This window comes from Marmota monax, unplaced genomic scaffold (genome assembly GCF_021218885.2).
Source record: "Marmota monax isolate L192 unplaced genomic scaffold, Marmota_monax_Labrador192_F-V1.1 WCK01_AAM20220418_F8-fsc00019, whole genome shotgun sequence".
NCBI classification, from domain to species: Eukaryota; Metazoa; Chordata; class Mammalia; order Rodentia; family Sciuridae; genus Marmota; species Marmota monax.
The window spans coordinates 18,989,724-19,493,896 of NW_026695242.1; the positions used below are offsets into that span (position 1 = coordinate 18,989,724).

General features: G+C 37.1%; 3 protein-coding genes and 1 non-coding gene across 7 annotated transcripts; 1 reads left to right on the top strand and 3 right to left on the bottom strand.

Annotated features, from left to right (window-relative positions):
* Nucleotides 1-8,070: 8,070 nt before the first annotated feature.
* On the bottom strand, nt 8,071-304,329 carry Bicc1 (BicC family RNA binding protein 1). 3 transcript variants are annotated; one of them, XM_046419762.2, is made up of 21 exons: nt 304,013-304,329; nt 197,558-197,604; nt 118,516-118,585; nt 47,862-47,941; nt 45,774-45,932; nt 44,518-44,571; nt 43,804-43,998; nt 43,326-43,577; nt 40,010-40,141; nt 37,459-37,645; nt 35,465-35,626; nt 34,739-34,935; nt 34,465-34,597; nt 33,761-33,917; nt 31,396-31,558; nt 27,993-28,032; nt 27,182-27,336; nt 22,509-22,665; nt 18,026-18,186; nt 15,559-15,658; nt 8,071-10,643 (listed from the first exon to the last, which is right to left on the bottom strand). In XM_046419762.2, exons 1-21 carry the CDS (start codon nt 304,200-304,202, stop codon nt 10,513-10,515), a joined length of 2,922 nt encoding a protein of 973 aa, XP_046275718.1. In that variant the 5' UTR covers nt 304,203-304,329; the 3' UTR covers nt 8,071-10,512. The 3 variants fall into 3 exon arrangements, with proteins under 3 accessions (XP_046275718.1, XP_046275717.1, XP_046275719.1); XM_046419761.2 differs by having other exon boundaries at nt 31,396-31,561; nt 304,013-304,327; XM_046419763.2 differs by lacking the exon at nt 8,071-10,643 and adding an exon at nt 12,962-13,039 and having other exon boundaries at nt 31,396-31,561; nt 304,013-304,327.
* On the top strand, nt 188,855-188,922 carry Trnav-cac (transfer RNA valine (anticodon CAC)). The gene has a single exon. It is a non-coding gene; the product is annotated as a tRNA-Val (tRNA).
* A 98,743-nt stretch (nt 304,330-403,072) lies between the features above and the next one.
* Tfam (transcription factor A, mitochondrial) lies at nt 403,073-415,255 on the bottom strand. Its single transcript, XM_046419897.2, has 7 exons — nt 414,993-415,255; nt 414,202-414,320; nt 412,580-412,650; nt 412,073-412,222; nt 411,626-411,721; nt 407,553-407,609; nt 403,073-406,912 (listed from the first exon to the last, which is right to left on the bottom strand). The coding sequence occupies exons 1-7, from the start codon at nt 415,091-415,093 to the stop codon at nt 406,766-406,768; spliced, it is 741 nt and encodes a 246-aa protein (XP_046275853.1). The 5' UTR covers nt 415,094-415,255; the 3' UTR covers nt 403,073-406,765.
* Nucleotides 415,256-433,037: 17,782 nt separating this feature from the next.
* On the bottom strand, nt 433,038-464,316 carry Ube2d1 (ubiquitin conjugating enzyme E2 D1). Of its 2 annotated transcripts, XM_046419909.2 has the most exons (7): nt 464,070-464,314; nt 441,245-441,308; nt 441,120-441,151; nt 439,147-439,224; nt 438,033-438,138; nt 434,594-434,687; nt 433,038-433,918 (listed from the first exon to the last, which is right to left on the bottom strand). In XM_046419909.2, the coding sequence occupies exons 1-7, from the start codon at nt 464,091-464,093 to the stop codon at nt 433,873-433,875; spliced, it is 444 nt and encodes a 147-aa protein (XP_046275865.1). In that variant the 5' UTR covers nt 464,094-464,314; the 3' UTR covers nt 433,038-433,872. The 2 variants fall into 2 exon arrangements, with proteins under 2 accessions (XP_046275865.1, XP_046275866.1); XM_046419910.2 differs by lacking the exon at nt 439,147-439,224 and having other exon boundaries at nt 464,070-464,316.
* Nucleotides 464,317-504,173: the final 39,857 nt, after the last annotated feature.

A 504,173-nucleotide genomic window follows, 5' to 3' on the forward strand; every position in this document is an offset into this window, starting at 1 on the left:
TCATCCATAAAATGGGGATAGCTAATACACTAAATTCTTACTAGGTTTTGTGAAGATTAGATGTGTTAATATCTGTGAAGCATCTAGAACAATCTCTGGCCTCTACCAAATAATCAATTCTGTTTGTTTTCTTCTTATTGTGTATTTTATTGTACATAAAGTCATAAAAACAGGAGGCAGCCCTTAACATCTAGAAGCTGAACTGACGTAGCCAGACATTTGTGTTCTGTGGAATATAAACAATTTGGCAGATCATCAACATCAGGCAAGGCTGCTTTGAGTATGAGGGATCAAGGAATAAGTAGGATCACGTCTGAACAAAGACAAACACGGTCCAACTCAAATTCCCAACTTCCTATACTCCTAGCTAACACGAGTAGTGGTTTGTGGTTTCATGTATATGGCTTTATCATTTATCTTTCTAGGTAAGATACATTAAGAAGCCCAATTACAGAATCACCCCTGCTTTGACAACATCCAATATGAGCAAACCTCTCTGCCTTAATTCCTCCCCACCAATGACACAATCCCAGCCCACATCTTTCTAATGCCTACCCACTGAGACACTACATAGTTCCCCACAGTTTGTGTGCTCCCTCCCTGCAAAGGTTAATGAACCCATTGTCAACTACAAGTGTGTTCCTGGTGAGCTCTGGCATCACCAACCACTGTATGTGGCAAGATCACTTCAGAAGAAGCAAGGAACCCTTTGTGTTAGATTATGAAACATGACATTTTATGCAAATAACTTTAGTAATTGTGGAATTCCCCCCCCCAGTAGTTTTGAAGCGTTGCCCTAGAAACAGCACTGATCTGGGGCATGAGGGAAAAAGAAATGAGCATTTACTGAGCATATCCTAATTGAAAGGCACTGGGAGAGGTGCTTAACCCAAATAATTTAATCCTCAGGATAACCCTGGGCGGCAGATATTTGTTAACTACATTTTACAGATGAGGAGGCTAAGTATCAGAGAAGCAAAGTAACTTGCCCAAAATAATGAAGAGCTGGTTAAGGGGGCTAAAGATAATAGTCAATATTTAGTTGGCAGCAAATTCCATTAGATCACCGGGAGGGGCACAGCAGAATTTTTGTGATCAAGCGCTTTTATAGCAATGTCACTAGAGGAATGGAAAGACAAGTCAGGAGCATTCCCTGCCCTGAAAGCGGGGTGAGGATGTCAGGCGAGTTGAAGGAGACCTGGCTTTTTCTGCTTTCTCCCTCCTCTGTCATCTGATAATTACAATATTCCTTGGCTGGTTGAAGACAGTCCGTGTAGAAGCCACAGCCTCTGCATTTTTTATTTTAATGTCCCAAAGAACTAGCGAAATCAGAACACGTGAATCCCCAAAGAAGGCTGAGTGCCTGAAGAGTATATTTCCAACTTTACTCCCCCTCTAGCTCTTCCAAGTCAAGTGTTTTCCACTCACAGCCCAGAAGTGATGCTCCCACTTCCAAGCCATGTACTTTCAGCTCTGAACCCACCCTGGACAAGGTGTTTTGAATCTGTATCCACTGTAGAGTGGGCAGTTTGCTCAGAATGCCACCCTCCTGCCTGCTAGCTTACATAGGATATTTTATTTTCCTAGATTCTGATCACAGCCCTCTGCTATATACAAATAGGCAATTTAGGACCAGCTAATCTGCCCATGTTGCCCCATATCTTTTGTAGCATACTGGGCAAAGCACGTTCTACTTCTAGGGTCAGACAGCTTATGCCTAAACCTCAGCTGACCTCCTACTGGTTGTATGACCATTAGCAAATTAGGAACACGTCTCTGCATCAGTTTTATCTAAAAACAGGATAACAATAGTGTTTTCCTATAATGGGTTGTTTTGATTTCCCTTCTGTCATCTGTTCTTAAAACAGCCCTTTTAATTCCTTTTAGAAAGCTACCCCTCCTCCACTCAGTGATGTAGGTCTTTGCACTGTACCTACTTCAAGCCTTCATGGGTGGCAAGGTAATCCAAGCCTGGCTAAGGGATGATCACATGATCCAGTGTAAGCCAATAAGGGTTGGCTTCAGGACTTTAGCTAGACTACTGTAAGACACCCTCTTTCCATAAGCTGTAAGCTTAGAGCTGCTAGGAGTTATCTTTTGGGAGAGCCTTGTCCAGTCCTTCCAGAGATAGGTCTCCCCGCCCTAATGTGACAGAACCATCTGGAAAGCTTTTAGAAAAGTGTAAATTCTCTGAACCTTCCCCCCAAAATGGTTTCAGTCACCTAGAATGAAGCTAGGGAATCTGTTTCTATAAAATTCATTGGTTATCATTTTAAGAGCATTAAAAACAGTATGGGCAAATGCATCCCAAATGAAAGGGCTGAGCACAAAAGAGAAATGACAGTAGTCTCCACTTACCCCCAGTCGTGCCTTTCATAGTTTCAGTTTCCCACACTCAACTGTGGTCTGAGAATATTGAATGAAAAATTCCAGAAATGATTCATAACTTTTAAATTACTCAATATATTTCAATAATTACTCTATTTTATTATCAATTAGTGTGCCTAACTTATAAATTAAATTTTATCATAGGTATATATGTATGTATATATAGGAAAAAACAGTATATATAAGGCTCAGTACTATTCCTGGTTTCAGACATTTACTGTGGGTCTCAGAGCTTGTCTCCAGCAGATGGAGGATACTACTGTAATCTTTTTAACAGACATGCAGACCTGGGTTGCAGGAAGGGAGTGCATGTCTGGGTATACAAGTTGCTCTGAGCTGGTGCAAGCTCTCTCTGAACTCAGGCCCATACAATCAGGCAGGATTATATGCATGTAGCTGTAGGCTGTTATATATAAAGGATTTTGTGACCAGGCTCTGGTCATGGATCATCTTCAGACCTGCCATGGAATCCCTTGATTCCTTCCATCATGAGGAGGTTAATTCTTCTGCCTGTTTTTCCCACCCCTCAACTAACTGTGAGAAATCCCAGAAGGCCTGAGCAGCCTTTAGAAAGAAAGCCCCCTGCATGTCTCCTCACTTCGGGAGCTCCTTCTTGGCTACAGCAGTTCACCCTGTGCAGCTGGAGGAACTGGATGCACAATGCTTCCAAGTTTCACAGACACAAACGCAGGGATTTCAGTCTCCTTGTTGGGGCCTGCAGGCCTTGCTTAGCATGCTCCCCCAACTTCCCTCTTTCTTTTTACAGTATTTTACTTGGTTCCTTTCCCTTCTGTGTGAACAGTTGGTCCTTATAATCCCCAAGCAGCTTGCAGCTGTTTTGTTACCGTCACTCCACATGGCCGCACGTTCAATTCCAACAGGCACATTGGTTTGGACATCCCTTTCACATAGCTGTCAATTTGTTTCTCTAGGCTCTAGGCTGGAGTGACAGTTATTTGGGATTTTGTTTTTCTGTTTGTTGCTGAAAATATATCTTTATCACTCCCTGCTGTGGGTATTGGGGTGATTCCTCTGCTTTAACAGAACATTAAAATCAACTTTCAAGAGCATCAAACAGAGGTAAAGTTCTAACATCAGCTAATAAAGAATGGCTCCAGACAACGAGGGCTACATTAGCCTTGCAAGGGTAAAAGTGGCAATGGGCCTGCCTCCAAAATGCTGTAATGCTATACGCACGCCCTGCTGCCTCTGCCTTGGAACCCTGCGAGCCACCATCTTGAGGATATCAAAGGAAATACTTTCTACTTCTAGAGCATGCCAGATCCCAGTGGTACTGCCACACAAAACAAGAACTCTTCCAAGTGACTGGAAATGCTATTCTCCCTCTATTACGGGAAAGCGTAAATAAATGGGAAGAAGTGACTTGGAGAAATCAACAGGAGAACTGTTATGTGAAACCCAGGGCACTGCAGTAGTAGCCACGGGGCTGTCCAAAAAACCAGAAATCTTTTAAGAGAAGAACATTGACACTGAGCACCCATGGAGGAACATTTTGCTGTCTCCAAGAGATTCATATAGTTTACTGTGTCTCAATTACCTGAAAGCACATCCATACTCTGTGCTGGTGTGGCTGAAAAAACATGCCCATGGCACTTGAAAGTTCCATGAATGATTCTGAATACATTTAAAGTTTATAATACAAAAACATTACAATTCAACACTCCTCTCAGTGGATGTTGGACAGGTGTGAATTTAAGAAGTGTTTGTTTCTCATCTGTGGCAGGTACACAAAGTGACAGTAAGCATTTAGACTCTTACAGTAAAAATGTAAGTACAATTACTATCTTTTACAAATCTGCAAGAAATTGAAAAAAAGTGTTTTACTGCAGATGGTTTGAGAAACACAGATACAATGAACATCTGTATTTGCCTCACTTACCTTCAATTATTAACAAACTGGCAGACACAATCTTTCATACAGAAATGCCCATGAAGAAGACATGAAGTTAAGCACCTAAAGATTTGCTATTGTTTCTTTAATTGGATTATACTTACCAATGTATCCTTGCCTTGGAAGCAGTGTAACCAGAAAGTCAAGAGGCCCATTTTTCATGTTTATATTTCCTATTACACGGATACTCCAAAATGTTTGCATTCATTCTAGGCTTATACACAGGAGACAAATATCTTTCTCATTCCTATGAATACTTTTTCTAACTCAATTCTAAGTTCTCTGGTATTTTGTAAACAAGTCAGTTATTTAAAAACACCCTCATTACAGGGATTGGAGGGAAATGGAGGGGGCATGGGGTTATAAATGATGGTGGAATGTGATGCTCATTATTATTATCCAAAGTACATGTATGAAGACACAAATTGGTGTGAATATGCTTTGTATACAACCAGACATATGAAAAATTGTGCTCTATATGTGTAATAAGAATTGTAATGCATCCCATTGTCATATTAAAAAAAAATCCTACTTCATTGGAGTGCCCAATTTATGTATGTGGTGGAAAAGTTGTAATTTTTCTTAAGCCTCTCTCCCTCAATCTTCCCAGTTTTCTAATGGGAGTACTTAAGGTAGTTTTATGTGTGTTCAAAAACTTTTAAACATATTAAGAAAGTAATAGGATGGAAATTCCCCTCCTTATTTAGAAATTCTACTCACATTTGCAGAACAGAAGGTAACATAACTTTGTTTTGGATATTTATCAAGTCATAGGAAGAATTTACATAGAGCAACTTCATTTAGCTGTTAATGAGGAAAGAGAGTAAGAAAATGATACCAACTCATTACCAAATTCAGAAAGCTGGAAAATTTTATCCATGGTGACTTTGATTCAAATTGCATCAGCAGTTTGGACAGTCAATTGTGCTTGGGTAAAAACTTTGTTTGAACATAAATTGTTTTCTAGATGTTTTGCTAAAGTCTTTTAATGTCTAATTCCCACAGCCTCTCTATGAGGGATTAAGAAGTACTTACGACAGTGAGTTCAGAGTCATTTGTTTTCTCTGGCTTTGAAAGAAAGGGCCACACACACCCAATTATTGAGCTACTCTTTTTTTTCCTCTTGTAGCTCATCCAAACATTCTATTATGAAGTTGAAACATTTCAGTTACTGTAATTTTTTCCTAAAGGTCCTGGTTCCCACACTGAAATTCGGCCTCTAAAGTAAGATTCAGACTCCAGTTCCCAAAAGCTGTTCCAAAACACACTCGTGGACTAACCCTTGAGAAAGGGAACTTCAAGCTCTACTTGCCTCCTTTCAGAATGAGTCAGTCTTTTAAAATGCAACAAAAATGTGAAATCCCTTGATGAAGTGTTTTTGAAGTGCCCTGGCCACATCTGTAAGAATGGTCAAATATTATCTAACTGTTCACTTATTAAAGTGGAAAAGAACTAAACTTAGCACAAATAGAGGCAAACTGCTCCTTGGCAGGGGTTGGGGGGGGGAGCTCATTGATACTTACAGAGGGAAATGGAGCATCTAGGGAATAGGAAACTCTTAGGGTGTGGTGGACAGAAAGGAATATAAATGAGGGAAATGGAGCATCTAGGGAATAGTTTTCTCTTGGTTGGGGAAGGGCAAGACATCCAAAAGTACTGAACTCTATAAGAATATGACAATTAGAAACAACATATGGCCATTGAAACTAACTCCACCCATGTGGAGAACCCAGATACCAATACTAGAGAATCAGATTTAAAAGAAAGAAATATATATATCTCCACCAAATACATTAGAGATTTCTATACAATGTGAGGTCCCTGGACTTTACCTTCAGGACAGTATTCTGACTTCAACCTTCTGGGTCAGGAGGGCAGGTGCTTAAGACTAACATTCTGGCAGAGGAAGTGGGCTTCCCCGCTGTGGTGTAGAAGACAAAACACAATGATGATGCCCAATGGGTAAAGAAAAAGATGCAGTTAAAAGAAAAACCCGTGCAGTAATAAGGGCACCTGCTATAAATTCACTGCTATGAGCAGTGTGCTGTGCAAACAGATTTACATACAGCTCCCTCTTACCTTTCAACCACTCACAAAGGTAGGTATTATTTCCATTTTATGGACAAGGACTCTTGAGACAGAGGAATTTTCCAAAGGTTTAAAGGCAACATCTGCATGCTTGTTAAACTACAAATTCTAGTCTTTTTTTTTTCCAGATATAAATTTATTTTATTTACTTTTTTTAATTTAGTTTTTTTCTTAATTTTTATTGTTGGTTGTTCAAAACATTACATAGTTCTTGAAAATTCTAGTCTCTTAATGTCCTGGCCAGATTACCTTATTATCCAAAAGGCTGCCTGAGATGAATCAAGGAAGCTAACCTACCTGGAGCAGGAATTATAAGAGAATCGTAGCCTCTAGTGATGACCAGAATTACAAAATACATAGAATGTCAATTTATTATCAAAATTAGGTCAAACGCACTTCAACGCTTTGAATTCATGTAATAAGTACTTGAGTCAGGTGAAGTTCCCAATGACCGGTCATCTGAAGAGAAATCTTTATTCATTGTTGTGTCTTGCAGTAGGTCTACATTTGGAATTGATTTCTAAGTTGTTATAGCATGGTCGGGAACAGTGGTGGCAAACTCATGTTAAGGGAAACTTGATTTCTAGAAAGTACAACGTGACCTGGAATCAAGTCTACAAAGTTATGGTGCTTACCTAATGTAGAGTCTGACTATGAAAGTGGGACACAACCCTTTTCGCCACTTATCCTTTTGAGAATGGGATTAGACCTGTGAAAACTAGAAAATATAAGGAAGGATAAAGGGGAAAGGAGTAGTTTGCATTTTAAAACACAGGCCTATTGCAATGTGATGGGTACTTCTGACAGTTTTGTTAAAAACTGGGATTTCTAGATGGCCCCAGAGTTTCCTTGGAGTATAATAAACACAGAGGCCTGTGCTGAAGGGTGGGGATATCACGTCTCCAAGCCCTTCTCATCAGCTTCACTTTTCTTCATTCAGAATGTCGGCTCTATGAGGCCAAGGGGTTCTGTTTTATTCACTGCTATGTCTAGACCAAAGCATGGTACTTACTGTGTACACGTATTTGTATCTGTGCATAAATACAAACAAGTATAAATAATTTTTCATTGGGTCACTGACAAGATTTCAAATTATTCAAAGAACTCTTAATTGTAGAACTTTCAAGAACCAATTAACCATAGATAATTCAAATAGAGATAATCCTGGGAACAAAATGGGAAGAGGACTACGTTTTCTTTAAAAATTTAGCCAAATTTCAGAATTACTAATGCATAGCAATTCCAGTTTGAGAATTAGTCTTCAGCGTGATAGATAGCACAACGGTCAGTCCCTGAAGTGTGAACCAGGGTCAGTTCTGGAGCGCCTTTGATGATGGATGAGGTTGTCAAAGTGGTCATACACTTGAGTCTTTAAAATAAAGAAATAACAAGAATAAAGCTGGTTCTGTAATGTTACTCTTTCTGTATGTACCTGTGGGTGGCCAGAGAAACAATGATTGATTACTGGTCCTAGATTCACTGGCTGAAATAAAGTGCCTTAACTTCTGGTTGAAAATGAGTTCTGTCAATGCAAAACAAGAGAAGAGAGTGCACATTCACTTCTACTGCAGAAACATCTTTCAACTCTACTGAAATTTGCCCAAGACTGAAGTTTTCTTTGAAGACAGGTAGAGAGTTTGTGTAAATATTTTTTTAAAGAAGACACATTTCTTCAAATAAGAGCAATACAAAGGGGTTATATAAATTTATTTCTCATGTAACAATTGATTAGTTTAGAAAAAATTCCCATTTTCAATGTTAATTCCATCTCATTTTTTAAAAAGTCACTAAAAGGACAAAAACCCACACAAAAATACAATCTGTATCTGTTCTATATTTACAGATAACCAGTCACTATTAAGGCACAGATTGATTAAAAGTTAACATTTATTCAAATAATCCAAATATTTTGTGCATCATATAACACCGACAACTTTGTATACTGTAGTGTCATATTCCCTTATTGCATCAAGAGAAAGTGAAATAACGTCCAGTGTTTTTTTTATTTTTAGACACCCTATTTAATCTATTTTAAGTGGGACAGTTTTCCCTTTGGCATAATATCAAAGTCTGTTCATAAAACTGCTGTCAGCTGAATACTGCAGATTCATTCCATCTTCCTTCTAATGCAAATACAAATGGAAGAGAGCTAGGAAACAAGCTCCAATTTATTATTATTTTTTTGGCGGGGGGCAGGTCTTATTTAAGAAAAAAATTAGATAATCAAGTTGTTGGACAGGAAACAAACTGAATTGTTATTTGGCTGTATTAATCCGTCACAGCATAAGTCAGGGAGCTGCACATGATCATCTGTATACATGTGCATGTTGTATTTGCAAAGAAAAAGATTACTTAGTCCTATATTCTTAAGCAGATTAGGTGTAGTTGAGGAGTGGGCAGCCCCTTAATGCCAGATAAAACTGTTAATATTATGACAGGCTCATGGTCTATGCCTTCAAGGTTACATAACCCAAACTTTTTAAGTGAAAAATTTTCTGTGTGCAAAATATCAATTCTTATTCTTTAATGGTAAGACTTAGTCTTGGGAAAATGTCAGGAGTGCCTCTTACCCCACATTTGTGTCATTCCCCCATGGTTGTGTAAGTTCATCTAATTCCTTTGGCTGAGAGCCCATGAGGGTGGTTTATGTCCACATAGAAAAGTTACTGAACATAAATAAATCATTACAGGTAATTGACAATGTTTCCTATGGGAAAATTTTCCAACAAATTAATATAGTAGAAATATTGCTTTGAAGAAGGAAAGGCACTTGAGTGATTTTCTTCACTGATTGAAAACCCTTCATAAATCCACAATAAAATGTCTGGAAAGACGCAGGAACCAACGTTGCCCGATTTCTTGGACTTTCACAGTATAAGATTGTAACAATAAATCAAGCCACTTAGAAAGCAGTCTTTTTTTTTTCCTTCAGAATTCAGCAATCTTTATAAACTAACCCTGAAGACTTAAATAGAGCCTTTCCATTCTTAACAAACATAAGCGGACAGTTTTAGGAAAGTCCTATGACCGTACAGAGCATAGCTAATGTGTGCATCATAAGAACCACAATCTTTTCTCTTCATAATGGCAACAGTGCTGTCTTGTCAGATGATTATTTTTCTTTTTAAATAAAGTGACAATCTAGGGCTCCAGTTATTGAATGCCGTCCATTCTCTACCATAAATCTCTAGTAAATATCAATTTCATCAATTATGTACTGTATGCTTATAATATCTAAAAATAAAGTTTGATATAAATAAGTGTCCTTTACTGGCAGTATGCTAAAAAATAAAAAATAAAAAAACCCAGAAAAACCAAAAAACCATCCCTTTGCCTTCAGATAACCATTAAAATCATTTTAGCATTATAGGCAGCAGCTAAATACAATGACTGCAAAGGGTTAATATTGCAAAGTCCATTTGGTCTGTTTTTTGCACCTGCTACTGTGAACTAGTTCATTGCTATGTATTTCTAGGATGCTGACATGAATGAACAGAATTGGCCCATAACCAAGTGGACTCACATTTCCCAAAGTCACAGAATATTCTGCACAGAAATCAATATCCAGTACCATTTCAAACAAAAAATGACTAAGTCTGATCTGTACCGATACGTCAGGTGACATAATTAGAGAGAAAAGTTCCACAGGACAAGAAATTAGAATATGTAAAGTGCTGAAAGGCCTCAATAAGTATTTTAAAGCAGTACCAGAAAATTCCACTTTGATTATTTTTTTAAAAAAGCCCCAAATACCAAAACAAGCAAACACAATAACTTCTAAGTTTTCTGGCATCCCACATGTCAATTTATCCTTCATTTAAGTACAAAAAAAAAATCAGTGCATATGTTATATAGGTAAATAAAAACAGGAAATAAAGCCTTATCCTCAAATTCTGTCCCATTGCCATTTTAAAAAAGCAATCCACATTTGGTATTTTGTATGGCAAGATAAGAACATCTTCTCTCTTTTCTTCCTTTCTGCCACAAAGTACAGGTGCAAATAAGATACTTTGGTCCTGATACCAGACACCAGAGTGCTGAAGATGGTGTGCAGTGATGGCTGTTCACAGATCTCCTGCATCCAACTCTACAGTTACTTGTGGGCATTTGCCTAGTGGGGACTGCTACCAGCGGCCACTGACACTGGCCATGTCTGAGTGGTACTGACGCGGTAACCTCCCACTTGCTCCACCTTCCAGGAAAGAGGTGCGTGCATTTGGTGGTTCAAAGAGCTTTCTTCGGTTTTTATTTAGTTCTAGAGAGAGGGGGAAAAAAATTGTTAGCTCAGTCCCATGTACTACAGGATATGGCATTAGAGCTCAGAAAATGGTGATGGAGTAGGTTTGGGGATAAAAAGTCAAATCTGGTGGTGGTGGTGGGGGGGAACAAACCAAAATCCTTTCAGTTAATGATCAAGACATTTCTGAAATTCTACTAGAAAATCTGATTGTTAGAGGCAGCATATGGTAGCCTAGAAAAGCAAAGACAGCAAATAGCTTTTACTGTAGCTCGTAAACTCCCTGGGAGATTATGTCATTCTGCAAATCTTCTAACCATCTTAAACAGTGTGACCTACCCACAGGTCATTTCAGAGTGGGCAATCAAGGCTGTTAATGATAGATGAGAGGTCTGAGTACCAATGACACAGATCATCACACTTAGTGAACTTGTCCATGTCAAACACAGTAACCACTTCGTTACTGAAGTCAGGTGTGAAAAGACCCGAGGTTATTGGAGGAGTACCCCAGTGAAGCCACAGCCCCCATAGTTCCCCAACTCATGAAATGTATGCTTTCTGAGTCAGAAACATGAAGTCTTCTTCAGTCAGAAATATGAAGAAGCATGTCAGGTTTCTTTGAATAAAAATTCAACTTGGTACAGCTTAGAAAATTAATACTTGAGAACAACCTATACTTGAATCCAAAACTTCAAGAAGAGTGAGGTACCTGTTTTTAATTGTAAAGAAATGAGAGTACTTAGAAAACACTGTTTAGTTTTTCTACTGCCAACTAAAGATTATTAACAAGAAAGGGGAAAAGTTCATTGAAGCAGACTACTTCATTTATGATGATGCAGCCCCATTATCACTCACTGATGGAACTAACTCTTCATACAAGTAAAATTGTCAAGACTCTGGAAGTCAGTTTCTGATAAACACCAAACACAAATATCTTCAGTTTTCAAATGGAGTAGAAGTATTATGCAGTTGACTGGAAGTTGTCTTTCCTTTTCTTGAGGGTGGCTGGAACAGGTGATTCAATACCTTATGGAATTTGGCTCTTCAACCATCTATACACACCATCCCTTCTTGAATTCTGAAGTTACACCGTAATTATGGTCAGAGACATAATGCTAAGGATAAGACCACTGACAGGCTATATGTTTGTTTTTTTCTGCCCATATGGTCAGAATGATCTGGAGTTCCAAAAGATGGGTCAATACCCTTAACATTGTCCCCTAATGCTTTCCAAAATGTACATTCCTGCCCTATAAGGGTCAAAGTCACAGTGGAGACACCTCTCTTTTGTTCATATGTAGTTCTTAGCAGAGAAGATAATAATGATTTACAAGCACTTTATATATGTGCTACTCAATTCCTCCCTAAAATTACCATTCTATATTTTGTAGATTAGAAAACTAATTTTTAAAAATAGTGAAAGTCACATGTCCACACATCTGCTAAGTGATGAATCTGAAGCCCCACTTCCCTGATGCAAAGTCAATGCCCTGAGAGACCCACCAAATGGAGAAGACTACCCAAGGCCTCAGGAACACAATCTTTAGAAAGTAGTAAGAACAGGCATACCCCAAAGACAGCATTATTTAATATTCAGAGTAAAATATTTATTTTTAAATAGAGAAATGCTGAAAAACTCTTTTGAAAAAAAAAATGGGGACAATATCTTTACAAAGATACATGCCAATGTGCATACTGAGTGCTACTATTTCAAGTTCCTGCAAAATCACAGTAGCAATAACAATCCCATCAAAACTGAACAAGTGCATTTGTTAAAGGGAAAAACCCACAACTACAGCACTTCATATTCAAAGACAAATTTACAGGAGAGTTAAGAATAAATGAATCCCCTGGAAAAGTTTACCATGGTCACACTAGGAGACTATTTTCCATTTTCTTGCAGGGGAATAAACCTACAAATCAGAATACTGTCATAGAGAAGGAAAGGCAAGAACTGAGGCTCAACCTCATTCTTTTCTATCACACGCATGTGCAACAGAGCTCATGAAAATGACTGAACAACTAAAGACAATTAAAAAAAAAAACATTGAAGACTTTTTTTTTGAAAAGTCCCATCAGCTTGAAAAAGTAAAATGGTAGGGAGGGAATTCAACCATACCATAAAGATGCAATATCTAACAGATACATGTATATAATTTGTGCTTTGCATTAAAAAAAAATCTTCCAGAGAGGTCATCAAGCAAAGATCAAATCCTACTGAAAAGATTAAGGATTTTGTTGTTTTTTTTTTTTTTTAAACTAAAAGCAAACTCCTTCCTCTTTTTTTTTTTTTTTCCCTCAGTAAGCCTAAGGGATAGTTTGGAAAAATACCAACCTTTTTCTTTGAAATTCCAAGGTTCACACAATCCTGGCAGCTCTCAGGATCTTGTTGCGGATCTGAACAGAGTCACAAACTAAAAGAATAGGTCGGGAAATGTTAGATCTACCTGAGGCTGGGATGGGAAGCCTGTCAGCAGGATTCTAACTTCCTTTCACTGAATCTCTGCACATCTAGCTAAACAATCACTATGCTATGCAGAGAAATCTGTGGACTTTCACAAAATAACTAATTTGAAAAAAAGAAAATAAAGATTTAATTTATTCTTGGATCCATCTCTAAAAGAGATAAATTTGACCTCCTCCTATAATATTTATATGTTATCTGGGCCAAGACGAAAGCAAAACAAAAACCTCATACTTGCAATTATAAAATTTTAAAAGCATGTTTGAACAAACTCTGTACCTAACCAAAGTGTAACTACAAGACAAATGTGTCTAACTAGAAATGGAATGTTCTGGGACTATAAATGGATGTATTTGTTGTCAGATAAGTTGAACTGCAGAAAGAGGCTTTCTGATGAAGGGTTTCTCACTAAAATCTTATTACTTGCAGAGAAAACAATTTACCAGGTTCAAACAAATGCACTCAAAAAAGTAAGGTAAAATCATCCTTAATCAAATACTTCATGCTGTGCAAAGCATTCATAAAGCATCTTATTCAACATCTCTAATTCCCTTTAAAAGCCAGAGGAACAACAACAACAACAAAAAAAACTTTTTAAGAGGATTCAAAATCCCTTCTGATTCTCGCCCTACTCCCCACAACACAGAGTGAAAGGTACTGATATATTGCAGAATAAAGTTACTGATGATCCAGCTGCAACCTAGGAAACTATTTAGAGATATCTACTCATTGTTGAAAGCTTTACAGAGTCTGAAATTAGTGTGTGAAGAAAGTACTTAGTTTTCATTATATTTTCACTGCCATTCCATGAAACTATAATGGAGTTCTGGAGTGTACACTTCACTGGTATAAATTTGCTGGCCTATAGATACAGTTTGGCTCAATTCATTAATAAAATTTCAACAATTTCACTTGAAAATTAATAAAAGAATGTGAAAGCACAGAAGTTAATTTAAGTGTAGGGAATAACCCTTTGAGAATGAGCTTTCTGGTAAACAAGTTAAATAAACCACCCTATTGCCACAAATGGTAAAAAAGAAAGAGCAAGGGAGTATCATGCTAGTAATACTTACACTAACATTGTCTATTTCCATAAACCCTATTACATTACAGGAAAAGACAGATCTTAAAAATGGCACATGGCCTTATACAAGCATCTATTCCAATTTATCTTCAGGATTAATAAACCAAAAGAGGCTTTGAAACTCACCCAAGGACCCACAACTTGGCAGAGATAGTGCAGTTTTTTGATGTAGTTTTCTTTCCCTATACTATGACAAATTATGCATCTACCTTGTGGAGTACCATTAATGCAGCCTCTTGGGTATATAAGGTCAAGGTAGATTTCTAAAACTGATGTGTGCAAAACTCTGTCCATAGAGGAGCTGAACAGTTGCCACCAGGAAGTATACAGGCAGAATTTCCACCTCTATATCAAAGCTGCTATGCTTATATCTGCTTCAGATCAAAGATTCCTTATGGGGAGGTGGGTCGAGTATGCAATATGCTGCTAAATAAAACACCATGGAGGCTTCACATTTTTATTTGCTGATCTGATGAGTTGAATGCTGTCTGGAAAGAACTTCCACCAAGTGGATGTATCTGCTGGCCTTATGGAGGTATAGCCTGCAAGTTTCAACTTCTGAAAAAGCAAGTCATTTCTCTTGGCTTCTCCTGAATGTCTCTTTTTGAGAGACTGTACACATATGATATTCAAGAGTCTTATTGGAAAATCTTCCAGAACTAATCTCACCTCCCCCCATATTTCTTCATTCCTTCTAAACACATTTTTGAGGTACATTTCTACACATTTGCCAACTCCTGACTCAGCTGGTTCGATTACTTCCAAATGAGTGGCCCCCAAACAGATAAGCCTAGAGCATTGTCTAATACCCAGAATAGGCAACAGATGCACAATGAAATCTGGTCTCAGGAGGCAGACGTTATTGTCCTTCATTCTGTGACTGCCATTTGTGAGTCACAAATTCTATTAAAACATTGAGAACATTTGAAAGTATCAAGTAAACCATCAGGTTGCAAACTACACCAAAGAATGTCCTTTTTGTCCTCAGTGCAGTGATCTTGGTTGGTGTGAAAGGACACGCATTTGAATATGATATACAATCAAGAAAATTATTCATGAACCCAGTGATTATTTTGTACTGTGATTGCAAACAGGAGTATAAACCACCACTTCCCCTCCCCCATTCTCAAGTTCTGCATGGGGCAATTTTGGTTACATCTTTCTGAAGAGATCTATTGTAAGAAAAAAGCATTGTCAAGGCAAGGCTAAGCAGGCCACCGCTTGATGGAGGGGGGATATTCTCAACATTTGTCACACTGTTGGCAGAAGAACCCTCTGAACCTCAGAGTATATGTAAGTGGCTGATGAGAACAACCAGCCCCACCAGATGAGACCACTGGGAGAGGTTTTTCCGATTTTAAAATGAGTTGAACATTAATATTCACCTGAGATTGCAAGCAGCATTTTCCTCCTGGCACCAAAAGTAGTAATTCCCAGTTCCTTCAGATCCTGATCTGTGAGAGTGAGGAATGTCTGAAGATCAATCTGTGGGAAAAAAAAAAAAAAAACATTCTATAGCTAATATATTAAGTACTTATTTTCTCCATCATTGTAGCATCAACTCATTATTATAACTATTTATTAATTATGTGATGCCTACCTCCAAAAACTAATTTTGGTGGCTAAGGGACAGAGGATTAAGAAATAAAATGGTGACATAAAAGTGATGATTCTAGCAGAAAACTTAGCTCTGAGCATCCTGGTGGCTATGGCAAAAAGGAAAATACATATTGTACAGAAAAAAAAAATTCTTAGCTTCAGATTCTGGTTTGGTTAAGTGATTCTTTATAAGAATGAAACTAGGTAATATGACAGATGGTATCTTCAGATGGTTGTACGGAAAACTGAGAATTCCCAGACAATATCAGATTTACAGTTCACTTGGCTCAACCCAGAAAGCAGATTATTTCTAAAAATGGCAACAACAATTTTTGTGCCAAAGAATACAACTGTAGTATTCCTGCAAATACAAAGTATAGAGGGAAATAGCCCAATGATTCCACTCTTCCCTTTAAGACAGTGTGAAGGACTAGAAAGGCAGTAGCCTCTGAAGCCAGAGCCTGGGGTTTAGATCCCGACTTTTCCATAAGCAGCCGTGGGCACTTGGGATTAATAACACAGGGCTGAGGTGGTCACCAACTGTGACTGTAGATGTAAAACAACATGTTCAGCAGAGGGGGTAGGCAACTGGCAGCTACGGTTGGTAAATAATGTATATGGATCTCATGAGGTTGCTTAATGGGGGATTCTTATTAAATCATATCTAACTCTTAGAAAATATCCTACAAAAAGACTGCCAAATTCAACACAACATTTAAAAAGTAAAATGTACTTTTAATTAAATTATATTGACCACAATTTAAAATGTACTGATTTGATTTTTAAGGTACATCTAGATTTCATAAAACCTTAAGATCATTTATCACAGCTCTAAAGATATGTTTTTAGAAGTTCTGTTCAATAGACCCCAGACTTAAGGCATGTAGGAAATGGTGTAGGCCACCCTGTCTCTAGTACAGCTCTGCTGTTGCAGCTTGAGAACAGTCAGACAATACATAAACAAATGGGAGTGCTGTGTCCCAAAAGTTTTATTGACAACATGAGACAGCAGGCTTACAGGCCACAGGCCTAGTTAATAAAATATTGGATAAAGCTATTCTGGCTGTGCATGCACATGTTTTATTTTTGGAGGAATGGAATACGAAGTATAGAAAATAACTTATATTTCCTATTTGAAGAAACATAATAATAAAGTCAAACCTAGATACCGATGAATAACATTTTCTTCTGGGTCTGGACAAGTTAAACTACATCTGCCCTTGTGCTTCCCAGTCAGCTGCCCTCATGGAACCAGCAAGACTAAATAAATGGAGACAGCACTGTAAAGGGTTAACCAACTTAGAAATCCTTAGTTAAATGAACGCTAACTTAGAAGAAAGAATATAAAATCAATTCCCTGAAATTCAGCATACACATGGCAATTTGGGTGTAACAAAAGTATTCGGTAATTAAACTGAATTATTTATTAAGCCATGGTCAATACATTGAATTTATGATACAAGAGACCTAATAAAAACCTTCAATTCTTTATCAACTGGTATATGCCTGGGGAAGACTGACTTTAATCAGATGTTCCCAGACACAAACTGAGCCAACAAGCACCAAACCAGGACTATGTCTTACTGTGAAAAAGAGAAAGTTACAGAACCGTTTTAATTTTCTGATGTTCTAGGTTTGTGTGTCCTAGTAACATGATGTTTCTTAGAACATATCATGCTCAGGGCTTTTTTCTGTATGTCAGTATATAGTAGGCCATGGCTGATCAGTCTGATCAAAATCCATAGTTCTGTTTCAGTTCAGGCAAATCCCAAGCAGTTATTTCATGAATAAATGAGCATACAAAAAAATACAATATTCTGTGAGAATATACTGATGGATCAAAAGTAGCTAAAGATATTATTTCAGGTGTTGCTATTTACTTCTATGATAACAGACTCAAGGAGGAAACCCTGTGAGCTGCTGCAGTCTTGATACTGACCTTAGTGAAGCTGTGAATCCAACAGCTTCTATGAATCAGCAGAGCAGAGCTAGGTCTTTTAGCTAAACAGGCGGAGGATGGCTAGGGTACATTTTTGCAAACACTATTTTCTATATTTCTGCTATTCTATGTTTACTAGCTGCACTAAATAAATAAGAAATGGGATGACATTTTCCTTAACAGCAAGAACAAGCTATGAGATGTGAATAAGTACTCAATAACGGCACAGCCATAGGTCAACGAGTGATTTCCTTCCAGAGGTTGTCATACACACTACCAAAACAAAGACACCAGGAAAATAAGTAACGACTGACCTCTTGTTGCTGGAAGACGTCTGTGTATTTGCCCAGGCCCAGTTTGCTGAAAAGCTCTGGGAGGTCAGAGCCTTTAAAAGAGCTGCTCAGGTTACAGCCATTGCTTCCTGTCAGCGAGGAAATGCAGTCCATGTAATTGCTACTGCTGAGATAGTGTTCCGCTGAAAGGCAAAGGAAAGACAGGCTGGAAGTGTAAATGCCCAGAGAGAACATGGTTTAATTAAAAGTTTTAATCACCCAAATATTTCAGATTTCATTGTTCAGCTGAACAGAGCAGTAGCTGCAGCAGTACAGCAATCCTTTACTGAAATATTGGCTTTTCATTAAGGAAATGCTGGTTATTGCTTTCAGGGAGGCTCTTGCCATTTAAAAGTTACACTTGGGAGGCAGAAATTCAGCAGCAGTGCCTCTGTAGTTAATAATCATTCATCATATTCTCCCTGAGCATTCAGAAGCATTTGCTCTTTATAATTGATTTGATGGTGAATTAAATGAGGAGTTGGAAGGAAGACACAATAAAGCCGTGGGATGTTATTACAAGTCCAGGTGCTTCTGGATGGCAGGTGCCCTCTCTTTCCTTGCTTATGCTCTCTTTTGGTCAGGAACTGTAGGATGTTGCAACATATAAATCTCATTCCCTAGGAAAATAAAACTGTACAGCAAGTTCACTAAATAACACTTCTAAAATTAGGAGTGATAAGAATGATGCTGAAGTTGCTGGGTTTAAATTATGACGGAAAATAATTGGTCTCTTGGGGAAAATTCTAGCAGTAATGCACAGGTTTGCCTTGCCTCCACAGATGACTTGGTGGGCAAAATTTCAATACATTGTCTGTAGTTCTCAGACCAGGTGACAAACAAGGCTAGGCAATGGACCATGGAACCATGTCAGGTGCTTCACCAGACACTGCCCGCCTGCCTGACCAACAGCTGGCGCTTGCTGAGTGGGAACGATGTTCTTACCACTACCAATGTAGTTTCAGGAAGGATTCCTAAAAGATGAACGATGAAGAAGACACTCCCTAAGCTAATCTGATCCATCTAATCTACTCTAGGGATCTGTGCATCCACCAGACCCAAGAATCTTGTTTTGTGCTGTTTTTGGTGCCATCAGTCACTCTCGCCAGTTGTTTTCATCTTCCAACTGAGATGCCCTTTATATATCTCAAGTGAAAGGAATTTCCTGATAAGTCGTCTTTTTCTCTTAAAAATAGATATTTTCTCTCTTGTAGGGAGAATGTGTAGGGGAAAGGCCCCCCCCAAAAAACCCCAAATCCCACTATTAAAAGGTGAAGCAGAAAATATTGAGTGACCAGTGAGGCGCTAGGTCAAAGGTGACACAAAGCTGAATGCCATGAGCACATCAGAGTGACCACTGGGCTTGAGAACATGGAAGTCACTGGCAGGCTGATCATATGATCTATTGTGCAAATATTAAACTTACTTTTCAGACAGTAAAAGGGAAACTACTGAAAACTACATTTGAGCAACGGGTAATAAACAAGGATGCCCAGGGAAAAGGGAAGCTTGGAGACCTTAACAAAAGAGTTACGGAACAAGAGTTAATAACCAGAATCAACAAATGGGACTTACTCAAACTAAAAAGTTTTTTCTCAGCAAAAGAAACAATAAGAGAGGTAAATAGGGAGCCTACATCCTGGGAATAAATCTTTACTCCTCACACTTCAGATACAGCCCTAATATCCAGAGTATACAAAGAACTCAAAAAATTAAACCACAAGAAAACGAATAACCCAATCAACAAATGGGCCAAGGACCTGAACAGACACTTCTCAGAGGAGGACATACAATCAATCAATAAGTACATGAAAAAATGCTCACCATCTCTAGCAGTCAGAGAAATGCAAATCAAAACCACCCTAAGATACCATCTCACTCCAGTAAGATTGGCAGCCATTATGAAGTCAAACAACAAGTGCTGACGAGGATGTGGGGAAAAGGGTACACTTGTACATTTCTGGTGGGACTGCAAATTGGTGCAGCCAATTTGGAAAGCAGTATGGAGATTTCTTGGAAAGCTGGGAATGGAACCACCATTTGACCCAGCTATTCCCCTTCTCGGTCTATTCCCTAAAGACCTAAAAAGAGCATGCTACAGGGACACTGCTACATCGATGTTCATAGCAGCACAATTCACAAGAGCAAGACTGTGGAACCAACCTAGATGCCCTTCAATAGACGAATGGATAAAAAAAAAAAATGTGGCATTTATACACAATGGAGTATTACTCTGCATTAAAAAATGACAAAATCATAGAATTTGCAGGGAAATGGATGGCACTAGAGCAGATTATGCTAAGTGAAGCTAGCCAATCCCTAAAAAACAAATGCCAAATGTCTTCTTTGATATAAGGAGAGTAACTAAGAACAGAGTAGGGTCGAAGAGCATGAGAAGAAGATTAACATTAAACAGAGATGAGAGGTGGGAGGGAAAGGGAGAGAAAAGGGAAATTGCATGGAAATGGAAGGAGACCCTCAGGGTTATACAAAAGAACATACAAGAGGAAATGAGGGGAAAGGGAAAAATAATACAAGGGGGAGAAATGAAGGTCAGTAGAGCGGGTAGAGAGAGAAGAGAAGAGGGGAGGGGAGGGGAGGGGAGGGGAGGGGATGGGGGATAGAAGAGGATAGGAAAGGCAGCAGAATACAACAGACACTAGTATAGCAATATATAAAACAGTGGATGTGTAACCGATGTGATGCTGCAATCTGTATACGGGGTAAAAATGGGAGTTCATAACCCACTTGAATCAAAGTGTGAAATATGATTTGTCAAGAACTATGTAATGTTTTGAACAACCAACAATAAAAATTAAAGAAAAAAAAAGAGTTACGGAAAATTATCTAAAGCTGTGCTATTTAGTATGATAACATTTGCAACATGTAATTATTGAGCGCCTGAAAGAAGACTCATGGGAATTTAGATGTTATACCAGTATACGACACACTGGACACTTTAAAGATTTTGCATAAATAAAGGTAAGGTAACTTTTACTTAAGAGAACTATTTGTGCCTCTGTTGGGCTAAACAGTAAAAACTTAAAGAATGGATATTAAAAATAAAATATTCTGTTAAATGCTCATAATGGCCCGTAACTTTTTTTACATTATCTTAACTACTAGTTTCTACATCCTTTTCAAAACTTCTCCCACTCTTAAAACATTTGACAAAGGCCAAATAACTGGATTTCTTAATCATTCCTCTTTATTAGGGACTCCGCCATCTTAATTCCAAACTTCAACCACATAGTATAGTCAATTTTAATTATTCATTATAAAACAAAAGAAAGTAGATTAAAATTAAAAAAAGAAAAGCACAAAACTAACTCCACTGGGTTATAGACTGAACATCATTTACACCCCTAGATTTATACCTGGCACCAGCCTGCCTCTTGGCCCAATCAGACTGTCAGAGGTGGAGGATCCTGCCGGTAACTATTAGGAAGCCTCCAGGTTGCTACGGACAGTGCACTTGAGAATGAAAGAATTGATCCTGCTTTCTTATTTAGTCTTGGCCAATGACATGATTGGTCTTTTCAAATCTGAGACTCCTGACAGTGCAGTTGACTTGACTGATGGTAACGACTGGCCAGTACTAACTGTCTATGGAGCTCATCTAGTTTGCCTTTCTTCAAGTAGTCTCCAAATAACTCCAAGCTACATGTTTCAGAATTCCAAAATTTGTCAAAATCCCAGAAAAAAGGATGTGAAGACTATGTGAATTCTTGTCTGTTTACCTACACATCCCAGAACTACAGGCTTTATTGCAGACAAAGCATGGACTCATCCTGGGTCTTGGCCATATTTGCTCAGACAGAACACCCATGCTTTAAAGTGAGATTACTGCTGTTTTACTAAGGCTAGTTCAGCTACATCTTATCAATTTAAAAAACCAAATCCTGCTCTTCACCTTCAAGAGCTACACTGGTCTGTCTTTTTTTTTTTTTTTTTCTCAATTGTGTAAATGCTAATTTGATAAGATTTCTCTCAAACGTTTTCTTATTTGTCTTTTCCTCATAATCTGGATGTTTCTGTATTATTCATTCCACAAACATTTACTGAGCACCTTCTAGGTGACAGACAATCTGGTAGGCATTTGAGAAAAAATAACAAGACACAGCCTTACAGAATGCCTGGCACATGGGCACTTACTAAATATTTATTGAATAAAATGGCCTCCGACTTGCAGGGCTCAAATTCTATAGGGAGAGAGAGAGATAAATAAATCATGTACTTCAGGATAACAAGTACTAGAGTGGAAAGGTGTACAAAATGCAGTGAGAGGAGAGAACCAAATGACCTGCTTTCACTGGGAGACACAGAGAAAGCTGCACAGAGGAGGTGGCCCCTGGATTACAGCAAGCACTTGATGTCTCTGGAACCAGTTCAGCATCACCGCAAGCCAAATAAGCACATTCTAAGCTGATTATGCTTAAAAGAATGAAAAAAAGTCAAAGCTCACTTGATTTGTTTTGTTTACGCTTGGGGCTGCTAGCAGAAGCCGCAAATTCACTGTGACTTGCGGGTCCTATTCCATTTCGGTCTCTCCAGTTGTCAGATTCGCTTCCGCTTCCCAAGTGCTCACGACTGTTGGACCGTGAGAGGGACACTGATGAGCCCTGTAAATAGTTAAATCCAGGTTAGGAAATTCTTAATAAAGTGGGTTTCTCATGGTGGAAGGAGAAACAAACCCAAGTTATACCATCACTGTTTACTTCTTTTGCCAAGGCTGCATGATGGTTCTCAAGAAGAGACTGGGTTTCCTTTCCATAGCTTTTGTCCTCTGGCAACCAGTGACACAGGTACTATAAAAGGTAAAACATTTTTCCCTCCTTATGGGGACCTGGTTAGAGTTCTAGGAATACCCAAGTGCAAAGAATTCCCTATAAAGGGAATTTTATACTTTTGTAATTCAAAAAGTGATTCAAGACACTCTTGTCTACTTTAGGAAACATAAAGCAAATCTTCAAGCTAGTATAGCAGAGTTCTTTGCCTTTTTTTTCACACAAGGAGGATAAATGAGCTAAGGATCAAGTAGATCCAATGCTTTGAGTAGAATCAAGCTCCTAGACCAACAGTCAGACGTTGGATATGGCTGGAATTCCCTGTGTTACTCTTGCCCAAACAAGTAATGGTCTCTCACCAACAAAATAGACACCTGGAATAATTTATCTTTTAAAATTCTTTAAAGTTATGAAAATAATAATTTAAAACATTTAAAACTTTGCACTAGATTTGTATTTATTCATTCCTTTAATTATTTACCCATTCTCTTTCCTACATCTTTGGGACATCTTTGCTGACTTTTAGGAAGAGATATAAACAATTTAAGGCTCCTGAAACCCCAAACTGGAATCACCAGTGAAAGTATCTTTTATACTTCAACCAAGAAAAATCCTGCAGAAAGAAAAAAACATGATTGAACCTGACAGTTACCAGAAACATTAATAATGAAATGGTGAATGGTACTTACATATTACAAATGTTGGACTCTAAGCACTTTTTGAGTTATGTAACCACATCTAAGATCTGGACTGTCTTAATTCACATAGCTACAAGAAATGGTTAAACATGGTGGTTTCTGGAAACATTAAATAAAACATAATCTTGTGATCTACTAGTTAGTTGTCTACTAACTAATCTAAAATATCTATAAAGAGCAGCTCTCTTCCACTCTTAGATTTATAAAGATTTAAAAGAATCAGGCACTCTCATTACTTAATGCTGAAGAAGTTGAAAACCATCTTTGATTTCCAATGCAAGTTTTTATTTGCTTCAAAAGATAGTGACCAGAGAATCACAGCCTTTGGGACAGGAGTCCCCTGTGTTTCTCCTTTGCTAGCAAAGCAATAAATCTTCTTTTTCCCTTTTCTAAAATAAAAAAAAAGGTTGCTCATGCTTTTAAGTATGGGTGGCAAAAAAAATCCCAAACCTCTTTGTATCTTTGTTGATGGGACAGAGAAAGTTCAGACCAAAGCAGCCTTTTGTTTGACTTTTGGTGTCCCAATATAACATCAAGTGATTAGAATCATATTTTTGTGTCTTAGAGGAGACCAAAAAGCTTTAAAGTGCCTGCTTCTTATCTAAAGGAGCTCTTTGGAATGAACTGATTTCTTGGTAGCTGCCTGAAAACTGGAAAAAAATTGCTCAAGTCTAGCTTCACAATAATACTGAATACAAAACTCAAAGTATCAAATTCTTGCCTCAAGCAAACTTTCTGGAGCAGGGAATTCTTGGTCTCTGGAACACAGAGCAAACAGCTCTTATCTATCAGGATCTATTGGCCAAACATGCTTCTGCTTGTAGATCAACATTCTACTTGTTCATTTGGTTTTACTTTTTTTTTTTTTTTTTTGAAAAAGAGTAAGGGCTCTTTCCAAAGGAGAGTGGAGGCATTTCTAGTCACTCTACAATTTAAAATGATCAATGCTGAAAGCATAGCTGTGATCTTAATAAAAACTACTGTTCCCAGGTCCTTGCCCACATCCCAGTCCACTGAAGCAATCCTTACTTCTCTGATTTCAATCCTTCCCTTATGGCAGAACAAAGAGAATGCACACACATGCAGGTAGCAACCACTGTAGAAAATCAGATGATGCCATGTGAGGGCTCCTGTCCCTTCATTTCAGTAGATGAGAGATGCATTAAGGGAAAGTCCAAGGCCCCAGAAAAATCTAGAATATCATTCTTAAAGAAAGCTGGATGCTTCAGCAGCATTTAAAGGGGCAGTGAAAAGCAGCAGCTTACATGGTGAATGCCCATGCTCCAATCCAGCTGGTCACTGCTGCCCTCCCCTCCCCCACCTCAGTGTGAATGGACACTAGCAGGCTTGTGAAGCAGGGTAGCGCAAGATAGGCAGAGCAAGAAAAGCCACCAGAAGGGGTTCAGTCACAGAGACAGGGTCCCCACACCTCTCTGTCCATAGCAAGCGGTCTATCTGACCTTGGGTAAAGACTGTAGCAGAAGTCTTTCAGGTTCCTATGCCCATTTTTCCATTGCCCCTCCCTTTAGTGTTGCATCCCCTTATTGCAGTGCTTCTGGAGGGTCATCAGAATCGTCCTAGGGTCTTGCTGGAAACACAGAAAATAGGTTGCCACTCACTCCCTACCTGCTGAATGAGATCCTAGAGGAAGAAAGTGAGCTTTTTCTATCTAGCTCACTAAGTAATTCTTATGCCTGTATATTGTGGCAACATGTTTCTACATCACTTACATGTCACCTTTGGATATATGTCTTTGGTGTTAAATCAGTATTAAATGTAAATTTTGTAAAATGAACTCAAGTTCTTTTTCTGACATTTACTGACATAACTTTGAGGAAGACCTTATCCACTCTAGGCTAGTCTTTCTCCACTGGGAGATTGTCAGGACTGAATGAACAGAGGATGGAAACCATTTAAAACCACACAGAATAAAATAAATGTGATTTAAGATAATTATTAACAACACATTAAAGGTGCACATAATACTCTGAGGCATTCCTCTGGATGCAAAACGCACGAGTGGCTTGAATGTGAGGAATTAATTCCACCAGTGAACATTCATATACACAATCTCATCTCCTAGCAGTCTGTTGGTTTGCTCTGGAATAATTTTTTCACTAAAAACTTACTGTGCACCATGCTAAGCATAGCAGGGCCCTCTCTAATATCCTCCTCAGTACACTCAAATGAGAAAACAAGCTCGGAGAAGTGAAGTTACTCACCAAAACTATATATCTGGTCCGTGGTAGTTATGGGACCCTACTGCCCCTGCACCTGACCACTATATAGCGGAAATGATCGTCCTTTTCAACTTGTAATACTGTTGGTTTTAGAAGAACTGAATGCACATTTCTAAAGTCAAATATTTCATCTCTGAAACTACAGAAACACAATCATCAACTTAGCACTTCACTCTGCCAAGGCAAGGGTGTGTGGAGTGGACAACCATAGGGTGCACCAGTTCGAAGTCTAAGGATTAGCACAGCAGTTTTAAGGTTTCTGGTAACAAAAGGAGATGTTTATTTTTTCTCGGCTCTAATGGCAGCAAGAGGAGTACCTCCCACAGCCTCGCAATTTTTCATAATGGTTCCTACATTCTCACTGCTGAAGGTCACCTCAGTCTTTAAATACAGTCCTCCATGTGGCTACTGCAGCGCTAACAATGAAGTTCACAGGAAACAATTCTTTTTAGAATTTCAATAGTATTTTCTTTTTGACTTACTCAAAGAGAAAAATAATAAAACAGCATGTTTGCTTTTTTTGCCTTTCGCCAACAGTCTAATTTATTACAAAGAAAACGGGTGGAGAAAAGAAGGGCAATCTACAAGTGCTAGTTATTAGACTAACAATTATGAAACCGTTAACCAGTATTTGTTTTTCCTTGTGCAGGGCTCCAGCTGAATACCATGTTTCTTGGATTAATCATTTTCATCCACGTTTGGGTTTGCAGCCCCCCAGTATCATGTGTGTATTGTGGGGGCTCACTCTCCAGCCCCACCCCCACGCCCAAAGCCTCATGCCAAAAACTGACACTCGTAAATGGAAAAGGCCTGCGTAGTGAGTCACATGAAGCCTGGCTGAGGAGTATGGAACTCTGGACCCTCCTCCACATGCTAGGAATGCCAGCTTCCCGGTCTCACCCGGAGTAGTGCAGCCAACATCTGGGAAACATAAAAATTTTGGAGCTCTTGTTTGAGATATTTCCTGCTGTGTTCTTGGCTCATCTGAACAGAGAATTTTTAACTCGTATCTGAAAACCTGTTTTGGTTGAATATTTGCCTTTTCCCCCTGTGGTGGCCTTGCTAGTGATACTCTTAGACAAAGGCCTCTTTATACATTTTTATGGAATATTACATCTGCCCTTTACTTCATCTTAGACCTACGGTCACTTATGATACCTCTCCCCTAACAAAAACACACTTAACCAAATTTACATCTCCATTAATAGAGTATCAACAACTTTGAGAGAAGGCAGATAAAAACCATAATATGTAGGAATGCATCAATTTTATAACAATACATTTATAAGACAGAAATAAAAACACATGACCATTAATATTTTTTCCTGATGTCTATAAAGAACACAGGGAGGGGAGGACCAACCCCTTCTGCTGAGAGCAGACAAGCACAATGGGTAGAGCTTGACTACAAACCTCATACGTGGTCGTCATTGTGGGCTTATAGGACACATGGTTGGCTCTTCTCAGCTCCTTGATAGTTTCAGCCGGCATGGATTTAGAAAACCCTAGGCCACTCCAGGTATTTGTAGGTGTTCTGACCTCTGTCACCACTGGTTTCTTTAACATAGCTTTAGAAAACAGAATATAAGACAAATTCTCAGTGAGGTTTCTTTTTTTTTTTTTTTGTGGTGCTGGGGATTGAACCCAGGGTCTTGTGCATACAAGGCAAGCACTCTACCAACTGAGCTATATCCCCAGCCCTAGTTTAATGTATTTCTTAAATAAAATATGAATGTTGAGCTTTGTTTCTTTGATATGTTGAAGGAATGATAACTGAATGTTTTTTTCTTTTTTAACATTTTTTTTATTTGTAGTTGTAGATGGATACAATATCTTTATTTCATTTTCATGTGGTGCTGAGGTTTGAACCCAGCGCCTCCTGTGTGCTAGGCGAGGACTCTACCACTGAGCCACAACCCCAGTCCCTGAATGATTATTTCTTAACAAAAAAAAATATAAATGCCTAAAATACCCTAATAAAACATAACACCCAAAGTTATGATAAATGAAAAACAGGGGGGGGCTACACAACTTCTAATGATGAAATGGTAATATATTCAAGAAAATATATTCAAGTTCAACAGAATTTAAACAACTTGAACCCAAACATTTTGGGTTTCTTTTTATGAGTGACCAGTTTCTCAATTCACCATGAACTTTGAAAAACCATTTATTGAGCATACTAAAAAACAATCAAAGTACAAATCATTAGTACATCACTTACCTTTGGTTGCTAATAGCTTCTTTTGTTCATAATCAAATGCCTGAAAATGAAGCAGAGAAAATGTTTTTATTACCAATTTTTCCAAATGCCATGCAAACACTCTATGGATACATAGCAAAGGTTTTGACTATATCCCCTAAAACATATGCTAAGCTCTGCACCATGGGATGACAGAAATCCAATGCAGGCATGATAAATCTAAACATGCTGTTCAAAACTAACTAGTTAGAGTAACAAATTACCATTTTTTACTTGAAGTCATAGCAGTGACAGAGGTAGAATTTTTCCTTGAAAAAGAAAAAAATCCTATTCACTAAGAATATCTAGCACACCAGGACCACTATATGCTAAACTATCATGAATAACCTAATATCAATTTTGCTAAGTTTCAGATTAACACATTACCAAAACGCTATCAGGTACCTACTGTCCTCCTTTCTGTTTCAAAATCCCCTCTTTATCTAGGTAAGTATGATCTGAGGTTGTGTGATGTCAATACAACTTAAGAAGTTATTAACCTAAATGGCATAGTCTTTGCTTTTGAAGTGAGGTGAATGAAAATGGTCTATAACCATTACAGTCTATAATGTTAATATATAACATTAACTAATTTAACCTAGTTACCGTTTGGGTTCTTTGTTTTGTTTTGGGGGTGCAGGACTAGGAAGGTACCATACATGCACTCCACTAACATTGAATGAGTCACTGTGATGGAGTCAGATCTATGCAGAGACCAAGACAGGTCTTTCTAAGGACAGTAGTACAGATAGAGGTACATCTCAAATGCTAACCTAGTGTTCTCAACTCCCCGAATTAGGAACTTGCTAAGACTTGATTTATAGGTTCTCAAAGGCCCACCACCAGAAAGATCAAGAACCAAATGGCAGGAGCACTTTGACTCTTCTCCCAGGAAGACTGTGTCATGGTAGGTGTCCATGTAATTCACGGTCTGAACCAGGATGCTTCTGAGAGTGAAATGTGCTCTGAACAATACTGAGACGAGGGGGGGTGATCGAAGTCAACAGGCTGTTCCAAACAAACAGTATGAAGGTGTTGGAATTTTAAGAAGATGACAATAAATCAGGAGAGACAGATTTTTAGATAACACTATGAGGACATTTTTTAAATGCTAGCTCTAAAATGGCACGAGAAGTCTAAAATCACCTTTTAATTATTAATGTCCAAGGGCAAGGTGTAGTAAAGACCTAAATTCACTTGTTCAATGAATTCTGAGTACCTAGTGGTTAAAGAGAGTGTCCTGAGCTTTATAGAAGAATAATGAATACAAAATAACCCACAGCCTCAATGACCTACAGTCTTAGGAGGGTTGAGTAAGAGGAATAACTGTAAAAAAATGGAAAGTACGGTAAGTGTGAAGAGAGAGCTAGCAACATGGCACTCAAGAGTAGTCGGGAGACGGATATATCTTTAGTCACAGAGAACAGGGAAATCTTTGATCTTTCTCCTATCAATGCTCAGTGACTATTATCACTGATTTTCTAGTGATTTGAGAATCAGCTATTCACTAATGGCATAAGTACATCTATTCTATTTAAGTGGAAATGATGTCACCAAGAACAACCCTCTCATCCATTCTAAAAGAAACAGCCATAAAATTGGTCCACTGAGGTATATAAAAATGATAGCAAAGAAGAACCACAATATAAGCAAAAAACACAAAGGAATGATAAAGGGGAATTGATACGTCTCAAATGGGAGAATTTTAATCTATGCTAACCAAAAATAAATTCACCACACAAAGTGAGGTAAATGTCTTTTTTTTAAACACTGACACATTATGAAGGCCAAGGTTTTTATAATATTAATCACCTACAAATTCATGAAAATGTTCAAATGCAAAGGATTAAAACAAAGATGAGGAGGACTAAATTAGAGCTCACTTTGGGACTTTGTACTATAACTTAGTTTCATGAATTAATTTCTCTTACATGTGTATCTATGGCAGTGTTTCTGTTTCTAGGATTTTGTAAAAAAGATTTTCATCTTTTATGGAGGTGGGGGGATCGAGTGAGACAAATCCCTACTATGAAGTGAGTCTACCCAATAACTGATACTGAAAACTAGAATATGTACAGAAATTTTTAAAAGCCCACAGGAAAAAAATCATTGTCTTTCATATTGTGATCTATATGGAAATCAGATTTCTGAATTTCATGGTCAGATATCTATTTTGAGTAACTAACCTAAATCTTTGAAAATGAATATAGAGAAAAGTCCTGTTGAGGAAGTTGCTTTAAACATAAAAATCTGTGAACCAGCTGGGTATGGTGGCACACACCTGTAATTCCAGGAAGGCTGAAGCAGGAAATTAGCAAATTCAAAGCCAGCCTCAGCAACTCAGTGAGGCCCTACGCAATTTACTGAGACCTTGTCTCAAAATAAAAAATAAAAAGGGCTGGGGTCATGGTTCAGTGGTTAAGTGCCACTGGGTTCAATCCCCAGTACCAAAAGAAAAGTTATGAACCAACACAATCATCAATAATATCGCATCTACTTTCAAGGAACTGAAAACTTCACAATAGGCTAGGCATGATGGCACACACCTATAATCCCAGCGGCTTGGGAGGCTGAGGCAGGAGGATCATGAGTTCAAAGCCAACCTTGGCAAAATCGAGGTGCTAAGCAACTCAGTGAGACCCTGTCTCTAAATAAAATACAAAACAGAGCTGGGGATGGGACTCAGTGGTTGAGTGCCCCTGAGTTCAATCCCTGGTACCCAAAACGAAACAAAACAAAATTTTACATTAGTTATTTTCATAACCATCTCAAAATGGCACCAAATTTACCATCTCTATTTTCACAGATGGAAGAATATTGGATCTGTGTATCCAAAACAATGTCATGATATGGTAATATTTGAAAATACATCTCTTGCATTCATCTAAATTTTTTTCCAGAACACAGATGAATGATGTTATTTGCATAAGGCGCAGTGACACACATCATTTTATGCCATTTTAATATTATATTTTTTTTAAAAAGAGAGTGAGAGAGAGAGAGAGAGATAATTTTTAAATACTTATTTTTTAGTTTTCAGCAGACACAACATCTTTGTTTGTATGTGGTGCTGAGGATCGAACCCGGACCGCACGCATGCCAGGCGAGCTCGCTACCACTTGAGCCACATCCCCAGCCCCAATATTATATTTTTAATATTATATTTTAAAGAATTCTTCTCACTTAAGCTAAATCCTGTTTCATGTTTAATGTTAATAGTAAAACCAATTCCTACGTATCAGACATATATTTAAATTTCACTTTGACCAGAGCAGAGAAGAAAAAGCCAGTTTCTGTACTACTCACTGCTAAATACTCAATGAATTCTTCATGCCCTCACCTGAGCACCCTACATTTGAATGACTTTTCTGCTTTTCTCCATTACCTGCATGTTGATATATGATGGACGTGGGGCAAGGCGGGCCCTTTCAGAGTTTTGCTGGGCAGCTGCTGCCCTCTCTGCTGCACGTTCACTTCCTGGAGCCTTCTTATCAGCTACAGGGCTTTCTGCAGTACTCAGTTCAGGGTCTGAGAGCAACCTGTCAGTGCTGCTGTGAAAAAGAGTTTGTAATTTAGCACTCTACCATACAGACAAATGTACTGAAGTACTTCTTAGGTGTCACATTTACTGGGCAAATTTACCTTCATCAATTATTTACACGTATTAACTCAAAAAATCCTCACAAGGATGCTGTGATGTAAGTTCTATTGTCATTCTCATTTAACAGATGAGGGAAGTACCTTGTTCAAGGTCACACCTCCAATGTAAATGGTAGAGTTGGAATATGAATTCGGGCACTCTGACTCTAGAACTAGAGCTTCAAACTGTTTCATAATACACACATTCTATGTCCTATCTATGCTATACAACATATGGTAGAGAGAAAACAGACATAAGACAAGATTTTTCATGTTTACACATCAAGGAGATATCAATGACTCACATGTACAAAGCCTAAACAGAGATGAATAAATCTGACATCATTAGTGTGTACGGTGCCTATGACACTGGTAACAAATAAGGATAGCAGATAAATAAGAAATATTTTCCAAAACCTAATTAGGGGTATAGGTAGAGCATGAAAATGCTTCTTATAACGGGCAACAGCTGAAATACAACACATGATAATGTAGAGTACATGAACCTCAAGTTCAAATCCAAGTGCACCATTAGTCTCAGATAAAATAGGAATCAATCAAAGAACCGATTTGCTCATCATGTCTTCATAGTTTTATTCATTCAACTATCAGTTGTGCCAAGGGAATTTAGAGGGATTTAGAAAGGGTGATTGAAGTTCAAAAGGAAGAACAATGAACTTTGCTGGACAAAAGCTGACAGAAGCTTCACAGAGAACATTTGAACTGGGAATTAAGGGCGTTGCAAGATCACTGGTGTCAAAGGCCAGGAGAAAGAGCACTGGGAGGGAAGAGCATAAGGAAAGGAAACAGGCACTGCAGACCCCAGAGGCTCTGTAAGCCACAATGTGATAAGATTTAGATTAAAAAAAAATCACTAGAGCAAAATCAAGGATAGATGAAACTGATGAGAGATGAGTAGAGGGAGACAATTCTGGAGGACGCAGCTTAATCCAGATGGGAGATGTGAAGAAGGTGCAGAACACAGTCAGTGATGAAAGGAATAAACATATGCTTCAACTGCTTCAATCTAAAAAGAAAGCAAAATCGTTTTTCTGACCTGTATTGAAGAACATTAACTTGGTTTATTAAAAGAAAAACAGATAAAACATAGTTGGGTAAACTGAGACCCAGAGTTCACAGAGCAAAATGGTTTTTAGTGAGAGGATGGAAATAAAAACTTTCATGCTAATCTTTGCATAAAAATATATAAGGAACTAAGGAGGCAGTAGAGGAAATCAAATAGATGGGGATGGGTGGGAGAACAACAAAAGAAAGGAGATAAACAGAAAAATAGAAATACAGCAAGGAAAAAGGAAATAGACGAAGGACAAAGGAAATGGAGCAAAGATGGTACACTGGCAACTATGCCATGGTCAGGGAGCTTCACAGTCAACACAATTCATGCATTTGTACTCAACGTGACTTGTCATGATTCATGATACTGTGAAGCACTTATTGAAAAGTTCCGTTGGTTACTTTGGACAAGAGGAGCCACAGCTTAAGAAAGAACTCCCTACTGAAAGGGAGTTAACTGTAGGAAAACCTCTAACAGCAAAAATCAAGGAGGGAAAAAAACTGTCCCAAGTGATTACTAAAAAGCAGAAAGAGGGGCTGGAGTTGTGGCTCAGTGGTAGAGCACTTGCCTGGCATGTGTGAGGCCCTGGGTTCGATCCTCAGCACCACATATAAATAAATAAAATAAAATAAGATCCATTTTAAAAAAAATATTTAAAAAAAAAAGCAGAAAGATTGTTCGTTTCTGAGCCATATAGGTGGTTTAGAGGACATATATATGACCAACTGACTATATGGAGAAGAAATTATAAAGAACATGGGCAAGCATAAAAATTCCCAGATATTACCCCTTAAAAGTACAAGGGATATGGCTTAGGGTGGCAGAGCACTTGACTAGCATGCACAAGGCCCAGGGTTCAAACCCAACTGCCCGCCCCCCCACAAAAAAAAAAAAAATTGAAATGATTATTATGAAGAGCAATGAAAAAAGACCTGACCTGACCTGAACCAGAGTGCTAACCATCAAGTTAAAACAAGTTCAGTCTGCTACATATTATCTTTCACAGAATCAAGGCTTTTAAGATTAAAATACATACTGTAAGTGTGAGTTTTTCGTGCCTTGCAATAGCTCTACTGTCTGCCTCTTGGCACAGGAAACCTTGGAGTGACCCATCATCTGTTTTAAGTCACCAGTATTTCCAGAATGGGAAGGACTTCGAGGCATGCCTACTTCAACAAAAGCATCATTACAACCTGCAGGGGAGAAGAAAAAAGTGAAAAATCTAAACAACATCACATTACAGCTCATTATTATCTGCAATGGGGAAAAAAAAATTAGAACCCAATTCTACAGAGACATTGTTAGCCTGATAAAGGCATAAAGGTTCTCAGCTGAATAGAGGATGCCTCAACAAATTCAGGCTTCACAAAAACTCAATTTAAAAATATTTTTAAAAGAGTGTTAGCAGGGTAAGGGAGCTACAAGAAGACACTCCAACTTAAGGGAGATATATTTCTATAAAAGCGTTTAGTTTGTTGATGCTTTCTTGTTACACAGGTAAATTAACTTAGGAAGGTCCAATGTAAGGGGAAAGTGATATTTCTGTGGAAAGTGGTTTTCTGTAAACTTCTCACCATGCTCATTGGCAATTCGTTCAAGATATTCCCTTTGCACATAGCTAAGGTGAGTCACAGTTGGTTAGCAAAACCAACTCTAAATCACTGCACAGACTCTCCACAATCCCCTTTATCAGAGTAACAAACCAGACTGACATTCAGGAGAAAAGTTACAGTTCCTGACCTTCTGAAGGATTTGATTTGGGAGAAGCCTGCTCAGACCCAGTTGTCTGGATGGATGGATCGCCATGATTCCCACTTAGCACTTTTTCTCCAAGTGAAGAAGTTGATATTGCACCATATTTTATATTTGGAGACTGAAATAATAGAAAATAATATACAGTTAAGGTCATGAATTTACAATTTAAAAATAATTTTAGGTAAAGATTAAAGCATGTTACAAGCAGCTTTTCTCTTAAAACAGTGCAGATGATACCACTGCAGCAGAAGGGCATTACCTGTGCATGTCCATTTAAAGAAGCGGTGATTTTTTTGCCTTCTGTCTGCATACTGTTGATATGAACATCAACAGGAGTCAAGCCAGGAGGGGGTGATGGAGCTGTGTGCCCATAGGTGGGCACTCCAGATAATAAAATATTGGTTAATGTGGCTTGCGCGGTAGATGGGATCATAAGGTGTGGTATGGCAGAGAAACCTATGGTAACATTTCATGAAGACAGATTTTAGACAAGAAAAAAATTCATGAACTACTGCTATTTTCAGTAACAATAATTAAATATTTTTTACTGACAATTTAGAAGATAATTCTATTTTAATCTCTCTATAGATTTAACATTACTGTGAAAACATACAAGAATATTAAAGCAACACCTTTGAGAATGTTTATTCCAAGCTGCTCTCTATACAAATGAGGAAATAAGGGAGCACAAAGCCTGTTTTCCGATCACCAGATTGTCAGCCTGGCCATGCCTTGGTCACTGCTCCCTGCACATCAAGCCCTTTTCCCTAATCTGCTTATCCCGTTTGAAAATTATATTTTATTTTTATGAAAAACTCATTGCTTTGTTGTGTTTCATTTGAACTAATTTACACATCAGGGAATTCCTGTTTTGTTGGAGTGGAGTCTGAACCATAGTTTTTCCCTACAGAAACTGAATCATTTGTAAATTAAACTGATAACACTTAAGAATACATGCCTTTGATTACACTTGTATGATACTGACCTGTGGCACTTGAAGTATTAGCAAGTGGGGGTGCCCATAACGTGGGGCTGGGCGTGCCAGAACTTGGACTTTGCAAGGGACTGACTGAGCTATTAAGAGCATTCAGGAGTGAGTTCGGGTTTGTTGAAGTGTTTAGCGATAAGGCGGTTGGCCCCAGAAGACCTGCAATAAATGAATGTAAAGTTAATACACATGAATTCAAGATTTCTCAATAAAGATAGCACCCATGTTGCCATCTGGAATGCATGTCAATATGATCTGATATTTTCTAAATACAAAATATGGGTGATGGATTTTCTTTCAAATATCTACATGAAATATTTCTTTACACAGCTCCAACACAGAAACCGGCTAACCCACAAATAGATGCTGGCAGAAAAAGGAAGACAGATATGCCCAAACCAGGACAGCAGTCAGGGTCACTGAGCACCACCAGGGGCTTTCCATTTTTATCAGCCAGTGAGGATGAACAAATGGGGATGCATTTTTATTTCTCTGCATACCTCACTTGTCATCTGCTTCCAAACAAATGCTTTTCAAAGCACTCATAGTTAGCAGTAACTAGGGAAAGCTTTCCTGTGGTAGAATGGGTCCACTTGGCACCTTTGTAAATAGGCAGAGAGCTATCTGAACAGTTCTTATATGTATGTCAGAACATATACATGACCATGACTTCTTTCAGTGTCATCCCAATAATGAAACCTTTCCTTAGAAAAAAATTTTTTTTGTTTTTGTTTTAAGAATTTGATACTTAAATAAATGAGGTTTTGCTTCTGTTACTTGAAATGTGTTCGAAAATAAAATATGCATTTGTGTAAGTTTCTAGGAATACATATAAAGTAGAAGTATTACAGAATGGGTATAGCCATGAATACATTTTTAAAATTCAGTAACTCTGTTCTTTGCTCACCTTCTCACTAGTGCAGGATAAATTTGGTTCCTGCTAAGTTACCTGACTGGCATTTCCTGGTTCATAGGCATTGCTATGTTATTATGACTGTTCAGGTCCCTGTGGAAGGAATAACTTTGGCAGGTGAGAGACAAACGGGAAAAAAAAAAAACCTCTTTATTTTTAATAGTGTCTAAGAATGGCTCCTTGGATTCATAATCATATTATTATCAGATTACATTTTTTTAAAAGCAAAAAAAAAGTATTAGAAAAATATTTTAAAGATTGCTGAGAATGTTTTTTCTGCCTCAAACCAGCACTGAATGGAATGATTTACTGGGGTTACTGTACTAGCATTTCATATAAAAGACAACTGGGAAATGTGCAAGAAAGCAGTGAACCTAGCATAACTATAATGGAGCAAATGAAGTCAGCCTGTAAGATTGCAATCCACAGATGAGGCCATAAATACCACTATGACGATTAGGTGGCTCACCCTGCTTTCTTAATGAACCAAAGCACCAACAGAGATTGTTCATTTACTTTTCTATTGCTTGCTGTAGATACAGGTCCATTTGCATGCCTTGGTGGCTAGGATCCCTTTGTGTCTGGCTTGGCAGGCCTAACTACTGTGGGTACAGCTCTGATTGCTTTCTCCTTCCACTTTCCCCACCTCTCATACAGATTTGCAATTATTTTTTCAAAAGCAAACTGGATAATCTTTATCTCTAGGGACTGATGGCAATATTACAGATGCAAGAGAGAACAAACACATAAATTATAGTGAGCCTGCTCACTTCAATCTCAATAGCATTCTTAATTTAGAAGAATAAACAGTCACTGAAAATAAAAGTCAGACCTTGATTATTTATGCCAACACAGGAAGAATCTGGGTACCACAATCCACAGATCCTACCAATAAAAAAAACAACAAAAACCCCAAAACAGTCCGATTTGAGTTTTGTTACTTTTCACCTGATCTTAGGGCCTAAAGAAGAAGAAATTAAAAACAGCATTTAAACGTAAACCCAAATGGTAGAAAGAAAGGGAACCAGATAAGCATTTCCCCAGTGACTGAGAAGCACTGTAATAATAAATTTTATACCTAGTCCAGTGAGTCCGAGGCCTGCTGAAGCTAAGATATCCAGGCTGGGACATGCCAGGCCGGCAGGGCACGATGCTGGGGATGAACTGGTTGCTATGGTAACCCCACTGCTTTCAAGTCCGAGGAGACATTTCCTTGCTTCATACATATTTAAGGCATTTCGCTCAACACTTTTCACAATCACAGACTATGAAAACACATAATGGGGGGGAAAAAAAGTGACATGCAAGAAGTCTACAATGAATGGGGGAAGGGAAGGTGGAAAGTGAGTATGCTAATAATTCCAATCAGGGGATATGTTGATGCCACTTTAAAATCAACTGCAAATCCTAAACACTCATTTCTTAACTTTTGGTAAAGCTGAAAATGTTCGTTACCCTTTATTGCATGTGTCCTGTGTTCCAGGCACTGATGGAAGCTGCACAAATGTTCCAGTTCTCACCAAAACCTTATGAGGTGTGATCATTGTTCACATTCAATGTGTTAAGTGAATTGGTGAAGGTCATGGCACAGCTGCAGAGGACAGCAAGAGGACTGGAACTCCAGACCCTCTCCATAGCCTCTTCTCTTTACCTTAAAGCTCTCCCGGCTTTACCTTATCTTTACAAACCAAGTCCAACTTGTCACAACATACAGACTGCATAACCATAGTCACTTATGTCTGATATTTATAGTCGATTAGTTGACTGACCTTGAGGTACCACTCCCCCTCACTGAGCTCATGGTAAAAGAAAATTACAAATCTTTCTTCCCCTTCAATGGACTCATCTAGACAATTGGAAATGTGAACCCAAAGGGGAAAGGTTCCAACAGAGAGTAAAGAAAATTTGTGGATAAGAAAGTAGTTAAAGCAGTAGTTGGAGTCAGGCCAGGCAGGTGAAATTAAATGGCCAGGGGATGCTGTAAGGTTTCCAAGTTCTGATTGGCAATCTATTTTTCCCTGATACCTGCCCATTTCTTCCTGAACTCCTGGAATTCTTGTGCCTGTCCATCTTTATAAGCACACGTCCTTGAATATCTCTTCAAGCCTTTACCTTTTAGTCCTGGTAGCTCTACTAATTCTAGTTAACTCATATCAGTCAAGCATAAAGCTTCACAATACATAAAATTAATGTCCTGTTATCTAAATGTCAACTCACTATATCAAGTTCACTTAGAATCAGGGCTTTTTCTCTAAAGTTTTCTTTTGAAGAAGGTATGATTATTTTTCTTCAGTTGGATAATAAATATTATAGTATTTATATATACAAAATTACACAATATATATTATATACAAACAATTATACATATATGATAATGTTTATACAGTTTAGAAATTAAAAACTGGAAGGCACAACCATTTGGTGTTATCTATTATAGTAAGTTAGGGAACTCAATTCAGTTCAGGAATTAATTTTTTTTTCTAAATTTTCCATAAACTTAACACAGTTACATTTTATAAATCCTTTTATCAGGATATTTCTTTAAAATATAGAAAACCAAAGTTGATACAGCATCTCTGTATTTAGCACCCTAAATAAAACTTATTTGTTTCTGACTGTTGAAACTGCACACAGCATTCCTTCCCCTTGTTTCATAATTCCATTCTTCTAGCTCCTAGTCCAAAGGCATCTCATTGTGAATTTGCTGTGACCCTTCCAGGTGATGCTTTGCACTTTAGAAAATAATACATGCACATTCATGCAAGAACCATGTACCATTTAGTACCTGCTGTCGTGCAATTTGTGATTTTTTTTTCAATTAGCATCATTTTATTTGACTTCTGGTGTAAATGTGTCTTCAGTGTGTGCAACCAGAGGTACAATGGCTGCAAGTAGGAATCAGTATTCTGAGTATGATCACGTGGTCTCAAATTGTTCTGCAAATGGCTCTGCTAATTTTCACATTAATGTAGGAACATTGCTGTTTTCTCACATTCTCACTAGCACTTAAGTGTAACATTTTTTTCATTAAATTTTTACCCTATATGAAATTACAGAGTTTTTGCAACATCTTAGAGAAAAGGTTACAAGAAGGCTAAAGACTCTTGTTAAAGTCTTTATCAAAAAGAATGGCAAGTGTTCTTTAAATCGTTAGGGCTGGCACTGTGGCTGGCATATAATAAATGCTCTTATTTTTTAATTGCTTTGGATATGTACACGCACGCGCACTTTGGATATGTACACGCACGCGCACTTTGGATATGTACACGCACGCGCACTTTGGATATGTACACGCACGCGCGAGCACACACACACACACACACACAATCACACAGTCTTACCAACTATGGCAACTATGTAACGCTTTAAAGTTACCAGATTGCAAGCTAAGGGTTTTCTCTTTCCTTCACATGTATTTATAGAAAAATAATGGTTACAAAAAATGGACTATAAAAACCAACAAATACATAAAGAAAATAATGACCAATAATGGTGTTACAAATCAATATTGTTATCACTAAGTAGATAATAACACATATGAGAGTATTAGTTCCATGTAAATTTAAATACACACTTGTATGCAAAATAAAACTATACAGAATGACTCCCTGGATCCAGACTGAACCAACCTTGCTAGGCTGCTTTGGCTTTGGTTTAATGCTGATAAAGACATCAAGCTGTTCCATCAACTGAGCAATGAACTGTGGGTCTACTTCAATTTCTTCCTTCATATCAAACATCAGCACAAGAGGAAGACAACCCTAGAAAATATCCCAATAGAATGTGTAGGAGTTAATAATTTCAAAACCTGATTATTCAACATGCCTACAAAGAATGCAATATTTTATAGATTTAAAGAATAAACCAAAGTATTAAAGCTAAATTATATATCTTCACATAGTTTGGAGGGCTAGTGTGGGAATAATGTTGAGGGGGAGGAAATTATTTTTTGGATTACAAAATTATAGACCTTAAGTTCCTGGTTTGGGCCCTGAATTTTTTTTTATTTTTATTTATTTATTTTTATTTTTATTTTTTTTACCCACTCTCCACTTTGGAAAATTCCTTCATTCTCTGACTTTAGTTTTGTTAGGGGAGGCAGAAATGAGATTCTCAGCCACATCAAGGGTACTAATCTTATGTCTTGGCTCAACAACATAAAAGTGGTGACTTTTACTGCATCCTGAAAGCTAAACAAGCACTGGCACTTAAAAGAGCCCCACATTTTGAGTCTGGCCTTGCTTGTCCTGCCTCAAAGTCTGCCCCTTTCTCCAGGTCAGGGTAGTTTGTCATTATCCCTTCAACAGATCCTTTGTTTTGGAATCTTAACTCATCAGAGGATGCTTCTTTTTTTTTGGGGGGGGGGGGTTAGGGGGTGTTGGGGATTGAACTCAGGAGCACTCAACCACTGAGCCCCATCCCCAGCCCTATTTTGTATTTTATTTAGAGGCAGGGTCTCACTGAATTGCTTAGCGCCTCACTTTTGTGGAAGCTGGCTTTAAACTTGTAATCCTCCTGCCTCAGCCTCCCAAGCTGCTGGAATCAGAGGCTTCTTTACCAACCAAGTCCTACTTGCCTTCTGCTACAGCTACTTGCCTGTCTCCTTCCTGTAGTGAACTGTAACTGCTGTTCCTCCTTCAACAGTTCCCAATTTAGCACTGCAGTTTTATTTAGACTTCTTTTCCTCTGATGTTTTCCTTCTGGCCCCTAATCTAAGGAGTTTGGGAACTATGTAACCTTTGTTTTCTGATATGTGGTTACCATTCAGCGCTAGCCTGCTGGTTACAGGATTTGGTACACATATACCAACAGAAGCTAATGTTAAACGTAGGGGATTAAAGAAAATTTTTACCACATGCAACTCAGATAGAGCATTAATCTCCAGATTACATAAAGAACTCAAAATACCCAACGCCAAGAAAACAAGTAACCCAATCAATAAATGGGCTAAGGAATTGAACAGACACTTCAAAAAAGAAGAAATACAATCCATCAACAAATATATGAAAAAAAAATGTTCAACATCTAGAGCAATTAGAAAAATGCAAATCAAAACTACACTGAGATTTCATCTTACTTGAGTCAGAATGGCAATTATCGAGAAAAAATTGTTGGTGAGGATGTGGGAGAAAAGTTTCACTCATACACTGCTGGTGGGACTGAAAATTGGGGCAAACATTATGGAGATCAATATGGAGATTCCTTATAAAACTTGGAATGGAACCACCATTTGACCCAGCTATCCCATTCCTCAATTTATACCCAAAAGACTTAAAACCAGCATACTACAGTAACATAGACACATCAATGTTCATAGCAGCTCAGTCACAATAGCCAAATTGTGGAACCAACCTAAATGCCCTTCAACAGATCAACAAAGAAAATGTGGCATATAAACAATGGAATATTACTCAGCCTTAAAGAGGAATGAAATAATGGCATTTACAGGGTAAATGGATGGAGCTGGAGAATATTATGCTAAGTGAAATAAGCCAGTCCCATAAAACCAAAGGCCAAATGTTTTCTCTGATATGCAGATGCTAATTTACAGTAAGATGGGGTTGGGGGTGGCTAGGGAAGAATAGAGGTATTTTGGATTAGGCAGAGGGGAGTAAAGAAAGGGGAGGGTGTATGGGGATAGTAAAGATAGTAGAATGAATTGGACATTATTACTTTATGTGCATATGTGACTGCATGACCAGTGTAATTCCACATCATGTACAACCAGAAGAATGAGAAGTTATCTCCATTTATGTATGATGTGTCAAAATGCATGTATAACTAATTGGAACAAATTTTAAATTTTTTGCTCATGGATAAAAGTATTTTTCAGGATGGTACTAAATAAAAAGGTAACTAAAATACAGGTGAACCTTTTTAATTTTTCCCTCTCTTCTTCCAATCTTGTGCAATCATAGGTGTGACTGAAGTATGAATGTGAATCATAACCGCACAAAATGCTTGAAAACTTTCACTGAACTAAAAAAAAAATCTAGAGAACTTGAAAAGAAGAAAATTTGAAGAGTAATGATAACAATTTTTAGATATGAATATGCTACCTGATGAGTAATATATTAAAAATTAGCTGATAAAACAAACTTGTACAAAAATATATTTAAAAACATAAATTTCTTAAAGTACATTATAATCCTAAGTGATTATATAACAAGTTTTCATCTGTCAGTGAAATGGCATCAACAATACAAATCTGGATTCTCTGAAAGTCTCTCAAAAATGAATTCGGCAAATTAATAGCAGCAAAGGTCACCTAGTGCTTACTAATTCAAATATTGCTAAATGCTGGGCAATGAACAAGAGAAAACAGTGCAGATGTTAACAAGGATATTGTATTCATCCATTTTGTTACTAAACATTAACCTACATAAGAAGGGAAATACTGTAAATTACAAATCAGAAGCAGTATGAATTAATATAGCTCTGTTGTTTTTCTTCAATAAGTAACACTAAAATTCATGGCTTAAATTAATTGTATTTAATAATATCAGAAATTTATAAAATGTACAAGGATGCCAGGTTTCCAAACATGGTGTCTTTGAGGATGAAACTTAAATAGTATTTTTATTTTTCTGCTTCAACAGAAGAAATTTTTGTCAAGTGAAAAGGTGTACCAGAACTACATGTCACGAAATAATCATCTACCATCTATGCCATAAAACATACTCAATTATTTCATTGTGATCTTTTCTGTGTTCAGACTAAGATAAAAATAACACTGTAAGAAAATCACCTACATAATGAAATTGAGCCTACTGAGGAGCCATGAACCTTATTCTTTAATTCCTTTTACCAAGAAACTATTCTATTTGACCAGCCTTCCAAAGTGCTTTCTTAAACATCAAATTAGCGGAGTAAGTAGTACAATAACAAACCCTGTAACCAAAGAAGTTAAATAAAAAATTACAACACTAATTTCAGGAACCTTACCATGAGATATTGCCTTGCAAGACAAACAGACTCAATGGTGCCCTGGAGGTAGACGGTGGATTTCTTCTGTGGATTACTGGGATCAGGAAAGTGGATTTGAGCACCCGTTCTCTGCATGATATGTTTGATGTTGCTCCCATTTCGACCCATCATAAAGAGATGATGTTGGGCTGCAATGTCTAATTGCGTGCTCACAGGAATAGCGGATGCTAAGCTCCCAGCAAGATGTTCTAACAGCATGGCAGTTCCTTCCTGGTAGAAAGGATGGGAGGGAAAATATCATATAAAGCATAGCTGCCCACGTGTAAGATAAGAGCCTACTGCACTTCTATCAGCTATGGAAAAATATAGTACATTCTATAAATCCAAATGTAACACAAAGGAAAATTCTGGAAAACAAATTAGTCTTATATCCTTTAAAAATAAAACTTGCATGATTTATAATTTTATAATAATGGGAATAATCTAAGTAATTTACCTTCACAGCACTAGTGTTATTCTGAGACCCTCGTACTATGACAGTAGCACCATACATTCGGGAACGCTGTTTAAATGATACTGATATGTTGTACGTTTGTGATATGTGCTGAATAGAGGGGGAATTAGGATCGGGAACTGGTTGAAGAATTCCAGCAATTGGTAACTCAAACATCAGCACCAAAGGAAGCAGCTCCTAAAACAAAATTATGAGAACCCAAAGCAGACAGTTAAAGCATTATGATTCAGTTGTTCTTTTCTGAAGATGGATTTAAAAACATAAATTGCTTTGATGGTAGACATAAGCTTAGGTTGACTATATACAATATTTTAAACGGAAGAAACCTTTTATGAAACCTTAGAGCTTGTGACTCACATTAACTGTGGCATTTTTCTTCAAGCCTCTATAGGACCATTGAAAAATCATAAGGGAAACTGAGTCAGATGAATTCAAAACATCTCGGAGAAACATTTTCAATAGAAAACTGTTTATGAGTTAACATAGAACTTCATTTTCAAAATACTGATAATAAAATATCTACAGTAAAAAATAAGGTAGTGGATGCCATAAAGCACATGAAAACAACTATTGCCACTATTTCCTACTTAGAAAATATGATTTGGTTATAAAATGGTAAAGTCTGATATTTTAAAGCCTTATAATGCAACTGTTGCTGACATGGATTTACTGTATGAAAGAGTAATATATAGTTACCCGAATTCTAACTCTGGCAGATTCTACTCCTGCTGGTTGTCCTGCTATAGATACCTGCAAAAGAAAAAATACAATTTAATGTATTTTAATCAAACTCACGTCTGCTCTTCTAGTTATCACATCTTGTTACTCAAAGTGTAATCCAGGGACAAAGAGAATTAACATTAGTTGGGAGCTCATTAAAAATAACAGATTTCAGGCCCCAACCCAGATCTGCTTAACCAGAATTTGCATTTTAATGAGATCTCAGATGATGTATGTCAACTGATCTATATCATCCCTTGGACTTACCTACAGCTTCATAGCCCCCATGAGGCCATCTTTATAATTATTCTTGTCCATGGCATCTTTCTCCCTCTTGTTTAAACTCTTTGCATATCAGATATGGCTGCACTAAGTTCTCAACATTTGAACTTCTCCCATACCAGCTGGTAAATAATCTCTGGTCCAACACAATTCTTCCAGCTTTCCCCTGGGATGCCTGAGCCTTCCCATGATCCATCAACTAAAGCATTAGTCTCACACTGGGTTGAGAGTACAGGAGCTCCACAACCCAGCTCTAAGGGCTGATGGCCATGCCATAGCAGCTGTTAGATAATTTGAATGATACGCTTGCCTTTTATCATGGCTTTCGATTATCTAGTACCTTATGCATACATTCATTGTTGCCATCAGTGCTAACAGTTTCTAGTCTTGTAATTAGCTTAGAAAAGATAATGCTTCCATATAACACAATTTACACTACCTGTTCTTTGGGTATTGAAAATGCTCACATATGAACAGGTGAGTTCCAAACAGAAGAATCACAAAAAGTATATATGAATTTGATAGATAATGATTCGGCCAGTGTTCATAAATGAAGCACTCATGCACTCTCTCTCAGAAGGTGATGTGAGTAGCCCTGAAGACCCACTTCTGGGTTTTTATAGAGAATGGATAGGTCCTGGACTAGGCAAACTTCTACACCTTCTCCTGACTGATAGGCTCTCTCAGCCTTTTCTTATGGGCTCTATTTTATGACCATCAAATCTTTCTCTGATTCTACAGTCATTTAGAGATCAAGAGTTTAGGATCTACCTATGATTCATCCTTCAAAAGACACAGCACCTTCAGTCTCTTTGCAGGGGTTCTACAATCTATATTGCACATCATCTACATGGTTACATCTTTTGCTCTCATTTCTCAAAAAGGATATGCATACTGAAAATGAAGGCTGTAATTCATTCCATAAACGTTCACGTGGGAAGACGAATCACCTGGTTGCTTTTCTCTGCTTGGTTATTCCTGTTGGAATCTGGAAAGTGGATGTGACACCCTGTTTCTTCCATCACTTTTTTGATATTGTTGCCACCTTTGCCAATCACGTGTGAGTGCTCTGTATGTGAAACATCCATCTTCAATGTGACCCGATTGCTCTACATGGAAACAATGTATTATTTCTTGATGCATGAAAAAGGAAGGAACAACTACTCTCTAAACACTGTCTTTTTTTTTGGGGGGGGGGGGGATGTACCAGGGATTTGATGCTTTTGGTATTAACAAAAGTGACTTAGTACAGATCCCTTAATAAAATCATGTCAATCTAAAATGCTCAATCCATCAATTTCTCTTTGGCTAATTAAGAAAAATTTTCATTTTTAGACAAATTTGTCAGAATAGACAGATACATACTTTACCAAGATTTTTTTGGGGGGGAAATAGACATAAAGTTAGCTACAATTAGAGATAAATTACTCATTTGTTCTTCAAAGACATTATTCATGAAACATTTAATTCAGATAACTAAAAATAGATGAAAACATAATTACAAGATTAAAGATATGCATGTTGGAGGAATATAAAACCAAGAGAACAAAAAACTAGAAATAAACTGTGAGTAATAATTTTGTTTTCACAACTTCTATGTTGCTGTATGCTGAACTTTGTAAAATATATTCCTCTTCCTAGAGGGAAGAAAGGAGAGGAAGAAATCATAAAGCATAGACCTGTGGCAGCAAACTGGTTTAAGTAAATGAACACTGAGTAGATTGATTATATTAAAACAAAATGTAAAATTCCAGGATATGAATAATAAATACACAGTGGTCATACTGAAATTAATATACTTAATTTGGGGTAGGTGGATGTTGTAAAACTATAAAAACCAACATGAAACCCATTTGTATTTACAAAACTATTGCTGGACAGTCCTTAATAAGAAGTCTAATAAGACATTAAAAATATTGGTAATTTTCAATCTATATCCATTAATTATTTTGATTTTTAAACTTAATTCTTTCAGCTTAACCTTTGAAACACAGTAAAATATCCCACTTTTTGGGAGACTATTCTAAAATATTTAGTAATTACAAGGTAGATAATTCTTAAAAGTATTTTTTTTAATGGGAGAACAAAAGAAAGAAGAAAAACAGGTCAGAGACCACACAAATGAAATACCAAGTGGCAAAAAAAAAAAAAAAAATCTGCGGTAAACAATCAGCAGCCTGGATACAAATCCCACCTCTCCACTTAGCAGTTTGGGGATTTTGTGCAAACCACTATCTCTGTGCTAAGTTAGTTATAAAACCGAAACTAATATTTGTAAAATATATAAGGTGCTTAGTGAAGTACCTGACATGTAATGTGCTGAGTACAAATGTTCATGTGTTTAAATATCCTGGTTACCTCTCTATATGCATCTTGCAGGAGAAAGAAAACACACCTGCACAAGCGCGGGCATCAAATTTCATGCTATCACACTAAATACACAGCTATACAAAGAAGATTCATTGTGATTTCCTAGTGGAATGGTAAAGGCCAAGATGCTACTCTTGTAATATTTTTCTTTCTTTATGGGGAATGAATGGGGACTGAACCCATGGGTGCTTTATTACTGAACTACATTCCAGAACTTTTTGTTTTTTTTATTTTAAGATAGGGTCTAAGTTGCCAAGGCTGGCCTTGAACTTCTGGTCCTCCTGCCTCAGCTTCCCAAGTCACTGTGATAACAGGTGTGGTCCACCTCTCCCAGCTACCTACAATGTATATCGTACACTATATTAACCAGCATCAATGTCTCTTTCTAAAGATGGTACGTACATATGCACACACATACACCGATCCACATACATAAGTGTGTGTGTATGTTATGGGTATTTATAAATGTTATTCAATTGCCCAGCATGGTGAACCTATTCAAATATTAAACAGAATTTTATATCCACTGTAGAATCACATGTGTTTATTTTAAAACCCACCATTCCTTTCTCCTGGTTTTCTTCTCCACATGGTTCTTTCATAACGGCATGAAGCAGCCCTTGCAGAGACAAGGTTCTGACATCTGAGTGTCCTTAATATTCACTTACTTTTGTGTCTAAGACAGACATGATCATTTCCTTGGCTTCTTTAACATCTTCTTTCTTTCCAGAAACCTTAATATGGGGATCTATAAGAAACCAGAAACAAAGGCTCATGGGAAATTCTCCAACTTTCCCAAACTCTGTATTGAAATTGTTACAACATAAAAAATGAGATTTTACAATATTTGCATCACTATAAAAGTGTTATCACTGTAATACAAATGAGCACATGGAAAATGCACAAATTGTGCATTTAATCTGTGGCTTTTTGCCTTCTGGAAACTGGCTAGGCCATTTAATTTAATTTTCTTTTTTGAAAAGTAAGTATATAACTGCAAAGGAAATTTCATAATTATTTTTAAGAAAATGAGTCACTTATAAATTTAGCTTGTTAATTGAGCTCTTGCTACATTAAGGGTTTGAATACATTTCTTGAATCCATACCACACCTTTGTTAGTTAAAAAAAAAAAAAAAAACAACCTAAGGCATGCAGTGATTTAGTAAATTGCCCCAGAGAACCCCTCACTCAGAGACTTGGTCGTTAAAATATCTTCCAACTCTGGATCCACACTTTTAAACTATGTGCCAATTTAGAAAACATCCTCAGAGTTAGGGTTAACAGAGGTGGGGGGAGACCTTAATTTTCATTAAAAAAATATTTACCACTTATCCAGAATTCTTACCAAGTGACTAATATTTGCTGTGTCTATTCTTTATTAGTGAATTTTATATAGGAAAGCATTCACTCATTTGACGAATGTTTTCTAAATATCTATCCTGCACCAGGCACTGCTCCGGGCACCAGGAAACATATTGGGGAAGAAAAAGATCGCTATCAACGTAGAGAACTTGAGGCACCTTGTGAAAGAAGTAAAAAACAAACAAAAAAAACCCAAACACATTCTTTAATATATTAAAATATAAATTATAAAAAAAGAGGTGGGGTGAGGAAAGCAAGATAAAGGGATCAGGAGTACCAGCTATGGGAAGGGGAGAGGAGCATTCAGGACTCAGAAATAAGATCTGAGTAAAGTCATAAAGGAGGTGAGACAGTTGGGGCAGCTGGAATTTTCCAGGCAGAAGGAGACAAAAGCCCCAGTACAGAGATGTGCTCTTTAATTCTCTAACTAGGTTTTCAAGTCCTTGAGAAATCTGGGTGTTCTGTTACCTTATAGGTCAGCCTGATGCAGACCAAGGCCATTCTGAGGCAAGCAGAAAGTTCTCTACTTAATAGTGTCAGTGATAAAGCTCAATAACAGAAAATTTATTGTAACTATCAACATCATTGACAACCTAACCCTCTTGATGCCTACAACATACCGACTTCTTTGCTAAGTCCTTTATGTCCTGTACTCAGTGAATGTTTACTGAGTACCTTTCAGAATTAACACACAGTTCTGCCTGAGTCCTTTAATTCTTCTAAAGCATTAATTTTCTAGGATAAGGAACCAGAATCATTAGGTGGGGATTCTAACTACACAACACATATTTCCCCTGTATTGTGATCTCCCTATCCCAGTCCACAGAAAAATCAATGTCAGGCTAAGCCCACCATACTTTTTTTTTGGGCAGGCGGGGGATGGGGGCAGGTACTGGGAACTGAACTCAGGGGCACTTAGCCACTGAGCCACATCCCCAGCTCTATTTTCTATTTTATTTAGAGACAAGGTCTTATTGAGTTGCTTAGCATCTCACTTTTGCTGAGGTTGGCTTTGGACTCACTGTCTTTCTGCCTCAGCCTCCCGAGCCGCTGGGAAAAGCCCACCATATTCTTAAGGTGCAATCGGGCAATGAGAAAGAAGGAAGGGGAAGGGAAGAACATTACTTACAGCTAATGGGTTATTCTTAGGGTCAAGATGGTGAAATCATAGTTAAGAGCAGTGCCCCATGAAGCTTCAGAGTTCAGGAATGTTCTGGCCTTTTAGGGATACATCCCAGCAGCTGTGCTTGCATCAGCACCATCATCTCCAGCCCCTGCCCACTCCCTGGACTGTGTCTCCTGATGGTTGCTCTTGGCCTAGGTACCACTCTTTATCCTGTTTTTAAATCCCTCCTCTGACATCTGCCCTGTCCCAGGGATATCATGATGATTAAAGATCTTAACACTGTTCAAAACTTTCTAAAATGTTTAAATATCAGGTGTTATAAATAAAGGAACCTAAAAATAGGGCACAACGGATGGCCAACCACCACAAGTTAGAAGATAACCTGTAATATGACCTCTTATTCACAATGCTTGTCCCCTCCTGCATCCTAACAAGGACAGGCTGGCCTTCTCTCTATAATATGATGGATACTTTTTCCCTACGTCCACAATTCTTATGATGTTCATTGTAATTCCTCCAGGCAATATTTATATAAAAAGTTATCTGCATTCAAAATGATGAACCTCAACTTGGGTCTGCTTTTCTTTTTTTCCCCTACATTTTAATTTATTTAATTTTGTTTTCTTTTATTTATTGGTTCTTTTAATTATATATAACAATAGGATTCATTTTGACATAATTATAAAAACACGTAATATAATTTATTCTAATTCAGTCCCCAGTACTTCCCCTTTCCTTCCCCTCTTGGCTCCCTTCTATTCTTCTGATCTTTCTATTTACTTATAGATTTTTTTTTTTTTGGTGTCTTGTGAATGTATATGATGCTGAGGTTCACTATGGTATATTCATATATGTTCAAAGGAAAGATAGGTCAGATTCATTTCGCTGTCTTTTCCTATCGCATCCCTCCTCCCTTCCCTTCATTCTCTTTTGTCTACTCCACTGATGATGATGATGATTCTTCTTTTTTGTTTTTCCAAATCCAACACCCTTATTTTGGATTAGCTTTCGCATATCAGAGAAAACATTAGACCTTTGACTTTTGGGGACTGGTTTATTTTACTTAGGATGATAATTTCCAGTTCCATCAATTTATCAGCAAATGCTATAGAGTCATTCCTTATGTCTTAGTAATATTCCACTGAGTATGTATATATACATTTTATTTATCCTTTCATCTACTGAAGGGCACCTAGATTGGCTCTGTAGCTTGGCTACTGTCAATTGTGCGGGTATAAACATTGAAGTGGCTGTGTCACTACAGTATGCCGATTTTAAATCCCTTGAATATAAATGGAGGAGTGGGATAGGTCATAAGATGGTTCCATTCCTGTTTTTTTTCAGGAATCTCTATACTGCTTTCCAGAGTGGTTGCACCAATTTGCCGTCCCAAGAACGATGTATGAGTGTATCTGTTATGGTTTGGATATGATATGCCTCCCAAAAACTCAAGTACAAGACAACACAAGGAGGTCTAGAGAAGAAATTATTGGGTTATGAGAACCTTGACCCAATCAGTGAATGAATCCCTGATGGGATTAACTGAGTGGTAACTAAAGGCAGGTAGGGTATGGCTGGAGAAGGTGGGTCATTTTGGGCCCACCTTTGGGGTAAATATTTGGTTTTTGGTGAGTTGGGTCTCTCTCTCTGCTTCAAGATCATCATGTGATCTGCTTCCCTCCGCCATACTTTTTGCCATGATATCCTGCCTCATCTTGAGCCCCAAAGAATGGAGCCAGTTCTCTGTGAACTGAGACCTCTGAAATCGTGAAACCCTAAATAAAGTTTTCTTTCTCTAAAATATTTCTTTCCCAGTCTTTTAGTCACAGAAGCAAGAAAAGCTGACTAAAACAGTACTCTTTTCCCCACATCCTTTCCAACATTTATTATTACTTTTATTCTTGATAACTGCCATTATGACTGGAGTGAGATAAAATCTCAGTGCAGTTTTAATTTACAGTTCCATAATTGCTAGATATTTTGAACATTTTTTCATATATCTGTTGAGCATTCATATTTCTTCTTTTCAGAAGTTATCTGTTTAGCTCCTTTGCCCATTTATTGATTGGGTGATTTGGGGATTTTTGGTGTTAAGGTTTTTGAGTTCTTTTATATCCTGGAGATTAATGCCCTATCTGAGAAACAGGTGAGAAAGATTTTCTCACATTCTGTAGGCTCTCTGTTCACACTTTTGATTGGTTCCTTTGCTGTGAAGAAGCTTTTTAATTTAATGCCATCCCATTTATTAACTTTTGATTTTACTTCTTATGCTTTAGAAATCTTGTTAAGGAAGTTGGTTCCTGTGCTGACATGTTGGAGTGTTGGGCCTACATTTTTCTTCTAGCAGCTGCAGGGTCTCTGGTCTAATGCCTGGGTCTTTGGTCCACTTTGAGTTTTGTGCAGGGTAGAGATAAGGGTGAAGTTTCATTCTACAACATATGAATTTCCAATTTTTCGATCTTGGGGTTTGCATTTCTGCTGGCTGACACTGATACTAATCCACCCTGAAAATGCATTAATATAGCACTGGTCTGAGGTGAGCCCAGTGCTTCTCAAACCTGGCCTGCACATCACACTTGCCTCAGCACCTGCTGAAATACATGGTTTCCCAAGATATTCTTAACCAAGAATATGAAACTGGAGATTAAATCATATGAGAATTTTTAACTGTAATCTCTATGTACTGTCCCAATACACATGACAAAATGCTTCTATATAAGTATTTTTCTCTCTCACACACACACACACAATAAAGGGTAAGTTGTGATTGGCATGATAACCTGTAAACCTCCTATTTTACAGGTTAGATAATCACATTAAAATTCCTATGTACCAGGAAGCCTTAGATCCCAGTTTAAGAAAAAAATCTGTTTATCATCTCTGCATCAACTGAACAATAAACGGATAAAAAGCAAAAGCCTTGACAGAATGGACTTTATTTTAAAGTAAAAGAGCACCATCTAGTGACCAAGAAATAAATTACCAATGAACACAAAGACAAGCACTTGTGTACACACATCAGTCACCAACACTTAACACCAAACTGTCTCCAGGAACTGAATCGGGGGAATGGGGGGTGGGGCTGGGAAGTGGTCTTTAAAATTATCAAGTGTAATAAGGGCAGAGAAAAATAAATATGATGTATTAGATAAACGTATTCGATGGCTAATATAGCTAATAGTGCTGTATTTTTCATTGTTTCACCCTTGCTTAAAAGATATATGATATATATATCTTATATATATATATGTATACATATATATATACACATATATGTATATTCCAAGTTTATCTTGCCCCAAATTAATTACTTTTAAGGATAACTCAAATTTAAGCATGAAAATATTGAGACACTTCCTCTAAAAATAATATTAGTTACTTTAACTAACCCTCAAGCTCCATGAACACAGGGATTGATCATATCTTCCTCATTTCTGTAGTAGCCACAGGGTCAAACAAGTAGCAATTACTCCGTACACTGCTGCTGAATACACTGATGGCTCCCACATTGTAGGAAATGGCTAATGGCAGAGGAAGGAGATGAAGATTTAAAGGAAGAGTTTAAATCTCATATCCAAGTTGACCATTCGACCTTTTATTCTCCAAATAATTATTACTTCAGATATTCTGACCTTAGTACCTAAATAAAAACACGGGAAGTGTCAGCTATTCTTCCAGATTTTTGGTTTTTAGATTCCTGTTCCAGCCATCTGCTCACCTCCCTCTGGTATCTTCCCCACTGGAAGAGAGCAGGACCAGACAGTAATCCCACCTTCACTAAGTTAACTGGCAGCTGCCATGGACATGCATATGAAATGGATATTTTATATATGAATACTATGAAAGAAAAAAGCTATTCAGCCTTTTTGTACAGTTAAACCTTTTTTCCCCCCAAAGGGTTCTCATGACTTCCATCTGGAAATTCATAAGGATTTGATAAAGCAACAATTATTTTCATAGAACAACTGCTAAAATCATATTTTCAATAAAAATAAATATTTAAAAGAGCGGGGATGTTTTTATGAACTTAAGTGAAGCTTAATTATGGTTTTAAAAAGATTGTCTCTTGGTACTCTGGTTTCTACTCCAGTTTTCCATTCTTGGAGGCTTTCCCATCCCAAGAAACATTGGTGAATATTTTATTGCCTTTTCCTTCTCTCCTCAAACCTGAGTAAGCCTCCTTCCACTTCATTCCTATCTCACAGAAAAACCTACAGAAAATACTTATGTCAGCCATGTGCGATTATTGCACTATGGGAAGTAACATACTACTGACATATAATGAATTTAAGCCATCAATCTTTCACCAGCAATCTGTTTCTGCTACTTTCCTGGGTCCACGATTGAATGCTTCTGAGTGAAAGATTCAAACCCCCAAATTCAGTCTTTCATTCTCAGCCTGTTCCTAGAGAAAGCAGCAGAAAATCCCTTGAGTCAGACTCCCTCTCCTTCCACTCACAATACCCTGAAATAAAATCATCCTATCAGAGTTGCACTTTTTTTTTTAATGGGAAAATGCCCCATATCATGGCCTGAAATCAGAAAGGCTTTGGTACATTTATGCACATAAACAAACTATCAAACAAGTCCTGAATCCACAAAGAAAAGATCAGCAGGCAGAATTCCCTTTCCCTGACCCTAGAGCTCCTTTCACTTTTGTTTCAAGTGTAATTTCTTCCTGAAGAGCTTGAGCCTCCACAGCCACTGGAGACACTGACTGAGCACCGGGTCTATCAGGAGTGGTCAGTGTGGATAAGCAGAAGGCAGCAGCTCCAGCTTCCTCTGAAATTCACTGCCACCAACAACCACAGGTAATTCCAAAAGAGTAACAGCCAGTTTGTTTGTTTGTTTGTTTAAATCAGGTTTGGAACTGGAAAGGTTTTAAATTTTCTTCCTTCAGATTTCGGAATATTTGTATATGTACAATGAGATATCCTGGATATGGGATCCAAGTCTAAACACAAAATTGATTTGTTTCATATATTCTTTATACACATGGCCTGAAGTTAATTTTCTATACTTTTTAAAAGATGCCTGTGCTTTTTAATTGGTTCCTTTTAGTTATACATAACATTAGGATTCATTTTGTAATAATTGTATAGAATATAATTTGTTCTAATTCAGCCCCCAGTATTTCCCCTTTCCCTCCTCTCCTCCCTCCCCCTATTCCCTTCCCTCTACTCTACTAATCTTTCTGCTATTTACCTACCTACAAGTTTGTTTGGTTTTTTTGTTTTGTTTTGTTTTGTTTTTAGTGACTTGTGTTTTGACTACAACAGTCCCATGAGGTCAGGTGTGCAATTTCTTACTTGTGGAAAGTCATGTTATTACTCAAAAAGTTTGGGATTTTGGAGCATTTTGGATTTCAGATTTTTGGATTATGAATGCTCAACCTGTATAAGCAAGACTATGGCCCTAGGTTTAGAATTTCTGCCAAATACTCAATTATATCAAGTCTCAGGAAAAGCCTCAGACATTCTGAGGACACTGGCTGACATGGAATAACACAGGGAAAAGTCAAGAATGCCATATACCTAACACACACGCACTAACATTTAATGACTGACTCTGCAGCTGGCTGAAGATTCCCTTCATATTGTGGTAGAAATATATGGACTCCACACAGTCAATCCCAAGTTAGCCATTAAAAAGCCCAGTCACGGGCTGGGGCAGGGGCTCAGTGGTAGAGCACTTGCCTGGCATGTGTGAGGCACTGGGCTCAATTCTCAGTACCACATATAAATACATAAATAAAATAAATGTCTATCAACAACTAAAAAAATATTTTTTAAAAAAGTGCAAAAAAAAAAGCTCTGTCACTTTGAAAAGACTGAATCTCTGGAGTATTGTTTATTTTTCAAAAATATGGAGATTTGATCAGATCATTGCTAAACTTCCTTTAAAATCCAAATTTCTTTGGTATAAAAACAGTACTAGAAGGTTCTCTAGTCTGATAAACTTCATTTTACAGTTTTGGGGAGTTTCATGACACTAAATATCTAAATGTCTCCAAGAACCATAAGCTATGAGTGATCAACACAACATAGTGTTCTTCTGCTCCTGGATAGACAAAGAGCAGCCTCAAATGTTGGTGACAGATGACAACCAGCTTCAGAGATGGTGGCTTGACCTTTCCTTCTGTTTTGCACAAAGAGTGTATAATTTTGTATCAAAGTCACAGCTCAGATTTTTTTTTTTTGGGGGGGAGCACTAGGGATTGAACCCCGGAGTGCTTTACCACTAAGCCACAACCCTATCCCTTTTTGTTTTATTTTGAGACAGGGTCTCATTAAGTTGCTTAGGACCTCATTCAGTTGCTGAGGCTGGCTTTGAACTTGCAATTCTCCTGCCTCAGCCTCCTGGGATTATAATTGTCCACAGCTCAGAACGTGATGCCATCTACTATGTCTGCTGTTTTGATCACTTTTCCTTTTGGTTGGCAAGTTGCTCGGCAAGTTGCTTTAGTGATCAGGAAATGTGAATTCAAGTCATGGGCAACTAGCCACCCCCCACCCCCATATTTTACTGTGCAAAAAGTAGGTTTCCCTGTCTCTTGAGAAACACTTTCCTTTTTAAACAAAAACTTGACATAGGTCAAACAACATACAAATATCACATTTTTTACATGAAGATATATACTATATCAAGAGATGGAGAAAACTTTGATAGATTAAACCTGACTGGAAGTGATTTTTAGAAGAATGAAACAGAACAACAGGATGCCAAAGTATTTTCAATTTATTGTGGAGCCAGTATTACAGATTCCACATTTTTTCCAGGAATAATATTTGACAAGAATTCTAAAATTAAAAAAAATAAGATTAAGAATATATATAACTAGAGGGGGTAGAAGTGGAAGAGCTCAAGTTATATGTACTTTAAGGCAAAATGCTGGCAAGTAGCTAGAACATGTTAGATGGTACAACTGGGATTTCTACTGTAGGCCTTCCTTACACCAACTATGGTAAGGCAGAGAATCATCCTTGTTTACCTTGTCATGGAACAGAAAATAATTATCTATTCAACAGTCAACTAAGAAAGAAGGGGAATAGATGCAAACTGTAAAGAAAAGAATATATTTTACATTCCAAAACCTAGTTTTCATAAGAATAATGTTCCCACTGGACTCCACAATCAATCTAAACATCATGAGGCCCTATGACAACCTCTATCAAAATTTCACTTGACAGAATGAAACTTAATACTCACTAGAGAAAGTGTGTTCTTGACATGATAAAGACTCGAGTAAATCAAAAGAAAGAAAGCATGGTAGGCTTCTCAAGACATTTTTCAGCTCAATTTTTTGTGGTCATGACTAAAGATGAAGGAACCTCATATTACAGCATTGACTACTTCAAGTAGGTTCTATCTGAATACAAAGAAAGAATGGGAGGTACATTTAGGTACCAAGACGGAGCCCACTCTTCATCAGCTGGTTAGGAAAGAGCTACCAGCCTGTGAAAACCCAAAGGTAGCTGGAAAATAAATGAAGCCGTTTTGCTGATGAACGACCAGCTTTCCAATATAATCAGCAACAAAATAGTTCAAAAGTTAATGATGTAATCTACTTAAAACAGTTCTCCTCTGATCTTTCAACTTTAGGAGGAAATAAGACATAAAGGAGGGACAAGGTAAATTGCACACATGCTTCTTCTCTGTTAAAATTCCTATGTGACTTATCAAAGTTGTTTAATCAGAAACAGAGTTATGGAAACTCAGCAAAAACCTAGAAATAATCTCAGAAAAGAACAACGAAAAGCAAACAAAATATGAAGCAAAATCAAGGCATACCAGATGAAATAATCAAGAACAGATGTATTTAAGGAGTCTGAGAATTAAAAAAGGATAAACCACCTTATCTTATAAACCACTTTATCTTACATAGTATAAACTAAACTCGAAGTATAACCTCAGAGTTGCTGTTCAGGTAGAAGAAGGGCATTCACAAATTCAAAGCACAAGATAAACCTAGCTTCGGAACATGGAGTATGGAAAAAGAAAGTGAAAAACACAAAGCCTAACTCAATTAGCTTCCTGCAGTCTTTTGGCATCTAAGTTCTATATTCCGGAGATAAGGAAGAGGATTCTGGGGAGGAGGAGTAGAAACTAAGTGCCAGGAGGAATCATCTGAGTGATGTGTATATAACAATTCTACAGAAAGCCAGGTAGTGCTAGGTCACTACAGGGAGGATGTCACGCATGTCCATTCTAGGGTGGACAACTTTTTGTAACCATGCCATGAAGCCCAAGTAATGCCACAGTGATGCAGGACCCAGGACAAGGAGGGATACAGGAAAGAGAGCTGACCCGAACATTGGCTTTCTGGAATGGCAATGGAATCCCAGTCCTGATAATGGTCCTTTTGATAAAAGAGGGTACACTGTTTAGAGAGGATGAAAGAATGTGCCAGGATAAAGGATCCTCAGGAAATTGTATTGAGATAACAGCAACTTATGTAAGAGCCAGCAGTGACTAATATTCATTCCCTCTCCAAGGAATACTGATGTTCACAGTGTACAAGACAGGTCCCAGAGGTACTGCCTGCCGTCTAAACCCAAAGGGCTGTAATCTGTAGCCAGGGCAGATTGTTCCTTTTTACAACAGCTGGGACTATTCATGAAAAATCTTATTAGCACACAACTGCTGGCTGCCATTACAGAATAAGCCACCACATTTAAGGGTTCACACACAGGAGACAAGAAAGCCCTGTAAATAAAGACATGATCACATCATACCAGGTGTGTGATCTCTTCATGTCTGTCCTACTAAGAAAAGAAATCTAAAAATTAAAAGTTCTTTCTTTGAAATCATTCAAGGCACAATGAAGGGAGTATACAGAAAACAGCAAAACTCCTAGGAATTTAGTTCCAAAAATGACAACCTCAGACTGGTATTGAAATTCTTCACATTTCTCATCTTTTGGTAAGATCTAGTGAGAAAGTTTCATATGGTACTATGAAGAGGAGCTAATTATGGGCTCAACTCACTCTGTCAAAGACTGTTTAAGTGATTCATGACCTTAAGAAAGTTGGAAATTTTCACAAAAATAAAAAATGCCTAATATTAGGTTGATGGACCTTATGGATCAAAATTATCATTTGGGGAATACCTATTTGCCAATCTTTTCCTCTTACTCTCCACTTTTACAGACTACATGAGTAACTGTGAGTATCCACCCAGCATGAAGCCACATATTCTCTTCTTTTGCATATCGCTTTTTTTCTCCTACCTTTTGGTAACTGATTTGGCTACATAGGAACCAGGAATACATACCAGGCTCCATAGGAATCTCTCAGTCTTAACAGATGTATATTTTCTGAGAAAATTAGTATAATTTACTTTCTTAAGTAACTTCAAAATAGTCCTTTATTTTTCTTAATAAAAATATCTAAATTTTTCTTGAAGCTAACAATTTTTAAATAATGATTAATGGAGCATTTATACAAAGGTAATATTCCTGCTGACCTTTTGTGTGTGTGTGTGTGTGTGTGTGTATGTATGTGTGTGTGTAGTGTTGGGGATGGAACTCAAGGTCTACTGCAAGTTCTCTACCACTAAGCTATATCTCCAACCCCTTGATTACTTTCAATAATGGAAAAAAAATGGAAATTTCCATCATTAAAGCTAGCTTTTTACTTAAGAGCAAAAAGGAGCTGCTTATAATTAATTACAGAAAACAAATATTATCTGTTAAAGGAAACAAATTAGTCCTATTCTTCTAACAACAAAGATGATTTTTTAAAATCATTTTTTTCCATACAAAGATCTCCTATAAATCAAGACAAAAAACAGTAAGTGTCCCATTAGAAAATGGGCAGAAGACATGAATAAATAATTCAATAGAAAAATGGTAAACAAATATATAAAGATGAATAAAGTTCACCGTTAATTTTCCTTAAAATTGAAATGTTTTTAAAATTTTTAAGATCAATAAAGCATATGGTTAAGCTCTCTACCATACTCTAGTGGAGACAAATATTGGTGTCAAATCCTCAAAAGCAGAAAGGATCACACTTTCACAATGAGGATCATGATTTCATTTTAAGGATACAGTTAAGAAGACACCAACCAGCTGGTTGCAGCAGCTCAAATCTGTAATCCCAGAGACTTGGGAGGCTGAGGCTAGAGGATCCAAGTTCCAGACCAGACTCAGCAACTTAGTGAGACCCTAAGCAACTAGTGAGATCATATTTCTCAAACTTAAAAATAAAAAAGTGCTGGGGATATGGCTCAGTGGTGAAGCACCTCTAGGTTCAATTCCCAGTACCAGAAAAAAAAAAAAAGGAAGAAAAGAAAAGAAAAAAAAGAAGAAAAAGAGGAGGAAGAAGACAACCAAATTAATAGTGATTATTTCTAAATCACAGAGCCACAGGTAAATTTTATTTTATGCTTCAAGCTCTTCTGTATGTTCTATCATGAACATTTATAATGTGGAAAAGATATTCATACCTTAAAAGATCATCCATATCAATAGTGAGAAGATCAACTCTCAAATTACATCCTTGTACTTTAGAAGAAAATAGTATGTAAGTCAGAACTTTTTATTTTCCAAGTACAATGTTTGAAGAAAAATTTCCTTAAAAATTAAGACCTTTAAATGATAATGAAAACAAAGCTTTCTCAATTAGAATGAAAAGTTCCTGGAGTTGGGGATTTAGCTCAGTGGCAGAGTGCCTGCCTAGCAATGCACAAGACTCTGAGTCCAGTCCTTGACCCTAAAAAGAAAGAAGAAAAGTTCCTTCCTTCTCATTGCAAAATTCTGTTACAGGCTTTTTGCCAGGTTGTTCCTCAACTTTATCTCTTGTTATTTGCTGTGCTATTACTCTTAATATTTTACTAACATACTTTGGCTCTGAATACAGAATTCCCAAGTGACACTGAAGCAAGAGTATTCAATGATGGCGTTAACTACCACTGAAAGGCCTGGCTCGAAGAGGGTTCAAGCAGTTGGTGAAGGCCATATGTTTATGGTCACCAGTAAATGCACATGGAATTCTTTTAAACATTTATGGCCACCTCTTTCTTCCTCTTCAGTAATGGTTTCCAAAGTAAATGGAAACAAGGGCAATCCTGGTTGTGGGGGTCTAGTGCTCCTTCTATAAAGAATTTTCCAATTCTTTCCTTGCTTGTCCCCCAAACAAGGCTACTTAGAAAAGCATTATTTATGTATCATTTTCAGGGTAGAATTATACCATCTACTAATGGTAAGTTAACAGTAACCTCAGAGACGATGCTCTCATAACAATTTCACCAGGAAGGCAACTAAAAAGATCAGTTCTTTTGTCTTCTGCATAGATAAGTCTGAGTGTTGTCAAGTGTCTGATGATGCTCCATTTGCCCCGGCCACAAGGCCATTCTGTCTTTTGCTCTGCCTGCTTCTTCTCAGGATGCTGCAAGTCCTCTGGCAGCAGCTGCATGGTTCCATGACATGATTCCACTGAGCACTCTCTTGCCAGTTTCCTTCTTCCCTGGGCTCCCACAATACCTTGTCTTCCCCTTGCCTCTTCAGCAAGTGGGCAGTTAATGGCTTCCAGCTGTTCCAGCTTTTGTGCCTCATTATCTATTAATATCCCTTTGCCTGTACCCTTAACCCTATCTACTGTATGCAGCCCTTTAGTTAGAGCTTCTTGATTAATTGTAGCTAATTCTGTTTTCTGTCAGTCCAAGACAGATACAACATCTTTTCCACCAATTCCTTTTCTTCTCTTGAAGAGACAGTGTGCAAGGAAATGGAGATTAAGTGGGGTGGTACATTCAATATTTGTGCTTATCCCCTTTCTCCACAAAAACACAACTTTCAAGGGGTGGATTCCAAACCTTTCATAGGTTAAGAATAATATTCCTAACATCTTAGCAGATACTTCTTTAAAAACCAATTTCTTTAAGCTTTATGGATCAATAAAAGCCCAACTCATGCCTATAGTAGAGAATCAAAAAAAAAATCATTAATGCAATTTACTCTATTTTCTCTCTTTCCTTCTCTACCTCCCTTTCTGTATCCAAGGTTATACAAATATACTTTCTTCATATCATCATGTTTATTACTGGAAGTATCTTGGCACCTTTAGACGTTCCTTGATAAATATGTTGTAATGTTTATAGGACCTCTGAGAAATGTGTGGATTCGACAGCATTTTTACATTTCTTTAATATTTTCTTGGATTCCATACAACTTTTACCCATAAAGGCATTTGTTTGCTTGTTCAAAAAATTTAAAGCTATCTTAAAACAAATTTTAAAAATTGTTTGTCATGAGAATGATACACTTTTTTGTGTGCTAACTTCAAAAATATTGATTCCCATAACCACTGAATGAGTTTATTACTGGGCGGGGGGTGTCCTATAGATTATCTTTGTGTAGCTTGTAAACCTGTCAATACTGTGCACACATATTTTGGTAAACCTTTACTATGGATGCAGCCACTCCACCCTTTTATTCCATCTTGAGGGTTAATTGGGGGATAACTCTTAAGACTGTATACTTTTTTCAATCCCACAAATGCTGAGAATCTCCAACATGTTTTTCCCTAGGATGGTACCTGAAATGCTCAAGTTTATATACCTTCTCCCAATCCTGCAGAGTCAAGCCAACTGACTGCATATGCTGATGAGCTGTGTGTAAAGGTGCACATTTATCACCTGAGAGGTATGCCTGGGTAACTGGCCACTGGAAGGGAGAAGGAGGAGGTATAGAGTGCATGGGGAAAAAACCTGTGGGCCAATTAGGTGAGTCTCCACGCACTTGTGTATGATGACCCAACCAAGTCCTAGGCAGGCTTCCTGATGAAGTATGTGAAGTGGTTGGTCATTTATGTGACTCTTTTTGGAATTCTTCCCTGGCAGCTGTAATACCTAACACACCTTCCCACTACCAGCATTTTCCAGCCACTCAGCCATGCTGACCCCTCAGTATTCTGGGTGTGGCAAGAAAGGGGTACACCTCTTGGGAAGTATTCTGCACACCTGGAGGAGCTAGGTGCTCACTCATTATGCTCTCACCTTCCCTGTGGGAGAAATCTTGGCACTGAGCTGTGCTGCTTTACAGGAGAGGTGATGAGGTCAAGTGCAACTATTCTTATCCTCCTCAATGTGTCTATTCTTGGATTTTTTGCTCCAGAGGTATAGGCTGGATCTTCTCCACTGAACTTCCAAACTCCCACAAAGGTACTCTTGTCCCTGGAAAGTTGTTAAAAAGTGATGCTTCTACAGGGAGAGGATGGTAATAAGGTCCTAATCTATCACCTGGCTGATACCAATCCCCATGAACTTTTTTATTGTTGAAAAGCTATCTTACTAGCAGGTGAAAATTGAGGTGATTCAAATTTTATTATGATTTATATCACAAAGTAAATAGAAATGAATATGCTAAGGAACTGAACCATTTTCCTACATCTCCTCCAATTATTCACCCACCCCACTTTAAGAGGAACAAACTAAACAAAAATACAGATGGACTTTTTCTACTAATGCATTATTCCATCAAAGTCCAGATTTTCTGCTAGTCAGTGTCCCTGTCATCCCGTTTTCCCCACCACAGGGTGTGATATCCAAAACTAGATTTGGCTTTAATCTGGTTCACAGATTGCTTTTGTCTTGAAATCCAAAGCAGTATAAAGCACCTCTGGAAGTACCAGACACTAAGCAGCAATATAAATGAAGAGCAATACCACTGTCCTGCCAGAAACGATCCAGACTTCCAAACCAGTGGGAGGCAGCTTCAGGGGGTGACTAAGAAATGAACTGAGCCAAAAGGGAGAATTTCTGTACTACTTCTAATAACACAATACATATTCTAATGTGATTGTGGACTGGAAAGATCTCATATGCCCTTGTGGACTAACTTTATTAAATGCCTGGAAAGAAGGTATTTGGATTCACTGGCAGCTTTCAACAGACTCGCCCCTCCCTGTAACACCTGCTTTTGTTGATTAAATTTTAATAGGACTTTCTTCCTTCAGTAATGTGGGTTCAGGAGAAATGGATGTGGCATTGGCTTTTCTAATTTGATTATCAAGAAATGCAGGTCACTAGAGAAATACTTTTAGAGCAAGAGAAAAAGTCTGCCCTTTGAGTCCTTTTGTTAGAATATAAATTTTTAGCTGGCAAAATGTTAGGCTATGTCATTTATGATCTAACTCATCCAGAATTATTGCTATAGAGGCATTCAAATCTTAGGTATTAATGGGATTTTCATGTCCTTGAGATAGTATATGTTTTAGGAGTCACACTGGAGTCTATTATATGAAACCACTTTAATACGAATTACACCAATTCACAATATGAAAGTTTTGGCTGGGCTGGGCTTCACCTTTACTTGGAATAAGCATGTGATGAATAAATTAATGTAAAAAATATCTGGACAAGAGAGGTCCTATTCAAACACTATCAGACCTTATAGAAACTCAGTCTGCACACATTTGAACTACACACCACTTTTAAAGTCATAATAACTCATCATTAAACCAGTCTCCCAAGAAATATTAGATCATACCGTGGTTATGTAACACAAAAGCGAGAAAGAAAACTTCCTTCTAAGACAAGCCCTTGGATCCAAATTTGCTCCTAATTGACACACATCACCTTGATTATTCCAGAGTGAGAACTTACTTAAATATTTACTTCTCATGTAATCTGTTGGCTATTCCTGGACAGGCTGGAGAATTTGCCTAGCTTTATTTTCTCATTTTCATTCCTTCAGTGTTCCTGAATTTTGGCCTTTGTTTTCATCTCTATCAGGGAAGGTTGGTCAAAGAAAATCAAAGACATAAAACCTAAAGCCAACCCTTTTCCTATTCCAGGAAGAAAAAAGCGGGTAATGCCCTGCACAGAACAAAAACAGAACACAATGAAATTACTGATCCATTTCAAGGCTCAGTTTCTATACCCCTGGCTCTGGTCTGGGTTTGACACTTCCTCCAATCTTTTTGTCCTTCTACTGTACCAGCATACATGTATGTGTCACCTTCTCACTTTCTATATGCTTTGCCTTACACATTTATTTCTGTTGGTTTTTCATCCTCATGTGAATTTTAAGTCCCTTCCAGGTTATAGATCTTTCTGCCAATAAGGTGTCTGGAACAAGAAATGGCATTATGAGTATAGAATTTTCTCCACAGTCATGTAAACCAAGTTCTTCCCCACATCTGTGGCTCAGTTTAGGATCTCTGGGTATGCAAGCTAATTTCATAAGGATTTCTGAAAGAACTGTGTTTCTGAAAACGTACTGCTATTTCTAGCTCTATTTTATCATTTGGTGATGCATTCAAAAGCCTAACATAGGCAAATGGTTATTGATCAAAGTAACGTAGATATGAGCCCTAGTTCTACTGATGTGAACTCATTTTCCTCACTTGTAAATGGTTCTGATAATAGTACCTACTGCATAGTAAGTACTTAGTAAACATTAGTGTATGTTATTTCACCCATACCTTCTGAGGGCCCCAAACAGCTAATTTGTGATTGTTGGTCTTCACTTCTTATTCCTTCCCAGTCTCCCTTCCTGTCTCTGCCTGTACCCTACCTGGCAATCTCCTTTTCTTCTATGCCTTTTGCCTAGGGCATCCACTTATGTAATTTAACTCTTACCCAATAGTCCACTGCTTACCAATTCTAGTTTCCTAGCTCTGAGCTTCCCAGCTATAATTCCCGCTGCCTAGCAAGAAACTTCTCATTATGCTCATGCTTTTCAATTTCAATATCCCAGATCCAAAATTCATTATTGTCCTCACTCTTTTTGGGAGAAATGGTGACTTTCACAGTTTAGGAAGAGACATGCCTATGTAAAAAGCAATCCAGAGTTTAACAGGTCACCAGCAAGTGATCATGCCTTAATTTAATGCAAGCACTGGTCTGTGCTCAGAATTAAGCTCCTCCTAGACCTCCCCAACATGTGTCACTCATCTTGAGCCAGTGTGGCACAGTCCACTGTTAGGAATCACCATGCTTGTTTTGTCTTTGAATAATTCCAAGTTTTATTGGGTCCACTTATATCTCAAAACTTTTTTTCTTGCAACAAGGCCATATTTGACTTGTCATTTGGAATGCTGTCTTAGGAAAAGCTCAGAGAAATATTCTCATAGTTTTAAAATCACCTTTAAAAGTTCTCCAAGCCATACTATCAGCTATAGCAACCAGTGACTTTATAGCATTAAAAAAAAGATAAAATACACATTAAGCAACAATTTTCCCCCAAATCTCCAATATTTTAAAAGTAACTACCATATATTTTCAGAGTTTATTTATTATTGAAAGACTATAATTTTTCTGCCTGGCATAGAGGGTCAAGTTTTGAGGATTTGACAGACCTGCACCTGAATACTAGGAGGAAAACTGTGTTAACAATTCAAACAATGGCTTTCCCTTTGTTTCTTCCTTAACAGATGTAAAAGATCACAGGCTTGAAATAGTAAACATAATAAAGCTGGATCCATTTTACAGTTAGAACTTATGAACACCAGATAGACTTTCTATTCCACTGAGTACAACCTATATATGAGGATTTTCTCTAGCAATGATGGAGGCACTGAACACTCTGTATGAAGAAAATACGGCCTCAATACTACTATATACTTGTAAGGCTGATCCGGAAAGAGATTATTTTTTGGTTTTTGGAATTTCCAAAGGACACTTCCCAATTTTGCTGATGCCTATTAACTTTTATATGTCACACACAATATGAACAAACAAACAAACAAAAAACTTACATCAACTTCAAGGTAAAGAAATTTTTTAAAAGAACTGGCACTGAAATGTTCCACCATACAACAATCCACTTATTAAATCAGACAGGCTGGATATTACCTGCATCAGGACTCATCATAGTCCCAAGTCTATAAAGTCCTGTATCAGCCATTTTATAACCTATCCCTCTTCCCTTGCTCCTAGAATGTGGACACAAAAGAAAACATAAAATTGACTGCAGTTTTGGCCAGTTACTACTGTACTATATGTCATGTAAAACCTCACCGATTCTGGCACTTCTACTGTATGCATTAGGTAACTTTTTCCCTTATTCAGCAAACCTGACCATTATATTTCCAATATTTCACAGACATTTCCATCAAGCTTGGCTGTAAATCTGTTCTCAATTTCTGACCATATTTTCTTGCTTTTGTAGCACTATTTAAAGTCTCTTGTTTTGTTCTCTTCAGGTTTCCATGATTTTGTTTTCCTGTGCCTGTACATTCTTCATCTTTCACTTACATGGCCTTGAATTGGATTAGATTTGTGTCTCCTAGACAAAAAATTTGTAGAGAGGAGGGAGGGAACCACCCACATCAGGCAGGGTGCACAGAGCATGTGCCATTTCTCCACCATCAATCAACAACAAAGTCACATGGGAAAACTAGCATCAAGAGGGAAAGTAGTGCAGAGTTAAAAATAAACACTTGAGAGCTGGGGATGTGGCTCAAGCGGTAGCGCGCTTGCCTGGCATGCGTGCGGCCCGGGTTCAATCCTCAGCACCACATACAAAGATGTTGTGTCCGCCGAAAACTAAAAAATAAATATTTAAAAAAAAAATTCTCTCTCTCTCTCTCTCTCTCTCTCTCTCTTTAAAAAAAAATTTTAAAAAAAAATAAACACTTGAAAAGGAGTTTGGTTTCAAATGGAATTCTGGACTTACACCTACAAAACAAAGCTCATTTCAAGAATGGGACCTATCTTTCATCTGACTTTAAGCTTCTAGTTCCTTACTGATGGAAATGTTTCATAATGATTTTTTTCTAGGGAAAAAAAAATCATTATAAAAATGGTTGCCTTTATTCATGATTGAGAGGGACTTTAAAACTCTTTGGCTCTTGACATGTGCTTGTAGAAAGAATTATGTAGGCACTCTTTCTAGATCCCTCAAGTAGATGGCATTCTGCCAAAAAAACAAAGCCTCCCATACCAATGCCTGCTTTGCAGTTTCCAGAAGAGCAACCCAACCACCTCCTTCACTTATTTAATTTTGTCTTACAAACGTTCAGGGAACGAGCAGCCTAAACCATCTGTCTGCTGGTCACTCAGGGTCAACAACCCTTATCTTCAGGGACATAATTCCTTTTACCATCGTATTACAATATTTAAGTACATAAATACTTCTAGAAGTATTTATCAAAAGAAATAAAGGAGGACAGATAGACTAATTAACAAACCCGAGAAACCACAATAAACCATCTCTAAAAATTTACATTGATGGGCATCTCTGCCATTTCCTTTAAAGGAAAACTGATTTAGGCCCAGTGAGCACAAAGTCTTACACTGATTCATTTCTTAATGTTCATTTCACATACAGGTTAAACCTTGTCACTGCCCGCTCCCCTAGGACTTTTATACCTCCTCTTTGTTTTAATTTTTTTTTAGTTATAGATGGACACGATACCTTTATTTTATTTATTTTTTATGTGGTACAGAGAATGGAACGCAGTGCTTCACACATGCTAGGTGAGCGCTCTGCCACTGAGCCACAACCCCAGCCCTATACCTCCTATTTGAACTAGAAAAAAATCAACTTTATTCCCAGCCTAAACTTTCTCCTATAGACAGCTAGCTCAGCCCGATACCAAAAGAACAGAAAAGAATAAAAGTAACCCAACTCTCTCTTAGCATCATATACTTTCACACATATTCATCATTTTGGTCATTAATTCCTGGTCTCTTACAAAATTTCCAGTCAGATACAGAATGAACTTCACCTCTTAGTGATATGAAGTATTTGTAAGGAAAATAATACCCTGATCTTTCAGAAAATAACCAAGGAAGGATGATAGCACCACTTCTCTAGTGCTTTGTTTACTTAGGCCACTCATAATTAATGAAAGGAAATAATAAGCAAAAGGGATCCTTGCATAGTCTGGACCACACTCTTGGGGGTATTGAATATAGTTTTTTGTTGCTTTCGAAATATCTCATAGATATCTAAAGTTTTAGATAAGATTTAGAGAGCAAAATAAGTTTTGTCTATAGACATGCAAATAAATTCTGTACCTGGGAGGTTCAATTGACACACACACCCCCATTAGAAAAGCCAGTTTCAGAGCCACTGTAAATTCATCTCACATCCCTTTCTTCCATATAAGCTTCTCTTTTGAGTAGTTATGACATCTGCCTAGTTCTCTCATGCATGAGTTAAAAAAATCTTTAACATATGTTCATTTTGTCTGCATGAGAGTCATAATTTGACATTTTCTTAAAAAATTATCATTTAACACCAAGACAGATAATTCCCAGAGCTATTAAAAAGGACAATTTAAACCCCATTACAATGGATTCCAAAAAGCATTTTTTGGCTAACAGAAATTTCTCTCATTTAATATTAGTTAAATAAATGGCTCAGAAAATCTATTCCATGGGATTTGGTGGTGATGTATTTATTGTGGTGGGATTTCACCTGGAATGTGCATGTGAAAGAAGCCATAATATATGAGTTCTATGGTTTAACAAGAAGCACAACTATGAGGTACAGCTACGGTGAGGAGCTGGAAACTAGTGGAGACTGTCATTTGGGACCTCACCAATCTCCTGCATGAGTGTAATTTATGGTAACTTAACACTCTTGATGGGATAATGGATACTTGAGAATATTAATCCCCTTTCAGATCTGGCAACAACAAGGCTTCTTCTAACACCATTCTCTTTTTCCATGATATACATAATTCACAGTGGAATTACTATGAAAGCCAAAAACAGAGCTAAGAACACGTCTGTTTCAAACACATTTATGGAAAGCAGCTAACATCACATCACATTTAAAATGACCACAACTCCTTCCAAAAGTGAAAGCTTTTTCTCACTCCTCTGCTCTTCTTCCTAACATAATTTTTAGGTGTCACAAAACAGAAGGCCAACACTTTCTTTTACACCCCAGAAAAGTAGTAAATAGGATGTACTGTTTTAACAACAAAATGACAATTTAGAGGTTTTCATTTTCTCCTCAATTTGTAATTTAGCAAATAATGTTTTAAGGCCCTGTACAAATATATACAACAGATGCCCAAAGCTGATGATATTAAGAAATTCATCCTTTCTATGTGCCAGCAGAAGGGATAAAAAGCCTGTTTCCTAGGTATTCACACTGGCATTATTTCCATAAAAAAAGTTCCAAAGATTTTTAGGTTTACAGATCTTTTTTTGTAACTATATTTTGAAATATAGTTACAGTTCTCTCAATATTTTAATGATCAAAACTAGGGTCCTTAAAATTTAAACTGTTTAAACAAGTAACCAATTTAGAATTCTTATGGGAATCTCTATGGGAACAAATGCTCAGTTTTTATTAATTTTAATTTTAGTTTCCTTCCTCTGATCAGATTTTACAGCATTGAATAGTTTTGATTCCAAAGGGCAACAGAAATTTTAACAAGTAAGTAAAAGATGTTAGTCCCGTTTGTTTAATTATCTTGGACCTAGAGATGGTAAGAAGAAAAATACAACATTCCTGAAGCTTCATAACTTTTGGTAATGTTTTACAGGGTTGAACTGGAATTCTGATCAGGTCCTTTAGTTCAGTTATTAGAATTTACTTTGTATTGGAGGTGGGAAACAAGAAGGAATCGTGGACTGCCCTTATGTCACATCCACTCGGGGAAACAGGATGAACGAGGTGCCAAGGATTGCTTTGTTATAGGACATCATACTCATGGTAGCAATATAATTGCCTCTTCTAGGATCTACCACTAATTAAGTAAACTTATTAGAACTGTCAATTTGATAGGGAGGGAGGGCATTAGAATTCATCCTCCAACCCACTAGGCATTTATAGCAAGGGGCTCTTATACAATGTCATGTGTCTAAACGTGTGGCACATGCCGAATACACAAACTTTTGAACAGATTATAGTCTCTTAAGTATTCTAATGAATTGATTGTGTGAATTATGCAATATGTTTTCTCAAACAAAATTTTTAATGACAACTCTGGTCCTACTCTGGCTCACAAAAGTTTGATAATCCACAGAATGACTGAAAAACTGAATATTCAGGTTTTTAAGAGAGTAGAGGACAAATATTACATACATACAAACGTCAGTATGTTTGATCATTTACAGAAGGGCTTTGGAAACCAACCACCATTTCTAAGGCTGCTTCCTGGAGGCTGTTTCTGGGATCTGGAATGCAGTTTCCCCTTGTGTTCTTCACTGTGTGCAGACTTCCAAGAACTGCAAACTTTCTGCTGTGACAGCAAGAAGAGAAGCCTCTGATCAAAGGCCAGCTGCACACAGCTGATCGGAGTTGGAGGTTTCAGGTGTTAGAACAGACTGCACTGATATTTATGGCAACTCTGGTTCTAATAAACTTTACCCGAGAGCAACTTAAACATAAAACCATTAAAGAAAGGCAAGCCCTTGGTCCCAGCCTGGCCATGTCCTTTATTCTTTATCTCAGATGCCTGAGAATTACAGATCTAGATGAGAGTTCCAGCCCTTCTGACATCACCCAGCTACATGGCATTAAGAAAAGGCCTATGCCCTTCCTGCTCCTCTTGATGGACCCAGTATCTTAAGGAACTGGAACCACAGAGAGAGACCCTGAATATGCATCTTCTGAAACATCCCCACATTGACGGCAGGGTCCATTGTGGCATGGACCCTCTGATTATTATTTTTGCAGCCTTAATTCATAATGCAATGGTATTCACAGAGGTACTTCAATGTTTATTGTACTTCTGATCTTCCACATCTCCATTAGGGGTGCATTTTCCAAAAGAAACACAGGAATGTGATAACTGAGCAGATGAATTTATACTATACTTAAACATAATGTCCAAACTCTTCCAATAGAAACTGTGTTATGATTTCAAAGAATTTATTGAAAGCTGTACTTCATAGTTGAGAAACACCCACATATTCCCAAACTACTACAGTTTCACAGAACTAATATACAAGAAGCATTAACATTCAACAAGGTAGTTGATTCCATGCCTGGGCCACAGCCTTGTTTTCCTTATTTTATATTCATCCCTTGAACATTCTAAAATGATGTATCTGGTTATGCATATAAATCATCTTTATCTTTGACATTGTGTGTCTTAATTATATATGGTTAATTGTATCTCATGAAAGCAGTTAAGAAATTAAAGCAATAATAACTGAATTTTTATGTTAGCATCTATTCATATTCTTTAAAAATACCATATAAGCATTTCTCATTATCTCAGTCTATGATGCTACTGAAGGCTAACTGCAAGGGATGGCTGTTATCTGCATATATTAGGACCCTGAGTTTCAGACAGTGTAAAAAGCTAGAAAGTTATTGCTTTTCTTTTGTTTCTAAGGCAGATCCATTAAAAGTGTTATCAAAGTATTAAATCAGAAATATTTGCTCAGGGGGCTGGGGTAGTGGCTCAGTGGTAGAGTGCTCACCTAGTATGCATGAGACATTTAGTTTGATACCCAGCACCACATTAATATAGAGATATTGTGTCAACCTAAATCTAAAAAATAAATATTAAAAAAGAGAAATATTTGCTCAAATATACATTTTTTAATGAACAAACATGCAATAACACATGTATTTAACCTTTATTTTTATTTATTTATACACAGTGCTTATAATCGAGCCCAGTGCCTCACGCATGCTAGGCAAGTGCTCTACCACTGAGCCACAACTCCAGCCCTCCTATATACTTCTGCTCGATATCAAACTGCTGCTTTTCCTCAGAAAGGAATGCCAGAACCATTGCTATGGAGAACATTCTGGAAAACACACTAGTAGATGCTAGAATCCGGCAGGCCAAGACCCTCGGTGAGGAGGAGCATGAGCTTATGGAAAACCTTTGGGGTGGGACCAGGTCAAGAGAAACCAAACAAACAAGTGTTGGGCTAGAAAGGGAATGGGAGGTAAACTAGTCAGCTGGTCCTAAATATAGAAACAAGTTTATAATCAACAAAATGTTAAGGAAAAACCTGTGGGAGGTAAAGGTCAGGGACGCTAAATATTACCCTGTCCCTCCACACACCCTGCCCCCAAACAGTCAAAAAACAGCAAGTTTAACACAGGAATGCTGTGGCTTCTCCAGGAAGCAGCCATCCACTCAGCACCAGCACACAGCAGCAGCAGCAAGTGAAAGGAAGCCTTTGCAGTCAGTCTTTAAGTGAGAAGAGGTACTGGTTTCTGAGATATGAAAGGGAATTTTTAAAAAGTCAATCTTGATGATGCAGGACCAGGTCATGTTGGAAAAGAGAAATGTTTTTCAAAAGGAAAAGATACTAAACTGCAAGACAAGTGAAAATGGAATGGCAAAGATGTGATGTTCAAAAGGACAAGAAGAGGCAAAGGATGAAGAAATGCCAGGGGAATAAATCCAGGGGAAAATGGAAAAAGCAAAGGTGGGTGAAAACAGATGCAGAGGGGCTTGTGAATGCCAAAGGGGAAAGTGAAATTATCTCATGGTAGAAACAGCAGATTGAGAGATAACTAATCGCCAAGTTATGGAAAATGTCCACAGCAGTCTCTCTCTGGTTGCTCAAGAAAGCAGATGCATGCAGCTGATGCAAAGAAACTTTGACTATTAACTCTGTGGAGTCTAATCCAGGCTCAACCACTTCTGGAAATATTTTCTCAAAATCCAATTTAAATTCACCATCAACATGTCATTTAATATTGACATGATAGATAGATAGGCAGGCAGTCAGGTCCCACCCCAAAGGTTTTTCCATAGCTGGCTTTTTAGGAAAGCAATTACACAGTATTGTTTGAAACCTAAGGTGTTTTCTCGTCTATCCATTTAGAATTTGGGGTTTCTAGCAATTTTTCTTGAGGGACTCAGGAAGACAATCCCTAAGGGAGAGAGGAAGCAGCACAGAGATGCAAGAGCCCAGTGAATTCTCACTCCGGAAATAATTTACCTAAGGTCTTTTAATGTAAAACTGAACCAAAGGTAAAACAAAATCACAGGAAGACTCAAGAATGCTAGTTGTCCACCAAGGAACCAGTTTGTCTCAGCTTATAATTTGGCAGCCCCTGCTGACTTTGGGACCATGGAAGCTGTAAAACTTTCCCCAAACATAACCCAAACCAAAACCATAGAGCAGGAGACAGAAGGTAAGGGAGACATGAACAAGGATGCCCTGGCAGTCAAGGGGTCAAAGAAACCAAGTTCATAAGTCTAAAATAAGGGTGTCTGTTTACTTCTTTCCATTTGCACTTGGTTTAAATAAAAACCCAGAACAACTCCAGGAAAACAAAAACAAAGAAAAATCCTGTGATCTGGACACAGTTACTTGCTTTTCAAATTTTTCATAGTCAGGCTTCCACTCACCAAGTTTTGGTTTACCAAGGAACTTTAAGAGAAAGCAGATGTAACCCAAAATACAATGACTACAGTACATATTGTAATTCATCTGGTATAAGAGACAATAGACCTCAAGTCTGCAGGGGACTCATTTGCAATCTTGATCTACTTAAGGCTAAGTACCATGTCAAGAAGGGATGCTACAAGAAAAGCATTTTCACATTCAAAGTCTCTTTTCCTACTTCCTCCCCCACCCTGCCTTGGTCTTTTCTCTCAAAGTTATTTAGAAGGTAAACAATTTCGTTCTGAAAACTAAAGCTCAAGTAGAATATTCCAAACACACACTCCCAAGTTTGTGCCTGAAGCCTATACAGTAAGGGGACCACAGAAGGAAAACTACTCAGCCCTGCCCTGGGCACTGGAAGGAGGACCATCCACCCCAGACGTGAGATATTCCTTCTGCTTCCTGTGGTGTGGGGCCCACATTTGAGCAGAGATTGCCAACCTTCAGCAAGTTAGGAAGAAATCAGAATAGCACTCCAAGAGACTGTGGACTTCTCTCCAGGAAGTAACGCCCACTTTGAAACAGCTGTGGGTTTAATAACTGCCTGAAACCAAAGGTACTTTAATCCCTGGGACTGGGTTTTGCAGACTCTCACATTTTGAACTTCAGGATTGTCCAGTTTGCTGGCAGAATTTACTAGATTTACTTAATCTTTCAAGTACTATTCAACTGAATCAAAAATGTCTTCTACTTGCAAGGAAAATAAGCACTTCCTCTCAAAGTTATTCACTTGAAATTTCAAATAAACAAATTATTTTGGGTCAGATAGGGGGTGTGAGGAGATGAGTTAAAAAATAAAATTGCAAAATTAAGCAGAACTAAGTTATAACTAGAAGTGAACACTTGGCTCTACCTGGCAGTGAAAAAAAAAAACCCAACTAACCAAACAAAAAAGCAAAATAAAACCAAGGCAAAAACTTCTGTAGTGGTCAGTATGCCTAGATTTTCACACTGCTGTTTTTAGATTGTTATTGTTCAATCCAGTCTTCTTAAAAATCTAAGTCTTGAAACTGGTTTTAAAATTAGTTATGGGTGAAAAAGAAATAAAAAACTAAGTCCTGTTACATAACAAATATGCAGAGATCTCATCTGCTATTGAATTATCAATTTTTTTTTGAATTATCAATTTTAAGACATAGAGAAGAAGGAAAAGAAAAACAGAGCCAGGCAGGGTGATATATGTGTGTAAATCTCAGTTACTTGAGAGAAGGATCAATGTTGGAGCCAGTTTCAGCAATATAGCAAGACCTGGTTGCAAAATAAAAAATACAAAGGGTTGAGAATGTAGCTCAGTGGTAGAGCACCCGTGGGTTCAATTCCCAGTACCAAAAGGAAAAAAGATGGAAAAAGGAAAATAGGATAGCAAAGAAAAAGGCAAGGGCAAAAGGGTATTTGTCTACCATGTACTGACATATTACAAAGTCTAAGAGACATGGAAAAAGCAGAAAAATTCCATAAAAATAAGAGAGAAAGAGGGAAGGAAAATGTGTGTGTGTGTGTGTGTGTGTGTGTGTTCCAACTTGGGCAATAGAAGTTGCATCATAAATCCATGAGAAAGAACAAATTATCTTAGAAATTGATGCTGGGAAAACTGACTCATTTGATGGAAATAAAATTGGATCCCTAACTCTCACCATATACAAAAATACATTCCAGATGGATCAAAGATCTACATAAGAAGGGTAAAGTAAAACAGGAAAAAGAGGGAGAAGGGGAGTTGCACAGAAGATGGGAGGAGAACCTTATTGTTATACAGAATACATATATGATGTTGTAATGAGAAAACGGAAAAAAAAAGTGTGTCACATTAGATTGGATAGAGAGAAAGGATGGGAGAGGAGGGGAGGAGTAGGGAGGATAGGAAGGGCAGCAGAATAGACAATATGATTGATGTCTGTACATTCCATGTATGTATTATATATCAAAATGAATTCTACTGTCATGTATGACTAAAAAATAAATAAATAAAAATTAAAAAAATAAATAAATAAAACAGGAAAAAAAGAAGATGATAACTCAGAGACTCTGGAGAGACCAGCAGCAGTGCCATGACCACCCCTCTGCAGAGGAACACCACATAGCCCTCCAATCTCCCTGATTTTTTCTGACTAAGATGCAGCTGCCATCTTATGACCTTGTGTGACAAGCACAAAGAAAGCCAGTGAGGCTCTCCCCAGAGCAAGGATTTGGACCCCAGGCCCTGTACATCCTCTGCCACTGGAACCAGGCGTGAACTGCGACACTCGCCTTCAGTTGTGATAAGGTTGCCTTTATCTGCTTTTGGAAGCTACTGCTGAGTAGGTTTTCTATCCTATGCAGCCCTGAATCAAAGTGCATTATAAAGTCAATGTTGTACATCCATGATGATAAAACAATGCCCTCCACTGTGTCTGTGAAAATGTCCCCTCGTAAACAGAGCAGACATGTTCTTGGATATAATAAAAATAAATTCTACAATCAAAGGTGCCCCTAACATAGCCAATGGAGGATATGAGTATAGGAAGATGACTCAGGTAGAAAGGAAGGGACGGGAGGAAGACAACAGTCCAATAGTCAAGAAGGATAAGGATATCAGAAGAAACATCATCTTTCCTCCTCCACTGTCCTGGTCCTGATCAAATGCTACTAACCCAGGGTGCCTGATGCAGTCAGAGAAGAGTCAGCCTTGGGCAGACAGGAGAAAGTTGAGGAAGGCTCCATCTTCCAACTGTGACAGAGAATCAGGTCTTTTTACTGAGATCCTTTTGCAAGTAGATATTTACTTAAACTCTGCCACTAGGCATATCTGACATCAGAAAACTGCACAGCAATATATTATAAATGCCATCAATACTAGCTGATAATAAAAACCTAACTTTATTTGTTCAAATCAAATCCACAATTGTGCAAATGTTTCATCAAGGGACTCTTCCACACTTTGTTGTGCCACTGAGAAATGGCTTAGTTTTGGCACTACAGTTAAAACAAGTGTGTGTGTGTGTGTGTGTGTGTGTGTATGTGTGTGTGTGTGTGTTTCTATTTCTTCTCCTTAGCTGAAGAGATATAAAAAGGAAAAATGCACATGATATTCAGATCTAGGTTTAAAAATAAGTAAAACTGTAAAAGGTTTAATACCCCGTGTTAAAACACGGTAAAGCACAATGCTTTATAATGGTTATAAAAGAAAGGAGACTTGTTTCCATCTTAACATGGTTTTCTGGAAAAAAATAAATGCACTCTATAGGCATGTTACATGTAGTCTCAATTCCCAAATGCATCATATCACCTGAGAATACTGTACCTATGTATTTTGATTCCAAACATAAGTGTGAAAGGATATACGCTTTAGGCACTTTAAAAACAAAACTAGTGAGTGAAATTGAATTTTCTCTCTCATAAAATTTGAAGTTTTCGTAATTCAATAAAAGAAAATTAAAATATAAGTTGCTATGATTTGGAAAAGCTCATGTGTTAAGCAATGCAGGAATGTTCAGAGATGAAATGACTGGATTGAGAGCTATAACTTCATATGTGGATTAATCCATTTGATGGATTAATAATTTGAATGGACTGTGGGTGGTAATTTTAGGGAGTAGGACATGCCTGAAAGAAGTAGGTCACCAGGCGGGGAGGGAGGTGTTCCCTTGCAGATTATATCTTGTCCCTGGCTTTTGTGCTTACTCTCTGTTTCCCAGCTATCATAAGCTTAGCAGCTTTCCTCTTTCCTCCACCACATCATTCCACCATGATGTTTTGCCTTACCTCAGGCCCAGAGGGATGCAGTTAGCCAATCACTAACTGTGAGATCAAAGTTAACTTTTTCTCCTTTAAGTTATTCTTGTCTTCTGGTCACAGTAATGAAAAGCTGAGTATCACATAAAAGTAAGTGACAATTATATTTTGTATAACTTTGTAAATATGAAATCCTAGGCATTATTAATGAATAATTTGGTTATTCATAGTAACACCTCAAAATTGCTAGCATACTAGAGGCTGTCTAGTGCTAGTCGAAATCACCATATAAAGACATTCAGAAATGTTTTTAATTAGGGTTTCAGCAACTTTACCATTTATATATTAACTATTCAGTAGTATAGAATTTAAAATTATTGTAGGTAATTTAAGAACACAAAAATATTAAAGGAACGAGAAAAACAACCGTCATATGGAGTCTATGACCCTTCCTGGCTTTCCTGAATTAAGTACCTGGAACAATGAGGCCCTGCTATCTCATATAGAGATATCAAGTGTGTGCATTTTCCATTTCAAACCTATTCATTCAACCTTGTGATTAAAAGTTTATTCTTGAGGGCTGCTATTCTATTTCATTTTCTTTTTAGGGGGAATATTTTCAGGAAGAAAAAAAAAACTTGTCTTAGTCCATTTTCTCCTGCTGTAACAGAATACCACAGGGTAATTTATAAAGAAATGAAATTTGTTTTGCACAGTTCTGAAGTGTGGGAAGTCCAATATCAAAGGGCCACATGTGGAAGGACCTACTTGCTGCATCAAAACATGGTGGAGGGCATCATGTGGTGGGGGGAGAGAGAGAGATTGAAAGATCAAGAGGGAGAGATCAATTCTGTCTGTTTTATATCGTAGACCCTCCTGTGATAACCTACTTTCTTGATGACAGAATTAATCCATTGCTGAGGGCTTATGACCTAATTACTCCTAACTCAACACCATCACAGTGGCGATCTTTAGAGCGGACATTCAAATCATAGCAAGAATTTTCTAAAGCAAAACATGGATATGAAATATGAATATATCACTGATGCTCAATGAGAATACTTCACGTAAGAAAATATTTGAGGCTTCAAAAGGAGTAAAGACTGACTCCAATTAAAAAGCAGATACACACTATCAGCAGGTAAGTCTTAATTAAAAAACCTTTTCACTTGGAAGCGATAACAGTTGGATGATAATAATGATTATGATCTAGACTTAAGGTATTGAGCTTCAGAAATCTTCCATTCAATCCAACTTGGGAGCAGAAGGAATATATATAATATCTGTATGTAAAACTTTTTCACCTATTTTATTGACTGTTAGAGGCATATTTCAACACTAATGAAGTGGTAACAGCTTAAAACTGACAACTATAAAAGCACTTGATCCTGTGGTGGTCATGCCATAGTTCCAGTTGCTTATATACTCTGGACACAAAGGTTCATATTTTCCAATTTCTTGAATCAAAACAAATTTAAAAGAGCTCTTAGTAGTTTAAAATAATTCCAGATGAAAAAAAAAAAGCAATGTGTTGTAGTCTGAATAGTAGTATTTTTTTTCTTCTTTACTGCTATCTAGGTCTCTAACAATTGATGGCATTTTTAGATACTATGAAATAGTGCATAAATATGATCCAGATAAATAGTACTCATCCATGGCTGGTGATTCAAGTTGCCCAACAGTGTATAACGCTTTACCACTGACCATACTGGCCCCACACAACAGAATCCCACCTACATTTACCAGGTCTCTCTCCCTCACTAGTTACTTTTCTTGCTTTCTCTCTAGGAATAAACCACACATACTGCCTTAAACATTTTCTCCATCTCCCTGCCTTAAGCCTTTGCTCGGTCTCTCTTCTCAGGATTGCTTTTCCTTACACTCTTTTTAGATTTTGATTTTTGTTGTTGGTTTTGTTTTGTTTTGTTTGCGAGGGGGTGGGTGGGTTACCAGGGATTGAACCCAGGGGGCACCTAACCACTGAGCCCATGTCTCCAGCCTTTTTTTTATATTTTATTTTGAGACAGAGTCTCGCTGAGTTGCTTAGGGCCTCACTGCGTCGCTGAGACTGATTTTGAACTTGGGATCCTCCTGTCTCAGCCTCCTGAGTTGCTGGTATTATAGGCATGCACCTGTAAGATTTTGAACCATTATCCATCCTTCAAAGTCCATGTCGAATGGACTTTTTTTTGTCTTAAAACTTTTTTGGGGGGTGGTGAAGAGGTACTGGGGATTGAACCTAGAGCCTTACACATTCTAGACAAGCATTCTATCACTGAGCTACATCTTCAGTCCTTTTTAAAACTTTTCTTTTGAGACAGGATCTTGATAAATTTCCTAGACTGGCCTCAACGTTGGGACTTTTCTGCCTTGATTTCCCTAGTAGCTGCAATTATAGGCACTTGACTTGTATTATCACTTTAACGTTGATCTTTTATCCAACTATACCATAAGCAATGAGAAACTCAGACTTAAATAATTTTTTGAACCCACATCTCCTAGTATGGTGTAGTGCCTTAATTGCCCTGTAGGTGAATCTTTTTGTGAAGGGCTAAATGGTAAATATTTTAGGTTTTGCAGGTTATCTGGTATCTGCCTCAGCTACTTAACTTTGTCTCTATAACACAAAAGCAGACATAAAAAATATGTAAATGATGAATAATATGGTATTAAAAAAACTTCTATTTTAAAAATAGGAAGTGAGCTAGTTTAGTGTGTGGAATGTAGTTTGCCCATCACTCATAAAAGCAACAGAGCAAACAACTATTTTTGGTTTTATATTTTAAAACACTAAGTTGACAGCTATAAATGAAAGCTATACACAGCCCTCACACAGCTACTGATTGGGTTTTAAATAATATAAACATTTATGTGCCCTTTCTCCCTAAAAAAGAAATACAAGTTGTAGATACTTATTGTTGTTTGCATCAATCTTTTTTTTTAATTTAGTCAACATCAAGTTCATTCCTTTTTTCCCCTTTCCAATACAGAGATATAATCAAGGGGGACATTAAGAAAGGACCACCTTTATCAGTTCTTTACCTCATAAGATTTGGAGGCAATCAAGACAGTAGTTAAAATGTTCGTGACTTTATCAAATGCAAGTTTACTTTGGCACTCCAAGATTGAAGTTAATGTTCTCTATAGCCTCCAAAAGGCCTTTAATAACAAATATGTCACTTTATGTTTCTCTTTTTTTGAAACAAAAAAAAGTACTTCCTTTGAGATTATAGGCATGGGAAGATAGACCTGGCTCACCAACCACACTGTGTGGTCCTGTGAGCCTCACAGCCGACATGAACAAGGATAAATCACTTGCTGGGGAGAATGTCCTTTGGAAATGGAGAGAAAGGAGAAAGCCAAGAGCTGAATGTCACCCTCTGAAGTACTACTTGGTTGCCAGAATCATGGCTATTGTTATTGGCATTCACTTTTCCAAGAGAGAATAAATCATTTCAGGGCTGCTGACCTATCAGCTGACTTTAATTTTTTTTTTTTTGTTAGTGAGTTTTATGAACTCAATAGATTTTTTTCTCTTCATCCCTTTTTATTGTATGTAATCACTGAGAGAGTTAGTAAATGCATGCTACGCTAGAAAATGAGGGGAAAAAAATGCCTCTTCCTCCCATCTCAGCCCCGCAAAATGAGTCACACAAGGAAACAAAGAGGACCAGACTAGACAGAAACTCAGCCACCACCAATGGGTGGCTGTCCTGTTTCTCGAAGTAGTTTGCTTCAGCTGTGAAACTGAGAGCTCATCTACTCATTCACTTTCCCCTTCTCAATCATACCTCTCCTAAATTTTAATTAAGGAAGAGGTAGGTGTTTTTATTGATGAGCAAGCACATATTTGGAAATGACTTTTTTTCCCTCAAGAGACTTGAGCTGCTTTACTTCTCCAAATGCTGACAGTCCATATGAATTAATTTTTATGAAAACATTGTAAACTATAAGGTACCTTGAAAATGCTAATCCATTTTATTTATTGTTTTGAGGTTTTGCCCACTCTAAATTGTAATGTTTGAGGTAGCTGGATCATATTTTAATGATGAAAGGAAAAAAAGACCTCTCAAATATAAATTGGCTAAATAATGTCCATGTCTTATTAATAGCTTTTAGCAAATCTTCAGAGGAAATCAGCAAATGGGAACCATTCAGATTGCCACAAAAATAAGACAAAGTTTTTTATCTCTAGTTCATGGGACTGCAAATAGCATCAGCACTTAACTCTTCCCATTTCTCCCTCTCTTGGGTCCCCCTCAGCTGTCTAGGGCAGCAAATCTGCTCCAAAACAGAATAGCATTGAAGAAAAACGTCAATGTCTGCTCTATGATACTAGGATAGCACAGGGTCAAAGTAGGAAGCAGACAGAATAATGACCTTCCCGAAGATTTCCACTTCCTAGCCCCTGGATCCTGTGCTTATGTTGGATTCTGTGGCAAAGAACAAGAAAGGCAGCAGCTGGAATTAAGGTTGCTCATCTGCTGATCTGAAAATAGGGCAACTACCCAGCGACCTAATACATCCACAAAGGTCCTCAAGGGTGGTGAAGAGAAGCAGGAGAGGCACAAGGAGATGTGACTGCAGAAACAAGTCTTTGAAGATGGAGGCAAGGGACTAAGAGCCAAGAATGTGGGTGGCCTCTTGGAGCTGGAAAAGAGAAGAACGCAGAGTCCCGTCTGGAGCCTCAAGGAACACTGTCCTGTGGACCCTTCATTTGAGTCAAGTGATACCCTTGTTGGAATTCTGACCTACAAAAACAACATATTTTGTGTTGTTTCAAGCTACTAAGTTTGTGGTCCTTTGTTAGAATAATAGAAAACTAACACACTAGTGATTTTTGATATATTCATTCTTATTGCATCCTACAAAGGATTATTATTATTATCCCCATTTCACAGGTAAGGATACTACAACATAATACATTAGCAACGTGTCCAAGGTCACAGAACCAGCATTCAGCCCAGATAGTCAAGCTCCAGAGCCCAAATAAGTGAGTCATTTAAATTACAAAAGATGTTATATGGCAGAAAACAGTTTATGGACAGCCACATCTTATGGTTTAAAGTTTCTTGATGGAGAATCATGAGAACAGTGGAATCACTATGCAAATGAAATGAAGCTATTTGTTGTACTAACATTTAATCAAGAACATGGATATAGCAGAATAGAATCATCACAAGAAATAACAGAAAATCTAATAAAAACAATCTTGTAAGAACCCCCAAGACTGGCCAGCATTTCTCTCTCTTAGACTATTAATCCACACCCTTGCTGTAATTAACTTCCTTTCCATGAGTTATATCCTAAAAAGTTATTTCTATTTATCTCCAGTGTCTTGCAAATGACTTCCTACATCAAAAGTGGTTTAATAATACTTTTGAACTTTTGATCAAAAGTGGGTATTGTACTGAACACGACCAAATGGAGACATGTGATTATTACAAAGTGAGTCTTATCAGCAAATGGTTTCTTACCCAAGATAAGGATAAACATATTAAATCATAAAAAGTTTATCTTGGAATTGGGGATTCTATGCTTCTCCCTCATTAGCCAATAAAATAAATATTAAACAATAAATAATGAATAAGTGTTACTTTTAGAAAAGTTGATCCTAATTAAAATTCAAGAGATATTGATTAATGGATAAGTATCTTATTCTTTGGATGGCACTTCATTCATTATGTCTGGACAACAGTCTAGGTTTTTTTAAAATATTTTTTTAGTTGTAGATGGACACAATATCTTTATTAATTAATTAATTAATTAATTAATTTATATGTGGTGTTGAAGATCAAACCCAGAACCTCACGCATTCGAGGTAAGCGCTGTATCACTGAGCTGCAACCCAGCCCACAGTCTAGTTTTAACAAAGCTGTAAAAAGCACACATTATAGCCACTGATATAAGATTTAAAAGTTCATTTAAAAAAAGAGTAAATATCATTTAACAAATGTACAGCTTCATTAAGTGTTATCTTAAAACATTTTTTCTTTGGTAAGAAAATTGGGATGGTGTCAACCTTAAGAGTTTATTAACAGCAAAACAGGTGTTATTAAAATAGCAATCTTTTGCTGTGATTAACAAATTTAAGTTTTTATACCATAGAACACTATGTTTTCTAATTAGCAACTGAATTATTTGTTTTTAAGTGAGCAAAACACAAATTTGAGAATATGCTATTGATATTATTCAATTGAGTTCACTTATAATTGCAATTTTATTACGCTCTTAAAAATGAGTATGAAATATTTGTCTATATAACACTTTGAATAAGTGAAATTTCTCTGCCTTGGTTTATTAGGGCAGCATGAAGGATGAAGGGATTTTTGTGGCATGAATATTTCACAGAAATAACAGAAAATACTCAATACCTGAGCTAAGTTTTGTTGTCATGGGGACCATGGAGGAGAAACCATTTAAATGCCAGAATTTCAAACCCATTAAAACACTGCCTGAACGTCTGGCCTTACTTATTAACTTGGAAATCAAAACTGTAGTAACCATTTTTATTTTTAAAAAATGTTTAACTCATCTGCTTAAAAAAAAAAAAAAGTATTGACTTCACTCTTTGAAAAGCCCTGAATTTCCTTTCCATGAAAAATTCTGACGTGTGCGCATACCAACCTAGGGGATTCTGCTGCTAGCAGGTCACCATGGAAACAGAAATTGTGAGCCTGCAACAAAGCTCCTACCTCATTCACAAATGGTGGAAGCACATGTGCAAATTTCTATCAGCTCAAATTTAATTGGTCTACTTGAGTCAAACTAGTCCATAGAAGGGTGGTGGCCACACCAGCACTGACTAAGAGAACTGGAGATGGTATTCTCTGAAGAAATCAGGCATCACCAAGTCTTCCACTATTTGGCCATAAACTACCATATTTTTACCTGTCTCCAACTACACTGTTCTATGAACCCAGCTTCCAACCAAATCAGTAGTCTCCTTATCATTCTGTGAGCATATTATGTGCCTTCTGACCTCCCTCATGACATCTACCACCTGAACACTGTTTGGTCCACCATCCTACAACAAGCAAGTCACCTATAAAACTTTCACCAATCCCCCACCTAGCAAAGATGACTGATAAATGTTTATAACTATTGTACTCACATTGCTTATTTGACATGTATTTTATGCTTCCCAAAGTATTCAGGTGTCTGCATCACCTTTCCATAGTAACGATGGTCCTTTGAGGAGGAGGCAACCACTCTGATCTAATAGCTAGTTCCCCAGGAACTTGGATGATAATAATGATTAATTCCAGGAATGGTGGAAAGTTAAAGAATATTGATTTCAGTCAACCAATATTTAATAATTCCAAAGTATAAGGCCTTAAGCAGATGAAGTCAAAGCTGTATCAGACACACAGTAGAACAACAACAAAAAAAATTTAAGTCACCCTTACAACCTCACTTCTGAAGTGAACAACTACTTAGAACACTGAAATTTTCATGGACACTTATTCACGTATAGACATCCTTAAAACATTCCATAAAAGCTAGAAAGTACAGTTCTCTCTAAAAAAATAATTAGAAATATTTTCTCCTTAAAAAATTTTCTAGACAGCTGTCAAAACATATGCAAAATGAAATATGACACTTGGGCATGAAGTAATAATTGTGTCTAGGAAAAAAAAAAGAGTTTTCAACTTAAAAACTTTCTTAAAAAACTATAATAAAATCGAAAGACCAAACTTTAATGGACCATTTTACAACAGAAAAAGTTACAGTTCTGTCAAATCCAAAAATATACCTCTCATTTTGGGGTATTTAATTGCCGACTAGATACTCGTGCCAAATACCTCAAATGCAACAAAGCCTAAATGCTGACCCATTTCATTCCCTCCTACACAAAACTAAACCACAACTGCTCCCTCATTCAAGTTCCCCATTTTAGTTTGAACAGCCAGTGGCAACCATAGGCACTGAGACCAGAAACTTCTAAAACAGCCCAACTTGTGCCCCAGCCTCAAAGCCTACATTGATCAATTTCCATAGTTGAATAGTATAAAGTGTGGGTTAAAATATAAAAGGATTGTTATTAGCTATATAATCCTTGGAGAAGACATTCAATCTTCTTAAATCTCAAGTTTCCCAGTTGGTGAAATGAGGATATAAAACCTCACTCAATGCAAGTCTTAGAAGGAATTTCTTTGAAGTAAAAATGTAATTTTCAACTCACAAATAGTTTTGGAAACACACTTCTATTATTTTATATTGCCCTCTTGAGAATTCACATAACGTATAATCAAATTAAGGATTACAAGAAGTAATACAATTAGAGCAAGATTACCTCACTTTATCTAATCTCCTATTTGTCAAACTATTTTGATGAAAGAATACCTTTTAAAAAGTAATGCATGAATATTTCTTCCAAAACAACAACAAAAAAATCCATCTGAAAATACTAACCTATTTCACAGGCTGTCATGAGGTCAAGGTCAAATTATACATAATCTCATAAATATTAATGCAAATCCCTTCTCCTTCTGCAAATCAATTCTACTGCCCAAGTATCACACTCCTGTCACCACAGTTCATCTCTCATCCAGATCAGGGTGAACACCTTGCAACAACTCATCTATGCTGTCATCTTTTCAGTGGATCCTCCACCCTGAAATATAAGATAGAAAGGGGAACCTTCCTGTCTTCCAGGCAAAGAACAAATTCCTTAGGATACACACCTATCTCAACTGGGTCCCAAATCCTTTTCTAGTATCTTGACTACACCCTCTGCATTTGAAGTCACTCTGACACAGTTCTGGGGATAGCTTTTACTTTGTAATTTCTTATGGTCCCAGCAGCTAATAATTGATGATTAATGAAATATGTGGGCTTTCAAAGGTCTGACTTTTCGTATGTCACTCTTGGTCTGTAAAAGCCACCCTACACCCATCCCTTTTCTTCATCTGGAGAACAATTCATCCTTCAAAGCCAACTAAAATGTCACTTCTATGAAGTCTTCCAGAATAAGTTGGGCACTCCTTGTGTGACTCCTACAGTGCTTTGTTCTCAAACTCTGTCCTATGGAGCTATTAAAACTTGGACATAAAAGTAAAAATATATAAAATGTGGAAATTATGCATGGCTAGGAAGTGTTTTTTTACGAAAATCTTAGCCACTCCAACACTTTCACTTGACAAAACACACACAGACACAAATCAGATCCATAGAAACACGGGAACAAAAAGCCTCAACACAATCAAATTCAGAATCATTATATTTGCCCAAATGAGTCAGACCTGATCTTATTTTGAAATACCTGATGGTGTCTTGACAACTTTTAAATGTTAAAGGAGTTTCAAGAACAGCCAAAAAAAAAAAATTAAGACTCATGAGTTTCCAAAATACAATTTATAAATTATGTGTTTATACATGTGCAAATCTTTTAGAATTCAATGGGGAAACAAACCTTCATTTCAAAAATTAATTTTGAAATTGGGAATTAAAAACAGTGCCTGCTACTTTCAGGCACTGGTTATAATAATAATTATTATTGAAATATTCATTGAAAGCCTCCTACCAGGACCACTCCAGGCATTCCCTGAAGAACTCTGCATTTAAATCCTGCAGTCATCCTCTGAAATAGAGTCATTATTTCTGTTTTTCAGATAAGAAAATTGATCAAAGAGATTAAGTAAACCTAGGTAGACATCATCTCGTGAGGACTCAAATCCAGACCCTGTGACTCCCACAGCCTATGCACATATCCATATGCCCAAACATACCACCAAAAAGCTACAACGCCTTTTGGGTGGCTCTAATTCACAGAGGCAATCTTCTCTGACCATGGGGAATCTAACGTAAGCCGTTCACCTAAGATTTATATACCAATCTCCAAAAGGACTAAATAAAGTTATCAAAAGTATTTTTATTTTCTCAAAAGGGAAAAACTCCAAATTTTCTTTCGAAATACAACACATACACAAACACACCCTGATATATGTTGACATACAGATTTTTTTCATTTGACAGAACTGCAAACTCATGTTAGATCAGTTTCAATAAGAGTCTGTTCAGCTAAAATTTATGTATACTATTTCAAAAACAAATAAGTAGAATAAAAATCTTACATGTAAGAATTATAAGAAGTTGGATCTGGAAGGAACATATAACTATATTAAGTCAAGGTTTTGTAAATCAAGCTCTATTTTCTTTACTTGTTCAATCCAATCAATGTTTCTCAGCCTGGCTAAACATGGAGAGTACTTTGGATTTACATTTCCCCAGCATTGCCCCATTTACCTCTATCTAGTATTGGGTAATCATAAACGAATAGTCCTGTCATTTAATATGTCTTCTGATAACACAAGAATTCTGTATCATATAATGATCTGGAGTTTAGCTATGTTGTAAAGCATACTTATTTTCTTTCAGTCTTTCTTTAATAAGAATGGAGATAATTTTAAGATTTGTTTATATTTTCTAAAGTGCATCAATAAACCAGAGAGATATCTAATGGAAAGATAGCATTGTAGTGCTTTTCAAATCTCACAGAAATTTACTCTAAATTGATCCATTGTTTCACCTCTGTGATAATTCACCAAAGTTATTTGCCACCCGATTTTTCACAGGAATAAGATATATAAGAAACAAAGTACTCTATATTTGATGCAATATTGATTAAAGCAAGTATCCAATTTTATTACAGAATTCTGCATATTTTCTATGTTTTTTTATGAAAGGAAACAGTTTATAAGCAAAATAACAGCAAAAAATTACAATGCTCTGTCCCATTTAAGTGGGTCAACAGTTATTTGCTAGGTGTCCACCATGTACCATACAATACCCATTGGGGAATGCAGTAGAGTATACCACCACCCAAGCCTTCTGTAGCTTTCACTCTCAAACAGAATAAAGATAGTAAACAAATAAGTGTGATGGAAAGGAGGAGAAATATATGGAGCTTTGGATCTGCATAGCAAGGAATTTAGATTGGTGAGAGTTTTACTGTGGAAGAGACCTTTGAGATAAGACCTGAAGGGTGGACAGAGAGCCAACCAGATCTTCCCTTCAGGATCAAAGGACTCTTCCATAAGAGGCTGGGAGTGCTGCCAGCCCAGGGCCCTCAACTGTCAGCCACCTCTAGGGATTTCCTCTACTGAAGAAAATATGCTACCTGGTCCCACCTCCTTCCAGCAGCATTCAGTGACTATTCAACTCAGGGGTATACAAGGCTGGACTCTCAACCCCAATGAGACAGTCCTGATGACCTCCCTGCTCTGGGGCTTCTCAAAGACCAGGAAGCTAGACTTCACCCCTACGTGATTCTGCTTTCTCCTTATCACTTATCTTCTACAGGTGTTGATCTCCACAGCATTCCCCAACAAATGCCTTACATAATAAACTCCCTTTTAAGGTCTGCTTTACTAGCCTGGGAGCTAAGGTGAGTTGGGGTAAGAAGCTAAAAGGTGGACAGAGGTCAGGTCAGTTCATTCAAGGACCTACTTGGAATTCAGCCTATAGGTTTAAAACAAAGGTATGCCAAGAGCACCAAAAACAACATTATAGGTTAGAATCCCCAAAGAGTAGGAGACTACAAAGATGGAAACATTAAGAAAAAATAATCCCTTCTCCCCAAACCCTAAGTCCTTGTACCTCCAGGGTGGTAACTATCTGATTTCATGGGAAACATTATCTTGAAATTCTGATACTATAGGACTATGCTTCAGTTTGTGTACTGATGACCATTCAATCCAGTCTGCCAGATGGCTATTATGAAACCTTAGGATGGCATCAGAGAACTAGGATAGTGTTTATTAAAAAATCTTTACACCACATGAACCTAAGGATAAAATACATTCCATGTGTCATAACAGTTAATTTTTTGGTGAAAATACTACAACAAAGAGAAAAGGAAAGAAAAAATCCTTTCATACTAAAAAAGACTTTGCAACTTTGATATATCACATGCAATATAAAAGTCACACCAGAGAAAATTTATTGAAAAATTTTCCCTGATGCTATCATTGATATTTTAGTTTATAACTCCTTTGGGGACGCTAGTTCTTGGCTTATAACTTATCTAATGATACGTTAGCAAATAAGTTTTATTTGTGTAAAAGATAATTTATGCAATGTGACTTGTACAAATCCATTTTAAACAGTAGTTTGATCTCTAGACATATCTGGTCAAGAAGAAACTGTATGTGCATTTTTCCCCAATAAATCTGTTTTCTTAAAACTCAAAACAAAATGGCTGTAAGATAGCAGATGGAAAGGATAGAGGCTAACCATGAAGTACCAGAGTCCAGTTGAGAGGGGATGACCCTAAGAGTAGGATGTGGGTGAGGGAGGGGGTGCAAGGTGATGATGGTGGCCACCGTTCAGATCCCCCTAGGAAAGAAGATTTTGTGCAGCTGCAAGAGAGTAGTTCTTGGACTGGATGATCTCCAGTTAACAGAGCTTTCAAGCCCTGGCCATGGTCTTCCAAAGCTGTTCCCAGCCATTGACAGCACAGTGATGTATTAGGATCTTGGCACTTCTGCCCAACATGGAATTCTTCTTGCTCCAGAGCTTCTGCTGGATAAGCTGAGGCATGGTCAGACCCGTTTCACAGCTGAAGGATCTCCTGATCTTACTCCAAACACCCTCTGCCCTAACACAGATGGGTCCTTCCACAGGTGTCAGATCTGAACTGCGGGCTGAGTGTGGTCTGTCCTGCTCCTTTAGCAAGTATTCCCCCAACTGACAGGAACACTTAGCAGGGAGAATCACTGGCACTTTGTGTTGATGAAAGATGATAGACCAAAGACAGACAGGGGTCAAGGCTTACTCCTGAGATTCTGGCTTGAGCATCTGACCTGGGTATACTGAAAGAAGGACAGATTGAGGAAGGGGATCCTCAATTCATTTGGGTCTGGCTAAGAATGAGGTACCTAAAAGAAATCCATCAGTGACCTCACTGTATAAAGAACATAACCTGGACATAAATTAGAACCTTGTGAATTTCTTTTCAGATCAATACTATTCACTGAAAACCTTGAATGTTTCACTTTATCAGGAAAGCCACAGAGGCAGCTTTAGACTGAAGACTTACTTCAGCATGTGGACTGAAGACTCGCACTTTGGAACATCAGCACCTATTAGTTTAAGAGTTTCCCCAAAGTGCTACAAGTTTCAGTTCCCAATCATAAAAGGGGACAGAAATTCCTACCTGGCAGGGTGGATGCTGTCTAGTCCAGTGACTTGAGATACAGCAAGCTCTTTAAAAACGTTTATTTCATAACCTTTTTTCCTATCTTGGTTAACACATTTGCTAACTAAGTACAAGTAATACTAATCTCTTTATTAGATGGCTGTAAATGCACATGTAGGTGTTTGACAGAAACATCTTGGAAGACACGGTGTAACACTTGACTGGCATCAAAAGGCTGTTAACAGTGGGTGGCATGCTGCAATCAAAGGTACCATCCACTTATGAGGGAGAAAATGCAGAGAGAGTGAATATTACCAGAAGAAAATGACCTCTGATTATGGCATCCAAACAGGATTCCACATGTTCTTTCTACTACATGCAGAAAGAAAAGAGCTATGAAAAGAACGTAACATATAACATCATAGATAATGCATCTTTTTTTTAATTGGTTGTTCAAAACATTACAAAGCTCATGACATATCATCTTCCATACATTTGATTCAAGTGGGTTATGAACTCCCATTTTTTACCCCAGATACAAGTTGCAGAATCACATCGGTTACACATCCACATTTTTACATAATACCATATTAGTGACTGTTGTATTCTGCTACCTTTCCTATCCCCTACTATCCCCCCTCCCCTTCCCTCTCATCTTCCCTCTCTACCCCATCTGCTGTTGTTTAATTCTCGCCCTTGTTTTTTTTTCCCCTTTCCCCTCACAAACTCTTATATGTAATTTTGTGTAACAATGAGGGTCTCCTTCCATTTCCATAGTTTCCCTTCTCTCTCCCTTTCTCTCCCCCCACTCATCTCTGTTTAATGTTAATCTTTTCCTCATGCTCTTCTTCCCTGTTCTGATTTTAGTTGCTCTCTTTATATCAAAGAAGACATTTGGCATTTGTTTTTTAAGGATTGGCTAGCTTCACTTAGCATAATCTGCTCTAGTGCCATCCATTTCCCTGCAAAATCCATGATTTTGTCATTTTTTAGTGCTGCGTAATACTCCATTGTGTATAAATGCCACAGTTTTTTAATCCATTCATCTATTGAAGGGCATCTGGGTTGATTCCAAAGTCTAGCTATTGTGAATTGTGCTGCCACGATCATTGATGTGGCAGTATCCCTATAGTATGCTCTTTTAAGGTCCTCAGGGAATAGACCGAGAAGGGCGATAGCTGGGTCAAATGGTGGTTCCATTCCCAGCTTTCCTAGGAATCTCCATACTGCTTTCCATATTGGCCGCACCAGTTTGCAGTTCCACCAGCAATGTATAAGTGTACCCTTTTCCCCACATCCTCGCCAGCACTTATTGTTGCTTGACTTGGGAACCTACACCCTGGGAACAAATCTTTACTCCTCACACTTCAGATAGAGCCCTAATATCCAGAATATACAAATACTCAAAAAATTAAACAACAAGATAACAAACAACCCTATCAACAAATGGGCGAAGGACCTGAACAGACACTTCTCAGAGGAGGACATACAATCTATCATTAAGTACATGAAAAAATGCTCACCATCTCTAGCAGTCAGAGAAATGCAAATCAAAACCACCCTAAGATACCATCTCACTCCAGTAAGATTGGCAGCCATTATGATAATGCATCTTTAGAAGAACCCTTCCTCATAAAGAGGGATGAGGGAACAACTCACTTCTAGTAAGATATATTATATATTATTTTTTTCATTAACCACCTTTGTCAGAAAGGTCACTATGATTTATTTACTGAAGAACTAGAACTTGTATGGCAACTAGTGCAGGAATGAAAATTCATTCCATAAGATCTGCTTGACAGACAGTTACAGAAACTAAATCTGCTTGCAGATGTGGAAATGCACATAGCTGGTTGTTTTTGCTGATCTTTCTCTACATACCATATAGTACACAGCCTTCCCCAAATATTGATTTAATATTTACACAGAGAAAACAATTTCTTGATGTGCCAAAAGGTCATGTAATGCCTCAAGCCACTGCAGACAAGTTGGCAGCAAATTCCCTTAAAAAACAAGTTTTTCCTATGAAAAGTGAATCATTTTCACCGAGAATTTTAAAATTCACTTTTTTCAGCTAATATAATATTACCACCAGTTTCCTGAAAATCCAAACAAAATTTTGAAACCCCAAAATTATCATGACAAAGAAACAGTTCCAGTTCACTCCAGCTTTAAACTAAATGGGGAAAAAAATGTTCAAATAATGCTTGAATACTGCCCAAATCAGAATCTTTTCTCTTCATTCAGTTCACATATACAGTAAGCAGAAGCAAAGTATTCATCGAGTCCATATGGACACTTGGAAATGTTAGCAATTATGTTTAAAACAAAAATAAATTCAACTATGTCAGCATTTCATGAATCTGAAGCCAAAGACCACAGTTAAAACATGCCAAAAATTTCATTCTAACCATAAAGCATTTTCAAACTTTCCCAGAATGAACATTTTTATCATAATGATCACAGACTCTGAGGAGTTTAACTGAACACTGGCACCAGGACTGAAACACTGACCTAAAATCCTCACCAAGCTGGCAAGTCATAGAGAGGGGGCATCACTCCCCATCAGTTGCAGATAATCAGAGGCAGTGTGACAGATGAAGCTATGTGTTAAAATATTCCTCATTTTTGTTTGGACAAAAATGTCTGCGCAGATTAGTGATAACAGTCAAAGGCTTTTCCTACAGAGGAAAGTGTGGGTTACACTAAGGCAGAGACTGATACAAATCTCTTAAGAGGTAATTCCTACCAGAATGTCCATTTTACAGCTGAGGAATCTAAGACCTTAACAGTAAGAAGTGATGAACTGCCTGTGGCTTCACAGCCAGTCAGTGGTCATCCTTGAGGGCAGCACATGCAGCTCTGGGTCACTACTGCCTGATAGGAGAGAGAAAGATCCTCACAGCAGAAAGAAAAGTGCCTCTATAATAACCAAGTCCAGCCAGACAGGCATTCAAAATGCCAGGCTGCCATTCTGCACCATCTGCAGCAGCCCATCAATCTGTGATTTATCGAGTATTAGAGGAATCTCCAGAACTGGGTCAACAGATCACCAAGAGAGTAACCCCAGTACCTCCATCAGCAGTGACCTACAGAAACACATTGATGGTATGGCATTGGCAATAAAGAATGTCTAGGGCAACTGACTATTCCAGATGAGAACTGGTTCCTACCAATGCCACCTCACAATGTGAATCTCCATTGAAACTTATTACAGTCATTGTGCATGGATTATTCCTCTAGTTTTATACCAGCATATTCTCTGAGCAACAATCTAAGTATAACCAAGTAAGGAAACAGAAAATAATAGGAGAGGATCTTTTCATATATATTAGAATCACAAAAAGATTGTATTGGCAGAATAAAACGGTGTTAAACTTAGGTACTGACACATTGATTGATTGATACAGACACATGATCTGAGCTGATCAAGAATGCTCTTGCTCACACACACAACTTTCTGAACACCTTGTATGCATGTGGCATTGCCCTAAGAGCTGGTAATTGCTTCACAAAGTTCTGTTCTCAGAGACTCACAGAAATTCAAAGAATCACAGGTGCTTACACAATTATGTTTATTTTAGCAACATCACAATTATAATCTCTCTATATATTAATAGTGTTAGATATCACTTAAGAAGTAGTTGACTGATATTATTCAGGTTTGTTGCCAAATGAATATAAATCCAGCTTTCAAAGATATTTCCAATACCAGAGCTGGGGTTGTGGCTCAGCGTTAGAGCAATTGCCTAGCATGTGCGAGGCCCTGGGTTCAATCCTCAGCACCACATAAAAATAAATAAATAAATAAAAAGATATTTCTAATACAAAAGGGATCTATCATTTTAAATGAGACTTCGCTATGAATCATTTTGTAATTCTGAAGTATGAAAACTTTTTATTTTTGTTCTGTAGTGTAGGCCACTTTACCACCAAGCTACATCCCCAGTCCTTTTGTTTTTCTTTTTATTTTGTGACAAGGTCTCACTAAAATGCCCAGGTTAGCAAGAAATTTTAAATCCTCCTGCCTCAGTCTCCAGAGTCTTTAGGATTACAGGCTTCGGCCACCATACCCAGCTTGAAAATCATTTTTTAACTAAACTGTTTGGTTAGAGCCTTTAGAAACTAATGCATTATGCTTTCTCAAAAAGAATTAGATTAATAAAATACAACCAAAATAAGAATTCCAAATATGTGTGTGTGTGTGTGTGTGTGTGATTTTCTTACTGTCCCATAGAAAATTCCATTTTCTCTCAGTAAAATTCAATTTCGGATTTTGCAAAGAGCAACACTTACTATCATGATCTTTCAAGACAAATGTTAACATTAGTGAGATAATCCTAAAGCTTTGTAAGATTAGCATTCATGTCTATTTTTTAATCAACTGCTCACAGTTCTCAAGCAACTTCTTCATGTTTCTTCTATATCCCCACCCCTCCTCCTGAACTCAAAGTCTGCCAAGTCCTAGGAGGGAAAAATTTCATTTTACATAACAAACATCGGAAAATCTGATTTTTCCCTGGGGTAAACTTGTTCTTTAGTACATAGATTAAAAGATATGTTCCATCAATTCAGTTATTCAACCTGAAGAAGCAACTGCTGAACATTGTATAGTGATAGATGTATACTTCTAAGATGATCACACAAAAAAAGAGGAAAGCCAATTCCAAACCATTCCCCCTACTCAAAAAAAAAAAAAAAAAAAAAAAGGAACCAGTTGATTACAGCATGTAAGTAATAGACACAGGATGGATGTGGGCTGAATGGCTCTCTCCTGTTTGTGCATATGGCATGTAATAAAAACATTATCTGCTGAAATTAAAAAGAGTTCATGATTAGGGAGTTCAAAAATACATGTGTTACTGAAGAATACAAGGTCAGTGCCAGGGTTCTATTCTGCAAGCTCCAGCACTAGAAAGAGGATGAGCTGTCAGCCCAATGAATGGTAAGTGCCAATTCCAGCCAGAGCATCATTGGCCTGTGTAAACACAGAAAGCTTTTTAACTTCTCTGAGCCTGTTCTGTGCTTCAGATGAGACAGTCATCTCAACAGATTGCTATTCTGAAGAGTGAAAAGAACTATAAAACACATATAACCCAATGCCTCACTTGATAGTAATAATAATTATTATTACTGAAACAAGTTAAAAGATTAAATCTATTGTAAGCAGTCTGACCTGGGTGAAAATAGACAAGCTTATCTGATGTCACTTTTATTTTTAATTCTTCCCATGCAAGGTTGTAAAGATTTAATTTTAATGGGAAGAGAAAAGTTGGTTGGGTTGTTGAATTTTCAGTCTAATTAAAATTGCATTACACAAAGATCAGAATCGAATCATTCATGGATATAAGAAAGATAATAGAAATTTTTAAATTTCCAATATAAATTTTGTCTTGGCATCCCTTAATTATAAAGGGCAAATTTATGTGTTCAGTGTGGAACCATTTCCCACAAAGTTGTTATTAATCTTTAATTGGAAGAATAATGAGGTAGGTTTGCTAAAACTTACTCCATCATAAGAAAGGAGGGGGTTACTGCTTCTTCCCTGAAAACATGAATCTACGAAACCAAGAGCTTATAGGATGTTTGCTTCTGGCAATATTATATCTAATAAGCCGGATACAGCTGAGAAGGTACCTTGCATTGAGGGTGCAGTCTGAAAAATTCAAGAAGGCTAGTACCATGTAGATTTATATGATCAAAATCAGCAAAATTACAAAAAAAATAAAGCACATGCTGCTTAATTCACACTTCAAAATCCTCTTAGAGACTAATAGGTGAAAAAGCCAGTAACATTACAAACTAGGGCAGAAACTTGATGATTAATACTTTAAAGGCACATAAATGGGAACCAGGGTCAAGACAGAGACAGTATGATGTTGTCAAATGTTTGTGGAATCACACTTGGGCGAAGCCTGCAGATAAGAATTGCAGTAGGCTTGAGATTGCCAGGAAGTGGAGCCATGGTTGGAATGGGCAGGGTAAGCAAGACACCACTGCTTCCCTATATACTTCATTCTCCTACAGTTACATATCATGTATGGATGATGTTTGCAAAAAGAAATTCTAAAAGGAAAGTCTGTATTTCTTGATAGTAATATAGAATAATGAACATAGAATGGGATACCAAGTCATACTTTCAATAATGTAGAAATGAATAGACAAGACTCCCCAAACCCACCCTCAGCAAATGCTATAGAAGACTCGAGATTCTCACTGCAAGTGGGGAAACATATGAGCAAACTGATTTGTATGAGTGAGAGAGGGAGCGAACCCCAGTTGACCCCTGCATCTGATACCTGACATCAAAGAGGCACTGGGCAGTCAAAAGAGGAAAACAAGATCCTCAGAGGCTCCATCTGCTTTTCTTTTAAACTTCTTTCTCACAAAGGGCCACCTAGACCCCTGATAAGTAACCGGAGGAACAAGGAGAATCAGACTGAAGGTGCAGTGCCTACTCAAGACAAGGGAAGCCATGGCTTTACTTAGACATGTTCAGGAGATCACCAGTCTGTATGGCAAAGCCTACATCCTGGAAGTCACAGCAACAGGTTCAATTCAGGGGTTTTCAGAGGGGAAGTAGGGTTGAGCATAAATGGTCACTGCAGCATGGCTAGAGGCCAGGAATAGAGAGAATGGCTGTGGGGGATGAAGAACACTCCTGGCGACTCCCAGGAATCCTATACACAGCCCAGATCATACTTTGGATTATCTGGAGCGAAAAAGTGACCTAGCTGTCCACTGGGTAGGGGAGGTAGGGAGACAGAGAGATAGGTTAGATGGAGTATGGAGTCCAACTAGTTCTTAATTAGTGATGTATTTGCAAAAATCACATTTGTGTACACACACACACACACACACACACACACACAGGAGTCCTTTCAGTTTTTTTCCACTTTTGTCTACAAGAATAACAACTTTATTTTCCCTTTGTAAAGGTCCATGAGATTATATGACTAGGGATTATGTAACTACCTAGGAAGTTACGAAGTTCCTGTATTATGTAACATCTAGGAATCATGGATGCATTTATTTTCTTTCGACCTATGATGTAATTCTTACTGGAAAACATGCATAAGTTATGAAGTGTTTGCACATGTAACATTTAAAAACTCGCTACAAGAAGCACTGATGGGCTGTTACATAAGACAGTCTTCCATACATGAAACTCAATTACTAAGGAACATTCACTTGGCTGTCCAAGTCTGAAAGTCACATAGAGTATTATAAACCAGAGTCACAATGACACTAACTGTTTCCATCTTACTCAGTTTTAACGCATTAACAAGTTTCATTTTGCTTGTTTAAATAATCCAATTTAATTTTGTTAAACACTCCTAAAGATGCTGAGAACTACTCAATTATGAGACTAATTACACATTAGCCACCCACAAACCCAGCCATAAATTAGACCTCATCACAATCCAGACCACTGTACCTCTCAGACTTCTTTTCAGTTGTCATTTCCTTCTCTGGATACAAATCCTACCAAAGAAACTCTTGAATAAATACCTTCAACCATACTAGTTCTCTGGGTTATCATGATTCCAAGTCCCTGCTGGCTGCAATTCTTCACAGCACCCAATTTGACCATTTACGTTCTCATCAAACTCCCTAAAATCCACCCCTTGGGTGTTCTGCCATACCCATCTTAGGCAATCTCCACCATGCGTGCTTTTCGCCACTTCTGAGTGACCGAAGAGCTAAAAAAGGGCACAAAACTATCCCTCAAAACAGCTACAAATTCATACCAGCACCCTCAGCTGGATGTTCAGCAAGGGTTTTATTCATTTCTACTGCTTTTGCCATAAGAAGCTGTTGTGAACTTCCTGCAGTTTCTTTAAGTCTCTAACCCCCACCCCCACCCCCCAGTTTTCCTAGGAGATGACTTTTATCTCCAAACAGGCTGAGATAAGTGGGGGAAATTTATACTAAACTTTCTCACCTTTTATGTCAAATCTAGTATAATCTTTACTTTTCTCTCCTCACCAAACTCAGGAAAACATGTTCAAAAGATTCTTCATAGACATATATAGAGGGGGACCTGCTACAAGCCAAGTATTTACTGGGCATGTATCTCTGTCAGAATCAACAGCCTAAGTCACTAGGTCTGTGGCCATATCTAACAGAATTTAATGAGGACTATAAACTCAAACAAATTACTACACTAAAAGGAACCAAGTATCAGTGAAGGACTCACGAAGTGAAATAAGCAGTCCAAAGGTGGTTAATCCTCGCCCACTACACCTGTTATCTTAAATCTACCCCCGCAAGGGGTACCTCTGAGCTAACAATTTCCTCCAGTGTCAATCTCTTCTCTGTATTTTTTCAGCCTAGGAGCTTACACAAGTCACCTTTACTTTTATAGGAAAAACAAAAACAAAACAATAAAATAAGCTTCTGATGGCATCTTCTATTTCATCACTTGATACTGACCTGTTTAAATTGTGTATATCTTCCTGATTCAATCTGGGCAAATCATATGACTTAAGAAATTTGTCAGCACTTGTTGTTGTTTGACTTCATAATGGCTGCCAATCTTACTGGAGTGAGATGGTGTCTTAGGGTGGTTTTGATTTGCATTTCTCTGACAGCTAGAGATGGTGAGCATTTTTTCATGTACTTGTTGATTGACTGTATGTCCTCCTCTGAGAAGTGTCTGTTCAGGTCCTTGGCCCATTTGTTGATTGGGTTGTTTGTTCTCTTATTGTCTAATTTTTTGAGTTCTTTGTATACTCTGGATATTAGGGCTCTATCTGATGTGTGAGGAGTAAATATTTGTTCCCAGGGTGTAGGCTCCCTATTTACCTCTCTTATTGTTTCTTTTGCTGAGAAAAAAACTTTTTAGTTTGAGTAAGTCCCATTTGTTGATTCTAGTTATTAACTTTTGTGCTATGGGTGTCCTATTGAGGAATTTGGAGCCCGACCCCACCGAATGTAGATCGTAGCCAACTTTTTCTTCTATCAGACGGCGCGTCTCTGATTTGATATCAAGCTCCTTGATCCATTTTGAATTCACTTTTGTGCATGGCGAGAGAAAGGGATTCAGTTTCATTTTGTTGCATATGGATTTCCAGTTTTCCCAGCACCATTTGTTGAAGATGCTATCCTTCCTCCATTGCATGCTTTTAGCCCCTTTATCAAATATAAGATAGTTGTAGTTTTGTGGATTGGTTTCTGTGTCCTCTATTCTGTACCATTGGTCCACCCGCCTGTTTTGGTACCAGTACCATGCTGTTTTTGTTACTATTGCTCTGTAGTATAGTTTGAAGTCTGGTATCGCTATACCGCCTGATTCACACTTCCTGCTTAGCGTTGTTTTTGCTATTCTGGGTCTTTTATTTTTCCATATGAATTTCATGATTGCTTTCTCTATTTCTACAAGAAATGCTGTTGGGATTTTGACTGGCATTGCATTAAACCTATAGAGAACTTTTGGTAATATCGCCATTTTGATGATGTTAGTTCTGCCTATCCATGAACAGGGTATATTTTTCCATCTTCTAAGATCTTCTTCTATTTCTCTCTTTAGGGTTCTGTAGTTTTCATTGTATAAGTCTTTTACCTCTTTTGTTAGGTTGATTCCCAAGTATTTTATTTTTTTTGAAGATATTGTGAATGGAGTGGTTGTTATGAAGTCAAACAACAAGTGCTGGCGAGGATGTGGGGAAAAGGGTACACTTGTACATTGCTGGTGGGACTGCAGATTGGTGCAGCCAATTTGGAAAGCAGTATGGAGATTTCTTGGAAAGCTGGGAATGGAGCCACCATTTGACCCAGCTATTCCCCTTCTCGGTCTATTCCCTAAAGACCTAAAAAGAGCATGCTACAGGGACACTGCTACATCGATGTTCATAGCAGCACAATTCACAATAGCAAGACTGTGGAACCAACCTAGATGCCCTTCAATAGACGAATGGATAAAAAAAATGTGGCATTTATACACAATGGAGTATTACTCTGCATTAAAAAATGACAAAATCATAGAATTTGCAGGGAAATGGATGGCATTAGAGCAGATTATGCTAAGTGAAGCTAGCCAATCCCTAAAAAACAAATGCCAAATGTCTTCTTTGATATAAGGAGAGTAACTAAGATCAGAGTAGGGACGAAGAGCAGGAGAAGAAGATTAACATTTAACAGGGATGAGAGGTGGGAGGGAAAGGGAGAGAGAAGGGAAATTGCATGGAAATGGAAGGAGACCCTCAGGGTTATACAGTGGAGGGGGTAGAGAGAGAGGAGGGGAGGGGAGGGGAGAGGTGGGGAGGGGGGAGGGGGGAGGATGGGAAAGGCAGCAGAGCACAACAGACACTAGTATGGCAATATGTAAATCAATGGATGTGTAACTGATGTGATTCTGCAATCTGTGTATGGGGTGAAGGTGGGAGTTCATAACCCACTTGAATCAAAGTGTGGAATATGATATGTCAAGAAATTTGTAATGTTTTGAACAACCAACAATAAAAAATTAAAAAAATAAAAAAATAAATAAAAAATGAAAAAAAAAGATAAATAAATAAAATAAAGGTATTGTGTCCATCTACCAAAAAAAAAAAGAAATTTGTCAATGCCTTCAATGTCTTCTATTTTATTGGAGTATAACGTTTTCAAAATAATTTCTAATTATCCTCTGTATTTCTGTAGTGTCTGTTGTGATATTACCTTTTTCATCATGTATGCTGGTAATTTGAGTTTTCTCTCTCCTTCTCTTCGTTAGCATAGCTAAGGGTCTTCCAATTTTATGTATTTTTTTCAAAGAACCAACTTTTTGTTTGTTAATTTTTTCAACTGTTTCTTTTGTTTCGATTTCATTGATTTCAGCTCTGATTGTAATTATTTCTTGCCTTCTACTGCTTTTGCTGCTGAATTGTTCCTCTTTTTCTAGGGCTTTGAGATGTAGTGTGAGGTCATTTATTTGTTGACTTTTTCTTCTTTTAAGGAATGAACTCCAAGCAATGAATTTTCCTCTTAGTACTGCTTTCATAATGACCCAGAGATTTCAATATATTGTGTCTATAAGAGACCCAGAATAGCTAAAGCAATCCTTAGCAGGAAGAATGAAGCAGGGGGCATCACTATACAAGACCTTAAACTATACTACAGAGCAATAGTAACAAAAAGAGCATGGTATTGGCACAAAAACAGAGTGGCAGACCAATGGTACAGAATAGAGGACACAGAACAACCCACAAAATTACAATTATCTTACATTAGACAAAGATGCCAAAAACATGCATTGGGGAAAAGATAGCCTCTTCAAAAATGGTGCTGGCAAAACTGGAAATCCATATGCAACAAAATGAAATTAAACCCATCTCTCTCATCATGCACAAAACTCAACTAAAAGTGAATCAAGGACCTAGGAATTAAACCAGAGACTCTGTGTCTAATAGAAGAAAAAGTAGGCCTTCATCTTCATTATGTGGGATTAGGCCCCAATAAATGAGATGGAATCAAACGAAAAAGATTCTTCTCAGCAAAAGAAACAATCTGTGAGGTGAACAGAGAGCCTACATCCTGGGAGAAAATTTTTACCCCTCATACATTAGATAGAGCACTAATCTCTATGGTATATAAAGAACTCAAAAAGCTAAACACCAAAAAAAAAATAAATAAATAACCCAATCAACAAATGGGCCAAGGATTTGAACAGACACTTCTCAAAAGAGGATGTACAATCAATCAACAAATATATGAAAAAATGTACATAATTTCTAGCAATTAGAGAAATGCAAATCAAAACTACTCTAAGATATCATCTCACTCCAGTCAGAATGGCAGCTATTATGAAGACAAACAACAATAAGTGTTAGCAAGGATGTGGGGAAAAAGGCACTCTCATACATTGCTGGTGGGATTGCAAATTGGTGTAGCCAATATGGAAAGCAGTATGGATATTCCTTGGAAATCTGGGAATGGAACTACCATTTGACCCAGCTATCCCTTTCCTCAGTCTATACCCAAAAGGCTTAAAAACAGCATATTACAGGGACACAGCCACATCAATGTTTATAGCAACACGATTCACAATAGCTAAACTGTGGAGCCAACCTAGATGCCCTTCAGTGGATGAATGGATTAAAAAATGTGGCATATATACACAATGGAATTTTACTCAGCAATAAAAGAGAACAAAATCATGGCATTTGCAGGTAAATGGATGGCATTATAGAAGATAACGCTAAGTGAAGTTAGCCAAACCCCAAAAAACAAATGCCGAATGTTTTCTCTGATATAAGGAGGCTAACTCATAATGGGGTAGGGAGGGGGACCATGGGAGGAATAGATGAATTCTTGATAGGGCAGAGGGGTGGGAGGGAAATGGAGGGGTCAGGGGATTAGCAAGGATGGTGGAATGTGACAGACATCATTATCCAAAGTACATGTATGAAAACACGAATTGGTGTCAAATACTTTATATACAACCAGAGATATGAAAAATTGTGCTCTATATGTGTAATAAGAATTGTAATGCATTCCGCTGTCATTTATTTTTTTAAATCAATTAAAAAACAACAATGAAATAAACTCTTTCGCCTCAACTCACTGCTGCATCAAACCACCCCATCTATGACTGTTTTCTTTCATGGTAAATATTAGTCGCTTGTTGTCTTCTAAATCCTGACTTATCAAACTGTTCTCTCAAATATTACTGATGTGATGATGATTTAATTTTGCTTTCCTGTACATATTTTCTACAATGGAGATAGATACTTTCCAATTTAAAAAAAAAAATGTATATTCCTCACAGCCATACCACTGCTCGGTATTTATCCAAAAGAATTAAAGTCATCTTACTACAATGATACATGCATACCTATGTTCACAGCAGCACAATTCACAATAGCCAAACTATGGAAAGCCAGGTGTCCATCAGTGGATAAACGGATAAAGAAAATGTGTTGTATATTTACACAATGGAATTTTATTCAGCCATAAAGAAAAATGAAATTTTGGCATTTGTCGGAAAATGGATAGAACTAGAGACCATCCTGTTAAGCAAAATAAGTCAAACCCCAAAGGTTAAGGATCATATGTTTTTCCTCATAGGAGGAGGCTAGAGAGGAAAAAGAAAAACAAAGGTGGGGTGGGTCTCCTAAAAATCAAAGGGAGATCAATAGAGAAAAGAGATCAAGGGGTAGGAAATGGGGACAGAGGGAGGAAAGCACTGGGGAGTGATATTGGCCAAATTATATTGTTATACTGTGTGCATGTACAAATATGTAACAACAAATCCCATCAATATGTACAACTATAATGCACCAATAAAAAATATTGAAAAAGAAAAAAAACCATATATTCCTAAGGAGAATTCAAATCTTTTACTATTTTATCACTTAATTCATATGATTGATGAAAACAGTATAATACAGGAATATGTATGACTGCTCCAAAATTTATTAAATGGAAAACAGACTGTATGTGTTTTAAACTCATTTCAATTGATTTAAGAATTTCTAACTAAAAGATTTTAAGGAATAATAAAAAGAAGAAAAAACACCAGCAACAAAATAGGCTATTCTTTCCCTTCTAGAAAAAGTTCCAGTATAGAATACAGGGCTAAGGAAAGCCAGGGCTTCATTTCCTAAGACAACGTAATGGACAGGACCACCCCAGTGCAGACATCTTTTAAGCCATGAGTCAGTTTCAAATGCTGAACAATTCAGGTATGATTGCTCATGGAAACCGGACGGATTCACTGCTTCCTTTAGTTATAAGCAATTTTCTTGCCATTTGTGTATAAAATTCCACCAAGTGCTGAGTTTTCAAAGATCTGGATGCTAATGTGATCATGAGGAAAACTAGCAAAAGAATGAAATTCTAATGCTTACTAATGTCAAGTAAATATTTCAGAATCCCCACGGAGCACACTTAACAACTATATTGTTAGTAACGGAAATAATTTTCCTAACTTGGCTCAAGGCACTTACCATGACTTTTAGGAGAGTACAAGAAGACAGAAATGATCTTATGGTTGGGTCTGTCTCCAGTGATTGATCATCAATCCTCCCTACCCTGGCAAGAACCATATCGTAACATCCAATGGCCAGGGAATCCCAGACCACCTGGATGATACCCAGGTGAAGCTTAGGGCTCTTGCCCTGCTCATACACTGAAATTCTTTTCCCTGGCCTGCTGAAATCATGGGTTTCTAGATCTTTTCTTTCTTCTTGCATCTCCCCATAGTGTATATTTTTCTTTTTGTTGACAACAAGCTAATGTGACTGGAAACTGTTTCAACTGCCTATGTTCCACTTGGGATCATTGTAATACTTTTGCAGATGGCTTGGAGCATTTCTTTTTCTCAAAATGAGCCATGAACCCTAAATCATTTTGCCATATTTCTTCACTGATATATAAAATACACTTGAGGTAGCTGCAGTCATTTTTTTTCCACTGGACAGATTCATTAATTAACCTGGGAAAGGATCCCAAGTCCATTTTTTTTCATGTCACAATGATTATCCCGATTATCCAGGATACACATCTTAGTTTGGGTTCCCTCAAAAAGACTTTGAGACAAGAATTTTGGTTACTTAGGATAGTTTATCCGCGAGGTGATTCTGAGGAGAGTAAGTGAGTAAAGTAGGAAAACAAAGAAACATCAGTGAAGGGAATGGTATGGAGCCTTCACTGCTGGGCTCAATCCCCCGGAACCTTTTGAGGATGTGTGAAGAATGTGCCTGAAAATTGTTCCACAAAGCAGAGGGGAAATGGGGCATTTCTTTTCCGACTCCAGTCTTTCACCCAGTGACGTCTGCTCCTGTGGTATTTCAATCACTGGCATCATGACGGGCATTTCTAGGCTGCTCTGCATCAAAGGAACAAGTTGCCATGAGTTACCAAATTGCTCAGGTAGATCCACAAAGACCAGCACTTAAGGTGGAAAGATGTCAGTGTGCATGGGGAATGTCTGTGCAGGTGAACTCTGAGGTTGGCCAAGGGCAAATCAACAGCATGCACTATAGCAATCAACCGCCCAATTCCTACAAGTTGCCATGACCAGCTGATTCACCTTTCAAGAAGTCTCTCTGACCTCCCTCTTATCAAATATAATCTATTACAGTTAACTTCAAGTCTTTAAGCCCTTCTTATCAATGATCTCCTGTGACCATTCCCACTCTGAGGCTTCCCACTGTTTTCAGGAGAGATGAGGTTCTCATGAGGTCACTGACTTCACTGGTCTGCCCTATCTATCTATCCATCCATACTGCCCACCAACCCTTATAGTTTTTTTCCTTTCACTAGCCTCCTCTCTTCCTATAACATAATAATCCTTTTCAGTTTTAAGCGTTTCTCACACAGAATGTCCCGTACCTTCCTCTATTCAAATTCTACCCACTCTTTGGAGATTCACACCAAGAACTACAGAAGCCTAAAAATATTTTTCTTGGCTGTGGTTTGTACCCTTCTCTTCCTCCTCTTATCTACTCTAGTCTTGATGGCAAATTATGCCATTTTTAAAGTTTTGTTTGAGTATATAGCAGGAATCCCCAGCAAACTCTATCAAAGGCAGAGACTGAAACAATGGCTATTTAAGTTCCTCCAATACTCACTATAGTGCCCACCAACAAACGACCACCAGAAACACAGAGAAAATAAATTAAACTTTCTTTATCTTGCTGCAGCAAGTAAGAGAGTACACCAGAAGAAATGGAGCATCTTATGAAGAAATAGGCAGATTGGTAATATACAATGTGGATTTGTTTGGGGTGATTCCAAGGAGGGGTTAAGAAAAGTCAGTTAGTTTTGAGTTGGGAGCTGTCAAGAAGAAGAGGCAATCACTGATTATCTTGGCAAATTTAATTTAGGATAGAGGGCTTAAAGCTGAGTTGAAGTCATGTCAGGTAAAAAAGCAGCAATCACTCATGTCAGTCACAAGAGAGTGATATTTAATCACTTGTGACTGGACAGCATCCTTGTCTCAGCCTTGCTTCAAATATACTCAAGAAGCAGCTCTGTCTCATTATTTGAATTCTACAAGAGGTATTTATATTCATTTGGGAGCACCACAGTCTAGTTGTCAGTTACTAAAGCCTTTTCTTTCTCAAATGCTATTCAAAAGTATAACTTAAATGATTGTTGAATTAATTTTAAATTCACTGTAAACCTAACAATAATGTAAACTTTGACAATTTATTACTCCAACTTTCGGGCAAGCATCATGCACATGAAAGAGAATAAGCATGTTGGTTCATGGGTTCCATGTTCAGAAGGAAAGGCCAGTGTCCAGGCTAATAAAATACCAGTGTGTCACACTTAAACAAAACGCAAGTACATGGAAGGTACTGAGTTAGTGTAGGGAACAGCATATGAAACTCCACCTGGAGGCATGGGTGAAACTTTCTAGGAAGGCAGGCCAGCTGGGATGGAGGTGGAACAACAACTAGGAGCTGCCCAATTGGCAGAATTGGGGTGGGGATGCCCTTCCATAGTAAGCACAGTACTTGTATGAACTGGCATAATGGATTGGGAAACAAAACATAAATCAATGTTGCTAGAACATACTTTACTTGAAGCACTCAAAAATATTTTTCAATGACTTCTGAGATTCTAAACTATACAGATATTATGTTTCATAGGTATAAATTTGCCTAAGATGTAAAAAACTAGTATTTTACATAATAAAAACAAAACAAGGAGGATTAGAGGAGAATATATCCATTTTATTCTAAAAGCCAAAAAATATCTGGATATATTTTTTAATCTCAAATGTTTACATCTTTGATGACTGAAAATTCTTTGTGTTTTTTTCGTCCTCACTTTTCTGGATTCAGGCACACTTCCAAAGTAAGTAAAATAAATCAGAACTCCTCAGTGCTGTATCGGATTTGAGAAAGAGCAAAGACCACACAAAGAAGGCAAGGGGACAACCCTGAAATGGCACAGTGAAGAAAGCGTTTTCTGTCTTGTTAAGAAACCTGAGTGCTGAAGAGGAAGCAAATTATACCCCAAACTCAATACTTGTATTTATGGATCCTAGTCTAGAAATGAAAACAAGGTATAAGTGGAATGTAAGTTAACTCAAAATAACATATTTAAGTTACACATCCTTCCCTTGAATATAAGAGATTGGAAAAAATTCAAAACCTTTTCCTACAAAAATAGGGAACCCAAGCCCAACGTGTGGAAATAAAGCCAAACAATTTATTGGGTCTCTTTCTGTTATGCCAAGAAAACTTTGGAATTTGATGACTCGTGTACAATACTGTAACTATTTCCCATGCCTTCACAAAACAGACACACATCTTCCTACTATTAAAATTGAAGATCTAATCTTTAGGTAATTCACTTTGGAAATCCAATGCCCAAAGTTAACACATAAATTTATAGTCCTTTAAAAATTAACCCCTATTTACCATTTTAGATCATATTCATCTAGTTTGAAATAAAAATAACCCCAACATTTCAACATTTCTTTAGAAAAAAAAAGATGAACAACCTACTACAACAGGTAAAGGACACTAGAAAAACCAATAAAGCCTGTGACAAACAATTCACAGAGGAATAAGTACTCCAGAGCTGATGAAAAATGCTCAACCTTTTTACTCACTAATGGACAGACAGCATGTGACATGATTACTTTTCACTAGCTGAGGATGGGAAAGCACAGTGTTGACAAAGAGGAAAGAAGAGTTGTTTCCCCTTCCAGAATCCTATCCTTGCATGGTGGGAATTCAATAGTCATACAGGAAAATGCGGTGAAAATCCTAAAAAATAATAGGTTGCTCATATCCTGTGGCCTAAGAATTCTATTTGCAAGAATTTATGCCACATAAAACCATATGCAAGTGAACAGATGAATTCGAAATTCACCGTAGAAAAATCATCCAAAAATCAAAATATATATCAAAACATACTATTTATTATATAGCCATACTCCACATACTAAAACGGCTACAAAAACAGTGGGTTGTTTATGTGATTATATGGAAGATGTCCTCTCATTATTTTATGGGGAAAAATTCAATTACAGAAATAAATTTTATGAAATGGACCCATTTTCATAAAGTAATAATACATAATTATTTTGTATTGATCAAGGAGCCAAAAACACACAAATGCAGTTATCTCATTTTTATTTCAGGCAGGATTCGTTTTGCTTTAAGAGTAATTCTGGCAGCAAAATACAAAGGGAATGTAACTCTTCATTCCTAAGATCTCTCTAATATCTTTTTGATAAAAGCATCTATTAGTACCAAGGTTTGAATAAAAATGTAATATTAAGTCATAATCCATGCTTCAATGTCCCAAAAAGGGCACTGGGAAAAATGAAGATGCCACTGTGATTTATTTGCTTTAGCTAACGAGAAATGCCACATGGTTGCTCAGTAGTACTTGCAACTGCAAAAAGCCTTCATGAAAATAACTTAATTGCTACTGACAGGCCTAATAAATGTCACTAAATTCTGTCCAGCCATGCCTTGACTGACAGAGCAGAGGAAAAACCAGGAAAAGGCCACATGTGGTTTGGGGCAACATCAAAATTTGGTGCCTGTTTCCAGGCCAAGATATGCACTCATAGTGCCATCGCAGTACTCAAGCATGATCAGAAACCTTAGGAATTGTCACTGTTGTCTCAATTACACATTCTAGCAAAGAGAAATGGACAAGTCAGGCTGTAAGAATGAAGAAGGCAGCACAGCTGTCCCCCAGGCTTGAAGCGACATACATAGAGCAAAGCACTGTTGAAACACTCATAGGAAATAAAAAAGAAATTGAACTTGCACGATTAAACTGTAAACTCAAAACTCATTGCAATTTGAGGCCTTTAAAATGTGTAGATCTATCATACAAACATGTTTTACCTTTTTTACTGAAATTATGTCAGGTCAACTGTCTTGTTACATAAGTATGCTCTTCCTTTGATAGTCAGTAGTATAAAATATCCTAATGGCTACTGTTGCAAAAAGAAAGCCAGACAAACAATGCAGTGGACTGCAAGATGTGCTCTCACAGGAATCTAGTGCTATGCAGGCAATATTCTGATGGTAAGCTCACTCCCCTAGCCCAGCATTTCTCAACCTTGAACTACTGACATCTCCTGCTGGATAATGCTTTGTCTTAGGGGCTGTCTTGTACAGGGTATGACATTTAGCAGCACCTCTGACCTCTGGCCACAAGATGCCAGTAGAACCTCCTCGAAATGTTGACAACCAAAAAAATGTCCCCAGGCACTGTCAAATGTTCCCTGGGGGACAAAATTTCCCTAGGTTGAGAGCCACTACCTATATTTAAAAAAATACATAAATCTCAGAAAAACCATTAGTAATTCTCAACAAAGGAGAAAAAGAAAGATGATAAGAGCACAAAAAAATGACAAAAAAAAAACTACATTGAAAATCTAAAAGACTGACATTTGGGAAGTTTCTAAACCCTTGGTAGGGATTACCTTGAATTAACTGCCTTTCTGCTTGAGGAATACACTTAAGATGCATATTTTAAATCTGGACTTCCCTCAGTGAAAGTGTAAGAGAACCCTCATCCCTTGTGTGACCAAGCATCTTCACTAGCACCTAGGTGGAGTGCAGAAAATACCTCAAACTATGAAATCAAGGTTTACCTCCTAACTCTATCACTCTGTGCCCTCAGACAAGGTATATCATTTGCTGGCATGGGTAACTAGTATATACAGGGCCAGGCGAAGGGGAGTAATATTCATTCAAGTGGTTCACCTAGCACCATGTCTATTATAAGGTAGGTGTATCTACATATTCTCTCCCTTGCTCCTCGGCATTTAACATGAGAGAAGAACTGCAGGTGGAAGGGAACCTGGGCTCCTAGAGGTAAGGAACCATGTGAGCACTGGTTCAGGAAACAAGAAGACAGAAAGAAATTCTCCTAAGAAGGGCCACAACAACTCAGAGGCAGGCGAGATGATAAAGAGCTAGCTCTGGGCCACTCAGCTACTGGGGATGACAGCCTGCTTATTGTTTAATCTGGACATCTTTCTCACTATCTCTTTTCTTTCTTTCTTTTTTATTTCTTTAGAGATCATGGTGCCTTTAAACTTACACATTAAGGAGTTACTATTGATCATAATATTTTCACATATATTTTACTTTAAAATGTTGATCAAAGTGCTGTGTCCAGTATCTATGACTATTTCTTTTCCATAGACTTCATTTTTTAGTTTCAAGCTTACAGAAAATATTAGTGGAAAGTACAGAGAGTTCTCATCACTGGCCCAGCACATCATCATTAAAACTGTTCCATGAGTTTTGACAAATGCATAATGACAAGTATCCACCATTACAGACCACACAGACTAATTTCACTAACCCAAGAATCATCTGTGCTCTACCCATTCATCCTTCCAAGTCCCTAGCAATCACGTATCTTTTTACTGTCTCCACAGTTTCTTTTTCTAGGATGTCATATATTTAGAATCATACAATATTATAACCTTTTCAGATTGGCTTATTTCAATTAGTAATATGCATTTAAGGTTCTTCCATGTGTTTCATGGCTTGATAGCTCATGACTTTTTAGCACTGAGCCATATTCCATTGTGTGGATATAACACATTTATACACTTACCTATTGAAGGATATCTTAGTGGTTTGCAAACTTCGGTAATTATGAGTAAAACTGCTACACACATCTACATGTAGGTTTTGGGTGTTAACATAAGTTTCAACTCATTTGCATAATACCAATTAGTGTAATCAAAGATTGCACAGTAAGACTATGTTTAGTTTTGTAAGGAACTACCAAATGTCTTCCAGGGTGGTTGTACCTCTCTGGCCCTGGCACAGGAATGAGAGGGAAAGACTGGAAAGAAGAATTAGCTTGCAGCATAACCAGATGGGCAAAGTAAGCTAATGTTTGGGCCATTCAGAAGAGAAGAAAGAAAAACCAGCCTGAAATCGAGAAATGAGCCCAAGCTCAAGTCCTCAGTCATGATAATCAATCATATAGCACTTTGGTTTCACCCCTAAAACAGTTTGTGCTGTTTCTGTGTGAGAGAGAGAGCATATGTATTTCAGAAATGTCCTCAAATGTGCTTGTTTGATACTCTACAAATGAGGTTTTTCATGTAGATATACCCTAACAAAATAAATTTTTAAAAGATGCGTTCGTTCATACACGCTTTGTATTGTTTAAGCATACATGGAGCTTGAAGAACTGGGAATGGCCACAGTTTCTGCCCTCCTCCAAAAGGTACTTCTTGAGACTGAGCACTACTTAGACTCTTAGCTTACTATATACAACTTAACTAGCTCTTCAACTGATTCCTACTCTTGACTCCCAATCAGCACTCACCAAATGATGACCAAGCACCTAAATAATTATACAAAAACATCCCACACAAAATCTTTCTGCCAAGAAAAAACACAAGGGTTCCTGGGCAGGTGGTGGGTACTACTTACTTTCAAAGATTTAAAGCAAACCAAAAAAAAAAAAAATCACCCTAACAAAACCTCTCTAAGAAACTTATACCATATTCTAAGCATATTTCCTCCCATATCCATCTTTTAGAAGTTGTGTCACTCATGGACAAATAAAAAATCTCTTCCTAAGGAAATAATACATGAAGTATCACGTGAAAATTCAGAGGGAAAAACTTTTTAAAGAATTGCCCAGTCATGAGTGGTTTCATGTTTTTACCTGTAAAACCTGGAAAAGGAGGTATTGACTGTAAAAATAAGGATGAGCTAAGCTCAGTTTACCATGAAGTCTCCATAATTTTCCAAGGACAGAGGCATTATGAAACTGGGCCAATTATTATCAGCTATAAATGCCAATAGTCATTGAAGGATGACACAGACCACCCTAGATGAAGAAAAGCACCAGGAAAGGTATTTTCTCACCGAGACATGGATGTGAAAAGACATTTCAGTATAATGATTAGGACTTATTAGGGCTCTAGGAACAGACCTGAATTCAAGTTCAAGGCCCTCTACTTTTAACTATAAAACTATGGGCAAATTATTCTTCCTTCATGAACTTTAGTTTCTTCATCTATGTAAACAGAATACCACATGATAACTCATAGGTTGCTCTGATAATTAGGTAACACTGAAGATTATGTACATAAAATATTTAGCCAAGCATATGGCCCCACTAGTTCACAACAAATAGTAATACTCAGCATTTCTATTGATAATTCAATTATGTATCCAAATAATTAAAATAGCCACAACCAAAACAATTCTGGTCTTGAGGTCAGCCAGGAGGCTGTGTCTTTTTAAGTCTCATTTACAAGCTTGCTAAGAACAGCACCAGAATTTCAGTCAGTCGGGTGCCCCTAAATGAAAATGATTGGATCATTTTCCCTGGTTTCCTTCTCCTTCCTTCATTAGAACTACTCTAAACCACTAAAAGAAGGCCTCCCCACAATCATTTCCCATATTTGATCACATGAGGGGGTCTATTAGTTGGTATTACTCATTAGAGTGAATGCCACAATTTAAAATCTTGTTGTTAGGCAACATACCCTAGGGACAGACATTGTCACCTACATGAGTAATTCCACTATGATGTAGTTGAGGGCTCAGGTGATCTATAAATATTTACCAAGCACCAACTATGTTCTGGTTTCAGTGCTAGGGATGTAATGATCAAAACAATCCATTTGCTCTTTACCCTTTGGAGAACTGACCACTAGCCCGGGTTCTACAACCTTTCTTTGTCACCTTTGTTACATCCTGACCTACTAAACATGTGAGTGCATGTGACATATATGACTCAAAGTTGCATTAAACAATATCCTTACACTCTTGTCTTTTCTAATTTAGTTGGGTGTATTTTATAGCTGGTTGTAACTCACTAAATAAAGTTTATACCCCTCATAGTTTGCAACCCACCACTATAAACACTTGGTCCAGTATGCCACACCACCCTTTCCTCTACCCTCCATCCTCTGAACACTGCTATGTTAAAGGCTTCCACTAGTTAGTCTACAATGAACACCCAACACAAGCATAAGTACACTCAGCAAAACATTTCCCAAGAAAAAAAATAATTTTTTCTATAATTTTTCCTATGTTAAGATTTTCTGTTGGATATCTACTACTTCTGATGGAATTCAACAAAAAATAATAAACTCTCATGGAATCCTGTTCATTCTTGGAGGAAGAGAACAACTAAACATGGTGCCAGATTCCCTCTAACCAGGATACACCAGTAATCCATTCAACACTCTCATTTTTGCTAGTCCTGGGACATCTTAGGTTGTCACCCCAGTACCACTTTGCAGAGACCAGTTTCTATCACTTGGTTTAACTCTGCAATAAAGCTTCATTAATGTTGACCTCATTTATTTGGAATTTGGCATAAAAACTTTAACCAATGTTCACCCACATTTACGTTTGCCAATCTAAGAAGAAAGAGATTGATGAGCAAATTAAGAGCAAAAAGAGGCTTTTAAGAAAAATATTTACCTTATTTAAGAGAACAAACTCATCTAGCATGGTGGAGTTCACAGCACAATCACCAGTGTGATAAATTCTCATTACAAATCACTTTTATCTATTTGTTAAGGCAAGTCTGGCAGGAATTCTCTTGGCAAAACAGTCAAACTTGTTCAAATGTTGTTTGTATTTTAATGAAGCTGCATTTATTTCAAAGCAGGCTGTGACTCAGAATAGCACATTTAAAATTTTAATGAGTGCCTGAAGTTATTCTATATTAGTAAACTTTTGTACCATTGAACACCTTAATCCCTAGAACTAGTTTCATAAGCACAAACCTCGAATTTTCTATGTAAATCAGACTGTTTGACTGCTCCAATTCCACAAGTTTGAAACAGTTTCATTTTCTTCTACACAAAATAAATTCACGTTATTCAGAATAAATGCTAAGTGTTGCTTTATTTGTCTTAATCATGGCCCCCATTAAGATAATCCAAGAGTCATCCATTTTAATGTCCATTATCTTGAATCTTAAATTTTTAGTTCTTTCTGGCTTCGGTGAGGATTCAATCTTCCAATAATTTCAAATGCTCTGGGGGTTTTCAAAAATTCCATGTCCCTCAGTTTATATCACAAAATATGCACTTCCCCAAAATATCCTGCATATATGAAAATGTTTCTATCACTTTCTTCAACTATATTCTATCTAGAACATGGCCAAAGAGAAATGGAAGAAGAGCAAAAGCGAAAGAGGGAGGGAAAAAGAAAGGGTAAGAAGGTATGGCAATGGGCCGGGATTATGGTTCAGTGGTAGAGCACTTGCCTAGCATGTGTGAGGCACTGGGTTCGATCCCCAGCGTGCATAAAAATAAAAACAACTAAAATAAAAGTATTGTGTCCATCTACAACAACAACAACAGCAAATTGTTTTTAATGTTTAAAAAAAATAAGGTATGGCAAGGCAGAGAAGAAACACCAGATGTTCCTTTGCTCAAAATCATTTTTAACACAGGCATTGAATGAGGTTATCATCACTCCAAACTTATCCATGTTAGCTGACTGCATGATCCACTGCCATCTGAACAGACTTCTTAGCAACCAAGTCATATTATTTCCACATCAGATGGTATGATTTTTGTTTTCCAAACTCAGTTTGACCACAATAACTAGAGAAACTTGTTCAATATGAGGACTCCCAGTGCTGTCCCAGAACTACTAACCCACAGACTTCAGAGAAGAATCTGAATTTCCTAATTGGTGGCCAATTCAGGCTGCTCTCTGCCAGACAGCATCCCACCAGCACTTCCACCAACGCTCCCATACAGCTACTCTGATCAAGGATCAATGGCTCCAAAATTAAGTTTGGGCACAACTACTGGAAATAATTTGAAAAATACAAGACTAAATTCCAATAAGGTAAAGAAAGGGGCAGACCGTGGTAAGAGCGGCCATTGAAAAATGTTTGTCTAGGCTCAAACATTCGACCAGTGTGCATTGTAAAAACTAGAAAGTGAAATACAACACAAGCCTGTGGCTGTGTTGTCTCTCTAGCACAGTCTGGGGATTATCCATATATTCCAAATCTTCAGATCATTATGGGATTCAGAATTAAATAATCATCCATGGCATCGTCCCTCAATACATTTATTTTCTTTGGTCTTTTGAATAATAATAGTTGGGAATGAAGATGGATGAAAGACCAACTCTTCCACAACACTCAAGGGCAGTGGGGAACAGTCACACCAGATCAAAGAGCAAATAATTACCTTCTAAAATTCCCCCCACCACTTTCATTTTACTTTTACTGACTACAAATTATAGTCAAACAAACTCTGTCTCTGCACTAAACCATTTTTAAAATGATGTATAGGTCTATATACATATCAGGGATGTTAGCCAAAGGCTGATTCCACAGCTGTGTTTAAAGACTAAGAGCATTCAAGTAAATTCGGAACAGTAAATTCCTCAGAGGCAAACTCTTGATTCTTTCCTCTTCCTTGTTCTCTTTTGGCACATTCTTTCTGCTCCTTGTACAGTACTGTGTACGTTCAGAGCACTTCATAAATAAAAGAACATAAAACAAAGTCTATAGACTCATGCCTGGAGGGATCAATTCTTAGGCTCAATTCCAAAGTTTAACCTTTTTTTTTTTTTTAAGTTGTAGATGGACATAGTATCTTTATTTTTTTTAATTTTTTGTTTTAGTTGTTTATTTATCTATTAATTTATATGAGAATCCAACACAATGCCTTACACATGCTAGGCAAGCACTCTACCACTGGGCCATAACCTTAGCCCTTATTTATTTATTTTTATGTGGTGCTGAGGATGGAACCCAGTGCCTCACACTTGCAAGGCAAGAGCTCTACCACTGACCTACAACCCCAGCCCCCAAAGTTTAACTTTAACCATGTGAAAATTATTCCAAATACCCTCCAATGTGCTGCTGAAATATTCTTATTTCTAAAGCAAATTTTGTACAACCAAAATGTGGACTGCCACTCCACTCTGAATAGGTTAACCGTGTCAGTGGCAGAAAATCAATCTAAAAACATGAAAATATTCCATTAATTTCTGTATTTTTCTAAAATCTCTAAAGCTCTATCCACATTTTGAAAGAAAAATGATTCAATTCTTAGTTTCATGATAACATTGGGGGGACTGTAACATGGATACTGCAAAAGAATAAGCCATACAAAATTATCTGGTAGTGTCTTAATATTCATGTCTCCTTGGGGGTTTTCTTGAGGGACTGATTACATTTCATTTTTATTAGGTAACAAAGGTTGTTTTATTCTTTAAGTAAAAATGCCTGACTACAGAAACAGAAAATCCAGTTTATGTTCAAATTTCAGTTTACCCAAGTAGTATGTCAGGGATTTTTTATTTTAAAGTCATAAACAAGTTGGCATATAACCCACTAAGGGCAGTGTTATCTTCCACATAATAAGTACAAAACATCCCAACACATCATAAAAATTACTGAAAATTAATTGAAAACTTATTCTCAAACAACTGACAAGTACAATGTTCATGCAAATGTAAGGAACTACATGTAGAAATTTACCATGTCTTCTTAGCCACCACAATCACAAATAAAAAGAGACCAAGATCAGAGTTTCTGCAGGCATGCCAAAGTCCAGCCAACAGCACTCACAAAAAAATAATAACTGTAAAATAATGTACATTCCATGGGATGAGTAACTCTAATAAAATGAAATTAAAAGAAGAAAATCTGGACTAAAGTAAGAAAGGAAATTGAGCAACTTTGCAATGCTTAGTATCATTTAGCAATAAAAGCTACAGAAGGAACAAAAATGTAAAACTAAATAGCAACAACAACAGAAAGCCCAGAGCACAAGGCATAAAGCTCAGTGTACACAATCATTATACTTTGAATTGTCTGATGGTATTTGTCATTACCTCAAGCATTTGTATTATTTTTAGTGAAATGTACACAATAGAGTTGCTGAAAGTAAGGTCATTCTTTAAAAGAAAAACTTCCATAAAAATATAAACTGGCAAGTCCATTGAAAATACTGCATAGTCTTTATTTCCGCCCCGCCTTTTGGTACTGGGAATTGAACCCAGGGGCACTTTGCCACTGAGCTACATCCCCAACCCTTTTCATTTTTTATTTTGAGATAGGGTCTCACTAAGTTGCTGAGGGTGGCTTTGAACTTGCAATCCTACTGCCTCAGCCTCTTGAGCTTCTGGAATTACAGGTGTATGCTGCAGTGCCCCACTGGAAAATACTATGTAATCTTAATATGGGGGCAGGGAGCATCTAAGGGCGGCTAGACAGATATACTTCCATTTCTGACTGCCCATATATTGGCTAGTGTCCTATACATGGCAGGGCAGAAATTGGCAAGAGAAGTGCTCAGTCTAAAAGGAAATCTAATGGGCTCTTTGCTATCAGATGGAAAGGAAGCACTCACGAAAAGACATCTAAGCTTTGTATCACATTAAAGGGGAAAAAATAAATATTAAATGTTTGTAGCAAATTTTTTAAAAAGTATAAAGAAAGCCTATGTATTGAAAACACATTTTTTACATGTGGAGTTATCATTAATCATGGCTATCAACTGGGCATCTTTGAGACCATAGGTTGCATAATATCTTTTATAATAACATTTCTATTATAATATTTATACTTAAAAACATTTTCTGTTGTTGGAAAACTGCATATTATTTTTAATTATGGTCATCCTTCCAAATATTATTATTTGTTAAATATTTGGGGGAAAACTGATAAGAATAAAGGTTGGTTCATTTTCTCCTCAGCAAACCTGCAGTAATTCCATAACATCAGTTATCAAAACTGCCACTTTCTCTTACAATTTACCTTTCTTGGATTTGGCGCCAATCTTCAGTTTGGAAGGCCAAGCAATCTGAGTATTTGTTTCTTCCATGATCTGTACAAAATTTGAGAGAAATATTGACTCAATTAAGAATTTGAACTTATATAAGATTTTTCATCAAAATAAAAAACTGCTTGTTTTCAAATCTCCAGTTTCCATCAAATAAAATGATCTCATTTAAAAACAATGTAAAAAAAATCTTGGGAAAAAAAGATGTTTTCATAAACCTTTAATCTATTAGAAATATTCAAATATATTTTGTAATTCCCAGTGTTCCTCTCCATGATGCTCCAGAATTTTTACAGAGACAAAACCAAAAAAAAAAAAAAAAAAAACTTGAACAAGTAATTAAGCCAACTTGTTGCCAGAACCATCAGAGATGCTTGTGCTGAATAAAATTCCCCAAGACTACCGCCAACGATTGCAACACACCAAATATGATTCTTGTGAGACAAAATTGTGTGAGTTAGGCCATACTAAATGAAGATCTCTCCACCTCTGGGAAAAAAATAGCTTGCTTTGAGCACATTTGTATTTCATTAAAACTGATGAAAACCTCCTAAACACAATGTCATTTCATAAAGCTAATTTCCCGTCATCCTTCACATAGTCCAGGATGGCATTTATGCTGTGGTTCCTTCCCACTTACACATTCAGCCAGGAGATCTTGATTCTAAAAATGAGCCCAAACACAGGAATGTGAGGGGAGCAATGATGGCAAAACTGTGGAAGTGGACAGTGAATAAGGACAAGTAACTCCAAAATGTTTCCCCTTTGTCCCTTGATAATTTTATCACATGAATTACACCAGATTGATGTTTATTTACATACTACATACATAACAAACATATGTATCTATTCATTTATTTATTGGTACTAGGGATTGAACTAAGGGTGGCTCTACTACCTAGCTGCATTCCCAGCCCTTTTTCTATTTCAAGGCTGCCCTTTTGATTTTTGAAACTTGGTCTCACTAAGTTGCACAGGCTGGCCTCCAACTTTCAATTCCCCTGCCTCAACCTCCCAAATAGCTGGAATTACATATGTGTGCCACCATGCCTGGCTCATGTTTACTTTTTAACATGAATATAGAATGTATATATAGAATGTATATATTCTATATATAATATGAATATAGAATGTACCAAACTAAGAGCAAAAAGATTAAAAAAACTCCTCAATAAGCAAATAACAGTAACTACCAACCATTCATTAATTTAATCCTTGAACTAGACCAGGATATTTGTCAGGAGCAGGGAATGAATTATGGGTCTTAGAACTGCCCAAAGACAGAGGCAACACCTCTCTTGGTAATTTTTTGGAACAAATGCTCTGAGAAAACTGCCCAGCTGCATTGTGAGACCTTGTTCAAAGGGAAATTCCATGCTAGCCAATTTTATTATTTCTTAACCTTACGTTCAAAAGCCTGCTGCCCAAAGGTATAGAATTATAGATACAAGCTAATAAGCCCTAATTGAGCTGCTTTTACCCTCAGCTTTGGTTTTGTTTATCTTGAAGAAGCTTTCTCAGAATAAATCCTTCTGATGTTTAAATCTACATAATAAACGTGCCAAGCTTGCTTGTGGTTAGTCTTCCTCCACTAGAGGTAGGACGAACCACTGAGCCTCAACCTTTTCTCTACTTCTGTGTCTGTTTGTCTTTTCATAATCCCCTCATCGACTGGTTCATGTAGCCCTGAATAAACTGTTGCACAGGACTTGACAGATATTTTTTTAAATAAATTTATAGTTAACTAAAATAATGGTTGCAGACAACTAAACACATTAACAGTGCAATCCATGATAAGCACCTTTCTTCTCCTCAGTATTGGCCAAGTACTGGGCACAAAGCTAAATGGTTAACTTGCATCATTATTTCATTCAATCCCCTTTATGACAGCCTAAAGGGCTTTCAGAAGATGTTTCAAACTATCGCCCACACAGGTATTTTGTCTACCTATTGTTAGGATTGTTACAGCTTGACCCAACATTTTAGAATACAAGAATTTCACATAGAAATTCAGATTTCTAATTCTATGGGAAACTTGGAAGATTCGGCACATGGAGCCCACATTCCCACATGGCAACACATAGCTGGCACTGAGGACCAGCTGCCCTCTTTAGTCAGGGCCAGCAGGCCCTCAGCTGCTCCTGGCCCCTACTATGACTCTGAATCTGAGGTCAAAAGCCATTTGCTGTTACCATCATCACACGTGTACTGCCATTTATCATGGTATCCGCACTGCTGTTTTGCTTACATAAATATTTCTCTATACCAATGTCTCTATTAAAAATTGAAAGCAAAAGGCAAGCCACGCTGTCTTCACTAAGTCCAGGTGCTGGTCTGGTTCTGAAGGCAGGTGAGCTTATTACTCGAGTCCTACAAGACCTGGCCCCTACCTCCTCTTCTTTCCCCACTGCCTTTCCCTGTTAATCTATTTAGTTGTTCCTGCCATTAATTTGGTTAGTTAATTCTATATACATATTTTAAAAATAAAAAATATTATCTGCTGCAGCCAGCATGGCCAAACTAGCAGGTTACAGTGAGAGGCAATGGGAGATTGGAAGAAATAAAGAGTCATGTCCACAGATCTTGAAGATAAAACAGCTGGGGTCAGGTGGAGAACCGCTCTCTGATGGAGAAGCAGGTCTAAAGAGTGACACCAGCAATCTTTATTACATAAGTCTCTAAATCAGATAAAAGACTATGCAAGCATTATTATTTGTATTTGAAAGTTATAGAATTAGCAATAGTATGCAGCTATTTCCTCAGTTACATTATACAGTTGCAATGTGCAATGTTAGGAGCATTGTGCAGCTCTCAAGAAAGTCCATTGTTTAAAGTTACTAATTTGCTGGCAGTTTCAGGAGCAGCAGAACTGGTGAAACATTGTGGTTATCTTAGCAAGGAAGTTCCTTCATTCCCTGGGGCTGCCATGCTTGAGAATAAGGTGGAAGCTGATAAGACTGCAGCATGGAGGGCATCTCCATAGCAACGGGGCATCCTATGCCTTTGCACAGAAACTTTCCCAGTCACCAAGTATACCACAGCCATGAAGTTACCAGGGACCCCAATCTCAGAAACTGGTCTCCCAGTCACTGTCACTGCTCTCCACAATTATCCTCCTCAACTTTATCTGCTCCAGCCACACTAGCTGCCTCCTAAAATGGGGCCTTTACATTTGTTCTCCAGAGTTTACTATCAAGACCCCTTCTCACACACAGTGTTCAGCTGCCACCTTGTCCACAACACCAGCCTTTCCACTCAGACCACCCCAAACAGAATCATTCTTACCCCTCACTATGCTCATTTCCCTCAAAACCCTTTGGCATTCATGAATCTTCTTTGTTTATTTGTTTATAGTCTGCCTCTGCAAAATAGATATTGTGCTTTCTGCCCAGCACACAGCAAGCACTGTATGTCTGGGAAAATGAATCCTTATAACACTTATTAAGCCATGAAGAGTGGGAACCTGGAATTAAGCACCAGCTAGAGTCTAGCTATGTCTTACTGGGCAGATCACGTAACTTCTACCAGTCTCGTTTTATTCCTCTGTAAAACTATTTATCATATCTGCTCCTAGGGTTGTTGTGAGGGCTTGAGGACAAAATGTGTGGGGAATACCCAATTACAGAGCATGAGCTACAGTAAGTGCCCTGGTTACCTCACGTTGACTTGTTGCAGTTAGGCACTGTCACTGACACTAAGTATACGACAGCAAACCCTTCGTGAGCTCAGGTCCAACAAGGGAGAAGTTAACCCAGATTATGGTACTGTGTGCCAAATTTTAAAACAGGGGGTGGGGGGAACAGAGTAGAGAGGGGATCCTAACCCTGTTATGGGTAGACAACTGAGTGCCTACTGATGCCATGACCTAAAGGAGGAGAAAAAGTTGGCTGATGGAGGGAAATTAGAGAAAGTATCTCAGATAGAGAAGGAAGGCACGTATGATGTAAGTCTTAAAGGAGAAAGGACAGGTGACCCAGAGGATCTGTGGGTGACTCAGCATAGCTTCAAGCCTCACCTCATGCATCCAGGGCAGGGACCAGGTCTCCTGCCATCTCCTCTGTCCTACAGCCTCGTGCTAGGGTACACTCAAAACAGACTTTAAGACACAACACAAAACAAAGCTGTGAAGTACCTGTGCTTGGCTGTCACTGACAGGTGGAATGACGAGGGGGAAGGGGCCATATCAAAACTTCCCATAGGAAGTTATTTGTAAAGCTTTCCAAAGTGACTCCCAGTCAGTTTCCACAACTCTGAGATTGCACACCACTGATATGTTCTGGCCTCAGCAGTTCCGGACTCATGACACCCTCAGGAGGAGGGCAAGCCCATTTCTCTGCAGGGATATACGTGGCAGCTGGTCCAGGACATCCAACCCTGGAGCCAGAAGGCTAGAGGAGGAGGCAGACCTCTGTGTAAAAGTGCCACAGAGCTTGGGGTAGGTGTACAAGGCAGCAATTAGAGCAGTAAGCAAACCGGAGCATCTTAATCCAATAAACTATGCAGAAAGATGTCCTAAATAATCATCAAGAGGGGCGGGAACTGGCAAGGTCAGGAAGACGGCTGAAATCAAAGAAGCCACAAAAACCCTGAGAAGTAAATGACTATTTTCTATGCTGGGGGCAGGGGGTGTCTAAAGTGAATTCCAACTAGTTGTTTGTTTGTTTTTTTAATTTATTATTGTCCTTGTTTCCACCTTCACAAAACCAAAGCTCAAAGAACAAACTATGGATTTTAAATCTTTTTCTATAAACACTAACATTTTTTAAAAAACATGGCGATAGGAAGACAATAGTTTTGTGGATCTTGCACCGGATGAAGACACTGACAGCTTTTCAAGGGCAAAGACCTTATCAGGCATTTTCCACAATCCACTTAATTCCCACACAACCTGACAAGTAAATCACTTCCCAGAAACCTGTAATATGCCTCAGTTCTTAAGTAAGTCACTATGTTGTCCAAAATGTTCAGATTCTATTCAAGGAATGATTCAATAAGTGGCTAATTCTGACTGCCCCCCCCCGCCCCAAAGATGGTATACCCCTCAACTGTATGAAATTTGACCTGAAAGTTTGGAAACATGCCTAAAATGACTAGTGCTTCCTTATGGAAATATAACTATAAATATATTGTGGCAGTTAAGCTAAGGAATGCTGAGGTATGCAAAGCCACAAAACCTCTGAGAAGAAATGATTTATCTTCTGCCTTTGGGGGGAAAAAAAACATCCTAATGTGAATTCCAGCTAGTTTCTTAAAATCATATTACTGTCCCTGTTTCCACCTTAATGAAACCTAAGCTCCAAAAACAAGCATCTGATTTTGAACCATTTTCTTTAAGTGTTAAATCATATATTAAATATTTTAAAGACTTTTATTCTAACTCTATTCTGGATATTCTATGTTTATGCCACTTCAAAAAAGTGAGTTCCAACTTCTGGACATCGCCATCGACAAACCAACCTCCTTTCAAGTCTATCCATCTTGGCCTCTGTTACTGGCTGCTCTCTCAGCATAAGAAGGGAGAAGATTCTGGAGGAATCATCTAAAATATAACTATCTGAATAAACAACTTTTAATTTTCTGTTGTTATATTTACTGTACTAACTATTTATAGGGAATTAATAATTGAGATGTAACAATTCTTATGTTATTATCAAATATGATGAATAGCAAATGTTCACAGAACCACAAGGATCTGACCTAAAATATCAATTTTTTTTTTAATTTAAGAAGCAATTGAATTTAAGATTATTATCAGAAAAAGGATATATTTTTATAGTTCACCTATAAAGTATTTCTTCATCAAGAAAAATCTGAAGATAATAGCAAGTTATGGATATGAAACAACTTTGGAAGCTAAAGAATCATCTTAACTTTCTAAGTCATGTTTAAATGTTACAAACAGGGAGTTAAGTATCCTTAACAAGATTAATAGCTCTGCTTTTTCTATATTAAAAGGGTATCTAGTAACTATGAAATTGCGTATCTCCATCTTGGTTTAGTTTCTGTTGGGAGTGAAGAGGGATAGAGGTAGGAAGTGGAGGCAATGTTTACATAAACTGAATTTTTTAAAAATATATATTTTAGCTGTAGATGGACACAATATCTTTATTTTATTTATTTTCACATGGTGCTGAAGATCAAACCCAGTGCCTTACCCATGTGAGATGAGCACACTACCACTGAGCCACAACCCCAGCCCAATAAACTGGATTATTTTTTTAACTAGATGAAAGTCCTCAGCTAACTTTTTTAAATTTCAGAAATTTACACTGAAGCATTAAATGATTGTACTGTCCTAACACAAACTGCTAAAGGTAGAATAAAATAAATAAAATCTAATTCTACATGTAGTTCATCCATAATAAAAATAATTTCCATCTATATTTCTCAATGCTCACATCATAAGATTTATTCCATCTCCACCAAATTTCAGACTAGCATTCCATTTGAGAAGACAAGGTATCTACCAATGTTCACAAAACTGCACATTTTGCAGGTTTGCAGCAATTATAGTATAATATCTTACAGATGAATGGAAACTTTGCCAAACCAGCAAATTCTACTAACATGCTTATTTCACTAAATTCTTCACTCCAGACATAAATTTAAAAGTCCACAGGTAAGTAATCAGCATCTCAGATCAACCCGAGACAAGTCTATTTATTCTGACTTCCCTTAAAATACTTTTCTTGGTCCAAGAAAATAATACTGAGTTCTCTTAACTCAACATTTATACTGTAAACTATTGAAAATTCATCTTGCAAAATGGCTACCAGCTGGGAGGCACCTGCAGCCTACTTCTCTAAAAGACCAACCCATTTGTACTCTGCTTTCCTTACATCAATACAGAAATAAGAGTCTATTATGGAAGATGCTAGTTAAAATCTTCATCTACTAGTGAACTCAGATTAAATTTGCTTCCTTTCACCATGAAGGAAGCAAAGTGAGAATAAAGGAACCAAGTGGAGATGGGAAAGTGGTGAACTTCTAACATGGGGGTGTCTGGAAATTGAGGATGTTTATTTTGCTAAGACATTAGAGAGTTCTGTTATATTTCATTTTTAATCCAAGAAATCCTTCCCAATGATTCAGTTATTCATCATCATCAGAACCACTCCTCACATTTACCTAACAGTCACATACATGTCCCATTTTTCCTCACAGCAACCTTAAAAATCATATATGTGAAACCCATTTTTGCATTCAAAGAAGTTAAATGGCATATAGATACATGGCAAAGTCCAGTCAGAACCTAGGTCTTTCTGCCTGACTTGGCTTATGAAGGAAGGGAAATGCATCACATACTTGTAGAGAGGCCACTCTGAAAGCTCAGCTCAAGAACTGCCATGAATGCTGAAGTGGCTGAGCAGGAGCATGGCTATTTCTCAACACCCTGCTTTATTACTGTGAAGTGCTCCTGAGATGGCCCAGAACAGCTCTCAAACCAGGTAGGATCCTCACCCCTACCAAATACTTGGAAAGTGTGGGAAGCATGTTGGGTGTTACAGCGACCAGGGGGCTGGACTGGCATCCAGTGCCCAGGGCTATTGTTGCTGAGCTTCCAACAAAGGACCTGACAAATTCATTCTAAATGTGAAGACAGACAGTCCTTGCTTTACACAGTTCTAAGATGCACAAATTTCAGTGACCACAGCTTGGTGTAACAAAACTAATCCCTTAACAACACAAGTTTACATTTCTATTAGCATGGTGCACAAAATGAGTTGTTGCATCCTGTAAGATTTCACTGCTAGCTCTTCAATCCAAAAATCATTATGTAAATAAGAATGCTCATGTGGGCCAGTGACAACCACATCACTTTTTTTTTTTTTTTTGTAAAGTCTGGCTGCCCACTGCACTTTCTTAATTGCTTCTGTGCAGACAGAAAATGAAGTAAGTCATCCCCTCTATGCATACGAGATTGGTTCCAGGGCCCTGCACAGACACCAAAATCCATGATGCTCAAGTTCTTTATAAAATTATATGGCATAGTATCTGCATGTAACCTACACATATCCTCCCTTCTAATCATCTCTAGATTATTTACAATGCTAAATCCAATGCAATATCTATGTAAATATTTGCTGTATTATACAGTTGAGGAAATAATGATTTTTTAAAGTCTGTACATATTGAGTACAGAGATGGCAGTTTTTAAAATATCTTTGATCTGCGGTTAGTTGAATCCACAGACATGGAACCTGCAGAAACATAGGGCCTGGTATAGTTGTGCTAACTGCTAGCTTCCCAGTGATAAAACCAAGTGGCATCTTGCAAAAATAGGCAATCAAAAGGGGAACTGACCAACACAAGTCAACATGCAGCTATGAAATAAAAAGTGCCAACACTGAAATGAAATTTGTATCGGACACCAATAAAAAGGAAAAGCACACTGTGGGGATGTGGACCACACTTGAGAAACAGGGTGCACAGCAGAGGAGCATGGTGGGACACACCTACTAACACGAGCAAGGCAGGCAGTTTGTAACAAGCGAGATGAAGATGCCCCAGAGGAAGCAGTGCCAGCCAAAACCTCACATGGAGGCAGCTCTGGGAGACGCTGCATAGTCTTGAAAGCACAAAGACTGAATTGCTAGAAGCTGATCCCAACTTCTGAGCATAACAATTCCCCACAGCACAGAAAAGATGCTCACCCCACATTCTAAATTACACAACAGACAGAAAGCACTGTTCAAACTAGTCTCAACAACTTTTACTGTTTACAAACAAAACAAATTAATTCTCAATGTATAAAAATTTAAATACAGTGTACAAATATTAATTTTAGCATTTTCTTCAATTTTCCAATACATTTATGACTTACAGAGAGAAAGTTAAGGTTCAACAAAAATGTTTAGAGTTTGCAAATCATTAAAATTTTCCCATTAACACTTAGAGTGTCTTGCATTATCTTCAGCTTGTATAGTTATTTTTGTGGTCTTCCAGTGTGCCATGCAAAGGGAGAACTATCTGCTATGCCTCACTGAGAATTGCTGATCAGGAGTTTCAAAGTTGTTCCAATGCCATGGGCAACTTATTCCAAAAGTACAGAAAATTCTTACGTATCCATTAAAACCCAATTCAAATGTGCCTCCACTACGAAAACTCCTCCAGATATCCCTCTCTCTTCCTTTCCCACACTCATTTGTTGTGGTAAAACTATAGTGCTTATTTCTTTGCTTATTGTGCCATCCCCACCAATGAGTTGGGCTCCTGGTGGCCAACAACTATATACTGTTCGCGCTTAAACCCTTAGAATCTATCACATAATATCTCATTAAGCATCATTAAAATAATTAAATGACCACTGACAATGATGAAGGAGATAACATAAATGGGTCAGGAAAGGCAACAATTATTTAAGACTTTCCAATTACACGACACTTGGTTTATCATAGATGACAGCCAATATGAAGCTCTGAGTTCCATCTACAGTTTCCTTTAACTTCAACAACCAGCATATGTTTGCTCTCTGCTTACCAAGATAAATGAACTGAGTGATATTTATTAAATGAAAGCAAATACTTCATCGATCACTGACAGGATTCATTCTCCCAGGGGAGAATCATATCTGCAGGATAATAAGCCCTCCAATTCAGAAAATTGAAAAGGTGAGTAAGTACAGTGACTGGCACATTGGGCCAAGTACAGCTGTAGAAAGCAGGACGCCCCAGATTCCACCTTTCCATGCAGCCTCCCACTAGCACAGCCTCAGAATGGCCACATTCACTCATTTTAAAAGAGGGGCCAAAAATCTAGACTTTTACATTAAATCTCCCGGTTGCTAAATGTTGATACCTACTCCAATTATGCCTTTTCTTTGTGGGCCAAAGAAAACATGGGCTTCACGTTTTTACCTCTGCTATAAACCACGGACATTTTCATGAGGTGTGGGTTGGTTACTTGGGATGACCTTTGATGTTAGTGAAGAACAGGTTTGGATTTCCCTTGAACGTAAGAATCTGTGAACCACAAGGCTATTTTATTCCTTCAGAATTATTTGGCTACAATTCCTCGAAAAAGATAACTAGATCTTCTATATAATATTGTAGGTAGCTATAAAAATTTTTATTACATTTGAATTATCAGAGTGTAATTTATGTGTAACTTGGATAAAACCATATATAATTTGAACAAGATGGAAAAAAAAATCCCAGTGACCTACCGTACAATGCAAGGCCTATTTTTGTCACAGTGACCAAAAATACCTTCCAAGAGCAACTTAGAAAAGGAACAGTTCATTTTGTCACATGGTTTCAGAGTTTCAGTCCATGATCAGTCAAATCTATAGCTCTAGACAAAAGATGAGGCACAACATCATGTGGAAGGGCATGGCTCAGGAAAATACCTCAAAACATGGCAACCGGGAAACACAGAGACCACCATTTACCAAGGACAAAATATAAACCCCAAAGACACCTCCCCAGGGGCCTACTTCACCAGTCATACCCTCCCTGCATATAGTTACCACCCAGTTAATCCATATCAGTCAGTCAATCCTTAGTTTACAGCTATCATAATATAATCATTTCAACTCTAAACCATCTTGCATCGTCTCATTCATGAGCTTTTGGAGGACACCCCATATCTAAACTATAACATTCCAGCCCTGGCTCCCCAAAGCTCATGCCCATCTCACAATTCAAAATACATTTAGTACATTTCCAAGAATTATTGCCCAAAAGTCCAAACCCCAAATCTCATCTGAGAAAGTAAACTCTTACGTATTTTACCCCGTAAAAACCAAAATCAAGTTACACATATCCAATATATAATGGCATTGAATAAACATTTGCATTCCAAAAGGGAGAAACAGGGGCGTAGAAGCAAGACTAAAATAAATCATTAGTACAAATAAGTTCTATAGCTCTACATCCATCATCAGGGGCACACGGCATCATGATGTTCTCTCGAAAGGACTTGTGTAGCTCCACCCATGACTTTGCTGGTTGTAGGCCACATGACCTCTCTTTGCCATGTCTCTGCATGATTCCCTCAGCTTTCCTTGACAGACATTGCACATTAATGGCATCTCTTAATCTCAGGGATCCCAAATGCAGCTTTCACTTCCTTCTCTCATCTTCATGCACCGCTTTCTCAGGTGCTGCTTGCAGGGATTCTGACCCTGCTTCACTCTGCCTGTTGTCACAGGCCTTCCTCTGAAATCTTGGTGGAAGTCTCCATGACCTCCTAACTCCAGCATCCTGCATTCCTGCAGAACCAGCACAATGTGAATGATACCAAGGTCTGCTGTCATTTAAAGCACTTGGCCTCCTGGGACCATGGTTGTAGTGGCCTCTGGATGCCTGGGTGACTGAGCATTATGAAACAATTTCCTAGGCTCCACTGTGCAAGCAGGGTACTCCCACAGTCCCCTCTCAAAGAAATTTTTACTTTTATACCCTGGAACCTATCATAGGTGTGGTCTTGTCACAGGTATCCTGAGATACCCCCAAACCCTCTTTCTACTGTGTCTATATATACTTACCATCTCTTTAATGGCTGTAATCTCTTCCACAACCACACCTTCCTTGCCTTTTACACTCAAGTTTCTGGCCAAATTGCAAGTTTTTTCAAATCATTCCACTCTGCATAATGCTCCTGATTATCATAGTAAACTTGGCTAAAAGCTGCCAGCAATCTCCAGGCCACTCCCTGAGTGCTGTGCTGCCTTGAAATTTCCTCTGCCAGATTAATTAGTCTGTCACCCTTAAATTCAGCCTCACAGAAAGTCTCATGACATGGACAAAATGTACACAATCTCATAAGCCCAGTCTTTACTGTCCACAGTCCTATTAGCATTCTGTTCTTCTGAGATGCCACTAGAATCACCCAGTAAACTCTACTTAGAGTACTCTAAAGTTTCAAGGTGAGGCAGAACATCATGATAGAAAAGGAAAGCAGCTCAGGACATGACAGCCAGAGAGCACAGAGAGGGTTTCACTCACTAAGGACAAAATGTAAATCCCAAAGACATGCCCCTAGTGACCTACATTCTCCATCCACACTCTACCTGCCTACAGTTGCCACCCAGTTAATCCATCCCTGTGGATTAATTCACTGATTAGTTTATAGCTTTCATAATCTAATCATTTCAACTCTGAATATTGTGACACTGTCTCATAGATGAATTTTTGGAGGACACTTCATAGCTAAACTATAAATATGTTAACAAAACTGTAATGTATACTTAATTTGCTAACAGGGTAGATCTTAAGTGCTCTTGCCAAAATAATAATAATAATAGGAATAAATGTGAAAGTGATGGAAACTTTCACAGCATAGACTGGAACACAGGTTTCAAGGTTGTATACTTATCTCCAAATTCATCAAGTTCTATACATTAAATATGTGCCACTTTTTCACATCAACCATACCAACAGTGTATAACTTTGAGGAAAAAATAGTTAATATTTAACAAAATCAAGTTACCAAGCCTCAGTTGTAGTTCTCTAGCCTCTACATTACATACCTTTTTAGGAGATACGTTTTTCCTTTCTATCTCACCTCCATCATCTTAAAGCAAATAATCCAACTGAGCTCAATAAGGCTGGCTAGCATTGATGCTGGTGAGCAATAAGAGATCAGCATGATAACTGAAACCTACAATGGCATCCCTGAGACATCAAAAGAGATAAACTTTTGTGCAAGCTACTGGGTAAGGGCAAGGAAGTAAAGACTAGGTTTGAGAAAAGGGCTTCCAGAAAAATAATAATAATGAAGTGGTACTAGTTGCATCATTGTAACAACTCCAAATGTCAGTGGATGAACACAATAAAATTTTATTTTTCCTCCATATTAAATGACCTATGGATCAGCAAGGGGCTCCACTCTACAGACTCAGGAATCCAGGTTAAGGGAAGCCCTCCCATTTTATAGTTTCCCATCTGGAATCCACAGCTACCTCAGCCTCACCATGAGAAGAATAGGAAGAATCGTGCATGGAACATTCATTGCCTTGGCCTGGGGGTGGGAGTACACACTGCCTCTCTCCAGTCCACTGGCCGTGATGAGACTCATGGCTCTGCCAAATGAATAGTGCTGAGAAATTCTAGGAGCAACTGGAACATCTGATAGGTGATGAGTGCCTTTGCTAGACAGTTCTTCCAGGGCTTCAACATCACTGAGCTCAACAATGTATTCCAATGTAAAATCTCACCTATTCCTTTCAGAAACCAGACTCATAAATGTAATTTTGTAAACACATCTCTAGCTTGCCATTCCCCAACTCCCTAGATATGTTTAGACCGAACTCAATCTTCTTCACACAAGTGGACATTGGAAGTTATCTACCTAGGATCTGGGAATCACCCTGATTATCTAAGAGTAAAGCCATGCCCACTCCTATTGCTTTAGACTGGTTTAAGAATAGAAAAGTGTGGGCTGAGGGTATGGCTCAGTGGTAAAGCACTGAGTATGTGAAGCTCTAGATTCAATCCTCAGCACCCTCCATCACACACACACACACACACACACACACACACACACTCCAATCTAAGCTAAATATAAGGAAGAAAAGATTTGATAGAAGTTTTTGAAAATGAAGCTTTCCAGCTTTACAAAGAGAAAACATTCTCTCCTACAAGGTGTGAACAAAGACATAAGTATCCCAGTTGTTACAGATGACATACATGACCATGAAGAGAACCAACCACCAATGTAGAAGGCAGACCTGAAAATCAGCAAACATTTAGATCTTAGATGATGTCACGGAAATATTCTTGATCTTTGATATCAGAAAGCATTTTTATTTTCAATACATGTCTTTTAATACATGCCTTTTAATTTAAAATGCTTAATTTATCAAATAATAATGGAATACATTCAGGATGTAAAACATGATGTTTTGATAAACATTTATATTGTATAATGATTAACATAAATTAGTATATCCACTACCACTCATGCTATACATGAAATCCCCAGAACTTCATCATCTTACAACTGTAAGTTTGTGCCATCTGACCAATATTTCCCTACTTACCCACACACTGGAAACCATGTTTCTATTCTCTGTTTCTATTAGTTCAACTTTTTTAGATCCACGTATCAGTGAGACCATGTACTATTTGTCTTTCTGTTTTGGGCTTATTCCACTTAACATAATGTTCTCTTGGTTTAACCACATTATCAAAATTGGCAGTCTTTCTCTTTTATGGCTAAATATTATTTCACCCTATATATGCACCACAATTTCTTATTTATTCCTCTCTCATAAGCTTCTTGATCAACCATTTCAAAGACCATTGCACCTCTGCACTTTTTAGGAACGTGAGCCAATAAATATTCATGTTGTTGAAACCAACTTGTTACTTGAAGCTAAAATCATCCTCTCAAATCAGGTCCTCCTCCTGACTTCCATACTTTGCTCAGACTTCTGTGTCCCAGCCAGGCATAGTGGCACACACCTATAATCCCAGCAGCTCAGGAGGCTGAGGCAGGAGGATCGTGAGTTCAAAGCCAGGCTCAACAACTTAGCAAGGCCCTAAGCAACTCAGTAAGACCCTGTCTCTAAATAAAACACAAAATAGGGCTGGGGATGTGGCTCAGTGGTTGAGTGCCTGAGTTCAATCCCCAGTACCCAAAACAAAACAAAAACAAACCTTGTCCCCTCCTCCCTTCTCCAGCTTCTTCCCACCCTTCCTCAGCACCTGCGCCACCACATGGATTGAGTCCCACTGGCTTGATGACTCCCTCTTCAAAACTGCCTACTTTCAGAGCCTACAACAGTCTTCTATCCAGACAGTTTCCACTCAATAGCATTTCCACAAAGGCTTTCATACTTGGTGACAGCATTTCCAACTATTTCCTCTCACATTCATTTGCTCTGACATTTCCCTCCCCTAATTTAAAAGTCTCATCATGGTTGTTGTCCCTTAAGTTACACACAAACTTGGCCTCACGCTTAGGCTTATCCATAACAGGCCATAACAAAACTCTTCAGTTTTATTTTCCTCAGTCCCTTTGACTTCAATAGACACAATTATGTACACTCAATTCTTTTCCATTTTTTTTTTTTAGTTTATGCAACTGTTTTCATTGTCGCATTGTCTCCTGCTAAATTCCACCTGTTGTTCAACACCAGCTATAAAATCAACCACAAGATTCCCCTCAATCAGATGTAATTTCTCCCTCCTCAGAGCTACTATGTCATCTCTTATACTAATTAACTTATATCACTGTTCCATTTGAACTGTCCCTAACCAACTCTTCTAGAAACATACAGTTCTAGAGGGAGAGTTTCATTTATGCTGCACTTACCAGGTTCTGCAGGAACTTATTATTGGCAAAGCCAGCAACAGCCACCATTGTGACAAGTCACAAAGAAGGTAGCTGGACATTTAATTTATAAGAGAGTTACAAGCTTCTATAATAATCTACTGTCCTTTGAGGGACAGAAGAGTGGAATAATTTCCCTTTTATAGGAATGTGCATTAAATCTAGAGTTCCTGAGTCAAATGTCTATAGAAGCCACTAAGAAACAGGAATGAATAGGTACACATGCTTTTAATGCAAATATATTATTCAGAGAGGAGAAAAGGACATAGAAAAATTATTTACCCGAAGAAATATATACCCTCTCATTTTCCTGGAATTCACTGTCCCCTTACTAATATTTCACCTTGACCACCAATACGTGTGGGTAGAACAATTACTTACTTCAACTTGAGAAAACTAATAGTACAGTAAGAAGGATAAATGGTAACTGACACTTGACATTAGTTTAACCCTAACCCTAACCCTAAAAAAGTAACAGAGGGTGCAGTAAATAGGAGACTGCCTCTCCAGCCCAAGGTTGTAAACATGAGCTCCAACTAGCATGTGCAGAAGCTGGCCAGAGAAGCCAGACTTTCAGATTCTTCAAGAGACACTACAAAACCAGATTGGTATGTAAAATCTACTTAATTTTAAAATGCTGGTAGTTGAATAATTTATTTTAGTATTTCAAAATCACCATTCAGACAAACACAATATGGCTTAAATCAAGCATACTTCTATGCCAAATACAACCAGAAAACTATTGTTTTGTGTATTTTTCTGAGATGGGTTAAGATAAAGAATATAAAGTATGTGGTAAAACTCAAAAAAGTGAGCAGATGGTTCTACTACCAGAACCAGAAAAGCTTGTGCCCCAAGGCATTTTATAACCAGCTGGGCTTTGATCTTAGGAAGAAAGATTAGACAGCTTTATAGCTCAGCACTGGACTTAAGATCTGGAATACTTAGTGGGGAGACCCAGGCTAACAATGGCTAAAAAACTGAGCCCAAATAAGCCTACAGTGAGGGTTAAAAGGAAATCCTCTTGCACATGGTTGGAATTAAATAACACTTCCTATATAAATGCTGGAAATTAGCCCTTCCCAGAAGATGCCAGAGAAATTAAGTATTACCCTACTGAATTTGGTACAGTGTGTTTGAAAATAGCCACTACATTCCACATGAATTTTACTGCAAAATAAATCAAATTTTCTTAAAATAGGAAAAAAATGGAGTCTATAAAATCTTTTGAGTAATATACAAAGATATTCATTTAAAAATTAATTTAATTGATAATGTAAATGCCTAAAGGAGGCACTCAGGAGAGAGAAGTGCATGAATAAGGTCCCCAGGGACAGCTGGAAACAAACATCCTGAGATTTCATTTGTCTTCAACAGCGCAGGATTGGAGCTGGCAGCATTTCAGATGTCTTCATGAGATTCTTATAGTAAAAGTTTCAAAACAACTTTTCCCTTGTGAATTTGTTTGGTTCTTAACATCTGAAGAGAAGCAAATTAAAAACCACTTAACTTTCCAAACCCTAGTTTCAAGAAATTAAGATGCTCTCAATATACTCTCAGTTTCCAACACCTAGTCACACAGGACAAAATGACACATAATTAACATATACTATGAAATACAACCAGTTAGGTTTATTTTTATCTCTATGAATCATTTATAAAACAAGGTGAGTGTGAGACACTATGTTCAACCCTGGGGAACCAGTGATGAACAAGACAGCTATGGCCTCTGCTTGCAACAGGCTTCAGTAGAATCGGGGAAACAACCAACCAAGTATAATTCCAAAGCACAGTTAGTTTCATGAAGGAAATGTGAAAGGTGCAAGGATATCATCGAACAGGGACCATGGGTATTAACCAGGAAAGCTTACCTTGCACAAGTGAGCTGCAATATGAAGCATGATTACATCAAAGTGACTAACAAATCATGCTAGACAGTGGGATCGACATTCGTTCATTCACAAAAATGTACTGTATTCCAAATATAAGCCAGTCCTTGCATTATGCATCAGATATATAATAGTGAATAGGATTTAAACCATCCTGGATCATATTTACAATCTCTTGAGAGATGAAGAAATAAAAATAAATCTAATTAGAGAAATGAATAAAAGAGAACAAGAGCAAAATTATGTATGGGAAAAATAGGAGGGGCATTAGAAAAAAACAAAACAAAACAGGATGTTCTTAGGACATCCAGCAGCTGTACTTCATATTGGGTGGGATGACTCTGAGGAAGGGGTATTTAAGTCAAGACCTAAAGGATGTTAAGAACAGGAGGAAGAATATTGCAAGCAGAGGGTGGGATATAGCATGAAAACATTGAGGCAAGAAGGAACCCAGTTTTAAAGGAATTGAAAGAGTCCAGAAATGGAGAGAGCGGCAACAGGGAAACTGAGTACAGGGAAAGTAGAGAGAAGATAAGAGCCATGTCATACAAAATCCTGACAGCCATGATAAGAAGTCTGTATCTTGCTCTAAGAGCACTAGGAAGGCAACGAAGGGCTGTAAACCTGGAAGAACACACTCTACTTTTGCATCTTAAAGATCACATTGAAAGAGAACAGGATTGACACCCACAAGATGTGTCAGGAAGGCCCTAAAAACATTCAGGCAAGGGATAATGGTAGGATGGATGAGAGTTAGGATGGCAGAGATGAACAAAAGTGAATGAAATTGAGAAATCCTCTGCTGGAAGAACTGATTAGATGACTGCCTTGATTGAGGAAGGGTGAAGGAAACGGAGTTTATCGAGTTACCAGTCAGGTCTCTAGTTTGAATAACTGGATGGATGGTGCCACTACAGAAACTAAGAAGAGTACAATAAATTAGGGTAAAAAATTACAGTTAATTTTAGAAAATTCATATTTCAAAAATTTACCAGCCATTGGAGATTTCCATCCAAGTGGAATTATAGTTAAGGCTGTAAGAACCTCGAGATAAGGGGGAGAAAATCCAAACTGGAAATATAAATAAATTTGGAATTATATAATTGATATTTAGGGTCATGGAAATTGAGGCTCTCCCCTAGGGAGAACATAAAGAAGAAACAAAGGTGTCGGTAATTTAGCTAAAAAACTAAATCTTGAGAATTCGAAAGAGTCAGAAAACAGAATGGTAGTATCCAGGGACGGGGGGGAGGCATAGATGGTTAGATATTCTCTAATGGATATGGAGTTTCAGTTTTAGAAGATGAAAAGGTTCTGAAGATGTACAGTAGTAACAGTTGTTCAACAATGTGAATGAATATAGTTAATGTCACTGACCTATAAGCTTTAAAATGGTTAAAAATTTCATGTTAGGTACATTTTACCACAATAAAAATAAATAAATAAACAAGCCTTGAGAAAGTCTAAAATCTAGTCAATTAGACAGAATAGGAGATGCTAAAACATGAGGGAATGAGCTTCCAGAATGGTGGTAGACAATGATGAAGACAAATGAGTAACCAAGGCTGATTCCCATGCAAGGGAGAATCTCAGGAAAAAGAACCAAATGCCATGACAAAATCAAATGAGATGAAGTCTTTAAAGTATCCCTTGGATTTTGAAATACTGTGGTCATGGGTAACCATAACACAACCACTCAAGTAAAAGGGTAAGTGCAGAAGATAGAATCAGTCAAGAAAAGAAGGGTGTTGAAGAAGTGGACTACCATGAATAGAGAGCTCTTTCATGAAGTTTTGGCTCTACCAAGAAGCAAATAAACAGGACAATGGCTGGAGTGGAATGTGAAGTCAAGGGAAATGTGGCGGTAGCTGGCAGCCAACTCCAATGTCCACTTTCTCCCAATTAGAATCCCAGTTTTTACCAGGCCATGTGAAAATGTAAATGCAACCTGCCTTCCTTGAAGTGCACAATGCCTTCCTTGAAGACAGATATGCCCATGTAACTAAGTTCTGCCAGGGAAATGTTAGCAGATTCCAAGAAATTACATCATCCAGCTGGTGGATGTCTTCTATCCTTCTTCCTTCCCACTGAATGCACTGTGATATCCAAAGTTGCAATTTAGATTATGAAGATAAAGGTCATACCTAGAGGTGAAAAACTATAAACATATAAACATCTTGGGTTACAGAGGCCTTTGGAAAAATACAGCCACCCCACCAGACCTAGACTACCTTGCTACAAAATTTTTTTCATGATAATTATAAACATTTTAAAAATGTAAATAGCAGGATCATGTTGTATTTCTTCAAAGATCATTTGCCATAGTTTGGAGAAAGGAGTGAAGTGAGGGTCAACAGAAATGACAAGACCAGTGGTTACAATTATTTTGGCAACCTAGATCAAAGACAGTGATAACTCCAACAGGATACTGACTGCAGAACTATGCAAAGAGGCTAAATGTGAAGGAAGTCCTAGTAGGACTTTGGGTAGGATTAAGTGGTATAAGGGATCAGAGAGATCAGTACAGGGTGACTTGCAAAAGACAGTGCATCATGGTCACACTTGCTGAAAACAGGGACTTATAAAAGAGATATACATGTGGGTGAGCTGAATTTTTGCTGGAAATACCCAGAAAATAAAAGATTTATTCCCAGGACCTCTATTCATAATTGTCAAACACTGGAATCAGGCAGGTAGATGTCAGTGAACAGGGACAAACAAAGTGAAGAGGGTTTCATTCAATGTAATATTACTCATTTAAAAAAAAAAAAAGCATTGCTGACATGTGCAACAATATGAATTTAATCCAAAACTTTAGGTTGACAGAAAGAAGTCATGTAATACACAGCACAAACTGTATGTTTCCATTTGATGATATTCTAGGACAAGCAAAACTAATTTGCAGTGCGAGAGCTCAAAAGAAGGGACGTCATGGCAGGCAGGAACAAGATATTCAGTGGAGTTTTTAGGAAGGGATAGGAGGAAATTTTCTCAAGTTGTATAGTTTACATCTTCATAAGTTTGAGTGAAACCGACACAGACATTTGTCAAAATACATCAAATGTTAAATGACCTGATGTAAGTTTAGCAACAACAACAAATATGAACACCAATTACTGGAAGGCTTGCTGATAGAGTGAAGAACCCTGATGTCTTCATGTTAGTTTGAAATACATCAATAAAATGGACTGACAAATAGAACAGATAGATTCATCTGCAATAAAGCAAAGGTGTTTTTTAAAGTAATTGTAGGACTTAGGCAATGGGAATGTGGCATTCCCTGCACAGTTCTCTCAACTTTTCTATATTTTAATAATAAAATTTACGGAAACCTTTAAATCACCACACTGCATTTCTGTAAAAGCACGAACTAAAACTTCACAATGATATAGATGGGATATATTCTCCTTTCTTTTCCCTCAAACTTTCATTTCTCTGTGAATCTGTGAATGTTCACTACTAACAAATTTGTAAGAAACTCAATTATGAAGAACACTAGTATTTGGGGGTTTTTTGTTTGTTCATTTTGTGGTGCTGGGGAATGAACCCTTGTGCATGAGAGGCAAGCACTCTACCAACTGAACTATATCCCCAGCCAAACACTAGCATTTTAAAAATTTATTTATTCTAATTAGGTATATATGACAGTAAATGTATTTTGATTCATTGTACACAACTGCAGCACAAGCTTTCATTTCTCTGGTTGTACACAATGTAGCATCACACCCTATGTGCAGTCACTGCATGAACCTAGGGTAATGATGTCCATCTCATTCCACCATTTTTCCTGCCCCCAGGTCCCCTTTCCTCCCCTCCCTCCCCTTTGCCCAATCAAAGTTCCTCCATTTTCCCCATGCCCTCCCTGCATTATGGATCAGCATCCACTTATCAGAGAGAACATTCGGCCTTTGGTTTTCTGGGATTGGCTTACTTCACTTAGCATGATATTCTTCAACTCCATCCATTTATCTGCAAATTCCATAATATTATTCTCTTTTAATGCTGAGTAATATTCCATTGTCCAAAACTAGCATTTTTAAAGCTATATAAAGTCATTAACAAAATCCCCAAATATGTACTTTACAGAAAATGAGTTAATAGCAGTATCTTAACTCATTTTAATATATGAAACTTTGTTACTTCAGAAAAAAAAATATGGAGAAAAGTTCGAGCTAAGAGAGAAAAATAATGGTCATTCTGAATTATGTATATTTTTTAAGGAATTCTGTTATTTTTATATTCTGGCAGCTCTTTGGAACCTATTTATAAGTAGATAACTATCACTATCATAACATTTTATAAGGGTTATATTATATTATTTATCAATGTATTTTAAGTGTTTCTCTAGGAACACTACTTATAGTATTAATTTCCACAACCATACATATCAGTTTTACTTAAAAAAAAAAAAAACCTCAGATCTTTCTTTGAAAAAAATAGTAATTGTAAATTTAATTTTAAAAAATTTTATAAATTTTACTAAAAATTTACCTTCAGAAAATAAAATATAATTATCCCTTTAATTAAAACACATGAACTGAATTTTCAGAGTCAAATACAAATTAAAATGCCATCGACTCTCATCCAATCATTTGACCAATACTGATACAGACTTTATTATGTGGTAAGCATGCCACAGACACTACTGTTTTAAAGAAAGTATTTTAATGACCTATTCATATATACTACTTGGGAAAATCTGCTGGAGTCTCATTTTCAACAGATGAGTTTTCATTCTTAATATATAGTCTGATGAACAGTCTAAGGCAAGTAGTTTCCCTTTCCAAACACACTCTCAACTCCAATTTTAATGGCACATTATTTTTCAATCTTTTAGACCACAAAATAAAGGTTACTAAGCTCTTAAATAAGCATCTAGCCACACTCTCTTCTTAGAGATCCCCTTTAAGCGGGTAGGGGCGGTAATTGAGGCCCTAGTTGGTTCCAGCTCCTGTGCTTCTAGACTCTTCTTTTGTCTTATCAGGAAAAATACTGAACTAGGTACACCTGTGGGTTTCAGAGAGGGAAGGGAAATCTTGTTTCTAAGTTCCTAGGTTCTGGTTTACTGGAACCGATCCCACCCAAGCAACACACATGAGAGTGCTAAACACCACAACTCAATGCCATCAATAGCACGGAGTTCTCCACGGAAGATAATTTCTAGTTGCATACTACATCCACTTACACCAACGCAATCCTTGGAATGCGTGTTCTTTAAAAGGGAAAATGAAGCAACTCAGCCCAAATCTGACCACTGGGATACAGGCTGCTGTGCCAAAGCAGAATTTCAAGATTCTTCTCAATTGAGGTCAAATCTGAAGGTGAGATTCAGAACACTGTGAATTCGTCTGGAAAAAAATTGAGTGGAAACTGTAAGTTTTAAGCTTTATGGACACTTTCCCTTTATTTTATAAGGTCATTCAGTGCAGATCAAAAGCTTACAGAAGAGAAATTCACCACAAAAAAGGGAGAAGAAAAATTTGCAAAAACTGCTTTTTGTACAAATTGCTGCACCTGGCCCAAGGCAATAAGGCACCAAAATCAGAGTTTCCAAGGTCGAGGTAAAACATCTTTTATTTCCCAAGCTAAAATGATTCAGACAATTTTCCAAAAGAACTTTTATATGTAGTCCGCATACTGTACGTTTTCTTGAAAAGGAGGAAGACGTAAAATACTTGACTCCATGTCAAATTGCTGAGTGCCAATTTTCAATTCATTATGTTAAAAAAGTAATTTACAGAAAGCCAAAAATGAGACAAAGGGAAATGACATTTACTGAGCACCTGGTATACATCAGCACTGCATAAACACGTACACATTACCTCTACTTCATCTGCAAAGCCTTACAAAGCAGTAATGGTTCCCATTTAACACTTGAAAAGGAAGTGTAGAGAGGTCAAATGACTTGCTCAGGACTGGGGCACTGTGAGTCAGGAGCGTCCTTCACTCCTGGTTTTGCCTTTAAGTAGCATTCTATGTTTTTACAGATGTGAGTAACCTCGCCAGCATTCCCTCTCCTCAGAGGCAACATTAAAAGGCTAAACTAAACATTTAATTATAAAAAGGTGAATTTCATCTTTCAAGGATTGGTGATGGGTATTCAGACTTAAATACCCGTACTCTGTCTTCCTTGCCTTAATCCAATTTCAATGTTTTTATTCATTCCACAAAAAAGTAGAAGGTACCACCCCTCCCCAAGAAAGTATTTAAAAGTTTGTTTTGCTACTCAGTAAATGAAAAATCCTGAACAAAGAAATCAAAACTACTTCCTAAAATTGTAAGAATATTCAGAGACTTCCACATTATTTTGTTTTTTTTATGATCACATGAACATATGAGACCTAAATTTATTAAGTCCCTTAAATGCCTCACATCTTCACTAAAAAAAAAAAACCATTCTTGTGTTCTGAAAATGAATTGGTAAAGAAATGTCATTAATAGCTACTGAGAAACTAGAGTTGGACTGGACTATAATTAAATGTCACTATGAGGTAGCTTTTCAAGGAGTAGAGGGGCCAATGAGAGTAAAGGAGTAGTTTTTTTCGGTATCCTTCTTCATAATCCATAGAAGTACAAAACATAGAGCAATCAACTGGAAAAATAAAATCCTAGTTTAGTAAGAAATAGTCCTTGCCTTCATTGAAATTGTCAAGCAGCAACAAGTTGAGGTTTTTCTAAATGGTTGGACAAATTATGAACCTCTCTGTGAGGTCATTATTGAAAAATCAGAATAAGCAACCCCCTCCAACATACTTGTCAAAGGAGTTCGAGTATTAAATAGACAAGTTAAAAAGAAGCAAATGGCTATTTTATCTATCCTAGTGCTCCCTGCAGGGAGGAACCCAACTGCATACTGGGTAACTCATCTCATGATTAAGGACAGAAGAGAGAGACTGGGGTTATGGCTCAGCGGTAGAGTGCTTGCCTAGCGTGTGCGAGGTGCTGGGTTCAATCCTCAATACCACATAAAAATAAATAAATAAAATAAAAGGATTATGTCCAACTACTACTTAAAAAAAAACAAAAACAGAAGATGGACACTGACTGTTCATCATGTGACATGCAAGGCAGGCAGTCTTATGGAGGCTGCTTTATTTAATGATCCTTCAATTCTATAAAAAAGAAACTGCATGATACCATTAGGAGATGAAGAAAGAGACTAAAAATCTAGATAATTTTCCCAAGAGCACACAGCTAATAAATGCTTGTCACGTATTTCTAGTTATATATAGTTGAAAAGACTCAGCTCTTAATCAATATTATACCTCCTTCTTCCTGTGTGCTTCGATAGAAATTCAAAATTTAAAAAGTCAAATAGTCGAATTCAGCAATCTATTAAAACTAAAATTCTGGCTGAGGGGAAAAGCCATCTAATTATAACAATAACAGATTATATCTTACATTGGAGGTATAAGAAGGTAGCATGTGAATCTTGTGCTTCTGGAATAGGGTAAACTGGATATTTAGGCATTTAAGCAGAAAACAACTTAAATTGCTGAGAAAAATATAAAAACATTTGCAAGTTTAAAAAAAGGTCTTAGAAAGCAAAAATAAAAAAATGATAAAAAATAAAATAAGGATTGGAGCCAACACTGGCCACAAAAATAAATAAATAAATAAAGTCTACTCATACCTATTACCTATATCCTGGGTCCTAACAACCCAAATTTAAAAAGTAGAAAATAAAGTTCAAATTAGAAACACAACGTTCTAGAGGATTAAATGAAATAATGAAATAAAACTCTCCCTTAGTTAATGTCTGCAGAGATGAGTGCCTGGGTTTGGATTTGGGGTTGGGTTGCAGGGGGGCTGAGAATTCCCAGCACAACTCTATTTTCATAGGTGACAGAATTCACAAACAAAACAAATCAGTTTAAAATAGCCCCAGGAAGGCCACGATCCCAGGCAGATAAAGACACAAATACCATCTAAATATTATCTGGAGTAAAGCAATTTAAATGCAGGCTTCAGAGAAGTCCCTCAGGTAGAAGTCAACCATGAGCTCACAATCAAATCACTGAGGATATGAAGGTAAAATCCATGATAAGTGAGAGTAAATATAAACAATAAACCACATACAAATATAAAACAGGTTTTATAATAATACAATATAGAATATTTAGGCTTAAAGACATAAGTAAGTTATCAAAAGTATGATGTAAAAACAAGGCACTATCCATCATGCAGATTTCAAAAATGTTGGATAATAATTTAAAAAATTATTTACAATAGGGGCAAGAATGCTAACCAAGCCACTTTCCTGAGGTTCAGGATCACAGGGCCTATCTAGAACTGAGGCTGGAGAGAAGGGAGAACTCCAACCCACTTCCCCACCGAGGAAATGTCAAGAATAGAAATCCCTGTGGCACGGGTATGCAGAGATGGCTGAACGCCAAATGTGAACCAGGAACACTGAGAAAGCTTCCACACTCCAGACCTTATGCTCAGTTCAAGGTAACAGCAGAAGTCCACTCCTGGTGAATTTTGAAGACTACAGCACTGAAGGTAACTATAGCAACAACAAAACTCAAATCCACTTCAACCTCTGACAACACTGAGGCTCCCCAGTATTATGGACCTGATGGAAAGGCAAAAGTAACCATTTATGGGTTCAGGTTGAGTATCCCATGATCGACAATGCTTGTGACCAGAAGTGTTTCAGATTTCACTGTTTTTCAGATTTTCATGTGCTTGCATAGAGGTTACCAGTTATTCAGATATTCCTAATTAGTCAGATATTCCTAATCTGAAATGCTCCAATATTCAAAACTTCCTTGGAAAAAATACTTCAGATTTTGGAGCATTTCAGATTTCAGGTTATCAGATTTGGGATGCTCAACCTATAATAACTTGATTTACCTAAATCTCCATTATTCCTTTACACAACACCTGACAATTGGTTTTTAAAATTGCAAGACACAGAAAGTAAGCAAGAGGCAGGGGAACCAATTATCAATACCTGACATAGTCAACAGAATCAGACCCTGAAATGACTCAGACTGTAAATGTCAGATGGGGGTCTTTAAAATCACTACAACTAACATGATAACAGTCTAACCAAACCATCATCATACATACAAGGGAAGGGAGATATTCCTAGCAAGAAAAAAAACTACAAAAAAAGAGTCAAATGAAAAATGTCTGAAATGCACAACAGAGCTACAGATTAGAGGTAGGTGAGGGATATTTACAAAGCCTATTCTAATCAAAGAACTTGTATCCATAAATTATTACAATAAACAACCCAATAGAAAAATTAACAAACTCTTGGACAAACATTTCACAGAAGAAAATATGAATGGTCAATAGTTACATGGAAAAAAAATGCAACAATACTGGTCATCAGAGAAATGCAAATAAATTTACAATCAAAAACTACTACATACCCACTAGAATAGCTAACATTAGAAAGATGGATAATATCAAATGCTGGCAAGGATGTGAAACAAAGAACTCTCGTATATTGCTGGTGGAAATCCAAAATTGTATAGCCACTATGGAAATAAAGTGGCTGTTTCTTATAAAATGAAGCATACATTTATCATATGATCCAGAAATTCCACTCCCAGGCATCCACCCAAAATAAATGAATACATGTCTGCACAAAAACTTGTTTGTGGATTTTACAGCACTTTCATTCACAATAGCCACAAACAGCAAACAACTCAATTTCCCATCAAATGGTAAATTATATAATTTTTAATTGTACATTGATACAATAGACTACTCAGAACCAGAACAATAAGCTCCTGATACACCCCCCCCCAAAAAAAAAAACTAGATAAATCTAAAAAGTTTTGCCACAATTGAAATGAAAGCAAAAGACTAAAAACTACACAATTTCATTTAAACAACCTTCTGGAAAAAAAACAGGTCAGTTGTCAGCTGTGGAAGGTTAGGGGACAGAATGTTTTATTAAGAATTACTAACTGAATTTTCAAAACCAACTGTGAATGAAAATGACATCTTACACTTATTAATAGATACTGAGTATTCACAGTCTGGAAGTCACTATACAAAAAATATATTTGCACAAGTTCTCATTTTCAGAAAAATAACTGATTGTACAAAAAAAACTATTTGATATATGAGTTTTCTACATACAACTGAATGTTGAGAACTCTCAATACTTCTTCCGCTTTCTTACCAGATTTTGTTACAAAACATCCTCTATTTCTTCTTGATAGTTTAATCACACGTTAATTAGGGTGAACATATGAAACTGCAATGTAATCAAAAGAATGGTTCTTTCCAAACACAAGGACTTAGAAGCCGGAAAGCTGTGAAAGGAATCAATGATGATGTCACACTTTCTTATAAAATAATCAATGAATTTCTAGTCAAAACACCTGCTATTTTTAGCCAGTGTCTTTTCACTTTTCAAGAGCTTTCCCAACATGCAGATTGAAATGTGTTCTTCATCTTGTAAATACAGATGATTGCCATGGGGACTGGTGACTCGAGTTTCTAACAAAAGAATAGGACAACACAGTTGTTCCCACTTTAGTTAAAAGACTTATTTAACTTCCATCTTTATCATTAGGGTAAAATATATGAAATGTGTCCTTAAAAGCTTATTCCACTCAGATACTTTTTAATGGAGTATCCTTCCATCTAAGAATTTTTTTAGATACCGAAATTCCCGCGGATAAAATTTTAGATACAAATATTAAATGTTGTGCTTTAACAGGATCCTAATTAAAAAATAAATAAATAATAAGCCATTGGGATTTTTCTACCCTTCTAGTAGAAGATTTCCATGACCCGAGTTGATGGTATTTGGCCTGGAGGTACAACTAATTCCATTCCCTGAATGATAGTGCTACTTAATAACACATGTGCACACTGAGCAGCACAACCATATGTCTCCCAAAAGACCTCATTACAGAGAAGACATGATGAACAGAAACTAAAAACATAAGGAATAGGGCATTTTCATCCTAATTCATACCAGTTTTTTAAATTCCAAAAGATTACTATCCTCAAAGTTTATAAGTATAGATTTCTAAATTTTTTTCCAATTTTTTCTTAAATGCCACTCAATTTTTATGCTTTTGACTTCTTGATTTCATCTTTTAAAACTCTATCAAACTTTGAAGTTACAGAAATTGATCTTTACTCAAATGAATAACACAATGGCTTATATTTAAAAATCCAAATTGTATCAGATTTGAAATCAGTACATGTTCAATAATACTTATTCCAACTTTTTAAGTAAGTGAAATTTTACTTAAAGCATTCAATTACCCTCCAATGCCTTCAGCTATTTTCCACTATGCAAGAGATTAGCTAAGGTAAACTTGTGCCATATAATCATTGCCGAATGAATTTGTGCCAACAAATGAGCAAAACCTGAACGCGGCATACGTAGGTAACTCTACACCTTCATTTTAATTGTTTAGGCCTAACATTGTTGATAATAGCAACCAACTTAACAATCTTCAGAAAATGAAAAACAGATGAAAATTCTTAGGTCATCATGAATCACACAGGCATGGAATTTAGCTTCAGATCACTCTGAGGATCCTCCTGACAATAATCAGGTTTGGTGCTTTGATTATTATAATCTAAGCCAGTGGTTCTCTACCAAGTCTCTCTCCGGTCTTACTAAATGAGGTGGTGTTAGGCTAGGGAATGCCTGGCCTCTTTCAAATGCCACTTCTAAACTCTGGAGAGAAAGCACATGGAGTGGACTTGTCACCAGAGCTTCTGAATCCAGTGAAGAAGCAAGGACAGGCGTGGGAGAATTTCTAAGACTGAAAGGAAAGCCCAAGGCCAGCATGCAAGCCCTCTCAACATTTACACATTTGAAGAGAAGGCCCCCACCCACCCATCCCAAAAAAACACACACACAACTACCTGACAGCACCAGGTTATTACCACCAGATCAACCCGCACTGGAAACCACTGTCCCACCACCAAAGAAGATACGCAAACACTAGAACAAACACCGTGCTGCAGCCTCACAATAAGAAGTGACCTCTATAACTCCTAGGGCAGAAACAAACAACAGATATGAGAAAAAGTGATAGCTAAGATCCTTATTTTGTTTTTAAATCTCAACTTCATGAGGAAAACATCTGTGGTTCAAAATATTTTAAAACACATACAGTGCATAGCATGTTAAATAGGTTGTTTTTTTTTTTTCAACCTTGGCAGCACTATAAATCACCCTGGTTGGGGGGCTCATCCCTTCCTTTCTCTCCCCAACTCCTGAAGAAGTCGAGCCAGGAAAGGGTGGGGCTGCCATGCAGAAACATCCACCACAGTGTGCCTGGCAGTGAGAAAGGGACATAATGGGGGAGCATCCACGCAGGAGGAGGAGGATTCCTCAGTTGTTGGAATATTGTTTACTTTGAGCAAAAGTACTTAATCAGACAGGAAATTAATATGCTGAGGATAATGGAAGCCAGCTTTCTAATCTTTTCAGAAGAAGGTAGGCTAACTAGAACACTGAAGAATTGCTTTAAAATTCGAACGACCAGTATGTATACATTTTTTTGTATACACAGTCACAAAGAGGGACAGAATTAGCCACAGATATAAATGTGATGTGCATACATACATAGGTGCATAGTGATTTCTATTGAGAAAGCCTAGAAGAAACTATGCCCTGGTGGCAATGAACCCACTGAGATTCAGACCGTGGTTTCTTGTTACCATCTTCCACTCATAATAACAAGCATGAGAGATAGGGGAAATGGAAGATAAGTCTGGAATACCTGGTTGTATGAAAACAGACAAAAACGTTCAATGTAAACATTCAAGGAAAGAGAGAAACATTTCAAAAGAACACAGGAGCCAACCTGGAAGTGTTCCTATTGGCTAAATATTTCTCTTTTACTGAGAATATCAGATTATAATGCATGAGTAAGATGGAAACCCATAAGTCTATACTGACATAATTAAATAAATAAGTAAATTCATAAATGGGAATAAATGAAAGCTTTTTATTACAGAATTCCAGCTAATAAATAAATAAAGATGGGAAAATAAAACAAATAATACCATTTGGCAGCTCTCATAGTGTTAATTTTAAAATAGAGCCATTAATGAATGCTAAGGCCTATAGATGGAAATTTAATAAACAGAATACTGGCATGATATGAGAACAAGCCCATGAAATACTAATAAACACAGAAGGGATAATGGGGACTTCATAGCATAAAAACTCATTCCCAGATGTTGAGGTCTGAAAATGTCCCCCTAAAATTTGAATACTGAAATTAACCACCAATATAACAGTATTGAGAGGAGGCAAGTACAGGGTAATTGAGGGCAGAGCTCTCATGAATAGAATCAGTGGCCTTACAAAAGAGATTCAAGGGAAGCGTTCATCCCTTTAGCCTCATGATGACACATCTATGAGGAAAGGGGCCCTCAATGGACACTAAATCTGCCAACACCCTGATCTTGGCAGATATGGTATCTGCCTCCACAACTGTGAGAAGCAACTTCTGTTACTTCCAAATTACCTAGTCTGAGATATTGCTAGAGCAGCTCGAATCGGCTAAGACAATCAGCTTGACCAGGTGACCACAGCTAACATCATCAGTGCTGGGACTGACACCATAGTGTCCCAGTGTGATACACTAAGAAAAGCAAAGCCTCATTTCTGCTAAGAACATATGGCCTGAATCTGGTTGTGGGAAAACACTGGACAGTCCTACAGAATGAAAGGCCTATCAAGAACAGGAGAAACGGGGGAAAGACAGAGGGCTCTGCTGCACACTGAGGAAGATTTAGAAGACATGGCCGCTAAATTTAACCCATATTCCTGTATATAATCACAGGCCAAAAAGGATAAAAGAGACATTGCTGGGACTTCTGGTGAAATCTGAAGAGGAGGTATGGACTGTGTGGTGGGTTCTGTATCCGTGTTCATTTCCTGACTGGCAATACAAATTTTTCCTTGCCTTCCCATCTTTCCTTCCTTTCCTTTCTCTTACTCTCCCAGGATAGAGATGTTGACATTCAAGGAAGTGGGGCAGGAAGAGGATTAGGATAAATGACTAACAGCCAAAGAAGACAGGAAGTGGGGAAGCAGTGCACAGAAATGGAGGGAGAAAGAAAGGAGGCCAGAGAGGTAATTATGAATATATGGAATACAGTTAAGACAGTGCCCTTCTTTGGGGGAGTGACACAATATAGTATTTAGGGGAGACAGAGTATCACTCAGAAAAGACTACATAGACTGCTAGAAGGGAGAAAATTTAGTAAAATGTTAACCAGAAAGACTGCCCATCCTAACAGTTAAATCTCTAGTGGGGAGCCCAGGGGCAGGGTAGGCCTGGGTCCACCCAGCCAACCAGCAGACTCATGCCAGAGTTCAGGCTTCAGCCCAGGACCACCCCCACAACCCCTGTAGGAGCCCAGATCCACCTCGCCTACCCACATTAGAGCTCAGGCCCAGGGTAGACCCAGGTCCGCGCCCCCCCAGCCTACCTGGGAGCCCAGGCCGAACCCACCTCCATCTGGGGACATTGCCATAGCCCTTTCCACACAGTAGCCTCTACTTTGCAACAACAGAAAGGGCTTAGAAGCAGCTGCATCGCAGAGCAGGCAACCCAAAGCCATTGTAAGGCTCACACTTTCAGCCTCATCTCTGAAAGAGGTTGCATCCGACTTGGGACACCCCCATTGCTATCTCAAGTTACCTCCAATATTGCTTCCACCACGTTTAGTTGCAGTAGCATCCATCCCAAACATGGCTGGGTCTGGAAGCCCAATACCAAGGTGAGTTACAGATAATCTGCACTGACACTACAAGATTATAGGGTAGAAACTGTTATACCTTAGATCTGCACTGGAAAGAATATAGACACATAGACAATTTTTTTAAAAAAAGGAAGAAAGTGCCCTAAACAAACCAGGATACAATAACAGAATCCATGGACAGCCCAGTTGATGAAATGTCTGGTCTTCAGGCAAACATTGATCACATCAACAAAGAGATAAGAGAGCAAACATAGGTAGCAAAAGATTACTTCAAGAAGGAGAGAGAGATTCTGAAAAAAAAAAAATCCTTTAAATAAACAATAGACCAAATAAAAAAACTCAATAGAAAGCATCAGCAACAGACTAGATCACTTGGAAGAAAGAACATCAGATAATGAAAACAAAGTATATAATCTGGAAAAAAGTTAAGTGAAGAAAGTTAGAAACAATTAACAGAACATCCAAGAAACATGGGACAGCATCAAAAGACCAAGTCTAAGAGTTATTGGGACAGAGGAAGGCACAGAGATTCAAATCAAAGGAATGCACAATCTCAATGAGATAATATCAGAAAATTTCCCAAACATGAAGAATGAATTGGAAAATCATATGCAAGAGGCTTAGAGGAAACCAAATGTACAAAATTACAACAGATCTACACCAAGGCACATTATAATGAAACTGCCCAGCATTCAGATAAGGATAGAAGCCCACACTACAGAGCATCCTCAGCAAAATATTCCAGGAAGAGGAAATGGAAAACCAATAATGAAAATCAGCAAAGGGAGGAACTACACTAACGGAAAGGCCAATCAAAGGAGAAACCAAGTCAAATTAAAAACCCAAAATAAACCAAAATGTCCAGGAATACAAATCATATTTCATTAATAGCTCTTTATGTGAATAGTCTAAACTCATCAATTAAAAGACATAGATTGACAGACTGGATTAAAAAAAAAAAAAAAAAAAGACCCAACAACGTTGCCTTCAAGAGACTCATCTCACAGGAAAAGACATCCACAGATTGAAGGTAAAAGGTGGGAAAAAATGTACCACTCACATGGACCACATAAACAAGCAGGGGTTTCCATCCTCATATCACATAAAGTGGATTTCAAACCAAAGTTAGTGAAGAGGGATAAAGGAGGACATTTCATTCATACATCAACAAGACGTAACAATCATAAATATCTAAGCCCCAAACACTGGGGCATCTATGTATATCAAACAAACCCTTCTTAACTACAAGAAAATAATAGACAACACAATAATACTAGGTGACTTTAATATATCTCTCTCACCACTGGATAGATCTTCCAAACAAAAACTAAGCAAAGAAACCTATAGGACTCAATAATACAATCAATAATTTGGACTTAACAGACATATATAGAATATTCCATCCATTAATGAGCAAATACACTTTCTTTTTAGCAGCACATGGATCCTTCCCCAAAACAGACCATCTGTTATGCCATAAAGCAAGTCATAGCCAATACAAAAAACACAGAGATACTACCCTGCATTTTAACTGACCATAATGGAATGAAATTAGAAATCAATGATAAAATAAAAAGGAGAAGCTACGCCAACACCTGGAGACTAAATAATACGCTACTGAATGACGCATGGATAAAAGAAGACATCATGAAGGAGCTAAAAAATTTTCTTAGAGATAAATGAGAATACTGATACAACTTATCGAAGGCAATGCCAAGAGGAAAGTTCATTGCATGGTGTTCATTCATTAAACAAAGAAAAAGTCAACAAAACGACCTGATATTACAGCTCAAAGCCCCAGAAAAAAAAAAAAGAAAAAAACAACATCAAAAGTAGAAGACCAGAAATAATTAAAATCAGCAAAGAAATCAATGAAATTAAAACTAAAGAAATAATTCAAAAAATTTGACAAAACTAGTTCAAATTCAAAAAGCTGGTTCTTTTAGAAAAATTTTAAAAAATTGACAAACTCTTAGCCACGCTAATGAAAATAAGGAGGGAGAAAATTCAAATTACTAAAATTTGTGATGAAAAAGGAAATATCACAACAGATACTAATGAAATACAGAAGACAATTAGAAACCGTTTTGAAAATTTATACTCCAGTAAAATAGAAAACCTCAAAAATACTGAAAAATTTCTAAAGAAATATGATCAACCCAAACTGAGTTAAGAGGACATACACAATTTAAACAGATCAATTTTCAAGCAAGGAAATTGAAGATACCATCAAAAGCCTATCAATCAAGAAAAGCCTGGGACCAAATGGATTCACAGCTGACAAAAAAGAATTAATACCAATACTCTTCAAATTATTCCATAAAATAGAAAAGGAAGGAACCCTTCCAAACTCATTCTATGAAGCTAGTATCATCCTGATAACCAAACCAAGCAGAGACACATCAAATCGAGGAAAGAAAATTTCAGACCAATTATATTCCTGATAACCATTGATGTAAAAATTTTTAATAAAATTCTGGCAAATCACATACAAAAACATATTTTTAAAAACCAGTACACCATGATCCAGTGGGGTTCATCCCAGGGATGCAAGGTTGGTTCAACATATGAAAATCAATAAATATAACTCATCACATCAACAGACTTAAAGAATCATATGATTATATCAATAGATGCAGAGAAAGCATTTGACAAAATATAGCATGCCTTCATGTCCAAAACACTAGAAAAACTAGGGATAGTAGGAAGATACCTCAACATTGTAAAAGCTATCTTTACTAAACCCAAGGCCAACATCATTCTAAATGGAGAAAAAACTGAAAGCATTCCCTCTAAAAACTGGAACAAGACAGGGATGCCCTTTTTCACCACTTCTATTCAACACAGTCCTTGAAACTCTAGCCAGAGAAATTAGACGAAAGAAATTAGAGGGATACAAATAGGAAAAGAAGAAATAAAACTATCATTATTTACTGATGACATGATTCTTTACTTACAGGATCCAAGAAAGTCCACCAGAAAATTTCTAAACTTAATTAACGAATTCATCAAAGTAGCAGGATATAAAATCAATACCCATAAATCAAATGCATTTCTTTACCTCAGTGATGAATCCTCTGAAAGAGAAATTAGGAAAACTACACCATTCACAATAGCCTCAAAAAAAAAAAAATACTTGGGAATCAACTTAACAAAAAAGGTGAAAGATCTCTACAATGAAAACTACAAAACACTAAAGAAAGAAATTAAAGAAGACCTTAGAAGATGGAAAGATCTCTCATACTCCTGGATAGGCAAAATTAATATTGTCAAAATGGCCAATTTTGTGATTCCAATTAAAACCCACCATCATTTCATAAAGAAATAGAAAAAGCAATCATGAAGTTCATTTGGAAAAATAAAACACCCAGAGTAGCACAAGCAATCCTTAGCAAGAAGAGTAAAGTAGGAGGCATCAAAATACCAGACCTGAAAGTATACTACAAAGCTGTAGTAACAAAAACAGCATGGTATTGGCACCAAAATAGACATGTAGACCAATGGTACAGAATAGAAGACACAGAGACAAACCCCCATAAATACAGTTATCTCATATTAGACAAAGATGCCAAAAACATACATTGGAGAAAAGATAGCCTCTTCAACAAATGGTGCTAGGAAAACTGGAAGTCCATATGTAGCAAAATAAAAATAAACACCTATTTCTCACCATGCACAAAACTCAATTCAAAGTATATCAAGGACCTAGGAATTAGTCCGGAGACCTGAGCCTAACAGAGGAAAAAGTAGGCCCCAAACTTCATCATGTTAGATTAGGCCTCAACTTCCTTAACAAGGCTCCTAAAGCACAAGAAATAAAATCGAGAATTAATAAATGGGATGGATTCAAACTAAAAAGCTGCTACTCTGCAAAAGAAACAATCAATGAGGTGATCAGAGAGCCTACATTTCGGGGGCAAATTTTTGCCACACACAGGTCAGATAGAGCACCAATCTCTAGGATATATAAAAACTCAAAAACCTTAACACCAAAAAAAACCCAAACAACCCAATCAATAAATAGGCTAAGGAGCTGAACAGACACTTGTCAGAAGAAGATATACACTCAATCAAGAAATATATGAAAAAATGTTCACATCTCTAGTAATTAGAGGAATGCAAATCAAAACTACTCATCTCATGCCAGTCAGAATGGCAGTTATTAAGAATACAGACAACAATAAATGTTGGCGAGGATGTAGAAGGAAAGGCAAATTCATACATTGCTGGTGGGACTACAAATTAATGAAGTCAATCTGGAAAACAGCATGGAGACTCCTCAGAAAACCTGGAATGGAACCACCATTTGACTCAGCTATCCCACTTCTCCTGGGTCTATACCCAAAGGACTTAAAATCAGCATACTATAGTAATGCAGCCACATCAATGTTCATAGCAGCTCAATTCACAATAGCTAAAACTGTGGAAGCAATTTACATGCCCTTCAATAGATGAATGGATAAAGAAACTGTGGTATATATACACAATGGAACATTACTCAGCATTAAAAGAAAATAAAATTGGCATTTGCAGGTAAATGGATGGAATTGGAGAATATCATGCTAAGTGAAGTAAGCCAATTCCAAAAAACCAAAGGCCAAATGTTCTCTCTGATAAGTGTATGCTGATCCATAATGGGGTTAATTAGTCCAGAGACCCTGAGCCTAATAGAGGAAAAAGTAGGCCCAAATATTCATCATGTCAGATTAGGCCCTAACTTTCAAGGGCGGGGTGGGGGGGCCTTTGATTGGGCAAAGAGGAGGGAGATGTGGGGAGATTTACATGAGGGCAGGAAAGATGGTGAAATAAGATGGGCATCATTACCCTAGGTACATGTATGACTGCACATATGGTACGACGCTACATTGTGCACAACCATAGAAATAAAAAGTTGTCCTGCAATTGAATACAATGAATCAAAATGCATTCTGCTTTCATATTTACCTAATTAAAATAAATTAATTAATAAAAAATTAAATTATAAAAACTTACAATTAAATACATTATAGTTTAAAAAATAAAAATAAATCTCTTGTGAGGAAGCTCAGGAACCACTAACACTGTTAGTTGAATCCAAAACTGAGAATCACCAACTCTGACTTCTATAATATGCAGTATCTGCTCAAATGGTTGATAATGAATAAATTATTATATGTTGCATAGCCTTACATGTTGAGAATTCTATTTTAAGAAGTGCAACCAGTCTTAAGCAGCTAAGATACAACACAAGTGATAAGGTTGACACTGTTTGTGGAGATAGCACTAAAATAGACTAAGTACAATATTAATGATGGTGGGAAAGTACATCTTTATCTTTCAATGTTTATTGGTCTCACGATGTAATTACTGAATTTAATCTTGGATAAGCATACAAATTATTTATACACATTACTCACTTCTAGAATCCACAGAAATTACAAATAAGATTTCAATTTTCAGTTGGAAACAATAAGAAGCAAATTTAGCTGATAGATACTTCTTGTACCAAGTAAGTTTAAAAGGCTCTTTAAAACTTACATTTTAGTTATTTCATTACCAAAAAAATTAAATGAAAAAGTAAAGTTCACATAAAACAAGATGTGTCTAGTAAAATTGTCCCTAAAATTCAGAGACGATTCTCTTCTTTATTCAAGATCTATACCTCTTCTAGATTTTTCTTTTCTTGCCTGAAAAAAAACTGGAGTTTTGCAAATGGTTGAAAATTCACTTTTGTAATTTAAAAAAACATCATAAAACAACTTTTAAAATCTGCCAACCAAGGAGGGGTTTGATAACATATGTTGCACTTATACAATGTGAAAATGTGTAAGGAGGAATAAAACTCTGAGTGATCTTTTAACTTAAAATATAACCTTTTGTACATTTTGAATCCTGAATCCTATAAATATATTAATCCAGAAAAAAATGTGAATGAACATACAAACAGAAAAATTCTACTTTCAGGGAATCTTCCCACCTTCAGGTCTCTTCCTTAGCTTCAGATCACTCCCACTCTTAATTCTTCATAGTCACTGTATCCATTTAAGGGGGTTAAACCAGAGGAATGTTCATTCTTGGGACAATACCGAGCTCATACCAAGTCATACAAAATTTCAGCAGGTGCATTACTTTGGAACATATCCCTCCAAATACAAAAACAACAGTGACCCCTGACCTTATCTGAATATAGTACATCTTTTACAAGGCAGTGCAGTGTCAGTGCTGAAATTAAAAAAAAAAAAAAAAAAAGAAACTTCAAATAGTCCTCCCTGGTGCTCCTCAATAAGAGTCACTTCGAAAGACAGTAGTCACTTCCAGCTCCCTGTATTCAAGGAAGGCCTCATGAAAGAGAGGGCAACCAAGTTGTCTTTTTCAAGAATAATACATCAACAGGCAAGAATAGTGCAGAAGGAGGGCATTTCAGTAGATGGAAAGGTATGTCTAATTGCATCTGAGGAGCATCTAGAGACCCATTTTAATAGCACCTGGTTAAGAACAGGTTGGAGGGAGATAGGTATAGAAGATGGAAATACTTATATCAGGCAAATCCTAGGCCAGGTCACTATTCCTCTCATAATACATGATCAACATACGTTCAACCTTATAAGTCATGATGGAGACATGGTCAAGATTATAACTCTTCCTTAAGCCTAGAAGAAATTAACCATCTGTAATTTTCTAAAGGTTGGAAGTAGTCCTGGGAGAGTATGGAGGTGTGACTTATTTCCATTCTTTCAGCTGGCTGTGAAAATGTGAAGTAAGTGACTGAAATATGTTCTCAGATCAAGGAACTTCAGGAATAAAAATTCTGGAGTCCAAACTTATTAAAACCTCTATGATTTAAATGATGATCTTTTCTTACTGAGGTCAAAAATCTGTGCTGGCTAAACCTCTAATTGCCAGAACAAAGAATAGAGCAATGATTCTTGTTAAAGGATGCACAGTACCCTAATTGAAACACGAGCCGTGGACAGAACAGTTGTCAAATGAAAACCAGACTTGAGCATTTTTCTATGCTGGACTATTTTAAATTCAAACTTCACATATTTTAAAGAAATGCTGAACTACATTTTTAAGGAAATAAAGCCACCCCTTCAGAAGAGGGATGCACAGTTTGATGCATATAGAAGAGGCTTTAAATTTCTTCAACTGCCTTTGGTGTGCACGGTTTTAGTGTGGGTGTGATTTATGGAGTATTTGTCCCATCAGTGGAGTTCAGTTTCAAAAAGAACTGAAAACAAACCAGACCCACCAGGATGATGCAATATCCCTGGAATTTTGGAGACAACTCCATGCATCCCAAAACTATTTCTGGCTACTTGGCCAAATTCAGGGCAGTGTTTGTTTCTGTCAGCTCGGAGAAAATGCATCCTATTTTGTGAAATATGGCAGCTACCATCAGCCCCATAAACCATCAAAACTGATTCATACTGACTAAATATACTCCACATTTCAGAAAATAATGTGTCTTTTAAATACTATATTCTCATTTACTTTATAAAATACAGTAAAGTAATAGCTCACAGGTAACAACTATGCACTAATCTGTCTCCTATGTGAATCTTATAATAGTGGTTAAAACTCTCATTTTGCATGGCCAAAATACCCAAGTGTATTAACATGTTATCAGGGAAACCTCTGCTCATCCCATTTGTATAGATTTCTAATTCTGAAGCTTTTTATTCTTAGCAAAGACCAATCTAAGAAACAAAGGAAAAGAACATTTAGTAAGCTCCAGCTATGTGCTAGACACAGTGCATACAGAATATGTTTAAGAGTTCTGAAATGAAGAAATAAAAATAACAATATTATATGTTGTCCTCTCCCCAAAAAATCATGAAACAAAAAATGTTTAACAAGGCAGTACTCTAAGGTCCTGTTCAACTTTAAAATATTATATTTCTATAAAATTTTTAAAACTAATTCCAAGGTAAGGTTAAGAAGACATTTTATATTTCACCAATTTAGAGAATAATGCTACAAAATTCCAAGCCAAAAGAATGACCATTCATTGAATACCTATGGCAGGCATATTAAAACGTACCAAGAAGATGAGTATGCATGAGTCACCTTCACCTTTCTGGTAGCTCCTATAATCACTCATGTATGCATGTGTGTACACAGGAAGTTTCTTAGCTTTGTCCTACTACAAATTACTATCCTACACTCACGGTTATGAATAAAACACCTGGATGCCAGGTCTGGAGTCCCTGTCATTGTAAAAAGAAGCAGCATTGAGGGTCAGTGGCCTAACATGCTAACTGAGCTACTACTGAGGGCCTCAAAACTCAAGACTCTCCCATTTCTACTTATGCAAGGAGTGACAGCAAGTTCTCTTTTTGAGGTTCAATTTTAGCTGCATTTGGAAAATCATAAAACTTTAGAGCTGGCAAAATCATTATACTCATCTAGTCTAGTTTCTTCATTTTACAGATGAGATAACCAACTGAGGAATGGTTAAAAGGCGCCTCAAAGTAGAAGAGCAAAGAGGTCTCTTGTTTCTCTATGTCAGCATCTCCCATCACTTCTTTATCTGCTGAACTGTTGAGCATAAATTTCAAATATGCTTTCTGTCCCAAATCATTACTGAATTTGGAATGTTCATCTGGGTGCCTCCTTACATTTTAATACCAGCAAACTCATATTGAGTAATTAACATGAACCTTCAACCATCTTAATCCCATTATCTCAAGAAAACCTGACTTTCTCTTAGGACTGCCTACTCTTGCAAAACAAGATTTCAAAGTTTGTAAAAAGCTGTAGCCCTACTCTCCCCTTATAAATTTGGGGCCATAACTTATTTTCAACCACAACCACTATTTTAGGCAGCAGACAGAAAAGGCTAAAGCATTAAAAACATATACTGTATTCACTTGGCTAAAGCACATATGAGACAAAAGCAGCAAATAGAAAGCCACAGGAAAGAGTCTCAGAAGGAAAATTAGGCATGCAGAACAATAAAGCCAAGAGTAAGATCGAAACACAGAATTTCATAGTACAGGGCTTGGAAGCTCTCTATCTTGGGCTGCAAATTTGATTTCTGCCTCTGTCAAGCAGAGAGAGGAACCACATTTGAACAGGACTCACATCAGCCATAAGCTAAAAGGCAGCCACGATTTGAGAGTAGACATGTAAGGGGTTGCTGATATTAAGATCTGCAAGCAATTTCCCTGGTGGTTTCCCATAAAGAGTCCCATCTGTGATACTGTGGAGTGTCCTTCATAATACTGGAGTGTGCTGGGTCTTTTCTGCTCAGTTTCTTAATATAGGCAGAGGGCCTAATGCCAAAGAAAGACAAGACAGACAACCCATCTCACTGTGCAAAGAAGGCCAAATTCTCCTTAGAGAAGAGGCTGGCTTCACTCCAATTTACAGACAAATGGGCAGTTAAGGTCACAAAGCTTAGAGCCTGGTCACATCATTTTAGCCTGGAAAGTGTTCAAGGCAGGCATTCCTCATTGCCTTTGAAAGTTGGGGGTGGGGTGAGGAGCAGCCTGGTAATTTTCTAGTCTCTAGAAAGCATGAGTCAACAAACTCTAACACAAATTTAGCCATTCACATTTGTACATCTTGTAAATTTTTGAGAACAAACAGCAGTTAGTTTCATCTTTTCCTGCTGAGACATCTTTTCTTCCTGACTTTATTTATTTTTAACAAGGGGAGTTCCAGGTTAACTTTAAAAGCTTATAAAAAAAAAAAGATATGAGGTGGCTGCATTCTACTGAAAAAAAAAAATCATAAACCAAGGAAGAATGAGTGAATATGATGTGCTGTAAGTAATAAATGCAGTAATAAACAAGTCTGATTTAGCAAAATGAAACCATTTCAGTAAAATCTGCTTTGGGCCAGTCATACCAAATAGCCTGAGGTATGGAATGAAAACCCCAGCAGCTCTGCTTCGGCCACAAATAAGACCAGAGAGGCCAATGCTTCCCTGGATGGCAGGTGCAATCCATGAAGGACAGGGTCATCCTGCTTAGACTGAAAACTCCTTACCCAACCCAAATGGCTGTAGGCTGATACAACCATAACCAGCTCACGAAGTAATCGCTCTTCAGCAGGGCTAGGCATAGGAGCTCCCCCACTGCCATTTTCAGCTCGTGCTCTTTGGAAGCCCTTTCCCAGGCCTTATCATTAAAGTAAGAGTCCACTATGTTCTGACCACTTCCAGTATTACAACCTCCACTGGATGAAATGGAACACTCCACTTCCATAACCAATTAACTCAAAATTAACTCTTCTCCATGGCCAGCTAGCCTTACAGCTCAGGCCACTTGGGGTGGCAGGGGGGTGGAAGGGAATGCACATCGAAAACAGGGCACTATTCTTTTCTTCCTTCAAACCCCTTCTAGATCATCACTAGGTAGGCAGCTACTAGCATGTTAATAAAACAGAAAAGAATAAAGACAAATCAGATGGCATTGTAGGTAAATGTTGTTTCACAAAACTTTTTTCACATGTTTATTTTTAAACAGGTGGTGTGTATTAGGTCAGGATATAAAATGTATTTCTTATGGTTGCTTATATTTAAAAAAAAAAAACTTAGAAAGTAATTTCCTTCAACCTTGAATAGTAGTCAGGACAATATGGCGGTAATAGCATGATCTCAGAAACAAGACCACCTGGATTCAAAACCCAGATACTAAACCCCCTGTGTCTTAATCTTCTGTATATGCAAAATGAGAACAATCACGATGGTTATATCATGGGATTATTTGGAGGATCCAATGAGTCAATACATGCAAAGCCTACAGAATAATGCCAAAAGAAATTAACTATTAGGAGAAAGAAGGGATGGAAGAAAAAGTGTCTCCTTTCCTACCCAGGTATAGTAGCAATTCTCTCCCTGTTGCAATCTCCTTATAGAAGGCCTACAGATAAAGCTTTCTTGTAGGCAACCAATGAATTTTCAAAAGACATCCCTGTGGGTTCCCATTGCCTACTTCACCAATATGAGAAAACCCATATTCCCCTGTCTCCTTAGTTACTGACAACAGCAAAATATCTGATGGTGTATAGTTGTCAGGCTTTACTCACCTCAAAAGCAGACTTCCTGGATGGGCTCCAGAGAGCTCAAGGCTAGCTACCTTCAGTAGTATCTACCTGCCCTGTTGTGAGTTCTCTCTTAGAATCTCACACAGGCAATGGGGCACACAAGCAAGTTTGTCACTTAAATGAGTTGTGCAAACAGGTAATAAAACACTGGTCCCCTCTTCTTTGCTATTTAAGTTTATTGGGTAAAAGGTGTGCAGGGAATCAGGATGGTCTATAGTGGTGGCTGTTGCTATTAGAGAAGCTTCTTCCACCTCTTAATAAGTGTGAAGGAAAAGTATATGGCCCCTAGTGTTGGCAGGTCTTCCAGAGCTAGCTTCAGAATGCCAGGGCCACATGGCCTTCTATTCTGAGTCCTGATTACCAATTACAAGGCCACAGGTTAAGTGCCTACTCAAATCCTGTGCTACTAATTTGCATAGCAAAACTATCAAGAGTAAAAGAAAAGCAGAGAGGAAAAAGAAGCAAAGTAACTAGAAATCCTCATGATTAGGAAGAGGGACAGGGGTAGCAAGCAGCACACCACTCAGATAATGGAGAGGCTTGGTAACAAGGCAGAGTCAGTCATATCTCGATACCCTCAGATATAAAGCTATAGGATCCTGTGGTGACATGCAGAGGACCAAATGTCTCATAAGGGATATCTCTAGCAATTAACAAAGTCCATGGAGAGTGGCCAGAACACAAAAGTACTGTGCACACCACTGAATAAAACTTGTAAGAAATGCTTTTTCTGGCTTGGATTCATTTAAAAGCTTCTCCAATGAAGGGCACAGGGAAATGACACAACAGACGAGCACAAGAAAATGTTAGAGGATCAGCACAACATCTGACTTCATGCACCCCATGCTGCACGTCCCAGCATGACCTCAGGAGGACAGTTGCAGAAATATTTTTGTATACTGTGAACACTGACACCTGCAAAGCACCACACCCTCCCCCAAAGCTTTAGATGACTCCAGTCTCCATTCTATTATAGGACAGTGTCTCCGTCAAATCTCTGACACTGTCCTTACTTATGACCCAACAGCTTATTGGAAAAGCAAAGTCATTGTTTTTTTTTTTTCAATGCTGTGATTATGCCATGTGTTTCTTTGAAAACTAAGTCATGAAGGGCCAGGGTTTTGGCTCAGTGGTAGAGCGCTTGCCTAGCATGTGTGAGGCACTGGGTTCGATCCCTAGCAGCACATAAAAATAAACAAATAAAATAAAGGTATTGTGTCCATCTACACCTAAAAAATATTTTTAAAACATAAGGCATGAAACACTATATCAAGTTGAGAAAAGAGTTCAGTATGCCACGACAGCTTGGGGAGAGGGATGTTAAGGGTTTGGGAAAATACATTACCGAATGCAGTGTAGTCAACTGAACAGTTTACAATCCTTACAAAAATCAGTAGATCATAGCAATACCTGTCAACTTTTTTCAGCAAATATGATCAAAGCAAAATACCAAAGGACACTGGAAAAAATTTCAGCTGGTTTCATGTTTGCACTACTCTCCATGAGCACACATTGGGGTGGGGGCAACTCCTTGAATCCCTTAAACACGTGTTCTTACAGTAGTGAAGGATAAGTCTTTATACCCCAACAACAAGATAGAAAACTACTACGGAGCAATTAAGAAGAGTTTTGTGACTTAAAGTCATGTTTTCAAAGTGCTGACGAGCCAAAAAGTTTATTGTAAAGACCATCATCAGGAGTGAGGAAAATCACCTAGGGAAGAATCACCCTTTTGGTTTTTGATACTATAACCACTAGGATTTATTTTCTTGTATTCCAGATAAGTACAATTTTATGGTATTACATTTCTTCCTAAACTCATGAATTATATTTAAGTTCTTCCAAATTTCTAAAGGCCAAGGATTTCTGACTCTCCAAAGCATCAAAGGGATTTTGACATGCTATTTCCCAAAATAATACAAGCTCAATGCTTTGTGAACTAAACTGCTTACAGAAGAAATGTGGCATATTCTCTTTTCAATTGTTATTACACACAGCCAATATTTAATGCTACTTTCCTTATGAAATAAAGTATTTTCTTATTTTTAACCCAACAATGATTAAGTAACTGAATGGTCACTAAACAGGATTTTGTGAATCCACAGATGTGAACAAGGAAAGTTGATGTCTAGAAAAAGAACACAGACTAGTTTACAAAGTGAATGACAAAATTTTGCACACGTAAGAATAACCACTGTAGGAAAATGATTAGAGAGATGTTTCTAAAATTCTTTGAGAAGAAAATGTGGCCATTCTATATTCTCTACTGTGTACTTTTTTATACTTTGTTTACCATGAGTATTTATTATTTTTACTAAAAGAAGAAAAAGAAGGAGGGAAGGAAGAACCATTTTACCAAATGGAACATTAACCTATCGGGGGAAAAAAAAACTATTTTCTATTTATTTCATTTAAAACTAGTATATAAACTCCCTGAAAAAGACTATAGTATTTAATTAATAAAATAATTTCAGGAGCTAGCAAGAAGAGCATTATGTCTCCCAACTGCCTTCTACCTGCCTACTTACCTGTTGCAATGTACCCAAGAATTTGTTGTGGCCTAAAATAAAATGGTTTGTTCTGTCATTTCTACTGTGAATTTTCTAAAAAATTCTATGCAGAAAGCTTACAGATGCTATGCTAGTCTCAGTCAAAATGTCCCAGACACATGCAACTTAGTAAAAGGTTAATAGCAATGACAGTTATACACACAGAAGGAAATCCATCTTCCTAGTCACTGCCACAGCCTCATTTCTAAGCTATGAACATCCACAGAGATAAGGCAGACAGTCTGCAAGACCCTAAAGCCTTTCTAATAGGATATATGATAGTCACACCTCACTAAGGAACATGGCAAATTCTGTAATGATGAGAATTCTAGCCCAGATAAATAGGCTACTCAATCCCATTACAGATCAGGGTAAATTTCTTATTTCATGCTCTTATTATATCAACTGTGCATGTTTACTCTATTTTGGAAGACTGAATATTACATTTATCAGCATTTTGCCCCCGGTATGACTGACACACTTAAAAGGTACTGCATTTTAAATGTTTAGCCTTCAAAATTAGTCTGTATTTCCTGCCTATTAGTAAATGGTATCATAGCAGCATACAAGCTGTTCTGTAGAGGCAGTTCAAACCAAATTAAATCAGCCAACAACAAAAAAATCAGTAAATGCACAGAACTTTAGATGAATAGTCTGTTTTTTTTTAATTGCATAACTAAAAAAAAAAGAGCACATCCAGAAAAACAGTATTTCTTCAATTTCTCTGACACTGCTCCAAGTTCATCTAGCAAAGTTACTGACCATAACTGAATATCTGAGGATTGTGTTCCCTTGCCAGAGGAAAGAAAAAGAATCAATAAGCATCTACTCAGCAGGAAAAGCCAGCGATCAGAAAGAAGTGCAGCACATGGAAAGGCAACGGCTTCTGGCAAGAGGGAGTCATTTTCTTTATATAGTTTCTGTCCACCTCTGAGGCAGTCCAAATGATCTGGCCTGCAATCTTGGACAGTGTGCCCTTGCTAAAAGTTAGTCCACTAGACTCCTGGGGGGGAAAAATTCAACTTCATGACTGCCTCGGAATGCCAATGGGATTGCTGGCAAAAGCAGTCAGTATTCCAAGTTCAAATAGTAATAGAGTTGACTACATTTCAATCCAGGATCACAAAATTTAAATTGAAAAACCAGCCAGGTTGGATGCGTGGGTAATGTCCTTTGTGTTTGTTGAAGTCTGCCTAGCAACTCCTGGCAATTTTTGAAAGCACGTTCATCCTGGAAAAATAAATACCAGCCAAAATGCCAATATGGTTCTAATCATATGCCCCCTCCCTCTTTAAAATGTATCATCAGCTTCCCTGCTTTGACCTATGGTACAAAGGGTACAATAAAGTTTAGGAGAAAAAGAGGGGATGTGTGAATGGCAGGGTGTAGCACTGTCCTTTCTGTTCACATAAATTCTTTGTTCACATAGACCCTTTAGAATGTGAACATAGCAATAGAAGTTCATCAAGCAGAGTTAAAAATTAACATTTAAAAGAACCTTGCCTGTAGCTTAAAATGCATATACAGGTATATTAATGATTTCTTTAAACATATGATCATCTATCAGAACGACAAGGGACAATCTCTACATTGCTTTCAATTTAAATTTTTCATCCGGAAGACACAGAAAAACTATGATCAGATTTTAAATATCTTTACATAGAAGCCTATTTCTTTTTCTAAGACTGCCCTTCCTGACAACATTAGCCAAATTAAATTCAATTACATTTTCAAAGCTTACAAATATTTAAAAGTCAAAGCAAGAAAATACTTGTTCTTATCTCCTTTTTCCAATCATTCTCATGTGGCCCTAGATGAACAGCTCCATGGAGTCTTAAAAGGAGCCAGCTGTGGAATGCCACGAACCAAGCATGCAAGGCACACAGTGCTAACAGAAAGCAGAGGCGTCCTGGGCCCCAGCTGGGCGGGGGTCTATTTCTGTGCTATCTGCTACCCAGCCTAATATGAGAAAAGCCTGGGCTGTTTTAGATATTTGACTCCAGAAAGCTAGACTATCTTCCTTACACAACAACTTCTTAGTCTCAGGTGGTGGAATCAGGGCCAAGCACACGGGTGGTAGTAGCCATTCGATGCTGGCCAAGTCAGGGAAATTATTTGAGCCAGTTTTCTTTCTCTAAAATAGGAGGAATAAAACTACAGGGTTTCTGCAAAGATTAAGAGCTCTCTTCTGCAGCGAGTGCCTTAGTATGATGCCTGACACATTATTGGTAATGTGGGAAAGAGTAGTTATGGATTATAATTGGCATTAGAAATATTAATAACAATAAAATTTATAATACAGGCTAGATAATAACTTTATCTAACTCAGCTGGGAGAAATAACATCCGTGGAGATCGTCTTATGGTTGAGGTAGATTATCTAAATTTTTAACTTTTGCAGAATTGCTTTAAGTCATATTAGCATATAAGAAGAAGCAACTATACTGAGATATAATAAGAAGTTTCCTATACTGAGATGTAATAAGAAATAACCATATTTTCGCAAGGTGGTTGCCACTAAGGACATATCCTACTAGGCACATTCTGCATTTTCTCCTTTAGGAAATTAACAGAAGCTTTTCCAAGGTTCCTACAGCAATAAAGCCTGCGATCTTTCAGAGCAAATTTCCTCTTGCATTTATTTTCAGACTTTATTTCTAAATGTCATTTCAAATCCCCCTTTGGAAAAAAGGATAAAATCATGTATTGTGAAACTTGACCACTCTGTTATTCAGGATGCACTCTAAAAATACAGGAATTTTGTATTCAACCTTGCTCAGCCAAGCTCAAGTTTGGAGGGAACTAAAAGATTTTTCTGATGGACAGGTGATGATAGACAACAAGGGAGGAAACCGCCTCAGGAAATGCCTGGGAAGTTTGACAAAATTAGATGCAAAGAAAGAAGATAGCAAGGAGTTCTGTAATCAGAGTAGGGCGCTTCGCATCACTGCATGTACCAAACTTGTGGATGTACAAACTCCTCATGTAAGCAAGAGCACCAGCCCTCCCTCAAATGCTCACATCCCTATATGAGAGTGGCACTGTCACAAATCCTGCAGAGGATTAACCAACCACAAGGATTTCAATTCCTCGGGTTTACACTAAGAAGTTCAACTCAGTTTTCCTTTAATTAATGATTAGTTGAAAAAAGTCAGAAAGCACAAAACTTCCTTCACTGGTCTGAGAGAAGATACGCCTCATTTGCAAGCCTATTCAAAACACCTCATAGGTATACAGAGGTATTAAAATATAATAAATGTTATTATACATATACATATATATGCAATAATAATAAAGCAGAACAGTCCATACTTTCAGGGGCATATATGATGTTTGGGTGATTTTCGTAATGGATTGCTAGATCATGCAGTCAGTCACAGCTTCCTGTAAGAACACTGGAAGTTCAGAGGACAACAGGCTGGACCAAGGGAACAGAGATGATGACTGCACAGCTGGGCACTAGGGCAAGGTTTTGCAAATGTTCTCAAGCCACTAGGAACTCATTACAGGAAACGTTCCACAATATTCCAGGAATAATGTCAGCCTACAACTCATCTCTGTGACCTTTTCCTCTCCTTGTCCAGAGTCATTATTCTGCATCCTGGAATACAGCACATATGGACTGAATAAACATTTCAGGGAAGTCAGGCTAGGCTCTACACACGACAGTGTTCAGCTCTCACCCTGTAGCATCTTGCGCAGCTTGGGGATAAAAAGCCACCATGAGCAGCTGCTGTTCACTTTCATCCACCCCTAAAGTACAGAGCCCATCTCACTACTCACAAAACACAGAGATCTCTTCACACTTCTTTCTAGGCATTCAGCACCTACCAACCAATTAATAATTCTAAGTGCCAAATATTATTCATTTATGTTCAAACCTGGCTTCTAAGAGACTGGCTATTCCTGAAACACTTACTTATAAACTTGCAACAACATCATCACAACTTCAAAATCTGTCTTTCAAGCAAAATATTTTGTATCTATGATTCAATTTAAATTATTTTTTTCCTGTAAACATGTGGCCACTGAAATGTCAGAATCTCAAAGTGGGTGGGTTGCTACTTCACAGAAAGAATCCCTGAAGTAGAACAATGGTGTGAAGGTATTTAACACCGTGGACTTTCTACATAAAAAATGGTTAAAACTGAATTTTTTGCTATTTATATTTTGCCACAATTTAAAAAATTTTTAAGGGAAGTTTTTGCTATATAAGTGTATGATTAACCACATAGCCAAATCACCCCTCTTTACAAAGTACAGAAGCTGTTTCCTAAAATACAAATGACAAGCTTTATTGTATTATTAGAACTTTAAAAGTACAAATGACAAGTGTCTTCAGTGACTAATCAATACTTGAATAGCTCAAGTCATGAAAGTACCACCCCAGCATAAATATTCAGCTGTTGTCACTACTTGAAAGGTATTCAGCAACATGAACTAACTAACTATCTCTCTCTCTCTCTCTCTCTCTCTCTCTCTCTCTCTCTCTCTCTCTCTCTCTCTCTCTCTCTGAACCTAGAGGGCGCCAAATCATCCCCTAGCCTCAGGAAGAGCAACATCTGCCCCTGAATCTGCAACAAGACCTAGAAAAATTCCAGCAGGGAAAAAGAAAGGGCAATATAGCTAAACCAGTCTAAGTGCTGCTCTAATTTAAAAGGCAAACAAAAACGCTGAGTCTAACACAGAGCAGAAAATTAACTGCAGCCATCACATGACAGCTTTGCCAAATTATTTCCTGGGGATCCAGCTATTTAGATTAAATCCCACCTCCACCCCTGACGATGGTTGCTCTATAAAAAGAAATTATTTACCAACTGCCTTGACATTATAGGTAATGGAATAATACATCAAATAAGGTGTTTCTTTATCCCTACTGAGGCTCAGCTCAAAGGAAGTTGTAATTACTGTTTTGAAAGAACTGTCAAAAGACTTTCAATAAAGACAAAATACAATTGAAAGAAAATACAATCATATCCCTGATGGGCAAGATTCCTTAAATGAGTTGGTAAGAGGGAGGGCAAAGAACTGCTTTTAAAATGGATATAAATACTTTAGAAAGCCATCTATCAACTCAAAGCAAATGACTGAAATTTGCCTACTCCTCCCAAATTATTCTGTTTTTTAAAAAAATAGTGTGTTCTATTATGGTTTAGATATGAGGTGAAGCCAAAAAGCTCACATGTGAGACAATGCAGGAAGGTTTGGAGGAGAAATGATTGGGTTATTGCCTAAACCTAATCAGTGAATTAATCCCCTGATAGGGTTTAACTGAGTGGTAACTAAAATGGTACAGTGTGACTGAAGGAAGTGGGAATCAGGGCATCACTTGGGGATATATATATATATATTTGTATCTGGCAAGTAGAGACCTTTCTTTCTGCTTTCTGATCACCATGTGAACTGCTTCCCTCTGCCACATTCTCCTGCCATGATGTGCAACCTGACCTCCAGCCCTAAGGATTGGAGCCGGCCTTCTATGGACTAAGACCTCTGAAACCATGAACCCTCAAATAAACCTTTTCTCCTCTACTATTGTGCTGGTCAGGGCCTTTAGTCACAACAGCAACAAAGCTGACTAAAACAAGTTCTGTTTTTCCAATTAACATGTCCACTCTGTATTTCTAAGGCCATACCCAGCACCTCACATACAAGGGTGGATGCAAAGTTATTTTTATGAGAAAATTTACAATGTTACTTATTCATTCAGCAAATATGTATTGACTATCTCTTTGTTTCTGGCTATAATAATCATCCTAATACTGAACAAATATCTATAAACTGCATATGAAAACATCTTTGATCTCAGCGATTTAATGGATAACAAAAAGAAAGGAAAGAGAGTCCAGGATTTCTTTCAAAACTGACTTGACTTGTAATACCTCAAAATTTTATCTATAAAGAAGCCAAAATACATTTTTCTTCAATATGGATGATTGATATCCCCGTTTATAGACAGACATTTTGGTATAAGCACTTGACGACCACTTTGGTTTCTTCTAATACAAAAACACCTTTCAGTATCCAAATAATAACTAAATCTATAAGGAATGTTGTCACTACCAGGAATGTTCTCATTAAACATACACTGGCATATAATGTAAAGTCAGAACAAAAACTACAGTGCAGATTCAATTCCTTTTCCTACCCAATCCTTCCTACGCCACACTGCTTAAGTTATGGAACACTGCTTCCACTGGCAAAGGAAATACAAAACAATATCACCATGTGCTTAAAGAAAAATAACTATTGATGTCCAAGTTTTGGTTAACAAGAGCTACCTATGAAGCTCAGGGCCAACATGAACTCCTTGGTATACCTAACCCTGTTCCTCAGTGTCACATGTTGTTCAAGAAGATTAACCTCCATTGGTTTCAATGGTAGGCTTATCACTGAAGATCTTTCTGTTGCCCTACTTCATTAAGGAGTTTAGGAAAGTAATAGCCTGGGCAAATATACAATGGGACAAAGATCTCACATGAAGCAAAGACACTCTGAATGACAACTAAGACTGTTTTGATTTATTGAGAACACTTGGATATGTATCTTACTTACATACATGAAAACAATAGAATATCATTTAATTTAGACAGTAGGAATAAGTTAAGATCTATTGTACCTCATGGTTACTATAGTTAATAAGAATGTATTGTAAACTTGCAAATTGCTAACAGAATAGATTTTAAATGTTTGCCACAATTTTTTTTTAAAAAAGGATGAGGTAATACATGTTAATTAGCTTGATTTAGCCATTTCATAATGTACACATACATCAAAACATCATGCTGTGTACAATAAATCTATTCAATCTATCTGTCAACCTAAAGAAGAGGAAGAAGAGAGGGAGGGAGGGCAGGAGGGAGGAAAGGGGGAAGAAAAGAAAGGGACAGGAAAAAAATTTCACGGCCTTAGAGACCATATGGCTCTGCCCCTCCCTTGAAGAATAGCAAACCAGAAAATGAGAAAAGACAGCTAACCCTAGGATTACCCCTCTCTGCTTTCTCCCCACCCTGCACACTTACTGTGACCCTACTGGTACAAATAGTCTCTGGGCCCCCTTACTCATTTCCCAGTGGCACATAACCCAGAAGCAACTGAAGGGATACATGGGCTCATTGGAATAAGAGAACTTTCAAGTCTATGAACTCTGGGTGACCCACATACTGACGCATATTTGCAGTGACACATTGGTCTACTTCTCAGAGGCACCCAGACCAAAAAGAGGGGATAGGAGTTGAGGGGAAGGAGCCTAAGACAGGAAGAAAGGAACGAAGGCAAGAGTCAAATAAATGAGGCTTTCTTCCTTTAAGTATAGCATGAGTTCTTCCAATTCAGACCCACATTTCAAAAAGAATACACATAGTCCCACATTTCCCATCTGACATTTTTTAGCAAATTTTTCAAATGGCTTATTTTCATTCCATAATTACTTATCATAAAGCTCATTTGTTATTTTCTGTAACACTAAAGAAACAAACAAGAAAAATTCTTACTTACAAGTCTACATAAATCACTTATTTCTGAAATGCAAGTTAATTCCTAATAAGTCACAATTTCAGCCAAGCTGTCTCTGAGTTCCTCTAAACATCTCTATTGCAACTTCAAAGTCAATATATTAGTTAAAATTATATTTATTTTTCCCTCCTAAACAGCTCTCCCACTAGATGTTACCAATGTATCATTTTCATATTAGAACCTTTAAGTTATCCTAATTCTTTTGTGTTGTTCCTCTTTATTCCACTACATCCTATCAAGATCCTTCATTTTAGTGTCCTGGTATCTACCCTTGTTTCTTCCTATTTGAATACCTCCCCAAAGACCTTCTTCACTTTGCTGTACTGTTGGTGGCTTCCCCGTGTCACCACAGCATTTAGTCACCCTTCACCTTCAGACCATCAGGCCTGTACTAATTCCTCAGTTACACCAATGATACCTAGATTAACCTCCAGCAAAGTACCTCCACTCACCATCAGCAGCTGACAGAATTACTATTATTGTGTTCTTGCAGAGGTCTAACACAGTGTCCCTCATTCAATTCTCAATAAAAGCTCACAAAACAATAATGATGTGTGGCTCCCACTCCTGGTACCAGTAGACCAATGGGCCACAGAAGGGGAAGTAATGAGTTGCCTTTGAAGGACTTTGATCACCTCAGAGCAAAGAGGCATGAAGCCACAAGCCGAAAGCAATGTATGTGTAGGAAAGGACAATGCACATCAGAATCAAAATGGCAATTTTTTGTAGCAGAGATGCAAAATGTTCCTTAAGTCATAGAGACAGCTCCTGAAACAAGAAGTTGTTTGGATTTTCTTTTTATTCCATTCTTCCAAGAAATATGGAAATATTTTTGCAGCCACAAATCAAAGTTCAGTTTTCCCTGATTCTTTACTGGTAGCAAACCCCATTCTGCCTTAATCTATCTACCAGCTCCTAATGATTTCAAAACCAAGGATTAATAATATTTCTAATAGTGACAAACTAACCTGTCACATGGGAAATTATCAACACTAACAAAGAAATGAGGGGAGGAGAGGAGAAGAGAAGGAAAAAGACTGGAAGGTAGGAAGGAAGGAAGAAAACATTTTTACTCTAAAATGCAAAATATATAAACATTTTTAAATAAAAACAGACCAATGAATGAAATCTTTCCCCCATACAAGAATCAAGAAAAAAAGTATGTCCAAATAAAACATAAAACCGCTCAACACTAAACTGAGACAAGCTGCCAAAAATATTATAAAACTGTGTTTCTCCAAGTAGCTATGGAGTTGGAGCCGCATTCTACAACAGTAAAAGCCCTGCAGCCTCTACCTGAAGATGCACAAGTAGACATGCAAGGGGCTGCTCTGGCTAATTACATCCTTTCTCATCCCTGTTCCATGCTTTATTGTTTATAAAGTATGTTTAAGTGTGTTACTGTGATGGACATTAACACCAATTCTATGAGGAATTACCCCACTGTCAGTAAGAGAGCAGACGCTGCTTGGCTGCCAAATGACTTGCCCAAGGTTTTGCAGCTGGTGACTGTATTGGGACTTGAGGCCAGAGCTCGAAGTTCCCAGATCAGCTTTCTTTATAGTACTGATATTGCTTTCTTGTCTCTTTCATTGATTAACTTACAATGAAGGCATGGCATAAACTGGCAGAGAGAAGGGAAGAGATAATATATATAGGGGAATGAAAGTAGTACTCACTGCTAGAACATCCAAGTTTTAAAAACCAACTTTCCAGATCCCATCTCAGACAACAGCTCCTTATGAACCCCCATAGCATCATTGTGGGTATGTTTTAGAAGGAAATACAGACAGCACTCTTAATACTTAAAGTAATATTTAATTTACTATGTAAACATTTACTATTTAATTTACCATTAACAAAAAAGACAGCCAGGTACCATGGTGCACGCTTGTAATCCCAGCAATTAGGGAGGCTGAAGCAGGAGGATCACAAGTTCAAAGCCGGCTTCAGCAATTTAGTAAAGCCCTAAGTAACTTGGCAAGACCCTTTCTCAAAATAAAATATAAAAAGGGCTGGGGATGTGACTCAGTGGTTAAGTGTCCCTAGGCTCAATTCCTGGTACAAAAGGAAAAAAGACAAACATAAAGAGTTTTTTTCTCCTTAAAAAAGTACATGAATTTTTTTTAAGATGTAAATTGTCAGTGCAGTAAACAGAGGAATGAATTGGGCTTCTTCCCCAGTGTTAACAACTGGATATTCATATTATGACCTGGACAAATCACTTAAATTCTCTAGGTCTGGTTTCCCTTGTTTGTACTCTGAACCAGGGAATCCCTAAGGACCCATTTGGTCCCAAGATATCAGGGTTCTACAAAATTCCTCAGCCCAAGCCATACACAAACAACAAGGTATTAAGTGCCAAAATATTCAAATCCTCACTTTAAGACTTCAGAAACTAGGTGGACTATTAACACAACTTAGAAGATCAGAACAACATAAGAAAATTAACTACTTTTTTTTTCTTTTGCTCCTGGGATTGAACCCAGGGGCATGCCATCATGCCCAACAGAAAACTGACTTTTAAACAAAATCCAAACAAATTGATACAGAAAGGGAAGTGTGATTTATGGGAGGTAGGCACAAGTGTGGTGGGGGGGACTGTCAAAATGGACTGGGCCAGCTGAGAATGCTACAAAGAATGGTGGACTTTTGAGTTATACAATTATTAAAGAAGACCAGAGATTAGGATGGAAAAAAAAAGACTTTTTAGTTGGGGAGATTATTTTCATCTATAGCCATTAGAATCAAGGATGATCATGTTTTGTGGATATCAGTGTATGATGCAAGGAATCCTGGGCTAAGGAGCAGTGGGAGACAAAGTTAGATAAATAGGAAGGAACCAGACTCCCTATGAATGTCCAATGCCACTAGTGGACATCTAGCTTTACCTGTGAGGCAATGGAAAGATGACCAAGTTATTCTGAGCTTGGATATAAAATGATGACCATTGTGTTTTAAGAAAGAATGGTACTCTGAAAATGATTTATACCTTTACCCCTATCAAAAAGTTCACTGGGGATCTTCTTAATCCATTTTGTCCCATGATCCCAGATGTGCAATGACAAACAGTAACTTTGAAATAATTATTATGCCCCGCGCCTGCCAGGTAGGTGGAACTGTGACCACGGACAGAAAAGGCCCAGTGGCCCGCGGCGGGACAGAGCTTCCAATCACTCCTGCAAGGTAGGCGGGCCTGCGACCCACCGGCAGAAGAGGAGCAGCGACCTGCTGAGAGGCAGAGCCGCCCCCTCCCCTTGCACCGGAAAGGTAGAGGGAACTGTGACCACGCACAGAGCAGGCCCAGCGACCTGCTGAGGGGCAGAGCCACCCCCCACCCCCCGCGCCTGCCAGGTGACCACCGACAGAAAAGGCCCAGTGGCCCGCGGCGGGACAGAGCTTCCAATCACTCCTGCAAGGTAGGCGGGCCTGCGACCCACCTGCATAAGAGGAGCAGCGACCTGCTGAGAGGCAGAGCCGCCCCCTCGCCCTGCACCGGCAAGGTAGAGGGAACTGTGACCACGCACAGAGCAGGCCCAGCGGCCTGCTGAGGGGCAGAGCCACCCCCCACCCCCCGCGCCTGCCAGGTGACCACCGTCAGAAAAGGCCCAGTGGCCCGCGGCGGGACAGAGCTTCCAATCACTCCTGCAAGGTAGGCGGGCCTGCTACCCACCGGCAGAAGAGGAGCAGCGGCCTGCTGAGAGGCTGAGCCGCCCCCTCCCCCTGCGCCGGCAAAGTAGAGGGAACTGTGACCACGCACAGAGCAGGCCCAGTGGCCTGCTGAGGGGCAGAGCCGCCCCCCACCCCCCGCGCCTGCCAGGTAGGTGGAACTGTGACCACGGACAGAAAAGGCCCAGGGGCCCGCGGCGGGACAGAGCTTCCAATCACTCCTGCAAGGTAGGCGGGCCTGCGACCCACCGGCAGAAGAGGAGCAGCGGCCTGCTGAGAGGCAGAGCCGCCCCCTCCCCCTGTGCTGGCAAGGTAGAGGGAACTGTGACCACCCACAGAACAGGCCCAGCGGCCTGCTGAGGGGCAGAGCCGCCCCCCACCCCCCGCGCCTGTCAGGTAGGCGGAACTGTGACCACTGACAGAAAAGGCCCAGTGGCCCGCGGAGTGGCATAGCTTCCAATCACTCCTGCAAGGTAGGCGGGCCTGCGACCCACCGGCAGAAGAGGAGCAGCGGCCTGCTGAGAGGCAGAGCCGCCCCCGCCCCCCCAGCGCCTGCAAGGTAGACGGAACTGTGACCACCATCAGAAGAGGCCAGACCTGCAACCGAGAGACAGAACAGTCCCAGTGGCCTGAGGAAGGGTAGAGCCGCCCCCCCCCCCCCGCGCCTGCAAGGTAGGCGCACCTGCGACCCACTGGCAGTACAGCCCCAGAGGCCTGCAGAGGGGCAGTGCCGCTACCTGCGCCTGCAAAGTAGACAGAACTGTGACCACCGACAGAACAAGCCTAGCGGCCCGCAGAGGGACAGAGCCACCGCCCTCGCCTGCGAGGGAGACTTTGCAACTATACAAGACCAATATAAATATATAGGGGGAAAATTCAATAGCACAACAGTTTCACCAAGTAGAAAGGAACGCGAACAGTATGAAGAGACAAGGAAAGAAAGGACCACAAGCATTGCAGGTCAACTCAACGTTAGAAGAGGTACTAGCTGCAGCAGATGGAATGTCAGATAAAGAATTCAGGATATACATGCTTCAGATGATCTGGAGTCTCAAGGAAGACATCAGACAGCAAAATCAGACAATGAAAGATCACTTCAACAATGAATTACATAAACAAATCCAAGAAGCAAAAGATCAACTATACAGGGAAATAGAGGTTATAAAAAACAAACAAACAGAAATCCTAGAAATGCAGGAAGCAATAAGCCAACTTAAAAACTCAATTGAGAATACTACCAGCAGAGTAGAACACTTAGAAGACAGAACATCAGACAATGAAGATAAAGTATTTCAACTTGAAAAGAACATAGACAGCTCAGCAAGACTGTTAAGAAACCATGAGCAGAACATCCAAGAAATATGGGATAACATCAAGAGACCAAATTTAAGAGTCATTGGGATACAGGAAGGGACAGAGTTTCAAACCAAAGGAATGAGCAATCTATTCAATGAAATAATACGAGAAAACTTCCCAGACTTGAAGAATGAGACAGAACCCCAAATCCTAGAAGCCTACAGGACGCCGAATGTGCAAAATCATAAGAGACCCACACCTAAACACATTATAATGAAGATGCCCAACATACAGAATAAGGAGAGAATTTTAAAAGCTACAAGAGAAAGGAAGCAGATCACATTTAGGGGTAAGCCAATCAGGATAACAGCTGATCTTTCAACACAGACTCTGAAAGCTAGAAGATCCTGGAATAACATATTTCAAACACTGAAAGAAAATGGGTTCCAACCAAGAATTGTGTTTCCAGCGAAATTAAGCTTCAGGATGGAAGATGAAATTAAAACCTTCCACGATAAACAAAAGTTAAAAGAATTTGCAGCTAGAAAACCATCTCTTCAAAACATCCTTGGCAAAACATTACAGGAAGAGGAAATGGAAAATAACAATGAAAACCAACAGTGGGAGGTAGGACACTAAAGGGGGGAAAATAATCAAAGAGGAAAACAAACCATGTTTACTAACATAAATAAACAAATATGGCTGGAAGAACAACCCATATCTCAATAATAACCCTAAATGTTAATGGCTTAAACTCACCAATCAAGAGACACAGGCTAGTAGAATGGATCACAAAACAAGACCCAACAATATGCTGCCTACAGGAGACGCATTTGATAGGAAAAGACATACATAGGCTGAAGGTGAAAGGTTGGGAAAAATCATATCACTCATATGGACTTCGGAAACAAGCAGGAGTATCCATACTCATATCAAATAAAATAGATTTCAAGCCAAAGTTAATCAAAAGGGATAAAGAGGGACACTACATACTGCTCAAGGGAACCATACACCAACAAGACATAACAATCATAAATATATATGCCCCAAACAATGGTGCAGCTATGTTCATCAAACAAACTCTTCTCAAGTTCAAGAGTCTAATAGACCACCATACAATAATCATGGGAGACTTCAACACACCTCTATCACCACTGGACAGATCTTCCAAACAAAAGTTGAATAAGGAAACTATAGAACTCAATAACACAATTAATAACCTAGACTTAATTGACATATATAGAATATACCACCCAACATCAAGCAGTTACACTTTTTTTCTCAGCAGCACATGGATCCTTCTCAAAAATAGATCATATATTATGTCACAGGGAAACTCTTAGACAATATAAAGGAGTAGAGATAATACCATGCATCCTATCTGATCATAATGGAATGGAACTGAAAATCAATGATAAAAGAAGGAAGGGAAAAGAATACATCCCTTGGAGAATGAACAATAGGTTACTGAACGATCAATGGGTTATAGAAGACATCAAGGAAGAAATTAAAAAATTCTTAGAGATTAATGAAAACACAGACACAACATATCGGAATCTATGGGACACATTGAAAGCAGTTCTAAGAGGAAAATTCATTGCTTGGAGTTCATTCCTTAAAAAAAGAAAAAACCAACAAATAAATGATCTCATACTTCATCTCAAAATCCTAGAAAAAGAAGAGCAAAACAACAGCAAAAGAAGTAGAAGGCAAGAAATAATTAAAATCAGAGCTGAAATTAATGAAATCGAAACAAAAGAAACAATTGAAAAAATTGACAAAACTAAAAGTTGGTTCTTTGAAAAAATAAACAAAATCGACAGACCCTTAGCCATGCTAGCGAAGAGAAGAAGAGAGAGAACTCAAATTACTAACATACGGGATGAAAGAGGCAATATCACAACAGACACTTCAGAAATACAGAAGATAATCAAAAATTATTTTGAATCCTTATACTCCAATAAATTAGAAGATAGTGAAGGCATAGATAAATTTCTTAAGTCATATGATCTGCCCAGATTGAGTCAGGAGGATATAGACAACCTAAACAGACCAATATCAATTGAGGAAATAGAAGAAACCATCAAAAGACTACCAACTAAGAAAAGCCCAGGACCGGATGGGTATACAGCAGAGTTTTACAAAACCTTTAAAGAGGAACTAATACCAATACTTTTCAAGCTACTTAGGGAAATAGAAAAAGAGGGAGAACTTCCAAATTCATTCTACGAGGCCAACATCACCCTGATACCTAAACCAGACAAAGACACTTCAAAGAAAGAAAACTACAGACCAATATCTCTAATGAACCTAGATGCAAAAATCCTCAATAAAATTCTGGCCACTCGGATACAAAAACTTATCAAAAAAATTGTGCACCATGATCAAGTAGGATTCATCCCTGGGATGCAAGGCTGGTTCAATATACGGAAATCAATAAATGTTATTCACCACATCAATAGACTTAAAAATAAGAATCATGTGATCATCTCGATAGATGCGGAAAAAGCATTTGACAAAGTACAGCATCCCTTTATGTTCAAAACTCTAGAAAAACTAGGGATAACAGGAACATACCTCAATATTGTAAAAGCAATCTATGCTAAGCCTCAGGCTAGCATCATTCTGAATGGAGAAAAACTGAAGGCATTCCCTCTAAAATCTGGAACAAGACAGGGATGCCCTCTCTCACCACTTCTGTTCAACATAGTTCTCGAAACACTGGCCAGAGCAATTAGACAGATGAAAGAAATTAAAGGCATCAAAATAGGAAAAGAAGAACTTAAATTATCACTATTTGCAGATGACATGATTCTATACCTAGCAGACCCAAAAGGGTCTACAAAGAAACTATTAGAGCTAATAAATGAATTCAGCAAAGTGGCAGGATATAAAATCAACACGCATAAATCAAAGGCATTCCTGTATATCAGCGACAAATCCTCTGAAATGGAAATGAGGACAACCACTCCATTCACAATATCTTCAAAAAAAATAAAATACTTGGGAATCAACCTAACAAAAGAGGTGAAAGACTTATACAATGAAAACTACAGAACCCTAAAGAGAGAAATAGAAGAAGATCTTAGAAGATGGAAAAATATACCCTGTTCATGGATAGGCAGAACTAACATCATCAAAATGGCGATATTACCAAAAGTTCTCTATAGGTTTAATGCAATGCCAATCAAAATCCCAACGGCATTTCTTGTAGAAATAGAGAAAGCAATCATGAAATTCATATGGAAAAACAAAAGACCCAGAATAGCAAAAACAACGCTAAGCAGGAAGTGTGAATCAGGCGGTATAGCGATACCAGACTTCAAACTATACTACAGAGCAATAGTAACAAAAACAGCATGGTACTGGTACCAAAACAGGCGGGTGGACCAATGGTACAGAATAGAGGACACAGAAACCAATCCACAAAACTACAACTACCTGATATTTGATAAAGGGGCTAAAAGCATGCAATGGAGGAAGGATAGCATCTTCAACAAATGGTGCTGGGAAAACTGGAAATCCATATGCAACAAAATGAAACTGAATCCCTTTCTCTCGCCATGCACAAAAGTGAATTCAAAATGGATCAAGGAGCTTGATATCAAATCAGAGACACGCCGTCTGATAGAAGAAAAAGTTGGCTACGATCTACATACTGTGGGGTCGGGCTCCAAATTCCTCAATAGGACACCCATAGCACAAAAGTTAATAACTAGAATCAACAAGTGGGACTTACTTAAACTAAAAAGTTTTTTCTCAGCAAAAGATACAATAAGAGAGGTAAATAGAGAGCCTACATCCTGGGAACAAATCTTTACTCCTCACACTTCAGATAGAGCCCTAATATCCAGAGTATACAAAGAACTCAAAAAATTAGACAATAAGAGAACAAACAACCCAATCAACAAATGGGCCAAGGACCTGAACAGACACTTCTCAGAGGAGGACATACAATCAATCAACAAGTACATGAAAAAATGCTCACCATCTCTAGCAGTCAGAGAAATGCAAATCAAAACCACCCTAAGATACCATCTCACTCCAGTTAGATTGGCAGCCATTATGAAGTCAAACAACAACAAGTGCTGGCGAGGATGTGGGGAAAAGGGTACACTTGTACATTGCTGGTGGGACTGCAGATTGGTGCAGCCAATTTGGAAAGCAGTATGGAGATTTCTTGGAAAGCTGGGAATGGAGCCACCAGTTGACCCAGCTATTCCCCTTCTCGGTCTATTCCCTAAAGACCTAAAAAGAGCATGCTACAGGGACACTGCTACATCGATGTTCATAGCAGCACAATTCCCAATAGCTAGACTGTGGAACCAACCTAGATGCCCTTCAATGGATGAATGGATAAAAAAAATGTGGCATTTATACACAATGGAGTATTACTCTGCATTAAAAAATGACAAAATCATAGAATTTGCAGGGAAATGGATGGCATTAGAGCAGATTATGCTAAGTGAAGCTAGCCAATCCCTAAAAAACAAATGCCAAATGTCTTCTTTGATATAAGGAGAGTAACTAAGAACAGAGTAGGGTCGAAGAGCATGAGAAGAAGATTAACATTAAACAGGGATGTGAGGTGGGAGGGAAAGGGAGAGAGAAGGGAAAATGCATGGAAATGGAAGGAGACCCTCAGGGTTATACAAAAGTACATACAAGAGGAAGTGAGGGGAAGGGGAAAAATAATATAAGGGGGACAAACGAATGTCAGTAGAGGGAGCAGAGAGAGAAGAGGGGAGGGGAGGGGAGGGGGGATAGCAGAGGATAGGAAAGGCAGCAGAATACAACAGACACTAGTATGGCAATATGTAAATCAATGGATGTGTAACTGATGTGATTCTACAATCTGTATATGGGGTAAAAATGGGAGCTCATAACCCACTTGAATCAAATTGTGAAATATGATATATCAAGAACTATGTAATGTTTTGAACAGCCAACAATAAAAAATTTAAAAAAAAAAAGAATTATTATGATTTTAGAGGTTTTTATTTAGATAAAGTTAAAAGATGAATAATTAAAGTATCTGAAATACACGTGATTAATACATATTTATATAAAGAGATATATATATACACATATATGTTTGTGTATGTCTGTGTGTGTGTGTGTGTGTAAATTTCCAAACTATTTAATGAACTACTACTTGAAATATTAATAGAAATGAAAGCTTAGGACATAATGGATTAAGAGTCTTTGATGTGTAAGTATATCAAAAGCAGATCTTGGTGAAATAAAGGAATTTCCAAAAGATTCACTATTTGAATCTGTAGACTGGAGTCCTGATTAAAGGGGGAAATCACATCATCAAATAATACTGGTAAGTGCTATATGTTATATATTCCTATAACAAATCCATAAACTTCTAATAAGTAGCACATTGAAGGTTTCAAGCAGTTTTTCAGTAAAGAACTTTTGTAAATGTACAGCAGTATTTCTCAAAACTTTTCTATTCATGGTACTTGTTCATATGATATCTTTTACCATAGTGCAGAATTAAAGTTCCACAATATATCTTCTGGGAAATCATGCCATGGAACACTTGGTTCTAAGAGAATGAAACTGAACAGAAAGTGAAATCTTTGAGTAAATGACAGACACAAACAACAGAAAATAAATAAATAAATTACAATTACATATACATAACTACTTAATTCTTCCACTTTTATCAGTACTGGAAATCAACATGAACATACAATTTCTCTTTATACTTATTCACATTCTGTAGTAGTTATTACTAACCTTTGCTACATATTAAAATCACCTGGTAAGCTTCTGAAAAAATATTAATGCCTAGACCTTACTTCCAGAACAATGAAATCAGAATCTCTAATTCAGAAATTAAAAGTTAAAAGTTTCTCAGATAAACCTGTACTCCGGGGTTAAGTACACTGCTTTGGAGTTTATCCTTGCTTAAAAAAAAATGGTCAATGATGGAAATGGAGAAATAGGAAAGAGGACATGAATTCCAGTTAACAATTCATCTAGAACAATCCACCCATGAAAAATCGAGAATTGGCTATATTTATTCTGCATATGATACTGGATCTCAAATATTCTTGGCCTTCTCTTCTTTTTATTTGTACAACATTATACTGGTGGTTTTATGCTAATACTAGAGTATGCCGAATTGATAGCCAATGATTCTTTAAAGGATTCTTTAATTTTATACAGATAGAACCAAAATTTCTATTACTTGACAAATTTGAATCATTTATATCCATTTCTCAGAAGTTTTAGTTGAAGTTCCATAAGACACAGCCAGAAGGAAAACGCAAAGCCAAAATTTTCAACTGTTTTCCTGGAAAATACATTTTTAAAAGCTACATATCACAAAAAGTTCAGGACTTAGCTAAATGATGGTAATTATTTATTTTGTTGCCATAATTCTGAACTTGGTGATTCTACTGTCCAAAATATAATGAAGGTATCATAATAGTTGAAAGCCATGTTTCAAAACATCATTAAAAGTTAACCTTAGCCAGGCTTCGTGACCCATGCCTATAATCCCACCTACCCCAGAGGCTGAGGAAGAAGGATCATAAATTCTAGGCAAGCCTAGGCAACTTAGTGAGACCCTGTTTTGCAATAAAATCAAAAGGGCTATGGATGTAGCTCAGTGGTAGAGCTTCCCTCCATTTTACCCCCAGTATCCACTCTACAGTCCTATTCCTGGCACAGGGGCTGGCTCAGGGGAGAGAGAGTGAATGTCTCATGAATGGTGTCCTTGGTACCTCTGTGAAATCTGCAAGAAATCAATTCAGTCTAACCCCTCCTTAGCAGAGCTTCAGACTGAAGCTCTTTGAAAGCTAAAATTACCTCTTATTTAATATCCTAAGGAATGTAGAAAAAGCAGAAGAGTTTTTGGATTCACAGATGATGAGGGAACTTCGTCATACTGTTAACAGATGAAAAGGATAACAAAGTGAAGTGACACTCAAATGAGAAGACACACATATCCATGTTCCCATTAAGTACTAAAAAATATAACATTTCCTCAATTTTGCTCATACCTCCCTCTCAATATACCAAAAAAAAAAAAAAAAAAAAGCTAGGGCTTGCCAAACCTGCAGATCTGGGGAAGACACTTCTCAAAACAGTGCCTCCTACTGACTTACACATGAATTTGAACCACTGTCTGCAAAATCTTTGGTGGGAAGGGGGCAAACAGGAAAGAGTTCTATTTTAACTTTTCTAATTCACAGGGGATTGTGGGGAGCCATTCTCACACGTGACTGGGCGACTCCCGGTTTGGGTCTGAGGCGTTCTGGCTGTGTCGGAACTTTCCCGGCCCTCTCCTGATGAGAGAACCCGTCCCTGTGGGGGTGTGACTGACCAATGACCCCGGGGGCCCAATCACTGACCCTGACCTTGGAGTGCGGCCCCCCCCTCAACCTTCATTGGATGGAATTCTCCCCTGAATTTCTTGTTCCCCAATAAAAGGCTACTCCCTGGCGTGCTCGCTCGCTCTCTCTCCTGCTAGCCCTGAGTAATCCTTGCTGCCCTACGGGTGGTTCGAGGTTGGAGCCAGAGAGGGGAGCCGTCTAGGACCTAGTCATAGAAAAAGGTCTGTGTGTTTTATTTCGATCTCTGCTAGCTAACTTTTATGCCAAGAACCTCATTAATGAAACCAATGCGCTGGCCGAATGGTGGAGGGGATGAAGATTTCCCAGTAACTCCAGAGTAAATAGGCAATGAGAATGAAGCTTTTCTTCATTTTTTTTCTGCAGTCAAAAAAGTAACTGATGGTGAAGAAAGAAACCCAAGGAGGAAAGCCAGAAGCTCGATATTCTGTCTATAGTCTAAATTTTCCTCATTCCCCACCTATCATTACTTTGACACTAAGAAGCAGAAATATGAATGACTGGGGTGACCAAAGTCCTAAAAGTAGTCAATGCAAATAAAGGAAAGACATACTTATTTATAGACCACTTTGATTTCAGAAAGAGAGAAAGAAAGAAAGGAAGGTAATGAAATTTATTTTTCTATCACTTAAAATGCCAAACGATTGCTCTTTTCAGGAAGAAATTTAAATCGAAAGAAATAATTTTTTTTTTTTTACCGATTAAATTTATTTATTTATTTATTTATTTATTTATTATTTTTATTTTTTTTTAAGAAATAATTTTTTTTTATATTCAGAATTGTTTTATTTTGTTAAGAAGAAATGAAGAATTTTTGTGGTATATTGAGGTTCACATTTTGTGTGTGTGTGTGTGGAGTGGTGTTATGGACGCTGAATAGCCAAAGGGGCGGGATGTATCTGTTATTCAGTTATTGCCTCTCAGTGCTAAACCCAACCTTTTATATTTTGTGAGCCTACATTCCTGCTTTTCCAGATGGCTCTGCCAATAAGGACACTAGATGGAGATTTCAAAACTGGAGGAAGAACAAGTGGTTTTCTCCTTTCTGTTTGATTCCTGAGGGTCTCCTGTCTGTGCATGGTTCTTCTGTTACCCCGGCAAATCTTCTTCATCAGAACACCAACATTTTCTGCTGTGACCAGCGACAGAACCCAGTGTACAGTTTTTCTAACACTGAATGAACTTCGTCGTGTTTTCCATGGAGCCACCAGGAACAGGCAGCAAGTATATCTTCTGTAAAGATTCGGGTCTTAGTTCTCTGGGTCCCTCTTGTGAGCCCAGATGATGAGCTCTGGCTGAGTAATGTCTTCTGCTCAGATATCTGAGTTTCAGGTCCTCAGGGTCTGAAAAGTTTCCAATTTTGAGTAATTTCAACCTTTGTCATGTGCTTCCTCAGATCTCAGCAGTTGCAACCTTCACGATATTTTAGTCACATAAATGATTCATTTAATATGGTGTTTTGACTTGGCGGATACCCAGTTATTTATTCAAATTCTAACCAGGTGTTATTATGAGGGTTTGTTGAATATGTGGTAAACATTGTCATTACATTGACTTTAAGTAGATTATCCTAATAGTGTGGGTGGACCTCAATGATCTGTTGAAAGACTTTAAGAGCAAAACTGAGGTTTCCTAGAGGAAGAAGAAATTCTGCCTCATGTCTGCAACATAAGCTCCTGCCTGAGAGCTAGCATTATTCAAAGATTTTTTAAAAAAATGGAAAAAAAAAACAGTTTGGGAAAAGCCACAACTGCTAAACATTAAAAAAAAAAATGATAAAATAACATTCAGGATATTTAATAATTTAATTCAAGGATCGAGTTACTTAGAGAAGCATAAAGTAACAAAGTGTTCCCCTTAACCATTATTAAGAAAAACAGAATATGTTTATATGCTGTACTGACCTCTCTGCATGTTGGCCGGCTAAAAACTTTCCACAAAAAAATAAAATATTGACAAAAACAATATTAATGTCAATTGCCAAGGAGGAGGAGGAAATTCTGACATGTAAGATAAAAGCCCATGAGAAAACCTTTTTTGAAAACAAAGACAGTACTTGCTTTTCCCACCTACGATATTAATAACCAAGACCCCATTATTCTTTGAATAATGCTAGCAATTGACTTGCAAAAAGAAGCATGCCTTGAATAAGAATATTATTCTTACATAATACATGTCATATTCAGAGGCTCATCAAGCACAGCATAGTTAATGCTTTAAAATGTGCTGTGGTATTGCTGCTACATAAATATTTTAAATGACAGGTTTAAGAAAAATGTCTTAAAATTTATCTAAAGAGCAATAGTCTTTTAAAGATACAACTTAACTGAGCTACAGACAAGTTTGGCTCAATTGAGTTTCTAGAGACTACCACACACAGGTTTAGTCCACTGTCTACAGAGGGTTCACTGCTGGCTCTGATGCCCACCATCAGCTGAGGCCGGAAGACTTAAAACAGAATCAGGTCTTCGAAAAGCAAGGTTTGCTCCTCTCTGCCTTCTTGCAGGAAGTGCAATCAGAAACCACATAGACCACTAAGTACATAAACTAAAAAATGCTACTTAGAGACCAAAGCCAGGTAAGAGCATTGAACTAGCCAAAGAACAGATTCTAAAACAATATATTTTATCTATCTACACACACACACACACACACACAAAATGAAAACATATTAAGCACATCAAGCAAAGATCATTTGTAAAACCAAACTCTGTAATTTGAAGAAAGAACCAATTCATGGAATGACAACAGTCATTACTGTAAGTCTCCGACATAGAACAAACAAAAGAAAAATATCAGAGGAATGAATCAGACTGACCAACCTTATCTTGAAATCTGGCTGTTTAAACAAAATATAAAAGACTAAAAAAAAAAAAAAAAACATACCACTTATTTTACTGTTGTTCTGGTTTGGATTTGGAATGTTCACTTAAGTTCATGTGTTGGAAGCATGGCACCCAGTGCAGCAAGGTTCAGGGTGGGATTTTAGGCAATGATTAATTTAATAATTTGAATGGACTACTGGGTGGTAACTGTAGGCATGGCTGGTGGCATGGTCACTGGAGGTGTGGCCTTGGGCTATCCCCTTGATCTCTCTGCTTGGAAGCTGCCATGAGCTGAGAAGGCTTCTTTCACTGTATATTTCTGCCATGATGTTTCTTCAATGGAGTCAGCAGACGATGAATTGGGACCTCTGAAGCCAGGAGTAAAAATAAATCTTTCTTCCTTAAGTTGTTCTTGTGAGGAATTCTGGTCACATTGATGCAAAGCTGACAAACATAACTGAATTAATTTGCCTCCAGCCTTTAGACAGTCCACAAAATACACCACCATGACCCTAATTCAGAACCATACTTCGCAAAACTTACAGCTTCAGGCAGAACTTCTTTCACTTTAGAAGCACAGCCTACAAATGAGGGCAGATAATTACCGATTTAAAGAAAAACACTGATCATCTTTTATCAACAACAGTCAAGCACAAAGTCAAAAAGCACTGTTCAAGTCTCAGATTCCACCAACTAGCAGTCTAACCTTGAAAAAAATAAATCAAATGCTATTAGATGATAACATCATTGTTGAGAATAAACAGACAATGTCAATCCATCTTTAAAAAGTATTGATTCTTCTGTGAACCCACTTTAAATCAGCAAGTCTTATATTCTTTACTAAGTGCCACCTGGGTCAGACTAAAGGCATGAAACCAATCCCATGACGTTTTGAACTGTCACAGTGGCCGAGTTGTTTTCCCCAGGTAACCCGTGCAGTCCAGAATGAAGAAAGAAAATCATACAGGAGTTCTGTCAAGCCAGTCAAACCAGGTAAACTCTTCAAGACTGATGCTTTCCAACTTTCATATCTCAATCACCACAACTACCATTTAGTCTCCAAGCTAAATGTAGGTCAAGAGCCCTGAGAGAGACAGCATGTGAGCTATACCTATGGAGGCCTCTATCTGCCAGTGTGAAATCAGAAAATATCTTCATTTTATGTCATGTACCTAGCAATAACACTGGCACCAACCTTTCACCTTCAGTTGGTGAAGAATGTCAAGGAATATAAATTCTTCATGTCTGTAACCAATTCAACAATGCCAGAAACTCATATAATCTTTAGGGAGTTTGACATCACATCCATAGTGTGGATTTTCCAGGTTTACTATAATTGTACTGGTCAGTACAATTGTGTCCAAACTATTGTGCCCAAATACTGTTGCCATATTTAAAATGGGACACTGATCTTGCTACTGAAAGTGAACAAATTGGTGAGAGGTTCAATAAGTCATATAAAAAATTAAAAATTGAGCATCCTTCATCTGAAGAAAAGCAGGTATGGTGTGACATAAAAACCATCTTCAAACTGTTTAGGGCAAATGGATGGAGGAAAGTAAGGAAGAATCCTAAAAATTGGCACTGCCTTAAGAAATCTATTTTTGACCTGGGTGTGGTGACACATGCCTGTAATCTCAGTGGTTCGGAAGGCTGAGGCAGGAGGATGGTGAGTTCAAAGCCAGCCTCAGCAAAACAAAGAAAAAGGAGGCGCCAAGCAACTCAGTGAGACCCTATCTCTACACAAAATACAAAATAGGGCTGAGGATGTGGTTTGGAGGTCTAGAGCCCCTGAGTTCATCCCCAGTACCCTCCCAAAAAATCTGTTTTTTGTGTACATCTGAGATTAATTCTGTTTTTTAACTGTTGTAGGTGATACAGATGGAACTTTAGTACTTGAGGGGAAGTCCACTTCTTGGTCTTCTTTCAACATGAAAAGCTCTATAAACTGGAAACAATTTATGAATCCCTGGGCAAACTCAAGCTATTTTAGCCATTATTATCTACTTTTCTGCATAAGGTAATAGTTGTTAATCCTGTTTATAAAAGTAATAGAGGTTAATTGTAGGAAAATACAAAGGAAAATAAAAACCAACCATAATCTCATCATTGAGACACCAGTGTTAGCATTCTGGCATTATAACAAAATTTAATGTCAAGGGCTGGGGTTGTAGCTCAGTGGTAGAGCGCCTGCCTCACATGCATGGGGCCCTGGGTTCAATCCTCAGCATCACATAAAAATAAATAAATAAAAATAAAGATATCATGTCCATCTACAACTAAAAATATATATATTATAAAAAAAATAATGTCAAGATATTTATATGCTTTTTGTCCTCATTTTTGTATTTATAGTAATCAATTTCCCAAGTCTTTAAATATTTACCAAAAAAGCATGATTTTAATGACTACATAATAAGTAATCCAATGTTTGCATATGCCTTATTTCAAACATTTACAATTTGAGCACAGGTCATTTAATTTTGATTATTTACAATATTGCCACAATGAATATCCTTATACATGGGTCTTAGACACATCTCTAATAATGTTCAATGTGTGCACAGTCAGAATTTATCATAGGCCTAAGATATAAACCATTTTGAATTATAACAATGAAAAGACATAAATATATACACACCCACATGAGACTCTCAAAGCAAATGCAAAGCTCCTATTATTAAAACTAACCAAACTTAATCCTTCTTTAAATAATTACTGCCACTATCTTCAAAATGGCTCTGACCAATGCAAAAATGTTTACAGTTGCATATTATAACTATTAATTTAAGTTTGGTTCATCTGTATAATGTGGAGTAGTTCTGAAGTCTTAATATCAACCATAAATAAGTTTGTATCTCAAGATCTTTCAATTAACCCAGACAACTTCAGGAATTAAGGTAGGCTCTTAACCCATATAAAGACAGCATTTTACAAAATAACATACAAGCCTTTTAAACTAACACCAATAAATCCTTAACGTACACTTCAAGTCAGTAATCAGGTCCTGCCTTGTGGCTTTTTTAAAAAATCCTACTTTATGAATTCAATTTGATTTTCTTTATAATACAAAGTTTTGAGTGTGGTTTCAAGAAGAGAAATCATTTTAATCAATAACAACTAAGCTTTCATGAAAGGTTGATTTAAGATTATTATTATTCACTTTTTTAAAAATCATGCTAGCAATTAGATTACAATCACTACCATTAAAACATACACTTTAAAAGAATCTCAGTGACATTTCCTGCTTTCATGTTTCCAGAAAGAATAAAAAAACAGTAAATGTGGTTTTCATAAAGTAGTTGCACGAAATGACTGCCAAAATAAAAGCCAAGATCATGCCACTCCTGTTCAACTCAATGCAGGTGACTTTATGACATGCTATGAGAATATGGATTCAGTACCCAAGCGTCCTGTGCTCAAATGTACAAGGGACAGAAGCACAGAATTTAGAGGACCACAAGAATGGACGACGAGATTTCACTTCATCATTTTCTTAATCTTTTCTCACTAACCCACATTTAAACTCTCAATACAAGACAGCAGATAGTAAGATACAAAAATAAGACCAAACTGCATCCTTAACAACTTTACAAAAGATGATCTGACGGTGGGCGGGGGAGGCTGGGGTTGTGGCTCCACGGTAGAGCACTCACCTAACATGTGCGAGATGCTGGATTGATCCTCAGCACCACATAAAAAATAAAATAAAATAAAATAAAGGTATTGTGTCCAACTGCAACTGAAAAAAAAAATTTAAGATGATCTGACAGCCTTTGGGGGTGGAGTTCTGTGGCGAGCCATCCTTGGGCTATGTGTGGACTGTCTTGCAAAGCAGCCTAACTGAATAGGGAAATCTGGTGTCTGGAAACTTCCAATGGACATTTCCTCTGGTTGACTGCCCAGAGACACTGTGAGTCCTATTCAAGCTCTGCCCCAGGTCCCACACAGCAGCAGAGATGGGATGACCTGCTGTAACCACATAGCCCTTCTAAGATGGGTGTGGCCTACACCAAGATGCCAATCAACCTATTGACTGCAAGACATCAAGAAGCAAGACTCCTACCCTTGAAACTTTATCCCTGCCTTTGATGTATCCCCTTAAATAAACCATGGGAACCATTTTCTAACTGTCTAGCTCCAGCTCCTGTATAGACTGGACCTGTCAGGGGTCCGTCTTTAAAACTATCCTTTCTGGCTCTTTGTCTTTTGTTCTTTGCTAATTATTCTAGACATTAATTTCTCAGGTGGTTTACACCCTCTTTGGCAGGAAGAAGAATCCCTTAAGGAGGCACTGGCCACCTCCCTATTGGGTTCTTTTTTTCTAAGTCTCTCAAGTAGTCAGTTTCCCTTATTTATGCAGTGGTATGAGAACCTGATCACAAATTCTTTCACTGAAACATCCTGAGGACCATAACCATTCTATGACAAGTAGTAAGAGCCCAGTGTCCCTGCACATTAGCTTGTGGGCTTAAGTATCCTTTAGTAATGATATCCATTTGTGATAATCTTTAATTAAATTTGGGACCAATATTATAATTCTCAAAGTATTCTCAGCAAACCTGAAACCACAGTGACATTACTGTATACCCTTTTGTAAATGTGAACCATGTAAAGGTATCACTTATTGAAACAAACTTAAAGCTTTCACACACCCTTATTTAAATCTATTTTGATTTTTTTTAATGTTTAAGCATAAAGACTCAGTGTGAGAAACATACATTCATGGGCTATAGTTAATTTAACTCAATTTTAAATAATTGTTTTCATTAGCATTTTTGTCACTGTGACCAAAACATCTGACAAGAACAACTTAGAGGAAAAAAAGTTTTTTGGGGGGCCCACAGTTTCATTCAGAGGTCTCAGTCCACAGATGATTGACTCCATTGCTCTGGGCCTAAGGTGAGGCAACACATCAAGGAGGAAGGGTCCAGCAGAGGTAAGGTCAGCTCTGGGCAGGATCAGGAAGCAGGGGTAGGTGGGGATGGGGAAGGGGCCACAGGAAGAACATTCCTTCCAGGGCATATCCTCAGGGACCTGCCTCCTCCAACCAGACCCCACCTATCCAGTCAGTCCACTTGAACTAGGATGGCCTGATGAGGTCATAGCTCTCATAATCCAATCATTTACCTCTGAATAGTCCTGCATTCATAGGAATTTTTAGGGAATAACTCATATCCAAACAATAATGATAATTAAACCAAAATTCACTTCTATTACTACAGGAATAGCATACATTCAACACACACAATATAATGGTCAGTGGAAAAAGTAGAAGTGATTTTATTGCCTCTGCACTCACCCCCCATAAAATGACTGAAGTGTTCCTCAGCTAAGACCACCCAATATACTCATTTTGAGGTACAGAGAGAATCAAACTTTCCTCACAGCAATTTTCCCTTGGAAAGTAACACTTGCCACTTTCTAGTCTCAAAATGCCAACAGCAGTCTGTTTGCTTAAAAACAGAGTTTAAAAGCAATAAAAATATACCATGTAAACTACAGAACAGTATCTTGTTTATGTTAGCCATGCCATTAGCTCTTGTGACAAGGCATAGTTTATAGGTAAGTTTTTCAAATAAATATACAATATATTTCTAAGAGTATAATATATTCCTTCATTTAAAAATATGGGATGTATGGGCTGGGGTTGTGGCTTAGTGGTAGAGCATTTGCATACCATGTGAGAGGCACTGAGTTCAATTTTTAGTACCACATATAAATAAATGAATAAACTAAAGGTTCATCAACATCAAAAAAAGAATTAAAAAAAATAAAATAAAATATGGGGATGTGTACTTTGGGGGAAAATACTCTACACGACCCAGTGCAGAGGAAAACCTGGCTTTCACCAATTACAATGCTGACTGGATTTTGTCTTCTTCAGCCATCAGCATGGCTGATTCCCAAAGCGTTTTCTTTGATGAGTCACACTAGTAATACAATCACTGTGCCCATCCCTACCTAATATACTGTAACACATTTTCCCCTCCAAGATCTCATCATAATCACTTTCACAAGACGGGAAAAAAAAAAGAAGTGATTAAAGAGGAAACAGGACAGACAGTGAGTAAGCCATGAACGACTGCCCAAAAACCACAGAAAACCTGGAAGATGGTTTCCATGTGTCTCAATTAGATAAGTTACCATTAAACATGGACAAAGAACTACAGAGAGCATTAATAAACTTGCATCCAATCCCCTCTTTATGTAGACAGATCCAAAGAATAAAAAGTACAATTACTGGAGAATTTTATAAAATTGTCTCCTACTCTTCCCCTCCCTGCCCAACCCCCACAAACATTTGGGATGTATCCAATGCAAATCTGTAATCCCATCAACCAATCAGGAAATATTTCTAAAATCACATTAACATACATCTTTACTGTACAAGAGAAAAGACTGAGAGCATATGAACAGTTCTCTTTCTTGTGTCTATTATCTATTCATTCTACACAATTTAGAAATAGCATGTAACAAGCCAGGCATGGTGGTACACAACTATAATCCCAGAAGGCTGAAGCAGAAGGATAGAAAGTTCAAGGTCAGGCTCAACCATTTAACAAGACCCTGTGTCAAAATAAAAAAAATAAAATAAAAAGGGCTGGGGATGTAGCTTAGAGGAAGACAATCCTTGGGTTCAATACAAAGGTGGTGGGAGGAAAGAAAGGTTGAACTTGTAATAATAAGAAACATTTAGTATAAATGATTAGGGAGTTAAAATCTATCCAAATGTGATAAATAAAATTCACAGTTTTAGTAAATTTTTCTAATTATAGTAATTTTCTACAGAATTATTTCCTCCATTAAAATGAGATATTGACTGAATTATGTCCTCCAAAAATTCATGTGCTACAATATGTACAACTCTGCATAAGGGGGAGACAAGAGATATCCATAAAAAATGAACAATGGCAATAAAAAATCTCTATGTGTTTATAAATGAAAAAAAAAATTCATGTGCTAAAGTCCTAATCCCTGGGGCCTCAAAATGTGACTTTACTTGGCAATCGAATCAGGGTAGATGTAATAAGTAAGAATAAGACTATAGCAAAGTAGGGTGGATCCCCTAATCCAACATGAACTATATCCTTACAGAGGTAATTTGGACACAGATATACACACTGAGAGAATGAGATGAAGGCAGAGATCTGGGTGAAGCTTCTGTAAGCCAAGAAACACCAAGGATTACCAGCAACTCATCACTGGAGAGGCATGGAACAAATTCTCTCTCATCGCCTTTATACAGTATCACCTTGACCTTGGACTTACAGCCTCCAAAACTATGGGACAATACATTTCTATGGGTAAGACAGTTTGTGGCATTGCAGCCCTAATAAACTAAGACAAAAAGTTTCAAAGTATACCACACAAACACATCTACACTGTGACTACATATTTTTTTTCTTAACAGGCTGGCATTTGGTGAAACAGTGCATATCAAATCCATTTCTCCAAATGCCCCAGGCCCTCCTTCCCTCTCACTTCTGCAGCTAGTTACTTAACTAAGTTTTCTCTAACAGAATGTGAGAAGAAGTAACACCTGCCATTCCCAAGCCTTGGCTTAGGACCATGGCGTGCCTCCCCTCTGCTCTCTCCTCCTCTCACCAGCTCACATCTGGATGTGAAGTGAACCCGCATCAGACACAGAGATGAAGGCCATGTGACACATCACAGAAGGAACATGGGCCTCTGTAACTGAAAGCAGGGGACAAAGATACCACTAAGATGGAATTCCTCTTAGAATGTTACATGACAGTTTAAAAAAAAAAAAAAAAAAAAAAGACTGTTCTTCAGGTCATTATGTTGTGGGATTTCTTGTCTATACCACCTTATTTATTATCCTTTTACTCTAATAGAGTGTCAGGGGTAGCCTGTCAGTGAAATGGTGTGTAGAAATGGGGATAAATCTCTGTAAGAAAGTAATTTTAACTCTTTGGGAGAAGTTCCAGGAATAGAAAACTGAACAATCACTTATATTATAGCTCTAAATTTAAGATAATATATTTGACAATCTTACTATTTTCTAAACTGAAATTCAAATTATGGAAATCTACAAATGTTTATTCTGAATGATAGATTTAATTTTTTTCTATTTGAAAACTTAAATGAGAATAATTATTCTAATTGAATTTAGCATACTTTAATTAGCATAATTATGCTGATATGATTTTACATATGTTTTATGATACAAAAAAAAACAAAATAATATATAAAATCTCACCATCCTCCAATCTCTACCTTAGAAAGAGACGCTATGAAACAGGGTAAGGACCCTTCCAGAGCTGAAGAAGTTTTTAAAATCATTAAGGTGCAGAACTTGACATCCAGGTACACAGAGGTTTTAATTTTTGTTACACACACCTCAGAGTCAAAAGCAAAAAGCATTCCAATAATAAATGTTTAGATCCTTCATATTTGCATTACTCTGGGAGGATAAATATATTTCTTCAAAGATGCTAATGAGCATCAATATGGCCTATATCTTATATGTTTCCCAAAATGCTATCATATGAAACCATGTGATAAGGCCACAGTTCCAACTCAACTCTTCTTCACTACTTCGCTTGAACACAGGTGAACTATGATGTCCACTCTGTCTGGTCAGAACATCAGATTACACTCCTGGAATCTGAGTTGCTTCCAGCTTTATTAAGCTACAGGTTTTTTTCCAGGTGAGTATACAAATGTTATATGGACACCTGTCTATCAAGAAGATACTTCCCACTGAACTAAAGAAGAAATGAGAAGATAAAAATTACTCCAGTTTATTCACAGAACTCACCAACCTGTGACCGTGAATAGAATCCATGTGTCGAACTCGTAGTTCATGGGAGGCACATTATGTTGCTGGATTCAAACATGTGTTTCCACTTGAACTGCTGGAATGTCTATGTGGCTCCACAAAGGGTGATAAATACTAGAAAATCTTCGAAGAATAAGAGTCCTTTATGACCATATCTAACAGATTTTGATTCAACTTTGAAAATGTCTGAAGCACAAGAAGCTGAATGGTACACTTTTTATATCTATTGATGAGTTTAAAAAGAACAAAGAGAAAACCCTTTCCACAGAAAATATTATACTGTCTATTCACCAACCAGAGGCAAATCTATGATTCCTGCCATCTGTCTTGTCTTACCTTTGCTTCCAAGCCTGCCCCAGCTAAAGGCCCAGGTATTGAAGGTAAGGTGGACACTAACCACTGTCTGATAATGCCATGCCAGGGGTTCCAAGCACAGTACATGAACTTCAGCTGCGTGTGCCTAAAGAAGGAGTAGGAATCTGATATTCTGGCATATCCTATGTGGCCAACAGCACTACTAATTTTTTTTATTTAAATCCCTTTAGGAAAGATCTTCCCCTTCAAATAAAGCACTTACTTCATCATACAGCACAGCCTACCCGCCCCCCGATTTAGCACCATAAACCCGCACATGTAGTGTGCCAGTCAAATGTCTGAAGGGTAGTGCTGCATGAACTCTTCCACCTCAGAACCCCCTTAAAATCTGCTTCTTTGCCTAGAAAGCCCTTTCCAATCCACCCAAACCTACTTCTTTGCCTGGTTAACTTCTACTCTTCTAAAAAGACATGAAGAGGCCCTTGCTAGTCTTCTAAAATCCCAGGCAAGTGCTGATCCCTCTCTGAAAAGCCACAGATTATTCTACTGTCTATTTATGTGTCTATATCACCAGACACCTCATGTTCCATCAGAGCAGGAACTGTGCTTGGCTCATTTTGGTCTCTCCAGTGTGTAGCACACAGCAGGTAGTAAATAAATACCTTTAAAAACCAAGAAATGACCCACTTGAATCAAAGAGTGAAATATGATATATCAAGAAATTTGTAATGTTTTGAACAACCAACAATAAAAAATTTTTAAAAAAACCAAGAAATGGCAATATAAGCATCAGCTCTGACAATATTTGTTTTTAATACTCTTGGAAGAAAATGTAGATAAATGATGAAGTTGACCCCCCCCCAAAAAAAACAGCTCTCACAGAAGGCAGGAAAAAAAAAAAGACATTTGTAAAAACAGGCACCTGTGGTGGTTCCATATAGGTGTTTTACAAAGAGCTGATGACTTTCTCAAGTGCTATTTAGGCTCATCTTCAGAATTTGCATCCCTTCCAGAATACCTGCATGGACATACCTTCTAGGTCCCAACACAGGGACACAAATACCCTATACCCAAATGAACAAAAGTAAGAAGAATATGAACTCAAGTCAACCTTTTCAAAAGGATAGGCATCGTTTCTTTGTATAAAACATTCATTTTGAGAAATAGTGTTATAAATCATCAACTACCATTCATAATTTCTTATAATCATTTTTCAAAATAGCTCCAGCTCTCATTTTCCCTTGCAACATGTGGCTGGCCCAACTGGTTTCATTGAAGGTCTGAACTTTCAGGGGACAGCAGGAACAGAATGGACATAGTGACCAGTCATGAGCAAGTATCTTTTATTGATTACAGTTTCCTGCCCATAAATAAGGCAAGCTGCTAGGGATTCCTCTTTGTCTTCCAAATCAAACATGTTGTTTAGGGAAGGAAGAAACAAGATAGCAATAAAAGCAGATAATCAGGACAACACTGCTGACTTTTGTGTGAGAAATTCATCTGTATGGCCTCACTCATTTCTTGCTTTCAAACAAAACCTTCATTGGATTTGCCCCAGAAGGAGCCTTCTTAGAATGATCAAGTTCCATACATCATCCCTCCCTTACCCTACTTGCACTATTTTTGGCTAGATTATCCAAACCCATTCTCCTTCACAGGAAGGGGATCTCTCAGGGCTCTCCAGAGCAGCTACTGAGATGGGGATATGTCCCCTTACTTATCCCCAAGGTAAAAATAAAACACAACTTACCTTCTGAAAAAAGTCTTCCCCACTTCTGCCTTTTCCTTCAGCTGCAGCTGTAAATAAAAATGTATACATTTAAAATACTTTCTCTTTTCAATTTACGTATTCAAAAACTCTTGGGTATCAGGTAGGAGAGTACGAAGGTCAACAGGACATCCTGCTCTCCCAAAGCACAGTGCCTCATCAGGATGCAAAGTTGATAAACAATAAAACACAAATTCCAATCAACTGCACAGCTTTAGGTTACATAAAGATTCAAAAAAACTCACAAGTCTCTATTTCCACAGAGACAAAAGTGATCTCATCCTTTCATTGAGAAGGAATATTTGAACAAACACAATGAAGGAAGTCATCAGCTCCACTGCTCCAAGCACTTCCTATCTGTAATCGATAACAGGTGGAAGGCTGCTTTGCCAACAGGTGGCTCACCCAATGTGGCCTACTGTGGAGCCCTTTCAGTTTTATGCTTCACAATGACTATATACCCTGCTTGGATTTCACTGCCATTCTGTACTACTTTAATTCATTCCTTCATTCACATATACAAAGTGAGAACCAACACAATGTGAGAATGAGGTAGTAATGATACTGAAGATCACAGCCAACAACCAACTTCTTGTGAGATTAATAAAAAGGTTACTACATTTGAACAACATTTTTATATCTAAATGGTAACCTATAAATTCAGGACAAACCCAGTGCTCTGCCCAATGTCAAAAAAAAAAAGAAAAAAATCTGTGACTCTGGATATGTTTCATTCATCTTTGGTAAGGGTAGGGAATCTAAGAGGAGAGAAGAAACAAAGAGCCAACACCATCTTGCTGCAACTGCCTCAGACTGCCTGGACCCAGGGGCAAAACCCAAATAGAACTCTGATTCAGGTGTAAAGTGGAACTGGAGTTAAATGGAGGAGCCAACTCCTGGCAAAGATAAGAAAGGACCTTGGACAAGAACTTCTGGCAATCAAAGTCTAGAAGACCATGGTAACCCAAAGGCCTGCTGGCAACAACGCAGCAGGGAAGTGTAAGTGTGCACTTGTGTGTGCTCACGTCCCATGTTAAAATGATTAAAGACCCAAGAAGTGTGGAAGATCAATCACTTAAGTATCATACCTGCCACTTGGCACATTTTGACAAGTACCTACTATAAATCTGATATGCTAGGTAAAGAATTCAAAACCCAAAGAAATTCTCTCTGCCCTCGAAGAAATAACAAGTATTAAAATTTAAATTCTTTTTTCACCAACTCAAATTTCACAGTTAAATATAGAACACCTTCTATAATACCTTTTTAACCTTTTCTTTTTGCACAAATTCCACACAATCAACAATGAACTGAGCAAAGACGTTGATTATGGACCAGTTGAGTCATACATTTCCACAAATAAAATCCTTTGAAGTTTACTCAACAAACTATGGTTTTCACTAAAACTTGGCAATGTATCAATATTAAAGCTTTAAAAAACACATAAGACATTAAACTACTAAACAAACTGGCAAATGTGACCAACACTAGCAGGAGGGGGCCACCAAGGCAAGATAAAAACTCCATACCCAAACCGAATGACCCAAACCGAATGACCCAAACCTAGTGATAAGTGCCAAGGGGCCCTTCAGCTCAGCTAGCTCTTGGGTTGTCTCTGTCTAAAGTTAAAAATAGCCAAAAAAGGACTGTATTCAATGACACCTACAGTGACTTGGCAGTGAAAGTAGCAAAGTCATGAAGATTTAGAAAAAATATATATCTAGTGACTTCAAGGAACCTCATCTTTGAAATTTTCACAATTAAAGATATTCTGCAAAGTCTATCTGTAAAATAAATAATTACTCCCTTTATCACAGAAACTCCTTCTCAACTTAGAATTCATCAGTTTAGATTTCAAGATACAATTACCTTCCATTACAGAAATCTCCTTTAGGACACTTATTTTGCTCATGACAAATCCATTATAATTCACAACCTCAAAGGGCTCCTCAAGAACTGGGGTTGTAGCTCAGTGCAGAACACCTGCCTAGTATACATGAAATCCTGGGCTCACTCCCCAATACCATACAACAAAAATTTCCTTCATTTCATGTCCATCAAAACACTAGAGATACTTCACAGAATGGCCCTTCAATCTCTGGATGAATAAAAAAGGGGCAATTTTCTTTAGTTAGACCCAAACTATAATTAACTATGTTCCAAGAAAAAAACACTCAATATTTAACCAGAAACCCACACCTCTAGCAAGCTTTTGATTTGTAAAGGAATGGAAGGGCAGAAAGCCACAAATAGCATACTCATTGACAACAAAAATTTGATATTTTTATTCCAAGGGTTAATGTACAGTAGAACCCCCTTATCACAGGGGATACACTTCACGATGCCCAGTGGACGCCTGAAACTACAGATTTTACCAAATCTTATGTATGCTTTCTTCTTTTACATACATATCTATAATAAAGTTTGACTTATAAATTAGGCACAGTAAAAGATTAACAATAAAAACTGATTTTAAAAAGAATTATAACAATACTACAATGAATTACAGTGTTGTTGTAGTGAATATGTTCTGTCTCTCTCTCAAAATATCTTACTATACTGCACTCATCTTTCTTCCTGTGATGTTATCAGATGATACAATGCCTAGTTGATGACATGAAGTGAGGAATGACACAGATGTAGTGTTAGGTTACTACAGGAGAGTTGCTTGGACACAGTGTAGAACTGTAAAAACTCTGACAGTTGATCTGAAGACTGAAATGGCTACTAAATGAGTAGTAGGTACTAGTAGGTACTAGGTGGGTAGGGCATACAATGTATATAAGCTGGACAAATAAGACTCATACCCCAGGCAGGACAAAGCTAGACCTCATCACATCACTCAGAAAGGCACATAATTTAAAATTTAAAATTATATATTTCTGGAACTTCCCATTTAATATCTTCATCCTACCACTGTTCACAGTTAAGTGAAACTGCAGATACGAGAAGTCTACTGTGAAAGTAACTCCAGATCTGAACCTGATTTTTCTTAAATTTTGATGTGCATATTTCCTGGGCTCCTAAGGGTCCCAGTAGAAGACAAGGAGTTGGACTCTTGGTTAGATCATTGTTTCATATGCTAACTATGGTTAGACCAGTCACTGGCACTTCCTAGAAAGCATTCTTATTTTATTGCCAGGTCAGTGGGTCTCCTGAAGAACTTCTATTGATGGTAAGGAACAATCAAACATGATCAAACAGGGATCCTTCTGTGTCCAAAGCTGAGTGTCTCATTCTTATTCTCAAACATACTCTAAATCCTTCAGTACGAAAATAAAAATTCCTACAAGAAATGAAAGTGAGGGATTGGGAGACTAAGGCATTGCAAATATTTTTCTCCGTATAAACCTAGACATTAAAAAGGTTAATTTTACAGATCAAGAAAAAAAAAGAAAGAAAGCAATTCACTCTTTTATTACACAAACATTTGGGTCCTGTACCAACGAAGAGAGAGAACCAAGTCCCTACACTCTTTCAACTTACAACCCTTACCCATATAATAGTCAAAGCTACTCAACCAGAGAGAGATAGCCAAAATGAGCTTTTCACAGTAACAACTTCATCCAAGTTAAATTTATTATGAATTTAATTTTGCTATTCTTATTCTGGACAATGCCCTAAAAAACTACTCATTTTACTCTCAACCCAGTGGTTGAACTGGACAGCTACTGTTAGACCTGCAGAATAAAGGGTATTCCAGGGAGACCACTGGAGACTTGAATTACGAGAAAAGAAATATGAGGGATGATAATATTTTGACTCAAATCACTTCCTTTTCATTATATTTGGATGGCAAAATGTTGTCTGTGAAATAAGCCAACCTATACTTCAAGGCATGGTATTCCTTGACATTTGAAGTCTGATTATATTCTGTAGTAAAATAGTTCTACTGGTCTTTTTGCAATCTTTTAAGCAAATTGTCTCTCATCTTTTTCATCCCACAATAACATGAACACACACGATGATGTTGCAGGTTTTTTAAACGGTCTTTACAATATGACTTCTGTCTGATGTTCCAAAGTTTATCCACTTGAATTTTAAAAACCTGGGATTGTTCCTGCCAATACAAGCAATTGTCTTTATTTTTATGACACAGAGCACCAGGATTAAATTACTTCAATACTACTGAAACATGGCTGGCTAAATGTGCAGGTGAAGCATTTCATATTTGAAGCTGAACAATTCATTTTTATGTTTATTATAATTTCTAGTGCTTTTCCATATTTTATTTCATATTTCTGCTTTATAAGAAATATGGGATGGCAAAAGCCGCTGCCAGCAAAAACAGCACAAGTTGAAACAGGTGTAAACTATTATAGTCCCCCTAAACTACGGGGCATGTTTAGTTAATTACTGAATTAAAGGGGTGTGGGGGGAAGCTACATTTTAAATTCTTCCCAGGGCATATGGAAACTTAAGTATCCTTTTCATTTTGAAATACTTTTCTTTTAAAAAAATTTTTTAGTTGTAGATGGACACAATACCTTTATTTATTTATTTATTTTTAAGGGATCCCAAGGATCAAACCCAGTACCTTACACATACTAGGCAAGCACTCTACTACTGAGCCACAACCTCAACCCCTTGAAAATCTTTTGTTACAACAATTGATGTTTTATAGACATAAATCTAAAAACATGAGTATGTACTTCATATTTAAAACACAGTGTGGAATAAATTTAAATATTACCTTGACAAACAACGGGATTCTTTCTCCTTGTGGAATTTTAGTAAGAAATGCACAAGTTCAAAATGTATAAATAATAATTGATAAATAATTCTCCAAATCTGAAAAGACTCAGGGCATTCGTCTCTGTTTTTAATACAGGTCAACCATGGCACATTTGCAACTAAGAAGGAAGCTGCTATATCTTTAAGTCACCTAACAGATAAATGTAGCCACTCAGGTATCCTGATTCTCCTATAAAATATTTTATTCAAGATGTAAAACCTTCACTTATTGTGTCAATTTAATCCATATGATAAAAGAGCTATACCATATGTTTTATTCTACATATTAACTGCTTCCAGAAAACTTCCCTGATAGTTGGGCCAACTCTACTCAAACAGCAATCAGTAAAAGATGTAGCAGATATAGTTTCTGTACACTTCCAGAGAAACTTTTGATGTCCATGAATTTTATCTATCACTTTGGCATGCAAAGTTCTAAGAACTGACTGAGAAAAGAATAGACACTAAGTCTGTTCTTAAAGTTTCTTCCACTTCTCAAAGTTTAAATTTAAAATTCAGTGTGAAAAGTGTCATCTGAATGTTGTATATCTCAATAAGTGGGGAGATTTTCAGACACCATCTTTCCCCAAAACTCCCTACCTAATTCTCAGAGCCCACCATGAACAAATCAAATCCATACTCCCTGGATAAAGAAATTATGTAGGCCTGCTGAGAAAAGTCAAAAAGAAATAAACAAAAATAAATATGAAATTTATCTTACAGTGGCTGGATTAAGAATGCTTTTGTTCTTTAGATTTTTTTCTTAAACATTTTACTTCTGCAGTCAAATTTCAAAGGTCAAAAATGAAACACTATGGCTGGGGTTGGATCTCAGTGGTAGAGTGCTTGCCTAGCACATGTGAGGCACTGGTTTGATCCTCAGCACCACATAAAAATAAAATAAGGGTATTGTGTCCATCTACAACTTTAAAAAATGCTCTAAAAAATGCAATACTAAATTGAGATTTTTTTAGTATAACATAATTACATAATGATGTTATTCTGTATAAAAGTCTGTACATGTGCATATACAAATATAAACATACATGTGTATTTGTATGCATGTTGCATGTTTACACACACACACACATAATGTATATATAAGGAAAAAAAAGACAGGATAAACACCAAAATGTGTACAGTGGTTATCTGAATTACCAGGTAACTTATAACTTTCTCCTTTATGTTTTTCAGAAGACCTTTAATAGCTTCTATTGCTTTTTTAATTGGAAAAATCAGATAAAAATAATTTTGAAATCCTCCTTCCTATTTAAGAATGAGCCAAGGTATTACCATCACTGGTTTGTCAGAGCATCATCTTCTGCTCACAGTGCATAAAGCTATCTCATAAAAGTAAAACAGTCTAATATAGATAAAAGCCAACTAAGGAGACAGCAAATAATACAATATCAGAGATGGGAAACAGTCAATAGCATGGTACCAGGTATAGATCAGAGGCTTTGATTAACCTATCACTTTCAGATTGAAACACTGTACAGCTCTCAACAACAACAAAAAAAAATTTAATAATGCCTATAGTAAGAAACTCAGCTGAAAACACTAAACAATATTTGGGAAGCCTCCATGTCACAACCAAACTCAAAAGACAGAAATAGGCACTCTCCAAAATACTTGAATCAAAAAGAAAAACATGTATATGTATACATTTCCAATTAGAGACTGCTTTAAAAAAAATAAAGGGCACTTTTACTACAACATCCAAGGAAACATAGAATAAAAAGGATAACATCTTATGGATTTACTACATTCTAAAGGGCTCTATGACTAAGAGAATGAAGGAAAAGAGATGAATTATCCAGGGCAACTTGAGCTAAGAACATGAGCCATCAGCTGAACTACACCAATAATCTAAGAAATCCTTTAAGGCCATTTTTTAAATTGCATTTCTCACCAAATATTTTCATAAAACTAATTAAAAACTATAAAGATTGTGACAGGAGTAGAGGCAAGAGTCCTGATCTAACACCAGGGACCACTGCTGCTTTTGTTAAGGCTTTGCAGACTGTATTTCTCAAAATGCAGATTGCAGGGGATTTTTTTTGTTATTTTTTTTTTCATGTGTCAAATCTCTTTAGGCAACATTCCAATGCTGGGGACTAAGACAGTGATGGCCCTGCCAAGCTCGGGGCACAGCAGAAGCAAGTGAGGGCCAGAGTTCTCTGGAATCTATGGGATTTTAGTTTCAGAAACCATCTGTTGCTGTCATATGTAGGAAAACAGATATTCACAAAAATCTGAGAACATCTAAATTAACTGAAAACTCTCAGGCAACTTTTTCTGAACTCATCTATCTAGTCCTGAGAGATTATGCAGACTTCAAATTTATTGGCCTGACAATGAAGACTTCCTTGTGGACTGCAGAGGCCAAGTTACATCAATGGAACTTCAGTCTGACTGATGAACAGGTACTTTGGTCATGTCAAATGTCTTGCTTTCTTTTTACACAAACAATTCCTGAAGCATCAATTAGTCTGGCCTAAGGCCATAACACTGACAACTCTGAGGATTTACATAATATCAGCTTCTGTTTAAAATAAAAATCAGCACTCTTCTACTTTTATCAAAAACTAAAGGATGTTGGTGGCCTGTATATAGTTGAACATAATTATGAATATCTAATACACCATGGTGAGCTTACACTGACCTTCCAATTGAGCTATACCATCTGACAGCCACCAGCCATATGCATCTAGTGAGCACTTGGAACAGAGCTAGTCTGCAAGCTCAGAAATGCTATAGTTTTAAAAACTTGGTACAAAATTAGTAAAAATCTCATTTTTTTTACTTAAATTTGAATGATATGACTTTAATAGATGAAATTAAACTAAGATATATTATTAAAACTAATCTCATCTGTCTCATTTTCACTCTTCTCAAGGTGACCATAAAACTTAAAATTACATTTGTGGCTCACATTATTTTTCCATTGTACCATGCCACCATAGGGAATAACAACTTACTTCACTGTTATCCAAAGAGGACTGAAAGACTCAAGTAGAGAGCACAGCCAGGGGCTATGAGCGACTGAAAACAAAGAATATTTCCAAATAGCAGTAGTCAGCAGCTAGAAATCAAAGCTCTATCTGTCTTAACCTCTTGGGAACATTTTTATTTATTTTTTTTTTTTTTTAATTTTTTATTGTGGGTTGTTCAAAACATTACAAATTTCTTGACATATCATATTCCACACTTTGATTCTGGTGGGTTATGAACTCCCACCTTCACCCCATACACAGATTGCAGATTCACATCAGTTACACATCCATTGATTTACAAATTGCCATACTAGTGTCTGTTGTGCTCCGCTGCCTTTCCCATCATCCACCCTCCCCCCTCCCCACCTCTCCCCTCCCCTCCCCTCCTCTCTCTCTACCCCCTCCACTGTATAACCCTGAGGGTCTCCTTCCATTACCGTGCAATTTACCTTCTCTCTCCCTTTCCCTCCCACCTCTCATCCCTGTTAAATGTTAATCTTCTTCTCCTGTTCTTCGTCCCTACTCTGTTCTTAGTTACTTTCCTTATATCAAAGAAGACATTTGGCATTTGTTTTTTAGGGATTGGCTAGCTTCACTTAGCATAATCTGCTCTAATGCCATCCATTTCCCTGTAAATTCTATGATTTTGTCATTTTTTAATGCAGAGTAATACTCCATTGTGTATAAATGCCACATTTTTTTTATCCATTCGTCTATTGAAGGGCATCTAGGTTGGTTCCACAGTCTTGCTATTGTGAACTGTGCTGCTATGAACATCGATGTAGCAGTGTCCCTGTAGCATGCTCTTTTTAGGTCTTTAGGGAATAGACCAAGAAGGGGAATAGCTGGGTCAAATGGTGGCTTTGGGAACATTTTTAGAGGGAAGAAAAAGCCTTGTTAGTACTTTTTGGGGATGGTGGTAAGGTTAAAGAATTACAGCCAGTTTGAATAAAATATGTAACATTAATAATCATTTCCTTAATATCCTGCTTTGGCCCAACCCAAAGCCATGAAACTATTTAAGAGTTTATGTGGATGGCTATTTAATGGAATGAAGTTTATATTTCTTTTGTGTTTATAATAACATGGCAATGGGGCAAGCCAACTTGTTTTAAATCAGAAACAAATGTGTTCCCAGCATGTTTGAAGCTCAGGTTATATGCAGAAAGGCCAAGTGCTTTCCAATTCTCCCCATTCTTAGGTTAAAAGACACATGCACTGGGGCATACAAAATTTATTTATCACCTTGGGTATACAGAGAGGAGATAAAAGTTGTAGAGTCAGAAAATTCTGAATTCATCTCTAGGCTTGCAATTGACTAAAACTCTGAGCAAGTTCTTTACCTTCCCAAAGCTCTGTTTTCACCTCTCAAGACTGCAAATTAGCACCCTTTGAGCAGTTAATAAATAGAAACCCTCAACCTTGACCTTTAAGAACTTACACTGGAGAAATAATATGACAAGACTCTAACAGGCTGAGGGTTATGGAAGAGTCACAGATTTTACAGAGCAGAAATTCAAAGAAAGAATATATAGGGAGCTTTTGAGCTGATTATTAATGTCAGTTTTAGATGTGGGACATGGAGAAAGGGAATTCTGAGTGGAGAAAATGCTATGATACTCACATATGTCTTACTCCAAAACTTTGATTTCATTTTTAAACACTTCAAAATACCTGAAATAGCACTTGTGCCTTGAGGGAAACAGAAGGTACAGGATGGCAGAGATGAAATGAGTCCTCCTGGGACTTTGGTGTGATTTTGTTGACTTGTCCTTACCAGCAATGGAATGGCCTTGTATGCTGATGGATTTCAAGGTAGATTACTGCTCTGTGACTTTGACAGACCAGTCCTCACAGCTGGAGCATTACACACAGAGACACTTCCCAAGGATTCGCCCCCATGATCTGATTCCTCAACTATGCCCCACCTCCCTACAGTTTCCACCACCTCCCAGTAGTTCCTTCAGCTGCCAATAATTCAGCTATCCACTGTGGGGTCAGAGCCCACAGGATCCACTCTCTTCCCAGGAGCCCCCCCTCCCGACACGGCTGTGTTGGAAACCAAGCCTTCAAGGCATGAACTACTCCGGGACATTCTAGATCTAAACTATCAAACACAGCCTGTCTTTTCTTATTTTCACCTAAATACTTCAAAACACTTGAATTAGCACTTGTGCCTCAAGGGAACCAGAAGGTACAGAATGGCAGAGATGAAACTGAGTCCTCCAGGGAGGGATTGTGGGAGTGAATTCAGGTTGGCTTACACTGGTTCTTCATCAGAGAAAGTACCACTCCTCGGAGGGGTGTTTGGAAATATATGGGTTTTGTTTAGTGTTTAGTCATCACAGGGCACCTGAGGTAGAGGGTTCAGGGGTATAGACATTAAGTATCCAGGGGCCAGAGTGCTCATAAGAGAGTTGAGCTGGAGTATAATACGAGCAGTGCTAATAGAGGGCTTCTGTTAGAAATGCCTTTTCTTCAGTGAAAGATCTTCTCAGTGGTACATATCTATGCTACTTTTCCATTCTTCACTGTCAGTGACCCTGACTGAGTAAAAAGATCATGTACTATCATTTAAACTAGGACAACTATTCCTACTTAGGATAAAAATTTGCTCCTGAGTTCTCCATGTGACTAGCTCTAATGAAAACCAGCTCAGGCCCATAGCTGATGCAATGTTCCACCGATCTGTCAAAAGAAAGTCACAGAGCAGTGATCTACCTTGAAATCCATCATCATATAAGGCCATTCCCTTGCTGGTAAGGACAAGTCAACAAAATCACACCAAAGTCCCTGGAGGACTCATTTCATGTCTGCCATCCTGTACCTTCTGGTTCCCTGAAGGCACAAGTGCTATGGGTTTTACTACCTCACTCTAAAATAGTAACAAAAGTAAAATCAAACAACAGACAGTGGGGGATGAGGAAGAGATTAAGGAAGAGGAAAAGAGAAAGAAGAGAAGAAGGAGGAAGAAAGAAAACCAGGGAGAAAAGGTGAAAATAAGAAAAGACAGGGTGTGTTTGATGCAAGTTGCACTAATACAAAACCAAAAAAATAAATAAAACTTCCCTAGTATTTTGCATTAGTAGAGGCTATGCTCCAAAGTGAAGAAATAGGGCAAGAAAGTGAGAGACTTTTCTTAACATAGGAAAATGGGAATTAAATACAGAATTAAATACAGAAAATGAGGTGACGAAGGGTCCCAGAATGAAAGCAAAGTCTCAAGATGACAGCTATGTACCAGCCCAGAAGGCAAATGGGAAGGGATGGAGCTGGACAACACGCTTCAAGTTGTCTGGAAGTGAGTGATAAATTTCTGACATCTTGGCCATATGAAAATTATATTGAGATGACTAGGGGATGTGGAAAGAATTTGTGATGGGCATATAAAATATTTAAGCCAAATTCAAACAATAAAGCAATTGTCAACTCCAGGAAAAACAAATTTCTAACAAGAAAGGAAATTAAATATTTGTATTTTCAGGGGAAAGTAACAGCACAGATAATATAAATACTGAATATTGATTTGACCAAATTTGTGCTTAGATTTTTGGGAAGAGAAGGAAGAAAAAAGTGGAAAACTAAATCCTTTCTTCCATACATGGGTATAATAGAAAATGTCTGAAGATAAAGAGTTGGGAAAAAGCAATAAACATTTTATGGAGGAACAATATGAGAAGAAATAACAAATTAAAAATGTCTACATCTAAGAAACAGAGCATGATTTTATGGAGAAGAGTATTGTGATTTCCTTGTACACGTTTTTATACTATTTTATGTTTAAACTTCATGCATGTGTTATTTGATGAAAATTTTTATATGTTATCCTATTTTAGCTTCGTATTCACACAACGTAGAATACAAAAAGGCAAGTATGATAATCTGGCCTAAAATCATGGCAAATGGTCTAAATCCTCCTCCACCCCCACCCAAATTTGTATGTTGAAATCCTAACCCCCAAGGTGATAGTATTAGGACAGGGGTTCTTTTTTTTTTTAAATTTTTTATTGTTGGTTGTTCAAAACATTACATAGTTCTTGATATATCATATTTCACACTTTGATTCAAGTGGGTTATGAGCTCCCATTTTTACCCCATATACAGATTGCAGAATCACATCAGTTACACATCCATTGATTTACATATTGCCATACTAGTGTCTGTTGTGTTCTGCTGCCTTTCCTATCCTCTACTATCCCCCCTCCCCTCCCCTCTTCTCTCTCTACCCCATCTACTGTCATTCATTTGTCCCCCTTGTATTATTTTTCCCTTTCCCCTCACTTCCTCTACATGTACTTTTGTATAACCCTGAGGGTCTCCTTCCATTTCCATGCAATTTCCCTTCTCTCTCCCTTTCCCTCCCACCTCTCATCTCTGTTTAATGTTAATCTTCTTCTCATGCTCTTCGACCCTACTCTGTTCTTAGTTACTCTCCTTATATCAAAGAAGACATTTGGCATTTGATTTTAGGGATTGGCTAGCTTCACTTAGCATAATCTGCTCTAATGCCACCCATTTCCCTGCAAATTCTATGATTTTGTCATTTTTTAATGCAGAGTAATACTCCATTGTGTATAAATGCCACATTTTTTTTATCCATTCGTCTATTGAAGGGCATCTAGGTTGGTTCCACAGTCTTGCTATTGTGAACTGTGCTGCTATGAACATCGATGTAGCAGTGTCCCTGTAGCATGCTCTTTTTAGGTCTTTAGGGAATAGACCCAGAAGGGGAATAGCTGGGTCAAATGGTGCTCCATTCCCAGCTTTCCAAGAAATCTCCATACTGCTTTCCAAATTGGCTGCACCAATCTGCAGTCCCACCAGCAATGTACAAGTGTACCCTTTTCCCCACATCCTCGTCAGCACTTGTTGTTGTTTGACTTCATAATGGCTGCCAATCTAACTGGAGTGAGATGGTGTCTTAGGGTGGTTTTGATTTGCATTTCTCTGACTGCTAGAGATGATGAGCATTTTTTCATGTACTTGTTGATTGATTGTATGTCCTCCTCTGAGAAGTGTCTGTTCAGGTCCTTGGCCCATTTGTTGATTGGGTTGTTTGTTATTTTATTGTCTAATTTTTTTGAGTTCTTTGTATACTCTGGATATTAGGGCTCTATCTGAAGTGTGAGGAGTAAAGATTTGTTCCCAGGATGTAGGCTCTCTATTTACCTCTCTTATTGTTTCTTTTGCTGAGAAAAAACTTTTTAGTTTGAGTAAGTCCCATTTGTTGATTCTAGTTATTAACTTTTGTGCTATGGGTGTCCTATTGAGGAATTTGGAGCCCGACCCCACAGTATGTAGATCGTAGCCAACTTTTTCTTCTATCAGACGGCGTGTCTCTGATTTGATATCAAGCTCCTTGATCCATTTTGAATTCACTTTTGTGCATGGCGAGAGAAAGGGATTCAGTTTCATTTTGTTGCATATGGATTTCCAGTTTTCCCAGCACCATTTGTTGAAGATGCTATCCTTCCTCCATTGCATGCTTTTAGCCCCTTTATCAAATATAAGATAGTTGTAGTTTTGTGGATTGGTTTCTGTGTCCTCTATTCTGTACCATTGGTCCACCCGCCTGTTTTGGTACCAGTACCATGCTGTTTTTGTTACTATTGCTCTGTAGTATAGTTTGAAGTCTGGTATCGCTATACCGCCTGATTCACACTTCCTGCTTAGCGTTGTTTTTGCTATTCTGGGTCTTTTATTTTTCCATATGAATTTCATGATTGCTTTCTCTATTTCTACAAGAAATGCCGTTGGGATTTTGATTGGCATTGCATTAAACCTATAGAGAACTTTTGGTAATATCGCCATTTTGATGATGTTAGTTCTGCCTATCCATGAACAGGGTATATTTTTCCATCTTCTAAGATCTTCTTCTATTTCTCTCTTTAGGGTTCTATAGTTTTCATTGTATAAGTCTTTCACCTCTCTTGTTAGGTTGATTCCCAAGTATTTTATTTTTTTTGAAGATATTGTGAATGGAGTGGTAGGACAGGGGTTCTTTGAGAGGTGATTAGGTCATGAGGGTGGAGTCCTCATGGATAGGATTAATGATCTGATAAAAGAGAACCTAGACAGATTCCTCACCCCTTTCACCATGTAAGGACCCAGCTTAAAAGCACCACTTATGAACTAGAAAATGGGGCCTCACCAGACACCAAATCTCCTAGTGCCTTTAGTTTCTACTTTCCAGTCTCCAGAAGTGAGAGAAATAAATATCTGTTGTTTACAAACTACCCAATTGATGGTACTCCATTATAACAGCCCCAAAACAAAAACACCATTATGACTACATTTTATAAGTACAAGGGGAAACTAACATTTGCTCACAGTTTGTAAAGATGAAAATTATGCTTTCACTTTATTTTTAACCTTTTATTATTTATATTTATCCTTCATTTTAAAATACTAGGCTAAGTGTGGTGACACTCCTGTAGTCCTAGGACTCAGGAGGCTGAGGCAGAAAGATAATTTGAGCTCAGGAATTCAAGACCAGCCTGGGCAACATACTGAGATCTTATCTCAAGAAACAGATATATTTTATATATATATATATAAAATTTTTGGTTGAAGTTGAGTGATCTAAATATCAGACAATGAAACAACAATAAAGAGAAAATGCCGGTTTATCACTGCAGCCCTCAAGCCAACAGTAACAATTCTCAGGAGTTCCACTGCCCACCTCTCCCAGTAGGGCTAGACAGACCACACTAGGAATATCAGAGTATGACAGTGGTATCAAGTAGCATTAACACAACTGAAGATCCTTATTGCTCTGAAGTCTTTTTGGCAGTGCAGAATCAAGTCAGAAAGCAGGAGAAAGTTCAAACATGGAAAGACAATAGGCAAACAACCAACCCCACAGCATTCAAAAACAACAGATATACACATCTGAACTTATTTGAAGATCATTATGAAAAGCTCTCTACAGGTTTACTTAATATTGGTGATATTTAGTATTATTAAGTGGTTACTTATTATGCACTACTTACCTATTAAGGTACTAAATTACTTATTACATGACTAATAAGTGAGTACCTACTTATCAATTTTTGTTTTGATGTCCTTTATTACTTTAGAAAGTGTATCAACAGAATGTTACCGATCTCCCACTCCTAATAACTATTATGGAAGATCAAGGATATCTACCACAAGGAGTATTCTGCCTCTGTCACTCTACAGTCTATATACTATCTCTTTTCTCACAAAAGTAACCTGTGAACTACCAAAAGGATGATGAATCGGCATGATTTTTTTCATACTCTTAGGTTGACCATAAGTTAAATTCTATCAGAAAGTTTATCTTTTGTCATGGAACAATCCAACTGGCTCAAATGAGGTAGGGCTGCTTGTCAAATACTTCAACTATAATACTACTCCAGTGAACAGCAGGTATAATACCTTGAATACATTAGGGGAGGAGGTGCCTATGGAAAAAAAGAAAAAAACAATATTCCATAGATTCCACTGAATGAATCTTTGTAGGAGCCAGGAATCTGTGTTTTATAAGCATGCTAAGAAATTCTTAGACATAGTTAAAACTCCAGTACTGTGACATCAATGGATTCACAGGGGGAACTCGATTGCTTTTAATTTCTGAACTTTCAGTCAAGCTGGTTTTCTATAATCCTAACCAAATGCTACTGTCTTCTATCCCAAACTTTATCGTCACCCCAGGACTGTGGAGAAATACAGGTACTTAGAGGAAGGAAAGGAGTTCATACCTGACAACATTCATCATTTGTAGGCAGAGAGGCCACACCAGTGCCCTAGTACTTAGCCAACAGACACTAGTATGGCAGTATGTATAAACGTGGATGTGTAACCAATGTGATCCTGCAATCTGTACACATTGTAAAAATGGGAGTTCATAACCCACTTGAATCAAATGTATGAAATATGATATGTCAAGAGCATTGTAATGTTTTGAGCAACCAGTAAAAAAAAAAAAAAAAACCTAGAGGAGCTGCTTTTCCTTTAACTAGATGATGGTAGAAACCATCCCTTAAGTTTTTTTTAATATTTATTTTTTAGTTGTAGTTGGACACAATACCTTTATTTCACTTATTTATTTTTATTTGGTGCTGAGGATCGAACCCAGGGTCTCACACATGTGAGGCGAGCGCTCTACCGCTGAGCCACAACCCCAGCCCCCCCAGCCCTTAAGTTTTAATATTAAAACTGCTCTCACCCCCTTTCTAAATCTGCTCTTCTCAATGTCTCTGAAGCCAAGATTGCCTCAGGTCTGAAGTACTCAGGGAACCAGCAGATGTCCAAGGGAACTGGAGGACTTTCTTCTCCACTCAAGACCCCATCTGTGATCCAAAGAATGCATATGGATACGCAGAGGTAGCAAGAATAATCGGAGGGGATCAGCCTACAATCTCAACAGGTCCTGCTTCAACCTTTTGAAGAATGTGGCTTTGCATAATCAGATTACTATGAATCAAAGCATCCTCATTCAGAAGGCCTAGGAAAACATTCAGGGGAGCTCTTATTTCTTAAACTCAGCAGTATGCTGCTGATAAATCACAAGCCCACTCTTAGGAAATTATGCAGATCCCCTCCTCTTGAGATGTTTAGTTTGAAAAAAAAGATGGACGCATTAAGGACTAAGCCATCAATTTTCATCTCTGAAAAGAATCATTTGTTTTTGTTAAACCTGATCTAAATCTAACATCTGATTACAATTTAGTCCATTTAAAGTCCTTGGTGTGTTAACACGAAATTTTTCATCAGTAGGCAGAAACCACCTTTAAATGTGGTTTTCATCTCAAACAATGCTTGGAGAGTAATTTTAAGGAATAGTCCCTGGCCTAGGATAAAAGTTGTAAGATATTATTACCTCGATTTCCTTTCAGACATATGTGCACATATTTATGACACAAACACAGTGGTCATATTCTAAACCATAGCTTTAGTCTTATCCCCAGAATTGTAACTTTGGTTAAGGAGTCAAATTCTAACTCAATTAAAATGGATCTGCTATAATAGTACGGTGGGTCTGTATGTATTCATTTTCTTAAACAGTTCTATCTGCTGCATTTTGGACTCTTGTTTACATTGGAAAGTTCAAACTCACTTTCCTTAAATTTAACAAACTTAAATATCTTAGGTCTAGACTATCCACATCTCAAATATTCAAGCCTTTCTAAAACCTTAAAGTCTCTTTTCCTGATAGTTGACAATGCTCTGTCAAGTTCTGCATGCTCATGTCTGAAGCACCTACCCTTAAAGACACAGTGTACAAATTCTCTAGAAGACCTAATTTTGCTTAAGCTGTTTATTTTAACCTCAGAAATATCTGGAAATACATTCTTGATCATCAGCATGTCAAATGCAATACTTCAATCCATCCTTTAATAAATGGTGGGTTCTTCAAGGGAATTAAAAGATTTTTAACCCCAGGTAAAGGTTTTATAATTTACATAATCACAATAATCCTGAAACTCGCCAGTATCATAAGTATCAGCAATGAGTAATGCTTGCACAATGACAGAATTATAAATGCATGCAATCATTTTGTAGACCAATTTGGTCTATATAAAGAATAAATAATTTTCCATGTAGTTGACCCAATAATTCTATTTCTAGGAGTCTAGGTTCTAAGAATATAATATTACCAAATGGTGAAATAAAGAGGAAAAACTATTGGCACAAACATGTTCCTCTTATTAATACATACAATGGCAAAAACATGAAAAAGGCAATATGATGATTATAAAAATTTAAATACGGGCACTTTTTCAAACAGTTTAAGGTCATTTGAAGAAACTGGATGATTTATAAAAGTCTGGAGTAATAAAGAAGACTGATTAACTATTCATTAAAAAGAAAGTAAGACAATAATATGTAAGCCTCATAAAATGACAAGTTCAATGTGATTATAACAAGTATTCTTTAAATAGACACAAAAACTCTAGGGACATTTATCAAAAGATGAAAATGTATGTGCTGGGAGGAAGTATGATTTTATTACATTTATTTTCCCAATTTTCTTGGAATATAGATAAATTTATTTTAAAAATCATCCCCACAGAGCCGGGGTTGTGGCTCAGCGGTAGAGCACTTGCCTAGCATGTGTGAGGCCCTGGGTTCGATCCTCAGCATCATATGAAAATAAGTAAATAAAAGGTATTGTGTCCAACTACAACTAAAAAAATATTTTAAAAAATCACCCCCACAAAAAGTTTATGCACACTCAAAAGTAAAAACCAGTTAAATTTTTTCTCTTAAGTATAATCATATTTTATAAAATTTATTTGTGAGAAAATAAAGACTACTATGAATTTGCTCACAGATCAAAGTAAACTCAATTGTTTTAAAAGTCTGATTTCCAAAAAATATTTTAATCAAATTTCCAGAGTTTTGAATATATAAAACACTACATCCTCTCCAAATTTTTCATTGTCTATCCAAGTGAGAAGGCTTGCACACTAGCAGGTCCAGGAAGATGCACCCTCCACTTCACCCCCGCAAAGCCCTGTCAGTCAGGCTGAATCTCTCCATCCCCTGGTCCTGGCCCTGACCACATAAAATGCAGTCAGCTTAGTTTTACCTACTCTGCGAATAAACACGACTCAACAGCTGTGATGCTTCCAAGTAAGCACCTTTCACAAGTATAATCACAAGCCAAAAAAATGACTTTGAAAAATAGGGTGCTATGTTATATGCCTGTCATAATAGCAAGAGTTGGGAATAGACTTCTCACAACAGTCCCGCGTGAACCGTGAGCCACCCCTCACATGCCATCAAGAGGCCATGAGCACAAAGAAAGAGCCAAAATGTCCCTATCAGCGATTGGCAAACAGTAACTTGGGCCTTACCAGGATATATATGGAAGCAATTCTTTAGCAATTTTTGTCCAAAAACTTTCAAAAATGTAATTAATCTTAAAATTTAGACAAACAGTTTCCCCCTATTACCTCTCTTCAATTAGATTTTGTTAAAAATTCTACCAAAATAACGTAGTAGACCAGAGTGTTGGGAGTGTTTTGGGAGAATAATCAGATGGCTTCCATTTATGAAGAAACATTCCCATAAAAAAAGTCTCTAATATAGCCTCATGTCCCCACCCCAAGTTCCTAAAATGGAACTGTTCTCAGAATTTTAACTTATTTCCCATATTTTTATTGATGCATTATACTTATACAAATTGATGGGTTTTTTTTTACATATTCATACATGCACAAAATACAACATAATTTGGCCAATATCATTTCCCAGTGTTTCCTCTTTCCCTCCCCTCCTCGGTTCCCCTGGTCCCTTTCCTTTTACTCTATGATCTCCCTTTGATTTTCATGAGATTCTTCATACACCTTTCTTTTCCTTTTTCTTCTTCACATGAGAGAAAACATACAACTCTTGGCTTCTGGAGTCTGGTTTATTTTGCTTATACCAATATTCTCAAGTTCCATCCATTTTCCTGCAAATGACAACTTCATTCTCCTTCATGGCTGAATAAAATTCCATTGTGTATATACAGCACATTTTCTCACATAGTCATGCACTGATGGACACCACCACTGGTTCCACAGTTTGGCTATTGTGAATCGTGTTGCTATAAACATGGATATGCATGTATCCCTATAGCATGCTGACTTTTAATTCTTTAGGATAAATACCAAGAAGTGTAAAGCTGGGTCATATGATGATTCTATGCCTAGCCTTTTGAGAAAATTCCATATTGATTTCCACAGTGGTTGTACTAATTCACAAATCTACCAACAATGTAAAGGGTTCCTTTTACTCCACATCCTCTCCAGCATTTATTATTATTTGTATCATTGATGACTGCTATTTTAACAAGACTGAGATAAATCTCGGTGTAGTTTTGATTTGTATTTCCCTAATTGCTAAAGATGTTGAACATTTTTTCATGTATTTGTTGCTCTCCTCATAATTTTTAAGTGGAAATGATTCCTGATCAGGCAATCAACGTTAATCTGGTACTGTGACTAATGCTTTCCCTGGTGAGAATGAGGAGAGGTAGAAGACAGGAAGTAAAAGAATATTCAGAGGTTTTTCTTCTTCTTTTTAAAATTCTGTGAAGAACTTACCATTGGGGATGGGGTGTCAACATCAACTCAGATTAACTCAAACACTGTCCCCATTTTTCTTGACCACCACTCCCTCCAACCCCTGCTAAATAAGAAAAACAGGCAAAGACAAAAGATAAGACAAAGATATCATCTTGATTTTAAAACTAATATTCATAGAATAGTAGTTTTAAAATTCTAAAATTACTATTCATAGTCTTCCATAGAATGTGGTATGCATTTCTTTTTTCTCTCTCTCTTTCCATTTTTTACTGGTAAATTATAGTTATATATAATGGTGAGATTTGTTGTTATACATTTATACATACACAAATATACCAATATAACTTGGCCACTACCACTCCCCAGCACTTCCCTTCTGCATGTATTTCTCATCAAGAAAGAACTGTGATCAGATAAGGGCAACTGATATAATGAATGAGATGGATATTATTCCTCTAATAAAATTTTTTGTGGAAATTTTTATTCTAGGAAGGAAAATCTGAAGAGATTAAAAACTTGCATTCATAAAATTATTAAAGGCATGGAGAGAAGATACAGTTTTGTCATATTCTGGAAAATATATTCTATACATTGTATAAAACAAATATTGCCTTTTGAGAAATGGTGCTAAGTAAGGCTTTATAATGTGGTTGGTAAATAAATGAAACTTGGTGGCACAGGATAGAAACAGAAATAGGTACAAGAAGAATTCAGGGCAACTTCATTCAATTGACAGTTCAGAGGCAGGACATGTGTCAGGAAAAGCCAGGAGCCTACAAAGTGAATGAACACAGACCTAAACTTCCCAAAATCACTGTTGGTGCCTGATAATTAGAGTACTTGGCACAACAAAATTTTCTCTCTGCATCTCCTAAACTCCCCACCAATCAAGTTCATCTTCTTTGGTCTGAATGTCTTTGTTCCCCTAACACTCACATCTGAAATCCTAACCTCCAGCATGATGGTAAGTGGGGACTTTGTGAAGAGGTTAGGTTACCTCACTATGAATGGGATTAGTGCCTTTGCAATGGAGGTTCAGGGGGACCCCTCACCACTTCCACCTTGGGAGGGCACAGCAAGAAGTCAGAGTCTGTGAGCCAGGAATCAGACACTGCATGGGATGGTGCTTGGATTCTGAGCTGTGGAGGCTCCTGAACTATGAGAAATAAATTCCTGTTGTTTAGAAGCCACCCAGTGTATTGTGTTTTGTCACAGCAGCCCCAAATCGTCTAAGATATTACCTATAGTTGTTTTCCATACCAGTGGCAGGTAAAATGGTCTGCTTTTGAGTCTGGACTAAGGGTAGTGCCCCTAGGAAAGAATACGTCACTAGACTGAACTCTTCCTAGCACTGCTTATCTTCCTTCGGCTCAACAGCAACCAAAGTAGTGCTAAAAAGCACACGTGTAGTAGCACCTTCAGAACACATGACACCTAGCAGATGGGAAGCAAAACCATGCTGAGCCAAGCAGGACTCACAAGGAATGTTTCCCAAAACCAGGGAGTGTTTATTTGGCTCTTTGAGAGAAGAGAAAAGTGAACTAGCAGGAAGGATATTTTAAGCCTTTAAGTCAGAGAGTGTACATGTGGTGGTCAAGGATCAGTTTCTTCAGATCAAAACCATTTTATGTCATTGTTAAAGTAAAATATTTTCCAATATCCTACACTTCTGCATAATCTCATTTTATGTCTATGGGTCATTTGACAGTCATTTGCCTTTTCCTAATAGATAATCTTTAAAAACCTATAACTACAACAAGAGATTGGAACCAATGGGAAAGAATCTTAAATTCCAATGCCTTAAATACCCTAAGTGGACACACTTTTATTAGAGAAATTTGGAGCACTTTGTTAAGCTGTGAAGTGCAGGGAGAAATCTTTTTTTAATTATTATTTTTTAAAATATGGTGGAGCTGATGTGGTGGCACATACCTGTAATCCCAGCAACTCAGGAGGCTGAGGCAGGAGGATCATAAGTTAAAAGGCAGCCTCAGCTGGCAAAGCACTAAGCAACTGAGTGAGACCGTTTCTCTAAATAAAATACAAAAAGAGCTGGTGATTTGGCTCAGTGGTTGAGTGCCCCTGAGTTCAGTCCCTGGTACCTAAAAATAAATGGATGGATGGAAGGATGAATGGATGGAAGGATGGATGGATGGAAGGATGGAAGGAAGGGAGGGAGGGAGGGAGGAAGTAACTCTGGTAGAATTCCCAAGCATTTGTTCTTTGAATACGAGGAAAATATACTAATTTCCCAAGTATCCAATTTTATAAGAAAAAAATACAAGTACCAAAATGATCAAAGCCTTCCTCCATGTACATTAAATTTTTCATCAGTAACTGAAACTGAAAGCAATAGAATTCATTGATTAGGGAAAAATTTAAGAGATGCTCTAAAACAAGGAGAGATTTGTTTTTAATTGACTTTCTTATAATCATTTGATAGAGGACTCCAGGATGGAAGCTCAAAAGTGGCAGACAAGATTTAGCCCAGTAGGCAGTTTACATCCACCTGGTCAGAGATGTCCCTACTCTATCCATCCATGGATGGATGGATCGATGGATGGAAGGGAGGAAGGAAGGATGGAAGAGAGGAAGGAAGGAAGGAAGGAACTATACTGATTTTGGAAATTTTATATACAAAAATTTAATCTCTCCTTAATAAAAACACTCCATCAAACTTCTAAGTCCATTAAAATCAGGCTTTCTGCTCCTCACTGGAACTTCTAACAATAAAATAATATTAGAGATAGACTAATAACACACCATCTATAATCCCACTGAACTAGTGGTTGCTTATTGTTAATTCCATAAGAATAAATGAAATTTTAAATTTCTGGAAAGCATTACAAATGAATGGGGATAAGAACATAAGCTGTACATAATGTAATAACTAAGAATTCATTATTAGCTCTACCATGTGGCAGCTATGCAACTTTGAGCAATATCACTGAATCTTCCTGCACCTCAATTTCCTCTTATGTGTCACAGGGAACAGAAGAGTTCCTACCCACAAAATGTAGACTGTATTTCTCCAGAATTCAATCCTTTGACAAGAATTGGAGTGAAAGTCATTTATGCAAAAGTGGGCATTGATACTCAGCTGGGCAAATGAAATGTTAGATGGCAAAAGCCTACACAGGAGTGCGTACATAACAGAGCTAAAAGTGAATTCAGTTATTACATAACATACAGCTTCTGTTTCCATCCTCATCCATTTGTAATGATTTCCAAAACATCTAAAATTTCATTTACTCATAGCAAACTAACAATAAGCAAGCATCACTCCAGTGGAATTATAGATGATAGGCTATTTATGTCTGCTGAGTTTACTGTCAGAGGACTAAATGTGGAACAAAAATCCTGATTTTAATGAACTTAGGAATCTGACCAATTCTGTGGTGGGACCTCTCAGAGACAACATGAACTAGTAACAAACACCCCTTGTCACAGGGACAAGGACAACTCCTCCTGGTTTTAGCACTGAGAGTTCAGGCTGCCAGGAAAACCCTCAGACCCAAGCAGTAGGGTAACTGTTGGCCACCCTAGCTGTTGCCTGCAGCAGCCACCAAAGCACCACAGAGGGTGGCCAGGACTGTGGGCAAGGAACTGCCAGTATGCTCTGCCATCTGATGTCATGAGGATCAAATGTGCTGTTCCATGCACTGTGCTCAGTCTAGGACCTAGCACTCTGTCAGTGTTGGATGTCAGCTATTTTTGTAACATAAGAATCATGTCAGCTAGGAAGGAATATTACTTTCTCCTTCTTTACCTTCTCCTTCCTTACCTTCTCCTTCCACAAGCTCATATGAGCTTTAAGCAAAGCCATAAACCAATATGAATAAATTGCTCAAAAACACTGTCCATTCCAAAGAATTTCACTTCACTTTTGAACTTTAATATGCTCAAAATTTTATGAAAACTCCTACATTGGAAAATATTCCTAAGTATGTATACTGAGTTGAAACTATGAATAGAAAAATATTTTTTCTTTGAAGCTTCTGGGCACGAGGCTCACAGAACTTCATAACTGGACAGATGTAATATACATCTGCTATGCTGCTTGAAAATGTTCAGTTCTGCTCAAAAGGATAGGAAAATAAATAAATGAACCCCATAAAAATGGACAGCATAAATAAGCAATGAAACGTATTAAGTAAAGCAAGTAGAACTTACACGCAAAAATAGAAAGGAAAGGAAGAAGCATGAAGCAACCACAGGGCACTAAATATGCATGAGGCACCTGAGGCACTAAATATTCATTATGCACAAATTATACATGAAACATATGTGGTACTCAGTATTCATGAAGTCTTAATTAAGCTACACATGGTAACATCCATTCTCATCCTCTGCGTAAGACACACACACACAAAAAAAAAAAAAAAAAAAAAAATCTGTCATCAGGCTGCTCTTTCCTAGAGAAAACAGAACAGAGAAGAACCTGGCTTGTAAGTTAGTGAAGTTGAGTTACTAATATGGCATTATGTAAAAATGTGGATGTGTAACCGATGTGATTCTGCAATCTGTATTTGGGGTGAATCTAATGTATGAAATATGATACGTCAAGAGCTTTGTAATGTTTTGAACAACCAATAAAAAAAAAAAGTTAATGAAGTTGAATGCTGCCTGAGCGCTAAAATCCCCATCGCGTCAATGAGCCTGTTGAGTCACACAGAGACACATAAACATACACTTCCAAATGTCATGCATATGCTTAAGTGTATGTAACTGCACATTTAGGTGCCTATTTATACATTTTCTTAAATGATATAGAGTGTACATTGTTTATCTGTGTGTACATTGTACGTGTGTGCATATGTACATGTGTGTATACCTACTATAGATCACATGATGGTAGGAACTCTTTGCAAGTCTTTTTTACACAGTATCTGGGCATCTAAGAGCCATGCCTAACACAAAAAAAGTACTCAGCAAATATTTGTAGAGTTAATTGCTTTCTATAAAAGATTACCAACAATATTCAATCACAGAGCCTGAATTTATGCAGAACAGGAATTGGGTCTTAATCATCTGTTTTTTAGCCTACCAATCACTCAATACCTGACAGCACCTGAAATATAGCAGACATATTGAGTGGGTAAATGAATAAATGGGTTTACGAAAGGATCAAAGAAAGAAGTAGCACTTTTTTAGTGATTCTATTTTTAGTGGATCTAATTCTTATAAATATTATAATTGACTACATTTACACTACTACCATGTACAAACCATCATTTGCCAGAAAATTTTAAATAAGATGAAAGTATCTCTTAAAATGATAGTTTAACTGGAAGAAAACACTCAAAATAAATACTGCCAATACCATGTATTTTGTGTGTAGCATACCAGACCCTATTTTCTTTTTTTTTTTTTCTGATTAAATTATTTTTATTCCTGCCTGTTCCCTTGTGGTTCCTGGTTACACACACATAATCTTTTGTGTTTTTTTTTTTAATACTGTACTATAAATACATGTTTCTGTATAGAACTTTCATTGTAAACATTCTTTTTTTTAAGCATTTTTTAATTTTTTATTGTTGGCTATTCAAAACATTACATAGTTCTTGATATATCATATTTCACAATTTGATTCAAGTGGGTTATGAGCTCCCATTTTTACCCCATATACAGATTGCAGAATCACATCAGTTACACATCCATTGATTTACATATTGCCATACTAGTGTCTGTTGTGTTCTGCTGCCTTTCCTATCCTCTACTATCCCCCTTCCCCTCCCCTCCCCTCCCCTCCCCTCCCCTCTTCTCTCTCTGCCCCCTCTACTGGAATTCATTTGTCCCCCTTGTATTATTTTTCCCTTTCCCCTCACTTCCTCTTGTATGTACTTTTGTATAACTCTGAGGGTCTCCTTCCATTTCCATGCAATTTCCCTTCTCTCTCCCTTTCCCTCCCACCTCTCATCTCTGTTTAATGTTAATCTTCTTCTCATGCTCTTCGACCCTACTCTGTTCTTAGTTACTCTCCTTATATCAAAGAAGACATTTGGCATTTGTTTTTTAGGGATTGGCTAGCTTCACTTAGCATAATCTGCTCTAGTGCCATCCATTTCCCTGTAAATTCTATGATTTTGTCATTTTTTAATGCAGAGTAATACTCCATTGTGTATAAATGCCACATTTTTTTTATCCATTAATCTATTGAAGGGCATCTAGGTTGGTTCCACAGTCTTGCTATTGTGAATTGTGCTGTTATGAACATCGATGTAGCAGTGTCCCTGTAGCATGCTCTTTTTAGGTCTTTAGGGAATAGACCCAGAAGGGGAATAGCTGGGTCAAATGGGGGCTCCATTCCCAGCTTTCCAAGAAATCTCCATACTGCTTTCCAAATTGGCTGCACCAATTTGCAGTCCCACCAGCAATGTACAAGTGTACCCTTTTCCCCACATCCTCGCCAGCACTTGTTGTTGTTTGACTTCATAATGGCTGCCAATCTAACTGGAGTGAGATGGTATCTTAGGGTGGTTTTGATTTGCATTTCTCTGACTGCTAGAGATGGTGAGCATTTTTTCATGTACTTGTTGATTGATTGTATGTCCTCCTCTGAGAAGTGTCTGTTCAGGTCCTTGGCCCATTTGTTGATTGGGTTATTCGTTTTCTTGTGGTTTAATTTTTTGAGTTCTTTGTATACTCTGGATATTAGGGCTCTATCTGAAGTGTGAGGAGTAAAGATTTGTTCCCAGGATGTAGGCTCTCTATTTACCTCTCTTATTGTTTCTTTTGCTGAGAAAAAACTTTTTAGTTTGAGTAAGTCCCATTTGTTGATTCTAGTTATTAACTTTTGTGCTATGGGTGTCCTATTGAGGAATTTGGAGCCCGACCCCACAGTATGTAGATCGTAGCCAACTTTTTCTTCTATCAGACGGCGTGTCTCTGATTTGATATCAAGCTCCTTGATCCATTTTGAATTCACTTTTGTGCATGGCGAGAGAAAGGGATTCAGTTTCATTTTGTTGCATATGGATTTCCAGTTTTCCCAGCACCATTTGCTGAAGATGCTATCCTTCCTCCATTGCATGCTTTTAGCCCCTTTATCAAATATAAGGTAGTTGTAGTTTTGTGGATTGGTTTCTGTGTCCTCTATTCTGTACCATTGGTCCACCCGCCTGTTTTGGTACCAGTACCATGCTGTTTTTGTTACTATTGCTCTGTAGTATAGTTTGAAGTCTGGTATCGCTATACCGCCTGATTCACACTTCCTGCTTAGCGTTGTTTTTGCTATTCTGGGTCTTTTATTTTTCCATATGAATTTCATGATTGCTTTCTCTATTTCTACAAGAAATGCCGTTGGGATTTTGATTGGCATTGCATTAAACCTATAGAGAACTTTTGGTAATATCGCCATTTTGATGATGTTAGTTCTGCCTATCCATGAACAGGGTATATTTTTCCATCTTCTAAGATCTTCTTCTATTTCTCTCTTTAGGGTTCTGTAGTTTTCATTGTATAAGTCTTTCACCTCTTTTGTTAGGTTGATTCCCAAGTATTTTATTTTTTTTGAAGATATTGTGAATGGAGTGGTTGTCCTCATTTCCATTTCAGAGGATTTGTCGCTGATATACAGGAATGCCTTTGATTTATGCGTGTTGATTTTATATCCTGCCACTTTGCTGAATTCATTTATTAGCTCTAATAGTTTCTTTGTAGACCCTTTTGGGTCTGCTAGGTATAGAATCATGTCATCTGCAAATAGTGATAATTTAAGTTCTTCTTTTCCTATTTTGATGCCTTTAATTTCTTTCGTCTGTCTAATTGCTCTGGCCAGTGTTTCGAGAACTATGTTGAACAGAAGTGGAGAGAGAGGGCATCCCTGTCTTGTTCCAGATTTTAAAGGGAATGCCTTCAGTTTTTCTCCATTCAGAATGATGCTAGCCTGAGGCTTAGCATAGATTGCTTTTACAATATTGAGGTATGTTCCTGTTATCCCTAGTTTTTCTAGAGTTTTGAACATAAAGGGATGCTGTACTTTGTCAAATGCTTTTTCCGCATCTATCGAGATGATCATATGGTTCTTATTTTTAAGTCTATTGATGTGGTGAATAACATTTATTGATTTCTGTATATTGAACCAGCCTTGCATCCCAGGGATGAATCCTACTTGATCATGGTGCACAATTTTTTTGATATGTTTTTGTATCCGAGTGGCCAGAATTTTATTGAGCATTTTTGCATCTAGGTTCATTAGAGATATTGGTCTGTAGTTTTCTTTCTTTGAAGTGTCTTTGTCTGGTTTAGGTATCAGGGTGATGTTGGCCTCATAGAATGAATTTGGAAGTTCTCCCTCTTTTTCTATTTCCTGAAGTAGCTTGAAAAGTATTGGTATTAGTTCCTCTTTAAAGGTTTTGTAAAACTCTGCTGTATACCCATCCGGTCCTGGGCTTTTCTTAGTTGGTAGTCTTTTGATGGTTGCTTCTATTTCCTCAATTGATATTGGTCTGTTTAGGTTGTCTATATCCTCCTGACTCAATCTGGGCAGATCATATGACTTAAGAAATTTATCTATGCCTTCACTATCTTCTAATTTATTGGAGTATAAGGATTCAAAATAGTTTTTGATTATCTTCTGTATATCTGAGGTGTCTGTTGTGATATTGCCTTTTTCATCCCGTATGCTAGTAATTTGAGTTCTCTCTCTTCTTCTCTTCGTTAGCACGGCTAAGGGTCTGTCGATTTTGTTTATTTTTTCAAAGAACCAACTTTTAGTTTTGTCAATTTTTTCAATTGTTTCTTTTGTTTCGATTTCATTAATTTCAGCTCTGATTTTAATTATTTCTTGCCTTCTACTTCTTTTGCTGTTGTTTTGCTCTTCTTTTTCTAGGATTTTGAGATGAAGTATGAGATCATTTATTTGTTGGTTTTTTCTTTTTTTAAGGAATGAACTCCAAGCAATGAATTTTCCTCTTAGAACTGCTTTCAATGTGTCCCATAGATTCCGATATGTTGTGTCAGTGTTTTCATTAATCTCTAAGAATTTTTTAATTTCTTCCTTGATGTCTTCTATAACCCATTGATCATTCAGTAACCTATTGTTCATTCTCCAAGTGATGTATTCTTTTTCCTTCCTTCTTTTATCGTTGATTTTCAGTTCCATTCCATTATGATCAGATAGGATGCATGGTATTATCTCTACTCCTTTGTATTGTCTAAGAGTTTCCCTGTGACATAATATATGATCTATTTTTGAGAAGGATCCATGTGCTGCTGAGAAAAAAGTGTAACTGCTTGATGTTGGGTGGTATATTCTATATAGGCCAGACCCTATTTTCTGAACAAAGGTTTGTAGTTCTTCTAATGCATAACCATTTTAACCACCTCACTGAAAACACATCATTATCTGTCACACATAAGGAGAATGATTCCTACACTAAACTGTATATTATTTTAATTTGATGGACTAATGACTGAATAATAATTATGAAATTCACAGTAAGTGCACAAAATGATATCTAAGACAACCCATTTTCTCTTAATTACTAATACCAAAAAAAACCACAAAGCACACTTTACTTCTACATTTTCTTACTAAGGAGAAAAGGAAAGTATTATGTTTTTGGTTTTTGTAGGGGGGCATGGGGAGGATCCCACTGATTTATCTCTTTTTTTTTTTTTAGGTGGGGGGGAGAATCCATTGATCCACCTGAGCCAAAAATAGCAATAACAAAAACAGAAAATAGAAGGGGGAAACCGGAAAGGAAGTAGTTCTCAGTTTATCAAAATGTGTCAATCCTTTTTAACTTAAATTTATATTACTACATTCACAAAATAAACCATCTCCTTACGTATAAACCTACTGTACATTGAGGTATAGTTGTCATTGGATATTTTAATAACAATACCCATCCTTAGGAACCGTTTAAGAGTGATGAGGACCAGTCAACTGAATCACAGCATTTTTTTAAATTGAATTTGAAAATAACCACACAAAGAGCTGTCATAACACTGTCATAACAATGGATAGGAAGAGACCACAGACTACTTACTCCTCTCATTCCAAAGCAAAACACTCTTCCAAAGAAAAGTAAAAAGTAGTGATGTCATGATACTACCTAAATACATTACATTAGTCTTATTAAATGCCACAAATGAACTACTGGTCTGGCTCACACAGCATTTAGCGAGCTGAATTCCATTTCCATACTCAACTTCAACTTCTCATTACGACTTGTCAACTACAATGGCAAATTAGAGATCTAAGGTACAGAAAATTAATCACTATAAAGATGAGATTATACAATGATGAATTTTACTTATTCTGAATTTTTATTAATGAAGGAAAACAGTTTCCATCATAAATTTATTTGTAATTTATTTTGTTAGTCTTTATCAAATGCTTTTGTAGAGGGACATGCATGGTTAACAATCACAAAGATTACATAATAACATCACAACGATGATCCTCATACCCCCACAATCCTGGCTAGTGCCCAGTGCCGCAGTCTGGCTGGGCACAAAATCACTAGCCACTCACAGCCTTGTAGATTCAAACAGCAATTCTTTATTCCCGAACTCACACCGGCACTCTACAAGCACGTTCTGGGCAAAATCCACACTCTCCACCAGGCTCTGAATCCCGCGAGAACTCAAGGCGCCTGAGGCAGCAGGATACGCCCTATTCCCAGCAGGAATCACCTAAAACCTGGAACCGCCCTAAACCCAGATCGCCCTAAACCCTGATCCGCCCTAAACCCTGATTCACCCTAAACCCGGATCCGTCCTGGTCCTTGAGCAAGGTCACCTTTCATGCAAAGTCACTGCAAATGACCTGGGTCCACAATGGAGAGTCCTTCCTCTAAGCAACATGGAGTAGGCTGACAATGAAATTGCCATGTGTCGTACCTACTTAGCTATGGCTCTCAGCAGCCCAGAGCCAAGCAACCTACAATCTATGCTCATGTCATCCAAGAAGAATTGGTCATTACAGATGCCATCTCTGCCCAGAGTTTACAGCAACACCAGACTGGCCCTAACTCCATCAACCATCATCCCACACAAAGCATAGTCAGTATTGAAAAAGGGGACTGAGAACACTGGGCATGGTTACCTTTCGAGAAAAATGGAATTCGTGGGGAGGAATTTTTTCTTCCCTGCCCAGCTCTGAAGACAAAAAAATTAAAATAAAGAGAACTGAGCATCCAATGCAGAAACGGAAAAAGCAAGATACAAATTCTGGTCGAAATATCATTAAGGAATATGTTATATTCCACCTCACAAAAAGGGAATTTCAACACAGCACTGAGTAAAAGTACTAAAAAACTGTGCTGGGGTTTTATGGGATGTGAGGTAGGGCACTTTCATGTTTAATTTCAGAACAAAGATAATGAAATACTCAACAGGGCACTTAAAACTTTGACAATGGTTATGAAGACAAAGTACAGAAGCAGCTGAGAGCATTCAGCTGAAGTCTTTGATACAGAACAAGGAGCACAAGGAAGCTTTCCCTGAATATGTGCATTAATTAAAATATGAAGAATAAATGAGAGTTAACTAAGTAAAGCTGGCAAGAGGTGAAGAGTGCATGGCAGAGACAAGAAAGCCTATGAAGTCCCAGAGGTAGAGTAGAAACAGAAAGTGAGACTACAAAGAATGATGAGACAAGGAGTAAGGGTAGAATCTTGAAGCCACATCATGGACAGTCTTAATTCAAAGGTTTTCAGAAAAGAAATGGAGCTAGTATATTTGTACATTTTTTAATCTATATATGACAGCAGAATGCATTAAAATTCTTATTACACATATAGAACACAATTTTTCATATCTCTAGTTGTATACATAGTATATTCACATCAATTTGTGTCTTCATACCTGTACTTTGGATAATAATGATCATCACATTCCACCATCATTAATTTCCCCATGCCCCCTCTATTCCCCTCCAACCCCTCTGCCCTATCTAGAGTTCGACTATTCCTCCCAAGCTCCCCCTCCCTATCCCACTATGAGTCAGCCTCCTTATATCAGAGAAAACATTCAGCATTTGTTTTGGGGGATTGGCTAACTTCACTTAGCATTATCTTCTCCAACGCCATCCATTTACCTGCAAATGACACGATTTTATTCTCTTTTATTGATGAGTAAAATTCAATTGTGTATATATGCCACATATTTTTTTATCCATTCATCCACTGAAGGGCAGTTTAGCTATTGTGAATTGTGCTGCTATAAACATTGATATGTCTATGTCCCTGTGGTATGCTGTTTTTAAGTCATTTTGGTATAGACCAAGGAGAGGGACAGCTGGGTCAAATGGTAGTTACATTCCCAATTTTCCAAGAAATCTCCATACTGCTTTTCATATTGGCTACACCAATTTGCAGTCCCACCAGCAATGTATGAATGTACCCTTTCCCCACATCCTCGCCAACACTTAATGTGGAGTGAGATGAAATCTTAGAGTGGTTTTGATTTGCATTTCTTTAATTTCTAGTGATAATGTACATTTTTTCATGTATTTGTTGACTGACTGTACATCATCTTCTGAGAAGTGTCTGTTCATGTCCTTGGCCCATTTATTGATTGGGTTATTTGGGATTTTTTGTTTGTTTGTTTATATTTTTTGGTGCTTAGCTTTTTGAGTTCTTTATATACCCTAGTGATTAGTGCTCTACCTGATGTGTGAGGGGTAAAAATTTGCTCCCAAGATGCAGGCTCTCTATTCACCTCACAGATTGTTTCTTTTGCTGAGAAGAAACTTTTTAGTTGGAGTCCATCCCATTTATTGATTTTTTTATTTTAATTCTTGAGCTACAGGAGTCTTATTAAGAAAGCTGGGACCTAATCCCACATGATGATGATTAGGGGCTACTTTTTCTTCTAGTAGACGCAGGGTCTCTGGTTGTATTTCTAAGTCCTTGATCCATTTTAAGTTGAGTTTTGTGCATGATGAGAGATAGGGGTTTAATTTCATTTGGTTGCATAAGGATTTCCAGTTTTCCCAGCACCATTTGTTGAAGAGGCTATCTTTTCTCCAATGCATGTTCTTGGCAGCTTTGTCTAATATAAGATAATTGTGGTTTTGTGGCTTAGTTTCTGTGTCGTCTATTCTGTACCATTGGTCTACCAGTCTGTTTTGGTGACAATATCATGCTGTTTTTGTTACTATTGCTCTATAGTATAGTTTAAGGTCTGATATAGTGATGCCACCTGCTTCACTCTTTTCTGCTAAGGATTGCTTTAGCTATTCTGGATCTTTTTTTTTCCAGATGAATTTCATGATTGGTTTTTCTATTTCTATGAGGAATATCATTGGAATTTTGACTGGAATTGTATTAAATCTTTATTGTGTTTTTGGCAAGTATGGTCATTTTGATAATATTAATTCTGCCTATCCAAGAGCAAGATAGATCTTTCCATCTTCTAAAGTCTTCTTTGACTTCTTTCTTTAGGGTTCTGTATTTTCATCATATAGATCTTTCACCTCTTTCATTGATTCCCAAGTTTTGTTTGTTTGTGGCTATGAGAATGGAGTAGTTTTCCTCGTTTCCTTTCTGAGGATTTGTCACTGACATACAGAAATGCCTTTGATTTATGGATGTTGATTATATATCCTGCTACTTTGCTGAATTCATTTACTAGTTGTAGGAGTTTTCTGGTGGAACTTTTAGGGTCTTCTAGGTATAAAATCATATCATCAGCAAATAGTGCCAATTTGAGTTCTTCTTTTCTTATGTGTATCCCTTTAATACTTTTGTCTATCTAATTGCTCTGGCCAGTGTTTCAAGAACTATATTAAATAGAAGTAGTGAAAGAGGGCATACCTGTCGTGTTCCAGTTTTTAGAAGGAATACCTTCAATTTTTCTCCATTTAGAATGATATTGGCCTGGGGTTTAGCATAAATAGCCTTAATGATTTTGAGATATGTTCCTGTTATCCCTAGTTTTTCTAGTGTTTCGAATGTAAAGGGATGCTATATTTTGTCAAATGCTTTTTCTGTGTCTATTGGGATAATCATTTGATTCTTATGTTTAAGTCTATTGATGTAATGAATTACATTTATTGATTTCCATATGTTCAACCAACCTTGCATCCCTGGGATGAATCTTGATCATGGTACATGATATTTTTGATATGTTTTTGTATTCGATTTGCCAGAATTTTATTGAGAATTTTTGTATCTATGTTTATTAGAGATATTGGTCTGAAGTTTGTTTTTTTTTTTTTTTTTTTGATGTGTCTTTGCCTGGTTTTGGAATCAGAGTGATATTGGCCTCATAGAATGAATTTGGAAGTGCTGCCTTTTTTTCTATTTCCTGAAATAAATTGGAGAGTATTGGCATTAGTTCTTCTTTAAAGATCTGGTAGAACTCAGAGTGTATCCATCCAGTCCTGGGCTTTTCTTGGTTGGTAGACTTTTGATGGCATCTGCTATTGCATCACTTGAAATTGATCTGTTTAAATTCTGTATATCATTCTGATTCAATTTGGGCAAATTATAATGACTCTAGAAATTTGTCAATGCCTTTGATATTTTCTATTTTATTGGAGTACAGGTTATCAATATAATTTCCAATTATCTTCTGTATGTCTGTAGTGTCTGAAGTGATATTTCCTTTTTCATCATGTATGTTAGTGATTTGAGTTTTCTCTCTCCTCTTTGTTAGCATGTCAAAGAGTCTGTCGATTTTATTTATTTTTTCAAAGAACCAACTTTTTATTCTGTCAATTTTTTCAATTGTTTCTTTTGTTTCAATTTCATTGATTTCAGATCTGATCTTAATTACTTCCTGTCTTCTGCTTTTGGTGTTGATTTGTTCTTCTTTGTCTTAGGGCTTTGTAATGTTAAGTCATTTATTTGTTGACTTTTTCTTCTTTTAAGAAAGGAACTCCATTCGATGAACTTTCCTCTTAGAACTGCTTTCATACTGTCCCAGAGATTTTGGTATGTTGTATCTGTGTTCTCATTCACATCTAAAAACTTTTTAATTCCCTCCTTCATGTCTTCTGTAACCCATCGTTCATTCAGTAACATATGTTTTAGTCTCCAAGTATTGGAGTGGATTTTATTTCTTATTTTGTCATTGATTTCTAATTTCATTCCATTATGATCTGATAGAATGTAGGGTAGAAGTATCTCTACTTTTTTATATTTGATAAGAGTTGTTTTGTGGCATAGTAAATGGTCTATTTTAGAGAAGGATCCAAGTGCTGCTGAGAAGAAAATATATTCTCTCATTGAAGGTTGGAATATTCTATATATGTCAGTTAAGTCTAAGTTATTGATTTTATGATTGAGTTCTATAGTTTCTTTGTTCAGCTTTTGTTTAGAAGATCTATCTAGTGATGAAAGAGGTGTGTTAATGTCACCCAAAATTATTGTGTTGTGGTCTATTTGACTCTTGAACTTGAGAAGACTTTATTTGATGAACATAGATACTCCATTGTTTGGGGCACATATATTTATAATTGTTAAGTCTTGTTGGTGTATGGTTCCCTTGAACAGTATGTAGTGTCCTTCTTTATCCTTTTTGACTGACTTTAGTTTGAAGTCTACTTTATTTGATATGAGGATGGAAATGCCTGCTTGCTTCCGCAGACCATGTGAGTGTTATGATTTTTCCCAACCCTTCACCTTCAGTCTGTGAATGTCTTTTTCTATGAGATGGGTCTCTTGGAGGCAGCATATTGTTGGGTCTTTTTTTTTTTTTTTTTTTTTTGGGGATCCAATCTGCTAGTCTATGTCTTTTGATTGGTGAGTTTAGGCCATTAACGTTCAGGGCTATTATTGAGATGTGATTTGTATTTCCAACCATTTTTGTTTAATTTTGCTGTTTAATGTAACTTGGTTCCTCTTCTGATTAGATTTTCCTTTAGTGTAGTCCCTCCCTCTGCTGATTTTCATCATTGATTCTCATTTCCTCTTCTTGGAATATTTTGCTGAGGATGTTCTGTAGTGCAGGCTTTCTAGTTGTAAGTTTTTTAATTTTTTTGTTTATCATGGAAGGTTTTTATTTCATCATCAAATCTCAAAGTTAGTTTTTCTGGATATAAGATTCTTGGTTGGCATCCATTTTCTTTCATAGCTTGGTATATATTGTTCCATGATCTCCTGGCTTTGAGGGTCTGGGTTGAAAAATCTGCTGAGATATGAATTGGTCTCCCCCTATATGTAATCTGATTCCTCTCTCTTGTGGCTTTTAAGATTCTATCCTTATTCTGTATGTGAGGCATTTTCATCATAATGTGCGCTGGTGTAGATCTGTTGTAATTTTGTACATTTGGTGTCCTATAAGCCTCTTGTATTTGCTTTTCCAATTCATTCTTCATGCTTGGGGAACTTTCTGATATTATCTCATTGAAAAGATTGTGCATTCCTTTGGTTTGAAACTCTGTGCCTTCCTCTATCCCAATAACTCTTAGATCTGGTCTTTTGATGCTGTCCCATAATTCTTGGATGTTCTGTTCATGGTTTCTAACTTTCTTCACTGTGTGATCAACTTTATTTTCCAGATTGTATACTTTGTCTTCATTATCTGACATTCTCTTCCAAGTGATCTAGTCTGTTGGTGATGCTTTCTATTGAGTTTTTTATTTGATTTATTGTATCCTTCATTTCAAGGATTTCTGACTTTTTTTTTTTCAGGGTCTCTCTCTCTCTCTTGAAATAATCTTTTGCTACCTGTATTTGCTCTCTTATCTCATTGTTGGAGTGATCAATTTTTCCTGTATTTGCTCATTTAAGTCATTATTTAATTCACAGATCATTTTAATTATGAGCCTTCTGAACTCTTCTCTGACATTTCATCAACTTTGCTGTGAGTGGGTTCTGTTATTATAATGTCCTGGTTTGTTTGGGGCACTTTCCTCCCTTGTTTTTTCATGTTGTCTATGTGTCTACCTTTCTTACAGAGTGGATCTAAGATATTACAGTTTCTTCCCTATATTCTTACAGTACCTGTGCAGATCGTCTGTACCTCACCTTGATGTTGGGTTTCTAGACCCTGCTGGTGTCCCCTCAATGGATGCTACTGCATCCTGAATCTGGGACCTGTGTAAGCTGGAGTAGGTGGATCTGGGCCCCTGGGCTTGACCTCCCATGGTACTCTGCTGGTAGAAAAGGGAGGTCCTGTGCCAAAGGCTAGGCTCTTGTGGGGTCTGCTCTGTGGGGGGAAGGGTGAACCGGACCTACAGAGAGCCTGGAAACCCCGTGGGCTACTGGGATGGGCTGGGCTAGATATCGGCTCCCTTTGTAGCCCACTGGTCAGAAGGGGAGGTCCTGCACAAGAGGTTAGGCTCTGGTGAGTGTCTGCCCTGATGGGAAAGGGGTGGACCAGGCATGCTGTGCGCCTGGGCCCCGCAGAGGCCAGTGGGTGGATCTAGTATATTTGTACATTTAAAAGATCATGCTAGCCAGGTGCAGTGGCACACGGCTGTAATCCCAGCAGCTGGGGAGGCTGAGGCATGAGGTTCAGAGCTCAAAGCCAGCCCCAGCAAAAGCGAGGCGCTAAGCAACTCAGTGAGACCCTATCTCTAAATGAAACACAAAATAGGGCTGTGGGTGGGGCTCAGTGGTCAAGTGCCCGAGTTCAATCCTCAGTAACCAAAAAACTAAATAAATAAATCACTCTAGATAAGTACTTCTCTATGTATATATATTTTACCAAAATATGTTCTACTGTCACGTATAACTAAAAAGAACAAATTTTTTTTAAAAAAATTTTAATAGAAGAATCTCATGCAGGGTGTAGTGCTGCCCACCTGGGGTCTCAGTGACTAGGTAGACTGAGGTAGGAGGAACACCGGTTGGAGGCCAGCCTCTGCAATTTAGTGAAACCTTGTCTCAAAATAAAATAAAAGGGACTGAGGATATAGCTCAGTGGTTGAGGTCCCTGGGTTCAATCCCCAGTACCACCAAAGGAAAAAAAAAAGGAAGAAGAAGAATTTCCCACAAATTCTTTCCTAAAATGTTGTTGTTTACTATGGATACTTATTTAAAAGGCTCTTTGTCAAGGATGATTTTGACACAGAGTAGCAAATCTGGAATGGGATACCTACATGAGGTGGTTCTAGTTCAGTTCAACTTAACCAATATTTATTAAGATTAATTTATGAGGAGCAGTAACTAGACTTTGGACATCACAGACAGTTGTTTCTTGATATTGTGGATTATACTGTGGATTTAATTCTACAACTAGGAACAGTTTTCTCTTGTGGGTTTTGTTTTTGTTTTTGTTTTGTTTGGGTACCAGGAATTGAATTCAAGAACATGCAACCACTAAGCCACATCTCCAGGCTTATTTTGTATTTTATTTAGAGACAGGGTCTCACTGAGTTGCTTAGTACATCATTTTTGCTGTGGCTGGCTTTGAACTGGTGATAACTCCTATCTCAGCTTCCTGAGCTGCTGAGATTAGAGGTGTGCGCCACTGTGCGCAGCTTACCTTGTATTTTAATGACACATATGGAACTCTTTCACAGGAATAGAAGGAGAGACATTTTTGATAGCCCCAACCTTTCAACTCATCTTTGAGATGAGACTTTTAACTCTCAAAAAATCTTCACCACCCTTATGTGCCCAGATGTGCAGGAAACTTGGAGTAGCAGAGCTAGTTATCAGAGAGCCAATACTTTCAGTATTTGCTGCACTACCTACCTGGGCTAAACCCACTGCCCTGCTGAGAAAATCTATTCTAACTGGACTACAAGAATCTGTATGGGCTGGGGTTGTGGCTCAGTAGAGTGCTCACATAGCACATGCAAGGTTCTGGGTTCGATCCTCAGCACCACATAAAAATAAATAAATAGAATAAAGGTATAAAAAATCGTTTTTTAAAAAATAGTAAATTTTTTTAAATTGTGTACACATGATGTCTATGCAGGTTTTCAATGCCAGAGAAACAATCAAAATGCTATCTCTTAGACCAGGATACATAACTATGTCTCACCACCGCTTTGCCCACAATTACACTGGTTTCCAAACATCACAAAGTCTGAATAATGCCAATTGAATGTTGGATATTTCATTACTTAAAAAAAAATCCTACCTGTATATAACCTGTACATGTCTTCCTAATCCCTAAATAGGTATAATTCCTCAATACCAAAATCTCTAGTTTTCTATAAACCAACAGTAATCCTATCATTTGATCCTCATTTAAACAAGAGACAGTGTTGAGATTCAGGCATTGCAAAGTAATAACAATGTTAGGAGGAGAGATTATGTGATAGCATAATCAGATCATCACATTGAAAGCAATGAAATCAACCCTAGGATTTAGCCACCTGAAACCAGGGCCTTGCCTTTGAGTTGCTGGCTATTTGTTCTGGCACTGTAAAAGGCCTAAACTTCAATAGACTTTAATTCTGAAAATAATCCACTTTTTATCTGGCATATATGTACATGTATGCCATGTATATATGAAGAAATTTAAAAGGAAACTATTATTAAACTACAAAGATATAGTAACAAAATATAGTAAATATACTACAAAGATATAGTAACAAAAATGGCATGGTATTGGCACCAAATAGACATGTAGACCAATGGTACAGAATAGAAGACACAGAGACAAACCCACATAAATACAGTTATCTCATACTAGACAAAGGTGCCAAATACATACAGTGGAGAAAAGATAGCCTCTTCAACAAATGGTGCTGGGAGAACTGGAAATCCATATTCAAATAAACCCCTACCTCTCACCATGCATAAAACTCAACTCAAAATGGATCAAGGACCTAGGAATTAGTCCAGAGACCCTGCACCTAATAGAGGAAAAAGTAGGGCCAAATCTTCATCATGTCAGATTAGGCCCTGGATTCCTTAACAAGGCTCCTAAAGCACAAGAAATAAAATCAAGAATTAATAACAGGATGGACTCAACTAAAAAGCTTCTTCTCAGCAAAAAAAAAAAACAATCAATGAGGTGAACCGAGAGCCTACATTTTGGGAGCAAATTTTTGCCAAAGACACATCAGATAAAGCACTAATCTCCAGGATATATAAAGAACTTAAAAAAACTTTAACACCAAAAAATAAATAGTCTAAAGAGTGAAACAAACACTTGTTAGAAGAAGATATACACTCAATCAAGAAATATATGAAAAAATGTTCAACATCTCTAGTAATTAGAGAAATGCAAATCAAAACTACTCTAAGATTTCATCTCACGCCAGTCAGAATGGCAGTTATCAAGAATACAGACAACAATAAATGTTAGCGAGGATGTGGGGAGAAAGGCACACTAATACATTGCTTATGGGACTACAAATTGGTGCAGCCAATATGAAAACCAGTATGGAGATTCCTTGGAAAACTTGGAATGGAACCACCATTCAACCCAGCTGTCCCACTCCTCGGTCTATACCCAAAGGACTTAAAATCTGCATACTATAGTAACACAGCCACATCAATGTTCACAGCAGCTCAATTCACAATAGCTTAACTGTGAAAGCAACCTAGATGCCCTTCAATAGATGAATGGATAAAGAAACTGTGGTATATATACACAATGGAATATTATTCAGCATTAAGAGAGAATAAAGTTATGGCATTTGCAGGTAACTGGATGGAGTTGGAGACTATCATGCTAAGCAAAGTAAGCCAATCCCAAAGAACCAAAGGCTGTATGTTCTCTCTGATAAGTGGTTGCTGATTCATAATGGGGCGGAGGAGACTTTGATTGGGCAAAGGGGTGGGAGATATGGGGAAGGTGCATGAGGGCAGGAAAGATGATGGAATGAGATGGCAATCATTACCCTAGGTACATGTATGACTGCACATATGGTGTGATGCTACATGTGTACAACCATAGAAATGTAAACTCGTGCTGCAACTGTGTACAGTGAATCAAAATGCATTCCGCTGTCATATACACCCAATTAAAATTAATTAATTTTAAAAAGAAAATATTACATTTTAGAATTAAGAAATTATAAGAGAGCCAATCAAGCTTCTTTTCCTTTTGGTGCTTAGAACTGAACCCAGGGTCATCATACCACTGAGCTACATCACCAGTCCTTTTTATTTTTTAATTTGAAATAGGGTCTTTTTAAATTGCATAGGGGCTCACTGAGTTGCTGAGGTTGGCCTCAAATTTGCAATCCCCCTGCCTCAGCCTCCTGAGTCTCTGGGATTGCAGGCATGTACCACTGCACCAAGCTGATATTTAAGAAAATCTGAAAAGGAAAGGAAAAAAAAAGATCATTGTAGGGCTGAGGTTGTGGATCAGTGGTAGAGCGCTTGCCTGGCATGTGTGAGGCACGGGGTCTAATCCTCAGCATCATATAAAAAATAAAGAAAGAAAATAAAGGTCTTTGAAACAGAGAGAGAGAATGAGAGAATATCATTCTAGAGAAATTGTGGAGAATGTCTGAAGGTCAAAAGAAGATACTAGGATACCAACTATGAAGGTCCTACAATGACTCAATCAAAAGATAAAGGCATAGGTGTGGCAGAGACAGATGTCCTTTTTTTTTTTTTTTTTTGACACCTATCTTGTCTGCAGAATCCTCAAAAATTGAGGACAGATTATAATCAAAAAGTGAGGGAAATTAAGATGGAACCAAGTATAACTGAGTTATCTTCAACTCATAAGATAATGGAGCCATTACTAAGAAATGGGATAGTGAGGAAGACTATGTTTAGGAAGACAAGAATGGCTTTTTCTATGGATATGTGGAGTTTGAGCAGTATGCCAGGTAGAAAAATGGCCCCACATCTTCATCTCTGGAAACCCAACATTCCCAGTCACATGGTAAAGAAAAATAAAAGTTGCAGATGGGAAGACTGCCCATCAGCTCACCTACAAACATGGAAGTTATCCAGGCTTCTCTGAGTGAGCTCAGTGTCATTACAAGGGTTCTTAAAAAAGATGAAAGAGCAAAGCAGAAGAATCAGAGAGATCTGAAGGTGCTTCACGGCTAGCTTTAAAGACAGAGGATGGGGTCATTGAGTCTGGGGATGCAGGTAGCCTCTAGAAGCTAGAAGACAGGGAAAGGGATTCTCTCCTAGAGCCTCCAGAAGGAACAGACCTCTGTCAACACCCTGACTGTAGCTCAGCACGATGCATTTCAAACCCTAACCTCCAGAATTGTAAGATAATTAATTTGTGTTGGTTTACACCAAGTTTGCTGTAATTTACTGCAGCAGTAATATGAAACTAAAGCAGGTGGTCTTAGAGACACCTATCAGATGGCAATTAAGCTAATAAGAACATTCAGCATCATCTAGACAATGAAAAAAACTGAAAGGGACTGTAGAGATTGGCAATCAAATCTAATATCTTGACAGTCAATGCTATTATTTTATGTTTAACTTCACTCAAAGGAAAGGCCTATTTAGACCATATTTAAATATTTTTCATTCAGAATAACAAAGGTCAAAAAGACCATACAAAGTTGGTTAGAATGCAGAAAACTAGGCAATATCACTCATTATTCCTGTGAATATAGAGTGGAGAGTTTACAGAGAGAAATTTTATAATATTATTTGATATTTCATATCACATACTCTAATGTCAGTTGCAAAGAACATAAATGCACTAATAGAACACTAGCTAAATACTAGAATATCCAGTCAGAAATTAGAATGAGTACTGATGAGGTCAACCTTCAAGATAATAAGTGAAAAATCTGAAGTTGGGAAAATGAATAAAGAATGTTTCAATTCTCGGGGCTGGAGCTGGGGCTCAGCAGTAGAGCATTTGCTTAGCATGTGCAAGGCGCTGGGTTCGATCCGCAGCACCACATAAAAATAAGTAAGTAAAATAAAGATATTGTGTCCAATTACAACTATATATATAAAAAATTTTAAAAAAAAAGAATGTTTCAATTCTTGTTTAAAAACAAAACAGGCTATACATGCTTGTATATGCATGAAGGACCTCTGGCAGGAGTCAGGGGATAAAGAGAAGAACATGCTTAAATTCCTGGTTAAGGTAAATTTTGAGTGTAATAAAAAAAGCTATTCATATATAGTAAAACAAATTAGTCATTCTGACTACAAATTTATATATGCATTCTAGTAAGGAAACTGGTTTAATCTGATGAGTACAGAGGTCTATTAATCAAAGTACTGATCAGAAGTCATAAAGAAAATGTTCCATATTTCATCACCATCTTTCAAGTCACCCAGCTTCTTTATACTTTTTTATTGTTCACCTTTATAAATAATTCAATCCCTATTCTCTTTTCCATATACTTACATCTCTTTCATTAACACCTGTGAAAGTTGAAATTTTATGTTGAAGGTAGAAAAAATGTTCAGCTCTAGCTGAATATTTTTATTTTTTTTTATTTTTATTTTTTATTTTTTTTTATTGGTTGTTCAAAACATTATAAAGCTCTTGACATATCATATTTCATACATTAGATTCAAGTTGGTTATGAACTCCCAATTTTACCCCAAATACAGATTGCAGAATCACATCGGTTACACATCCACATTTTTACATAATGCCCTATTAGTAACTGTTGTATTCTGCTACCTTTCCTATCCTCTACCATCCCCCCTCCCTCCCCCCCCATCTTCTCTCTCTACCCCATCCACTGTAATTCATATCTCTCCTTGTTTATTTTCCCATTCCCCTCACAACCTCTTATATGTAATTTTGTATAACAATGAGGATTTACCTTAGAAACAAGCATGCATGGCATATTAAAACAGATATATTGTGTGTATCATAAAGCTGGAAGAAAAATATACATAGCTAAAATTGTCAACCTTATATTATCTACAATCTTATGAATACTTAAACAAACATTCTCAACTCATCTTTATTTAACAAGGTGATGTGACAGAAAAAAAGCCACAGGTTAGGATCCTCCGGCAACTGTAGATCAGTGCATATGGTACATCATTACGAGGCTGATTTTAATGGGATTTTAGAGCTTTAAATTTCGCATCACAGTTGGCGCTGGTATGCATTTTACTGTTATTGCCTTCTCTTTGCCAAATAAAGATAATTGATGATTTTAGTAGTTTTGAGATTTCAAAGCAATGTCTATATTTAACTTTGATTTCAATTTTTGCATTATCTTCAGTTACTCCCAAAATCCAATTTGCATAAGTAATTATTAAGCATTTAAATTGAACACCTAGGGATTCATTCTCCAAATTATTTTAATGCTTTATTCTTTTAGTGTCAAGTTGAACTGTCCAACCAAGTGTCTTTTAAAAAAAAATTTATATTATTATTTGTACCATGTAACCAAATATATTATAAAAATTCTAAAATTTTATTACCATATTTATTCCTGACTTTCTATTATTTCTTGGTATGTAATTTAGAAAATAAAAATATTAAATCTAAAAAAAAAATAAAAAAATAAATTCCTGGTTAATTTTTTTTTTTTTTAATGGTGAAGAAGGAAAACTGAGGAATTTGGTGATTAAAGGAATGGAGGAAGACTATACTTTTTGATGTTTATGTTTTCTATCTTCTGAATTTGCCATGTGCATATATCACCCATTAAAATCAGGGGAAGGGGATCCCTCATTGAAACAAACACAGTATGACAAATTAACAAAAATCCACCATTTGATGCCAAAAGCTGTATGTTTCTAAAATCTCACAGAAGTTTGTTTACTCCTCTTCACTAATCAAGTCCCTGATTTTTGTGTTTATTGCTTCATTTTTCTGTTTTTGTCCTTATTTTCAAGGACCACAAAACAGAGGCACATGAAAAGATGAAATCCCCTCTTCAAAAACTTGAAATGAGTATTCTTTGTATATTCTTTCAAAGACTGTATCAATCTATACCTGTGGATCAAAAACACTAAAGTGTTTTTTTAAATATTAAGCATGCATAAATATTTGCATGTATATGTATTTATATATGTGTATATATACACAGTGATAAAGAAATTGACCATGAATAACTTAATAGCATAATAAACTAATAAACATTTTAAGTATAAATATTACCATTACCACTTAATTTTGTAGTTATGTGAAATACTCAAATTTAGGAAAGTACTATTATTTAAAATAGTTTAATTAAGATTTTTTAGGGGCTGCGGTTATGGATCAGTGGTACAGCACTCACCTAGCCCGTGTGGGGCCCTGGGTTCGATCCTCAGCACCATGTAACAATAAATAAATAAAATAAAGGTATTGTATCCAACTACAACTAAAAAATAAATATTTAAGAAAAAAAAAGACCCTTTAAAAGATGTTTCATCAAGTTCAAAGCCAGCCTTAGTAACTTAAGTGAGACCCTATCTCAAAACAAATTTAAAAAAAATTTTTTTTTTAATGGCTGGAGATATGTGGCTCAGTGATATAGTGTCCCTAGGTTCAATCCATGGTATCAAAAAAAAAAAAAAAAAATGGGCTGGGGATGTGGCTCAAGCAGTAGCGTGCTCGCCTGGCATGCGTGCGGCCCGGGTTCGATCCTCAGCACCACATACAAACAAAGATGTTGTGTCCGCCGAGAACTAAATATTAAAATTCTCTCTCTCTCTCTCTCTCTCTCTCTCTCTCTCTCTCTCTCTCTCTCTCAAAAAAAAATGCTTCAACATATGTCTTCAAGATTATTAAGCACAATTATCTGGAACTTCACGTCATCCTTATAACAATAGGACTACAAAGAGATTCTTATCACCTACTTCACTTAACAACAGAAAGTAGATTTTACTTATTCTAAAACACAGAAAAATAAAGTCACCATTTTTTTAAAGAAAATAAAATTCTTGGATATTTTTGGCAAGTTTTTATACATCATTAACTTCTAAATTTGAATACCACATTTTTTTCCTGTTTAAAACTTCTCCTAAAATCAAATTCAATAGTTGTCACATAAATTTTTTGTTCTTACTTACTCCCATCATTAAACATCCTAAGTAGACTTTTAAATGTGCTGAATATAAAATTTTCCTGTACTATTTGATCTTTAAAATCTACTGGCTCTGGTATGCACAGTTTAATTTCTTGATTATACTCCACTGAGGTTTTCAAATTTAGTTGAAATATTGCTTGATATTGAGAAGTGGAGGCTGGCGGCAGAGAGGAAAAGACACATAAGATTGAGAGCATCAGAAGTCACTAATCAACAGGCATAAAGTTTCAGTTAAGTGAATAAACTCTATTGAGATCTGCTGTACATTTTGTATAATAATGTACACATAAAAACTGTTAAGAGGATAGATCTCTTGCTGTGTTCTTACCAAAATAATAAAAAAAAAATGGGGGGGGAGGATTTTTGAAACAGTCGATTCTCATGTAGCCTTTTTTGGGGGGAGTGGAGGAGTAACCAGGGATTGAACTCAGGAGCACTCAACCACTGAGCCACATGCTCAGCCCTATTTGTATTTTATTTAGAGACAGGGTCGCACTGAGTTGCTTAGCATCTTAAGTTGCTGAGGCTGGCTTTGAACTCGCAATCCTCCTGTTTCACCCTCCCCAGCCAAAAGCAGTAATAGAAAGTGAGATACAATGTATCCATTTGAGTAATTCAAAAAGATGCTGTCTAATGCTGCCAGTGCTTTCTTTGCCCTATATTCACCTTTCTAGTCAGACTGCCTTTAAGCTACATAAGCCTAAGGAACAGACCAACTCAACTAACAGGACAGAGCAATCCAGAAGCAGATCAGATGGGAAGGTGACAGGGCAGTGCTTCACCACTGGCTCAGAGCTAGGTAGGAAAAAACTCCTATTGCTTTAAAAATTAGGAATGAACACATTCCACCTAGCCTCCCTCCTGAATAAGGAAGAAATAACCCAGCAGTGATATGACACTAGCAAGAGTCCTGAATTTTTCTACCTGGGGATGGATTATACAATTAGAGCTAATTACCTAGGAAAAAACCATCCCCACTAGGCTGGGATCTGGGATCTGCCCAACATTCACTGGATCATCATTATGGTGTTTGCTACAAATAATTCCTGCATACATACAGCTTCTCCTTTAGTGGGGACAACTTGAGTTTTATCATGAATACAAGACCACCTGGATATCAGCAAGAAAAAATAATTACTGTACTTATTTTTTCATTTTACTTATGCAAGCAGCACAACCAGAGAATAAGGTCAAAGTGTTTTTTCTCCACTTTGCAGGGCAAAATTTCCACCCAACTTCTCTTTTAAACCAGTACTAAGGGAAGTCCCGACTCAGGTGGCAGAGCTGTTAGCTCGCCAGGAATGAGGGCTTAGGTCCAAGGGTGGCATAGATGGGGGTTCTATGTAATTGAACACCAGTGGTACCATTTGAAGGGGAACATAGGGCTCCTTATCAGTTTTCAATGGCATACAAGTTTGAAACTTTATGAGACAGAGTTTTGTGAGGAATCAACTCATAAGAAATCCAGATGTGAGGATTAGTCATGATTCTGGTAGATGAGCCACTGTTGAGTGGCTCTTCAAAGGTACTGACAAGGTCTGGCTTCCCCCTTTGGTGTGTACCAGAGGAGAGGGTGCAGAGGGTTAGCTGTGCAAGAAGTACACTCACCCAAGAAAGGAGGCTACACTTGGCCCAACACACTACCCACCCCTGTTGAGAGCAAGACTTGAATGCACATTCTCCTGAAGATTCTCTCTGATGTGGGTAGGAGGCCCAGCAACAAGAGACCTTGACTCTCCAGCCAATATGTTAGAAGCAGTTTACCCCCACTCCTTTCAAATCTCTGTTTACCACACACGTAGAGAGAAGTGGCACCTAGAAGTCCCTCTAGAGCATCAACAGTCCATTCCTTCCACTGTGCTTACGAAGGCATGAATCTGGGCTATTGTTTCAGGAACATTTTCAACAGTAAGAGTCAAAGAGGAGGGAAAGATGACCACTTCTTTATGACGCTTTATTAAGAAGAAAAATAGATTAACCAGAACAATACATCCCCAAAAGTTTTCCATGAATTAGGGTAGTGTATTGGAGCACGATGCATGGCCACAGTTTTATCAGAAAAGACAAAGGCCAACTGCAGAATGGACTGAGAGAAAAATTAAAAGCAACAATAGAGAAGATTCTTTAAAGTCTCAGGAACAAAAAATAATAACTCAAAAATTCCCAAGGAAGCCAGGCATGGTGGTGCACGCCTGTAATCCCAGCAGCTCAGGAGGCTGAGGCAGGAGGATCACAAGTTCAAAGCCAACCTCAGCAAAAATGAGGTGCTATGCAACTCAGTGAGACCTTGTCTCTAAAATACAAAATAGAGCTGGAGATGTGACTCAGTGGATTGCCCTGAGTTCAATCCCCACCCAAAAACACAAATTTCCAATGCAGAGATCAAAAAATGATCAAAAGTAAAGATATTACAATTGCAAAGCTACAAGTAATGACACAAAGGAAAAAGAAAGATAATTAGAGAATTGAGATTATGAATAAATAGCCTTTTATATTTGAGAAAATTTTAATTGTCCTTTTTCTTATCCACCTCTCCACACCCTTCACAGAGCAATAAGTGATTTTTCTCCCCTCCAATGACAGAAAAGTTTCTGTTACCATTTAGGCAGAGAAATCAAAGACAGCTACAATGAAATCTCCTTTTAACCTTCCATTATAGGATAATAATTAAAATTTTAAGTAGGAAACATTCCACATATATGTAGTAAGAAGAACGATAAATATGATTTTTTAAGCAAAAACACAGCTTACTCTAGTTGCAACAGTCGCTAGTTCAGAAATATTTTTTTCCACTTTGAAATAAAATAATACTTCAAATAATCACTTGGAGTGATTCCTTCTGTGCCTCTACCATTGTTATTACAAAGAGTTTAGAGTTTTAAGAGCATATTTTGGATTAAATGACCGTGGTTTCAAATTCAGGTATGTATATTTTAAAAGCTCAAAGCAGCTTGGGAAATATTGCCGAGAAGGAGTAGAGATCCAGAAAGTATTGCAATGTAGCCAAAAACCTTTGGATAAATAACATCTGGCATTAGTGGCCTGCTATACTTGAGTTTCTCAACTTCCTCTCTGGAGAAACTTAAGTCCCTTTTGGCCTCTTTCTGACTTCCTTAAAAATGTTTCTGGAAACAGCTATTTCACCATCTTCCATCTTCTTTATCTGGAGAAGTACTGTAGGAATTGCTAGGAAACTACACTAAAGCAAGCAGATGCTGGAGAACCAGGCATGCTAGGGCTTTCCTGTGGACCCTCCTCAATCTCAACCCACAACCTCTTAAATTTGAAAAGAGTAAGAGGCTCTGGCATCAGACTGATGTGGGTTCCACTTCCAGCCTCAATGCTTCCCATCTGCGTGATCTAGAACAAACATCCCACCTCCAAAAGTCTCACTGTTCCTAGCCTCCTTCTTCAGACTATTGTGAGGATTAAGTGAGGGTCTGTAAAAAAGAATCAGCCCCTGCCCAGCACATGGCAAGCAACCACTAAATGGAAAGTGCCCAGGAGCCCCAGCACTGACCGGGACAAGCATAGGTCCAGCTGACAGCTGGGCACCTTGGAAACTAACCTCAGTGGATCAAAGTCGCTTTCTCTATCTCCTGGGGATTCCTCTGGCACAGCCAAATTATTTGTCTCTTTTCCTCCATCTTCTCAGCTGTTGACCCTTCTGACCAGCTGTAGTTCTGTTCCATTCCTCCCTCATCACAAGTCTTCAATAAAAGAACTATGTAAGAATCCCATAAAGTAAAAATAAGCAATCACTCACTCTTCCCCTTAACTAAAGACATCTGGAAACTCTCCCCCCTCCTCCATCCTACCCACCCCCCACCATTTTCTCCCTCAAACAAGTCAGAGGTGATATCTTATGCAATGAGAAAATAAGGTTCATAACAGTGTCACTTGAATTGGTTTGGGTTGTTTATTTTTTGTAATTTTAATGGACCTTGTTAATCTCACACTTTGAATATGCATACCTTTTATAACAGGGTCCAGTGTTTGACAGTATTTAAATATCCTTTGAGGAAACAGAGAAGAATAATTCTCCAGTTAAAACTGAGGTTGAAGATAAAAGACAAAGATACCTAAAATTCGCAGTTTGAATTATGTGAGAAGGCACAGTGGCAGTAATGGACATCAAGGCTATCCATTGTGGGACCACTGCTGACACGTGAACTATGTATTCCCAGACAGCAAGGAGGTAATAAGAGTAATACAGAAATTGGGGGTAAGCATTTACTCTTCTATTAACTTCAAAAAATAGTTGAATATACAGGAAATCACAAAAATTCAGGCTTATACTTTGTATGTATTTCTGGTAGTTTTCATTTCACTTGTAAGTCACGTGTGTGCGTGCGTGTGTGTGTGTGTGTGTGTGTGTGTGTGTTGTAGATGAACACAATACATTTATTTATTTATTTATATCTGGTGCTGAGGATCAAACCTAGTGCCTCACCTGTGCTGAGCAAGCACTCTACCACTGAGTTACCACTCCAGCCCATTGTAATTCATTCTTATTGAATATTAAGAATTCTTACACTGTACAATAGTATCAGTGCACTGCAGTTTTGAAATTTTAAAACTGATCCTACACCACAGACTTATTCCTGAAAGGCTTGAGAAAGAGACTTGCTTTGACCTCCATGAAGACACAAGTTTGTGGAGAGCATAAACATAGTTAATTAGGGGCTATGTGACACTCTGCCAAATCCACTTACTCTTCTAGAATGAGAACAATAACCCACATAAGGTGAGAAAATAAAACTACTGTGCTCAAATCACCTACTTAAAGCACACATCAAAAAACATATTAAACATTATCACTTAGTCTCATAAATGCCAAACATTAAAAATTACAGATGAAAACTTTATAGAATGTTTCAAAAAAAAAATCATCCAAAGCTACAATCCTCTGCAAATAACTAATCTCTCATTATGCCACTGCATTAATAAAAGATAGTTCGATCTCCAGTACGACAAAAATAAATTTACAAAGATAAATGCTTCATTTTTTCCTGGATTCTAAGTAGATGGTCCCCATGGTAAACAAAGATACACACTGGAAAGAAACAATCACAAAAGCAGACACATGAGAAGACTTGTGTAAATACTGGCTGGTCTCATAACTGAGGGGTTTACGTAACAGTCCAGGGTAAGCCTTCTGGACTCCCAGTTTACCTCAGCTGTATATGGAGACAGCACTAACTTCTCAAATCTAACATCAGGAACATACATATACTGGGAGGTACAGCATTTTTTCGAACTATTAAGCTGTGGTTCTCAAAGTGTCATCCAGGGACTTCTGGGAGTCCCTGATACCCATCAGGGGATCTGTAAGCTCAAAACTATTATCATAATAATACTAAGCCATTTTTTGCCTTTTTCATTCTCATTACCTAACAGGTGTATACTGAAGTTTTTCAGAGGCTACATGAAGACTGATGGTGTATATGCAAAGTTCTGGTTTTATGCTCCAGCACAGCAAAATAAAAATAAAAAGTGACAGGACAAAGGAATGCCCAGGCAGACATGAGTATCCAGCTATCTTCCAATATACCAGATACTCAAAGGCTTGCAGAGCATAAAACAGTGTCATTCATCTCACTAAATTGTTTTAGAAAATAAAGAATTTTCATGAAAAAAAATCTTAGCAATATGCAATGGGTTTAAACATGTGTTCAAGTGCACATTAAATTCTTCTTGATTAAAAATATAGTCAAGCCAGGTGCAATGGCACACTCCTATAATCCTTACTCGGGAGGCTGAGGCAGAAGGATCACAAGTTTGAGGCCAAACTAGATAACTTATCAAGAACCCATCTCAACATAAAAAATAGAAAGGAATGGGGATGTAGCTCCGTGGTAGAGCAAGCGAGCCCCTGGATTCAGTCCCTAGTACCACCAAACACACACATGGAGAGGGGCAGAAAATATCAATAGCTATAATCCATACAAATGGAATTTCCTTTGGGATCCTCGATAATTTTTTTAAATGTAAAAGTATCATAAGACTGAAAAGTTTGAAAGTTTTGATGAAGGTAAAAGGCTGTGTATGCTCTGATACTAATACATATAATTAAGTTTATATTTATTAACAAGCAGTATTTTAATACCAATGTATAGCTTACGAAAAGAAGTGGTTTATTCATTTGCATTCTGTGTTTTTATCTCATTTTCTAGTTGCATCTGCCCCAAAACAAGCAAACTGAAAGGGCCTTCTCTGGCAAACACATGTCCCAGGTTTTCTAGGACAGTCATAACAGTCAATGTGTTTCCAATTTTTCCCCATCAACCACAAAAATGTTCCTTATATTTCAAGATTTTTGTGTCCAAATGCATTGCCCCATCTGATTCTCAAATACAGAGGGAAAAAAAAATCACAAAACAACTTCCTGTTGTGTTGTCTGTAATTATCTTCAAAATCCTTGAGCACAGCTCACGGCTCATGTGACAAAAGTATGTCAAGTTGGTTCGACGCTGGCCTCAGCTGAGAGCATGCCCCTGGAGGGCTTCCGTAGCAGCTGAAGGTCTCCATTCCAGAGTCTGAAGTTTTCTTTATCTTTTTGAATGCCGGCAGCTTTGTTTACTAGGAAACTGAAGGTTAAAAGTGTTTTTCATAGGTGAAATACTGATACTTTAAAATGTGGAATGGTTGGGGGGGAAGGGTATTCCTGGCTCTTAACTACACAAGGAATATGAAATGAGAAAGGCGAATGCCCCCAAACTCTGTGGAAAGGACCCCAGGCTGAGTTTTGACTGATGGATGACCAGAAGTCCATAAAGCTGCTCTAACAACTTCCCTTCTGCCTCAAATGAACATCTCATGTATAGCACGGTCAGAGTACTGAAAGCAGAGAAGCCCAGGACCTTCCTGAGCTTACAGTTGCATGACTTGGCCTGCTGATTTATATTTGCATATGAGGCAGAGTTCTGCGAGATTTGCTTTTGTCACTACAGGCTGCCTGCTCAATAAGCTTTTGAGGAGGAAACTTACAGCCCTCACCTTTGCTACTTTGACACTACAGGTGCCCACACCAAAAAAACAAAAAAAAGAGCTAAGTAAATACAAAACAAATGACCAATTTCAGAGTGCTTAGTAAAACCTCTCTCAGACCATCTAGGCCTCAGATATACCTATTTTTTCTCATCCAACACTATCAACTAACATTAAGAACAGCCTAGAAGGGGCTTGAAAAAGCCAAGATCTTCACTAATGACAACAGTCAAATTTGACCACCTGTAGAATGTAATTCAGAATCTGGTTACTTTATGAGGAATATAGCACGCTATCCTTGTAAGAAAAGTAGTCAGGAGAACAAACATTCATAGAAATAGGTACTATAAAATGGACCCAAAGCCAGAGAAGATGGTAATAACCAACCAGGGCTATCATGGCACAACCACTAAGACAGCCCTTTTTACAAGTGGAAAAAGAGCAAATGGGGGAAGAGAAAGTAGATCAAGAATGGGAGAGAGGGCTGGGGAGAGAGCCCCAGCAACATGAAGAAGAAAAAAAAAGGGGGGATGGGGGGAAGAGTGGGAGAGAGGAAAACATACTAGAGAGAAAACATACTGCTTATATAATTCAAGCCCTATAAAGTTGTTGTGTCTGCACTGTGTTTGAGATAATATATCAGATAACAAAAAACCCAAAGGCAAGTATGAATTCTCCGCTTTCACTTCCTTTCATTAATATTGATGAAGAAAACTGAAATAAGCACCAAATCACTCTTATCCACAGGATAATCAAAATAAACCAAATACCTATATGATGAACATGACAGAACAGAAAATCATGGTTTCAAAGAATAAGTAGAGACAACAGAAAATGTTTGCCATATTTCATCCCTCCTCCCTCCAATGCTGGGGAACCAGCAGCGTCAAATGTTTTCCCTTTGGTTGTCTGGTTTTCTCACATTGCCCATCTCTAGGATATAATCCTTGTTAATATTTTGTCCCATAATTTTTCTCTACATATTTTAATATAAGTATGGGCTCTAGGTCTGTATATAGATATAAATAACCGATGTATATTTAGGGGAGACTTCTTTTTTTGGTGGGGTACCTGGGACTGAACCCAGGGGCATTTAACTACTGAGCCACATCCCTAGCCCTTTTTGTGTGTGTTTTATTTATAGACAGGGTCTCACTGAGTTGCTTAGAGCCTCACTAAGTTGCTGAGGCTGGCTTTGAACTCGTGATCCTCCTGCCTCAGCCTCCTGAGCCGCTGGGATTACAGGTGTGTGTGACCATACACGGCTTAGGGGAGACTTCTTTTGTGCTTTCAATTTTAGGCATATATTATTTTAGGACATATAACTCTTTAAAAGAAAACCTGTTCATATCCACCCTTTTCACATTAAGTTAATAATGGTATCCCCATGAAAATGTAGTTTTCATATATGGGGAGCCTCCTTCAATCTGGCTTCCAACAAGATCTTCAACAAAAATGTTCTGCTTGAAGATATCAATTCAACAAGTATTTAATTAAGCATCTACATGAACTGCATTCTTCAATAGGCCCAGTGAAGAGAAAAAGGTTCATTCCAATAAAATTATGCAAATCTTGCAAATCTCTGAAATCTTATGACTCCATTTAGAATTGTCCAGTTCTGGAAGAGAGACATTGGTCATAGTGCCTTTCTTTGCAGTCTACAAAGCAGAATAAGAAAACTGGAAAGCCAGCTTCATGATTCAAATATTTGATATACAGTGAGTCTCAAGTGCACTGAATACATACCAGAGGCAGATGATGGAAAATCGAATGAGAAACTGGTGGATACTTTTGCTGGGTAGTGAAAATGACCAGAGTCAAGCAAATATTTCTATATAAAAAGACAAGAGACTATCAGCAGAAGTACTTCTGCAAACCCAAAATGGAAACGGGGTCGTAAAACATTTCACAAACACAGGTAATTGAGATCCTATTTTATGTTTCACGCAAAGTAAGAACATCTGGAAGAGTACAATCAAAACTACACTTGCTACCCATTTGTTTCTGTTTATGCTGTGTTGATGCTAAATTAGCAATTGGCTTTGTGATTCCAGGTTAAATGGGTTCAGGTCTGAGAAATACACAGTTCTGGTTCAAGTTAAATTTCCTACTTGCATGTAACTTCCCTAACCTTTAAGTTTCCAAGCTGTATTTGCACAAATTAGGCACAAATTCTAAGCTCTGCTGACTCAAATACATTATGGCTAGAACATTAAAAGGGAAAGATAAACATACAAAGCTAAAGTAAGAAGCAATTCTAAAGTTGAAAAGCAGCCTTTATGAAGACAGGATCAACTGAAACAAGTAAGTGTACGTCTGTTCTAAATAGCTCCACTTAGAAAAATTGAAGGCATTCCCTCTAAAATCTGGAACAAGACAGGGATGCCCTCTCTCACCACTTCTGTTCAACATAGTTCTCGAAACACTGGCCAGAGCAATTAGACAGACGAAAGAAATTAAAGGCATCAAAATAGGAAAAGAAGAACTTAAATTATCACTATTTGCAGATGACATGATTCTATACCTAGCAGACCCAAAAGGCTCTACAAAGAAACTATTAGAGCTAATAAATGAATTCAGCAAAGTGGCAGGATATAAAATCAACACGCATAAATCAAAGGCATTCCTGTATATCAGCGACAAATCCTCTGAAATGGAAATGAGGACAACCACTCCATTCAAAATATCTTCAAAAAAAATAAAATACTTGGGAATCAACCTAACAAAAGAGGTGAAAGACTTATACAATGAAAACTACAGAACCCTAAAGAGAGAAATAGAAGAAGATCTTAGAAGATGGAAAAATATACCCTGTTCATGGATAGGCAGAACTAACATCATCAAAATGGCGATATTACCAAAAGTTCTCTATAGGTTTAATGCAATGCCAATCAAAATCCCAACGGCATTTCTTGTAGAAATAGAGAAAGCAATCATGAAATTCATATGGAAAAATAAAAGACCCAGAATAGCAAAAACAACGCTAAGCAGGAAGTGTGAATCAGGCGGTATAGCGATACCAGACTTCAAACTATACTACAGAGCAATAGTAACAAAAACAGCATGGTACTGGTACCAAAACAGGCGGGTGGACCAATGGTACAGAATAGAGGACACAGAAACCAATCCACAAAACTACAACTACCTTATATTTGATAAAGGGGCCAAAAGCATGCAATGGAGGAAGGATAGCATCTTCAACAAATGGTGCTGGGAAAACTGGAAATCCATATGCAACAAAATGAAACTGAATCCCTTTCTCTCGCCATGCACAAAAGTGAATTCAAAATGGATCAAGGAGCTTGATATCAAATCAGAGACACGCCGTCTGATAGAAGAAAAAGTTGGCTACGATCTACATACTGTGGGGTCGGGCTCCAAATTCCTCAATAGGACACCCATAGCACAAAAGTTAATAACTAGAATCAACAAATGGGACTTACTCAAACTAAAAAGTTTTTTCTCAGCAAAAGATACAATAAGAGAGGTAAATAGAGAGCCTACATCCCGGGAACAAATCTTTACTCCTCACACTTCAGATAGAGCCCTAATATCCAGAGTATACAAAGAACTCAAAAAATTAGACAATAAAATAACAAACAACCCAGTCAACAAATGGGCCAAGGACCTGAACAGACACTTCTCAGAGGAGGACATACAATCAATCAACAAGTACATGAAAAAATGCTCACCATCTCTAGCAGTCAGAGAAATGCAAATCAAAACCACCCTAAGACACCATCTCACTCCAGTAAGATTGGCAGCCATTAGGAAGTCACACAACAACAAGTGCTGACGAGGATGTGGGGAAAAGGGTACACTTGTACATTGCTGGTGGGACTGCAAATTGGTGCAGCCAATTTGGAAAGCAGTATGGAGATTTCTTGGAAAGCTGGGAATGGAGCACCATTTGACCCAGCTATTCCCCTTCTCGGTCTATTCCCTAAAGACCTAAAAAGAGCATGCTACAGGGACACTGCTACATCGATGTTCATAGCAGCACAGTTCACAATAGCAAGACTGTGGAACCAACCTAGATGCCCTTCAATAGACGAATGGATAAAAAAAATGTGGCATTTATACACAATGGAGTATTACTCTGCATTAAAAAATGACAAAATCATAGAATTTGCAGGGAAATGGATGGCATTAGAGCAGATTATGCTAACTGAAGCTAGCCAATCCCTAAAAAACAAATGCCAAATGTCTTCTTTGATATAAGGAGAGTAACTAAGAACAGAGTAGGGTCGAAGAGCATGAGAAGAAGATTAACATTAAACAGGGATGAGAGGTGGGAGGGAAAGGGAGAGAGAAGGGAAAATGCATGGAAATGGAAGGAGACCCTCAGAGTTATACAAAAGTACATACAAGAGGAAGTGAGGGGAAGGGGAAAAATAATATAAGGGGGACAAACGAATGTCAGTAGAGGGGGCAGAGAGAGGAGAGAAGAGGGGAGGGGAGGGGAGGGGAGGGGAGGGGGGATAGTAGAGGATAGGAAAGGCAGCAGAATACAACAGACACTAGTATGGCAATATGTAAATCAATGGATGTGTAACTGATGTGATTCTGCAATCTGTATATGGGGTAAAAATGGGAGCTCATAACCCACTTGAATCAAATTGTGAAATATGATATATCAAGAACTATGTAATGTTTTGAACAGCCAACAATAAAAAATTTTAAAAAAATAAATAAATAAATAAATAAATAAATAGCTCCACTTCATCCTCTTAAATACCAGAATCCAGTCATCTTGGCTGCTCTTGCCATCGCCTCCAGCCTATCATGCTCAAAGAGTTCATCAAGAAGGTTGGCCAACTTGGAGAACCTTGAAGTCTACCAGAGCCAAACCAAGGAGAGCAGCAAGCCAGGAAAAGCACATGCAGGCATCACGCTACAGAATACATTTCAATGTTGCAAGGCAAGATAGAAGACAACCTTAGCCAAAGATAATTTCTCTAATGCTGACACAACTGGACACTGCATCTATTGTTTTTAAGTGCATTTTCTGATTTGGGTACTTTGAACTCCCTAGAATCAAGAAATGCACAGACATTCATCTTATTTCTGCTCTCTAGCTGGGCTGTCATGTTTGTCTATTTACTGCTTACTACAGCTGATTAAGAAATCATATTGAACTATAATTTCCAAAGTTATGGGACTGAAGGAGATCCGTAAACAATGCTTGCCCCAAAGACATTCCTGACATTCCATTTCAATTACAGTGTCTCTCAAGATGTTTAAATATTATGACATGTATACATGTTCCTTGCGGTGAGAGGAACTGCAACTAGAAGAAAAACGCAACACTGTATAATTAAAGAGGTTTGAGACTAGAGAGCTTCCTGGAAACCGTGTAGAGAAAGTTAAGCCACACCATCTCCAAGTGAATGTTATTGCACGTACAAACTGTATTCTACACATAACTCAATTTGCAATGCCATTTCCCCCTGCTGATCACCTTTAAAACACACACAAACAGCATCTGTCCTCTGCTTTTACCAAACCTATCCAGGTTCATATCTCTGTGCTATTTGAGGAAAGGGGGAAAAAGAAGAGCCCAAGCTGAAAACTCAAGCATAACTTTAAAAGTGGAACATCTTGATTTGTCTTTTTACAGATCCCTTTCCTGAGGAACTACAAAGGGTAAAGTGGGGAAGCCTGAGCAGCCACTGCCTTCTCCTGCTTCCAAACCACAACATGAGAACCAACAGCCCAGCAGCTCAGGGGAGAAATCCCCCTTCCTTAGAAAGGCCTTGGTATTTTCATACAGTTTTTACAAGTGTGATTCTCCAGATGTGACTCTCCCCCTCTCCCTTCTGATAATCCACGGAATGGAGAGAAGGGGGTGGGCAGTGGAGCCCAGGGAGTAGGAAAAGTGTGAGGAAGCCCAAGACAAACATCCACACAAAGACCAATCCTTACCTAAAACACCCTGGCTGGATGTGGGGATTGAGAAACCTCTGAGAGTAGATGTGGTGTGCTGATGTGGGAGTCTGTACACAAGTTTCTCTTCGACTCTGTTTTTGCTGGCCGGCAGCCCCTCTTCCTTTCCTTTCATTCTTGCCAAAAGGAGTTCTCAGCTTAATCTTTGAGGTGAAGAGATAACCCACTGGAACATTAAAATAAGTGCTACATAATTCAAAATGAGCCTCAGAGGCCTTGGAACAGATCTTCCTGGGTCCAGGGTGAGGTGCTCTTGAGGAGCCGCCTCCCTAAAGGCAGCACACCAAATGATGCTGAGTGAGGGGCATTCCCAACCAGCCCCTTTCTATGCAAGCCCTGGACCTCTGCATGCCATGTGCAGTGGGATCTGGCCTCCTGAAGTACCAGGAACAGTTACCAGGGGTGGGTCCTGAAGAGAACAAGGGAAAGGAAGGAAGTACCTGGGGAGAACTCTGGACTCCAGGTGGCATCCTCCACCTTCTGCATCTTTAGTCCTTTTTTTTTTTTTTAGCTCTCCTAGAGATGGACACTATGAGCTCCACTGAAGGTACAGAGAAGGAAACAAAGGTAAACGTATGAAATAAATGACTGAAACTTGTGGGGACAGATGCGTGGAGTACTGTATACATGGCATAGGTTAAGGGCATGTGAGTGGCAGGCCATTCCGCTCGTGCTGTGAGCAGCAGGCTGCATACCCCATAGGCACAGTCCTGGGCATGAGGCCATGTGTTACAGTCCCTGCACTTGCTCCATGGCCCACTCCTCGATGAGTCGCTGCAAGGACAGTGAACAGAAATTGCATTGGTGGCTGCCTGTAATCTGCTTAGCTACTGCCTGTGTATATATACATGGTAACTGTGCAATAAAATCAAATCTGCTTCCTGCTTGATCTCTGGAGGTTTTGATTAGCAACTCCACAGCCACACTCTCCTCTACCTTGTTCTGTGGACCTCCTCGCTGGACAAGACAGCCCATGCAGAAACTTAGATGGCCAGAAAATTGTGGAGAGAAAAATGTTACTGACTTGGAACTTCCCATTCTAGAAGAGAATAACAAAACTCCCCATTTCCTCCCTAGTCTGGCCAAGCATGTTGATCATATAACCTCTGAGTTCTCCAAAGTCTTCATGCCCTTCCCAACTTCAGTGTCTCTGCACTTGCAGAACCCTCTGCCTGAGGATCCGTAAGAAGCTCACTTGAGAATGGGATGATACTACGCCTTCCCTATGCACACCTCCCACCACTCTAAGCACAACTGGTCCACAGGATTCCTATTATATTACATATTCCTATTATAAAAACACAATGAACTTTCAAAATGCTATTGTAAATAATCTTTTTTTATTAGTTGCTTTAAATATTTAACTCTCAAGTGTGTGTGTCTGTGTGTGTGTGTGCGCGTATACGCACACGGTACAGGAGATTAAACCCAGAGACATTATACCACTGAACTACGTTCCCAGCCCTTTTAATTTTTTGTTCTGATACAGGTTCTCCCTAAATTGCCCCTGCTGGCCTTGAATTTGAGATCTTCCTGCCTTAGCCTCCCAAATTGGTGGGATTACAAGTGTGTACCACCACACCCAGCTAAACCTCAACTTTAAACTGCCAGTGGTCATTTTATGTCTTGGTTAGCTAAGCAACTCTAGTCACAGAATTCATCAGGGATGCAAAAAAAAATCAAATATTAAAACAAAGTCAAATGAACCAATCATATACACAAACACACAATAATTTCTAAGATGTAACAAATCATTGTCTTTTCTTTCTCTATATAACTTCTAAAGGGAGAAAAGAGGGTTGAAAATATCTTTGAGGGATTATAGTAAAGGCTGATTAATAAACTGTACAGTAAAACCTCAGCTTTAGGGGACTAGACCACCACAGAAAACTAAAGTTTATACCCTAAATGATAACAATGACAAAATTTAAATTAAGCATAAACATTAAAAAGTTTCCCATGAACATGTTTAAACATGTCCCCCATTTTTCATAAGATATGAAAGACATGGTCCATTCCAGGCCATCATCATGCACATTAATTATGATGTTAGAGGCCTCCAGAGATGCCGACAGCTGCAAGCACTCCTCCGCTTAGCCCCAGACTGTGTCCGTGGTTTTTTCTTCCTACCCCTTTTTGTCAGTTTTCCTTCTTACACCTTTTGATACTTCTCCCTTCAGGTTTTCAACCGTGCTTTTTGCTAATATTGTCCAGTTTAAGTATCCTTTCTCCAAAGCTTCCAGTGAGCCACTTCCAGTTAGCTGTGGACTTAAATACCATTTCTTCTTCTTTCTACTTTGGCCTATTCTAGAAGAGAATAACAAAACTCCCCATTTCCTCCCTACTCTGCCCCAAAATGACACTGTGATTACACTGGTATACTAGATAATCCAGGATAATCTCTCCATCTCAAGATCATTAATCACATCTGCAAGTCCCTTAACTACAGGATATGGTTTGAGTATTTCCCTAAGGGTTCATGTGAGAAAATTAGACCCAGTGATGTGAAAGGTGATGGAACTTTTAAGAAGTGGGACCTACGTGTACACTGTATGCATGTATGAAAATATCACCATGAACCCCATTAATATGTACAAGAAATATGTATTAATAAATATCCATATAAAATAGGAGGGGCACTGACTGCAACTGATGATGATGCATGGTATATGTGAAAACTGCTGAAAGAATAGATTTTAAGTGTTCTTACCACAAATGGTTAAGTACGTAAAGTAATGCATATATTAACCTGAGCTAGCCATTCCACATGTATACATATTTCAAAACACCATAAATGTACACACAATTTTTATTTGTAGGTTTTAAAAAAATAAATAAAACAGGGGTGGGACTTAGTGGGAAGTCATTGGCATTGCTGCTTCAGAAAGGATTAACATAGTCCTAGTGGAACACTAGCTTCCGAGAAAGTAAGTGGTTGTAAAAGAGCACACTGGGTCCTCTCCACTTCTGGCTTCCCATCTCTCCATGCGATCTGTCCTCACAAGCACTCCCACCATGGTGCCATCTACCATGATGTGATGCAGCCAAGGGGCCCTCACCAGAGCTGGCACCATGCTCTTAAACCTCCAGAACTATAAGCTAAATAAACCTTCTTTCTTTATATGTTGCCCACATATGATGTTATAGCAATGGAAAATAGACTATTACAGCATCTAAGTTACCATGTTTACAGGTTTGGGGATTAGGATACAGACATGGAGTGGGGGTTACTCTGGCTTCCAAAAGGAGGCTGACAGAACTAACCCACAAATCACTGCAAGAGAGATACCTATTTTTCTTGATGTTTCTTTTAAATTCTTTTAATAATGAACACTCATTATTTTAGGAATCAAAAGAATATATGCTTGAAAACAATTTTTAATGACACGGTAGTTAAAAGTACAGGCTTCGGTTCCCTAGAAATATTCAATTAAATTTGAACGTTTTTCCACTAAAAGCCACATTAGTTTGTTTTTTTTATTCTTTATTTAAAGATCTTTTCTATGCTGTGACCAAATCACATTCTGATTATTAACTGATCCTTCTCAGGTTCAAGGAAATAGATGCTCTGGAATTAGTATATAAATCACTGATAATTTCTTTAAAAAAGTATTTTATAGGTCTTAAAGATGTGAGGAGGGCTGGAGGGTGTAACTCAGTGCTATACCACTTGCCCAGCGTGTACAAGGTCCTAGGTGCAATTCCCCAGCCCTGCCAAAACAACACAAAGACAGGGACACAGCTAAGCTTAAATTTTGTATATTCACTCCCCAAAAGACAATAATATAAAATACTCCATGTTTTTACTCATTCATAGATGCATAGTCAGTCACCACTCATAGATGGGAATAATAAACAGTATGTTTTCTCAAGCATTTCTTATCCCTCCTGCTTTACAGGAAAAACAAGAGTGACGAAAAGAGAGGGGAAAGCAGGAATAGAGAGGGAAAGAAGAAAAAAAAACAGAAATAAAAGTTTGTTTTGCACTGGATACTTAACCTGGGCCAGCCTTACCCTATAACCTTTCTTTTTAAAACATACTAACTGCACCCCCACGCACACCCTTGGGGTCTTTCCTAGATAAGTTAAAGACAGCACAATGTTCTCAGAGACTTTCAAAACATGAATCAATTTTACAACCTGAAACAAAAAGAGATCTACTTCATATGACAAAGTTTCCCAGTTAAAGATGTGCCTTTCACTTATAATTCAGTGCTATCTTCCAGGGGCCAGCATGGGGCAGAGACAGGGTACCCAGCTGCAGTGAAGGATGAGGGATGGTCTATTCCCTGACCACAGGCTTACCCTCTTTCCTAAATACCCAAAAGACAGGCCGTAGAGACAGAGAATTTGGCCAATTTGACTGACCATCTCCTGGACAGCAGGATGAAAACAAGCTCTGCTCAGCATCTGTTCAAAGTTCCAACATTCCAGCAATCCTTGGCTGGAATTCTTTAAAGATGAGCGCTAGGCCTGTCTCATTCACAGTGTTCCCAGGAACATGGACACAATAGACATGAAATAAATATCTAATGACTGATTGATAAAGGTCCTTCATACGTGCCTGCCAGCTTAAATGCCATACTTATAGCATAAGGCTCAATCCCAAATGTGAAATGCATCTTTTTAATCAATTTGCAAATTATTTAACCTTCTAATTCACTGACATAAACACAACGCTGACAGTATACCCAGAAGATGAATCCATAATGAGTCTCAGAAGCATTGGAAGGTTCAGCTTACAATAAAAGTTTCTCTGACACATGAGTTGAAGCAAAAATTAGTCATAGGTAAATCAAGTTTAAAAAAAAAAAAGGAAGGGGGTATCAGAAGTTCCAGCACTAACTCTTGACTCTTATTTCCCTTTTTATACCAGTACTATGTAAAATGGAAAGGGCAGAATTATGCCTAAAGGTTTGTCATTTCATAGATATTCTTAAGTAAATCACAGCTAAAATAAATTATTCCTAAAAGTATATCATTTCATATATTTTTCTTAAATAAATTGTTCTAACCAGTCTTAGCCACGTTGACTAAAGTCATATTAAAATGGTTTGCATAAAGCACTGGGATTTTCCCATAGACTAGTTCAATACTATAACTGACCAGAAGGTCAGTGTTCCTCTTAGATCAGGGTTCAATTGACAGGCCAATGTTCCTTCTGGATTAGAATTTAATTGAAAGGCCAGTGCTCCTCCTGGATGAGCTTCATGAAAATGGATCAGGGGCACCAGAAGAGGTCGACAGGTGGTTTTTGTTGTTGTTGTTGTTGTTGTTGTTGTTGTTTTTTCATAAATTAAAATTTATTTATTTATTTTTATTATTAGTTGTTCAAAACATTACAAAGATCTTGACATATCATATTTCATACATTTGATTCAAGGAGATATGAACTCCCATTTTTACCCCGTATACATATTGCAGATTCACATAGGTTCCACATCCACTTTTCTACATACTGCCATACTAGTGTCTGTTGTATTCTGCTGCCCTTCCTATCCTCTACTATCCCCCCTCCCCTCCCCTCTCCTCCCATCTTCTCTCTCTAAAAAAAAAAAAAAACAAGAGAGAGAAATGAATTACAGTAGATGGGGTCGACAGGTGTCTTTACCCAAGTCGATCAGGGGCACCAGAAGAGGTCGACAGGTGTCTTTACCTAAGTCCAAGAGGAAGAGGTAAGAAGCAACATCTACCATGGAGTCGAAAAAGTTGGCCTTAGAATTCAATGAGTGACTTGAGGGGTAGCTTACTGTGACCTCACAAAGTATCAGTTTGTAAAATGTGAGAGTACTTTACACACTGCTGGTGCTTTTGAGATGATCAATATCACTTCCAGTTGCCCACAAAGCCAAGCACAGCCCCACTGGTTCAGACACCACCACATGTCTTCTGGCCTCACTCAGGAAGCCAAAACCATTTTCTAGTTTATGGACTTGATTTAGAGCCACGGCAAATAAACAATAACTACAAGCAAAGTGCTGTGAGAAAGACTGCTTCAAAACCATGCAAATTTTAGAACAGTCCACAAAGAGAAAGGAAAAAGATTGAAAACGACTCAAAATTACTGCATTAAGCCTAAGTGTGTAACAAAAAAAATATGAAATTCAAACAAAAGAATTTTTAATTAAGATGAGCTTAATATATGTTGCCAGTTTTCACTCTCCTTTCACTCTCCTCAAACATTATCATTGATCAGTTATCAATCACACAATAGCACACGGCTTTTTTTCTTTTCTTTTCTACTTGAAAGCCAAAGGAAAGAGTTGTACAGACTAAAACATAACATGGGATTCTATCAGTAATTAAACCCAGCCTTTGGATACTCAAATGTGTAACCTATCTTACCACAAACTGTAGAAAAATTTCTGGCAACTTTTTTCAATAAATTTAAATAACCTCCTCACATCATTAAAAATTTTATCACTTATAAAAATGCAATCCAAAGAAAATTATTTGTTTGCTGTTGCTATGAGATACCAGAGGGAACTTTAAAATACTCCATTGTTTTTGAATTTAAAATCTCATGCACTCCAGAAAATAGATACAACCTATAAAATGACTGCATTCTAATTTTAAATTTTAAACACACACACACACACACACACACACACATAGTAAGCATGCTATCATTTTTCAGTTGGGTGAGTCATTTACAACTTTAAGCATAGTATATTTCAGCATTATGATAGAACTCAGAAAAAAAATTGCTATATTTTATACTTTCAGATAAGTCATCATATGTTTCCTAAATGTATATATAAAAACATTATTTTTCATGTCTCGAGCAGAAGAATAAAAGTCTGGATGTTTTTATTAAACAAATCATTATGAAGTTAACATCAAAAAGACAATCCTAAGTGCTAAGGTTGGAATGTTTGTATCACAAACATTAATTGGCTGAAATCTAATCCTCAAGGTAATGGTATTAGGAGGTAGGGCCTTTGGGAGATGATTTAGTGTCCTTATTTAAAAAAAAAAAAAAAAGTCCCAAGAGCTTCCTTGCCCTTTCCTTCATGTGAGGACGCAACAAAAAAGATGCCATTTATACGGAACAGGCCCTCACCAGACATCTTCACTGCCAGCACCTTAATCTTCAACTTCCAGACTCCAGTATGGTGGGAAATAGGTTTCTGATGTTTATAAGCTACCCAGTCTATGGTATTTTTGTTATAGCAATCCAAAGGGACAAATTACACTAAGAATGTTGCTTGAAGATAAGGCAAGAAAAAGTCCTCTCATGGCCAAATTGAAGAAACTGGGGCAAGATTTACCCTCACACACTTGAAGCAACTTAAAAAATGAACAAAACATCTTACACTATGGTTTTACACTTAACACTGAGGAACAAAGGAGAGTTATTTCTGAGAGACAGGAAACAAACAGGGTAACCCATCCAAGTCAATCATCTTACTGCTTGGAGAAAGTTTCCAGATGATAGCACAAAGATCATGGGAGAAAGGCAGAGCCTGATAGTCTCTCTGGGTTGAGAAGGTGGAGCTGGGAGATCAAGAGTGTCCAGATGCCTGGAGTTTTCAGGGCAGAATAGTGAAAACTACAAAAACCTCTGGAGATGTGTAGCAGTTCCTCTTCAGTCTTCAGCTGAGTGCTGATCCATGCATGCGTGTGAGGAAACTACCCAAGAACCATCTTAAAAGCATTAGAGGATTTCCCAGAGCTCCTCTTGCCCCGACTGGTCAGAGTGAAAAAACTTGTAGTTAACAGGATACCAGATAAACTACTTGGAACTGTGCATCAGTAGGAGGTAAATTTTACCCTACATTAAATATTACTCTGGTTCTACCTAAGAAAGTTTAAGAGCAAAACATGAAAGGCTCAAGTCACTTAAATTCATCTCATTACAAAGCTCAAGTGTACAAAAATATACAGGAGCCAACACGGTAAAATTCACAGTGTTTGGCATCTAATAAAAATTTACATGGCATGGAAAGAAATATGAAAATACAATCCGTGAGGTGAAAAATCAGTTAACTAAAATCTACTCAGAATCATCATATAGTAGAATTAGCAGGCAAAAGCATTTTTTTAAAAAAGTAGTTATTGTGTGTTCAAAAAGCTAGAGAGAAAAACAAAGATGGTAAGACAAAAGACCCCAAAGAATTTCAGAGATAAAGATTACAATGTCTGGAATGAAAAACATATTGGCTAGTATTAGGAGTACATTAGACTTTGCAGGAAAAATAATTAGTGGATTGAAAAGTCATAGCAATTGAAACTAAAACTGATTTTTTAAATACTGGGGGAAAATTAGAGCAACAGTGAGCTATGGAACAACTTCAAGCAGTCTAGTGTACATGTAATTGGAGTTTCCAAAAGAGGGAGACCAGAAAGATATTTGAAGAAATAATGGTTAAAATTTTTCCAAATCTAATGAAAACTATAAACCCATAAATCCAAGCTCAATGAATTTCAAGCACAAGAAACATGAATAAAACAACACTGACATATGTCATCGTCAAATTGCTTAAAACCAATGTTGACAAAAATCTTTAAAGTGACTATAGAAAAAGATACAAATAAGGACAATAATGAAGGCCAATTTCTCATCAGAAACAATGCAAACCAGAAGACAGTGGAACATCTCTGAAGCAATGAAAAAAAAAACTGTCCACCCAGAATTATTTACCCAATGGAAACATCTTTCAAAAACAAAGGCAAAATAAGAATATCAGAGGGTAAAATTAAAGGAAACCCACCAGAGAAAAATCACTCAAAATATCAAGATCTTTAATCACATCAGCAAAGCCCCTTTTGTCATATGAGGCAGCATTCACAATTTCCAGGAATGAGGACATGAACCTCACTAGGGGACATTATTCTGCCTACTATATACTCCATGTGAAGAAATTACTCAAGATGATCCACAAAAACAAAAAATAATAATAGTGCAAGAAAAAAATATTTTTAATGGAAGCCTAGTAGGACTGAGAAAAAACAGACATAAGAGAAAAAAAATTGTCCTTTGTCTGGGATGTCCTTCTCTGACCTGGTATCTTAGTATTTAAGATTCTTTTCTGGGCTGAGGCTATAGCTCAGTGGCAAAACGCTTGCCTCGCACATGTGAGGCACTGGGTTCGATCCTCAGCACTAAATAAAAATAAACAAAGATATTGTGTCCACCTACAAAAATATATTTAAGAAAAAAAATATTCTTTTCTTCTTAATTTTTCCAGGAGAACTGCTTGATTTTGTAGCAAACAATATTTAGATAATTATATTGTCTTAAATGATATTTAAAAATTCATAAGCAATGAGAAAAGTAATCTGAAAAAACTCAAAAGTTCCTACGCTCTGCATCAAATGCTCTAGTAATCAAGTTGTTTTTAAATTTTAACAGCAAAATTTGGCATTTGGAGGGATTCAAACTGCATTAACTCCATATCTATATTCTGTAAATAACATTTCTTAATTAAAGTTCTTTTCCCTTTTGTACCCTTAACCATGTTGCAAACTTATGCTGAGTGAATTTACTGCCCTCCAAGACTTTGAATTACTGAAAACACATTCTTCACCGTATAATCAAATTGTCCTATTATTTTTATTTTATAATAATGCAATTAACAAATTTCTAAAAAGCTGAAAACAAGTAAAATGCATCATTTCTACTTGCATACACCATGCCAATAATTAGACATAACCCAGGCTTCTCAATCAGCAGTAAGAGACTAGCATTCTGAATACAACCTACTTTCACAGTTATCCCAAGTTAATAATTTGTCATTCTATTAACCATCCTCCAATCCATATAAATCAAAGTGCCACAGTCTTACAAATAGGTTTGAGGTGAATATTGAAGATGGAACACAAGAGTGCTCTACCACTAAGCTACACCCCAAACCCTTTTATTTTTTATTCTGAGATAGGGTCTCAGTAAGTTGCCCAGACTGGCCCTGAACTTGCAAACCTCCTGCCTTGCTGAGTTATCGTCATGTGCCACCATGCCCAGCCAAATAGTTCATAAATTACAGGATAAGAAAGCCTATCAAATATTATAATTAAGTAACTAAGTGAAAATGTTTCTTAAATACATGATTCAATATTACTTCTTATTCAAATGTAACCTAAGTGGGGGCGATAGTTGTGATCCTTAGTGTAGAATGTCACATTGAGAGAAACCAGCACCATATACATAGCTGAGGCTCCAGTGACAACACAGTTGGTGAAATATTTCACTTGATTCTCCTCCAAGCAAAGTTGGAGGCTTTGAAGCCACTGTACTTGTTCACCAACTTCATCCATTTCCATTTAATGATTAAAACTATTTGACCAGGACCAAACCTGTTTGGCTACCGTCTGAGTTCCAGAGATGCCAAGCCAACATTTAGTTTCACATGAAAGACCTCAGTGACCCATATTTTTCACTGGCTGAAATTCCCCTCACAAAGTATTGCTAATCATTATCATGAGAAGAGATAAGAATGCTGATCCGCTCACTGAAAATTAACTGACTTCACCTACAGAGAGCCTCATTACCTAGACCTCAGCTTTCCCTTTTTTGATCTTGAGGATCAGAAGAGAAATTTTGCCTATCCACACTGATGTTTCTAAGACTCCAGACAGTATTACCAATTACTCAACTTTTTAACTAAGTGGGTGGTCAACTCTGTCCCTGACAATACACAAAGGCAATGTTGTGAGGGAGTAATAATTAATTCCGTCAAACAGGTTAAAATATATGGGACCACAACTCACAACTTTTAGCATGCTACTTGGAAAAAAGTCCAACAGCCTCCATTCTCTTCAGCCATAGAAGTCTGACCTATAAAGTCATCACAAGAATAGGAATAAAGAAAGCACATTACTTGGAATCTCATAAGCAAGCGTACACTATAGAAGGCTAATGCAAAAATATGGGAGGAAAATCTCAAAGATGCACTTTCCCCTCAAATAATTACTCTAGATCTAAACAAGTTTAGCTAAAATAATGGTTTTACTCTCCCCGTTATGTGAGTTATTTAATATTAGTTCCTTTACCTTTGAAAGACTTAAGTATTTGCCACAAAATCTAGACCACTGTGCAAATCTAAAATGAGTTCAGAGTTTACACATTTAGTTATGCTCTTCATCAGACCCAAAGCCAAAAGAGAAACAGCATGATTAAGCTTATGAGGAACGAAAAGGTAAAATATTAATATGTAAAACAGAAAAAGAGATGTGCAACAGTATACCCCAAACTAAATATAATGCTAACACAGTTGGATAGGAAAGTTTACACATAATTCAGATAAGTACTTTAAAAACTGGTAAACCAACATTAGTAAATGTTTTAAGTTAGGCCCTTCATTTTGCCACATGAAAAGTTTTATATTACATGGGTTCAATACACAAAGTAATTCTCATCCATTATGTGCCAAGCAAACACATTTTATCCGATTTTTGCATTTTATACTGTACTGACTTTCAAAATCATTGCTTTTGAGAGGAATAAGGAAGAACCAAAGAAAAGAGGAACTTCAGAAAATGAACCACAAAATAAGAATGCCTGTTTGCTTGAGGTATTTAACAATTGACTACTAATTTAATAAGAGCATTCACTATGAAAATATTTTTTATAATAATTGCATAACTATAGGCTTGACTGGAGCAATTAAGTTCAACTTGATGTGCCTAAAATTCTCCCATTTTATCATACATTTATATGCAGGAAGACAGAAGATAAGTAGATTTACAGTCCCAAGACCTAAGTCCTGCTCAGGGTTCTACAATAAATCAGCTGAGCTAACCTAAGCTAACTGCTGACCCTCAGCTTTCCTCAACAATAGAATTAGCATGACCTCTTCAAGTCTTCCTAACTCCTTCTGATTCTAATAATGGAATTAACAACTATGAATTCAATCAATTTTTGCCTTCACCTGTGATCCAACAAAAATGTCCCTTTAAACACCGCTGAGAAAATATAACTCATTTTAAGATTAACCATTAAAAAATAACAATAAAAATAAAAGAATACTTGCTCCATATCATCCAAACAGTCCAAATTCAAAGTATTCAGTTTTCAGTCCTACAGATCACCATGCCCTCAAATTCTGCAATCAACCAAGAAGGCACACTATTATCACTCCTTCACGTCCAGATCCAGCCTGACCCCTCCAAATTTATTTTTGCACTTTATTGACAAAACTTCTGAAAAGCTAGCCTTGAAAATGACAGAGTATTAGTATACAAAATCAATGTTCATTTTTCAAAAAAAAAGGCTAAAAGTAAGGTTCCCTACCTCTCAAAAAATTACTTGTCTTGATAGACTTTATAAATCTATCAAAACATTTACTTCTGATATTAATTTATACCATATTACTGTACAAGACATTTAATATAAGTTTCCTATCACTACTGTAACAATATACCATAAATTTAGTGGTTTAAAACAACACAAGTTTATTACCTTACAGTTTGGGAGGTCAGAAGTCCAAAATGGGTCTCATGCTTCAGTCCAGGTGCTGGTGGGCTGCATTCCTTCCAGGAGCTCTAGACAATCTGTTTCCTTGCCTTTTTCAGCTCTGGAGGCTTCTGGGCATTCCAGATGGGCTCATGGAGGTCTCCCATCTTTAAAGCCAACAACTGTCGGTCAAGTAGTCCTCACACAGTGTTCTCCTGCCTCTTAACTTTCCTGCCTCCCTCTTTCACTGATTACCCTTGTGACTACATGGGGCCCACCTGAATGATCCAGGATAATCTCCTTATTTTAAAGTTAGCTGATTGGCAAACTAATTCTACCTGCATCTTAATTCCCCTTGCTATAGTGACATATTCACAGGTTCCAGAGATTAGGAAATGGGCATCTTTGGCAGGTCATTATTCTGCCCACCATAGAATATTTTATGCATTTTCTGAGAAAACCTTCTTACTAACAACAAAGTGCAGAGATGAACAAGCCCTATAAAAGTTTGTTTACTGGAAAACACAAAATAATAAAACCACAACTTAGTGGAAAATATTCAGAGATAAATACAGGAATACTTAGCAATAAAAAGGCAGATGAATAGAAAATTTTTAAAAATAAAAATTTTTTAAATTAAACTGTCTGAAGCCACAGGCTTACATGTAATGTTCTTTTTTTTTTAATTTTTTTTATTGGTTGTTCAAAACATTATAAAGCTCTTGAAATATCATATTTCATACATTAGATTCAAGTTGGTTATGAACTCCCAATTTTACCCCAAATACAGATTGCAGAATCACATCGGTTACACATCCACATTTTTACATAATGCCCTATTAGTAACTTAATGTTCTAATATACTTTAATATCACTGTGAAGAGAGCACATATTATAATGAGCCACAAGGAATGAGGTCATTTTCAATCAGAATTAGAGATATCATCTAAGAGTCCCTGAATCTGAGTATCAAGAGAAATTATAAATTTCCTAAAATCACCTAGTTAGGTAGTTTAAGAAACAAAACTTTAACACAATTTATTAATTTCTGGTCAAAAATACTATATGGGATAACATAAACAACAAATCCAGTTTAGTAGTATGCTTAAGAAATAAAAGTAACATTATACTTTGAAATGTAATTACACTTTGTAAAATTACACTTTGTAATTACAACTACAGACTGCCAATTATAAAAGTCCTGAGGGTCATAGACAGATTAATTTTGCATGATCTCACTTATATGTATAAACTAAAAAAAAAATCAAACTTGTAAAAGGAAAGAGAAGAATGGCAGTTATCAGAGGCTGGGAGGAAGAATTGGTAAGATATTGATCAAAGGATACAAAATTTCAGATAGGAGAAATCAAGAGATCTGCAATACAACATGGTGATTACAACTAATAATGATGCATTGTATACTTTAAAACTGCTAAGATTTTTTTTTCTGGGATCTTGATTTATTTCTAAATCCATTTTGTCATAAGAAAAAAAAATCACTATGAGTTAAAATATCAACATTATACCAGAGAGAGAGAAATTACAATTTTCTTCTTCAATCAACTGATATTGGAGAGGATAACATCTTCAGAAGAGAGGGTAAAAAGAGACCATATTGCAATTTAATTCTAGGCAAGAAACTTCTATCAGGAAAAATAAAAAAGCCAAATAGAGAGTTATAGAATGCTGGGCTTTCATTCCTATTTATCATTCGGCAAACATTTATTGAGCACCCAGGAGGGCACCAAGACCTACAAAAATGAATAAGACTTAATTCCCAGCCTAGGGAAACTCACATTCTGATGGGGAAAACAGACACCCAAATAAGAAACTATAATATCTGCTGAAAACTGCTAAGATTTTAAGTGTTTACCACAAAACAAAGTATGTGAGGTAATGCCTATGCTATTTAGCATGAAATTTCACAATGTACACATACATGGAAACATGTTGTACATCATAAATACATAAAATTTTTTCAGTTAAAAATGAATTAATAATTTAAAGTCCTAATGCTACATAATTCAGCCATTGGGCAAATTTACCTTTGTACAATAGTGTATTACTCAAGGATGTTATAAATTTGAGACACGATTACCATCCATCTCATTCATGTTATATTATTGAGATCTTACTGGATGCCAGGCAGGTCCTGAGTGAAGAGAATATAGTAGTGAATAACAATAGTAGAAGAAAAAAAAATCACCCTGACCTTAGACTCATCATTCCCACTGAAGAACAGGGGAGCAGATGAAAAACAAATAAGCATATCATACACAAAAAAGAGGTGTGTTTACAATTACAGGGCTATGAAGGAAGACCAGAGGTATATTTTCACTCTCATTTGAAAACAAGCATACTGAGAGTTTATAACAAGATGAAAGAGATAAAATAATGTCTTTAAAATACTCAATCACAAGCAGTGTCATAAAACTGAATGACACTCTCAATCCTTAACTAAAAAATTAACACCAATTAAAATCAAACTCAATAAAGACAGAGTGGAATTGAAAAAATAAAATGAATACATGGATTGATGGAGAAGAATGCAGAGCCCAGAAATAGATCCACACAATGCAGTCCAACTGATATGTGAAAAAGGCACAAGGACAATTAATGCATAGTCTTTCAAAAAATTATTCTAGATAAATTGGACATCCATGTTGAAGAAAAAGGGAGGACAGAGTAAAGAATGTAGGCTCAGAACTTAGCCCCTACAAAAATTGACACAACACAGATCACAGAAATAAATGTAAAACCATAAAATTTCTAGAAGACATGGGAGATAATATACATAGCCTTGGATTGGGTATGAGTTTTTAGATATAATGCCCAAAGAACTATTTATGGAAAAAAAAGATAAATAAGTTGGACTTGACAAAATTTTAAACTGCTCTGTGAAAAATACTATTAAGAGAGTGAAAAGACAAGTTAAAGAATGGTAGAAAACATTTGCCAAACACATAACTGATAAAGAACTTATATACAAAATATACAATTCTCTTTTTTAATATTTACTTTTTAGTTGTAGTTGGACACAATACCTTTGTTTTATTTATTTATTTTTATATGGTGCTGAGGATCAAACCCAGGACCTCTCGCCTGCCCTAGGTGAGAGCTCTACAGCTGAGCCACAATCCCAGCCCCTATACAAGTAATTCTTAAGACTCAACAATTAGAAAATAACCAGCTGAAAATGGACAAAAGAACTGATCGACACCTCACCAAAGAAGATATGCAGATTGTAAATAAACATGAAAAAATGCTCATCGTTATATGTCATGAGGGGAATACAAATTAAAATAACGATGATATACCAGTAGACATCAACTAAAATGACTAAAATCCAAAAAGTTTAAAAATACCAAATGTTGGCAAGGATACAGAGCAACAGGAGCTCTCAGTCATTGCCAGGACACATGTGACATGGTATGGCCACTTTGGGAGACTGTTTGGCAGTGTCTTCTAAAGCTAAACATAGACTCATCATCTAATCCAGCAATTGTGCTCCTATGTATTTACCCACTTCATTTGAAAATTTATGCCAACACAAACACCTGCATGAACATGTTTATAGAATCTCTATTCAATCTCAGTAGGTAAATGTATAAACAAACTGTGGTCATCCATACAATGGAAGACTACTAGGCCAAAAAAAACAAAAGCATGACTATATAAAGCCATGCAAAAACGTGAAAGACTGGTAAATGCATACAGATTTGTAAAAGAAGCCAGTCTGAAAGGATACATACTGTGTGATTATTGTATTTATGCAACATTCTGGAAAAGGCAAGGTATAGACATAACAAGCAAGTCAGTCATTCCCAGGAGTTTGAGAAAAGGTAAGAGTTCAATAGGTAAGGCACATTCAATTTTCAGGATGGTGAAACTATTGTCTATGGTATTAATAATGGGGATACATGACATTGGGCACTTGTCAAAACAGAGTCAACTTTAATATACACAAATTGTATAAACATCATCAGGAAGGTCATGGAATCCTACATAGAACACAAACTGCTGCCAAAGAAACTAATAAATATATAAAATACATCCTAAGAAGGGAAGGGGAGGTGCTGTTCTAAATGTCCTTAGAAATTAGTGGCATATGTAAAATTAAAGGCAAAAGGAACTGTGCATTAAATAATACTGATAAAACTGTTTCTCTAACAGGTGTAAGCTAAGAATTCTGTAATAATACTGTATATTCGAGGTGAACAATCAAGTAAATAGATTTTGGATCATGGGAGCCACTATGGGAATGGGAGTTTACAAACACGAAAAGAGGGCACCAATGATCTATTCGGTAATAGAATAGAGTTGGGCCCATCAGTATGAATTTGTATTTGGCTTAATACAGATACAGATGGATGCCAAAACAAATATTTATAAATATGTTTATATACATGGGTTACCTATACACAATATATTTCCTTGCTCTGTCATCTGAATGGACCTAAAGCAACACATCTCAATAGCAAAAGCATACCAGATCTTCTTTTCTAATACCATTTTCCAATAAAAGGAATAAGGCTCGTTCCCTGGAAAAATGGCTCACTCCAGGACTAGAGCAGGCCCACAAGAGAAACATGTGACCATACTACCAAAAAGTAAGAAAGTACCTAAAAAACAACAAAAACACAACAAAGGAATACATCGAAGAATGTAGACAATGAAAGAGCTCCCAACAGCCAAAGCTAGAGCAATCTGAGCCATAACATAAAGCAGCATTGGATTATAATGCAAAGAATAAAATAAATATGCATGGTTCATGCTAATATAAGTAAATTATTAAATAAATAAGGTAGAAACCACTCTCCCATGCAAAATTCCAATTAATACATGTAGATACTTTTGGAGGTAGAACATGAATCCCTCAAGTGTGGGTTGCACAAGTCACTGCCAACAGCACAATGGAGACAGCTGACAAACGCTACCTCAGCCAGCAGTCAAGAATCACATCACTAGATCACATCAACACAGCCATATGCACCCATGAGGGCCAAGAATGGAGCCTTTCCCTTCCAGAGACTCTCCCCAAAACATAAAATACTGGGGAAATCACATGAATCAGAATCACACAAACCCCAACAGAGGTTCATTTTACAAAATTCACCTAACCAACACTGCTCAAAATTGTCAAACTCATCAAAAACATGGAGTGTCTGAAAAACTGTCACAACCACAAGAAACCCAAAGAAGACATGACAATATCTCTAGTTTGCCTCAATTTCCACAACTCCCTATTTCTAGTTGTTAGTTACAGGTTCTGCAACATTCCCCCTGTTGCTTCTAATAATTGAAAAATAATAAACTTGGAGACACAGCAACCATATCCATAAGTTAAAAAAATAATAATATTATTTTTGTTTCATGACTGTTAGGGTCTGTAAACAAGTCAAGATGGTGCCTGGCATTTTGCCAGAGGGAGTGGTTTGTGAAGTAACACCAGCGAGCCATTAAGTGTGGAGATTCCTTATTGGTTGACTGCTGTATCTAGTTTATGTTAATTAAGATAAGCTGTGTGTAATGTATATATACCCCTCCTGTCCTACAATAAACGGCTCCCACTCCTGCTGTATCAATCTACACAAGTTGCTCGTCATCCCCTGGTTATTTTGCTGCAGCCGGACTGCGGCAATCCATAAGTTAAAAAAATAATAATATTATTTTTGTTTCATGACCCATGAGTATTCTGAAGGATGCAGTAATAATAGGCAACCATGTTAAAAACTGATGAAAGCATTTATTGCTCAATTCTAGCTAAGGAAAAAAGTCATTGATTAGGATAAATAGGTAATAGATAAAACTTCAATGAAAATATATATATATATATATATATATATATATATATATATATATATATATATATAGTGCTAACTCCCATTAATAGATCTTTAGGAATTTAGAAAAATATGTGAAGGACACATATTCATGAAGGAAGACAAAGTAACAGGGTTCTGGGACACTCATGCAGACTTCTCTTGAAGCCAAAATAATGCATAGCCCAGGTGGGTTGCTCCTTAGAGTGCTAACCCTTCAGGGGCTCTGAAACATCTCTGGGGCACTAATACATCACTTCAAATGCAATAAGACAGAACTGCTTCCCAAAACTTGACTCAGGAAACATGCTGGATGCTTTGGAGAGAATATAACTTAATGACCTATTTGGGATAGACCTAGAATCTACAAAAGATATGATCAAGGGTCTCCTAGGGAGAATAGAACTAGTTAAACAGGGTGGGTTTGTTTTGTCAGGAGGTATATATATACAAGTTCAGGTAGTAAACTTCTTTTTGAAAATGTTATGTGTTAAAGTGGAACTTTTTACCTTTATTTTATTTATTTATTTTTATATGGTGCTGAGGGGCTAATCCAGTGCCTCATACATGTTAGCACTCTACCACTGTACTACAACCCCAGCCTAGCAGTAAACTTCTTGATACAAGACAATAGGGTGGAGCTGCCAGCAGAGGGCTAACTTCACCACCCTTCCCCCATTCCAGGGTGCCTCTCCCACAATGTTTTCTAGCAAATATCCAAATTGTTAGCCTCAAAGGAGTACCCACTTATCTTGCCATTTCTATTTAGTGTCTCCAATAAATCTGGGAGAAAAAAAGACATTTGAAGTTAAGCCAGTTCAACTAGTCATGACTATTCAAATCTCAGATACAGAAAAGCACTAGCGCCAAGCACAGTAATGCATGCCTGTAATCCCAGTGGCTCAAGAGGCTAAGGCAGGAGGATCACGAGTTCAAAGCCAGCCTCAGCAAAAGCAAGGTGCTAAGCAACTCAGTGAGATCCTGTCTCTAAATACAAAATTGGACTGGGGATGTGGCTCAGTGGTCAAGTGCCCCTGAGTTCATCCCCAGTAACCCTCTCCAAAAAAAAAAAAAAAAAACAGAAAAGCACTAGACCAAATTAATATCAAATCTTATATATTTTCATATCAAATAAAGAAGCCACAATAACAAATCCAAACAACTCATGGCCATAGTGATAAACATTCTAAGGATAAATCAAAATCTAAAATTTCCATTTTATACTTTAAAAAAGAAATTATTCTTGAAACATATCATTTAAAAGAATGACTTTTACATCAACCTGCAAGTGCACGTTTATGAAAGCATAAGTATTTAATTAACAAACAATACTTCAATAGCATACCTGCATACATCTTAGACTAAAAGGTGACTCTAATAACCTAAAAGGCAAGGCTAAGGCAAATATCAACATTAGCCATACTTTTCCATTAAAACAAGTATTATTTACCAATGACTTGTAGTACAGTTAGGTTTTAAAGCATTTTGTTTCCAAGCCCTTAATTTGGTACTAAATAATCTAAATCAAATAACTTGTTTTTCCAATTTATTTATTCATTTGCTTAATCATTTAGAAAGTGTCTCCTGAAATTTATATACATATAAATGAGAGAGAGAGAGAGAGAGAGATGGCATAAATCCAGGTTTCAAAAACTAACACAGTACATTCTACACAATTTTAACTATAATCATAATATTTCAAGAATGCACATACACAATACTCACTATATAATTTACAACCCAGACTAGAATGAGTTTTCTGCAATAAATTTACAAATAGTCTAGCATTCATTTCTTTAGACTGAAAATGACTCATCCCTTAAAAAATAAAAATAAAAACTATATATCACATGGGCTGGGGTTGTGACTCAGCGGGAGAGTGCTCGCCTAGCAAATGTGAGGCCCTGGGTTCGATCCTCAGCACCACATAAAAAAAATAAGTAAATAAAATAAATGTAAAAAAAAAACAACTATATATCACAGTAAGACAATGGGTCCCACAAAAAAATCAAATATATATGAAATTCTAAATGTAATAAAATTTAGGCATAAGTTTCATTTCAAAAGTAGTCTTCACTTTAGGAAAATAATCATTTCCTTAAATAGCTACATTCTGTAACACACTCAAATTATGATTTAACTTACACAACTGCAGAACATGAGTTAATAAAAGGTTTCCTGGTATACTGTATTTTTTTATTTTCTTTTTAATTGTGGTAAAATATACATGGCATAAAATTTACCATTTTAACCATACTGAAGTACACACTTGAGTGACACTGAGTAATTCACATTTTTGTTCAACTATCAACCACCATCAATCTCCAGAAGTCTTTCATCTTCTCAACCTGAACATAGCCATTAAACAATAATTTCTCATTTCTCTTTCCCCCTTCTTTCCCCAACCCTGGTGATCACTATCCTACTTTCCGTCTCCATAAATCTGACTACTCTTGGTATCTCATATAAGAATTATACAATATTTGTCCTTTTGTGACTGTCATATTGCACTCAGCAGAGTTCATCCATGTGATAGCATGAGTCAGACTCCAGAGTTCCAAAAGAGTCCCTTTAACAGGTTCTGCCAGCACAACTGTCTATGTGGGGAGACAGATTCTTGGTGCTTTCTATTCCATGTTCCCTCTAACTTACCCAGTCCATTGGAACATACTGCGTAAACTCCATAAGAACACAGTCCATGTCTATCCAAATCAGCCCACAAGTTATATCAAATCAGTTAAAAAGACAAATATTTTGATATTTAAGATGTTAATGTTGAAGTTTTTTTTACTTGATGCCATAAACAGATATCTACACTAACATTCTGTTCAAAATTATGTACTAAAGTTCTAATGTTCTAATAATATTTGAGTTCTACAATATTAAACTATAAGTTACTAATTCCAATATTTTTCTTAAAATATCAAGAAATACCATTGCAAAATGGAAGCCAATAAGTACAGCTCATTTTATAAGAAATTCCTTGAAAGCCAAGGAATAATTTATTTTAAAAAAAAAGTGTTCCAAGCAAATTCCGTTAAAAGTCACTCTCCTTAAAAGTTAGTGTTTGATGATGATGTGTTTTCCTCTAAATATTCTAAACTAAAAGTAGAAAAACAGGGGCTGGGACTGGGGCTCAGTGGAATTGCACTTGCCTGGCATGTGTGAGGCACTGGGTTCGATTCTTAGCACTGCATAAAAATACATAAAATAAAGGTCTGTCAATAACTAAAAAATATATATTTTTTTAAAAAAAAAAGAGTAGAAAACCAGGAATCACTTGATTTAAAAAAAAAAAAAAACCTGAGAAATTCCATTTACAGTAATGACAGACCAAGCAATTTTGCCCTTCCCATTGTGATTAATTAAAAACTCTGGATATATTTTTTTTTTATATTGACTTAGCGGCATTAGAAAAGTAACAAGAGAATTAAGAATTGCCAAGCCAGAATCCAGTGGAGAACAGAGGACTAAGAAGATGAGAGCAGCACCTATCTAGGGCATGCTCCATGGGAACAAGTACTCATTCAGGGAGGAGGGGGTCTGAGAACCCCAGTAATGCCCTTGACTGGCAATTTCTCAGCTCAATGCTAAAGATTCAGGTACTGAACAAATGTGGCCCCAAAGTGACTATCCAAATAGCCAACAAACCTGAAAAAAAAATGCTCAATCTTATTAGTAATCAAGGAAATACAAATTAAAACCACAATGGATGCTACTACCCACTCACCAAAATGGCTACAATGAAAACGATGGGCAAAAATATAATTACTATTGGTAAGTTTATGGAGCAACCAGAAAATTCTTATTTTACAGATAGAATATAAGGAGGGTATTAGAAAAACTAGTTGGCAATATGCTTTAAAACTAAACACGTTCTTACCAAATATCATTTTCATCCCTATAACCCACAAGAAATTAGTGTACCAACAGACATATATAAGAACATTCAAAGCAGTTTTTTCTTCATAATAGCCAAAAACAAAAGCAACTGTCATGAGAGGAATAAATAAAATTAGAATATTCCAAAGAGTAAAATAAATAAATAAAAGAACCAATACATAGGAATAAATATCTTTAGCTAAAAGAAAACTCAATAGACCCACACTACACAAAATGCCACAGGAAATTTTTTAGCATGAAGTTAAACATTAGGAAAATCAATCAATAAATGATAGATATACAATATGGATGAATCTCAAATTTTGAGTGAAGAAAATCAGACCTGACCAATTATATATTGGAGATTTTTATTTATATGACGTTTAAAAGAAAGCAAAACTAAGCAAAGCACTTAGGGAATCATGTATTTATGTATGTACTAAAACTAAAAAAGAGATTATCATAAAATAAGGATGGAGTAACCTTCCAGGGTGAGGCAGTAGGCATGAAGAGAATACTTTTGGGGTGCAGACAATATATTCTTTTTTGATGCAAGTGATGGTAATAATTTATTGAGCTATTCATTTTTTGCTATATTTCATATGCTCTTCTTCATAATTTAAAATATTAAAAACTAAAAATACTCTAAATTATGATAAGAACATTTTATAACTGAAAACTGTGGATTTGAAAATGCTCAGGATGAAAATAATCATAATAAAAGCCCAAAAACATGTATATACAAAGGACACTCATGATAATATACAAAATAATTCTATCCCAAAAGCACAAAATTCTCAATTCATAAACAACATTTTATATAATGTTTTCATTACCTATTTCCTAAACATGAAATTTATTTCTGGAATAGATATAAAAAGTTCACCAAAGACTAGGTTAACATTTCCAAAAAGTTTTAGTTCCTCATCACTCCAAAAGCTTATGGTCCTGAATTAAACACTAGTTGGAGACCTTTTAAATGAGAAACCTTGGTGTATTTTGAGTTACTAGACTACTGGACAACTTTGGTGGCAAAAAAAAAAACATAACTAAAAGAATGCTAGCTTTAATACAGCATAGTTCTTTTCATTTTCTTGGTTAAAAACTACTGTGAAAATTATTTGTCAGGAGTTTCACAAACTTTACTATCTTAGTCTACAAATACTTGAGTTTTGTAGAATAGAATCCTTTTACCCAAAGACGAACCTCTTCCAATCTTTACGGCAAGAGCAAAAAAACATGCCTAGCATTCTGAACTAGCTTCCTTCTTCTTTATCACTAACTCCAACTCTATATAGTCAGAGAGGTTTGGCATCCCAGTGGATGTGGCATGGGTTGGAGGTAGTAAACACAAATGACACAACGGAGCCACGGAACGCAGAGGCACAGAGCTGAAGAACACTGCACCCGCCACTCACGCACACACTGAACTCAAGCTTCCCTTCTATTGACAACAAAATGAACACAATACAATGGCACTTATACCTTGGGGCAGTGGAAAAACTGGTCATTTGAAAACATCTGTTTTCAATCTCCAGAAAATTCAATTCCAATATGTGTACTTTTGAGAACATTTTTATTTTGGTGCTGGATAAGGGTAGGTTATATGTTTCTGATTCTGCCTTTCCATTCTGCTCGTGGACTCTGGTGCTGCTTATAAACTTCTGAATAAGAGAATGTCTGACATTTATTTATGTAAAGTACAGTCAGGCATCCTGAGTACACTTTCCAGATCTAACTGCTTCACAATCATGGTCAATCTTAGTTTTTCTATGTATAGACCTGGGAAGCTAAGAGTGTTTAGGAGATACTAAGAAATATTAAAACATTTAAAGGCTATTCATGTAGTAAGTACAGTTACACAAGTATGTCCTGATTAGCGCATGGATTAGAGAAATGTTGTACTAGTTTACTAATGCTTCCATAACTAAGCACCATAAACTGGGTGAGTAAAACAATTCTGGAAACAATAAATACAAAATTGAGGTATGAACAAGGCTGTTTCCTTTTGAGCGCTGTGAAAGAAGGATCAGTTCCACATCTCTCTCATTGGCTTATAGATGTCTGTGTTCTTCCTCAGTTTCTTCAAATTACCTTCCCTCTATGTATATCTCTGTGCCCAAACCTCCCTTTTATTCCCCTTTCCTTACTGGGGATTGAATCCAGGGGCACTCTATCAGTCAGCTGTATACTCAGCACTTTGTTTTTTTAAAACATTTTTAATATATGTATTTTTTTAGTTGTAGATGATCACAATACTTTTATTTTATTTTTATATGGTGCTGAGGATCAAATCCAGTGTCTTACACGTGCCAGCTGAGAACTCTACCAATGAGCCCCAGCCCCAACCCTTTTTATAAATTTTGAGACAGAAACTCAATAAATTGCCCAAGCTATTCTTTTTTTTTTTTTTTAATTTTTTATTGTTGGCTGTTCAAAACATTACATAGTTCTTGATATATCATATTTCACAATTTGATTCAAGTGGGTTATGAGCTCCCATTTTTACCCCATATACAGATTGCAGAATCACATCAGTTACACATCCATTGATTTACATATTGCCATACTAGTGTCTGTTGTATTCTGCTGCCTTTCCTATCCTCTACTATCCCCCCTCCCCTCCCCTCCCCTCCCCTCCCCTCCCCTCTTCTCTCTCTGCCCCCTCTACTGACATTCGTTTGTCCCCCTTATATTATTTTTCCCCTTCCCCTCACTTCCTCTTGTATGTACTTTTGTATAACTCTGAGGGTCTCCTTCCATTCTTAAACTCACGATCCTCCTGCCTCCCAAGTCATTGGGATTACAAGTACACTGCACCAGCTAAAGTTCCCATTTTTTAATGAGGACACCAGTCATATAAATAAAGTGCCACCCTACAAACCTCAATCTACCTTGATTACTTCCATAAAGACTCTACCTCCAAATGAAGTCACATCCTGAGATAGTGGGGATCAGAACTTCTGAATTGAAGGGGAGGCAATCCAACCCATAATAACACATATGGATACGCATATATGCATATATAGCTATATATAACTAGAATCATCCTTATTGTGTTAGCTTTTCATTGATGTGACCGAAGTACCTGACATGAACTTTAAGAAGGAAAGGTTTATTTTGGCTCACGTTTCAGAGATTTCAGTCCACTGTTGGCTGGCTCCATTGGTTTGGGCTTGAGATGAGGTGGAACATCATGGTGGTAGGGCATGCTCAGTTCAGGGCAACCAGGAAGCAGAGACCAAGGGCAGGAGATGGCAGGAACAAGTTATATTCCCCAAGGGCATGCCTCCAGTGACCTAATTCCTCCAACCATGCTCCACCTGCCTACTGTTTCAATAACCTTCAAGTACCCCTCTCAAATTCTAATCCATCAAATGGATTAATCCACTGAGGACTGAGCCCTTCATGATCCAATCATGTTCTAAAAGCCCACCTCTGGACATTGCTGAATTGGGAGTCAAGTCTTCAAAACATGAGATTTGAGAGAATGTTTCAGATCCAAACAATAACACTTAACTAATTATCAACAGAGTTTAATTACATTTAATACTATTTTTCAAACCATTTTTGAAATGCTTCATATCCCTACTAGGTGTGTTTGTAACAGTAACAGTATAAGACTTATTTTTATTTCTTTCCTTCTTAGGTACATAACACAGATCTCAAATATACATTCATGCTCCGAAGCTAAACAGAGGCACTTCAAGCCAAGCCCCCTGAAATAAACATTCAAAATAGGGCATATTTTCCAATGAAGGTAAAGATTATAGTGTAACCAAGAGGAATTTGCAAGCCAGCAATAATTCAACCTAGTTACCGAGCCAAACCATGATAGTCTACTTTAAAAATACGGAAACTTGAGAAAGTGATACTGTTACAATTGTTAACTATGGAATGCAGGAACATTTCTTTTAAACTTCAAGTCTAACAAATCCATTTTGTATATTTGCTTTTTAAAAGAAATGTCCATTCAGCACATTTGGATATGAGAGCTTAAAACTAACTGAATCCTTTTTCCTGTTATGTGCATTTTAACACCAAATGTAAATGCTATTATGAAGTTCCAGTTACCACAGGACTCTGCCTTCATGAAGACTGATTTCTATGCAAGTCTCAGAAGGAAAGACTCATGGTTCAGGTTCTAATGGATGAATGCTTTCCACTTTTTAAGAAATATAGAAAGTGTTCCCTCTTTTACACTATTATCAAAAGAACCCGTTATGATTCTTTACATGCCTCTGCTCATCCTCTTCCATTCTTAAAACTTAAGAGTTTTTAAAATACTATGCCAGAACACAAAGGTTTACCTAAGGCAAATCTGTCTCATCAGTTTAAAAACAAAAAATCAGATGACAGTAGACAAGTTTTTCTTTATAATTTTAGCTAAAAATGTGACATAAAATTTACCATCTTAACCATTTTAAGTATATCATATAGTGGTGCTTATTATATGCACACATTGTAGAGCAGATCTCCACAATTTTTCATCTTGCAAAACCAAACTGTATATTCATTGAACAATCCCACCTTTCCTACTCTCAGCAACCATCATTCCACTTTCAAGACTTTAGCTATTTTAAATACCTGTTATGGTGTGGATATGAGGTGTCCCCCAAAAGCTCACTTCTAAGACAACGCAAGAAGATTCAGAGAAGAAATGATTGGGTTGTGAAAGCCTTAACCCAATCAGTGAATTAATCCCCAATAGAGATTAACTGAGTGGTAACTGAAGGCTGGTAGGGTGTGGCTGGAGGAGGTGGGACATTGGGGGCATGGCTTTGGAGTTTATATTTTGTACCTGGCGAGTGAAGTCTCTCTCTCTCTGCTTTCTGATCATCATGTGAGCTGTTTTCCTCTGCCATACTCTTCCTCCATGATGCTCAGCTTCACCTGGAGTGCCTGGGGAATGGAGCTCCCTATATGGACTGAGACCTCTGAAACTGTGAGCCCTTAAATAAACTTATCCTCCTCTATTGTTCCAGTTGGGTCTTTTAGACACTGCACTGAAAAAGGTGACTGAAACAGATACCTCATTCAAGTAGAATCATGTGATATTTGCCTTTCTGAGATTGGCTTATTTCATTTAGCATAATATTCTCCATGTTTATCCATGTTGCAGCATATGATGATATTTCCTTCTTTTTAAAGGCTAATATGCCATTGAATGTGTGTGTGTATGTATGTGTATATATATATATATATATACACATATATATATATATACACATATATATATATATATATATATACACACACACACACACATATATATATACACACACACACCACATTTTCTTTATCCATTCCTCTGCTGACATTTAAGTTGCTTCCATATCTTGACTATGAGGAATAATGGTGCAATGAAAACAGGTATCCAAATAAATTTTCAAGATCTTGTTTTCAATTCCTTTAGATATATACCTAGAAGTGGAGTTGCTAGATCACACTTTTTTAATATATATATAACTTTGGTTTTTGTGTTTTTGAGGAATCACTATCCTGTTTTCCGTAGTATTTATTTCATTTTACATTCCCTCCAACAGTGAACAAAGACTCTAATTTCTCCATATCCCCATAAATACTTGCTATTTTCTGTTTTTTAATAATGGCCATCCTAATGGGTATGGCATATCTTTTTGTGGTTTTCAATTATATTTGCCAAAGGGTTGCTTGATCTTTTCATGTTTATTGGCTATTTGTACATCTTCTTTGGGAAAAATCTGTATTCAAGTCCTTCGCCCATTTTTAAGTTGACTGGTTGTTACTGAGTCATAGAAGTTCTTTGTATATTCTGGGTATGAGCCCCTCATGAAATGTATGATTTACAAATACTTTCTCCTATCATGTAGGTTGTCTTTTCACTCTATTGCTTATTTCCTTTGCTGTAAAGACTTTTCTTAGTTTGATGTAGTCCTATGTGTCTATTTTTGCTTCTGTGTCCTGTGATTTTGGTGTCATCTCTAACAAAGCATTGCCAAAGTCAATGTCATAAAGCTTCTCAGCTTTGTTTTCTCCTAGGAACAATTTCAGTTTCATGTTTCATGGTTTAAATTTAAATATTTCATCCATTTGGAGCTGATTTTTGTATATGGCTAAGGATCGGCCTAGATTCTCTTCCACCCAGAAATCCAGACTTCAGAGCACGGTTCGTTGAAGAGACTATGTACCCCTGGCATCTGTGTCAAAGATCATTTGATGATATAGATAAAGTTTTCTTTCTGGATTCTCAGTGCTATTCCACTTGTGTTAATTTCTGTGTTCATGCACTACCATACTATTTTGATTGCTGTGACTTTGTAGTATGTTTTGAAGTCAGAAAATGTGATACCTCAAGTTTTGCTCTTCTTTATCAAGACTGTTTTCGCTACTTTGGGTCTGAGATTCCATATGAAATTTAGGATGGTTTTTGTTTCATATTTCTACTAAAATTGACATTAGTATTCTGCTAGGGTTTGCACTGTATCTATAGATCAGTTTGGAAATTATAGACATTTTGGACATGTTAACAATATAAAGTCTTCCAGTGCATAAGCACAAGATGACTTTCCATTTATTTGGGTTTTCTTTAATTTTTCAGCAATGTTTCATACTTTTTAGCATATAAGTGTTTTACCTCCTTCACTAAATTTATCCCTAATTATTTTATTTTTTGTTGTTGTTATAAATGAAATTGTTTGCTTAGTTGACTTTTCATATTGCTACTGTTAGCATACAGAAATACAACTTACTTTTGTTTGTTGAATTTGTATCTTGTAACTTTGCTGAATTTTTCTATTAGTTCCCACAGTGTGTTTGTGGAATCTTTAGGGATTCCTAAATACAAGATTATCTCAATTGCAAACCAGGATTATCAGAGATCATTTGACAATAGAGGTGACGTTTTCTTTATGGATTGTACTTCTTCCTCTCCTGTTTGGATGCTTTCTATATCTTTTTCTTATCTGATTGCTCTGTCTAGGATTTTCAGTACTATGCTAAGCAAAAAAGTAAAAGAGGGCAACCTTACCTTTATCCTGGTCTTAGAGGAAAAGCATTCAGTTTTTCACCACTGAGAATGATGTTGAGATGAGAGTTTTTCACATATAGTCTTTATGAGATTCAGTTAGTTCCCCTCTAACTGCTAGTTCCTTGAGTTTTTATCATGAAAGGTACAGAATTTTCTTAAATGCCTTTCCATATCAATCAAGATGATCATGTGATATTTGTACTTTTGTTCATATGCCAGTATTATATTGATTTTCATATTAAATTGTCCCTGTACTTATCACAATTTGTAACTTTTTCAATGTGTTGTTTAATTAAGTTTGCTAAAATATTATATCAATATTCATCTGAAATATTGGTCCATAGTTTTCTCTTCTTGCAATATTTTTCTCATGCTGGTATCAGGGTAATGCTATTATTATAAAATAAATCTGCAAGTGTTTCTTTCTCTTCATTGTTTTGGAAGACTTTGAGGATTAGTGTCAATTCTTCTTTAAATGTTTGGAAGCACTCTTTAGTAAAGCCATGCAGTCTTGGGTTTTCTTTGTTGAGATATCTCTGTAACAGTTATAGACTCTGCTCAAATATTTTATTTCTTCATAATTTAGTCTTGAATTATATTTTCTTTCTTCATAATTCAGTCATAATAGCTGCCATTCTAAAAAGTCATCAGTTTTTTCAAGGTTACACAATTTGTTGGCATAAAATTGTTCATGGTAGTCATCAGTTGTAATGTCTCGCCTTTCGTATCTAATTTTTGTGTGTCTTTTTTCAGCTAAGCATTGCTAAGAAATTTTTGATTTTGTTATCTTTTAAAAGTACAGATTCTTGGTTTCTTTGTCGGATTTCTTTTCCTATTCTCTATTGCATTTATGCTTTCAACTTTATTTTCTTTCTTCATCCTGCTACTTTAGTTATATTTGTTCTTCTTTTTCTAGTTCTTCCAGGTATAAAGTTAGGTTGTTGATTGGAAATCTTCCTATTTTTTTGTAATGTAGGTGTTTACTGCTGTAAAATTCCCCCAAATGCTGCTTTTTCTGAATCCTATTGCCTTTTGTTAATTGTTCTCTCTTACAGCTATTTTATCCCTCTTTTCCTCTAGTAATTTTTCTTTATATTTTATTGATTTTTTGCAATGATACGCTTTGATTCCATCCCCATTTTCTTTGTGACTCTCTTTTTTTAAAATTGGTTTTATTTTTTAAATACATAACAGCGGAATGCATCACAATTCTTATTATACATATAGAACAATTTTTCATACCTCTGTTTGTATATAAAGTATGTTCATACCAATTCATGTCTTCATACATGTACTTTGGATAATGATGTCTATCACATTCCACAATCCTGCTAATCACCTGCCCCCTCCCTTCCCCTCCCACCCCTCTTACCTATCTAGAATTCATCTAATCCTCCCATGCTCCCCCTCCCTACCCTACTATGAGTCAGTCACCTTATATCAGAGAAAACATTCAGCATTTGTTTTTTGGGGATTGGCTAACTTCACTTAGCATTATCTTCTCCAACGCCATCCATTTACCTGCAAATGCCATGATTTTATTCTCTTCTATTGCTGAGTAAAATTCCATTATGTATATATGCCACATTTTTTTTATCCATTCATCCACTGAAGGGCATCTAGGTTGGCTCCACAGTTTAGCTATTGTGAATCGTGCTGCTATAAACATTGATGTGGCTATGTCCCTGTGGTATGCTGATTTTAAGTCTTTTGGGTATAGTCCAAGGAGAGGGATAGGTGGGTCAAATGGTGGTTCCATTCCCATATTTCCAAGGAATCTCCATACCGCTTTCCATATTGGCTGCACCAATTTGCAGTCCCACCAGCAATGTATGAGTGTACCTTTTTCCCCACATCAATGTATGAGTGTACCTTTTTCCCTACATCACACTTATAGTTGTTTGTCTTCATAATAGCTACCATTCTGACTGGAGTGAGATGAAATCTTGGAGTGGTTTTGATTTGCATTTCTCTAATTGCTAGAGATGATGAACATTTTTTCATATATTTGTTGATTGACTGAATATCATCTTCTGAGAAGTATCTTTTCATGTCCTTGGCCCATTTATTGATTAGGTTATTTGTTTTTTGGGTGTTTAGCTTGAGTTCTTTATATACCCTAGAGATTAGTGCTCCATCTGATGTGTGAGGGGTAAAAATTTGCTCCCAAGATGTAAGCTCTCTATTCACCTCACAGATTGTTTCTTTCGCTGAGAAGAAACTTTTCAGTTTGAGTCCATCCCATTTATTGATTCTTGGTTTTAATTCTTGCGCTATAGGAGTCTTTTTAAGGAAGTTGGGGCCTAATCCCACATGATGGAGATTAGGGCTTACTTTTTCTTCTGTTAGACACAGGGTCTCTGGTTGTATTCCTAAGTCCTTGACCCATTTTGAATTGAGTTTTGTGCATAGTGAGAGATAGGGGTTTAATTTCATTTTGTTGCATATGGATTTCCTGTTTTTCCAGCACCATTTGTTGAAGATGCTATCTTTTCTCCAATGCATGTTTTTGGCATCTTTGTGAATCTATAGGTATATTCTTTACCAGAGAGCTTTCTATTTCCATATGCTTTCATGTTCTTATCTCACATTCCCTTGTTTCCACTTGAAGGACTCTTTTATCAATTCTTACAAAGCAAGTCTAGCCATTATGAACTCTTCAGTTTTTGTTTATCCAGGAAGGTCATGACTTACTTCTTCATTTTTTAAAATAATTTTTTAGTTGTAGATGAATACAATACCTTTATTTGTTTACTTTTATGTGGTGCCAGGGATCGAACCCAGTGCCTCACGCACGCTATGCAAGCTCTCTCCACCACTGAGACAGAACCTCGCCCCTTACTCTTCATTTTTGAAAGATGATTTTGCTTTGTGTGCTACTCTTAGGTGGTAGTTTGTTTTCTTTGGACCTTTTAACATATCATCCCACTCCATTCTGTCTTGTGATGATTTTGCTGAGAAATCTATTGATACTGTTATAGGAGTTCCCTGTTCACAATGAATTGCTTTTCTCTTGCCATTTTCAAGATTCTCTTTGACAGGTTTATAATAATGTGTTTTAATATAGATTTCTTTGGTTTCATCATAGTTTCAGTTCTCTGAACTTTCTGAATTTGGATACCCATTTCCCTCTCAGATTTGGAAGTTACAGCCATTATAGCTTCAAATATGCTCTTTTCTTCATTCTTTCTATCTTCTTCTGAATTTCCATAACACATATACAGTATTGTTCCATCTGATGGTGTCTCATAAGTCCCTTAGACTTTGTTTTTGGGTTTTTTTTTTCATTTTCTTTCTTTTTTTTACCTCTAACATACACAGTCATGAACCATTTAACAACAGGAGTGCTCTCTGAGAAATGCATTGTTAAAAATTGTGTCATTTTGCAAACATCTTAGAGTGTACTTATGTAAACAAGATAGTATAGATGAATCACTCAAATTGGCCTCTTATGCAATCAAGAGACATGGTAAATGTGTCAGCATAACACAACATACCATTTTATAGTAAATTTTTTATAAATAGAAGAAATATTCTCTAAAACAATGATTAAATGCATAGTATATTAAGTACATATGCCAGTAATATGGTTATTTATTATCAATATCAAGGATCATGTACTATACATAGTTATATGTGCAATACTTCTTTTTTTAATTTTTTTATTTGTTCTAATTAGGTATACATGAAAGTAGAATGAATTTTGACATATCATACATAAATGGAGTATAACTACCTCATTCTTCTGGTTGTATACAATGCAGAATCACACCAGTCACAGTCATATATGCACATAGGGTAATAATGTCCGATTCATTCTATTATCCTTCTTACACCTACAACCCTCCCCCTCCCTTCACTTCCCTCTGCCTAATCCAAAATAACTCTAGTCTTTCCTAGCACCCCCCGCTTATTGTGAACTAGTGTCCAAATATCACAGAAAACATTTGGCATTTGGTTTTGTGGGGATTAACTTATTTCACTTAGCATAATGTTCTCCAGATCCATCCATTTACCTGCAAATGCCATCATTTCATTCTTTTTTAAGGCTGAGTAATATTTCATTGTGTGTGTGTGTGTGTGTATATATCACATTTTCTTTATCCATTCACCTGTTGAAGGACACCAAGGTTGGTTCCATAGCTTAGCTCCTGTGAGTTAAGCTGCTATAAACATTGATGTGGCCGTATCACTATAGTATTCTATACTTCTATACAATTAACACAAGTTTGTTTATACAATCACTACCAAATACATGTGAGTAATATATTGCTCTACAATGTTGCAATAGCTACAACATTACTAGGCAAGAGGAATTTTCAGCTCCCCCATAATTTTGTGCATCCAGCATTGTATATGTCATCTATCATTGACTAAAACATTGTGGCACATGACTAATTTCAAATAACCTGTCTTCCACTTCACTTACTTTCTTCACTTGTCTTTCTTCTGCTTACTTGTTGATTCCCAAGTCAGTTTTTCTATTCTATTATTGTATCCTCAGTTTCAGAATTTGTTTGCTTCTATTTTATATTTTATATCTCATTGTTGATATTACTTTTCCCAAATTTTTATTGGTACATTGTAATTATATATAATGATGGGCTCTGTTGTTAAATGTCCACATATGCACATGACATAACAATATAATCTAGCCAATATTGTTCTCCAGTATTTCCCTCCTATTGATATTAATTTTCTTTATGCATAGTTTATTGTCTATTTTCCCTTGTAGTGAACTGAGCTAATGTACATTTTGTGTTTTTGTTTTTGTTTGTTTTTGTTTTGTTTTGGGTAATTATTTGGTAGGTAATTCATAGAACTCTGTTCCTTTAGATTAATTTCTGGAGATTTATTTTGTTCCTTTAATTGGGCTATGTTTCCCTGTTTCTTCATGCAGCTTATTATTTTTGTTGTGCTTTTTATGTCTGAAAAACAAAACAACTACTACCAGACTTTCACATGGGCTTTATGTGGAAAAAGACATTCACCAACCATCCCAGTTAGAGATTCTGGGAGATTTACAAACCTTTTAGAGGAATGTGTCTTCTCTAAGATTATGTGTGTAATTTCAGACAGGTTTTCCAGTTTCTTTTATAAGAACTTGCAGGTTTTTGCTCCCTCTGGTGTCTATCTGCAGTACTACAGGTTATTTGGCACTGAATCCCCTGAGCGTTCTTTTGTTCTCAAGCACCCCTAGATATCCATAGTATGCCAGTTCCTCCAAATCAGGCAAGACAGAAACTAGTCTCTTGGGTAGTTCAAAAAGTCAGAACACTGAATAGAGAAACCACACATTGTGCCTTTCTTCTCAATCATAAGCTGTGTTTGCTTGGGAGAGGGACTGACCCAAATAAAGTGAAACAACTTTCTTTTACCTATTTCAATGCAGCAGCACTTAGTTTTTAGTTTTCCTGGAGCACCGTGATTCTATGACTGATTTCTGGCATGGTCATAGTCTTTTCTGGTTCATAAATTGTTTCATTTGTAGAGGGAGGGCCTCCTATTCCTCCAACTTGTTGACTACAAATAGGTTTATTCATGTAATATCATAAAGTCTACTCAACTGTAGTCATCCACCTTTCCCTTTCTGAATTTTTTAATTTAAAATATATAAAAACATTGACTGAACACACCATTTTCTATACCATCTCACCCCTCTACTGTGCTTCATCTTTGATTCCAATCAAGTTACAGCAAGAGCTCCACATAGATAACAAACCACTTTGTGCTGACAATGCCTCAAGCTTACACCAGAGGTGCTTTTCACTTCTTTCCCTAGGAACTTGTTGAATGCTTCTGGAGGCCAGTTGGTCTCAACTGTATGTAACCTAGAAATGCAGGGAAGGTAGCTCCCATGGGGCCAAACCTCAAATCTCCTCAAAGAGGAAGGTGACAGACAAATGTCTACCTTTTTAATCCCTTAGGTGGATGGATTAAAGACATAGCCCTTGGGACACCAGAAGCAGCAGATACCCACATCAGTAACAAAATAAATAGTGCATCGTTGAATTGACTTTGCCTTCTTCCTATTTGACTCTTCTTATTCTGTTATTGCATTTATGGATGGAGGTGGGTGACCCCAAGGTAAAATGCACATTAAGTAAGTATGGCCTTGCTCTATGGTATCTTTTTTGTTTTCCGTTAAGAAGTGCAGGTAGGGAGCACTGGGGATGTGGTTCAGCAGTAGAGTGTTTGCCTGGCATGCCTCAGGCCCTAGGTTTGATCCCCAGTACCATAAAAAAAAATGAGGAGGAGGAGGAAGGGTGCAAGTAGCTTTCTTCTTTCATGAGGGTGTATTCCTGTTAAAGATAAAAGGCCTCCTTCACATCTACAGTCCCATAATATACACTCATGACTTTTTCCAACAACTTCTCATTGTACACAGCCTTGCTATTCCCAAATGATTTTTGAGAAGACAATTTTTGCAAGCTCAAAAGCTAGTCATTTGTGCAGAATTTCTGTTAAATTAAAATATAATGTTTTGTTGCCAAATCCTAATTGTCTTGACTTGGTCAAATATAATTTACATAGATAATGCATCCCAGATGTCTATTCACTAATGGTAAATATAGATATAAGACAGTATATCTGTTTAGATGACAATATGAGTACCAACCACATTTTACTAAATTATCAAAATGTTACAGATCTGTGATAATATTGGGTCTCCCTTTCCTATATGAAAAATTAATTTTAAAAATCTCCCTCAAATTAAAATAAATATTTCTTTACATGATTCCTCCTGTAGCAGCCAATCTCAACATGTAATTTTCTTACTTTTTAAAATTAAATCATTCCAATTAAGCAATTAAAAAAAAACAATAAAATCTTGCCAAAATATTGACTGTGCTTTAAATAGTTCCAAAAAAGCTCAGAATACAATAAAAGATCAAATCAAAATGTAGACAATACAAGCTTAGTGGTCTTCCATGAAAGGTAAGAGAAATGTTGTGTTAGTGTTCAATACTTAATCAATTAAAAGAATTCTGAAAATACCTGAAATTTGGACACATAGATGTCTTTTTGTTGTTGTTGTTCTTTTTTAGATATACATGACAGTAGAGTGTATTTTGATATAAGATACATCCATGGAGTATAACATTATTTTTAATTAGCATTTTGCTCTACTAAATATTATTACATTTCCCTGCTGTGTAACTCTAGCAGTTTAGCTGCCACATATAAATCCTGGCACAAGAAGCTTGATAACTGGACATGCTGGCAGAGGAGAAGGAAAAAGTGACAAAAAGATGCTACTTGGGGAAGCATACAAACTCTGCTGTTCATCTAGCACAGGATGTCAACACCAACAAGTGTCAACTGTGGTTGACATTGTAACCCCTGCTCAATTATTATGTAAAATCTTACCTGGGCTAACATCCACCATTTAGAATTTAGGGTGCTGCAAACTGACTGCCAAATGTCAGAAAACAGCCTGTGGTTAGCCCTCCTGCCAGTTCTTGCTCCTCCACAGCCAAGACACTCCCAACTATCAACACTTGACCAGCTTCCCCATCCACAGGGAAAGCTCCTGTGCAGGGGACACAGCAAGACAAAGTCCTGCCCAAACTACTCATGCACATGGAAGTGAGTCAGCCTCCAACATGGCTATATTACATACTGAGCAAAAGATTTGGAATACGGGAGCTGGAAGAGATTATTAAAGGGCTTCTAATCCAAAGCCTTACAAAGCTGTCCCAGGTAAAAGTGTCAGTGGCACGAGTGAATCATGAACTCAAGTCCCCTGACTTGTGATCAACCACTCTACTGAGACAAGTGGGTTATTTCCTTCTAACTCAGAATAACTCAATAACGATCCCAGTACAGAGAACAAACTGACTTTTATAAAAGACTTCTCTCATTTTGGGGAGTGGATTATCTCACTGAGATACTTTAAAATCACATTTAAGCAAATATTCGAAGATGTTATTCCAAGAATAAGATCATCCAATGTCTGCAGCTAAAAAAAAATTGAAAGTTATATCAAGATTGACAAACTTCAATTTTAACACTAATCCAGATCAAATACAGATATAAATTATTTAGTATTAACCTCACTTGAACTGTTTTGCATTCAAAATGCCACACTAATGTACTATCATTAATAGTATAACATTCTACATATTCCCTAGACTGAGGATGGACAAAAACCATCTTGCACATGGAGAACTGCTCTACTTTAATTACAAGGCAGAACTGTTCGGTGTTTCATAAGGCCAAGCACATGCTTTAGCTTTAAAGTTCCATTCTATGGGGTCAATGCTAGGTCCACTAGACCAAAATTGGACAAAGGTTTTAATCCAGACCTATTTACTTATTCTATAAACACAGTCCAGCTATTTCACAGCATTGGGTTAGATACTGGAGAAAAATACAAGATGAATTTGAAAAACACAGATCACTTACAGGGCTCCAATTTTAAGCCAACTTTATAAACATTATCATATAATCTTAACAATAACCCTGGAGAGAGGTATTATTATCTTCATTTCACAAAGGGAGAAAATAAGAAAATTTAACCAAACCTAGCAGAAGGCAGAGCCTTAGAATGTCTATCTTCTCACTGAGAATTCTAATGCATCCTTCTGTCTACCACCAGGATCCTCTGCATTTTGGCAGGGGACTTAAGAAGCAGTGCTGCCCCTGAACTCAGAACAGTTGTCTCTTACACCTGCACTGCAGCCCCATCCTATGATGTAGATATAGAGCCTAAACTCTACAACAATGCTAAAAAACACTGGTGTCTAGATCCAATCAGAATTTTTTTTTAAAAAAGGTGAGGGGGTCCATACTTAATAAGCTTAAAGCTTTTCCCAAAAGCATCTGCATTTCATGGATTGTGTTCTGGAGGCTTAGATACTGAACAGGCATAAAGCACCAAGAAGAGAAACACATATTAGGTGCTTCTTAAAAGTCAGCTGCTACTGTCAAAATTCCCATCATTCTTCAACACCCATATTCTCCAAACATTTTTTTGTCAACATATAGCTCCAAAGGGGAAGAGAGGTATGTAACTATGTTCACTATAAGGCAGTCCACAGTTGTAAGAAATAATTTTAGATCCAATGTATTATTATTCAACCGTAAAATATTATTTCTGTAAACTACTTAGAAATACAAAAAAAATTTAATAGAGTAAATCAAAATGCTGACTTAAAAATAGTAGTTAATGCCACAAAAGTAATTATATGAACTCTATGCAAATAACCCAAGGACTATATTTTAAGGCAGAAAAATGAGATTACAGATGATTAATATCCTTTTTTAAAAAGTTCTCTTCTTATCACTTTTTAAATGCCTAGAATAAAAAGTGTGTGCTTTCTTATTATTTTATGAAATATTAACTAGTTGTCTATTATTCCTAACTTAATAGGACTGTGTAAGAAAACTGAATGCATTCTGGGTCTACAGTCCAATAATAAAGACACTATATCCCCTTCACAAGAATATAGATAGGTTTGTGTCATTCCCAAACCCATACAATAATCTACTACAAACAACATGCAATAATAAATGATGTTCCTGGATTAAAATGCTTCAAGATGGTATGAGAACATGAAAAAAGAACTAGTTTCAAGGATAAAGGGAATCAAAGAAAGAAAAGAATATAACTCTTCTTAACCTCAATTATCTGACCTTCCTCTAACCACCTAGCAACACATCTCAGTGTGGTCCTGGGACCACCTACATCAAACTTAACGTGAGTCTTTCCAAAATGCAGACCTCTGCCACCACTTCCAGCAACACCTTCAGACAGAGAGTCTGGGCTTTCTGAGAGAGGTCCACAGTTTGCCCTGTTAAGCCAACTACCAAGGTGGTTTTTATGCACATGATTTTTAAGAACTATTGATCCACAGACATGCTAATCAGAAGAAAGACACTTACTTAAATTTTTCAGTGAAAAAAAGCAAAGCAGAATTCTAACCCTATATTGTTAATTTAGTTGTTTCCTAATATCTCACAACTGCCTGCTCAAACAAGCCAGATAAAAGAAGCAGATATCCTACAAATCTGCTGTCCATTTTTCCTAACCTGAAAACCTTCCTAGAAAATAGTTTTGCAAAATTGATCAAGAGTCTTAAGATGTCTGTGCCCTTTTAACATGGCTCTCCGGGGCAGCCCAGCAGCCAACCTACTAGTCCCTGCTGAGAAGTGGGAGCAGTGGAGCAGGGAGTGGCTGCCCATACCCCTTAAGCACAGTCTATTCCCATGTGGAGCCTGCCTGGGCACGGGAACAGACACCTGCACTGCAGCCCCATCCTATGACCTCAAACTCCCACTTCCTGATCTGTGGAGAGAAAATGAAAGCAGGGCAGACCTGAATGGAAGTTGGGACTGGAGAACTGACCACATTAGTACATTTCCATCATAAAATTGGACCAACAGTGTTAGTACATTTCCAAACCTATCTAGTAGGTACTTCTTCCAAATCCTAATTAGCATAAATTTGGACCAATCACAGTGACCCAAGTGCTATATAAAGCCCTAAACTAGCACAGTTTCATGGAGAAAACTTGCTATCAGGTCCCTTCTTGCACTGCAATAGTTCTATTCCTGTTTCTAATCTCAATAAATCGTACTCTTACACTTACTCTTCCTGGTCTGTGGATTTCATTCTTCGAATTTATGAGACAAGAACCCAAAAGGAAGAGGACATTGACAGTGAGCTGCTGGGGTTTGCCGACATAAAGAGCAGCAACACTTTGGGGCTTCAGAGACCTGCACCTTACACAGACCTCACCTGCCAGCAGAAGTAGAGAAACTCCAGTCTCATTTGCTAGCAGAAGCACAGAATCAAGTTTTGCCTCAAAACTCCAGTTTCATTTTGACCCAAAATATTTTATTAGTAAGAATTTTTCCTATTCAAATAACCAATGATACATGAAAGGCTTTTTAGGCAAAAGTGTTTGGGGCAGCCGTATTAGTATTCAATACTGCCATTCCTTGAGTACCTGCTCCATAACTGGCACTTATGGATTCTTTGTGTACATTATTTCTAGCCCAGCCATGATCTAGAAGACACTTATATACCAATTTTAGAGATGAGGACACTGAGGCTCAAAGAAGTTATTGATTTGTCCCGGGCCACATGGCTAAATAAATGATAAAGCCAGGATCTAAGCCCTGAGCAGTATGAATATAAACATTTGGTTCTTCCCACTATCTGGCCAACTAAAAGTCTTCTTATGTTGTTATAACATTAAACAAAGTATATGTCAAGGGAATTATGTAGATATTTAAAACCATGTTCTTCAATAATCTTTAATGAAACAGAAAATACCTCTAGTAGAATGCTAAGTGAAACAGAGGAGTTATGATCCTAGTATAGAATTAAAGTCACACAAGGGTAATGACCATATTTATCTTGGTTTCACCTGCATCCCCAAAACTTAACACTGCACCTGACATACAGTAGGAACTCATTATGTCTTGCGAAAATATATGTGAGCATATTTTTAAAGATCAGGAAAATTTTGCACAAAATAACATCATGGGTTATTGCTAGATTTTGGACTTCAGGATGACTTTTGGTTTGTTGTTGTTATTGTTGTTGTTGTTTGTTTGATTTGTTTACATTTGTAAAAGTGAATTTTCAAGTACTGTTTAATAAGTATTACTTTTCAAATTAGTGAAATAAAAGCAATGGCTAATTTTCAAATTCTATGGCTAGTCTCTTTTCTATTCAAGAAATGACATTAAAGTCCATATTAAACTCAATATTCAGATTAATATATGATTGTCTTTCTCACTGTGACAAGAGAAACTATATTACAGCTAAAAAGGGAGCATTATTTTTTCATATGCCAACATCATAAATGGGAACAGAATTTAATACTACACATATAAATGCTTTCATCACCTACAGTTATTAGTGGATTCATATTTAGGGATATATAAATGCATAACATCCACAAAGTGTTTCTCTTGATGGTTTTAACACGCTGTCCTAAACACTAATACCGTAGGATTAAAAAAATCAAATGTGCTGGCTCTTGCAACATAACAACAAAAGTTACTTGCCAAGGTCATCTCCACACACTGAAAAAGCCATTAAAATTAGTATTAAAATCATGCCTCATCTGTGGTGGTTTATTAAGGATTTTACATAAATAAATATATATGTATGGTTACTGTCACCTCATGAATTTTTCAGTGAGAGCTCTATCTTAACATGAATGGTATAAACTAAGGATAGGCCAATGGGCATACTTTATTGGCTCATGATTCTAGACAGTTTCAAATAGCAAAGCATGGCACACACTTGATAATAATCCCATCAAACTGCCTGAAAAATGACTTCATCTCCTGAACAAACTCTGGCTTTGTTGGCCGGATTACACTAGAGTGATCAATAAAGCCAAAAGAGCAGGAGCTCAAACTATACTGAAACAGTTACTACCAAAAGAAACTGGAGATGGGTAGCAGAAAGGAAGGATATCTTAGGAAGAAAGAGGTCTTAGAGCAACAAAAAAGTAAAAATAAGCGTTTATGTTGTGTTATGTAATTTTTTGATGGGGAAAAAACATTTGATGTGGACAAAACAATGAAGATAAAAAAGATATTTCCAGGGCACATGTTTAGCAAACAACAACAAAAAAAAACCATAACAATAATTTCAGTTTTCAGTGGATCTAGGTCCTGTTGATAAAAGGAATAATAAGGTAAAAACAGCTTTAGATGATCAAGGATGTTTCCAACAATAATTTCAATTCTCAGTGGTTCTAGGTCCTGTTGATAAAAGGAATAATAAGGTAAAAACAGCTTTAGATGATCCAAGGTGTTTCCTCTGTTTACACCTGGATTGTGTTAAGAAAAAAGTTCTACCTATGTATGATTACCAGAAAATCTAAATTGGTAAGGATTGACAGGACAGGCAAAAGTCTCCAAAACAGATAAACTTGGGCTTCAGTCACACTTGGAATCTGGGGTCACAAGGCTCCTCTGCTCTGCCCACTGTGTCAAAGCTATAAAATCAAATATCCAGCATCCACCCTGACCCCATTCTTGCTTGCCCACTTCAACTAGAGGGTTGGAAAAGACACACTGCCAGAGTCTCTTGCAGCAAACAATGACCAAAGAAGTAAATATATAATAACTTCCAGGAGAGAGAATTCTTTGTCATATGGAAAGAAAAAAAAAATCTTGAAAAGAGAACTATTTTTTCTTTTTCCCCCTTTTCCCCACACAGATCACAGATGTACCTCTGGACATAACCAAAACCACATTGCACAAATGAGGCCAAAAGCCACAGGCTAAAGATAATGAAGCTGAGAAGGAGAAAAGATGCACCTTCATGCCCTTGAGCAGCTGTCAAGGCCTGCACCCCTTAACCCCGGACTTCTTGTGAAGTGAGGATGGTACACTCCTGGGTTGTGTCACCCACTCCATGTTAGGCTTTCTCTTAGTCACAGCCAAATACATTCCTGTCTATAAAAGTCATCAATACAACAAACTGCTCTAGCTATGTTTGAATGATCAATGATCAACTTAACCAAAACCTCACGAGTCTTCCCAGATAAGATAGTATTACTGAGTATGCACAATTACCAAGTGCTCACTCTGTGCCCATGAGCCCAGATCACATCTTCACAGGCCTCCACCAGTGGCAAAGTGAGAGCCTCAGTCCAGGCAGGCATGCAGGCAGCTCCTAAGATTTTTACTGCCAAGCTACATAATGTCTGATGTGTTTTTTCAATTAGTCTATAAAGCACTTTACCTTTCAATTCTGCTCTGGGACTCAACTTTAATTGCCCTAACAAACTGATTTTTTAAAGGAAGACTTTCATTTAATAATAAATCAAGCACTCTTCCACCACTACCACCCCCAAATAAAGGATTCAGAGCAATTTTTTAAAAATTAAATAAACTGGCAAGTGTTTGCTTTCTAGTGTTTTGAAATCTTTATCTATCACGTGAGAAAGTGCTGCTGCAGCTACACTAATGTTTGCTAAGTGTCATGTGCCCAGCCCTGGGATAAACATTCTAACGTGGTGCATTCTCTTGTTCAGTGCTCACATCTCCATATGGTGGGACTATTATTATCCCACTTTTCAGGTGAGCAAATAGAACAACTTAGTTCAGACAAAGCATTTTCTTTCAAAAAGATCTTTTGTAGGCACCAATAAATGACTCAAGTTTAGAACAACATACAACTAGAAGAGAGAATGATTGATTTTGCTGCTTGTCTTTAGTAAAAATAGCAAAAGTGAATGACTCAGGACTATTCAAAGAATGAAAGACACTCACAGCAACAACAATCACAACTGAAGAGGGTCAAAAGCCCTCTCATCCTGAGCAAAATCTACAATTCCACAGTCATGACTAGGGAAGCCTACTCAGTTATATATTTAACTATCTTTACAAGGGCTAATCCACTCAACACACTACCAGCTACCAGGGAGACCAATAAAAGTATTTAGACAGCTGTTAATGTTCATTAATCATAAAATCATTATATTCATTTTCCATGAAATTTGATTTTCATTTTCAGCTTAAGAAAATTATGGTTTATAGTGAATATTGTCGTTATAATTACTTTTAAGCACTTCCTATATGGCTAGAACCGTGATATTTTATATACAACTTTTTCCTCTTAATTGTCACCAACTACTCAGGATGTAAAAGAACTATTGCTAATATCCCCCATTTAGAAATGGGGCTGCATGTAATAAATTTTCCCAAGTTCCCTATTCAAAGGTAACACAAAAATTCAAATCTAGATCTGACCCAGCCCTGTGCACTTAAGCTTGTACTTAATCAAGATCTGACCCAGCTTCATAAAGTTACTTGATTTGTTATTCTTATCTGCTATCCTTGATCAAGCACTAGCTGGAAAGCTCTATTCATTTTAGCTTTACTCTTAATCTTCACTTCCAATACTCTCCCATTTTCAAATATTTCCTCTTCCTATTCCTTTCTGCTTTCTCAACAATATCTAAGAAATTATTATATTTTATCAAACCATATGACAAAAGTTTGCTGCATTAAAGAGATAATATAATTGCTACTCATACTTTTAATCAGTGAGTATAACAACCTCTGTTTTGGTGGCTTGTTCTGCTACTCAAGCAAGCAATAGTAAATGATTCCAGTTCTGCCCAGTATTGTAAACGTGCAACATGGTTTCTAAAGCCTTCAGCAGCAGTGCAGTTAAAAAACCCACCAGATGTCAATCACCATTCATGTAAATAAGTCACCCCCAACCCTGCTCCTGTGAATGCTCCCTTCTTTCTCTACTGAAACACAAAGCTTTGGTAATCATGAAAATGCTTATGCTTCTGAATCTTATGTGGAAATTTTTAATTTGATGGTACACATAATTTTTTATCTTAAAAAAAAAGCATTAATACAGAAATTCTGTATTTGCCTCAGTACTTTGGTAAACACCAGGACTATATCTCTGACTCTCTTGACCAATTACTTCCAACTTTTTCCCATACTCTCCTCTCTAACATTTTCCCTCCCATTTACATATCATAACTCACATTTAATTGTCCTAAATGAGTCAACATTACTATATGACAAGAAACAAGAAATCTAAATTTTGAAGATCAGCATTGAAAAAATTAAAAATGATTTTTCTTTATCACTGAAAAATGCTGTCCATGGTATTCATTTCAAGGCTGACCATACCCATTAAAAACCTAAATTACATTCAGAAGTAAATTCTCATTTAGAAAACCATTGCCTGGGAAAATCAATAAGTGTCATTTAGATTCCAATGAAAATGTCAGACATTCTTCATAGCTGCTCCAAAGTAGTTATTAAATCAAACACACACACACACACACACACACAAAAAAAAAAACCCTAGTGATTTTTTTTTCCCCCCTCCATTTTCGGTCTGGTGGTTTTTATGGGTATCAATTATTTTAGGATTCAGTGATCATCCAAGAATGGTATTTCATCTCTTTGACTACTACCCTACTGCCCATATTTTAACCTCATTGAATTTTTGGTCCATTGCGTAGAAGAATTTCTCTACTAATAAAAATACAACCATTAAAGATTAACTTACCCCCAGGACAGTCTTCTGCAAACAAATTCCAAGCATTATAATCACCAATTTACACTCTGAAGACTTAAAGGCCAACAATCTTATTCAGACTTAAAATGGAAAACCCACACATATTTGAAGGCTATTGTAAAAAGAAAAATAGCCAACCCAAGTTCACAATAATTAGAAACTCAACCAGACAAATATAACCATTACTACTTGACCCTTTCCAAATGAAAAGTTTTCCGCCCAAAATTAACTAACAAATTTGTTGACTTGCCGGACTTCCTACTATCTTGTTTTCGATTTTGGTTCGGCAATTATGAATTTGCAGAATTCTTCTTTTCCCAGCTATTTATAAAGTATATGCTATATCTTATAAGTTGTGGCAGACACTAGAAAACACTTGAATCCATGATACAATATTTACTATTAAAAATAATAAAAATGGCTGATATTTATGAAGCTCTTATGATTTATTATCACTATAACAAATTTTAGTTTAATAGGCATTATCTCTTTCCATTCTCACAAAAGCCTAAGAGAAAGTTCTAATATTAGCCCCATTTTACAGATGGGAAAACTAAGGGCAAGGAGAGGTCTAGAAACTTTCCCAATATTCGGTAGGGATTTGAACCCAGGTCTGAGTGACTCTAGTGCTCACACTTACTATAACCACCTGGTATAAGCAATAAGGCACTTGATTACATTTGGTTCAGGAAACTAGTCATTCCTTGAACAAGGGTGATTCTACATAATTTGATACTGGGAAGTATGCATCATAAAATGTACACTGTGCATTGGGTTCTAGTGTCAAATGTGTTCAAATTTGCATTCATGAAAGTGGTAATTCATTTATAGGTGATTTTGGAAAGTTAATCAAAATATTATGTTCAAAATCACTAAGTTAATATTTTATTATATATAGGTTGCTGAAGAAATGTATCTGTAAAACAAACTATCACTGTAAAGCAATTTTAAACCATTGGACGTCAAAATAACATATCTACAAAGGAGACAGTCTTCAAATTTTAAAAATGCCTCACCCATATTTCATTGTATTCAAAATGAAAATGAACTAACTCAAAAAAAAAAACCACTTCTAAAACTGAGATTATACATGTGGGCTTCCTAGAAGGTAACATGACTGCTGTTACTTGTCTGTGCAAGTTAAAAAGGTAAGCATGATATAACATGAGAAAATTTTATTATTAGAAAAAGGCTGGAAATTTTTCACATAACTCCAAACTCATGGAGAGAACAAATTGGAAATTGTTGAAAAGGATGCATAATATATGGTCTTAATTCAATCCAATATATTTTTACAACATAAATTTAATATTTTTATAATCAAAAGCTAGACAAAAAAGAACTATGGAACAAATGAAATTACCAAAATGAGTTACTGAAATGCAATTGAGGCTTTATTTTCCAAAACCACCTGGCAATAGTCTTATTTGAACAGTTTATCACAGGAACAACTCTCTTAGAAAGTTATGTAATTTGAGAGAAAGAGAGACATGAGAAGTATTAGGGATGTTTATCAATAAATATAAGCGACAAGAGAGACTGCTTGTAGCACATCCAAAGACTCCTGCCAAACACTCTTGCTATTTGTTTCCACCGAGTTATTGTTTTGGAAAACATGTTGTTCTCTCTTAAAATAACCTGCTTAATTGTTCTAAAAAGCCACTGGATTACCACCAAGGGCTAACTTGCTCCCACACTGCGATATACTGACTGATAAAGTCAAAGTAAGTTATGCATACAACCACAAAAGAAAGTTTGGAAAGTTCCAAACCCCCGTGATAAAAGGACACTAGCTACTGAATGAATCTTCATCACCATTGCTTAGTGAGACTAAAGCCTGGTCCTACCACAAATCTTAACAATGATAGTCATTCAAACTACCTCATTTCTCTCTTTGGATGTGGGAACTGAGCCACGCTAGTGGCTTCGAGTAGGCTAGTAATTAACGTTTTTAAGAAAGGTCAAATTGACCTTGGATTTTAGCGTTCACTCAAATCCTCACATTATAAATCAGAATTTGTCCAGTATAATTACAGCTTTTTCTGCCCGGGAAAGTCCCAGAGAAACTAAAGAGTTAAAAAAAAAAAACCCCAAGTTGTGCAAGACAAAGTCAGACGCTCATAGCACAGTAAGATTTTTATGAAATGAATGTAACTCATAAGCCTATTAGGGGATGAACACATACTGTCCTCAAACACAGCGGCACTGCCCTGACACAATCTCCACGCTGTGGCTCTCACCGGATCCCGGCCCCTGACGATGGGGGTGGGGGGTGGGGGGCGGGCGCGGGAGCTCCAGTCTTAAGCCTTGACATCTGCAGAGCGTTTCCCAATAGGGAGAGAAGGCCCCTCAGCTGGAGGAAGTGGATACTGACAGGGGGAGAAAGCAAAACATGCAAGAAAGAAACAAAACTAGAATTCTAGGCGGCCCGGGAGTGAGACGACAGACACGCTCACTCTGGCGGTCCGAGTGCGTCTGGATGACACAGCCCAGGTGTCCGGGCTCAAGTTGGCATCCGTCTCCAAAGTCTAGATCACAACTTGGGCGCGCTCGTACAAACACTCGGCCTTCAGCTCTTCTGAGCCCATCAAGTTAGCCAAGGGCCCCGGTGCCTGGAGACCTGAGAGGCGTGGAAGGGTAGGGAGCCCCGCGAGGTCCCCATTCCCTGTGTCCTCCGGCCCGCGGGGGAGGGGGCTGGGAAGCTAAATCGGGTGTGGGCCCGAGTAGCGGGACCTGGGGCGGAGATGTCCGGAAAGGAGTCGGGGGCTCAGCCGGGGAGTCCAAGGACGCGGGGGGATGCCTACCTTGTAACATGGCCTCAAGTTTCTTCCTGTCCACGCGGAAGCGCTCTTCGCTCCACTCGGGGCTGTGCAAGGGCGCTCCGGCGACCAAGTCGTCCTCGGACCCGGGCATGGGCGAATCGGTGCTGCGCTCACTGTTGGAGCCCGGGTCCGACTGTGCCGCCAGGTAGCCGGGCTCGCCCTGGGCGGCCATGGTGGGCGAGGGGCGCTGAAGCTCCGGCTGCCGCCGCCGCCGCTCGGGTTGCGCCGCCGCCTCCACTCGCCGGCCGGGCTGGACTGGGTCCGCGCGCCGCAGCGCTAGCTCGTCCCCCAGCAGCCGCCGACGCTGCCGCCGACGCCGCCACCTCGGAACCCCCGGCGCATCCCAGCCCCGGACGCCGCCCGCCGCCCCGGGTCGCAGCCCGGGTCCTGGGCCAGTGGCTGCGCCGCCCCCTGCCAGCAACGCCCGCGCGGAATGAGCGCGCCGCGCCGCCCGAGCCTCCATCCGCTGGGCCCCCGGCGCCCCTTCCCCGCCCGCCGCCCCGGCAGCCGCGCGCTCATTGGCCCGACCGGCCCACGGGGAGCCGCGGCGGGCGGGCGGACGCGCGGGCGGACGGCCCCCGGCGCTCACTCACACTCGCGCGCACACACAGAACACGTACACACTACTTTTTGCGCCTACACATATAATGCCTGCCACGCTCAAGTACTCTCACAGCTCTTCAAACACTCAACTACAAGCACAGCACATTCTTGAATGCACATATAGTTCCTCATCCACACACTTCACTTACACCCTACCGCTTTTCTACACTTCCACGTACAAATTCCAGCCCCGTACATACTCTCAAAGTCCTCCTCCAAACAGACATATGCCATATTGAAGCAATGCATACTCATGAAATGCACACGGAGTGCGTATACAATTCCTGTTCTATTCAAACACCCACAGTTCATCCTGAAACTCACAGCCCCAGTGTGTCTCACAAGTTTGAACAGGAGGAGTGAGAAGAGAGAAGGCTTAAATAGAGAAGAAAAAAAAAAAAAAACCGACTTTCATCTTTCACAGACATCACTATGGACAGCTTACATGTAGCTCATTCTTCCAGTCAAGGTTCAAACCCAAAGTCTTCATCTCAGCAAAGTGACCCACTAGAAAGGAGGTGGACTAGAGACTTAAATCTTTTTATTCTTAGGAAAGGGGATATTTTTTTCCTTGAATGGAAGGAGAAATGCGTGATATTTCTTTGTAATTCTCAAGGAATGGACTCAACAGATCAAAAAAAAAAAAGGAAGAAAAGAGGCTGGGAGATCACAGTGGTGGTTAGCTGGATACACTTGGCTTCTGGACAGGGCTGTCTGGTCAGTGAAGGAGGGCTCCTTTCTGTTCTCAAGATCAGTCTCACAGTTGATGGCCGGTAACCACTGATCCTAACTGCAGAGCCAGTCCACCCACTGCCTCTTTCAAACTTGGATATGAAGAACCAGGGAAGAGAAGACAACTCCCTTACACCAGGTGTGCCCCTTGGAACTCTCCTTCCAACCTCACACAGATTCATACCCTCTTTTGTTTTATGACCAAAAGCATAAAAGATTTTTTTTATTCCTGGGAGGAGGGTGGAGATAGTAGTCTGTCACTCTGTGGAGGGAGGCTTACTGGCTTACCTGTGGGGCAAGCCATATCATTGGCATGGGCCTGTGGATAAACATGTAATATGCTTAAGGTAGATCAAAATTTTTACAGGTTCAGTGTCTTGTTAATAAGATTTGACTCTGTGTGGGGTACTTTAGTGTAATTTACAGATGAGAAAATAGACTATGAAAAGTTAAATGATGTAACTTTAGGTCATACAGCAGCACATAATGCAGCAGGAATCAAACCCAGGCCCATGTGTCTAATACATGATCTCCACAAAATCCTGTCTTGTTAAACAGAGAAATTCCTACTCAGAATGACCTTCTGATGAACTGAAAATAGATGCACCTTTCACTGCTCCCATTTACTACCACGTGTTCCTTCTCTGGACTTATTAATTTTTATTTGATTACTCTGAAAGACACTAGTTTCAGCACCAAAAGGGTCTGTCTAGGACTAGCCCCACTGCCTTCCATCAGGGATGTTTACCATCTTTTCTGTTGACAAATATTTATTGAGACTCTACTATGTTCAGGTGCTTTACACTTAACCAGTAAGCTATTCTTACTGTCAACAAAATTAGTACAAGCAAAGACCCTGTAGCCAGAGGAGGCAGTATGCATAACTCAGTTTATGGAACTAAAAGAAATCAGAATGACTGGAAACAAGACATTAGATGGTACTCACTGAGGAAGGCGATGAAAGTAAGAGGTAGAGCATGTGAGCACTATAGAGCAAATGAAAAAGTTTTTGTTTTTATCCCTAGAACAAAAGGAATTTATACAAAGGCTTTAAGTAAAAGATGATGTTCTTAAACTTGTATTTTAAAAACTTGACTGTCATTATGGTGTGGAGAACAGATTCAGAGAGAGAATAGAAGTAGTTGGACCAATTAAGACACTATCAAGAAAAACATGGTGGCACATGCCTATAATTCCAGCAACTCCGGAGGCTACCGGAGGCTACCGGAGGCTAAAGATTGTGAATTCAAAGTCAGCCTCAGCAACTTAGCGAGGCTCTGAGTACCTTTTGTCTCAAAATAAAAAATTAAAAGGGCTGGAGATGTGACTGAGTGGTTAAGTATCTCTGGATTCAATACCTCATACAAACAAACAAAAAAGGTTTAGATCATGCTTGTATCTTATCCAGGTGATAAAGATGGAAAGACAAACATTCAAATATTTTTATGGTATCATCAATTAGATTGGTGGTAAGTTGGATATTGAGTGATGGGAAAGGTAATGTCAAGAATTTCTGTAGTGCTCTGGCTAACATAATCAGAGAGACATGGGTGCCACTAATTGAAACAAGAAATAATGGAAGAGAAATACTGTGAAGGAGAGATCATGGAGTTGAATTGGGCATATGGAATATGAGGCACCACTGAGACCTCCAAGAAGATGTGTCAAGTAAGTAGTTGCATATGTGGGTTTAGAGTTCAGTTAAAAGATCTTGGCCAAAGAAGTTAGTTCTTTATGTACTTATAGGTGACAGCTTTAGCCCTATGTGTGAGTAGGACTGAGGAAAGCAGAAAAAAAAGAGAACCAAGGAAAGAGCCTTTTAAAAATTCTGACATTTAGTGGTTAAATAGAGTTCAGTGTAACGTGAAAGAAAACAGAAGCAGTGGAAAGAAGAATGAAAATCAAAACAAATAACATCTTGTTGTATAAGCCCAGGAGAAAATCTGTTTCAGAAATTAAAGTATGAATATCTGTACTATAAGGGAAGCCAACATTTTTATTAAGGTCACTAAGACTTTAGCAAGAAAGAAGAATGGAATGGTGAAGTAGATACAGTTAATGAAAGGAGAGATCATGAGCTAAAAATAATATGATAGAGGGAGTACTGTTTGTTGTTTATTGTTTCGTTGGTTGGTTGAATGGTTAACCTGATGGTTTTTGAAGGTTTGAGCATGTTTAAAGATGATTAGAAAAGATTCAGTTAACAGAAATTGCCTATTCAAAAAAAGAAGAATAGATACTATAAGACTTTGAGAACATGAACAGAATAGATTCCAAGACACAAGCTGAGGAAAAAAAAAAAAACAGCTCATTAGGTGAATAGACAAATGTAAGACAGTTTACAGGTTTCACTTCTAGAATATAAGGAAATTCCCATCTAAGGGCTTTTATTTTCCCAAAAGATAAAAATTAAGGTTTTCTGCTGTGAGTGTGGGGAAAGTACAGCTATCAGAGATTTGAAGGAAATAAGCTGTTTCACTTTGCTTTTTTGAGAGGTTCTAAAATACACTTTTATCTGTAAAAGGATGGACTGGCATTTTTGAGAGTCCAATTGATGTTGATAATGATACATTGCTAATGAATCAGACTTCTTGACCTGTGTTTTTCCTCAGTAGTGCTCAGCTTTATGGATGTAGGCACAATAAGAATATAGGAGTCTTGCCAGATTGATAAAGCACCAAGGCCCAGAAGACAATGGAGCAGTGTCTCATGGGAAAAACACTTCCAATGTAGAAATTTATACCCAGCAAAACTATCAACAGAACATGAAGTTAACACTTATTCTTGGATATTAGGAATCTCAAAAAAAGTATTTTTCTCACAACCTGTCTGAGATAGCTGCTGAAGATTGTGTGCCACTAAAATTAGAGATTAAATCAAATGAAGAGAAAATATAGAATACAGAAAGTAAAAGATATGGCAAATGGCAAATGGTAGAGGCAAAGGAGTACCTTGGGATGATGGTGCAAGAAGAATGCAAATTTGAATAGGTCAGAAGTCTTGAGGTTGTAATTTCCCCTAGATTAAATAGAATTTGTGAAGTGTATGAACATATTCAGAGAAGATTGGAAGAGTAAAGACTATGGAGTTAAATTAGTGATTGGTTCATAGAAAACTGTTAAAAAAGGAACACAATATTAACTTCAAATTTAACAAAATATTATGCAGAAGAGTCAGAGTAATCAGAGAATATGCAATGTGACTGAGCTATAACTAGCATTTATGCAGTTATAATAATGTAAACCATGAATATTGATCTAACCTAAATTAAAATATAACTAGATTAGGAATCTGGGATATTGAGAAGTGTGCATGTGTATATTGTGGACTTTGTGTATGGGAGGTGACAGTGGTTAAAAAAAAGAAACCTGCTTTTTTTTGTTTTTTGTTTTGGTGGTGCTAGAGATCAAACCCAGGGCCATGTGCATGCAAGGCAAGCACTCTATCAATTGAGCTATATTACTCCAGCCCAAAATATCGTTTTTAATAGATAATGGCTAAGACTTTAAAAATCAAGAAGTAGCAATATAGGTACATTATTTGCAGACATAGAAGTAAAAATAGAATCAAGCTAAAAGTTTTGGACATGGTTGCATATAGAAAATGGAAAATGGCCAGAAGAGCCATATGGTATTTCTGATTTTTATATAAGTCTTCTAGAACAATTTGATTCTTTAAACCATACTGGTGCATACTTTAATTTTAGAGAACCAAATAAAGTAACACATGCATATTATACCATCATTGAAATGAAAAATAAATTGCAGAGCCTTGAATTCATGACTTCTGAATCCTGTGCTCTTTCCTCAAAAATTAAACAAGTTAAAACAGTTGACAATCTTTCTGTTTTCAAGAGCATATGTGCATTGTCTCTTTTTATCTTACCATTTCATTCAAGCAAAGAATACTTTTCTTGTATTGAAGTATAGGAAAAGATCAGATGCCAAGTAAACAGTTATATAGATTTTTTTTTAATGGAGTAAGGATCTAAAACAAACAAAAAATCTTCTGGGAAAATCTTAAAAGACTAAGATCACATCAAATTTTCAAGTTCACAAAATATGAAAACTCAAGATACTTTTAGAAAAGACAGACATGAATTTTAGTTTAGGAATATACATCTAACCCTAATCAGTGGCCACCTGATGAAGAAACTCCCCAGGGAACATTTTAAAGAAAAATGGATTGGTATTCTTTCCCAGGCACTCTTAGTTTCCTGGTATGAGTTGCTTCTAAGGTAAAATACAAAAATATCAATCCTAAACTTTTAAATGTTTTTGTAATAGTTTCAGGAGTTTATATCAAAGCTTCTTTCCTACTTTAATTTAAAATCTTGACATTTCAATTATGTTTGCATAATCTCTACATATGGACAAATATCACTCAATTAAATGGCTTCCAAAGCTCTGAGCAAGCTCCTGTTTGGCTATCCCACCTTGTTCTCTTTTTGAATTTCACACTCCAACAATGCTGAGCTGTTTGCAATTCCCAGTATAACCCTGCTCTCTTATCTCAAGCTCTTTGTGAACAGTGTTCCTACGGTCTAAATCTTCTTTCCCATTTATTTGTTCCCTGACCTCCACAAACACCCAGGCTTACTTAGGTTCTCTTTTATCTTTTGTTTCTGGGAAATGTTGTGCTTATTCCCAGTAAAGCAGTTATCTTTGCATTTATTATTTCTATCATCATCAAATCAACCTCATCATCATAAAATGTCCGATGTATGAGTTCCCAAAGGCAGGAAACATGTAATTTCACCCTTGTGTCTCTGACACCTAGCCATTGACTGGTAAAGGCTAACCAGCTTTTAATTATGCTCCTAGAAACACATTTGGAAATTAATTACTGATATAGTTTGGACAATTATGTAACCATGGACTAGCTATGTTGAAGAGGAACATTAAAAAAAGAGTTAAAATGCTAACACTAGGGTTAAAGGCAACTGATGGGAACATTCTCTCCTGAGTTTGAAGCTAAGGAAATAGGCCTGGAAAAAGGAGACAAATTGGTTCAAGTGCCACATTATATGAAACAAAGTTTGAATCATCAATGTTGAATCCACCAAAGTATCTGGGTCAATCCCTTTACCTCACAGATGAAGAAACTAAGACCCAAAGACTCAAAGAAAAAGTAAAATTCTACAGGTATACACACACACACACACACACAATATCCACACACGTGTGCGCGCATGCACACATGCACACACACTTGTAACTGGGTATAAAAGAAGCATGCAGAGCCTAGCAACTTGCCCAAATTATACAACTCAGAGCATTAAGACATGTTCAGTTTTGCTTGCTTTTCCATCAAGAGGAGGGGGTTTTTGTTTTACCTAAGTCAAGGGCAGAGGAAGTCTTAGAATTCTTTCACTATTTCAATGTAACAAGTTTCTGATTAAAAAAAAAATTGTGAAAAGTAAAAATTTTGATTGGGCTTTTCGACACCCCAATGCTGAAAAATGTTAATAGAGAAAACATGGAGCATTGAAAAAAAGAATAGAATGAGTCAATATGGAAAAAGTTAAAGAGCAGGCAGAAAAGAAGGAGCTGAACTCTTCTAGCCATTTACTCCAACACTAACATTGTCCAACATAAGACTTTGCCAAAGAAAAGGTAGGGAAAAAAATAGCAATACTACTATGTTGAAACTACCACCCAAAGAGGGATTTTAGCCTGGTCTCATAGCTTCTTCAGTTTTCCACATTTCAAGGTACATGTTAATTGTGCTTTTGATCTACAGTACCAATACTTTACTCTGCCATCCTTTTACTCCTAGAATAACACTTATGCGTAAATTTATTCTCATGACCCCCTGGGACTTAAGAAAATGAAATGGTTTTGCAACAGACAACAGTAAGCATGTGCAAAGTTGTACCTTCCTGATTTTTTTTTTTTTTAATGAACTGACAGTCTGCTGGCAATGTGACTTTCAGGTCTAGCCAGAAACAAAGACTACAAAGCCATAAAAGCATCCAACCCACAAGGATGTGAGAACTGGCTCTGCTTCTGACACCACACTCAGTTACAAGGTAAATTCCACCCATGCCACTTATGTGCTAAATCTCACATCAAATGAGAAGAAATCAATTCCAGAAATTAGAGCCAAAGGAGCATTAAAAGTGAGCCTTCCTGGGCAGCTTGTATGGGAAGAATGGATCATAGCAGAAAGAGAGTTGATCATCAAAGGAAGGACCAGGACCAAAATCCACAGAAATCCCAACGAGCAAATACATGGCATGCATTCTACCAAACCCCCAACCTCCTTTCATGGCTGACATTAGTAGTTGATCATAGCTCTTTTCCACTCCAGCTCAGGAAATGCTTTTCAATAAGCTGTCCAAACAGCCAAGACAAATCATTTATAGTTGGCTTTCAACATGAAATTTTCTTGCCACATTGGATCCAGTGCTGTGGTTAAGGGACTGGAAGATAGATAGTCATTCGATTAACACAGGCTGTTGACCTCTTTTTTAGGGAAAATGAGACTAAGGGAAAAGGAAATAAATATCCTGGTCATTATCTGTTCATGGTTCCCTTCTTAATCTCTCTGGTTTTGTACAGCTAAAATGAATGGAAATCAGACCAAATCCATTCCAGTTTTAGAATGGTGTAGAGATCTGTATTCATGTAGAACTATCATATAGGACCTGCAGACATGCCTAAGCTGTATATTAGGAGAATCAGAGTTTAATCCCCATTCTTTCACTAACTGTGTAACTTTAGGCAAGTCTCTTCCTTTTGGTAGGTCTAAATCCTCATCTCTAAAAATTGGGAACTATATTTGATTTGAACTATATGAATTTTCTAATTCTACATTTCTACCATTTGAAAAAAAATGATGCACTTGGAAAACAGTTTGCTCAGTTCACCAACAAGTAGTTTCTAGTTAGAAAAGGCTCATTCAAAGAATAAACACAGAGAAGCACATAAAGACTATCAAATGTAATATAGTGGAAATAATAGCTCATAAAAGTGTAGGTTAATCAAAATCACTTTCATACAGATGTAAAGAATATAGATGTGATTTATAACCCAAATGTTGGTGCACCTAATTACATAAAACAGACACTACGAAAATTAAAGGCTGAGATAGACCCCAACACAATATACTAGATGACTTCAACAGACCTCTCTCACCAATAGAGAGGTCATCCAGATATAAACTCAGTAAACATTCTTTGGATCTAAAAAAAAATTTTATACATAAAACAGACTTAGCAGACATCTACAGAATATTTCATCCAACAACAGTTTAATACACTTTCTTCTCAGATACTCATGGATCTTTCTCCAAAACAGACCATCTTTTAGACAATGAAGCAACTCTCAGCAAATACAGAAATTTTTTTTTCATATAATTCTTTGCATCTTATATGTTCATAATGGAATGCAATTACAAATCAACACCAAAAACTGCACAGACATGATATAAACACAATATGCTTTTGCTATAAAAACAATATACTTTTGAATGATGAATGAGTAATAGAATAAATCAGGATGGAAAAAAATTCTTAGAATCAAAAGAGAATAGTAATACAACATACCAGAATCTCTGGGACACCGTGGAGAGCAGTTCAAAAGGAAGGTTTATAGCTATGATTGCCTATATAAGAAAAAAATCAGAAAGATCTCAACAACCTAATGATGCATCTCAAGGCCCTTGAAGAAGAAGAACAAACCAATCCAAAGGAAGGAAATAATTAAGATCAGAGCCAAAATCAATGAAATTGAGTATTTAAAAAAATACAAAAGATCAATGAAACAAAGAGTTGGTTATTTAAAAAGATAAACAAGATTGATAAGCCCTTAATCAAAAGAAAAAGAGAGAAGATACGATTTTTAAAAATTAGAGATGGAAAAAGGAGAAATCACCACAGATAGCAAAAAAATCCAGTAAATCATTAGAGACTATTTTGAAAACTTACTCCAATAATATAATAACATACTAATAATAATAATGAATGATAATATAATAACATACTACTACTACTATAATATTCATTGGAAAGCCTAGAAAACATGAATACATTTCTGGATACATATGACCTGCCAAAGTTGAATCAAGAAGACGTAGATAACCTAAACAGACCAGTAACCAGCAGTGAGATAGAAGCAGTAATAACAATCCTTCCAACAAAGAGAATTCCAGGATCAGATGGGTTCTCAGTTGAATTCTACCAGACTTTCATAGAAGAACTGATGCCAATGCTCCTCATTATTCCATAAGATAGAAAGGTATGGAACACTTCAAATTCATTGTGTGAAGCCAGTATCACACTCATACCAAAGCCAGATAAGGACACATCAAGGAAAGAAAACTACAGAGCTGTATTCCTGACGGAGTTAGATGCAAAGATCCTTAATAAAATATTATTGAATCATATTCGACAACATACGAAGAAGATTGTACATCATGACCAAGTTGGTTTTATCTCAGGGATGCAAAGATGCCTTAACATATGCAAGTCAATAAATGTAATTCACCACATAAATAGAATTAGGGAAAAAAATCACACAATCCACTCAATAGATACAGAGAAAGCCTTTGACAAAATTTAGCACCTATTCATGATAAAAACACTGAAGAAACTAGGGATAGAAGAAATCTGTCTCAACATCTTAGAGACCTTAAACAGCAAGACCATACACGGTGATGAGTTCATGCTTAAGTTAGAACAATTTCCTTATTTACTATTTTTAGCCAGAAGTCAGTGGTAATAATTGCCCTCAAGACTTTTACCTTTTATTAACTCTATATTCTGCATTATAATGAAGAAATTTCAGATATTAAAAATTTCCAAATAAAGAAATTTATGATTCCTTTCTCAAATCATGGTCCAAGGCTACCTCTATTACAATCTCTTGGAATGCTTGTTAAAAAATACAAATTTATGGGATCTTCTCTATATCTGAATCTGAAGATCATGGTGGAAAGTGGAGGGGGAATGCTTGAGGATTTGCGTGTTTTGCAGAAGGTCCAGAAGTCTTTTGAAAATCATTTTTCTAAATTCTTATTCCAACAAAACATAATCTCAATGTCTAAATATAATCCCTTCCACTAAAGCCAGTTCTTGCTGGCTGGAACTCATATTATAATTGCAGATAGTTAGTACCTGCAATATATCCTTCATTGAAGTAATAAAGTGTACAATTATATATTTTTTTACAAAAAGGGAAAATAAGCATTGCAATGATATTTTTCCTCTTGAAAATCAATAGAAAAACTCCCAGACCCATTCTTCAATCCATGCTTAAGCAATTTGTTCAAAAATCCAAACCACCTAGATCCCACATATTTGTGATTAAATTTCTCCCTCAAATATTTTTCAGTACTGCCATATTTTAACTTCAAGCTAAATTCTACCAACATTTATACAATTCAATATTCTCTGATTACAGTGAGTACTTGGTGAAAACAAATGGAATCTGGATTTAATTCTTATATTAAAATTGCTTTTGAGTAGTATAACTTGCATTTTATAAGGCCAAAGGCAAAATGACATTCAAAAAGAGCATGTGATTGGCTGAACTGAAGAGGAAACAGTGTCTTATAAAATCCTAAGGTCATATACACAAGAACTTAGCCTGTCTTTGGCTGGCTTATTCACTGCCAATAAATTGAGTACAGTAAATTACTCAAACCAACAATAGAAAAACTTGCTGCTCTTGGCAAAGATCTTTATATTTCTGGTTTATTTCTTTTTTTTCTTTTGACTTTAAGGCCACAGTAATTCTGTTCTTACTCTTTTTTTAATATTTTTTTTAGTTGTTGATAGACGTTTATTTTATTTATTTATATGTGGTGTTGAGAACTGAGCCCAGTGCCTCACACATGCCAGGCAAGTGCGCTACTGTTGAGCCACACAGCCCCAGCCCTGTTCTTACTCTTCCACCAATATAATATCTATGACATTTCCACATAAAATATCTGAATCTCAAAAAAAGGAAAAAAAATAGAGCCAAGGGTGGAAAGAAGGATCACATCACTGGAGATTATTAAAGTGTGTACACCGTCTGCTTAAAAGGTATTTTCTCATTTTTAAAAACTCAAAAGCCAATTAGTTCCTCAATGGAGACTTTCCTAACTAGACCAACTCCAAATGCAGAACTGACAGCTAATGATATGTCTATCAGATTCTATCATGGTGACCTACACAGTTCAGATACTGTGTACATACCCATCTTCATTTACTACATTATACGTCCTTTAAGAACAAGATCTATTGCCTTTATCTTTATATTTAAATTCTCAGCACTTTTGACATACTGAAGTCACAGTGAATGAATTCATGTTCTACTTGCCAAGAAAACTGAATAAAAAATAAGAAAAAATAATCAGAAGGGGCTGGGGATGTGGCTCAAGCGGTAGCGTGCTCGCCTGGCATGCGTGCGGCCCGGGTTCGATCCTCAGCACCACATACAAATAAAGATGTTGTGCCCGCCGAAAACTAAAAAATAAGTATTAAAAAAAAAAATTCTCTCTCACTATCTCTCTCTCTGTCTCTCACTCTCTCTTTAAAAAAAATAATAATAATCAGGAATTCTGCCCAAGTACAAAATAATCAATATTATTTTTTATTTCTTCCTTTCTTTCTCAAGTGAATGACTGTTTTGACTTAGATGTGGTTGTGAGTAATTATTTTCATAGTCCTTGAAAAAGAGAGTCACTTCAACAAAGAAATAACAGAAGTAAATGAACAAAAATGGACCTTAACATATAGTGTACATTCACATTTTAAAGCCATTTACTGTCTGTTTGCTAAATAAGTGTGGTAGAATATAAAGTTGGATTAAGTATTCAAATTCTCAAGTCAAATAATGTGACCTTTCCCCTAAGAAATAAATATGGAACTAGCATATAGATTTCTACAATTTTGAGTTTTTCTATCAACGTTTTTATGACATTGCTTAATGAAGATAGATTAATGAAGAATTCAATGTGTATAACAGATTTATGCATACTTACATTAGTTTGTCTTTTTCATAGCTTCTTTGATTATGATTGTGAAATAATATGTTATAATCAGAGAAAAAAATGTCCAGGTCTCCCTTATCATCCTATTATTAAAAAATGGGAATCATATTTATATCTAAGCACTCTCTCTGGGCTGGATTAAGCTATTGTCTCTCAGCTACAAACTACTTCATGATGCTGGGATTGTGGCTTTGTAAATGCCATGTCTCTGTGAGATAGGAAGGGTAGAGAAGTAAGAAGAGACTTTTGTCCTATTCCTGTCATTGTGGCTTCAGCCATGTCCTTTCAACACAGTCACAGAGTTTAGTTCCAGTTTCTATCTTCTTCCACCACCTCTGGGATCAGTCTGGTCACATGCCCTCAGAGGCACAAGCAGCAGGTAGGTGGCACCCCCTTCTCAGTGAAATTTATTCCCAACTCATGAGGCCCCTCTAATCTTGCCAGTTTTGTTAATCTACACCTTTCCTTTATTCCCCTAGTCATAGTTGCTCCCTGCTAGAATTTATCTGCTTTCATGTTCCATTTTGTCTTTCAAATCCAAAGCTGTTTAGTCAGCTTCCCTTATTAAATTCTTTATTAATACACCATTTTGTGTTTGTTTGTTTTGTGTTATTTTATGACTGGCCTCTAATGGCTTGATATTTGAATGTATAATTTATACAGAGGGAAACAAGAATTCCTGGTCTTACCTCAGCAAACTGATGACAAATGTGGGTCCCATTTATAATTAGGGAGGTTTGGAGCCATTGTATTGTATTGTATTTTACTGTGATAACACTAAAGATATGAGATCCAACCTCTTAACAAATTTTTAAAGGAACAATATAGTATTTTCACTTTTGGTCCAATGTTATACAGCAGATCCTAGAACATATTCATCTTCTTTGAGTAACTCTACACTTTCTCCCGCTCCCAGCACCTGACAGGAACCATTTTATTCTGTCTATGAATCTGACAATGTTAAATACCTCATGTAAGTGGAATCCTTTAGTATTTGTATTTCTGTGACTGACACATTTCCCTTAGCATGTCTTCCAAGTTCATATTGTTGCATATTGCAAAATTGTTGTTGCATATTGCATATTGTTGCATATTGTTGCATATTGCAAAATTTCCTTCCATTAAATGGCTGAATTTCATTGTGTATATTATACACTCCTTTATTCATTCATCTATTAATGGACATTTGGGCTATTTCCACATCTTGACTATTGTGAATAGTGCTGCAATGCACATGGATGTGCTAGTATCTTCAAGATGTTGATTTCAGTTCTTCTGTATAAATACCCAAAAGCCCACTTGCTGGATCATATGGTAGTTGTAGTTTTATATTTTTTGTGAAACCTCCAAACTTTTCCATAGTGGATGTACCATTTTACATTCCAACCAATAGCACAAGGGTTCCAATTTCTCTACATCCTCACCAAACTTTGTTGTCTTTTGTTATTTTGATAATAGCTATGATAGCATTGAGTGGTATAAAGAGATCTTTCATTGTGATTTTGATTTGCATTTCTCAGATGGTTAGTGACATTGAACATTTTTTTTCATGTGCTGTTGGCTATTCATATACCTTCCTTGGAGAAATGTCTAGTCAAGTCCTTAGACAATTTTTTTAACCAAGCTATTAGTTTGGTTTTTTTTTTGTTGTTTTTTTTTTTTTTTTTGGTTGTTGTTGTTATTTGTTGGTTGGTTGGTTGGTTGGTTTTTTGCTATTGACTTTAGGATTTCATTACATGTTTTGGAGATTAACCCCTTAGCAGAAATATGGTTTGTAAATTTATTCACTCTGTTGATTGTTTTCCTTTACTGTGCAGAAACTTTTTAGTTCTGTGTCCCACTTGTTTATTTTGTTTTTATCACCTGTACTTTTGGTGTCATACAAAAGAAATCATTTCAAGACCAATGTCATGAAACTTTCTACCATGTTCTCTTCTAGGAGTATTCATAGTTTCAAGTCTATTATTTGAGTCTTTAGTCATTTGAAATTGATATTTTTATATGATGTAATATAAGAATACAATCTCATTCCATTCTTTTGCATCTGGATATGTTTTTCCCAACACTGAAGACAGACTCTCTAGTTCATAACTTTGGTCCATTTATCTGTTTTTATGCCAGTTCCCTACTTTTGATTATTGTAGCTTGGTAATATATTTTGAAGTCAGGAAATATGATGACTACAGCTTAGTTCTTTCTGAAAACTGAGTTGGTGATAAGACTCTTAGTGGATTTCCTTTTTAAGCAGAAACCTTAGAATGACATAGTCAAAATGATGAAAGAAGAGAAATCAACTGTCAACTAAGAATACTAAACTTGGCAAAACTATCCTTTAAAAAGCAAGGTGACAAAAAGGCTGCCCCAGACAAATGAAAACTGAGGGAGTTAATCACCAGTAGACCTATTTATAAGAAATGCTAAAGAGCAAGGCCCTAAGCAACTTAGTGGGAACCTGTCTCAAAATAAAAAATAAAAAGGCCTGGGGTTGTAGCTCAGTAGTAAGGGCCTATGGGTTCAGTCCCACAGTACAAAGAAAAAAAAAGAAGAAGAAGAAAGAAAGAAAAGAAAAGAAATGCTAAAGAAATTTAGTCAAGTTGAAAAGAACAAATGCTAAACAGCAACATGATAGCATATCAAAGTAGGCAACCTATTGGTAAACACAAATGCACAAACACAGAATACAGTGTTACCATAATGGTGGTTGGTAAGTCACTAATTCTAGGGTAACAGTTAAAAGACAAAAATATCAATGAAGGGGGATCAGTAGAGTATAGGAAAAGGACCAGGGGGAAGAGAGCAGAGGAGGGAAAGGGGAAATACTGGAGAATGATATTAATGCTGTTATGCATGTAGTGTGCATGAATGAATATATAACAATAAATCCCACTATTATGTGTAATTATAATGTACCAATTAAAAATATGAGGGCTTTTATTTCAATTATAATTATATATATGTATTTATATAAATATTTACAAATATGTATGGGGATATGTGAAATAATATTAAATGTTTTTGCTATGTGTCAAGGTTTTTTAAAAACTCGGAAAACACTGCCAAAATGTACTTAAAGTATCTTTTCGTCTACCAGATTGTTAAAATATTTTTAATTTGACAACACCCAACATCAATAAGGGGGAGGGAAAAATACCTTGGTGGGAATGTAAACTGTTTCATCCTTTGGGAGCGTTAAGCTTGTAGGTATCACAATTTTAAACATACATTTTAACCTTTTACTCGTGTTAAGGACCCTAAGAAATAACTGAACGAGTGAGGTATGATGTTTGTATGTAACACTTTTCACAATATTAGTTTAACAATGCAGATTTATAAAATATCTATAAGCCTATTTTAGGAAACTGGTTAAATAAAGTATAGGGATCCACAGCTATAAAAAATATATGAGGGAAAAAACAAAAGTATTAATAATAACAGTAACAAAATATGGTAAAAGATATACAATATGAATAAATATAAATTATAATAACAATGATTCTATTGTAAAGTGTATAGAGTGAGGGAGGTAGACATTAAACTGTAGAGTTTTGGGCATGATTGAACTTAAATTGCTCAGTCTTTTTAAAGACTTTATAAATATATTCATATTTTATATGGATATATAAACCCCAAGGTAAACATGCAAAAAAATAAGGAAGTTACACAAAATAAAAAAAAATCAACAGAATGCAAAGGAAGATAGCAGAGAAAAAAAGGAAAAACAAACAAACAAAAAAAACCACAAAACACCAAATGAAATGGCAATAGTATTATCTTCTCCTATCAATAATTACTTTAAATGTAGATAGATGAAACTCCCCAAGCAAAAGATACAGAATGGCTGGGGGGAAAAAATAAAAACCAACTATATGCCATCTACAAGAAATCTACATTTATATTATATATAGTATAGGTTATCCAGCATTCCTTCACCTGCTAAAGCAGTTTAGTTTCACTAAAATTGTTCCTCTAAAAGGACATTATCTAGAGCTGGGGTTGTGGCTTAGTGGTAGAGCACTTGCCTGGCATGTGTGAGGCACTGGGTTCAATTCTCAGCCCCACATATAAATAAATAAAATAAAGGTCCATTGACAATTTAAAAAATAAAAAAGGACATTATCTAATCTCATACACTAGTTTATTAGTATCATCCATTATGGGACTTCTGTAACGTACAATTCCAGTTTCTATTTATCCATATCCATTGTCCATGAATCTGTGTTGAGGACATATCAATGCTAATATCTATGCCAAAGTATAGTAACTGGATGCCTTCAGTTCTCCTTGGTACTTACTGGGTCCTATGCAGAAAGAGGAAATGTCAAAGCTTTCAGAGTGACATACAAAAAATTTTATACTGTATGCTGTTAGGAAAGCAGCTTTCAGAAAGTTATTTATGTTATTATGTTATAAATATATTCTATTTTTAAAATATTAATGATAAAAATGTGGGTGAATATGTGTCGAAGTTAACAGTGATTATTTCTAGGTGGATAAGATTATAGACTTTTAAAATATATTTTTTCTTACCAGTATTTTCTATTTTGAAGTATAAATTACTTATACTTAAAATTTAAACAAATACATGTATATTGAATCCCAGATTATTAGACATTCTTCAAATCCATGATTATATGCATTTTCCTTCCCACCAAGGAAAATTATTCCTTTTTTAGTAGTTAAAAAACAATCCTCAAGATATCAATGTCGTAATTCATGAAGAATGTTCCAACCAGCCCCCTACCCTGCTTACAAACTGCATGATGTTTAGCTTTAAGTTGCTTGGTATTTAAAGTCCTAAAATGAGCATCCCAACTGAGAGCAGATTCATTCTGGTAGACATGTAACTATTTTTTAGAATTAAATGTGATACTAACTCTTCTACTTCAATTTTTTAAAAAATACAGAGTTCGGATCTATCCACAAAGATTATAAAACCGAAAGTAAAACAAAGCAAAAACAAAAACTACTTTCTTAAAATCAGCTAAATTCATTTGTCTAGGAAGCTGTTTACCCTATACATGATTTCTGGTCTGGTTCACTCATTTTTCTGTTTTTGGCATCAATGGAACCCTTTATTGTATACCACATAATTATAACCATTTCTAGCCAGCCAACACATATTATTTGTGCTAAGGGAAAATAGATACCTTGGTTTTTGTGTCATAAACGTAACAAGGAATCTTGTTACATTTAAGAGATTTTACCCCAAACCTTTCTCTTTTATTTTCTTAGGACTGACACTGTTGCTAATCACTAAGTCTAGGGTCATAAAATTTGAGACATTATCTATGTATTAAATTTATTTTCTATTTGCCTTTTTTTTAGTTGTAGTTGGAAACAAAACCTTTATTTTATTTATTTATTTTTATGTGGTGCTGAGGATCAAACCCAGGTCCTCACCCTTGCTAGGCAAGTGCTCTACCACTGAGTCACAACCCCAGCCTTTCTGTTTGCCTTTTGATAATAAAATAAACATGCTCACAACTGTGTTCATACTTTAAGATAGCCCATTGTGTGAAAATTAAAAATAAGCTTAGGATATAGCTCAGTGGCAAAGCATGTGCTGAGCATGTATGAGGCCCTGGGTTTGATCCCCAGTACTACAAAAATACACACGTACATACATACATATCAAAATACATGTAAGAGGTAAATAGGGGGAGGAATGTTCGTTACTTCACTTCAAGAGATGCCTACATATCACAAACGCTTGACAGAGACCTGGAAGAGAGAACAGGTGTTGGCAGATTGCAAAACTAAAAGAGGAAAGAAACACTGAAACCTTAAGTTTTAGATGTCTCTAATTTTAAAAGTCTATGAAATTATAAGTCTATGAAAAAAGCAATATAGTACATATGTTATTTATAAAAATATGGTCTACAGCACAATCTTTCAGAACACATTTACTATGAAAATCAACATTCATCCATACTGTACATCTGTCTTTCATTTATTAAGACATTGAACAAGAAGTGTTTGCCACATATCAAGGTACTTCAAAAAACAGTCGCTGATTATAAACATAGAGCAATGGTTAAGTCACTTTAAAACAAAAACTCAGGAATGTATTAGCATCATCCAGAAGAAATGTATGAAGCCATTTAAAATTATTGGTGGCATCAGGGATACCCACATTTCATGGTTTTTAGACAAGGCTAACAGTGAGGGTGATGAGGCGTGTATGGGCCCAGTTCAGCCTGCTGGGAGCAAACAGAGTCTACTGTTTCTATATGACTCATCTTTTGTTTGTCCAGGGACATATCAAGTGTCAGGAGATTATCTCCAAATGTGCAGTCTAGTGAGTAGCATGGAATTTTTACTATGCAGATTGAATAACTCATGCCATTTCCAAATGGTCCAATCTTTCTGCATTTGACAGGGAAATTTTTGACTAACAACAAAGAAAAACTTTATGTATGACTTGAAATCACTGAAATGAGCATGGGGGAATCTACTGAGTTTGAAATGAGATTTTTAAAACCCCCAAGTGATCACTAATGGAAATTTTTATTCCTTAAGTAAATGATATTTCTACTTATCCTAAGATAGTTTAAAATATAATTAATAGAAGACATTTATTGATAATTATAATGTGTCTCTTACTCTTCTAAGTGCCTTATGTATATTATCTGATCTAATCATCACAACAATCTCTTGAAGTAGATTTTTTATAACCTCCTTACAAATGATTTCTGAGACACAGAAAGGGCCAAAAATTTAACCAAGGATGCACAGCTAGTGAGAGTCAAAGCTGAACTATGTTAGCTTCAATTATTAGGTTGAATACTCTGTTTTTCAAATTCATGGATACATTAAAGGTTAACTATTTTTTATTCGTGGCTCAAGTTTTTTTTTTTTTTAATGGAACTTTAACACACTTGCCAGTTTTCCAGCTGATGAATATAGGCCTCATCTTATGTGTATTCCTCACATACTTTGAAAAGTTTACTTTTCTGAGAAATTTCCAAAGTAGCTATTTTCAGAAATGATTTGAAAAGAATTTTTTCCCATAAACTAATTTTTAGAAGATCATGGGATTCTCAAATTGAATAAAACTAGTAAAGTTCAAATCCATTTGGGTAATACAAAGCTAGAAGTATGCATAGCAGAGAACGGCTTTGCTTTTCCTCTTTGTACACCTCAAAAACATCTGAAAAGATTTAACCTTCTCAAAAAAATGCTCACCTTTGGGCTGAAACCAAGTAGAAATAACTTTGGTTCCAAAGGAAGCATTCTTTTTAAAAAAAAAAAAAAAAAAAGAAAGAAAAGAAAAAAAATCTGAGTGAATTAGACAAGGCAGCTGCCTGGATTTTGGTTGCACACAAAACTACATTTTGTGGCTACACGTGCTCTGCTGTTGACTTCCTGCTCAGTCAGCAGTGATAATTATTATTCTATAAAATAAATATTTTCTTCTCAGGGCTCTAAGACCTGAGACCACCTCAGAATGTTTAATGGACTTCATTTCTAAAGCAAAGAGAAATGTAGACTTCTTTTTCTTTGGGTGTATGATTTAATGGGCTATAGAAAAAAAGATATTGGAACATTTCCCCAGCTGCCAACCCAGTCACATATCTAGCAGGATCTCCCCAGGAAGCCGGGATGCCCTACAGATAATAGATACCATATTCCCTCTATTTTAAAATCTTGCCAATTTAATAATATCTTTCAGTTGAGAGAGAGGAAAGGAAAGAAGGAATATTGTCATTTCATGTCACGAAATGAACACATTCTGAATATTAAAGACTAAATATTAAAGATGTCACATTGTGACAAAGTATGTCTTCAAATTGAAGAGATTTGAATATTCATTGAGTTGAATTAAACTGAAATTAAAGCCCTCCAAGGAAGAATCAGAAGTGAAAGATACGAAGCCCCATTTTGTTCACTTAAATTAGATCAAAGATGACAGCCATTGCTGCCACAGCTTTTTCTAAAAGAACCTTCTTCCTCCCTTGGTCCCTATTGCACCCCGAGTCACAACTGATTGCGTGACGGATGCACATTTGACACAATCTGGGCCAGATTTTTCCATCCTGGGAATTTGAAATTGGGACACTGAGAGTCTGGCTCAGTTGGGAAAACCAAGTTTCAAAGACATTAAGGTTTGGATCAGTGTCAACCTCATGACTAAAGCCATCATGTGTAAGTCAAAGTAGGGACAGCCCGTGTGCAGAAAATAGAAAGAAAAAGCTTGTGGCTCAGTGGTAGAGCTCTTGCCTAGCATGTGTGAGGCACTGGGTTTGATTCCCAGTACCACATATAATTAAAGGTATAAAATACACGTCCATCAACATCTAAAAAAAAAAGAAAAAGAAAGAAAAGCGTAGCTAACGTGACCTCTGAAATGTACACCGTTTCAGTTCCCAGTTCTGTACTTCTGTTACCATTTTGACTCAGTCATACTTAATTTTGCTGCCCTATGCCAGTTTTAGCTCTAAAATCAACTCTTTTTGTTTTCTAAAATAACTTGAGTGGGTTTTTTACAAAATGAAACAATCCCCATTTCCATTCTCAAGTCGTTATTTGTTCCTGTTAGTAGCCACAACATAATTCATGCATCCCAATGATAATCTGCTACAATATTACATAGCAAGAGCCAAATGACTCACCCAGAGTTTTGCCACCTAAGTCAGAGCTGGTTCCTAAACCAGGTTTTCTTTACCACCTAACACAGTGAAATCTATTCCAAATTTGGTTCTTTTCTGCACACTTTTGACCAAAAGCTGTATTCACCAGGGAGCAAGAATTGGCTCTTCCCAAGTTATGATGCCAAAGTTTATTGGCACATATTTTCTGTACAGAAATAATGTTTTTATTTAATGGTGGTGGAGTTTCAAGATTAGGCCACAGAAACCTGTTTTACCTATCATGAATCTGGAGCCCACTTTGTTTGTTAAGAAAACAGTATGATATATAATTATAGTAATGGTAGTTATTAAACAAAATAGTGAATTGAGTAAGAACTCCTTTTTTTTTTTTTTTTGGTATTCTGAATATTTGTTTTGAGAAAGAACAGATTTTATAGAAGGTTTTGTGTTGATTCCTAAAAGTAGGTCTGAGTATTTTTCATGGCCTTTTGAATTTCAGGAAACCAGTTCTTCCCCTTGATGCCTAATTATTATACCTCAAAACTTAACACTATTAGAAAAAATAAACAAACAAAAACCCTGGACCAAAATGCCCCAAACTATTATCAGTGGTTGTCTCTTGCGGGTAGGTTATATGAGACTCTGTCTTTCTCATTCAAATATTTTTATATTGTTCCAACTTTTTTAGACAGCATATATTACTTTCATAAACAAATAAAAGCAGTAAAAACACATAAATCTTTACAGTTCCTTTTCCTGGATAATATCGTCTTGCCACAGTCTCCCTTGCCTGTTATTTATGATCAAAGTCATTTTGGGGGTTCACAAGTAGAAGAAAGTGCACACTTTCTAGTTTAGACTTGGACCTGGAAGGAGATAAGGACTTGAGACACGTGAGAAATTTGTCTGAAGTAGAAACAGTTCAGCTGGAGCCTGGCTGGACATCATCACAGGAGAAAGGATGGAGGGAATGGAAAATAAAGAAGTATCTTTGCCTTCCAACACCTAAAATGGACCACAGGGCCAAGTGGAAGTACTTTCTGAAAGACAAAATGTAGAATCAGTGTGTATGTGATGGATTATCACAGTAGTGGGCATTTAAAACCTGGAAAAATGCCTCTGTAGCCAATAGGATTAGCTTTAAATAAAGATGAAAGAAGAGAAAAAGGTGAATGGGAAGAACTTCCTCCCCCATCCCCACCAATTTACCCAACTAAATGACTTCACTGGCCTTCCATCCAAATAAGAAGGGCCGTTACGCTCTGCAAAAATAAGTAGAGCAATGCAAACACTCTCCAGACAATATGAATTAACATAAATTCACACAATAGCAATAGTGAACTAATACTAAAAGCTTTCCAAGGATAAATTTAGCTATAAGGGTGAGAGAATTATAATTCTCTGCTTGATAAAGGTGAAAAGATATTGCTAAAAAAAATAATTCAAAAAAATAATTAAATTAGCTGAATATTTGCTATGCATCTGACATAAAGAAAAGACTCTGGCCAGGCCCAGCGGCACCTGTCTATAGTCCCAGCTGCTCCAGAGACGGAGGCAGGAGGACTAGAAGTTCACATAAAATAAAGAAATTTCTTGGGCTGGGGTTGTGGCTCAGAGGTAGAGGGTTCCCCTAGCATGTGTGAGGCACTGGGTTCGATCCTCTGTACCATGTAAGGTAAAAATAAAGACATTGTGTTCACCTATAACTAAAAAATAAAATTTTTTTTAAAAAGAAAAGAAATTTCTTTGCATCCTTTTAGCAATTTAGGGAGGGCTTAAGTAACCTATTAAGATCCTGTCTCTAAATAAAATATAAAAAGGGTTGGGAATATAGCTCAGTGGTTGAATGCCAGTGGGTTAATCCCTGGTACAAAGGGTGTAAAGGTTAGGAGGGGAGAGGGAAAGAGAGAGGGAAGAGTTTGTGTGCATTTTCACATTTGATTTTCTCAGCATACCTATGTGTGAAGAGCAAATTGTGGTTTAAGATGCCCAGGGTCACACAGCTAAAATGACAACATGGAGACCCAAAGAAGACAGTCCCTGGAAAGAAATATTGAGGGAACTATTCAACAGGAACCCAACTTGATCTTAGGATGGTCAGGACATCATTTAATGGAGAAAGAAAATTGTAGGAAAAGGAGATTACAGTATCACTTTTAGTAAGGAGATCAAGAAAAATGAGGCACAACAAGTTCAGGGCCTTCGGGAGGGAAAAGTGTGACCATTCTGTTTCATCCAAGTCCATTCGAATCCAAGCCCACACTTCCTACTCCAGTGAACTAAACCAAACCACACTAGTACTTATTCATTGCCTGGGCTGTGGTTGGTGCCTCTCGCATCCTTTTCTGAGGCTTGGAGTTTTCAAGGGCTGCTATCTCACAGGACACTGCGCTTATCACTCTTGGTCCTTCCGGTTCATAATAGACCCTGTTGCTTTAGGCTCACAGTCCCCTGTAATTTGTAAGACATTTCTGGAAAACATTGACACTCTGCATACACACCTGAGCACATGATCTCCAAACGTCTTTATTGGGCACAAGTTATCTATCCCTTAGGATCCATTTCCTCATCAGTGGAATGAAGTTTTTGGATTCAGTGATCTCTAAGTTTTTTTTTCCCAAATTAAAAAAATAAAAAGAAAGAAAGAATAAATAAATAAGAAGATAATAGCAACTACTGAGGTAAATGGAAAAAATAGTGAATGCATACTTTGAGACATTTCCTGTGGCAAGATGTATCTCCTCTCTCGCACTCACAAAAACATCAAGTTGAAGACACCATAAATTTAAACATGCACCATTTCTTTGTGTACCACTAATACATTAAAAAAAATTCTGCCAAATAATCATGACACAATATTGACCATAAAATGCAACCTAGCCTCAGAGATGTCAAATGCAAAACAATATGAGTCTTAGAATCAATGAAATACAGTTGTGTTTACAAGAAAAAGAGTAGAGATGTGAAGGGAGACAGAGAACTTGCTTTGGGGTGGGAGACTTTTCTTACTTTAAATATTATTAGTAGCATTTTCTACAACATACCTATATCATCCGGCATCACATTCATTTTCCTTTCTCCCTGCTACACATTCCATGGATGTCTTTTTATACCCTCGTTCTAGGCACCCTGACTCCTCAAGTTCCCACCTAATTCCCCAAACAATCTAAAACTTTCTGGAAGTCTCCCTTTCCCCTGTCCAAAGATTTTTTAAATTAACTTTTCTAGCTTCCCTGTTCTTTGAAGATAGTTCAACCCTATGTGTCATCTGTTAGGCCTTGCTCAATGATTGGAATAAAATTTATGAGCCAATTTTAGCTACAGATTTCATGGTGGGCAGTAGGTTGGTATTATGGTTCGGATATAAGGTGTCCCCCAGGAGCTCACATGTGAGACAACGCAAGAAGGTTCAGAGGAGACATGACTGGGTTATAAGAGTCTTAACTCAATCAGTGAATTAATCCCCTGATAGGGATTAACTCAGTGGTAGCTGAAGGGGTAGGGTATGGCTAAAGGAGGTAGGACTTGGGGGTGTGGCTTTAGGGGTATATATTTTGAATCGGGAGAGTAGAAACTCTCTCTCTCTCTTTGCTTTCTGATCACCATGTGAGCTGCCTACCTGTGCAGCTTACCTCTTCTGCCATGATGTTCTGCTCACCTTGAACCCTGAGGAATGGAACCAGCCTTCTATGGACTAAGATCTCTGAAACTGTGAGCCCTCAAATAAACTTTTTAAATTGTTCTGGTCAGATCTTTTAGTCACAGCAGCGAAAAAGCACACTAAAATGATGTATAATGTTTTGGGATGTTAGATTTTCATTTGAATATTGGCTTTCTTAAAAGAAAAGAGAAACCAATGTCCAGGAGCAGTGGCACATGCCTGTAATCCCAGCAACTTGGGAGACGAGGCAATAGGATGACAAGTTCAAAGCCAGCCTCAGCAACTTAGTGAGACTCTGTCTCAAAATAAAAAATAAAAGTGGGCTGGAGATATGACTCAGTAGCTAAGTATCACTGGGTTCAGAACCTGGTATCCCCCTGACCCCTGCCACCACCAAAAATAAGAGAATCCAACATTTGTTGATTGAGGAATAAACAGAATAGTATATGAAGAGGAAGAGTTGTGTTCTCCTCAAATTCTAGTGCTTTCATTTCTGTTTATTGCCTCAAGTATGGGAGTAGCTCTCTGCCTTCTTACCACAGGGGCTACAAAAGAGTCTGAGGAAAAGCCTTACTTTCTTTCCTTCTGCAAGAATGTAGAGCAAAGTCTTGGAAATACAGTAAATCTAAGCAGCATGCATCACCCTTAGAGATGCCCTGTGGGATTCTCCCCCTCCTTTCCTCTCTTCCTATTCTTTATTCTCTCCACCATCATCAACATCATTTTCTCCAGCTTCTCTCTGTGGCTTAGTTGATAAAGACCCCTTTCTCCAGGAGGTACATAGGAACCCATTATCTGTACTTTGACTGCTAATCTCATATCACATTTTCCCTTAATTTGGGGCCCTTTTTTATCTTTCTGCATTACTTGATGTAATAGGCACAATTTGGGAAGACATTTTCTCTTCTCTTTAACTAAGGATGGCTTTAATTATTATATCTTTCTAGTGCTTTTGTTCATTTGGAGAAAACTTGTATTAGTACTCAAACACAATGTTGATGGGAAACAAAATTTGACAAGATTTCTCTGGTGAGCAGTGTGTCAACATATTCATACATAGCATGAGCTTCAAACACAGAAATTGTTCTCCTCAGAATTTATTTTTAGGTGAAATTTGGAAATATATCCAAAAAGTAACATTGAAGAATAACAATTTACAGTACATTTTATAATGTCTGTCAAAAGGAATTTGGTTAGTAATCCTAGGGAATCCAAACAATGGACTGTTGGGCAACCATTCTATGTCATTTTGTTCAAGAATAATATTGAACATGGGAATATGATATATACATTGCTAACCCTAAAGCAAAAGACACAAAACCAAATGCCCACTGTTATACCATGTTCACATGGTGAATTAGTTTGCTTAACATTACTAAAACAAAATATCTGAAGTAGATAACAGAAGAGGTGCCCAAATTGACTTGACCATAGAAAATATATAAAAATATATAAAATATACCCACCTATTTATATCTGTGGGAAGACGTTCTCTAAGGAACATGCTTCAAGAAAATCTGAACAATTAAAAATATAAGCACTTGTATATATTTTATTACATTTGATTTTTAAATCAAATTTTTCTCTTTTTCTGTTCTTTTTTATAAATCCCATTTTTCTAGCATTCAAATAAAATTGAGAAAAGAGATTTTATACATTATTATTATTATTTTTATACATTATGCATTTTATACATTATTTATAGGCATTTTCTTACCTTTTTTAACAAACAGCACTAATAGTAAATTATTTTAACAATAAAGAGAAAATGTTTATTTAGGTCATAGTTTGGAAGCTTGAATTCTACCTAAAACTGGGCAGGGACCACACTGGTTTGGCCTCTGGTGAAGGCAGCAGATGGCAACAGATGGTTGACAAGATTTCTCTGGAAGGAGCACATGATGTGCAGAACAAGTGGTCACACCTAAAAACCAGAACAGAGAGAGAAAGAGAGACCAGGGTCCCATATCCCTCCGAGGGTACACCCCCAGGGACCAAGGACCTCTCATAAGGCCCTGTCTCCTAAAGTTCCCATAACCACCAAATAGGGCCGCCCTTTAGACCAGGCTCTGTGGGACAGTCAACATCCCAAACATAGCACATAGCATAACAATTCAAATGTCTGAAATAAAAGACATCTTGGTTTAGACCTTAGTTTCCAACACCCAGTTCTGTCCTTTGGTCCTTATACAGATATAAACAGATTATTCAGCCTCTAAATCCTCAGTTTTCTCATAGTTTTTCTGTAGGTGGGAAATAACAATTCCTACCTCTTAAGATTTTTGTGGGGATTAATTTTAAATGTGCACAGAGCCTTAAGCATATGTCCTTCTCACACATGCACAATACAAGCTCATAAGTGGTTCTACACTGGGCATGTGTTGTCAGTTGGGGTTTTTGACAACAGGCAACAAAATACATTTTGACCAACTCAAACAAAGGGAATTTTATTTAAAAGCAATGCAGAAAGGTTGCAGAACAAAGAATAGATATAGACAGAAACCAACGAATCTCAGGGGCTATAAAGCAGGAGTTACAGGACTGGTCTTGTAGTGGCAGAAGGCTGATAGGAATGCTACTCCCGGATTAAAGGAATATTTATCTCTGTGCTCCCCCAATTTCATGCACTCAAAATCAGAGTCCCAGCAGAAAGTTTCCATGAGCTGAGCTGAAGTCACTGCCCACCTCCTGGCTACAGCACACACAGGAAAGGAACAATCTAGGGCTTTGGGGCAAAGTCAGCTGGATTTTTCCATCTCAGCAAATCTATACCCAATGGAATGGCAAGTTAACTACCCAATGGAAATTGGGGTTCTATAAGAGAATTATGGCAGATATTCCCAGGGAACCATAAAATCACAAATGGTCTTGTACCACATAAGCACAGTGCAATTTTAAAAGGGGAAAAATATAAATCAAACATCATATACTTTAGAAAGGAAAAAGATTTTAAAAAGAAGAAGAGAACTCTCCTGCATACACATCATTATCATAAAAGTCCTAGGAGGAAAAGGTGATGGGAATTATTTCCCTTATTTCACCAAAAGAAAAAAGACTCAGAGGAGATAAATGATTAGCCCAAGTACTCTGCACTTAGTCTGAGGCAGACCTAAAGCAGACAACCCTGCTCCCAGGTCTCAAGCTCCTCCCCAGGTACCCATTGGACCACTGTCAGACATCTCCAGGCTTCTCTGCTTCCCAAACCTGAACTTCAAAGGACACAGACTACTGTTGGTATTTCCCTTTTCTATGACTTGCTGATCCCTCCCGCTGCTTGGGCGTTCAGGCTCTGCCAGAGGTTCTGCTGGAAATGTTACAATTGGTGAGGCTGAGGGCGGCTAGGACACTTGGCAGACTGCCTTCTTCACATTGGTAGGACAGGGAGAGTGGAGAACAGAAGGTCAAGAAACCACTGGAGGAAGGAGTCAGGCTGGAGGAAGACAAAAAGGCAGAATCAACCTGGAGAGGGTGGGGTGTGAAGAGCAGGCAGTGGGGCCACACAGAGAATGACTATAAAAGAGGGTGGGGGAAGACCAAAGAATCAGGAATATTGTTAAATCTGCCAAGAAGTAGCCCAGTGATTACCAGGATCTCCTGCACCTGTCTGCAGAGGACAATGTTTTAAAGCCTCACAAAACTGTCATCCTCCTCTCCAGAATAAACCACCTCTCATGATTTACTGTGATATTTGACATTCACATCCCTGAAAGTTGTTTTCTGCTTTTTCTCTCTTCTCAAAGTATACAGAAGAACCCATGAGAAAATCTAAATAAACTGCAAATTTCCAGACTCCATGAGTTATAATGATAGTGAAATAGTTCTAAGGAGATTTTACATAGGAGTCTTCTTGCCTGATATATGTATTTTCAATTAGAGAAACTGAGGTACAGAATTATAAACATGTCCAAAACTATTCATTTGCTTTAGAGGTTTTAAGATATAATTATCTAGACCAAGGATTGGCATATTTTTTCTATAAAGGACCATCTAGTACAAAATTTTGGCCTTCAGGTCATATGGGTTTTGTCACAACTACTTAGTGCTTACCAGTATAGAGCAAAAGCAGCCATGGACAATTTATAAACAAATGGATGTAGCTGAATTTCAATAAAACTTTATTTATAAACACAGGGCACAGGCCAGATGTGGCCAGTGGCTGTATTTTGCTGTTGTCTTTCAATGCCTACTATAGAAAAACATCAGAGCAAATGGTAGGCATCAATTGAAATTCCCATAGGAATTATAATAAAAATGGCTGTAACTTGTGAAGTACTTCCTATGGTATTCCTAATGAGGTGAATACTGTTGTGCTCTCTCTCTTTTATTTTTTTTAGATTAGGAAACAAAAATACCTACAGGTTAAATAACCTGCCAGTGGTCATACAGCTAGGAGATTGTGGTAGTGTGCAGATTGAAACTCAGATCTCTCCTACTTCAGGATTCAAACACTTGACAAATGCACCAGGTGGAAGAATACAACATTTAGAAGGTAGGTTAGAAACATATATTAAGTTTCTCAGAAAGCATTGAATTTTTCAGGTTGTTGTGGAGGAAACTTTTGATAGCTTAAATATTGTAATAATACAATCACTTCAGCAACTTGGATAGAGCAAGTTGCTCCCAATTCCTCTCCCCCATTTCCCTTTTTGTTACCTCTTTCTCAAGGTCTGTCTGTTGGGAGCACTCTGGACACACACTAAGATTCAAGGAAGGATGTTAACTGGAGTCCATCCACCTCTGACAATGGGGAGAAATGGAAAGGTCTTCAAAACTGAGGAATCTAAGCCTGAAGGGGAGAAAAGGACAGCTCTCGATAATTATCCTAAATTTTTGAAGCCAAACCAGGGAGGACTTGAGGAAATGACTCACTGAACCCAGGAGAAAGAAAAACAGCCGAGTGATGGCAGGAGAAAATGAGGATAATATAGCCTTACTGTTAAAGTGAGGGTTAGAAGTCCACAGAGACCCAGAAAGGAAACACTGAAATGGCTAAGTTACATTCCTGAAACTAACATGCAATATTGTTTTATCAGACCATGGCTATTTTGCCCAAGAATAAGGCAGCAACGGATTTCTTCTTAACAGAGACTCATTTTGTGTTCTTTACTGTCTTCAGATTGTCTCCTTAGAGTCCTAAAGGTAAACTTATAGCCATCTCTGCCCCTTCTGTTCTTCAATCACAAAACTGGCTATGCTTGACTCAGATGCTGAGATTGTTGTAACAAACAGATGCCCTACACTGTAGCCATTAAAAACTCCTAAAACCAACACTAAGCCCATGAAAGAACTTTTAGCCATTGACTTTCCAGCTAAAAAGAATCCTGATAGGAAAAGTTAGGGAATGTTTCCAAGCATGAATGCAGTTGGCTTTCACTTAGCAAGTCACTAAGGAATACAACAAAACTATGAGGTAAGTAAACTCGTGCTTGGTCTTGTTCTATCCATCTATCACATCGCCACACATTAACCTCCTGAATGCCAAGTTCTGATCATGTCATTCTGAGCTCACAGCCTTGAAAGTTAACACATAGCTTAGAACTGAAAAATGTAACACCTGGACCTGACAACTCTTTGGATGGGCTTTAAACACATCTGGAAATAGAAGATAAGATTAGTGAATTCAAAAGCAGATCAATAGAAACTATTCAAACTGACCCATGGGAAAAAAAACCAAACCAGAAAGACAGAATATGCTCAAATGTGGGACATACTCAATTTAATTTATATTTCGTAGAGTTCAGAGGAGAGGAAGAAGAAAGAGTAAAATGGAAGCAATATAAGAGTAACAGTAATTTCCAAAAATGATTGGAAGATATAAACCCAATTTAAGAAGCTCCACAATCTCAAAGCAGGATAAATACAAAAACAAAACAAAACCATCATACTGAGACACATTGTAGAAACAATGAAACAACAACAACAAAAAGCTTAAAAGTAGACATGGGGAAACAAAGCCCACATCTTCAGAAGAACTATAATAGACTGACAGCTGACTTTTCAAAAGAAACTATGTGAGGCAACCAAGGAAGGGCATTCCTCAGTTTCCCTTTAAGAGCTCCTGCCAGGGGGTACATATTTGATTAATAACTGATAACTTTTGGATCCACTGAAAATTTCCTGTCAAGTCACACTTCCCCTGAGCTACTTCCAGTCAGTGAATGAGCAATGGAGGTATTATAATAAGGCTATTTTGGTAGATGCAGGAATTCTATAGAAGACAATTTTGGTTCAGGAATCCTCCATTGGCTGGACAAGAATTTTTCATAACTATGTATAGTCTGAGGCTTTTCTGACCCAGTGTTTCCTCCCCTGTCTTCCTTTACAGGTGCCAGATGGATGGATGCATGTGGGAATCTCTAGGGCAATGTTTTTCAATTTGCCTGTCAAGAGACATTTGACCAGAAATAAATAAATGAATGAAACTAGGTAAAAATAGACAAATTCTCAATTACAGTTAGAAACCTCAACTCTATTTTCTTTCAGTAATTGATAGAACTAACATAAAATCAGCAAGGAGTCTGTCGCTTGATTAGAAATTTTTAAATGTAGTATATACACCCAATGGAGTTTTATTCAGCTATAAAGAAGAACAAAAATTGTAACTTGTAGGAAAATGAATGGACCTAGAAAGCATCATCGTGAACTAAAAAAAGAAAAAAAAAGAAAAGAAATTCAAGGTTCCTATGTTCTCTCTCATATGTAGAAGCTAGAGATTTAAAAAAAAAGGATGTTATGAAAATAGAAGGGAGACCAGCACAATTCAGGAAGGGGATCAAGGAGGAAGAGAAAGAAAGGAAAGATATGGGGGCAATGAAATTGGTCAAATTATATTATACGCATGTACAAATATATCACAATGAATCCCACTATTATATATAATCATAATGCATCAATAAAATTTTTTAAGTGATGAAAAAGAAAACCAGCAAAGATATATATGAAAAATACTATCAACTGGCTGTATCTAACTGAAATTATTAGAACATTCTCCACTAACAGAAGAATACACATTTTTTCCAAATGCACATGGAACATGCACCAAGATAGACTGTATCTTGGGGCATAAACTTTAATACCTTTAAAAGAATCAAAATCATATAAAGTATGTTCTCTGACTATGGTGGAGTCAATCTAAAGATTGAAAATGAAAGACAACAGGAAATCTCCAAACACTTTGCAAAACACTTCTAAATAATCTATGCATCAAAGAAATTTCAAGGGAAATGAAAAAATACTTTGAACTGAATAAAAATCAAAGTGCAGCATGTAAAAATTCGTGGGGTGAATTAGAGCAATGCAATGCCTAGAGGGTAGTTAGTAATAGAAAGGACCTTAGAAAGAAGACATAAGAAGAAGAGCAAAAAGAAACTCATGAAAGAATAAAGAACATAAGTGGGGTGTGGAAGTACATACCTGTAATCCTAGTGGCTTGGGAGGCTGAGGCAGGAGGACCATGAGTTCAAAGCCAGCCTCAGCAACCTAGTGAGGCCCTAAGCAATTCAGTAAGACCCTGTCTATAAATAAAATACAAAAAAGGACTGCAGATGAAGCTCAGTGGTTAAGTGTCCCTGTGTTCAATGCCCATTACCAAAAATAAAAATAAAAAAATAAAAAAAGAATAAAGAATATAATAAAGATAAATGCAGAAATCAATAAAATTGGAAACAAAAGAACAATAAAGTCAATACAACCAACATTTGTTTTGTAAGAAAATCAATAAAATAGAAATTACCTATAGAAAAATTGACCAAAGATGGGCTGAGGCTGTGGCTGAGTGGTATCACACTTTCCTTACATGTGTGAGGCACTAGATTTGGATACTCAGCACTGTATATAAATAAATAAATAAACAACAAATAAATAAATAAAGGTCTATCAACAACTAAAAAAATATTTAAAAAAAAAAGAAAAATTGACCAAAGAAAGAAGGCATAAACCATTGATATTGGGAATTAAAGAGAAAATGCTACCCAGTTTCTGCAGACATTAAAAGGATAAAGGAATACAATGAGCAACTCTACATATAAAAATATGACAACTTAAGATGAAATGGATTCGTTCCTTGAAAAATACAAATGCCAAAATATATCCATGATGAAATTAATCACACAAGTAATACAAAAGCAATTGTAAAAAATTGAATTTATAGTTTAAGAGCCTCTACAAAATTATTTATCTAGTCTTTCTATGCATACGTAGTAGAAAGATTCCAGGTAATCTCAGTTCACTGTTTTACCAGCAGAGAGACTCACGTGTCTAAGTTTGTTTTATCAGTTGAGTTTTCTGTTATTTGAACACAGGCTTCAAAACATCATAGTTTTGAGGAATTCAAAATAATATTATAGTTGTCAAGTGTCCAAATACAACATTGAAGTGACCCACAGCAGTAACTGTAGGGTGATTATCAATAAATAGTAGCACTACTAGTAGTATCAGAGTAAAAGTAATAGTAATCGTGGCTCAGAGATACCAACATTTGCCCATGTCGCTCCTCAGAGAACTCTGCATATAAAATATATGATAGTTCAGTTTTGTAGCTGACAAAACAGAAGTATAGGCGTTCCGTCAAAGTCAGTGGGATGTAGCCAGGCACATGGGGGTGCACACCTAGAATCCCATCGACATGGGGGTGCACACCTAGAATCCCATCGACCTGGGAGGTTAAGGCAGGAGGATTATGAGTTTGAGACCAGTCTCAGTAATTTAGTGAGAACCTGTCTTAAAATAAAAAAATAAATAGGGCTAGAGATGTGACTCAGAGGTGAAGCACCCTTAGGTTCAATCCCCAGCATTAAAAACAACAACAAAACCCTCAGTGGGATGGAATCTCAAATAGGATTTTCTGGAGAAGTTTTCTTCCCAGCCTACTGTCTGATTATAATCGTCTTGTTCAGGGAAAGAGAATGACGCTAAAAGAATTGCCATCTTTCCCCCGACCCATACAAAAGTGCATGAAACAACACCCAAATGGTCTTCCGGAGAGTTTTTCCAAAGTAAGAAAAACCAAAACCAAGTTATGGCAGCATTGAGCTGCTTGCTGCCAGGACAGAGGGCCAGCTTTGTGCTTCTCCAACCTGGACCTACTTTTTCATTAATCAGCCCATAGACCCATCATCAGTCCTTGCTGAGGGCAACCAGTATGCACTCGATCTAGTGTTCTCTCTTTCTGTCTCCCTCCCCCCCCTTCTCTCTCACACACACACACACACAAGCAGCCAGTGGATATGACTGGGGAATTCTCAGCTTAATAGGAGGAACCTCTCAACAAGATGGCCTGTCTTTGATCTGTCATATAGCAGGATGACTATAGTTAATGACAATATATTATAACTTGAAAAACATAAAGACTGGGTTATGTGCTCTCACTATGAAAATAACTATGTAAGATAAGAAGACATTTGTTAATTATTTAAATTTGACCATTCTACAATGTGTTTATATTTTTCAAAGCATCATGATGTACATGAACAACATATAATATTACTTCTCAGTAAAATTAATAAAATCATGTTTCTAAAAATTCATAAATTAACTTACTTTTATTTATTGAAATAAGACCCCCAAAGTGCTGCTCTGCTGTGTTTAGCAGTATGCTCATAAATTCTTGCTAAGTTCAAGTAACTAGTTTCCATTAATCTCCTGAAAGTTGAAAGAAAAAAATTACCCACAAGTGAACTGAGCAAACAAACAGATGAGCACTGCTTATTTCTACACTTTCTCCATACTAACGAGGCAATGATCCAAGAACCACATTCCTGCCCTTATAAATCAGCTGCCAACATGAATGTGATTCTTCAGCTATGAGAAAATGTCTTCTGAAGGGTACAGGTTGGTTAATATTGGAAATTCTTATGTACTTAGGGAGATAACACTATTTGCTCTGATAAAGATTTGTACTTTTTTCCTCCTTTTTATCTGGACTTGTCAAGAATCAGTCATGTCATTTTACACTTTTCCTTTTTCTCCCTCTCCCCCTGGCCTACTTTGGGATGAATGCCAGTAACATGTTTTCCTGATACAGTGGTGGGTCTGATCCAGTATTGATGTCCCCCATGTCAAATAAAATCTTGAGACAGGAAAAATTCTCATTTATGAAAAATAAAGAAAAGCTATCATGTGGAGCTATAAAGCAAGTATTATCCACACTAATGCAAGTACACAGTTTAATCGCTTTTAACTCTCATTGTAAATGAATTTGATGGGATTAGTGTTCAAACTTCAAATGGAAAAAAATGGGTAGATAGAAAAGAGAGAGCAAGAAGGCAGGTAGACATGCAGGGAAGAAGGGAGAAAAGAAGGAAGGGAGGGAGGGAGGGAGAGAGGGAGAAGGGAAGGAAGAGGGAGGAAAAAAACCCAAATTAGGATTCAAAAGGTATTTGGGGTGGGGGGTAGGCCAACTTTGAATGGAAAAAAAAAAACTACAGCCAACTCTGGAATTTTCAGCTACTTATTGATTACCTTTTGGAGAGAATCACTGACAGATGGAAAAAGCTCCTATTCTGTAAGTTTTATGCCTGGAATATAGATGGCTTTCAGAAAATATTTAGTAAATAAATAAATAAAGGGGTAAATTTATAAATTTCTTTTTTTAAATATTTTTTGTAGTTGTACGCAATAACTTTTATTTATTTATTTATTTATTTATTTTTATGTGGTGCTGAGGATCGAACCCAGGACCTTGCATGTGTGAGGCGAGTGCTCTACCACTGAGCCATACCCCCAGCCCCATAAATTTCTTTTTTTTTATGTTAGTAAAACTAAACTCATAGATGTTTAGCAAGTTTCTCAAAGTCATATAGAAAATCTTGATTGCATAAGATACAGAAGATGGGAAAGTTTAGAAAGATCACCAACTGGGACCTAAGGGATCTGGATTTTAGTTTTGGGTTTGTTTTATCATTTCAACTTCTCTGGGTCTCTAGATTGCAGAAGGCAGAGACTTATCTATTTTGTTTTCTGCAACACCATCCATCAATACCTGGCACAGTATCCAGTACATCCTGGATGCTCAAAAAATAATTTAAATACATCCCACTTCCCCATCCGTAAAATTCAGTTTCACCATGTGAAAACTCAGGAGGTTACCATCAGGCCTTCTACATGCTCCTTCTAGTTCTCTGTCTCTGTGAGAGAGGATATCTGTTCCCAGTCCTTATTTCATAACCCACTTTCAACCTCCACTGCTCAAGTTACATGGGAAGGCAAATACAGGTGGGTGAGGTTCCAACATCCTTTCCCCAGTGTTATGCCATTATCCCTCTGAGCTCTTATTTTCATAAGAAAACCACAAAAATTCAATCTTAATGGAAAACAGTGAATCAATCAATTACTTCATTGTCTATTTTGTAAAATGAGTTCCAGAATCACCATAGACCTCCCAATCTCCCAACCTCAGCAGCCAAAGATTCTCAAACTTTCACATTTGGTGGTTCCAGCCACTCTCCCCTCAAGGGGTGCTCAAGCCCATGTGATATTATTCTTTTTCCATATCGTCTAGGGATGCTCCATAGCACAAACAGCTTGGGGGGGGGGGGAAGCCTTCAGCCACAATGTTCCATGTATTATAGGATAGTGGTTGAGAGAGACTAATGCAAGCCCTTCCCTCTCTTCTCATGTCACTACCCTAGTTAGAAAAAAAAAAAAAAAGCAAACCCTGAACCACAGGCTAGAGAGTCAGCAGAATGATAGTATTTCCTTCCTGCTGGTCAGGAGAGGGAGCAGACCCAACCACCCAGAAAATCTGTGTTGGTCCTCTCTGGGGACTCCCTTCCTGAAGAGGCACAGCCCCAGCAGTGAGCGGCTCATTCTGTGTGTTTATAGTGTAGTGTACAGTATCCTGAGGAAGGCCCTCATCAGGGACTCAAGAACTCCTATTTGACCTCTGATGGAGGACTGACTTTGGAAAAGTCACTTTCCTCTTTGAGCTTTAGATTCTTCTATTTTTAAAACTTATTTGCTCTTTTAAATAATTATAAAAATCCCTTTATAAAAAGCACTTGCTGTAGTTTGAATATGGTTTGTATTCCCCATACCACCACTATCACCACCAATTTATGAAGGAGTTTAATCCCCAAACTCATATGTTAATGGTATTAAGAGGATAGAAACTTACTGTGACTATGGTGTTTATGGGTAGAGACTTTAGAAAAAGATTAGATTCGAGTAAGTCATTAGGGTAGAGCCCCCATGACTGAACCTGGTTGCTTTATAAGGAGAGAGAGACCACATAAGCAGAGATACACATGCTTTCCTGACATAATGTGACATGCCCAGAGTACCCAAGCAACAGCCTGTGCCATGCTGTTCAAACAGCCATCCCCCTGAATTGTGAGCTAAATAAACCTCTTTTCTTTATAACATAGTCCATTTTAGGTATTTCATCATAGTAACAAAAATGAACTAAAATAACACTTTTTTTTTTCTTTTCGCAGCCTATGAGTTGAAACTGGAGCCTGGCACCTGCTAGACAAGCACTCTACCACTGAGTCACATCTCCTGCCCACACTTTTCTTTCTTTCTCTCTTTTTTTTTTAATGGAGTATAACTTCTCATTCATTCGGTTGTACATGATGTAGAGTTACATGGGTCATGTAATCATATATGCACATAGGGTAATAATGTCTGGTTCATTCTGTTATCATTCCTACACCTATTCCCTCTTGCATCCTTTCTTCCCTCTCTGTCTAGTCCAAAATACCTCTATTCTCCAATAGCCCCACCTACCACATTGTGAATTAGCATCCTAATATCAGAAAAAACATTTGGCCTTTGGTTCTTTGGGATTGGCTTATTTCTCTTAGCATGCTATATTCTCCAACTCTATCCATTTACTCTGCCCACACTTTTCCCAAAAAATAATACATAATCAATGCAGAATTTTTTTTAAATAGATATAAGTTAAAAGAAAAATATCAATCATAAACCTATCACATAATGACACTCACCATTAACATTTTTATTAATTCATTTTAGTGAGACTGGTTGGGATTTTACTATCACTAGCTGAATGTCTCCCAGTAGAACTGCCCCTTTGATGTCTTGCTGAGACCCCATTTGTGCCAACAATGCCACACATAAACTAAGAAGTTAGGGAACTCTCTTGGATAACTAACTCCCTGTAGACTATGACCCAGACTCTTGAATGTCTTTGATGATAATGAGCTATCTGAGGCTGGTTATGATTATTACAAAAGTCATTTAAAGACAATTCTGCATAATTAGGATAATGATCAATGTGGGTGCCTGCACTTGGTGCTTTTTAATTTGAAAGTACTTCTATAAACATTAAAGGCAGTTTTTTTCACATTTCTCTGTTTCCAAAATGTCTTATGCTTAAATTTACAGAAGGAAAAAAATAAATTTCATTACTTGAGAGTAACATTTCTCAAAGTATGCAGGATAAGTCCCCCAGAAAAAGAGTCCTGTAACCAAAAGTGTTTGGGGAAAGCTATATGCTCTATCTACTCCCTAAAAAAATAAATTTAGTATTATAAAGGTTTTGAGATTTCTCTGCAAAAAAAAAGTTATTTAATTTTCTTAAATTTATTTGAGTTCAAGATACTTGGGAATGCCACATTAGTTTGCCCATCAATCACTCAGTGCAGCCAGTGCAGTTTGGTAGAACCTGCAAGCAAACTAGCTTTATGTCCACGGGCATGTCATTCAACTTCTCTGAACTTCTGGCTCCTCTTCTGTAAAAAAAAAAGTTGAAATTTTTACATACACTACAGGACTTCTCTAAAGACTAAATAAACTAAAACATGCAAAGCACTTAAACCAGTGACTAGAATATAGCCATTGGTCTAATAAGTATGCATCTAATAATTATTATTTATTAATTGGAGTACATGAGATGATGAGGAGGAGATGAGGATGGATACATTTTATGGAAGAGAGAAGGAGTAATAAAGGCAGTAGTTCTTCTTTACCCAGAAAGCAAATTGTTTTTTTATCTTCCTGGCACAGTCTATGGTATATTCCAAGGTTATTCCTCCCATTACCTTTCTGTTTATAATACCATCCTGTACCTGAACACAGACACCTATTTTTGTCATGGATGCAATTTAGAGTCAAGAATCCCTCTCAATACAGAATATTTTTTTTAAAAAAGGTGTTTTGTTTTGTTTTGTTATAGATGTTATTTATTTATTTTTGTGTGGTGCTGAGGGTGGAACCCAGTGCCTCACACATGCTAGGCAAGCATTCTTCAGCTGAGCTGCAGCCCACAGCCCACTAAAGAATTTTAATAAAATATCAAGTCTGTATTTATAAGTATGTGGCTGTTTTAGTGGGAAAGAAGAACATAATGAGAGTGCACAAAGCCAGTGAAGTAAACCCCTGGGGGTTATCAACAAGGTTAGTACCTGACAGCTTGAGTGTAATGGCTCAAGCTCAAGGGACAAAAGACAAATCCTGAGAGGAGTGCAGTGTGAAAGGTTGTATCACAGAACACTGAATTAATATAGGAGCTCCAAAAAGATAATGAAGTCAGAGGACAAAAAAAGGGGGAAAATTTCCACAAAGAGTAAATGGAAGAGATGGTTGGCTCTCTCAACCCTATATCTACATGGAACAGAAGTTATTAAAAAAATTCCCAATAGATTTATTTTTCTGTAGTTTTATTCATACCATATGTTCTCTTCAACATTACCTGGCACATGGTATGCTCTCAATAAATATCTGTCAAATAAAATAATGAAAAAAATCCTCTTGTGCAAGAAAAACAAGTATTCCCCAATAACTTTCTTTATATATTTTTTTAGTTGTTGATAGGCCTTTATTTTTTATTTAATTATATGCGGTACTGAGAATCGAACCTAGTGCCTCATACATGCTAGGCAAGTGCTCTACAACTGAGCTACAACCCCAGCCCCAACTCCTACAATAACTCTTAACTCATCACAAAGTCAACTTCACAAAGGTCTGACCTAGGACTTATCCCTCCTAGTCAGTCTAACAAAAAACTAGCTGAAAAACTAGCCTCAAGTCACTTCAGATTGATGGTGCCCTAAACACCTGACTGAAGCAAAAGTTCTTTTTTTTCTTATTGAATAAACTTAAAGACAGGCCCTGAAAGTAAGCCATTATAAATTGCAGAATCAGCCTCAGACACCAGATGCTAAAAATTATCAGATATCATATGTAAAATAAGTTTCAAAAACTATAGAAAGGTAGTTGGAATATCAACATTAATAAGGCAATATAGGAAAAGTTTAAAATAAAATGTTTAATGATAAAAAATTTAAAAATTTAAATTTGAAATTCAAAAGAAGTTATAAATATTGATTTAGACACGGCTAAAGGGAAAAGCCATGAGCTGGAAGACAGACCTGAAAAAAATTATATCGAATGAAACACTACATGAAGAAGAGACTGACAAAAAACACCATCATAAAGAGGATTGGGGTGTTTTTTTGTTTATATTTTGTTTTGCTTTGTTTTGGATTGGTTTTGTTTTGGTACCGGGGATTGAATCCAGGGGCACTTAACCACTGAGCTTCACCCACAGCCCTTTTTATATTTTAAGACAGGGTCTCACTAAGTTGTTAGGACCTTGCTAATCATAGTGAGGGTTTTAATTGTACCTTTCTCAGTAACTGATCAATGAAGTATAAGAGAAATCAGTAAGGATATGGAAGATTTGTACCATGTAATCCACCAATGTGGAATTTTAAGACTATGTCCTGGGAGCAATGGCATCATTTGCCAGTCACACAATCCTTAGTGTGAATTACTTTACCTGATCCTTCTCCTAGGACATCTAATTTAAAAACACCCTGAGCAAAGAAAAATTTAAACCTAACTCAAGCCCCACTTATTTCAAGAAGCACCCCTAAGAAACTGTTCAGAAACTAGACTTCAGTAAGGCTTATATTTCTGCTCTTTCTGTTACTAAATATTTGATACTTGGTATAATTCTAGTTATTTTTTCTTTTATTTTTGTCTGACTTTGAATATAATATACATGCTCACTATGGAAAATTTATAAAATACAAATAAGCCCTTACCAAAAAAAAGAAAGAAAATTAAGGTGGCTAAACATCCCATCACTTGTAAATAAGAGTTGTTAACATTTGGAGTAGTCTTTTCCAGTTTTATTACTTATTTATTATTCGTCTGTTTTCCAAAGGAGCTTTACCACTGAGCTATATTCCCAACCCTTTTTATTTCTTGAAACAAGGTCACTGAGGCTGACCTTGAACTTGTACTCCTCCTGCCTTAGTCTCCCAAGTCACTGGAATTATAGGCATGTACCACCACACCTAATTCCTAAGATTTTTAATGTAATTTTATTTATTCACTGTTCAGAAACTGTCATGTAACTCATGTATTATAGCACTTGGGTAAAGTAGTGAAAAGTCAAAGTCCCTGTCCTCATGGCACTTAAATTTTTCCACATTTCTATACACACGTAAATGTTAATACTTTAAATACACACACACACACACACACACACACATATATATATATATATATATATATATATATATATACTAAAAATTAATGAGGGGAAAAAACAAAATAAGGTCATCAGGTAGCAATAATTTATGTTATTTGTGGATCTGATATTCCCCCACTGAGGACCAGTTCCTGGAAGAGGAACAGGATGGCATTAACCATAGTAGTGTTCTTGTCACCTGGCACAGCATCTACTCATATAGGACACTTAGAAGTTTTGTGGATCTAAAAGTTCAAAGGGTCATAGGAAGCAGGGAAAAGGCAAGAGTCCAATTGGGGTCATAGGTCCTTTTCATCTTAGGACAGAGCTTAGTTTATTGATAAATGAGCTCACCAGCAGGGGAAAAGCCCTGATTTACAGTGTTCGCTCATTTTCATGTTGCAGATCCTCCCACACAGCCAACCTCAAGTTTTTAATGTTATATCATTGAATATGGAATTAAGAAAAATTACTTGTAAACAGAATAGGGTAGTGGTCACATGAGACTGGGAATTGAGGTGGAAGTACAGAAAGAAGTTTGATAAGGGCACAAAAACCCAGAATGGAAGAATTATTTAAGGTTCTTTTTAGCCCATTAGAGTAACTAAAGGTTAAAATAATCTTTGGAATCTATGTATTTCAAAATGACTAAAGAAGTATGAAATTTCCAACATATAAAAATGATTCATGTCTTGGGCTGGAGTTGCAGTTCAGTGGTAGTGTTTTTGCCTAGTATGTGTGAGGCACTGGGTTTGATTCTCGGCACCATATATAAATTAATTAATTAATTAATTAATTAATTAAAAGTCTATCAACAACTAAAAATATATTTTAAAAAATGATTAATGCCTTAAAATATTGGAAATTTTTGTTACCCTTATTTGAACATTGCATATATGTTTTAAATTACTATAATGTACCCCATAAGAATGTACAAATAGCCAGGCATCATGGCACACACCTGTAATCCCAGTGGTTCAGGAGGCTGAGACAGGAGGATTGCCAATTCAAAGCCAGCCTTAGCAAAAAAGAGTCATTAAGCAACTCAGTGAGACCCTGTCTCTAAATAAAATACAAAATAGGGCTGAGGATGTGGCTCAGTGGTCGAGTGCCCCTGAGCTCAATCCCCAGTACTCACCTCCAAAAAAATATACAAATAGCATATAATATAAAAAGGAAAAAAAAGTATTTGTAATAGTCTTAAGAGCTAGTACAATGCTGGCTCCAGCACACCATTACCTGACCCTGATAGAAACCTTGCATCCTTCTTCTTCCCTGAGTTCTGATGTGTGCCTTTGAGAATGGAAACTGGAGGAAAAGAGGAACACAGAAGGATGCGATGCCAGAGAATAATCTCACTCACTCTCCCTTTGGTCTAATCTGCTTTCCTTTTCAGAATCCTGTTCTTATCCCAAGATAATCAGGGAGTTTCCTGGACAATTGGAAGATCTGCTGCGTACAAGACTGTGTTGAAAAAGATGCAGAAAACACAAAATTCCCACCACAAGCTCACCATGTCATGGAGGAGAGTATCAGAAAGGTTACTAAGGAAGAGAAAAATAACTTTCTCAGAGATATAACTTCTTATGGGAGTTCAGACTCAGTACTGAACAGACTTCAGACTCTTTTAGGGACTGGGAGTGTAACTCAGTGGTAAAGCGTTTGTCTATCATGCATGAAGCCCTAGTTCAATCCTCAGAACCACATACACACACAGCCACTAACAAAAGAGGAGTCTGTGTCAGACACATTTTAAGTTTGAACCTCTTACTCTACCACTTACTAGTTCTCTAATCTTAAGCAAATGATTCATAACTATGTCTTCATCTCATAGACTGTTATGAAAATTAAATAAAACAATGGATGAAAAGTCATTGGTACTTAGTAAGTATTCAATAAATTCTAGAGTTAATAAGGGTACTGTAATCAATCCTATTTGTAATACCATATGAACAAAGACAACAGAACAGAAAAGCCTGAGTCAATGTATCAGCCAGGGCTCTCCTGAGAAACAGAACAACTAAGGTGTGTACAAAGAGATTTATTTTAAGAAATTGGCTCACATCATTATGGAAAATGGCAAGTTCAAAATTTGTAGGGAAGGTCATCAAGTTGGAAATCCAGGGAGAGCCAGTGTTGTAACTCAAATGTGAAGTCTATCTTATGGCAGAAGGTCCCTCTTGCTGAGAAAAGCAAGGTGAATGTCAAGTCTTGTGTTTTATTTGGGTTTTCAAATGATCAGATTAGATATATCCACATCACAAGGTAAGCAATCTACCATACCCAAAATAGATTAAATATTAATCTTGTTGAAAAACACCCTCATAGAAACATCCAAATTAATGTTGAACACATATCTGGACATCATGGTCTAGTCAAATTGACCATAAATTTAACCATAACTGGCCAATATTTCAGGAACTTCCTGAAATCAGTTTAATAAAAATGTGTCAGTCAGCTTTCCATTAGTGTAACAAGTAACTGAGATAACTTATATAGAAAAAGATTTATTTTGGGCTCACAGTTTTGGAGGTTTAAGCCTATGACCAGTGGTATCATTATTTTGGGCTTGTGGAGGCACCATACATTTCTGTGGCAGCCTATGGCAGAGGAAGCCCATTCACTTCATGGCTAGGAACAAACTATAGAGAGGAAGAGACCAGAGTCTGTCCACAGTCTCCTTCAAGACATAACCCCAGTGATCTAAGATCACACACTAGATCCCACCTCCCAAAACCCTTCAATAGGACTAAGCTGGAGATCAAGGCTTTAACACAAGCACCTTATGGGGACATTCAAAATCCATACTAAAGTTGAAGCTAAGACTAGAAAATTATTTTAGCATTGAAGATCAGATGGTGGGGAACCAACAAAGATCTGGTGACATGGGGCTGGAGTTGTAGCTCAGTGGTAGAGTGCTTACCTAATATATGTGAGGCCCTGGGTTCAATTCTGAGCACCACATATAAATAAGTAAATAAAATAAAGGTCTATCAACAACTAAAAAAATATTTAAAAAAAAAAGGTCTGATGACACGATCTGAGTTATATTATAAGGAAGATCAAGTTAAAGTTATTCCCACTTTCACAGAGCAACTTGGTAATTTCTGCTGATAGTTAAGATAAAGACAATAAAGTCTGTGGCCACAGGACCTAGGAAGATACGGATTTGCCTTCAGGAATCTCTTTTTGGCCTCATCCCCAGGGATGTTCTTCCTCCAAAGCAGGCAGCTTGTGTTTTTCTGAAGCTATACAACTCTTCTTTTCCCTTTTTCTTTTGTATTTTTTTTGGCTCACAGATTCACTCCAAAAATAAATAACCTTTAAAAAAATCTCAACCCAATGGGTATAGAAGTTATCTAGGAATCAAAGGGTCGTACTAAGGCTCAGCGAGATAGGCTCACTTTCATGCCACAGCCTATAATTTCTTTGGCCAAATTTAGGGGTAACCAGGTCATTAACAATGGCTTTTCACATTTCTGATTAACTTATGTAAGAGGCATTGTGTTTTTCAAGTTTGTTGACACATGAAGCAAATAAGCTGTTGGAGACATCTATTGCAAAACTGGAAAGAAAAATGGATCTCCAATAGAAGAATCTGGTTTGGGAGGTGGCCCAAAAATCCCTGCTTCCTGTTGAAAGCACATTCAGCTCAGTGGGATACATTTGTCTGGCTGTGATATGTAAATGATCTCCGTTGTGTATTTATGCTTGAAATTTTCACTGATTCCTGTTATTTCAGACCACATACGCCCACACAACTACAGTTACTTGGAAACCCTTACTGGAACGCATCAGGAGTAATTGGGTTGGTATGCCATCTTTTGTTGATAATTGGAAATTTTCAGAGGCCACACAAAAAGTTAATAAATTCCCCTGAACTTAGCCATATGTTTGGAGAATAATGGCAACATATTTCTGCATCCTTCTAGCTGAAACTTCTTAGGACTTTGTAACTACAGCTTAGGTCAAGTCTTAATGGTCTCCATAATATAATTTAATAAACAGAAGCAAGATCCTGGCCTGATAAATTATTCATAGACCTGATTCGGACCTCATATTGCACAAAATATATTCAAAGGGCCTTTCTTCATTAAACTACAGTCGAGCCGCCAGGCAGAGACAAAGGTTTCCACTGCAAAGCAAATTAAACACCCCTCATGCAATTTATCATGTGTACTGATTTAAACTGGAGAACTCACAGGATATTTAAATATTTCCCATATCTGATTATAAAAATGAGAGAGGAAATACAGATGGGGATGAATGTGCTTTGGATGAATTTGGGGAGTCAAGTAGACTTTATTTTTTAATATATGACATTTTATTTCTCTAAATACTAGTGAAGGAGACGTTCTCTCTGAAAAAATCTCTGATCAGAGATTAATCAACCAAGATGAGAAGGTAAACTGATTTACAGCATAAGAAAACAAAAACCTCAATAATAAAGGTATTTTACTAGAAAGAAAAGATATCTAAGAATACCTCCACTATTGGGAATATGTCTTCTGTAAATTAACGTGAAGAAAACATGATGTATGAATTATTCAGATAACATGAAGTAGCAACATGATCAATATGAAATGAAGTCAATGAAAGCCTGGATGTGAAAACTTTAGCTGGACTTTGAGTGGAAATTAAATAGGGGAAGGAAATAATGATAGTCTAAGAGTTTAGAACCAAGAGCAAAGAGATGCAGCTTCCGATCTTATTTTGACATTAACAAGCTATGTGATGTTGGGTAAATCACTCATCCTTTCTAAATTTTCATTTCCTTCTCTGCAAAATATGAAGGCCAGGGTAAATTATCTATGATTTCTCTATCCATGCTAAAATGTAGCTTTCTGCTCTTTTCACCTTTCCTCATGTTCTTGATCTTAAATCAGAAGAAATAAATGTTTTTAGGAAAATCAAGAGTGAATTATTGATAGTATTTTATATTAAGATACCTGTAAATAAATGGCTTTGTTCATTCATTTATTCATTCTTTCCTTCATTCAACAAAGATTAATTTTAAAACCTGTTGTCTACTGTAATCCAGATACTGTACTATCCCATAAAGGCTTCCTATATAAGGGTAGACTGGAAAAATTGGATCCCCTTAAGGAGATTATAGTCTAGAGGTGGACACAAACATATAAATAGCAGATAATTTTGGTAAAAGGTAGAAATAAATGATGAAAGTAAATACAGCATACTTTAGGAGGAAAGAGAATATATATCCCTCATCTGCTAGAATGGTGGAAGTCTTTGTAAAGCAGATAACCTGAACTAAAGGATGAGTTGAAGTTAACTAGTTTATGTAGAGAAGAAAGATGGCCAAAGTATAGAAGAAAGAAAACAGAAGGCATTAGAAGCTTCTAGGAGTTGCTATAATGTAAAGCACTAAAGAAGGGCAGCATAAGAGATAAGCAAGGACTGGAAACTTGTTAACTAGTTTCATTTTATTCCATACACCAGTGTACATCAAAGAAGCCTAATGTACCAGAATTGCCTAGGACTCTTGTAAGTGAAATTATGACTTTTGGTCCTAAACTAAACCTACTAATTCAAAATCTCTAGAGATGAGGTCTGGGGTTCTATGTTTCAAACGAGTATTCCAGTATTTCAGATGCAACCTGAAGTTGGAGATCACTTGTATTCGATGTTTTTACACCCATTATATTCAATTAATCTCCACCATAATTCTATGAGAATAGCAATTGGGGTTCAGAAAAAAAGATTTCATTCTCTAGAAGAACTCATGAGAACAAGATGGATATTATGTGCTTAAATAACTTTGGGATGGATGGGTGGGTGGATGATTATATCTGGAACAGAGAATAAAAGTGAGACTTTGGTTCCAGAAACATTCTTTGAAAAGGGGTTATAATATCTATAACAAGGCAGCACTTCCAGACCACAGACTGAGGTATAAGATCAGATATAATAAATACTAGCAGTTAAAAACATCTCCTAAGATTTGTTTCTGTTATATAAAATGGGAATAATAAAAATTTTCAAAGTCTGTGAAGGGTCTACTTGCAAGCTAATAGGTTAGCCTTACATAGTTTCAAGGATGCTGGAAGAAGACACAAGATTCCTGGGTTTGAGACAAAGATGGCTCATGATTTCTGGTAAAAGCAACAAAGTATCAGCATTTTTGTGCCAGTGCCCCAAGACTGAACTCTCACAGGGAGAGGCAAAGAGCTGCATTCCAAAAGAACACCCTGAGTTTAGGGAACCCAAATCTTCTACCATGCTCAAAAACATGCCTGTCTTTTGCTCTGACAGGAGGCACACTCTTTTCCAAGGATGTTTGTTACCCAAGCATTTTTTAAGCTAGTCTGGAGCACTGGGAACCAATGTTTCCTTTGCAAAATGTGTAGAAATGAAAGAGACCTTCAGAGAATTGTTTCCCCATAATATCATCTGACAGTCTGATATAATACCTAAATGCAGTAAAGCATGTAAATTATTTAACAATGTTTATAATACATACAACTAGCTCAGTGAAAGTAACTATTACTATTACCATTATAGTGATTGTAATTTTTTAAAAAAATCTCATTGTTACTGTTAACCATTATTCAAATTAAAGCTGGCTTTTGGTTTACCATTATTCTGGAACTTACTTTGGCCAGGAAGACGATGGATCTAAAAGTTTGGATTAGGGTAGATATTGTAAATGGGGGGAAATGGTCATGGCTAGAGGAAAGGAGTGAAAAGATCAAAATGGTCATGAGAAATATAGCACTTGGAAATTTCAGCAGAAGCCAGTGTGGACAGTCCTCTGAAATCTGTGATGAGAGGGAATAAAATGTGTGACTTGTCACTAAATTTCTTGTGATTGAAATTTCAGAGGCCTTGACCTCTGCTACTGTGTGTCCTTCTCTCTACAAACAGAACCTGAAATTTTCTAAAACCACATCCTTCTTCCTGGAATGCCTTCCCCTCCCTTCTTCAATATCTGTTTTCTGAAGGCAGCACTGCAGTGGAAAGAACACAAAGAGTCCTGAACTTCTATTCAAACTTTGCAACTTAGCAAATCTCTTTTAAAATATAGAACAGGGCTGGGGATGTGGCTCAAGTGGTAGCACGCTCGCCTGGCATGCGCAGGACGCTGGGTTCGATCCTTAGCACCACATAAAAATAAAATAAAGATGTTGGGTCCACAGAAAACCAAAAAGTAAATATTAAAAAATTATCTCTCTTTCTCTCTCTCTCTTTAAAAAAAGAAAAAAAGAAAAAAAAAAAAAAAAATATATATATATATATATATATATATATAGAGAGAGAGAGAGAGAGAGAGAGAGAGAGAGAGAACAGATCAGGTGCAGTGGAACATGCCTGAATCCTAACTCCTTGGAAGGCTGAGAACAGGAGGACTGCAAATCCCAGGTCAGACTCAGCACTTGGGGAGACCCTGTCTCAAAACAAGATTTTAAAAAAGAATACAAGCAACAATAAGTGTGGGCAAGAATGTGGGGGAAAAGGTATACTCATACATTGCTGGTGGAACTGCGGATTAATGCAACCACTCTGGAATGCAGTGTGGAGAATCCTCAGAAAACCTGAAATGGAATCACCATTCAACCCAACTTAAAATCTGCATTCTACAGTGACACAGCCACCTCAATGTTTATAGTAACTCAACTCACAATATCTAAACCATGGAACCAACCTAGGTACCCTTCAACAGGTGAATGGATAAAGAAAATGTGGTATATATACACATCGGAATATTGCTCAGCCTTAAAGAAGAATGAAATGATGGCATTTGCAGGTAAATGGATGAAACTGGAGAATATCATACTAAGTGAAATAAGCCAATCCCCCCAAAACCAAAGGCTGAATGTTTTCTCTGATATGTAGGTGCTGATCCATAATAAGGGGGTGCACAGTTAGGGAAGAACAGAGGAAATTTGGATAGGGCAGAGGGAAGTGAGGGTAGGGGAATAGGTGTGGGAGTGGGAAGGATGGTGGAATGAGTTCGACATTATTACCCTCTGTACATATATGATTTCATGACTAGTGTGATTCTGCATCATGTACAGCCAGAGGAATGAGAAGTTGTGCTCCATTTGTGTATAATACATCAAAATGCATTCTGCTGCCATATGTAACTAATTAGAATAAATTTTTTATTTTATTTTTTTAATGTGGTGCTGAGAATCGAACCCACTGCCTCACGTATGCTAAGTAAGCACACTACCACTTGAGCCACATCCCCAGCCCCTTAGAATAAATTTTTTAAAAAGGGCTTGGAATGTAGCTTGTCCATAGAGTGCTTGTCTAGCATGCACTGGGCCCTGGGCTCAATACTTCACACTGTGTGTATATATATATATATATATATATATATATAAAAGATTTAAAAGTCATCATACTTACATATATACATACATATATATTACACATGCATATGCATATATATATATATACACATATATACACACACACATACACACACATACACACACACACACACACTAGATTTCTGCAAATTGCTATGGTTTGAAAGTGTCATCTCCAGAATTCAGATGTTGTCAGTATGATAGTATTAAGAGGTAAGACCCATCCTCCCTCTTAAAGAGGTAATAAATGATCATATTACTTTGGAAACTAAATAACATTGCTTATTCCTAGGCAAAAATAGAGTAGATGCTACGGGTGTGTATATATCATTGAAAATGTGTTAATTTTTTATATCATTACAGAGTTTTTAAAAATTCTTTGTTTCATTAAAAAGTATACAGAAATTTTAAGAAGTGGGTCCTTTCAGAGGTAATTAGGTCATTTAGGCTTCTCCCTTCATGCATAGAATTAAGGTTACCATAAAGAGGCTTTGCACAGTTTGGCTAGCATACCTTGCCCCCTTGTGTCCCTTGAGGACACAGTAATCCTCCGGTGTATGCAGCATCAAGGTGGCATATTGGAAACAGAAAGCAAACATTTCTACAGGTTTTCTGATTTTGGACTTCACAATCCCCAGTACTAGGAGAAAATAAATGTTCCTTATAAATCACCTGATTTGAGGCATTTTGTGTAGAAGCATAAATGGACTACGGACACAAAGTGATGAGTTTCTCTTGTTGTCATTGTTTTGGCAGAGCTGGAGAACAAAGCCCAGGGCCTCAAACATGCCAATACATACCCTACCATCAAATTATATCCCCATCCCCAAAGTGTTGGGTTTAGACTTACCCTTCACGACCAAAAATATAGGTTTCATTGCTATTTTATCTGCCCAGGCCACTTGTAATTTGTAGTCCTTCTTGATGAAATTTGACCCTCCTCATCAAAATACCTGATGGAGTTTTCTAGTATCCCAGTACCCTACAATGGACACAATTTTAATCTATCCCAGAAGCACAGGACAACTCTATGGTGGGCTAATCTACTTAAAATTTAAGGACTACCCCAGTATATTATTTTCAGAATATTTGTGGACATGAAAGTTATTTCCTAATGGAAATGGCTCTTTTCTTCTGGTCCCTCTTCTTTCATCATGAAGTGTTTGTGATCTATTCCTTTACACAGCAGGGTCTGTGCTTCTGACATAGAATGTCACTGGGCTGGAGTTTAAGACCCAGATTTATCATTTTCTCGCTCTCTGGAAGGAAGTAGCTATTGGGGAGGAACTCAGGCAGCCTGGGTTTGTATCCTAGTTATTTCTAAATGACCAATCGCATAAAAACCTTCCTGAGCCTCACTTTTCCCCCAGGAATGATAATACCTACCTGGCAGGGTTTGCTATGAGTAATAAATGAGATTTCATGCCTCTCACAGTACTCACCACACATCAACAGGTTTTCAACAAGTGTGACATCCACACTGGCCTCCTCTGGACTTACAGTGCCTAGTGACTCCAACAGGACTAGAGCACTCTCCTGGCTAGAGAGTCCTGCACATAACTGAAGTGGATGAGAAGAAGAAAAAAAAAACACTCCAAACTTGAAGATTTGAAGGTACAAAGCAATTGAACATTGCCTCGGCATTGGGAATAAATCAAGAAGTAAGGACTATGGCAAAAACTGGTGTTTCAAAAGAACCAGAATCTAGATTTTTTAAATGCAGACTCAATTTTGTAATCTTAGCGCACTCATACACATACCAACACACACACACGTACACACACCCACACACACATTGAACGCGAACAAAATTTCTATGAGCTCACTCTGGCCACTAGTGGGGAAGACGCTGTTCAACTGCATTCACTTAAACTCCAAATGTATATTGCTCCTTAGTTATTTTTATATTATTATATGATTTTCATTGCTTAAGTTCCATCTGCAGTGGCATTTTTTAATCTATTTGAGTAAAATATTAGAGAGCAAGATGGCATCTTACACAGGAAATGGCTGCAACTGGAAAACTCTCCTTTGAGTTATATCCTTGAATATCTTTAAATGACTTGCTTCCCTTCAGAAGAACTTGTTGACTTCTTTTAGCTGTGAAGTAGGAATACAACAGCTGGATGCCTCTGGGAGGTTGAAAATAAACAGGTTCAGAAGCTCTGAGGACAGCAAATGGGTGTTGTAGGTGGAGAAACAACCCAAAATAAATACAGCTGTTAAGGAAGAAATCCTATTTACTTTGGCACTTTTGAGGTCTACACTATGAGAGAAAAATTAGCTAATCCCGAGATTCTCCACATACTGATGATGGGGACCCCATTTGAGAGCTGGCCTGGTGCTGGGCACATTCATGCTGGTCATTCAGTATGTACCTGATGATTAACATATCAGCTAGATATCTGAAATGATGGAGCACAATTTGACAAAGTGAAAATTAACTAAAGGTCTCTGTACTGCATAGCATGTACTGAAGTCTTTTCTGTAACTCACACTGAACATTCTTTAAAAATCCTGGCTTTTGTTTGCCATGTAGACTTGTAGAAAACAGACTAGCTTGGGAGACAGAAAACCTGGCCTTACTTTACTAAGTAGGTACATGACCTTGGTAGATCATGGCAATATTCTGGGCTCCTATTTCCTGAGCTATAAAGTGAGGGATTAGGGAAGTCTGTCTCTAAGAAGATAGTGAGGAGTAGAAAAGGTATGGAATGAGGCCTAGAAGGTCTTCATTCACACCCTGGCTCTGATAACTTTTCAGGGTGACCTTGGGTAGCAGGAATATAATCTCTAAGTCTCTGTCTCCACGTCTGCCAGACAGGACTAATTAGACTCCCTCCCCATATTGTAACTGTGAACGAGAGAGAGTAGAATCTGTGAATGGACATGGGATTTAAAATCACAAATCATCATTTTTTAAAATGAATACCCCATTTTTAATAAGTAATAATAATACAACCTTCACAGAGTTATTGCAATGATGGAATTTGAGTGAGATAATGTAAGGAAAGTGTCAGAACAAGAATTGGCACAAGGTACAACGATCAGTATTTCTTACTGCTAGTCAAAGACAAATAATACTGATATAAGAGCTCTGTCTCAAACTTTATAATTCTGATTGGCTGAATCCCAAATCAAACTTTTCAAATACTTTGATCTAAACCAAAATTGTTTTTCTATTTCCCTGTACAAAGAAAAAAAATCACAAAACAAAACAAAAACAGTGATCCGGTTTAAATTGAGAATAAACCTGGTTGTGTGCCGAAGCTCAGAAGAGAATAAATTCAAGACACCCAAACATCCTGGCTCACACTCAGCTCCAAGTACATTGAGATAAAAAGCACTGGGAAAGTTTTCTTCAGCCAGAAAAGACTGCTTTCCCTTTTTTTTTTTTTCCCAGAAGGCAGCCCTAGAAACACTTGGGTCTATAGTGGTCCAGGAAGCAAAACCAAAAATCTCACAAAGATACTGTTGCAGATTATGTTCTCAGGGCAACATTCCAGACTTCTGTAAAACCCAGATCACAGGAGTAAACTCTTTGTCTAAATGCTTCTCCAGATCTTGCCAACAGCACAGTGTACACTTAAAATAAACTGCATCCAGATGTTAAGAAATGGGTTGAAACTCTCATTGCAAACAAATTAATCATTCATATATTCATTGATTGACTCATTCAAAACAGCTATGCACTAGAGACTATAAAAGATTCTGTAGCGATAGCTAAGTCCTCATGTCTCAGTAATGATCTAAAATACAAAGATTCTAAAATATATTACTTGAAGTACTTTATAATGTCAAAGATCTAGTGACTAAATATTATCGTACATGAAAAACTATTTAATGTTTCTACTCTTTATCCAGATTTCTTGGCCAAGAATCTATCCTCTCAAAAGGAAAAGATTGATTATATACATAAACATGTTATTTACAATTGTAGCAATATGAATGTCCAATAAATTGAATAATGACTTACAAGGTTGGATTACATGACATAATGGAATATTATGCAAACATTTAAAAGGATATGATCACAAAGATCAGGAAAATGAAAATTGCTTATTCATGTGAGATGATAAAAATAATGCAAAACTATAATATATTAAAGACAGTCGTACTTGGGTATGATTACAGCTATGGAAAGTATTGTTATAACTTTGATATGAGATGTCCCTCAAAAGCTCCAGTGTTGATGCAGGAATGTTCCAAGGTAAAATGATTAGATTATGAGAGCTGTAACCTAATCAGCACATCCTAGTTTGAATGGACTGAGTGGGTGATAACTAAAGGCAGGTGGGGGACAGCTGGAGGAGCTGGGTCACTGGGGGCTTGCCCTAGAAATGTGCATCTTCCCTGTGGCCCCTTCAACTCCTCCCTCTCTTTGTTTCCTGACCCCATCATTAACTGAGCAACGTCTTGCACCCTGCCCTTCTCCCATGATGTGCTGCCTCACTTTGGGCCCACAGTAATGGAGTCAGTCATCTGTGGACTGAACTTCTGATACCATGAGCCAGAATAAACTTTTCCTCCTCTAAGTTATTCTTGATCAATATTTTGGTAACAGCAACACAAAACCTGACTAAAACAAATGTCCACTTATTTCTGAATAAATTCTGGAAAATAATATAAGACGGTTGTAGTTATATAAGGATAGTGGAATTTGCTTTTTTTTTTCATTTTCGAGACTTTATATAGCATTATTACTTGTGTAAGCAAAGAAAGATGTTGACACATATTGTGATTTGATTAAAGGAAGAAAAAGTTTCTTCTAAAATATTTCCTTTAGTACTCTACTAGTAAGTTTTATGACACTATAACAAAATACTTGAGAAAATCAAATTTTAAAAAGGAAAAAGTTTTTTTTTGGCTCACAGTTTTGGAGGTTTCAGTCCATGGTTCTTTGGCCCTGTTGGTTTTGTACCTATAGTGAGGCAGATATCATGACAGGGAGCACATAGCAGAGGAGGCCTGTTCACCTCATGGCAGCCAATAAATAAAAGAGCAAAAAAGGAGGGGCCAAGGTTGCAAAAGGTCCTTCTAAGACAACCTGCCCCCCCCAAAAAAAGAACTAATCTCCTCTCCCTGGGTCCCACTTCCTAAAGTTTCACTACCTCTGAATATTGCCACAGGCTAGTAACAAAGCCTTTAATAATGAGGCTTCAGGGGGACCCTTATCTAAACCATAGCAAATACAATATTATTGAATACAAGGTTTATCAAGGTTTTTCATTGTTATTGCTGTTTGGCACCAGGAGTTGAAACCAGGGACACTTAACCACTGAGCCACATCCCCAGCCCTTTTTTAATATTTTATTTAGAGACAGGGTTTCCCCAAGTGGCTTAGGGCCTTGCTAAATTGCTGAGGCTGGCTTTGAAGTCAAATCCTCCTGCCTCAGCCTCCTGAGCTGCTGGGATTACAGGCATGCACCACCACACGTGGCTCAAGTTTTAATCCTCTTTCCAATCTGCTTTCTTTATGTATCCTTACTGACATTGCTTTAGTTCAGTTTCTCATCTCTCCTGATTCCTGCAATAGCCTCCTAGCTCACCTCTGTCTCCATATTCAAACTTCCCAGTTGTTTCTCCCTTCACCCCAAAGACAGATGTTCTGTCCTGGTTTAAATGACCTACCATTAACATACTAGACATTCATGTGTATTTCATGTCTGTGCTTCATTCAGATTGCCATGATCCTTGACACTGGGGATTTGCATATAAAGCAGAAATATAACAACCTCCTCTTTACTCTGAAAAAGGATTCAGAGGATTTCCTGCTCTGAAATCCTTCCTTTGGTATGACTAATTCCTAGGACCAATACACTGGAAGAGTGTACTGGGTAAGATTTCTGTTCCAGAATGGCTATCAATTAAAAGGCAAAATGAATACTACTCTGAGTCCTCTGCTTCCAGTAATGATTAAGTGGCCCCTGTCAGACTAACCTTCCACATATAACATCTAAAATTCAGGGCCAAATATGAAAGCAACTTCCTGGGGAAAACTAGAATGCAACTAAAATCAGGCAGAAACTGGAGAAGTGTCTACCACGAGATAAAAAATATGTAACTGGGCAAGCTTTATATTTTTTATGGGATTTTTACTTGAGGGCAGGTATTACTTGTCTAAAACTCAAATAGAAGTTCAATCTTGGTGACTTTGAAAACCAAAGAACAGAGTTTGAGGTCAACATAGCAGCTGAAAAGTAGAAGGGAAAACCCAAAAAAGGAGAAAGACAGAAAGGAGAGTGTCCCAAATTTTGCATGTAAACTCTTCTCAAATCCTGGCTGGTTCCTAAATTATACACATGGAGAGTGGCATTAAGCAGCATGGTGAAGGCTAAAGTGGTTAAACAGATTTCACCTGCAAGGGAGACAAAGGGATATACTTGAGTCCAGCAAAATTAATTGTCTACAATATCTGGACATTCAGAGGATATAACAAATTTGGAATGTCATTTACAATATCCATGATACAATCCAAAATTATTAACGTGAGAGAAGTAGGATAAATAATTAGGGTATTCTGATAGCTAGGGGTGTAGCTCAGTGGTAAAATGTGTACTTAGCATGCACAAGACCCTGGGTTCAATCCCAGCACCGAAAAAAAAATTTAAAATAATGTGAAGAAATAGGATAATGTGATGCCTACTCCAGGGGAGAAAAAAGCAATTAGTCAAGTCTGACTGGCCAAATATTGGAATTAGTAAAAAAAAGGAAAAAAAATGCTTTATTATAACCATGCTCAAGAACATAGAACACTATGCTTATAGTGAATGAAAAAGTGGGAAAAAATCTCTCCAGCAGAGAAACAGTAAATATTTTTTAAAATGGAAATTCTAGAACTGAAAAAAATAATCTGAAATTTTAAAATAATATTTCTCAAATATAGATACAATGACAATTAGAAAACACAGAAGCACAACAATGAAAACATGGAAACTTGATACATAACTAAATGTAGTATAACATCAAAGATCAGTAGACAAAGAATAGACTATTCAACAAAGTATATAGGATAAATATCTTTTTGAAAAAATAAAACATCTTTCCCTCACACCATACACAAAACCACGTCTAGATAGACTAATGACTTAAATGTAAAAGACAACTTTTTTAACTTTGGAGGATAATATAGTAAGAAATCTTTGTTACCTTTGAGCAGGTAAGGAGATTCTTAAACTAGGAACAAAAATACTAGGCATAAAATCATGAATTAGGGCAGGGCTGTAGCTCAGTGGCAGAGTGTTTGCCTAGCATGCATGCGGCACTTCAGCACCACATAAAAATGAACAAATAAAATAAAGGCATTCTGTCCATCTACAACTACAAAAAATTTAAAAAATAAATAAAATCATGAATTAATAAATTTAAATATATTTTGAATGTTAAAGCAGTATACAATAGTATGCCTAGAATATACTACCTTTTTACAAGAAATAAAGCATGACTATATTACAGTTTTTGTGGGAAAAGAAGCCGAGAAAAGATAGCTAACTATAAATTCAAATGATTTTCTATATAGAGTAGTTGGGAACAGAGAGTAAAAAAAAAGAAGCATTAGGATTTCTCTAATTGACATATAAAGCATGTAAATATTTTAAATATTATATAAAGTAAAATCAAAATGAATTTTAAAAACCCAAACTCTAAAACTGAATACACACAGAAACAAATGACTCTACTTATAAATTGAACTGATGAAATACTTACCCACACAAGGTAAATAATTTAAGTTTTAAATATAACTTTCTGGCTACATCCTTAGAACAATATAATCCAAAACAAAAAGAACAGCAAAGAAATGTAAATTCTATTTAGTACTTTTGCTTTGAATCGAGAGACTGGTCTCTTGGCTGTAAAACTATTTTTTCTGCATTGTAACATAGAGCAAATGAGTAAATATTGTTTGTGATTGTGTTTGGGAGGCAGGGTTTTCACTGTGGAAAAAGAAAGATATAAAAATGGAATGAGAGTAGATAAGAAATAACCATGTGGCAGTATATTTGAATTATAAGTATTTAAGATGATTTTTTTGATAAAATTTCCTGGCACTGCCCCCTGAAAAGAATTGGAAATAATGAGGTACCAATAGCAACAAGCATACTCAGTTATTGGAAACTAAATCTATTTTCCACTAACAGGGAATAACTTCTTAAAGAAAGAGATGAAACCAAATTTAGGACAAGGAAAGTACAAAGTAAAACTGAAACATTTCATGATTCCAGAAAGCAAGGACATGCTTAAAGGCTAGTGGATTTATGTTGTGACAGCAAAAAAACAGCAACAAAGCTGTTTTCCAAATGAAAAAGTATTTGGAACACTAATATATAAAAGATACAAAAGCAGAACTGTGACATGGATGGAGGCCCAGATCCCTGGCTATTCCCACTCTGTCTTATCTCCTATCCTCATTCAGTGACAGCTGTGAGAACCATAGTTGAAGAACCACTGGTCCATTGAAAAGAGCATGTAATTTCTCCGGGCCTCATTTACATATAAAGCAGAGCTGAGGTTCCCAATTTACCTATTTCACAGTTGTGTTTCAATTTATATTCAATTTTAGAATTTGGGTTTTAGAATTCATTTTCATTTTACTTTATATAAGAGGATAAATGTGAAAGTGTTTTGAAAGGTTAAAAAGAATGGTTCACTATAGCACAATTCATATACCACATGGGGCCCTTTTGCATTCTTGAACGCCATTTGGCAGCCCTCATTCTTAGCAGCTGCCAAACAGCCATGTAATGATAAGGGACTTTTAAATGTATCAGGGGGAAGGTAGAGTTTCCTTTCCAGCCTTCTTTCATCCCAAATTTACTAGTCATATACTGTGTCAAGCATCTGACAGCACAAAGATACAAGCAAGGTTATGATCTCTCTGTTTAATAAAAGAAAATTAGCATAGGCAAAATGCAGTGGGACTTCCATATCCATGGATTCTGATCCAAGGATTCAACCAACCATGAATCAGAAATATTTATTTGTGTGTGTGTGGGGGGTGTACTAAACATGCACAGAATTTTCTTGTCTTTATTCCTCAAAAAAAAGATTATAACATCAACTTACATAATATTCTCATTGTATTAGAAAGTAGAAATAATCTAGAGATGATTTCAAAGGATGTGCATGTTAAATGCAAATACTCTGCGATATTATATAGGGGACTTAAGCATCTACAGATTTTGTATCTAAGGGAGTCCTGAAACCAGTCCCCTTGGAACATCAACAGACAACTCTACATGAAATGTAGTACAAGCATAATGTTGGTAAAACTCATCACATTTTCAACAAGTAGACAATGAAATTAGCCAGGATTCATGGGAAAAAAGGATGATAGAGAAGAGTGAAGGTGCCAAATAGCAATCAGCTTGCAAAAACTATAAAGTAGTAACTTGGAGGTAAAGATGGTAGGTTGAAAACATGACCTACCTTTACTCGCCCTTAAAACGCCATGAAAGCAGCAAATTGAAGCTCATACCATAGCAAAAGTGTAGCATAATTTATCTATAGGAGCTTACATCAGCAATTTAAGGTTGCTTTAACACTTTAATCATAGTTGGAGGGGGAGCTTGGGAGGAATAGATGAACTCTAGATAGGGCAGAGGGGTAAGAGGGAATGGGAGGGGCAGGGGATTAGCAAGGATGGTGACATCATTATCCAAAGTACATGTATGAAGACACAAATTGGTGTCAACAAACTTTATATACAACCAGATATGAAAAATTGTGCTGTATATGTGTAATAAGAATTGTAATGCATTCCGCTATTATTTATTTTTTTAAAAATCCATAAAACAATAAAAATAAAAATAATCAGGCCGACCATGGTGAGGCACATCTGTTATCCCAGCTACTCAGGAGGCTGAAGCAGGAGAACTCATGAGTTTGAGGCCAGACTGGGCAAGTTAGCAAGATTTCATCTGATAGATAGATAGATAGATAAAATTAGTCAATGTAACTTGCAATATTAAGAGGTTAAGGGGGAAATAATCATATGATCTATTCAACAGATGCAGAAAAAAAACATTTGATAAGATTTGACCTCCTTTTGTGATTAAAAAGTTTAGCAGAGTGGGAATAGAAGGAGTCTTCCTTATGTGTACAATAATAAATAAAAATAAAACTTAAGGAATTTTTGGAAAAAGGAATCTCGTGAAAATAGAAGGGAGAACAGTGGAGTGGAGGAAGGAGATTGAGGTAGAGAAAGGAGGGATGGGAAAGGGAGAAGCTATGGAATGAACTAAACAAATTATGCTATGTGCATGTATGAATATGTCACAATGAATTCACTTATATGTATATCTATAATGCATCAATTCCAAAAACAATAAATAAAACAAATAAACAATAAATAAATAGAAGGAAGATCAGTAGTGAAGAGGAAGAGGGAGGATGGGTGGGAAAGTGGAAGTCCTAGGGCTTGAAACAGAGTAAATTATATAACATGTATGTATGAATATATCCAAATAAACTCCTCTATTATGTGTCAATATGGTACACTAACAAAGACATTTTGAAATTAAGTAAAAATTAAATTGCAAGCCAACAATTTTAATGAGGAGGTATTGAAAGTTTTTCCTTTGATACAAGGAAGAAACTAAGGATGGTACTATCCCATATCTAGTCCACACTGCCTTCTTAGACAAAATGGTAAAACAAGACAAAGAAATGTGATATATAAGCATTAAACAGAAAATATGAATAGCATTTTTTGCAATATGATTGTGTTCATAGAAAATACGAAATAATCTAGAGATAAATACTTTAATTCAACAGAATTATTAGCTACAAAATCAATATAAAATTTTTTATACCTATGAGCTACATTTAGAAAATGAAACAGAAAATAATATGCTATTTATCATAACTTCAGAAGTATTAAATAACTAGGATCAATGTAATTTAAGATTTATAAAATTTCTGTGACAAAGACTGTAAAATTCTAATAAGGAAGATTAGAGACCTAAACAGACACATTGATATACTATGTACATGACTGGAAGACTCAACATTGTAAAGACAGCAACTCTCTACAAGTTAATCTAGAGTTTCAATGCAATTCAATTAAAATATCAATAGGTTTTGGAGGGATACTGATAAGTATATATATTTTTATATATATATTTTATATATATAATACAAAAGCCAAGAATAGTCAATTACATTTAGAGAATTGGCTCTAATAAATATTAAGATTTAATAAAGGTTACAGTACCTAAAAGAATGAGATTGATAAAAAGATAAGCAAACAATGGTGTACTTCAGAATCTCAATTACACACATGTGGACATTTGATTAGTAGCAAAGGTAACACGGCAGAGCAGTTAGAAATGGGTGGACCTTTGAATAAGTAACAACCGAAAAGTTGAGCATTATTTAGGGGAAAAATAATACTGCAACAAAATCAATTTCAGTTAACTCATGGGACTAAATATGACAGGCAAAACACTAAATCTTTTTTTGAAAATTACACAGAAGAGTATTTTTACAACTTCAATTAAAGAAATATTCTCAAGAAACAAAAAAAGATTAAACATAAAATAAAATGTCAATACATTTGAAAAAATTAAAATTAAGGACTTTCATTTATGAATATTCACCTTTTAAAAAAGCAAGGGCAGCTGGATTCAGTGTCACATGCCTGTAATCCCAACAACTCAAGAGGTTGAGGCAGGAGGATCACAAGTTTGAGGCCAGCATAAGCCATTTAGTGAGACCCTCAACAATTTAGCAAGATGCTGTTCTCAAATTTTTAAAAAAAAAAATGTTTTCAGTTGTTGGTGGACACAATACCTTTATTTTATTTATTTATATGTAATGCTGAGGAGCCCCACATGTACTAGGCAAGTACTCTACCGCCAAGTCACAACCCCAACCTCCCAAAATTTTTTAAGGATGGATATGTAGTAGTTCAGTGCTAAAGTACCCAACTTCAATCCTTGGTATTTAAAAAGAAGGAGGAAGAAGGAGAGAAGGAGTGGGAGAGGGAGAAGAAAGAGAGAGAGAGAGAGAGAGAGAGAGAGAGAGAGAGAGAGAGAGGAGGGAGGAGGGAGGAAGGGAAAAGGAAAAGAAAAAAGAAACAGGAACAGTTCAGGAGCAATGAGTGCACCAGCCATCTAGACTGTGATCTCTGCATACCCTTTCTCCAAAAAGGGAAACAGAGTACCTTTAGAAATGGCAATTCCAAATCTAGAACAGGAAATGTACAGGGTGAACCTGAGACATCTTGTCCTGTCTGAAAGCAAGAAAGTTATTAATGGCTACTAGTGTCATACTGAAAGAACACAGGAACCAATTAGAAGGTGTTCATACTGGCCAAAGATGGGACAATTCAAGCATCTAAAATATATAGTCACTAATAAAGTGTAATACATTAAATATACACAAATATTCATAACAAGGATCTTAAAAATAAAATTATTGATCACTTTTAGAAGATACTAGAGCATGAAATCTATTAAAAATAACAAGTAAAAGAAAAGAAGCAAGTATTTATACTGCTTCACTTACTGTATTTCAGGCTAACAAAATATGTGATCAAGGAAATTTCTTTTTTATAAATGAATCATAGTTAATAAATGCAAGAAGAATGATAAATTTTAAAAACTACTGTTTGTAACTTTAATGAAATAATTTTTCTAAGACAATATTAGTGATCAAAAAACTAGTAAGTTAACAGGCAATATTAGTTGTCCAAAAATATTAAGTGAAAGATGGATAGAGAACTTTTTGATGGAAAGATCATATTGGCATTGCCTCAACTCAATGATTAATCTTGATGTCACTAAAAATGGAATAATCAAGCATGATGGAGAATTACACAGCATGACTCTGATATCAGTAACAAAGAATCTGAAATTGAAATTGTAATCATTGACATTTGTAACAGTCACAAAAGTATGAAATACTTATAGTGACCTAGTTTAGGCAAACATCTCTTAAATATAACCACAAAAGACAATTCATAAAATAACAAATTGGATTGATAAATTGGATATCATCAAAATTAAAAACTTTTACTTTCTAAAAAGTACTGGTTTTTATCCCAGAGGCTTCAAAGGCTAAGGCAGGAGGATTCCAAGTTCAAGGGCAGCCTCAGCAATTTAATGAGGCCCTAAGCAACTCAGTGAGACTCTGCCTTAAAATAAAAAATAAAAAGGATTGGGGATGTAGCTCAGTGGTAAAGTACCTCTGGGTTCAATGCCTAGTACTAAAAAATAAATAAATAAAACTACTGTTTTTTTTTAATGAAAAGGTAAAAATGAGATGAAAAAAATGGAAATAAAAAGCAAGTCACAGACTGTAAGAAAACGTTTACAAAGCACACATCTGATAAAGAATTTATATCTATAATATATAGATAAATCTCAAAACTCAATAACAGAACAAACAACTCAACTAAAAATTAGGTGAAAGATTTAATCAGATTCTTCATCAAAGAAGATATCTGGATGGCACACGAAAAGAAGCTCAACAGCATTAATCATTAGGTAAATATATATAAAAACCAAAATCAGGCACTACTATATATCTATTAGAATGGCTAATATTACTGAATTTACAGAGCATTGCTGAGAATGTAGAAAAACTGGAACTTTCTTTCACTATTTTCGGGGGGGATGTAAAATAGTAAAACCATATTGGAAAAGATTTTATCAGTTTCTTAAAAATTTAAACAGATATGAATCATTTTATCCAGAAGTCTAATTCCAAGGCATCTACTCAAGAGAAAAGAAAATTTATATTACAAAGACTTTCACATATATTCATGTGGGGTGGAGGGAAGATGTTGGGGATAGAATCCAGAGCCTCACACATGCTAGGTAAGTGCTCCATCTCTGAATTATATCCCCAACCCTTTTTAAGTTTGATTTTGAGACGTATCACCAAGTTGCCCAGGCTGGTCTCTAATTTGTGATCCTGCTGCTTCAGCCTGCTGAGTAGCTGGGATTACAGGTGTGGACCACCACAACCCAGCAGTTGGTGGATACATTTTTATAGCAACTTTATTTTTAATAGTCAAAAAGCAGAAATAACTCAAATGTCCACCAACAGGTGAACAAATAAGTAAATTGTGCCATATCCATGCAATGGACTACTGCTTAACAATAAAAAGAAATGAACCAATATTGGGACAACCTGGATAAATCAACCTTTAATTATGGATGAAAGGAGTGGAGTGAAAGCTTGTACACTGTATGAGTCCATTTACATAAAACTCAAGGAATTGTGCTCTATAAGTGTAATAAGAATTGTAATGCATTCCGCTGTTATATATAAATTAAAAAAAGAAAGAAACAGAAAGATCAGTGGTTGCAGTTGGGGGTATAGCTCACTCAGTTGGCAGATACTTGCCTAGTATTTGTCAAGACCTTGAGTTCAATCCTCAGCATTACATACACACACACACACACACACACACACACATCAGAGCCTGCCTAGGCAGGGAAGTGCAGAGGAACAAGAAGGAGGGATGGCAAACAGTCATATGGAAGTTGTTTCCAGGGTATTAGAAAGAATTTGAAAGGTTCTGCATAGAAAGAGACTATGGTTGACTCACGATATATAGACAAACACAGGAGAATAAGTAGGGACACATTCTATGGATTTCCCTTTAAGACCTCTTGGGTTTGATTATGCTTTATTTTTTAACTTAATAGGGAGTCACTGGAGAACATAAAAGTAAATTTTGATAATAGGGCTGAAGGTGGGTATGAGGAACAGAATAATAATCTCCTGAAAATGTCCACACTCTAATCCCCAAACCTGTGAATATGTTACCTTACATGGTAAGAGGGATTTAAGGCTGCCAATCAACTGACATTTAAATAGGGAAAGTATCTTGGATCATCCATCTGGGCCCAATGTCAGCACAGGGGCAATATGAAGAAGCAGAAGAGTAAGAGTCAGAGTGAAACATGATGGGCAAGGCAAAGCCAGGGGCCTATGGTGCGGGGAAAAACTTGACAAGCCATTGCTGGCTTTGCAGACGGAAGGGGGACACAAGCCAGAGAATGTGGGCAGTCTCCGTAAGCTCAGAAAGGCAAGAAAATGACTGCTCCCCTAGAATTTCCAGAAAGAAAAGCAGCCTTGATGACACCTCAATTTTATCCCCATAAGATCAGTTCCGGTCTCTTATCTTTGAAACAGTAAGATAGTAAATTTGTGCTGTTTTGAGCCCCAAGTTTATGGTGATTTTTACTGGAACACTGGGAAACACACACAATGGAGAAGCATACAATTTGGGAGGAAAGATCAGAACAGGTAGCAATCCTGGGCCAAGTAGGATAGATAGGGCTCTGTAAGTGTTGGAAGGCATTAGGAAAGGGCCGAGCACTTGGAAATAAAAATGACAAACCCATGAAGGTAAAAGGGTTCCTCAAAGAAGACACTCTATGGCCACTTGGACTTATTTCACTGTATTCCTAAACACAAACCCTGGATTTGAGTCCCCAAGAAAAAACAGAAAAGAGTGGGTTTTCCTAAGGGACAGGTAGAGCTTGCTGAGTGGCCAATAGAATCAATCACTTTAGTGTGCCCATGAGTATTATCATTTTGCTAGCCTGAGCCCTGGCAGCATTTACTTGAATCAATATGAGAGACAGCCTTCCCAGTCAGTATATGAACTCCAAATCCAGAACATTTTTGAGGTTTGACTCCAACCCACTCTTGCAATCCTTGAACAATCACCCTCCGTGCTCAAATGCAAGTTTTATTTGTGTAGAAACAGTTAGCCAGAGTCCCCTGATTCTCAGTTATATGATTGATTATCTTAAACCGCACTAGCAGTAGGATAAGGCATCAAAAACAGAAAAATCTGCTTACACAGTCCTTGGATCTGAAATCCAAATGGAAACATTAATTTCTTAAAGCTGAAAGTAGTTACTGGATAAAACTCCTAAGGAACCTTGAACAACCTATTGAACCAAAACAACATCCTGTTCCACAAATGCTTTCAATTCATGTTGTGAAATAAAACAGACATCATGTCTTTACCCTCAGAACATAAAACATAGCTTTGAGCTTCCAGTGCTATGAAACAGATATACAATTTCAGAAAGTAGGATGAATAAGTCTCCAGTTCTGTTGAAAAATAATTATGGCTTCATTGTTGTTTTTTTTTTTTTTTCCAGGTTGACTTTATTGCCAGATAATTATCTCAAAGTGAATGTCTTTTCCAATTCTCTGGAAAAGAATGCTTGGTATGTTTTGATTGGTTTTGGTGTGCCATCATGCATTTTATGAGCTCTTTGCTGTATCTGATGTTAATGTTGTGTTTTCAGGCAAAGGACAAAGACCATGCCTAGAGGTGAAATAGTGGCACTTGAGTTGTTGAATCGATTAGTTTATACAGTCCTGTCCTATTTTTTGGTTATGTTCCTCCCTATGGCCTTCTCTGACTCATGAACTCCAGTAGCACTGTGTTGGTCAACTTTTCCTCGCTGTCACCAAAATATCTGACGGGAACAGCTTGGAGGAGGTAGCAAGCACCATGTTCTTCTCTCTCACAACTCTCATGCTCTCATTCAGTAATCATCCATTCGGCTTCCATCTTCCCTGTCATAGTGTCATCTCCAAGAGGGAAAGACCTTGTTGGTCTTATTCCCTGCCCTATTCCTATTGCCCCAAACTTTGCTGAGTATATAGTAAGTTCTGTATAAATGTATTTCAAGTTAGGGAATTAATGAACAGGCCTTCCTTCTTGAAAGGCTAGGAAATTTAAATCCAAGGCAACTGGGTTCTTTTGAAATAGCTTTTTCTAGATAAATAAAAAGTGATAGAAAGTTTCCTAATATATTATTCTTTTTTTCTTTTATTTAAAATTGTCCTAATTAGTTATACATGAGAGTAAAATACATTTTGACACATTATACATAAATGGAGTATAATTTCTCATTCTTCTGGTTGTACATGATGTAGAATCATACATTGCTGGTAGGACTGAAAATTGGTGCACTTATTATGAAAAGCAGTATGGAGATTCCTCAGAAAACTTGAAATGGAACCATCATTTGACTCATCTATCCTGCTCCTCGGTTTATACCCAAAGGACTCAAAATCAGCATACTACAGTGACACAGCCACATCAATCTTTATAGCAGCTCAACTCACAATAGCTAAACTATGGAACCAACCTGGGTATCCTTCAACAGATGAATGGATAAAGAAAATGTGGTCTATATACACAATGCAATATTACTCAGCCTTACAAAAGAATGAAATGATGGCATTTGCAGGTAAATGGATGAAGCTGGAGAATACATTGCTAAGTAAAATAAGCCAATCCCCAAAAAAACCAAAGCCCCAAAGTTTTCTCTGATATGCTAGTGCTAATTCAAAATAAGGGGGGTTAGGGGAAAATAGAGTTACTGTGGATTAAATATATTATTCTTAAAGGAAATTTTTCTTTATTTGTTCTATCACACTATGAAAAACTTCTCATTGGAAATCTCTTTAGCATGTCTACATTTAACATGCATTTAGTATTTTTTCTTTTTAACTTCTTGTTGTGCTAAACTTGGGTTGAATCATACTATGTATATGTTTATACTCTGAATGCTCTTAAACTCTGTTTCTGCCTGCTCTGAATTTTGGATGCTGCAGGTAAAGATTTTACCTGCCCCAGATTCAGGTTTCAGCATTAAGTGTTGGCATTGACACATACTAGCCCCTAGAAAGACAAAGAATAGATAGTGTTTGATTTTAGCAGAGAAATGGTGTTCTAATAAAGATACTTTCAGGCATCTGACATGAACTAGCAGGGAAATGGCTGAATTTGATATTGAAGTTCAGTTTCCTCTCTGATAGCTTTCTGTTTTATACCAATTAACTACCAAAAGATAGATCAATTTCTAAAGGACCAATTTATTGGTTTATGGTCTCAGTTTTCAAAAAACAGGGTTCCCAAGGAAAAGCTTAAGTGTGTGTGATGTCATCAGAGGAGTGGAGGGGGTGGGGCTAAGCAGAAAGTAATCTCTGCTCAAAGCCAATGCTCATCTTGGACTACAATTCACTTCTTTTCCATTATCCCCTCCCCTAGTCTTCAAAAATGTGGATTTTGCTAATTCTGTTGGCTTTGCCTCTCCTTGAAAAGTAAATTTCGTCATTTATTGATGGTAAATAGTCCATTTTATGGATTATATTAAATATTATTGTACAACTTGTACTGAAAGCATTGATATATAAGAGCTTACAATTTCCCCCTCTACGATGCTAGATGGCTTCTACATCTTCCATGCAGCTCATCAGGACAATGGGGAGAAAAAGCGGAGAATGTAAGATAGACTGGCATTTTTTTCAACCTTTCTTTCTTTCTTTATGTGGGCAGGGGGAGGGGAAAGGGACTAGAACTCTTGAGTGTATTGCAAGGATGAGAAAGAGATTTGGTAACTGAGAGCGTCTAGAAAGAACATAGTGGGTAAGAAATGGAAACAAAGATGAAAAAAATCGTTTTTAGAACTGCAGTTTGATATTCTTTTGACATCCTTTAAGAGTCCCTGATAAATAATTATATTCCTTGAAATGTAGTTTTGGTTGTCTGGGTTGTGTTTATTTGAATGTGACATATGAAACAGATGGGACAACAGAGGTTCCATATTTAAATGGATTCTTTCTCCCTTATTCTCTTTCTTTATCCACATATATATAAAGAAAAACTTACATTGCAAATAAGTGGAATCTGAATTCTCTTAACTAATGTAATTTTTGTCTTCCCAGAAGACTCTCAGGAGAAAAGAATAAATGAAATAGAGTTCTTATACAAGAAATTCTGTTAGAACACACACACACCAAATATGATATGTTAAGAGCTTTGTAATGTTTTGAACAACTAATAATAAAAGAAACAACACACACACACACCATCGTTACAGTATGCATCCTAATCTTCAATAGTTCTGCATTCACAACTCAAATCAGCAAACACAAACACTCAGTTGAAGTTCAGAATGATGACCTTGAGATACTATTAAAATCTCATTTTCCGCAGATAGACAAAATACAAAAGGGATTTTTGGTAAAAGATTTCAACAATCCCTTCTAGCCTGGGACATTGTGGGTAATGGCAGTTTGCTGTACATTTACTGGTCACTTTAAAGACCCAGCACCAGGGACCAGTCACTTGTGGACACGTGTGTGCAAAAGGAAACCTCTGCTTGACACACTAGTCACTTTTGCTGTGTTCTTTTTATTTAAAAGACAGGACTTTATGAGCAATGCCTTAAAAAAGCACACTGAAAACTTTCCATACCCTGAGGAAATTCTAAAACACTAAAGGGCAAAACAACTAGACGTTTCTTTTTCCCACTGGAAATTTTTCCCCCAAATGACCCATTCCTACCAGGCCTTTGGGACTTCGTCTCAGGTATGTTTGTATTTCTGTTTTAGGACAAAAAGGGCAGGCTCTCAACCCACATAGGTGTTTTTTTTTTTTTTTTTTTTCTTCTTCCTTCCTTTAATTTCTGTTTAGATGAAAGCTCTGAATTCCAGTTTCCATCAATTGGCTTTCATCCCAGGCCACACAATTGGCAAAACCTGAGTCCCAAGAATTCCCCAAAACATGAAGATGCCTGGGAATGTGAAGCAGGTACCACTGATTATTCTAGCAGTAGAGGCCTTTTGCTTTCATTTGCCACTGTTACCCAAACAATTCTTTAGACGTGACTTTCAAGTCTCTCCCTTGTTTGTTTGGGTTTTTTTCCCTACTGACATATGTGTCCTGATTCTTCCCTTCTCTTCTGGGTCTTGGCTCCCAACATCTCTGCTAAAACTGATATCCACACTGTAGTTATGTTTACGTCTCCCGCCCCCCCACCCCAAGGCCAGGCTCATTCATGTGGTGAGTGGAGCTCTGGGAAGTGGAGCCCAGGGTCTGAGTCATCACTCATCATCTCTTGTCTCCCTGTGTCTGACCAAAATGACAGGGGCTCCTCTCACTACAGTGTCACTGGGAGACCACAGCAGAAAGGAAGCCATGACTTCTCTCATTTGACCGTAACTACTTTAAGTAAGGTCCCATTTTCGTCATAGTGGTAGAGAGATGTTAGTATAGAAATTTGAAGGCAGCTTCCTTTCCCTTTTGTCCTTCAGGCCACAGCTTAAATGTGACCCTTTCTAAGTGGGTAAGCCACTTTAAAAATCTACTGAAGCTTAATCTAGGCATACTCTGTGACCCAGCTTTTCTACCTCTGAATCTATATGTATATCACATGTTGTGTTAGGCAGCCTTTTGTCACTGTGACCCAAATACCTAACAAAAACAACTTAAGAAAAAGTTCTACTTTGGTTCATGGTTTTAGAAGTTTAGTGTATAGTGGGTCAATTCCATTGCTCTGGGCCCAAGGTGAGGCAGAACATCATGGTGGAAGAGAGTGACAGAGGGAAGTTGCTCCCCTCATGGCAGCCAGGAAGCAGAGAGAGGGAAGGGGAAGAGGCTGTAAGAAAGATGAACCCTTCCGAGCACCCCCGCAATGATCCATCCCCTATGGCTATGCCCCACCTGCCTACAGTAACCACCCAGCTGTGCCGTTCAAATGAGGATGGACTGATTTGGTTTCAACTCTCATTTAATCATTTTTCTTCCAAACATTCCTACATCAACACAGGAGCTTTTGAGGAACACCTCATATCCAAACCATTACATTCTGTCCCAGTCCCCAAACATTCATGTCTATTTCACAATCAAATTACACAGTTTATCTCCAAAAGTCCCATCATTGCCCCAAAAGTCCAAGTCAAAAGTCTTACCTGAAACTCAAGGTAATTTCTTGACTGAGTCCTTTTAAAAGTCAAAAACAAGTTATATATATCCAATGTATAATGGCACAGAATAGGCATTCTTATTCCAAAAGAGAGGAATATGGGCAAAGAAAGAAGGAATGGAACCAAAACAAGACCAAAACCCATTCAGATGAATAGGCCTTGTTACTCCATGTATAGAATACATGGCAACAAGATGTGCGGTCTAAACAGCGTAGGCAGCCCTACCCCTTTGGCCTTGCTTGCTGCAGTGCACATGGGCTCTCTTTTATTTTGGCTCCCTCCACAGCTAGCTGTTTTACTCAGCAGACAGTACACGTTACTGGCATCTATTAATTCCTAGGGTCTCCGTTCCAGCTTTAACTTCACTTTCACAGCTTCATGTATCACTATCTCAGGGGCAGCCTGCAGGTACTCTTAACCTGCTACACTTTACTTGGTCTTTCAGACCTTCCTCTGAAATTTGGAGGCAGCCTCTATAACCCCCTATCTCCAGTATCTTATATTCCTGTAGAACTAACACCCAGTGAACAATGTCAAGTTCTGCCATCAGCTCAAGTGGTAACTGAGCCTTATGGTATCACATCTGTAGGGGCCTCTGAGTGCCTGTTTGACTAAGCACGATAAAACAACTTCCTAGGCACCCCTGTATGAGTAGGGCACCCCCATTGTCTCTTTTTAAGGAACATTTTTACTTTTCCATTCTTGAGCTTGCCATAGGCCTGAGATGGCTTGAGGGCATCTCAGGAATTGGCAAGAAGTCTTTGGTGCTGGTTTGCAGACAGAATTTGGAATAGTTTGGAGGTGCAAGCTAGAGAAGCCTTGTTATGGTCTTGTCAATTCCTGAGATGCCCTCAAGCCATCTTTCCTATTGGCTCTGTGTAAAGTATTTAGCATCCGCTTAGGGATTGTAATCTCTTCAACAAGCCCTGTCTTCCTTGGCCCAGTTTTACATTCACTTCTCTGGTCAAGACTACAAGCTTTTAAAATTATTTTTGCTCTGTTTTCTGTTTAAAGTTCTAACAGTAAACCTGGCTAAAAGCTGCCAGCAATATTCATGCCAATGACTGAATGCTGGGCAGTCTTGAAATTTTCTCTACCAGATTAGTCTGTCACCTTTAAATTCAGCCTCACACAAAGTCTTAGCATGGAATAAATGTAGACAGGTTCTTTGCCAGAACGAATGACCCCTAGCCCAATTTCCAATAGAATCCTGATTTCCCTCTGAAAATTCCTAAGCACAGTCCTCCTTCCTGTCAGCAATCTGGTCTTCTGAACTCCAACCAAAATTTCCCATTGAGCTCTGCTTACAAAATTCTAAGACTTCTCTAGCTTGCATATCCAAACCTTTGTAAATTCCTTTCACAAACCAGCTCCAAAGGATTTTTTCCCCTTGGTACTAGGGATTGAACCTAGGGGCACTTAACCACTGAGCCACATCCCCAGTGCTTTTTTATATTTTATCTAGAGACAGGATCTCGCTGAGTTGCTTAGGGCCTCACTAAATTGTTGAGGCTAGATTTGAACTCAGATCCTCCTGCCTCACCGTCCCCAGCTGTCAGGATTACAGACATGCACCACTGCACTGGGCTCCAAAATCTTCTGAATCACATGATCAGGTTAGTCATATCAATGACCCACTTCCCAGTACCAATTTCTGTGTTAGTCAGTTTTGCTTTGCTGTGAACAAAATGCTAAACAAGAGCAACTTAGTGGAGGAAAAGATTATTTTGGCTCAGGGTATCAGAGGTTCAGTCCACGCAAGACCAAGTTCTTTGCTCTGGGGCCAAGGTGAGGCAGAACATCATGGAAGAAAAACTTGATTGAAGGAAGCTGCTCCATTCATGGCAGTCAGGAAGCCAAATGCAGGAAGGTCCACAAGGAAGACAAACCCTTCCATGGCACACCCCCAGTGACCCACCTCCTCCAGCTACATCCCATCCACCTATAGTTACCACCCAGTCAGTTCATTCAAACTAGCTAAGACTGATTAAGTTATAGCTGTCATAATCCATTCATTTTATCTCTGAACATTCCTGCATTCACAGAGGAACCATACCATAACACTGTGGTATCTATGGTGATACTGGTATAAACAAACCAATTGTGTTGCCAGTTGTATAAAAGTATAGCACATACCATTATGTACAGGACAGAATACTAGATAATGATAATAAATGAATGTTATTCATTTAAATATTTACCATACACTACTTTTATCATTATACTGCCTCTATTTATATGAAAAAGAAAGTTTATAATTGAACAGTATGCTGTGTTATACTAGCAGCTGCTTCATACAGCTCATGTTTGCTGGGTACCTGATTGTATCAAGAGACCATATTGAGCAACTGATCTATATATACTATCTAGGAATGTGTAAATACACTCTGATGATCACACAATGGTAAAAAATTACCTAATGATGCATTTCTCAGAACACCTCCCTGTTGTTAAGCAACATATAACTGAATATAAAATATCCATATTTTATCATATTTATATATTACACATATGTGCATATAAATAAATATACTATATAATAGAAATCCATTCATATCTTCACCTAAAATCATGTATGACAATGTTCATGGCAGCATTATTCATAATGACAAAAAGTATTCATCTGTAAGATAATGGATAAACACATTGTAGTATATTCATGTGATACAACATTTTATAGCAAAGAAAATGAAGACTCTAACTATATACAACAATACAGATGAATATCCCAGATATAAAAAAAGAAAGCTGATAGAAAAATACTGCCACGTTTCATTTATATAAAGTTAAAAACTAGGCAAAACTAATCTATGCTGTTCAACTTTAAGATAGAGGTCATCAGTGGGGTTCAACACAGGAAGATAGAGAGAAAAATGTGGTGCTGGTCTTTCCATCCTTATCTAGGTACTGCTTACTCTGATATGTTCAGGTTGTGAACAAGTTGTGCCCTTTTCTCTTGGTATGTTATTCTTCAATTAATGGGATTTTTAAAAGTCCTCTCACACATGCTACACATGGATGAACATTAAAAACATTATGCTGAGTGAAATAAACCATACACAAAATGGTAAATATTGCATGTTTCCACCTCTGAAGTTCCTAGAGTAGTTAATTCAGAGAGACGGAAAGCAATATGGTGGTTGACAGGGTTGTGGGGAGAAGGAAATGGCAAATTTTTGTTAATGGGTTCAGAGTTCCACTTTGTGATGATGGAAAAGTTCTAGATATGAATAGTAGTGATAGTTGTGCAATGGTAATGTCATTAACTGTAAATTTAAATTTAACACCACCAACCTGTTATTTAAAATGGTTAAAATGATAAATTTTATGGTAAGTATATTTTGCCACAATAAAAAAAAATTATGTCATTGAGACCTTCCTGATTATGTACATTAAATATATTTAGCATAAGAGTTCCTCAATAAATGCTTGATAAACCAACACATTTTCTAGAAGATCTGAAGCAAGTTATGAAACATTCCTGCACATCTTTTATTTATTACATACTTATTGAATGATTCATTCATTCTATAGATCTTTATTTTTTAAAAATATGTACATATTGTGATGGATTCAAAAGTGAAATGAAGTAGCTTGTTCTTCCAGAAATGAAACTAGCTCTTGCAAGTAGCAATGCATTCCCAGTCTTTGTCTAGCTCTCTAAACAAAACATAAATTTCAACTCAGTGTGACAAATCATATTGTTTAGTATTAGTTGCATACATACTTCATTGAACAATGTTTCATCTGGGCTTAAGTGAGAAAGGAAATATCACAAAAACTTAGTGATATCCATCATTAGACCTTGGAAGGAGATTGATGGCATGGGTATCATGGATATTACCATCCTTGAGCTTGTTGATCTATCATCAACGTTATTGTAGATGTAAATCAGATCAGATCGAACTTGATCTAACTGATAGGACTTCTGAGTCTTTTTCAAAGTAGGAATCTATGAGAATAACAATGAGCTCCAGTGCTTAATAGTTCTATGAAGCTGAATAATAGACTGAGTTTCTCTTTCTATACAATGAGAGGAATTGTTACCACTATTTTATTGCTGAGGTCACAAACATATCAGGAGATAAAATCCTTAAGATAAAGTCTGCAATTGAAACATATTTGGACATCATTCTTAATGTTGATGAGAGAAAACAAAATAAGTGAAAGATAATTATTATTATTATAACTGACATTTCTTAAGAATTTATTATGTCCCATGCAATATGTTAAGTATCTAAAATATATAATACTTTATCTTAACTAACTGATAAGGTAGGAATTTGTATTCATGGATAAAAACAGTAAGTCACAGCAAGACTTATAGACTTGCTGTAAATCACACTGTCAGTAAAAAATCAATCTGAGATTGAACCCACATCTTATTTCTGCAACAAAGAGATGCTCTAGGGACTTGGCACTGCTTCTCAAACATTGTATCTCTCACATAGGTAAAATCAGATTTACTGGTAAATACAAATGCTTTAACCATCTGTTCCACTGCTAGCTGTTGATGCTCTCTTCCTTTCTGTCAACTCCTATCTCACAGGTTACCAAGACCCTCACACCATCCTCAACCACCATCCACCCATACATCCTGCGAGTTCGAAGCTCCCACACCTGCCTTCCTATACATGGCTTTGCTAGACATCACCCTCAAGCACTTCTCTGAGGTCCTCTCTTCATTTCTGCTCCACCATCAAGCAAAGCAGCTATGCTTTTTCTCTGCTTCACAGATTGGGTTATTAGGTTGAACTACATGAAAGTAGCAAGTTCATATAATTCAACATTATATGGAATCTTTCCTTGAAACAGAGCATACTATAAGTAAATAACTTGAAAATTATTGCTCTAGGATTATAATAAATCTTATATTATACTTATCCTGTTAAAAGTGAACTCTTTCCCTTCTTGAACATCACTTGTGGGAGTGTAAATGGTTCCAAGCTCTCCTTGGAGGCAATTTGTCAATATATGTATTTTAAAAGCGTTTCAATACTTCTTGTCCATTGAAGCAGCAAATTTCCTTCAGTGATTTATTATGAGGAAGTAGTCAAAGAACTAAAGATCATTGAACTGCAAGTATATTAAGAATGGAAAATGTAACACACACACACACACACACACACACATACACACAAACTGGACTGGTTAATTAACTTACAGTATTTTTATATAAAGCAATACTATATATTCATGAAAATGATATATTTCCAACAAGAGAAAAAATTCAATAAACCAACAAAATGTAAATTTAATATGAAACCAAATAATGAATAGGTTTCCTATTCACAAATGTGAGCTAGTTAGAATATATCATGAAAAGAAGATCCTATTTATAATAACTACCAAAAACCATAAGATTCCTAGGGAAAAAGTGTAATAAGGCATGTACAAAAAAAGAAATGTACAAAAATCTATATAAAAGGTTTAACACACTTAAATCAAAAAGTTAAGCCTGAACAATTGAAATTCACTCTGTGTTCTTGGATAAAGAACTTCAACATTATAAAGATATCTTCTCTTTGTATCTGGATGCTCTCTTCCTGCAGGTGTAGGACTTTTACCCATTTATGGGTAATCACAGCTACTTGGGAGGCTAAGGCATGAGGATTGCAAGTTCAAGGGCAACTTAGTGAGAACTTGTCTCAAAATTAAAAAATAAAAAGTTCTGAGAATTGGCTCAGTGGTAGAACATCCCTGGGACCAGTCCTCAGTACTGAAAGAAATATATATCAGTATTCCTAAAGTTAATATATATATAGTAGATAGTATATAGATTATATGCAATACTTAAGACAGATTACATATAATATGATTTATATTGTATTTAAATATTATATATAAAAATATAATCTATATATTATATGTATAGGTTGTAATTTAGAGAAAACAAAATTATTCTAAAGTTATATGGGAAAAAGTACAGACAGAAAGAGCCAAGAGGTAAGAAAAGAAAGCAAAGGTGGGAAGGGTCACATGCTCATATCATATATAAAAAAATTATGAAGTCTTTATAACATAGTATTAGTGCATGATTGGACAGACAGTTCAATAGAAACTTAAATATATTTTTAAGTCCTAAATTAGGTTCAAATATACACATAGATGAAATATATACTAAAAGTAACATCTCAAATCACTATTTTTTTTGTTTTGTTTTTGTTTTTGCTTTGTTGGGAGGGGACATGGGGACTTTTAAATATACTGTGTTGGATCAAATGGAAAGCTTTTGGAAGAAAAGACAAAACTGACAAGTGTAGCACTCAGGAGATTGAGGCAGGAAGATAAAAAATGTTGAGGCCAGCCTAGGCAATATATCAAAGTCCTGTCTCAAGTTTTTTAAAAAATTAACAAAAAGTAAAAAATAAAAAATAGAGTTGGGAATGTAGTTCAATGGTAGAACACTTGCCTAATATGTGCAGTCCATGGATTCAATCCTGCGTACTATAAAAAATAAAAATAAAAAGATAAAATTTAATCCATACCTCAAGCTATGAACCAGTATATATTCTAGTTTAGATAAGTACACTGTAAGAAAGAAACCATACAAGCACTAGTAGAAGAAATAGGTAAATTCTTTTATAATCTAGAACTAGGAAAAAACTTTCAAATCATGGCTCATAATACAGAAACAATAAAAGACTGGGGAATTTCATTACATAAAAAGTGTAGGGGCTGGGGCTATAACTCAGTAGCAGAGCACTAGCCTATCATTTGTGAGGTACAGGGTTTGATCCTTAGCACCACATTAAAAAAAAATAAAATAAATACATTCTGTCCATCTACAACTACAAAAAACAAAATTTTTAAGTGTAAAGTACTTTTTCAAGGCAACAATTATCCAAGAAGTCAAAATACAAATGCCCAACTAGCAGGAAAAAAATCACAACTTAAAATATAGAGGGCTCTTCTCCCTAACCTATAAAGATTTCTTCAAAGGTGAAAGGAATAACAAAACTATTTTAAAAAGGCAAAAGAAGAAATTATTTATAGAAAAAGAAATCAAATGATTCTTGAACATACATGAAAATATAGTTACTCTTTTTCATAATATGAAAACTGCAAAGGAAAACTCATGCTGAAATTAATACTCTTCACTCATACTGGCAAAAATCCAAGTTTGACATAGGAATTTAGAATCTTTTGAATAAAATAATATCAGAAAATTTCCCAAACCTTAAGAATGAAATGGAAAATCAAATACAGGAGGCTGTATTTCATATACAAAATAAAAAATTACAACAGACCCACACCATTATGATGAAAAATCCTAACGTACAGAATAAGAGTAGAATTTTAAAGTTTGTCATAGAAAAGCAACAGTCACATTTAAAGGGAAACCAATCTAGATTTCAGCTTATTTCTCAACCCAGACCCTAAACCTAAACCCAGAATTAAATATACCAACCTCTAAAAGAAAATGGATTCCAGCCAAGAATACTATATCCAGTAAAATTAAGCTTCATGATTGACCATAAAACAAAAATCTTCCAAGATAAACAAAAGCTAAAAGAATTCACAGCTAAAAAGCTTATACTATATAACACACTCAATAACATATTTCATGAGGAAGAAGTGAAAAATAAAAATGAAAACCAGCAAAGGGAGGAACTACACAAAAAGAATAGTCAATCAAGGAAAAACTAATTCAAATTAAAAACAAAAAATAAATAAAAATGACAGGAAATAAAAATCATTTCTCAGTAATAACATTAAATGTAAATGGCCTAAACTCATCAAAGACATAAACTGGAAGATTGGATTAAAAAACAAAATCCAACAAAAAGAAAAAGAAAATATCATGATGAACACCACAGAAATATATACTATAATCAGAAATTATTTTGAAAATTTATACCCTAATAAAATAGGAAATCTTGAAGACAACAACGAATTTCTAGAGACATACGACTTACCCAAATTAAATCAGGAGGACATAGAAAATTTAACAGTTCAAATTCAAGCAATGAAACTGATGATGCCATCTGAAGACTACAAACAAAGAAAAGGCCAGGATGAGACATATTATCAGCTACGTTCTAGCAGACTTTCAAAAAAGAACTAAGACCAATCCTCCTCAAATTATTCCATGAAATAAAAAAGCAGGAAACCCTTTCAAACTCATTCTGTGAAGCTAGCATCACCCTGCTACCAAGACCAGACAAAGACACATCAAGAAAAGAAAACTTCAAACCAATATCCCTGATGAATATAGATGCAAAAATTCTTAAGATTGTTTAGCAGTTCTTTTTGTTTTTGTTTTTGTTTGTTTGTTTGGTGCTTAGGGATTTGAGGGCAAAATTCTTACTAAAATACTGGTAAATTGCATACAAAAAAAATGTATTAAAAAGATAGAGCATCATGATAAAGTGGGCTTCATCCCAGGGATGCAAGTTTAGTTCAACATACTTCCATATTAAATTAATATAAGTCATCACATCAATGGACTTAAAGACAATTATCTCATGATTTTCTCAATAGATGCAGAAGAAGCATTTGACAAAATGCAGCAGTCCTTCATGTTCAAAACACTAGAATAACTAGGGATAGTAGGAACATACCTCAACATTGTAAAAGTTATATATGTTAAAGCCGAGTCCAACATTATTCTAAATGGAGAAAAATTGAAAGCATTGCCTCTAAAAACTGGAACATGACAGGGTTGCCTTCTTTTACAACTTCTATTCAACATAGTCCTTGAAACTTTAGCCAGAGCAATTAGGCAAAAGTAAAGAAATTTAAAATATACAAGTAGGAAAAGAAGAGTTCAAACTATCCCTATTTGACAACATGATTCTATATTTAGAAGACCCAGAAAGCTACTCTAGAAAAATTTTAGAACTTATAAACAAATTCAGTAAAGTGGCAGGATATAAAACACCCATAAATCAATTATGTTCCTATACCTCAATGATAAATCAAATGAAAGAGAAATGAGGAAAACTATACCATTTATAATAGCCTCACAAAAATAAAATACTTGGGAATCAATCTAAACAGAAGAGGTGAAGCACCTCTACAATGAAAACTATAGAACACCAAAGAAAGAAATTGAAGATGACCTTACAAGATGGAAAAATCTCCCATGTTCTTCAGAATTAATATTGTCAAAATGGCCATACTACCAAAAGTGCTCTACAGATTCAATGCAATTCCCATCAAAATTCTAATGATATCCTTCATAGAAATAGAAAAATCAGTCCTGAAATTTATTTAGAAAATAAGAGGCCCAGAATAGCCAAAGCAACCTTAGCAAGAAAAGTTATGCAGGAGGCACCACAATACCAGAATTTAAATTATACTCAGAGCTATAGTAACAAAAACAGTATGATATTGGCACCACAACAGACATGAAGACCAATGGAACAGAGTAGAATACACAGAAACAAACCCATATAATGACACCATCAACATATATTGGAGAAAAGATAGTCTCTTGAACAAGTTGTGCTGGGAAAACTAGAAATCCACATGTAGCAGAATGAAATTAAACCCCTATCTACCCTGCACAAAACTCATCTCAAAGTGGATCAAGGACCTAGGCATTAGAACAGAGACATTGAACCAACGAGTAAAAAATGTAGGCCCAACTCCCCATCATGTCAGCTTAGGAAACAAATTCCTCAACATGACTCCTAAAGTGCAAGAAATAAAATATGAAGAATCAATAAATGGAATGGTATCAAGCTAAAAATTTTCTTCACAGCAAAGGAAACAATCAAGAACATGAAGAGAGAACATATAGAATGGGAGAAAAAATTTTGCCATCTGTACCTCAGTTAAAGGATTAATCTCCAGGATATATAAAGAACTCAAAAACCTTAACACCAAAAAATTAAAAAATAACCCAATTAATAAGTTGGCAAAGGAACTGAACAGGTACTTCACAGAAGAAATATAAATGGTAAATAAATTCATGAAAAAATGTTCAACATCTCTTGCAATTAGAGAAATGCAAATTAAAACTACCATCTCCCTACAGTCAGAATGGCAATTATCAAGAATACAAGTGACTATAAATGTTGGTGAGAATGTGGGAAAAAAGTACATTCATACATTGCTGATGGGACTGCAAATTGGTGCAACCATTATGGAAAGAATATAGAGATTCCTCAGAAAACTTGGATCGGAACCACCATTTGACACAGCTATCCCACTCCTTGGTTTATATCCAAAGAACTTAAAATCAGCATACTATAGTGACACACCACATCAATGTTTATAGCAGCTCAACTCACAATAGCCAAACTATGGAACCATCCTAGGTGCTCTTCAACAGATTAATGGTTAAAGAAATATGTACACGATACTCAGCTAAAAAAGAAAAATGAAATTATGGAATTTGCTGGTAAATGGATGAAACTGGAGACTATTGTGCTAAGTGAAATAAGCCAATCCCAGAAAACCAAAGGCCAAATGTTCTTTCTATGCTGATGCTGACTCACAATAGGCAGAGGGTGGGGGAAATAGGAGAATAGAAGTACTTTGGGTTAGACAAAGGGGAATGAAGGGAGGTGGGGATAAGAATAGGAAAGACAGTAGAATGAATCATACATAACTTTCCTGTGTTCATATATGAATACACAACCCATGTAATTCCACATCATATTCAACCACAAGAATGTGGTCCTAACTAGAATAAGTTATACTCCGTGTATGTATATTATGTCAAAATAACGTTCCACTGTCATGTATATCCAAAAAGAACAAATTAAAAATTTATTTTTAAAAATCTAAGTTTGATAATAAACTTAGAGTGGCGCTACGGAGAAACACACATACTTTCATACAGTACTTGTTTTAAGTTCAAAATGATGCAGTCCCTGTGGAGGAAATTTTAGTAAGATCTAAACAACTGCATGGACTCTTTGTCCCAGCAACCCTATTCCTAGAATTGTCCTTGACACTACACCTCCATGCACATTACACAACCTATGTCCAAGGATATTATGGCCTTATTCACGATAACAAAATACTGAAAACAATCCAAATGTTCATCCAATAGGGGGAGTGGTGAATAAACTATTATATAGACACATAATATATTGTAAAGAAATTTTTTAAAGAATAAGGAAGATTCCTATTTATTAATATGAAGTAATCTCTATCACATATTAAATAATAAAAGTAGCATATCAAACCTTGTGTACTATTATGTTGCTGTGTGTTATGTCAGAAAGGAGGAGAATAAAAATATACATGTATATTTGCTTATATCTTTAAAAAACACTAAGCATAAACAAAAATAAATAAACCTAATAAAAAATGAGAGAGGTAGGAGATAAGAGGGAACAAGAAGAACCGTAAAGAGCCTGGCATGGTAGTGCACACATATAATCCCAGCAGCTCGAAAGGCTGAGGCAGGAAAATAGCCAAGTTCAGAGCCAGCCTCAGCAATTTAGTGAGGCCTTAAGAAACTTAGTGAGACTCTGTCTCAAAGTAAATAAAAAGAGTGGTGGTTCAGTGGTTAAGTGTCTCTGGGTTCAATCCCTGTACAAAAAAAAAAAAAGTAGAGAATAGAAACAGAAATAAGACTTCTATGACTATCAATTTTGAGTTTAGAGCCATGTAAACATTTTATTTATTTTAACAATAGATTATGTCCAAAAAGAAAAGAAACAAAATTCAAATTTGAAAATAAATTGAATCAATTGAAACTGATATCTCTCATTTTTGAAGTGTATATTGAAGTCTCTTGCCCACTTTTTAAAAATTGGGTTACCTTTTTCTTATTTGTAAGAGATTTTTTATATAAATGAGTATGAGTGTTTTGTTGAGCATGTGCCATTTCAAATATTTTCTCCCAGACTCTAACTTGCTTTTTCACATTCCATGTTTTTCCTATTTTTTGATAAATGTAAGTTCTTAATTTCAGTAAAGTCTAATTTATAAGTATTTGCCTTTTTTGGTAAGTACTGTTATCTTTCTGAGAAATCTTCATATACTCCAATGTATGAAAAAAAAGATCTCTTATGCTTTCCCCTAAAGGTTTACTGTTTTGCCACTCCACATTTAAAGCAACAATCTGTCTGAATTTACACTTAATATAGTGTAAGGAAGGACCAAGGTATATTTTTCACATACAGATGTCAAATTGACTAGCATCATTTATTAATAGGATTATCTGTAAACTCCCACTCTATTACCGTGTCACCTGTTTGTATATGTTTGTGACTGTCTTCATACTGATCACATTTAAGTTGAATTTTTTACAATATCTACATGAATAAAATTAGTTGACTTTTCACTGCATCATTGGAAGATCACTGGATGGGATTTTGATCAGATTTAGAGGGTATAGCTATGGAGCACTTGATTCATAGTTACAGAATCCTGTACAAGATAGATATTCCTTGATTTACAATGGATTTAGGACCTGATAAAGTCATCTTGAGTGGAAAATATCACAAATTGAAAAGGCACTTAACACACTTAACATAACAAATATTGTAGCTTAGCAACACAGTATGCTGCAGAGTATCGGTTGTTTGCCCTCTTGACTGAGTGGCTGGCTGTGAGCTGCACCTCACTAATACTGGCCAACATCTCAAGAGAATATTGCCAGCCCAGAAAAAGATCAAAATTCATTTCTACTAAATGCATATTTCTGTCATAGCATTAGAAAATTGAAAAATAATATCATCCAAAGTTAGACTACAGCATCTGATCAGGGGATCCACTGAAGGCATTTTACAATATTCCCCTAATTTGTAAGTAATACTTTGCAAAGATGGATGCCATCCAACAGGATGCAGTACACGCAGTGAATAAGACCAGCCTTTATATAGCACTGTCTCCAGTAGGATCAGTGTGTCCAGAAACCAGGGTATAGAAGTAGGAGTGGTCCTACTTTAAATTGTTTGCAATAACCCACTTAGGGACTTTGTCCTTTCTATGGATTCCTTATATCCAGGAACAGGAGCAAGAACAGGATTCCTTGCTTTGTCAGCAGTAATTGACCCTGGCCAGTAGCAGGAAACTTGGCTGCTATTTTGTGGGACAGGGAGGAATGCCTATAGAACTCAGGGGATCCCTGAGCACTTTCTATTACTCCTTTTTCTACTCTGTCTACTCAAGACTGTAAATGAACAAGTGCAGCTTTCCTGACCTAAGCAGAGTGTGGTTACCAGGGCCTTGGACTCCTCAAGATTGACAGTTTGGGTGAAACCAATATGTAAGCTCTAGACCAGAGAGATGGTAGATGAGGAAGCAGAGAATTCAGAACCAATGTTTGGACTGGTGGAGCAGAAGACAATGAATACCAACTGGAGACCCTAGCCTTTTTGACACCTTCAGCTATTAATGATTTCAGGATCTGTCTTAACTTTCAAGCTCAAATCATACCCTTCTAAGGGATCCCCCAGACAACAAATGAGTATAGCAAAGACAGAAGGGCCTGGCCATTTCTATAGATTCCTTTAATAAGTATTCTTTGCTCTGGAGCTCCCTGCTGAGAAGGCTGAGATTTTGTCCTATCTGCTTTGTGGTCTGAGGCTTTCTGCCCAATCCTGCTCCATTTTCTTTTTATCTTCAACAGCAGCAGTTCTCCTCAATCAATCCCTTGCCCTCCTGGCTTTGTCAGAGGGTTGGCTTTCCCTAGAGATCAACTGACACTAGTGAGTTTAAATACAAACTCCAAATTTAACATCAGAAAGGCAAACACTGCAAATCACAAATGTTCATTGGAAAACAACTTATTTATTACATCAACAGCTCTTAGTGGTGGTCTCCAGGGTGAGGGCAGCAGGGATTTATTTATTTAATGATTGTTAGCAATTCTTTCGAGAAATTCAGGGAAGGCCAACTAGAAATAACATCATAGCTGAAAGCTATTGGATAGTTGGTTACTATGTGCCTGACATCTGTTTATTCCCACTTATACCTCACAAAGCCATATGATGAGTGTAGTATTTTTATTATTCCCTTTTATAGATGAATAAATGGAGATTGCCCCAGATGACACAATTGAGTTAAAGAGTTAGAATCTGTTTCCAGGAAAGCCTAAACTATTAACCATTACCACATACCAGTTATCCAGAGTTGATTTACCAAAGAATTCTAATGAATTTGAAAATTGGTTCCAGAGAGCAATTTTCAGGGAATGTGTACCTATAGAAACAAATTTTACTCCTGGCCAAGTAGTCTCAAAATTCCTTCCTAAAAATATTGTTTTTTTCTTCCTCCTTTTTTCCATTATAAATTAACAAATTCCCATAATATTTTCATAACATAATTTTTTTTCTTAAAATGCTGTTTTGTTGGGTTTTTTTTTGCATATGACCCCAAGGGGGTGGTAGGTAGGGAAATGCTCTTGTCCTATTCCCCGGCCTGCTCACAGCAGATATCAGGCATGAGAGGATTATTAGCTTCCTCCTGAAAGAGAGTTCTCAGAGAAGAAAAAAACAAAACAAAACATTTTTATAGACAAGGGAGACAGACTGCTTCCTATGCATTAAAATTTCAATGGTGGGTTTTAAAGAGGATTTGAATACTTAGAAATCTCTGATTCCTTTTCCAATTCTCCTGTCTCAGGTTAATTTTGTAGGTTGTAGTCTGAGCTTGCAGGCTTGACAAATACCTTATATAAAAATCTGTATATTTATCAGAAAAGAGAAACTCTTGGTGCTGGTATAACAGGGTGTCATTCTATGAATGGTTGGTACACTGGAGAGCCATGTGAAGGATCCTTGAACTTCAAATACCTTCAAGAGTAGCTGTTGAAGGGCATAAAGTACAATACATCTTGTTTAGGATCTGTCCTGTGAGGTTGAACTGGTTTTGACATTTCTTATGCTGGTGTGAGAACACTGTCAGGGAGCATATACCAGATGTGCCTTATACACAAGGAAGGTGTGCAGAGTGGTTGAGGAAGTTGACAGACATCCTTGGATCTATAGGTTCCTCAAGTCACAAATATCAGCATCCATCAGCTAGAGTGTCTCTGTGAGACCAGGGAAGCCACTAGTGCTATGTAGTTAGTTCCTGATGAGCCTTCCTAAGCTGTCTTAAAGTCACCTATTAAGAAATACTTATTGAATGGATTGGGGCTGTGAGCTTGACCTCCATCCAGCACACATTCATTACACTAGCAGCAGTGGTAGGTTGACAATTACTTACTTTGAAAATAGGACATGTCACAGTTTTTACTCCTGAGGTTACATGAAGGTACTTCTCTTCAACTCACCTGCTAGCTAGCAAGGTCAGAGTCGTGGATCATGGTGCTGTATATGGGCTGCACTTTTACCTACCTTCAGCCAGTGTATCATTCAAGGCTCAGTTTTAGAAAACAGAAACCACTTTATTTTAACCTACAAGGGGCTTAAGAAATTCAGAGGATCCGGTCCATATAAAATACTGGAAAGGCTGGAGAAGCAAATTTGAGGCTGAGCCTTCAGGAGTTTCTCCCAGAACAGTATCATAGAACTGGCCTCTAAAGGACCAGCTACCCTTCCCATAACCAAGAAGGTGGAGAATCAGGAAACTGTCACTGAAATGAAAGGTCTAGAAACTCACAGCCTAAACAACAATTCGAAGATCATGCTGCCCTATTCTTGCAGCTATGGCCTTCAAAGTCACACTGACCCTGCTACAGCTGCATCATCAAAAACTGCATGCCCAGCACCCTGTGCCTTGACCCCAATGGACTAGTGACTGGATGTTGTGATGCCACTATGTAAAGCCCAACCCCTACATACCAAGCTTGTCCAAGGAGCAAAAGGAACAGCAGAGATCCTCTGTGCAAACATCTGCCTTTGGCATGTCTCATGGGCCCCTCTTATTGTCCAAGCTTAACTATAAGGACTGGGAGATAGAGTTTTTTGCATTTCAGCTGTGTAGTACAGAGAAGCATCTTAAGGGAAGCGGAAGGGATGCTGAGCACCAATGCATCATGTACCTCAGCCAGTTCCCTGTGTCCCTGGAGGAAGAAGAGGACAGTGGGTTGTGGAAAGTCATGGGTAAAAGCATTTCCTAGCTTGAAAACAAAAATAGAATCAGGAGAGAGAAGAGCATAACCCAACAGAATGTTCCGGCAAGTCAGGCGTGGAGCAGCTGTTCTTTTTTGGAATCCCTATCAAATGCTGCCCTCTGATGTTTGTGGAATAAATTACTTTTGAGAAATGCTGAAACACAGCCTGATAAGAGAACCCATCTAGCTGTAGTTTTCTGGAATAAACAACTATGGATGCCTGAACCACATGGAAACCAGGAAAAAAATCCTGGACTACACTGGATATCAAAACTATTTCAAAATAATTTGGTCAGTTGACATTCAGATTAAGTTTTCCAAGGTGTTTTTGACTCATAATTCCTAGTATAGAATATTTTCCCTCCATAATCAGAATAAGAAAGTTGTGTAAGCATTACTAGTAGTTTGTGAAATTATCAGAAACCAGATGATCACTTAAATTATGGTTTGCACAAACTATAGGTCCAAGTGAAGACTTCCAAAAAAGTGTTCAGCGCCAGTAGTTTTTAACTTAACTTTCCTTTGTGATGCCTTTATAAGGTACCCCCTCAAACATGCTACCATTCAGAATGGTGATTTATAAAAGAAACATCACTAATTTTCAAAGTTTTATGGACCAGTAGGAAATAAGTGTATATCAACAAAACAAAGTTTTTCAATAACATATCCCTCAGTGCAACCAAGAGATGAAAGTCAGTGTTTTAAAAATTTAAATCTATAGCTACCAGTTGAGATCTAGAACACCTGCCATGATTATGGACTAAATAGTAAAATCTAGGGAACATTCTGTGGACATGCCAAGCATGCTCCTGCCTCAGTGTCCTTACCTTTCCTCCTGCTTGGAACATGCGGTTCTTGACTATCATATTCCCAGAAGCCTGTTCTATCTTGTCTTCGTTCCAAGCTTCTAACGCGATAAGGCTCAAGTCCATGCTCACAAGAAGTAAGCCATAGTCATAGCCCTCTCTTCCCTCATATTTCGTGATAAACTGGAACTGTGGTTTAAGGTCATTGATGGATGAAGACGAGTTTGAGTACATCTTGCTTTGAACAACTTTATCTGAGTTGTCTATATTGGGATCAGGACCAAACATATATTATGATAGTTTGTTTTCCTCTGCAAACCTTCCTTGAGTCTGTGCTTTCCTTTGCTCTTCTTCAACAGGATTTAAATACACTTGGGTCTCTGCCCAGCAATTTCCAATGATACCTCAATCTTGCTCTGATTTCTAATGGGATCCTGGCTTGAATGTCAAGTAAATGAGTGAGCAAAAGTCAACATGGATGGAGTTGGAACACTCTTTTCTGAGAACTATCTCCACCCCAAGACCACCATCTCTGAGAACCTCTAAATATTTGCAAACTCTGACAAACAATATCAAATCATTCAAGTTTGAGGCTAGAGCAGTAACTAAAATACTTCAAGCTAGAGACACTCAGCAGAAACCACTTCTTGTATTCTGGCTTATACAGCTAAACTATCGGCTTCCAGGTGCCAGGCCTATCCCTGCTGCTACTTCTCTCTTCAATCCTCTAGTACTAGGGAAAGGCATTTACAAACAAGACTAAGCAGAGATCAGAGTGTTCCCCCCTCTGCATAGCCTGGGGGACAAGCATCAGGCTCTGCCCACTCCACTGTTTGCTTTCTCCCTGGGGAAGAGACGGACTCAACTTCAAGATGCAGGGATGAAAGGCTGCAGAAAACAACAAACTTGGAGCTGTGTGTGTGGGGTCAGGGCTGTGTGTAATCAGTCATTAGGGGGCCCTGATCTGCTGATCTGCTTCAAGGCTTTGGAATTTGACTGAAGGGATGTCCTCCTGCTGGGTTCACAGAAGAAAATTCCCAGGGGCGAGAGGTGAGATCTAGCCACAAAAGTGAGATCATAGATAGAGAAACACTTAGAAAAAGAGTTTGCAGTGCTGTTGTTATGATAATGAGAATAATAATAGTGAAACACAAGGATCCTCCCAAGATTGTCAAATCTCCTATGTTAAGTAATTTAGTCATGGGACAACAAAATGTGGGGAAAAGAATTACCATGCTCCCAAACAAGAGATAGATTAAACAAATTCTGATAATCTCTAAAACAGCGTAATATGCAATCACTAAAAAATTATGCAGTACACCCATTGCTAGTGTCTTTAATTCGTACTACCTTTGTGGGCACTGCTGATCAAAATTACAGATGCAGGGCTGAGGTTGTGGCTGAGTGGCAGAGCACTTGCCTCACGCATATGAGGCACTGGGTTCCATCCTCAGCACCACTTAAAAGATAAATAAACAAAATAAAGATATTGTGTCCATGTATACCTAAAATTTTTTTTAATTATAGATGCTTATATCTCTAACCTAGCATTCTGTTTTTAAGATTTTGTCTTCCAGATACAGTCAGACAGATGCCAAATAAATTGTATAAGATTATTTGTTGCAGCATTTGATTGTAATTCCATAAGTTTAAAAACCATTGTTAGGAAACTTTTTAAAAAGTTATAGTGTATTCATACAATGGAATACAATGCAGTCTAGGAGCAAGAAGTTCTCTGTGTCTTTATATATAAAACAACAACATGCCGAAGTGTAGAACAGTCTGTATATTTTACTACTATTTGAAGCTAATAAAGATGAGGATCCAGAAAGAACATTTGTTAGATGAAAGATGAACAGAGTCCAGTTCAGCTTGCTGTCAGCCTCTGCTGCCTCCAACCTCCCTCTGATAGCCAGAGCTCTTCCTACCCTGGCAGCCTTAGCTGAAGAAGAATCTATATGTGTATGTACTCTGGTGCAGGAGAGTTTATATTTTATAAGCACAAGACTTATATGGGTTGCTTGCTGAAAATGAATATTTGAGGGATCTGTCTTTAGTGATTGTGACAGTAATTTGGGGGTTGAGTCCTGAAATGGGGTGAGGGGAGAAGTCCTCCTGCTGATTCTGATGTAGCAAATCTTTATACAAAGCTAAGAAACAATGCTATATAGCCACACAAGTAGCATCCGAGATGAACTAAAATCTTCTGAGTAGAAGTCTGTTCTAGGATCTGAGAGAGGGAAGTCTAGCCAGGCCATTGGGCTTCAAGTTCCAGAACAAGGGCGCTCCCAAATGTGGCTACTGGCCTTTCCACAAATACATATAATTTAGCCCTTTTGAGTGTAAGAATAGCTACACCATTTTCTAATAATTGTAATTAAGCCACAACAAGGGTAATTACGGTCATCCAGTTATTCACAGATAAGCTAAAATCATCAGCACAATGTAATTGGTTGCACTGTTTACGGCCTAATGCTGGTTTATTTCTGTTTTGGTGTCATTGTTCTTCTCAAAGAGTGACAGGAGCTAGATATTCCCTTAAGTGGCTATTCAATATAATTCTATAATACATACTATATAATATACACTATAGTTCATGTAAACAATATGTGAGTATTGTAACTTCATTGTTTTGTCAATTATCTTTATTTCTGTGCTTATAATTTATTTCAGTATTAGTTATCTTTTGCCATTTCTACATTTATAGTTCACTTCTTTGTTATTTAGTTCACTTCTTTTGTTATTTTTGGATGTGGTTCAAATAAAATATAAGTACACATAAAGCACATTTTTCCTATTACAGTATTTTTCATCCTTTTCAGGAGTTCTGAATTTTTTTCAAATCTATCAATATTCCAGTTTCATTTATGATTTTAAAAGTTGTGATTACTCACTGAATTTCCTATACTTATATTTTATTCTAGAAAGCACAATGTAATTTTTTTTAAAACCAGGAATTGTTCCCAGGGGTGTTTAACCATGGAGCCACATCCCCAGCCCTTTTTTTAATATTTTATTTACAGACAGAGTCTCACTGAGTTGCTTAGGGCCTAAGTTGCTAAGGTTAGTTTTGAACTAATGATCCTCTCCTGCCTCAGCCACCACACCCAGCAATGTAATATTTTTTGGAGGGAAGAATTAGGAATGCAGAATCACAAAATATTGTTCTTTTATAAGATAGATGTTTCCTGATATTTTGTGCTTATTATGTAAGGTACTTTTCTAAATGTTGGTAAATATTAACTAATCTTTAAAATAAGACTGTTAAGATAGGTGCTGTAATTATTACACCAATGTTAACTCTCAATGTTGCTTCAAAGTTGAACTTTTGTCCCTAATTGAAATTCATCTTGAATTGAAATCGCTCCATACTAATTTCTCCATACTCCCCTAAACCCAAAAGTAAGGGGGTGTCAAAATCTGAGTGATCCACGCCCTCAGTGCTCTCAGCAGGGAGTTTTCCTGACACATCTTACTGTTTCCGGTCAGTCCCTGCAGCTGCATATTGTCTTCATAGTCCCTGCTGCAAGTGGGGCCCTTGTTTGAACCTGGCCTTCTTGACATTCTGCCAAGCCTTTGTCCTAGAAACCCTCCCTTGGGGGTTTGTCCACTGCTATTGTTTAAAGATGATTTTCACATCATAAGAAGGCCATCACCAGGGCTGGGGCTGTAGCTCAGTGGTGGAGCACTTGCCTGGCATGCATGAGGCACTGGGTTCAATCCTCAGCACCACATAAAAATAAACAAAATAAAAGCATGGTGTCCATCTACAGCTACAAAAACAAACAAACAAACAAACAAAAAAAAAACCATATGTAGTCACTAGACCTAGGACAAGAACCAAAATAAAGTTCTTTTCTTTATGATTTAGCCTATTATGTACTGTTATTAGCCACAAAAAGAATGGAATAAGCCATCTGTCCCAGCCTTAGTGAATATTTACTATTGCTTATATTTGTTTCTGTGCCACTGCCTTCTCTCTGAATTCTCCCTCAACATTGCACATTTCCATATCATTCTACCCCTTAAGTGGGCCACTGAATTGGACCTAGATTTTTATCATTCTAGAGCTCAGTATGCCCTTTAAATACTTATAATTAATTAATAAATAAAATCTTTAAAATAAACAGATAAATAAATTCCAATAATAACCAGATGCAGTGGTGAATAACTGCAATCCCAGCTACTTGGCATGCTGAAGCAGAAGGACCACAAATTCAAGGCCAGCCTCGACAACGTAGTGAGACCCTGTGTAAACTAAGAAATGAAATGGGGTTTGATGTAGCTCTGTGGCAGAGCTCTTTTAGGTTCAAGCCTCAGTACATGAATAAATAACTAGATAAACAAATACTGACAATAAATCCACAATTAAACCACTTTCTTTTGACCCAGTTCTGACTTTTTACCTCTGTTTGTTGGGTTTGGGTTAATCCTACATTGTGACACTTTTGAAAGTGGACATTCTTCTGATTTGGAAATAAAGGCACTGACAAAAACTAGGTTTCTGTGATGTGAATGGAAGAACAAAGTTCTCAGAGGAGGAATTGAAATATGATAGAACCCTGAGGGAAGAAGAAGGTTAAGAGCTGCCTCTCACCCCTCCACTTCAGGGTTGTTACCTATTCTGCTTCACACAGGGTCTATTCTAAGTATACCTAAAAATTATCTATTTAGAAGCTGTAAAAATTGTGTTCCTGAGACAGTGGTACTAGACTTAAAGTTGGGTAACTCAACACATCTGCACAACCAACCTAAATTTACTTTTCCTCAAATTTGCTTTTCCTGACTTACGGCATTCCCATTGTAAGGAAGAGCAAGTATTCAGCTGTCCTGTTCAGGACCCCACATGATCACTGAAGTTCATTCATCAAATTATTATATATTAAAATATATATATGAAATTCAGTGCTCCTGAATTTCAAGGTGCTTCTCTTTGCACTCTGTTACATCTTACATTAGAAGACCCAAGCTGCTTTTGGCACCACAGATTGGTTTGAATTTTCTAGTATTTTAATATAAATGGAATTATATAATATATACTCTTTTATGTCTGGCTCCTTTCATTAAGCATTATGCTTTGGAGATTCTTCCATGCTGATGTATAGCTAATGTAATGTAGGTTATGGTGTTTTATTGCAGAACATTCCATATTTAGTTTATTCTTTCACCTCTGGGTGGAAATTTGGTTTTTGTTTCCCCTACGTTTGTAATATATCAACATTGTTTTTATTAATTGCATTCTAATGGCAATTACAATGATCACACAATGCAGTAATTTTAAGTACTTAAAAGCCTATGGATATGGGAAAACTTTAAAAGTTCAATCTAAATCAAATCTATATAGTTTTTATTTTTTTAATTTGTTTTTACTTTTCAAGTGGTGGATTTTTTAAATTCTTTTTTTTGCATTACAATTCTTAATACACCTTTATACCATAATTTATCATGTCTCTGATTATATATAAGGTATGTTGAAACCAAATTCACATCTTCATACATGTATTTTGTATTAGATATTAATTTTTTCATACTGGGGATTGAGCCCAGGAACACTTTACCACTGAGCTGTATCCCCACCCAGTCCTTTCTATATTTTAGAGACAGGGTCTTGCTAAATTGCTGAGGCTGGGCTCAAACTTGTGATCCTTCTGCTTTAGCCTACTGAGTAGCTGGAATTACAAGTGTACACCACCACCCCTGGTTTATGTATCAATTTTAAAATGTGAATTTGAAAAATAGTAAACAAAAATAAGCCTTTTTTAAATAGTAATATCTCCTTTGCTTACTTTTTGCCATCTAAAATCTGAAGTCTGAGTTTTAGTTCTGCTTTTCACTCCTATATTTTTAAACTTTTATTTATTATTAATTTTATGGTACCAAGGACTGAACACAGAGGTGCTTTAGCACTGAGCTACAACTCCAGCCCACCCCCTTTTTTTAAATCTTGAGACAAGATCTTGCTAAATTAATTGCCTTGGCTGGCCTCAAACTTGTAATCCTCTTGCCTCAGGCTCCCAGGTCTCTCCCTAGTCACTGGATTTCAGGTGTGGGCACCCAGTTATTTTTTTCTCTATTCTCCTTTTATGCCTTACCTATTTTTTTTTCTCATTTCTTGTTGATTTATGGTATAATGATGAAAGATAAGACTAGGACTTGGATTCAATACCAAATTTTATAATTAATTAGTCATGTGATCTAATAAAATAATTTGCAAAATGGCGGGGGGGGGGGGGGCGGGTATCATTGCTTTGTGTAGTAGGCTAAATGATAATTCCTAGAACAAAACGTCCACACCCTAATCCCTGAGGCCAGTGATTATAACCTCAAATGGTAAAATATGTGGTAAATTTAAAAGGAAGTATTTATCTTGACTTATTTGCAAGGGCCCTAAATGCAGTCGTTTAGTACCCTCATGTGAGAATGGCAGAAAGAAATTGGGAACATACACAGAAGAGAAGGCATTATAAAGACAGAATAGAGGGGCTGGGGGTGTGGCTCAAGCGGTAGCGCGCTCGCCTGGCATGCGTGTGCGCCCGGGTTCAATCTTCAGCACCACATACAAAGATGTTGTGTCCGCCGAAAACTAAGAAATAAATATTTAAAAAATTCTCTCTCTCTCTCTCTCTCTTAAAAAAAAAAAAAAAAAAAAAAAAAAAAGACAGAATAGAGGAAGAGACAGTCACCACAAACAAGGACAGCCACCAGAAGCTGGAAGAAATGAACAGATTCGCTCTTAGAGCCTCTGGAGGGATTGTGGTCCTAGTGACCTCAATTTTGGACTTCTGGCCTCCAAGACTGTTAGAGAACACCTATCTGTTGTTTTAAGCCACTAGGTTTGTGGTAGATAGTTACAGTAGCTGCAGTTACCCTGGTTGTCTCCCAAGACAAAGTTAAGGAATGTATAAATGCTTTGTAAATTAGTGTGCTATGCAAACACAAGCCCTCCTTACTGGTCACTTTCCGTAGGATTCCAATACTATGCAAAGGGCTGTTATCATGGACCTTCTTCTTGAAAAAGACTTATGGGGAAATTCTCAGGACTCTGCTTGTATGCATCACACCTCCCCTTTATCCTCCTCCTCTTCAGATAAAGTTTATTGCAGGTAGTGGTGTGGATATTGCTAATGGTAGCAATGCCAAAAGAAATGAGTTACAACTACCTTGAATAAGTCTCTTGAATCTTGCTAGCAGTTCTCTTTCCTCTTTACTTTAAAATGTTAATCCAGGATTTAGAATGGGTTTTCTCAATAAGATTGATATTTGGGACTAGGTAATTCTTTATTGTGGGGATTATTCTGCATATTATATGTTTAGTAGCATCACTGTCCTCTACCCACTAAGATATTACCTAATATCTTCCTATCTTTCTAAGCATACAGCTCTGTGTAGCATGTAGAATGCTTGTGTAGCATGTGTGAGGTATTTTGATCACCAATACCACCAAGGGGGATGATCTGTCTTAGACCTAAACAGAGGATACATCTCCAACTAGCCTGCTGATTCATACTTACCTGAGCTTCTAACTGTCTCAGTGTTTCTCAGCCTATATTAAACAGTCCATTGGTGGCAGAATCCCAAGCTTCTGAACCTAATGGGATTGAGACCCAGGACCATTTTACACGTTTTGCAGATGATTCTTATTTAACTGATAAAAACTGGTTTTGATGAAATTCAGATCCATGTGAATTTACCCTATTCTCCTTTGTTGGTGGAACTGGGAATCTGATCCCAGTTCCAACAAAGTCATTCACACTTGCTGCCAACTAAACAAATGGATGCTCCAGCTTAACCTCTGGCTGTGTTGACATTTCAGGTCTTGTATCTTCACTTACAGTACTGCTGTATCTCCTTCTGGGCCCCAAGAAGGAGACTGTGCACATACTCTCAGATTTCCTTAGATGTACACTCAGAACTCTCATGTTTGTCTCTATGCAGATGGACACTTGCTCTAATACAGTAGCTCTATTAATTTTCCCAACTTCCTCATATTTTTGTGTACATGCCTGCATTCTGGAATGCATTTTGTAACTGCCCTCAACCATGTATAAGATGGAGGGGAGGAGAGTACATGGTTTCAACAGTGATCTTTTATTATATAGGCTGCCAACTATTGGGTTACACTTTTTTTTTTTTTTTTGGTAGCAGGGATCGGACCCAAGGGCACTTTATCACTGAACCATATCCCCAGCCCTTTTCTTTCTTTCTTTCTTTTTTTTTTTTTTGAGATTGGGTCTAAATTGCTTAGGGCCTCATTAAGTTGCAGAGGCTGGCCTTGAATTTGCAATCCTCCTACCTCAGCTTCCCAAACTGCCAGGATTACAGGAGTGCACCACTGCATCCGGATTAGTTTTCACATTTTAAAAAGGGCAAATTTGACTATACCCATCTCTGAAATTCTATTTAAATTACTGGGAATTTTGTGTATTGAATGTGGGTAGGATTAAGTGATAAGAGGAGGGATCCAAATTAGTTTATGAATCACTGAGAAATTTTTGACCTATTAGAGGCAGCCTTTTATTCATTTCAGATTTTTTCCCTGTTGTGTCAACAGTAGTTAAATAACTAAGGTGCAGGAATTTAACTGGCAGTGGATACTGAGATGCCAGTAGTTTTTCTAAGCTGGAATTTAAACCCTGATTATAAGGCAATATTTAGATAGGGGTAATGGAGAACTAAAAGTATAGAAATTTTGTTAATTTTGATGTTAATATCTGAAATTATGGCAGCTTAACATCAATTATTAATTGAACTAAATAATTTAGGTTGTTTCCCAAAAGCTATCCTCTCACATTCCATTTGTACTTTTGCAGAGATCTTATTTGATACTTAAAATAAGAGCCTGAATAACAATTTGGATGGAAGACAAGAATGATAATCTTAACCAATATTATCATTGACAGTGTTATCTTGGATTCATAAAGAAAGTGTTCCTCTTTTTATGGGAAATGGGAATGATTGTTGATTCTATTATATTGCTGAGAGGTAAAAGTACAAGAAAATATACATGAATACAATAATTAGAGCTAGCCCTTGCTCTCTTAAAAAAAAAAAAAAAGTAGTGAGAAAAAGGTTTGAAGAGTGAAATTGAGCCCTTCTTCCTCTTCTCCTTCCAAAATCTAATTAAAGTGACAAAAACAAGCAAAGTATAGCCGCACTAGAAAACAACAGTACCATCAATACAACAGCAATTTCTAGGCATTTTAAGATAACAAGTAGGTAGGATTTCAGGTGCCAGTGTGAACAAATCCCTAAGGTAAATGAAACAGAAACATGGAGGTCTCACCAATTCTGAGCAGTGCAGGTTGGTAACAAAGATTAACCTTGAGGTACCTGGAGAAATATTGGAGGGTGCCTGGGACAGGAAAGGGGTTGGTACCAATGTACATAATTTGCTTTTCCCCAGTTAGCATTTTCTTTTAAACTGAGGAAAGTTGTGATACGCTACTGCAGGATGGGTTTTTTTTTTTTGAGCTAGGTGCTTAGATTCTCAGCCCTTGCGCAACAGAAACAACCCTGCAGATGCCTAGGCCAGAACTTGGAGGTTAGAACTAAAGCAGATCTTTTTTTTTTTAAAGTTCTCTGCATTAAATAATGTGCACACATGGCTCAAAATTCCATGGTGGCCACCAAGTGCTGTTATCTCAGAGCTTCCCAACCTGGTAGTGGTGGCCGGTATTAAATTGGTAGGTAATGCAGAGGGCAATCTTAATAAATTATTCAAGCTGCAAGGCTCTAAAAACCTGTAGGGACAACAGGCAACCTGGGACATAAGATCACTCTAGTTATATAGGTGGGCTTATTTATTCCTTTTAGCTCTGTGTGTAAATAGGCAGTTGCCCAGAGAGCCGAAGCTCCCATTAGGAGTCTTTTCTGTTTATTCTAGTAAGCTTTGTGACTATTAGCATTTTTACATGTGCCATGATATATAAAAGTTTGACAAGTACTGTTTTTAACTAATCTCAACTATTAATAATATATGATATACGTATACATTTTGGAAAGCGATGTCACCTTTGTTGAATCCCTGATTTAAAACACTTATCAGTAGACTGCATATTGATATGAAGCATGGACTCAAGCTAAGGATGGTCTCCCCTTTATCCCATGTGTAGCCACACATGCATACTTTCTTTTCATAATCCCATGAAATATACATTGAGAGACTCTACATTAAACCCTAAAACAAGCCTACATAAATGCAAAATAATCACAAGAAAATTAAGAAATTCACAAATATGTGGAATTTAAACACTACATTCCTAAATAACCAATATGCCAAATAAGACACAAGAGAAACATAAAATACATCAAAATGAGTGAAAATGAAGACAACATACCAAAATATGAGATACAGTTAAGCAATGCTTACCAGATATATATTTCTGCTAATTCCTACAATATAAAAGATCACAAAATATATAACCCTAACTTTATACCTTACACAGCAAAAAAAGCAAACTAAGCCCAAAGCAATTGAATGGAATTAACAGTTAGAAAAGTGAATAAAATAAATAAGAGAAAATCCATGAAATTGGCACACTAAGCTAAAAAAATTTCAAATTAACAGAATCAGAAACAAAAGAGGAAACATGACTACTGGATGTACAGAAGTTAAAAAGGATTATAAAGAAGTACTATGAACATCTTTATGCCAATAAATCAGATAACATATGAAACGGGGAAATTTTAATGATACAATCTGCTGAAGTAATGGTATAGCTGTTAGGAAGGTGGAGAAGGAAGCAAGGTGGAAGAACAGAGACATTACCTTTTTGAAAGTTGAAAATATTTTCTAAAGTGAATAGAATAAGAAAATGAAATCTAAATGTTAAAGTTATACAGGCTATGGAAAATCTAAAAATAAAGCTAAGAAAAATTTAGGAAAGTAATGTTTCAGTGATGAAAATTTTCAATACCTTTGAAGATAGTATACATGAGTAATAAAGGTACATCACAACAAAGAAGACCCGGAGTCAGAAGTGGCTAGATTGTAAGGTTGGAAATGGGAATGGGAGAGCAGGAAATGAGATTTGCCTTTCTTCTGTGACCGTTGTGATCTGTCTTTATAGATTTATTATTAAAGTTTTTAAGTAGAGAATTTAAATATCTCCACGTTTAGAGGAAAAGAAAAGCATCATGAACAGAAGTTCCTAATCTCAGAAGAGAATGCAAACTCCATTTGATGGGGTTTTAACCAGTATATACATGTCTGAATGTCAGGTACTTTTTCCTTTGTTTTGCAGTGCTGAGAGTGAATCCAGGTCCTTGAACATGTGCACATTCTTGGCAAGAGCTCTACCTCTAAGTACAACTCTAGCCCTTGAGTGTAATGTAGAAGTTCTTCAGATTTTTTTTTACAGATTTTGGAATGTGTGTGAGTGTGTGTGTGTGTATGTGTGTGTGTGTGTGTGTGTGTGTGTGTGTGAAGTGGGACCCAATTCTACAAAACTTCATTTTTATTTCATACATACCTTTGTACATATAGCCTGAAGGTAATTTTATACAGTATTTTAGTTCGCCTGTTTCAACTATCACACAGTACTAGGTAGACTATTTTTCATTTGTGGTATCATGTCAGTGCTGTTTCAGATTTTAGAGCATACTGGATTAGAGGATATTTGGGGTTCCCAAAATTCATTTCTAATATTGTATTCCCAGAAGGAATTTACAACTTCATCTCAAAAAAATCCATATATATTCATATATTTCTTTTTCTTAGACATCACATATATAAATCAGAAACCATTATACAAGGCTGACTTATATGATATTTAGGGTGATTTTAAATCTCTCTGGAATCCTTTTTGGGGGTTAATTTAAATATTTAGCTCCTTAGCCAACAAACATTCTGAAACATAACAAAAGAATGGTTGTTTTATATCAAATATATAACCAGGGCTTTAACTATCAAAAGTACCTCACTTGTGAACAATGTGAGAGACTGATGATCCTTGCTTTGTGAAGTTTTACTTTCAGTTTGGAAAGTTTTACAAATTTAAAGTAATATATTCATTTCCTTATTCTTTCTAGAAGCTTAATTTAAAAAAAAAAAAAAAAAAAAGGTTGGTACTGGATACTATGAAGGAAGGAGAGTGGCTGGGAGAACAGGAAAAGTAAATCCTTACAGTAAACATCGGTACAACCAAGAGAAATGATGAATGTTATCACTTAATGATATAAAAACAATATTTTAATATAAACTGGTGGTGATAAATTTTAGGTATAGCAAATGTGAGGAAAAAAATCAAAATTTTCTTGTTTCATTAAATCCACTCATAGTATAGTAATACCAGTTTTTAAATTCAGAAATCTAAATACAAACATTCAGAGTTAACTATAAAAAATAATATACACCTTGTTTTTTTTTTAAAAAAAGGGGCATTTCCCCTAAAGTAGTTAGCCAAAAGCAAGAGCAAAATTACATGATTAAAACTGGCTGAAATTGCATACATTATTCAATAAACATCAGGGAAAAAAAAACCTTCTCTCCCCTCATAAAAATTATTCAAAACACACTGCCATTCCAATGAACAAATGTATAAAAATCCAATTTATACAAAAGCATAAACATTGCTTCACTTTATTCTTCATCATCTTTCCTTTCTAGCACTCATTAGCTCCTACAGCATCTACTTTGTTGGGCCAAATTAAGAAATCTAAAAAGTGCTGGGCGCAGTGGTGCACACCTGTAATCCCAGTGGCTTCGAAGGCTGAGACAGGAGGATCTCAAGTTCAAACCCAGCCTCAGCAACTTAGTGAGACTTTGTCTCAAAATAAAAAGGGCTCAGAATGTGGCTCACTGTTTAAGCACCCCTGGGTTCACTACTTTGTACCAAAAAAAGAAAAGTGGAAAAAAGTAAGACTTTGTATGAATAGTCACTGGTTATTGATGCTGAGTTATTGTTTATAAAAACTTATATATGGACGCCATGTGGTATATGGCATCCAGTCTTCCACATGTACTTACATTTATTAAGAAAGGCTAGGAAATAAGATTATTATATTATTTAAGGTATTAACAATGACCTTCTTTTACAAATAAAACCTGATTTATAAAGTGGCTTGTTCCAGTTATTTTCATTGTTCTACACCTTTTTTTCCATTATAAACTATAAGTACTTGAGAAATTACAAAACACCTAACTTCCCAATAAATTTTGGAAGGTTTAATTTAAATGAATATAAAATAATTTATGAATTTAAATGGTAAGAGCTCAGGGGAAAGTTTCCTGCAGATTAATTACAAATGTTTTTATGTTACATTTATCCTGTAGATTTTACATAACTCATTTCTCTATTTCTCTTATTCTATAAAATTCACACTGACTCCCTGAGCTCATATGAAGCACAGAACAATGACTTACAATTTTCATTCTCCTAAGGATGGTATCTAATTAGTACTATTCTAGATGCCACAGAAATTAGGGCTCAATTCTCTCCTAGAAATCTACTTGAGAAAGACTGATAAAGCACTAGCATACCTTGTCCTCTTTCCTCTTACCTCTAAACTACTCTGGCCTCAAATCCATGGAAGCTATTTTAGTAATGGCAGACTTTGTCCTATATTCAAATCCATAGGGAAAAGTTTGCAAATATCCATTTTTATACATTGAAACCTTATTTCCTCTGAAACTATATTTTAACCTTTAGTTCCTATCTTTGTCAAATTCAGTATGTAAACAAGTTATTTTTGTGACATTTTACTTATTTTCCATTCGTAATAAAAAAAAAATCTCCAAAGTTACTGAACCTGGGGGCACATACATACCTATAATCCCACCAATTCAGGAGGCTGACGCAGGAATATCATAAGTTTAATGCCAGCCTGGGCAACTTAGTAAGATACTGCCTCAACAATAAAAAGTAAAAACGGCTGAGGATATAGCTCAGTGGTTGAGTGCCTATGGGTTCAATCACCAGTGAAGCAACCAAAACCAAAACCAAAGCTAAAATCAATCTTCAAACTCTGGAAACCTAGAATCTACAATTCTTAAGGATTTTGAATAATATATAAAGTACATATAAATTCTGACTTAGCCTATGTCTTTGAACTGATCTTGAAAGACGAATTATTGGGGCTGGGGATGTGGCTCAAGCGGTAGCGCGCTCGCCTGGTGTGCCTGCGGCCCGGGTTCGATCCTCAGCACCACATACAAACAAAGATGTTGTGTCCGCCAAAAAAAAACTAAAATAAATAAATAAATATTTAAAAAAAAAAAAAAAAAAAAAAAAAGAAAGACGAATTATTCTGCCCAAAGAGGTGGTGATTTTGAAATTGTTTGCATGACCTGCCTAATAAAATAAAGAAATATTAAGTAACAATAATTCCCAACTACAGTGAGGTTTCTGTGATATTGCTTGCTAGAAACTTTCAAGGTACATTTTATTGAGCCATAGCACATAATTTAAGAAACTCTTATTTCACATAAAATGGATCTTTTTCATTATACTGCAACATAATTTGAGACTGAAGATTACTTTCCTTGCTAACACAGAGGAGCAATTGTTTAGCTTCAATAGCTTATGTAGCTTTTTCTCTTAAGATGAGTGACAATTCTAAAACAAGAACATCTGAAGCAGCTGAAAAAAAAAAATCCTAACGTAATAATACATGTGAACTTTAGTCACACCGCACTATGCTATAAACCATGAGTTGGCAAATTTTATCCATAAAGGGCCAGACAGTACATAGGATTTCCACACTACAGTCTTGGTAGCAACCATTAACTTTGTCATGGTAGCACAAAAAAAGTCATACATAATAAGGAGATGAACATGGGTGTGTTGCAATAAAACAGTGGACATTAAATTTCATATTAATTCACATTCATAGTCTTCTTTTTTAAAAAACATTTAAAATATAAATAAAATTATTAATTCACAGACCATGAAAAGCAGGTAGGGGACTAGATTTGAATCATATACCATAGTTGGCTATCTTTTATAAAAATCTTTATATTTATGCAAAATGCTTCAAATTCCTGACATTGGAGACTTGAATTTTTTAGATTTCTTATTTAAAAATCTGACCACAGACAAGTTTGTGAGTGTGTATATGTGTGAATAAATATATTAACATGAAAGAGAAAAAATAATTCAGAAAAAATAAAATTCCCTACTTACAGAAACAAAAACTGTAAAATCAATGTTTCATTTTAAAATACATAATCCACAAACATATAAAATGAAAAATTATAATTTTTATTCTATGCGATATAAAATAATATGCATAGATTTGAGACATAATTTCTTAGTTTTTACTTTAGGTAAAAGAAACACAATGAAAAAAAGGTTTATAAATCTCTCAGTCCCTTTATAAAAATTTACTGTTGAAACCAACTGTTACTTACATGTACAACCACCAACTCTGAATAAAATATGAATTATAGCTAGGAATTGGAATTTACCTAGAAGAGCTCTAGCTGCTTTTTAAAAAATGCATAATTACATCATAGAACACTGTGTCATCTATAATATGTCCCAAATTTGAAAAGAAACTCCTGCTTCCATATAAGGAAACAATACTTTTTCCATAATTGTCTTCCAGTATTAAAAAACTTCATAGACTGATTTACCTTTATTAAAGGTAAAATGATGCACTGCTACATTTGTATGGATTATCTTGATTCTCAGTAGTTCTTAAACACAAAATAAAATTTTGTGTGAACTTTCATCTGTTTAGGTTTTCAAAATACTAATACAAAATGTATTCAACTAGCAGAAGTCCATGGGCTAAAGAAAAAGGAATAGAATATAAAATGTTCACCAACTTTATCCTTTCTAGTTTTACACAGCTTCAGGTTATTGAGACCTAATTGGTTGGTTGTGCCTAATCACCACGAACATAGCCCCATCTTTTATCTTAATACTCCCCAATGCCATCTTTTGTTTGGTTCTTCATTTTGCGACGTATAAGATCACTTCGTCCAACTTCAATCATTTGTTCTTCCCAAGATTTCATTTCGTTATCATAACGAATTTTATCATCTTTAGCAAGTTGAATATATACCTGAAAAAAAGGAAAATTGTTAAAATAATTTATTTAAAAATGAGCTATTAATTTCTGGACTATTTCCATATATACATAGAAATTGAACTGGGCACAGAGCCTATAATCCCAGAGACTTGGGAGTCTGAGGCAGGAGGACTGCAAATTCAAGCCCAGCATCAGCAACTTAGCAAGGCCCAAAGCAACTTAATGAGACTCAATCCTCAGCTACACCCGCCTCACCCCACCCCTGAAAAGAAATTCTTTCACTATTCTATATGTAAAAAGGGGAAATGCAGAAGGAATGTTTTCATGAGATGTTAGATGAGTAAAAGGTTGAGAAAACTTTTACAAGTGTTAATGAAGTTACTAAAATTTTGGGGATTGAGGTATGAAAGGTGGTAAAAGCAGGGTAGGACAACCATTGATTAATAGTGGATAATCTTAAGATTACAAGTAACCCTGTTTCAAATACCAATTGTATTTGTAGTCAAAAACTACCAAGAAAAAAAGCTAAATTTGGTTTAATAATATGAAAATAAGTTTAAAATACTATTATTAGCAATATTGGGCTGCTTTTATGTGAATGAAGTCTTGACCTAATATATGTTCTCACAGATATTCTAATTAGACCCTGGAGACTAAAAACCATAATACTTACTTGCTTTTGAGAACTAGGCAGGTTTTTCCAAGTTTCATTTACATATTTCAGCTTTGCCTAAAAAACAATATATATTTAAATAGCAAAATATGGAGACACTTCAGTGACGAAAGAAAAATCTATTCATTCCAACAACAAAAACTCAGGTATCAATAATTATAGACAAAGCTATACCAGTTAACTTTTGTTTCTAAACAAAAACTAACAACTATTAAAATTTTCAAAAATGAATGGAATGAGGGTACTGTCTTTTTTTATTCAAAAATATTAATATCCAGGTATAACCTACATCTGTCATGGGCTAACTTTAAAGACTTGTTTTTATTTCTTCCCAGTAGATTTATGTTTTATTCTAAAATTTGTGCCTATATGGTTAGGTATAGTCACAGGAAGAATACAAGTACTTAGCTGAACTTAATTATGTGATCTAGAAAAAGTAATTTTACTTCCCTTAGCCTTGGTTCTCCATCTATAAAAATTAAAGGAATAGAAAGACACTTACTTTTGTTCCCTCCTGCAACCCATTAAACTAAATTTTTAAACATAAAAATTTATGAACAAAATTTACAAAAGTTGACAAATGCAAAATTTTGGAACTGAAAAGCAGATGGAGAAGTGCTAACTGGCTTAACTGACCCAAGAAACTTGGCTGCTAAGGGCAATGGGAAAAACCTACACCAAACCTGATTTTTTTTTTTTTTTAAGAGAGAAAGAGAGAGGGAGAGGGAGAGGGAGAGGGAGAGGGAGAGAGAGAGAGAGAGAGAGAGAGAGAGAGAGAGAGAGAATTTTTTTTTAATATTTATTTATTTTTTTTTAGTTCTCGGCATACACAACATCTTTGTATGTGGTGCTGAGGATCGAACCCGGGCCGCACGCATGCCAGGCGAGCACGCTACCGCTTGAGCCACATCCCCAGCCCCCCAACCTGATTTATAATGCAGAATTCCAAACAATTTGACAATTTGAGGACTGATTGAAACACTGTTTAAAAAGAGGCTAAATCCTCACATCATGGCAGAATCTAGGGTATTCATTCTCGAGAGTAAAATACAGTTACTCTGTGAAAACAAGGTATAGTTAAAAACAATAGCACCATGCAAAAACCAGAGATTGAGCAGGTGATGTAGCTCAGTAGAAAAGTGCTTTTCTAGCATGTGAGATCCTAGGTTTAATACCCTGCACTCATAAAACATACAAATACACATTTAAAAAGAGAAAGATAGATTAAGTGAAAATGTATACAGTATCCCAAGAGGGACAAAAAGAAAAAAAAAAAGGCTAAAGGAAAACACAGTATAGATTCTCTGTTTTCTTAACAGAGAATCAATTCAGAAGAAATTCAAAAAACAAATGTTAGCGAGAGTCAGAACAAAGAAAAAGGGAGAAAAAAAAAGGCAGATCATACTCCAAGGACCAACAATCAAAATGGTTTTACATTTCTTAAAAGCAATACAACAAAATAGAAAAGAAAGGAGCAATACTTCTGAAAAATTTGAAGGACTGTGATTCACAAACAGAAATCCATGCCCAATCTAACATACATATATGAGGACAATGATATTTTTTACACATGTAAAACTTGAAAAATTAATCTCTCATGCACCCTTACTGGGGAAAATGTTATACTTGAAGCAGAATAAATTAAGAAGACAACAATAGAAACAAATGCACCACAAGGATGATGATAATAAAGGAAGAGCCCAGGATGTTAGCTGTATGAGTCATAGAAAACAACATTTGAACTGAAATAAACCAGAGGCTTCAGACTGAAACTGACTAAGTGTACTGAAAGCTAGTGAACACTGAAGTGTTTGGGGGCTGAATTATTGACAATTACCCCTCAAAATATGCAAACAAAACTGAAAGAGAGGAAAAGAAAAGATATAATCAAGTAACTTAAGGGGAAATAAGTTTTGCAAGAAAGAAGAAATAATTTTAGCATATGGTACAGCTGAGCTGTGACTAGGACTCACATAATGATATAAATACACTTAATACTTGACTATATTACTATATTGGGAGGTGGAGAAAATGGAAATATGTGAAGAGTGGAATCAGATTTAAGTGTTTATCTGAGATAATGGAAGTAATGCTTAAAGTATAAGATAAATACTGTTTATAACTGAAAAAATTCAAGAACCTATGATAGATATTAAGGATGTATTTTTTTTTTTTAATTCACATGACCAGGATCATCCCTGGACTGTTAAGATTGAATAGACCAATCCTTCTGTTTTTATTAAGTATTCCACATATTTTTTTTTAAAGAGAGAGAGAGAGAGAATTTTTTTTAATGTTTAGTTTTCGGCGGACACAACATCTGTTTGTAAGTGGTGCTGAGGATCGAACCTGGGCCGCACGCATGCCACGCGAGCATGCTACCGCTTGAGCCACATCCCCAGCCGGATATTAAGGATGTTATTGAGAGATATGGAGTTAAGGATCAGCTAAAACAGTGGAATGTTCTTGTGGAGTAAAGAATGTAAAAGGGCAGTGAAAACTGCTTTTTTATATCAAACCTAAAAGAATATTTTGACTCTATGAGGATATATAACCAATATTTTTTAAATAAATAAAAATGATATAGTCAAGTTATATTTCAATTTCCAGGGATAAGGCCCAGGAATTAATTTTCCTAGGTGAGACCAAGGCATAGTCAGAATTGAGAAGCACTAATTTGGAAGGACTGTCCAGCATAGAATGGTCCAGTATAGAAAAGATAATAAAATTACAGAACAAGTTCAGAAGATCTATATTCAAAAAAATAAGTGTTATGGAGACAGAGATATTGATAAGAAAACTATGGAGATACTGATAAGAAAACCAAACCCAAGGTAGGTTAATGACTGAGCCAAGTTCCAATTAAAAAAATAGATAAGCTAGTATTTCAGTCATGTAGAGCCATAGAAATTCAATTTAAAATCCCAAAGGAAATAATTAAGTCAAAGTATACAGCCAGGAAAGACTGAGCAACATATATACATTATTTAAGCATATGATAAACATAGGTAGAGTACCAAAACTTTCATTTCCAATGGACAAGGATTATGGATCTTAACATTAACTTTTTATAATGCCATATTATATAAGGAAAAATACAATTGCCCCTTTGGAGCTCCTAAGAAGGAAAAAATGAAAAGACTAAGCCCCAGCAGTGACTGACAAGCTGGTTTTTTTTTTTTTTTGACACATTCATATGATGACATTCGCATGTATAACACATTCCTATGGGCATAACCAAAATTTTATTAAAGGATGTAACATGAAGCAATAGGTTATACTTAATTCCAAGAATAAAACATTATAGCTCTACTCTCATTCTTTCCAGTGTTCATAAAACAGTTGAGAACCGTTGGGCTAGAAAAGTCTCCACAAGAACATTAACAACTCTATAAATATGAAAATTCTGCTTTTTAAATTTAAAAAGTTGGCAAGGTGTGAATGTATTGGCAACTACATTTTCAGGTTAACTATATGTGGTAAGAAAAAAGATTTTTCTTTTCTTTCTCCCTGTTCCCTACTCCCAAGCACTGGGACTGAACTCAGGGCAATGCATGACAGACAAGCACTCTATTACCACTGAGCTACCCACAGCTTCAAAGATTTTTCTTTAAGAGATTCAGTAAAGAGGACCTTTTCAAAAGAGCTTAACTAAGGGGCTGGAATTGTACCTCAGTGGTAGAATGCTTGCCTAGCAAGAGTGAGGCACTGGATTAGATCCTCAGCACCACATAAAAATAATAAATAAATAATATTTTATATATATATATATATAATATTATATATATATTTATATATTATATATAATATAATATATATTATATATCTATAATAGCTTAATTGTGCCAGTGTGGTGGCACATGGAAAAAAAAAAAAAAAAAGGACTGGCTATGTGGCTCAGTAGTAAAGCACCCCTGGGTTCAATCCCTAGTATGGGAAAAAAGTAAAAATAAGAAAAGCTTAATTTCTGTAACTTACTAATTCCCTTTACCACCTGATATGATACCCTTGAATTTCCTAAGTAATTTTTAAATTAAAATAAAAATCTAAGAAAAAAATGCAGTTCAGTTTACCTGTGATGAACCATCCTTAACTTCTTGGAAGCTTTCAGATACAAAAATGTTATAAGCTGAGCGAGGTCTTTTTGGTTTTCCAAGCATTGTTAACTCCTGAATAAAAAATAGAGGGGAGGGTCAGGTATAAGTTTTAACCTCTATAAGACTTAATTTTACTTATAGAAACCATTCATTACTACATATTATAATTAAAATGTCATAGTTTTATATAAAGTATGTGATTATTACATCTTGTCAGAATTTGTTGATGGCACTACATTTTAAAAATTGTAATAGATTTTATGAATTATTTTCCAAACATATTTCCTTTACATTTTATTTTCATGGTCTCTATAGACTGAATAACTGAGCATATAAATACGAAACCTTTTTAAAGGATATAACAATCCCAGTTACATGCATTTCAACTTTTTTTCAAAAGAAGAGTATTTCAGTGATACTCACTCTTTTTTTTATTAAAGCTTTCTTTTTTAAACGTTTTTGCATGATTTCTTTTTCCAAAGATATCATTTGACTTGGAGTTAGCTGTTCCTGAATTCTGTTTATCTCTTCTTTGTATGCTTGCCAGTCTGCCTTATAAGCATCTTCATACATCTATAAGTTTAAAAAAAAAAAAGTCAACAAACTATTGTTGGCAAATTCAACATAGCACATCTGCCAGAGAAAGAAAACTACATGACTTCAGATGAAGACAGACTGAATAGTGGGAGAATAATGTGTTCTGAGATGTCTTTTTCATATACTTGCTAAACAAGGTAAGAGCATATTGCCAATCATTTACCTTCATTCCTATACATCGATACTCTCATCGTTTATGTATATCAGAAGGTATAAAGTGCCTTTGTTGATAGTGTTTAAAAAAATGTGGGCCATCTGGTCCTCTAAATAACATGACAATTGTTCCCAGTTGTAGAATAAATGGCCAACAATGTTGAAAACCTATGTGCTTACTTTTTTCTGTGATTCAGGAAGTTCCCTCCAAAGCTCAGCAATTCTTCTAATTAGTTCTGATATTTTCATATCTATGAATTGGAATAAAATGAAATAAGATGTCACAGTTTTATATCTCAGGATTTCTTTCTTTCTTTTGGTATTGGAGATTGAACCCAGGAGCTCACAAGCTACTACTGAGCTATACCTTCAGTCCTTTTGTTTTTGTAATTTTATTTTGAGACAGGGTCTCATTAAATTATCCAAACTGGCCTCAAACTTGCATTCCTCCTCCCTTAGCCTCCCTAGCACTTGGGATTACAGGTATGAGCCACTATACCTGGTTCTTGGGATAAATTTCTAGACTTCTAGGAAAATAGACTCTTTTAGCACTAAAAATCAACTTATATTTCAGACACATCTATACCATACTTAATAACAAGATTTAACTTTTCTTATCCAACAAATTTAATGTAAATAATCTAAAACTTTATATGACATTAATGTCTGTTCTTTAAAACTAAATAGATTTGGGCTGAGGCTGTAACTCAGTGACAGAGAGCTTGCCTAGCATGTGTGAAGCACTGGGTTTGATTCTTAGCACCACATAAAAATAAACAAATAAAGGCATTCTGTCCATCTACAACTACAAAAAATAAAATAAAACAAAAACCTAAATAAGACTTTAAAAATAAAGAACAGATCAACAAAAACAGTCCTTAAAAACTGACTACTTTCAAGTAGCTGGGTAATCAACTGCTTCAAGTGTTTTACTTTCATTATATTTCAAGTCTTTCAGGAATTACTAAGTTCATAAAACCTGATCAAAACACAAAATATAGTCTTAATTCATATAACACATCTTGTACTTCAATTACATAAATATCATTTGAAAGAAAAGTATTCTAAAATTAATACATGATTCTTCATTTCCATCCTTGTCTTAACTGGAATGATGAGGAGCAACTGAATTAATAACTACCTGTTAGTCTCAAGTCTATAATGTGAACATTTGTTATTATTGTTCTTCTGATTTTCACAGGTGACCTTTTGAGGTACTGAATGTAAAAGGGCTTTAAAAATCATAAGCAAAAATTAGTTATTATTAATTTAGCCTATAACTTTATAAAACCCCAAATGATACACACTATAGCTTTTCTAAGGAGTTAACAGATCTCCTATTTGGGTATCTTTTTTTCAGGAACTCAGAATTGAAAATATTTTTGAAATTTGCAATAATTTGCATACAGCTTTACAAATTACAGAACAGTTCTATATAAGTTATTTCACTGCAACTGTATGAATACCCTAAAGAAGAATAAGCAGACAACTAAGCAAGAGATAACCTGATTTGTCTGTGACCATGTAAGCCAACCACAACAGGCCCCAAGCTGAGTTTTTGCATCCTCTTGTTTGGGTGTTTTCCACACTACAGGTTATTTTAAAAACATTTTTCATTAGTTCCCTTTTATATTTAAAGCATTTCTATTTGATATAAAATTACATTTCCTATTTTACAGATCCAATAAAATAATTGTTCCAGTAGTCACTAAATGCTTTGGTAGTACAAATCCAGGTTTGCAATTTAACTCTTAGTGGCCTTTTTATTACATAATAAGAATACAAGCCCCCAAATTCCTTACCTGGGTTCTGAGCTTTAAATATGGGTAGCTGTTCTTTAGAAAATCGAAGGTATGAACTCATAGGTTTCTTAGGATAACTACCCAAGGTGGATGAAAACCACTTCGGAAAATACACGAAACTACACATAAGTAAAAGAAAATAAATAACCATGTCAGGTATTTAATTGCCAATATTCATAGGTACATGAGCACAGATTCCAAATAAGATGTCATCGAGAAGCTATATATCAGACACCTTCAACAACAATGCTACTGACTTCTTTATCTGTTGGGGTTCTTTGTGGTATTCAAGATTAAATCCATGGCCTTGTGCAGACAGGACGAGAGGTGCACCACCAAACAAACTACACCCCTATCCCTAAGAAATGATTAGAAACCCTGCTCTAGACAAGGGGAAGAGCCCTGAGGGCTTAAGTCTGAAAGCTGCTACCTTGTAGAATGGAGAGAGCATCTATACTCCAGCTCCTGGACTCACCTTCCCCCTGCCTAGATGCTGGCGAGAGATTCTGGGGGACAGGTGCTTTATCAGAGGACAGGTGCTCTAAGGTTGGCCGACAGGTCAGAGTGGGAGGAGTGGGGGAAGGGGCAGGGAGGGGAGCAGGAAGCAAGGTACGAGGTACTGAAGATATAAGGCTTAGTCGCAAAGCCACAGTAGATATGGCAAGGTCGAGACTGAATCACAGGGCCAGCTTGGCTCTGGCCTCCAAAGAGAGGCAGAAAGTGGAGGACAGTGTTTAATTTCCAGCCCCGAGACGTTCTGGGCCCCGCCAAGTGCGGGAGCGCGGTCTTACCTGAAGGGTGAGCGCAGACGATTTCCACAGCCGGAGCACAACTCCATTCCAGACTTTCCCAGGTCCCTCAGCACGCCCCACACTCCCCGGAGCAGCGCCATGGCGGCGGTGATGGCCGACAAGGCAGTGGCCGGGCCCAAATCCCGGAGGACCCTCCTCAGAAAAATCTAACGGCCTCAACAATGACAACTCGCTGCGAGTGGCCCGACTGGATTTGTTATCATGCCCGCCACTCGCGAGGCACTATGGGAAGTCAGTGAACATCCGGTCGGGACTTAGGGGGCGGGACGCGGCTGATCTGGCGCCGGCGCCGGAGGGAGTCCCCCCGGTAGGCGTGGCCAAGGGAAGGAGGAGGAGCGTCGGGGCAGTGAAGAGAAACTGCGGACCTCAGCCTGCGGAGGGCCGGGGCCTCGAGGGGGCGCTGCTGAGCCCCCGCTGCCCCGGGCCGCCCCCCGCAGTTGGTTGCAATGCGGGGCCTGGGAGTTGGCGGAGGGACAGCGGTGGCCTCGCCCCTAACAAGCAACAGCAAGCCTCGGACAGTGACGGCCTAGGGGCTGGCTGTACGTAACAGACAGTCTTACAGCGAGGGTACCCGACAGCTGTGCAACGCGTTGCTCTGGCTGCTGTGCCCCTCGGTTCAAGCCCAGAAACGGTTCCAGGAGACTAGGGGATCAGTAAACCTATAAATGCAGATTCCCGAGACTTGCTGCAAAGCTTAAGTCAGTCTGTCTTTGTGGGGGCTCTAGAATCTGCGTTTTAAGCGAATTCCGCTAAGTCTAACAAGTTCTAATGCCAGTGGTCTTGGGACTACATTTAATGCAAACTGGATTTCGGCTTCCATCTGCTGCACAGTCTTGACTTCTAGCCCTGCTTAATTTGAGCAGAGGAGACTTTTTCACAGATGTCATTTCTAGTTTCAGCATTAACATTAATGCATCAACGTCTTGTCCTGGGAAAATCGTATTCCCTTGCCAAGATTTATTTTCTGCCTCTGCAAATGAAGATGGGCTCTAGGTGAGTTTTCCCAACGAAAGCCCCGAGAACGTGTGACAATTACACCTTGAGATAGTGATTGATGTACAATTTTTGGTTTGTGTTGTACAAATACCATTTCCTGTATACGAAATGACCTGAGAAAGATAAGGAAAATCTAGATATCTAAGAGCCCTTCCACCATTTAAATGCCGTTATTTAAAAGATAAAACACTTCTTGAGACAGCTTGTGTTCTATTGAATAGTTGTTGTGTAAAAAAAAATTCTTACGGTAATATTGAGTGGAGTATTGCCTTCCTGTTGCTTCAAAACATTGGCACTTTGGAGCTACAGAAGACTAAGCCCACTTCTTCTTTTAAGTGGTAAACAATTATCACCACTTCCCTTTTCATAAACTCTCAGGGTTGAAAGGGATCTTCCAGGTCATCTATTCAAACCTCCCCTTCTGTCATAGAAGCAACAAGTTTTGTTTTGATTTTGGTCCGTTTTTTGTTGTTCTTGTTTTCTTCTTCTGAGTTTATAGTATGTATAAGGCCCCAAACAGTCAAAAGACACAAAACTTCCCCAAAAAGTTTAGTTGCAAAGGCAAAGAAGTAGACAGCACAGTGTTCTAAGAAGAAAGTGAGATAGAATTCCTTATACTTACATTCAAAATGATTGCTAAAATATTTCCTTTCTATTTTTCTAGAATGTTTTCATTCTATCAGCTGTTTGATATAAAGTTAAACTTCTCTTGGATAACTAAAAAATATTTTTGTTTTCAAGTGTCATTTTGAAAAATTTGCTGCAAAGTTCTTATAAAGCAAATTGATCACCTTTGTTTTCATCAGACACCAATCATTACAATGCAGTGATAATTTTAAGTGTGAAATTTACAAAGAACCATAACTGTACCTACTTAAACTGCCCTCCAACAAAAGGACACACGGTTTTGTTTACATTTGCTTTATAAAACAAAGACTTAGCAGCCCTTTTACAGAGTTCTGTCCTTTACTTTGTTCTTTGTGCATAGTAGTGCACACCTGTAATCCCAGTGGTCCAGAGCCTGAGGCAGTTAGATTGCAACTGTCAGTTATATCCATTGGTCTCCCATATTTTATATTGAATCCAGACCTTGCCTTTCAGTTTCATATCGATATGTCCACTGTCTTCTGGACATCTTCACCATTGTTTCTGATAGGTACCCATTTCAACATTCCCTGAACAAAATTCACTCTTCCTGTCTTGAACTCTTTCTCTTAGTAAAAGGTGCCAGTTTCCTATTCAATCATCCAAGTCAATAACTTGATAAAACATTTTAAAATCTCCCCACTGACACTCTTCTCCCATTAATCGAGTATGAGTATTGCTCCATCTACCTTATTTATCCTTTTAGTCACCAAGGGTGACTTAAAACTATCAACTAGAAGTCACTGAATCTAAAGTCGAGAAGAAATGAGAATAATTAGGTCTTCAAGCCTATACAGTTGCCTCCTGTCATTGGTTCATACTCTGCCATCTTTTCTCAAACTTCGACAGTAATCTTCCAACCTTCGGTTTTACATGCCTCCAAACCATATACCACAGTTATAGGGGCAATCATTGTAAAAGGTAAACACATTCGTGTATTCATTTCATATGTATTGAGCACCAACTAGATGTCAGGCAGGCTATGATCCTATTTCTGATCTTGAAACCTTCAGTGGCACCTGACTGCCGACAGAATCAAGTCCAATTCTCATATGCAGCATACAGGTCCTCTATGAACTAGCCTTTCTGTTTCCTCCATAGCTTTATCCCCACTTTGCCTTTTCTTGAAATAATTTATGATTTAAACACTTATTTCTTCTATTTAGTAGACACATCAAACCATTTCTTTTAGCTCTGAGTTTACCATTGCTTTTTGTGATATGCCAGAGTAATGGAAATCACTCAATCAAAATACAAGCTTAAAAGTAAGACAGGTCTAGGTTCAAATCCTGCTCTTATACTTACTAGATGTATAACTTTGACAATAACAATCTCTCACCCAGAGATTCCCCCTCTATTAAATGGGAATAATAATGTTTGACTCTTAAGATTGTTGTGAAGATTAAATTATATACTGGGCAAAAATTTCTTAACAGAGTCCCTAGGATGTAGCAATGGCTCAACAAATAAAGAATGGCTATTTTTATCCTCATAGTTTCAGAACAATTAAAGTTACCCTCAAATTTATAGATATTAATTATCTTCCAACAAAAGTCAAATCTGTGTCATTGCTAAAATGGAACCCAGGGCCTTGTGTGCACTGGAGAAGCACTGTGCTCCTGAGCTATATCCTCAGCTCCTCTTCTAATATATCTTGTAACTTTTCTTAAATTAGTAATTTATATCACAAACACTGTGGTAGATGAGAAATTGAAATAACACACCCTCAAGCTGGAATCATACTTTAATATTTTCAGAACATCTTTATATAATTTTGATTGTATGATTTATAAATCAGTGAAAAAGACAAAGTTATCTGATCATTGTTCCCAAGTACCAGATGAGAAAAACGAAGTTCAGAAGGCCCAAGGGATATAGTTCTAACAATGAGTTGTGTAGGTGAAAAACTGGTCTTCCAATTCATTGTCCTGTGCATTTCAATTATATCAGATCATTCTTCAGACTCAGTCAACAAGCCATACCACTCCAGCCCCAAGTAATCCTCAGATCTTCTAGAGTTGTGAGCTCATATCACTTATTGTGACTTAACTATATACCACTCTTGTTTCTAATCACTTCTATATTTGCATTTTTCTCCCTCAGTAAATGGCAAGCTATTTGATGGCATATATATGATGGCCTCTAGCACATAACACTAGTAAGCATGATATATGGATGGACAGACAGATGGCAAGATTACAATCTTGATAGGTAGGCAGGTAGGTAGGTAAATAGAATCTATGAAAAAAATGAGCATCTGCATACATTATTTTTGTACAAATTTGGCCCCACAGAAAATAATAACTTCCTGTTAGAAATATCATTTGCCAAAAGAATGGACAGTTATATGAAGATATGGGAACCATGTACAATTTTGGAATATACATATGAAAGTAATGATCTTTGTTGATACTTGTACTTTGGTAAAGCAGAAGGCAGAACCAATAATAGAAGCAGTGACTAGAGGCCTGGATAATTCCCCGCTAAATAATGGACTTAGATATGTGAATATACCTAAAATGAAGGGAAAATATTCTTAAAGAGAAAGCAGTATTGCTTTTAAATTATAAGGGATTTTTAACTTAGCTCCAATAGAAGCAATCCCCCACAGGTCAAGCACAGAAAACAGATGTGATTTTGAACTTAAAAGCAAAATATATTTCTGGAAGTAAGATAACACCAGAAACACTGCATTCATAGATAATTTATTCATCAACAACAATATAGCACCTTGATAGAAACTGGAAGTGGCACACAACGATAACATATTACTATTCCAAAGAAGTCACTCCAGCCAGGGAACAAAGTATAGACACAAATTACAGAAGTATAACAATCCTTTACAGAGCTGGGGATGTAGCTCAGTGGTAAAGTGCTTGCCTAGTATGTGTGAATTCTTGGGTTCAATCCCTGGCACCATAATAAATAAATAAATAAATAACAATCCATTACAACAATATGAGAAAAAATTTACAATTTGCTTACATATCTCTTAGATTACCTTTTCTGTAAATCAAGAGTTTAATAAATTATATGTATAACAACTACATGTATAATTTTTTTCTTTCTAAACATTTTCATTTATTTAGGGTCTGTTTTCACATCATTGGAGTTTGCCTTTAAAATTATTATAGAAAAGGAAAGAAGGGAGAGAGAAATCAGAAGAAAAATATTTTGCATAGTAATAGTTTGCAGCTATTCAAGTTATTTTATGAATTATTTCAATTGAAACAAGTCTGCATATCAGAATTATTTTTAGCTATTGCTGTAGCAGCATTATGAGGAATAAATATAGCTTTTCTATTTTAAAGCTGAGGTAAGACAAGCAAAAAGGACAGCTATAATTTTATGCAAATTCGTAAAACCTTAATTCATATTACCAGATATTCCTGAAAGTTGACTTAAAGATTGGAAGAAATCCATGGTTATGTTGACAGAATAATGCTACTAATAAGACAATATAAATTGTGTCTACTTTCATATTGCTGAAGCACCTAGTTCATACACACAATAATTATAATTCGTTGCTAAACTATGTCCTAAGCATTCTACATACATTATTTCTAAACCTTTCATAAATCCTACAAGGTGGTATTATTTCTATTTTGTGGCTATAAAAACTGGCATTTACATATTACATATATATTTATGTATATATGAGAAGAATATCTTCTGTCTTGTAAACAAAATTTTCATCACCAAATCCACAGCTTATAGCTTTTACATTATCTTTTATTCTATGTAGGTACAACAGAGCCAAATCAGTCATAAAATTGTGGGTTTGTTTATAACACTTGCTCACATCCTATTATTTCATTTCTATTCCCATAAGTACTCTTTCTTGACTTCTTTAACTGAGTGAATTATTAATATAGCATCTTAATTTCTTTTATTTACACATTCATCCAGTTATCCAAAAATACTTAGCAAGCCTCAAACAAAACAAAACAATAACACTACACAAAATCAGTGTTGTGGCTCATGCCTATAATTCCAGCTACTCAAGAGTCTGAGGCAGGAGGATCACAAGTTCAAGGCCAGTCTGGGCAACTCTGACCCTGTCTCAAAAAAAAATAAAAAATGAAAAAAGGACTGGGGATATAACTCAGTAGTATAAGGACCATAGGTTCAATCTCCAGTACTGCAGAAGAAACAAACAAAAATACTATACATATCATATTGCATGGGTATGCATGTGTAAAAAAGTTCAGAATAATATAAAATTTGGTTTAATGGTGATTATACCAGTATTGCTGGTAATCATTATATATATATATATATATATATATATATATATATATATATATATATTTGTATTGTTTTCATTTTTAAAAAAATAAAATAGTAATAGTCACCTTTTTGTAATTTTTTCAAACTTGGTTCCTAGCAGAGGCCAGTACTATATTAGATACTGTGATAAGTTCTAAAAATACAAAGATGACTAAGGCATGATCCATCTGTTTAAATCTGCCTGGGAGATTAGGGGATGGCTTCATGGAGTACGTGCCATTTGAACTGTTTATTTAAGTGGAGCAAAGTGGAGGTGCTTTCCAGAAAAGGGAAACAGTATGTGCAAGTCAGATACACAGAAGGGCATGGTGTACTTAAGAAAACAAAATATATGTAGCAAGGAGTGGTCTGAAACAAACATAAAGAGGTTGGGTGGTAGTAGCTTGTGAAGGTCTGTGCATAATATGCTGAGTTTGGTAGCAAAGATAGCAGAACATCTTAGGCAGGTTAGAGGCATAATTAAACTTGTTTTCAGAAAATCTCTTTGGTAAGAACACAGTGATGAAAGAGAGGAGACTGCAAAGGAGATCAGAAAGGAAGCTGCTGCTCTAATTCAGGAAAGAGTGGGGAGAATCTGAACTGACATAGTGCCATGCTTCTCACTCCAAAGACATTTCTAAGTACAACAGGGTTCTACTGTCCAGTGAAGCACACGGAAGCTAGGAAGTAAAAATTCTAACTTGATGGACTATTCCAACTACACACTCTGGTAAGTAAACATTCTTAAGCAAATGCTTTCATTATATCACTTTGCTGTTTAAAAACTTACACTGACTTCATACAGGCAATCAAATCAAGGTTTCACATCCTATGGATCTGTCTTCACCTAATCTTTTCTCTAATTAATTGCACACAAACCTGCTAATGTTTGTCTCACTTATTTCTACTTTATCTTTGTTTGGTTTCATCTATTTTCATTAATGCCTTCCCCACTTAAATATGCCAATTAAAATCCCAAGTATCTCCCAAGGTCTAGTTCATTTGCTTATTTATTCAATAAATATTTGAGTACTTGTGTGTTAGATCTTGTTCTATGTCTCAGGGAGTTGAAACTAAAAAAGAACACCACGGATCTCACAGTTTAATGAAAATGATGGAGCAGTGTGCCAAGGGCAATCATAAAGATGCACACAGAGTACCATGGTAACACTGATGCAAACTGCTTATTTCCTCAAAAGGTAAAAAAAGAGGGAGTGACATGAAATTAGATTTAAAGATAGAAGAAGAGGGTATTTTAGGCAGAATGAATAGTTTGGAGCCAGAGTATGAGAAGCACCACTCTAAGCTGGGGAAAGACTGGGAACCAATGAAAATTACAAGAAATCTGGGAGGCTGGGAATAGCAGATGAATCTAGAGATGCAAGCCAAGTCAAATCATGATGAGGATTAAGTACTGAGTATTGTCATTCTGTTGGGTTTTAAACGAGGAGAGAGAACCTGAGAACTCAGGGAAAGGACCCTGATTGATATATAAAACAGATAAAAACAAAATTTACTGCTGGCTGCATTGGCAACATGCCTGTAATTCCAGTAATTCAGGAGGCTGAGTACCAGCCTCAACAATTTAGTAAATTCTTTAAAATAAAAAATTAAAAGTCAAATGGGGAGTTAGGATACAGTGCCCCTGGGTTCAATCCATAGTACCTTAAAAAAAAAAAAAAATTTTTTTTTCATTGATTGAAGGTCCAATTCTAAACTATCATACTCTTCCATCTCCCCTCCCCCCAATTCTTCTGCAAAACCACTGATTTGAAAAATTTTAAAGCTGATGCTACACAAGAAGAAATTTTGGGTTAAGTAGCATAATTTGGCACTTCAGAGGACCCAAGGATATGAGGGGATCTCAAGGGTAGGTAGGGGAAAGACAGAGGTTATAATAGTGACCATCAATAAATGAAGAGGTAGGGATTTCTGCTTCCAGATAGATGGGTCTACTGAGAATATGAAGAGCTGGATACAAGAAAAAAAAATGTAATTGAAAAGGTCTGAGCAAGCTGCAGAAAGCTTGAGACTCTCAGAGGTTGAGCTCTGAATATCTGTAGTCATTTTTCTCCTGGAATACTGGCTATCAGCTGAGAATTTAGGCTTAGACCAGCAGAGGCCCACTGCTGGGGGTCTGAGAAATAGAGGTGTTTTTTGTTGATTGAACAATGCTGGAGTGGAGTGACAATACTGAGATTTAAGGAACTGGGGTCCTTTTTGTAAGGAATTACAATCAAACTTAGGGTAAAAACTAACTGAAAAAACCTAAACTAGGTGTATACTCTTTGTTTAAAGATTTTAAACAAATATACCCAGTTTAGCTAACTTCAAATCTCAGACAGCCAAAAGTTTAAATAGTGTTCAAATAAGGCAAACACAGAACTGTAATCAGTTGGGCTGTCTGTGCTTCATTTCCTTTTTTCTATAGCTCATGTCTGTTTTCTGTCCAGAAATGTATCCAACCAACAGGACTGCTCTGAACCTTTCCTTATTCTGAGGGCTGCCCAATTCTAGAATGGCAAATTAACATCCAGTTAGGAACTGTGAAACTAGAATTGTTGTTATATATATATATTTGGTTTAGTTGGACACAATAGCTTTATTTTTGTTTTTATTTTTTATGTGTTACCAAGGATCGAACCCAGCACCTCACACGTGCTAGGCAAGTGCTCTACCACAGCCCTAGCTGAGCCACAATGCCAGCCTCATGAATTGTCATTTTTTAACAGTGGTAAACTGACCCTGATGATTTACCATCTTTTCTTTGGGCACTTGTTAAATTCAAGGTGGCTGGAAGGCTAAGAATTCAGGCTTAATCCCTTACCCAAGACTCCCCTTCATGACAGAAAAATAGGTAGCACTTTAGTGGTTACATAGAGCAAATGTAATGAAGTTGCCGATCTGAAAGGCTATAGATACATAGCTGTTGTCCTTTCTCCAGATGTTTGTGTAAGTCCCAATCGCAAAAGAGCAAAACGCTAAAACTCTGAATTAAAACAACTGAAAAGCAGAGTGGAATATCTTGCAGTCTTTATGTGCTGAGGAAACAAAGATAGACCTAAAGGGCTATGCACTATGAACAAAGGTAAACCAGGCCCAGCTTGAGTCTGATTCAACTGCAAGCCTGCCTCACCTGTGAAAAGTACCGGAATGCATTAAGATGATCATCTTCTTCTCACTATTTGACTAGCAGAGCCAAAGCTGAGGACTCTCTTGTGGAACATAACACCATCTGAAATTTCCATAGTTTTTATACACAATGTCTGGCATTCAATAAAAGCAAGGACACAGGTAATTTAGATACTGAAGTTTGCAAAGACTTTAACTAATAATACATGAAACAATTTAGGAACTCATCAAAAAGCTGAAATATGCAAAAAATCAAATGGTAATTCTAGAACTGAAAAATACATCTGTAGGTAATTATAATATCTGAAATTGAGTGGATGGAGCATAATGAACAAAGCTGAAGAGAGGATTAACAAACTAGAGAATAGTTCAATTAAAAAATTTCCAAACTGAAGCACATAGAGTGGGGAAAAGGACAGCACAAAACAGTTTTGGAAGCACATGTGATATAGTCTAACAGTCTAATATATTTTGTACTGGGGTCCTAAAGGGAAGAAATAGAATGGGGCTAGAGTGATATTTGATGAAATAATAGCTGGGATTTCCTAAGCCTGATGAAAATTTATCAAACTATGGATTCAAGATATTCTTGAATAAAATAAAAGGAAAACTGTACCTTGTAACATCATTATAAAACCACTGAAAATAAAAAAGGAATGATATTAAAAGTAGTGAAAACGAACATTTTACTTTTAAAGCAGCAAAAATAAGACCAAAATCTGATTCCTCAACAAGTTATGGAATTCAGAACATTAAAAGGACAATATGTTGAATTTGCTGAAAGAAATACCAATCTAAAATATCTTCCCAGTGAAAATGCCCTATAATAAAAAAGGAAAATAGAATCGTTTTCAGAAAACAAAATCAAACCAGGAAATATGCACTAAAAGAAATACCAAAAGGAATTCTTTAGTCAGAAAGCAAATGATCCCAGATGGAAACAGGAAAGCAATGAAGAAGAGTGCAGGAAAAAGAAAATAAGGAAGCAAATATTAATGACATGACAGACAAAACATAAGTGTCTTGTTTTACACTTATGTAGAATTAAAATACATGATAATAACAATGCAATGGGGGTGGATAATAGAAACCCAAATATTCTAAGGCTCTCATATTCTGGGGAAAATGATACAAAAGTAATACTTTGTATTAAACAAATCAAAGATCAATTTTGTTTTTCTTTCTTATGGCACTGGGATCAAACCCAGGGCTTCAGGCATGGCAGGTAAGTGCTCTACCACTAAGCTATATCCCTATTCCTACATATACACACAGATTAAAAAGACTGCTTCACAGGTTATCAGAGTGGTAAAATTGTACTATGATAAAAATAAATGCAAAAGGCAAGAATGGAAGAAAAAACAAAATATAGCTTAAAAGAAAAACAAGAGCAATATTGGTGGTATAAATTCAATTTAATCAATGATTCCCTTAAATGCAAAAGGATAAAATATTCCAATTAAAAGCTTGTAATCTCAACTATTTGGGAGGCTTTGACAGAAGGATCACAAGTTTGAGGGAAGCCTGCCTCAAAATAAAAAACAAAATGATGTGAGGATATAGCTCAGCCTTTAGAGGACCCTGAGTTCAATCCCCAGTATCACATTTAAAAAAAAGAAAAAAAAGATGTCTAGATAAAATTCAACTATATAATAAGTATGGAAATACAATTTTTAAAAAGTCACAGAAAGTTCCAAAGTTAAAGAGTAGAAAAAGAGATACATCGCAAATACTAGCCAAGCAACCACTAATATTAGACTTTAAGGCAAAACCATTTGTTTAGGTAAAGAGAGGCCTTTTCATCTGGTATTGGAGATTGAGCCCAGGGGCTCAAAGGCTAGGGAAGCAGTCTACCACTGAGTTGCATCCCAAACCCTTTTTATTTTATGACAGGGTCTTGCTAAATTGCTCAAGCTGGCCTCAAACTTGAATTCTCCTGCTCCAGTCTCTTGAGTAGCTGGGATTACAGTTTTGTGCCACTGTGCATGGCTGCAAAAGACATTTCTTAATGTGACATCACAATTTCATGAGGGTGTGAATAACTAATAAGTTCAAAATGTATAAAGAAAAAAATAAAACAGACAATTTCACAATCAAAAAGGGAAACTTTAACATATCTATAATGGCCATGAGAACAAACAAAGAAAAATTGTAAACACAATGAACAAATGATCTAATTATGTAAACACTGCACTTAATAACAGAATTTAGATTCCTTTCAACTGCAAATGGAGTGCTTTATAAAAATTTTCATATGCTGGGTCATAAAGCAGGCTTCAACAATTTTGAAAAATTGAAATTATTCAGATTATCTTCTGGCTATAAAAAATTAATCCAGAACTCAATAACAAAAATATAACTTTTTTAAAAAAGCAAAATAAAACCAAATTGTCTAGAAGTTAAGCAATACATCTCTCTATATAACTCCTATGTAAATGACAAATTCAAAGCAGGAATTAAAACATATTTTAATTGAATTATAATAAAAATATTTCAAAATTTGCAGGATATATTAAATTGGTGTTTAGGGGAAATACATCACCTTAAATGCATATATTAGAAAACAAGAAAGGGTATCAATTAGGTTTTAATCTCAAGAAGGTAGAAAAAATAAAATCAAAACTAAAGAAAACATAAAAAAATAAAATCAATGAAATGGAAAACAAATGCATAAGAGAAATTTTAAAAGCCACTAAGTCTTTGAAAAATGAATAATATTGATAATCCCCTAACAAGACAAATCAAGAAAACAAGAATTTTAAAAGTGTAAGTAGATGACAGAAGACACTTATTAACATAAAACATGAGAATAATATGAACAACTCTATGCCAAGTAGATAGACAATTTAGAAAAATTGCACAAATTTCCTGAAAAACACAAAACTGAGAGTGACCAATAAAAGACATATCTTAAGAGATTTATCCAAAATTTCCTAAAATTTTAAGCAAAAAACAAACAACAACTCTAGAAAGAAATGGCTTCAGAATAGTCTTCAAGATATTTAAGGAATAACACAAATCTTATATGTAGTTTGACAGAGAATAAAAAGGAAATGTTTCCCAATTCTTTTTATTAAGCTACTGTAACTTGAGGTATCAAACTTGGCAAAGCTTTCAAGAAAGGAAATTATGGACCTACTTTTCTTGTGAACATACATGCAAAAATCCTCAACAAAATATTAACAAAATAGAACCCAGTGATTTGTAAAGAGAATTGTACATCTCAATGGATTTTATCCAGAAATGCAAGGGTAATTTAATAAGTGAATATCATAAGTTAATGTTACTTGTACTACATTAACTGAGGAAAAAGATAAAAATCACAATAATACCAATGAAGAGGCTGGGCATAGTGGTGCAACTCAATACTCCCAGCAGCTCAGGGACTAAGGCAGGAGGATTACAAGTTAAAGCCAGCCTCAGCAACTTAGCAAGGCCCTAAGCAACTCAGTGAGACTCTGTCTCTAAATAAAATATTAAAAAGGCTGGAGACGTGGCTCAGTGGTTTTGTGCCCCTGGGTTCAATCCCCAGTACCCACCCCCCAACCAAAAAAATACTGATGAAGAAAAAGCATTAAATTCACCTTGCAACTCAACATTGACAGACAGGCTTAATGATCTCAGAATAGAAAAGAACTTCTTTACTATGAAGGAAATATCATACTTAGTTTGAAATAATAAAAATTCTCCCTTGGCAATTAAGAAACGTGGCATATAGATTGGAAATGAAAAAAATAAAATCATCACTACTTGTAGGTAAAATTATTATAAGTGTAGAAAACTTTAAAATGCTACAAACTTTTAAAAAGTGAATTTGACAAGGTTGCAGCATACAAGTTGGATATTATAAATTGTTTTTCTATGTATCAAGAACACACAAGTGAAGTGAAATGAAGTGACTTTCATAAGAGTTTTCAATACCTAGGAATGAGTCCAATGAAAAATGCACAGGAACTCTATACAATAATAGAACAATTAATGCTTACAAAACAGATAATTAAAAATTAAATATGATCTAAGTACACTGAGTGATGTATTCTCATGGAGTAATGTATTCTCATGGAATAATTCAACAGATTGTGGTGGTGACCCTAAATTCTGTTCTATGGAAAGGTGGGTTTGTCTCCCCTTTCTTTCCATTTGAGTGAGCTTGACTACTTCAACCAATAAACTGCAGTACAAGTGACACTATGTCTTCAAAAGCTAGATCTTAAAAGGTCATGCAGCTTACTCCTCATTTTCTTTTTTTTTAAATAAATGCCTTTTATTTTTATTTATTTATTCTTAGAGAGAGAGAGTTATTTATTTATTTTAGTTTTCAGTGGACACATCTTTGTTTGTATGTGGTGCTGAGGATCGAACTCCGGGCCTCAGGCATGCCAGGCGAGCACGCTACCACTTGAGCCACATCCCCAGCCCCTTACTCCTCATTTTCTAAGAACCCTTGATCTCTAGATACTCCTTCTTGGAACTGAGGTGCCTACCATGTTGGAAGATGCTCAGGTCATGTAGAAAGGCCATTAGTAGCCCATTTGCTTCAGTAGTCCAAACCTACCCAGGTACAAGCAGATGAAAGGAGAATGACCCAGCCATTGGAGTTACCCCCTAGCTGAGACCCTAAGTACCATGGAATAGACAAGCAATTGCTATTATGCTCCATTCCAATTTCTGACCACCCCACAAAATTCATGAATATAATAAAATTGTTGCTCCTTTACAAAACTTAGTTTGAGGTGGTTTGCCATTCATAATTAGATAATCAGAACAAAAAATTCTAATTTACTAAAATTGATTCATTACAATTCCAATTAAAATCTTAGCAGGAGAAGTGGGAAAACTGATTCTAAAATGCATTTGTAATTGCAGGGGAACTGAAGAGTCAAAATAAAGAACTAAGTTAGAAGATCCACACTTCCTCATCTACAAAGTTTCTACAAGGCTACCGTAATCAAAATTGTGTAATACTTACTGGCTTAAGCTGATTGGTGGGATAAATTAGGGCCAAGAAATAAAACTCTATGGTTTCAACAAGGGTCCTAAAATCAAAAGGGGAAAGAATTATCTTCCTCAAATTATATGGGCCGGATTTTTAGAAGTGCCTATTTATAAGGTTTACCTTTGGCTGACCTCTAGGAACTTGGCTTTTTAACCTTTTCCTAAGTATTAAGGTTATGTCTGCTCTGCTAGCTCAACTATATTTTTAAACAAACAACATGATTTATGGTGAACACCTGGGGCACTAGAATTTTGAAGGACAAAGGGTGCCTACATGATTAGCTTGCAATAAAAACCATAGACTTGAATTTCAAACTGGTTTCCCCAGGCAGAAACACTCTGCTGGAAGTGTGTTCTTGTGTGGCCCCTTCAGGAAGAGCACAGGTAGTCTGCACATGAATGAATCCAGACTGGATCTCTTTTCCCCTCAGTGACCCAGCCGTGTATACTTGCAATATTATAATAAATCTTAGCTGAGGATGACCATGTGCCAAGTCCTGTAAATTCATCTACTAATATGCCGAATATGTAGCTGGCTAAGTTAAATAGTGTCACAAGTTGTCCCCCGCAAGTGTATTAGGAGTTTATGTTAAAATATTTCACATACAACTCATTGTGATCTTTTGCACTAAAGAGATCTTTTTCTTTTTGATGCTGGAAATTGAACACAGGGCCTACTCATGCCAAGCTACATGTTCTACCTATGAGCAACACTCCCAGCCTGAGAGAGATCTTAATAGCTTTTCTCATCAAGTAATTCATATGGGAAAGCATATTTCAGATCTTACACGTCAGTAAGTATAATAAAAGCAACTTCCTCATGAGGTAAGAAAGGCACATCTCACCCTTCAAAACAGTCATATCTAAGAGAGTACTAAAATTAGTTTTTAAACAAATGTTTTATTATAAAAAATGCCCCCAATACTAATTCTTTTAGGTGAATTTTCTCTCTTCCTATTAATTCAATTCTTTTACAATTTAAAAACCACATTCTTATATAACAGAATAGGAGCAAAATTTCAATTGTAATAAAATAAAAATAAGTGATATAACACCTATTTGACTGTCATCAAGACAGTATTGTATTACAAAATTCTACAATTGAAACATCAGTTGTTTATAAATTTTCAACTATCACTACACTATAAAAAAAAAAAACTGATGAAAGCGTATCAAGTCCAAAGTTTAAGAGTTCAGAGACACCACTATGAAAAAAGTGCAGAAATGACTAGTTACTTATACATGGTGATTTTTACAAGTGAAATTAGATGAATCTTCACCTGCTGCCTCATTTATAAAATGCAATTGTCAGAACAAAAAGAGCCAAGCATTGTAAATAATAAGAGAATTGTGGGTGTTGCTCAGTGGTAGAGTGTGTGCCTCCTAGGCAAAGGGGCCCCAGGTTCAATCCCCAGCATGGAGGAAAAAAACAACTAGACAAGGACTTTCACAAATGATACACATTACATTTTACGGCTATTAAATTATGACTAATCTGCTTCAAATAAAAAAAAAAAAACTTTTTGAAAAATCAGCTTATACAGGGATAAAATTGAATTTTTTGAAAATTCAGAGTGCCTTATGTTAATAGCCATATAAAAGATTTATATAAACTAAGAAGATAAGCAGTAATGTCAATCATCTGAATATACTAAAGCATTATACATTAAGCCATGGCTAAAGTAAATGTCATATTTTCATGACTGCACCTGAAAACAACTTATTGGGACTGATGATTCTACTGCAGAACTCAAATTTTAAATCATCTAGCTCAAACTAACTACTAATAAATAGACATGACATAAATAAATAGCTTCACAAACAAGAACTTCTTTTAATTTGAAAGGAAAATTAATATTCCTAGTCTCTCCATCTTAAAAAATACAGAACTGGGCCAGAGACAGTGGCACATGTCTGTAATCTCAGTAGTTTGCGAGGCTGAGGCAGGAGGATCCTGAGTTCAAAGCCATCCTTAGCAACTTAGCTAGGCCCTAAGCAACTTAGTGATACTCTCTTTAAATAAAATATAAAAAGGGCTAGGGATGTAGCTCAGTGGTTAAGCATCCCTGGGTTCAATCCCTGGTTCCAACAAACAAACAAAACCCCCAGAACTGAGTCTGGGGGCAAGCTCAGTAGTAGAATACTTGGCCAGCATGTCCAGCATGCAGGAGGCCCTACATTCTATCCCTTGCTGTGATAAAATCAGAGAAATATAAAACTACAATTGATATTATTACCATTCACGGATATTTTTTAAATTGATGTTAACTGATGTTTCAAGACATCAATTAACTCCTTTAAATATTAACTGTTAAGGCTGCCCTTGTTACTCTGTTTGTGTATATGTCATCTAGTATATTTGGTCTTTTTAAATTGACAGTAGTTGATACACAAAGTTAGTGTTTAGTTTTTTTCCTACCAGTTTAGGAAGGGTGTAAAAGGAAAAAAAAAGCAAAAATGAATAATTATGTATGATTTCCATAGGCATATGTGCAAAGCTCGTATGCTTTGTTGTGGGGTGGTGTTGAGGTTGTCCTTAAAAAAAAAAAAAAACTTGTATCTGATTTATTTTACATGTACAAATATCCAGAACCCAGTTGGAATATGTTTTGCAACTATACCTCAAAGCATCACAAAAACTATTTTCAACACTCCAAGAAGGTGCTTAAAAGGCTTTGAGCTCAGTTTTAAAAGATAATTGATGTTCTCTTTGTTAGAATTTTTAATCAAAAAATGATATCCCCAATATGATGATCTATCTGATCATTATGCCACCACTGAATTTAAGGATTTTAGTTAACTATAAGAACATTGGCTTACTCCTCGCAAGTCTGGTTGTACAATTCAAATGTAAGCAAAGGCAAACAAGAGTTAGGCAAGATTCAAAACTTTTAATAAAGAAAAAAAAGACACTTCCAAAAATATATGACACACAAATAAAAGTTAAAAAAAAAAAAAAAGTAAAAGATACTTAAACAAAATCCTCTACTGTCAACATATAAGTAATACTCAAAATCTTAATGATGTTGAATCTTCAAATTCATGGCAAAGATAGTTATTGTAGTGTTTTTCATGATATTGCTGTTTTAAGACATCAATTAATATAGCTATTTTACTATATTTTCTTAAATATCCAGTTCACAATTCATTTAATTATCTCATAAAGACACATATTTTCTAACAACAGGTTATTTTGTACTTTAATAATAATGAACCATGACAAAATAATCAAGTGGCTTAAAAGGTTTGCTAATGACTACCTCACCAGGGGTGCCTGCACAACCTGTTGCAACAACCAGAGGAGCTAGGAATGCTCTTTAATATGATGCACTCAGGTGGTATGCTTGCTAAACATTAAAGAGAGGGGTTTTGCAAGTAATACATTTGAACTTTCTCATTTTCTTTAAAAATCTAGAAAGATAATCTGCTTATTTAAATCACTTTTACCAGACAACTTATAAAAACAGAGGGAAGCATCATTTTAGAATTCTTTTGGGGGGTAAATTTTACAGTGAAAAAAAGGATGTTTTTCAAATTGTGATAACACTAAAATCCTACTTTAGAAACTCTAGATTTTCAAAATGTTAAGAAATATAATGTCAGTTACATCTACAGGGTAATTTTAATGAATGAATCTCATGATTTCTTAGGTCTATAAAAACATTTCTTCAGGGAAGGTGACAATACCTTACATTCATTTTGGTACTTCCAGAAATAATCCATCTAAGATGTGATCCAAGACAAACCCCAACTTCTGAATTCTCATCTACAACTAGTGGCCAAGGTAAATAATCAATAATCTTACAGACAATTGAGTAAAGCGATGCTAATCTAATATAATAAAAATGTATATATAACTAGTGGTGATTAATGCCAAATATAATACATCTCATTTTCATAATTTGGAAATAATTTTCCTGTAAAATTTTATATACAGGTTTAATTCTTACCTATAGATAAAGTAATGCTTTAAGTAATCAAGACAAATAGTAGAAAAAGCATTTTATTTATATGGAAAAAGCTACAGTAAGATCTGTAAAAGGTGTCAATATAATATTGCCTATACAGAAAAAAAAATTCAAATGTGAATAGCAACAAATAAAAGTTACACACCTTCCTACTTAGCAGTGCAATTAATTCACATTGCAATAAAGTTAAGTCAAGTATAACAAAATCAAAACAAGTGTTTCTCCATAATCAGTATACTGAGAATTACAGTGTAAAGATCATTTCAGGTTTAAGAAATCTGCAATCAATCTAAAGAATATCCTAAGACAAGGGAGACACAGTTAATTCATTTAATTATCAGCTGTTGGGTTTTTTCAATACTGTTCACAGGAAAAAAGTAATGAGTTGACATACATGTAAATAGAATATATTTAGTCTATACAGTAAAAAAATACAAATTATAAAGTGAGCTAACAAAGAATGAAATCTGAATACAGATTTATAAAAGTGACGACATCTTAGACAACACATACAGTATTTCTCATGTAAAAACATCTAGTTTCAGCAAAAAATAATTTGGTTGCTTTTTAGCTGCATTGTAGATCTTGTAAGCTGAAGATGCAGATGTCCAAGTATCTTAAAAACCATAATAAATGTCTTTCTCAATGCATACAAAATGATAAATGCTCTCATCACAGTCTTAAGGGTATTTTTGGAAGTTTGTTTTGTCTTGCTTCAGAAACACATTTAAAATGGGTTAAAATCAAAGGGTTTCATGGTACAATGAAACAGTAAACAGTGCTCAATTTACTGCTAATGTTGAAAAAAACCTAGATTTTACAGTACTCTGGTATATATGAAAGTTTTTTTGATTTTACATTGCATATTTCTGAGTCCATTCTCTTGCATGTCTGTTGTATCTGTAGGCATACAAAAGGGATATAGTAAAAATATACAAATTTAATGTTTTAGAAACATCTGTCTATATAGAACTATACATTCTACCTTCTCACGCTTAATTGCAATAATCACACATATACCAACTATTAGATCAATGTGACACAGGCTCATGCATAAGTAAAACAGAAATAACTGTTCATGTGTTTTTCTGTAACCTACAGGAAAATGTACCTAATTATAAAATAACCAAAAACTACAAAACCCAACTGTGAATGAGTATTACCTTCAAAATACAAACAAACCTATGGAAACAGCAGAATGAAATGGTTTGAAAACAAGGTCAGTCTGACTGGGGACAGAGATAACTTCTTTTCCCAGGAGAAGACAGAAAATACAATATAGAATACTTCCAATGATTAAATTCTCTTATTTTAAATTTACTGCCTAGAATTATATAGTTAATTGTATAAACAAAAAAACATGTAGTATTAAATAGTAAATGGGAAAAAAACACAAAATTTATTATAAAAAGACTTTAAACTCTTTGAGAAGGGTTTAAAAAGAAAGGTCAAATGCATTGGAAAAAGACAAAATTAATATACACATAAATAAATGTACTTAATATATTGATAATACTCATGTTTGGGAGACTATAGAAATGCATTCAAACAGAAGCAATATAAATAAATACTTACTTTTCTTTGTCTGATTTATAGATTTGTGCAATATCTGGAACTAAGGGGTCATCAGGATTAGGATCACAAAGTAGAGAACATATGGACAATAAAACTAGATTTAAAAGAGAACATCAGATTAGACAGTGATCTTTCTACTTTAGACAATCTACACATGTGAAAATAGTTTCATTGACGATAGATATTGAACTTACAAAGAAAACAAAAATGTTTTATTTTTATGTTTTATACTAACTTTGGCTGGAAGCATATCATTAACTTATAAAATCACCATAAAATGCACAAAATAGAAAATTATTACTCCTTTTGAAGTTTTAAATTCTATTGAATTTTTTATCTATTTACAAAATATGCATCTCCAAAGTAGCTACTAACAACCTTTTCAACTCCAGTACTCTAAAAAGCAATTGAATTACCGAAAAGAGTCCAAACTGTTTTGAACATTGTGCTCATGGGCTCTGTTCCTTTGCCTTAGTGCTACAGACTGTCTATAAAGGAGGAAGATTTGTGAGATTTTCTTCAATGAAACCTTTATTCCATGTACCTTACTTTTATTACATGCATTTAAAAATAATGTGAACAGCCATCTTTAGATAACTTGTCTATTTTAAAATATCAATGAAACTAAAAAGTACTTGTTACTATGTCAAAATACAATGTAAACAGCTACATTTGGGGGAAAAAAATTCAAGTATTTGAAACAGGAAGGAACAAGAACTCTGGTCCTAATTTGGCTGTTTCATACAGGACCACTTCTGAGGGGCTGCATTTGGAGCAACCTCTTATTTCCACCCTCTCCTCCTCTGCTATGTTCCTTCATCTTTTCCTACTCTTTCCAGTCCAAAGGGGACTCTTTAAATGACAGGGAAAGGGGATCCTAAGGATTAGGGGAAAAACTAGCATTTTTAAAAATTTTTCCTCATTGCCCATCTACCCAATGAAACTTTAAGTCTCTGTATATTAAACCAAAAGGGTACATTTTTCTGGGGTTACTTGTTTATCTCCAGAATGTTTTTAGACTAAACTCTTGATAAAAAGCAAAACAAGACATTTAAAATGCAGGAAAGTGAAAAGTGCACAAATAAATTGTAGAGGTATGAGCTACTTCATAAAATAACAAGAATGAAGTTCCTGAGTCCTGCTGCCTTGAGTCATTTGCCCTGATTTCACTATCAAGCACACAAACCAAAGGTTTTAAGATAAGGTAAAAGACAACAGTTAACATTTACCTGAATGCTAACTTCCTGCCAGGGGCACAGTGACCCTAGGTGGTTGGTAATCCTATTTCACATATGAGGAAAAGGAGGCTGTTTTTAAATTCTCAAAGGACAGTTTTTGTAGAAGCTTTTTTTTTTAAATAAAAGCCACCTTGATTGGAGGATAATTACTTAGCATCTGGCAGTCTGCCATTTCTTTTAAATGATAAGGACTTAGCTGCTTATGCCAAATGACATTCATTTCATGACACCATTCCAGGAAAGAGTACTGTTAGTTTGAAAAACTATTTGACACAGAATCTTTCCTTTATTCAGTGCATATAATTTCACTATGTGAAAGATTTTTTAAAAAGACATATTATATAAAAATTTTAGATGAGCACTTCAGGTTAGAAAAAAAATACCAATCATAATTGACCTGAAACCCTATTATTTACTAATACCTGAAACAGTTATGGCTGTGGACCCTACTTCCTATAAACTCATCACTTCAAAAACAGGCTATAGGGCTGGATGTGGTGGTACATGCCTGTAATCCCTATGCAGGAGGATCAAAAGTTCAAAGCTAGCCTTAACAACTTAGCACCTGAGGCCCTAAGCACCTTAGTGAGACCCTGTCTCAAAGTAAAATATAAAAAAGGTTGGGTATATGGCTTGGTGGTTAAGCACCCCTAGGTTCAACCCCTGTACCAAAAAAACAAAAACAAGCTATAGGGCTGGGGCTGTGACTCAGTGGTAGTACACTTGCCTGGCATGTGTGAAGCACTGGGTTTGATCCTCAGCACCACATAAAAAATAAATAAATAAATAAAATGAAGGTATTGTGTCCATCTACAACTTTTATATATATATAATATATAATATATATTAAAGACATAATATATATTATTAAAGACAACAACAAAACTAGATATAGAGCATGGTGGCCCAGGCCTGTAATCCCAAAGACTCTGGAGGCTGAGGCAGGAGAATCACAAGTTTGAGGCCAGCCTCAGCAACTCAGCAAGACCCAGTCTTAAAAATGTAAAAAAAAAAGGTTTGGAGGTAGCTCTCAGGTAAAGCTAGGTTCAATACCGATAACTAAAAATAAAACAAACAAAAAACAAGCAACAAGCCATATATTTGGGTAGCATTTAATTTAAAAAATTAAAAAATGGTGGGGCATGATGGCACACACCCATAATATCAGTAGCTTGGGAGGCTAAGGCAGGAGGATTGTGAGTTCAAAGCCAGCTTCAGCAATTTCATGAGGCCCTAAGCAACTCAGTGAGATCTTGAGGATGTGGCTCAGTGTCTAAACACCCCTGGGCTCAATCCCCAGTGCCAAAAAAAAATTTTTTTAAATGACCACAAATTCTTCTCATAAATCCTTCAAGAGAAACAATTTTCTTGAATTTTATAAAAAAGTAAAAATGTGATAGTGCTTTCAGGGGCAGATGCTTCTAACCCAATCAATATTTTCCAATTGTCAAGTTCCGTATTAGAGAAATAAAACAAAAAATAAAGAATGCTGGCATAGTAAATTGTAATGGCTAACAAAACACAATGGGCTTCAGAGACCTATGTACATAGCTGACAATTTAGCTAAGAACAGGGCTACACATCTGCATCTCTCAGCATAACAGACACCTAAGAATGTCTTGCATGTTGTCAACTGTGCCTGCTCAGAATCAGCATGGATTATGTGTCAGTCATACTGATGCCATCAATCATTCAAAATTTAAACTTACATGCTATCTGTATTGCATTATTCTAAAGTGTGAAATATGTCACTGCTTTAAAATCACTTATTTCATCAGCCATATCTGTAATTTTTTTCTTGCATGAAGTAAACTGGCTATATAGTTTTATTCATTGTTGTCAAAAGTCCCATTTAATGAATAGGCAACTGATGCCAAAATCTTTTTATTACTATCGCTTATTCTTTTTTTTAAGACAAAAGCAAGCTAAAAAGATAGTCAATGAGCTTATTATATAAATTTATAACTATGATATTTTAAATCTTTTCTCATTTTATGATTTAGATTTACCCATCCACACCCCACATGCCCCAAAAACTGACTGTTAAAAGCCAACATAACATAAGAGTTATAAAAACAAAGCAAAGTCAAAACAGGAGAAAGCACAGATTTGTTTTTTAAAACTTTGGTTCCTAAATACTTGAAAAAAATATTTTTCTGTCTCACTGTTATCAATGTTTTAAGTCTGATAAGTGAAATTACCTTTTGATACAGTCAAAGCTGGTGACCATTGTGACCTCAGGATATCAAGACAAATACTTCCATTACTGTTTATATTTGGATGGTAAATTTTTGTTGTGAAAGCAATCTAAACATAAAGGCAAAACAAAACAACAGAAAATGTAATATGCCATGAACTATGAAAAAACCAGAACCAATTTACTCTGGGGTAACAAATCTTCAACATTACACAGCCTTAGAAGGAGAAATGCATTCTATGCAAGCTGAGTGAGCATCTACTCTGGGCTACAAGTAGTTATAAATACTGTAAATTTGGAAGCAAATAACTCAGTTTCCCTCATTTCCTCCTCAAAGAGTTGAGAAGTATTTGAAAGTATAAGAAATCTGTAGTAGCTAGGATGACTGGTAATTAACCTGGTTTTCTCATACCTAAAAGTAATCCTTTTCTTAATTTAACTATCAGTAGTACTGGATGTGCCACTTGGATCTTAGAGCCTTTGTTAACCTGTCCTAAGAAATCGACCAAGAATTCTATCTTACACAAGAGTTGCTGTCCTACCATGTCAAAAATACAATCTTAATCAGGTGTTTTTAAAAACCTGAACCATTTCCTGATCGACAGAACTGCTCATTATTTCCCTCCTTGATATTCTCATCATTTATTTCCTCTTTAGACTTCATCTAAATTAAATCTAATAAGAACATGTTTTCATCTTTTCCCAGTGCCCTCCTGCCCATTAAATGAAGGAACCGTACCACGAAGGAACCGTACCACGTTCACTTTTGAATTTCTCACTGTAGCAGAACATAGTAGGTGCTCAATAGTTACTAAATGTTTAAAAATAATCCTGTGAATGTAACAGTTTGATTCATGACCATAAAAAAACTTCCTCAATTACATATACCTCATAAACAGGAAAAGAAAGTCAAAGAAACTCATTTATAACATAATAGATACTGCTTTGAGTATCTCACTCAATGTTTGAGTAAGAATGCAAACTTTAGGATTTGGAGGTTTTACAAAACAGTTTGAGCATGCTCACCTACCCACAGTCTTTGATGTCATGAAACCATCTCTGGAAAAGGAATAAAATCCCTGACATGGCAATCACATCAATCATAAAAAGAAAAATACCTTTGGTGGTTTAAAAGGATAGTCTGTCGGAAAATGTACAGTGAGAAAGAAGACGCCACCTTGATATGCGCTATCAGGCTGAAATTACAAAACAATGTACATCAATGTTTGAGTAATTATATAGTAACTTAAAAAGAATCCCCAAATACTATTGGTTTGGAAAAAAAATGCCATATTTTAAATGGTTTCATCAAATATTACCAGTTTTTGTTTTGTTTTGTTTTGTTTTTTTTAATAATCATTGTGACCTAAATTCAAGTCATTTACCTTGAAAACAGGTTTCCCTTTGCAGGTATGAAGAAGGATTTTCTAACAATCATGTCAGTATCATAAAATTTAAAATAAAACAAAAAACAGTGTACACACTCAGTGGTGTGACTTGCCCAAATAAATCTGTTTATGAGTACAAACTTTTAAAGGTCAGTATATATGCCAATATTTTCTGCAGCAGCAATCAGTATTAAAAAGGGATTGGAGGAGTATTTATATTTTAATTTATAAAGCTTAAGTTCTGATGCTTACTTAACAGCAAAGTAGAGACCAGGAGAGACCCAAGTTATGAAAAAAAGAGAAAAAAAGATGACCAAGTGAATTGTTAAAAACAATTTATCCCTCAAACCTTCACTTAGAAAATTTACAAAATAATGTAGAAAATGCAAAAGAAGTCCAAAACAAAACTAAATAAATTCATGGTACTATCAAGTTAGGAATCAATGCAATAAAAATTTAAATTTGTATATTTTTAAATGGCCATTATAAAATATTTAAAACATTACAAGCAAAAAAGAAAAATTCAAAAAAGCAAAAATTGTAATAAAATATACTTGAAATTCTATCTGAATTCCTTCATATTTAAACATATCATGTTATATTAACAATGTGGCAATAAAAGCAAAGATTGTCATTACTTTTTCTCTTAAGTTTCTACATACATATTACTTCTTCCTTAAGTTTCTACATACATATTAGAGGACTGTATGACATAATTATTCTTCCTTTTATATATATTGTTTAATTCTAGATCATCAAAAATATAATTATGAAATATAATAATTAAATTACACAGAAATGTAAACAAATTACAGTGACAAAATGGTCTGCTTAGATATTCAAATGATTATGGAATACTGTAGAGCATATATTTGCATTTCTAAAATAAGGGAGATAGGAATACCACAAATATAATAATTTGTTACATGTGTTTACCTAAGAAATATTTATAAAGGTCTATAACACAACAACACACACTTGTAATCCTAGAAACTTGGGAGGCTGAGAAAGAAGAATCTCAAGTTCAAGTCCAGCCTCAGCAACTTAGGGAGATCTTATCTCAAAGTAAAAGAATTTAAAAAGGGCTGGGGATGTAGCTCAGTAGGTAAAGCACTCAGAGTTCAATCCCTAGTACTGGGGAGGGGAGTTAAGAGGAGTCAATAATAGAACAGTAGGTAATTTTGAGTTCAAGATAGTGCAACAATATTAAAAGCAAAAAACTCAAAAGGTGGTAAAAAAAAGACCCATTGCAACATTTATCAATTCTCCTTCATAGACAAGAATAGTGATGAAACTTCATGCAAATTGGTGCTTGTTAGTTGGAGGAATTCCATGACTAGGTTAGACTTACACCTAACATTAAAGCTATGGATGTGGGAATGACTATGCTTAGTTAAAAACAACTGATTCTTTGTGTCTTAAATAAATAAGTAAAGCAAACAGTCTGTTTGCAAGTTGGGGGGTGATTCATTACTACGCGTAATGAACAAGGATCTGGCACGGAAAACATCCTAGTGATCCTAGTTAAGAAATTGCCAATAATGCTTTAGAAAATCATCATAAACTTTCAATCATATTTTGCTTCCAGCGAGATTCAGTGTACAAGAAAATTCAACCTTACTCACAAACATCAGATCAAAGGTAAAAAGGCAAGAATGAAGTATGGCTAGCGGATTAATTTCATATATATGAATCATACTTACAGGCCCCATAATAGTTGCTTGCCAGTGGAACACTGAAACAAACAAAGGAGTTTTGGAGTCATTAACAAATGTTCAAACCTATACCTTTAATGGTAACAAAATCCTAGCAATAGAGCAAAGCTTACAGTCATCTCCCACAGGTCCAGCTGAACAGTGAGCAGGTGGATCACGTTGTAGATCACTTAATTCCTGAAGGAAAACAAAAATACTTAAAGTTAATTCTTTCTTTTTCCAAAACCGTATAATAATTCATTATAATACACACTACCAGGACTGAGAGATGAATTCAGTGGTAAAGTGGGCCCTGGTTCAATTCCCAGCACTGCAAAACACACACACATACACAAACACACACACAATTAACTTTGCTTTTAACTATTTTAGGCAGTTTTATTCAAAATAAGAAAACAAAATGTACTCTTTCATTGACTGGAAAAAGAATATGGAAGAAGATATTAAACTCCTTTGTGAGACAGCTCGAGTCCTTGAAATGATTTAACAGATTAAAATACTGTTTTTATCAATAAGACAAAAATATTTAATTAATATCTACTGTATGCAAAGTAATTTATATAAGCGCTAGGTAGATAATATACAAAAACAGGTCCTAGCAGTGTTGTAACTCATCCCTGGGATGAATCCCTACCACCAAAGAAACTACAAAAAAAAATAGGTCCTACTTCTAATAAGTTATGGCAGGGAGTGAGGGTTTAGAAAGATGAACATTTAAGGAAAACTAAAGGCTAAGTGGAAAAAGGGAAGAGAGCGGTTGGAGCATATTTTTTAATCTTGTATACTGATTCATATGCTCTTTTCTGCCCTGAATGCAGCAAAGGAAAGATCACAGGCAGAACATATCTTTAGAGCTGCCAGCCCTGGCTTGGAATTCCAGTTCTAACACAACTAGATTTATGACTTTGGGGAAGTCACTTAACTTCTTTAGCCTCAGTTGGGAAGGAACAAATCATCCCCAAACAATAAAGAAGTTCAATATAAAAGACTGTATCTGAAGAACCTAATTTAGTTTGGAATATCAAGGAATGTCTGTCTCCGAGGAAGTGACACTTAAGCTGAACTCTAACAGATGAATGGGAGTTGGTTTGGGGGGAGATGAAGCCACGTGGAAAAAAGAGAACAGAACACACCCTATTAAGGATTTGGGGTGCTATACCAAGTGCATCAGGAGGGGTTTTACCAAATGGCATGCTCTGTTTTAATGGATGGTTCTTACCTTAAAACATAGAAAAAAGAGAAAAGCTACAAGATGAGTTACTACAGGTAAGAAAAATGGGGCATAAGTTGCAGAAGTGACAATGAGATAAGAGGCATTGGACTTGTTCTTTCAAGGGCTAACCTATCACAGGATCTGATGAATTACATGTGCAGAGCAAGGAGAGGTCACAGATATGTATGATGAAGATTAGTGGCATCTAGCATTAACCTAGTGTCTTAGTCACCCTAACAATTCTCAGAGGCAGGTGTATAACCATTATCAGATGGAAATGGGATTCAAACCTAGGTAGTCTGACTTTTTACTTTTTAGCTTCACATATGTACAACTGAAAATGTCATTTACTGAGATGGAGACCACTGCAAGACAAACAGATTTGGAGGTAGACATCATGAATCTGTGATCCCAATGATATCAAGAAAAATTCAATTCAACAGATAAGGCTGGAGCTTAAAAGAGGGTGAGGGTAGAAATCAGAAAGTTATTATATATACCCAGTAGTTTAAACTGTGGGAATGGTGTAAATATTTTTGTGGGAGGACATATCAATAAACACTGCATTTCATCAAATCCAAGATGTCATCAGTAGTAAATCACACCCTTATTTTATGTATCAACAGTTAAGGGAAAATGTCGCCAATTAATTTTAAACACCATTAATTATAAGATGCCTCCAGATTTTAGAAATATTAAAATATGAAATATGTGCACCATAGAATCACTGCTTATGGTAATAAGTTCACTGCTCTAGTAAGACAGACAAGAAGTGGATACTTTCCTAAGAAAGTGACACATGAGCTGAGTGAGCCAAGTACTAGCTCAGGTATCCTTTCAAGTTCAATGTTCTTTTCCAACTTATCTCAGTACTTTGATTTTTGTTTTGTGATTCTTTCTCTTGTCTTTTTAAAAAAAAAATAGCTGGTGCTGTGTTTTTCCTCTAACAAAAATTAACTAACACAGTGGCTTCTTTGGTCTATGTATAGTTAAGAAATAACAGAAGGATTCCAGTCTTTGATTTTGCTACAGTGGTTAAAAGCAAGGCTTTGAAATTCAAGTCTGGATGTCACCATTCACTTAAAAAACATGATCTTTGGAAAACAATTTTTTTTCCATTCCAAACTTGCTTTCTTTCATATAAAGTGGAATTATAACCTTCATCCACAGTTTCTACGGTAATCAAGTGATATGACACATGCTAAGTGTATAGCACAGTCTCCGGCACATAGCAGGCATTCAAATAAATCTTAAGATAATATGGAATGAATGACAACCATCCAATTCTCTAGTAGCAGAAAACAATGATTTAAAATAGCTGAAATGAGTGGGAATGAAATTTCTAAGTCACAACTCCATATTAGAATGACTGTGCCTTCTAACGATTTTCTAATTTGGGCTTTGGAGAGATTGCTTTTGAAATCAGATTGCTTCTGAATAATGTTGAATTTTCCAACATTAAGGTAAATAGTACTTCTTTGCCTTCATTTTTAACTAAAAAACTAGTTAATTAGAAATGGCAGTCTCTAATTGTAGTTTAAGAAAACTTAATTATTTGCATGTATACATTTTATATAGAAATAATGTGTACATGAATGCATTCTAAATATAAATAATGTGATTTATTAAGAAGAAAAGCCCAAGGCTTCAAATTCAAATAGTTCTTCAAATTCATTTGAAGTATTTTATAAAAATTAAAAGTTATCTTGTTCTTGTTATTTTTAAAATATTATTATTTTTAAGTGTCCTGATTCTACCTCCTTTTTAGAAGGTAGCATTAAGGAAGAAAAAAACCCCAACAAGCAAACTTCTGCTAAAGGCAGGTTTTTAAGTTCACTATTTAAATTTCACCTTCTATGGGAAAGAGAGCTGACACTACATCAAACATTTTGAATATTCACATGATCATTACTTACTACTAGTAATTACACTAATGCTTTGTTAGGAGACTTACACATCCTAGACATTTTAGGAGGGCCTAGATTTCTAATGTTTTATCCCTTTGCCAATCCAAGTGTCTAGAATATGTCCTTGATATTGTTTAGAAGTGTATTAGCTGAAGTTATGATGCATATGTATGGAAAGACAAACAGAGAACAAAGGGGACAATATACATATATCCTCCTTTGCCCACAAAAATGAAAATCTTAAATTAAAAGAGAAAAACAGAGAGATTCTAGAGATATGCTAATGGGGTGAAAATATAAAACTAACAAAAACTGAAACCAAACAAACCATATCCCCATCTTTGCTCTTTAGTCTACCCAGCAGCTAGTGTACTTTCAGATGACACAAAGAATGGAGGATCACTTACGCTGAGTGTCTTTCAGACCACTTTATTATCTGGTTTAAGCTTTCTCTGCTATAATGGGCATCCTTATTTATCTACTTCTAGCACTGTGGCCACATATTTGGTATTAAAAATAATTCAGTGATTCTTCGGTAACTCCAAAAGGACATGTTAGGACTAGCAGTCCCTTCCCGTGCTCCTCTCCCCTACTAAGAACTGATGCTGAATGATACAGCTTGCTCAAGAGCACAGAATTCTCAAAAAAGCCAGGCTTCATCTACAACTGCTCCCTGCTACAAATCCAAGTCTCTCAACAATGATTTGTGATCACAGACTCCCACTTCTTAAACATGTTTTTCTAATCCACCAAACCCTGAAATCTAAGATGCACCCTAAAGAAAGCCTCCTAATAACTGCTTCATGAGCTCCTCAGGCCGTAAACGAGACCTCCACATGGCCATGCTTTCCTATCACGCCAAATTAAAAAGATTTCAAAGAACACCCTTGCATGTGCTTTCAAAGCCATTCTTTTTAAAATTAAGTATTGTATGTACACGTGAGTGTTATAAAAGCAAAACAGTGATTTGTAGGGGGAAAAAAAATACCATAATGTATAGTTAAACACCCACGAGACCATTTCTCAAACCAAACTACTGTTAACGGACTAGAATACTTCATTCACAGCTTTGTTGGGAAATAAGCACATCACTCACTGTTGGAAGGAGTGTAAGTTTGGATACAACCTTTTGGAGGGCAATTTGAATAAACTACCTGTGTTCATTGATCCAGTAATTATAACCAGTTATATAACCAATTATATAACCAATTATAACCAATTATATACTTCATTCACAGCTTTGTTGGGAAATAAGCACATCACTCACTGTTGGAAGGAGTGTAAGTTTGGATACAACCTTTTGGAGGGCAATTTGAATAAACTACCTGTGGTCATTGATCCAGTAATTATATAGAAAATGCCTGTGGTCATTGATCCAGTAATTATAACCAGGTAGACAGACAAAGTTACGTACATAAGGATGTCTGGTGCAACTTCTTATATAAGCATGAAAAACTGAAAATAGTCTAATGGTCCACCAAAAGAATGGCTTCGTAAAATAATATGTTCATACACACTGGGTAGCCACTAAAAAGAATGACAGAACTGCACATGTTGACATTGAAAGATGCTGAAAGAAAATAAATAGGGCTTGAGTAAAAAACACAGTTCCAGGACAGTATGCCCATTATGATCTCAAAATATATATGTAAACCATAAATGCATAAAAAACAAATAACAAAACACACAAAACTGTTGACAGCACTTATCACTGGGAGTAGGTTGCTAATTTTTACTTATATCTTCTACATTGTCACAAATTGCTACAATATTTTTATAACTCTTTAAAGAAAAAAATAAATGTTTTTTTAAGACAATGAAAGAATGAATTACTATCACATATTAGAGGATAAAGAGTAAGAAGACCCAATACTACATCCAATATGATGGATGAGTGAATACTGGAACAGGAAAAGGACATTAACTGGAAAAATGTGAAATCTGAGTTAGGACAGTAGTTGGTATTATACCAAATCTATTTCCCTCATTGTAATAACTATGATTATATAAATTGGAAATATTGGAAGTTAGGTTAAAGATATATGTGAACTTCCTATGTTACTTTTTGCAATTTTTCTATAATACTACAAACTACCTCAAAACAAAACAAAAAAAATTTTATACATATTCCAAACTTAACTATTTTCTCTCCCAAGCTTGCTTCTTTCCTGTATTCCCAATATCAACTAATGAGACAATAGCAACCCTGTCACCAGGCTCAAAATCTTAGCATTGTTTTGATCCTTCTCTTTCTCTTGTTCTTCATATATAGTCACATGTACAGTACAATATATTCTTCCTTAATACCCATTACAATGTTTACCTTGCCACCAAAATCAATTACAGTCCAATACTCAATTACTTGCATAATCATCTTCTAAAGGGACAGCTTGTTTGAAATTTTATTCTTCTGTTTTAGAAAATTTCAGTTGTTACCCATTGATTAATAAAAATCTAATTCTACCAATGAAATTCTTTTCATTATTTAGCCCCATTATAAAGCCTATACTTTCAATTGAATGCTCCCCTTCAAAAATATTCCAAAGAGCCCTTTCAATTTTCTAAATTACTTTCAAAAAGTCTATAAGGTCAAAAATAACCTCACAATTACACTAAGATGTTATTTGCTGTTTTCACTATCAATATCTCAGGAGAACACAATGGAGTTTTCCAGAGATTTAACATGAATGCATGAGCAGATGTTAGAATCCAGTTGTCATCTGTAAGCCTGACAATAATGAAATTTAAAAATTGTATAAAACAAAAAAAATTGTTTTAAAAAATATAATTATTTTTCATTAAAAAGTAATTTATAATGTTGGCAAGAATGTGGGGGGAAATTTGCTGGTAGGACTGCAAATTGGTACAACCACTCTGGAAAGCAGTATGGCGATTCCTCAGAAAACTTGCAGTGGAACCACCATTTGACCCAGTTATCACACTTCTAAGTCTATACTCAAAGGATTTAAAATCAACATACTACAGTGACACGCCCTCATCAATGTTTATAGCAGCTCAATTCACAATAGCAAAGCTATGGAACCAACCTAGGTGCCCTTCAACAGATGAATGGATTAAGAAAATGTGGTATATACGCATGAAGGGATATTACTCAGCCACAAATAATAATAAAATTATGGCATTTGCTGGTAAATGGATGGAACTGGAGACTGTCATTATTAAGTGAAATGAAGCCAGTTCCCAAAAAACAAAGACTGAATGTTCTCTCTGATATGCAGATGCTAACACACAATAATGGTGGGGAGGGTAGAAGTTCATTGGATTAGAGAAAGGGGAATGAAGGGATGGGATAGGAGATGGGAATAGGAAAGATAGTAGAATAAATTAGACATAACTTTACAATGTTCATATATGAATATATGACGAGTGAAACTCCACATCATGTAAACCACAAAAATGGGAACCTAATTATAAGTTATACTCCATGTATGTATGTCAAAATACACTCTACTGTCATGTATATATAAAAGGAACTAATAAAAATAATGTTATTTATAGCATGTGCAAGGCCCTGGGTTCAATTCCCAGCATTGTAAAATAATAACAATAATAATAATAATGATAATAAACAAAGGCCAAAAATTATTTATATTAGCATATTTACTGTAATTTTAAAAGTATTTCTTATTTCTAAATATGTATTTAATTGTTCATATGGTAAATATCAACAGATATAGTCCACACCAAGAAAAGCTTTGTGGGGTCTTCAATACTTAAGAATATAAAAGGGTCCTGCCGGGAATGGTGGCCCTTGCCTGTAATCCTAGCTATTCAGGAACCTGACAGGCAGGAAGATCTCAAGTTCAAATCCAGCCAGGGCAACTTAGCAAGGGCCTGTCTCAAAATGAAAAATAAAAAAGAGTAGGATATAGCTCAGTGGTACAGCACCTCTGAGTTCCCTTCTCAGTATCCAAGCTGGAAAGAAAAAAGACTATAAAGGGGTCCTGAGGTCAAAAAATTTGAGAAAAACTTGGATATGCCCTGTACATGGCTAAGTTTTCTGTCCTTTATCATTTTCCTTCTCCTAATAACACATTCCTTCCATCTATTCATTTTTATTAACTGTGGCTATCTTCTCAAAGGCCAATTTTTATTATTATTATTATTATTATTTTTTTTTTTGGTCAGTGCTGGGGACTTAACCTAGTACCTTGCACAAGCTATGCAATCATTCTACCACTGGGCTGTACCTGCAGCCCTCAAAGGCTGCTTTAGCGTGACTTCGAACAATTTACTTAACCTGAGTCTCATGTATTATGGGGACATCACTGATTACCATGAAGAACTGTATCAAGAAGTACATGTAAAACCAATTAGCTTTAGACCTAGCATGCATAATAGATGCTTAATAAATACTGATTTCCCCTTCCTTTCCTCTTTCACCAAAATGTTTTTTAAAACAAAAGCTTTAATTCATTTTATTTATGGATTCTTCCACAATATTTATTAGCACAATACCTTTTATATGTAAGTATTTGTTATTATTTGGGTCAAATAATAAAATTTAAGGAATAATGTGATTGGCAGAACATAAGTATCTCAAATCTCAATCTTTCAGAAATACAAATGATTAGATTTGGCAAGAGAATAAAAACAAATTACTCTTTTATACAGATATGCAGATTGCATATAGTAAAAAGTTTCAAAAGTGTTAAAAGAACAGTGCAGATCCTTTAAAAACACTACAGAAACATAATGATATCTAAAAATGAATATCAAAAAAACATTCATCATTAAAATATTATGCCACTATAACAAGGTTTTCAATTTACAGAATGTATGATATATTCTAGTGAAGAATCCAAAGCCAGGCTGGGGATGTGGCTCAAGTGGTAGCGCGCTTGCCTGGCATGCGTGCAGCCCAGGTTCGATCTTCAGCACCACACACACAAAAAAAAAAACAAAGATGTTGTGTCCGCCGAAAACTAAAAAATAAATATTAAAATTCTCTCTTTCTCTCTCTCCCTCTCTCATCTCACTCTCTTAAAAAAAAAAAAAAAGAGAATCAAAAGCCACATAATCTTTTGAGGGCTGGTGGTATAGCTCAATGGTTTGCCTAGCATGTATAAAGCCCTAAATTCATCCCTAGCAACACGCGCACACACACACACACACACACACACACACAAAAATTGTTTTGGGTGTTTCTAGTTTAGAAGACCTCAAAATTCTAAATATTCTATCTTTATTATTTATCTAGGGATGCTGTTAACCTACTTTCAGGACACAGCTTTGGGCTGTTCTTCCAAGTAGACTCCAGGGTTTGTGATGAGCTAATTCAGTCTCAAAAAGTATTTTTAACCACTGCCAGTCCTTAGTGACATAGCCATGGACAGGGCTATGGTCTGTGACGTGGATGGAGATTTTTTTTTAAATGTCTTCCATGTTCAACTTAACTAGCTGGACTAATTATAAAAGTTCATTAAGTACTTCCACATCCTCCCTGGGGATGTAGCTCAGTGGCAGAGTGCTTCTCTAGCATGTGTGAGGTCTTGGGTTCAATCCCCAGCACCACAATAAAACCACCATCACCACATCCTTCCTAACAGGCATCATTCTGATTTTATAATTTTACCCTGGTTCTAACCCTCTGAAGTTTTAAAAATTTAATTTAATAGTATCAGATTATGATGCTAATAAAAATCCTTCCAAGTCATTGGCAGGCACATTTGCTGATGATTAAAACGGGGCATGAAATTCAGGAACTAACTCATTTGTAGAAACAATAAATTAATAGGATCTAGTTTGACATAGGAAAAAGGTCCTCTGTAGACCCTTAGAAGCTTAAAAGTAGCTACAACAGCTGTACCTCCAAGGTAATACATGTAAGAGTAGTGCTAAGCCTCAAGGATCACCTTCCGAATATATTCAGTAAACTTTAGGACACTCTAGGGAGACCTGAGAAAAAAGTTTCTCCTAGACAGAAGACAGATCTACTGAAGAACTACTGTAAAATACCTTACCTGATGCAAACTACTACCTAAATAAAAAATAAACACTGATATGTGAAACATTTTAAAAGTCAGGTTATAAGATCTGGTAGATTCTGAAAAGTTACAAGGATTGCCTCAGAGTTTACCTTCTATCCTTGTGGCACACTTCAGTACTGTCTTTAAATACAGCCAGCATCCATATCAACAGAGGCAACCAACTGCAGGAAAAAAACACTGGGGAAAGAAAACTGCATCTGTACTGAACAGGCACAGACTTTTTCTTTCCCGCCATTCCCTAAACAACACAGCAGAGTAATTATTGACATAGCATGTATGTTGTATTAGGAAATAGAAGTAATCTACCATTGACTGAAAGTAGATGGAAGATGTGCATAGGTTATTTGTAAATACTATGACATTTTATATTCAGGACTTGGGCACAGGCAGATTTCAGTATCTATAAGGGGCTCTGGCACCAATCTCCCATGGATGCCATTCGACAATGGTATAAATGCTGTTATTTGTTAAAAGGTGGATTACTAGAGGCATCTAAAAAGTTAACAAATTTTTAAAAACTTGCCAGTTCTCAGAAGTGGTGTTCAAGGCTATTGCTTTTTGTCATACATGTCTTGAACTGCCAACTCCAATGACTCTCACAGACTACAACTGAGGGGGGACTCCCAGGAGTTCCGCAATGCTCTATTGCAGAAAGCTGCACATAAAGGAAATGAACAACACATTCTTCAAAGCCAAGGTAGATGTCATGCCTGTTTTGGATAAACAAATAGCACTGCTGATATGGAAGCAAAAGTGACAGTGTGATGTCGTTCTAATAGAAAGAAAAGGTTTTTTTCAATAGACGGTACTGGGTCAATTAGGTATTCTCGTGAAAAAAAAAAATTTAACCTTAACCTCCTATCTCAAAACATATATAAAAATTAATTATAAATAGATTCTAAATTTAAATATGAAAGGTAAAATATTAATGCTTTCAAAGGAAAATATAAAATGTCTTCATGACCTTGGAGGAGGCAGAGATTTTTAAATAGTACACAAAGAGGAATAACCATAAAGGAAAAAAGAAAATGGAAAATTTGCACTTGATTAAAATTAGGAACATCTGTTCATCAAAAGGCACATTAAAAGTGTGAAAAGGCAAGCCAAATAGGAGACAATATTTACAATACATATATTTGATAGAAGATGCATCTAGAATATGTAACAAATATTCATACAGATCGATTTATTTTTAAAAAGACAGCTTAAACAGGCATTTACCAAAAAGGCTATCTACATGGAACACACACAACACACACACACACACATACACACACACACACACACCCCAGAAGGGTCTCAGCTTAATTAGTCATCAAGAATATGCATATTAAAACCAAATCTTATGCCATTACACACCCAACAGAATGGATAAAATGAAAAAGAAGAACTACAAGTGTTGGCATATATGTAAAGCAATTAGAACTTTGCTCGTAGAATAAGAAAGCTGATAATGACCAATAATTAAACATAGAAATACGATGTGATCTAACAGTTCTACTTCCAAGTACAGAAATGTGAATATACATACTCACTTTAGTAGCATCATGTGTAACATTCCCAAACCAAAACAACCCAAATGTCCACCAACAGTAGAATAACTTATAGCATATTCACACAATGAGAATGAAGAAACTACAGCTCCATGCAATAATAGACAAATTTCACAGTACACATCACAATTGTAAAATTCAAAACCAGGCAAAACTAATCTCTGATGCTAGTCAAAACAGTGATTTACCTTAAGGGCAAAGATAAAACTAGGAAAGGAGACGGGCACCTTGGTCCCTTAGAATGCTATTTCTTGAGCCAAGTTTTGAATTCACAGTTGTGATCACCTTATGAAATCTACCAGGCTATATGCCTTATGTGTGTTTATTATATTGAAACAAAAAGTTCACATTATAACTTTTTAATGAATTTTTCCATAATGAATAACACAATGATGATATCAAAAAGGTAGACAAAGGATATAAAGAATTCACATAATATAAAATATGGCTTTCAATTAATCAGACTAGTTACAAAGCCATAAAAAGAATATGAACATTTGTGTATAATACATATGTTTTGTTTCAATTTCATTTCCAGTTACTTTTAATCTAAAAGTGAAACATACTGCTGATTTTTCTTTACCTTTGAGACAAAGAAAGCTTAAAACAAACCAACGCTATATCTAAATATAGGTCAAGCAATAAATACCATCAAACTGACAAAAATATTCCCCAGATGAAAAGGAGTCCATGCCAATGAAGCAATTTTCTAACCCAATATGATTAACAGCCAAATCATACCAGGGAGTACCTAAATTTCAAAATAAAAATGTAAGATATTAATGAGTGGCAGATTATAGGATAGTGTCCTTACATCATGACTAGAACCACAAAAACACTGACAAGGCCATAAAAATGTATATTTAGAGGATTTATATAGCCTTATGTGGCTAAGCACTTCTATTCTAGTTCAGATTTCTGTAACCAGCTAGACACAAAGAAAAGTACTGAAAGGCCTGAAACTGAATTTAAATGGGCACAGATGGCATGTTTATAACACCCCCACAATATGCTGAGTGTTCTCCATAAAAACAAGCTAGACACAGTCCCTGCCTCTAGGGGACTTAAAATCTAAAAGTAGATGAGGCAGCTTAATTCAAAGAAAGCAAACCAATAAAAGAAAATAAAGACAGGAATGTAAGAGAAGAGGCCTGTGTTCACCCCCTGGCTCCCAGAAGGTTAACAGTCCAATTGGAACAGTAGAGAATGCACACTAACAAGCAAGAACTGCCTTATTTTCCATAAGAATTAATATGACACTATTTTTGCAATAAACAGTTCCTAAGAAATTACACTGACCAGACTGAAAGTGCTTTGCTGTTTTCTAGCTTCACCAATCAGAAACTCTAAATCTCTGTAAAAGAGATAATATACACCACACTGGGTATATGTAAAGGACATCACATACAGTCAAGTATCGAAGCTGATTTATGGCCCGAAATTTAAATTACTCACTCCTAAACATATGAAAGCATTATTTCAAAAATCCTGGCCCAGTCATCAGTTAATTAATATGACATAATCATCTTTACCTCCAAACCCGTAAAACAAGGCAGTGATTTACTGGATTGCATTTTTGGTGTTGTCTCTAAAGGGATTAAGAGCTATATTTGGTTTGTCTGTAAATAAACATTTCCTGGGCTTACAGTTCAGGCTCTGATCTCCTGAACAGAGTTGATCTAGTTAACTAGAACGATTTCAATAGAGATGTCAAACAATCGCCAGAAATATCTCCAAACACAGAGTGTCTTTAAGCCCTTGAATTAAAGTACATCTTCATTTAAAACTATGTAAATGCTTCCCAGAAGACTTCAAAATGGTGTGGACAGGGGTTAGGCCTAGGCAGAGCTCTTGCATAGAATGTGTAAGGCAACCAGTTCCATCCTTAGCACCACAACAAATAAATAAATAGACAAACAAGTAATATAAAAGCATCATGCTGTCCATCTACAACTACAAAATTTTTTTTTTCTTTAAATGCTGAGGACAACCAATTAATTAAGTTGTAGGTACCAAACTCACTTCAACAAACTGGTTCTGGCAACTTTGCTGTCTCTTTCAATCAGGTATCTCCCTGGCAAAGTTGGCTTATTTAAAAACAAAACAAAACAAAAAAACAATGTGGCCAAATTCCACCAAAAAAGGAAGAAAATGAAGAAAGCAATGACCCTGCTGATTTTGCCGCATCAGAATAATATTTATTGCATTTTAGCTACAGAGTGCAATTTAGAATAAAAGTCTGAGGTCACAATTAGGGACATTATTTACCAATCATGTCATATATACAGCCACTTTCCAGGTGATCTCTACCTCTACACAGCCATGATGGCTCCATTTCCCACCATGCTACTTTGCCTCTACTTTAAGGCATGCCTTCCTTTCTTTCTTTTTTTTTTTTTTTAGAATTTTAACATTTATTTTTTTTTTAGTTTTTCGGCGGACACAACATCTTTGTTTGTATGTGGTGCTGAGGATCGAACCTGGGCCGCACGCATGCCAGGCGAGTGCGCTACCGCTTGAGCCACATCCCCAGCCCCATGCCTTCCTTTCAAATAGAAGACTCTCAATTACTACCCTACACATATAATATTTCCATCAGAGAAATTATATAAATAAAAATCTATTTTAGACAAATCCAAGGAAGCCAAGTAAAAGCTGCATCTGAATCTACTTTATGGATCTACTATGAGAATAGTAAAATCAGATTTATTCATTCCAGGAACCTAAACTCAAAACTTTAGAATCACCATCTGATTCCATTCTCCTCTCTTGTCCCACCCATTGTTACATCCCTCCCATTAATTAGTGCCAAATTATTCAGATTCTCCTTCTGTCCCAATCCCTCCCCATGAAAGCATCCTGGAAGGCAGTTTTACAGACAGCTGAGGTCCAAAGAGCAGGAGCACTCAGAAGAGCCAGAGCAGAGACATCCCAGGGTAAGAAGCCAGGTTGACCCTATTCAAGCATTTGGGCCGGAGTGGAAAACAGAAGGACACTGAGACTGTCTACAACAGTGAACCGTTGAGACTTGAGGGGCCAAGAAGGTGTATACAAATCAAAAGGGCCAAGCAGGATAAACACCCTATAATTTTTCTCACATAAGTTCTCCACCACCCTGGCTGGCTCAGGCCAGCCTTGGATCTCACTTGACCTGTGGCCTCCCTATTTCTCTACCTTACACACTGCTGCCAAAATCATCTTAGGGTACCGTGTCAAACCTTTTCAATGTCTTCCATTTGCTTTAAAGGCTTATAAATCCTCAAAGAAGCTTAACAGACCTTCCAGGATTTGACTCCTCTCTGACTTCATATGTGAAAACCCTTTTTTCCCCCTAGTGCTCTCTGCACCAGCCAAAATGAACTTTCAATTCCACAAAATGCTAACTTGCCTCTCATTTTAAACATGGCTTCTTTTTAGGTAGAAGATTCTTAATCACATTCCTCCCAATATACATTCTATTTCTCCTTGTACCTAATTCACCCTCATGTCTTTTTCTTTTCTTTTCTTTCATGCACGCTAGGCAAGCACTCTACCACTGAGTAATATCCCTAGCCCTTTAAAAAAAGATTTTTATAATTTCTAAATATTATTTCATTTTCAGACAGGGTCTTGCTAAATTACTCAGGCTGGACTCCAACTATCGATCCTTTTCCCTAAGCCTCACAAGTAGCTGGGATTATAGGCATGCACCACCATACTCATCTTCGTGTCTTATTTTATTTGTTTGTTTGTTTGTTTATTACCAGGGATTGAACTAAGGGACACTTGACCACTAAGCCACATCCCTAACCCAATTTTGTATTTTATTTAGAAACAGGGTCTCACTGAGTGGATGAGTTCCTCACCATTGCTGAGGCTGGCTTTGAACTTGCAATCCTCCTGCCTCAGCCTCCCGAGCCACAGGGATTACAGGCATGCACCATAGCACCTGGCTTCAGCTTCGTCTTATTTTAAACATCATTACACTGTAAGGAAAGTTTCCTTGACCCCTTCAGTGTGTCCCTGCTATATTCCTAGAGTACTTTGTGCTTTCCTTTCCATGACATTCATCAAAATTATAATTATAAACCATGTACAATAATGAGTTCTACGAGGTCTAGGTTGCATACCCCACACTATGGTTAAGAATGGTACTTCACAAGGTGGGGCAAGCCTGTAATCCCAGCAGCCCAGGAGGCCTCTGAGACAGGAGAATTATGAGTTCAAAGCCAGCCTCAGCAACAGCTAGGTGCTAAGCAACTCAGTGAGCCCCTGTCTCTAAATAAAATACAAAATAGGGCTAGGGATGTGACTTAGTGCCCAAAAAGGTACTTTCTTACTGAAAATCCTTCAATTGCTTTCCCAACCTTCTGCATATATATTTCTCAGCATGGGTCTTCAAGGTCCTCCACAATACAAAACATATGGTTTACTATTTCCTGAATGCTTCCCAAGAGCAAGACGATCTGTTCCTTTCCAAATAAGCCACACAAATTTCTAATGTCTCCATTTCTCTTTCTCTACAAACCTGGCTTCCCTAAATCTTTTAGAACATTACTCATTCTTCTAAACCTATACCCAATTTCACCTTTTCCATAGATATCCTCCAAGTAATTTGGCCTTTCCCACTTTTGACTTCCTTCCTGTGCAAATATGTTGTACTTTCCTTATGGTACTCTCCTAAGTCCATCTCTTGGTTATAGTACTCTTCTTACCCTTATTAATTCAAAACTTTTTAGATAATGGCTTTATAACTCACCTTTCTATAAAATTCCTTAATGCATTTAGGATACACCTTCTATCAGAAGGTGCTCCGTAAATGTACTAACTTGAATCTTATAAATCTATTACATATAAGGGAGCTGTATAAGGCAATTGTTAAAATATGTTGATTAAATAATTTTTAAAGGACAAAAGACACCTGTGAAACAGATGGAAACTAAATGGAATAAGATGGTATGTTATGTTACCAATACATAATAGAAATACATATTATTTGCATCATAAGCAACTGCTTTTTAATCAAAGAGTAAGACTTATTAACATTATATCATACATTAATCTGCCCATATTTTTTTTCAATTCTGACATCTCAAAAGAATTTTAACTCAAGTCTCATATAGCTATGGAGCACAGTGCCAATGCTCAAAGTTTATATGTTTGCTGAACAAAAACAGCATGAAACACTATTTGGGTTTGCTTAAAATTATACTGGTGGGCTGGGAATGTAGCTCAGCAGTACAGCTCTTGCCTAGCACACGCAAGGCCCTGGGTTCAATCCCAGTACTAAAGAAAAGAATTATATAGAGTAAAAGAATATACATGTACATATATATAGTTAGGTAGATACATACATACATACATACATGCTTTCACATTACACACATCCACAGATGGGACCACCAAAACTATCAAGTCCAACTCACTGAATTTACAGATGAGAATAAAGACTTGGCCAAGCAAACAAAGCTAAAGCCAGGACAAAGGTTCAAACCATCTGACTTCCACTGCAGTTCTCTTCCTACCTAGAAGCTGACTGACACTCAGCTTAAGACTGTGATAACTAGAGCACATCATCCTCAACCATGCTCAGTATTGAATTAAGGCCATTTGCACACTTTAACCTCATGCAAGAGAAACAAAAGAGTGAAGAGTGAAGGAATGAAAAAAAATTCTTTTCATCTTTCCCAGGAGGCTTATTATCTTACAAAAGGTAAGAAATGAAGCTATTTCATAAGCCTTGAGGATAGTATTTGTATTCAGACATTCTGAGAGGCAAGTAAAACATGATAGGAAATTACATACACCTTTTAAAAAATGGATAATAGGGGCTGGGCTGGGGCTCTGTGGTAGAGCACTTGCCTAGCCTGTATGTGGCCCTGGGTTTGATCCTCATCACCACATAAAAATAAATAAATAAAACAAAGGTATTGTGAAAAAAAAATTCTTTAAAAAACATGGGTAATAGAATTCTGACACATAAGTGAATATGTTACATACAGCATTCTGAATGCTACATTATCCAAACTTATTATTTATTTCATGGTTAACCAAGACATGGTGTTTCAGCGAAAACAAACAAAACTTAGGTGCCAATTTCTTAAAATGTACATAAAACATTAACATACCTGCCAATACCTGCCAAATATTTGTAATTAAATACTGTATATATTCCTAACAAATGGAATACAGTAAGCACTTATGTGTGCATAAAAAGTAATCTTAGTATTACCTAGTGTTATTTTTTAATTCTGTGGTTAGACATCTGTAACTATAAAATACTGCTACTTGTAACCAGGCACAGTGGCACACCCAGCTGTATTTCCAGCTACTTGGGAGACAGAGACAAGACTGCAGGCTCGAAGTTAGCCTGGGCAACTTAGTGAGACCCTGCCTGAAAATAAAATAAAAGGGGCTGGAGATGCACTTCAGTGACAGAGCACTTGCCTAGCATTCATCAGCTCCTGGGTTCAATCCCCAGAACCAAAAAATATAAAATAAAATGCTACCTCTAGTAGAAGACAATGAGTACTGACAATCTGTATCAAATGGAAATGTCTCCAAAATTAGAATATTTTTAATTATATGTATATATCCACATGTATGTTTGTATGCCTATTTATTAATTTGCTTTCTGTCTGTAATTCACATATATGTAAATATGTATACATACATAAGCTGGCATTATTTTTGGCAACTTTTTTTTTTTTTTTTACTATTTTTAGTTGTAGATGGACACAATACCATTTATTTATTTATTTTTGTATATGGTGCTGAGGATGGAACCCAATGCTTCACACATGCTAGACAAGCACTCTACCACTGAGCTACAACCCCAGCCCGGCAACATTAATTTTATATAAGGATCCTATACTATGCAATGGTGATTTTCAAGCTTTCCTTACAGCAATATATAATAACAAAAAAGATCTGACATCATGACTTAGTACACACACATGCACAGTTCCCTCCACAGAGGTCCAGCTTTACTACTCCCAAACTCTGCTCACAGGTGGAGATAGCCACTTGGAGTGAGAACAAACAGATTATTACTCCAGGGAGTTTCAGGTGACAACTCCCCAGCTCACCTCCTTTGGAGAGGCTTTCTTAAGTCTGAAAGGAGCCTAAGAATCTAAATAAGCAATGTTATGTCACTGAAGGAAATGCACCACACAAACAGGAGCAGAGGAATAGAAATCCGTGGGTAAAACATCGAAGGCAAGATAGGAGGTTGCGGAGCATGGTGGTGTGGTGGGCAGCACAGGACTATGCGTCTAGATGGCAGCTTCCTCCCCACACTCAGGACAACTCCTGAACATGCTGCCTCTTACTGCTGTCTAATGTGTGAAACTGAACCCTCATGGATCCATTCCAGAACCAAACTGAATGCAGAAAACTCTCAGCTTCTCAGAAGCCCTTTAGATCAGGACAGTCCAGAAATAGAACCTGTCTTGGCCTTCCTGCAGATGCATGTTTTAAGGTAGCCTAAGAATCCTTCCAATCCCGAAGTTGCAAATCTGGGTCATATTATATAGTTATTATAATTCATTCTTGCATTTCACCTGAGGGAGAGGAGAGAGGACAATTATCTTTATACCTGTCTCTACTACAACATCAATTCATCCACTATTTTATAAAGGGGGAGGGGCTAACATGTTAGTAGACAGCCATTAACTCAGACTGCTAACTAAGTTTTAAATATATTATTTTAATCAGTAGTATTCATTAAATGAAAATAAAGGGCCCGAAGGTTTCCTGTTTGTATTTTAGGGAACTTAGGCAGTAAGGATGCTACTCTGCTTTACCAGGAGCAAACCCACATGCTTTTGGTTTTCACATGTGCCTGGGCTCCTAAAATAGGCCTAAAACAATCTTATTTAGTTCTATGCTATTTATTTCCACAGAGGAATCTCGGAACTTTTAAGCTGTAATATGTTATCTCGTCTTTCTACACTTTTTGTGATGAAGAAATCAAAGTACATACAAAGGCAAAAGAAAGACAGCTTAATTACAAAGATTTAAAAGCAGAAAAATTTACATGATGGCTTATTAGAGAAAGAACACTTTCTCCTTCTCATCTCAAGACAAACCATTTATCTAATAAAAAGTAAAAATACTGTGTTCCTTTTTTCTTTTAAGTTAAATCCTTTCCTGAAAGAACTAGATTCTTGGATTTAACATTGTAATTTGAACAGATTACTATTCAAAACCACTACAAGAACCAAACTATTATATCGAGTTGTAAACAATTATCTCAAAATGAAATTTCTGCAATGAAATGATACTTCTGACAGAACAGTTATGAACTACAACTAATTTTTCTAAGTTCTTTTGGAGAAGACAAATTTACAATGATGAACAAAGTAATATTACTCATTTACAATGTTAAAGGATCCAGTAATCGCTCTGGATCAGAGATGACAAGGCACAATCAACACAGTGAACAACACATCTGTGAGAATGATTAAATATGCCCACGTCTTAACTGCAACACTACTTTACACTTGTTCTGACATTATAGTTTGCAAAGTACTTACATCCATAAACTCATGTGACTCTACACATTTTTCATTTTAAATACAATAAATATAGATGAGTCCATATGGATACGTTGTATGTACTAAAGTGTTCTCTAGAGACAACTATCTGGTTAAGAATTCCAACATTGCCACATATTAGATATGTGACCCTGAGTAAACTACTCGATGTCTCTGCCTCAGTTTCATCATCTACAAAATGAGGGTAATACTGTTTCTACCTCTTGGGACTACTACAGATTAAACCAATTAATATACATCAAGAACTTAGAAGAATGTCATGCACAGAGTAAGCACCAGACACATGCTGATGGTCATCAGCAGCAGCATACTTGTATGGATAAGAAAGTGAAGATAGGAGCCACAGAGCCAGTATAAAAACTGGACTTTCTTCCCCTAGAAAAAACATAGGATGGTTTTTTCAATATCCTGTTTTCCTAGACTGACACCAGCCGTTTAATGTAGAACTCTGCAAATAAAAAATTCAGCAACTCGAAATATTTGTAAAATTGTATTTTAATGTCTGTTCATATATGTACTTCAGATTAGATTATAAAAAAAGAACTGTTCCATTTTGGGGACAGTACTATACACTAAGGAATTATCTGTGTTGCTATATTTGTAAAACAAAAGTCTTTTGTTTCACTTTTCAAAAGACAGACCAAAAAAGGCACAAGCTTATCATATCATGCTAGTAGGATGATCATTACCTCAAATTCTTTATAAAGTAAAATAAATCTGATGGAAAAAAACCAAGATGCAGATAACTATATTATGATTTTCATTTTTCTTCCAGTTTTCAAAGCATTCAGTATTGTGATGTAATATTTGTAAGTTTAAAAATGATTCCCAAAACAAAGCATATCAACAATTGAAAATAGCACTGAGAAAAAAAACCTTAGAAATTAATTCTAAAAAACAATAGATGCTCAGCTGAAAAGCTCCTCTTTTTTAGACATGTTTTTAGATTTCTTTCCTCATATTTTGTTCAGTTTTTTTTTTCCCTTTAGTGATTTAGGTGACTGCAATAACATCTTTCACTGTGTCTAAAAATAGGGCATGGGTGTGTAAATTTATGAGCTGAAATGCAAAACTGGCACAGGATGTCTAAATTAAAGCATTAAATCACTTAGCATATGCTAGTATAGAAATACATTTTAAGCACTGATACATACATGCTTTCTGTATACATACAATTTTAATCCAACCATTTTATTCTTTTTGTAGTGAAGAAATGTGAAATTGTGAACTTTACTCTCAAATATGCCATTATCGTTTATGACATTAATCTTGGGCAAAGCACTTCTCCACTCAAGGACTTCAAATGAGGAGAACAGACAAAAACATTGATGATTCTCAACCCTCTTTCCAACCGAACCCATCCAGGGGATTCAATCTCACTTGCTTTACAGCAGTGGCAACAATCTGAAAATATCCTACAAGTGATTCTGATACACTGCCCTAGAAGCTGTTTCCCTGCTTCTAGACTTCTTCCACACTACTATAGACTTCTCTGAAGTTCTACAAGTTCCAAGGCCTGCCACTTTAGATACAGGAAAATTACAACCCATTGACCTGAACGTTATCTGACAGTGTTATTTAAATACACTTAAAAAGAAAGGTGAAAAGTTAATATACATTTTTACTTGATGGAACAGACAAGAGTTAAATAAGAATCTGTGTACTGAAGATATCAGAGGGCTTTATAACAACTGTTCACATGGCAGAGAGCAAATCTGACCTAGAACTACTTATGAAGAAGGTACAGAAAGAAGGATAAAAAAGGAGAATCAATCAAAATAAACACCTCAACGGTCTGAATGTGTGATTAATGTGATTTAAGTCAATTTGCCTGATAATGGGAAAAAGAAGCAAAAAATGGACATGTATGTAGGTGGTATTATATAATCCCCAACTGCTTCTCCAAAATATCAACCTGTCATAGGTTTTACATCATTTTTACATTATACAGTTGTTATAATAACCAATAACTACTTAAAATATGTGGACATATGTCATATTATAACATAAATCAAACACACTGGATCAGCATGGTGGTTGACAACAATATGCAAGCATGGTATTTAAAAATGGTGTCCTTATTTCTTTGAATATCCACTTGCTATTGATAAATTCCACAGTATCTAAAAGCTATTTATTGTGTGTGGAAAGTCATGTGAAAAATTCTATGAGCTAGGAAAGAAGGAAATGGAATTTGAAAACTTCCTTGGAAAATGTATGTTGTCTGATCCAATCATGAACCAACATTATATCATCATGAATAAGTATACAAGGCTTCAAAATTAGGATTATTTGTATGAAACAAAGTGTAACTGCATTATCTTCAAAAGACAAAATATTAACATTAAATAAATGCTGTTAACTGTATATTTTATGTTGAAATGACCCTTAAATGGTACAAAGAATAACCAAAATCCACAGATTAATTATTTGAACCAAAAATAAACAGAAATTTGGCTGAGTTCAAAAGTTGCTGTCCTCTGTACCAAAAGATACCACCAGTGGTGAGTCAGAATACAATGTATATATGTCTACAACTGCTGTAACACATACCATTGTTATATTTTACTGACTTGTGGTTGAAAAATTGATAAAAATTTTTGGTAGGCACTGACTTCTTCTGAAATAAATTCCAAAAACACACAGTCCATTGTTGGCTTAACTTGCTCAAAACGCTCCCAAACACTGTGGACTCTAACTATAAAACTTCAAACTTGGGTCTGTAAACAGACCAACAGCCTAATAATAAATAAAAATGAAGAAAAAGAAATGCCCAAATCCCAATTTTGGAAAATGTTCACATCTGAAATGGTTTGCAATAATTAATACTAAGAGAAGACGATGGCTTACATGAGTTGGGATGGATAATATTTGTTGAGTGAATATACACATTTCTTCCTCATTCTATAGCCATGTGTCAAAGCATCAAAACAATTCAATTTGTATCTGTTTCTGTTGTGTCTTGAACTTTATATATAAGTTTATCATGAGGAAAAAAAAACCTGTTTGGCTTGACTCACCATGAATCACAGCCAGGAGGTCATCTTGTTGTGTATCAGCAACTATGTTTTCACTACAGCTATGTGACCTGAAGTGGCAGCAGCAGAGGCACCAAAATAGAAGGGGCAGGAGCTTTCTCCTGGCTTCTCAGCCTCAAATGGGCTTTTCCAGCCCATTCCGGCAACTGAGCAAGAGCCAACCGCAGAGCACAGAAAGAACAAACCCGACAGCTCCGAGGAGAAAGGCTGCAGGCCCACCGCACCTTTCTAACCCTCCTGGGGAGCCCGGAGAAGCGAGAACATAAAAGGGGACAAGCTTAAGAAACAGTGTAGAGAAAATACATCACGACAGGGGCCCAAACTAGCTTGGTGTGGGGCAAAAAAAAAAAAAAAACCAGGTGTGACCCTGAAGCACAGATTTCGGGAAGGTCTGGACACCGAGGAGGATTTCCACCCCGGGGCTCTGGGCGCAGCTCCGGCGCGAGCGCGCAGCGAGACCCCAGTCTCCAAGCACCTCCGGCCACCCGGGACCTGCCCGATTCCCACCTCACCTGTCCGGTGCCCGCGGGCCGGGCAGGCACCTCTGGTCCCCTGCCCCGCCCCGGCCCATCCTCCCATCCCATACCCTCCCGGCACGTCTCTTGGGACCAACGGCCAGGTCAGCATGGGCAGGGGTCAATGCCCGCTCCGCCGCCCCAGGCCCAGCCCCCGGACTCACTTTCTGAATCCGCTTCAGCGCCATGGGTCAAGGAGGGCAGCGGGGACACCGGCCGGCGGGGGGCGGCTGCGTGGCTCGGGGGAGTGGGTCGTCGCGGGCTCCGCTCGCTGGCTGCTCGGCTGGCTCAGCCCTGTGGGTCCCCGGCTCGCCGTTCGCTGGCTCGCTCCGGGAGCCGGTGCCTGATCCGTGTGCGCCCGAGCGCGAGTGTGCGCGAGTGTGCGGGCGGGGACGCCGGCGAGACTCTTTTGTTTCCGCTTTTGCTTCTGGGAAGGAGCCTGCGCCCTCCCCACCGCGCCCCGCCCCGCCTGGCACACTGGGAAGTGTAGTTCCAGCCGTCTTGGCCGCCAGGACCAGGACGCTGTCGGGTTACTCACTGGTGACCTCAACCAGGCAGCCTGGGGTTTCAGCTGCCGGGCCTGGAGTTGGTATCTCTGTTTGATTTAGAGTAAATTACTGAAGCTGGGTTTCCGCATCTGTATGATGGGATAACAAATGAACTCCTAACGCATTTACAAGATTTTCTAAATTTTCAGAGTTAATCATTCCTTATCCAATACATTTTACAGCTCATCTTGTTATTTTTATCTTTATAGAGTCCACTGACTCTTCTGAAATATATGAACTACCTCAATTTCTCACCCTCCACACATGCGCTGACTCATACCTATTATGATTCTTACTTACCTCCTTAGTTCTTATTTCGGAGGGAAAAAAAGTGCCTTCCCTGTCTAGGGCAAATCTTGCATTGTCTAACCCTCCTTAAAACTCAGAATTCTGAGCCTCGCTCTCATAAGTAGCTTTTTTCCTTAAGTTGACAATACCTGCCAAGTAGTCTAGCAAGTCCTTCCATTTCCATGAACATGGGGTACACTTTGAAACGTGGCTTCTTACTTTCAGCACCAGCAAAATCAGTTTTCACTGAGGACACCGTTGAGTTTCTTATTACTAAATTCAACTCACTCTTTATCCTGAGCATGTTTTTGAATGATTTGGCTGGCTATCCTTTTGATTTTCAAAATGCTCATCTTCTCCCCTTTTACTTTCCACTAGCTCCTTTTCCCAAATATGGGAGATCTTGTACTATCCCTGAACTGGGAGGCAACCTAGCAAGGTCTTAGAAGTAAGGGCCTTGTAGATGAACCATGCACATATTTCTGCTTCTCTAGGCACATCCATCCACCTCCTTTTTCCCATTACCTCTAGCTTCTCTCATATGACTTGGGCTTGTGCAACCCTTACTCTGCTTAGTGATGCTCTTTAGCAACTGCTCCTGTTGCTAAATGGCCAAACCTTTTTGTACTCCCTGATTCATCTTCTCAAAGGGAAGAACCTGAATGATGCAACTCAACTTTCTATTCCAGGCTATAAATTGTCAGCTAGTGATGAGTTAGGTGTCCACTGATGGTCTTATCAGTGGGGAAAGTTTGATTGTGTGTATGTGTGTGTGTGTATGCTGGGGCTGGAATTCAGGGCCTCTTGCCTGGTAGGCACAGGCTCTAACACTGAGCTACATCGGCAGTCCCAGTGTGGAAAGTATGGAAGTACTTTGGACAAAGGGGCTTCTGGAAAACACTAACAAGGTCCTGTCAACTGTACAGAGGTATATTTAGGCTAGCTCAAAGCACCATTTTTAGAAAGCAATTGCTCCATGCTCTACCTTTCTAAAAGCAAGCATGAGATTATTCCTGTAAATAAAGTAGGGGACATCACCTTTGGGGAGTTGCATTCCTATGCTAATAGCATATGATATCATATGTTAGATGTGAGGCCATGTTCACTGTTACCACTATGGTAAGATTTCAGGTGCCAGGCAACTCAGGAAAAAACCTCCAGAGTCATTCTGTGAACAATCCTGATCATTACTGTATGAACAACAAAAAAGCACACTCAAGCAGAAGCTATGTGTAGGGCAATTTTGTTCAAAAGGCATTGAGGGCCCAGGACCCTGGCATCAATTTCTCCCTCAAAAGACTCACTGCCAAGAACACTCAATTGCTTGAAAAACTTTATTGTATCATGCCTCAGTGTAGTGCAATTTATTTCCAAATGTCTCCTTCCATCTTTTGCTCACACACTACAATTAATAGCATGTGCATATGCACGTCCATTCACTCTGCAAAGGATGACCTCCTTCCATTTACCTGGCAAACTTCTTAAACTTCTTCTAGACCCAATACAAATGATACATATTCTAAGAGATTATTTTCTATCTATTCACTAAAGTGGATTTTTAAATATTTATATTATTCTTTTAATTCCACAAGCAAGATATAGTTTAGGGATATCACTTAGTCATGACTGGTTGTCTCATTAGAATATGAATTCTAAGGACACATGGAAAATGTCTTACTTTTTTTTTAGTAATGTAAAATTTACATACCATGAAACGCCCACATCTAAGTGTACAGCTTGATGGGTTTTGACAAATGAATATACTTGTGTGATAATTGAGATCTAGAACAATTCTATCACCACAGAAAATTCCCTCATGACCCCTTCTAGTCACTCTCCATCTTGGTAGGAAATTAAAGCTCTGGTTGCTATCACCATAGACTTATTTTCACCTGTTCTTTTTTTTTTTTTTTTTTTTTTTTTTTTTTTTAATTTTTTATTGTGGGTTGTTCAAAACATTACAAATTTCTTGACATATCATATTCCACACTTTGATTCTAGTGGGTTATGAACTCCCACCTTCACCCCATACACAGATTGCAGATTCACATCAGTTACACATCCATTGATTTACAAATTGCCATACTAGTGTCTGTTGTGCTCCGCTGCCTTTCCCATCATCCACCCTCCCCCCTCCCCACCTCTCCCCTCCCCTCCCCTCCTCTCTCTCTACCCCCTCCACTGTATAACCCTGAGGGTCTCCTTCCATTACCGTGCAATTTACCTTCTCTCTCCCTTTCCCTCCCACCTCTCATCCCTGTTAAATGTTAATCTTCTTCTCCTGTTCTTCGTCCCTACTCTGTTCTTAGTTACTTTCCTTATATCAAAGAAGACATTTGGCATTTGTTTTTTAGGGATTGGCTAGCTTCACTTAGCATAATCTGCTCTAATGCCATCCATTTCCCTGTAAATTCTATGATTTTGTCATTTTTTAATGCAGAGTAATACTCCATTGTGTATAAATGCCACATTTTTTTTATCCATTCGTCTATTGAAGGGCATCTAGGTTGGTTCCACAGTCTTGCTATTGTGAACTGTGCTGCTATGAACATCGATGTAGCAGTGTCCCTGTAGCATGCTCTTTTTAGGTCTTTAGGGAATAGACCAAGAAGGGGAATAGCTGGGTCAAATGGTGGCTCCATTCCCAGCTTTCCAAGAAATCTCCATACTGCTTTCCAAATTGGCTGCACCAATCTGCAGTCCCACCAGCAATGTACAAGTGTACCCTTTTCCCCACATCCTCGCCAGCACTTGTTGTTGTTTGACTTCCTAATGGCTGCCAATCTTACTGGAGTGAGATGGTATCTTAGGGTGGTTTTGATTTGCATTTCTCTGACAGCTAGAGATGTTGAGCATTTTTTCATGTACTTGTTGATTGACTGTATGTCCTCCTCTGTGAAGTGTCTGTTCAGGTCCTTGGCCCATTTGTTGATTGGGTTGTTTGTTCTCTTATTGTCTAATTTTTTGAGTTCTTTGTATACTCTGGATATTAGGGCTCTATCTGAAGTGTGAGGAGTAAAGATTTGTTCCCAGGATGTAGGCTCCCTATTTACCTCTCTTATTGTTTCTTTTGCTGAGAAAAAACTTCTTAGTTTGAGTAAGTCCCATTTGTTGATTCTAGTTATTAACTTTTGTGCTATGGGTGTCCTATTGAGGAATTTGGAGCCCGACCCCACCGACTGTAGATCGTAGCCAACTTTTTCTTCTATCAGACGGCGCGTCTCTGATTTGATATCAAGTTCCTTGATCCATTTTGAATTCACTTTTGTGCATGGCGAGAGAAAGGGATTCAGTTTCATTTTGTTGCATATGGATTTCCAGTTTTCCCAGCACCATTTGTTGAAGATGCTATCCTTCCTCCATTGCATGCTTTTAGCCCCTTTATCAAATATAAGATAGTTGTAGTTTTGTGGATTGGTTTCTGTGTCCTCTATTCTGTACCATTGGTCCACACGCCTGTTTTGGTACCAGTACCATGCTGTTTTTGTTACTATTGCTCTGTAGTATAGTTTGAAGTCTGGTATCGCTATACCGCCTGATTCACACTTCTTGCTTAGCATTGTTTTTGCTATTCTGGGTCTTTTATTTTTCCATATGAATTTCATGATTGCTTTCTCTATTTCTACAAGAAATGCCATTGGGATTTTGATTGGCATTGCATTAAACCTATAGAGAACTTTTGGTAATATCGCCATTTTGATGATGTTAGTTCTGCCTATCCATGAACAGGGTATATTTTTCCATCTTCTAAGATCTTCTTCTATTTCTCTCTTTAGGGTTCTGTAGTTTTCATTGTATAAGTCTTTCACCTCTTTTGTTAGGTTGATTCCCAAGTATTTTATTTTTTTTGAAGATATTTTGAATGGAGTGGTTGTCCTCATTTCCATTTCAGAGGATTTGTCGCTGATATACAGGAATGCCTTTGATTTATGCGTGTTGATTTTAAATCCTGCCACTTTGCTGAATTCATTTATTAGCTCTAATAGTTTCTTTGTAGAGCCTTTTGGGTCTGCTAGATATAGAATCATATCATCTGCAAATAGTGATAATTTAATTTCTTCTTTTCCTATTTTTATGCCTTTAATTTCTTTCGTCTGTCTAATTGCTCTGGCCAGTGTTTCGAGAACTATGTTGAAGAGAAGTGGAGAGAGAGGGCATCCCTGTCTTGTTCCAGATTTTAGAGGGAATGCCTTCAGTTTTTCTCCATTCAGAATAATGCTAGCCTGAGGCTTAGCATAGATTGCTTTTACAATATTGAGGTATGTTCCTGTTATCCCTAGTTTTTCTAGAGTTTTGAACATAAAGGGATGCTGTACTTTGTCAAATGCTTTTTCCGCATCTATCGAGATGATCATATGGTTCTTATTTTTAAGTCTATTGATGTGGTGAATAACATTTATTGATTTCCGTATATTGAACCAGCCTTGCATCCCAGGGATGAATCCTACTTGATCATGGTGTACAATTTTTTTTATATGTTTTTGTATCCGATTCGCCAGAATTTTATTGAGGATTTTTGCATCTAGGTTCATTAGAGATATTGGTCTGTAGTTTTCTTTCTTTGAAGTGTCTTTGTCTGGTTTAGGTATCAGGGTGATGTTGGCCTCATAGAATGAATTTGGAAGTTCTCCCTCCTTTTCTATTTCCTGAAGTAGCTTGAAAAGTATTGGTATTAGTTCTTCTTTAAAGGTTTTGTAAAATTCTGCTGTATACCCATCGGGACCTGGGCTTTTCTTAGTTGGTAGTCTTTTGATGGTTTCTTCTATCTCCTCAATTGATATTGGTCTGTTTAGGTTTTCTATATCCTCCTGACTCAATCTGGGCAGATCATATGACTTAAGAAATTTATCTATGCCTTCACTATCTTCTAATTTATTGGAGTATAAGGATTCAAAATAGTTTTTGATTATCTTCTGTATTTCTGAAGTGTCTGTTGTGATATTGCCTTTTTCATCCCGTATGCTAGTAATTTGAGTTCTCTCTCTTCTTCTCTTCACTAGCATCGCTAAGGGTCTGTCGATTTTGTTTATTTTTTCAAAGAACCAACTTTTAGTTTTGTCAATTTTTTCAATTGTTTCTTTTGTTTCGATTTCATTAATTTCAGCTCTGATTTTAATTATTTCTTGCCTTCTACTTCTTTTGCTGTTGTTTTGCTCTTCTTTTTCAAGGATTTTGAGATGAAGTATGAGATCATTTATTTGTTGGTTTTTTCTTTTTTTAAGGAATGAACTCCAAGCAATGAATTTTCCTCTTAGAACTGCTTTCAATGTGTCCCATAGATTCCGATATGTTGTGTCTGTGTTTTCATTTATCTCTAAGAATTTTTTAATTTCCTCCTTGATGTCTTCTATAACCCATTGATCATTCAGTAACCTATTGTTCATTCTCCAATTGATGTATGCTTTTTCCTTCCTTCTTTTATCGTTGATTTTCAGTTTCATTCCATTATGATCAGATAAGATGCATGGTAATATCTCTACTCCTTTATATTGTCTAAGAGTTGCCCTGTGACATAATATATGATCTATTTTTGAGAAGGATCCATGTGCTGCTGAGAAAAAAGTGTAACTGCTTGATGTTGGGTGGTATACTCTATATATGTCAATTAGGTCTAGGTTATTAATAGTGTTATTGAGTTCTATAGTTTCCTTATTCAACTTTTGTTTGGAAGATCTGTCCAGTGGCGAGAGAGGTGTGTTGAAGTCTCCCATGATTATGGTGTGGTGGTCTATTAGACTCTTGAACTTGAGAAGAGTTTGTTTGACGAACATAGCTGCACCATTGTTTGGGGCATAAATATTTATGATTGTTATGTCTTGTTGGTGTATGGTTCCCTTAAGCAGTATGTAGTGTCCCTCTTTATCTCTTTTGATTAACTTTGGCTTGAAATCTATTTTATTTGATATGATATGGACACGCCTGCTTGTTTCCGAAGTCCATATGAGTGATATGATTTTTCCCAACCTTTCACCTTCAGCCTATGTATGTCTTTTCCTATCAAATGCGTCTCCTGTAGGCAGCATATTGTTGGGTCTTGTTTTGTGATCCATTCTACTAGCCTGTGTCTCTTAATTGGTGAGTTTAAGCCATTAACATTTAGGGTTATTATTGAGATATGGGTTGTTCTTCCAGCCATATTTGTTTATTTCTGTTACTAAACATTGTTTGTTTTCCTCTTTGATTGTTTCCCCCCCCCCTTTACTGTCCTACCTCCCACTGTTGGTTTTCATTGTTATTTTCCATTTCCTCTTCCTGTAATACTTTGGCTAGGATGTTTTGAAGAGATGGTTTTCTAGCTGCGAATTCTTTAAACTTTTGTTTATCGTGGAAGGTTTTAATTTCATTCTCCATCCTGAAGCTTAATTTCGCTGGATACACAATTCTTGGTTGGAACCCATTATCTTTCAGTGTTTGAAATATGTTATTCCAGGATCTTCTAGCTTTCAGAGTCTGTGTTGAAAGATCAGCTGTTATCCTGATTGGCTTGCCCCTAAATGTAATCTGCTTCCTTTCTCTTGTAGCTTTTAAAATTCTCTCCTTATTCTGTATGTTGGGCATCTTCATTATAATGTGTCTAGGTGTGGATCTCTTATGATTTTGCACATTCGGCGTCCTGTAGGCTTCTAGGATTTGGGATTCTGTCTCATTCTTCAAGTCTGGGAAGTTTTCTTGTATTATTTCATGGAATAGACTGCTCATTCCTTTGGTTTGGAGCTCTGTACCTTCCTGTATCCCAATGACTCTTAAGTTTGGTCTCTTAATGTTATCCCATATTTCTTGGATGTTCTGCTCATGGTTTCTTAACAGTCTTGCTGAGCTGTCTATGTTCTTTTCCAGTTGAAATACTTTGTCTTCATTGTCTGATGTTCTATCTTCTAAGTGTTCTACTCTGTTGGTAGTATTCTCCATTGAGTTTTTAAGTTGGTTTATTGCTTCCTGCATTTCTAGGATTTCTGATTGCTTGTTTTTTATAACCTCTATCTCCCTGTATAGTTGATCCTTTGCTTCCTGGATTTGTTTGCGTAATTCGTTGTCGAAGTGATCTTTCATTGTCTGATTTTGCTGTTTAATGTCTTCCTTGATACTCCAGATCATCTGAAGCATGTATATCCTGAATTCTTTATCTGACATTCCATCTGCTGCAGCTGTTACCTCTTCTAAAGTTGCGTTGACCTGCATTGCTTGTGGTCCTTTCTTTCCTTGTCTTTTCATACTGCTTGCGTATCTTTCCTGCAGGTGCGGGCGGCGGCTCTGCTCTCTCCTTATTCCAATTGGGGTGTCGTGGCTACCACGCCGGCAGGTCACTGGGCCTGTTCTGGGAGCTGGTGGCGGCTCTGTTCTGCCCCTACTCCAATTGGGGTGTCGTGTCTGTCGTACCAGCAGGCCACTGGGCCTGTCCTGCTGGTCGGTCGCAGATCTGCCCACCTTTCGGGCACGAGTGGAGGCTCTGCTTTGCCCCTACTCCAATTGGGGTGTCGTGACTACCCCGCCTGCAGGATGCTGGGTCTGTTCCTGGCAAGGGAGGCGACTCTGCTCTGTCCCTACTCCAATTAGGGTGGTGTTTGTACCCCGCCGGCAGGCTCCTGGGCCTGATCCGCCGGTCTGTTGTAGGTCTGCCTACCTTGAAGGCGCTGGCGGCGGATCTGCCCTGCCCCTCCTACCACGCCTGCGGACCCCTGGGCCTGATCTGCAGGTTGATCACTGGTCTGCTCACCCTGCGGGCACGGGTGGCGGTTCCGCTCCACCCCCACTCCAATTGGGGTCACGTGACCACCACACCGGCAGGGCCTGATCCGGGCGTGGGATAAGGATCTGCTCTGCCCCTACTCCAGTTGGGGTGACGTGTGTACCACACTGGCAGGCCACTGGGCCTGACCCGCCAGGCTGTCACAGGTCTGTTTACCTTGCAAGTGCGAAGGGCGGCTCTGCCCTGCCCCTCCTACCACGCCCATGTACTACTGGGTCGTGGGTCTGCCCACCTGGCGGGTGTGGGTGGCGGCTCCGCTCCGCCCCCTCTCCAATTGGGGTCACGCGGTCACCACGCTGGCGAGCCGCTGGGCCTGCTCCGGGGGCTGGCGGCGGCCCGGCTCCTTCCCTCCGGCTCGAGGACAAATTGAGGAGACTCGGGTGACTGAGCCTCACCCCCCTTACCAGAAGACCAACTGCTTATGTCACCGCTGGTATTGATGAAGATCTCTCCTCCACCGCTTTCTGCTGACATCAGATCTCTGCCATGTTGGTATCCTATGCGAATGGCAGCATTTCGTTCCCCTTGCCAGGCAACCCAAGCAATGGGTGAGTCCTGACCTGCCCTCAGCAGGACCCGGACCGAGACACAGTTTCCGCGGGCTCCTAGCCCCGGTCCAGGGAAGTTCCACCTGTTCTTTTTTTATATTTTTAGTGAGAAGGAAAAATTATTTTTTTAAGCCAACAAATTTTGGGGGTGGTTTGTTACACAGCAAAACTGACTGAAATAGTATATAATGAAATGCATGTTTTGAAATAGGGATCTAATTAATTTTAAATACTCTTCTTAAATTGTCAGAAGGCCAATCCCCTTGTTATTTTGCATTACTGGGGATTGAACACAGGGCCTCTTACATGCTAGGTAAGCTCTACCACTGAGCTATATTCCCAGTCTTTTCACTTTTAAAAAATTTTGAGAAAAGGTCTTGCTAAACTACCCAGGCTGGCCCCAAACTTGTGATTCTTCTGCCTTAGCCTCCAAAGTAGTTGGGATCATAGGCAGGAACCATTGTGCAGGGCTTTGTCTGCTTTTGAATGTCATATAAATGGAAGAATAAAATACATACTCTTTTATATTTCAATTTTTAACATAATATTTTTTCTTCCATTTTGTTGCATGTAGTAATAGTTTGTTTGTTCATAACTGCTTAGTATTATTTCCTGTTATGAATATACTCTGTTTTTTCTTCTTTCTCAGGATAATGAACACTTGGGTTGTTTCCAGTTGGGTTTATTATAATTAAAGTTGTTATGAATATTCCTGCATATTTCTTTTTTAATGAACATATTTTATAGTTTTTTAGGATAAATTGTTAGGATTGAAATTGCTGAATTACAAGATAGTATATGTATAATATCATAAGCAATTATCAATTAGTTTTTCAAAGTGGTCATACAATTTTAAAGTCTCAACAGCACTATGTGATTGTTTATTCTATCTTCTCATCAATACTTGGTGTCCATAACTTAATTTTGGCCATTTTCTTGAATTTTAAGGTATCATTATGGTTTTAATTTGCATTTCCCTGATGATGAATAATGTCAACCACATTTTCACCTGCCTTTCAGTTATTTCTATACCTTCTTTTCTCCTATGCCTTTCATCTATCTTTTGAGTGATTTAATTTACTCTTCTTTCTCTAACTTCTTAAGGTTAAAAGATACAATCACTTTAAACTTTTCTCCTTCTCTCATAAAAAACTTTGAAGCTATTTTCATGTACTGTATTTGCAAATTTTTATATTTTTGCACTTTCCTTTGGTTTTAAGTATTTTCTACTTATGAATATGCTTTCTCTTTTTATTCTCCCATCACACTATATATGTCATTTAGAAATGTAATGTTTTGGGCTGGGGATGTGGCTCAAGCGGTAGCGCACTCACCTGGCATGCGTGCGGCCCGGGTTCGATCCTCAGCACCACATACAAACAAAGATGTTGTGTCCGCCAAATACTAAAAAATAAATATTAAAATTCTCTCCCTCTCTCTCCCTCTTAAAAAAAAAAAAAAAACAACTCTTTAGTTAAGGTGAATCCTTTCTTCTCCCTCTTCCCACACCCTGTCTCCATATGGGTGCAGGGCAGAGAGTGTGACATTCTTCTGGAGGCAACTCAACACAAGTCAATATTCCAAAGAGCTGGTGTTTAGGAAATAAAATGAGAGAGAGAGAGAAAGAGAGAGAGGTCTCCACCACGCTAAAGATTTGTATCCTTCTAAAAATATAGGTGTCACCTTAAGTAATTTTCAAATTACAGTATGCAAACCTGAATGCATATTATAATCAACCAGAGAGTTTTAAAGAAAGACCAATATCCAGGCCTCAAGGAAATCTTGTTAAACAGACTACCTCGCAGACTCTGGCAAGATTTTTTAAGTAGAAGTTCTTTAATTCAGTGGTTCTCAAGTGTGAACATGTTCTTAAGTAGAAAACATGGCTCAGAGTGTCTGATACAATAGGTCTGGAGTAGGGCCTAAGGAAATATGTTTCTAACAATTTTCCAGGTAATACTGATGCTGCTGGTTCTGGAACTACACTTTGAGTACTGCTTCTCTGGACTTTTGCAATTGAAAATGTGGTCTATGGGTACCCAACATCAGCATGCCCTGAGGACTTGTTAGAAATAGAGAATTTCAGGCCTGACTGCCGACACACTGCATCCAATCCTGAAGCTTACTTAGTAAGATCCCCAAGTGATTCAGATGACCATTGGAGTTCAAGAAGCACTATGCAAGAAGCCTCTGATACACAAGGGACTGCTAAAGATGCAGATTTCCTTTAAAGGATTTAATTTAATAAGTCTACGGTAAAGATCTGGAGTCTATATTTTTTACCTTCCCTGGAAAGTCTGAGGGAAGGGTCAGAGAACAACATTTTTGAGAATCTCTACCTTGGGCAAATGTGTCTAAGCATCAATATGTGTAAGCATCAATTTCCTCACCTATAATAAAGCAACGAATATTGTATTTGCTTCAACTGAATGGAACTAAAATATTTGTACCCTTCCAACTCAACTTGTACCGAAGAACTATAATTTGTACCCCCCCCAAAAAAAGGAAAAAGAAAGAAGAATGATTTTTCTGTTCTTTATAAATAATAAGAAACCTAAAAAGAAATCTTACAAGGTTATTTTTGTCTTTCCCAGGATAAATTTACCTCCCAAAAAGGATAAGTAGCACTTTAAAAAAATCTACTTTGGAATAAAAAATTTTTAAACATCTATTTTGGCATCTTAAAATAATAGTTTGTGCTTGGAGATTACATTAAACTTTTCAAAACATTTCACACATATTTTTGAAACATGCATATACATATGCAACATATAGTAGTTCAAATTTTTACTTAGTCTTTCACTCTCTCAGGGCATGGTTTCAAAACATTGTTCGCAGTAAACTTCATAATTAACTCAAAAATATTAGTTAATGCCTGCTATAAACCAGGCATTGAAAGTACATTATAAAGAAACCAGATAAGATCTCCTCTCTCAAACAGTACATGAAATCACCTGAGATGGGCAAGGGGAATTCAAGGCTTTTTAAAACTGCTGTTTTCTGGGAATCAGCCTACAGCATTAATAAACAATCCTTATCCCTAGGATTACCTCTGTTGGGGGCATTACATTGTGCTAGGTGGTAAGAGATATGCAAAAGAAGATTAGACTTGCTCCTACTTTCCATAAACTTCGAATCTATAGAGGAAAAAATCTCAAAAAACATTAAAATAAATAAGTAGCATTCCTTCATAAATTCATTTGACAACAATAAATTTGCCAAATTAAATAAGTAGTACCCAAGATAAGGACTAAGTTTGGTTTTTTTAAAAAAGGGAGTCATCATAAGGGAAACCTTTGTAGAGATAATAAAACTTGATGGAGAGAAGCATTTGGATAAACAAAGGAATAGATGAGATATTTTCTATCATAAGAAAATGAGCATGGAAATGAGTATGAAATGTTGCACACAGAGGCCAAGGTTCCTGGTGGACAATAGTAAGGAAATACAGGTAGCCAAGTCCAATGGTTGGGATCAGATGGTGAAGGACATTGACAAGAATATAAAATTGAGTCTAAATGCAACAAGAGGAGGAGGTTTTTGATTGGGAGAGTGATATATTATGATAGTGATGTATTAAATGGGAAATAGTCTAGTGGAGGGACATAGGATGACTATATAAGGACAGAATGGAGACAGGGAAACAAATTCAGTTGCTACTGCACTATTCAGGGGTCAAGATAAGAGCCTATCTAAAGATGATGGTACTAGAAGCCCAAAGAAGATTCTTCTGGAAAAAGAAATAATGAAACTTGGCTACCATTAGATATAGAATATAGAATATATACAATTAGATATAGAAGTTGATAAGTAGAAGAGTAAATTTGAACTCTAAATTTATGGGATAAAGTGACGGGGATAAACATGCCAACATTGATGATTTTTTGGAAAGGGGATGGCAAATTGAGTTTAAGACAAATATGATTTAAAGTCATCAAGGGTTTGGAATCTAAGTGGAATTTCCTTGATGGTAAGTAGAGATATGAGACTGAAAATTACAGATTTGAGAGCAATCCTGTAAGAGAATGGATTTTAAAATTATAAGATATAAAGGGCAGCCAGATGGAGTGGTGCCCACCTGTAATCCCAGCATCCTGGGAAGCTGAGCCTGGAAGATAGCAAGTACAAGGCCAATCTCAGCAATTTAGCCAGACCCTATCTCAAAATAAACAAGGAGTGTTGGGTGCAGGGCAGGATGAACAGATGTTGACTGCAAGATAGCCCATGCACTCAAACCCCCCTCTATCTGGTCCTTTATCACCTGTTTGCCTCAAGTCTGAACATTCAACCCTGCTCAAGGCTGAACACTTAACCCCCCCTTGGGCCAACAAGGCAGCTTGCAGACCCAGAGGCCCTATTAGATTTGGGCTATAAAAACTCCCTCCTGCCAGGCCCCCCTCTCTCCCTCTCTCTCTTGCTCTTTCTCTCTTGCTCTTTCCCTCTTGCTCTCTCTCTCTTGCTCTTTATCTTTCTTACGCGCGCTCTCTGTCTCTCTCTTGCTCTTGTTCTCTCCCTATTCATCTCTTTTCTCTCTTTCCTTCTTTCTTTTCTCTTTGTTGCACTGCTGCAATAAAGATCTTTTGGTTGCTCCGAGTGTTGTGGTCACTTTCCTTTCATTGGTGCCGAAACCCGGGAGAGGGTTAAAACCCACTTTTGGGTCCCTCTTCCTTCGGAAGTGCCACTCACCGGATGGCCTGAACCCAGGCCTGAACCCATTTTCTCGACTGCCAGAACTCCATCCACCACCGACCTTCGATTGGTGAGTTTCCCCTTCCTGGAGTCCTAAACCCAATGGTGGTGTCAGGAGGATTTGGCCGTTGATTGTCCGGCAAACCTCTTTGCCCACCTGTGGGGAGGAAAACACCCCACCACAGCCTTTAAGGCTACGGTGGCCCTCAGGGACTCCTTCCTAGGGCAGAATAGACTCCTGGGTTCAAAATTATTCCCTTCCCTTCCCAGCTGTTAGTTACCAGCATAGGCTTTGTAGGTCTCCCTCGAAGGACTGTGTAACCTCCAGGGACACATCACAGTCCACCCAGACCTTCACCATCTTGGTGGCTCTCCTAAAATCCTAGTCCTCAGACACTTACCCTCCCCTTCCTCCCTCTTCCCCTGTCTCTCTCTTTCCCCTCTTTCTGGCCCTGCAAGTCTCCAGCCTCTCCAGGAGGGGTCCCAAAAAAAAAGCCTTGGCCAAGGTCTCCCACAGCTCCAGCTCCGTCCAGGACGAGAGCTTCGACTGTCAGGATTCGGTGACGACCAATCTCTGCAGCTCAAACCTGCCACTAAGGCACTCCTGATTTTTGGCTCTAGCGGGGACGCCCCTTTTGCCAATAAATCAGTTTCCTCCTTCTCTCTTATACTACGGTTGCATCTCCTTCCTTCTCCTCTATACCAAGTTTGCATCCCCTTCCCTCCTCCTTATACTACTTTGCGACATGGGTAATGTGTCCTCTCTGCCGGTCGACTCTCCCCTACAATGCCTCTTGGATAACCTCAAAACCCTCTCCTTGACACCAGACATCAAACCCCCAAAATTGATCAAATATAGCACCCAGGCCTGGCCCACTTATCCCAAAGCAGATGCCCCCCTTTTGGGTCCCTGGATCCCTCCATTCTAAGGGATCTCTACAATTACTGTGAGCATTCGAAAAAATGGGTAAAAAGCTGCTATATCAAAGCTTTCTTCTTGCTTGTGCTCTCTGCACCTCTTGCAGACCTCTGCAAATTCTTCTAGCTTGCAAACCAACACCCACAACCACTGATCCCCAATCTCCTCCTCCTCCGGACTCATCCACTACTTTTGACCCTACTGATAAATTTCCACCCTATCGCCCGGCTCAAATAGGTCCTCACCCTCAACATTCTGCCCCAGCCCCTCCACTGTCTCCCCCACCTGAACAACCTGACTTCTCCTCTCCACTCACTAGATCAAAAACCTAAACAACTGCCTTTCCTCAAACCATTGCCTCTTTTCTGAGGTAGCAGGTACTGAAGGAATCCCTCTACCCACTCACTCCTCTCTTCTTCTGTCAGTGCCCACACCAGGTCCCACCAGGTCCTCTTACCAGCTAACCCAAAGCTCAAACCAGCTGAGGAGAGCCCTTGGACCCCTATCAGAGATCTGGTGAAAATGGCCTTTAAAGTTGCTTTGTCATCACTGAAAACAGGTTACTAAGAATTGTCCTTTACAGGCTTTTTTGGGATATTCACTCCCATCCTCCCCTCTGCTCTACCTGTTCTACTGCTCAAGTTTTCCTTGCTAGGGAAAATCCTATTCTTTTACATCACTCCTTCCTCATTCTCAGATCCACTGACCTGCTCTCAGCCCCGCCTTCCCATCTTCCCCTCCTTACCCAGGTCCACAGAAAAGGCTTAACTGACCTTCTCCAGAAATCTTCACCATGGCTGATTTTAGGACTTTCAGCAAAAGAATCCCTATAAAAAATTTTAGTGTAGATAAACTTCCTATTTTCCTGTTGCCCTGTTTTACTTGGTCACTAGCTGGAAAAATCAGCACTCCAAAAGCTAGACACCCCCTTACTAGTTTTTCACAAAATATGTAAAACAAGGCCACTGGCTTTGAGCTGGGGCTTCACAGAGAAGGCTACATGTCTAAGATAAGGAGGTTACCAACTGGGCTCCATGGTAACAGCTGGCAGGGGTGGGGAGGGTGGGGGGAAGAGGAGAGAAAGGGAAGAAAAAGCTCTCCCCCTCCCAAGTGTCCTTGAAGGGTTAACTTGCCCAGAACAGAGGGAAAACAAAACTGCTTTTTGTGAACTTCTGCAGACTGCGAACTTCTGAGCCCCTTCCCTTACATGTTGGGTACAAAATTCTGAAACAACCTAAACTTGGGGTTCAGGGGATTAATTGATTACAGCAGAAGATGTGCCCTCTAAATCCGGCTGCAACCAAATAAAACTATTTCCCTATCTTCAGTGCTATCTTAGGTGCCTTGCCTTGTCTGTTCCTACAACAGTATAATTCTATATACTTAAACATTGTTCATGTTTTCATGAAATGGTCAACAGATGTGATTAATTGTGTACTGCAAATAACAAAATATCTCTTATTAAAATGAAATAATTTGCCTAAATTCAGAAATTTATAAGGATTATTTAAAAATGTAAAAAAAAAAGTTAACAAATAGGAAAGAGAAATTAGAAGGTTCTAGGTATGGATTTAATAGAAGGAAAATGTGTTTCTGGATAAGAGAGTCTGTTAAGTAAATAAGAGGGTTTAAGTAAGTGCTAAAGAAGGTCTGTATATGCAACTATTGTTAAACAACAACTGTTATTTTGCAATATTGTAATATGTTATTTCTCTAAAAGCTAAACTTGATTGATATAAAAACATCAGTAGTAATTATAGTACTATTACTCTTCTTTGTATATTAAATGTGTTCATATGGTTCTATTAGGAGAAACATAGAGAGAACTAATAGGGGTCCTGTGAGGGGGAGGAGCCAAGGCCATACTTAACTGAACATTCCCCATGGAGCCTGTTGGCTTAGTTGCTGTCTCCTCTTTTGAGCACCAAATAGGAAGCAGAAGAATGTTGAAACATTTGTTGTTCAGTTTTTTTTTTGGATTGATGAGATATGAGGAGGAAAACTCCTCGGTGGTTCCAGTCATAATTTATTTTAAGAAAGTTCTGAGCAGCCTTGCGTGGCTAGAATGCTTCTCAAACAGGGGAACTGTGTTGCCCCATTCTTCCCCCACAGTGCCAGTGAAAGGCTCCCGATGGCACTCTGAGGCATTGAGGGATTTCACCATGATCCCAGAAAGTTAGGCCTGGGATTGTAGGAACTGGAACAAGGTGGTGGAGAAGGTGAACAAATGGATGAGGCTCCAGGCTCAGCCTCTTTCACCAGCTGCTGTAATTGGAGCAGTTCAATACATACCTCTTTTCTAAACTATCTGAATGGACGTAGGGACTTGGTTAAGTTTCCTCATCTAAAAATTGGTTTAGCAGCTTACAGCTTGTATGATCAGAGGAAGTAAGTAATTAATAGTTTTCTCTATAGTGCAGAGAACGTGGTACTTGTTTAGAAAAATGTTGCTATTGTGCCTGAATTCCATATTAAAGTTTATTAGGAGAATGGCTTCTAATACTTGAAAAACAGGTTTGGAAAGCACTGATTTGGCCCACAGTCCTTGTTAAAAGGATTTTTTGTTTTCTTTGCAATTCCATTAACAATTTTATCCACTGGCTAAAATCTTGTGACTCTCTACGAGTATTTTCAGAAATTTAGTCCTTTCCATCTTTGATAATGAATTTTAATTTTAGGTTAAATATTCTGGATAGAAACTTTCAATCTCATCCCTGCCTTACTCTATCACTCTGAGAATTTTTCTCTGGATTACAATCGTACACTGCCATCTAATAGTCTTCAAAGCAATAAATGAGTACCCTGCCCTGTTAATTCTTTTTTTTTTTTTTTTGTGATGCTAGGGATTGAATCCAGGTCCTGTGCATGCAAGGCAAGCACTCTACCAACTGAGCAATATACCCAGCCCTGCACTGTTAATTCTTTAAGTAATCCAGAAAAATATATTGCAATATGCTAAGAAAGAGGAATGTTTGAAATATCACTCCCCAGTTTAAATAGTAATAAACATGTTAATGCTATAAATGTTGTTCAACAAGTCTACATGATACAGTGCTTTAACAAACAAACTTATTTCCAAGTGCCCTGAGTCATAGTTGGTTGTAGTTTTGTTACTGCTGTTGGCTGGTGACGAGTCCTTGCTTCCCCAATGTTGAAGAATAACACCAGAGAGCACACCGAGGCAAGGTCAGAGTAGAAATTAGAAGTATATTAAAGGACAGCAGAAAAGACTTCTCCTGGAGGAAGAAGGGGACCCAAGAGGTGGAATCCATGGAAGTGCAGTTGTCTCCCCTTTTTATAGTTTTGGTGATGGAATGTAGGTAGGAAGGCCCGAGGGGTGGGACACAGGTGGGCCAAACAAGTAATCTGGGCAGGAAGGACTTCATTAACACTTCCTTGGGATGGGCTATCTCCAAATCTGTTGGGGGCTGTTTCCTGGGTTCCATTAACATTTCTTTGGGATGGACTTTGGCCTGGGGCCTTTCCGGGACTTCATTAACATTCCATGAGTTGTCCTGCGTGGTGGAAATTACAAAATCCAGTCCACTTAGGAGGCCTTTCATGAAAAGGCAGAACAGCGATTATTTCTTACTGCCAAAGGAATAAGACGTATGTTCCTAATTCTTTTCTTTACTTCCTTCTGCTTTCAAAATTTGCCTCCCCAATATCTTCCTTTTCTTCTCATTTCCTTCTTCTTCCCTCTCCATCCTCTGCTATTAAGACTACAAAAGGCATTTTGCTCAAGCCTAAGGATAATATAGCATTTAGGCTTTTAAAACCCACACTTTCAGCCTTCAAAATAAAGAAAATTCTGACATATGCTGAAATGTGAGATGAAACGTGAGGACATTATGCTATGTCAAAGAGGCCAGTGACTAATGCTATAGGACTCCACTTACACAAAGTATCAGATTCATAGACACAGAAAGAAGAAGGGTGATTTCCAGGGGTGGGTAGGTGAGGCATGGAGATTTGTTAAATGGGTACAGAGTTTCAGTTTTGCCAGATGAAAAAGTTTTGGAGATTGCATAAAAATGTGAATAGAATTAACACTACTGAGCTGTAAATGGTAAAGATGATAAATTTTATATTATGTGGTTTTCACCATTTTTAAAACAACACATCTTATTTAAACTTTTTTGGGGGGTACTGGGAATTGAACTCGGGGGTCCTTAACCACTGAGCCACATCCCCAGCCCTTTTTTATGTTTTATTTAGAGACAGAGTCTCACCGAGTTGCAAGTGCCTCGCTAATTTGCTGAGGCTGGCTTTGAACTCAGGATTCTCCTACTTCAGCTTCCTGAGTCACTGGAATTACAGGAATGCGCCACCACATCCGGCAAACGCCTTATTTAAAAAACAAATGTTTAAGAGGATGTAGAAAAACAGGATCCTGGTTGGAATGTAAAATAGCACATCATATTAGAAAAACACTTGTGTCATTTCTTAAACAGCTCACCGAAGCTAGCTGAGTGGGGTGGCACAGTCATGTAATCCCACTGACTCAGAGGGCTAAGGCAGGAGGATTACATGCTTGAGGATAACCTAGGCAATATATCAAGACCTTACCTCAAAATATTTTAAAAAGTGGAGTAGGCCTGTAATCGCTGGCTAGGGAGGCTGAGGCAGGAGGATCGCGAGTTCAAAGCCAGCCTCAGTAACGGTGGGTGAGGTGCTAAGCAACTCAGTGAGACCCTGCCTCTAAATAAAATACAAAATAGGGCTGGGGATGTGGCTCAGTGTGGTTGAGCATCCCAGAGTTCAATCCCCAGTACTACCTCCGCAAAATAGTGGAGATTAACTGCAAAGGGACACAAAGCAACTTTGGGGGGGGGGTGATGGAATGTTCTATCACTGCACAATGATAATGGATAAATTTAGTGAAAAAGTCATGTATGTAAAAATGTATTTAAAATGTAAAAATATATTTTAAAAATGTATTTTTAAATTGGTAAATTTATGGTATGTAAATTATACCTCAATACAATATTAAAATTTAAGGGCTGGGTATGTAGAGTGCTTGCCTAACATGTGAGAAGACCTGGGTTCAAACCCCAGGACTTCAAAAAAAAAAAAAAGATTAAAAATGAACATTTTTGAGAACATGCAGGTTAGCCATCTTGGAGGCAGATCCTCCAATCCCATTCCAGCTGCGCATGCTGATGGCTGCTGGAGCAGAGGTGAGCTCTCTCCACTGAGCTCTGTCCAAGTTGAACATTTGTGAGTGTAATGAAGGCAGACATATATAAACCCATGTTCGCTCATCTATATGAAATCTCGTGTTCCCACAGAGTCTAATGCCTCCCCTACCTTCTTGAAGAGAAAACTATCACTGGAGACTGCCTGTCAACAAAGTGCATCTTATAGCCACTTTCACCTTTAAACTTCACAACAACCCTACAAGGTAGTTATCACTAGTACACATATAAAACAGCATGAATTGTAAACTACCCCAATTTTATAAACACTGAAAAAGCAAAAATACCTGCTTTTCAATGAAGAAATACTGTTTTTGGGGGGGGAGGGGGCGTGGGCAGTATTGATACCGCACCAAAGAAGCACGCCGAGGCAAGGTCAGAGTAGAAATTAGAAGTTTATTAAAGGACAGCAGAAAAGACTTCTCCCGGAGGAAGAAGGGGACCCAAGAGGTGGAATCCGTGGAAGTGCAGTTGTCTCCCCTTTTTATAGTTTTGGTGATGGAATGTAGGTAGGAAGGCCCGAGGGGTGGGACACAGGTGGGCCAAACAAGTAATCTGGTCAGGTGTCGCGTCCGGCCAAGGGAGCCGAGTCCGGCGAGGGACGGCGAGGTTAAAAGACACACAGGACACCAAGGTTCTTCATCCAGGAGTCAATAATCTTTATTGCTAACACACCTTTTTTTATACCCCAAGCAGCAGAAGTGGAAAACTACCCAAAAGCAGGAGGGAGGGGGGAGAAATTTAGTTTCAACATCTATTATTGTCAGGTACCGAAACCTCCCTTAACAATAAGTCCATCAGACCAGAAAAGGTCAAGGCATTCCCGTGGGATACATATGTCTCAGACGGATAAGCAGGAACAGAAAAACCGCAAGTTCGCCATGGCCTTGTGAGCTGGCCACACTGGCATGCAGAACAAACTAGTGGAGGTAGGGCTCCAGGGGCCAAGGTGGACCTGTTGCCAACAAGTCCCCCTCTTTTGTTTTTTGCATGCCAGTGGGAATCAAGTAGCCCCTGTCTTAGGTCGTTCACAGCCCTTGCGATGCTTACCCGTCTCTGGGAAGGCCCCGATTCCCTGGCTTAGGTCGCACAGCAAGCGTGAAAGTTGCCCGTCACTGGGTACTACAAGATCAGCTCAAGGTGTTATGACCTATCAAGACATTATTGCGGTAAACGCTTAACCGTCTCCACCTACGGGACCCACGACCGTCACCGCCGAATGGCAGATGTGATTGGACCGAGAGATTAGACAGCAAAGATCCTAGTACAGGAAGGCAAGAGGGAGAGGTATGCATAGAGAAAAGATATGGCAGGAGTTCTTCTTTTAAGGAGGACACTCATCTTCGGATAGGTCTGAAGTATATCTCAGAGAGGCGATCATCCATCTTCAAGCGTTGATAGTGAACCTGTATTGGCTTAGAGGCTAAGATATTAATTTGATCCTTAATGAATTGTACTATCTTATTTACAATGCAGGGTCCTATTGCCACTACTAGAAGGAGGCCTAACAATGGTCCCAATAAGGGAAGAAGATAAGGCAAAAATCCATTAAGTCCAGTCCAGAGAGGGTTCTCAAATAATTCCCTCCTCCTTTTTTCTAGGTCTTCTTGGAGTTGTTTAATTTTTGTGCGAACTATGCCAGATTTGTTAGCATAAAAACAGCACCTCTCCCCAAGGGCTAAACAAATTCCCCCTTGATTGGCAGTAAGCAAGTCTAAACCCCGCCTATTCTGAAGAACTACTTCTGCTAGAGAGTCTATCTGGTCTTGTAAGTCTTTAATGGTTCCCGATAGGGTTTGCACATCATCTAGGATTATGTAGGATTGGAACTGTTAAGTAAAGAAAAGGTAGTTTCTAGGATATCTAATGTATTAGCATCTAAATCAGGAAACTGGGATTTGGGCAATATCAAGGGGTGGTATGTAGGCTTAGGGATCTCCGGCTTTAAAAGCTTAATCACCTGAAGGTGTTTGATAGCATCAGTGGGTCCCCCTCCATCAGAGACTCCGATGGGGGCCTGCATGGGCCAGCAGGAAGGTTTACCCACGACGCCCTCACATCCCGCCTCCGTTAACCGAGTCGTGATGCCTTCCCCTCCCCGGTCACCAAGAAAAGGAATATAATTATAAGTGGTCCCCCATTCTCCACGGGTGTTAGTTAGGATGGCCTCAAAATACTGTTTTCCTTGATTATTAACACAAATTGAGGCCGATGTATAACAGGAGATGTGCATCGCCGGGGTGTAATGACAAGTGGCGGGACAGCTTCCAAGAGTCTCAGTCGGATTAGGGACAACAAGTCCGGGCTTATTAACACATACCCATTTTGGTTGCTTAAATCCTCCGATGTTTTCATTGAGTTCAGCCGCCATATAGGCTACTTTAGTCCCACAATCAATGCTCTGGATATAACCAGAGGGGGCCGAGTGCCGGGGCCCTCCCTTACACTCACAAGGGGCTCCAAAAAGATATTCATGAATATTCCCAGGTGGGGGGTCAAGCCCTCCTTCAGCAAACCTGTCCAGAAGGAATGCCACAAGAGGGGTCCAGCTCATGAGGTGTGTCTCGGCACTCACTTGAAGGGGTGAGAACAACAGCGGCAGGATCAGCCATCTTGGGAACTTCATTTTGTCTTGAATTTTCATTCACCGGTCTGGTGCAGCGCTCCGGGATCCAAATGGGCTTCTCAGTTCCTGGGGGAAAAACACATACAGCTCCCCTCACTCTAGCTAAGAGTGGAGCCGGGGGTTGCCACTTTCCGGTGGATAAATCTTTCCACCTTATTTGAGCATCTTGTACAGTGGGAGGGGAAAAGTGGCGTTGTGCAGCCGTGCGCCCTCCAGTGTCAGTGAGTAAAAAATTTAAAGTAAATAAGGTTATGCTTAGAAGTGCTTGTGGTCCCTGACAATTCCGGTATATCTCCCCCTCTTTTGTTTTTTGTAAATAAGTTTTTAAATGTTGATGGGCTCGTTCCACGATAGCTTGTCCCTGTGGATTATAAGGGATTCCAGTCTTATGATTAATTTCCCATTGGGTGCAAAACCGTTGAACCGCCTGGCTTACATATGCGGGACCATTATCGGTTTTGAGGCATCGTGGGGTGCCCATGGAGGAAAAGGCTTTTAGAAGATGACTGATTACGTCCTTAGCCTTCTCTCCAGTATGTAAGGTGGCAAAAATGAAGCCAGAATATGTGTCAGTGGAAACATGTATAAAGGAGAGCTTACCAAAGCTAGGGAAGTGTGTAACATCAGTTTGCCAGACATCATTAGGTTGTAGTCCTCTTGGATTAACCCCAAGGGAAGGAGAATGAATAAATGGTGCACAGGTTGGACATAATGAGACAATCTGTAAAGCTTGGTCTCGTGAACATCCTGTGTGGAAGCGTAAAGACTGTGCATTTAAATGAAATTTGTTATGGAATTGTAAGGCCTTATCATATTTGGTCGTCACACAGGAAAGGCCAACAGCATGAGTAGCAGCGTCTGCTTTTGCGTTGCCCTCTGACAAAGGTCCAGGGAGCCCTGAATGGCTTCGGATGTGGCCAATGTATAAAGGATCTCGTCTAGCCCAAATGAGAAGCTGAACTACCTGTAGTTGTTCTGTGATGGTGGATTGCTTTCCAATATATGATGCTGTTTCTATGACTAGAGCCAGATTGGCTACATACAAGCTGTCAGTATATACATTAAGAGGAATAGAACTATAGACTTTGAGAGCTATGATTAAAGCTTCAACTTCTGCCTTTTGGGCCGACTGACCTGACACAGGTTGTCGGAGAATTTGAGATCCATCAAAAACGACGGCAAATCCATTTTTGGCCCCATCTGTATATACAGTTTGGGCCTTTGGAATAGGTTCCCTTTTCATAATCTTTGGGAAGATAATGGGACACCTTTTAAAGCCCTCCAAAAGTCTATGTTTAGGGAAGTGATTATCAATCTGACCCTTGAAGCTGCACAGGAAAAGACACCAAAGGTCATGTTCTTGTTGTAACTTGTGTATCATATCTTGAGTGTAAGGTTGAATAAGTATGTCAAAGGTTTTTCCAAACAATGCATCACCCAAATATTTAGCCTTCCAAATTAAGTTAATAACTAGCTCATAAAAGGGAGTCAATACCCGGGGGTTAGAAGCCGGCAAGTGGACCCAATAAATGGGACCCGTTTGCCAGAACACTCCTGTGGGAGTAATTTTAGAAGGTAGAACTATAAATGACAAGGGCAGAGAATAATCTATCTGCGTAATCTGCATGTCCTGCAGAGCCTCTTCTATTAGCCTCAGTGCTCGTAAGGCTTCTGGTGTAGGTACTCTACACGACGTAGGAGAAGGATCTCCTCGCAAGAGGTCATACAGGGGTTTGAGCTCTCCAGTTGGAATATGAAAGGACGGGCGCAGCCACTGTATTTCTCCGAGGAATGTCTGCCACTGATGTAAAGTTTTGAGCTGATTTATCTGGAACTGGGGTCTCTGGGGAAAGATTCCTATGTTATTAATGATGTATCCCAAATAATTGTAAGGGTGTTGAAACTGCACCTTTTCGGGTGCTATGACCAGCCCTGCCCCTTTTAGAAGGGATTGGAGGACTTCATAAGATTGAAGAAGCCTTTCTTTCTTGGGCCCTGCCAGTAAGATGTCATCCATATAATGAATGAGGTAGAGCTGTGGGAACTGCTGTCGAAAGGGTCGCAAAACCTCAGCTACAAAATATTGGCACATTGTAGGACTATTAGTCATCCCTTGAGGTAGGACGGTCCATTCATACCGTTGGTAAGGTTCCCTAAAGTTTGTGGAAGGCAAGGAAAAAGCGAAACGCTTTCGGTCTCGTGGGTCTAAGGGGATAGAGAAGAAACAATCTTTTAAATCTATGACAATAAGATGCCAATCCTTTGGGATCGCAGTAGGAAAGGGTAGCCCTGGTTGTAAGGGTCCCATGGGTTGCATAGTTTTATTAATAGCTCGTAGGTCCTGAAGAAGTCTCCACTTCCCAGACCCCTTTTGTATAACAAAAATAGGGGTATTCCAAGGGGAGGTAGAGGGCACCACATGTCCTAACTTAAGCTGGTCTTGAACTAATAGGGAAGCGGCCTGTAATTTGTCCTTAGTTAGGGGCCACTGTTCTACCCACACAGGGTCATCTGATAACCAAGTAATGGACAGTGGAGGTGGCCGCACTTCAGTGGCCCCTAGGATAAATTTCCCAGTCCTCTCCGGTCTCTTCCCCGCCGGGTAACCTGTTCTGCTGGATCCACGGGTGATATTCTGCCCTCATGTCTCTTTCCTAGTCCCCTTCCAGGGATCCATCCCATGTCTAGCATTGCATCATTAACAAAGTCATTATTTCCTTTCAAAGTCTGGGTAGTGAGAATAGCCCCCATTTGATGAAGCAAGTCCCTCCCCCAAAGGTTCGTGGGGAGTCCAGTCACCACATAAGGCTGGAAATGGCCACTATGTCCTTCACCATCTCTCCATTTTAAAAAGGAAGCACTTCTTTTTGGTCGGGTCTGTCCTATCCCCTGTAATATGGCCGAGGGACTCTGGAGGGGCCAGGCAGGTGGCCATTGTTTTTCAGAAATGACAGAGACATCCGCCCCCGTATCTAGTATTCCCTTGAAAGCCTTGTCCTGTATCTCAATGGTCAGGTTGGGACGCGAATCCAAATGAGCTACCCAAAAGGCCTGGGGAGTTCCAGTGGAGCCAAAGCTGCCGTCGCCCCGGGACCCACGGAGGGTGTGCCCAGGAATGGAAGCTAAGGGTAGCAGCAGCAATTGAGCTATACGCTCCCCGGGGGGAAGAATAACAATTCCTTGGGTAGCTTCTACTACTATTTTTATTTCTCCCTGATAATCAGCATCAACAACCCCCGTAAGAATCTTCAAGCCCCACTGAGTTGCGCTACCTCGTCCCAACACTAGTCCCACCGTCCTCTCTGGCAGGGGTCCAAAAACCCCAGTAGGCAGCGTCTGAGGTCCCATTTGGGGAGTTAATACCGCTCGGGAGGTGGAACTGAGGTCCAGTCCTGCGCTTCCTGGTGTTCCCCTGGGGAGTTCCCAGATAGAAAGGGGTTGGTCAGTGGGAGGCGGCGGAGACGCCCACTCCCTGGGGCACTGTTCTGTCCCTGCACTGCCCCGTACACTTTGGCTTCCGGGGCCCGGGGCGGGCCCCTGCTCCCGTTTCCCGACGGTATTGGGTTACCCTGGATGTCAAATTTTGACCTGCACTCACTGCTCCAATGATTTCCTTTATGACATCTAGGACAAATTCTAGGCATCCCTCTGCCAGCACCCTCGCTCCTTTCCGGGCAGTTTCTCTTTATATGTCCCTCTTTCCCACACTTAAAACACCCCTTAGAGCGGGTTCCCCTGTTATCAGCTTTTTGCATTCCAGTCTTAAGGGCAGCAGCCAAAACCTGACCAGTAATATGAGGCCCATCTATATCTTTGCATGCTCGAATCATGTCATCTATACTTTTGGCCCGGGAGGACTTAATAGCATTTTGGCAGTAAGTGTTAGCGTTTTCATATGCCAGTTGTCTAATAAGTGGCATAGCCTGTTCCAGATTAGGGAATATTTTTCCAGCAGCCTGCATTAGGCGGGCTATAAAGTCTGAATAAGGTTCAGAGGGTCCTTGAGAGATCTTGGAAATTTTTGCTTCAGTCTTAGAAATGGGCAGGGCTTTCCAGGCATGAACTGCAGCTGAGGCTATTTGAGCATAAACACCTGGGTCGTAATTAATTTGTTGGCCTATGGTGGCATACTGCCCAGTTCCTGTCAACATTTCAGCATTTCGCCGTTGATGGCCCGCATTCAGGTTAATCTGAGCCAGCTCGCGGCACCTTTCATGATATTCACTTTTCCACAATAAGAAATCCCCTCCAGATAACACAGCCCTGCAAAGTTGCTGCCAATCATTGGGTATCAGTTGACTGGCTGAGAAGGACTCGAAGAGGGTCAATGTGAAAGGGGCATGAGGTCCATAATTAATGACCGCCTCCTTAAGCTGTTTTATGTCCTTGAAGGCTAGGGGGACATGGGCTCTGGCCGGCTGTCCATCAGCATCGGCGTTTTCAATCATTGGAAAAACCTGAGCCGCTCTAGAACCCCAGTGGACCCCCGCCCGTCTAGTAGGGGCGTCCTCATTCCAATCAGGATTATAGGGAGGAGGTGCGGCAACTGAGGGGGCCCTAGGCACCCTCACATTTGCCCTTTTAAGGCGATGTTCTAGTTCCTCTATCTCCCTTTCTAATCCCTCCTCTTCCTCAGAGAGAGAACTGAGGTCCTCAGGATCCTTTTTGGGCTTAGAAATCTGGAGGCGTTTCCTACCCTCCGAGCCCGAGTCCTCAAGGGGACCCTCATCCTTTAAGGATTCTGCCATTTGCTCTTCCTGCACCTGATTAAGGGCCTGTTCACATTCAGCAAGCTGATCCTTGATCTTTACTTTATCTGTTAATAAAGCATCCTTTACCAACCTCCATAAGGAAAAGGTGGCAACTGGGACACTGTCCGAGCCCCGGTCCCTCAATAATTTCTGAAGGTCATGCCTCACCAGGTCCCAGTCACTATTATTAAGAAATCCTCCTGTCAGAAACCAAGGACAAGCCTGGGCAATAATTTCAACGAATTCGGTTGCAGTCTTAGTTTTTATTCCTGTTCCTTGTGTATTTAACAGCTCTTTCAGTTCGTTGGCCAGACGAACCTTCGCTGTTGAGTTACCCATGGTACGTACCCTGTCTCTTTAAAATATCTTTAAACCAATCCTCCCCCTTCTTTCTTAGAAGGTGAGCCCCGTCCGCTTACCCCTGCTTTCCGGATCTCGGTGGAACCTCCAATTGCCGCGTCCGGCCAAGGGAGCCGAGTCCGGCGAGGGACGGCGAGGTTAAAAGACACACAGGACACCAAGGTTCTTCATCCAGGAGTCAATAATCTTTATTGCTAACACACCTTTTTTTTATACCCCAAGCAGCAGAAGTGGAAAACTACCCAAAAGCAGGAGGGAGGGGGGAGAAATTTAGTTTCAACATCTATTATTGTCAGGTACCGAAACCTCCCTTAACAATAAGTCCATCAGACCAGAAAAGGTCAAGGCATTCCCGTGGGATACATATGTCTCAGACGGATAAGCAGGAACAGAAAAACCGCAAGTTCGCCATGGCCTTGTGAGCTGGCCACACTGGCATGCAGAACAAACTAGTGGAGGTAGGGCTCCAGGGGCCAAGGTGGACCTGTTGCCAACAGTCAGGAAGGACTTCTGAGTCAGCACCTTTTTGCTGGGGGCTGTTCATTAACATTTCTTTGAGGTGGACTTTGGCCTAGGGCCTTTTCGGGACTTCATTAACATTCCATGAGTTGTCCTGCATTTCCTGGAATCATTGCCAGCATGGCCTCCATTTTAGATTTCACTCGGCATTAGACCCGATTTATCTAACTACACTGACTACCTAACTTTAAATCTGGCTTCAGTATCAGGGATTGAACTCAGGGGCACTTGACCACTGAGCCACATCCCCAGATGGATTTTGTATTTTATTTAGAGACAGGGTCTCACTGAGTTGCTGAGCACCTCACCATTATTGAGGCTTTGAACTCGAAATCCTCCTGCCTCAGCCTCCCCAGCCACTGGGATCACAGGTGTGCGCCACTGTGCCCCGCTAGAAATACTGTTTTGAACCCCCATTTTATATATACAGAAACAGAGGTTTCAAGGAGAAAAAATAATCCTGTGAGACACATTGCCTCTAAGTGACCAAGCACGTGGCCTGGGCATTGCCTGCCTTCTACTAACCTGGAACACGGCTTTCCACAATATATCTCTGCTCCCATAAATGCCCCAACCCGAACTCTTTTGAACAGTTGGTCTCTCAGAGGGTGGGATTTTGGATTCACTACCCTGGTTGGCCCCAGATGTCAGAACAAGAAGCATACCTAATCCCTTCCACTGTAGGGGGAGCAGATGAGTGTCCCTCAACTCCTGGAGCCAGTTCGGTTTCGTTCGCTTGTTTCATTTGGCTTTTATTTGTCACAGGGTTCCATCTATTGTTGTCCTGAGGAAAAGGGACACACTCTGTCATTATCAGGAAATGGAAGAAATGAAAAGAGATGAAAAATGAGGGAATGAACCCACTGTGTGAAACTCCAAAGCAAAAAAGAGTAAACCTGTCTGGGAAACAGTTAAGAGAAAGCACATTTGACCAGGAAAAAAAAAAAAAAAAAAGCTTGAGACTTTGGGCAGAAGCCTTTGTTTGCTAAGGGACAGCTGTTTGTTTTGTTTTGTAGTTTGATTTGTTTTTGGAGCCAAGATCTTGCTACGTTGCCCATGCTGGCCTTGAACTCATGACCCTCCTGCCTCAGTCTCCCTAGTAGTTGGGATTATAGATGTGTATCACCATGCCTGATTAGTTGTGTTGTTTTGATGCTTGCCTGTTGGAGAATGGGGAGAGGGCAACTGAATAGAAATGGAAAGAAGAGCCACGATTTTGAGGCTTTGACATCCCATAAAAGATGCACTTACATAAGTGACTGCTATGCTGTGAATTTGTGAACTCTCCCTAGCCCATCACTGCGGTGGAGGATGGGAAACCACTGAATCACATCTTAACATTACCATCCCACCTACCTTAAAACAAAGCAAACTTTCAGTGTCTGGCTTGCAGTTTCTCTTGCTTTTGCAGGAAAATGAGATGAAATTAGTGTGAATGTAGGTGTTGTAGCTCCACAGCTGCTGAAGTCGTCACACCTTAGAAAGGAAAGATCACCTTATTCTGCTGGTGTTAAAAAGTCTCAGGCGGGCTGGGGATGTGGCTCAAGCGGTAGCGCGCTCTCCTGGCATGCGTGCAACCCGGGTTCGATCCTCAGCACCACATATAAAACAAAGATGTTGTGCCCGCCAAAAAACTAAAAAATAAATGTTAAAAAAAAAAGTCTCAGGCAACTGACAGGTTTAAGAACATTAAGCTTCTTGGAATAATTTTCATATATTTCTAACAATAAACTCTTGAGAGGGGAAAAGTGGAGGGGGAGAGAGAGTGTGAGAGAGAGAGGCAGTAAAGATAAAACTGTAGAACAGAAAATTCAATATGAGAGACAAAGAAACCACAAAGTCTTAGTTGAATATGTCATTTAATATTAGATTCCACAATCCTCTAGATTACTGTGGTTTTGTATTTGGGCAGTCATAGCATGCATCATAAACGTATGTTTGGATCTCTCTCCTCAGTTTGGAGCCTGAAGGAGTAGAATTTGGTAACTACATTATTCAGAGTTATGACTATGGTGCTGTTGCAAGGTAAGGATATGAGTGCTGTTATCCTGGGGCCAGACTATAAAAGGCTCCCTGTAGAGATTTAAGAATGATATAATCAGGCATAGTAGCACAAGTCTGTGAGTCCAACCTGGACAACTTAGCAAGACCCTACCTTAAAATAAAAGAAAAAGGACTGGGGATGTAGCTTGGTAGTGGAGTTCTTGCCTACCATGTACAGACTCTGGGCTCCTTCCCTAGTACAGCAACGACAACAACAAAAAGAAGCTAAAGCTAAGCAATCATTAAAAATGGTAGAACTAAAACTCATCCTTTATATCCCCAAAGCCTACCTATTAAAAAAAGACTGACCTGGCATGGTGGCCCATGCCTGTAGTTAGATGGCTGAGGCAGGAACATTGCAAATTTGAGGCCAGCCCCAGCGATTATTGCAGCATTATTGCAGGAACCTGTCTCAAAATAAAATGGTTAGTAATGTACTTACTCAGTGGTAGAGTGCTTGTCTAGCATGCGCAAGACCTCAGTTCAATCCCTTGTACCAAAAATCAATCAATGAATGAATAAAAGAAGAAATAGAATGTAAAACTTTCAGCAATTCTAAACAGTGTCAGTAATGTGACACTTGTATCTCCTAAAATATATCACAATTTGTGTCCTAAGCAATCATTGCATCTTTCTCTTTAGTTTTCTTTTCTTTTATATCTTTATGTAGATATAATTCACATAATTTAAAATCGCCTTTTTAGAGTGAAAAATTCAGGGCTGGAGATGTAGTTCTGTGGTAGAGCACATGCTTAACTTGCCCTGGCTTTGATCACCAGCACTGCCCCCACCACCTCAATCTCTTAATAAATTAAGCATATATTCAATTTTTTTAAAGAATTTTTTTTCACAATGCCTTCATTTTATTTATTTGTTTTTATGTGGTGCTGAGAATCGAACTCAGTGCCTCACATATGCTACACAAGCATTCTACCACTGAGCTCCAGCCCCAGCCCCCATATTCAATGTTGTTTTAAGTATATTTACAAAGTTGCGCAGCCACCAACACAATCTAAGTTTAGAACAATTCATCACCTGTTGAATTTCCATAATACATAGGTACACTTCTAATTAGTACATTTTTATTGCTAACTCTTTAATAGCTTTGCATAGTACATGGAACTTAAATTGGCAAATTTCCAGTTCTACTATTGGCTCTTGACCTTACTGAATTTAGCTATAGGAATTTGTTTTGAAAGTAAATTCGTAATGGTATGGAATAATTTGAGGTCTCTGGGAAGTTTTTCCTCCAACTAAAAATAAATAGTATATTCAAAATAAACAATAAAAGATCAAAACAATTTTGAGATAAAACTTTATGGTATTAAATTTTTAATTCATTTCTTTCTTCTTCTTCTTCTTCTTCTTCTTCTTCTTCTTCTTCTTCTTCTTCTTATTATTATTATTTTTGGTGGCACTGGGGATAGAACCCAAGACCTTGTGCATGCTAGGCAAGCGCTCTACCACAGAGCTGCATCCCTAGCCTCTGGGGTAAAATTTTTAGATGAAGTTAATCAAATACATAAATATTTGCAAACAGCCAGAATTTAGTCTACTTAGCTAACACACAGTAAAATGTGAAGTTTTAAAATTGTACCTTGAAGCGGCACATGGTAGCATATGCCTGTAATCCCAGATACTAAGGAAGCTGAGGCGGGAGGATCATGAATTTAAGACCAGCTTGGCCAATTGACCAAGACCTTGTCCCAAAATAAATAAGAAGAGCTTGGGGTGTATATTGGTATAGAGTCCCTTAGTTCAATTCTCAGCAACACGTGCCTGTCATCCCAGCTACTTGGGAAGCTTGTGCAGGGAGATGGTAAAACTAAGGTAAGTCTGGACAATTTATTGAGCTTCTCTATGAAAATAAAGTAAAATTAAGGGCTGGGGATATAGCTCAGAGGTAGAACATTTGTCTAGCATGTGTGAGGCCCTGGGTTCAATCCTCAGTACTACAATAGTGAAATAAATAAATAAAAATTGCACATTGAGAATCTGTGCATAGGCTGCACAACAACAAAATGTAAGGAAATCAGACATTTACATTAAAGAGAGAGTAATAATGTCAAGAGAAACCACAGAGTTGGGTTTTTTTCTGGTTCTTCATTGGTGGAAGAAATAAAAAGTCAACATTTGAATACCAAGCACTGGACACCCATTTTAAAGCAATAGATCAAAAAAGTCATTATTTACTACCATTTAGTTATTCTCTCAGATTTATATAACAGATGAAAAATATTGAGAAGTTTTTACTAAATTACAAAAAATTAATTTCTGATAAATTTTCTATTGGGGAAAACATCTCAACGGATTTTTTTTCAGTACTCAGGATCAAACCCAAGTCGTTTTACTACCATTTACACCCTCAGTCCTTTTTGCTTTCTATTTTGAGACGGTCTTACCAGCTCCTGAAGTTCTCTCTAGGTTGCTAAGGCTGGCCTTGAACTTATGATCCTCCTCCCTCAGCCTACCAAGTAACTAGATTTCAGGTGTGCACCACCTGTAGAATTAAACTTGTAGAATTAACCTGGCTAGAATTAATCTTAAAGGCAAGCATAAAAGTATTACAATTTCTGTTATTTCTTGTTAAATCAGATTTTTATGATTCTGCCAAATTTATCCTCACGTTTAGGGCTTTCCTAACTCTTAGCTTATCTGTTGCTTCATGAATAACTTTTCCAAGTAAAAATTATTAAAACATGCTATTTATTCTGAAGATGGATTGGTAAATCTAGCAATACTATCCAATATGAAGATGTGAGGAAGGTCAAAATTAATAAAATCATTGGCAATTTTTTCTAAACTAATATTTAAAAACAGAATATTTAATGTTATTCATTACTACCACAGACCAATATATAGATATTTCCCTTCTGTCAAAAAATACATCAAGGGCCTGGGGTTGTGGCTCAATGGTAGAGTGTTCCTCTACCATGTGTGAGGCAATGGGTTTGATCCCCAGCACCATATAAAAATAAAATTAAGGTATTGTGTTCACTTACAACTAAAAAAAAAAATGTAAAAATAAAAAAAAATATCAACACAATTCAAAAGTATCAATGCTTTACTTTTTTTCTTAAAATATTTACTTTTTATTCTTATTTTTATTCTAATTCTTATCAACATGTACGTGTGTGTATGCATATATATTACACATATATTTTACTTCTTGTAAATAAAAAAGTATATGCATTTCTTTTCTGATTATTATTATGAATTTCTTTTTATTTCTAATTATTTAAAATAATTTTGTTATATAGAACGGGGACTCTTAAAAAAATTCCACTTTATGAAGAGGAAACATACAGAATGGGAGAAAATCTTTCATAGGTATTCCTCCAGCAAGGGATTAATATCCAGAACATAAATATCTCAAAATACCACCAAAAATACAAATAATCCAATCAATAAGTGGGCAAATGAACTAAACAGACACTTCTCGAAAGAAGTGTCAAGAGGGCTGGGTTTGTGGCTCAGTGGTAGAGTGTTTGCCTACATGTGTGAGGCACTGGGTTCCTCCTCAGCACCACATAAGTAAAATAAAAGTTCAGAGAGAACAACAACAACAAAAAAGAAGTGTCAGGCACAACAACAACAAAAAACAGTGTGGCACACACCTGTTATTCTAGCAGTTCTAGAGGGAGGCAGGAAGATTTCAAGTTCAAAACTAGCCTCAACAACTTAGCAAGGCCCTAAGCAACTTAGGAAGACCTTGTCTCAAAATTAAAAAAATAAAATTTTGGGGATTTGTTTCAGTGATTAAGTGCTCCTAGGTTCAATCCCTGGTAGAAAGAAAGAAAGGAAGGAAGGAAAGAAGGAAGGAAGGAAGGAAGGAAGGAAGGAAGGAAGGAAGGAAGGAAGGAAACTGATGGCCAACAAATATATGAACAAATGTCCAACATCTTTCTTTAGCAATCAGGGAAATATAAATCAACCTTTCACTGAGATTTCAATTTACTCCAGTTAAAATGCAGGCATCAAAAGGTCAAACAATAATAAATTCTGGAGAGGATGTGGGGAGAAAGGAAAACATTTACATTGCTGTTGATGAGATTGTAAATTATTACAACCACTATGGAAATCAGTATAGAGGTTCCTCAAAAGATTATACATGGAACCATCATATGACCCAGATATACCACTCCACAGTATTTACCCTGAAGAACTGAAGTCTTCATAATACAGTTATACATGCATACCCATGTTTATAGCAGCACAATTCACAATAGCCAAACTATGGAATCAGCTTAGGTGTCTATTGATGGATGAATGGATAAAGAAAATATGGTATATATACACTCAATGGAATTTTATTCAACCATAAAAAAAGAATGCAATTATGTCATTTTCAGGAAAATGGAGAACTTGAGAACATTATATTAAGTGGAAATCAGCCAAACTCAGAAGGTCAAGGGTCACTTGTTTTCTGTCATGTGGAAGCAAGAGAGAAAAAAGGAAAAGAAGTTGGAAAAGATCTCACGAAAATAGAAGGGAGTCCAGTAAAATTGAGGAAGGGGACCAGGGGGAGGGAGGAGGGTAGGGAAATGGGGGGAATGAACAGAGAATGAAATCAACAAAATTATGTTATTTGAATGTATGAATATGTAATAATGAATTCCATTATTATATGTATTATAATGTACCAATACGTTTTCTTTAAATTTTGCTCTCAAGACATTTTACTATTGCATTGGTGTGTGTGTGTGTGCGTGTGTGTGTGTGAGATACTGGGGATTGAACCCAGAGTTTCTCTACCACTGAGCTACATCCTCTGCCATTTTTATTTTTTATTTTGAGTCAGGGTCTCACTAACTTGCTGAGAGCCTTGCTGAGTTGCTGAAGCTGACCTCAAACTCATGATCCTCCTGCCTCAGACTCCATCATCAGTAGAATTACAGGCATGGGTCATCATGCCTGACTTGCATTATTCAATTAGAAAATTACTATATTGTGTGTGTGTGTGTGTATGGGGGGGGGGGGTTGAAACCCAGGGCCTTAAACAGGCTATATAAATGCCCTACCATTGAGCCACATTCACAGGCTTATTTATTTATTTAGAGACTGAATTTCATAAAGTAGCTGAGACTGACCTTAAACTTGTGATCCTCCTGTCTCAGCCTCCCAAGTAGCTGGGTTTACAGGTATGCACCGCTTTGCTCCACTTGAAAATTAATTTCATATTCGGTTTCATTTTAAAAATATAACCCAATCAATAAATGGGCTAAGAAACTGAGAAGACACTCCACAGAGAAAGATATACACTTGATGAACAAATATACAAAAAAATGTTCAACAAGTCTAGCAATTAGAGAAATACGAATCAAAACTACTCTAAGATTTCATCTCATCCAGTCAGAATGGCAATTATCAAGAATACAAGCAACAATAAGTGTTGGCAAGGATGTGGGGGGAAAGGGGCACTTACACCATTGCTGGTGGTACTCCAAATTGGTGCAACCACTTTGGAAAGCAGTATGGCAATTCCTTAGAAAACTTGGAATGGAACCGCCATTTGATTCAGCTATTCCACTCCTCAGTCTACTTCCAAAGAACTGAAAATCAGCATACTACAGCATCACAACCACATCAATATTTATAGCAGCTCAATTCACAATAGGTAAACGTAGAACCAACCTAGATGCCCTTTAATAGATGAATGGATAAAGAAACTGTGGGGGATATATATATACATATATAATGGAATATTACTCAGCCTTAAAGAAGAATGAAATGATGGCATTCACAGGTAAATGGATGGAGTTGGAGGATATCATTCTAAGCAAAGTAAACCAATCCCCCAAACCAAAGGCCAAATGTTTTCTCTGATATGTGGATGCTGATTCATAATGGGGGGCAAGGAAAGAATGGAGGAAATTTGGATTGTGCAGAGGGGGATGAGGGGGGGGAGGGGGTAAGGGAGTGGGAAAGATGGTGGAATGAGACAGACATTATTATCCTGTGTATGTGTATGATTGCACGAATGTTGTGACTCTGCATCATGTACAACCAGAGAAATGAAAAGTTGTGCTCCATTTGTGAACAATGAGTCAAAATGCATTCTATTGTCATGTATAAGTATTAGAAAAAATTTTAAAACTATGCTATCATAAATAAATACATACTGATGACTTCCTTTTTGCAAATCACTCTGTTAGAACCTGGGGGTCAACACTATTCACATTTGATGTTCACAGGTATCAGATTCTGGGACAGGCAGTTTCTGGCATGTTGTTGATTCAGTAAACACAACAACCCCATGAATTAGGTTTTATTGTCTTCATTTTATAGAGGAGGCTTACAGAAGTTTAACAAAGTAAGCAGGGTTACATGGATACATATAGTTTCTAACTAGTAGTAGACTTGAATGTAGATCTGTCTACCAGTGAGCGACAGCTCCCCTGAAGGTGTTCAGAGTCTAAAGGAAATTCAATATACATACATAGAGATAAAAAGATACAATGACATATGCCAAATGTCCAGTAACCACCCGAACCAAATCCTCTCTTGGGTCATGAAAGGAAGCCATTACTAGGGGCCCTCACAGTTGAAAGGCTTTATGGAAAAGGGTCTTTTGGGCCTGAAAAGGAATATGTAGATTCAGAATTTTAAAAGAAAGAGGAATAACTTAAAGAAAAGTTGGGTCTGCTCATGGCCCGTTGGGATTGGAAGTACTGATTGACTTAGACCTGTTAGAGCAGAAAGTTTGTGTCCTTTGGTCTATCTGTATAAAGAAAGACAAATCCTACTTTTCTTGTCCCCACAGATGCTGGCCAGCTGTGTTCATTATATACTTGGCTAATGGAGACCCAATTATTTCTAGCTATCAAATTTAGTCTTGGATTTCAGATGCTGAGGCCACTGCAGTCAGTGTAACAAATATTTATTGCATGGTATCTATGAATAAAACTTTCCACTAATTTTTTGGAACTTTATGATATTTAATTTAATATATGTGCATATATATACACGAATATGTATTTTCACATAAATGGTGGCTTTATTAATTAAAAGAAAGCACAGTGCAGAAGGATATATATATATATATATATATATATATATATATTTTTTTTTTTTTTAACATGTATTTGTAGAGAGTTTCGTATCAGTATAGAAATATCTGTTTCATTTTTTAATATATATATATATATATATATATATATATATATATATATATATATATTTAGTTGTAGATAGACACAATACCTTTATTTTATTTTTATGTGGTGCTGAGGAACTAACCCAGTGTCTTACGCGTACCAGGCAGTGCTCTACCACTGAACCACAGCCTCACCCCTGCCTCACGTCTTTTAATGACTGCATTTTATTGCCTTATAACTATGTGCTATGATTTATTTAATCTGAACTCTATTCTTTGACCCTTCAGGTTTTCTGTTGTTGCGGTTATCACAAAGAGCATGCCATTATGCGATGTCACATGCTTATATCATTTACTTATGTGTGAATTAACCCATAGGACAAGTTCCTAGAAATAGAGTTTTTGGGTCAAATGGTGAGTTAATCATTAATTTTATTAATAGTGCTGAAATCTCCTTAATAAAGATTGACACCTATTTTTAAAAAACTCATCTGGAACTGAATTACTTTCTTGTAGAAACAAAAGACCAATCCATTAATGCTTTGTACTGTCTATTGGGTCCACTAAAGCATTTACAATGAAAGTATGTGGCTTTCAATTCTTTTCATCCTGCGTTGCTTGAGTCTATGCTCCAAGCAAAGCATGACTTACAGAGATAGCCAATAAATGGACTGTGAGGGGAGAGCTAGAGACACACGGCAAACATTAGAAAAGAAAAAACTGCTACACTTTCACTAGGAAAGTGGAAACGGCTAAGGACAGAGTGCAGAGGAATTGTGAACAAAGATGGTTTTTTCTTCTTTCCTAGGCCCCTCTTAAAGTCCTGAGAATCCAGAAACAGACAGGAGCAGGGTCTTGGCTGTCCCAGTTTTAACACAAGCAGGAGAATCTGGCAACATACATCAAACTTAGGACAAATGTCCCAAGAAAATGAACATGATCTAGGTGATCAGCCAAGAAAAAATTGGGGTGCTGGGGTAGCAAGAGAGAAAGCTTTGAAGGAACCAGAAATGAAGAGGGGTTTGGATCTCTCAGTGAGCAAAGAGAAAAGTTTGTGGGAAGACAGGCAACTTAGAGGTGGGGACACAGAAGAAACCGGGGTAGGTTTTGTTGAAAAATGATCGCTGCTGTCTCTTTGCTGTCATTATCTCTCTCCTCCTTATTTCTCTCTCCTTTGGTCACTGGAAGCTCTTTAATAGGTTTATACCAACTGGATTCAAGTTGTCTCTACATTCCTCCCACTGAAAAAGTTCTTTTCGTCCTTCTCCCATGTGACACAGGCCAAGTTACCTTATGTCTTTCCCTCTTCTTCTTTTCTCTGCACCAAATGGTTAGAGCCAACCCAGGCAGAGAGTTACCTCATTTATAATAATTTTTTTTAAAGAGAGAGAATTTTTAATATTTATTTATTTATTTATTTATTTATTTATTTATTTATTTATTTATGTTTTAGGTTTCGGCAGGCACAACATCTTTGTTTGTATGTAGTGCTGAGGAACCCGCTGCACGCATGCCAGGTGAGCGCGCTACCGCTTGAGCCACATCCCCAGCCCAAGAGTCACCTCATTTATGAACCAGAAAATCCTTGGTCGTTTTTGTTTGGTTTGGTTGTAATACTGGGGATTGAACCCAGGGGTTCTCTACCACTGAGTTACATCTCTAGCCTATTTCGAGATAGGTTCTCACTGAGTTGCTGACACTGGCCTTGAATTTTCAACCCTTCTGCCTTAGCCTGCCTGGTGGCTGAAATGGTTCTAAACCAGAATTCTTATCCCCGCAGCCCTTCTCCATCCCAACAGGATACACAAGGAAGGGTAAATCAGTCATCTGAATGCAGGCTAAGAATTGCTTTGCTGAAAAGAGCTTGGAGCTCTTTTTATTTTAATTCCTTTATCATATCCTCTGAGGGGAGAAAAATCCTCTTAAACTTGAGAAGAAAATACAGATGAGATGCCTAATGAAAGCAAAGCCCAGTAACTTCATAAAATCATAGACTGAAGTTCAGGAAAAGCTGTTAGGGTTTACTTGATCTCATACTTCAAGAAATATACAGAAATCCCCAGATCAGTCATCTGTAATGGCAAGAATCTCTAGTGAGTGTGAGGAACAGATCAGCTCCTGAGTTAGTTAGATTATTAACATACCTTCTTATAGTTAGCCTAAATTTGCTTTCCTTGTAAATTTGCCCATTAGTCCACTTGTTATATTTGGAATCACGTGAAATAAACGTAACTTCTCACTCTTCTGAAAGCTTATAGTACTTACTATGTTATTTCTCTAGGATTTATTATATCTTATCTTGAAAAAAAATTTAGTACAGTAATCCACCAGTGAATACCTATGAACAATCTATAATGTGGCAGGCATTTATTTGCAAAGGTGATAAGCATGTCACTTCTGCAGTTATATTAAATAAGGCATAATGCCCATATTGTTGGCATTAATGAAGTAAAGGGTCATGTTGGCAAGGTCAAATCAATCCCATGTTGCAAGAAACTGAGGATGGCATTTGGTCAATGACTAGCTGGAAAATGAAAATTACAGCAGGAAAATGAGGCTCTAGTCCAACATACCACAAGGATATGAATTCTGCTACTAAATATCAGAGTTTGAAATGGATCCTTCCCTAGTGAATATTATTTTATTTAATAAAACTGCAGCCTGACCAATACCTGTAACATCCTGAATCAAAGTCATGCCTGTATTCCTGACCCATAAAAATTGTGAGATTATTAAATGCATATTACTTAAAGCTGATAAGTTTCTGGTTCTACTGTTTTGCAGCAATAAACAATTGATAAATTCACCTTCAAACTTCTCTATCTATTCCCTTCTTTCCTCTTTTTAAAACATTCTCCTTTCCTTTTCAGTATCTCCTTTTTTTTTTTTTTCCCTTTCTCTGCCTTCTATTTTAGAGAGGGGATGAAATGGACTTT

Excerpts from the sequence above, each read along its gene's own strand:
- Tfam (XM_046419897.2), bottom strand. The coding sequence starts at position 415,093 with ATGGCGCTGCTCCGGGGAGTGTGGGGCGTGCTGAGGGACCTGGGAAAG. Across the intron at positions 414,321-414,992 it reads CGTCTGCGCTCACCCTTCAG|TTTCGTGTATTTTCCGAAGT; the intron begins GTAAGACCGCGC and ends ACTTATGTGTAG. Across the intron at positions 407,610-411,625 it reads TTAAGGATGGTTCATCACAG|GCAAAGCTGAAATATGTAAA; the intron begins GTAAACTGAACT and ends ATTGTTTTTTAG.
- Bicc1 (XM_046419761.2), bottom strand. The coding sequence starts at position 304,202 with ATGGCCGCCCAGGGCGAGCCCGGCTACCTGGCGGCACAGTCGGACCCG. Across the intron at positions 118,586-197,557 it reads GGGAAGACTTTTTTCAGAAG|ATCATGGAAGAAACAAATAC; the intron begins GTAAGTTGTGTT and ends AATTTTGTACAG. Across the intron at positions 22,666-27,181 it reads CAATGACGACCACGTATGAG|GGCTCATCAGTGTCCCTCTC; the intron begins GTTTGTAGTCAA and ends AACTATTTACAG.
- Ube2d1 (XM_046419909.2), bottom strand. The coding sequence starts at position 464,093 with ATGGCGCTGAAGCGGATTCAGAAA. Across the intron at positions 441,309-464,069 it reads CGCTGAAGCGGATTCAGAAA|GAATTAAGTGATCTACAACG; the intron begins GTGAGTCCGGGG and ends GTTTTCCTTCAG. Across the intron at positions 433,919-434,593 it reads TATAAATCAGACAAAGAAAA|ATACAACAGACATGCAAGAG; the intron begins GTAAGTATTTAT and ends GTATGCCTACAG.